The 529,587-nt window shown below is 42.2% G+C and overlaps 1 protein-coding gene across 5 annotated transcripts; it reads left to right on the top strand.

Moving 5' to 3' along the window:
- Positions 1-117,236: 117,236 nt before the first annotated feature.
- Ppp2r2b (protein phosphatase 2 regulatory subunit Bbeta) lies at positions 117,237-527,185 on the top strand. Of its 5 annotated transcripts, none has more exons than XM_051163909.1 (10): positions 117,237-117,674; positions 277,103-277,296; positions 429,967-430,064; positions 433,071-433,236; positions 439,999-440,111; positions 472,386-472,563; positions 484,788-484,952; positions 509,012-509,181; positions 523,846-523,937; positions 526,467-527,185. In XM_051163909.1, the coding sequence occupies exons 1-10, from the start codon at positions 117,601-117,603 to the stop codon at positions 526,744-526,746; spliced, it is 1,530 nt and encodes a 509-aa protein (XP_051019866.1). In that variant the 5' UTR covers positions 117,237-117,600; the 3' UTR covers positions 526,747-527,185. The 5 variants fall into 5 exon arrangements, with proteins under 5 accessions (XP_051019866.1, XP_051019867.1, XP_051019869.1 ...); XM_051163912.1 differs by lacking the exon at positions 117,237-117,674 and adding an exon at positions 276,523-276,688 and having other exon boundaries at positions 526,467-527,183; XM_051163914.1 differs by lacking the exon at positions 117,237-117,674 and adding an exon at positions 276,730-276,985 and having other exon boundaries at positions 526,467-527,183.
- The last annotated feature ends 2,402 nt before the right edge of the window (positions 527,186-529,587 follow it).

The following is a 529,587-nucleotide window of genomic DNA, read 5'->3' as shown; positions in this document are numbered from 1 at the left end:
CAATGCAGCCATTTTTCAAACCAATTGAAATGCACTTCATCCCTGAATCTATTCCTTGGCGCTGGGCTCAGGAAGGAGCTATGTGTTTTTGTTCTGTTTTGTTTTGTTTTAAGTTCATAACCACTATCCCTGATGCCTCTGAATGTGAAGTGTCTGGCTTTGACTAGAGTCAGAGCCTCATGCACCCTCAGATAACACACCCCATCTACCTTAAGGGAGGAAAGATGCCACTGCTTTAATGAAAAGTGAAAAAAATATATACGGTATAAGAATTTTCCAAATGCACCAAACAGTGATGGGAAATGAATTGTGTAAAATATGGTGAAATTTGTTATGGCTTCTGGAAGGACTAGAGCACCATGAGTTTATTACAGAAAAATAAATTGACGCTGGAAAATAGCTCAGCAGTTGAAAGCACTTGACGCTCTTACAGAGGACCTGGGTTCAACTCCAAGCATTTACACTGGGTGTCTCACAACCACCTTTAACTCCAGTTCCAGGGGTCTGAATCCCTCATCTGTCCTCTGCAAGCACTGCATGCCTGTAGTGCACATACAAACAGTCATGTGCACATACACGTAATTAAGAGTAATTTTAAAATAATAAAAGATTTCAGCATATAAATATCAAGGGGAGACCTCTAAGACAAAACTCATTGCTAATCACAAATTTGTCCATAGAAGACCACCGCACATATGAGAGAAAACACTGATATTTGTCTTTCTTATTTGGTGCAGTCCACTTAATACATTGATTTCCAGTTCTATGTCTTTTCCTGAAAATATCAGGATTTCGTTTTTCTTTATAACTAAGAGCACATATCTGTTGCTGGACATCTAGGCTAGATCCCCTACTTAGCTATTGTGGGCAGTGCAGTAATAAACATGGCAGCTATCTTTGGGCATGTTGAGTTAGGGTCCTGTGAGTATGCATCCAGGAGTGGCACAGCTGGGTCAGGTGGCATGTCTAGCTTTATCTTACTTTTCTTTCTAGGAACATGCATACTTATTTCTCTAATGGCTTCACGAGCTGATATTCTTACCAGCTATGAGGGAAGAGGGAGAGCTTTCAGGAGAGTGGGGGAAGAAAGGGTAATGGGACACATGTGTCACAAAAGCACGGGGGAAGACAGGGAGCTGTGAGAGGCATCCGCGGAGACAGGAGAGCAGCGTGGGGGGTGGGTAACACAAACAAAGTGCATGGGAGAAGCTGCCACCGTGGGATTCATTTCTTTGTACAACCTCCTAATTTAAAAATTCTTTTAAGAGGTGCCGTCTAGCATTATGCTTCCATGTCCCTGGAAGACCCACTTCTTGGTCTCTCAGTTGTTTCTAAAGGTTCTTCTCAACAAACAAACAAACAAACCACACACACACACACACACACACACACACACACACACACACACACAGAGAGAGAGAGAGAGAGAGAGACCTCTGTGTGTATCTTAGTTTATCTCTGTATTCAATAACAGGAAGTAGTGGGAACACTTTCTTACAGGGTGGGTGACCTGCTCCTTTGTGGAAATTTGTAAGAATATGATGTCTATAACATTTTTTGCAAATGTTACCTTACTTTCATGCCAGGCCAGTCCAGGCACAAAATGCTCCATCAGCATATAACCTTGTGTATATAAATTCTCCTTATTCAAAATAATAATAATAACACTTCTTATTTAAAAAAAAAACAAAAAACACTCTATCAGCATTTGCCCTTGTATGTATGTGGTGCTGGCACATAGACTTCTTATTCACAATAATAAGGAAGTAGGTAAATTTAAGTCAATTAAGTAAACAGAATTTCCACCAATATAATGGCCCCAAAAGGCACGGTCCCCCGAACTCCTTACATTAAAAGCATGAACAAATGCAAATGCCTTTTTAGCTTAACATTATTCTCTTGTTTCATTTGTGGTAGGGAAAAAGTTTGCAGGGACAGTACATTGCATTAACTGTTTTCCCTGATGGAAATGTGTTTGTTTTATTACATAAGAAGGCTCTTGAAGCAGAAACAAGTTTCAGAACTTGGGAAAGAAGTATTTACATGCTCAGGGGCCATAAGAACCCACTTAGCAGGGCTCTTCCTGGGGCGTGTAACAGAGGTAATGATGACAAAGCATTAGAACCATGACAAGTACTTGTAAAACAGAGACTGGAAATGCTGAAAACGTCATGTGTTTAATATGCCGTGAGTCTGTGCATCTTATCTCTAAATTGCACGCAGAACTCGCCAATCCCTAATTCTGCTCTCTTTGTTTTCTCTTAGATGACCTCAGTCAAAGGGTTATCATCTTATCTGAGCCACAGCTGTGCCCTGGCTCGCTGCCTTCTCCAACAGTGAATGTTTGTGCCCTCCCCCAACTCATCATCGTCCTGTTGCCTCTTACTCTCCTGGTAGTGGTGAGAGGGAGTTTTGAGAGAGGAGATTATCCCGTGAGCACTCTGCTCCCTGCAGGAGGAGGGGACTCTTAGATCCCTTTCACCCACTGTACTTACCCCCATGTGAGGACCCTGTTCCTTCCTTGTGGAAGAAACAGCATCTAAGATATCATCTAGGAAGCAAAGACCCCCACCTTACCGACTTGGTCTTAGCCTTCCAACCCCCAGACCACATGATAAGTGAGTGTCTATGACTTATAAATTCCCAAATCTACAGCATTTTGTTACAGCAGCAGGAAATGACTAAGGCACTCTCTCTTCACACCTTACAATATTATTTCCCACATAGCAATCAGTTCATAGACCTATAGATCATATTGTATGACTTGCCTATTTAGAGCCCTTTGGTGATTGTCTGTTTTGCTTAGAATGGATCCCAAACATTTACGTGGCTTGATGTGGTCCATCTCATTGAGATCCTCCCCTGACTCCTTCTGTGCTTAATGCACTTCAGTTACCCTGGTCTTCTTAAAGGTCTCCTTCCCAAGTCCTCCATCGGTCCCTGCTTTTACACATGGCGTCCAGCCCTCCTCCCCCACCAGGATTCCTCCCTTGGATGCTCACAGAGACAACTGCTTTTTTCTTCAGCTTCCGACTCCACAATAACAAGGGACTTCCACAGCCATCTCCATCAGTGAATGGTCCCCACTAGTTATAAAATAGCTTTATTTCCACGGTAACCCAACATCTGAACTCATTCCAAATGGAAACTATGACTTCAATAGAAAGATGAACCCTCAAGAGCAGGCAAGGTCAAGAGAGATCCGAATGTCTGTCTATCAACTCTGAAATTCAAGCGTGTTTCAGTGGAGCAGCACAGGTTGTAAGTGGACATATTTCTTTCAGTTAGTACAGAATCTCACAGTTCAGAGGCTAAAAATATCCCATAATTATTCAAATTATCATCACATCTCAGATAAAGCCAGGTGCAGAGGCACAAGCCTGTAATCCCAGCACTTGGGGAAGCAGAGACTGGTGGATCTCTGTGAGTTCAAGGTCAGCCTGGTCTTTAGAAGTGAGTCCAGGGTAGCCAAGGAAGTACAGAGAAACCCTGTCTTGAAAAAACCGAAAGAACAAACAAACAAACAAAACCAACCAAAAATAAAATCTCAGATAAACATTCATAGTATTTTAGAATCATATACTTTCTTGTAAATACATCTCTTTCTTCCTCAGAAAGTATTCCAAGTGACTTGCCAAACAATGAGTCAACAGGATGATGCCCCATCCCTAGTGAAATAAAGCAATCTCTGTAGTAGATTCCATTTGTTCTGCTCTGCAAATATATGCAAGGAGAAGATGGGCGTGACAATAATGCATTTAGCTGGAAATAAAAAGTGAATTCTGGGAAAGCAATCTAATAGCCTGGTTGGACGCGATCCCAGATCTGCAGAGCTTACTCTTTAAAATAAAGGAGCATGTTCTAAGAAATTGAAAGGCTGCCTGTAAGCTGCTCAATTTCTCCTCCTCCCATCTCAAGAATGACAGGCTGTGTCATACAGGAAATAAATCATCTCCATCTTGTGAGTTCTCAATGAGGAACCACAGCAGACAAGGCCTGCTACAATGTACGGCTGGCTCCACTTATTCCCTGTGCACAGACTGTCTCCACGTGGCTCCATCACTGCTCTTAGCGCTAGTCCGCCCTGTCGTGCTAAGTACTGGTGTACTGGAAGCTTCTTGTGTCTATTCTTTTTTCATAGAAGCCTTATTTCTCTCACTGTATAATAGATTATGAAACTTAACCTTGAGAATGGGCGTGGCTCGACCAAGGTAACACAATTGATAGGAATTAAAGTGGAGACTCCGTCTCAAGTATGGTGCAGCTTTAGAACCCCAAACACAAGCATTTCCATTCCATTCACTGACTTGGAAGAGCACCATAGCATAATGCCATATCCTCACACTTGAGGCAAGCGTTTTCTTTAGACAGAAAAATAGAAATTCTAGTGTAGTCTCACTTTCTTTGTTTTTGTTGTAGTGTTGCTTACCAAAAATGTAAACGTAAATCTAGGTGTGTTTTTATTTTTACAACTCATAGGAAACTATAAAACCAAAATATGGTTGTAAATTTAATAACAACAACAAAAATCTGACAAAATACAAATGAACACAGTTTAGTGGAGGAAAGGGGTCTCATTCTACAGAAATTAAACAGTCACTCACAACAGAGATACGGTGGTAATTTCCACTGCAGCTGCTTTTTGCAAGGTGGGCCATGATGACTCCATCCACCAGGAGTCTTCTATTGAAGACAACAAGATCTTCATGGCCATGCATTTGACCTCCACACAATTGGACCATGGCTTCTCTTAAGCTGACAATTAAAATAGCGCGACCATGTGCCAATGCACGGAATCTAGAAGGGGATAAAAAATTTTAAAGTATTTAGAAAACTTCCAGAAAAACAAAAACAAAAACAAGCAGGCAAACAAACAAAAACACTTCTCTGTGCATCCCTAAGGGTCTGCAGAAACTGGCTTGCATGAAACCATCTACTGCTGATCTATGTGAGTTCAAATGACAATACACCAAATTAATAACAAGGTACATTGGGGACAAATATAATTCTCTGTTTCTGCACTCATAAAAATGTAAATTAAAAGAGTTCCTAGAGTTATAAGGATCAATTCAATGTATAGAATGACTCAACCCAGGAAGGTAAAGAATAAGGAAGGTATTTCATAATTTTTTTTCTGCTTTTGTTCATATTAGTATTGCAACTGATAATGGTCCCAAGGCAGAAGGTGACCTGCAATTATCATCATCTGTGAAGAGATGTTTTGTATCTTTACCTATAAAGCAATCTTTTAACCTAAAGTCATCTTTTGTAACAATGCCTTCCATCTGGAATGGCTGGAGACCAATGTGTTTCAGAATTCAGATGTATATTTGCACATACATGAGATGTGTTGGGGATGTGAATCAAGCAAAATATATTACCTTATAAATAATTTGTTTTCAATCTGGCATTTTTCAAGCAGAATCTGCTTTGTTGTTTCTCCCCCCACCTTTCCCTCTACCTTGTGACCCCTCTCCTCCTTGGGTTGGTATCCTGAGTTCTATAAGAAAGCAACAGGAGCAAGCCATGCTGAGCAAGCCAGCGAAGCAGCAGCTTTCTATGACGGCTCCATCAGCTCCAGCATCCAGGTGCCTGCCCTGCTGGAGTTCCTGTCCTGACCTCCTTCGGTGATGAACAGTGTTATGGAAGTGTAAGCCAAATAAACCCTTTCCTCCCCGACTTGCTTTCATCATGGTGTCTTATCATAGCAATAGAAACCTTTACTAGGAAATGCTGTGGGAGAGTTATTATCAACTTTGTTGTTTGTTGTTGTTGTTATGATGAAACAATGTGAGCAAAGGCAATTTTAAGGGAGAGAGAATTTATTTTGGCTATTGTCCATCATGCCAGGGAAGAGACGTGTCAGTAAGAACAAGAAGCTGAAAGCTCACATCTTCAAACCCCATCAGGACGCATAGCAGCCGAAAAGGAAGTGGACTGAGACTGCAAACACTGGAGCTCCACCCCCAGTGACTCCTAACCCTCGCTAAAGAAAGAGCGCCACCAACTGGAGGCCAAATTTTCAAATATCTGAGCCTATGGAGGACATTCTCATTCAAACTGCAAGGGACTTTCTTGATCATTTCTCCAATTACTCATGCATTTTGTGTTTGCCTTTCTCAGAGCTACTGAGACAGCAGTAACAGAAGCACCCACGTGGGGCTGGAGAACCGGCTCCCAGCACTTCCAGAGGCCCCCATTCAGTTCCCAGTACCCACACTTGCAGCTCACAATCACCTGTAACTCCAGCTTTAAGGGAGCCCACATCTGCTGGCTTCCCTAGGCACCCACGCATGTGGTGCACACACACACACACACACACACACACACACTGTATTTTTTTTAAACATGAATAGTTTTTATATTGATGTCTTACTCACAAGCACTTTATGAGGACTCGTATGTAGATTTTCTTCTTTCATTTTTCACAACAATCTCTGTGACCAGCATTCTATTACTATGTCTACTTTACAGATGAGAAATACAAATGTTAAAGAGCTGCGAATTAACCGTCAGTTTACCTAAAAGAACATCTCATGTACATCTCCACGTTACCATTGTCCTTCTGAAGGCAGTATAGAGTTTAAATCTATACTGCTTTCAAGACATCACTTGAATATGAACAAAAGCTTTTTTCACCTTTGTAATTTTCAGCTTCTGGGGCTGAGCAACGACACTTTTACTCCTGACCACTAGGGGGCAGTGTGCGCCAGAGTTTGCTTCTGAAGGCCGGGTTCGCCTTCCGAAGGTGTCTGCAGTCAGCCTGCCTGTACTCAGGTCTTTACCTTCATTTGAATAATTGTTATGTTTTTTGAGTTTTTCGTTTAAAAACGGTTAGAGTTTCCCTAGATATTCAGGACAGTATTCTCCAACTAGCAAGTGGTGCTGTAGACAAAAGGCCGAATCCTGGCTTCCTGTGTAGTCCTGCTTTAGCGATTCACTGACCTTTGGAAATCCCTCAGCTCCCTGAGTCAAATTCATTTCTATGATGAGATGATGAGGTTGGGTGAGTTTTAAGGATCACCACAATGCTCACAGTAGAAAGCAATGCCTCACGTAGAAAGCGGCACGAGTCAGAACCCGATGCCAAAGCATGTAATAAATGGCGTTTCTGTCCAAAGATCAGGTTATGCTTAAAATGAATGCGGTCTTGAGCTAAATGTATGGATCTTGAAATTAGATGGCTTTGGTTTTCCAGTCAGGTTATAAGAGTTACAGGAGATGCGGAGTTGGGGGAGTGGTTGGGGTAGCAGGGGTTGTCAGTAATTCTGCTGGCCGCTGTGGAGAGCTTAACTAGCTTTGGGGCAGGCAAGTTAAATAGATCTTACAGCGTTCCCAAGTGGGAAGTATTAACTTAGGTGGTGAGTGTAAGCCATCTCGTATAACAGCAGAGAGCGTAGATAAACAAATGGGATTCAGGTGCCAGACTCACTGTACACCTGTCTGTAAGCCGCCGCCTGCCCACTCCCCCCGTCCAGTTTGGGGTGACTTAGACAGCCACTAACTCCATCTGTGATATCCGTGAGTGACAACTGTTCCCGTCTCCAAAACCACTTTGATTATTATTATTATCATCATCATCACCTGGACTACAGTTCCTACCCCCAACCCTGGCTGGGAGGAGGGAGGACGGAACTAGATCCTACCGGAAAACATTTTGGTTATTTCTGTGTTCTCAGTAAGCTGTGCAGGGGAGCTAGCTGCGGAAGTACTGCACACCCACACAGAGCTGGATGCTCCAAGGAGGTGAGTGCAAAACAAACCCCTCCGCAAAATCCTTTAGATCACACCCATTTCCCAGGCCCACGCAGGCTTGAAAAAGAAAGTGGGACGCTCCTTGTGAAAAGCGCAGTGTCTGGAAAGCCATGTTGGGCAGCTGTTTCACACTCTTGCTAAGCGTTAAATTAAGGTCCTATCCACAACCAAAAGGAGGGAGATGCCCTGGCCTCGTATCTAGGTAACGAAGCGCACCACGTACATCACACTGTCTTGAGGTGCCGTAGGCGGGGTCTGGTTTTCTTGTTTGCCCTCTGGTTTATGTTGGGGAGCACACAGAGGACCTAGGTGATGTCCTGTTTGAAAAGTCATTTGCTCAACTAGATCAGATACAGCCTTGCGTAGAAATGCAGCTCTCGGGTTTTCTGTTTGCTTCTTAAAGACAATTCACGTGATCGTTACTGTTTATTACAACTGCCACGTTCAAAAACAGCTGTCAATTAATTCCACAGCCTTGTTAAAAGCTAATTATGCTCATGTGTGGGGGTCGGTGGGTGGTAGAGTATAAACAAACTAAAAAACATAATACTAAACTCATTGCTAACTACTGTTAAAATTACATCATGTATGTTTTTAATTTTTAAATTTTTAAAATTTTTGTGAAATGGACAGTTTTAATGGTTATGTGTTTACACATATTCTACTCTGTTTACTTACATTTATTCCCAGTATGGTTCTGTGTCAATATAAAATCTTTATCGTTAAATTTTATTAATTACTATGAATCCATATTTTAGATATATACTCTGAGAACAGAATAACAAATGGGAGGTATAAGTTTAGAATTAAGGTCATGGGCTGGAGACAAGTTAAGAGAACTGTCTGCTCTTCCAGAGGTCCTGAGTTCAATTCCCAGCAACCACATGGTGGCTCACAACCATCTATAATGAAATCTGGTGCCCTCTTCTGGTGTTCAGGTGTACATGCAGACACAACATTGTATACATAATAAATAAATAAACAAACAAATAAATAAACCACTTAAAAAAATAAAGGTTATGACCAATCCAGTTGACTCTCTTCTCTACGAAAGTGATCACACATCTGAAGTTGGTGACCATCATTTTTATCAGCTCTTTATGCTTTTCCTACACATTTGTGTAGCTTAAGTATTTGTAGTATTATTCAGTTATTAAATTTTATGTGAGTAATATCATTGGTAGTTTCCTATAAGTTCCTTTCCTTTTCTCACTCTATTTTGTGATGATGCCTGCACCTCTGGATATGCTGATTGATGCATAGCGTTCTCTTCTTTAGACATGTCAGGTGCTGGGCTTGCTTGTAAGAGGTCTGAGTATTTGCAAGAAGCTCTCCGTTACCAGAAAAGGAATAGTAAGGTAATGTGGTACGGATAGCTCTATGTTGTCAAGCTATTTCCCAAGGAGTTGTGCTAACCAATATCCACGAGCACTGAAGTGTCCTACTTCGTCACCACCCCCACCACAACCAGAAGTATTTTTACCTATCACCTAACACTGAAATGGTTCTGCAATGTGATTTTCCATGACCATTTCCACAATTGCTAGTGAGAGAAACATTGTATTTGTGGTTTATTTGAACTTTTCTTTGCCAATGCTTTCTCCATTTCATATGTGTTACTAACCTTGCGGGCATGTGCAAATAGAGACAAGTGTGTGAGACACATGTACATACCAATCTTCTGTTACTAAAAAAATTCTTTGAGCTCTGATAGATATTGAATATGTTATATATCTTATGTGGCTACCTGTTTAGGGTTAGTATAATTACATTTTTAGCCAATTGCATATTACATTTAAAAAACAAAAAAGATTTATTATGAATAGTGTTTTGCCTGCATGTACACCTGCATGCCAGAAGGGGGCACCAGATTTCATTAAAAATGGTTATGAGCCACCATGTAGTTTCTGGGAATTGAACTGAGGACCTTTGTAGAACAGCCAGTGCTCTTAACCTCTGCGCCATCTTGTATCTTTTTAATTAATTTATTCACTTTACATCCCAATCACAGACTCCTCCCTCCTCTCCTCCTGGTCCCACCCTCCCTCTTCACCATATACCCCCTACCCTACCCCTCAGACTGTGGGAGCCCCCACTCCCATCCATCCCAGCCAGTCATGTAGCATCAGGACTGAATGCATCCTCTACTACCATGGCCTGACAAGGGAGCCCCACCAGGGGGGAAGTGATTGAAAAGCGTGCAAGAAAATCCTTGTCATAGACAGTGCCTGCCCCTTCCCCCGCTCCTCTTACTAGAGGACCCTCAGGAAGACCAAGCTGCCCATTGGGTACAGATGTGTATGTGTAGGGGGCCTAGGTCCAGTCCATACATGGTCATTGGTTGGTGTTTCAGTCTCTTAAAGCTCCCTCAGCCCAGGTTAGTTGGCTCTGTTGGTCTTCTTGTGAAGTTCCTGTTCCCTCTGGGTCATTCTTTCCTCCTTCCCACACTTTTACAAGGCCCTCTGCACTCTGCCCAATGTTTGGCTGTGAATCTCAGCATTCGATCCGTTGCTGGGTGGGAACTCTCACGGGACAGCTATACTATGCTCCCCATCTGCAAGCATAGCAGAGTGTCATTCATAGTGTCAGCAGTTGGCTATCTTGCATGACGTGGCCAGACATTAATTGGACATTCCCTAAATCGCTGCCCTTTCTTTCTTTATCCAACAGTGGAAGAGTGTCTCCCTTTCTCCACATCCTCACCAGCATGTGCTGTCATTTGAGTTTTTGATCTTACCCATTCGGACTGGTGTAAGATGGAATCTCAGAGTCATTTTGATTTGCATTTCTCTGATGATTAATGGCCTTCCTTGAGCATTTCTTTAAGTATTTCTCAGCCATTTGTGATTCCTCTGTTGAGAATTTTCTGTTTAGCTCTGTACTCCATTTTGTAATTGGATTAATTAGTTTGTTGGTGTTTAATTTCTTGACATTTGTATTCATGGGTTTTGTTGTTGTTAATAATAAACACTCCACTATAGTGAAGTTTCTTGTATACTTTTTTATCTTTCAAGGTCATGCTTTTTGTGTTTAGATCTTTATTGTACTAAGAACTGAATTCATCATCCCTACCCAGGAAGGCTGTAGTTAGCATGGCCTGCAGTGGACCCAGGTCCAGGTGCAGGCTCTGTCCCCTGCTAACCTGCAGTGCCTTGTGGGACTTAAGTCTGGATTTAAGTCTGTTCAAAGCTATTCTGTACTTCCTATTTTCTTCAGGTGTTCAGTTTATTTAAACCTATTCACGCCATCTTAATTGCTATAGCTTTCAATGAAATCTGATAATTGTTGATAAGAATCACGACTCTTCGTTTACTTTAAAAATTCCTAATTTATAATAAATAGATCTTTGCATTATACATAAAATTTTAAGACTGCATTTTTCAAATTCAATTAAAAAACACTCTAGTACTTAGGGTACATGAAATTTGTAAGTTAACTCTAGAATTATCATGTTTACTGTATTAAGTTCCCAATTTTTGTATATTTTGTTTCAAACTTAGTTAACTATCTAAGAAGATTCATGGTTTTTCTTAGAAATATATCCTTGTAAATATGTATAAAATATATTTTTATAGCCAGACAGTGGTGGTACATGCCTTTAATCCCAGGACTGGGGAGGCAGAGGCAGGTGGATCTCTGTAAGTTAAAAGCCAGCCTGGTCTACAGAGCAAGTTCCAAGAAAGCCAGGGGCTACAAACAGAAACCCTCTCTCAAAAGGCAAACGAGCAAACATAAGACACATATTTTATTTCTTTTTTTAAACACATATTATTGGACACGAATGGGGCTCGGTCTGCAATTTACATGTATTCAGATGGCATCCACCGATCCTGTCCATTCTTCCTTCTGCCCTCCGACAACCTTCCCAATGTCTAGAAGTCACTGTTCCCATTTCAGGCTGGCTGTTTTAGTTCCTGTGTATGAGAGAAAACAGGCAGTTCTTACTGTTCTGAATCTGGCTTATTTCCTCTAACATCAACGCCCTAAAGTTCCACCCACTTTGCTGCAAACAACAACATTTCATTCTTATGGCCAGTCACTCTCCACTGTGTGTATGCACTCTGCTCTCCTCATCTGCCCCCTGTTGTTGGGCACCTGGGCTCCTTCCATATCTTAGGAAGTAGGAGCAGAGCAGTGACAAACACGCAAGCACAGCTGCCCCTTGCTGCTTTCTTTTTCTTTGAATTTATATCAAAGTGGTCTGGCTACATCCTGGTGGTTCAATTTTCAGTATTGTAGAAACTCCATACTGTTCTCCATAATGGCTGTGCTAAAGGGGATTCCTCCCTTTCCACAGTATTATCCGTTTCATCAATTTTGGGGTTTGGTTTGTTTGCTTGCTAATAGTATTGTAACTAAGATAGTATCTCACTATAGTTTTCACCGCTACCCGTAATTTTTAACAATAGTGAGGGTTTATTCAAATATTTGTTGGCTATTTGCATTTCTTCCTTTGAGGGGTGACTATTCAGATCCATCCTTAAAATTAAATTCGTTATTTTCTCTGTGAAATTGTTTACCTCGCTTGTAGAATCTGGACATGAACACTGGGTGAGATGAATAGTGGGTGAAGGTAAGATATTTATCTATTTTGTTTATTGCTTTGTTTGCTGTGTAGATACTTTTTAATTGATGTAATCATCTTTGTCATGTACATCTGCTTCCTGCACTTCATGGGTCACATCCAGAAAAGCATTGCCTCTTCAGACTTACTCAACTTGGTTTTTTTGTTTTTGTTTTTGTTTTTGTTTTTGTTTTTGTTTTTCCTGAAGCTTTCACAGTTTCAGGTTTTTGTATCTGTTAGGGTCCAAAAGAAGCCATGTGAACCATTTAGACACTGATCTCAGTCAGCTATGGATGGCTTATTGAATGCAACACTCCAAGACTGACCATGGTTAGGGACACAGAGTGGACTCAGGAGCCAAACTCACATTGCCTGCTTCTAAGAGTTTGTTTATAAAGGCAAAGAGTGCAATGAGCTCAGGCAAGGCGGGGGTGTGGGTGGGAGTGAAGTGCAGGGTGAGGGCCTGGGGGGACAGTGGAACAGGGTAGTCATCTTCTACTTAAGTTATTTTTGCTAACTAATCAAAGCAGCTGTAGCTGTAGATTTTACTCTTTTTCCTTTGTTTTCTATTTTAATATGTCATCATGAATATCCTTTTTGGTAAAGTCTATGGAATCCTGAGGTATCGGCTGTATCTTTCATAAGATTAGGAAGTTTTCTACTCTTACTTTTTTTTTTTTGTCTGAGTTTCCTATGCCATTTGCTTTTTTGCTATCTATTGGCAATGACATCTGTTCATTTAGTACTATCCTGATGGTCTGAAATGCTCTCCTCTTTCCATTTTATTCTTTTTACTTTTGGTTGTTTTGTTTTTGTCTGACTAGTATAGTTCAAAAGGCCTGTCTTGGGTTTCAAATATTCTTTCCTCTAATTGATTTATTTGATTGAGGAGGCTTTCATTTTTAATTTTATTTGACTTAAGAAGCTCTGCATTTTCAAGACTTATGGTTGTTTGAGGTTTTTTTTTCTTTCAGTTTTTCTAGTTCTTTGCCAAATTTCTCATATATATCCTGCATTGGCTTTCTAACTACATTTAACTCTTTGTGCTATTTTGGATATCATTGAGACAGAGTCTCCCAAGTTGGCTCCAAAGTTTCAACCCTCTGGCTCAGCATCTCAGTTGATGGACCACCACACCCAGTCATACTCTTAAAATTCATCCTTAGGCATTTCATCTATATTAGATTCTTGATCCTTCTTGCTAGAGAGTTATGCTCTTTTGTAGGTGACCTATTATCATGTCTTTTTGGATTTTGGCTTTGGTTTGGTTTTCTGTTATTGTTTGTTTTGTTTTTGTTCTTATTCTCTGGTGTTGAAGCTCGGGGCATATAGTGGATCATATATCTCTGTTATATTTTACATTAATCTTTTTAGTATATGTGGATTTCTTCTGAAGATATGTATTGGAGTGTCCATTGCTGTGTTGGATTTTATACCACCTGGGTTCAATGTGATTTCCCAATAGCTCTTTGGCCATAGGTATGGTCTTAAGACAGAGCAAATATCAGTGTAACTTTGGAGAGATTCAGCATTTCTTTGGGCTCTGTAAGACAGTTGACATTAACTCTTTAGGAAGGTGTGGCATACACAGTACAGACCACTCACTGTGAATTTATACCTTCAGTGAGATTTGTGGCTTTTGTTGGGCAATGGGAAATTTCTCTAATGCTCTGCTACTAGGAAGAGCATCTGGCCCTAGAAATCTTAGTAGTGATAAGGGCCTGAAGTGTTTGTTCTCCAGATGGTCAGTGATATGGGCCCAAGAGCTGCATGCACAGAGGCAGTGCAGAAACTGCAGTACTCACATCCAGTCCTGAAAGCTATACCTGGTCAGACAAGCCCAGGAGTAGGGAGATAGAAGGAGACGCTCAGATGGGATGGCATCGGGAGCCGTGGTCTTCCTTTCTGTGGTAGTGAACACCTAGAAGAAGAAGACAAACCCACTTCTAAAAAAAAAAGACATCTTGTCTTATAGGAAACCATGGAGTTAGCGTGGCCTAGAAGACTTGAGAGGCATGCATCATAGGTTGCTCAGGTTAGGGTCCATGGCTCCTGGGGCATAATGTGTCTTCCAGTTCCTGAGAGACTGGTGAACTCCCTCAGGGCTAAAGTTTTCCGGCTGCTTTGTGTGTCTCTGTATGTTCCCTTCAAAGTCAAGGATGCATGGAAACTTGACAGGACAATTGGCCTTAGACATTATTCCTCTGTACCCTGCATAACTGGCAAATGTCATTGTACCCTTACAACTACTGCTATTCAAACCCTGGCAATTGCCATTACAGTCTGTTTACGATAAAGATATAAAAAGCCTGACTGTTTTCAACACAAAAACAATTGTCACAGCCTCAGTTGTGCTGTGGCCCCTCTAACAAGGCCTGATTTCATTCCTTGCATCCTTACCAGGTGACCTTGGCCTGGTAAGTAAGCGTGGGTGCTTACATTGTCTCTCTCTCTAGTGTGGGCCTCTGGAGGCGAGGCAATGACCGGAGCTAGAGACCTCCACCATGCCCTTGACTGACACACATTCTCAGGGTGGGTTTCCATCTGAAACCATAGCATTGTTCAAGACTTCCTCATGATGTTCCTTGGGTAAAACAACAGGCAGAGCTGGGCCTTTCTCCTTGCCATGTTGTAACATTGCCTGTGCATGACGTAAGATAGACATGGGGAGTATAAGGAACAGATGATGGTGTCTGCATTCAGTCACAATATTGGTACTAGTCCACTCAAGTGTCGTGACACATTTGATCTCATAGAACAAATGTTCTGATCTTCGCGTGCTTTGGGATCTCACTCCTATTACTGTTTATGTAGCAATGCCTCCCTTGGTTCAAGTGTTCTATAGCAGTTCTCTCCAAACTGAAATAGTCTACCCTGAAGGAGGATTTATTAAGACTCAGGTAGTAAATAACTTACACGTGTCAGGAGGTTTCTAAAACTTAATAGATTCACAAGGCTTTTCCCCAATGCTGTATAATCAGTGAGAGCTTTTGCAGAAAACAGATTCCCTAATGCATCAGTTCTCAACTTTTTGGTTGTGACCCCTTTGTCCAACCTCTGTCTCAAAAAAAAAAAAATTTACATTATGGTTTGTAACTATAGCAAAAATACAGTTATAAAATAGTGAGAAGAATAATTTTATGGTTGGGGGTCACCACAACATGAGGAACTGTATTAAAGAGTTGTATTATAGAGAGCATTAGGAAGTTTAAGAACCATTGTTCTAACGTGATGGTTCAGCTTTTCAGCCACAATGTTGCCTTTGAGTCAGCCATGCACCTACCTGTAAGTGGCCTCTCATCCGTATTCCTGCAGGCAACACAAAGGACTTTGATGACAAGACATTTGCTTGTATCCCCTCAGGAAATGTACAACACAGCATGGCACCCTGAAGACTTAGGTTATAGTCATTCAAATGGGCCATTTGGTTTGAAAGGCATCTACACCATAAGCCAGTGCAAGTAGAATTTCTATGGGGTCCCACAGGTGAGAACATGGATGAATTTTTTTGTTTACTTTATATCCCTATCATAACCCCCTCCCCCTCTCCTGCCAGTCTCACCCTCCCTCTATCTTTCCCCTAACCTCCCTCCCATCCTCAGAAAAGGGGATCTCTCCCCCACCAACCCATCCCAACACATCAAATAACATTAGGACTGAACACATCCTCTTCTACCGAGGCCAGACAAGACAGTCCTGCAGGGGGGAAGTGATCCAAAAGCAGGCAACAGAGTCCATGTCAGACACAGTCCCTGTTTCCCTTCCTAGGAGACCCAAAGGAAGACTAAGCTGCCCATTGGCTACATATGTGCAGGGGGCCTAGGTTGAGTCTATGCATGGTTGTTGGTTGAAGCTTCAGTCTCCATAAGTCTGGCCTGGTTTACTTAACTCTTGGTCTTCTTGTGGCATTCTTGTTCCTTCCAAGTCCTTCTGTCCTTAGCCCCACTCTTCCACAAGGCTCCCCAATACTCCACCTAATGTTTGGCTGTGGGTCTCAGCATCTGTTTAGATCTGCCTCTGGGTGGAGCCTCTCAGAGGACAGCTATGCTAGGCCATGCACAGGTTTTTGAACTATAGAGAAACCCAAATTCAGATAGTAGCTCAGTTCTTAAGACAGTTTCTTATTACAATAACTAACTGTTCAATGGAAAACAGAGATTCTTTTCCAAAGTAATAGATGTCAGGCTAATCATCTAAGTATCTGTGAGCCTCTGAAGATTGTTTTTGTTTTGCTTTTATCTCTTAGGAGTAGGAATTGCCAAAAAACTGCACTTGTACAGTTTTCTAGGACTCAGTCTTTCACATTTAGAGGATAGCTCCCTCCCCTAGCTATGAGGTCAAGTGGCAGATTTCATGGTATTCTATACTTCTTTCTATACTGTTCTCCCAGAACTATGGATCTTAAAAGATTCCAGTCTCTCTCCCACTGATGTCTAGTATCTTCCCATGGTGGATCATGTGAAAATACAGCTGTATAGTATTTTTGTTGTTCTTGCTGTGTATGGATGAGGGAAGAAATTCTAGATGTTCTTTAGCCATCTTTGATCCTCTCCTATTACTCTAAGTTCTTTCTCTTCTGATCATTTTTTACAAATTGCTAAGTGTATAAAATTAGAACCAGGGCATATGAACAAGTACGTTCTACTGGCTTGTGCTCCTCAGCTCATAAGTACTGAGGACAGAATGTTAAAATTACTTCTACATTTTATCACTGTGTGATTTAAGTTACATTCTCCACTAGATGAATAATAAAAATACTTTTAAAGTCTTTTTACTTGGTATTGTGTGACATTACTGAATATTTTTATTAATTAGCAAATCATGATTATGTTTTATTTTTGGTTTTCATATTTCACATATAAGAGTTTGTTTCTTTCATGTAACAATAAGTAGTGTGAAGTGGATTTCGAGGATGTTCTTTAGCAGGGTAACAAAATCTCCTGCTATTTCTTCTGTGCCAATGGACATTGAGTCAAACTGCACTTAATGACTAGGTTTGCACAAACTACTAGAAAAACTATATTTTCTTCTTTTAATCATAACATCATGAAACATATTTGTTATTTTTAAATAATATTTAGTAATTTATATATTTTGAGTAAAACACATAATTGGCTGCATTAAGACCATTTTTCATTATTGCTGTATTTAGCATGCAACTCTTTTTCTGGGATATTTACATTTCTATTCATAATTTCAGCCAGTTGTTTATCTTTCCATATTCTTACTGTCCTCATCTCAAGACCATTTATTACATTCCCTGAGCTCCTTACATATGTAAGGGTACCTTGCATGGTATCACTCATTGCTGTTGTAGCCTGATGGTTATTTGATTTCTCATCTTTCTACTACCTTCGCCTTTTTACTGAAAAGTCAACATACTTGCTGCCACTACTTCTTTAAAATAAGTGTTTATGGCAAAAATAGATATTGTTCAAAAAGCAAAAGGAAAAATACTTGCTAAAACCCTCCTTTTGTGATATAAAAAATCCTTAACAAATAACAAATGAAAAAGAACTTTCTCGTTCTCATCAATTAAGAACTGTAAGAATCTAGAAAACCCCATTGAAAATATTAGTTTGGTCTCCTAAGATAAAAAACAGAAAAAGAATGATTGATCTTAAAATGTCTATTTAACATTGTACCAGATATTTGGGGCACTCAGGGAAAAGAATGACTAGAAAGGAAAAAATGAAATTAATTCTACTATAGTTGATACAATCTTGGATGAGAAACTTCTAAGACATCTACTGAAAATTATTAGAGTAAATCAACCAGCTCAAAAGTTGCACACTATAAGTCAATTTATGAAAGCATTCTGGTGCAATATATGAATATTGCAAATAATGACTATAACTGAAACAATTCAGTTGTAATATCAAACAAAAATATATTAAGTATTAAATCTATCCAAAAGAAGAACAAATACGAACATGGATATTAGCCCAATATGGATACCCTCTGAGAGTCTTCACTGAGTGGGAGATCAGGACATATGTTGGGGACCCGCTATTGGTATGGTAGAATAAGGAGATATAAGGACCCAAGGGTCCAAGAACCCCACAAGAAGACCATCAAGGCTGGAAGATCAGGACCCAGGGGTCCTGCACAAACTGTTGTACCAACCAAGGACAATGCATGTAGTAAACCTAGACTCCCTATTCAGATCTAGCCAACGGACAGTGCATTCTCCGTGGTTGTGAGGAGAGTGCAGACTGACTCTGACATGAACTCTGGTGCCCCTTGGTGGGGTAGCCTGGTGGCACTCAGAGGAAGGGGAAGCAGGCTGTCTAGATGAGACCTGATAGGCTGTGATCATATGGTAGGGGAAGAGGTCCCCTTCTGTCACAGGTCCAGGGGAGGGGAATAAGGTAAAAGAGGGAGGGAGGGGGGAATGGGAAGATACAAGTGAGGGGATAGCAATTGGGATACAATCTGAATAAATTATTTAATAAATAAAAAATTAATATTTTTTAAAAATCTCAATAAATAGAAAATATCTTATATTTATAGATTAAGAGCAATAGTATTGTTATGACACTGATCCTGCCAAAAATGAACTAGAGAGTCAGTGAAATCTCTAATAAAAATCTCAGCTGACTCCTTAAGATAGAAATTGACAAATTGTCTCTAAAATTCAGATAGAAATTCGAGGGGCCCAGATAAGCTAAAGCAACCATGAAAAGCAAAAAGAGCCACCCTTTCCAGTCTCACAACCCGCACCGTAGCTACCCCAGCGAGGGCTGTGTGTGCCTGGATTAGCAGAGATATTGGAAAACCAAATTGATCTGAGGACTTAGAAATAATCCCTAACAGTTACAGTAAATCGATTTTTCAGAGAAGGTATCAAGACAGTTTAGTGGAGAAAAGAATATTGTTTTCAGTGGTTCTGGGACCACTGGTAGGCACATGCAGAACTGAAAAATGACTGCTACTGGCCATCACACACGAACATTAACTCTAATGGATTGAGAGGAATAAGCATCAACAGTTAGAAGACTCTCTAAAGAAAACAGAGAAGCCTTTAGCACATTTGATTAGACAGTGGTTTCCTGACTAAAACACTAAAGCACATTCAATTATCCACGAGAGAGGCATGATTTCTCTGGAATGTGAAGCAAACCTCACTACAGCAGGTACGTAAACCTGGGTGGTGTTTACCCTAGCTGTTTTCCCCAGGTATAACACCTTCAGCTGAACGCTTATTAAATCACAGGGTTCAGAAGCTGTTCTGAAAAATGTCTTGGGAACGTATCACAAGTAAAAGACAGAGTCAGATGAGGATGGGGTGCTTACATACGATGGTACCCTAGATTAGATTGTAAATTAGGACTCTTCAAGCTGCAAGACACAAAAGCACTGAAGTTCCTGTACACAAAGCAGACTGGAGATCCATTAACAGTGTTAAGAGGTGATTGTATTTGGGGATGGGGTCGTCAGATATCTTGTTTCTTTCTGTGCCTTTCATATAAATGCTAAGGAGCTGAATTCAGTGGCCAGATGGCACAGGCCATCTCTCCAAACACCCCATCCCACCCCAGGCTTGTGCCTTATAGACCATGACTCATAGCAATGGTTTCAATGTGTACTGAGTGCCATTGGAGAAAACAGTGGGCCCTCCCTGGTGGATATTGGCAGTTTTTTGTTTTGTTTTGTTGTTTTGTTTGTTTGTATTTTGTTTCTTTGTTTGTTTTTGGTTTTTTGTAACTTAGGTGGAACTTCCAGGTCTTCCATGAAATCAAATTGGGGTGCTGATTAGTCCAAGCTAAGCAGTGCAGTGGCGGGTCACAACAAAGTCACATATCCACAGGTGGACTGAAACATAAGCATGGCTCCCAAGAAAGACCAGGAACATGGCTTGTAAATAGACAAGGCAAGGAAGGTGAGTAGGTCCAGGTGACCACCATTGCTAAAGAACCTTTGGCCTCTGCTATTACTTGGGTAATCCCACAATCTCTTCTGAGCTGGGTAGGAGAGTCATGGACTCTTTTTTTGACCTATGAGGATCCCCTGGTATGTATTTTTTTAAAAGCCAACCAGAGCTTTTCAGAGTCATAGTTGTGGGTTTACAGAACTCTCTTGGGTATGCTCTCCAGCAGTCCACAGGTCATCCACTTGTTGTCACCTGCTTTACACACTGTGTGCAGGAAACTTTTGCTACTCTTCCATTCATGTTTGCTTTCCTGCCTCCTTCCCTTCGCCCAGAGGCCAGGCCTATAATGCCCCTTTTGTTAATTCTAGCTTCTGTCAATCTCCGTAAAGGGCTTACTGCCACTCTCTGTCCAGGAACCCAGACAAGGTCAGGCCCCAGACTCTCTGCAAGCCTCTGACAGCATCTGCTATCTTCTGTTGACATTTTTTTCTATTGATCACAAGTTTTCCTCTTCAAAGGGATTATGACTTCATTTTCATTATATCCACAGGGTCTCTCTCACAATCTGTGCTACACAGTAAGCCTTCAGATATTCAGCAATTATATATTCAATGGATAAGACATATTAAAGATGAGATAAAGGTTCAGAGGAAAATATATGATAAAATCTAGGTACAAAAATGTAAAATATGCAGAGAATGACTGTAGTGACCAAAGAGACTCATGGGTAGGGACCTGGATAGACCTGGAGATCAATGAACCAGTACCTTAGATAAAGGAAAAAGAACAACTAGGTGTCAAGTGTTATTCAAGCTGTATAAAGAAGGAAAAATCTTAATGGTTTTTAACAGCAGAGTGGGTTATTCATTTAGAATTTGTCAGGTGGAAAGCTATCACTAGAAGCTATTACATTTTCTTAGTAAAGGGCTTAATTATCTTGTAAATAATGACAGACTTTGTCTGAATACCATTTTCACATTTGAAAAACTCTGGCTGTATAATCTAATTCTGTCACTTAGCAGATCTGTACTGAGGACTTACGAAGGACAGCTGACATGTGGAGTACAGAGGCAAATCCAACAGGGCCCCAGCTTTCGTGGTACTAGTGATGAGGAAAGAAGCAAAGGGTTTTTATGGTACATCTTCAAAAATCACTCTGATAAGGATATACTCTTAGGGCGTGGTTATCTGAAGGTGATGGCAAACTCTTCTGTGAGGAGAGAAGAGGAGGAGTTTCAAAGTAGGTGTGTCTTATGATGCCAGTAAAGCTTGGTAGGTAGACAAAAACAAAACAAGACAAAAGGACAGTCCAGACAGAAGGGTGCATCTGTAAAGGCATGGCATGCTGAGGTTTTCGTGAACCAATGGAGGATGACGATAGCTATACATTACGTGGCACTCCCCTGGTCTAACAGTGTCAAATCCCCTTGGATCTACGAGTCTTCCGGTCAACAGGAGGCAGCACAGTGATTCTGTAGAACAGGACACAAGCTAAGTCAGAAGGATGACGCCAACTTATCCCATTTTCTTATGAAATGCCAGAGCTGAAGTCCCTAGTCACCCTGAAAGCCTTTACTCAGATTGTCCGAGGCTGAGGAAAGCACTGTAGATATTCCATTAAGATCCCAGCTCAGCTTCCACTATCACTCTTGTAAGGGTGACATCTGGGCATTAGGCCTCATTAACCAGTCAGATGTGTACAGTCTGGCGTTGTTGACATCTCCCTGCAACCCCCAACTAAGGGACTCAACTAAGCCATACCCAGATGAACCCTTCTGAGTTCCTGGCCACCATTAAATCTGAACAAAAATTAAAGGTTGCTGTGATCTACTAAAATTTTGGAACCTGAAGTAGAAAAGGAGTTACTCTGACTAATAAAAATAGGTCTTGCTTTTGACACTCTAGCATTACTCTCCTCTTATTTTGATGATGGAAGCATGGCTATCTATATGGAGATCTTATTCTTAGAACGTTAATTTCAGGTAGGACTGGTCACACCCTGTCACAAGCTGCTGGATGTACCCACTTAGCTACCATGTTCCTTCAGATTGGTAAAAGTTGAACACATGACTCACAACATGAAGATTCTCCCTGGGGTGAGAGGGGAAGGGTGATAGCCATGCAGGTGCTGGTTGAGCCTGAAACATCTAAGAGGTGATAGGTTATGAGAAGAGCCTAATCAAGAATAAAGTCACTTCTATCAGGCCTAGCAAGGCAATTCTGTCTCATCCTCCTGTACATGCACCCTCTCCAGTCTCATGGGCTCATTGATGCCAAATGACCAAAATGGCTCCCTTGCAAAGTTTACAGTAGCAGCTCACAACGGGAGCTGACCTGGGATCTCAACTGAATGTCTACCAGTCTCAGTTCCATATCCCGTACCCCAGCCTAGACTGGACACCCCTGCCTGAACCATTACCAATCTCTAGGCTTACGCTAGGCCCTAGCCTGCCTGCCTCAACCTAAGGGCACCTCCCATGCCATATCCTACCCCTCCACCCAGGTAGATACTGCATATCGAAGACCTAAACATGAGTACATGTAACTACAGCCGTTTAATATCTGACAAAGATGAAAAAAAGTGTCTTCAGCAAATGTGTAGGAGAATGCAATTAGACCCATATCTATCACCCTGCACAAAAGCTCGTGCTAAATGGATCAAAGGTGTTAAGCCTGAACACTGAAACTGCTAGAAAAACATGTAGGCAATACCTTACATAACATAGGTGTAGGAAAGGACTTTCTGAATAGAACACGATTTGCCCAACAATTGAGCCCAACCATTGACAAGTGGGAAGTCATAAGATTAAACCCCTTCCACAAGGTGAAAGAAATAATAAATTGAGTGAAGAGGAAACCCAAAGAATGGGAGGGAATCTTTCCCAGATACACATGTGACAGAGAATTAATATCCAAAATACATAAGGAACTCAAAAAAAAAAAAAAAAGTAACAACCAAAACAACAACAACAAAACAAAAACAAAAATCCCATTCAGAAATGGGCTTGGTATCTGAATGGCAAGTTCTCAAAAAGAAGAAATAAAGATGGTTAAGAAATATCACAAAAAAATCTTGTTCCTAGCAAATAGGAAATTGCAAATCAAAACCGCTTCAAGATTCCACCTTAGCCAGTCAAAATAGTAAAGAGCAACACAACAAGTGACCACAAATGCTGGCGGATATATGGAGAAATGGGAACCCTCACTCACTGTGGCAACCTGTTGCAGCTACTCTGGAAATCAGTGTGGAGGAGCCCCCAAAACCTAAAAACATGTCTGCCGTATGAGTCAGCGGTACCACTTTCACACATGCCCAGCAGCTTCATAAGCCTCTAGGTGTTCCAACTTGAGTGAGCTGGCTTGAGGGACACTTCTGATACTTACATCTGAAAGAGTCCTAGCTGCTGCTGCTATGTAAAGTCAGTCATGGGAGTCTTCTCTCCCTGTCTGGTGAATTGGCACTTCCCAAATGATTGGGAATCAGATGCTTATTTTCATCGGGAGCGGGATGATCAGATATGCAGCACCTCAACAAGGCAATTCTGCAGTGAGACGAAGGGGACTGGTTTTGGTACCAGATGTGGAGCAGAGTGTGACAAGAAATATGAAACAGCAGTCTGATAAGGAAATCATGAAGCTTCCTGTGATGTGGCTGAAGTAATAGGGATTTTGAGAGATACATAAGATATGAACGAACAGAATCGACAGAGGTCGAATGTTGGGATGAAGAAACGACGTGGAACAAGGATGCCCTCTGGACGTTGGCCTTATATATCAATGAATTAAAGGATAATGTCAGTTCTGCTTTCTAGCTGATGGCACTGAGATGCAGAGTGTAAATGACCCGCCTATGTCTATAAACCTCGCGAGAGCGGAGCCGACCCAGTCTCTGGGCCCCCAGCCTTGTGCCTTTTCTCCTTCTAGACTCTGTACAGGACACTGTGTGTGTTGTGTTCTCAGGAAATCAGCAGAGCACATGGGCCGAGGACAGAAATATCATTACTTATTTATCCTTAGTCGGTTGCCATGTCGGTTGCTGTGGAACAAAACCTCTGCAGCCAGCCGCTTGCATCCCTGGCTTGATTTATTGGGCTTGTGAATAGGACAGGCTGCTCTGGTTCCAGCCTTTCTGCAGTCCAGCTTCAGACTGGCCACAGACACAGCCTCCTGGGGAGGGAACCTCCTTCCCAAGAGTGATGTTGATTTGTACCGCAGAGCAGAAGCTGGTGCAGCTTGTCACTCCATCGAGCAAGGCTTGAAGGGCTCTGCATAATGGAAAAAGAAAAGGGCAAGTAGCGGGGAGAGGAGAGGCCTCACTAGGAAGTTAGATTAACAGGAAAAGCTGGTTTGAAGGCAGGCCAGGCTTTGAGAGGAAAGCAGCAGGAAACTGAGGCATGATGCCCTTTGTCATGTGTTCAGGTTGGATGTTAGTTTGTCTCATTCTTTACAATTGTTAGAATACATTTTATATATGTGTAATAATATAAATGTATATGTAAAAATTATTTAAAAACATATACCATACACATACATATACATAAACACACACACACACACACACACACACACACACACACACACACACATATATTTACTGGTTTTCAGACAGAGTGTCTCTGTGTAGCCCCGGCTGTCCTGGAACTCACTCTATAGACCAGGCTGGCCTCAAACTCAGAGATCCACCTGCCTCTGCCTCCCAAATGCTGTGATTAAAGGCATGTGCTGCTACGCCTGGCTCATATTATCATATTTTCCATGCATTGAAGAAGTGTCCATTTTTCTAATAACCTAGGTGGTGAAGACTCTTAGTGTCTTTAAGCCACAGTTGCTTCATATGTGAAATGAGGCCAGTAAAACTTTACATCATGAGGAGTTGGGACCAGGCTTTAAAGTGGTTAAATAAAAGCAAAACAAAACAGAATTAAAAAACCAACCAAACAAACAAACAACCCAAGCAAAGAAACAAAAACCAAAACACACAAAAGCCCTTTACATCATGAGGTTGCTGAGCTGTAAATGAGATGGTGGCATGAGCAAGTCCGTCCTGGTGGCAGTTGCAATCTATACCCTTGACTGCAAAACCTCCTGTGCCCCTCTGTGTGCTTCCATATGGAAACGCTATTGGAAATGGGAAATATGCCAAAACGATCTCTCAGCGTGTGTTCAGTCACTGTTGGTTAGGTAAGCAGGCCAGCCAGTGGCGTATGCTTCTGGAGAAGAGGAACTGAGGCCTTCAGGAGCTGAGTGGATTGTGACAGATTGTGACAGATGGTTCCTTAGGGCTGCAGGTGAGATAGATGAACGGGGTACCCAGCCACGTGGCAGCCTTTCAGTCTCCTTTGATCACAGTGCTGTTTACCAGATGATAAAGCTGACCCCTGGACTTGGCTTGCCAAGGAAGAAGCATGAGCAAGGATGAAGAAAGAGGCCCTGTATGTGACTTGAAGACATTACCCTATACGATGGTGGCTTCCTGAGGAAAGATCTGCGTGGGGCAGTGCCTGTGGGTAGGAAGGAAGCCCTTAAACCTTGGGTGTGTTGAGTTTCTGCTCACTACCTGTGTGACTCCATGCACAATGCTTAAATTCTCTAAGCCTACTTTTTAAACCATAAGATGAAGTGTATTATCTGCAGGTATACAGTAGGTCTGTTTTATAAAGCACCCATCTGGTCCAACTGCTTAGGAAATGCCCAGTAAACCCGAGTGTTCCCATGGTGACTGGTTCTAATGAAAGCTGTAGGTAAACCTTTAGCCCATGGAACCAGAGCAGGCAGGAATTACTCAGGCAGTAAGACGGGGGAGGATATTACCATTGACCATCTGAAAGGAGGTTTGACAAGTCTGGAAGCTAATCAGCACTCCTGACCGAGAAGGTAACTGCAGACCACAGACACATACAGTAGCACCTTGCTACTGTTTCCTTCATGAACCAAAGCCCAGGCCTAATGCAAGAGTCAGGAATAAAGCAACTGATGGCCCACTTGAAGATGAACTATGGGTCAGCAGCCTCGGGTGCAGATTTGCTGATGAGGCCAAGCCCAAGTTAGCAAGCACACATTTCCACACTGGAGAAGTAGCATCCTGATTTGATTCATCTGGAAGGTCATGGGCTGAGAAGCAGGCACTTGGGGTAGAAGTGGGAGGAGCTGATTGGAGGTCCATAGCCTCAAGGCCCACTTGTTATTTAGATAAGAGATTGGTGGCATTTTCTCACCGGGTCCTGGGTATAGAACGGCTTGACTTCACACCAGCTATTACTGGTATGTAACTTCACAAGAGCCACTTAAGTGGCTGGTGCCTCAATTTAGTCACCTGCATGGAGATAGCAATAGTAATGTGTGTCACCTGTTGTAAGGATTACATGAACTTAATTTGCAAAGCGTTTAGACTGTCATTGGTGTTGACTGTGTGCTCAGTCACATTTAAGAGAGAGAATTCCAGTGTCAGCATAATGTTTACAGCCTTAACATCTGCTCTCTCAGTATAAATACAACGTTTACTTCAAAGGGAATAAGAGATTATTAATTCTGAACTAAATATGAGTGTCTGTAGCCTTAGAACACAGAGTGATGGTGTTCTGAACAACACGAGCTGATGTAGATGTGATTATGTGAATTTTAAAAGGCACAGAACAAAAGAAATATAAATCAAAGCATTTCCCAGATATATTGGTGGGAACATCCAGTAAGTGTCTTGTAGCAAAGCAGAGAAAACTCTGGTGTGGCTTTTCCATGTTCTCTGATGATATTCTTAGTTTGGGGCTGATAGAAGTTAGTGGTCTGTGAATCTTATACATTTCAAGGGTTGCACTTGGCAATTGAGGAGGTGTTACATCAGACACAGAGGTGGGAGATGGACAGCTACTAAGGAGACCAAAGATGGTTCAAATTAATCTTGACTGCAGACCGGGAATGTTCTCCAAAGTCACCAAGTCCCTATGAGTCTCCTGCCTGGAAGGCTCTTAAACGTAGGTGTGGCTTTTTGTCAGGGAGCTGCAGTCCCAGCATCCCACTCAGGGTATAATGCCACACTCAGTTGCTCCTCTGGGCTGTGACAGTTTCCGCTCAGAGTTTGTTTACCTGCCATGATCTTAAGAGTTTTAAGGCATGGTGCCCAGGCCTGTTGTACAACATCCCTCCTGCTGAGATGTATGTGAGGTTCTACTCGTGGTTAGTCTAGCTAGCAACCTGAAAAGAAAGACATAACATGCCGCGCTCATCACTGCACTTTGAGGGTACCACTTACCACTGTGCATGCTGACCTCAAACCCGGCTGAACTGGTGCTCCTCAGGTCTCTAGAGGGTAAAGTTGTTAACTCCTCTTGGGCGGCAGTGTCTGGAAGGGAATCAGTAGATGGGAGTAACAATAGTGCCTGTGATGACTAGGCTAGGCACCAGCCATGGGGCTGAAGCAGCAACCCCGGTGCCTGCATGGGTCTACACTAGGTCCTCTACATACATGTAGATTTTTGTTGCTTTTTTTTTTAGCTTCAGATTTTGTGGCACTCCTAACAGTGGGGATGGGAATATCTCTGACTCTTTTGCCTGCTCTTGGGACCCTTTTCCTCCTATTGGGGTGCCTCGTTCAGCTTTGATATGAGAGTTTGTGCCTAGTCTTATTGTCACTTTTTATACCGTGCTTGGTTGATAGCCCTGGGAGGCCTGCTCTTTTCTAAAGAGAAAAGGAGGAGGAGTGGATCTGGGGCGAGAGGAGGTGCGGGAACTGAAAGGAGTGAAGGGAGGGGAGGCTTTAGTTGGGATGTATTGTACGAGAGAAGGATAAATAAAAAAGAAAAAAACAGTGGTATTTGTGAACATGGATTATTATGGATTTATTATATGTCAACATCTTTCATCTTTTTTCTTCTAGTTGATCTTTTATTGAAGTAATTTCTCTTGCTTCTTTTTAACTGCTGCCCCACTGCTGATGCCATCTTGATATCATGAGGATGGTGGCCATCTACACTGCTACCTACAGTCTGCAGTGCCCAAAAAGGTCTCTGGCTAAAGACCTCATCTATAGGGCAGAAAGTCAACAGTGTTTTCCCATGGTGCCTCATGTTTTCTTGCTCTCTTCTGTCTTTTGGTAGATCCTTGATGGCTTTGGTATCAGGGCACAGGCAGAGGCTGCGAGCTCATTTAGGGATGTGCATTCTTTTGTTTGTTTGTTTGTTTTGTTTTTTGTTTTTTGAGACAGGGTTTCTCTGTGTAGCCTTGGCCATCCTGGACTCACTTTGTAGACTAGGCTGGCCTTGAACTCACAGCGATCCACCTGCCTCTGCCTCCAGAGTGCTGGGATTAAAGGCATGCGCCACCACGCCCGGCGGGATGTGCATTCTTAATGGTCAGCTTCACTGTCATCCTCGGACTTTTCTAATGCCCAGTTGCTATGGCAATGTCATCACCAACTTTTTGGGAGACAGATCCAGGAGATCAACCTTGGGACCTTGGGAACCAAGGTGGGTGTGGTGCTGACCTTGGCTCTGATGTACCGCCTATGGTGCACAACTTTGTTCGCATTGGTGTCAACCCTGGGTGGCATGGTGGAGGTGGCTTGTGTCAGATGACCCTAGATTCCAAACAACTAAAGAAAGTTGCACCATAGCTTCTTCCTAACCAAGGGCCCCTATCCTTCTTATACATTTAAGCCTTATAGTAGCCACACAGCAGAGCTATATTTACTCATCAGCTAGTGAATGCAGGGTTTGGTCTCAAATGCCAGTTTTTCTTACTGCATGCATGCTTCAGTCATAAGGGCCTGAATTCTCTGTACTGACCTGTACAATCTGCTGCTGATATTCCTATCTGATGATTCAGAGTCTCTCATGTTCTCAGAGGCTGGCATTGGTGTCCCTGTGTTCCTGTGTGAGTGTCCAATCTCTGGTGCTTGCCATGAGGCCTCTCTGATGTACCAGAGTATCATGGCTTCTTTTACCTTTCAGGCTATTGGAACGCAGCTCAGAATTCAGTGTAGCCCCATCCCCGCCCAGGTGACTCTCAAAGGCCTATGTTTCTTAGACACAGACCCTGTTGTAGTAGCTTCTTTGTTATCTGTTGCCTCTCTGATATGTGTGTTGTTTTGCTGCGAGGAATCTCTCAAAGCTTTATAAGCTGCCTTTTTATCAAGAATGCCTTCTCTTGTTTAGTTTTGAAATCCCTGGAGAGAAAAGAGAGTGTTTTTCTTTATTGAGAAGGGCCATTCAATATAGACAAATCTCTGTGTGCTATGAGTGACATTCTGATTACCCATGTGCTCAGTGCTCTCTCCTCAGGTGGTGTGGGATTCTGCAGCACCACAGGGCACAGCACTTTCTCACTGAAGGACAATGACTGAGCCTCTCCTGGTTACCTGTGCCAGCACATTTCAGAGCATTGGTGAACTCACAGCTGGAGACATACCCTGTGTATTTGTCTTGCAAAGTAAGAGTTGGTGGTGTTGATGGCAATCGTCAGGCACAAACTGAAAGGGAAAACAGCGTGGGCCTTTGCTTTAGTGACTATATTTCTATTCTCGGTGCAGTCACTGGCTCACTTGGAGACTTACAAAGCCCTGTTCCAACCCCAATCAGGGATGATGCACATCCTTTCTGGGGGTGGGGGCGACTGTGAAGGAAACCTCATTTCTCAAGCATCATGTGCTCTTTCTGGGTATAAGTCACACAGAGACACAAGAAAGTCAACCACTGTCACACTTCTGGTTGTAGAATAGAGAAAGAGAGAGACAAGAGGGAATCCTGACAGTGGCGATGGTGAGATACCTTGTGTGTGGTGTAGAGGAGGCGGGTTTAGCCATGAGCTATGGCTTCTCAATGTTTAATTCACTTACTGCTAGAATCAACTTTGCAGATTGGTCCTGAGTTATTACACTAGAGCGAGATTTATTTAGCATCTCTTTCCCAGAAAGCTAATAACATCCATTAAACAGCAAGTTTCCCTGTGCTGTGGGTTGCCAAGGAAGGGCCATGGAGCATGGCTAGGCCTTCTGGGAAGTCAGAATTGCCTTCCCAGACCAGCCAAAACTGGTCCTTAATTGCTAAAGCTACCGGAAGTGAGAGCTCCCATTTCTAGGGAGATGCATGCTTAATGATAAGCAAAGCACTTGAAAGAGTACTTCGGATGAAATAAACACCGTGCTGAGGCAAGGACCTCTTCTATTTCAGATATCCATTGAAGCCATGTGCAACAGGCTATGTGTGTTTTGTTTCCCCTGTGGTCAAGCCGCTTATTTCGTGTGTGTGTATACACTGAAGCAGTACTCTGTTCTGGGATAGCAGCTATGCTATACACAGGGTGTCGTGCCAGACAATGGCTACGCCTCAGGTGGTGCCTTAATGATTGCTGCAGTAGCATGGCCCAGACTTCAAGGGGAAACTATGCGGAGGAAGGAAGCAGACACTGTGTCAGGAGGGAAAAGGAAATGAAGAGGGAGAACTGTACTTGTAATGTCAGGCTCAGGTTTTGAATCACGCTGCCTCAAGGGGTTTTGTAGGTGCACTGGAATTTTGGTGCTCTACATTGTCTACTTTTCAATTGTGTAACTGATCTTATAAAGTAACCTCGTAGGCATAAGTGCAGTCTACAAACTGTGCTTCACAAAGGAAATGACATATGTGACATCTGAGTAGTCATCTGATCTGCAGCTTCCAGGATGAACAGTGCTGGCAGTCACCTGACCTCTGAGGTGTTACAGACCGAGCAAGTGACACTCTGCCTTTGCCTACCCTGTGAGAGCTATGCCCCCAAGAGCGACTTGTGAAAAGAGAGAGGTACAGCTGCAAGAGTGAGTCTGAATTCACTCTCCAGCCTTGTCGCTTCCTAGCACTGATTCTGACATACTGATCTCTGACTTTCTGCTGGACAAAAGACCGACCTGAGAATAGGACACTATGTAGCTTGTGAGCAGTTGTCATTTAACAAAGACTAGCACAGAGATGTTTAGAGTTTTGATTCGGTGAAGAAGTATAAGATCTGAGGAGGCAATCTGAATTGCTTATGGGAGCGAAATGGACATTTCAGAGGCTACACAGTGGAAAAAGGGGGGAAAAAACCAGCCAAGAGGAGACATGTGGAGAGGTCAGGATGCGTCCTGGGAGTCTTCCTTTATATCTTGCTGTCTGCAGTGGGGTGAAGAGTTCGCCTTTGCTCTCTATAAACCCTTCGGCAAGCAGCTCTGTAATCACTGGTGCTTTTGGAAGGAAGTGTGTGTGTGTGTGTGTGTGTGTGTGTGTGTGAGAGAGAGAGAGAGAGAGAGAGAGAGAGAGAGAGAGAGAGAGAGAGAGAGAGAGAGAGAGAGAGAGAGAGAGGTGGGGGGAGGGGCTCCCAGCAGACATAAGAGAAGGATTAGGGCATGGGAAATCTATTCCTCATATGTGTAAAATATTCAAAACCGTGGCACATGACAGACACTCGGGACATTCAGTAATTGTTGGCTGCTTGGGAGAACGTGTTTCTGGAACCAGCCTGGCCTCTGTCCTGTTCTGCTTTGCCCGCATCATGGCAGCCAGGAAACAGAGGTAGAAAGAATGCCCGGGCTCTAACTATCTCCCCTTTTATTTGCCCAGGTCTCCAGCCTAAGGGATAGTGCTGCCCGTATCTTCTCTCAGTCTCTGCAAACACCTGCAGGGACATACTCAGAGCTACACTTTACTAATGTCCCAGGCCCTTAGCCCTGACCCTACCTAGTTTATATGTCATCCTGAGAGTTTTCTTCAAACTTTGCACCTTTCCCAGGCTTCCGTATTTGTCTCTATTACCATCTGCCTCCCACATCCAAATAGAAACTGTTCTGTGAATAGGTAGTCTCAAGAGGCCAAATCCCTGGACTGGGTTACACATATGCTTGATTCTATTTCATAGCGGCATTCTAAACTTAACTCAAAGGTGCACTGTGTTATTATCTATGATAGTCCGTGTTGTTATTGTTGTTTAAAGATAACAACCAAAAAATGTGTCAGCAGTGACCTATTAATGGGATACAAACCACAGACCCAAAGCAATTTCTGGAAGACACTAAGCACTCAAGCAATAGAGGCTACAGTTGGTAAGGACTGCTTTGCACTACTAATTCTAAGAGAAGCCTTCCATCGGTTGGCAAAGCTTGAGTACAGCAGGTGCCACATCTCACTATCACAGTGAGACCTTTCGAAAGAAGACCTAGGTATTCTGGGAAAGTCACCTGGACCCAGATTGTGCAGTGCCAAACATAATGCATGGCCTCCCTTATTCATTTCCACACTGGTAACAGCCAACTCCTGTACAAATGGCTCAAATGCACAGACTTTTGGTGCATCTCACAAAGTCTAGTTCTTTTCATATTTTCATTACTATTACTAGGTCCATGATTATGACAGAAAGCAAAATCCTGCTGCTTTTTACACACACACACACACACACACACACACACACACACACACACACTACAAAAGGTATTCTTTGATAAATTTTTGGTAGGTTTTAGGTTTGTTTTGTGGGGTGTCCATGTCCATGGGGGGAATATATGCATGATTGCGCATGAAGAGGCCTTATGAAGACTGCTTTGGTTCCCTTTTCCTTAAGACAGTGTCTCCCATTGATTCTGGAGATAACTGTCCCGTCTAGACTGGCTGCTCAGCAAGCCTCGCACTCTTCCTTTCTCTACTCACCAAGCGCTATGATTACAAACACAAAAGTCCCCGTGCCCAGATGTTTACATGGGTACCTCTCTGTAGACTCTGATTGTTGCCTGAGACACTCTTACAATGGAGGCCAGACTGGCTGCCACCTCAGGATCCACCTCCCTTAGCCTGCCAGGTGCTATGGATCATCACGGATGTGCATCACCTTGTCCAGCTTGGACAGCGTATTTGTTAGCTTTATGTTGTGATAAAATACCATGGCCAAAAAACAACTTATGGAAACAAGTTTATTTTGGCTTATGGTTCCAAAAGGACAGTCCACAAGAGTGGAGAAGGCATGGCAGCCAGATCTGGAAGCTGAACAATCATGTCCCTATCCACATGCAGGAAGCAGAGAAAGCAAACTAGAACTGGGGTGAGTCTACAAACTCTCAAAACCTGCCCCTCGTGTTGTAGTTCCCTCAGCAAGGCTGAACATCCAGAAGGTTTCATAACGTGCCCAATGAGCAGCACCAACCAGGTGATAACGTTTTAAAATATACCAACCCATGGGGGCACATTCTCAGTCAGACCACCGCCAGTGGGGACTCTGATTATGCTTGCCACTTAGCCTGTGATGGCCTAACATCCCCTGTCCCCTCAGCCACTTGTACGTAATGGAGCCCCATCCAAGTGTCCTTGCCAGTCCAGCCTTAGTGCATCCCCATCTAAACTCCCAGACTGTGTCTATGTCTGTCTTTGAACAAGGTCTAGGCTCTCAAAGGTCAGGACACAACCGTTGTTCCCATCTCTTGATTATACTGGAGTGTCTTCACTTGGTGAACTCCTGTAAATACATTAGTACTATATATTTGTTCCAAGTAAAAATATAAAAACCACTTCTGAAGAATCAGGGCTGTTATGGGCCATGAAGGGCATCTGGAGAGTGTGATAATGGGTGAAATTGGACTGTGTGAATAAAATTAAAGTATGTCATAGAAATGTATGAAATGCCAGTACAAGATCCACTATTTTATACAGTTAACATACAATAATTTATAACTATTTTTGAAAGAAGGTACTCCTATTAATCTTACTTTAGTATTAATATGGAGTGAGTAGACACTGATTTTATAACTTAGCCATATGCAGATGAATTTACACACACACACACACACACACTAATAACACCTTCAAAAGTAAAAGTAATATCACATTAATTATTCATTTTGCTTGTAGGACTCATTCTGCTCTGAAAATATTTAAATTTGAAAGAGAGTGTCCTAAAATAGAAGTAGCATGCTAGCTAGCATCTACTGCATAGGTGTCAAGGGACATAATTCTTTATGGAGTAATCCTTTACAATGTAAGACACGTTGATTACAAATGCTTTAACTTAAAATAGCAGTTTGAACCAAATAACCTGTACTTTTGCAAATTGCGAGTGATTTAACAGTAACAACTTCCTAGGACCCACCTCATAAAAGAACATTTGACCCCAGTGTTGTGAGCATAGTTGACTTTGATGGCATAAAAACAAAAAGAGAGATAAATAACTGCAGGTGTTAACTGCAAAGTTAGGGGTCAAGACTGGCATGCTTGCACCTATGCTGGTTCACTCTCCTGATAATTCCCTCGTAAAGGAAAGCCACAGCCACCGCTGTCTCCACTTTCAAAGCAAGAAGAAGGAAGAGGGAGTGGGGAGAAGAGTCCCAATATTTTGAAGGGGAGAATTGACTCCAGATTCTCCATCAGTTTTCTATGTTTGTCTTGCTGTCCAGAAGTCTGACTTCATTTTCCATGGCTAACCCTGGATGCCAAAGAATCTGGGGAAGTATGTCACTTTTCTGCCACACGTGGATGAAAACAAAGGAGGAAGAGGTTTGACATGTGGGGCAAGGGAGCTGACTTGGGAGAAAATGCTGGCTCACAAGCATGAAGACTTGAGTTCAGTATCAACTCCCATGTCAAAGATGCGAGCAATGGCACACATTTATCACTCCATCACTAGAGAGCAGAGACAGGGGACTCTCTGGTGCTTGTTGCCTCACCAACCTAACTGAATTGAGGAAATCCAGGTTTAGGGAGAAATTCTATCAGACAAAGGGTGGACAGTGATCCTGGAAGACATTCAAGTTGACCTCTGGCCTTCACATATGTACACATATGTACAAAATTTAAAAAGACATTTCAACATGAAGAGTCTATTAGATAAACTTGACTATCATTAAAAATATCATGTTTATAATTTCTAATTTCCAGACAAGGAAAGGGAGGCCTGAGCATATGTTACTTGTCTGCTGCTTGCTTACACATTGTCATGGCGGGCTGGCATTGAACCAGGTGTGTGCTGCCTCTCGAGGGTGAGCTGTTAATGCCTTGGTGCACTAGATGGTCCCATCCATGATTACTATTCATGCAAGTTTTTAAAATTATAAAACCCTAATGTGAGCTGATTCTCTAGTCATTTCCATCTTAATGGTACATTGTGAAGGGGAAAAAAATTAAGATTCATGAATGCGCCTGAAAGAACTGAAAATTTCAAAGGCTGTGGAGAGACACCAACTCATAATCATATTTGCAGAGAAGGACGATGAGAAAGCAGGAAGAAGGGGAAAGAAAGCAGAGGGGAGGATGGGAGGGGGAGAAAGTGGGGCTGACAGTTGGAAGGACACTTTCTGGCTGAATAAACCACTCCTTCAGGGTGACTCGAGGTTTTCCTTTACAGAGGACACCAGGGCCAGCAGCATCCTTCCGCTGAATTTGGGCTCTTGTTGTAAGCAGGAACTAGCACCGATACATGCCAGCTAAATGACCAGGGTCACATCACCCCCATATTCAGACACAGGATGTGCCAACAGTGCTGAAAGAAGCACTCAGTGCGCCCCTGAGGATGCTTGTCTTAGACCCTCTTTCAGTATCCACACCTTATCTGAAAGGTGGAAGACAGTGAATGGTGGAAAGATGCAGCAAAGTTGTCTCAGCTCTGTCACTGTAAATAACCAGATCTGGGCTCTAACTTCTTCCTTTACAAAATAATGCAATTAGTACAGATGATGATGAAGTGAATCCCTTTCTTTGTGTCAGTTGGAGTTGGGTGTTTCCAGGCAATAGAAACCAATAGAGACCTCAATGAATAGAAGAGAGATTGGAAGAGCCAGGCAGGCCTCGGAAGAGTCAAAATTGGTAAATGCTCTCAGGGCCTGGAAGCTGTGACCATAACTGTAGTATTCAGCAGGAGGGCATGCAAGCTTTGGACTATTGAATACGCTAGGTTGGCCATTAGGTTCCAGACTTCCCTTCAACAGTGTATGATTATAGAGGAGTCATTCTCTGAAATAAAACTGCCCAGTAATCAACAGAAGCAGAAGGAGCAGGCATAGAGGAAGCAAGAGCAACGAACAGTTGGCTGCCTGCTCTGACTGTGGCTTGAACTTGCCAGTCATATTTGAATTACTAGTGAAAACCAAACCTTTCATTTGTTAAAGCCGCGTAAGTCATAAGTCGCCTAAAGTAAACTCAGCTCACTTTCTGTTCGGTTTTTTTTTTTTTTTTTTTTTTTTTTTTTTTGGTTTTGTTTTGTTTTGTTTTGTTTTGCCTTTTGCCACTATTTACACTTTTCGGAGGGGCAGGGGGACAGAGTTAGTTAATGTGGCGATGCCTATGAGGAAGCATGGAGGCCATGAAAGAGCACTGACAGTGCCTGATCATTTCACCTCACCACACGCCATACATCCTTGCACCCTAGCCTCCTTTCAAATGTGCAGATGCTTCTCTTTGGTGCTGTGCAGTTAGGAACTCGAATAGGATTTCCTGAGAAAACTGATAACATTGTTTCCTTAAAGGAAGAGGGTTACTGACACCAACTCATTTATTGCTTCTTTGTTTCTGAGCTGTTTCGAAAGCAAGTCCATTTGCACAGCTATGGCTCTAATCCAGTTCTCACACCATGTAATTCAATAAAGGCGACAGTGCGAACAGCTCTCCGAGGGAGGGGATGACTAGAAATTTGATGATTTAGTCCTGTAATAAAGGCCTATTAGCACTGAAATCTAGTCAATTGACATTCAAATGCAATAAGTTAACACAGCATTTTAATAATTCACACAAAGTCCTCAGGTGCTTTGTCCATGAGGATAATTAACATCCCCTGCATCTGCGCACTTGGCAGTGTGCGCGCACGGCCTCCTGATTTGAATTGGGAAAACACATTTCCGTGGGTTCTTTGCCAACACAGAGCTATAAAACCCAGCAGTAGGATTCCAAGCCTCAAGCTAATCTTAGCATCAGTCTGCATGGATCCTCCCTGTCCCCATATAGAGTATAACGTAATGTTCTGTGATATTTCCATGTGTTTTAGGAAATAAATCATTGTTTAGTCCAAAGAACGACCTGTTCCTATCACTTTCCTATAGGACAGGAGGAGACTTCAAAGACATGTAATTGAGTGCCATCACTGACATGGGCTCCAACTCCATGACACACTATTTTTATAAATGATCTCTTTCTTCCTAGCCTTAGTCCTTGTGCACATTTTCCCCCAAGCCTGGCAGAGATATCATCTCTTTTTCCTCAAGGAGCTTATTAAAGCACAGACTCTGGGCCTTAGCCAGAAAAACACTGGTTCACAAGGCCTGGGTGGGGCAATTTCTAATAAACTGCAATAAGATACTGATGCTGACAGTCGCATGCTGTTGGCTGAATACTTCTTCTGCATGTCTCACAACATAGTTTAAGTGGTTTGTGGATGTCAAGCCTGCTGTGGTGGTCCACCTAGGCCTATATATTTGGGTGCTCGGTCATCAGGGAGTAGCACTTTTTGAGAAGGATTAGGAGGTGTGGTTTTGTTGGAGAAAGTGGGTCACTGGAGGTAGGTGGACTTTGAGGTTTGGAAAGCCCAAACTAGGCCCAGCGTTGCTTTCCCTGCCTATGGACAGGATGTAGCTCCTAGCTACAGTTCCATCCCCAGGAGTGCTGCCATGGCCCCACCATGATGATAATGAACTAACCCTTTGTAACTATGAGCAAGCCCACAGTTAAGTTTTTTTTCTTTCAGAAGAGTTGCCTTGGTCATGGTGTCTCTTCACAGCAATAAAACAGTGACTAAGATACCTGGCTATGGTTTATAAGTTGAGCAGTTTTTAACATAAAATGTAACCTCCCAGAATGTGAAAAAAAAATGTATGCACACATGCAAGTGACGATATATCACTTCCTGTGCTGTTGTCATTTAAATTGAATTCCAGAGCACAAGACATGGAAAGTGCAAAAAGGAAAAAAGGAAATACTTGCAGAAAGCCACTCTAGAGAAAGTCAGTGATATGGAGCCTCCACCTTGAAGGTTGCATGGGGAAAGTTAATGTAGTCTACAACCCACCCAAGGTTAGGAATCTAATCTGAGGTCTCTACTGAAATCCTAAAAGCCAAAAGAGAGGAACAAATCAACCAAGTGCTGGGATCAGAGCATCCCTGAAAGAGGGCCAAAAGAGCTGTCCTCACATTTCCCTAAGATTTCACAACTCCAAATTGGTCCTTATGTGGGCATGGGGTCAAATGCACATAACATGTACCATGCAAAATGTCTCAAAGGTAGAGGATGAGGCCACAATTATCTAAAATTCACAGTAGGTTACATAGGGGCCACACCAGAAGAAGAAAAAAATGTCATTTCTTGATGAAAGGGTAGAATTCAAACTAAACTGTCACCTAACCCTTAGAGATGCATTTGCATGCAAGGAATATGTACTTGTTGTCAGACACAGAATCTTAAGAATGTACATACACGCGCGCACACACACACACACTCACCCCCCACATATGCATATATTTGATGTGTTTGGAGACAAAGCAATATGAGAGAGAACCAGAACAGATAACTGGCATGTTAGAAAACACCTTAGAAGCTGTTTGATTTTGAGTTATCGCTCAGGCCAATTACAAACATAATTCTTTTTAATATATTTAAAGGCAAAGTGGTGATTCATGTTTCTCTTTCCCAAGTTCCTGCATCTAATAATTACCAAGCAGAGTTAGTTGACTGAATGAGAAAAACTCAGGTAACTGTTTCAGCAAGAGTGGTTGTCAGAATGAAGAGTGAAGAGGTTAGGGAATGTTCCAGAAGGCAGTAGAAATGCACATTCTTTTAGCAATAATTTATTTGAATCCAGATCCCTGGAAGTTCCTACATTACAACCCTGTGCTTTTTTTTTTTTTTTTTTTTTAGCTCCATGGAACAAGTCACCATCCTAAACAGTTTTTCTCTCATAGAACTAAGTGTTTCACAAAGTCCTGATGGATTTTCTTAGCCCTAGGCAAGCACCTGTCAATCCTCAAGCCTTCCCATCGAAGAGCAAGGAAAGCTAACTTATACAAGAAATTCTAAACTTAACAGTTGTTAAAAAAGATACATTGTCCTGGAATTGAATTTATAAATAAATTAGAATTCTCAAACTTAGGATCCATAAGTAGACAAAATATATATTGCTATTTTATTTATTTGTTTTATGTAGGGGCATTTCTTGCAATTAAGGTAAGTTAAATAATTTGTATATCTCAGAAGAAAAAAGATCCAGAAACTTCACTGCATTCTCAAAAAACCTTGGAGCCACCATCCCAAAATGACTATTAAAATATCTGTTTTTTGATATCTCTGTTTTTAAAAAAAGAAAACAGCAAAACTAAAGGCCAGAGAGCAAATATGATTTGCCTAACAGCACTGCCAGCCATGGCCCAGGAGGAATGTATATCCACCGCAAACTCTGTCTTCAGTTAAGGTGGCTGAAGTAGGCTGAGAGTACTGCCTGCTATGCCATGCTGTGGTGTGTGTGTGTGTGTGTGTGTGTGTGTGTGTGTGTGTGTGTGTGTGTTGTGTGCAAATGTTTGGTAGTCAGAGGACAATCTTGAGGACCAGTCTTCGCCTTTCACCTTGTTGTAAGGCAGAGTCTCCTGTCAACTGCTGCATACTCTGTCCCTATCTGTCCCTAACTCCTTGTAGCATCCCACATGCATTACAGATGCCCACACTGACAATGTTCAAAACTATCAGGATTCAAACCCAGGTCCTCAGCCATGGCCAGCAAGAATCCAGCTGTTGCCTAGCATCCAGCTGCTGTGATATCTTAAGAGATGAGACCATCTCTGAAGTTTTCTAAACTTCCTCTGTTAAGTGTAATCCTGAAGCCTAGTTGTTAACACTAATTTCTTTTGGCTTTCCAAGGACATTAGTGTACACCTGCAAAGTTTTCCCTATTACGCTTAGAACACTCTTAGAGCAGGTGCCCAAATCATTAATCCTGACTAGACCCCAAGTCTTCATCCACTGACCCAATGTACACTTGGTCAGGATTTGTGCAAAAAGCTATAATAAGAGCCTGGCTTTGAGATTTTTTTTCAGCACAACTCAGAAAGTGTAAAAGGCTCTTGAGTATGTAGTATGTCCTTTCCAAAGAAGTGTAATCCATTGGCAAACAGCAAGAACTAGAAATACCTAGTGAAAGTAGTTTTCCCACAGGGTAACTTGGCAGGGAGATGGTAGGCCTGCTTCTTAATAGCAATGGGGCCCAAGCAGACTGCTTCAGCATTGTGAGTCCCTTTCTTATTTGTTAAAAAAAAAAAAAAAAAAAAAAAAAGAAAGAAAAAAAAAGTGGAAATTCTTTGAAAGCATAGTGTGGACAGTTTCATGTAAACAGAAACATTGGACATTTCATGAATTATTTCATGAATTATCTGGTGAGAAATTGTTTTATTGGTAGCAGTCAGTGCCAGGGAAAAATGTTTGCTCCGTACATGATTTGTCTCTTGACCGCTTAGTATTGCAATTGGAGAACTTAAATAACATGAGTAACAAAGATGAACTGACTGAAGTAATTAACCCACTCTGCACCTCAGCTAAGCCCATAGCATTAGAGTGACTAGTGTTTGGATGACGCTATCTCACACTAGGCATCCCTTTCTCATTTGGACTGACAACTGTTTAATTAATAATTGTTCCTATAAACTTGATATCTATAGGTGATCAATTATATTTTTAATTAATACTAAATAAGCTCATTGCCATGTGGCTCATAGTAGGTGTCAGGCTTTGAATGAGAAAAAACATGAATGAAGTGTCTGGCAGGTGGCAGGTGCTGGGGAACACTAGCTGAGTCTGAATTTGATTGAAGCTCAAATGTTCTCTTTCCTTCTCTTTTGCTTTCTCATCGTCCCTCAAAAGAACCAATGAGGAAAGAGACTCCCGGAGATTCGAAGGCAGCCCTTTTCTCAGACTGTTTTAAATGGTGAGAAGAGTTTTGACAAAATAAAAGAGCACATCTGCTAGAAACCGAAGAGAAGAAAACATCCCCCTGGTGACTGCAAATCCAGAGTGAAAGGCGCTGGCAGATTTCCATCCTACCCATCAACAGACTGCACCCACTTCCCTAGGCGTTCTCTGGTGAGCTACAGACAGAAGAGCCTTTCAAACCGTGGCTTACCACAGAAGTTCTATTTACTGAGCCTCACAGACAGAGAAGACTTAATGACACCTTGACGGTATGTACACTTTCTCAGTGGCTCTGTAAACCTGGATGGTTGCACTAATATCCATGTGCCTCACTCATCTTTTAATGGAGGATAAAAATAGCTCCTGCCTTACGTCATCATTGTGATTAAATATGTTCCCACTTGGAATGTGCTAGAAAACTGCACGTGACAGAGTGAGCTAATAGTGCTAGCAGCAGTGACTAGCAGCTCCTGCTAATTTTCATTCTACTCAGGACAAAGGCTCTTTGAATAGTGATCGGGAATAGATGGGATCCACACAGGCTTTCTATGCCCCGAATGACTGGACTTTGAAGTTATTGACTTACTGAATTAGTTTCAGGAAAGTGGATTCTGTATTTGAGTTCACCGCTTCCTTTCGTCAAAGGGCTCCTGTGAGGAATGAAGAAGAGTGGCTGGCAGGTGTTTTTGAGATTGTGAGGGGTTAGGCAAGTGTCATCATGGCTAGCTTTCAAATAACTGAGCTTCCTCCAAATATCCCTGCCTTCTCTGGCAGAAATGCCATGCCAAACATTCTGAAAATGATGGTGCCCAGTGTACCTTGGAATCCTGTGGTGTTGAGAGGGATTCAACTGTGGGTGTGGCGCCTTTGCCCTTAAGGATTAGCTTAAAATAGCAAGCTGGCTTTGAAAGACAGCACGATTTCTTAAAGGGTCCCATGACTGGTCTTGAGCCATAGTTTCCTGGACACACCAATAGAATAAAGTCTCTTTAACAAACTAGAACCTCCTTTACTCTCCTGGTTAAATCGGTTCCTATTCTGTGTACTGCAGGTGCCTCAAACCCTGCCATGATGCCTCTCAGCTGTTCTTTCAAATCCTTCCATCCCCAAAAAGGAGAAATTCAGGCCAATGGCCTAGACGTGAGACTATAGCATATTTCATCTCGATTTTGCAGTTGAGCTGGCTGCACCCAGATTCTCGCAGTCAGGACCAAGTTAATTAGTCCTTTTCCTTCCTCTGAAGTTACCTGCCACCTCCCAGCTTCAGGTACATAATGACTGTGAAGTACCACAAGACTCTAGGAAAAGAATGGGATCATTATTTTAAATGAGACTCACTTCCTTCTGTGTTTTTTAACAGCATTTTTTTCAATAGGGCTCACTGATGAGAGAAATGGTACTAGAGGCATAGTAAATAGGATTACCAAAGACTTGCTCAGCATTAGGAGTGACACCACAGACTCTTTCTTGGGTCTTTTCCTCAGCCACATTCTTTCCTTTGCCTCGTTGACATGTTGAAAAACTGCTACCCACTCAGTGTTTTCAAGGTTGCCTGTACAGGGTCCCATGACAGGGCCTGGGGAGAGTGGACATACTCTGTTCATTTGGGGGACATACTGCAGTATTTCTCAGTAAAGAGAGCAACTGCACCCTATTCACCCTCTTTAAGAGTCTTGGAGGCCATTAGAGCAACAGAGAACCAGTAGGACGCAGCACGCTCACGTAGCACATTTTAAGTATCCTATAATTTTAATTCTTAACCTTTTAAATGTTTATCTGCTGGACACTTTTTTATGTTTAGATAGCCCAGGTAAAGCCATTCCTATACTAAAGGAAATTTCAATGGAAGGCTATACCACTACTTGAGTGCTTTCTATGGTACCATGCACGATGCCTATTGCTTCACTAGTTAGCTCATTCAGACATCATTAATACTGGAGAGATAAACATTGTAGTTTTCAATTTTCACATGTGAAAATGGAGGCCCAGAGAAGTCATATCACTGTCAGGTTTGGAAGAGAAATTGGCCTACCTCTATGCCATGCATTCTTGACTAGGGCAGCTACTTGCTGGACCTCTCCCTGGGGGAATTCAGCAAAAGGGAGAAATGGAGTATGGCCCATGAAGGCAAGGCCGCCTCTGTGCTACAGGTATACTGTGTAACTTGCTCATCACGTCCCTGGCTTGTTTAGTCTGATGTTCAATTTTCCTAATGGAATGAATGTCTACTACACAGAAGCTTGCTAATCCAGTTATTCACAGGAAGCCCAGGCTACATTAGTGAAATGCAGTCTAATTATGAGAGCACTAAAGACAATGTCCCTAACTTCTCTGTCCCTTCTACTTCCTGGCAGCTCACTACACATATGTGTCATTTTGCTATTATCTCCAGGGAATGCTGGGGTTAACTCAAGACAGCTTCATTCTGAGTCTGTAAGTTTAGAACTTGAAAACAAGCCTTTTTTAGGCAGGCGAAAGAAAATTCAAGGTGGCTCATCCACATTGCACTGTGGGCCTTAAGCAACTTACCAAGCTTCTCTGAATTTCAGTTTCATTGTCTACAAAATGGACATAATGATAGCCTGTAGTGAGAATTTTGTTTTGTTTTGTTTTAAACACAGAATGTTATAAGAATATGTTTTTGTTTTAATCCCAGGTGTGGGGCTATGGGCATGCTTCCCAGAAGCTGACTATGATTTGCCGCGTGCTGTGGCAGGGGCATGGTTTTGTCAGCTGCAGACAGTTTCTGTGAGTGTGTGACATTTGGAATTCTGGGAACTTTTCAGAGGATACATAGATGCCAGATCTCCCATAGAGTGGCTGGTTGGTGTTTGGAAACTGTTAGTCATGGTTTGTTAAGTGGTCATGCGCAAAGAAACAAGAGAAGAAGAAATTAGATATCCTGACAATGAAGATCGAACTTGCCTCAATTAACTTGATGCCCTTAATGAGCAGGAAGTAGTCTAATGACAATCCTGCCCCCTTTCCCCTCTATCCTTTTTTCTCTCCTATCCAGTGTTAGGGGATTTAAAGGGAAGAAGTAAAGGGCTGGAGAAGTATGGAAGAAAGAAAAGAACCCACAAAGTAGTGAAATGCTGGCTACAGTTGCCTTTGGCAATCATTTGAGGGAGCAATAAATAATGTAAAGACATTCTAGAATTCTTAGTGTTAAACTTGCAGAGTAGACATTTGATAAACTTTAACTCTGGATGCTTACCTGGTACCACCTTTTAATGCTTACTCCACTCCCATATTTAATATGACTACACATCTATAATAATGTTAATTACAAAAGAAAGTCACTCGGTCTAATTTTAGAATAACAATGAGTAAAATGTTAAGTATTTGCTAAGGTATGGGACACTCAGTGTTCTTCCTCTCTGTTTTTATTTCTTCTTCTGTCATTGGCATCTTCCAAGTTCATCTATGTCCAGCAAATGGCAGAATTTGCTTATTTTCTCATTTCTATGACAAAACACAAATGCAACTCAGTGGAGGAAGAGTTTATGTTAGCTTCCAGTTTGATGATGTAATCTAGCTCAGCGATAGGAATGCGAGGCAGCTGGTCCCATGGTATCTGCACCTGAGGATCATAAAGAGAGAGGAATGCTGGTACCCAGTTCACTCTCTCCTTTATGATGCAGACTGGAACTCCATGGAATGAGGCAACGCATATTTCTGGAGAGTCTTCCTACCTCATTTAACCCAAATCTTAAATTTTTTTTCACAGACATGCACAGAGGTTTGTTTCCTGTGTTAGCTTTTTCCCTTTATTTACTTATTTATTTATCTTTTTAAATATATACATTTATATTATCACACATAAATACAATAAACTACATATAGCAAGAAGAGCCATGACACAATCAGGAATTATATAAATGTTACATTCATCGTGTTTTGCCTATTTGTATTTGGCAACCTTGAAGAAAACATCTTTCCTATCTTCTGAGTCTAAAGTTCTGAACGTATATCAATATCTATCATATCTCTATCACTTTAAAACCTCTATCTAGACCTAAAAACATCTTAACCCCTAAACAACTAAGCTTAATTGTAAACTAAACTATCTAATCTTCTACCCCATCAGAGACTTGAGAAGGAATAAAATTAATTACCTGCGTAAACCAGAAGTGCAGGTTAGCAGCTTCCAAAATGAAAAATGACAGAGACAGTTTGCTGCCTGAACAGTCACCTAAAACTCTCTATAAAGTTGGAGCATCTTCTTCAGCCTTCTGGCCCAGTATATCTGACAGACATATTTGTGAGGCAGGAACTATTGAGGACTTGCTTATCTTGTCTTGGCAGAGTTTGGCCATCGACTCTGCCTGCATCCAAGCTTGACAATTTTTAGGCAGAACTCTGTCTGCGGCAGAAATGAGGACATTTTTCCCAGTGGCTGGTTTGCCATATTTGAAGCAATCTCCATAAAGAGGTTCTTTGATGCAATTCATCTTCTTTGAGGTAATCTGGGTGTTGCGAGGAGTTGTCTTGTCCAAAAAAAAAAAAAAAAAATCTTTAAAATAATAAAAGCATCTTTAAATGTCATATTCCGTAGGTCTCTCAGGCTTTTGAAGACCTTATATAACTATTTTACCTTAGCTATCTATAGGATCATATCTATCTGTTAAACTAGAATATATATTCTTCTGATAACAATAAACTACTAATAAACATGACCATGATTTGATCAACTAACAATTAGCTTGTATTACTTAATTATCCTAAACAGCTTGAAATACCACTTTCAAAGTATTGGAAGTAAACCTTGTATTATAATTGAGTTGTATGGGTACAATATCTCAAAGTAGAAATATATACAATATGTGTGAAGAATAAAGCTTCAGTTGCTGTTCCTCATCAGAACAGGACAGCTTCGAAGAAAGCTTCCAATCCCAATTGGTCCAGAATTTCAGACTGTCCCACACAAGACTTCTTTTATTAAGCCTGACATTTCTCAACATTTAGAAACTGGACTACAAATGCTATTCCTGGCTTGTTTAATCATTTCCCCATTTTTATTTGGGCCCCTACAAAAGTATTATTAGTGCCAAATCAGGCAGAAGAAACCTTAAGAAAACAACGCCCCATTTCCCTTAAGGGGGGTTGGGTAGGTTTTTGGTTGCTCTCTTGTGCTACAGATGTTTATTTTCATTGGGATTTGGTTATAAGTTATTATTAGTGTTATTTAGAGAGAAAATGAGGTTGGACTCAGAGATGTCTCTCCGTCCCTTTATCTTTCTTTTGTAGGTATGGAGATAGGGGTTAAAAAGAAAGAAGAGGGATATAGAAATATATAGGGATGATAGGATAAAAAGTAGATTATTGAATCTACTCAATTTATGGCTTAATTGTTACTAATAAGGCTATTTTTAATTCATTGGTATAGAATTTTGGATATTGATGCAAAATGAGTTTAATTTTGATATAGAATTTTGGTGCTTGATCCTGCAAAGTTGTCAATCACTTAATCATCCCAAGGGTTAAATCCACTACATCCCATCCTCATCAGTTTTTAATCTGTTGGATTGGGTAATTATGTTGCCATTAATATTGGTGTGCATCTTCAGGAAGTGTGTTAGAAAAAGCTTGGATTATAAAAATGATTAGTATTTTAGACATTATTATCATCATCAGTATTGTTTGTTATTATAATTATGATACAATTATGCAGATAAAACCATTGAATTATACATGTCCTTACTCCCTTTCTTATATAGCTATTTCCTAAGAAAAAAGAAAAATAACAACCATTAAGATTAAGCAAATAACATTGTTTAGGTAGTTTTAAATGTCTGGAATGCATCATATTATTCCTCCATTTTAGTGGCTAATTCTTCTTGGCTGAAGCTCTTTTGTATTCATGCATAGATGTTCTCAGACTAAATTTGTCTCCACTGTGAAGAGATGAAATGACATGTGAAAATTCCCTTGTCTCCATTTTTTCCTTATTAGTTTTACACTGTGACATTTTTAAAGAGTGAATGCCTCGTTTGAAAAAATACTTCATTTTGTACATCTCAAAATTAAACAAACAGGATGAAATTTGTGTCTCAGCTGCAGAGTATGGAAGAAGCACTGGGAACATGTCATTTGTTCCTCAGCTGATTAGAAGTTCTGCAAAGAAATACTAGCACTGCCTCTCCTTTATCTAGAGGTGGGCACAGTTTCCTGCATTAAAAGGAGGCTTAAGAAATGTATAAGCAGGGGCTGAATTCGTGGCTCAGGGGTTAACAGCACTGACCGCTCTTCCAGAAGACAGGGGCTTGATTTCCAGCACCCCGCATGGCAGCTAAGAACCTTCTGTAATTCTAGTCCAGAGGCTCCAACACCCTCCTCTGGCCTTTCTAGGACACAAAACACACATGGTGCACAAGCATGCATGCAGGCCAAACACACACACATATATATAAAATGAAATAAGCACATCTCAAAATTTTAATGAAAGTATAAATAGAGGGTTTTTTAACACTGAAAATTTGAATGGATAAGTGGATTTTATCACAATAAATATTAATGAGGTCTTGATGCATGGTTAGGCAGAACTAAAAAATACTCTATGACCACCCAATTCTGCACAGGCTAGGTGTATTGTGTTTTCCTATTGTTACTGTTACCCACAAGTAAGAAAAATATAGCTAGAGCTACCTTGTTTGAGTCCCTAACCAATACCAGGCAGCACGTTACTCTTGTTATTGGCATTATTTAGTTTGGTTTTCTACCTAGGCCTTCAAATTTATTACTATTATTATACCCAGTATGCAGTGAGAAAACTAAGGCTTACACAAGAGAGGGGAGGGGTCCTTGGATCCATAGGTGGTAGGTGGTAGGTCTGGTGCTCTTCTTGACTTGGTTTTCAAGGACACAATCCTTCTGTTGGATCTATTCTCCAAGAGAACTACACCCAAGGGAAAAAAAAACATCTGTAGGAATACAGAGAAGCTAAAAATATCTAGCCATTTTTACAAGTTGACTAGCCTGAAGGCTGGCTTCAGGAGTAGCAACTCAGCGAGTGCCAGAAAACATCATTAAAATTCCATCAGTTTCTTGGAACAATTGTACAGTCATATTTGACTGTTGGGCAGATCTGAATGGAAAGGCATTTCATTGATATACTTAGGCTAAGCTACAGGAGATCAAAGAAATGATATGTTCCCTGGTGGACCAAAGATGTGTGAAATGCTCGTGGATCTAACTGTAGTTCTCGCCCCTCTGTTTTGCTTGCTGGGGTCAAGGGTCACTTTTGCACAGCTACACCAAGAAGCTCAAATGGAAGGAATGGTTTGTGAATATGTCATTTGTGTGGCCCATGATGCCTTCTGCAATTTAATTTAATTTAATGCCTTCAAAGCTTATGACCACTGTTTCTTCTGCTGGGTTCCCCTTGCTTAACAATCATTAAGCTTGCTGCTCTCAAGATGCATGGCCTCTAATGCCCCGAGGTAAAGAGGCTGTCTGTGTGTGAAGGTCTCAGAGGTGATAGGAAAAGCTGCTGGATTATTATTCATCCCTAGGATGCCTCACTGCCTCAGACTTTCCTGCTCTCTCCACAGCTTGCCATTGAGGAGCCTGCTGCTGCCCAGGGCACATCCTGGCCATCCTCAGATGGTGACTGGGCAGTGAATAAGGTTTTCTCTCTGAGCTTCATCACCAGGGAGCCAGACAGAGATGGCACACATATACAACAACACAAGAAAGCGAAGCACACTGAGTGCTTATTTTGTGCCTAACAGAATTTGACCCATGAAAGGAATCACAAAAATTAGCTGAATTCATCAGCATTGTGGTCACCTCCTTTTTAAAAAAATTTTATTAATTTATTCGTATTACATCTCGATTGTTACCCTTCCCCTGTTTCCTCCCATTCTTCCCTCCCTCCCACTTCCCCCTTCTCCCCTCCCCTATGTCTATGATTGAGGGAGACCTCCTCCCCCTATATATGCTCTTAGAATATCGAGTCTCTTCTTGGTAACTTGCTATTCTTCCTCTGAGTGCCGCCAGGCCTCCTCATCCAGGGGACATGGTCAGAAAAGGGGCACCAGTGTTCGTGTGAGAGTCAGATCTCACTCTCCACTCAACGGTGGAGAATATCGTGATTGTCGGCTAGGTCTTGGTAGGGGTTCGAAGCTTACTGCCTATATTCTCCTTGGCTGCTGCCTTAGTTTGAGGAGGACCCCAGGACCCAGATCTGCCTGTCATAAAGTTCTTCTTGTAGGTTTCCAGGACCCTGTGGGTCCTACTATTTCCCTATTCTTCCATGCTACTCTCGCCTAAAATCTCAGTAGGATGTCCTCCCCTCTGACCCACTTTCCTGATAGGTAAAGCTTTTCATGGGGACATACCCCTTGGACTAGTGCCTCGATATAAGTGAGTATATACCATTTAACTCTTTTTGCTTCTGGGTGAACTCACTCATTATGATAATTTCTAGTTCAATACATTTGTCCACAAATTTCGGAAACTCCTTGTTTTTAATAGCTGCGTAGTATTCCATAGCGTAAAAGTACCACAGTTTCTTTATCCATTCTACTGAGGGACACTTAGGCTGTTTCCATGTTCTGGCTATTATGTATAAAGCAGCTATGAACATGGTTGAGCATATGTCCCTGTTGTGTGGTAGGGCAATTTCTGGGTATATTCCAAGGAATGGAATAGCTGATCTTGAGGAAACCCTATTCCCATTTTTCTGAGAAAGCGCCAGATAGCTTTCCAAAGTGGTTGTACTAGTTTGCATTCCCACCAGCAATGAAGGAGTGTTCCTCTCTCTCCACATCCTCGCCAACATGTGGTGTCATTTGAGTTTTTGATCTTAGCCATTCTGATGGGTGTAAGATGGAATCTCAGTGTCGTTTTGATTTGCATTTCTCTGATGACTAACGAGGATGAGCATTTCTTTAAGTGTTTCTCAGCCATTTGATATTCCTCTGTTGAGAATTCTCTGTTAAGTTCCAAGCCCCATTTCACAATTGGGTTGTTTGGTTTTGTGGTGTTTAATTTCTTGAGTTCTTTATATATTTTGGATATTAAACCTTTGTCTGATGAAGGGTTGGTGAAGATCTTTTCCCAGTCTGTAGACTGTTGCTTAGTTCTACTGACAGTGTCTCCTGCCTTACAGAAGCTTCTCAACCTCATGAGGTCCCGTTTATTAATTGTTGACATTAAGGCTTGGGCTGTTGGTGTACTGTTCAGGAAGTTGTTTCCTGTGCCTATGTGTCCCAGGCTCTTCCCCACTTTTTCCTCTAACTGAATTAATGTCTCTGGTTTTAAGTTGAGGTATTTAATCCACCTGGACTTGAGTTTTGTGCATGGGGTCACCTCTTTTTTATATCTGGGAAAATGAAGCTCAGACAAGTTCAGTCCTTGCCTGTGGCCACACACTAAGACTTCAGGGACTGGCTCTCTGTCTGTCCATCACAGTCTGAGCACACACAGTATAGGCACACATAGAAACCTGCACTGGACTGTCTTTGGTGGCAGGTTATCTGAACATAATAGAGGAATAGCAAAGAAGGCAAATCTAGGAGGGTGGTTTTGCATCACACCTTTAAGCACCTACCCATTTAGCAAAGATTTATTGATGGCTCCATGGTGCAGGACACTACAGTACTGTTCCCTGCCCCTGGAAAGAAATTATCTAGTGGCTACATTTAAAACCTAAGACTGGATAGGCCTAATTGATTTTAGTATCATTTTGACATGTAGTCAATATAAAAAAAATATTGATAGATTTTTTTATAACCCTTATATTAAGCCTTCAAAATCCAGTGTGCATTTAACAATGCATTTCAATATTGACTTGGTCCATTTCAGGTGATCAATACACATGTGTGACTGATGGATCCTAGCTAGACGGCACAGCTCTGGGCTGTCTTTCAGGGGGTTGAAACAAATAGTGCTTTCCATTTATGGGAACTAGGCGATGGCAGAATACAAGACAAACAAGACCTGCAGAAACATGACAAATACGGTGATAGAGAAGTGCACCGAGTATAATAAGATGGCACAAGAAGGGTCCATAATCCACCCTGTATCAGGAAAAATAAGAAAGGCTACAGTAGAGCATATATGAGCTCTACTCCCCAAATGATGAGTAGACGTTAGCCATGTACAATGAGCGAAGTTGTTCCTAGAAGGTGGCCTTGCTCGCTAGATGCCTGATTGGCCATGGGTTGAAAAGCTTGGGTGAAACACTGAGGAGGAAACTGACATGAAGAGTCTTGGAGTCGAAGCACTGTCACCGTGTTCTTCAGTGTCCTCGTCTATGGAAGGGAAACAATAGCCCCCATTTAAATGTTCCCTCATGGGCGGCTTGAGCGAATGATCTAGGTGCTCCTACACTGTAATAGACACAAGAGGGAAACTGCAGAAGAGAATCAAGAACAAGGAACCTTCCATGGGATTGTGAAGGTGATGGGGTGGGCGGGGTAGGATGATGGGCAGCGCCTTGTGTTTTATACCAAGATGCTGAGACTTTTTACCCCAAATCAGCTGTTTAAACAAGGAAGGGATGCTTTTGACTTACTTAAAATGAGCAAAGAGATACCACCTTCCTGACAGTATTCTAAAGTACAAGGCTATAATGATGAACAAGAGAGAGGCAGTCCCTCCTTTTAGAGCTTGGGTTCCAGAGGAAGGGGAAAGTCTAATCTAAGCATCCAAGCTAGGAAATAAGATAACTGTGTTATAGCCTTAGCAGCTTAAGTGGAGACTGTATGGGATTGAGGCTTCTTCTATTCAATTTCAATTCATTGAGTAGCTTGAACTAAAAGCTCAAATTCAGCTAGGAAGTGGTGGTATATGCCTTTAGTCCTAGCACTGGGAAGGCAGAGGAAAACAGATCTCTGTGTTTGAGGCCAGCCTGGTCTATAGAGTGAGTTCTGGGACATCCAGGGCTACACAGAGAAACCGTATCTCCAAAAACAACAAACAAACAAACAAACAAAAACAAAAACATCTCAAATTTACCCGAGAAGTCCTCCTTATTTTGGGGGATCTAAAGTCACTTAAGAAGACCAAGCGTAGGCACTGGTGATTGTGATAAACCAATACCTTCTGTCAACAGTGAGCCTGGGGGGTATTACAGAGGTAACCCATGTGGAGTGCTTCCTAGTCCCTTAAATAGTACTTAATAAGATTCTGACAAACTCAGTGTGGGACCTGATCCTACCACATAATTCTAACTGTCATAAATAGTAATTGTTACTGTCAGTTCTTGTCTATTCCTGCTGACCCATATAACCTGAGAAGATTTTAAAATGTTAAGTTTTCAAAAACAAAAAAGTGAAAATGATAGTATATTCTTGCCTTAATTATATTACAAGCCTGTAGAATTGTGCCTGTCATTCATTTCTGACAATCAGATAAGAGGTCACTAGATCCTTGGGCTGATCCAGAAACTCCCTAAAAATATTTGAACTATCCTGTTTCCATTCCTAATCGGCTTCAGTCAAGACCAGTGCTTCTCAACCTTCCTAATTGTGTGACTCTTTAATACAGTTCTTCATGTTGTAGTGACCCCCCCCACCATAAAATTATTTTTATTGCTACGTCATAACTGTAATTTTGCTACTGTTATGAATCATAATATAAACATCTGATATGTGACCCCTAAAGGGGTCAAGACCCACAAGTTGGAAACCACTGATCTATAGTGACATCATGCAGATAGATACCCCTTCCCTTAGGTTAGCCACCACAAGTCTCTAGCCAGCCTTATTCACGGCACTTCCCAGCTTTAGAAATTAGTAGAATCATCTCTCCAAAGCTCTGAGGAGAGGAATGAGATACTGTTATCTATGAACTTAAAATAAGCTAAGGCAATATTGGTACATGCCATGACAGGAGAGCATTTGTTAACATGCATGGCCTTGAAGTCTAGCTGTGGGGTTACTTATTGCCCCTAGTAAATTTATCCACTGAGATCCAAATCCTCTTTTCTTCAGAATTGGACCTGCATACCTGTCTTAGTTTCATTTCTATTGCTGTGGGAAAAAAAAAATACATGAACTAAAACATATTACGGGAGAAAGGGTTTGCTTTAGCTCACAGTTCCAAGCTATGGCCCATCAGAGCAGGAAAATCATGGGGCAGGAGCTCAAGGGAATGAGTCATAGCACATGCAGCCACCCTTCTAGATGTCTTGCCTAGGGCAGGGTGCCAGGAACAGTGGTGGTCACGCCCACCTCCTTTAACAAAGTCCCTCAGGCATGCTCATAGTCCAGCCTAATCTAGAGAATTTCCCAGGTGGTTCTGGGTTGTGTCAAGAGTTCAAATAAAACCAACCCTTAGGGGTATAAATAAGGAAAAGGAAAATTACTGGAACAGACTGGCTCACTAATCAACAACTGGTTTCTTTCTTAAAAGGAGAAATTTGGACAAAAGAAACAAGCATGCCTAGAGGAAGGATGGTGTGAAGAGACAAAAGGAGATGACCACCAAGTCTAATGGAGAGGTCTAGAACATACATTTTCGTTGCTGCCTTTAAACAGTGCCAAAATTGATATTCCAGGCTTCTAACCTTTAGAAATGTAAGACAGGAGGTTTTATGTTTGATACTATTTAGTTTTGATGAGCTTTAACAAAAAAAAAAAATTATTATGGGAGCTAAGCTGTAACAACACACACACACACACACACACACACACACACACACACACACACACACACGCTCCTTGATCCTGACTTGCAAATCTTCATACAAAATCCAATCAAGAAATGATGCAAGATATTGATGTATAGATATTGCTTTAAAAAGAAACAACAACAAAAATGAAGAGCAAAGGCTAAAGAATAGTATATTAATGACTTGTCTATTGCTCTGACAAAGCAGCATAACCGAACACCAAAGCAACCTAAAGAAAGAAAGAGCTTATTTTTGGCTTATAGTTATGGAGTGTTAGAGTTCCAGATGGCTGGAGAACTGGCAGCGGCACAGGGAGCTGAGAGCTTAGGTGAAGCCACAAGGGCAAAACAGAGAAATGGAAATAAAAGGAAACAGTAAGTTTAAAAATCCTGCCCCAAAAGGCCTACTCTCTCCAACAAGCTCCATCAGCTGGGGGACCAATAACACCATCAGCTGGGGACCAATAGCGCCATCAGCTGGCGACCAATAGCGCCATCAGCTGGGGACCCGTTCAAATACCCAGAGCATATGCAGGACAATTTCATTCAAATCACTACAGAGACAAATGATTTTAAATACTAATAATATGGGATTAATATGAAAATAAATTAATGTGAAATAGAAAATGGAAATGCAAATCCATCGGCGTCCTTATCTTTCAAAGTCATGCCTCAGTAGATAAAGCTCTAAAGTTAATACAATGAAGAAAAATTGAGATGGCAATGTCTAATCATTTTGAGAATAATTGGAAACAGTCGTAAATGTTTACTGGACTGGTTATCAGAACTATTCTTAATGTGTTTCCCAATCCAGTCAGATGCAACACAGAGACAGTGCTCTGTGTGTTGGGAGATTATCCTGGCATAGATAAAATACTTGTCCAAAAATAGTAAGTACACAAGTAAACAAGTGTGCAGAAACCAATACCTCTTGGGTTAAAGGTAAATAAAAAAGCATAACTTTAAGAATCCCATTAAAATTTTAGCAATAAGAAAAACATATGAGATCACTTTTATAATTGTGAATAAAGACGATGAAAGTTAAAGAAGGAATATGTATAAAACATGTCAAAAAGGCTAATACTGTAATTAATGTTAGTCTTTCTAAAGAAATGTATATATTAAATGATGTTGGAATAAAAAACAGATAAATAAAAGCTGTATCCTCATATGTGAAAATCACAAAATATAAAAACAAGCAGAATTAACAAGAAAGGAGTGAATTCATAATAATTAGAGGAAACAAAATGGAATATCTAAACCCAAACACATAAAGATTATCCCAGCTATTAATGGGCAACTCTCTAATTGAATGCAGAATGCAACCAAAGAAAGAACTTTCATCTATATGATATGACAAAAGCCACAATACAGATTTAGGTTATTTAAAGTTTGGCATAAAAAGGAGCTGAAGATGCTAAAATTACACCAGAAATACAAGAATTGAAGATCAAGGTCTTGCTAGAAGGAAAATAAGACTGACAGTGATCATTTTAAAAGGTCAGTCTGTTGAGAGAGCCATCTCATGAATGTGGAGCAACTAACAGAATTAAAAAATAATAATCAGTGACTGATATGTTTAAAGGGAGAAACTGCTAATGCCATGTTGTTGTAGTCTTAGACAGTTCTTTTTCAATAAATAATAGGAAAACTCAATAAAGACCAAAACTATTTGCCTAATCTTTTCAAGTGAGTGCGGGTAACTTCATACAGAAGTCTATCTCATAGCTATAGCATGCAATGCTTTCACAGGTGTGCTCACCAGCACAGGTCACATTCTAGACACTAACGAATACAAATGATTGGCATCAGAAAGTTAAGGTTAGCTGACAACAATAAACATGAAACGAAATGATAGACAATTAAGTTCTAAGGAAATTTCAAATACTTGGAGATTGAAGAATAAACTTGTAAATAATTATATAGACCATGAGAAGAATAAACAAAGAAAAACGTTTCTAAGTGAATGCTTGGCAAACTTTAAAACATGACATTTGACCACCCTGATACTGGGGAAACAAAACCCAAATAATAAGAAAATTAAATTTGTTATTAAACACATTTCTCCAAAGTGAATTCTAGGATCCATTTGTTTTACTAGCCAATTCTAGGAAATATTTAAAGAAGATATAGAACAATAATTAAATAAAACTACTTCATTACAAGCTATGGATGATCGAAATTAGAATGAGATTTAAAGTTTTAAATGCCCACTTAAAAATAGGAAATCAACTACCTAAGTCTTTACATAAAACAGAGAAAGTAGAAAATAAGGGGAGAGAAGAAAATTAAAAAGCCCAACCTGAAAAAAAAAAAAAGCACAACCTTATTTTTTTTAAAAAAAGCTAACTGTTGGTTCACTGAAACAATCCACAAATTAAAACAGCTTACCACCACCACCACCACCACCACCAAAAAAAAAAATAAATAAATAAATAAATAAAAATAAAAAGGAACAAATCTTAACACCTTGGATAGATTTGTTTTTGTTTATTTAAGTTATGTGTCTGGGTGTGTGTGGTGTGTCAGGCGGGAAGCAGGTGTGTCCATGTCTGTGCCCTGGCCTCAAAACCCACTAGACGGTGTCATATTTCCTACAGCTTGTGGTACAAGCTATTGAAGGCATGTGATGCGGGTGCTGAAACAGAATGCCGCCCATCCTCTGTAAGATGGTCTCAACTGCTAATCCACCTTTCCAACAACTCTATGCTAACAAATTCTACTACTTAGATGAAATCAGTCCAAACTTTAAAACATGATATTTGACCATGCTGGCACAGATGAAACAAAGTAGAGATAAGTAAAAAAAAAAAAAAATTAAATGTATCAAGTATATTGCTATGAATATGAATATACTGTAGCCCAATGGCCTTACTAGATAGCTCTAGGAAATATTTAAAGACTATATTGAACAATTGTTACATAAAATGCTTCAGAAAGTAACTATTTAAACTCACTTTATGAGGCCAGGAAAATGCTTTAAAAAGAGCACTAGGCTAGCACATACATATGGATGCATATAGTTAATACATAAATGTTTCAAAAAGAACCCTGACTATGACATGTGAATCAACCAAGAACTCCAAAGAGTAAAAAAGAAAAAAATCTTCATAAACTACTATAAGATCAGTCAAGAAGTATATTAAGTGATAACACACTATACCTGCTAGGACATCTCTCAGATATGTAGTGTTTTCTTAATAGTCTAAAATCATTTCCATGACTTATTATCATGTGTTACATCCCCTTACATAAAAGGGGAAATAAGATTTTTCATAAAAGGGAAACAAATTATGAGACTGGAAATCTATCCAGAATAAAATTTGAAGCAAACTAAGAATGAATAGAGAAATGTTCTTCACTTGTACAATGGGCATTTATTAAAAAAAAAAAAAATCAATAGCTAAATTTATCATTTAATATTAGCCAATTGCTCCAAAATAGAAAAATAGAAAGATATTGATATAATTCAAGAAAAGAAGAAATTGGAAGGAAAGGTTAATACCAGAAGTTAGTATTATCTGTTGGTTAGAAATGATTACTTATATTGATTTTCCTAGAGAACATAAAATCATCCAGAAGAAATAAGTGAGTTTATCAAGGCATGAGGGACAAGGCTGATATACCAAAATCATTTATATGTTTATATGGTAGTAGAAAAAATTGCAAGTAATATTTTAGAAGCAATTTCATTTATGAATGAAAACATTCAGGAATAAATTGAGCAAATAGCATGGAACACTCTGCCTATAACAGCCAAGCATGAAGGTGCTCCCAACTCTAGAAAGGCCAAGGCAGGAAAATTGTAAGTACTATACCAGCCTGAAGTACAGTCTTAATAATAGCAAGAAAAAGGGATTCAATTGTCATTAAAATATCCATATGTTGGAAAATCTACACATTGTTAAAATAGTCATTCTAGCCAAATAGATTTATAGATAAATGTAATCTTAGTCACAATGAATGACAAATATTTTTGAGAGCAGTTACATGGAAATGCAAAGATCATACACAATCAAACTAACCTTGTAAAAAAAGAAAAAGAAAGAAAGAAAACACACTAGTACCCTTTTTGACACAAATATACAGTAACCAGAGTAACATGACAGATATGCAACCCGGAAACAGACACATACATGGATTCTACCGATGACTTTAAAGAAAAAGTGGAGAAAGAACACACACAACAATAAGGGAAGTGAGAGTAACTGCATATCACATGACATAAAAAGAAACTTAACTTTTGCATAGACTACAAAAACCTTTACAGACACAACAGTGTGTCTTCTGCTAGATGTGTTCTCCTTTTGGTGTTGTGACATTACTCTACCATCTGCCAAGTTACAGAAAAAAAAATCCACAAAGGGCATGTTTTAATCAAATTCACAGTTTTATGTTGGCCTGTATTCATGGTTGCCTTTGGCCATATGCAGCCCATAGTCTGTATGTAGGACTAGGCTAAGGACAATAAAATACTTCCTAGAGAAATCACAGAAAGTTATAAGGAAAAATAAATTAGTGTGATCAATAATAAGATTGTTTATTTTCAAGAAATATCCATTAGGAAATGAATAGAAAAGCCACACACTATGAGAATATATTTTCAAATCAAAATGAATGAAAAACTAGCCTCTAGGCTCAACTAATAACTACGCTCCCACATGTGCGCACATGAAATTGATTAAAGAATCTGAATGAACTCTTCACAAAAGAAGACATATTCATGGCCAATAGGCATAGGAGAAAGTGCTCAACATTATTAGTCATGAGTGAAATGCACATTACAACAACATGAAATGACTGTGTGCCCTCCAGAATGGCTAAAATTAAGATGCCTGATTCTAAATGTTAATGCCGCCAACGAGCAACTGCCCTGTCATATGCTGTTGGCTATGAAGTACATGGGTGTATTATTTTGGGACTGTTGTGCTACTGCTTGTAAAACTAAACATGTACCTCCAAATAAGAAAAATGTTCACAAAAGACTAGTAGCAGAAACCTGAGTCATTTTATACTGACGATAGCTCAGACCGCAAGAGCTGTGCAGTCAATCAACAGGAGAATAAACCAACTTTCGAATACTCCTACAACTGAATGGTAGATAGCGAGAAAAAGAAATAATAGCTAGGTAGATGATAGATTAGATAGATAGATGGATGGATAGATAGATAGATAGATAGATAGATAGATAGATAGATAATAAGTGAAAAGCTGTATCACCAAACAGACATAGGATACCAAAAATAATGAAGCTTACATAAAGAATCCCAAATGATATGTGATATGGTTAGACTTATGTGAATTATTGATCAGGATTAAAATGATAAACTAGCTCATTAAAAACCTTGATCTGAATCATGGCAAAATTTAGAAGGTAAACTTAAAATTCTGCAAATTATCAGGAAACAGCCTCAGACATTCTTGTTGAACAAAGTGGAGAAAGGTAGAAGAGCAGTTGCTTCTGACACTGGGATGTGGGAATAACTACTGACTGTGAAGGGCCTGAAGAAACATTCTGATGGCAGTGTTCTGTGGTTTTTAAAGGAGTTCGATGGGAGAAGATATGTGATCTATCCCAGGCTAATACATATAGACTTAATATTATAGAAGAAATCTCTTGTGTATTATATGGATGTAACACCTGTCAATTAAAAAAAAAAAGACCTATGGCCTGTGGCTAAAGCCGGAAATAGGTGGGACATCTGTCAGGCAGAAAGGATTCTGGGATAGGGACAGGCACAGGATATTCAGCAGGCAAGATGTAAAGAGGATGGACGCCTGGTGCCTGAGCTCAGGTAACCAGCCACGTGGCAGAACGTAGATTAGAGTAATGGGTAATTTTAAGTCATCCGCTAGTCACAGAAGAGCCTAGCTATATGGTCTAGGCATTTGTATAATATGTAATGAGTCTCATTAGTCATTATTCTGGGAGCTAAGGAACAGGAGGAACCACCCGAAATATAATAGTGTCCTACTGCGTACTATAGATCCTACAGATCTGAACTCCTGATGCTTCCGCCTTTGCCTCTTAAATGCTGGGATCACAATCACGTGCCGTCATGCCCAAATCATCAAAGTGTATGGATTTATAATTTTAGGCATGTAGACATTATTGTGTGCAAAGTTCATATCAAAAGAAAAACTGTAAACAGAGATTTAAGTGTAGTGAAGGATACTCATAAGATGCCCAGGAAGAAGTGTTGCAGTGTTTACAATTTATTTTAAAATGTGTCAAAAAGGAAATTATTTGATGAGTGCATAAAAGGATATATACGTCAAGAGATGTTAATACATATAGCAAAAATCCTAATGGGATAGGGGTATGAAACTATATGGGTGTGTTGTGGTTAATTTTGTGTCTCAACATGACTGTGCTAAAGGGTACCAGACAATGACTAAAATGTGATTTCTGGGCATGCCTCTGCTTCCAACAGTCAGCTGAGTGCACTCAGCTGCTGGTTCCACCTACATTTTTCTGACAATATGATTGTATGAAATGATACAAATTCAGTAAAAACTCTATTTTGAATTTTGGTCTTTTCTTGGGCTAGCAATATATCCTATGGGACACTTGCTCGAGTCCCGTGATGCTGGAGATCATCAGAGAGCCACAGCTTTCAGCTGGCACAGCAATTATGAGAGTCAAGGATTGATAATATAGGGGGGACCGTGTTGTTGAATTCTGACTGGCCTGCTAAGTGGTAGGTTATGTGGATTCAAACATTGCAGTTTACCATGGAGTTTTCATGATGTGAGGAGGAGTTTTGCCTTTGAGTTGGTAGAGAAAGAAGATGGTCTTCACTAGTGTGGTTGGAACCGTGCAGAGGACTTTTCTGTTGCTGCAATGCCATGCTGTCCGCATCACTGCGATCAGTGCTAAGGTCCAGACTGGCCTATAGGCAAGTCTGCAGTGCATTTTCTTAATTAGTGATTGATACAGGAGCATCTAGCCTGCTGTGGGCGATGCCACTCGTGGGCGAGTGGGCCTGAGTGCTTTAAGAAAGCAAGCTGAGCAAGCTATGACGAGAAAGCCAGAAAGCATCACTCCTCTGTGGCCTCTACACCAGCTCATTTCTCCAGGGCCATTCCCTCTTTGAGTTCCTGCCTTAACTTCTCTCAGTAATAAACTTTAACTAGAAGCATAAGATCAAGTAAGTGTTTCTCTCCCCAAGTTGCTTTGGCCATGGTGTTTAATAAGAGCAATGGAAACTCTGACTAAGACACTGAGTAAATAATGGTGCTGACAGTAAAACACTTTCATCCTTATTAGCTTTGAAAATTGTATACTGTGAAACAAGGCTTGCAATTTTCACTAGTGTATTTAACACATTGCCATTTCTACCTGATCCTTTTTCTGATAGGTAACACGACCTTGAGTCACTCCTCATCTGAGATTCTGGCTGCATAACATACAATTCAGAAATCCTGACTGGTAGTTGAGCAAGGAGTGGAGGTACCCATGGATCTGCAGGAAATACACAATGTATCATACCTTCAAGCTATTCAGTATATTCTGACATAAATTAGAAAATTATAGAATGTGGTAGTAATTAATACAGATCCCTAAAGTTTCTTTACCTCCTCTGTTTGCTCTCATGCCAGTGAAGAGTAACAACACATATGCTACAAGATTTTTATGGAAGCTACACTTGTAGCTTAAAAAAAAAACACTGTAAAAGCATGCTGCAATCAGAATTATATAAACACATAAACACGGATGGTAGAAACCAAGAGCATTTAACTCCATCTTAGAGACACTGATGCATATGTGCACATCAGAAACAAGGCTCGTTTCTATCCTATGCCTTGGTTATTTCAGAAGAGGAGAAGAACCAAAATCCCCAGTGTAGATTTATGCAACTCTACCCTTTAAAATACCATTTGGCTCAAGTTTCCTGTCCCTTAGATAGATTATAGATAGATAGATAGATAGATAGATAGATAGATAGATAGATAGATAGATAGACAGACAGACAGTGTGTGTGTCTGTGTGTGTGTGTGTGTGTGTGTGTGTGTGTGTGTGTGTCTTCTCCTTGCACATTCAGAGAGAGAAAGTAGTCACTCTGTTAAACAATAATCTCCACCAACCCTTAGTTCCAGAGCCAGGCTCTTCACTCCTTGCAGGCACAGGCAGCTCTGGTAAGGACTAATGCCATTCATGTACCAGAAGACACTGAAACCCACAGCATCACAGAAGGCACCATTTGCATTAAAAGTAGCAGACAGCCCATTAAGTACATCCATTATTCAAGAGTCATGCCCATAGAGGCTTTTTTCTTATAAAAGACCTTTTGGGAGAACGTGCTTACTTGCAAGCGCTCATCAATTCTTTGTACTTTATATACAGTATGACAACAATACATCAGTGTCTCTATTTGTCCGCAGGAAAAAAAAATATCCAAAGCTGTCCAAGGGTTTAAGTTTCATTCAAAAGAGGCCAACTTGACCAAAGAAAGCATCATGTGCAGGTATAAAAGGTAAGTTAGTCTGTTTGCTAAATAATATTGCTTTAACGTATCAACTGTGTTGAGATAACTTTATAGGTGCTCATTGGAACATTCATCTAATTCAATTTCATCTTAGCTTTATTAAAGATTTGTTACTCTTAAGCCAAATACTAGAATAAGCTAAAATGGTATGGTTTTTTTTCCACCATCAGTGCTATTTTGAAGGCTGCAAGTGACAGTTATGTATATGGCATTCAAAAAAAAGTCACTGTTACATTTAGAAGTAGGGACAGCACACCTGATCAAATGGGCTTTCTGAACAAGAGCTGAAAGATGACTGGAACCAGTGAGTCATGGCCGTGTGGGGCCAGAGCATCCCACATGACGGTTCGGTGAGATTGCACACATAAATAAATGCTTTTGTAAAACAGTCTCTCAAAATACATTGACTGGCTTCATAAAAACCAACTTCATTATAATTTCTGCCTTAGTCATTGAGTTTATAAACTTTTTCCATTCATGCTCATTTTGCAAATAGATGACTGTCAAATGTTGTGGGCCTTAAGTATTGTACCAATAAAGGAAGAGCTGGAGAGGTGAGTCAGTGGTTAAGATTACACACAGCAGTTTCAGAGGACCCAAGTTTGATTCTTAGCACCCACATCAGGTGGCCTATGAACTCTGGCAACTCTATCTCCAGGAGATTCAACTCCTTTGGGTGCTACAGGTACCTGTACTCACATGCACACACACACACACACACACACACACACACACACACACACACACACACACACAATTTAAAAGAAATAAAAATAAATCTAAAAAAGAAAAGAGATGAGGATTTAAAAAGACATGACCCCTACCTATAAGAAGTTTTTATTTTTGAGAGATGACACATCATTAACTATATTTATAAGGTTTATAAATTGTATATGATATTTTATGATTTTCTACATGTTATTAGGCAGTTAAAGAAGGAATTATTAGACCCATGCCTAGACCCAGGGATATGACTTTGCCCAGGTCCTATAGCTAGTTAGAAGCTAAAACAAGAAGAAGAGCCCAGGCCTATCTTTGCTCGTACAGGCTTTTTTATGTGAAAGCACACAGCCTATATTTAGTAATTACAGCTTGCTTAGTTAACTTGAAATATCCACTTCATGCTTTAAAAATAATCCAAATTACTTTAGTTTCAAGAGAAAAGAGCTGACTTTCCTAATTGCTAGTTTAACCAAGTACTAGAGTACGTAGGCCTTATGCACACAGATCACCACCATTTAAAGTTTGTAGAAGCAGCTGATGCAGCCAGTTTCGAAGGAAGTGACATGAAATAGCTGGAGGTACACTCGTCTCTCTATGCCTAGCGAAGTGTCCAGTTTGTCTTCACGGACAAGGTCCCTGGGGCATGTCATACAGTAAATTGCAGACAGGTTTTCACAGTCTCAACCCTGTTGTTTAGGCACATATCTATGTCCGGATGGATGATCTCTTGATCTAGTGTCTAGAACTGACATTGAAAATGCTAAGCCCTACAGTCTAAATGCAGCCCATGTCCATTAATAGTTTTCTTGTCCATTCTTTTACAAGCTGCCTGGGGCTATTCCCATGCAACCACAGTGTAGATCAGTAGTAATAAAAATTGGCCCACAATGCCTGAGTTAATTACTGTATGATTTATTACTATAGAAGTTCATCACCCTTACTCTAGAATAGGAAGTGGATATAAAGTATTGACTATTTCTTGGAAAGCAGCTAGATCATCTGAATTTCAAAAGTGTAAGAAAAAGTAAGTAAAAAAAAAAAACATATGTTTTTAACATAGTAATTCCTCATTTGTATAACATAGCCGTAGTTGTCCAGTGGTGAGGTTGATAAAATTATTGCTGAACTCTTACTCATATTGGTCTCTAAGGTCATCCTGTGTGCATATGGCATGCAAACAAGCAGGCAGGCAAAATGGCTATGTACGTAAGATAAATATAATTTTTAATCTTTAAAGAGTTAATGTGTAGAATAATTGAGGAAGATACCCAATATTGACATCTGGCCACTGCACACTCAAACACACAAGCACCCACACATACACAAGGTCTGTAAGTCTTTTCAGGTTTGTGCTTAGAGTGTGGCATAACTTAGTTTGTCCAATAGTCCTTAAGCACACTGAGCTTAGGAGAATGAAGAGATGACCGTCAAGGATTTGACAATCATCTTTAGCCTGTCATGGATATTTTTAGAGAAAATTTAAACAAGTTGATTATATTATCCCTTCTAAGTGATTTAGAACCAACAGTTATCTATGAAAGATTGATAATTCCCAGAACTAAAAAAAGCATTTCCCAGTATATTCAACCACTTGACCTTTAATTTTTTTTTTTTTGCCTTACAAAAATTAATCTTTCTCTTTATGAGATACTTTCTAAGGAGCTACTCTGAAATGAGATGAGCTTCATGTACATGGGTCTTTGTATTGTGATTTATAAACAGCTAGCATGCACATGGCTCGATATTAAATATTCAATGTTAGAGAATTGGTTAGACAAATAATGCTTTTGTAACAAGTCATTATGTGGGCATCAAAATTATGTTTATAGACCCTTCTATCTAAAGCTATGCTAACATGGTAAAATGTTCATGTTATTTTTTGAATCTATTTTGTTGTTCTTTATTACAATTTCAATATTTTCATTATTAGTTTTACATGAAACTATGATACATAGGGACATTTCCAGAGAGTTATATAGCATACACTGAGCATTTTAAGCCCATTGTAGGTTTATAAGCAATTGTAAGGGTAGAGTTGCTGTAGACTTTTCACATTTACCTAGTCATGCCCAGCGCCGCTCTGTACAGCTACAACGCACCATCAAAAGGAAATGACGTTAATGGAATCAGCCCACTGACCCTTCTGAATGTACTCATTAAATGTGTTTGTGGCTTCTGTCATCAGTTTTGTCATAGACACATTCATGTCAACCTCCGCTGCAGTCGAGAGACAAACCAATTCCATCATAAGATCCTCCTGCTGTCTATTTTAGATAGTGGCACCTCCATGCCCATCTCATGACAGCCACTGATGTGGTCTCCGCCTTCACAGGTTCAAGGATGCTGGATTAGAATGTACAATATATAAGCTGGGCTGAGCTGTTTAACTCACCACACTTAAATACTGAGACTCGGAGTGTCCTCACGTTTCCTTTCGGCTGCTGACTGCCGACTGCTGTCTGCAGTTCGCTTGACACTTCGGTTGTCGAGAGGCATTCGGGTGTTTACAGCTCGCTTGTAGTACAAACCTAGTGGTGATCAGCATTCAGATCAAGGTTCTTACATGAACACGTATTTTCATTCCTCACAGAAAAAAAGTCTAAGGTGAGTTTCTGAGTTTCTTCTCATGGTTAATATTGGTGGTCATCTTGGCAGGATCTGTTATAGCATCATTTAGGGAGCAAGTGTCTAGGCCTACCTGTGAGATCACTTGGGTTATGCTAGCCTCTGGGAAGGCCAACGTAACTGTGGGCAGCACCATCCCCAAGCTGGGATCCTAGTGCTGGTGAAAAGGAGAAAGAGAGCTGATTACTGTCATTCGTCCCTCTGCTTCCTGACTGTGAACAGTGTTTGACCACTTGCTTCAGGTTCCACCATTATTTCCCCATTGTGATGGACCACATGCTCATCCTGTGAGTTCAAATGAAGCCCCCTTCCATCCTTAAGTTGCTTTCATTTGGTATTTTGTCTCATCAACTTGTAAAATGAATAATGCTGACTTGAATGATTATAATTGGAGGAGGTGGGGAAGAAATGTTAGGATTGTATATACAACTATGCAGAAATACGTGGTGAAATACTGGAGGCAAATAAATTAAGACATTAACAGTGGTTACAGTTTGCTCACACAATTAGAATTAATCTTAAAATATTTTAATAGTTTCTCTAACTTCCAAAATTTCCCTAAAAACAAGCAATTTATTAAAAAACAAGCAGTAAGTGCTAGTAAGGAAGGAAGAAAAATGCTACAATATTTAGTCACTATTTTTTTTGCTAATAAAACTTAATTATTTTGATCTTCATATTCAATGACCACACTTTTTGCTCTGAAAACTGGAAAAGTAGAGGTTGTTATTTGTTTAAAAACTGAAATAATTTTTGTATAATTCAGAAATTAAGCCCTACTTTTCTGTAGATCTTATCTGTTCTCAGAGACTGATACTTTGAAAACAGAATATTTTATTTCCCATTGCAGTGTGAAGATAGCTTATTTTTGGTGCAACATCTATTACACTTTTTCTGTCCCAGTAGACATCCCATGATGCCCATTACTCTTTTCCTGCTGTCTTCCCTGCAAGCCAGAAGTAAGCTGCAGCTCTCTGGAAGGTAATTTACTGTTGTTTGGTCTAGCCTTCTGCCCTTAACATTGATTAACACTTTTGGATCTTTCCAAATGCTATTGTGGCAGATCATATTTTAGCTCATGGTGACAGCCTATATCTAGTAGAGTTAAATAAACCAAGGAACAAATTACCAGCCACTAATGTCCTTGTGGGCTTCTCCTGTGTCATTACCACTTCTCATCTATTTTTTGTCATTTGTTTACCACATAAACAAATCAGTCCCACTGTTTGTAAATTTAATTTCAGACCCAATTTCCAAACCATGTACTAATAAATAACAATCTCATCATTACCTTAAAACAAAATTATATCATTTTAATGTTTTTGTTGTATGTTCTATAGGTGAGCATTAAATACATATTATTTTTCTCCTCTGTCTCTGTCTTTCTACATCTGTCTGTCTGTCTCTGTCTCTGTCTCTGTCTCTGTCTCTGTCTCTCTGTCTCTCTCTCTCTCTCTCTCTCTCTCTCTCTCTCTCTCTCTCTCTCTCTCTGTGTATGTGTGTGTGTGTGTGTGTGTGTGTGTGTGCATGCGTGCACATGTGTATGTGTGTTATATGTGAGTATGAGCTCATAGTACATATGTGGAGGTCAGAGGTCAATAAACAAGTTTGTGAAGTTGGTTCTCTCCTGCACTTTCATGTGGGATCTGGGGATTGAACTCAGGTTGTCAGGCTCATGTAGCAAATATTTTCTCACTGAACCATCTCTCTCTGCCACCCAACAGCATATTTTACTACCAGGGATCTTGAATCTAGAAACCCATCTTTGCTGAACTCTTAACAGTGTAGCCCTTGTTGGCTCTTAATTTTACAAGTAGCCAGGATGAATTCAAGATCACTTAAGAAAAATTATAGTGCTAAGATTAATAGTGAATTGTGACTTTTAGAAATATGAAGTGGGCCTCCGGAGAATTCAATCTTTGAAGGAATTTATTAATGGCATTGCTTTGTTAATCTTTCTCTGGGTCTCTAAGCCTACATTTGTTGAATGGAGGTGAGGAAGGCAGTGTAGGGCCGAGGAGAACTAAGTGGCTTTGACTGGGACAGTTGACAACCAATGATTATGAATCTATAAGCCCTGCACCCCACACCCAGGTTTAGGAAGCCTCCTTGAGAATGAATGAGAAAAGACTGAGCCTCATACCAACAATACCTGCTTAGAAGGCACAGCTCGGCACCACCATCATCTTCATTCTCAGCCTGGATTTCCTCCCTGAGCAGAGCGACCACTGCCATTGTTAAGCTTTCACTCTGCCCAAAGTGTTGTAGAGCAGAGAAAGCGAGGGAAGGCACCTGTCAAGGTGTGCTCCACTAAGACAGATGTCCAACCACCTGGTCAGTCTTATCCAAGCTTTCTCCAATGTGGGCAGTGTTTCTCTCATCTTCTGTAGAGTTCAGTGCACCGAGTAATGAATGATCTGTTCTGGGATGCTTTTACTAGGGCACATTTCTAGTAAGGAAGGAAACTTAAAAGCATGTGTGGGAAACACTTAGTTGGCACAAGCTAATGAATGACCCTGTATTCCAGAATCCTCAGTTTCTGAAGAAAGGCTAACTGATGTAGTGGGCAAATGTTAGAAGCAACTAGGCAATGGTTGGTCTACTCTAGTCAGTCACATCATTCCTTCTTCCTTGTAGCAAACATTCATTGAGAATCCCACAGCATGTGTGCATGAGTCAGACACTGAGATGGTGAGCACACATAAGGTCTGAAAAGAGAGTTGCCTTTTGTTTGTTTTTTCGTGACCCCAGTTGATTGTTTTCTTCTTATTCCAGATTAGATATTCCTTTGAGGATGAATTCTTTCCCATTTTTTAAAATATAGCAATGTTTGGTTTTTATCCCATTCCAAACATTCAGACAAAGCATGTGACACAGCCTTACATCACTCTACATATCTGCCACCTTTAGGCAGCAACTGATTCCACAGTAGTTAAAAAAAAAAAAAATTTAGGATTCATGAAAAGCAAGGAGATGGTAATAAGACCTTAAAACAGGTATTTTTCTCTGCCAATTTGTTGGCATAGGATTATTGTATAATTCAAAGGCTGATTTCTGTACCCTCTATATCTGGTTGCAAGCTTTGTTCAATAAAAATTTCCTGTCTGACTGTTGTGTTAACTCTGCTTACCAATTGTCCCCCTGATGTGTCAATAAAGCAACTTACAGCCAATCAGTGAGCAGGGCAGAGAATAAGGCTGGATTTCCTGCCAGCCAGAGGAGGAGGAGTTAGAAGAGAAAATTGGGGATTCAGCCAGGGGTGCTCGGACACAGGCAGAGGTGCAGGAGAGATGAAAAAGATTCAGCTGGAGAAAAAGAAGAACTAAAAAGCAAATAACTTGGAGATGTGGCAAAGATAGAGTCAAGATAACATAGACTTATACTGTTCAAGATTGTGGAGCTTCTCTTTAAATAGATATAATAATGTGTCAATTATTTGTATGATAGCCTGGTTAAGAGAGAAACTAAGAGAAACAAACACTGTTTTGTAAAAATAACTTCAACAGCCAATAGTTAAAGATGAGACAAGGGCTGGAGCTGTGGCAGCTGCCTTGTGAACAGTAGGACAGGGAATGGAGTAAGTGCGAAAAATGTGACCATGGAAATAGAAAACAAAATTCATTCTGTTGATCTCTCAAGAATTGTGGATCAAAACATTTCTGAAGGAGAATTGCTCTTGGACTGTTTACTAAATTCTGTGAGTTTATAATTCTTGTTTAGTTTTCCTTCTTTTTTTTTTTTTTCAAACAAACACTTCCACAACTTAAATAGTTTTGAATAATTTACTCAAGAAAAAAGAGTCCACATAGCGAGTACCATTGCTGAGATGTAGGTTCAGTAAACTTCCTCAGATTTGGAGATGGGGAGTTATTTCTGCCCGAGGTTATAAGTTGAGGATGGCATAACACTAGGATTTAGTGGACCTGCTACCTGGATGATCCGAACTTTAGAGTGATCTCAAATAAAAAGAGATTAGGGTTTAGATTAAGGGTGATACATAGATACCTGTCCATCTCCCAGCTTGCTATGGGTATTTGCTGCTTTTATTGTGTGTGTGTGTATATATATATATATATATATATATACACATACACACACATACAGTTACAAAGAACAAACAAGATCTCTCTACACAAACATTTACTCAGCCAAAGCCCATTTTTGTGTTCCCAAATATTTTTTTTCCTACCTGGACTCAGGTGACAAATGGGGTGATGACATGGCCACAGCTCTGAGGTGGCACATGACTTAGCCTGCTTAATGCATGATGTCTTTCCTGGAGTGCTTGTAGAATGGCTTGAGAGAGGCAGGATGGTTTTTCCGTTGGGTGAGATTGTCAGCACAGCTTCCTAACACAAGGAACAAGAAAGAGGAGATGCCTTCCTCTCTGAGCTCTCAGACATTCTCCACAGTTGAGTGGAGAGTGGGCTCTGACTTTCACACGAACTCTGGTGCCCCATATTTGACCACGTCCCCTGGATGGGAAGGCCTGGTGGCACTCAGAGGAAGGATAGCAGGTTACCAAGAAGAGACTTGATACCCTATGAGCATATATTGGGGGAGGAGGTCCCCCTCAGTCACAGTCATAGGGGAGGGGAGTAAGGGGAAAATGGGAGGGAGGGAGGAATGGGAGGATACAAGGGATGGGATACCAATGAGATGTAATATGAATAAATTAATAAAATATATTAAAAAATAAAATAAAATAAAGAAAGAGGAGACAGGGAGGTAGATGAGAAGTGGAGGGACATATTGCTAGGTGGCCTCAAGATTTTGGGTAATAAGACCAGTTTACAATACGAACAGTCCTTAGAATCTTGATTAAGTCACTAGCATTTAATGTATTGTTATGTGTTAAACATCCAGCATCTTTATGCTGCATAAGCCTGTCTTCAAGTTGCTTATTAATTGGACCAGCTTATTCTTAAAATCCCAAGCAAAGTAGAGAATATGGTGGTGACTGCCTCAGAGAAGAGAGACATCCAGTATGGACCTGGGGCTTTTAAAGGGGGCAGGGTGAATCTTGAGCAGAAATATGATTTATGTATAAGCCACACTTCATCTTTTTCATGAAATATGTCAGCAGAGGATATTGAGAACTTTTGTTTGCTGACACATCTGCTCAAATAAATCAGTGTTCCAGTCTCCAGCGACTCATTTGGCAGGGAAAACAGTTTCCTTCCCTGTTATAGATGGAAGGAGTAAAAGAAGACCAGGACAAAATGGAGATGGAAAATACGTGTTGAAGAATGTATTAAGATGCAGTGGTGGCAGTTGTCATTAGAGATGGTTCGTCATTGCAGCTGATGGGAACAGATGCAGAAACCTATAGCCAAACATTAGGCAGAGAGAGGGAGGGAGGGAGGGATGGTGGGAGGGAGAGAGAGAGAGACCAAATTAAAGACCTCCACCATGGGGTCCCTCCTCTTGGATATCAGGGAACCCAGTGCAAGAGGGGGAGGAAGAATTGTATCATCCAGAGAGGTCGAGGACAGCAGGAGAGCATGGCCCACAGAACCAACTAAGCAAGGTCTTATGGGCTCGCAGAGACTGAAGCAGCAGCCACAGAGTCTGCATGGGTCTGCTCTAGGTTGACTGAATAAATGTTATGGTTGTTAGCTTGGTGTTTTGATGCGACTCGAAGTAAGAGTTAGGGCATCTCTGACCCTTTCGCCTGCTTTTGGGACCTATTTCTTTTCCTGGCTTGCCTACGCTAGCCCTGATATGGGGGTGTGTGCCTGGTCTTATTGTTACTTGTTATGCCACACTCTTTTCTGAAGGGAAATGGGTGAGGAGTAAATCTGAGTGAGAGAAAAGGAGAAGGGACTATGGGAGGCGTGGAGGGAGGGGCAACTGTGGTCAGGATGTATTGTATGAAAGAAGAATTAAGGAAAGATGTAGCAGTGGTAGGCAGAGCTGTGCAGCAGCTGTGGTAGGTGTACTTGTGGTTGCAGGGGCGGGAGTGATGGTAGGTGTGCTGGTGGTCATAGTAACAGAGCCAATGGTGACATCATGTGTTCTTGGCAATATGGAAGTGTTAATAGTACTGCCTTTTATTCATAATTTACTCCTCCCTATGCAGTGGATTTCTGAATGATGCACAGCTATTTTCTAGGAAGTGGCCACAATCGATGTCTTCATTCTATAAGTTAGACTCACAACAGAGATATAGGATGCTGGGGCTGAGAATACAAGGCCAGGATTTAAAACCAACTTGCCTAATTTTAGAACTTGTGTATTTAATCACTACAATAGTCTGCCCCTTTTACCACACCCAAAGCTAGTCTCTGGTACATATTTAGATAGCTATAAAATATATAAGATGTTTTGGACCTCAATCAAAAACCACATGTTACGGCTTCTAAACTCTACATCTGAGGTAATCCTGGACCAGTTTCCATACTCTGGTCCCTGATGCATGATCCTGTGACTGAGGACACACTAGCAAGAATGAGGCATGCTGGGCTTCTTACTGAATAGATTTGATTTGTCAACCCTAATTCCTTCATCCTAACTGATCTATTGAACACTTCATCAGAGTTGCCATGCTATAGTGTGTGTATAGACACAAGAGAAATGGAACAAAGGGGATCTGGGAGATGCCTCAGTGAGTCACATGCCTGCCATGAAAGTATGAGACCCTGAGTTTGGATGCCCAGAACTTATGTAAAAGTCAGGAATAATGGTAAATCCAGTGTTTGAGGAGCCGAGAGAGTGGATTCCCTCCAGTTTTCCAGTCAGCAAGTCTAGCTGCACCAATGAGCTCTGGGTTCAGTGAGAGACCCTGACTCAAAACACATAGTGAAGAATGACACTGAAGACACATGTGTCATTCTCTGCCTTCATCCCACATGTACACCCAAATACATATATGTACACACAGATATAAACACATATGCACACAGACTAAGTAGAATAGAAGAGGGGCACATATGATTTTTTTTTAAGGAAGCGCTAAGGACTCAACTATGTCACTCTAAAGTTGATAAGTCTAGTTTGTTAGTCTATGTGGGAGGGTTCAGCCTACTAGGGGCAGTACCATTCTCTGGGCAGGTGATTCTAGGCTACAAAGGATATGTACCAGTTCTGGTTTGGTTTTGTGTTGCTGTGGTAAAACACCGGCCAAAGGCATCTTACAGGTTACTCTTCATCACCTTGCTGAAAGAAGTCAAGTCAGGAACCTAGAGGCAGGAACCAAAAGCAAAGACCAAAAAGGAAGGAGGAGTGATGCTTACTGGCTTGTTCTTGCTGGCTTACTCAGCTACCTTTCTTATAGAGCCCAGGCCCATCAACCTAAGGATGATACTCCCCACGGAGGATTAGCTCTGCCTACAGCAATTAGCAACCAAGAAAATGCCCCACAGGCATACCTGCAGTTCAGCCTGATGGAGGCAGTTCCTCAGTAATGCTTTCCTCTTCCCAAGTGTGTCTGGGTTTGTGTCAGGTTGGCGAAATCTAGCCAGCACACTAAGTGTGAACTTGTGAATGAGCTAGCAAGCAGCATTCTTCCATAGTTTCTGTCTATGTTCAGGCCATGACTTCTCCCAGGGGTGGACTGTGGTCTAGAAGTATAAACCCAACAAGCTCTTTTCTCCCCTCCATTGCTTTGGATCAGAGCACTTCATCATAACAGCAAAAAGAGAACTAGAAGAAATAGGTAGGGACAGTTTTGTATTCTGTGTTATAAATGCATTTGTACTCCATTCTGTAGAATAGTATCTGCATGGACATGCTACTGAGAGCTTAGTATGTATGCACACTTAATAATTTGTTTATCTTAAGTAAATCCCATCCTTATCCAGCCTAGAAGTCACTGGGAGGCGGGGAGAGGCAATGCATGGTTGATACCAGCACACACTAAGTAGACTCTGTTCTTGTGCCTGAGCCTAGACATCCAGAGAATGCGGAAGAGACTAACAAGAATAGTCACTGTATCCCAAGTCTCAGAAACGTGGCTGATAACCCAGGCACTCAAAACTTGTCATGGCGGTGATGTTAAGTGACAGTTGAGTGCTTAACCCGAAATGGGACATCTATAGTACCCACCCTTTAAGATTCAGGGAACATCATGGGAAGAAGGGCAGAAAGATTGGAAGATCTGGTCAATGGGAAAGAATGATGTGAAATGCTATCTTCTGAATGGGGTGTAACCATTGAAGTCATGGTAGCATGGTTACATGCACAAAACCTGTACAAGGTGAAGCCAATAAAATCAGTAAGCATTTGAGGAGGCGGCACTATTTGTATTCAGTGTCTTATAAAAGATAAATAAAGGCAGGGACGTGAAAGTACAAGGGGGCCATGTTGGGGAGGACTTCCTAGTGAAATGGGAAGGGGTAGTTGGATGTGCTAAGGATAGCCAAAATACATTGTCTAGATGTGTGAAATGGACAAGGAATAAGTTTAAAATATTGAACAAGGGAGGATGTGCTGAGCACCTGAGCATTGGACAAGACTAAGTTCTGGAATAATCTACCCTCAGTGTTCCCACTTCCCCACCTCCAACTCCTACAAAGCCACTGGCTGCAGATTAGATGTAAGTCAGTTAAAAAAAAATAAGTTACTCTGATGCCTTCTCAGGTCACCAGCTCTCGCACTGCTGCTTAAAGACACACTTCCTGTCTCTGCTCATTGACCTTTTTAGTGGCAGACATCATGAGCTCCAGAGTTCTAGTTAGAGAAAGTTGTTTGGCTTTTCAGGGAAACCAGCACAGATCTTACAGACTTGCCAACATGAGGCCTTAGTCCATCTAGCTATGTTCTTTGAAAAACATATTGTCTTCCCCTTGTAAAAAACTGAAACCAGCAATGCTAAGCTGCCTTGGCATCTGCTACCTTCTAAGCCCTGGCTATCAATTTTATGTCACATCATATTGTATCGTAGTTAATCCTCACAACAAATTCTACTTTTAAAGGGAGGAAAATTAAAGAAAGGTTAAGACAGAAAACAAGAGGTGGGGGGCGGGTTTCCTACTGAGAATGTTCCAGTTGCTCATGACAGCGTTTGATACTACTCTAGGTGGGGAGTGTTGGCAGTGGTGACCTGCGCTGAGAACAGTACCTGCAGCAGAGTACTTAGTCACCACATTGTAGTCGCCTTAATGAATGGTTGGAATAGATTCTGTGGTGGCTTGAATGGAAATGTTCCCCTTAGGCCCACAGAGAGTGGCACTATGAGGAGGTGTGGTGTTGCTGGAGTAAGTGTGGCCTTGCCAGAGGAAGTGTGTGCTGTGGTTAACTTAGAAGTGAAACATAATAAATGTTTATTATTAGGCTAATTATTATTAAGATGGTGTTTCGTAACCTGCTGGCAACCACTGAGAACACAGGCACTTGATGTATTTTAAAAATGAGCCTTTACCTGGGGCAAGGCAGATATTACCTCCTAAGCTATCCTCCAGTAACTCCCAGTCTCCATCCCGCTCCATCTGCTTCTAGTAATTTCCATCTGGGCTACTTCCCATCCACACTCCCAAAATACTTGCTATTGTTGTTCCTTTTGGCAATCTCTTTCCATGTGGAGCTTCAGAGTCCCTCCTCTGGGCCAGGTGGCTCTATTCTTATCCCGTGGCAACTCTTTTCCTTGCTCTCCCGCTGTCACATCTCCTTCTCTTTTCCAAGATTCTCTGCCTTCCAAAGCCCAGGAGCCTTAGCCACACCTATCCATTTGTCTGTCCAGGTGGGTTGGCTTTTTATTGGTCAAATAGGAATAAGTTTTGAGGTCAGGTTACTTAATCTTGGGACACAAAGACAGAAAGCAGTAATTAGCTTCAAAGTACATCAGACCAACCTCCAACAGGTGTGTGTCACTGGGTGCGGGCTTGAGGTTTCAGAAGCTCAGGCCAGGCCCAGGGTTACTTTCTCTTCCTGCTGCTTCCGGGGATCTGGATGTATAACTCACAGCTACCTCTTCAACGCCATGTCTGCCTGTGTCTTACCATGCTTCCTGCCATGACAATAGTGGAGTAAACCTCTGAATTATAAGCCAGCCCAATTAAATATTTTTCTTTATAAGAGTTGCTGTGGTCATGGCATCTATTAACAACAATAGAACCCTAACTAAGTATCCATTTTCTATTTTTCTTTAGGATGGACCCAGGATGTTGCAGACCACTAGGAGCTAGTCTTATGGGTCTCTGTCAAGATAAAGATTTCAGGAAGCTGATCTCCAGGGTGACACTAACTCCCTCAAAGAAAACAGAGCAGTCAATTAAGCCTTCTACTGTGGCATGGACAGACTCTGATTCAAATACATACTCTACACATTTCCAGTCCGGTGCTTTGCTCAGATCACTTAACTCCATTATGCCTTCTGGCATAGACCAAATCAAAATGCCCTCTCTAATCGTGGTTACAGGAGCTAAACCAAATAGATGATGATAAGATTTAGGCCTAGAGCCATCTGGGTTTGCTTTGATTTCTGCTCTAGATCATCAGGGAGGCCCACAAGCATTTCACACGTCTCAGGTCTTACAGCATAATCTGCTCATAGGCAAAAAGTATCCACAGAAGTCCAGAGCAGGTGTGCTGGTATCCCGCTGAGGCAGCTGGTTCTGCTCCAGCAGCAAGCCCGGTTTTACCATTCAGCTAGGACTGAGCCAGCATGTCCTCATATTTTGAGTAGTGGACAGAATTCAGAGTGTGTGATGGTCTCCTTTATGCAGGTACCTCTCGGTCAACAAAGTTGTGCTCCGGAGAATGTAAAATTGTAGAAGTCTATCCATCAAACAGTCTAACTGAGAGCTCCAATCCCATAGGATGTGAAAGTCTCTGCTCTAGTCAGCTAGGGTGGTGGGTTTTTCTGCCTTTAATGTTTTTATCATGAAACAAAAGGCTGCTTATTAATAATTCATTAATAACCCCCCATTTATTAGGAATATACCATGTTCTAGGTACCTCACTGTCATGTATATACCTTTCAATTTCATTTCCTCATCATTTGGTAAGCACTTTTACTATCTGAAGTGGATAGACCACAAAACTGGAAGTTGAGGAATAAATAATTGATACTAAGTCCTGCTGCAAAAAATAGGGCAGAGGCTATAGAATCCAGGCTACTGGGATTCAGGGTTCTGAAAACATTAGTTACAACTGTCTCCAATTTCTTTTCAAATACTTAATGATGAAAGCATGCTTAATTCCAAAGTGTCTTCCCATCTTGAGACCAATATTTTCCACATCTATAACAACGTTTGTGTTTACCATGAAAACCAATGGATTGACTGAAGTCATTCAACCAAAATTTGCTTTCAGACAAACCTTGACCAAATACATTACTTCCTTCAGGGAAGGAAGATGTGAAACCGCAATATCTAAAATAAGGGGGAGAGTTGGGCAATTACCTGGAAGATGCAATGGATGGCAGTGGCGGTGGGAATAATTTAAACTAATCAACCCTTTCCTCTCACTGGCAAGCACTATGAGGTGCTTTCTTTTGTTGTCTTTCTGTTTTGTTTCCCATTGGCAGAGCTTTCCAAATAATTGTTCCATCTGTCTACTTCAGTTTGCCTGAGTGGTTGCAGCCAGAGGGCATTTAGAAGTCAAACAACGGACATGCAAGGAAAGCAAATGTGTGGGCGGCAACGGGAAGAGAAAACCGTATCTATTCTGCCTTCCATAGCTGAGCCAGAGATCCAGAAGTTAATGACAGGGTCTGGTTGTCTCAGGCAGGAAGGGACAATTTGGGAATGGGAATGGGGTGCCAGACTGGGCCAACTTCATTGATTGAAGTTCAACTTTGGCTACCAAGATTCACCTGTGATCCACAGTAGAATTAAATACAGAGATAATGACCAAACCTGAGATGATAAACGTAGAGGTAAGAAGTGAGCAACGGACGCCTGGAATGGCTTTATGTAGCACGCTTTGCTATGGACACACCATATGCTTAAGCATTTTGACTTCCCAACATCTATATTTAATGGTTAAGGATACTGAAGCCCAGAGAGGTCAAGTTACTTGCCTCAGACCACACAGCTAATAAATAGCACAGCCATCTGGGTGTGCTGGCACATGCCTTTAATCCCAGCCCTTGGGAGGCAGAGACAGGTGGGTCACTGTGAATTCGAGACCAGCCTGGTTGACAAAGCGAGCCTAGGACTGCCAAGATAACACAGAGAAACCCTGTCTCAAAAATAAATAAATAAATAAATAATAAATAACACAGCCATGTTGTAATCGAAATGCCTTGCTTTAGACACAGCTTCAGACCACTCAAAACTAAGTGTGCACTTTACGCCAGGAGTGCTGACCAGGAGTGAGGAAGGGTTCTGGAGAGGAAAAAGATAAATCTAAAAATTTTTAAACATACTTACTATTTATTGCATACCAAGATTTGCATGCATTAAGGGGTAAAATGATTACAGGTAAAACTAAATCACAACTGCATAAAATCCCAGAGAAGCTAAATAACTCACAGAAGGCCATGGAGTTGTAAAGTAGTTTGGGAGGTGGTGGCGGCAGTGAAAACAGTCTCTGCTCTATATAAAAAACTTTAATATAAAAAATGAATTCATTGATGAACCCATTTTGTTTTTGTTTTTGTTTTTAGGACAGGGTCTCACTCTGTAGCCTAGGCTGACCTCAACCTTACTAAGAAAGCTCAGGCTAGCCTCTGTCTCATAGCAATCCTCCTGTGCCAGCATCTGATCAATCCTCATGGCAGATTATAGGCATCAGCCACACCACATCCAGCTAAAATTCTGGATAAGATTCCAAATATTTTGATGATACTGCCTGGGCTTCATTCTTGTTAAGCAAGTGCTATCCACTGAACTAAACCCTAGTCTCTTTAATCTGTCTTATTGAAGAGCTCATGAAGAGCAAAAGTCCACGCAGAGAAATGAAAGCAAGGCTTGGTTAAATCGAAGTGAGGGATTTGGTCTGTGTCCTGGGACTGGGCAGTAGGAGCTTCTTGATGCAAAACATAGAGCCCACACTATGCTGACTGAAGATAAAGTGAGGACCAGAGCCTTGGTGCAAACTGGATGCTGTGACATGTTAAAGAAAATCACAAGGAAATCCAGAAAAAAAAATTCAAATAGATATGTATGAAAAACCCCAAGTTAGACAGCCATGGTGGATTATACTTAATGAAAATTATAATATTTGTACTGTAAAAATACTTTTTTGTTGTTGTCATGGCCTCCTTAAAATGCTCCAGTCGTGTTAGCATTTAAGAACCTTGGACTGAAGTCAAGGGCTGGGCTGAGCCAAAGAGAAAGAAAAGTCACAGACTTCATCCTCTCCCTGCATCCTGGCATGGGGCTACTTCCATCTCTCTGGACAGGCTGTAATAAATGTAAGCCCAAGTCCATACAGATGGTTGGGAGGGTTTAGTCCTTCACGTTTACCCATTTCTAGTGATTGACAGTTTGCTTCAGGTCAGACACTCCTTTTCATGTTGCTAACTCACAGGAGATGAATGTGGTCACTGCTCAATACCACAACTCCAATGCATCAGACCCACAGGTCAGTGGCAGTTTGTGGCCAGACTCTGTCAAGACATCATACAAATGGCCTCCAGCCAGTTTCCCCCTTGTAAGATCACAATCCAGGCTCCCTCTATCTATTCCCCTTGGCATTTTGGTTTTTTAAAATGCCCCACCAAAATGGACAATTAGAGTGTATACAATATTCTAGGGCCTTTCTAGCCCAAGGTTCCAGTGTCTTCCACATTCCTCCTACAAGCCAGTTTCAAAGTCCTAAGAGCCTTATCACAGCAAGACTCCACTCTTGGTACCAGCTTTCCATATTGCTTCCCCAAGTTAGTTGCCCTTCCACTTTATGTTTTCTGCAGTGGCTTTAGCAGCCAGTGTATATTATTTATTTCATCACCGTCTCCCCTCCCAAACCTCACAAGGAAAACGTCAAAGAACCGCAGCCCTCTGTCTTACTTTCCTGTGACCTTGCCCCTCCCCATAAATATGTACAGAATAATGTATTAGATGAACATATGATGTGAGAGGACATGACGTCATCCCAGCCGGGACCCTAAGTGAAAGAACACAGCTACCATGACAGCCAGCCCCTTTCATCTCTCCTGCTGTGACAATTTGTCTCTCCTTCTACTTGCTCGCCCTACATTTCGTGGGCAGAGCTGTTAGCATCTAAAGGTGACTGAGGCCATGCACAGTGCTGTTTTCCTTGGCACCTCCTTTCCTGCTCCTTCTGAATCTGGATCAGCTGGGTCACTCCACAGATGACCCAGATACCCCTCATCTTATACCTGGTTTTCCCAGAAGATGTTCTTTCTAGCTCCTAAAGCTCTCACCAAAGAAGGAGTTTTCTACTATGTGGAAACCATGACAAAAAAAATAACAACAAACCAAAACAAAGCCAAAAAACCAAAAACAAACAAACAAACATGAAAAAACAGAACTAAGCCATCAAGAACACAAGCCACTGCCTTTTCCTCTTTACTGCCACCTTTTATACTTGGCATGTGTCCTAGTTACTTTTCTACTACTGTAATAAAATAACCTGGCAAAATCCACTTAAGGGAAAAACGGCTTATTTTCACTCACAGTTCCGAGGTACAGTTTATATGGCAGGGAAGTCACAGCCAAGAGAACTTGAGGCAGCTGGTCATATTAAATCTACAATCAGGAAGCAGAGTGCTGAATGCCTGTGCTCAGCTACTCACTTCCTTCTTTTTAAACAGGCCAGGATTCTAGCCTAGGGAATGGTGCCACCCATAGCGAGTAGGTCTTCCTTCATCAAGATAGTTTCCTGCAAGCATGCACAAAAGGGTTTCTAGATCTCATCAAGTTGGCAATTAAGATGAAACATTATAGCATTCTGTAGTTTTCAGGGGGAAATTGCATTTACTAATTCAGTATTAATGAAGAATTCATTTAAAGGTTCTCCGAGATTCCTTTTAATCAGCAAGTCCTCTCCTGCATAGAGAGGAGTCATAGGAACTCCACTAGGCTATTTGCAAAAGAGTCAATTGATGGAGCTATGAGAAGCACAGAGGCCTTGATTCAAGAATGTGTGATGGCTATTCTGACTCCAGCTTTGCCACACTCCACTATTTGACCTAGGCAAGGCCCTCTGAACCTCTCTGTACTTTGTGTCGGTTTAAGAGCAGCCGAGCTCTGGGGCTGTTGAGGGTACTGCATCACTTGTGGTTTTGTTAGAAGCTTATTCCTTAACAGAGAGCTAAAGCACCCATCTAGGAGGAAGTTGGCAGTTTTGTTCATCTCTCCATGTGTGGCCCTGCTCTGTTTCCCTACTGTGGCAACATACACCAAGCTTCGGATGCTGTCATACAGGAGAAAGGACCGTTGCTTGCAAGGCTTCTCACGCTTGCAAATCGGGTCATTACTTCCTGCTCCTGCTTTCTGTCAGACTCCATTTTAGCATCTAAATTTGGAGCTTGTAATTCTATGTCCTTCACGTCCACAGCAAGGAGAGGATGCTGAGAACAAGAGTGAAGGACAGGAATGGCAAACAAGGCTGTGCCTGCTTAGCTGGCTAGATTTCCTTCCCTCTTCTGTGGCATGCTTTTATTTCCCTATTTGCAAATGTGCTTGGTCTTACCCACCTTGCCAACTTTTTAATCATCTTCTTCTTTCAGCACCAAAACAACAACAACAAAAAAAGATCTCCCCAAATTTCATTTTCCATATAGCTTAATTAAATTGATGGCAGCTGTCACAAAATAAAATAATGGCCTCAGAAACAAGAAGGCTGCAAATCCCAGGATTAGAGCACCCCTGAAGTTATAAAAATTCTTCAAGGCATTTATTTGCAAATTGGACCCATTTGCATATTTCTCAAGCATAATACAAATGTATTATTTATCAGTTGGTCTAACCATGTCTGTAAAAAAGAATGATTGCAAATTCCACCTTCATTTCAGAGTCCTCACTGTAAATCTGTTCCTTTAACTTGCAAAAAAAAAAAAAAAAAAAAAAAAAACAAAAAAAAAAAAAAACAGGGCTTTTCCATTCCGCTTTTCTTGGTCTATTTAAAATACTCTAGTCTCCATGCTCACTCACATTTCTTAAGTGTATGTCATTGAAAAGAAATGCCTTAAGTACACAAAAATTACAAAAACACAATGTCTGATCTAATGTTGAGGTTGTCTAATGGCATTGACCAGATCTCATCTGTCCACTTTGGTGACACTAACCAGAAGACATTCCTGCCTTTGAGCAGAAATGTGACCTCACTCTCAGATAACTGCTGTTGTTAGTGATTCAAGCTCTTGGAGTTTCATGCCAGCGTGACTTGTCTAGCCTCCATGTACAAGCAACGAGAAGAATTCCAATTGGAATCGTTACTGGCTCCTGTTGGCTTTTGACTCTATGGCCTAGAAAATATCACACCCCCAGACCCAACACATTTGATGAGAAATAATCAGCATAACATAACTTGTTCAGGGCTCTGTTGACTTTCTGTCACTTGAGCTTATAACTCACCATCCATTTAAAGCACACAATTCATTAAGTGTGATAGCTATTTCTTTAATATGATTGCCCTTGTCAGCAAAATATAACCAGACAGAAGATGCTGAAAATGGAGAAGTGTTTCCTGCAGCATCTATTCCGAATTCTTTTTGTAAGGTTTCTTTTGTACCCTTCAGGATGTTAGAGGACACTCAATTCCTTGGAGAACCACATGGTGTTTTCTATATTATAGGGAGTGCGATGAAGAACTAGCCTGTGGCCTGGCTCCCTTCTGACTCCGTCTCAAATCAGGTACCTGAGCATTGCTTTTTGTCCTGTGGGAAGGTCTTCCACCGTGGGATTAAATATCTGCTTCTATTCTTGTTGTAAGTCAAATAATCCCTTACTGGTCTAATAGGTGCCATGGGAGTAAAGTGAAAGGGTACATAAAACGCAGGTCCTGTCCTCAAAGAATTCAGAAGCTACAAATAAGTGTGTAAACAAGTTAGAATGTGGTGCTACTTGTCTGTCATGTTGACCTTATGATTGAAGTGATGAGCCAGAGGAGCTTTTAAAGCAATTTGTTTCCTAAGAAAAGGACTGTTCTTGCTGCATGAGAATTACAATTGATTAAATTACACAGAGAAAACATTTTATTTCTCTATTTGTACACAGGGACTTTGATTACCTGGAACTAACTAAATGGTGACTGTAAGTAGTGTTTTGCTTTGTTTTGTTTTTGTTTTTTGTGATGTGTATATATCTGCCCTGAGTAACCAAGGACAGGTAGTTACTGCTTTGGTTCAGTGGCTTGAAGATGTCAGAGCCTTGATGTCAGTGTTTTTATTTTTCTGTCTTTGCACCACCAGAAGACTGCAGTAGCTGCTGTCATTACATCCTGTTTCAGGAATGAGAACAGGGGCAATGGTACATGGGAGGAGAAGTTAGAGTCTGTACTTGGAGAACAAAAATATTTGCAGCTGCTCCTAGGCAGAGGTAGGTTGATGCACAGACCTACACCAGCAAGGGAGGCTGGATTACAAAGTTCTTTTATTTAAGGATCTGTGTAAGGGTCAGTGCAACTGGTAGTTAGTCCTGAACCAAAGGAGAAATCATTTAGTAAGTTACAAAGGAAAGTACAGATTCTATGTAGACAACCAGATGTGCCTGGCATCCTCGTGCTCTTTGTATAAAGAGAAATTGCAGAATAGAGATAGAATTGTCAACTGTCTGGGGGAGCTGGGGTGTGCATGATTCTAGCGCGGCATTGTTATACATAAACAATGTATGTATAAACCAAAGCTAAATGAATGGTTTTGATGGTACAACAGGCAATTCCAGTGTCATTGCTGTGAGTGCATAGTCTCTTAACCACAGTTAGAAGGTGTAACACAGGAGGGATACGTGGCATAGAACAATTAGTTTAATGCCTAATATTGCCTTAAGCTGAAAGCCTGGTCTGTGGAGTGGGGCAAAGGACAGACACGTTTGAGAAGTACACAGTGATGATGGCATGTTTCACAAGGAAGCCATGTGCGTCCATTGCTCTTCCTTTGCTGTAATAAATACCATGACCAAAGGCGACTCCTGGAAGAGAGAATTTATTTCGGATTACAATTCCAGAAGAATAAGAGTCCGTGATAGTGTGAACAAAGGCACAGCAACAAACAGCAGGCATGGCCTCAGGAAGCTGAGGGCTTCCTGGCTGAGCTAAGAGCTCAACCATATCTTCAATCATAAGCATGAAGTAGAGGGTACTAATGAGTGTCTCTCTTGCTGTGAAGATACACTATGGCCATGGCAACTCTTATAAAGGAAAATACTTCATTAAGATCTGCTAGCTTACAGTTCAGAGGTTTAGTGTATTGTCATCCATTAAGAGAAACGTGGCAGCACATAGGCAGACACAGTGCTGGAGAAATAGTTGAGAGTTCTACATCTGAATCCAAAGGCAGTGGAAAGGGAAAGTGACACTGGGTCTGTCCCGAGCATCTGGAACTCCAAACCCTGCCCCCAGTGACACACGTCTGCCAACAATGCCATACCTCCTAATAGTGCCACTCTGTATGGCCATATGAGGACCATTTTCACCCAAAGTACTACCAAGTGGAATGGTACATGTATTTTAACTCTCAGACCTCACCTCCCATCCTGTGTACTTCTCCCAACAAGGCCACATCCCCAAGCCTCGCTAAAGAGTACCACTAATCAGGGAGCAAATGTTCTTATTCATGAACCTGAGGGATGCATTCTTATTCAAACCCTCACCAGAGATAGCAGGAAACTTTTTAAGATTTAGAGCTTTTACTGAACGGAGGTGAAAGCAGCAAAATTACTATGGAAAACATCAGGTAAAGGTACAAAGGACGTGGATAATAAGAGAAGCCCAGCATACTTCTTTTTAAACCACACTGTGACTGTGGTAAAGACATTTCCAAGAGTTAAAAGGGAGTAGAAAGAGCAGATAAATGCCATTCAGAGTTTTTAGCTCATCCTAGGACTACTGAGGGAGGGGCTCTGTGACCTATGAGAGTGCTAAGCAACGGCCAGTCTAGTGTATTAAGCATCTGCTTCTAAACAAGGTCAAATGGGGGCTGGGGGGAGGGGGGGAGACTGGATTTATTCTGCTTCCTGAACCAAATGAAGGTGGAGATAAGATTCATGAAGCATAGGCCTTCAGCATACTGCACTTCAGGCTTGAAAGAACAGTGATGCCAGGAGATGCCAGGGAAACAGGGTGTTGGTTTCATAACTGCCCAGCTCACATTATAGGGTCACAAGAGAGGGGCTTCCTTTAGATGCCAAGAGAGTCCCCATCTGAAGGAGATGGGGCTGGGAATGGCAGCACCATCTCCAAGAGACCCAGTCAGCTAGTTTGAAGAACATAGGAAATAAAAGCCACGAAGAAAGAAAAGACAAGGTGATCCGATACGCAAAGGATTCCTATCATATATCTCACAGGAGACTGATTGTCTCAGAGGCTGGATGAAACTACAGGATCCACACAGAGACTGGATGATCAGCATTTGATCTGAGGCAGGAACAGTACTGACTCCCAGTGGCAAACCCGAAGCCTCTGACTCCCTGGCGCACTGAGTAAAGTACTCTTAAGGCTAAGTCTTTAGGTGTGGGAACCATTCTCTCTGCACTAAGTAGTCCTGGTTTCACTTAATGAATTTTAATAGCATGACATGAATAGATTGCACTGTTCCCAAGAAACGAGTACCGCCCTGCAAAGAAAAGCTGGAAACTATGTGCAAGAGCAAAATGGAAGGAAATCAGTGATGACCCAGAGTGTCTGTCATTAAAACAAATGTACCTGTTATGAAAAAGAGGAGACTACTTTGTAAGAGGAAGAAAATGTGACCATTTAAAGCTGACCTAAAAACTGTCAAAGTCATCACAGTAATCACCAACATTTTGTTGCAAAGGTCCAGAAAATAAGTAGAGCCATAAGAGAAACAAAGATGTTTAATTTTAGCTCAACTGTTGAGATTAAAAAACCACAAATACTGAAATGGAAAAATATAGTGACAATGATTAATGGAGTATTAGACCCTCGTGAAAAAGAAAAATCCACTTAAAGACAACAATACAGGGTGTCTAAAATAAAGTAGAATGGAAACCAAATTTACAAACCTTAAAGGTAGAAAAAAAGAGTATTGTTAAACCTTTGGAGAACTAAGTATTTGAAGAAATAGAGACAGAAAAATATTGAAGAATTAATGGTTAATTTTTTTCCAAATTTGGTGAAAAATAAAGCCAGCAGTTCATGTCAATGCACATCATGGCCATCACAAAACCAGGGCTAAAGAGAAAAAATTTAAAGACATCCAGAATTTAAAAGATACATTCAAACAGAATACACATAAAGGTGACAACAGGTTTATTGTCAAAAGTAATAGGCTAATAAAAATAAAGCTCCGTGTGAGTACAGGATTTCACATCCAGTAAAGCCTTTAAAGGCTGAAACAATGGGTAGTCCAAAGATATGCATTTTAAGAATTATTAAGGGAACTTCTTAAAAAGAAATAAAATGATATGAGTTAGAAAATGGGTTTATGATAAAAACAACAACACACTTGGGGCACCATTGGCAGTGACCATATGAGCAGATGTAAAAGCCTCATTAGTATTATTCAAATCTCTTTAAAAGATAGTTGATTATTCACATAAAATGCTATCAGTGTACTATGAAGAAAGATGTGAGTGTGTAAAACCTTATCACAAACTGAAAGACAATAATGGAATCCTGTTGTTAGGAAGTTTTGGTAGCATAAAGAAACATTTGATCACAAAAGGTGGATTGTAATACATTAAAGAAACATTCTACAAACCCAAAATAACCACCCAAACAACAGAGCTGAGAATAATAGCTCAGTACTCAGAAAAAAAGGTAAAATAAAGTGACAAGACATACCCAGTGCCAAAGAATATCAGAGGAACAAAAATGAGTGAGACAAAAACAAAAACAAACAAACAAACAAAAAAAAAACCCAAAAAAACAAAAAATAGATCTAAGTCTAACTACATCAGAAAGCTGAGAGATTGTCCGTAGCACAAACGACGAAAGACAGAGATTTATGGAAAGGATATTCTTTAAAAGTCCAACTACATGATTCCTGCAAGAAACATACATTAAATGTAGACACTCAATTAGAACAAAAGTTCAAGGCTGTAAAAGTGTATGCCAAGGTAGTGCTGAGCAAAAGATGCCCCATAATGATGAAGGGACCAACTCACCAAGAAGAAATAACAATCCCAAATGCTTACATGTCATAGCCATAGAATTTTAAAAATAGAAAGAAAAAAAAAACCTAGCAGACGTAAATGAAAGAGGAAGAGACAAGTTTGTAACCACATCGGGAGACGTTAACACACCTCTGGATAATTGATAGAATGGAAAATTAATAAGGATACATAATACTGAAGCAACACAGTTAGGTCACTTCACCTAATTGACATTTATAAACCATACAAGAACAGCAGAGTATGTTTATCGCTTTATAGTGTACTGGGAACACCTAACAAGACAGGCCATATTTTGAACCCAGAAAGTAACTCTCAGTAAAATTGAAAAGATTTAAATCAAGCCAAAGCTTTGGAAATGCAGTTTAGTGGTAGAATGCTTACTTGGCCTTGAATTCCATTTCAAGCACGGAAAAGTCCAAATAAAGCATTTTCATGGACAATAATGAAATTAAATTAGAAATCAATATGAGCAATATCTCTGGGAAATATCCCAAAGATTTCAAAAGTAAATAACATATCAGTCAATAAGCCAATAGCTGATGAAAAATTTAAAATTTACTTTGAATTAATTAAAATCAGAATTCAATGTAGTACTAAAATAGTACATCATGAAGTCTTATAGAAATGATTTAGACTATTAGCCACCTGAATAATGTGTCTTTAAAAACCTACTTAGCTTACAGTTTTGAAGGCCCAAAGTTTAAACTGCATGGCAACACCTCTGAGGAAGCCCCTGCATTGTTGTCACATCATGGAAGATGGTTCTTGGTGGAAGCAATTACACAGAAGACAGGTAATCAGAGATATGATGGGTATGCTCTGGATTAGCAATCCTTTGAAGGGAGCTAACTGGGATTCAGAAAAATAAAAGTTACTCTCTAAACTCTGAGGACAAGTGTCAGTTATTACCTTGCATTAGTCCCCCTTTAAAGCTCTTGCCATAAGCATGTTGCCACACTGGGCAACAGGACTCTAAAGCATGAAGCCATAGACGATGAAGCGTTTCCAAACCATGGCCAACGCCTGCAATAGGAAAGCTGTTGCTGAGTCATGACTTCAACATCCACATGCAGAAAGCAGATGCAAGACAGTCTTGCTCTTTTGAAACAGCTAACCAATTGATTGGAAGTAAAAGAGGACACAGAGTCCCAGCACCAGGGCTATGTGCACACAACTCTACCATTCCTTTGGGTGTGAAAAGCATAAGAAATCATTGCAAATGGCAACATAGCAATAAATGTGGCAACTTAGAAAAAAGTTTTTTTCAAAGTTCTGTGAAATTACCGGAAATTATTAAAGCCACTCAAGGAAAAAAAAAAAAAAAAAAAAAAAAAAAAGACAACTCAATTAACACATTGCTTAGTACAGAAATTGTATATGTAATTTTAAAATTACACAAATAAAGGATTATACCTAGATTGTTCCTACTAAATACTTCCAATTTTGCATGAAGATATAGTACCAAATATTTGTAAACACTCTAGGAAATTAAAGAAAAGCAACTAGTTTGTAGGGACAGAGTGAAGACTTGAGCGAATGAGTATTGTTGACCTGAACATGGCCATATGAAGGAGCAGTGTCTCAACCCCAGTGGGAGTGTTAAAGCCTTCCCCAGTTGGGACTCAGAGGGATGGCAAAGTCTTCCTCGGCCTTGAGTGTGAACGGTAACTGTGTGTACAGGAAAGCAAAACATGTCTAGTGTAGGTTTTTCTCCCCACATGTTTCCCTCCTGAAGACTGCCCCTACATAGATTAGCTTAGCCTGTATCCTTGCTTAGCTGTGCATAATAAACACTCTGAACTTCTGTAGCTTTCCCATCCAACACCCTAGCCCACTGAGTCACAGTTTCTCTGCGTGTCTGTAAGCTTATCCTTTCTTCATTTCTTCTGCACAGGATATAGTAATTGCTAGCTAGCTGATCCTATGGGGCTAGCACATCTTGATATCAGTTTTTCTCATGAGTATTATTGTGGTGGTTTGAATGAAAACAGCCTCCACAGACTCAGGGAATGGCACTGTTAGGAGACATGGCCCTGTTGTAAGAAGTGTGTCACTAGGAGTGGGCTTTGAGGCTTCAGATTCTCAAGCCAGGCCCCAGTGTGAATTTCTCTTCTTGGTGCCTGCAGATCCAGATGTAGAACTCTCAGTCACCTCTCCAGCACCATGTCTGCTTACATGCCATCATGCTTCCTGCCTTGGTGATAACGAACTAAATCTCTGAAATGTAAGCCAACCCCCAATGAAATAGTCTCCTTTATAAGAGTTGCTGTGGTCATAGTGTCTCTTCACAACAGTAAAACCCTAAGTAAAACAAGTACAAATGAAGCCTTCCTTTGTTTAGCAAATAAATGCTTAGGGTTTCAGATTAAGACAGCTCCACCAGCTCACAATCTCTTCAGTTTCTCTCCCAGCCCGTGTGTGTCACATCACCATGGTTTCATAATTGATTCTTAATAGTCAGTGGGAGGCAGCTACTGCTTTCTTCATCCTTTCCCTTTCTTCCACCAGATGGACTGTGGTGATAGCCAGCATGGCCAATTAACAATTTGTTTGATTGCTGGTGGACTCTTCTACTGAATTCGACCCACAAATTGATCTGGAGGTGACTTCTCTGTCATCCTATTAAGTGGCAGATTGAATTCTACACAAAGAAAGGTTGGATTTTAGAGCCTGACTCTGCCTTCTGGCTTGCCCTGTTCTTTATGGGTTCACTGGCAAGTTGGGGTGCAGAAACAGCCTGTGAAAGAGTGGCATTAGAGTTTTGAGGTAGAGAATACTATCTAGAATCCTGTCTCTTACAGCATCTGAAGTTTCCAGAGTTGTAGCTGTCTCAGAAGCATTGGCATCTCCTAGAAATACGGCATCCCATGTAGAAACTCGGGGCTTCCTATCTAGAGAGCAAGATGCATGGTCACACATAATATCTGAGCTGTCATAGTGTTACCATGACACACTCACAGGAGTGTCTTAAGATGGGCTCTTTTAATATAGTAGAGTACACATAGGCAGCCTATTACACTGCATTTCAAAGCTAGTCTTTGTCTTCTTCCTTCCTTCCTCTCTCTTCTCTTTCCCTCTTCCTTTCTGCAGAGAGAAACACACTGCTACCACCAGACCTATGAAAGTTACTCTTTACTGTGGCATCCCAAACAATGAGGAGATTTACTTGTTGTATGTTACACCCTAAATTCATTGTATTGACAAACCTGAGTTGGCATGCAAGGGGCCGCAAAAAGGCTAACCTCTGAAAGGTCCTATGTGGGACATTTAGAGCTCTGGGTTGGCTTCAATTCTTGCCACTTACTAATGCTATGGCTGTGCCCTGGGCCCATCTACTAGGCTGAAGTGTCCTCTGCTTTCAAGAGCAGTGACTAGATTAAACTCATGCCCAGGGCTGACTGGATGCAAGAGCCAGCCATTCCACAATCCTAGAAATAAAGGTGGATGTCATCGGCGAGCTGACATTCTGGCCCTGTGGTGAGACTCGGACCTGCTTTGAACCAAAGAGGAGAAGAACGGAGTGAACATCTCCCAGGATGTCTAGCCACTAAATCATCACCAGCCTTGTGGTAGAAAATGTCACTTATTGATACTGTTGCCATAGCAACTGGAGTGTCATTTGGCACTGGGGTTAGAGGAAGCTGTCAGGGTCTGTAATTTAAGATAAACATTTTTTCCTTTCTTACCTTGTTGAATTAGTTCTCTCAACTATCCATATTAGCAATCTAATACATCACCACAAAGAACATGCAGTAAATACAGATTGCTATCTCACCTGACCATCACCCAGTTATCATGGTCACAAAGGACCAGCCCAGTTATCATGGTCACAAAGGACCAGCCCTGACAGTTCTATTGCAGAAGTAACTTTTCTACATTGTCTGTCTTCCGCAACTGGACCTGAATTCTGATCTGTAACGTAGCATAGAGGAGGTAGATAGTCTGTCAGGTGTCTTTCAGCATAATCACTCCTGCTAGTGATTTGCAAATTGGCTACTCAAAGCATGCTGTCTTTTCCCAGTGCTCTGTTACTCATCCTACATAAGTGTTCTAAGTTAATACTTGGAGTTATATTCTAGAAAGAAAGCTCAAGGAGTAAAGGGCTTCTTGTGCAAGCATCAGGAACTAAGTTGCACCTGAAAAATCATATAAAAATGGGGTTTGGTGGTGCACTCTTGTGCACGTGGAGCTGAAGTATCCTAAGTTAGCAGACTAACTTAATTCATGAGTAAACAACTGGAGACCAGGAGAGATGCTGCCTAGAAAAAATAAGGTGGGTGGTTTTGCTGAGGAAAAATACCTGAGGTTGAACACACACACACACACACACACACACACACACACACATGCATGTGTTCCCCTTGAGAGCATGTACCCAATGCATACCTAGGCACATGCACACACATACAAATGTACATATTTGCATGTGCACCCCTCAGGAGTTTACTCAATACATGCCTGTGCACACATGTGCATGCACTCACACACACACTTGGAGTTAGTGAAATAACGTAATGTAGATTTTTGGCTTCTGATCAAAATACGCCAGTCAGCAAGGACTGGGCTGAAATCTCCCATGGCAACCCTCAGATGGAGCTGAGTAACTGTTTTCTTTGTAGGAACAGAATGACTCCTTCAGCTCCTGCTGTGCCCACTACTCCTAAGCACAAGTTAATGTCAAACCAGTTAGTACCTAATTCCTGGTCAGCTTTTCTAATGCCCATCCTAACACATGCCTGCATTTATGCTTCCAGCTTTTGTTGTCAAAATTTTTAAAGAATTAAAGATATACTGATTTCTATCTTATGTTCTGCCTACATCTATGTTTATACAACATGTGTGCAATGCCCATGGAGGCCAGAGAGGGCATAAGATTCCCTGGAGCTGGAGTCAAGGAATGGTTGTGAGCCACCATGTGGGTGCTAGGAGCCGAACCTAGGTCCTCAGAAAGAGCAACAAGTGTACTTAACCGCTGAGCCACCTCTCCACACCTTGTTATTATCACATCTAGTATAAGGGGGCATGGTTTAAGTTCTTCCCATATCATGAATGCCATCAGTTATCAATTATGAATTTATCTGGAGGCAACAAAGGAGACCTATCAAAGCCTGCTCTGAACAAGGTACCTGAGATGCCCTGACTGACTGCACCACTCTCAGTAGTTGATCCTGACAGATCTCACCTCTATATACATTCTAGGTAACCATATCCCTACACAAACACCAGGAACTGTGGGTTACTCATAAAGTCATAATTCTCAGTCAGCTGATAATTCTCTGTGGTTTTCCCACACATAAAATAAGTTGATTTCACAAAAAGGCATGGTTCCTTCTAGAGATAAAATTGCCACAATCAATAGCTGGCTCACATTTAAATCAACCTAAGATGTGTGTGTGTGTGTGTGTGTGTGCGCGCGCACGTGTGTGTTTCAGGATCAAATACATCTGTTTCTTTTAAGGTGCATGTTTTGTGATATTGTGTACAATGTCTACTAGAACTCATAAAACAGGAGCTGTGCTGTAATGAAAATGGCCACAGCTCATGTTCCTAAGGCAGATGCTGTTCCAGTTCCCACAGCAACAGGTGCTGCTTACACTGGTGTCAAGGAAGAGTAAGAATTTATCAATGAGCATCTCGTGTCGAAAGCTAAGATCTGAGTCAGAGATGCAACAAAGGTTCAGCAATAGGGTTGTAATGCAGCCTTTCTGTCAAAGCCCTGCTCTATCCTCTTCCGGCTATTAATTTTATTGGCATATTTTAGCCTTATTTAACTGCAGCCGTAGCCTCGACACTCTGCTATCCCAGTTTAGCATCCAAATATGACTTGGGTTCAAGTACGGAGACCTCTCTGGCCAGAAATCTTACAGTTAAGCAGGCAGTGACCTCTATGAACTTGGCATGGAAGGGATTCAGTTAGCATAGATAGAAATCCCTACTCTGACCTCCTAGGTATGGCCTGGACGGAGCCTCCATTTCTTTACTATAAATATGGAGATGATAAAAGCATCTTCTTTAGGGATCTACATGAGAACACATGTGCTTTGTGGCTGTGCACAGTATGATGCCTTCCACGGAGCTGGACATTTCCCCACTTGTGTTTTTATTTCTTCCTACTGAACATCTGGATCTCTGCTCATAGTACAACTTATTAAGTTGCCGGCCGTGCTGATCGTGTTCAATATCCATAACTCAGACACCTACCCTAAAGAGGATGAAACAAAGCCATGACCTTTTGAGGAACTTATCTCAAGTCAGAGCTGGGATACCAGCCATCGAGCTGCAAAGGAGCCACTCTTGAGGATGGCCCTAGAGTATTCCCCTCAAATACTCCAACAGCTGTGAGAAACATCTGTGGAGAGCAAGCCCGTCTTCTTGGAGGGCTGAGGGAACTCCCTCACTTTGTCAAGTGGCTCTGCTGTATCAGACTGCAGCGGCAAAGAGCCATCCTCTGTAAAAGGCTCAAAGGGCCTCCTGCCATTAACAGTTCCTTCAGGCTCTGGACCTATAAACAGCTACCCAGCTGCATAAGCTTGCCCAGAAGTACAGGCCCAAGGCAAAGTGGGAGGGGAAGGAAAGACTGTTGGTTCGTGCTGAGAAGAAAGCTGAGGTCAGAGGGCATGGCCCAACTAAGAGACCACCTGTCCTTCAAGCAGAAATTCTTAGGCCTTTTTCTCAAAGGGTTCACCGCCTTTTTGGCCTCTTGTTTATGTAATTAGCTTATGCTTCACCGGGGCCATCTTCTTCCCCTTGGTCTTTCTTCCTTTGGTCACTTTGCTCAGCTGGAGAGAGTGATAGTAGATATCTTTAAAAAGAAAAACGTGGAAGAAAGAGAAAAATATAAAAAAGATGACATAGATCTTAAGAAATATTAAACTCAAGATAATTAGTTACTTTAAACACTGGGCATGGACCCAAATCCCTTTCATCTTAAGCAATAGAGATACCCTGATCCCCAAGTGTTGGGGCCTCAAGGACTGAGTGATACAAGGTTCTAATGAGCTCATCCAGACAATTATGATGCATTGGCCTTTGGGAGCAGAGGGAGATGACATGTTCTGGACTATCTGTTTCTCTCAGGCTCTACACTGCAGTCCTGTTTTTGGACTGGCTCTCCCCATTGTTTAGAATTCTGTCTTTTTTTAATGGTGGATTTACCATATGGTAACCATCATACTAAATGCTTGCCACATAGTAATAATACTTTGTAAGTGTTTCTTTAAGGCATTATTAAAAATATTACTGTAGCTAGGCTTTGTCTCTAACTTGAGAAGCAGGTGCTTTTATTTGTACTTTGCCTATAGGGATACAGAAGTTAAACAGACAGAAATATTAACTAATTTCCTAATGGTTTCCTAGTAAAGCAGTGAGCTAAGACTCCAACTCTGTCTTTAGGACTCTAAAATTCCCAGTCTTTAGCCAGTCTAGATTGTTTTAAAGCACAATGATTCTGACTGAGTCTTTTGAAGTGAGGTCCATGAGTTTACTTCATCCATGCCCTTAGGTGAGTGACCATGGAGGAACACTGCTTACTGGCTTGTTCCTCATAGCTTGCTTACCATTCATGCTTTCTTATAGAACCCTAGGATCACCTGCCCAGGAGTAGAGCCTCCATGGTTCTTAATTACTAATTAAGAAAACACTTCTACCAGCTTGCCTATAGGCCAGTATTATGGAGGCATGGTTTCAGCAAAATTTTATCTTCCCAGATATGTTTAGGTGTGTGTATAGTTGACAAAACAACAACAACAAAAATAAAACAAAATAAAAAACAGGACATTTGACCTGTTGTCAACTTGTCACACACATCATTACTAATAATCTCTCCTTTTTTATTTGTTCCCCAAATGGAATGTTAATATTAATATTCACAGTAAACACATTCTTTTACTGAACATATTTTTTCATACAGTACAGTCTAGTCATGATTTCGCCTCCCCCACCATCTGCCAGATCCTCCTCACCCAACTCCATGGATTTTTTTTCTCTTTAGAAAACAAATAAACGTGCAAACAGACCAGAATTAAAACAAAACAAAAATTAATAAAGACAAAGCACAAGAAACACACACACACACACACAGATACACAGACACAAACACACTGAGACACACACAGAAATCCAAAATTCTATAAGCAAAACCAGAAACCATAATTTATGAGAAAAAGACAAACAAGACAGAAATGCTCAAACAAAGATATGAGACAAAAAGCCAACAAAAATGCCATTGAGTTTATTTTGTGTTGGCCATCTACTTCTGGGCATAAAGTCTACCCTTAAATATGGTTACCATATCCAGTGAGACATTCCAACTTTTAAAAGTCCCACAGTCTTTAAAAGTGCAAACATTTAAAAGTCCAAAGTTACTCTAAAATATTCAAAATTTCTGTAAAATCCAAAGTCTTTAAAAGTATAAAGTCTCTAAACTGTAGGCTCCTATAAAATAAAAAGTACTTGACTTTCTTACTTCAAAAAGGAAGGCTGTGTAACAATTACGATCTGGTCAAACCAAACATCAACAGTATAAAAATTTCAGTGTTCATTGTCTGGGACCCACTCATGATCTCCTGGGCTCCAAAGGTCCTTTTTAGTTCCATTTTTCCAGCTTTGCCATTGAAAGGGCACACAACTTATGTCTCAGACTTGGTAATTTTATGCCATGGCCCTTGTCCTTGGAGGCCATCCCACAGTACTAACATCTCCAAAGTCCTGGGGTCTCCATTGTAACTGAGCTATACCATCACTAACAGTCTCTCCTGGGTTCTCTTCAGTGACTGACCCTGCTACATGGTGTCAAGCATCAATTTCTCTCTATGGCCCTTTCAATCCTGGGGCTTCTACTGCCACAGAGGCTGTGCCTTCACCAATGACCTCTCATGCCCTCTCATAGTGCCCAACTTCAGCTACAGTCCCCAGTCCCTTCATACCTTCAAACACAGACCACCTGGGAGAATCTTGCACGTCACCACATTTGGCTGCTGCCAGCATGAGGTATATACAGCTCTAGCCCTCTCTGGACCATAGCTTCTGTGTACTGACCCCAAGGATGTACTTTCCAGAAGATTTGCCTCTGATTCTGGTCTCTTGTTAACTTCAGCCAATTCTGTTCGGCCATCTGAACAGAACGGCAAAGTCTTAAAATGCAAAATATCAGATGAACCCTCTAGTCTTCAAAGGACTCTCAAGCTTGCCTCTGAAACTTCAGAAGCCAGGCCTCCTCTGTCTGCATTCTCTCAACATGCTTACCTCCCAAGCTCTGCTAATGTGTGAACACTCAGTGACTTTTCTAGCCTAAAGGTAAAATGCTACCATAATCCTCTCAGAATCACAGGGTCAGGTCTGTCCCAGCAATGCCCCATGACCTATTTGTCTTAGCTTTATATTGTTGTGACAAAACAACGTGACCAAAGCCACAATTCTGTAGCTCAAGGGGACCAAAGCAAGTGCAGATTCTGCCACATGCACTGTGGAAAACTCTGATGATACTTTCAGTTTCCCTGTGTCAGAATGCTGTCTAAGTGTGACTCTCCTAGCTTTGTTTAAGTAAAACAAACACTCAGTGTTTCTACTTGTCTGTAATTCTCGAATTTGATCTGCCTAGCATGTATATATCATATGATACATGATTTAATTCCATGAGGTTTCACACTATCATTATTAGGAATAATTTGCAGACTCCATATCTGCTTTGCTCTGGCTATCAGACAATATCCTGAGACTCAATATCTGATTCTGTACATTGGAAAACTCAGACTTATTTGGTAGAGCTTGTGGGTTTCCTTCCCCTAGCTACAGCGTGGAATTGATTTCCTTTTGTTTGTTCATTGTCCTCCAATGTCTGGCCACACAGGCCATTTCATTTTATTCATGGGCAATAATCATGTTTATTCTTCTTTTGCTAAGTGGGGATAATCTTTTTCCTTTTCCTTCTTCTGAAAAGATCTCTCACACAGAAGAAAGGATGAGGGGTTCTATTGATTTTCATTTCTAATGACAGAAAAAGACATCAAATTGGCTGTTGGTGTGAACTGCATTCCACAGACCTTAATGTAAAAGTTGGCAGCTGCACGTGACACTCCGGTGGAGGAGGGTCTTCTGATGAGAACACTTGGCAAAAATGTTTGAGTCTCTGGGATAGCAGAAACATTTTTCATCTTTCGGCTATTGAGACCCTGTGCCTGACACCATTCAAGAAAATTACTGATTGGGCTGTTTCAGTGCAATATGAACACTTGAGGTCTCACCCACATTGCACAAAAAGAAGGCAGTGATTGACAATAACCTTTCCAGATGTTTAGCAGCAGCACTGTCAGTGTCACAGGATGATTGTAGCTTCGCCCCACACATGCAAGCATGAAAGATGTAAAATAGAGCTTTTCTTGCCTTCTGCTGGTCTTGGGGTGAAATGAAGGCTCTGGTAAGAACTCCCATTTCAGAGAGAAGAGATTTTATCTTTTGATCAGAAGATATCACAGTCAACTACTCCCAGGGCTTAGTAATCAGGCTAGTTTGAAGCCAGACTTTATCCTTCACTTGAACTTTGCTTCACTATTCAAGTAATCACCTTTGGCGGGACCTTGACTGATCTCCAAACCGCATGATGCAAACAGATTACCCAGGAAGGCTGTCAAGTGCATATTCCTAGGTCTTACTTCTAGGCATTCGGATTCACAAGGTCTGGACGAAGGCCAGTGAACTTGTGTGTTGCATAGCCCTCCCACGTATCTACCATAGTTTGATCCAAGAGACACACTGAGAAATTCTCTTTCTTTATTCCTTACATCAGAGGGCTTTTTTGAGAGCAAAGCAAACGTGAGATCTGAATGTATTTTGAGCACTTTCAAAGGAAACCAGAATACCAAAAAGTAGAGGTCATAGGGCAGCCTCGTTCTCTGCTCCAGGCACTGACAGGAGTGAAAAACCTCCCCTCTGAGTGTCAAAGCAAAGCCAGGAGTTTTCTCCTACCACCCAGGAGTCTACAAAGGGATTTCCTGTGTGACTTTGATTTGTTGGGGCTTCACTCTGCTGGAAGCAAAATTGGTCTGATTACGAACAACTTGCCATGAGATGAAAGCTCTTTTCTCAGCTGTGTGTGTTTGTGGGGGGATGTCATGATGTGAGAGGGCTTGCCGCACAGTACAGGCTCCTGGTAAGAAGCGGACTCAGTCGAGGAAAGGAGCAGGTTCTTTGCGCCACACTGAGCCCAAGAATTATGGTGACTTACAAAACCTACATTAGTTAATTACATTTCTCTAAACAAAAAAGAAAAACAGATGGACAGAAAGAAGAAAAGAAGAAAAGAAGGGAAGAAGAGAGGAAGGGGGAAGGGAAGGGAAGGGGAGGGGAGGGGAGGGAAGGGAAGGGGAGGGAGGGGAGGGAAGGGGAGGGGAGGGAAGGGAAGGGGAGGGGAGGGAAGGGAAGGGAAGGGAAGGGAAGGGAAGGGAAGGGAAGGGGAAGGGAAGGGGAAGGGAAGTGAAGGGGAAGGGAAGGGAAGGGAAGGGAAAGGGAAAAGGAAGGGTCCCCATGGTTGTTTTCACCCTTTTTCTAATGCTAACTAGGTGAAACTAATTTACTGAACTAGTAGGATTCTGGAAGTGTTAGTATGTGGTAGGCACAGAGGAGGAAAATGAAAGTGTTGTCATGCACAGTACCCTATTGACCCTCACTCCTGCAAGCAGGTTGCAGTCTCCTGGATATACTAATAAGAGATGTTCAATTATGATCCAAGTAAATGTGAAATGTGCTGGTCAAACAGTGAGTCACCTAACATTTCATAGACTGGATGAGAGATTGGAAACGACCCCCTAGAACAACCAGTAGCCTATGTGCTACCAAAAGAAAAGAATCATCCAGGACTTTTAGATATGTGCTTTATCCATACCGTTGAGCTACTGACTTTGCCTTCCTAGACTCGCTGCAGAGGGTAGGAAAGATCTCTGAGAGCACCGTACAATATCTGCCCAAGCAAGAGTAATACTAATAAAAAATTCTAGTCGTGGTATTGATTCTCCAGGAACTATTTCAATATGCTAGTTCAGTCTATTTTGCACCCTATTTCTGAGTGGGGATAATTGAAATGCATCTGCTTACCCCAGCCCCACACTCAGCTGCTATCGTGCTGGTGTTCCTAGCCTCTGTTAGTGCATTCCTGCAGAGGAGCCTGCCACCAAACATGAGCTTTGTGAGCGCTTACTGAATAAGCACAGGTGTTCTCTTCTGCCCATGGCCTCGCTTTCATTGGTTTGTGCAGTTACCTATGGTCAACCATGGTCCAAAAATATTAAACAGAAAATTAACAGAAATGCTATATAGATTTTCATTTGCATGATGATATGAATAGCAGAATGAAATCTTATTGCTATCCCACTCTATCCCACTTAGAATTTGTTCAGCGTATCCATACTGTCTTTGTTAGCCACCCATTAGTCATGTGGTGGCCATTTCAGCCATCAGGTCATCTGTGGTGGTTTCTCAGTGCTTCCATTCAACTAACTCTTACTTAATTTGGCAATAGCTCCAGAGCACAAGAGTGGAAAATGAGAAAGCACCAAGGCATGGAGATGAATTGTCCACTTTTCAATATCTCATAGAGACCAAAAGCAAAAATGTGAGTCCCACACCAGCAAGTTGTCTACCGCCTGCTTTCTAGTGCACAATGTGGAGTGCTGGTTTGGGGTGGGATGGCTCTGTTCTAGAGACACTCACTGTGAGTTTAAGACCAGCTTGCTGTTGAGAATGTGCCCACTATTCAACTGAACACTTTGAAGGATGCCTCAAGCTGCAACAGAAAACTCTTACCCAAGTACCCGGAATGAAAGATGACTATTATCTTTTATCTAGTTTGGTAAACACCCACTGAGCATCTACTGTATACTTGTAACTCTGGGGGTTAATAAGTTGAGTATTAAAATGTAAGATAAAACTAATGGAGGAAGCAAGGCAGTAAGGGGTGTAAGGGTATAGTGTTCTCTTTGGGTAGGATGGTTAAGACTTATGTGCAGAGAGCAAGACATTGGGTCTTGTGACTATCTGAGAATTCCAGGTAGAGGGTAAAGCACTCAGGTGACAGCTTAGCTGTGTTAGGATCGGTCAGTTAGGAGGCCAGTGTGTCTGAAGTTGAGCAAGCAAGGAGGACGTTGTGAGAGACAAAGGTAGAGAGCTAAGGCAGACAGACAGATCCTATAAACTATTATTATAAAGAGACTTGGACTTCTGTCAAAATGGAATGAATAACCATGGGCTGGAAGCTGCTCTTTCTAGCAACAGATCAATAGCAGATTGTAAGAGGCAATGCCAGAAGAAGGGGGTCGGGTTCGAAATCACTCTCAGTGTTCAGTTTTCTAGCAATTCCCCAGACAGTGAACAGCCATAAATGACATACTCCCTGAATGACCCAGATCTCTCTGTGTCCCTGCCCTGCTGATTTCAACTTTGTCCCAAGACAAGCATAGCAACTCTAGATCTCACTCTCAGACCAAGTCACACCCAGGGAGAGAATATCCTGCTTTTATTTTTCCAAAGAGCCTTTTCTGCAAATGCCCATAGCAAGTTTATTTTGGGACCCCTTGGACATACCCTGAGTCACCTGCACTCTTTTCAGACAGCCGCTCCAAGGAGAATGGGATTAGTCTACATGGTTTACACATAGAACCTTTCGTTTGTGTCTGGGTCAGATTCATCATGCCTGGGTTCAGGACATCACAATGAAGCAAGCTGTAAGAGGAGGAATGGTGTGAGGTTGGAGTCTGACAGTGTCAGATGTAGGTGAGGGCAAATGTGGCTTAATCAGTGCTATAGCTTCCACTGGGTTTCAAAGGGAGTGGTCATAGCTTAATTCTTTGTAAAGCATTTAGCACAGGCCAGTCTGACTGCCGAGTTTCTCAACTGGCTTGTCTTACAGCTACTGCTTAAGGTACATGAGATGAACGTGTGTGTGTGTGTGTGTGTGTGTGTGTGTGTGTGTGTGTGTGTGTGTACATATGCTGCAGTTATGTGAGGGTGTGTATGTATGTTCACCATGGGGTTATGTGGGTTGTCTTACAGCTACTGCTTAAGGTACATGAGATGAGCGTGTGTGCGCGCGCGCGCACGTGTGTGTGTGTGTGTGTGTGTGTGTGTGTGTGTGTGTGTGTAAGAATGTGCCTGTCTCCTCATTCCCAGCATAGGAGTTACAGATGTGCACTGCCACGCCTGGCTTGCACATGGGTTCAGAACAGGCACAGGGCACAGACTCTGTTCAGGGCACAGACTCTCATGCTTGTATGGCAAGCACTTTCCCTAGTATGCCATCTCACCAGCCCAATTTGTCTTTTTTAGTGGTGCAAACTAAGTACATTTGGCATCCTCCTAATTATTATTATTTGCCTGTATTATTTGCTGATGGTATTCAAAGGCCCACATTAAACAACAACCTCTCTTGAGGTAGCTCCTGATTTCAAGCTCAAGGTTTTAAGCTGTGTGCTGAGGCACACACTTTTAATCCTCACACTCAGGGAGGCAGAGGCAGGCAGATTGCTGTGAGTTCGAGGCCAGCCTGGTGTACAAAGTGAGTCCAGGACAGCTAACACTACACACAGAAACCTTGTCTTAAAAAGAAAACAAAGCAAACATTTTAAGAAAGTGTTACATGTATGTTTTCCTTTTTCTTGTTTTTTCCTCTCACTTTTAATCTAGTTAGTAGTGATTTTGTTTTTAAAAAATGTGGCTGGCACATGTTAAAAAACAAACATAATAAAAGAAGAAAAAAACGTGGCTAATTTTATTGCTGTATCACTAAATATAAAGTTGAACTTCACTCATCTGCTTTGTCAATAAACATGGATTGGGCAGTACTGAAATCAACACTTGAATTTGCCTAAGTCCCTGGTGCAGTGGGACTCACCTTCTGGTGCCCCAAATCAGCTAGCTATGGGAAAGGGAACCTTACAAAATGTGAATGAGTTTTCCGATGGTGACATGAGCTACAAGGGTTGTGCAACTTGACCATGTGGGACTGGTTAGGGCTTCTACATACAGTGATTGTTCTTTCAAGGTTATTTTTTTTACTGTGCATAGTATCTCCATAATTTTGTTAGGGGTATGTGTGTGTGTGTGTGTGTGTGTGTGTGTGTGTGTGTGTGTGTGTGTCTGTGTGTGTGTCTGATGCAAACACATGGATGCACACGTGCACATGATCTGGCCATGTGATGTCAAGAGCATGGTTTGGGCTGTCTTCCTCTATCGCTCTCACTGCTCTCAACCTCATTGCTTAGGAATCTATCGGCGAATCAGAAGCTCACTGGCTGCTCAGTGAGTTCTCCTGACACCTGCCGGTGTCTGCTCCATAATGCTGGGATTACAGGCACGTGCAGCCGTGTGCAGCTTTTCATGTGAGGGATGGGGATTCAAACTCAGGTCCTTATGCTTGCAGAAGAAGTATTCATATCCACTGTGTCACCTCTTCGGCCCCCTGTCAGCTGTTTTGAAGGAATCATTACTATAGATCATCAGGCATGCTTCTTACAATGTGAAGCAACCTTTCCCAATATCGTGGCATAAGTCATTTTTTTCAATGCATGCTTCTTGCTCATCTACACCATTAATCAACTGTACAGGTAATTTCAGTGCTGGCAGGTCTATACAAATGAAATTCAAGTGGTAACGATTTTAGAGTATTAATAGTGACCACATGTTTTCCGAGTAAAACTAATGGAAATGTTTAACAGCTTATCATTTGCATATGCTTCAGAATTTACTTTTCTGATATTTTTGAGTGCACGATGTGTGTGAAGAGTGCCTTTTTGTCTGACGTACTATAGAGTCTTTCTAAGTGAGTAACTTGCAGGGACATGAGCGTGGTGCAGCAGGTAAGAGTACTTAGACATACAAGCATAAGGATCTGAGATCTCCAGCACCCACAGGGGGTGCTTGTTAGCCAACCAGCTCAGGAGAGAAATGGTGAGCTCCAACTTAAATGAGAGACCTCACCTCATGGGAGGAAGGCTGAGGGTGTTAGAGGGTGACAGCCTGTGTCCTCCTCTGACTTCTGCACAGGCACCTGCACCCACAAAACCCCCTTCTTCCCCCTGCCACAAACTTAAAAATTAGTAACTTCCAGCTTGCTGAAAGTGAGCTACCTTTTAAAAATTAGCTTTTGTTTCGTGGTGACAAAATTAACTCCTGTAACACACACACACACACACACACACACACACACACACACACACACACACACTTGCAAACTTTAGTTTTAAAGACCAACTCTGACGTTACCGTTTAGATAGATGCATTCTTTTTTTTTTTTTTACATGAAGCTATACTGTGAATTCCTGATAGAAACCCAAAGGGACTGGGGAAAATTCACCAAAATTGGGAGTGTGAACTACTATGGATGGATTGCCTAAGTTTGGATCCTGGTGATCCCTGTTTCCAACACTTTGTTTAGGCTCCACATAACCTCAGGAGGATGCTACTCCACCTTATGCCTCTGTGAAACAGGCACATGGTGGTTGCTCCTTCAGAGGCCTGTGAGGATGAAATGATAACCCACGTAAGGCAGAAAGTGAAGGCTAGTCTCTGATGTAACAGATTCTGTTAAACACTAAATCATCTGCTGCCAAAGCACACATAAGGATGTGTTGTTATTCTTTTGTATTCTATATGTTGTCAAATTGGCTTAATGTGTCAGAAATCACCTTCGGGTCCAGGTGGGACTGCCACTTGTGTATCAGCAATGACAAACCTTATCTTAACACCTGAGGAAGATTCTAGCTCCCATTGATTTGATGCTATGAAAGGTGAAGGAAGATAAATCATAGCTGGTTGTGTCTCCATCAACCTGTGAGTTAACTGACAGTTACGTAGCACTTCTTATGCCTAATCAACGTGTCATAGGCCACATGGTGTTGGAGAACCAGTGAGGAATGTGATGTGAGCACTTAGGTTCATGGCTGCTAGGTTGAAGAGGACTGGAAGATCAGTGCGAACACTCCTCATTTGTGGGCGGGGAATCTGGATACAGGAAGGAATAGCTACAGCCAACACTGGCGTTCACTCTTCCATAGTTCCATGTAATGTTTCTGCTGCTCAGGGATGTGACCGAGGTGTGATAGAGTTAAACAAGGTCTTCACTGTCCTCCCAGGTAAATAGTACCAGATGGGTATTCAGCCTTTAAAATGAAGCAGTCTTGCTGTGTGTAACAACATGGCTGAACCTGCAGTCTTACTGAGTGTGATGTGGCTGAACCTGTAAGCCACTGTGCTGTGTGAAGCAAGCCAGGCTCATAAAGAATTTAGAAAATTTTAAAGTTGTTTTATACGTATGAGTATTTTGCCTGCATGAATGTCTGTGCACCAGGTACACATCTGGTACCTGTGGAGGACAGTAGAGAACTTCATACCTGTTTGGACCCCAGAGACAAAATTCCTACATCAAGGAGATATATTTGCACCAGAGGGGCAGAGGACAGGGAATAAGAGACAAAGACAGCAGGTAAAGGATGAGGGAGAGGGGGAAGGAAGCAAGGGAGGGGGCGTATTGTCCTAGAGGTGGACAGAGGACTGATACTGGATAGCAAGGAAAAAGAAGTGGCACATAAGAAAATCGCGCTTTATAAAGGTACAAGGGAATATCCCATGTTAGGATGAGGTGTTTAATTTTAATTGAGCATGTTAATTAGGTGAGACAAAGGGGACTTTTGATTGCTGGACTTCAATACTTGGATAGCTGGACCTTGGTAGTGAGCTTCAGAAGGAAGAAGTGGCCCAATAAGGGAATCAACCTTGGTAGCTAGCTTTAGGAATGTAATCTAAAAGTTTTTAGTCAGGTAGGGGGAGTGGGGAAGAAGGGCAAGGCCTGCCAGAGCTGTGCTTGCCACACTCAAGCTAGACAGAGTCCCTTTAATATCCCCTGGGGCTGGAGTTACAAATGGTTGTGAGCCATCCTGTGGCTGCTGGGAAGCAAACGTGGTCCTCTGGAATGGCAGCTGATGCTCTTAATGGCTAAGCATCTCTCTAGAGCCCAAGAAAGGCATCAGGGTAGAGGCCATGTCTACCTAAACCACTTCATACAGTTCTTGGAATTCTTGAAAATGCAATAATCTTAATATTGACTAAGACTAGTTTGCAGCACTGAGCAAGTGTAGCATTATAAGTTCCAGGCACTAGGTAGGCGTCCTCTAAGACTGTATCTCTTAACTCAGGCAGCAATGGAGAAGCGTAGATTCCAAACAGACATGCTCACCCAGCTGTGTGACCGAATTCCATAACCCTTGAGTATGGCAGTCTGTCTATTCTCCCATCTCTATATCAGTATCCTATAAATGAATATTATGAAAATTAAATTAGCTAATACTCATGAGGTATTTAATAGTCCAGCATACTACACACTCAGCACCCAATAAATGCCCATCCTCTAGTTAGTCTAACTGCTTCCCTCTCACACTCCCAGCCCAGTAAAGGAAGTTTTATAATACCAAGATTTTGGGTTGAGGAGATTGAGACTGCAACATCTTAAATAACTGAATACTTTCTCCAAAACCTATCCCCTGTAACTTGGGAGACCCGTAATTGAAACCTTGAAATGAAATTAATAATGGCAGCATGTGCTAGTTAACCAAGAAGATTCTGGAGTTAGCTTGCTAAGTGTGAGTCAGGCTCTGGCATTCCTAGTATGTGTCATTGTTGTGTGATGAAACTTTTCCTGGGGGTGTGCATCACACTCATCTACTCAGTCCAAATAGGAAACCCATAACAGACCAATGTACTAATAACACCAAAGTCCAACTTGATGAGCCATGAGTTTTATTGGAATTATTTATAGGAATATGGGTGAGGGAATACTTATAGGAGCAGAAATGACTCAAAGACAGCCATATTACCAAAGCCCACCCCAGCATGGGTAACAAGTCATAACAGCTAGGAAACCTGGAGCACACTGCACACACAGCCTTTAGGCAGCTTAGGTGAGAGCTGTATCATTTCCAAGTGACTCAGATGGTCTAAATCTCTTCCAGGCAGTTTGTCTGGTTTCTATTTCTTCAAGGCAGATGGTCTGGTCTGAGTCTTGTTTGCACCCTGGATGATCGTCTTCTTTGCATCTTGGCACTTTGCTTTCTCTGAGAGGGACTCTTGGAGTCCCTCTGGAAAGAAGGGAGCCTAATGAATCTGGTCAGTTTCAGGAACTTCCTGAGGCTATGTTGAGTTGTTTGCCTTGTGCTGAAGGAGTTTCCCTGCAGGATGGAATATTTCAATCTCCTTGGAAACTGTTATACAACAGTCATTAAGAAGTTATTTTATAGCCCTTATGTCCCTGACATTGGATACCCAATGTTAATGAAATTCTGTACCTGAGCACTGCACCTGGGGACTGGCCTTCAACAAGACCTCCATACACATTTTCATCATTGCTACTGTTGGTAATGGCTAAAGACAACAACATATATTTCCTCCAAAAGCCTACCCAAGCTGAAAGCCATCCTCATCTCTGCTCGTTTAGCTTCCCAGATTTAGTCACCTGCTCTACTAAGTTTGACACATTCTGCTTTGTAAACATGATAGTCTCTTGAACCTCTCAAGCCCCCTTCTTGCCTCATTGTCACCATCCTGCTTTGGATTCAACCTTGATTTTCCCCAACGCTTTGTATCTTGGCCACTTCCAATCCAGTGTACAAAGTAGGAAACCCTTTGTAGTGTGCAGCACCGTAGCTGGCCCATGGTAGTGCTTAAAACAAGTATTTATTGAATATACAAATGCATGCTTGCCTTGGTACCATCTCTCTGAACAGCAAGAAAGACAAATAAGATAAGAGACTCTCAAGAAACCCATTTTGTGGCATTTCATACTGCTAAAGTTCAATTCCTCATCAGTATATTTGGCTGATAGGATGCTTTCATTTTCAAATGATTGATCAAAGAATAGAGCTGCCAATGTGCAGTGTATCAACATTTGCCTGAAAGGCCAAGTTAGACTAAAAGGTAACATTCATTTGTTTTTTAATTTCAGAGCACTTAAATATTGTTTCATAGAATTTATATACCACATGTGTAGGAAAGGAGGATGGAGAAAACAGTCTGGTGTGTTCTCATCAGATTTTGTGCTGTCTTTGTGCAGCTAATGTGGTCCCATCTTTAACCTAGGTCTTGGAGGCCATGTTTCGTAATACAGACTTCCTCCCCACTTGGTCAACAGAATGTGATTCCCCCTCCCCTTCTCAGATCATATTCATCAATGTCATGACTTGAGTGAGGGCAGGATCACATGTGGCACTTGGTGTGTGGAGTACAGCGACACTACTAAGCACCCTACAATGCACAGAACAGCCCCTCCCTTGTGCACCATCCTCCCCACCTAAAACATCATTGATGCTGGTATTGAGGACCGTGCTGCCAAGAAAAACTCCTAGGGTGAGATAATAAGGCGAACCTTCATGAGCTCTCTGATATAGTATGGATACAGATGGACTGGTAAATGAAGTCTGAGTTATAAGGATGCAATGCCCTGCAGCCAAACAGAACTCCCGTGCAGTTTGGTGTGAGCAGTGTGGTGCTCCCAAGGGAGGAAAGTGCTCTCTGAATGGGGAAATCATTCCTTGAAGAACAGTGGAGTGTTTTCTCCTTCATGGCTTACTGAAGAATTTACAGTTATAGCTTTTCAAAATAACAGGGAAAAATGGGTTAAAAGTTTCTCATAGAAAAGACATTAAATCTAATCCTTGAGATGCTTTTTCTATACCCCTTAAAGGTACCGAGAGGGATCAGAAAATGAAGATTTTCTACCTGGATTTATGGGTTGGGCTGTCTTAAAATCCTCTCTAATGCTCTCCTCTGTCCACAAGGAAATATGGGCTAGATCCTCAGGAATGCTTGAAGGCCAAAGTAGCTATCCTGGTGAGAGAAATCCTTGAAAAATGTTGTTATTATCTCAGCATGGTGATTTCTTTTTATATTACTCATTATTTAATTAAGACCCAGAAATGTTCAGGAAGGAGGCAGACAATGCCATTCTTCTTGAGGAACTGAATGTACATTCTGACCTTGGAATGCCTTCCTCTTTGAAATGCCTTACTGAAGGCTTTTGGGTGATGTGCATATTGAACAGTTACACTGTAGTTGTCCAGGGAGGTTCATGTCCACTATTTCCAAATGAGAAATAATTAATGCATAGGCCAAACACAGCAGTTGGAATCTGCTTTATTTATTTTTTTAATTTTTTATTATTAATTTATTCTTGTTACATCTCAATGGTTATCCCATTCCTTGTGTCCTCCCATTCTTCCCTCCCTCCCCCTTTTCCCCTTATTCCCCTCCCCTATGACTGTTCCTGAAGGGGATTACCTCCCCCTGTATATGCTCATAGGGTATCAAGTCTCTTCTCAGTAACCTGCTGTCCTTCCTCTAAGTGCCACCAGGTCTCCCCCTCCAGGGGACATGGTCAAATGTGAGGCACCAGAGTACGTGACAAAGTCATATCCCACTCTCCACTCAAGTGTGGAGACTGTTCTGACCACTGGCTAGCTCTGAGTAGGGGTTTAAAGTTTACCGTCTGTGTTGTCCTTGGCTGGTGCCTTAGTTTGAGCGGGACCCCTGGGCCCAAATCTGCCTATCATAATGTTCTACTTGTAGGTTTCTAGGACCCTCTGGATCCTTCTACTTTGCCATTCTCCCATGCTTCTCTCATCTAGAGTCCCAATAGGATGTCCTCCCCTCTGTCCCAGTTTCCTGGTAAGTGAAGGCTTTTGTGGGACATGCCCCTTAGGCTAGTATGCAGATATAAATGAGTATATACCATTTGATTCTTTCTGCTTCTGGGTTAACTCACTCATTATGATCATTTCTAGCTCAATCCATTTATCCACAAATTTCAGGATTTCCTTGTTTTTAATAGCTGAGTAGTATTCCATAGTGTATATGTACCACAGTTTCTTTATCCATTCTTCTACTGAGGGACACATAGGCTGTTTCCATGTTCTGGCTATTATGAATAAGGCTGCTATGAATATGGTTGAGCAAATTTTCTTGTTGTGTGCTGGAGCATCTTCTGGGTATATTCCAAGGAGTGGAATAGCTGGGTCTTGAGGAAGCCCTATTCCCATTTTTCTGAGATAGCACCAGATAGATTTCCAAAGTGGCTGTACTAGTTTGCATTCCCACCAGCAATGAAGGAGTGTTCCTCTCTCCCCACATCCTTGCCAGCATGTGGTGTCACTTGAGTTTTTGATCTTAGCCATTCTGATGGGTGTAAGATGGAATCTCAGAGTTGTTTTGATTTGCATTTCCCTGATGACTAAGGAGGTTGAGCATTTCTTTAAGTGTTTCTCAGCCATTTGATATTCCTCTGTTGAGAATTCTCTGTTTAGTTCCAAGCCCCATTTCTCAATTGGGTTATTTGGTTTGGTGGTGTTTAGCTTCTTGAGTTCTTTATATATTTTGGATATTAGACCTTTGTCAGATGTAGGGTTGGTGAAGATCTTTTCCCAGTCTGTAGGCTGTCGCTTTGTTCTGTTGACAGTGTCTCCTGCCTTACAGAAGCTTCTCAGCCTCATGAAGTCCCATTTATTAATTGTTGACATTAAGGCCTGGGCTGTTGGTGTTCTGTTCAGGAAGTTGTCTCCTGTGCCAATATGTTCCAGGCTCTTCCCCACTTTTTCTTCTAAGTGACTTAGTGTCTCTGGTTTTATGTTGAGGTCTTTAATCCACTTGGATTTGAGTTTTGTGCAAGGTGACAAATATGGGTCCAGTTTCATTTTTTTACACATAGACCTCCAGTTAGACCAGCACCATTTGTTGAAGGTGCTATCCTTTTTCCATTGAATGGATTTGACTTCTTTGTCGAAAATCAAGTGACCATATGTGTGTGGATTCATATCTGGGTCTTCGATTCGATTCCACTGATAAACCAGCCTGTTGCTGTGCCAGTACCATGCTGTTTTAATTACTATTGCTTTATAGTACAGTTTGAGATCAGGTATGGAGATTCCTCCAGAGCACCTTTTATTGTACAAGATTGTTTTAACTATTCTGGTTTTTTTGTTTTTCCATATGAAGTTCAGAATTGAACTTTCAATGTCTTTAAAAAATTGTGTAGGTATTTTGATAGGGATTGCATTGAATCTGTAGATTGCTTTTGGTAGGATGGCCATTTTTACTATGTTAATTCTCCCAATCCATGAGCAAGGAAGATCATTCCACCTTCTCAGGTCATCTTCAATCTCTTTCTTCAGATATTTGAAATTTTTTTCAAACAAGTCCTTCACTTGCTTAGTTAGAGTGACTCCTAGATATTTTATATTGTTTGTGGCTAATGTGAAGGGTGTGGCTTTCCTAATTTCTTCCTCTGCAAGCTTGTCATTTATGTATAGGAAGGCTACAGACTTTTTTGAGTTAATTTTGTATCCAGCTAATTTGCTGAAGGTGTTTATCAGCTGTAGGAGTTCTCTGGTGGAATTTTGAGGGTCACTTATGTACACTATCATATCATCTGCAAACAGGGATAATTTGACTTCCTCCTTTCCCATTTGGATACCCTTGATCTCCTTTTGTTGTCTTATTGCTCTGGCTAGAACTTCGAGTACTATATTGAAGAGATATGGAGAGAGTGGGCAGCCTTGCCTTGTTTCCGATTTTAGAGGAATTTCCTTGAGTATCTCACCATTTACTTTGATTTTGGCTTGCTGTATAGAGCCTTTATTATGTTGAGGAAAGTGCCTTGTATCCCCGATCTCTCTAAAACTTTAAACATGAATGGGTGTTGGATTTTATCAAATGCTTTCTCTGCATCTAAAGAGATGATCACGTGGTTTTTAATTTTCAGTTTGTTTATATGGTGGATTCTGCTTTATTTATTTAGGATACATTCTATTATACATTAACTTAAAATAAATTGGGGCAGGGGAATGAATGAATTAGAGTACTTCAGCCAAATTAATGCTTCTCCTATTGTCTCCTAGTACTAGAATACTCCTCTCAATTTGACTCTATACTTTGAAGTTCATGTCCAGCCTCATCTCAAATGTTACCAATTCTAGGAACTCATGGGATGCATCATAATTTCCTACTTATGCACCGGGATTTCTTGATCTGTGTTTTATCTATTACCCTGGTATGGCCCTTGTGGATTTTGTGATATGCTAATATTTTCAGTACTTCATTTACTTTCCTTTCATCTCTTATTCCCTCACTTCCTTTTCCTGATGCTTCCATGCTTCCTTCTCAATTGTATATTCTGTATGTTATGCGTTTATCTAACCCCACAGTCCATCACACTATCCAATGTATATTGAACTCCTGGAATCATTAAGTGTTAGACATGTGGGTTAGGTTAAATTTATCCTCCATGGTAATAATGGTTCTTAAGAAATTCTTCCTTTTCGATACTCAGATGCGGTAGACATTGGGCACTGTCATCTTGGAAGTCAATTCTTCCTTTCAAATAGATGCAAATTTACCAGGTCTGATCAAACATCCAAAGGCTACAAATAAATAGATACAGAACTTCAATCTTATTCCTGGTGCTCTGACCTATACTAAGGGGAGATGATTTCAGATAAACTCACCCAGCAAGTGTCACTGTGTCCCCCACAGACCAGGATAGGTGTAAGTGAGATGTCCTCACTGAAATCTCAGATCTTCCACCAGCATACAGTTGTCTACCTCTTTGTAGGTTCCCTCATGTATAACTGGGTAAGGCTGTTTACTTTATTCTGAGGTTTCTGAAGCAGATTGAGCAAGATATTTGCGACTGTGTGTGCAGGACCTCGTAAGACCTTGGAGGGACTCAGAACTGAGGATTGCTCTTATCACAACCACCATCATCATCATCTGTTAAACTAAGTCATGCTGCTGTGACTCAGAGCTTCTAAATATCATGTTTTCTGCTTGCACTTGTTTCTCTTCATCCATTAGAAAGCACTATTCAGCTACTCCTTCCAGGGTCCGTGAGACGACTGCCTGTGTATGTTGGTAGGAAACCTGTTTGCCTTTTCCTCCTTTAGCCTTTTCAGAGAGAGCCACATATATTCAGTCAAAAGCAACTGCATTTTGTGTCTTCCTTTGCTGTGTTGTTCAATTACTCCCTAAACCAAGCCTGCTCTTAATGTTGAATGATCATATTTCAGTTGGCCACTTCTCTGTTGCCTTTGCCACATGCCAAGGTAGCCATCAGGATAATTGGTCTAGACTACCAATCAAACACATGAATTACATCACTAGTGATGACCCTGGTGAATTTAAGAGTTGCAGTATAAGGCCATCAGTATCTCATCTGTGGCCTTACAGAGCTTTCACTCAAATGATGAATTAGGTCAGGAAATGTGTTTGCCTAGCATGTGTAATGCCCTGATAACCTGCTCAGCAAATGATGATGATGACAATGATGATGATGATGATAATGATGATGATTCAGTGACGAAAAACAAGTAAGTTGTTTTAGAAACAATTCAGTCCTTAAATTCAGAGAGAAAGTCTGTTGTGAAGGTAAAGTGGGTAGGGTAGATAGTTAACAGCTTATTTTTCAGTGTTAGTTTTATGTCTCTTCCATACCCTCAGAACTAATTCCTTATTCTACTTTATGCCATCTGAAATAATCTTTGAGAAGGCTATCTCAGTTCACAGAGCCTCTGCTGATGAGAAGATTGCTCAAGCATCTAATAGCTCATTTGAATGTGTGAATCAGTTTGTTGTTGTTGCTGTATTGTTTTGAGGCAGGATCTCATGTAGGTTGTCCTGGGACACCTACATAGCTAGGGTTGACCTTGACCTTTTGATCTTCCATTGTCCACTTTCCAGTACTAGAACTCCAAGCAAGCACCATCATTGTTGGTTTATGAAGTATTGGAGGCCAAATGGCTTTCTGCATGTCAGGCAAGCATTCTAAATGCACACATGAGCTAAATCTTTCTTCCAGATCAGATCTTTCAGATACGCTCTGGATTTCACAACTAGCTAGAGAATGGGAGAAGAAAGACAGAAATTGTCAAGTTCTGCTTATTCAGTGTAACTCAGCTCTATCTGACATGGTCTTATCTAGCTTTTGGGCTATTTCAGGCAGTGAACCCTCGACTTGGGTTTCCGCAGACAGAAGTCAAATTTCTACCTTCCTGCAAATTAGTCTGGCTGGTATCAGATAGCAAATAGAATTACACTTAACTCCATGTCAGGCAGAAGTCTAAGCCCTTTACTGAACTGTTTTATTCTTATTTTTATAGCCTTTATGTTTGGAATGGATGTTATACCTGAAGAAGGGGACCATGACTTACCTGTCTTTTGTTCCATAGATTCCTCAAGTCAATAGATGATCAAGAACCATGGGATGGGCAGTAGCTGATGGGACATAGCAAGGGTATACAGACCTGTCTGAGTCATTAAGAAACCTGCCCCCAAAGGCATGGCATTTTATTTAAGATTTGATGGACAAATGGTAACTTGCTTTGACTTGGAAGTAAAAGCATGAGCAGGCTCATCTGGATTGGTTGAAAATAAAATACTTCCCCGTGCCCCCCCCATGGGATTTTTGTTTCCATTCTAGCAAAATGAAAAATGATAACGATGACCCTTTCCCTAAAGGGGATTGTAAAAGCATGCTAGAAGAGGACTCTTGAATAAATTTCCCATCAAGCTCCGGCTTCTGTGAAGGCAGGCGGTGGGGATGTTTCCCATGGGATGGAGCAGTCAAGAGCCAGAGAGTCCCAGGCCCTGAAGCAGGGGATACACATGGGAATTGGCAGGGAGGGTGAATGCTCCTGATCTCCCAAGAGGTCCATCTGCTGTTCTATAACATAGGACTCAAGAAACTAGCTCTTCATTTGTTAGGCCTCCCAGTGGCAGGGGGCATTTGTAAACAACACCTAAGCCTGGAGTGTGGATGTAACATTAGCCATCAGGGCCTTATACTCCTAGTGACCCTCCTCATGTCCTCTTCCTGCAGCCATGGCTTCCATTAGGTGTGTTAGTCGGCTCTCATCTAGACTGCGCAATCCTTTATAGCAGGGATGGTACCTTACGCTCAGTACCACCATCACTTCTTCTAAGGCCTGATCAGCCGTCTCATTGGCTTTAAACTACGTTGTATGAAAACGGCCAGGAGCATGATTTAGGACAAGGCAAAGCATGGACTTACACTCTTTGCTGAACAGGCTCTTGAAGCTTCAGAGCATACTGCTATCCCCAGAGGGTCTGATAGTAAGAACCTACGGCTTCAAAAGATGGTTCCAGTGCAGTAACATCTCCCCCTTTCGAATAAGTCATCATGTCTTCCCAGCATGTTTTCTCTTCAGTAAAGTGGAATTGTTGATAGGATCAAAGAGGAAAAGAGGCAGGAAAGCGCGTAGAATCAGTCCAAAGTGTGCACTGTGCGTGTCTGTGTTAGAGTCAAGACCTGAAGGAAGTTCCTCTTTCTTCCTTTTTATTCTTCACATAGGCAGGTGGGGATTATGGGCCAGGCAGTAAATCAGCCACTTTAAATTTGTGTTGGAGAATTTATTCTCAACTGAGGTCAAAGGCTGCTGAGGTATTATCAGTGGCCTTCCTGGGACACAGGCCTATGGGGTCTCTCCCTTCTGATGGAGGAGGCAGTCTTTGGTTTGTTTCATTTTGTATTTAGTTAGCTTGCTGTAGATAGATATGGACATAACAGCCCCCCCCCCCTACACACACACACCTCTGGAAATGCTTGCTGCTGTTGATTCAGAAGGCACCTCCTGCATGCAAACCTGCTGTGTATCTGACACTAATGAAGAATTGAAGCTTGTGGGTCCATATCTTCTATAATGGATTTGGTTGAATGATCTATGTCAGTTTTCTCATAGGCTCAAATGCACTTCGTTCACATAACAAAGGACCTCTGAAAAGGAGAGATACAATGTCTTTCAAAGGGTTTCACCTATGTATTTGGATTTATCCATTCATCTATTTATTGATTAAAAGTCAGTGAATATCCACTTTGTGCCAAGTACTGGATCCACAGATGAATTGGGCATTGATGTTTCTCCCTGGCTTCGTTTCCAATATGATCGGATAGGTATGGCAAGCAGCTATTAGCACTGTTCTCTGACCGAGAGTGGCTGGTACTGCAAAACACACAAAGGGCCAAGCCTATGAAGCACTTACTGTAGGGAGCATGAAAGCCCTGGGTGAGTGAAGTGCTGAGTGTTTGTGTGTGGTTTGCATAGGCACCACCATGTCACGCCTCAGACTCATGGTGAAAATGGCCAAGCCTTCTCTCCAAGGGGGAGACACAGAGGGAGATGGCAGAGCCTTCCCTTCTGGTTGGTGTGTGGATATCGACAGAATACATAAAATGTCCCCCAGAGCGTTCTCCACCCACCCCCATGACATTTTCCTCCTGAAGATTGTTCCTACCAACAGAAGCCGGAGCCTGTCTCTTTGATCCAGCTGTGGACCATAAACCTTGTCTTCTTGTTTATCTGTACACAATAACCCAGCCACTCCAGTAAACTATAATAATAAACATGCTGAGCTTAAAAGGCATTGAGATTTCTCCAGACAAGAACTGAGGCCACCCAGTTCCGGACGTACGTCTGTCTGTCTGTCTGTCTGTCTGTCTGCCTGCCTGCCTGCTTGTGTTTTTATGGTCTTCGTGCCCTGTTGCCTGAGTCAGGCACAAGACGCTGGAGGCCATGCACAGACTTGCCAACTTACAAAGCACTAACTCTTTTCCATGCACCATTCTACTCGCCCCTCCCCCGCAGTGCTGCATGAGATTCTGTTATCATCCTCATCAGCATGCCACGAGGCTGGGAGTTGCCCAAGGTCACACTGCCATCCCCTGTCTCTAACTCCAAGGGCTGTCAGGCTGGACGTCTTAACCACACCCACCACTCAGAGGCTCTTGGAGGGATGCGTGGTCATAGATGATGAAGCTGGCACAGCAGCAATGTGGGAGTTCATCAAATGCCTGCAGTGTGCTATGTGTTGTTTCCTTAACTATCTCACTTTTTCCCAATAACACACATTCCAAACCTTGTTCTCTTCCCATTTGACAGCTGCAGAAACAGAAGCCACGTGTTAAATGGCCACACTCTGCCTCACTGCCGACTGGGAGGTGAATGTGAAATGTCTCCTAGGAAGAACCTACCCCCGGCTCCTCACTCCGTGTTTCTGTGTTCTGAGTTTGACATCCTCCATGGGGCTAACTAGATTACCTAGGCCAGTGCTTTTCAACTTCCCTAATACTGCCACCCTTTAATATAGTTGCACAGGTTGTGGTGATCCCCAATCATAAAATTATTTTGTTGCTACTTCGTCACTGTAATTTTGCTACGGTAATACATCATACCATAAATATGTGATATGCAGGTTATTTGATATGTGATCCCTGTGAAAGGGTTGTTTGTCCCCAGATGGACACTGACCCAGAGGTTAAGCACCATTGACATAGGCATTTTCAAACTGTACCTGACTTGGAATTGCCTACAGTGCTGGCACATGGTTGAAGTAGGTTTTGTGGTGATCTCGGTCCTAAATGGTCTGGCTCTCTCTGACAGCACTCTGTGTTTAGGTCATGGTAGACCAGCAGGTGGGGGGGGGGGGCAGGGGGCGTGTCTATTTACACTCTTATGTTCTGCCTTGTTTTATAACCCCTCTGTGATAGTCTCTCCTAGGCATACAAGCACACTTCTTCAGTTCTCAGTTAAACACTTCTCTACAGTAAGAGAAGAAAGCCCATAATATCTTAAAAATGGCTCTGAGGTTCTCAAGGCATGTTCTTATTTTAAATCTTATTTTTAAAAGCCCTACTCAGGGGACTATCTGCTTTCTTTCACTATTTAAATCATTCCCTTGTGTCTCTGAATACAGCACAAAGGACATTTGCTCTTTCTCTTCATCATATACAATAGTGCCTTTGACTGGACTTATAAGTCCCACGCTGCAGCCCTGTGCTTGCTTGCCTTCCAGTGGCAAGGCTTCTGAAGTCACTTTATTTCATGCATTCAAACCTAACCAACCCCAAATTAATTAGTGCCCAGTGATCAATCATATGTATTTTAATATTTAATATTCTCCCTCCCCCCTCTCTCTCTCTCTCCTCTCTCTGAATGCTGGGAAAGTTGTATAATTCCTGGGGGGCTTAACTTTCCCTGTGTCATAGGGGTCATGAGCTGCTGAAGGGTCAGTTCCCTTGAGTTGGCTTCTTCCCTTCTGTTGTGGCTTTATATTTGTATAGACAGACAACTCAGGACCAAATTCATGCTTCAGTGCTATGGCTGGTGGGGGCTGGGGACCGGGCATAAGGGGATGCTATAGGAGAGCACAGAATTTTTCTGTCTTAGCCCTCTGTCCCTGACTGCTCAACCCAGCTTTTGCCTTCACCTAAATGATAAATGGCCCTATTGTTTGAGGTTTAGAATTAAAAGAAAGGAAGAAAGAAAGAAAAGAGACTAAATCTAGATTAAGCTCAGGACAGAGACCCATTTCATTGCACTGTACTTTAATATTCCTGAGATCCATGGCGTTGCGGGTGGCTCCTTTGAACAGCCAACCCCTCCAGGGCAGAACACTAAGCTGCCTTTGTTTAATCTGATCTTTCAGCTAAATAAGAGATGGTCACTTATCCTCAGCACTCCCGTGTTCGGCTGCATTGCTAATACTGAGAGGCGAACAGACGCACAGGAAAGGTAGAGGCTTCAGGCAGAACATTTCAGCGTGTGTTTACAGGCAGCACTGACTTACTCAGCAATCCTGCTCGGAGGAGCTTCAGCCAATGAAGAGGCTCTACCCCAGCTTGCTTGGGGGCTTCTGAGTTTGAGCTGCCTGCAGAAATGTAAGGCTTTGCTTCCTGGCGCTGATGGCAAAATGGGACCCATCTCCAGTTATTCCTTGGGCTTCCCAGCTCTGCAGATCTGGGAGAGAACCTACATAAACATCCTGGTGATGTAGCCAGCTTTCCAGGCCGAGAGAATCCTTATGGATTCGGGAGACTGCTTTTTCATTTAGAATCTTCTTTTTTCTTTGGAAGATGAAATGCTTCTCTCGTTACCTGCCTTATATCTTCAGACCTCCAAACACCATCCTCTCTTCCAGCTGCCACACGGAAGGTACAGACCAGAGGGGAGCATGTCTGGGTGGGTGGGACAAAGTGGGCTGGTGTCTGACTTCCCACAGGTTCTGCTGACGCTGCCTTCTGCAGCTTACTAGATGCCTGTCGTTCCTGGGAAAGCTTGCATCTGACATATAGATCTGCTCCGAAAATCAGCCTGCCTCCTCCAAGGAAAGGGAAGTATTTTCCGAAGAGCAGGATAATGTTGCAAAGGTGATCTCAAAGCCGGCAGCGGCTCTGAAAATCATTCAGAAACAGTTCGTCAATTTCCCCTGTTCCATTTAACATGCAAACAAGTCGTTGGAACTAGTGCAGAGGGGGAAACAGTCAGTGGGTGCTGCCACATACATTTATCCTGGCTCTGTTTTGTCACTGTCTGCTTAATAAGTTGGTGCATGCCCAAGAAAGCAATTAGCAAGATAGAATGAGTGTAGTGTGTGACTGGGGAGCGCTGTCTGATGGACTGGAATACTTCAGTCTGTACTTGGGTCGTTGACTTCTGGTACTTGTGAAATGTGTTGTGTGGGGTTCCCGAGTTAATTCTAGGAAAGGAGCATTGAGATGAGACTTGTATAGAATCTCCCCCTCCCCACCCTTGCTTCTGTCTGACACTGCCTCGAACTTTTAGCCTGATGTGACATGTATACATGGGTGTGTACTTTCTGTGTGCGTGTGTGCGCCTTGTAAACATCTGGCAGTACCTCTTCCATTGAGTACTGCAGATCTCAGCATGCCTTCAAAAGGAGCTGGATGTGTATCTGCCATGTGCGATCTGCTTGTTTTCTTTAGATCTGATGTTCTCGGAATAGGGCAGTTTCGCGTAAAGCAAGTGGGCTAGCTGATTCTCAGCTATAGGGGTTATCCTAAAAGTGAGGCTATACTACAGGGGACTCTGATGGCGAGCCCAGTTCAGTCCAGCCATCATCCCCCAGGATGGAGTGGGTGAGTGCTGTGTTCTGAACCACCCTTATTTCTATCCTTGCAGTAGGAGTCTGGGGGTGGGCTGGGCTGGGCTGTGTATAGTAAATGAGAGAGGCAGGCTGTTTTCATGACATGGGTTTTTGCTCACTTCCTGTGGGAAAAGGGAGTAGATGCCTGTGATGACTTTAGAATTGAGACTGGGGATGGCATTTACATGCTTTACATTTGCATGTGTCTCTTTAAATGTATTGATAGCTAAAAAGCAAATGACCCATTGGATATTTTTTGCCTCGTGGGGGAAGAACCCTAATAAATCTCTGTAAGTATCCCTATATCTATTGAGGAAGGAGATGGAAGAATGTGGCATGGATCAGAATCTCCAGAACTTTCCACAGACAGAAGGACCTAAAGCTGTTTGAAAGGAGCCTATATGGCTCTATATTCCTATTGACTCCCTTCTCTCCCCCAAGTTTGGGCTCTGAAACCCCAAACACTTGACCTCAGTTGTTATTTTGTGCATTAATCAAACTAAACACTCTGGTCATATAGACAAAACTGCTACCACAACAGCATTGTCTTTAAACCTATCTAATTAATTCTATCAAACAGGAAAAATCACTTTGCCTCAAATTTAAACCTATCTAATTAATTCTATCAAACAGGAAAAATCACTTTGCCTCAAAAACAAACAACTTCTGCTTCACCCCCATCAGCAGACTCAGGGATGGAAATAGGGAGCCATGTATTTGAATTTGTGGCAAATCTAATAAGAACAATTAGGAAGGAGCATGGTGTCCATCAAAGTAACATCACAGACCAGGCCTTTTGGGACATAGAGGAAAAGACGTGAGTCAGGTACCAAGCCAGCTGACCCACTATGCTCACTTCTCCACACCCAATCTCTCTCGTAGTGTGAAAGTAAGGAGCCCTCATCCCATGGGGGTTAAGAATGTAACGTGACAGATGATAGTCTTCCCAAAGCTCAGCAAATGACAGGCACTGTCTGGCTTTGACTACTGGTGTCCTGTATGTCCTGGGAGGTTCACGTTTTCTTTATTCTGCCATCTCTGATCCCCAGCAGCTTCCTCAAACACACTGTTGTGTCACCCCAAACTAGTAACCTTATTTAAAGTTCAGCTGAGGAGAAAAGCGTGCCATGATGAATCTGAGTTTGTTTTGTTTTTCTCTAGATGTGTGTTTCTTCTTTTGCAACCCTGTTATTCTACACTTGGGCCTCTTTATTTACAGCTATGAATGGCATGTATTATTCAGCTGGATAAGTGAGGAATGAGTAATTTTGTAATATTCCTTGGAAAGACATGTAAATATTAAATAGCCCCAGCAATTTCCCTAAAAGTAATTCTGAAACAACTTTCAGATCTAACACAGTCCTGGGAGCGAACCATTGTACTCTGAGGACTTGTGTTGTCTTCCTCACATTGCTTCCATGCTCCTGTTTCCCCACACCAGGAAGATCATGGCTTGGGACCTGACCTCTGCTGCATGTCAATGAGGCGCTATTGGGTGTTTACCTCTCTAAACCTTGGTTTCCATAGGATGGCTTCAAAGAATTACATTCACAGTGTCACAGATGAGGGTATTGATAATAGTAATAGTGATGGCAAAATGGCCTTCGTGTACATTCCTATAATCAACGCATTGTCCAAACACAAAATAGAAAGAAAATCACTAATGTGAACATCATAAATTAATTCTTTTCCTCTTTCCCTCTTTCTCTGTTATTTAATCCATCAGATGAAGTTTGTTTCTCTATATAATAGTCAGAATGGTTTGTTTAAAATATGGAGTCCTGGGGCTGATGAGCTGGCTCTGCAGTTAAGAGCGCTGACTACTCTTGCAAAGGACCTAGTACTCACATGACAATTCTCAATGCAGTTCACGTCTCAGCACCAGCCTGGCAGCTAACAGGCATGTGGCTACAGTTCCAGGATATTTGAACCGCTCTTCTGGTTTCCACAAGTATCAGACGTACAACTGATACATATATACGTAGGCAAAAAAAAAAAAAAAAAACCATATACATATAAACCAATCAATCTTTTTAAAGAGGGAAGGTTCTTACAGAGAGAGCTCTGTAGATAAGAAACATTGTTCTCTGAGCATAAAGACCTGAGTTCTAATCCTTAGCACCCATATAAAAAGTTGGACATGGCCTTGTATTCCTGTAATCCCAGCATGCAGGTAGGGGGCTGAGAGTTCACTGATGAGATGGCTTATCCCAACTGGCAAGCTTCTGGTTCAGTGAGAGATCACCTCAAGGCAATAAAGTAGAGAATAATAGAAGAAAGATTCCCCAATACTGATCTGGCCTGTGCATATATGTCCACCCATGCATGCATGTACCACATTAAATAAATAAATACATAAATAAATACATAAACAAATAAATGATATACTTTCCATCCTGTGCTCTCAAACATATCTGTATTTAAGATCTTTTTTGTTCTGTTACCTGTATGGTCTCTCTCCCTGCTTGGTTGTAAGTATCTTCATCTTGTCTGGCCAGTAGCCACACAGCCCATCATTGGTCCCTCAATATTCTCCCTCCAACCACAGGCTTTTAGGAATTCCCTCTGCCATAATGCACTATTACTCCAGCCTTCAAATGCCAGTCCCATCCCGGAAACCAGCCCTGACTCTCAGCTCATCATAGCTATTTAAGACTGTTTCTTCACTTCCAAGAGCACATCTAGTTTGTCATTGTGAATAAATTGTGATAGCATCTTTGTTACCCTGCTACATAGACTGACAGCTTTGTGGAAGCAAGCCCATATGTAATGTACTCTTTTTTTCTTTACCTCTAGCATTAGGATGCTCCCGGTGCACACTGGATGGAGTCTCACTGAGTGGAAGGATGACACATATGAGACTATGGCATAGATGAAATGCAAACTTGTGTGTGTGTGTGTGTGTGTGTGTGTGTGTGTGTGTGTGTGTGTGCATGTGTGTGTGTTGTGAAAAGCATCCCAAAATAAACACATGATCGGAACATACCCTCACATAGACACAAGTTGTCTTATCATTGCAGGTTTGAGAGCTAGAGGTAGACGTATTTTAAGAGAAGGGTTATACTGCAGTGCTGTTCTTTAAAGTCATGTTTGTTTGTTTGAGAGTGTGTGTGGTGCATACGGAGTCAGCTCTTCCCTTCTACCATGTTGGTTCTGGGCATCAGACAGGTTGTCTGATTGTAGCTGTACACTTTACCAGCTGTGCACCTTATCAGCTGTGCCATCAACTTGGTCCTATGGCTCTTTACCTTCAGATAAGAGGATGTAGTCAGAAACAAAGACAACATATGGTGCTACTATAGGACCATGGTTTGAGAAGTCTTCACTTCTATATGCCAGTGTTTAAAGTATCACCTAACTCCCTTCTCCTTCATAGGAGAGGCATCATCCAAGAAAAATAAATGGCTTGGGATTAGGAAGATAACTAAATTACAGTTAAAAGGCTCTACTCAAGGCAGCATACATGTCAGAGGAGGAGAAAAATCCGCAGGAATGGGTGGGCCAGTGAAATAAAAGGAGATTTGATATTTAATGGAGCATGATTTGGGAGCAGACACTGAAGACCTTCTTTGGTTACTAACCAACCAAGGTGGGCTTCTTTTCCTAAAAGAACAATGAGGTGTGCCTTGCACGTGTCCCCTTCTCAGTGTGAATTGCTCTTGAGACAGCTCATATACAAACTCCACTCATCCTGGAAAACTAATCTAAAAGAAGTCTTTCTGGGAAGACTTCTTCAAGACTTTAGAGATACAGGTATGTAAGACACACAAACCATAGTCATAGAGGAGACAAGAGCCAAGAAAAACAAGCCACCGGTAGGAAGCCTGTGGATCCCAGCTGGGTGCCAGAGGCTATGGCTGGAGTCTCTGGCCTACTCCTCACAATGGCCATTCGCAGTAAGTATCATTATCTGCATGTTTTACGTGAGAAATTGGCTCATCCCAAACTTAGTGAGCCAGTAGAACCAAGTCCCTAGCATGAGAGCCCCTTTGGCCTTTACATTACCCTGCATTTTTGAGTCTGTGAGGACAGCCTCCCTGTGGTTTTGGAAGGATCTACTTATCCACATACTTCCCTGTGTGTTAGACAGCTGGACAGCTGGACAGCTGGACAGTTAGGAACTGCCTGGGTTTTGCCCATGCACCTTCATTAGACATTCAAGGCAAACTTTTAAAATGAAGAACTGAATGGGGAAACTATGAACACACTCATCCATATTCTGGCAATAGTGATTCTTCACCCGGAGGGTCATCTTGAAGCAGAGTATCTTTCAGTGATGTCCAAAAAAAAAAAAAAAAAAAAAAAAAAAAAAAAGGCTTGCTGGAAGCCACTCTGCTTACACACACAAATGCATATTTTTATAATGTTGTGTGGTAAAGAATACTAATGTGAAGATAAGTACTGTAATTAATTCCACTGTGTGTGTATAGATGTAAACACATGATTGTGTGTGTTTGTTTCTCACAATAAGCTTGAGGTGAACATCGCTGTTGTCAGTTCTCAGAGAAGCTGGCTAGCTTGTCCGTAGCCTCCCCCCTGTTGAGAGCAAAGTGAGCATTAGAATTCATGTAGGCTGATGCCAAAGTGCATACAAAGAATAGACTCTTCATTGCTTTTTTTTTTTTTTACCTTTTTTGTGTTTACAGGATTTTTATGTTTCATGCTTCTTAAATTCTCTTCTAAATTCTTCCCACACATTTAGAAGCACCCCACTCTTCAGAACCCACATCAAGTGCTCCTCCACCCACAGCGTTCTCTGACTCTTCACTTTCTCATCAACCTCTCTCATCTTCACAAATATACACATGCATTTAAAAATCCTTTCCAAAGCACGGTAAGTCTCTCTGTAAAATGCAAGTAACAAGAGCTACATCAAGAGAATTTTGTTAATATCTAACGGGACAAGATCATGTGGTCATTTGATACCGCTTTTACGTTTTAAGTATGTGTTTAACACTCGGCGGGCAGCAGGTGAGGGGCTGCTGAGCATCCACCGTAGGAGGATCTCATTCGCTCTCTTCACTCTGTACCTGCACTCTTGCCCACTCTCATTCCTTCCTACAGAGACATTTGTGCGTCCACACCAATGCGGTAAGCCATCTGGTCTCACTCATCTCATGAACCCGTGTCTTCCTTCAGCCATGGCCCCATCTCCTGTTCCCCTCTTCTTAAAAAACATTCCTTGGAAGAGTCTTTTTCTTTCATTGTCACCCCTTGTTTTCTCTGGTTTCCTCTTTGTACCACTCAACGAAGATGAGTTTGTTGAAAATCATAGTCATCCTTACTGCAGTGAATCTAGCCGTCTGTGCCGCGCATCCTCTAAGCAAAGCTCTGCATCACCCACACATGGGATCATGGGATCGCTGCTTTTTCCCTAAGAGTTTAATGTCTGCTTTTCCAGATTTAATATTTCTGCTTTCTTCTCCCTCGCTGTCCAGCCCATCTCAGACTCCCTAGCTTTGTACTCTCCAGCTTCTCCTGCAACAGATCCACCTGAATGCATGGTAGGAATCTCAAAGCAACAGATTTTCTGCCCTGTGGAGAAAACCTGTTTGTCTTTCCTTCTCACCCAGCTTAAGAAATAAGAGATAACTCCATTGTTCTAGCTACTCCAACCTCCCCCGCCCCCAATCTTTAGAATAGTCCACAATTCCTTCCTTTCTCTCATATTCACCTTCCAGTTCCGTGGTAAATTCTCCTGTGCTTAACCTCCTAAAATTACCTACAGTCCAATCATGCCTTGTCACATCCATCTCACAAAGCACCCCTTCAATAGAGATTCCTTTCCTGGCCTTCCATCGGAAGTCAACCAATCTTAGTGTCCCTCCCTCTCCCCACCTCTCTCTCCTCTTTCCTCCCTTTCTTTTACCCTGATCTGTTTTATTTTATAGCACTTCTCTTGCCTCGCTTGTTATAAAACAATTAAATTATTCATTGCCTGCTTTCTCCCAACTACACACCTACCATGGCAAAGGGTTCCAACGAAGCACGGACCTTAGCTCATAGTTAGTATGAATCTGGCATTTGAGTGCCGCACGAGTGAACATATGGATGAGTATTTGTGTGAAGTTTCAGTATGGTGTGGGGGGAAGTGTGCTCTGAGGTCAGGCAACCCCGAGATCTAGTCATTGCATTGATGACGACCAATCGCCTTCAGTTACTTCAGTTGTTACTTCAGTTCTCCTTCTCCAACAGTAGCAAAATATGGTTATGAAAATTTAACAAAAAAAAAAAAAAAAAAAAACAAAACCCTGTAAAACAACTACCACAATGTCTTTATATATTCAGTGGATGGAACATCTTGTCATTTCTTTTATCACTGTTGGACTTGCCACAGTAGGAGTCCTATATAGGTATTAGCAGTTTCTTATTTATTGGTTTGGTAGGGAGAGGCCTGCCTACAAAATTAGCATGGACTAGAAGCTTGTTATGTGTCTGTGTTCGGCATACAGTTAGTACTTCACAAAAAAATATCACCCTTGTATTTCTGGCCAGATGAAGATAGAAGGCAAGGAATGGCTAGTTAGGTAAAGCACCTAAAGCCACCAGTCTCAGATGTAGCCTATCCAGATTCGTGCCTAGACTGTGTGACACTGGAGGCCAGGTCCTTCTCTGTCCCACCACATGGCAGGCATTGTCCACAGCACAAAGGAAGTAAAAGATGAGAGCCTTCTTCATCTTCTGCACAACTGTGCACAAGAATCACCTATGCGGATGTGTATGACTGCATCGCGGCTCTGAGAGGTTGGATTTCCTGGACATGGGAACTCTGGATCTAGGTTCCAGGATTTCCCAGTGAGTCAGAGGTGGGAATTAACTAACCATGGTAGAAGCATGTGTGAAGGCTCAAGGGAGAGTCCGGGAAGGCAAAATTGCTCACTTGGGTCCCCTGAAATGATAGAGTAAAATCCTGTAACTAGAGAGATTTTGTTTGAGGTAAAGCCATTCAAAGGTATTTGACAGAAAAGTGGCTGTCCTGGGAAAAATCAAGGTCATTGTCACCCTCATGGAAAGTCACTTACCTTCTGTTCGGTATTTGTCTGCTTCAAGACAACTGTGAATTTGCTTCAGGATTCATTATTTGGGTATTGACTAAAATGTCTACCTAACAACAGAGAAGGCCAATTCCTTAGACTTTAATCTTGTCACCTATAAAAGAGGGATAAAATGTATGCATGTGACAAACAGTTACGTTAGTGAGTAAATGTGATAATTCATTTCCAGTCTATGGTGTGGTGATTACCTCAAGAAAAACAATCTAGTAATATCAATATTCTTCATGTTTGTGGAGACCCCAGGCACCAACCCTTGGGCTGCACACTCTGATATGGTGTGGTGATGCAAAGAAGCTTGGGGCTGCCTGTCCTAGATTCAGGTCATTTCCTGACACTGCACCCCTTCAGAAGCTGATTAACTCTATGCTGGAGAGCTCACTTGAGATAGAGTAAAACTTCATTGCTATAATTGGTATCTGGAATGCCCCTCCAAAGGCTCATGGGAAAGGTATATTTTCCTGCCATGGCGTTATTAGGAAACAGTGAAACCTTTAAGGACTAAGGCCTATTGGCAGGTTTAGATTACTTAGAGGAATGTCCTGACAGAGATAGTAAGACCCCAGGACTTTCCTCTTCCTGTTTTTATCCCTGGCTACAAAGTGATCTGATTTGCCAGGAGCTACTGCAAGGATGGCCAGTGCTGCCACAAGTCCTAAAGCAAAGGATCTAATAGATCCTATAAGGTCCAACCCGAGATGGTTGAAACTGCAAGCCAAATAACCTTACTCCTGTATAAGCTGATTGTGTCAGGTATCTGCTACAGTAATAGGCAGTAATACAGCAGCAATACAGTAATACGGCAGTGCTATTGTTGTTGGGTGAAGTGACATACCCTGTGTAAAGTACAACCCAACCCCTGTCTGTGTCTTCCCATAGCAGGAAGTGGTAATTATTTTCAAGAATTCATGATAAGATCTGTAAGAAATACACAATCCAGTAGAAAACACGGAGAGAAGAAAACATTTAGTAAAAGCCAACTGTGTGTCCATGATTCTCTGTGTTGTTTCACGGAGGTTAGTGATCACAGCACTCCCGCATAGCATAGCCCACACCAAGTGGGGACTGTGAAAATGATGTATTTCCTTGGAAACAATAAGAATCTGGTGAGTTTTGGCTTTGCCTTAAACTTATCTGTCCTCTATGTGTCTGTTTATCCAACTTTAAAATGGAAGAAACAATGTTCTCTTTATATGGTTATTGAAAAGGCAAGTGATGCCGAGCAAAAAGTTCAAGGAGGACACCTAAGTACCTCTGCTTCCTCTCAGGGTATCTTTGTCCGGGTCTTTCCAAGGTCATTGTCACATTGCATAGCTATACTTTCCAATCTACCATGTCCTCATCCAGAGGAATTTGCTTTCATTTTAGATTCTCTCAAACTCTCACTTTTGCTGGCATTCGCCTGTACCCACACTAGTCAGTGCTGTTTTGATTTGTGTTTCTGGATCCATATTTCCTCCCTGATACTTGTGCCCTTAGGCCTTTCCTTCACTGAGACCCAATTTTATAAATCTAATAGGAAAATCACAGACAGTGAAATCATTGTCGTTGTTACAGAGCCTGGTCCATTAGTTTTCTGAGTCATTGTTTCTTCATAGGCAGAATGGAATGAGAAAAGACGGGTTGAGATGGCCAAGGTCTTTATTTTTACAAGTGTCTGGGAAGGCAGTGAGCAAGAAAAGCAAATCGGAGACAGCTCTATGTATAGCCTCAAAGATGTGCTTTAGGGAAGCCTGCTGTAAGTCCTGTTGGCAATGTACGGGATGGAGCTGTCCTGGAAATGGTAGGAGCAAGTGGGGCCAGTGAGTGCCTTTGTAAGTGGAGTCACTCATATACTCTTCCATCCATTCAAACACTATAAACACGTCATGAAAGAACATCTTCATCCTGAGCCAGATGACAGCTAGATGATGGTTTGCAGATACCAAAAATAAATGTCATTCCTGCCATTGTGGGAGGCAAATAAATTTTACTCTGTGACAATACTGCGATGGAGAGCGCTGGCGTTATGGCAAGGTCTGATGAGGTTTTGTTCATTATGTGGAGGAAGAGCAGGATGACCCAGTGAGGTATCACTCAATGAGATATGCAGAATGAATAGAACTTAGTGAGGTAGAATGAGAGAGAATTTTCCAGGTCAAGGAGAGCATGTCTGAGGTCTAAACAACAGAGAGCTAAGGTGAATCAAGAGGAAGGGCGTGGATATGTCTTAATGGCAGGGGCTGTGCTTAATATGCCTGAGACTGGGCTAGATCCTTGGCAGAGAAAAAAGTTAAAACACTAAACAAAAAATATTGAAGGAAATTCAGTTGGCAACACACAGAGAGCAAGAGGGCAAGGTTAAGGATCTAGAGCCACAGAACTCTGTGTGTCTATGGACATGAGTTATTAAGTTTAGACCCAAGTAAAAAAGGAGCTGGAAATTGTGTCAGTGTATAAATTTCAGAAAACAATGGTTAGGCTGTATAAAAGATTTGAAAACCTTCATAACTGCTCTGAAAAGATTTGGTGGAAAGGATGTATAACACACTTCATGGAGTAGGACACGTGTGACCTCTAAAAAGAGTCCTTGCTGTCTCTTTAGAGTAAGTAGACATGTAGGGCTCCAGTTTCATGAATTTTGTGTGTGACTATGTCTGAGTAACATGGGATCATGTCCTTTCTCCTGAAATCCAAGAGATTTCGCTTCTCAGTGAGTGATAAGAGAAGCCCTGTGCTCCATTTGACAGAGTCAGTGAATATTCCAGGCATGAGATAGAGGTTTCTCTTCTAGACTCTCCATTTGAAGGCATCATATTTAGAAGGCAAGAAAGGCTATCTTAGGACAGGATCTCTAAGAATGCTTTCACATCTTGTTTATTCAACAAGCCAGAGATGCTGTATCAAAGCCACTAGATAGCATTGCCCTCTCCAGCTCAGCTGTGTATTCATATGTAAGGGGTGAGGCAGGCTGTCTGGTGAGAAAGGACCAAAGACCAGTCTTGTGAGCAAAATATAGGAAATGCCTATCTTAATTATCACTCTCTGTTTTCATGGTTCTATGAAACAGATGACAGAATGGGTGGGAAACCGAGTGGTTTCTAATTCTTTCAAGAAGCCTTCTATCACTGCGCCTTCAGTCATGGCCATTGTGCTGGCTAATCTTGAGTTAACTCAACACAAGCTAGAATTGAGAAAATGCCTCCCTAAGATTCAACTGTAGGGTATTTTCTCAAGTAATGATCAATGAAGGAGAGCCCAGGCCATCATGGGTGGTGTCATCCCTAGGCAAAAGGTCCTGGGCTCTATAAAGAGGCAGGCTGAACACATCATGAGAAGCAGCCAGTAGGCAGCACTCCTCCATGGCCTCTACATTGTCTCCTGCCTCCAAATTCCTGCTCTGTTTGAGTTCCTGTCCTGACTTTCTTCAGTGATGGTTACGATATCGAAGTCTGAGCCAAATAAACCCTTTCCTCCCCAACTTACTTTTGGTCATGGTGTTTCACAGCAGCAACAGAAGCCTAACTGAGATGGTGGTATTTAGGGCAATGTAGGTGCCACATCTTATTCTAATGATTTAGTTTATTACCTTGCTATATTGGTTACTTTCTCATTACTATGATCAAATAGCTGACAAGCAACTCAAGAAAGGAATTATTTTGGCTCACACCCTAAGGAGGGATATAATCCATCATAGCTGGGGAGGTAGGGTAGCAGGAACATCAGGTGGCCTGTCCTGTAGTGCCCACAGTCAGAAAGCAGAGACAGGACAGGGGATAGGGCCAGGCCATAAATTCCCAAGGCCTGCCCCAGGACCTTGGTTCCTCTACAATGTTTTTACCCCTAAAGGTTCTTCAGCCTTCCAGAGCAGCAGCAGCTATAGAAATAATGTTCAATCCTTGGGGGGAATTTATAGGGATGTTTCACAGTCAAGCTACATTTCTAATACTAACCCACTAGAAAGGGAAGTTTCATAAAGGTGGACACTAGGTACCAGAGACATAACCTGCCCAAAGCCACACAGCTAGCAAGTGGGTTCCATAGCTTCATTCTCCCACCTCCAATACAAAGGTGGCTTTGCTATCACAGTCTTGTATCTGAAACACCAGTGCTTTCCCTAGTCAACAGCCTACCTCTCTGCTTCTATTTCTTTACCTACAGGAGGAGGATCATAAGCTATGCCTCAGTATTACTGAGAAACTAAATAAGAAATGTTTGTAAATCACATGCAGGGCACTCAGGAAAGGCTGAATTGATGTGAAAATAACCAAGCAGAGCCAACCTGGCCTTACCTCTATGCATGAAGTTAGTAGCTAAGGCAACAGACTAATTTCTGTGCTGTTATGGGACTAGAGGCATATGGAGAGGCCTCTTTATCTGCATATGCCTTCCCTCTTCCTGAGTCTTTCCTCTGTATGCACACTCCTGTGTATATTACACTTCTTATAAGGATGCCATTCCTACTGCATTAGGGCCCGTCCCTTGATGTCCACATTTAACCTTAATTACCTCTTAAAGGCTCACTCTTCCAACACTGTCGGTCATGCTAAGAGTTAGAGCTTCTACTGCTGAACGTAGATAGTCTCAGTTTTCAGACTGTAGGGCTTGTCCTAAGCAGTTGTCTTATTTTTTGTCCCAACATGCACCCCAATTCCACTCATCTCCCTGTGCCCTAGTACCTTCTCTCTGCCCTTGCAACATCCCCTCCAAAAGAAAAAAAAATCTCATTGTGGAAGCTGTAGTGTGTCACAGTGTGTCCCTCAGTATACCATTGTGTCTGCACTTTGTTGCTTGCAAATGTTCATTGCAATGAGTCATGGGTCTGGTTCAAGGCCTTTGGCTTCTGTTACAACATAAATAGTGGATCCTTATGGGGACTCCACTTGGATATCCTGTTGCTGCCCTGTGTTATGGAGAACCTGTGGCTTTGGATCTATAGGATTGACCCCAATCACACCCCCAGAAGGTCATAGATGAGGTAGATATTGGAGTGGGTCAGCTACGAGTCCTGGATGTAGGCCTGTGTGGTGTCTGAGCTGGTCAGCCTGCTGGCTCTCCGGCACCCACACCACCAGACCAAGCTCTCCAGCACTGCTCCATCTAGCATATCCAGTGTCAGAGTCAGCAATGGAGCAGAGCCAGCTCCCTTGCTGCTATGCCCTTGGGGCCAGTTCACCAGCAACCCCCACAACCAGGGCCAGTTCTAGTGTGCTGCCCAGATGAGATGCAGGGCTTTTCTTCTCTTTGTCCCAATTCTTAAACAAAATATTTATTTTAGGTTGCTTACAAGACCTTAGCTAGGAACATAAAGTCATGTCAAAATCAATGTAAAGTTCTTAGACATAGTGGTGAGTGCCTGTAATTCTAATACTCCAGAGTCTGAGGCAGGAGGATTGTGAGTTACAGTCCAGCCTGGGCTATACAGATGAGAAGAAGAAGAAGAAGAAGAAGAAGAAGAAGAAGAAGAAGAAGAAGAAGAAGAAGAAGAAGAAGAAGAAGAAGAAGAAGAAGAAGGAGAGGAGGAGGAGGAGGAGGAGAAAGGGAAGGGAAAGGGAAAGAAGAAGGGGAAGATGAAGAACAGGAAGAACAGGAAGAGGAAAAGAATGTTATCATGAGTTACTCCTCCATCCCCATCAATCTACTCTTTATAATAATCTACAACCTAGAAATAAATCACACATAGAGTATATAGACATAATGTCTGCCCCAACTACATCACTGCCAATGGCCTGTGAGGCCCTGTGTGATAAGGTGTGTCCTTCACTTCTGTCTTTACACAGACATCGTCCCACACATAGGCACTCTCTCTCTCTCTGCCTGTCAGAGCATGTCCTGCCCTCCTACTTGTTTCATTTCAAAGAATATCTTTCTACTTGTTGGCTTCCTGTTGCTAGAGCACACGCTTCATGAGAACAGCCCCTTTGCTCCTCCTTGCATCTGGCTCATGGCTTGTGAGGTGACATTTCTGTTAAACAAGTGAAAGTGAATCAAGGATTGCAGTTGCTAGCTGTAGTTGGTGAATGGAATTATTAACCTCTGGCCCATTCTAAGTTGATGCTTTCCAGATATTGCTTGGCATGTGTAAGAATTATCAACAAGGCTTGCTTTACACACTGCCCACCAGGCCTGGAGAGACGAATCCACCATTAAGAGCACTGACTATTTTTCTAGGGAACCCAGGTCAAATTCCCAGTACCCACATGGTAGTTCACAAGGATCTGTAACTCCAGTTGCAGGGTATCTGACACCCTCTTCTGCCCTCTACCAGCACTGTACACACGTGGATCCCAGACATGCACACAGGCATATAGCACACATAAAATAGGAATAAATAAATCTTTAAAAGAGAAAAAATTCACTTCCCTCAATTTCCTCTTACAATTCTAAATTATGAGGTCCTGAGTGAAGCCTAATAACCTCCCTTTTTTGTTTATTTGTTTGTTTGCTTGGTTGGTTTTTAGAGACAGGATTTCTTTGTATAACAGCTCTGGCTGTCCCAGAATTCATTCTGTAGTCCAGGCTAGCCTCGAACTCAGAGAGATCCACCTGCCTCTGCCTCCCAAGTGCTGGGAATAAAGGCGTGCACCACCACTGCCTGGTAAGAACCTCCATTTTTTAAAAGTATCCCAGTGAATTTTAGGGAAGAAATTTAAAGAACAATGCTTTGCCTTACTTGGCCAAGGGAAAGGTGATACTGTTACCATGTTTGGGAACCTTCCCTGTCTGTGTGTCTCATACAGGCTAGGGAAATTTTGGGGTTAACATCAGCTTTGAAAACAGTGGAGGAAAGAGGCTGAGATGTGACCTTCACAAACAGGCACACTGTTTTCCAAGTCTCAGTAGGAGAGGCCATTATTGAGGACCTGCTAATAGAAGAGCTTTTGAGTTGAATCCAGAAGCCAAAGGGCAGTGTTAATTTCCTCCCTGGCCTATGCACAGAGCAGTTGTAGGTGGCACTGCTGAGTCCTGGGGACACCATTTATTCCAGGAAATTCTCATCCCAGCCCCTCAACTAGAAGCGAGTACAGAATGCCCTGACCCACCATTTCACAGAGAGATGATGGACGGAGTTGCCCAAACCACACAGCTCATCTCTAAATGGCTTACACTCAGACCCAGCTCACACTTCCCCCTACACTCCTCGCAATCCTGTCACCATCACCACCATCCTGTGATATGCTGCTGAAACCAGTAGAAATTCTACAGGGCACAAGAACTTCCCAAAGATGCACTGTGAAGGTGCTTTGCCTCATGCTTCCAGCGTGTATCTTGACAAGCCCTAGGGAGAGAATCAGTTTCAGCTTCCAGCTACTCTTAAACGGCTGAGTAAAGTTTACGCAGTGGCACTGTTTTGTAAAGGAAGCTCATTTGTCTTTGAAATTGGCCCTATTCACATAACACAGACTAAGCTGAAAACTTATTAAACCCTCCAGAAGTTTCTCCTAACTGCATCCTTCCTCATACTGGGCACCTACCAATTCAATACCAGATTGTATACCTTAAGCTTCCTCAAGTGGAGTCCCTAGTTCTTGGGCCAGTCTAAAAATAGGTCAGCCTGGGGATTTGGTACAGCGAGATATTATCAAAACTACTGCCCTGCAGTTTCTCCTGTTCCAATCCCCAGCATGACACTGTGCCAAGCTGCATTTCCCCTGCCTAACTGACCCAGGCTGATCTTGCTATGCCTGTTCAGAACAGCAGCTTCTAGACCACTTCATTTGTGGGCATTCCTACTCTTCTATTTGGAAATTGTACTTTTGGCTCCTACTCAGATAAATTCAAGCTGAATTAATACATGGGAATGTTCCTGTGAGGTGAACATGGAGACCAAGGCCTCAGTTATAATTCTCTATTGGTTGCACATAGGCCCAGGACACCACCCAGCATTGTTTATTTACTACAACATTGTCAGGTTATTGCACTGACCCAGTGAATCTGGTGAGTGTAGGAGGCTTCGGTGATGTGTGACCTTCAATGAAAGAACCACTTTCCTTGTGTGACCTCAGTTTACAGCATAGAGGGGAAAAGTCAACTTCTAGGCTAAATAAAGCTTATTAAAGTTAAGCTCCCAGGACGTGTAGCCTAACAAGGCAAACGAGTGAAAGAAGTAATGTAAGATTCTCTGGCAAAGTGCTTGGGGCTTAGCAGGGGCGATACATTCTCCTCATTCTGTTCTTCCACCTGCGCTTGTCACAGGCAGCCCATTTCTTGGTTCATTTCTTAACTATTTCCCAAGAATGCCTCTGAACCCTGATCATATGGCAAAGACACACGAGTTTCCCATGCTGTGTATTCTGTTAGGGGGAGACAGGTAAAGTAGTAGGCACAAGTTAAAGTCAGAGCTAAAAGTCATGGCAATGGGGAGATGGGTCAGTAGGTAAAGTTCTTAATACTCAAGCATCAGGACCTGAGGTCAATCCTGGAACCCACTCAAAAGGATGGGTATGATGGTGAACTCCAGCAATCCTTGCTCTGGGAAAGTAGAGACAGGAACGTCTATGGAGCTCACTGCCCAGCTAGCCTAACTGAATCCCAAAGCCCCCGTGGGAGACTATGTCTCAAAAAATAAAGTGGATGGCTTCTGAGGAATAACACCCAAGGTTGACCTTGGGCCCCCTCATGCATGCATACCTACATATGTATGTACAGCTTCATACACATGAACACACCCCCAAAATGGGAAAGAAAAAGAAGACAAAGCATAAAAAAAGATTCAAAAAAAAAAAAAAAAGATTCAGATGAAATTAAAATGGTGACCTTGCATGTACCTAACCATAGATACATGTGGCAAATAGCCGTCATAACTGTCTTATTTACTGTTGCTGTGATAAAACACCATGACCAAGGAAACTTATTAAAGAAAGTGTTTAATTGAGCTTATGGTTCCAGATGATTAGAGTCCCTGATGGCAGAGCAAAAGCTTGGAAGAAGAGTAGTGGGTGGATCAGAGAGGGTACAGAAGAAAATAATCGGGACACATTGTATGCATGGGAGCATGAACACAAATATGAGCAAGAGGAAATTTTACATGTTGTTAGTGATGATATAAATTGGGTCTGACCACTCACATTCATGAGGTTTTGTTCTGTTTTGTTTTGTTTTCTGACTCATCTATTTTTAATCAGTGTTGTATCTGTGACCATGGACTTGAAACCATTTATCGGCACCTGGTGGGCTCACCGATGGATACACATCTGAAGATGATGGCTTCCCTTCTCTCAGAATCTTTCAGAGGCCAATAGATCATTACTAAGTGGAAGGGTGCCATGATTCCCTTCCTCACTCATAGATGACCCCTGGCAAGGCCAAGCCTCATTCAAGTCCACTGCCTGAAACCACATCTTCTATGATGAGTTCATGATTCTAATGGTTGTGCTGGGTCTAGAAGAGTTTTCCTCAGCTCTTACCCTGAATTTCAGGTTCTTAGATTTTTTCAGTACCCTCATCTGCAGTGTTTCCTGGGCCTTAAAAGAGGTGATATAAATAACTCCTTTGAGCCTAAGCCTCAACTTCAGTTAGCATCTTCGGTCACCCTAAGTTTCTATTCACTGTAATACACTTCAAAGAGACATTTCTCTCATTAAGACTCAAAGTAGCATATGTCTGTGGGTAGAAACAGATATTTATGAGCTGTTTGGACTCTTACCATATAGCTAGACAACAATCACGTATTCCCCTCGGGGTCTGTGACCTCCCAAAACATGAGTGCTTTGATGAGTTTTCCAGTATCAGACATGGATTCTCTCCTGAGGACTAGCCCTCAAATCCAACTAGAAAGTGGTCAGTTACCCTCATAGCAGTCACCCATTATGTGCCTGCATTTCTTTTCTTACTGTCAAAATTTTTTTGAAGATTCTGTAATGTCCCAGGCACAGGTGAGTTTTGAGAAATTTCAGTGAACAAGCAGCCACTGCTGCTGGACTCATGGTGTGTCCACAGAGGAAATGGGTAAACACAGGGGCTATCAGTCACCAGAAACCTTTAAACCAGGACAAGGCCACGGAAGAACACAGAAACAGAATGAGAAAGGAAAAGTGACTAAGGGATGGTGAGCCACAGGAACAGACTAGGCCTGGAAGCCTTTTCTTTAGAGGTTCATCTAAGCTGAGATGTGACTGCCGAGGAAAACAACAGCCACATGAAAAGGTTAGGGAAGGCCATTCCAGACTGAAGGGTCTGTGAGCACGAAGTCCCAGAAAATGGCATAATTTGATGTATTCAAGAAATAAAAGATTTGTGTAGAATATCATATCCTTGTGTTGTAGAGTTTGTAGGGTTACTTTTGTCTTTTTTTCTTACTTACTTACTTACATACTTTTTTGAGATAGGTGTTATCTGTGTACCTCTGGCTGACCTGGAATCCACTCTGTAGACCAGGCTGGCCTGGAACTCAGAGATCCATCTGCCTCTGCCTCCCAACCCCTGGGATTAAAGGTGTGCACCATCACCTCAAGGCTTGTAGGGTTATTTTTAAAAACAAAAGATCCCTTAAAAAAAGCTAAGCCTTCATATTTCATTTCACCTTTGAAAGAAGCAGTGTATCTTAGTGGTTTAAAATGGGTTTGGGAGTCTAGCAGTCCCTGAGTTAAGTCTACAAGGAAATAGTTTTGCCTTAGATGTTTCCACTTCTGGGTTTTCCATCTCTAGCTGAATGGATTTAAGCTACTTTCTCGATCTTCCTGTGCCTCGTATGACATAAAGATATAAGGCTATTCCAAATGGATAGGGATTCTTATCGTAAAATTGGTATAATGAACCAAAGAGCCCAACTCATGTTACCTTCTCTAATCCTGTGGCTGTTTCCTCTACAATTTCACTTTTCTCAGCCTTTTGATTCTACATTGCTAAAACAAGCAAGCAAACAGCAGAAAATAATTTCCCCAGTGCCTTAGGATTTCGGTATCCTTGAAAAGTTTGATTTAATAGAAGCAAGCCTTCTGAACCCCTCATTAAATTGCCTCTAGGAGCTAGACAGTGCTTTCCCTGGGAAAGATTGATTGTTGGGTCCAAACTCTGTAGTGCTCATCTTTCATGCTGTTTCTACTTTCCTTGTTTTTCTCTAATATGTGCCACCACCAGCCATGTTATGCTGTCATTTGTTTTCTTGCTTAACCTCAACAACACAAGCCCTATGAGAATAACAGCTTGCCTTATTCCATGAATTATTCCCAGTTCATTCTCTGTTTTTAAGCCCTTACTGATTTAATGATGTCTCTCCACAGCCCTAAAAATATCCCTGGGAGTGGGTTTTCTAATAGGTCTGTGCCTGGTAGTTCTTTTATCAGCTTGATACAAGCTGGAGTCCTCTGAGAAGGGGGAAGTTCAGTTGAGAAAATGTCTCCGTAAGATTGGTCTGTAGGCAAGCCTGTGGGGCATTTTCTTGATTGATGATTGATACTGGGTGGTGGTGATGGTGATGCCCATTGTAGGTGGTGCCACCTCATTACAGGTGGTCCTGGGTGGGATAAGAAAACAAACTGAGAAATCCAGGAGAAGCAAGGAGTAAGCAATGTTCCTCCAGGGTCTCTGCATGCATCCCTGCCTCCGGTTCCTGTGCTGAGTTCCCTGGATGATGGACTACAAGCTGTAAGATGAAATAAACCCTTTCCTCCCCAAGTTGCTTTCAGTCATGGTGCTTTATCACAGCATAGAAACAGAGCTAAGACAAGACGTTGGATCTAAAACTATCCCACAGTGTGATCTGAATTGTCAGCATCTTAGTGACCCGGGAAAGCAATCAGAATCTGATCCAATAAACACCAAAAAAATGTATTATTCACCCATTCACTCACAAATATTTATTAGGTTTTGGTTCTGGTCCAGGAGGCAGATTAGATGCTGGAGTACAGTGGTAAGCACAATAGGTGACTGCCCTCAGGAGATAGTCACTCCTAATTCTTATAAAACAATATCTCATGAGCAGCCTCAGAAATATCATTCTTTCATATGAATCTGAAGACTATAACCTAAAGAATAAAATAAAACTTGGCCATATGCCTATGAGTAGGCAGACAGAAAATGTTGTTCCCAGGATGACTCATTCTCTCTCACACCACTGAGAAGGTGCCGGTTGCTCTAAGTCCTGTTCCACAGTCAGCAGATGGTACCTACATACACTTTCCCACAGTCCACAATGCTCCTCTCTTGCCTAATATATGTATCTAGCAATGCACACACAGGCACACACACAGACACACACACACACACATACACACACACACACACATACACACCTATACAACTCTCAGCACCCAAACCCATCTCAATAAAGTATAAATAAAATCCCAAGTGACACAGGGTGACAAGGCAAGTGGTCATAAGAATTTTCCAGTCACCAAGTCACTCTGCAACAGGCAACATACATCTTCAACTGGAAATTTGCAGACAAGCTGTTATGCTTAGTTGGTTGTCTGGTTTGGTTTGGTTTGGTGGTGGTGGTGGTGGTGGTGGTGGTGGTGGTGGTGGTGGTGGTGGTAGCAACTTATTTATGTTGCTAAGAGGCCTCAAATACTTAATTCTTCTGCCTCAGCTTCCACAGTAGACTACAGGCAGTCACCACCATTTCCATCCTGAAACTTCTCTTTTAAAGTAAAGACAAAAGAAATGGCTGCACTGGGAACTCGTGGTGTTGGATCAATACATATGCATGTTTATATCTCTATGCACACTCATATCTCCCAGGAACTGCAGGTTCCTTGTAAGCCAACATGGATGAGCTCCCAAGGTAGACTGCCTAGGTTTATTTGCATCTACTACAGGCTGCCTTGGGTGAAGTTACTTAGTCTGTACAATTGATATAGAATCAAGCAAGCTAATTCATAGCATCGTTCACTGATGTTACTCAACACATCAGTTGGTCAATTGACTTTTAAAAATGTTTTGTAAAGATGTCAAATCTCCACTATATCCATTCATGTGCAACGTGAACTATCATTCTTATGATTTTAAAGACAATTCTTAATGCTATGATTGCATTTAATCAGTTTCAAAGACTTTATCTTCCACATGCATAAAACTATACTTTACAGCCTAATGTATGAAATTGAAAAAAAAAACAATAAGATCCACTGGATACTAGAAACCATTATTAAAATACCCTATAATGTGATTTAGCATGTTTGTATCCTTATTGTACTAAATGAGCAAGTGAGAAATTAAAGTGTATTCAGTTGTCTAGACACCAAGACTGTTTTTCCCTTTAGTTTCATTAAGATATTTAAAGTTGTCTGCAAAACAGTCTTTTACACTATGTGGTCTTTTATTTTCCTATTTTTCCCTCCTATTTCAAACTATATATGTCTTAGAAATATATATTTTCAACTTTAGGTATAATTTTGTTTCCTAAATAGTGTAATAAATTGGTCAAGTTGTAACCCAGGGTTGATTTGTCAGCAAAGTTGGCCTTTCTAAGTTTCCTGGTTGCGAAGTCTTGGGAATCTACTAATTTCTTTTCAAACAGAAAGGAAAATGTGCTCATTGGCTCACACTTCCTTCCAGGAATGATGTTAAATGATTGTTGTGAGGGTTGCTACCAATATTTTATCAAATTATCTTTGTAAGAAGTCAGTACTCACTCCTCTTACTCCCAGCTCAATCCTTCTCTCTGGTACCATAAAAACTACTAGAAGGTTTGTTCAAGAGCACTCACAGTCAAGCCAACTGTCCTCATCACAGGTGGCTGATGTCTGGAGTTTACTTGCAATAGTCAAACAGCATGTCAGTTAGCTTTGTGGTCTTTCAAATGAGGTGGAAACATTCCACACCACAATATACACTTTGTATAATAGAGTATGGACAATAACAGAACCGCACTTGAGATTTAACCTAATAGATATGTTAGATAATCAAGTACAGTGTTTAGAGCCAATAAGAACTCAAAATATGTTAAATTATTGTTGCTATAACAAATTCAAAAAAATTCTGTAATAAAACCAAATGTAGACAAAGAGAAAACATGGACCTTAAGCTTTACTTACTCTGTTTCCTTTTAAATAAAGACTAAATTAAGACTTAGTCCAAAAAGATGACACTGAGATTATCTTCTTTCCATTTTCATCAACATCCAGTAGATGGTGATTAGCACAGAGACCCCACAACTAGCCAAGGCACAGAAAACACAAGACTGCAGAATGCTCAGACCTAAATAGAGCATACATACCACCCTACCTCCTCCCAGGGCTCTGGGATTATTTCAGAATAGCAGGAGAGTGGGAGGAAGAGAGGCTAAGATCCAGATGAGGTAGACACCAAGACTGTTTAGAAACAGTGTCTGTGAACAAAACACACACGAACTCTCACAGCATGCACAAGACGTGTGCAAGCCAAACCAGACAAAATCCTTCATGAAGTGAGAAACGGGTCACAGATCCCACCCTTAAATATAAAGCTATTTGCAGTTTTAAGCTTCAGGAGAGAGAGTCCGTTTTCTCTGAAACTGTATCCTCTGGTTAAGTCAACTAAACTTCAGTAGAAAACCACACATCCAAGAATATGTGGGCAGCATAAATTGGTCTTGATAGGGTTTGTTTGCTTATTTATTATTTATTTATTATTTTGGCACAAAGTTAAAGAAATGGTGAAAGAATAGGAAATCTGCAAAGAGTTGGGGGGAAGGTGTGGATGGTTTCAAAATACATTGTACAGAATTCTCAAAGAACTAGTAAAAAGATTTATACATGGAGGCAGCTTGGCAGGATGGCTCTGTGGTTTAATGTACACATTCTTGTAGCACCTGTGTTCAGCTCCCAGCACCCACATGGTTATTCCAGTTCCAGATGGCTTTACTCAACCTTCTGACTTCTCTGTCCACCAGGAACACACAGAGCACATGCATACACATGTGCAGGCACACACCCATACAATAAAATAAATCTGAAAATAATTTTTAAAGTAATAACACTTTAAAAAGAATAGCTGAGCTTACTATGGCACCATGAAGGATAGCTGGAAAGTGTATGTGGAGCCTACTAAGAAGAAGAAGAAGAACGAAGCTAGGGTCATAACAGAAGGCAGCGGCTAAACCCTGAGCAGACTTCCAAGCCAGGTTCTTGGTTCTTGGTTCTTGGTTTTTATCCTAAGCATAATGGGAAACTTTTGGTGATCAAGGGCAGCTCAAGGACATAGGGGGTTTTTATTTGACAAGGAAGAACTGGTGCTAAAGCTGATTGGATTGTTGATTAATTTTAAAAAACGCTCCAGTGCGGTGTCAGTGGGAGAGATACAAATGACAGCCCCACGCTGGTGGCTCAAAGAAGGCTTATAGCTGACAATGAATGAGAATGAAACCGCCCCACTGTCTACACCCAACCGCCCTTGTGTATTCAAACCTGAAGCCAAGTAAGAAAAAGCTAATGTGTAACTTCATTCTCTCCCTCTGCTCTACTGTGAATACTTCCTGATATTCATTCCATAATCATCTAGTGTCTGGTACTGGGGTCTGGGCCAAGTCATGGATATTGATCATGAAGTAGCAAACAGGACAACTCCCTCTCTATTCCAGTGGAAACAGATGAGCTAAAACAAGAAATATAACAAAATGCCGGCCACTTAAAGCTACCTTGATAAAGTATGGAGAAAATGATACATGATTGCTGTTGGATTGCTGCATTAGAACAGGTGTTCCAGGCCTCTGATGCAGGCTATCAGAGTTCTGTTTGGATAGACTAGCTTTGTGTTGTGTATCCATCAGGTGTGGTGATATCAAATAGGCCATTAGACATTGGAGGCTGGACTACTGGAAAGAAGATGGGATTGAGAGATTTAAAAGGCACGTCAAGCCATGGGCCTGGGTGACCATTGAGAGAAAAAGTAGAAACTGAAAGAGAAAGGCGCCTGGGACAAAGTCTTGGGGTAGCCTAATTGTTATTAGGACTGCTGAAAAACCACTCAAGGAGATTGCAAAAGTCGGGGTGAAAGTAAAAACAGAGGACTGTGTAGTGTGGTGTTGCTAAGTAGATGAGATGAGCCTCTCCCTTCTTCTTCTGTAATTCCATCCTCTTTGATGGAATTCTAGGTAGGTTTCAGGCCAACAGGTAGTATCAATGGTAGTGCCGATATCTGCATGGACATGCTTTCTCTATTTGGGTATGCTAAACTTTGCCTCTTCTTTGTCAACGTGACACATACTGGAGTCAAATGAGAAGAAGAAACATCAATAGAGGAACTGCCTCCATCAGGTTGGCCCATGGACAAGTCTGTGTGGTGTTTGCTTGATAGGTGATTGATGTGGTAAGGCCAAGCTTGCTTCCTGGGTAGGTGGTCCTGGGTGATATAAGAAAGCAGGCAGAAAGGCAGGGTAAGTAAGTCCTCAATAGTTCCTGCCTCACAAATATGTCTGTCAGATATATTGGGCCAGAAGGCTGAAGATGATGCTCCAATGTTATGGAGAGTTTTGGGTGACTGTTCAGGCTGTACATTGGTTCAGTCATTTCTTCATTTTGGAAGCTGCTAACCTGCACTTCCAGTTCACTTAGGTAATTAAGGTTTATTCCTTCTCAAGTCTCTGATGGGGTTGAAGACCAGATTGTTTAGTCTCACAATTAAGCTTAGTTGGTTAGGGATTAAGATGTTTTTAGATCAAGATAGATGTCTTAAGTTAAAAGAGATGAGATATGATAGATATTGATTTTCTTTTTTTTTATTTTTTATTATTAATTTATTCTTGTTACATCTCAATGGCTATCCCATCCCTTGTGTCCTCCCATTCTTCCCTCCCTCCCCCTTTCCCCTTATTCCCCTCCCCTATGGCTGTTCCTCCCCCTGTATATGCGCATAGGGTATCATGTCTCTTCTCGGTAACCTGCTGTCCTTCCTCTGAGTGCCACCAGGTCTCCCCCTCCAGGGGACATGGTCAAATGTGAGGCACCAGGGTACGTGAGAAAGTCATATCCCACTCTCCACTCAAGTGTGGAGACTGTTCTGACCATTGGCTAGATCTGGGTAGAGGTTTAAAGTTTACTGCCTGTATTGTCCTTGGCTGGTGCCTTAGTGTGACTGGGACCCCCTGGGCCCAAATCTGCCTATCATAATGTTCTACTTGTAGGTTTCTAGGCTCCAGCACACAACAAGAAAATTTGCTCAACCATGTCCATAGCAGCCTTATTCATAATAGCCAGATCATGGAAACAGCCTAAGTGTCCCTCAGTAGAAGAATGGATAAAGAAACTGTGGTACACATACACTATGGAATACTACTCAGCTATTAAAAATGAGGAATTCCCGAAATTTGTGGATAAATGGATTGAGCTAGAAATTATCATAATGAGTGAGTTAACCCAGAAGCAGAAAGACTTAAATGGTATATAATCACTTATATCTGCATACTAGCCCAAGGGGCCTGTCCCACGAAAGCCTTCACTTACCAGGAAACTGGGACAGAGGGGAGGACATCCTATTGGGACTCTAGATGAGAGAAGCATGGGAGAATGGCAAAGATATTGATTTTCATTCAGAAATTTAGACTCAACAAGATAGGAAAGATGTTTACTTCAAGTTTGCAAAATACAAATAGCCAAATCACTATGAGTGTAACATTTATATAATTCCTGATTGTCTCATGGTTCTTCCTGCTGTATGTAGTTTATTTTATTCATGTGTAATAATATATATATATTAAAAAATAAACATAATAAAAAATAAAATACAATAAAATAAATTTTTAAAACCTGGAAGAAAGAAAGAAACAAAGAAAGAAAGAAGGCAGAACAAGCCACAAAACAGCATTCCTCCATGACCTATCAATCATTTCCTGCCTCCAGATTCCTGCCTTGAGATTCCCTGCCACTCCCCTGCCCTCCCTCCAGTACCCCCCGCCCCCCCCACCCTTGACTTCCCCAGTGATGTACTGTGATCAGGATGGGTAAGCCAAATAAATCTTTTTGTCCCCAAATTGATTTTAATCAGTGTTTTATCAAAACAAGCTAAGACATATACCCTGGATGGGTTTTGATTTATCAATTAAACATAGTAAGAGAGTAACAATATGATAGTAACAAAAGAGACTGGTATAACAGATGGTAATAAAAAGTGATTTAAAATTACAAATTGTTGGGGCCTGGGTGTGGCCGGAAGCATGGAGACAACATGCCCAGCCGTCATGAGTGGGAAGGAGCAAGTAGGCAGTAGAGGAATGGGAGAGAAAGAAGCAAGCAAATAGGAGGTAGAGAGATGGAAAAGAAGAGAAGTAGAGCAGTTCATGTGCTATGACGTTATGCAGAACTGGAGACACGAAGATGGTTGCTGCTCTTGCTTCTTGGGAAATAGTGAATTGCACTGTCCATCCATAGAGCCAGTAGCAAACACATGTGCTAGTGGGCCTATGCCTTCTTCCTTTGAGAAAACGACCACTGTGTGAATTGCTCTGACTCCCAGAGCTGCATCCTAGCCTAGGAAGAAGAGTAGGGCCTTCAAGTGGAGACCCACGCCTGACTGTCCTGCTGTGTTTACTTCTCATCATTGGCCTACATGCTAATGTAGGTTCAACTATGAGACTGGACAATTCTATGTTGAATTATAGTTTTTCCGTGCTATGTGTAACTTTGGCCAATAATTTATTTCCTTTGGGATCTTTGGGTTAGACAAACTATCCTACCTTTCAAAAGAAGATATGTTGTTGAGTATAACTAGCAAGCATGTGATGGAGAGATGGGAGAGAAAAGGAAGCAGAATAGTTTGTGCACTATGAAGAGTGGCAGAACTAGAGACTCAAGGGTGGTGAGGAACAGCTTTATGTGAGTACCCTACACTGCCACCTGAGGCCATGGTGATGTCTGGCCTGTGCTACCATCCAGGACCATATCTGGGTCTGTGGCCCTGCAGAATCAGGGGTCTGTGTCAATGTCCATAACCCATGTTACCACCAAAGGCCATGCAGATGGCCCTGGGCTGCCAACTGGGGCCATATAGATGCCTGAGGGCAGAGTAGAGCTGACCTGACCCTTGTTTGCCGCTGCACTCAGGAGACAGCTGGTCTGCATCTTGCATGAGCAGCACAGTAGAGCTTGCTCTGGTGCTGAGGGTGTGGCAGTCAGGAGACCTGGCTCCATCCCTCACCTGGGCATCAGGAGAGCAGTCCCCCCCTGCGAAGGGCCCTGGTGGAGGAAGTACGGTGAGCCAGGTGAGCCGAGGGTGTGAGATCAGGTGAGCTGGCCCTGCCCCTCACTGGCCATGATGGCTTGGGTGCAGGAGCACTAATGGAAAACAATTCAGCTACCATCCAAGCCCAAATCCAGGAATTTGAGTTGGCTCACCCCAATATCTACCCCATCAATGAACTTCTAGAGCATGTGAAGGGGCCATGTACATCCTGTACAACTAAAGCTGCAGGATCTCCATGACACAGACCAACAACAGGACATCCAAGAAGATTCCCTAATGAGGATCAGTATTGAAATTGTGGCAGAAGCCAGAGGCCTCAAACTCACTGCAATGAACATTTGCAAGTGAAGCTGTTCAGACAAAATGGTGCACTGTGTGACTCACTACAACACACCTAGGCTTCCACAGTGAGACAGATTTTTGTTTGTTAATTTCTTTGTTTTTGATTATTTTGCCTTTGACTTGTTTTCTTTAGTGGGGGAGGTTGCAAGGTGGAGGGCAGACAAGAAGGGATGGGGAGATGAGTGGGATTGGGATGCATGATGTGAACTTCACAAAGACTCAATGGAAAGTTAAAATAAAAAATTATAAATTGCTAATTTTAGAATTTCTCATTTTGTGATTTGGGAACATGATTGGCTGGATATCGCAGAAAACAAAGCCATGGGTGAGAAACTACCATTAGTTCTCAGGGTAGAGCCCGTCTCCTTCTCTTTACTGACATGGGATGGTACCCTTTTGATAAGAATCAATCCAGGCCAAGTTGTCTTCACTGCTTGAGGGAGGGTAGGCCTTGCATTGTAGAGACACTGAAATCAGCTGTGATTGCTTTTAGACCAGCAGATAGCTATAGATTAGTGATGTGCTCTGAGGCTTACAAAGAAGTGTCTGATATGCAAATAATATCTAATTGCTCCAAGCAAGCAACATAATGGCTCTTTTCTTCAGAAACACAAATGACAGAGAGGAGGCGAGTACAGTTCTGTAGGATCTTATGAAGCCAGGAGGCACAGGTGCAGTAGGGACATGAAATAGGAAAGATGAGTAGGGACAGAAGGAAGCACAGATACATTCTACATCCATGTCATAGTGCTCAATGAAAATCTCAGGGAAAAGACAAATATTCAAAATTTCAATTCATATTCAATAGGTTACTGGCCAGCTAGGTTAATAAATATTCAGGTTGAAGCAATAAGTAAAAACTATAGGAAATAAAAAGGAGCTTAAAAGATAGATGAGCCCAAGTTAAAAGGACTAACATGTTTTGAATGGAAGTCTAAGAAGTATAAGTGAGAGAAGTAATGAGAGCATCAGTATTTAAAGAGACACTGCTGAGATTGTTTAAAATTTATGAAAGTCACTAAGCTACGAATTCAAGAAATGCTATTAACACCAATCAAGATAAAATGTTAAGAAATTTCAGATTGTTGTCCATGCCTAGCATGGTGAAGCCTTGCTTCACTCTTCACTAACACACACACACCACACACACACACACACACACACACACACACACACACACACACACACACAAACACTCATTCACAGACACACATCCTCCCATACACAAGAGAAAGAGCACACAAGAGGGAGACAGAGGAACATAGGGACAGAAGCAGACAGAGACAGAGAGACAGAAAGGTGGACAAATTATTTAAATTATAAGGAGGATGAGTAGCTTGGGGGAGGAAAGAGTTGGGATGCTAGCATGGAGTTAGAAGTGTAAAGTATTTATTAATTGTTATACTGAGGGAGCCTCGAGGCCAAGATGGGATTTGATGGGCTGATGGGTGCTACAGGCATATATGTAAATTGAAGAGCCATATGGAAAACCCATCTTACGGGTAGTTCCTGGGGAATGCTGGCTTTTATCTGATCTCCAGAAGTTTTTCTAGGGTTTAGCTTGAGCTCATGTCTGGATATAGGGACTGCCCCTGAGAACTAGCAGGAAGTATTGTGACATTTAATGTAAATTAAATTTTAATTAATAGATGTATGCTGTGCTTTCTGATGCAGCCATTGGTTTAACAAGGTAAAATAGTGAATGTACACTAAGCTCATAGGGAGGAAAGTTTCAAAGTTAGGAATTGCATTACTGCCCCACACAACTGCTCCTATTTACCTGGATCTGTTTACTGCTGGTCTGTTGTGACTTATTGTGCCTGTTCTGCATTTTCTTTCCTTGTGTATCTTTCTTGGTGAAATGTCTGCCCATGTATTTTTTTTTTTTTTTTAATTTACATCATTTGCCTCCTTAGAAGCCTGTGTTGAAAGTTCTTTATTTTACAGATGTGTCCATTATTGGGTATATAATTTGTAAATACTTCCTTGCTGGTCTCTTTGCATTTTTAACATTGTGTTTTGAAGTGGAAGATGTTAATTTTGGTGAAGCCTATTGTCTACATTGTGAATCATATTGTGTTGACCTATCTTAAAACTCTTTGCCTAGCTCAAGGTTACCAAGATTTTTTTTTCTGCTGTTTTTAGTGTCAGGGTATGTGGTTGCACACGTTGGCTGTACATTTCCCTTCTATTTCCTGATAAGGCTTGTGTAAGATTGCTCCTTAAGCATTTGATAGAATTGTCAGGCTAACCACTTGGACCCACATTTTGGGACGGCTTTTTATTGAAATTTAGTTTCTTGCAGCTGAAGAAATGGCTCAGCAGTTAAGCACTTGCTGCTTTTGTAGAGGATCTGCAATTTGGTTCCCAGCACCCTCATTAGGGAGCTGACCTGCAACTCCACTTCCAGACATCCAATACTATCTTTTGGTATCCACACACACACACACACACAAACACACACACACACACACACACACACACACACATACACACACACAGAGAGAGAGAGAGAGAGAGAGAGAGAGAGAGAGAGAGAGAGAGAGAGTTTTATTTGTTTGTTAGTTTTATAAGTATGTGTGTGTTTTGCCTGCATGGATGTTTGTGCATATATATGTCTAGTATCCGTGGAAGCCAGAGGAGTGCATCATACCCACTGGAACCAGAGTTACAGACTGTGATGAGAGGCCAGATGGATGCTGGGAACTGAACCAGGTTCCTCTGGAAGATTATCCAGTTCTCTTAACCATTTAACCATCTCTCCAGACGCAAGAAACTGATTTTGTAAAAAAAAAAAAAAAAAAAAAAAAAAAAAAATGTTATGGGGCTGGAGAGATATCTCAGTGGTTATGAGCACTGGTTGTTCTTCCAAAGGACCCAGGTTCTGTTCCCAGCACCAATATGGTAGCTCACAATCATCCATAGCTCCTGTTTCACTTTCATACATGTGGGTAAAACTTATGCACATAAATAAAAATAAATCTTTTTTAAAAGGGGTGTGTGTGTGTGTGTGTGTATGTGTGTGTGTGTGTAATATTCGTGTGAATGTATAGTTGACACACTTGTATGAGCACAGACTAAAGCCAGAATGGAATGTCAGATGCCATCTCTATCTTGAACAGTCTGTCAGTGAATCTGAAGTTTGCCATTCTGGACTAGGCTACCCAGTCAATGAGCTTCCAGGATCCACCTGTCTCTGCCCAATAGCACTGGTGGTACAGGAACAGGCAACCATACCTAGCTTTTTGTGTGGGTGCTGGGATTCAAACTTATGTCCTTAGGCCTGCAGAGTAAGAACTCTAATCTAGTGAGCTCCCTCACCTGCCCTGTTTTACTTTTCATGTCTGGAAGAAAATAATGAAAGTTATTTCATTCCTGATACTGTTAATTTGGCTTTTCTCTCTCTCTCTCTCCCATTAACCCAACTCCAGATGGACCACTCACATCCCTCTATATAAAGGGCCTGTGCCCTTCACAGTTCAAGTTTTATTTCTCAGTGTGATTTATTTAGTCCTCTTGCTATAGATCTAAAGGTGGAACATAGATCATTCATTTAAACTCTTTCACAATTTCTGATGCAAGAATTTAAAGCTATGAATTTCCCTCTAAGTTCTTTGAATCTTTAATTTCTTGATTTGAGCATGTTTTGTCAACATTATTCAACTAAAAATATTGTTAGATATCTTTTCTGGCATCTTTAAGCTGTGAATTATTTAAAAGCATGCTAATTACTTCCTAGTGTTGAGGAGCCTTCTGGCCCTACCTGTGTTGTTAATATCTAATTTAATTTGTTGAGCCAGAATTCATTATCTACAGAATATTCAACTTTTTAAGTTCATGGAACTTTTTATTGTAGCCCAAATATATGACCTCTGTTGGTGAATAACCCATTGCAATTGGAAGGGATGTGTGGGTACTTTTTTTGGATATCCATGTGTTTCTCAGTAGCAATTAAGTGGAAAATGGGTGATGGTGCTGTTTACTTACTCTGCATTATTGCTTATTTTTCTAAGTTGCTGAGAGAAGGCTGTTCAGACTTCTTACTATATTTAAGAACTTGTCATTTCTTGTTTTCTTTCTGGGTGGTTTATTATTTTTGTACTTAGAAGCTATGTTGTAGGGCCTATACACATTTCATATATTTATCTCTTTTTCTCAACTTTATTAGTTCTTGGAGAAACCATACTATATGTTTTCCTTATATTAACCCCTCCCCCCCACAACCAACCTCTTGGATCAACCTCCACTCTCTAACTGACCCAAATATGTGTTTTTTTTGTTTGTTTGTTTATTTGTTTTAAACCCACCAAATATAACCTGCGGTCTCCATATACTCTTGTACGTATGTCCTTCCGTTGGGGTTGACATTAAACAAAACTGATTCTCCCAAAGCCTATTAGTTCCCAACGTCTTTTAGCTAGAGGTGGGACTCACTGTCCACCTACCAGCATCCACACTGGGACTTTGTCTAGTTTAAGTTTGCACAGGTCTTGTACATGACATCACACTGCTGTGAGTTCATATGTGTGGCTACCATGCTGTTTCTGAACACAAGTTTTGTTGTAGTCATCCACCACCTCTGGCTCTCACAGTCTTTCTGCCCTCTCTTCCACAATGTTCCTTGAGTATTATTCAGATGTTCCAATCAGGGATGAGCTTTCCACAGTCTCTTATTCTCTGCACCTCTACCAGATGTGCGTGTCTATATTAATCACCATCCACTGCAAATCGATCAGAATTGAGAGGTGCCCTAATCTATGTGTATAACAATAAGCCACTAAAAGTCTGCTTAATACTGTGTCTCTTTAGCAGAGTAGCAGTTCTCCCCTAGGGCCTAGGGCCTGTCTAGGAATATGTCTTTCTGATGTAGTGACCTCATTATCAATGTTCAACCAGTGTCTTCCTGACAAACAGGACTAATGGAACATACAGAGATTTATAAGAAAGACTATGAAGAGATTTGCTCTCATAAATATGAAGAGTGAGAAATGCCATTATATACTGTCTACCATTTCTAGAACTAGGAAGGCTGGTGAAAGATGAAATGGGACAACAAAGGCTTGAGAGCCGGAGCAGCAAGAGGGAGGAGTCTCAGTCAGAGACCAATCATCTGAGAATTAAGAGGACACTGGTCCATCCTGAATTTTGAAGAGCTGAGGTTCAGACATTAGAAAGCAGGAGACGATGAATAAACCATATGCTGGAAACTCAAGGGATTTTTCTGCTGAAAGCTCAATGGATTTGTCTGTCCTTAGTCCACCAGTCCACTCTGCCTGGGTCCTGGTTGGACTGGCATGTGTCCACCCAAGCTGGTGAGGACTGATTTTCAAACAGCTTATTCAAATGCTGATCTCTTCCAAATCTCTCTCACAGACACACCCAGACATAATTCCCACCCACCAGCTACCTGGATATGCTTTAACCAAGTCAGGATGAAGCTAATCGGTATTAACTGCCCCGTCTGTGCTAAGGAAAGGCCCTGTAGGCTCTGTGTGAAGCCCAGATGGCCCTCTTAGCTACTGTTCTCATGCTATGTCTTTTCCTATCTTTCTGCTCTTGACCGATCCTTTTATACTTAAAGTATTTTCAGACAGTCCTTAGTTTGGCCCCACGTTTTATCTAGCCTGTCAATCTCTGCTTTTTAATTGGTGTACTTATTCCATTTTTAAATTTACCATATTGCTATTTTTCTGTTTATCCATCTGTTCTTTGCTTCTTATTTCCACGTTTCCTCACTTTGCTTGTATTAATTGACTATTTTTAACATATTCTCTCCTCTATTGACTCATCAGCTATATCACTCAGTTTTTTGCTTTGTGGTTTTCTAGAGTTTGTGTTATATGTCTGTAACATATCATAGTATCACACCACAGAAAGTAACAGCAATAAACATTTCTATGCCTGACTTCTTGCTATTATTTTTACATGTGATATTCATTTAAGTCTAGCACATTATTGTAATGTAACATATTCATTATTATTCATTTTAGTTTAATAAATAATTTTCAATTCATAAATGAAGAAATGGAAAGTTCCTCCATATCTACGCATGCACTTACCATTTTCTGTTTTATGTATTCCTTCATGTAGATTTGAATTCACAACTAAAATTATGTATGATTGTTGGCGTACTTTTAAAATCTGTTTTTATTTTGGGTTCCTCAAATCTCTTTCTCCTTTCTCCACCCCAATCCCTTCTAACACCCCAACACCAGGTAGGAGAGAAAGAAGGTTAGTGGGGAGAAAGGGCATATAGTTTTTCTTAGCCACTTCCTGCTGTTTAGGGCTGTCGGGTTCCATGAGGCAAGTCCAGTCTTCATTTCAGACATCTCCAACTTTCTCTCATCAAACTGCATCAACAGTAACCAGGAGCAGCGAGGGGAAGCACCGGCTGCCGCCTTCTTTCTCAGAGTGCCCTGTCTCTCTGGGTCTGGGTTTTATCCCTACTGGCAAAGATCATGCCCCTGTATGAGATGGTTCACAGCTGAGAAACATGATGCGCCCTCTCAGGAGGCAACTATTAGCTGTGGACAAACCGGAGCAGCCTCCATATTCCACATCCGGGATTAAAACAAAAAGATGTGTTTACATATAAACCAAAACTTCCACAACATCTGATGGTGAATTAACTTGCCTTTTATTCTACTTTGAAAAAAGCTTAGAAGGATGTAAGGATATTTTTACAGTTTCTATAATTGTAGATCTTGAAGTGGTTCTTTTTTTCATTATTTCAATAGTTTACAATTGTTCTATGGTATTTTATTTGGAGTTTTTCTGAATATTTAAAAGTTTTTTGTTCTTATAAATATTTTTAAATAATCTTAATATGATGTTCATGGTAAAGATTTATTTATGTTATGTGTATTTTGTTGAATTTCCTAATTATATAGTTGTATATTATTTTATTATATTTAAAGAAATAATCGTTATTAACTATTATTTGCATAATTTTTCTGTCCATCTTATATTTTCCTTCTAGCAATTTCCTTATGTTCAATGTCTAGATATTTTTCCACAGATCATAGATGTTTATCAGCTCTTTGAAAATATGTGTGTTGATCAATTTCTCATCATTTTGACAAACACGTTGGACAAACAGTTTCATGGTAGGCTGGCTTAGTTTGGCTCACAGTTTCAGAGATATCAGTACAGATCTGGCTATATCTGTGGATTCTGTTTGAGGTAAATCAAAGTAACATTACTGTAGGAATGTGGGGGTGGGCTCATGGCAACAATCACATGAATTGAATGGGTCTGACATCATGTCAGAAGGACATGGTGGAGGAAAGCTGATCACTTCACTGCAGAAGTGAAGTGAAATCAAAGGGGGCCTAAAAGGAAGATCTCAGGAAAAACACACACTGTATAGGCACATCTTCAGTGCCTTCTTCCTCCAATTAGGCCTTACTTATTTATAGCCTATTGAACTAAGGAATCATCACTTATGTCTTATGATCCCTTCACCTCTCAATAGACCCACAAGCTGGGTATCACACTTTCAACACATGAGCCTTTACATGGAATCTTCATAGCTATACTGTATGACTATGGCCTACTAATTTTGTGGGCCATCAGGGAAGTCCCACGTCTCACAATGACTGTAAGAATTGATTGCAATAGATCAGATGCCATACCACAGTCCCCTAGAAACCAATTATTCACATCTTTTCTCAAACAGCTTCCTAACCTCTTGGTGTTCATGGAAATCTGGTTATTTGGGGAAATTTTTTATTTTTTCATTATCTACGCAATAACATGGATTTAAAAGGTTTGACTAATATTGATTAGGCTTATTGGTTACTTTACTCATTCAAATTAATGTGCTAATAATAGAGCAGATTCTAATTATCTGTGCTCTGAGATCTTTGTACTATTGGATTCACTTTATCCATTGATTCTAACAAACCCACTAAGCAGAAAGATACAGTTAAGTAAACTTACAGACATTCTTGACTTCCCTTGCCTTCTGTTTGCTCACCCTTCTGTTGATAAAGTCTATTGTGGCTAGCTTGTTCTGCTTTTCTCAGTGAAAACTCAAAATCTTTCTTGTAATTATGCAACTATTACTATTTTATCATGCATTCATTCATTCTATAAAAATCTGTGTAAATAAATTAGGAGTTTTTAAATAACTGGATACATTCTAGAGATGAAATGGACATGATTCTTATCCTAGTAAAACTCAAAAGTTTCATAGGAAGGAGATCATTTAGCTGAGCCTTATATAAATATATAAGTTAGATGCATCTTTATATTTTGTGAGGTTATGAAATGAGTGTGCACTTGAGAAAGAGCAGAAGGCATTATGATGATGTGTCATAGTTTGCGCCCTACCTAGACTCTCCAGGATCAAAAGCCAAAACAAAGTGGAATGTATTTCGATATTTATAAGGGAAAATATATATGGCAGAAAATAGGTAAGAAAGCAAAGCTGAGATAGCTGTGGAAAATGATGTATATCTGATACAGTCATAAAGAAGGGTGAATAAAGGAATATTGGATAGAAAAGGAATTATTTTAATTATGTTTTTAAATTTTAAGATTTTTTATTTGTATCGTATCTACCCCTTCCTTTCACCTTCCAATGCCTCCTCTTCTTCATTATTATTGTTTTACACAAATACACACACACACACACACACACACACACACACACACACACACACATCCTACTGAGTTCATTTAGTATTACTCATATGCCCGTGTGTTTAGGAATGATCACATAACCACTTGGAACTGAATAACTTATCAGAGACTTCATTATTATAGCTCTAAGAAAGCCTTCAACAGATTGATAATGAACCCTGGAGTAACAGTTATCCTTTTAAAGAACTCCTTTGTTGATAAGGAGTGGCCAGGCCAATTACCCACACAGAGATATGTCTCTCCTCCAGTACCATTGCTCTGGATGCAGATGTGAGCCATGTGATCTCAAAGCTGAAGCATGAAAAAACCAGAACGGCCTTAGCAGGACCATTCAAAATAAAGTTTAGGTGGCTGCAAGGCACATAATGAACATGATTTGGATACATTGTCAAGGTAAGGATATTACTGAGTTTTGCTGGAAGATCCTTGATGCAAAGCTCTGTGCACCTTTGACATAGCTTCTTTACAAAGTAATGGGTGAAAAATAGTCAGAGTAAAGCTATTTGGCCACCACTAAATCTCATATTGGCAGGGCATAAGAGACCTATCCTTTCAGGGATTTGGGAAACTACATTTTTTTTTAATCTCCCATTTCCACGTTGGTAATAAACACTTTGCATAAATTCCGCTCTAGATGTGACTGTTGAGTCCCTGCTAACTTACAAGTGTGGCCTTAAGATCCGTCTCTGGTTCCAGCTGATGGAACAAGGCTGAGTGATAACTGCCTGATGCCTCCCCGCTTTATCTTGCTTTTCTTGACCTCAACTGATCGCAGTTGTAGCTTCGCCTACTGTTGTGAGAAGCTTTGATTGTTGAACAGCAGTTATTCAAATATTTATGGTCAATCTGCTCCGCAGCAATATTGAAAGCAGCAGCGCACAGTTTAAGAAATGCATAAAAATCAATGGGGCAAATTTATGTATCAGGAGATCTACATTTCTAACTAAGTGCCAGATTCTCCATTTATAATTTTTGCAAATGAAACACTTTGGGTAGCCATAAATACTGACCTTTCTGAACCTTCCTGTGTGAGTTATGATCTCGGAGTAATAAACAGAGAGCAGCATTTGATTTGTAGGCTGAAATATACAAAGCAAGAACTCGATGCTAATGCCTTTGATCATTCTAATTCATTTTTACTGGCCTACGGGGACATGATAAACAGTCTTTTATAACAGTGTTACCTTCTGTTCTGAGTGTGCCTAGGGTCTGGCTTTATGCACTTTCTCCATAGCAGCCATACTTAGCATTGTATATGACATCAAGAGGACGCCACTAAATATAATCTGGTAGTTTATAAATCTGGTAGTTCAAAGCCATCATGGGCACTATCTAATTCAGTGCTCCTTTACAGAGACCACCCTCAGATTCAGTTACAGTCCTCTTGGGTTCCAGATAATTTAGTCAACTAGGCTGTTTCTTTTCACTATCAATCAATATTTATTCTAGTTTCTAGAAACTGGATACATGAGGTTTCTCATTTAGAAGATGATTCAGGAATAATAATGTAATTCATTTTATTTTCGTAGCATAAAAAGAAAAATGGATGCTGCTGCTTCTTTCTTTTTCTTTCTTTCTTTCTTTCTTTCTTTATTTATTTATTTTGAGATAAGGTTTCTCTGTTTTAGCCCTGGCTGTCTGGAACTCACTCTGTAGGCCAGACTAGCCTTGAACTCACAGAAATCCACCTGCCTCTGCCTCCTGACTTCTGGGATTAAAGCCATGCACAACCACTGCCTAGGAGAGGGAGAGAGACAGAGAGAGAAGAGAAAAGAGAAGAGAAGAGAAGAGAAGAGAAGAGAAGAGAAGAGAAGAGAAGAGAAGAGAAGAGAAGAGGGTTGGGTTTTTTTGGTTTTTTGTTTTTTTAATGATACCTTTCAAGGAGAGGTAAGCCTGAGTATTGATTATGGACCAAGCTGAAGATATGGATCAGTCTGAAGATTTCCAAGGCAAGAAATCACTGCTGCCTAAGAGGGTTCTTGTGGCTGGTTTATGGAGAACTGTCCCGTATCATTAGGTGAATCTATGCTTCTGAACTTCTATACTTCAGGGGTCAATCTTTTGAAGTCACACAGAATAAATATTCCTGTTCTATATAATACTAATAATATTTTATACATTTAAACACATATTTTCCTTGTTTTTATTAACCTCCAGGTGTTTACAACTGTTGACATTCTTTTTTATAATGCTAAAAGCTTGTTGACTGCTGTGTGTGTATGTGTGTGCATGCATGTGTGTGTGTGTGTGTGTGTGTGTGTGTGTGTGTGTGTGTGTGTGTGTGTGTGTGTGTGTGTGTATGCATAAGGGGGAAGGGGGTAGTGAGATTGTCCTAGAAGACAACTCACCAGGGCCTGGAAAAGTTATATGCAAAACTACTCTGGCCTGGCCTTACCTTCCAAACTGTCTCTGCTTCACCTCATTCTTGGAAACATTGTTCTGCCTTTCCAATTTGGAGACCCTCCCCTAGATAGTATAAATAAGCAGCAGACATGCTGGAGTCTTCTTTCACCCTGTCATCTGTTAGCATGACATCATCTTTTCCAAGCAGCAGGCATTAAGCTATCTTGTTTTTCCTTTTTGCACTAAACCCAATTTGAAATGCCTTTTGCAAAATCTCAGAGTGGCTTTTTAGTTCGTGTCTTGCTTTACATTGAGAATGCATCTGATGACATTGATTAATTAATTTCTCTCCCTTGAAATTCTCTACTCCCTCGGTGTCAACAAATTCATCTTCCTTGTCTTGGGCGTTCATTCTCTGTGGGGTTCCTCTTCCCTGTTGAGGTTGCTGTGTTCCCCAGAACTCTACCCCTGACATAAACCTTATCCTTGAATGAGTTAACAGTTCCACTCTTTTAACCACCCTGTGCTCTAATGATACCTGTAGCTCAGCTCTCTCCATAAGGTAGATTACCAGTGTACTGATGCTTCAATATGACTAAAATTGGTCTTGTTACCCCCACACCACATGCCCAGGCTGAAGCCTGCCCCTTATTGCCAGCAATGTTCCTGTCTCCATGACTAGGAACACTGTCGACTCATTCGTTGGAATAGAAGCTCATGACCTTTCTCTAATCCATGCAAACACAAACCACCAAATCCTGCTGCTTTTGCTCTTCATGGTTTCCCTACTGCAGCCCCTCATTTCTAGTTTAAGCAACCCTGAGATCTTTAACAGTCTCTGTCTGTCTGTCTGTCCCCCCCCCCTCTCTCTCTCTCTCTCTCTCTCTCTCTCTGTGTGTGTGTGTGTGTGTGTGTGTGTGTATTTGTGTCTCTTTCTCTCATGCTCTCTGTGTGTCTCCCTTTCTCTGTGTCTCTGCCTCTCTCTGTGTCTCTGTCTCTTTCTCATGCTCTCTCTGTATCTCTGTGCCTCTCTGTCTCTGCCTCTCTCTGTGTCTCGGTATCTCTGGCTCTTTCTCATGCTCTCTCTGTGTCTCTGCCTCTGTCTCTCTGTGTGACTAACTCTGTGTGTTCCTCTAGTGCTGTGTGTGTATGTGTCTTTCTCTTTCTAGTGCTCACTCTCATCTCTTCCTGACTCTCTGTGTCTCTGTCTCTTTCTGCTTCTCAGCCTCTCTGACTGTCGGTCTGACTGTCTGTCTATATCTCATTCCCAATTAACCAGAGTGATCTATTCAAAGCATAAATCTGATCTGCTTGTGCCCTCTTTCCACTTTAAAACCTTTCCTCATTACCAACAATAAAAAAGCTCAGAGCATCGTATTAACGGTTGCCATGGTGAGTTGTGATCATGACCGTGATTGGCTAGAGAAATACCTCTAGGAGTATCTGAATGGGTGTTTCCTGAGGGTTCTGGGGGGGGGGGGGATAAATAACTTAATTAATTGATTCATTCAAAATGTGAATGGACTGATTAGACATGCTGAGACTGTAGAAGGTGGGACCTGGATGGATGGAGTGGGTGGGGATGTCTTTGGGAAGTCTTTGGGAATGACTTTTACCCTTTCGCTTCTTGTTTTATGGTTCCACTCCACTGCCTCTCTGATGTGCACTCCACCATGCTCACTGTGTGAGAGTGAAACCGCTGCGATTGCCATAATCATTTGAGTTGATTATGCTAAGTATCCTAACACATCCACACAGTGACATGCTGGCAATCAGCAGTGTATTGGTGACTTGTTTCACAACCTGCTGTTAAACTTCTTAGCTCCCTTTCCGCTCTAGAACATGTCTGTTATTGTAACTCCAACACATACCATGCTGTTTCCGGCCTTCTTGTCTTTGTTGACATATTTTTTTCCAGAATTGAACATCCTTTCTGCTTATCTTCTTTTCATGAATTTTCACTTTCTCTCTTAGTTTTGCTTGGTGATCTTCTCCTCTAGGAACTATATCACCAACAGCACAAAAGGCCTGGTTAAACTCTATGTTCCCACAATTCCCTGAGCTAAGTCCCTACCCACCCCTTCTGAGTATGTTAGCTCCATGTGTATCTGTGGCTGTGGCTGTCTCCTGACTGGCAAGGACCAGATCTTCTTAAGATTTTATTTCTATTTCTTTATTCTCTCCCTTTTCCTTATATTTTGTATGGATAGATTTACAAAAGCTTAGCGTTATATGTTATTAGCTAATGAGTTTTTTTCCTTGTGCACTCACTAGAGTATATAAGAATAGTGTTATATATTAACGTGCTTTTAATTTTATGCAAACAGTATTTGAAAACAAAGACAAAGCCATGTAGTGATGTATTTAGTGGCTGGAACATGATTGTGAATCTAAAAGTCAACATCTTTACATAAAGTATACTTACTTTAACTTAGGGGGAGGAGTCATTGTCTTGATTCCCAAATTTATTCAACAAATGACCACTATATAGAGCAAATACGAGAAAATAACATGATTGTATTTCTTTTTATATTTTATTCTTTGTTTTTATTTATTTTTTGAGAATTTCTCCCCACCCCCCATCTCCGTGTTTTAATGTTCACCTTTCTGAAAGCAACATAGTTTTTGGTAAAGATAGATTCATTCTAAGTTAACATGATATTTTGAACAGGAAATTTGGCTAAACACATCGATCCCCAAACATGGGCTGTGACTGCAAAGCAACAGAATTATCAGATCAGGACATCTATTGCACATTGGGAAAAAAGGGAATCCCTCTGTTGTCTCCCAGCTCCAGAAGGCAATGTGTCTCACTGGCTGTGCAAGCTCTTCTCACTCCAGCCCAGGTCTTTATGTTCAGACTTAGTACATCCATCACTGTGTCCTTCCAGGATTTGGAAGTCTCATGAAACACCATTCCAGTAGCTGCATCTCCAGGATTTGAGTCTAGAAATGAATTGAAGGTGTGATCTAATAACAGCCAACAACTTGATCGTACTGACTTCCACACATCATGAAACGTTCATCACAAAAGAGCAAGATGAAGTCTCTCTGAACAGCACTAACACTGTGACTAGTCAGGTATTACAAGGCTGCACATTCCAGGTGACAGAAGTATACAGACGTGATGGAAACAAACACCAATCTTACTGCACATGGTGTCTGGACAAGCACTGAAAACATACAGTTAGTACGGTCCCATTTTATGTTGAAAAAAGTGAGGGCTGATGGTGTTAAAGAACTCATTTCTATGCTAAGTGTCCTGACTTACTACAATGTGGTATGAGAGAAGTAAAGCCAATGGTAGGATTCAGAGAACAGCAAGCTGGATAGCTTACTACTGGGGGGGTCGGAGACAACTTCATCAATGGCATGGCCTTTGACCTATGCATGGAAAATTGGGTAGTAGGTTTAGGTCCTTCAGAGAGGAAAGGGCAGAGCACTCTAAAAAGAAGAAGAAGCATGCCGGAAGAAACATGGCACATACAGTACAGAGTAAAGGAATCAACCATTTGGCATGCCATCATAATACAATCACATGAGCTTTCCTCTGGAGCTATACACAGTAAATGAAGATATTAGAGCAGAACAGTGATGTAGGGTGTACCCCACTATACCCTAAAAGACTGACTACAACAGCAGAATCTGGGGGTTGAGCTATATATACCACAAACACTTATTAAGAGCCTCATATATTGCAGACACATGATTGTATACAGTGAGAAAGAAAACAAAAATCTTTTCCCTCATGGATGGATTTCTGGTTAAATGACACAGACAATTTTAAAAGGCAATATAGATGTTTAGTGTATAAATAAACACACCGAGATACAGGCAGATAGATAGAAAAATACATGATAGATAGATAGATAGATAAATAGATAGATAGATAATACACATACATACATGTATGCCTGCATATATACATACATGGTAGATAAACAGACCTTTATGTTTGCATATAATTACATAGTTTTTTGGTATGTGTGTGGTAAGTTAAAAGAAGGAGAAATTAATCAATACAGAAATGGAAAGTTCTTAACTAGGTGGAAAAATGTTTAGAACTTTAAACGGGGTTGTAGGGAACAATTTTGGGGGAACTCTTTCACATGAGCATATATGAACTACGTAAGACAATTGTCAGCTTGGGTAAAGAGTATTGTGAGCCATTGGTGTGCTTGCTGTATTTAAAATGCAGTAAAGAGGCCAAGTGGTTGGACTGAACTGAGAAAACACAGTGAGATGAAAGGCATGCAGAGGGAGCAGAGGTCTTGCTCAGCCACCGCATCCCAGGCAGAGATGTGGCATTGTATTTCTAAAGAGGTGACTGGCCTCCTCATGGAGAACTTCTGACAGGATAAGTGCCGGCAGAGGTGAAGTGATGGGACTGTCATTACAGGTGGTGCCATCTTGATCTGAGGTCAGCTGTAACTAGTTGGTGTGGTCAGTTGTGCTGGCAAATTGGATGCAGGACGAGTGTGAGGAAAGGGAAGGTTGTAGATTGTACCAAACGGTGTGTGGACTCAGCACTAACTGCTATTTGGTTTTCTATGCTGCTGGGTTTATGTTTGTATATGTGTGCATGTGTATACTTTTATATACTGTGGTTATAGGCCTTTTATATCAGGCTACAACAAGTGGAATTTCCTTCTGATGGATAAATGGGTGGCCCTGCGAAGTATGTGCTCGTGGATATATACATACCACGCTGCTTTTGATTAAGACTTCAGCTTTTCAGAGGGCCTTTGCATTCTATTTTATGCTCACAACATTCCTGTCATGGGATGGCTAAACTGAATATTAAAATAGTGTATTAAATTATTTTAAATAGAATTATCTTGAACCACATGTATGTGAGGGTGCATCAGAAATGGAATTACTGTAATAATAATTTCATATTTAGAATAGTTTTTAAATTGGTGGCTATATTCATATATGTGTCCAACATATATAACATATAAAGATATGACACACACATATATATGGATAGTATATATGTTACACATAACATATACAAGGATATAACATATAAGAATGGTCTATGCACCATTAAAATTAATTGGAATATTTAGACTTTCTTTCAAATATTCTAAAATATTTAGTTTGTATCTGAAACACATGTTTTAAATTTTTTGAGTTTTTGCCATTTATCTATATGCTAAATATATATAACTGAGATCCTCTGCTGTTGAAAACTGACATATCTAAGGTATCTTCATTACTGACTTTAATTTTCCCTTCTCTCTTATTTATTTATTTATTTATTTGGTTTTTCAAGACAGGGTTTCTCTGTGTAGCCTTGGCTGTCCTGGACTCACTTTGTAGACCAGGCTGGCCTCGAACTTACAGCGATCCGCCTGCCTCTGCCTCCCGAGTGCTGGGATTAAAGGCGTGTGCCACCACCGTCCAGCTTCTTTTCCCTCATTTAAAAATACATATAAACATGGCAATTCTAAGCTAATTTTTGGAAGTTAAAAACACAAAAGATGTATTATTTTTCTTAGATGAAACATGAACAATGTAAGGATTCCCAAGTGTCTTTCAGGGTAAACACACACACACACACACACACACACACACACACAGAGTGAGAGAGAGAGAGAGAGAGAGAGAGAGAGAGAGAGAGAGAGAGAGAGAGAGAGAGAGAGAGAGTTGGCCAAAAACATACATTAGAAAATAATATAAAGCAAGAGATGGAGTCAGTATTAAAAAATTGTAAACATTTATTCCAGACTTTCTTTTAGCCAGGTAATGGAAAAATAGGACAGAGTCACTGCTATCAACAGCATCAAAGCTCAAAAGTTGCCTAGAGGGACATCTGTTCTGGGCCCCTAGTAATAATGACCATTTCTCTGGGGTGGCAGAGAAACTAATCTCAACTACTTAGAGTGTTGAAATTCCCCCTTCGCCAGGTGACTCCAGGCAAAAACAAAGCAGCACATTCCCCAAATCAAGTTTATGCCATTGGTGACTTAGCAGCTGGTTGAAATAACACCCATCAGGCACACATGTGGGCTGCACGGTTTTGGTCATCAGCATCACCAGCCATGTCCTGCTTCCACCCTCTACTGAGGGTTCCCTTCTGGTTAGATGCACCCTGATTCTTTTCAGACCTAAGAGGAACTTTAATTTTTTTCAAGTCTACATATTACTTAACATAGCCATTCAATTTCTTCTTCTTCCCGATCTTCTGATTTGTCCCTTGTGGGTTTGCTTAATTCCAATGTGGGTTTGCTTAATTCCAAAGAGGCCATCTATGAGGGCAATATAATGACATGTAGCTTCATAAACAGAAGTAGCAATACACTAAGTGGACCCTTAAGAGCTTTCAAACAATATATAGCGATGGGCCTTATAGAGCATAATCTTATTATTTGTGTAGATACTATATCCCTCACACATCAACCAATACCAGGATCCCAACAGTGAGATCTAAGGATAACTCGGGAATATTTTCCCCTGCTGATGATTAAATAAGAAGTAGGGGTCTCAGATATAGTGCCCCTCATAACTTCCTAGAGGCCTATTCTGACTTAGGTCTCCTGTTTGTCACAGAGAAGCCTCCACTCACAGTTTCTCTTTTCTTTGCAGGCTTTCTGTTCTCCTGCCCCCTCCTCCACTCTTTCCAAGTCTGATCCACACCCTTACTTCTCTCTGCACTCCCTCTCCTACCTGGAGACTCCTATTAACAGGGGTTGTGGAGACTGAAGATAATACCCTCTAACTAAACATGAATCCTAGTGGAGAGAGAACACCAACCCATCCACAAAAACTTGGATCCAAAACTTACCCTGCTTATAAAACATGCAGGGATAAAGATAGAGCAGAGATTGAGGGAATGTCCAATCAATACCTGGTCCAACCCAAGACCCACCCCATGGGAGAGAGCCAACTCCTGACACTACCAATGACACTCTGCTATGCTTGCCTATCAGAGTTGTCCTCTGAGCGACTCCATCCAGCAGTGATTTGAAACAGATTCTGAGACTCACAGCCAAACATTGGGCAAAGTATAGGGGGTCTAGTGGAAATTTTGGGGTGACAATGATAAAATGATCTAGAGGTGACTAGAGCTGCACAAGAGGACCAACAGAGACAACAAACCAGGATACAGAGGGGCTTGTGGAGTCTGAAACACCAACTAAGGACCATGCATAGACTGGATCTAGGTCCACTATGTAGAGGTAGCCAACGGGCAGCTCAGGCTTCATGTGGATCCACTACTAAGGGAAGCAGGGGCTTTCTCTGATGTGGACTCTGTTGCCTGCTTTTTGATTACCTCCTCCTGGCGGGGCTGCCATGCCAGGCCACAGGGAAAGAGGAAGAACACAATCCTGATGTGAATTGATGAGCTGGGGTGGGTTGGTAGGGGGTATGCTCCTTTTCAGAGGAATAGGTGAGGGAGGAAAGAGAGGGAGGGGGACTGGGAGGAGAGGAGGGAGGGGGCTCCGGCTAGGATGTAACGTGAATAAATAAATTAATTCATAAGAATTTAAAAATTAAAAGTTAATAAAAAATAGAACTAGCCATCATAGTGAAGTGTTCCAGTTCCCTGACCAGAATCTAGGGTTCTATTATTTGGTCTGCTGTTTGGCAAATGACCATGTTATTTTGGCAAGCGATCAAAGAAAAACTAGAATGGCATTCCCTCCATGGAGGATCAACAACTCACCAAGGATTGTTGTGCAGAAACAGAGTGTGATCTCTTCCTCCTGCTGGGCTCCAAGGAGTACTCTAGGAGAGATCAGCAGTAACAACCTAGAGCCAGCCCAGGGTTTGGCACGTGTATGTGGGTGTCAGAGAGTGACTGTGGAGGAGGTGACCATTATGTTTTGTCTGAAAGAATAAGACTTTGATAAATACATGGAACAGGTCAATGTAGGTAGAAAAGCAGCTTGATCTATGAAGAAAGCAATGATCTCGAGTGTATAGTAACCAACAGTGATAGGTCCTATTTGCTGAGGATAAGTAATGAACTCTGGTAGAAATGAGTCTATGTAAAGATCATTTCCATGGTAGGACTTTCTGAGTAGACATTAAGGGACATGAGTTAGAACCCTGAGAAACAAAAAAACGATGCATAAATTCAGCAGTATTAATTTGTCATGAAACTTGACAACTATTTACTATGTTTGTATAGATATTGCACATTCCCACTCGGGTTCTAATGGTCTAATGGGCGTCACTCTTCCTGGTTACAGATACTTGTGTTCCACACATGAATGAAAGTGATTCTTTGGGAGGAACTAGCCATTCATTTTTATCAGTGTTGAATAAATAATGAACATCAATCTAAAAGGCTGTTCTTGCAGTTTCCACAGACTTTACTAAAGCTTCATGTCATTATAGTGCCTGCATAGATGGTCTCTCTGGAGTTAAGCAAAACCACAAGAGACAAATTGAAAAATCTGGAAGAACAAGAAATTATATGGCCTTTTAAGTAGTATGTAGACTTGAAAAAAATTTTTTTAAGTTCTTAGGTCTGAAAGAATTAGGGTGAGTCTACCCAGACGGGAACCCTCAGTAGGGGATGAAAGCAAGACATGGCGGGTGATGCTGATGACCATGTTTTATGCAGCCCACATGTGTGCCTAATGGGTGTTATTTCAACCAACTGCTAAGTGGTCAACAGCGTAAACATAAGTAGGGGGTGTGCTGTTTCATTTTTGCCAAGAGTCACCTGTGAAGAGTGAATTTCAATTGGTGAAGAGCCTTCATGAGATTGGCCTGTGGATGTGTCTGTGGGGCATTTTCTTGATTAATGATTGATGTGAAAAGGAACCAACCCACAGTGAGCACTGCTAACCCCTGGACAGGTGGTCCTGGATTACATAAGGAAGGGGGCTGAGCAAGCCACGAGAAGCAAGCGGTAAACAGCAGCCCTCTGTGTTGAGTTCCTGCCCAGTGGCTTCCCTTGATCATGGACCACAACCTGTAAGCAAAACAAAACTTCTCCCCAAGTTGTTTCAGGCCTTGGGTTTTAGCGCAGCATAGACAGTGAACTAGAACAGAAGATCTCTGGCAGGGTTCAACACCTTCCCACAGCTACAGATCATTCAGATGGTGGAGCATCTTTGCAAGGAAGCATTGTCCCAAATCACCTCTGCTTTGCCACCCCTACTGACTCTGGTGGAAGGTGAGGACCAAAGGGGCCTTTAGAAACCTTTCAGTTGAGAGGTTCTTTGTGTGCAGTCCCTAGGTAGAAAGGATTAGAATTAAAAACAAGACACCCATATTGACTGTAAAATTTACAGGGTCCTCAAAAGAGATAAGTAGTGCTGTAACACAGTGGTTACGAAGGGACTTGGAACTTGTTTGCAAACTTGGGGTTCTCTCTATCCTACTGCTCTGGTCCTCCTCCTCAATTGACCAGTCATGGTAGCAATTTCCTGGTCTTTACCATGCCACATCAACCTGGTTCACATCCATGCTGACATAAAATCAAATACAGACAGATCCCCCTGAGGAGACTACCCCAGCAGTGGTTTCTTAACCTTGGTGACATGTTAAAATCACTCAAGGAAATTTGTTCTTTGAGGAAATGCCAATGCCTAGATCTCTCTCCAACCACATAAACTAGAAACTATGGGGGAAGGCTTTGGGTATTGGTATTATTTTTACTCCTTGGTGATTGTTACTTGCAGCCAAGGCTCCAAGTCACTCTATAGGAGGAAGATTCTGCCTTGGTAGAATGCATCAATCATCGTCGCTGCCCTAAGAATGTGGACATCTACCTGGACATCATCCTTACCGCCTTCCTTGTCATCAGCCTCCATATCCTACACTGGTTTGTACGACTTTCTATTTCTCTGATGGAATGTTTTGTGGGTGGAGGAGCCGTATCTTGGTTTACATGCCATTGAATCCACAGGATCTAGCTAGTGGATGGAATCCAGTGGGCAGTTAATACAAATTTGCTCAAAATATCACCAGGATTCTGCTCTAGTCTCCTCTTGGCTCCCTGGTCCATATGAGTGCTTAAGGAAATAATTCAGATATGACACACAGTGCATAGTATAGAAAATGGGTTGTGTTTTAAAGAGTAAAGTAAAACCTCAAAGAGCAAGAGTGGGAAACATTCTCAAGGCACAGGAGTGAAGGCTTGTGCAGAGGACATACTCTCAAGGTGTGAGAGAGGCAGTGGCCAAAGAGGTCGTATGTCAGGCTAGTTCAGACAAGCTTTCTGTTATTCATGAAGTCTTCTAAAACAGACAGCTTTTTCTAAAGGCTGGTTTTCTGTGCCATTAATGACGGGATACTGGTATGTTTGTCTTTGTTCTTTATCGGGAAGCATCTACCTCAAGCACTGGGTCTCACCCTTCCTAATGCCATGACCTTCAAGCGTGCTAATATCTTCTGTAGCTACTTAACAAAAGAGTGAATGAATTGGTCTCGAGAAACTGTGCCAGCCGTATACATAAATCAGTACGTGACCATGGTTTCCTGTACGGGAAAGCTGTCAGAACCACATACTGGCTTTTTAGTGAAGGCTCTGAGGCTTTGCAGACAAGTTTCCTTTTTAAAAGTCCCTCACTTCTGGGCCTCATTCTGTTTTAACAGTTACCAGTGGTGTCTCATAGGCTTGGCTTCCTGGAAGCCTTGGGGTCAGTGAATGATGAGAAGAAAGGGGACTGGAAAGGGCAAGTGAAATGAAGCCTATTTTTATCTATTTCTGGTATTATTCATCTTGGAGAAAAGAGTTTAGTATCTAAAAAAAAAACCAAACAAACAAAAAACAGTTCCCAAACCACAGCGCTGGAAGACACAAGGCGGCTCTTCTGGCTGCATACTTCTCCAACACAGGGTGTTTTCAAAGGGGTCTTGACTGAGAGTTCTGTGAGAACTGGAAAGCTGGCACAGTCAGCTTGCTATTTTCTAGAAGGGCTGGGACTGTACATGTAAACACAGGTGGGTTTTTTCAGGAAAAGCCTTGTATAAAGGAAGCCCACATATTCTGTCTCATCTGCCCAAGCAGAATGTGCCGGCAGATGGGATGACTCATTCGCTTCCTGTGCTGGCAACTTATTAGCCTCCCCTGATTTTCAGGCTCAGCTGAGGGTATTCACTGAGAGTTCCTTTCCAGGCAGGTGTCCACGCTTCCAGCTGCAAAGGTGTTTGGCTTTGCTCATCTCTTCCTAAAGGGGCCTCTGCGAGTGAGGGTCACCTCCCTCTACTCCACTGCAGGTCTGTAGAGAAAATAACCACAACAAAATAAGAATTTTTTGCGTTAATTAAAATACCAGTTCTGGGAATAAGATAGAATGCCTCTAGGGCCTTTGTATATGGTGTGCAAAGTGAAGGGGGGAGGGAAAGCTGTGTTTTGGAGTGGTGGGTCTTGTCTTGAGCCTCTGGGTTTCAGTAGAAAGAGGGACGGAAGGTGGGGTGCAGAGATCCTACTCCCTCCCATTTCCCTAGTGTACAACTCAATTATCTGCTTGACATTTGTGGTTTCTATTTACATTTCACTGAAATCAAGGTTTATATAGCTTTTAATGGATGCGGGGTAGGCCTAGGAATCCATTCATTGAGATGCTGCAAATGAAAATCCAGCATTTACATTTCCTGAAATGCTTATAGCTAAGGCTCTAGGCTATTTTCTTTCTTTCTTTCTTTCTTTTTTTTTTTTTTTTTTTTTTTTTTTTTTTTTTTTTTTTTGTCCATAGAGACATTGTTAGGTTTCACTAAAGTATCCACTTTACTTATAAAAATTAGATTCCATGCATTCTATAGGTTATACTACATTGTATCACTGAATCTGCCTTCTGCTCAAAATAGCGAATATGTTGATGGGGTTTTCTCTTTTCTTACTCCAACTTTAAATGTATTGCTTTGCAAATGTTAGCATGCTCTTGAAACAAGTTGAGGCCCAGAACACGCATTCAAACAAGGCCTCTGCTTGTTTCTGCTTGAGCAGGTCCTGGGCAGGGCTGGAAAAATTGCATTTCTAGTGAGTTTCTAGAGGACCCTAATAGTGAAACTAATGCACGCAGGTCCAGCGCTTGTATGACAAGCAGTCCAATGGGGTTATCAACAATGTGTCAGGCATAGGTGAAACACTACATCTATGGATGTAGTAATGTGCAGAGAGTCTCCTTCAACAGGTGCCTCTGGGAAGGACTAGCCACCCTTGGGAGATGGCCTACAGCTAAAGCTAGTTAGCCAAAACAAGGGTTCAAGTCCATGCTGCCTGACGAGGCCAGTGACTCACATGACAGAGGGTTGAGAGAAGGCATTTTATTCAGTGACTGAAAAATGGAAGAGCCTTAAAGACCAGCCTCCCAACTCTAGGGGTGCTGACAGAGAGAGGTGGGCGAACGCAGAGGAGAACTGTTCCCGCCCACAAACTTTAGGAGGACACTTCTTTGGGTTCCCTTTGTGGTCTAGTGCTGTTCTGCCTATGAAGACTGGTTAAGTGTCCTTAGGCTAAAGGTTAAGGCTGCAAAGGAAATATAAAGACAGAAATGTCAGACCTTTTCATCTCATCCTGTGACTCTCTGAGACACCTGCAGGACCAAGTGAAGAGACAATGTCTAATCAAAAGTAGCTCTCAGGTTCCTGAAGAATAGCCAACAGGGATCCTATCTACAGCCAACTTAGCTCAATGTAGTGCCTGGCTCAATGAGTTCTGAAGTGTGTGTGTGTGTGTGTGTGTGTGTGTGTGTGTGTGTGTGTGTGTGTGTTGTTCAGAAGCTGTTCACTTTGATTTTGAGACAGGGTCTTCCACTAGACCCTGCTGCGGCTCACTCATTAAGCGAGGCTGGCTGACTAGTGAGCCCAGGTATCTGCCTGTCTCCCCCTCCCCAGCTCTAGGATCGCAAACCACACCTCAACGTCCAGCGTTGAATGCAGGAACTAGGTATCAAGCTGGATTCCTCATTCTTCCTGTGCACTGAACATTTTACTGAGCTGCTCTCCCAGTCCCCCAACTCAGTGCTTTTTAAGAGCAATTGACTGAATGAAATTGGAGGGTTTGGGATTTGAAGCAAGTACTGTCAACCAGGGGGCAGAGTAAAATGGCTTCAGGAAAGGATCTGAGAAGCAGTAGGCCTCCTCAAAATTCAAGCAATCCGTTGCCTTCCAGGCCCGGGACCACGGCTGCTCCTGGAAACCCCACCATTGCGGCAGGGTTTTCTTGTGAGTCAACAAAGCTTTGTTTAAATACCAATAACCATTGGAAAGAAGCAGCTGACCTGCAAATCTAACAACTGAGGCCAATCCTAGCAGATGTGGATTTGGGAAGACCTAGACTTTTGGTGGTGGATGCAGGCTTGCGTTTCAGTCTTGGATTTTTTAAAACCACAAACAGAAGTTCAAAAAGATCAAGAGATTTTTACCCCCACCCAAAAAAAAAGTCATAAACCATTCTGCCAAAGGTCAAGAAAAGGCACCAACTTGGCACTGTCAAAATGGGACAAGCCTAGAGAGAAAAGGGGGGGAAAAAGTTCAGGGACCCATCACTCACCTGAAGCATGCTGCCTGAAGGAGATAAAAATGAGTGGATGGAGATGCAAAGGAGATAAATTCCATTCCCTCTGTGGTAACACTGAGGGAGGCCTCAGGGTCCCCTTCACCTACTTCCTCCAGGAGCCCACTCAGCCACAGAGCCAGACAGTGGTGTCCTCTGTTACTTCCACCAACAAGCAAGGCAGGCACTCCTTGTCACTGGTGCTCTACCTGCCGCATTCGTGTTTCTGCTCCGACTAAGTTCTCTCTGGGCGGGCGTACACACACCTCCTGGTCAGGCAGCCTGGTACCAGTGGGATAATGGCATCACACTCTAGTTTTCACCTCTCCTTGCTTTTCGATTTTATTTCTTCATCCTTGCTAATACTTTTCTTACAGTGGCTTGAAGCAGAACTCCACTGAGAATCTCAGATGGGCCTTGATTTCAATATGCAGCCCCAGGCTAGCCTCAGACTTTACTCACCAGCCTCCCCGGGGCTGAGATTATAGGGGTAACCCTCTATACCCAGGCAGTATACTTTTTATGCAAACTGTATCCCACCCACATCACATGGCGCATATAAGCCTACCCTGCAATTGCACATACTTTTCATGTTTACGCTGGGTCCCATAACGACCTCCCAAAGTCAAAATTCCCCCTTTATGCATAATGTCAAGCTCAAATATGCCTAACGCTGCTTTCTAATCTACCAGTTAGATTTCTCCCTTTCTTTGGTAACCCAAGAGCATTTTCCATCATGAGCCCAGCTTAATTAATATCCACGTGAAGCTATGCTTGTGAGCACATTCATATATACATCCTATTGTCACTGATCTTGAAAACAACTGAATTTTAAAAAGGTCATTTATCTTAATTCCAGGATTCCCATGACTCCTATACAGTTGCCAAAAATTGTCATTAAGCGTCTTTGTTCGTTTACCATGATTAAAGAAATGAGACTCAAACCCTGACTCGGAGCAAACCGAATCATGACATGTACCTCACAATTTATTTCGCTCAGTTTTAAGAGCTACAAGGCAGTCCTATGACAGAGGATGCTAATGTATTCTTGCTAGCACCCCTGGAAAGCTCACTGGGGGAGCTCTTGTGTTCTCCTTCCACTCTGAGGCTTGCGGCCTGTGCTATCTTATGCTTGCTATTCCTGACACGTCACTTGGGCTAGCCTTAGTTCCGTCCTGTAGGTCTTCTCAGAGTCTTGGTAACTATATTGGTAGCTACATTGTGTTTTCCTCTGAGTCCTCATAAAATGAACCCCAGCGTATAGTCACTATTATGCTAGAAATAATGGGGTTGGGCCTGCGGTAAGGCAGGTGGGTGGTTAGGAAAGACAGCTTTTGTTCTTTTATAGTGTGCTGGAAGTGTGTGTCATTTCTAATTCAAATCTGCACACTCCACCTTAGAGAATTAGCTCTCAAAGGGGAAAGCCTGCCACTGGTTATGTTCCCAAGTATAATTTGTGTTTCTTTGTAGCCCCCGATGCAATAGAAAGTGTAGCTTTTACTATAGACAGACCATTTATTCCTTCACTCAACAAATAATAATTGACTACCTCTCCATGCCAGACAGTGCTCAGTGCTGGGGCTACAACAATGAGAAAGGCAGGCACCATCCTGTTTAATCTTAATATGAATCCTGATTGCCATGGGAACCAAGAATTGGAAAGTGAAATCCATTGTGAAAATTCAGAAAAAAAAAAAAAAAACTTCTAAAGAAGTGGTATATATAATCTAAGACATGAAAAAAAATGCACGAGACAGCCAGATAAAGGCAGGGAATGGGGTATGGGCTGGTGTTTGAAAGCCGTACCACTACCTCAAGGAAGTCTCTCTGCACTGCCTCCATTATGGGATGCTCCTCAGCGCTGTTCTCAAGCATTCTGTATATAGTTCATGCTTGCAGCCTTCATCACCCGTATTATGATTGTCATGATGTGTTGTCCTTCTCAACTAAATAACAAAACCTGGAAGACCAAGAGTTGTGTCTATTTTTTTATCAGCACTGTATCCTGTGTGTATAGCACATCACAGTGCCAGGCATTGAAATACATTGACTGATGTACCCTGCTCATGGCCTTAGAATTCACCATTTCTGTGCATGACTTCCAAGCTGCCAAACTGCACTCCAGGCTAGAATGCAGATGGAGAAGGCATTGCAGGCAAAGTTGCCAGCACAGGAATGAACAGTCCTGGGAACAACCTCAACCTAGGGATGTTAGAGTTGGTGGATTAAAAACCAGAGCATCTGTCTTCCACCATAGGTGGGGTGAGTTTCATGGTCTACAAGCTGCTTAAGATCTTGCATCTCACACTAGTAAACTGCGTAAGTATTGCTCGCAGGCTTTCTTCCTTTCCCCTTTCCTCATTCACTTCCCAGTATGCCCTGGGATGACTTCCAAATAAGCCAGTCTTCGTTTGAGCCTGGACTCAGGACCATACACTAAGATAACTCTTACTAAGGTTGTACTGAATGACAGGATCTCTTAATGACTCAGCTTCTTATTTGCTCTGCTAAGCAGGGTATGCTATCTGAGTGTTCACCTTCTCCCTACTCCTTTGAAAATTGCTCTCATTAACCTTGCCAGCTTGTAAGTTAGCTCTATGATGGAAAAAAAAAAAAACTCCCCGCTTGAGGAGTACAAAGTGGTTGAAATGGATCATTGTCCTGTCACATGTCCGTCTGGCCCAGTTGGGACAATTGGGGTAAGAATTAGACAGCTGCAGAGATGTTTTTTGACTGTCTGCCTTGACCTCAAGAACTCAACAGCCTGCTCAGCTATTCCTATAGTAAGGAAGGGCATTCCCAGAGGGAAAGCGCAGTGCTTTTAATGAGAGGTAGTTTGCTGTAGGTTGCACACAGCTCCTGGGTCTGCTCCTGCTTCCTGGCTTAAATAGCCAGTCTGGGTCCTTAGAGGGAGGCCAGCAACGTAAGGAAACAGGATCTTGCTCATATGTGACTCTCATCTGAAAAAGGTAACGTGGAATGTTTTTAGCTGACGGGACAGTGACAGTGATGGCAGTCAAATGATGATGATGGCTAGCGTTACTGATTCCTGACAAAGGAAGATGCTTTGCCTACACCACCTATTCAAAGCCTCCTAATATTCCTATGTCATTGTTCCTATCCTTATTTATTTTTTTGCAAATAAGAAAGCTGATACTGAGAGGAACTTCACACAGTATCAGTTCAGTCAAACTGATGTCCTGGAAGTCACATGCTGGGGCCGTTGAGAGGGCCCAGCAGTTAAGAGCATTTCCTGCTCTTGCAATGACCTGAGTTTGGTTCCCAGCACCCTCATGGCATCTCGGGACTGTTCTTAACTCCAGTTCCAGGAGATTTGATATTCCTCTCTGGCCTCTGTAGGCACCGGACATGAGCACAGTGCACATACACACATACATGCAAAACACTCGTACACATCAAATAAAATAAATGTCTTTTAAAAATTGTTTTAATTTAAAATTTTTTAATTATACTCTGCATATGTCCCTTTAAAATAGTGAATTTAAATGTTGACCTAGACACATGCTATACCTTCTCTTGCTTGGTATTACTTCAAAATAAGAGCATCACCACAGCACCCCAGCTAGTAAAGGCCAATGGGGAGTATCTGCTCCCACCTCAAGAGTCTACAATGAAGTGTCTCGATATCCCTTTGGGATGAGGTCTGGGTTTTCTTAAGTAGGAACTTGGAGATTTATCCTAGCTCAATCTCATTGTGGGCCCTCTGCTCCAAAATTATTAGTGAAACCATGAGTGGAGCATGGCTTTCCATGGTTTCCATGACAATCTGATGTGATGAGGTACCCTTCTCTTCCCTAGAAGGAGTAAGTTACAAGTGGCCTAGTGAAGAGTGGGGACTCTTACCTCCACCAATCAGAAACAAGGCTTCCCTCAGCATGGTGTCCCAGCACTCAGAAGGTGGAAGCAAGAGGTTTGCTAGTTCAAATCCAGCCTGGGATACCAACTGGGAGCTTGTATAAAAATCTAAGATCTGTAAATGGAACTCAATGGTAATGCATTTGTCTGGCATGCATGAGACTTTGTTTATCTTCCTACAAGATAATGTGATAAACAGAATTTCAATTATTCAGTATTTCTCCCATTTGATGGAGACAACAGAGGCCTGTAGAAAGTAAGCACAAATACTCAACACACAGAGATATACCCATACAGACACACTCACATACTTACAGACACATACCCAACACACAGACATACCTAACACACAGACACAGCCCCACACATAGGCACACACCTCTACATACAGATATATACACACAGGCACACACAAACATACTTACACATAGAGACAACCACACCCACATTCCCCTACACACAGACACACACACAGAGACACACATACACACACACCACTACAGGTACACACCCCCACACAGACATACCTCCACATAGACATACCCTCACACACAGACACCTTCTCTCTCTCTCTCTCTCTCTCTCTCTCTCTCTCTCTCTCTCTCTCTCTCTCCTTACTCAGTAATAGTGAAAAGTCCTCATCTATCAGTAAAAGTGAGGAGCCTGGATGTTAGCCTTATATAGCAGTAGCAAGATGATGTTGCCATCTCAGCTCCCTTCCGGTGCAGAAAACAAAGCCAGTAGAAACAGAAAAGTTGAAATGTATCCTGAGCTGCCTAAATATCATGAGTTTCTATTGAGAAGCATTCATAGAAAGAACACGAAATGTCATAAGCTGAAAGTAACAGTGTTGACCCTGGAAAAGATAGAGATCTTAGAATTGTCTGGCAATGATTTTAAAGCATCTATCATATAAAAAAGTCTCCAATGAGTGAATCTAAATATGACTGAAACAAATACGGAAATGCTCAGCTAACACAAAGAGTACACACAAAGACAAATCAAAATTTTAGAACTAAAACAACTCAGTAGCCAAAAGCAAAGCAGAACTAAGTATGCGTGCTCAGAAGTGGAGCAAGGGGGTACTGGAGAGTGGCGAGGGGGTGCTGGAGAGCAGCAAGGGGGTGCTAGAGAGCGGTAAGGGAGTGCTGGAGAGCGGGGAGGGGTGCTGGAGAGCAGCAAGGGGGTGCTAGAGAGCGGTAAGGGGGTGCTGGAGAGTGGTGAGGGGTGCTGGAGAGTGGCAAGGGGGTGCTGGAGAGCAGCGGCGAAGGGGTGCTGGAGAGTGGCGAGGGGGTGCTGGAGGAGGGGGTGCTGGAGGAGGGGGTGCTGGAGAGTAGCAAAAAGCACTTCTCTTGCAGAGGGATTGGCTTTGTTCCCAGCACCTACATGGAGTGGCTCACAGCTGCCTTTAACTCCAGTTCCAGGATCAGACACCTCCTCCTGGCATCTGAAGTGCTATAAACTCATGAAGGGGCACACAAATACACATAAGTAAAACTAAGTCTTTTTAAACACAATGCAAAAGACAGAGATGGTTTCCTGAACTGACAGAGCAATAGAATTATTAGAACAATACAAATTAAAACCATGATGACACATCTGCTGGGATGACTGTCATTAGCAAAAGTGTTGACAAAAAACGTGGAGGAAAGGAAATGACTGTACCCTGTTGGTGGGACTATAAAGGAGTACATGATTATGGAAAACTGAGTTAATATTCCTCAAAAACCTGAGAGCATAAGAGAATTACCAAGTGACTCAACAAATCTATTTTTTAGTATTTACTCAAAAATCTCTAAATCAGTTTGTTAAATAGCCACCTACATGTCCACGTTCATCGCAATGTGATATACAACAGTCGTAGAATCTGTCCAACTGTCTTCAGGTGAACAAACAAGTGAAATATACCTAATATGGTCTGTGCATAAAATTAAATATTAGTCACCCTCCTTAAGCAAAGGAAAATCTGGGGCTGGAGAAATGGCTCAATGCTTAAAAGCATTGGATGCTCTTCCACATAACTTGAGCTCAATTCCAGCCAGCACATGATGATTCATAAGCTTCTATAATTCCAGCCATGGGAGAGCCAATGCTTTCTTCTGGCTTATAAGGGCATTGCGCACAGTAGTACACAGACATAGGTGAAAGCCAAACATATACATACATACATGTATAAAATAAAAATAACTTTTTAATTTTATTTAAAAAATTATGAAGAAATACATTAAATGAAATAAGTCAAGCACAAAAAGACATTTATTATATTTTCTCACTTAATGGTAAAGCAAAAGCCAGTCAAAGCCATAGTAGAGAGTAGAATAAAAGTTATTCGATGATGGGAAGTGAAAAATATAAGCTGGTTTCCAAAGGGTGCAGAAGCATAAAGATGGAAGAAGGCATTTCATTTAAAATCTATTGCACTGCATATAGCTACTAGCTATATGATTCAAAAATGCTAAGAAATATTGCTTCAGATGTCTTCAGCACAAATACAGGATAAAGATTTGAGATAATGATACAGCAATTGGTTTGATTTAATTATTTAATAATATATTTATAACACTATAACACTATGGAATACATAAATACATATAATTATACATTTACAGTGAGATAAAGAAGTTTAAGGAATGAAGAAGAAATTGAGACATTCTCTGATGAAGAAAAACTAAGAGAATTTGCCACCAATAGACTACATAAGGGAAAGTCTCTAAAAGACTAAAAGAAATAAGGAGGCTTAGCCTCTGAGAAAGAAGACAGTATGTAGGCCTGTGGGTCTCGACCCACGTCAGGGTCAATTTACCCTTTCATAGGTGTCGCGTATCAGATATTTACATTATAACTCATAACATCAGCAAAATTATAGGAAGTCACAGAAAAAATAACTTTATGGTTGAGGGTCACCACAACATGAGCTGTACTAAAGGGTTGCAGCCTTAGGAAGGTTTAGAACACCTAATGTAGGACAAAGACTGGGAAAATACAGTAGAGTTTCCATTTCTTGAGTTTTGGGTCATATTTCAAAGTTGAAGCAAAATTGTAATATTGTCTAATATAGTTCTAAACATATATTGCAAAAATAGTAAAAATATCTATAATTGCAAATAGAGTAATATAAGAGGGAGGAGGAGGGAATGGGAAGATGCGAGTGAGGGGACAACAATTGAGATGTAATCTGAATAAATTACTTAAATAAAAAAAGAAAGAAAGAAATATAAAGACAGGAATGTACACTTCACTAGAACTGATAAAACTGCCAAAGCAGTAGATTGTGATGTCTAGGAAGGCATTTTATCACTTGCACAAAGACATATACTCAAAAACACTAGCTATGACCTCATGTAGTTTAGCGGATAGAAGGCTTCCTGAGCATGCGCAAAGCCCGGAGCTCTGTATCCTGCACATGTTTACATGATTACATGTGGCATGCACATGTAGTCCCAGCACTTGGAAAATTGGTGGCAAGTTCAAGTTCATCTTGAGAACAAGTTTAAGGACAGTCTGGACTGCATGAGACACTGAAAAAAATAGAAAGGGAGAGGAAGGGAAAAAGGGAGATGGGGAGAAAGGAAGGAGAGAAGGCAGGCATGCAGGCAATGCGACAATGAAAATCTAGGGCCTGAGAGATGAATCAGTGGCCACGAGCACTGCACTGGCTGCTCTCCCAAAGGACTGGGTTTGATTTCTAGCACCCACATGGTGGCTCACAGCTGTCTGTGACTCCAGTTCCAAGGGATCTGATGCCCTCTTTTGGTTTCCACAGGCACCAAGCATTCACATAGTCATAGACATGGATGCAAGCAAAGCACTCATACACTAAAAATAAATCTTGTTTTAAAAGTGGAAATCTGGGTGGTAGTGGTGCACACCTTTGATCTCAGCACTCAGGAGGCAGAGGCAGGCGGATCTCTGTGAGTTCGAGGCCTGCCTGGTCTACAAAGTGAGTCTAGGACAGCCAAGGCTAACACAGAGAAACCGTATATCAAACAAAACAAAACAAAAAAGTAGAGATCTAAAAAAATGTTTATATATCTTATAGACATGAAAAAAATAAAAAATAAGTAAAATGACAAACATAAGCCCTAAGGTATTAAAACTAACAATCATAAATCTCAATACATCAATTAAAATGAAGAAGGGGCAGGACTAATTTTCTAATAACTGAATTATACGGTATATAAGAAACTCACTTCAAATATAGAGAATACAAGTAAACTAAAAACAAGAAGATGAAAAGTACATATGTAAGCAGAAGTTAGCTGTAAAAAGAAGTGACACGTTAATATCAGGACAAAGGAAACTGCAAGAAGAGAAAAGTGCCATTTACCAACCCTAAACACGTGCTAATCACACAACAAAGCTGCAAACTCTATTAAACAAAACCAATATTGTTGCAAGAAGAAACAGACAGCTCCTTATGCATAGCTACAATGGTCTTGTTTTCACATTTGATAAAACAAATAGACCCCCCCAAAAAAACCAACAATAAATATGTGCAAGAATTAACAGTAATCAGCAGGTTATCACATCTTTCTTAATATTTTTCTCTGCATACATTTTAAAAGCCCTGAATCCAACATAGAAGAGTGAATATTTTCAAGGGCCTTTGGGACCAAGACAATATCCAGCACAATAAATCAAGTCTCACCAGGTTTCGTATAATTCAATCATGTGGAGTGCATTCTCTTGACCACACTGAATCAAAACGAGAAGTCAATACACAAAAGATAAACACTTCCCAGTGCTTGGAAATTAAGAAACACCTTAAGTAACCCATAGATCCCAAGAGGAAGTCTTCAGGGAAATAAGTGTATCCAATGGAACCGGAATGAACATAAAATGCATCAGAATTATGGAATATGACTGACACTAGGAGGAAAACTTAAGGCACTAACTTCAAATTATCAGGAGAAAGTCTCAAATCAATAGTCTAACTTTCTGCCCCAAGACCTGGAATAACAAAAGTAAGCTCAGAACAAATATCAGGGAAAACTATTGATGCAGACGTGGGCGAGATAGGAGTAACGCACACTGAGTGGCTGGCTTCAGAAAGTGGTGGTTTTTCTGCCTGTTGCTAAATTGTAAGTCGGAGTGGAGAGTAAGTTCTGCGCACTCAGGCCAGCTCTGGCAGAGGCTGTGAAGTTCTCATCCTGGGCTGACTGCTGGCCAGCTTGTGGGTCAGTGTTCTCCTATTGTCAGTTTGCACGTTAGCCACACCAGCCTGTATATTCAGTTTCTCGGTTGTGCCGTCTACGTCCTTGCAAGGGCACTGCAAGCAGACTGATGAGCAGGCTTGGGTTGCTGAGTTAAGGAGAGAGGTGAGGCTATGGAAGAGAAGTGTGAGGGAGTCTCACAGATTAGAATGCTCTGTATCTTCATCGTATCTCTATCAACATTTTGGCCGTTCTATTATGATGGAGTTTTGCAGCGCATTGCCATGAGATAAACCGGGCAAAGGGCACCAGGTGTTAAATATGCTGTACTACTTTCTATACTTGTTCATGCATCTAATTTTTCCTCAATTTTGAAGTTTAGTTTAGAAAACCCAAAGAGAGGACCCTCGTTATCTTGGCATATAATGCCAGTGGAATTCTCAACAACCACAGTGAGGGCTGGCAAATCAAGTGAAGTAATTGACTCTGTTTGGGGGACTAGGACAACATACACAATGACAGTGTAGAGACCCATCTTCACAGGGACTAGGAAGTCACTACTTGAGACTGCCAGCTCCTGTGAGACTGAGCACCTTCACCTGACTAGGGGCAGTGAGGAAATGAAATACAAACACTAAAGAATCAGTGTGTGGAAGCTGGGGTCCCATGAGCTGTGCAGGCTCTGGTGGGGCCATGCATACAGATGCCACCACCAAGAACCTCAGCTTATTTACTAGCATGGCAATGGGGCAGGAAGTTAACTACCCTCTATAGCAGGTGTCTTGAGTAAGCAGTCTCAGGCTGTAAACATCTGGAAGGTGAGAAGTAGTTTTTGTACATATTGCTGTTACCCACAAACACTTGGGCCAGAGAAAGCAAACTTTTCTATTTCTGAGCCTGATCTATGTAGGGAAAGGCACTGCCAATTTTCTAAGGATCTGAGTTTTTAGTCCTTGTTGTGGCTGAATTACGAATTTTAGTATGAAAAAAAAATAATATTGAATTAAAGAGTCAAAGTCAGTACTCAGCACATGAGAGTGCTGAGTACTGATGGCCAGGTGCTCAGTCCACTCCAGAGTGGCTCCACCATGCTTCTCATGTGGTGTTGTAGGCTTGTTTTCCTTGATCAAATAGAAAGGTGTGGATGCTGTTGTCATAGAGATGGTGTGCTACCAGAAAAGTATATAAAGAGCAATAGCAAGACTACAAAATGAAAACCTTGTTTCATCTACTTTTCTTGGTCTTTATATTTTTTATGGAGGTGGATGAGTGAGATGGTGTCTGTAGGATGACAGGAATATCATTTAAAAATGTCAACAGCAGTTGACATTCCAACTCCAAATCCAATGGGAAGTCCCACACAGTTCAACCCCACCCTCACCCCTTGGTGAAGAGCTACAGGAGGTCAGTACCTCCTACAAGAGGGAGAAGGGCCTTCCTTCAGGGACAGTTTCTCATGTAGATTGTCCAATCCCAAGTGGTCATCCCTGGACACATGTACGTATAAGCAAAGCTAAATGGATTCAACAGATTAGTGTATGTATGACTGTATGTGTGGAAAAATGTGTGGGACAATAATGAATAAGAGATCATGAATTTTGGAGAGTGTAGAGGGGGAATTGGGTGGGGAGAGATAGGTATAGGAGTGATGCAGATGCAGTGCTAATGTGTGAAGTTCTAAAAAGAAGTAAAACTATTAAACAAAAAAATTTTCAGGAAGAAATTAATTTGCAAAAAAAACAAAAGAAGGAAAGAAAAGAAAACTTCAAAACAAAGAATAAGGAAAAGGAACTTTGCCTGCTTAATTAAAATATAAATTTAGCCTTCATTTAAGTGTATCCATATGGCACTGGAACCAAAATAGATAAATAGTTCATTGGAACAGAAAAGAACATGCAGAAATATCTTGATTATACATAGGAACTTGCTATATGAAGTGAAAAATGCTCAAAATCACAGGAAGGGGAATCTTTATTCAGGACATTATTATAATATCTGGGCATCTGCTAAGAAAATTAAAATTAGGAGTTGTAGCCTAACCTTATATCATCTATAAAATAATTAATTCGAAATAGCTCAAGGACCTCAATACAAAACCCGAATTATTACACTCTTGGATGAAAAAATAAACTTTACATTGGATTTGTCAATAGCTTTTTGGATGTGATATTAAAACTAAGAAAGTAAAAACAAATATAGACAAATTGGACTAACTCAAAAATTATAAACTTCTATGTAGCAAATGGGACAGTTCCCAGCTGAAGCTCTAATGCACAGAAGAGAGAAGAAATTGGCAGAGTAAATTTGCATTAGAATATGTAATGAATTGTTAGCATTTAACAAGAGAAACAGCCCAATTAACACTTATAAAGGACTTGTGCAGTATTAGTTCAGGATCACTAAGGGAACAGAATGAATAGATAGCTATATATTGAATGGGGATTTATTAAACTGGCTTATCACATATGGCCTGACTAATCAATGGCAATCTTAATACTGAGAAAACAGCATCTGTTCAGTCCCTGAGGCTGCATGCCTCACTAGTCCCAAAGTGGAAATGATTCCTGGCCTCAGTCTACACTGTAAGACTTAAGAAACTGGGTTCTGATGGCAGCAGAGGATGGCAACTTAGTGGTAGCAGCAGCAGCAGCAGCAGCAGCAGCAGCAGCAGCAGCAGCAGGGTAGATGAACTTACCAGCAAAGATGTGAGGCAAGGGAAGGTCAAAGCAAAAGCTGCCCCTCAGATCTATGTATCTAAGCTGCTGCAGAAACGTGCTCCTACATCCAGTTGCTCCCCAGTTCATGTAATCAAGAAAATCCATCACAGGCATGCTCATAACTCAACCTAAACTAGGAGTCCCTCCCTCATAGGTGATCCCTCACAGATGACTCTAGGTCCGGCCCACTTGACAATATAACTGTCTTCAATACATACTTCTCCATGTCCAGTCAGTAAACATGTGAAAAAAAAACTCAGCATTACTAATAATTAGGAAAGATGCAAATCAAACTAATACTTCATCTCAAACCTACTAGAATGACATTTAGAGAAAACAGCAGAAAATAGCTTAGGTTGGTGAGTACCGGAGAAATTTAAATATCTGTATATTAGATGGGACTGTAAAATTATGCAGGCCCCTGGAAAGCAGTTTGGACCCAAAAAAAAATCCCCCTAAAAGTAGCTGGACATCACCACACCTTTAATCCCAGCACTGGGAGACAGCACTGGCCTGAGTCCTAGGCCAGCTTTATCTATTTAGCTAGTTCCAGCAAAGCTAGAGCTGCCTAGTTGGGTACTAACTCAAAAAATTAAATTAAAAATTAAATTAATTGACTCCTATACACATCCCAAAAATACGTTAAAGCAGTGTAATGATACCCATCATTGTGTATAATTAATACATTCTAACAACACAGCTTAAAGCTAAGAGTTTTGCAGTGATGTTTGAACCTGGGCATATGGCAGCATCATTTACAACAATTGAAAGGTGGAAGCAAATTGATTCTCTCCTGCCTTAGGGATACATAGCCAAGATGTGGTCCATGTATGCACAGCAAGGCATAATTCAGTCTCATAAAGGAAGAAATTCTGACACAAGCCACAACCTGGCAACACAAGTCTGGTTTCCTCTTCTCTTTGAGTCCTACACGAATGTTTATGGTAAGCGGCTCCTAGGAAAACCCCAAAGGTTTTCTCCTGGAATTCATGTAGCTGCTACCTTGGCTAGAAGATGAACTTGAAGCCATTGTTCTAAGTGAGCTAAGCCAATCATAAAAAGGGGGCAAATGGTGTGTGCTTTGCACACAGAGGCAATAGGAATGGTGGTCCAGCCAGATAGGAAAAGGGCTTAACCCATCTTAACCATTTCAAATTTCCATAATTAATAAAGTTTAATTTTTTACTTCATCACATACATACATAGGAATTTCAATTACAATGAAATGAAAGACAAATGTAAAAAAAAAAAAAGGTGAAAACTCCATTTTGTCATACTATCTTATAACTTGGGAACCTATGTTGTTTATCTATTGTGATATAACAATTTGCTCCAAAACTTAGCACAGAACAAAAAGGGTTTTCCGAGCTCTGTTTCTGTGGGTCAGGAATCTGAGTGTAGCTTGGCAGGTGTTGCTGGCCACAAGTCTCACGTGGTTATAGTCAAACCATCAGATGCATCTTTTCGAGGGTCAGCTAGGCCTGGAGGATCCATTCCCAAGTGTCTGTACAAGGCTGTTGGCAGGCCTGGGAGGATCTGGTTCCAAGCTGGCCATGGGGGCCTCTGCAGGACCACTTCAGCAAGAGCATGATAGGTTCTCCTAGGGGGAGAAAGCCAAAGGGAAGATCTCAGCTTACACCCACCAGGGTAGATGGCAGGAGGAAGGCAGAGAGAAGAAAGAACGAGAGGGAGGATAGAGAAGAAAGAAGGGAGAGAGAAAGGAGGAAAGAATCGAACTCCATGTGCTGTGGTAGGAATGTGAAAATGATCGTGCATTGGGATGGAAGCCACGGTCTTTTTAACTAATGCTGATGACATCATCCTATCACATCTTCCATGTTTTGTTTGTTAAAAGCAAGCCAGGGACCAGCAAGATGACTTCATCAGGTAAAGAGTGCCTGTCCCCAAGCCTGACGATTCTAATTCCTGGGACCCACACAATGGAAGGAGGGAACTGACTCCTGAAAGCTGGCCCTCGACCTCCACTCATGCTGGGGCACACATACACATGCAGAATGATGCATGAATGAATGCAAACTTTTAAATTCAACAATATTTGAGGATTTCCTGAGTACTGTGTATGCGTCATTTCCAGACCCCCTTTCCTTCCTCCAACTCCTCCTGTTTGCCCTCCCCTCAAATTCCTCACAAGGACTGAGGCTTGGTCTCTAGACCTATAGTGAAGAAATCAATCAGTGTGACATTTTTCTCATGTTGTGCAGAGCCTTTCGGGAAAGGCAGTAATTTCCGTGATCTAGACCACTGTGCATTGTGTACTCCAAAGCCACCTTGGCCATTTACTGTGTAGATAGTAACTAGCCTGACCCTCCTCACCACTCACCACTTCTAGATCTCCATTTCCTAATGCGTGAAATGGAAAGATTGGTAGATCCTACCCTGTGGCTAGTTTTGAATAGTATATGCTAAAAGGCCTTCAGCCTATATATAGCATATAGAAAGACTACCATAATGTATATTAATGGAAGTGTGCTTATGGTCCTACATCAGAAGTGCTGTGTTATTGCTCTTTTGATAGGAAGTATATGCTAGTGTGTTAGCATCAGCTATGAGGCGCTGTTATGTACCTGTGTGTTAGTCATAGTGTAAATTCAACCTGTTACAGAGCAGAAGCTGTGTTTGTTCCCATCCATCGACTTACCGGCCTTTTTTTTTTTTTTTTTTTTTTAATGTATGTATTTGTGCCCATGTGTGGTGATCTACACACAGGCCATAAGTGAGCATTGGATCCCCAGGGTCTGGAGTTGCAAACAGTTGTGAGCTGCCCAACAAGGGTGCTGGGAATTACATTCTGGTCCACTAGAAGAGCAGCCAACACTCTTAACTGATGAGCCATCTCTCCAACACCTCCTACTCGCTTTGTATTTGCTTTCCAGCTCAAATAGTATACTGTGCCCGAATTCCAGGTGGATTTGCGAGAGGTTACTGTGTTCTCACCTTGTTTGCCTGGCTCTTTGTTATCTGAGGGAAAAAGAGAACTGAGGTTGAACAAAACCTTAAAGTCATCACTTGGTCTTAGGCTTCTGGGTCCGTGCTTCAGGTGTTAAGGAAGGGTGGCCCCTGGATAGACCTTGGGGGAGTAAGGACCCCTTGCCCTGGACCCTGGAGCCTCTGCCATGCTCCCCGCTCATATGAGTGCTGGTGATGCGTGACCATTGTTTTCTGATACAGTGACTTCATTTCCCAAAGCTGCCCCGCATCTCACTGAGGTTTGATATGGAGCCATTGCCATTGTTAAAGACTTCTAAAAATGTGCCAGTTACGCCCTATTCTCTGCTACTGCTGTTCCCAGTACTGCCCTGACTTGCCTTCTTTCTAAACTGGGGTTGATTCATATGTGAGGATTCCCAGCAATGAAACCCTTCTCAAAACCCCAGTCCCACAGGTCTGACAATAGATTTAGAGCATGTTTATGACCCTATGTGACCCCGATGACCTCTGCCCTTACTTACCACCTACTTATCTATGGCCTAAAGCCATAGGGACCTTCAGCTATTGCTGAATACGGTCAAGGCAAGAGTATTCCACCATAATAAGGAAAAATGTGCCCAGAAATACTGAGGTCCATCTATGTGAACAGGTATGTAAAATAGGAAGATGGTGCTGGTTTATTTCACCATGTACTAAGGAAGAAATAGGAGAATTTGAAGGATGCAATTTGTGGAGGTGAGCCTTGTGAGAAAGAAAATGCCTGAGTTAGCCAACCTGCAAAAAGCAAAGGCTTGTTTTGGCTTTCAATTTTGAGGTTCCAGTTTTTGGCCTGTGAGAAGACTGTATCCCATGGCAGCAGTGCACGGGAGAGTAGAAGAAAAGTAGCCACAGTGGCATAAGGACCTGCCCCTGGGCCCTATCACCTAAAGGTTTCATGCCCTTTCAGTAGCATCTTCCTAAAGAGAAATCTTCAATACATGGATGAATTGGGGTTATTTAGGATCCAAAATACAGGGAAGGCATGAACTCTAGTAGTTAAATTCTTCTGGAAATTAGGTATCCACAGCTCTGACTGCAGATGTAAAGCTGGGCTCACCACCTATGTGGCTCTGGTGACCTCTGCCCTTGCTCTAGTCTGCAAAATCCACTGGCTTTCAAATTAAATAGTGGAAAATTGGTATTGCAACAAATGAGTAACAATATGGAAAAGAAAGAAATAATTCTTACTCACATCAAACCAAACTAAACTCCATGTATATCAAAGAAAGAGAAAACAGAAACATTGTAGAGTTTCTCATGGAACAAGTTTTATAATTGAACTTAATGTGAACCCATGCCTCATAAAGGAAAACAAGATGGTTTGGTTTCATAAAAACTTCTAAACATCTATGACAAAATAAAAACCCAACTACTTATTTGTGTGTGTGTGTGTGTGTGTGTGTGTGTGTGTGTGTGTGTGTGTGTGTGTGTGTGTGTGTGTGTGTGTACCATGGTTACACATGGAAGTCAGAAGACAACTCTTGGGAGTCAATCCTTTCCCACCACTTTGTTGGATCTGAGGACACAAGTACCTCATGCTCTGAGGCACCTCATCACCTCTGTACTCTTTCATTCTTTCTCTTTAGAACAATCTATTTTTGTTACTCCAACTCTCCTACCCACAGGTCACATGGGCAGCTTCTAATCCACCATCTTACCCCATAAGTACTTGGTTGTTTTTGTCAATAACCTGAATATCATTTTTTTTTCTTTAGAAATTTTTTTTTTAGATTTTTTTATTAATTTATTCATATTACATCTCGATTGTTAGCCCTTCCCCTGTTTCCTCCCATTCTTCCCTCCCTCCCATTTCTCCCCTTCTCCCCTCCCCTATGTCCATGACCTAGGGAGACCTCCTCCCCCTATATATGCTCTCAGAATATCGTCTCTTCTTGGTAACTAGCTATCCTTCCTCTGAGTGCCACCAGGTCTCCCCATCTGGGGGACATGGTCAGAAAAGGGGCACCAGGGTTCGTGTGAGAGTCAGATCTCACTCTCCACTCAACGGTGGAGAGTATCATGTTCGTCGGCTAGGTCTTGGTAGGGGTTTGAAGCTTACTGCCTATATTCTCCTTGGCTGGTGCCTTAGTTTGAGGAGGACCCCAGGATCCAGATCTGCCTGTCATAAAGTTCTTCTTGTAGGTTTCCAGGACCCTGTGGGTCCTACTATTTCCTCTTTCTTCCATGCTACTCTTGCCTAAAGTCTCAATCGGATATCCTCTCCTCTGACCCACTTTCTTGGTAAGTAAAGATTTTCATGGTACGTATCCCTTGGACTAGTGTTTTGATATAAGTGAGTATATACCATTTGTCTCTTTTTGCTTCTGGGTGTACTCACTCATTATGATAATTTCTAGATCAATCCATTTGTCCACAAATTTCGGGAATTCCTCGTTTTTAATAGCTGAGTAGTATTCCATCGTGTAAATATACCACAGTTTCTTAGTCCATTCTTCTACTGAGGGACACTTAGGCTGTTTCCATGTTCTGGCTATTATGTATAGAGCAGCTATGAACATGGTTGAGCATTGAATATCATTTTTTATTGCTTCCTTCAATACTCACTGCTCTCCAAATCAGTCTCTCCATCTCTCTCTCTCTCTCTCTCTCTCTCTCTCTCTCTCCCTCTCTCCCTCTTTTCCTTTCTCCTTTCCTCTTCTTTCCCCTCTCTGCCCCCCAGTGACATTATCCAGTTGATCCAATTCTTGAATTTCCTCTGTTCCTCTCCATCCCCTTTGCAGCAACCTCCATCTCTCTCCTAAATGACCACAGAGTCCTGAGCCTTGCCCCTTCCTATCCTGCAGGACAGGGTTGACTTAGTGCAGAGTCCACTGCCTTGTCCTCTGTAAATAGGCTGCCAGTGAGGATCCAGAAGCCTCAGAACAGTTTTAAAAGAAGTAGTGTGCTAGTGTGCTACTCCCCATCACTGCTTCTCCTATAGTACTATAGGAAGTAGTATATCTTATTTCTTAGGTATGGTGTGTGTGTGTGTGTGTGTGTGTGTGAAGAGAACCCCATACATTCATATTTTGGAGCTAGAGTGTGTGAGCTACCCATTGTTGGTTTTGGGAACTGAACATGAATCCTCTATAAGAACAAGTGCTCTTAGGCAATGAGCCATTTCTCTAGCGCCAAGGCACCGTTTCTGAGAGGCTCTGTTTCCCACACCCCTGCCCCCAGATGCTCACAAGGGTGCCGCTCTCTACGGAAGCCCTTGCCAAGTGTCACAGTCAGTGCCTGCTTTGCCGCAGGTCTCAAATGACGTTTTGTTTCCAAAAGCGTCTTTAGGTAACCACACTGAACCTACCTCTAAATGTTCCCCAGTGTTTAATATTCCTTTTTACAAAGTGTCTCACGTGTGGACAGTTCTTCCTCGGCTCAAGCTGAAGCTTCTCAGGTGTGGGTGCTCTCTACTCAGTGACCTGCTGGAGCAGACCACGCTCACCTTGCGAGAGGCAGCCATTGAGTGTCCAGAATTGCTGCACGCTGGCTGTTAATCACAGCATTGTCTAAAATCAGAGTACAGAAACCCACCGTTAAATGTATTTAAAGTAAAAAACAAACAAACAAACAAGTACTAAAACACATCCTTCTCTAATTGCTACATTTACTTCTAGCTATGCTCTAGAGCCTGCAGACATTTGTATTCTGCATCTCGTCAAATGCCATGCCCAATGACTTTGAAGTCGGCCAGGGTGTGTATACGTGAAAACTGGCAAACACTGCAATCCAATTTGCTGTTTTGTTTTTCTAGATTTAAAATACTAATGGAGGGACATTAATCATGCAGATTAAACTGAGAGGTATGCCCTAGTGTCTGAATCCCTCCAGAAACAGAGAGATCTAGTCCTTCAGTGCTGACCCTATCATCTGATTCAGCAAGGAAGTTACTTATGTCATTGACAAATGTCACTGGCCTGCGTCTCTGTGCTTTCTCACACATTAAACTGAAGGAGGTGTCATTCACATCACTTCAGCACCACCCTGAAAGCCTGAAGACACCAGTCGCCACCACTGCCCTTGTCTAACTCACTTTGGTGTCCCTAACCTCTGGTGGTGACCTGAAATAAAGATGAGCGATTGTTACTAGATATTTATTCAAAACACCTGAATACGCATGTGCAGAAACTTGTGCCGGTGAATGTGCTGAGACCCAGGATTCTCCCGAATACTGCTGCCTGGGCGTCCAAGGGAAGAATTGAAGCAAGAAGGAAGTTAGTGAACTGTACCTCTGCAATGACTTTGCCTCTGTCTTTGGGTGATGTCTGGCCCCCTTTGCCCAGGTCTGCTGATCTGGGTCATGCAATTTAATATGCACACAGAGTCAACTTTCCCAAAAGGCAAGTGGTTGGCCCCTAACTAACTTAATTAACATGTAACTGGCAGGGTTGTCCTAGATTCCTGGGGCCACGGTTGCATCCCTCAGTGGTGTATGCTCCTTACATAAGCTGAGTGGGTTGCCTTTGGGAGCAGTTCAGGGAATCAAAGGGAGATTTTTTTCCTCTTCCCCACCACTAGCTCACTTACTGCAGTGAAGATATTTTTGGCTCTTGGCTGAGTTGGCCTCTCTTTTTGGCCTGCGTACCCGTAGGGAATTGCAGTTCCTACAGATGGAAACTAATTGAAGAGTAGCCGTAGGCTGAGGCGGCAAACAGAGGAAAAGGGAGCTATTTGCGGGATGCAGGATGCCCTGCATCCCCATGTGTACCAACTACCATGCAGTTTCGAAGCTGCATAATTTTGGGAAGTGCTGCACCAGGAGACTTTTCTGTGACAGCAGAGGGAATGCATCACAACTAGTTTCCAGAAGGACCGCTGGAGTTTGAGGGTCTCTCCTGGAGGCCAGCTGCCTGCCACTGCCTGGGACACTGAATGGGAGGTGTAGGGTGGGGGGTGGGGGGTGGCGGGGGAGGGCTACCACGGGAAAATGACTTAGTGTTCTCAGAACCTGGGCTCCACAGCTGGTGAAATGAAGATAAGAGCAATGGGATGTGTTGTACAGGTCTGTGGCTAAAATTCGATGAGATCCATCGGTCCATAGCCTGGTGCATCACGGCATGTCAGAGTGCTTTCTATACAGTGCTTACGTTTGAAATGAAGGTGCAGCCGACGGCGAAGGGTTAATAGAGACTTGGGTAATCCAGTGTAGACTTACCTTGAAAGCAAGTTTCTCTCAGAAGCTTTGACAAAACTCATGCCTGGATTTCTGGCACAGAAAGGTCAAAACCATCATTCATGCTCGTGCCCAAACCTGTGTGCTACAGAGAAAGAAGAGGAGCCCTCAGAACTAGGGGAGACCTGGTTTTAAGCCTGAGCAGAGTGTCTCTGAGAAATTGCTTTCAAATCTGTTAAAAGAATGTTTCGTGCATATTATAAGAGACGGGATTAAAGAGGTATAATGCTGGCAAAGAGGAGCTATGATTGTTTGCTTGAGAAAAATCGCTTCTGAGATCTAGAAGTTTCTGATCTTAAATGGCAGTGATCTTACCAAGCAGGCTGACTGTAAAGATCAACTTTATGTCCAGAACAACTTGCGAAAAATAGCTGTGGTTCTTGCCACTGCCGCTATTAACATTTCCTGTTGGCTAGATTAGTTTCAGATCACCTGCTAAACGCCACGCAGACTGTAATTGGCTGTGAGGTGTGCCAAAAGGGTTGCTCGGCTTCGCACTGAGAAAGAAAGCCTGCTTCCATTCTAGTTAGGGATAAAGCAGAAATATACTCACACACGCTCAAGTGAAAACAGAAGTACATATCTTAGATGCTTTGTCTGTAAAAGGTCTTGAGGGCTATGTAGAGGCAACCTTCGGCACAGATCACGTGGCCAGCACGGACCTAAAGGAAACGATACATCAGTTAGACAGGCTCCTCGCTAGCAGAAGTCCCCACATCTCTGCCTGCATGTGACTCCTCCAAATTACAAAACCCAGACACAACAACCAGAATGTAATGGCCTCTTCTTCATGTGACCAGATAGATCACCTGATGGAACCGCAATTTCCTTGCCTGCATGTGGCCGATCTTGCCACAAGGTGGCAGTGTTCCACAATGAACGATGAGCACCCGCAGGGCTGTCTGTCCGATACTACCAAAGGAGTGTTTGCTTCAAGCACTAGTAGGCACAGCTAGTCTTTTTGTAGCCACGTTGGTTGTGTGAGATTCCACCTCCTAGGCCTAGTGTGGTAACACTTTCTCCCTGTTGTTACTCACATTTTGTGTCTGAAGTGATTGTTCTTAAGCTGACACTTTATACGTAATCACTGTACTGAGAGACTCACACATACTGCTCTAGTTTATAGATGAGGAGAGTCCGAAGGTCAGAGGGTAACAGCTTGGCCAGAGGTGGGCAGCAGGTTCAAGCCTAGGTTTATGTGATGTCAGAGCCTAGGAATTTGCCATCACACCATCCTTCTCTGTATTGTAGGATGACATATTATTATTATGATCAAGTGTTGTTAAAGCAGAAGAAAAAAAAAACATTCCCGATATTACAGCATCACATTCCCATCCATACATTATTACTCTTAATATGCCGCAGAGTCACAGTACCCTTCCAGCCCAAGAAATGCGGCCGGCAACATGTATGTGGGAGCAGAGATTTCTGCAATTGTTTTGGAGTGATGACTTGGAGGAACGAAGAGCACCCATCACCCTCTCCTGAATAAGAGCAGGAGGCCCAGGGAGGTTGCTGCCTGACTCCCGCTGACACCCCCAGCACACCGCTCTGGAGATGCTCCCCTTGCGCTAACACCTGGCTGAGCAAAGCCCACGGTTCCAGAAGAGGAGCCACTCCAGCCATTTCTCAGCACGCATTACATGATCTGACACCCCTGAAAGGGGCAGCTTAGTGTCTGAATAGTAAAGAGTGTTAGTTTGTGAAGGCTCGTTTGACTGTGGGTGACTGACATTAAGGGGGACACAGACTGCATGGTTTATTATGATATTGTAGTCTGTAGCCTCCTAAGTTCCATGTGTGTAGGTAAAAGAAAGGGAAAGGGGCTAGAGACAAGATGTCACATCCCTTCAGTTTGCAGATGAGGATGCTGACCCAGAAGAATGACTTGATAACCGTCAATCACAGATGAGACCTATAGTTCCCAAAAGGCTCCTCTGCCAAACCCCTTCAGGCACAGGAGACAAGAATTGAAGCCAGATGCTTATCCAGAGCAAGCCCCCCGTCCCCGGGGAGGACACTCAAGATCAGACACAGCCCTGGTTGCCAAGACCCAAGTCTGAAAAGAACCAGCCCCATGCCTGAGAGCCACCAAGGCCACCTCTGAGTGCCACCAGGCCAAAGTTTGGCCTTTTAACAGGACTCATCAGAGTCTTTAATGTGCTGATATTTACCACGAGTCTCCCAAGAGAGAACTCGCGCAGCCAGAGTTTGCCAAAGTCATTTGAACAAAAACCCGATTCTTTGTTTGACTCTTCTGTTTACCAGATCTGTTAATAGCTCACACACTAATGTTGGGTTAGAACGGAGCCAGGAAGCACTGGTGTGAGTTCTGTTGTCATAGTTTCTCTAAGCACTTGGTGGGAAATCCTCAGGATTAAGCAGTTAGTGGGATATAAAGGGGTAAAGGAAGGGGGTTCGTTAAGCTGACAAGACCAAAACCATATTTGAGCCATAGCAGCCGGCAAGCTAGAGGGCTTCAGTTGGAGGTCACCATGCCTGGAGAAGGTCGGGTCTCAGTAGAACTTCATCTTGAGAAAGGTAAATTATTCATCCTGAGAACTGCCCTTGTAAGAGCCTTCAAGAGGAAGTAGGAAAAGCCAAATGGTTTGAACTGCTCTATTCTCTATTCAGAGGGCACCTGGGTATACAGTATTTTGAGAGTCAACAAGGGTAAGATGGCTTCAGTACAGCAAGTTAGGGACTAAATGTCATTCAACCACGGCAGAGTTTGGGAAGTCAGGTGATTGGATTTGAATTCTGGTTGGGATATTTGTTAGAATGACTTTGCACGAGGTACCACCATTGACTGCTGGTGTCCTTTAAATGTGGATAATAACATTATGTAAACAGTAGGATAACACTCCCTGGGGGAGAAGGTGGAGAAACAAATGAAAGAGGTTATATTTGCTTCAGAATAATTGGGGATAAACTAGTTGAGGAGAAAAGGGGACCCCAAGGAAAAGCTCCAGTAACACAATGTTCAGTACCTGCCCTACCTCAGGAAGGATTAGAAACTCCCAGAGTAGGCAGAAAACTAGCACTAAGGCAACAGTGGAGAGATGGGAATTAGTGGGCGGTGACCCAGAGGGCAAGTGGGAAGATCACTCAGCCCAGTAAAGTCCCCAGTGCCTACAGTGCCAAGCAAAGCAAGTGTAGAAGAAGAATGGTGGGCTGGCATTGTCACATGGGATATCTAGGTAGGGTCAGTCCAGGGCTCACATAGCTTTTGTGAACAGAGCAAATCACAGTCAATGGTTGGCCCCACAGATGGTGATTTTATTGGGTTGGATGTTACATTGTCAGCAGGGTTGTTACAGGAATTCATATATGATCTCTTTAAATAGGGACCTAAGTGAGGAAGATGGCCTCTGGCTCACTCTACGTAAACTATCCCTGACAATCTGTCCCAATCACGTTGGTTCACATTTAATAATGATTCCTCATTCATTTGAATCATCATCTCCAAGGTGAGTCAGCACAGTTGTAGGACCTTGTGTCCTCTACTCAGCTCCACTAAGAAGACTCCCTGCAGTAGCTGGGCACAGCAGTCCTTGGTCCACACGTTTGTGAAACAAAAGTGAACAAAGTGATCTGAGACTAGCCACATAAGAATGATCCTAAAGGCAGAGAGCCCTGAGGCGCATTCCTAGACAGGCCACTTGCTACCTCTGAGACTTCTGGTAAGGGCCCAAGGAAACTAGAGAGCAATCAGAACCAAATAGCCTAACTTGCAAGTCTGCAATGGTCTCTGATGGGGGTCTGTGGGTAACACTACCTCCCAGCATTTCAGCTTCAAGGGTTCTGTCTTGACAACCATGCTATGTTTGTTGATGCGTGCGCGCACGCACACACACACACACACACACACACACACACACACACGATTCTCTTTAAGCATTCTCTTCAAACATAAGGGAAACAATAAAAGCAAAGTCAAGGGAACCTTGGCAGGAGCAGAGGCCTGGACTGGTCCAAAAGGAAAAAAAAAGAAAGGAGTATGATGATCTCCACATGTCAGTGTTTTTAGGGTTCAGAAAACTGAGTATGCAGAGCACTCTCCCCACTGCTGAGATTCATGGGCTCATCCTAGACTGTGGCTGGGGCTCGGACTGGGGTGGAGTGGGGTGGGGTGAGCTACGGATGTGGATGCATTCCTTTCTGGAAGCTTATGGCTAGCCATGTAAAACAAATGAATCACAGGCTAGCTGAGCAAGCTTTTGCCAAGCGTAACTTTCTAAAACACCGTAGGTGGTGTCTTCATAAGTCATTCTTGTCTCTAGGGATACACACAAGCAAAGGCCAAAGATTACCTAAGCTAAAGTGGGGCACAGACCACATTTACTAACTGAGCCATGATTATAAAAAATAAAAAATCCTTTTGGTTTGTAATCCATTTCCTTGACAATAACACCTCCCTGGAAGAGAATTGTCTTTCAGTTATAGAAACTTGACATTTAACAGCCAGTGCTGACACTGGACAGATTTTATGTTGGCCATTATCAATAGTGGCTATATCAAATTATTGTCTTAAACTATAAGGGTAATTTTCTCCCAGCAAAATAAAACCCCCATAAAGAATAACCCCAATCAAATATGAACAAAGGACATGAAAAACACATTACGTAAGAATAAGTGCCTAATGATCACTTGAGAAGGCATTCTATTTTACTAGTAATCCAAGAAATAAAAAGTAAAAATCACAATGTGGTGCTAATTTTCACCTAATCAAAGACAAAGATTGGAACCAAACCTAATGTGTCAAGATGTTAAAGATAGCAAAATAGACATTTTGATGGTGAGGGAACACATTGAAGAACAATCCACCAGACAATATGGCGCCCCAGTATTGAACATCTGGCTCCTCATCTCACATTCTGAATTTTATTCTATGCAAACCACCATAGAAATACAGGAAGCTTTGGTAAGTGGATGCTTATCACAATCATCTGCCTTTATAGGCTTTGTTCTTTAAATTAGAAATAACTGTCTATGGCAAACAAATTACAGAAATTGTGTTATATCTACATAATGGAATATGTCATAGAATTCAAAAGTCACAGTGTAAATCTATGTTCATGTTGTATTAGAAGGAAAATCACACAACTAAGATAGTTCTAAATAGAAAAGATAAATACAATGCACATCTGAGAATAAGACCCACACTAAGAGCTTTACCAAAATGTTAAGCCTAGTTTGGTAAGTGTAATAAAGACACTGAACTGGCTGCTTGTGTGTGTCAACTTGACACAAGCTAGAATTATCAGAGAGGAAGAGGACTCAGTTGAGGGAATGCATCCATGAGATCCAACTGTAAGGCATTTTCTCAATTAGTGATCAATGGGGGAGGGCCTAGACCATTGTGAGTAGTGCCATCCCTGAGCTGGGGCTCCTGAGTTCTATAAGAAAGCAGGCTGAGTGAGCCAGTAAGCATCAGCCCATCCATAGCCTCTGCATCAGTTCTTGCCTCCAAGATCCTGTCTTGTTTGAGTTCCTGCCCCAACTTCCTTCAATAATGAACAGCAATATGGAAGAATAAGCCAAATAAACCCTTTTCTCCCCAACTTACTTTTTGATCATGGTGTTTCATCACAGCAGTAGAAACCCTGACTAAGACAGACACCTTCCACTTAAGGTTTTGGTTTTTTTTGTTTGTTTGTTTGTTTGTTGTTGTTGTTGTTTTCTTCTTCTGATTGTTGGAACTTTTACAACAGCCATAGGCAGAGAATAACAATAAAACATTAGCGAGGATGATGGGCATGCCACAGGGCAAGAAAGGGCTTGAAGTTCCTGGATGTCAGAAATTAGACCCCTTCATTTTATTAGATTTTAAAAGCTACTCCTTGCTCTCTGGGAAGATGTGATGGTCTGTCAGCCAGGATTCAGAGCTAACATCCTGCTTGAAGTACAGAAGTTTGAGCTCAAAGCCTAATTTTCTTGAGTGCGTCTATTCTATCTGATCCATTTCTGTTGACTTTCAGTCTAGTCACCGTAACCCACCTCCTGGTGTCATTAGACCCTGGCTGGGTTTTGTTAAGACGGCATGCATGTCTTTCTCCCAAGAGCTTCAATGGGTATGTAAGGAGACACTGTGTGGTAGATGACATGGTCACTCTTTCTAGCAGAGAAAGACCTTCGGATGGTTCCAGCTTCTTTCCATGAGAACTAGGGGACCTCCTAGGCAAGGCCCTGGGTTTTTAGTCAGCCAGACCAGAATCTGAGCTGGGCCTAAGATGGCCAGGACTCAGGATGGCCCAGCGTGGCTATAGTGTTACTTAAAATTGGTCCCGAGGTAGGACAGGATTTGGGGCGGGGGGGTTATATCCTTATGGGCACTGGAACTGTTGGTGGCTCTTCTCTCCCATGACCTATCAATGGCTGCTCCATGATTTCACAGTCAAGTTCAAGCTATTTATGTTGAAAGCTGTTGCCTGGCTCCTTGGTCTCTTATATGTGCTTCCATTGTCTCTCCCATCTTGCTTCTAGCCTCCTTTGACCTGGTTTGGTATGGCAGGGATTTACTTCTCTGTCTCCCTCTCAGCCCATCCCCAAACCTGGAGGCCTCACACCATCAAATGCTAACCCACTGCTCCCTCCCTCACATTCCTTTCTTACTTGCCTGTCTACTCCTGCTGGTTCTTGTTTACTGTACATACAGTTCAAGCACCATCTTCAAGGACCTGGGAGCTTCTTCACTGTCCTCTCTTTCCCCATCCCCAGCTGACACAGCCCCTTCCTATGCTCCACGGTTTATAGCACATCCATTCACTCACGGGTGTATTGGTAAGTATTCGTGTCCTTACTCTCAGGCACTCTGGCCTCCACTCCAGGTGGGAGGAAAGCAGACTAAGTGGGAGAGCTCACACCCGCCCCCCCAGCAAAGTTCCCAGACTATTTAGCTGTGCTCACAATACCCTAGTCACTTGCTTACCTTCTGAGCCTCTGACACTGGCTGTGTGAGCTTTGTGAGGGCAGGAATGGAGTCTCAGTCTTCTTAGATGTCCCAGTCCCTGAGCCCAGCAGGCACTTGTGGAATACACACCAGTTGTTGAACACTTAAATGAAGAAATAATTCAACAAAGACATACTGGCTTATGTGACTTAAGTATAAGGTTCTAATGGGTTTCCAATGAGTTTATTTGAAGGCAAAGACCCTATACTCCCAAATTTGAATCTGGGTAAGTCAATATATCTTTCTATATATTTGTTAATATCTGGAAAAATGATGGGTTTAGTTGAATCCAGACTACTACATAAAAACAAAATCAGAAATTTGGGGGCAGTTTTAAATATCTTAGCAAGCATTTTAAATTCCTTGGATCCCACCTCTCATCACTTACTAACCAGATGACTTTGAGTATTTAATTTGATTTCTCTGTGACATGGTTTTCTCAAATCTGAGATGAAGATAGTAATAGAACCAAGTGTGTGTGAGGTAGTTGTAGGTTTAAGTCAGCTGGTATACAGAAAAAAACTTAGGCCACAAAGGTTAGGGATGATAGAGATAGTGATGATGTCATTGTTTGAGGCAAGGGAGAGGAGCAGGATTATGTACTGATTTACACTAAGGCCTTTAAAGTCAGACAGTTCTGATTTTGTCTTTCTGCCCTTCAGGATAAGTTGCTCAGGTCCCATTTGCCTTGGTATTATATCTCTAAGTGGCACTTGAACCGGAGAAATGGGTCAGCAGTTAACAGCACTGGCTTCCAGGGGACCCAGGTTTGATTCTCAGCACCCACATGGCAGTCTACAATGGTCTATATAATTCCAGTTCCAGTTCCAGGGGATCAGATGCCCTCATCAGCAGGCACCAAGCGTGAACATGGGGCACAGACATACATACAGACAAAATACCCATACACGTGAAAGAAATAATAACTTAAAATGATATCATTGTAGATTCTTATGGAGCCTAAATAAAAGCCACAGCGATAATGTGTGCCTGGAAAATTATAAATAGGTGTTACTTCAATAGCTGTGATGATAATAAAGGGAAATGAATGGTTGTGGAGTACCGCACCCATTAGGTTCCTCATGTTTCTTTGAGAGGATACGTAACATCTGGAAGGTGGTTATGCAAGCGGATCATCTCGGTGACACTTCTTCCAAAAATAGAGTAAAACATCTGACTGGGCTTGAAATTTTTGGAGAGAATAAGAAGATTTGGTGTAGCACGGACGGAGAGCTGAAAAGACAGCTAAGGGCTGGAGAGGGTGGAACCTGGGGCCCCTCGTGGGAAATCAAAGACTGCTCTTCAGAGGCGGCAGCTGGGGTTTGAAGAGGTGGGACCTACAGGAGATTGCCGCCTCGTGGTTTATCCAAGTCTGTTGCTTGACTAATGGCTTGTTACAAATACTGGGAGGAAAAGGCAAAAAGTGTGATGTGTGATGGGCCTCAACCAGCTCAGCATGCCCTGTTTCCCTTGGTACTTGATGCTTTCCGTCACTCCTAGGTTCACTCTCTGTTTTGGACGGGCACGTCTTTGGCAGGCGGCACTGGAAGTTGCATTCTAGCCTTCCTTGTGGACACTGGATGTCTGTGAAACCAAGGATGCAGTATCAAAGCCTTCCTGTTTGCTCTACTATAGCTTACCACCAGTCTGCAGGCCTTTATACATTTTAAAAAACAATTCTTCCAGGCACTTTTCTTGCTGTAAGTCAGAAGTCTGTTCCAAAAAAAAATAAAGTCATCTCTGTGACCGTGTAATTGGAAACACAAAGCTAGTATTGTACAAGCTGCAGAACCATGTGTATTATGTGCCTCTGCCTTCCACTGGTACCTGACAACCTTGTCTCTCAATATTCGGGCTAAGCACTACACTTGAGAAAGCCACCCTGATGCCCTATTCTGATTGAAGCCGAGTCTCGCTGTGCCTTTCCTTGCTGTTCACACTGCAATGTATGCTTCCGTTCCTTGCCTTTTCATGCAGGATGGCAGTTATTTGTTTACAAAGCCATCTTCCGTTTGAAACTGTGAGCATCTTAAGGAACGATCACGGGGGATGCTTACAAAGATAAAGACTCCTGTACCTGATTTCTTTTTGTTCTTGTTTAATTGTGTATTAGTTCTACAAAATAAGGGATTTCATTATGATGAGATTTTCGTATGTGCAGACAATGTACTTTATGTTCACCTGCCATTACCCTCTGCTTTCTCCCCCAACCCCCTTTTTCAACACCCATCCCTCATACTTCACCTGTCTTTTCCTGACCTTTTAACTTTTCCTCTAAATTCTAAATGACAGAAAACAGGCGATGCTTGTCTGTGAGTCAGCCGAGCTTGCCTTCTGATCTCATAAATCAGAACGGCTGGTCACGGAATACAAATAGCTGCATTAGAAGGCAAAACTTTTCACTTACATGTACTCTGGTTTGAAGTCCTCTCTGCTCAAGAGGCTGGGACATCTGTTTACAGCAGGTGAGGAGACACCATTTTCATCTTCCACTTGGAGAAGCACTGCTTATGATGTCTTACACATAAGACACTTTTAGTGAGTTCTAAAATGCATGACAAATACTAGGATAAAACAGGCATGGCAACATGTTCTTAACATCCCAGTTTATGCCAGCACTTGGGAGGTAGAGGCAGGAGGATCACTATGAGTTCAAATCCAAGTAAGATACTGCTATAAACTAAATGTCTATGTTCCTTCTATTCACAGGTTGAAATATTAGGCACCAGTGTGGTGATGATGTTAGGAAATGCTGAGTCCATAAAAGTAGGCTCCCTCACAGAGCTCCCTTGCCATTCAGTCATGTAGAAAATATGAGGACAAAATGAGAAACTGGCCATTGATGAGCCTGAAAGTCATCTTCTCCAGACACCAATGCTATTGCACCTTGCCCTGAATTGCACAGTGCTGGGAACCATGAGGGACCCTTGTTTCTTGTGATCCGTGCAATGTGCAGTATTTTCATAGAATAGACCAAGGCAGATGCACACACGAATATCTATAATCTCTGAAAAAAAAAAGAAATGCACTCTCAAGTTTATGAACTGGTGTGTGCACACTGTGTGCTCATCCTGAGGGACTTACGGAAAAAGAAAGTGAGCACACTGAGGTGTGAAGTGGTCCCACAATAAATAATCACGAGGACGACATCCTCCCTTAGTGTAAAAGCTGACTCTGTTGGGCATGTTTTTCTCCCCAAGGTGAAAAGACAAATCTGGTCAAACAAAGGTTGATAAAATCTTGAGCAAATTCACTGGGGAGTGACCAGGGTGATTCATTTTCTATGATGACAGTTCACCTAGTGGGGGGGTGGGGGGGAGTCAGATAACCAAACCCAGAATGCGGAAGCGGAGAATGGCAGAGTTTCCCACTCAGGGGATTCATGTGATAAGATTAAACTGTGGAAGGACTTTCTGATAACTAATGAAAAGGTGATTTCTAAGGATTTTTTTGTTTGTTTGTTTGTTTGTTTGTTTTGAATTCCAGAGATTGTACCCCTTTTGTCACTTTCCTAAGTTCTAACAGGGTTCTTGATCTTTCTGTAGAACTCGAATTTCCAAGACTCCTTAGACAGATTGTGATAATCAGTGATGATGTCTCAGTGATCAGCCCCCAACCTCTCCTTGTAGAAATGAGCCCAGGTATCCAAAGCAAGTACCTATTCTTGCGTTGGACTTCAAGAGTCAGAATTCTTTCTCTTCAGAATTACTCGGTGAGGGGCGAGGGTATCGCTCAGTGGCAAAGCACTTGCCTAGCATGTGTGAAACCCTGGGTTCCGCCCCTAGTACCCACCATCCTGCACATATACTAAGCTGAAACTGAGTGGTTTCATTTGTATGAGCCCAGCACTGCCAGGGCTTACAGATGATTAAGATTTATCTGGGGACGAGACTCATGATTTGTATTGAAAACCAATTTAAAATATTGTGTGCCTGCTTGTTATGCTTATTAACTGGCAGCTCAACTCTTCTCTGATGCCAGCAGCATCGGCATCACCTGGAGCTTGTTAGAAATCCTGGCCCTCAGGCCCCAGTCCAGGCCTGCAGAATCAATATCTCTCCCTTAACAAGATCTCCAGGTAGTTTACATAGATATTATATAGTTATAGTGGGCTCTTGCAAGGGGCAAAACCAAATGTGTAGGAATCTCTAGAGACAATTATTCCTAGACTCCAATCCTAGTATATTTTAGCAGTCCTGGTACAATGTGACTTCTTGTTGAAAAATATTTAGGCTTAAATTTTGGTTTCACTAGATGTCCCGATGATAAAATGACGCAACTTAAATGAATCTGTGACATCATCTATGGAGGAAGGAAATTATAAGATTTTTGAGTTGGCCATTGGGAAAATTACATGTTTATTGTATGACTTCACCTTCAAATATAGTAAGAACTCAAAGAATCTCCTGCCCCCCTCTTTTCACCACTCCCCCCAGTGAAATTTAATAACCCTCATGCTAAAGGAAGGTACCTGGTTTGTTTTGTTGATCAGAGAATAGGATTCTGGATAGTGCTCATGCTAAGCATTCACAAGGTTTGATGTTTAAGTTGGGAAAATCCATAAAAAATAGTAGAGAGGAGGAAAAGGAAGGGAAAAGGAATGGAAGAAAGAAAATTTCTTATTTCAGATGTCAACCAGTAGAGCATTGTGTTCCCATTTTAAAAATGAAAACAACTTCAGTTCTTCCCTTGTGGCCTCTGTTAGTTACTTTTATTATTTTAATGAAATACCCAGTAGAGGGAGGGTAAGGCTGGAAGGCTTGTTTTGACTCACTTTAGAAGCTGCGGCTGTCATGGAGAAGAAGTAGCAGCAAGGTTGGCTCTGGCTACAGTGGCAGGAACAAGAATCCACTGGTTTCATTGTTTCTACAGGAAGCAGAGAAGGGTCTGCACTTGTTTTCTCTATCAAGTTGATGGAAAAGGAATTTCAAAGCACTATAACCAGACTCAAACATGGTTTGGATGATCAAAATAGAAACCACATTACAATGAACACATTTTGCTAACAAGGAAAAAAGTGTCTATAGTTTTTTTTTAAGCCAGGCTTTGAGATTCAAACTTTTGGAAAGCATTTTTTGCATCTATTTTCCTTCCCAAAAGTTGTCAAGATGCTTGAAGAAGTGGTAGCCAGTGAGACGTCAGGTGAGTATAGTAGACAAGGAAGAACTTTGTAACCCAGTTCATTCAACTTTAGAAGTTTGAAGTGTTGGTTGTGTGACATGTATTTAGACATTGCAGAAAGAAGAATTGGGCCCCTTCTGTTGACCAGTGCTGGCTGCAGGCATTTTTAATGCATATTATTGATTTATTGAGCATACTTTTCCAATATAATGTTTTCTTCTAGATTCAGAAACCTGCTGTAGTAGGTCAGTTCTGTAGAAGGTCACCAAACAATGACCATATCCCCTTTTATGGTGCAAGTTTAGACTTGATCTTTGGAACTTCTTCTCAGTCCATGTACTGAGCTGATCATTGCCAGTTGTCATCTACAACCCATGTCTTATAATAAGGCAGTATCTAATAAAAATTAAACTGGTTTGTTGTGTAAAATAAGAAGGGATGGGAGGACAGATCAATATAACTTTGTTTTTATTATCTGGTCAGCTGATGAGGCACTCATTTATCGAGCTATTTCCCCTTTCCAATTTGTTTCAAATGCTGAAAGACCCTTGCATGATCAGCAGTGAGAACACCGGCAACTTCTCTTGTGGATGCAAGAGAAACTGCTTTAATGAAGTTCTCATTTGGTTGTTGTCACCCTCCAATGACCAGCCACTATGTTCCTATCCTCAAAGCTCTTGTATAATTTGCAAATTCTTGAACCAACTCTGCACTATATATTCCATAGCAGTTCCTGGCCCAAATATGTTGCTGATATTGCAAGTTGGCTCCCTAACATCATTCATATATTATAAAATAAATATAAACTAAACAGCAAATAACGGATCATTTTCAAGAGTGAGAACTATGTATTAAAATTGTGTATAATATAGCCACATTTATTTAAGAATATTTACCAGTCTCAAGTGACAAATTTTAACAGTTCAAAAACTGCAATTATTTTGTATGACCTTGAATTAAGTCTGGGCCCTCAGCCTATGCAGAGTATCATCCACATTTAGAGTTGGTCTCTCCACCTTAGATAAAGTGGAAACATCCTGATAGGTGCACTCAAAAACTCGTTTCTCGTTGGTTCCAAATCTACTCCAGTTGACTGTCAACACTAAGCATCCCAAGTCCACTGCTTATAAACTTGACACCTGACCTCCTAGCTTATAAGATTCTACCTTTGGTCCCTCAGGCTCATGGCTATCTCTCTGGAAAATGTATTCAACCCTACCTTAAAGGCCCCATGGTCTATAGCAGCCTCAACATGCTCAAGAGCATAAAGTTACTTCTGAGACTCAGGAGATGCTCTTAACTGTGAACTAAGTTACATAGTTTCACCAGGACACAGAGTGAACACTCGCACTCCAAAAGAGAGGAGTAAGAGAAAAGCAGTTTTGTGTGTGTATGTGTGTGTGTGTGTGTACACATATATTTATATATACTTATATGTGCCATTCTATACTATATATTCATATAAATATACATATATATTCATATATCACATAGCTACACATACAACATGAATGGTCTGTAGCCCACTTTCCCTTGGAGTTTGTGTTCTCTTCTGAAACTCCATTAGCAAGGTTTCCACTGCATGTATGTCTCTCAGTATTCTTTTAAATCCCAGCCTGAATTGGCCATCAAATTCTGTTTACAGCATTCCAGGGCTTTTTCTGTGCCACTGCTCTAAATACTTCCATGTTTCTCCCACAAACCAGCTCCAAGGGCTATAAACTAACTGCAGGCTTATTGTGGCTATAGCTCTACCACTTGGTACCAAGGATTGTTTTCTTTTACTTTTCTAACTGCTGTGATCGAATGCCTGACAAAAGCGATTTAAGTAAAGAGGGGTTGTTTTGGCTTCCCATTTGATGGCCCAGTCCATTATGGTAGGAAGGCATGGTAGCAGGAGTGTGAGGTAGCTGGTCACCTTACATTCAAAGTCACAAAGCAGAGAGATGTGACTTCTGTGATCCACTCATTTTGTCATTTTCATTCATTCTGGGACCCCAGTCTGTGGGATAGTGCTCCCCACTCGGAAAGTATCCCTACACTTCTCAGTTACCCCTCTCTGGAAACACCCATAGACACTCTTGGAAAGTTGTCTCCCGGGTGATTCTAAATCTTGTCAGACAACAAAGATCAACAATGCAGTTAATATCTGCTGTATCTTGCTGGCTCTTCTAATACAGTCTCTTTTCCTGACTGATTATAGAGAAGGTTGGACACACCCTTAGAATCGGATAGCAGTGTAAACCTGTTTTTTAAACATGAATTAGGAATGATAATTGTAACACAGGATTGCTATAAAATTAATGCACATCATATGCTTTAAAGGACTAAGGGTTATGCTTACTATAGACCAGGTACTCCGTAAACTGCGCGCCTCAAATCATTTTCATTTCTTCACTTGATGGAGCCCATTTCCTGCTGGCAACTCATGAGGCTCACATATCTATTACTTTATGTCTCTTTGTTATTTAAGTAATGCATATTTGATTGACTTTATGAACACTTCTAATTTATTTCTGCCTTTTTTCCATCTAAACTATGCAAAGTTCCTCTCAATTGAAAGTAAAATGCTTATTTCATGCTATTAAATGGCAACTCAGTATGTTCCATGCTTGGAGGTAGGCAGCTCTATTGTTCCCTAGATGATAAAACAGTGTTCTGAATGCTTTGGTAACAGTTTTTTCCCGTGAATTAGAGTCTTGCACTTCAGACTTATTACAAATTACAAGTATAGCTGTGTCTGAATACGTGTTTATATTTTCAATAAAAGAGCTATAGCAAAAAAAAAAATAGGATGGGGGTAAGCATCCTATCAGAAATCATAAGAGATTTATTTGTAGCAGTTTTATTCAGCTGCAGATTCATGAATATTTCTTACCACATTTTTTTTAAGTCAACTCAAGGATCTGCTTTTACTATTGAAAGGGCATAGAGTTTGGCACTGGCCATTTGACTTTTGGGTTATGAAGCTAGGGATTCCAAATATTACTTAAATTTCTTAATACATTTAATTTATTAATGTCAAATATATTCTTCATTTGGAGGCTACGTGCCCATATTTACTATGATTTAAGTTCTCTAGTCCTTTAATTATTTATTATATGCTGGTTCTGCAGTAGTAACCTAGCATCTGCAGTCCATCTGGGTCATCCGTTTCCTAAACCTCATGAACATCACACATCTAGTGTCCAAGATTAGTCTCATGCTCTCACTCTCTCACACCCTCCCCCTCAGACTGTCCCTAATTTAAGAGTGGATCAAACCATGTGATCTCGGACCTCTTGTGCCAGAAACCAACTCGATATATTAGCAAACAGTAAGTTGTTGGCCAAACATAGGTGATAAAGGGCAACTGTCTTAGTAGCCAGTTGACAGCAGCAAGAGCTATCCTGTGACTGAGCGGGCCTGATTCTTCCTTCCCTCCCTCCCTCCTTCCTACTCTGTCTTCTCTTTCTCTCTCCCTCTCTCAGCTGCCTCTCTATTTTCTCTCCTTTCTCTCCTTGTGTTGCTCAGCTCAAGCTCTAAAGTCCATCTTAAAAGGCCTCATTCCATTTCCTTATTTACATGGTGGGGGAGGGGCAGTGGTCAGAGGCCTGCTTTTCTCCATCATCATGCAGTTCCTAAGGACCAAACTCTTGTTGTTTTAGAGGAAAGTCACTTTCCCTTCTGAGCATCCTCCTAGTCCAAGGTCCAAAGTCTTCGGTGGTAACTCTGTCTTTCCTTGAATCACATGACACCCCTTGACTGACCATCTCATTGAGATTGCCAAACATAGTGGGAACAATCGACCTCCTGGGAATGCGCCTGCCAGCCAAACTGTTGGCAGGTGTAACAAAAATAGTCTCCACATGCACTTTTGCTTGGTAACAAATAATTTTAATTTTTAATTAAAATTTTAAATACTTGACCATCTGGATTTAAAAAAAAAAAGGAAAATGGAAACAAAGAAAACGAGTTATTCCCTGACTTCTGTGGAAAGCCACTAAAGATTATAGCATGCTCAGCCATTTGCTTACACAGGTAAGCAAAATTTTGCTTGTTGAAACTCAAAAGTTACAAAAGATAATACGTTTCTCAGATGATTCTCAGTGAGTCTCAGATGCTGGGGTGGACCAGGTATGTTAAGTCATCATATGGATTTTAAAGTCTGAGTCCTAGTTTAAAAAAAAAAAAAAAAACTTCGATTTATTTTGAAGAACTGCCAAGCTGGTGAGTGGGAGGCTGAGATAGAGGCCACTTCCCTGTGCCTCTGGAGCTGCAAGAATCTTTCATTAGGATGCTCACTCAGATTTCTATGTGAAGCTTCATGTGAGCACAGAACTACAGAGCCAAGGTGGCATGGTAGCATCAGGCACTATGGTGCAATCCATACTGCATAAATATTTTGGCATGAGAATAAAATATGCGTGGTGTAATACACCTGTTAGTTACCTGGTGGCTGGCATACCTGTTGTTGCTATGTTCTGTTTTGTGCTAAAAGCATCACTGTGTTGATCTTGAGCCTTTGAAATGTACCATCATTTGGATCACCCCTTCTGGTTGCTTTCAAGCAAGAGAGCTGGTCTCTCTTGGCTTCTGTAAGGCACAGGAGCCACCCCACAGAGAGGCTCACACCGTTTGATGTTAGGCCCAGTACTTGGGGTCCTTTTAGGACATGATGAATTACCTAACCAGCAATTCTTTAGCTATGTGTTTACTGTCACCTGGAGCTTTGAAAAGAACTGAGGTTTTGGGCTGTGGACATGGTTCAGTGAAAGAGCATTTACCTGGCACGCCTGGGGATTTCTGCTGATCCCTAGCACTGCAAGCACAAACAAACAAACAAAAAAAAAGCGCTGATGTTTGGCTCACCCCAGACCAATAAAGCTCATACTTGGGGGAAGGAGCCTAACCCCCTACTACTCCACTGCTTTCCAGATGACTCACTGTGCAGCTGAGTTGGAACAGAAGTGAAAAAACAAAATCAAGAAATGATGTCACATGTTCTAGAATCAGTGGGTGAAACTGCCAGGATTTGTGCTCTATCTTTGACAACAGCGCCAATAGATCTATTTCTGAAGCTCAGTTGCCCTGCTCTTGTCAAAGGTTAGCAGACCCCTACCTATCTGTAGGATTCTAGCACACAGCAGGTAGCCTGCCTCAACACATCCAGGCAAAGACTGTCACCCTGTGTTCTATGCCAGATACCACCCGTATTAGACAGAAGTCTCTACGAGAACAGAATTGATAGAACAAACATGTAAGAGGTTTTCAACTTCTTTCTTGTAGATACTTAAAATTCTTACTCCTTTGTGCTTTGCATATGTTGGATAATATACACTCCTGTATATGCAATAGATTCTTAAGGAGGGTGGTGGTATTAGATTATCTATACAATAGGGGCTTTGGCATCTACCAGTGGCCACCCATGTGCTGGAGAGGCAAAGAACCCAGTCCTTGAACCCAAAGGAGCCGTCAACTCAAATCATTGTGGGAGGCCTAGAAGATTCCTTGATAGTCCCTGCTATTCATTTTACATAGAAAAGAAAAAAGAAAGAAAGAAAGAAAGAAAAAAGTAGAATCTGATGTCCCTGGAGGGTAACAGTAGTGACTTATCATCATCCTCATCATTGTCACCACCACCATGAGCAGCAGCAGCAGCAGCCATACAACCACTCAAGAAGCAATAAAAGCAGGTGGTGCTGCATTCTCTCCAGACACTTTGATCTGGGATGCTTGATGCAAGGTGCCACCCTCTCCAATGCTAGGTCTTCCCTCTTCAGTTAATCATCTCTGGAAAGAGCCCCAGGGGTGCACCTCCTGGATGATTCTACACGCTATCTAACTAGCTCGTGGAGGTGTTTTAGGGGCACCGTGTATATCCCCAGACCTGCTGTTTCCAGTGCTCCGGCTCTGGAGCCAGGAGTCTGTATCTCTAGCAAAATCCTCACACGAGGATGTGAGGGGGCTGCAGGAGCAACCCTCCATGCCCCATGGCTACTGTGGGCTGTACATCCATTCAATTTTCACCTACCAAACCACGAGCTCCTTGAAGGCAAGGCCATTATTTCAGTCAATTCCAGTTCCCAGGGCCAAACACAGCAATACTCCAATAAATGTTTGTGTGTCGGATGCAGGAATGTGAACAACAGCTCCATAGAGCAGCAAGAGCCCACATCCCTTGATGCCAAATGATTTCTCACCATTGGACATAAATTTAAGAAAATAAATTTAAGATTGCGCCATCACCTTCTCTCTTACTAATATCGAAGTCTTGCACTGTACAAGCTGCCTTCTCATAGTTACACTATCTTTGATACTTATTTTTGTGACAGGCATTGGAGTTAGAAATATAGTGTTAACAACAAGAAAATTTGCTCAACCATGTTCATAGCAGCCTTATTCATAATAGCCAGAACATGGAAACAGCCTAAGTGTCCCTCAGTAGAAGAGTGGATAAAGAAACTGTGGTACATATACACTATGGAATACTACTCAGCTATTAAAAACAAGGAATTCCCGAAATTTGTGGATAAATGGATTGAGCTAGAAATGATCATAATGAGTGAGTTAACCCAGAAGCAGAAAGAATCAAATGGTATATACTCACTTATATCTGCATACTAGCCCAAGGGGCATGTCCCACGAAAGCCTTCACTTACCAGGAAACTGGGACAGAGGGGAAGGCATCCTATTGGGACTCTAAATGAGAGACGCATGGGAGAATAGCAAAATAAAAGGATACAGATGGTCCTAGAAATCTACAAGTAGAACAATATGATAGGCAGATTTGGGCCCAGGGGTCCCGCTCAAACTAAGGCACCAGCCAAGGACAATACAGGAGGTAAACTTTAAACCCCTTCCCAGATCTAGCCAATGGTCAGAATATTCTCCACAGTTGAGTGGAGAGTGTGATATGACTTTCTCACGTACTCTGGTGCCTCACATTTGACCATGTCCCCTGGAGGGGGAGACCTGGTGGCACTCAGAGGAAGAACAGCAAGTAGCCAAGAAGAGACTTGATACCCTATGAGAATATACAGGGGGACGTAATCCCCCTCAGGAACAGTCATAGGGGAGGGGAATAATGGGAAAATGCGGGGGGGGGGGGAGGAATGGGAGGATACAAGGGATGGGATAAACATTGAGATGTAACAAGAATAAATTAATAAAAAAAAAAAAGAAATATAGTGTTAAGAGCTCATATGGATGGAAACATGATGCTATTATAAGTAACATTGCTTGTGGTTAACTCATTTCATGATATCTGTGAATTGGGTATTAATAATATACCTTATTTTACAGGTTAAAAAAGATGCAGCAAGCAGTAGATGATATATATGGTGTGTGTGTGTGTGTGTGTGTGTGTGTGTATGTGTGTGTGTGTGTGTGTCTTACAGCCTTGGAAGTAGCAGAGAAAATATTTAAACACAGATAGTATAGGTGCAAAGACTGTGCCCTAAAAATGTACCATGCTTTTGCATACAGTGTAACTCACAGATCCCCATTATAAAGAACTCATAGACTCAGGAAGCTGTACAGGGTCTCAGAAAGTACTTTCATGGTGTGTTAAGGTTCTAGATTAAGGGAAAGGTCACCACAATATGAAAAGGGATCTTTTCAGTTTGGTCTTGAAGAGATTACAGGCAAGAGTATTAGTGACTCCCTCCTAGAGCATGTACAGCTGAACCATGAAGGGTAGTAAGTGGTATTTGGCCATGAGACAATGAGGAGAAGGGTCAGGACATTCCTAGCAAAGTAGTAGGAATCCAGAGCATTAGTTATGTGGGTCAGTCATATTCATTTAGTGGTTTGAATAATGGAGAGATAGGTATTCAGATGTTGGGAAAGGTGCAGGTAGCCTATCAATATCTTGCATAGCGTCCTATCCAAACAAACTAGAACAGCAAGAAGGATGTGTTGCCTCATTAGAGAGAGAGCCGGCTGGCCTTGGGCATAAGGGGATAAGCTTTGGACCACATCTAGGTTTGGCACTCTATGCCTTTCATCTGCTCTCACACCTTGGCTTCTGTCTGTTGGCTCTTCTTCCTGGCTACAGACCCAAACCTGTCATCTCACACTCGGAGCTCTGAGATCAGCAAGCAAGAGTCCATTTTGCCCCATTTCAGAAGCATAAACAGACTTTGTTGACACTGATTGATCAGACATGAGTCACATTCCAGTCCTTGTCTATGTTCAGAGTTTGGATATTAATTGGCTCAACCTAAATCCCATGTTCTGCCTTTGGAAGCCATGGATCAGTCACAGTCACAACACATGCAAAGAGCAGACTTGTCCCACAGAGACATGTTGCCACAGGGTGTAAATGCATGACAGAAATCTAAGGCATGTCCATCAGAGTAGGAGGTCAGCTTCCAAAAGGCCCAGATGTTGCCTGTAAACAGCTAGGCTTCAGCATCAGAATATTTTTCTTACCCTCCAATGATGAGCTTTTATACAAGACCTTGCATGGTACTCTCTTACTCACACTGAAGTCCAAGCTGAAGAGCAGACTGCTGGCTTCTTCAGTTTTGAGTGTGAGGTGGAATAAAATGCGGGATTAGGAACCAGGCTTCATGTTCCTAGAGAAAGCCTCTCTCTGCATGAGTGTTTTCTCAGGCTATCTCAACAGATTCCCCTACCTCACCAGTCCCCATCCCACCAGCAGCCACTTTAGAGAGACACGCCAAAGTCTAGAATCATTTAGATAGAAAAACCATCCTCTCTGATGGCAGTGGCCTTCTCTGGCATGAACTGAGCATTTGCAGTAGAGCTGCCATGTTTTATTTATGGCCTTTCCTCAGGACCTCTGATTAGCATCTTAATTTGCAATGCAAATCAGACCTAGAAACGCTTCTATAGAGCTCACTCAACTTCCCATTTAGCCACATGCAGTGACAAATCCTAGTCTCTTAATCTAGGGGCTCCAAGTGTGATTTCAGATAATAAGAATATTCACCAGCTTCAGTAGAAACCTATGCTAGTCAGATGCCCCAAGACTAGGCAACAGGCCAATTATACTGGGTCTTAAATGGGAAACATTTACCAGAATGTAAGTTGGGTACTTAGGTCCCAGAACCGGAACAAGAATAACTAGTTGCCACGGATTCAAATACCAGTCAAATCAAATATCAAATATCACTGCCACACTCACTCCAAGTAAAATTCTTTGCAGACACTTTTGAGGCAAAAGAAAAGGCCATTTATCTTGGCTTCTAGTAGAGCAAGCAGAAAGTGAAATGTACACAGGGGGAGGCTCTGCCCCACCAGCTACTGGCTAATTGTATGTTCTTTTATGGAAGGCTGCTGCTGCTTAAGTGGCTAAGATGTAGGAAATGGAACACAGGAATAAAAAAAGGTTCTGGATGAATCACTTTATAGAGTCGCTGTGACTAATAGCACGGTTGGCTCAAAAACGAAATGGTAGGGGCTGGAGAGATGGCTCCACGCTTAAAAAGCACACACTGTTCTTGCAGAGGACCTGGGTTTATTCCTAAGGTGGCTCACAACCACTTAATTCCAGTTCCTCGGGGGATCCGATCCCCTCTTCTGGCCTCCTGTGGAACATGTCCACCAAGTATTGCGCATGAACTAATGCAGACACATACATATATACTTAAATTTGAGGAAAAAAAAAGATTAAAAACAAAAAAACCCTTAGCAGACCAGCTGTGAGAAATTTCACTCACTCGGCCTTCAGTTCGCCCCTCACTAATTGCACAGTGCTAATATTTGTCTAAGTTAAGCATTACCAGCCGAAGGTCACACAGCACCTCGCTATCACAGAGATCTAACGCAGGCAGGCGTCACCTCCCTTTCTAGTCTTTAGCAAATCAGTCTCCTGGACACACAGTAGAAAGCCAAGCTATCTGCGATAACAAAGCTGAGAGCGCCCGCCTCACTGTCTTCTGCACCTTAAGCCAACAAGCCCCTCTGTCCGTCTATTTCCCATTGTCTCTGTGGGTGGTGCAGCCCGGAAGCGCAGCCCTGAACAGCAGGGGCAGCTCCCTGTAACTAAGAGCCTCTGGGTTGCAGAGCAGAGCAAGGTAGTGAACACGCTGCCGCGATTGGACAGTGCCCAAAGAGCTATTACAATGCAGACGGCAATTTCTGGCCGGTTCTCCAGAGATAGTTGCTTTCCAAAACAGAAAATCTGTTTGGCAGAAAAGAAATGTTTGTTTTAAAAACAAAATCCATTTGGTTAATAATTATCCACCCAGTTTTAGGTTGTTCTCCTCGATTCTGTAAATAGCGTTGCCTGTCCTGGTGATTGAATCGAAGCGGCTTGCCTCTCTGAGGAAGGACTCCTCCATGGAACATATCCGAGTCCTGGCTTCTCTGTTTGGTGATAGTCGCACCTGGCAATGGCTGCATTAAGATAATGACACAGTGTGCAGGGAGCGCTGAAATGGATGTGCCTGGAGAGTGCCAGGAAGTCGCCTAGGTCACTCCAGTGTTGTGTGTTGCCTGTTTGAAAAGACAGTCCGCAGGTGTGCTCTACCTGCCTTAGAAGCCAGTTAGTTTATTTTGGGAAATTGGGTTTTCACAAAGGCTAACCTGTCCACTGGGACAGTTTTTGTCAGAAAGTCGAGGCCACAAGTTGCACGGGCACATTGGGGGGAATGGCAGGTGCCTACCCTGCTCCAGTTTGCAGCACCCCTTGAATGAAATCAAAGCTGAGTGTCTCTGAGAACCCAGCCCTGGCGTTTCTTGCCTTGCCACCAAGATGCCTGTCTTCCAATATCTCCTCACCTTTGGTTTAAAAAAAAAAATAAAACAAAACAATCTTTCTAATCTTGATAATTACCAAGACTGGGGGAGGGTGGGGAGACTCGATTGAAAATGGACTTACTGACAGGAGCAGCTTTCCCAGATCCTACCAACTGGAAATGAGCAGGCTCTGACTGTGTCTGCAGATGCTTACTGACATGGATCTTCCTTTTGGGTCATAGGTCACAAATCTGTCTTCTTAAGAGATACATCAGGTTTCAAGCAAACCATATAAAAGCCCAACTAAATAAAACCTGGTACAAGTCAACCTTGAAAATAATGTAGAAAGGCTGAGAATGGCATGTCGTTTAATCTTGTAATTTTTTTTGAGCCTTTCAAATAATTTTGAGTTTCTCTGGGTTATATAATTTAAGAATGAGAAGAAAACAAGACTGAGACCCCTTTTTTGCTCCTCCTCCTCTTCTGCTTCTTCTTCTTCTTCTTCTTCTCCTTCTTCTTCTTCTTCTTCTTCTTCTTCTTCTTCTTCTTCTTCTTCTTCTTCTTCTTCTCTCTCCCTCTCCCCCCCCCCCCCATCTACAGCTTGACAATTCTCTTTTTAATCTCTTCCCTTCAATTAATGAAATAGTTTCCCACACCACTCCCATCCTGCCTTGAGACACAATTGCCATGGTTACCTGGATACCTGTTTTCAAAGAATCCATGTAGTAGCGATTCAGCTCTTTAAACGGCTCAGTGTGTTGCACTTAGGAGCACTAATGAGACCATTATGAAACTCCTTGTAGTGAAAACAACATTGATGTTTCAGTCTGAGATTAAAACTTTAATTTGTATTCTTTTGCTTATTTAAAGAGAGAAGAGTGAGGGGGCTGCTGTCTGATGCTAAACAGCAAGTCACTGACGTGAATTGTCATACACCAGAGTCAAGGCATTGGAGCTGCCTCTCTTTGCACACTTGTTAGTGTAGAATCACTCACTGATCCAAAGGACATCTGGGGAGCTAAGGTTCCTCAGTCTTGAACCTCTGGAAGGTCAGGGAGAAGATGGTTGGGAATACTGTCTTTATTTTATTTGAAGACTTGGTATGATTTCAGACTTCTCATGAATCCTTACAGATTTCCTCTGGAGAAAAGATACTCCAGTCAAACCTGTGGCCATTGCCTCACTAAAGAGGCCATTATGAAAAGCTCTGGGATGATTTGCAAGGGAGGTAGCTGTTTGGTGGAATTTTGGGGGTCACTTATGTACACTATCATATCATCTGCAAATAGGGATAATTTGACTTCCTCCTTTCCCATTTGGATCCCCTTGATCTCCTTTTGATGTCTTATTGCTCTGGCTAGAACTTCAAGAATTATATTGAAGAGATATGGAGAAAGTGGGCAGCCTTGTCTGGTCCCCGATTTTAGAGGAATTTCCTTGGGTATCTCTCCATTTGATTTTATGTTGGCTATTGGCTTGCTGTATATAGACTTTATTATGTTTAGGCATGTGCCTTGTTTTCCCAATCTCTCCAGAACTTTAAACATGAATGGGTGTTGGATTGTTGTCAAATGTTTTTTCCAAGGACAATACAATAGTAAACATCGAACTCCTACTCTGATCTACCCAATAAACAGGACATTCTCCACAGTTATATGGAGAGCAGGGACTGACTCTGACTTGAACTCTGGGCTCCATATTTTACCACCTCCCCTTGGTGGGGAGGCCTATTGGCATTCAAAGAATAAGCAGACTACCAAGATGAGACTTGATAGCCTATGGCCATATAGTGGGAGAGGAGGTTGCCCTCGGTCATAGACCTAGGGGAGGGGAATAGGGTGAAAGTGGGAGGGAGGGAGGAATGGGAGAATACAAGTGATAGGATAACAACTGAGTTGTAATCTGAATAAATTAATAAATTTTTTTTAAATAAAGAAAAAAGTGAGATGGCTGGCTGCTGCTTGGAAGAGCCAAGCTGCACTGTTGGTACTGCCCTTGAAGCAGATGAGAGCCAAATCAAGATACCGCACAATGTCATTTGTTTTCTCAAAACCCATAGTCTGTTTTCAGAAGGAGAAAAAGGAAGTAGTTTTAGCAAGAATGTGCAGAAATTCAATTAACTCTGCACACTGAAGCCGAAAGGCTGCTCGCTGCCAGGAGCTCAGCCTTGCTTTCCTGAAGGCTTGAGTATAACTTGTTCTGTGAATTAATAGACAGCTCTTTATTAAAGAAACCCAACTCATTGGAAAGGCAAACAGGAACACACTTAATTTCCCCATTTCCCCATTCATAGTCCTATTTCACCCAAATGTTTGTAATGAAACAGTAAAGAAAGGGTTCTGTTGGAGTTTCTGGATTTTAATTCTACAACCCCACTCAAAGTCTTCAAGGGTCAGGGTTAAAGATGAATGCATTGCACAAGACCTTGAGCCTGGCTCTCAGCACCAAGGAAATAAACTACAAATGTATGAAAATAAAATTATTAAGCTATTAGACAAAATTGTGGATTTATAGTCCCTACCTAAGAAAAGTGAAGAATAGAAATTTAGAATTCCTAGGAGAACATCCTACCTTATAGACATTCATATATTTTAAGTTTTAAAGTTATATATTTTATTGGCATTTCTAATCTACAATTTAATAAAATATATGAAAATGGACATTTCTTTCATATGGTCTATAAATACTTAATTGAAGCAGGTAGTTGCCTCACTATTATTGGAGAGAGGGACAGAGGGAGGAAATGAAGGAGAGCGAGCGAGAGAGAGAGAGAGAGAGAGAGAGAGAGAGAGAGAGAGAGAGATCATAACATAAGTTATTATCATCTGGAGGAAATGGTACACATCTCCAAATATCTGTATTCTAGATTTTGATTACTTAAAACAAAAGAAAAAATATCTTGACAAATATTTGTAAAGAAATTTTGTTAGCATGAACTTTTTGGTAGAGGAAATCTGGGTGATTTTTATTTTCTTCTTTTAAATTTTTACAATAAACTTGCATGATTGCTAAATCATGGACATCAGTGTAACTACTATTGGTTGCACTGTGTCCCGCAGGAACATATGGCCAAGTCCTAACCCTCGGTGCCTCACAATATGACCTGAAAAGTGGAGTCTTCACAGATGTTGTCAAGTCAAATGAGGTCATACTGAATGACCACAGCCACTAATCCAGTATGACTGGTATGCTTATAAGGGAGACATGAGCAAAGGAAGCGTGACCTTGGGAGCAGAGACTGGAGTGGTGTACGTACAAGCCAAGGAGGGCCAGCAGACCTAGACGCTAGGAGAGACAGGGAGGAATTCTCTTTCTTGTGGTAGCCAGCCTTCAAGAGCTGTTACAAACTGCCTGAGAGAACAGAAGGGGGAAGGTTATCTGGGCTCAATGTTCAGGGTTCTCAGTCCACGGTTGGCTGGCTCCATTGCTGTGAGGCCCAAGGCCAGGCAAAAGCACCACAGAGGACTCATGCCACTGAGTAATGATGCTCACATGACGGCATCCACAAAGCCGAGCTAAAGGAAAGATGTACGTTCTTTGGGGCATGCCCCCAATGACGCACTTCCTCAAATGAGGCCCCTGGTGTCACCTTTAATGTGGATCTGTAGCTTCCTGAACTGTGAAGGCTCTCTAAGCTCCCAATTTGGGATACTTTGCTATACTCTCCCGAGAAAACTGGCATAAAATGTTTTAATTTTTAAGGGAAGTTTTATTTACAATCCATATATAGTGAGATTCACCATTCTGCCATGTTACATGTGGAGCCACAAGCCTTGCTATAAATTGCTCTGCATGCAAGGTAAATTTCTGGAATTGATTTGTGGTTCAAGGAAAAGGAAAGGACTGGGTCCTACTTTTTAGTTGCTCTACAGATGACATATATACAGAGGGTGATCCGAGCACACTTGCAGGCAACACAAGCATCAGTTTCCCTTGCCTCAGACGACTTCCCTCTGTGAACTGTCATAAACATCATGACACATCCAGAGATCTGTCTCTCTGATGGTCTGCCATAAAGAACTCCAGGCCTGCTTGTCATCATCTCTAGTTTTCCTCCCCACCGTATTAAATACGATTGTAACAATGAGCTGAGGAGAAAATGAGGTCCCAAGTGTTCTGGCATCTTTTTTCAGCATCGAAGGTCAGCCACATAGCAGCGAGCCAGAATACATTGCAAACAGACATATGGCATTTGTTTGGGAGGAGGAGGGAGGGTGGGTGGAGGAGTGTCCTGTATTCCAGCTGCCTTCTGAAGTCAGCCTGGATTTCTGTACAGTCTGATTGCACCTTGTGTAACTTCACATTGATTTTTATTTCAAGCAGTCTAAGAGAATCTTAAGAACCAAAGAGTCGGGGCTCTAAAAACCCCATTGCCTTCTGACCATGCTAGGTCCTCAGTGAGGCAGAATTAGAGAGAATTGTATCAGGTGCAAATGCCTAGTGCAACAATTTCTGGACAGAATTCTTAACATCAGAAAAAAGAAGCTAGTAAGCACAGCGTCTTCTACGGGAAAGCTGTAGCTCACGGAAAATAGGCGCTGGGCTGGGTGGACTTCATATCACTTAGACTAACTTACTTTAATGTTATCTTAATAAAAGCACATCTAATTGGTTGCCCATATGATTTGGGAAGTAAGCAAGAGGCCAAGGATTCCCCAAGAATGTGAATACTTTCAAATGATAGAAACACAGCTCAACAATCTTACATCAAAACAAGGGGTTTTGTTAGGATCCAAGCCGGAGGAGGGGCCTGCAGTCCCTGAGGACTCTCTGAACTTCCCTACTGTGATGTTCCTGGTTTGCCGTGTTCTTCTTGGGTAGTGTCCCATTTCCCCTTCTGCAGATGGCCGTTCTTTTGTCTAGCCAGAACAGCCAGATTTAGGTCTTGACTTATTTTCCCACTGCAACATATAAAGGGAGGGAAATCCTCCTTCCTTAGTGTTTATTTCAAGTAGTTCTAAGAATTCCCTGATGGTTGGATTTGGATTAAGTGCCTGTACCTGAGTCAATCATCCTGGCCAAGTAGATGGGACATTTTATTTAATCGGCCCATTCTAGATCTGTCAACAGGAAAACAGGGCACTAAAATTAGAGGTTGCATTAAGCCAACGTAGGAGGGAGAGATCAATGTGGGATGCTATTATCCAGAAAATGGAGGCAGTGATACAAGACTGGAGTACACTTGAACCTTAAATGTTAGCCCATCTCCTTGTGGCCATGCCAGTGAAAATCAGTTTTACCTTTTCAGTTCTTTTTTTTTTTTTTTTTTTTCATTTATGGTATGTATGTGTGTGAGTGAGTGCTGAGTGTGCGGTGTGTGTGTGTGTGTGTGTGTAGGTGTGTGCGTGTTTGTGTGCTGTGTAGGGTATCCACATAGGACAAAATAAGGCATCACTTCCCTTGGAGCTAGAGTTACATACGGTTGTGAGCCACCCAACATGGGTGCTGGTCACTGAACTCATGTCTTCAAAAAGAGTAGCAAATGCTCTTAGCCACTGAGCAATCTCTACAGTCCCTTGTATTTTACTTTCTTTATTCTACCACTATCATACCAATATGATAGATAAATACCCAGATGATAGATAGTAGAAGATAGCTTGATAGGATATACTACTTGAAGATTACAGATGGCTTGCATCTTGCAGAGCTGACAAAAAGCAAAGACAACCTAACACTATAAGTTAATCAGAAGTGATGACCACCTAAAACTTTTACATGAAGTGAACTCTAAATTAGGAAACATGAGGAATGCTTATTTACCTTAAAGGAAGCTGCAAGCAAAGAAATATGAGGCTCAATTGAGGAGAAAAAACATTAAAAGTATCACTCAGTATGCTGGGACTGAACATGGCACAGCCATTACTAATCAGAAGGATTGGCCATTCAACATGCAGTGTCTCCTGTGTAAACTCGGAAGGCATTTACTTTACCAATAAATACAGTCAAATGGAACACTTCATTCTCAAAATGGGCTCTTGGCCTCAATTTTAGGAAATGACATCACTTACAAAAATTTATAAACAACCTAAAAAAACGGAATTTGTAGAATATGATGCTTAGAGACAGTTATGGCTGTAGTCATGGTAAAGCTTAGGCATAAGCTGGCTCTCCTGTAGGACATGGGTCTCACCTGCTTGACTTTGGGTTCCCTCTCCTTCCGAGGGGCTGAAAGTAAATCACAACATTCTAGTTTCCATGAGCTCCCAGCATAGCTGTAGCCTGAGGTATTTGTTTTCTTATTTCAAGCATCAACTTTTGAGGAAAAGTTGCAGATGATGAAGCCATACTCCCAGACAATCAATTTTTCCCACACTCTTTTAACAAATGCCCCACAGTTGAGACCAGCTGAGGGCCAGTCTGGCGCATCTGAGAAACAGGAACGATTCGGGAGCTACTTACAAAGATGAAGTTTCTATGGCCAAGTGAATTGTCCGTTATCTTTATGCACATTGTCTGTTTAAAAACCTGCAACTAACTGGGTTGGGATTTTCTTTTTAAAACATGAAAATGCAAAGAGAAAGTTTGCCTAAGAAGCTTTCATCCAAACATTTACTAACATTTTGAAATTTATATTTCAAACATTTTTCTGTATAAATATACTTTGATTCACTGCAACAGTTCCATCTGATAGCAAATGCTTCATTGATTTTAAAAACATCATATGAAAATTATTTTTCATTTAAATAAGCATTTCTGCACTGTTGCCTCTCCCTGTTGTACAACTCTAATGTGATATATGTATGGAGGTGATTTGGGTGATCTGGAGGACTTCGGCTTTTACTGTGTGAAGAGCTCTGCAATGGCGCTCTCATAAACACCTGTGCTTGGTTCTTAGGCTCAGTTTCAGGAGACAACATTGCTGACCGCATGGGCAGCATCTTTGAGGTTTACATTGTGAGGGGAAATGGCAGTGGGAAGGTGGAAAGACTCGTTCTTCTCTTCCCAGGGTCGCGCCACTCTTTAGAAGCTCTGACTATTCAGGCTGGGAGAGTTTATCACCACCATGCGTATTCCCTAGAGACACAGCTCTTTCATAGTGACTGTATCTGAAGGGAGATTGTTTCATGCAGCGGCGAGGGGCTTTACAGCGTCAGGACAGATGGTCGTCAGGATTTTTTTTTTCCTTAAAAAACACACAAGGTAATAGATGTCCTGTAATTTGAGGCATCTAAGATAAACTATGATGGCCCAACCTAAGCAATTTGAAGTGTTGACCCAGCCTTCCCTGATGCCCACCCAGCTTCTGGAACCCATTGCCCCTGCTAACCACTTACAGCAAGCTGAGAGTGAAACAAATTCAATTCAACTCGCATTCGCGGCTCTCTGCAAATGGCTCTGGGAATACAGCGACAAACACGACAGTGCTGAGAAAAACTTAATTAGGAAGGTCATTGCATTAAAACCATGTAATGAAATTTACCCCAAACCCTTTGTGGGATAAGGCAGAATATAAGCAAACCAAAATGTTATCCATATAGAAGACAGACACGGATTTTAAATCATCTGTCCTCTGTTCCCTTGATTGTCAGAGATAACAGAACTGGACTGGGGTATCTGCAACCCCAAGAGCCTGGCCCTCTGTGAAGATGTGGTTACTGCTCCCTTGAACCCACAGGGTACCCCCTTCCCTGTGTTCTTCACATGGCCAGCTCCTGTGCAGTCTCCAAAATGCTCCTTGAGAATCTGGTCTGGCTCCAACTCTCTATCCCCACCTTCAGTTCACGCTCGTTCCTTGTGTCTCCACAGCACTTCTACAATGTTTAGTACTTAGGTAAGCTTGAGTGCACACACTATAGGACCTACTAATGGACTCTAAGAAGGGGTGGGTGGCATCGTGTTACATCCATAAGCAAGAGCCTTGGATAACACTGTCTTACCTAATCCTAGCTCTGAATGCCTACAAGTGTTTGGAGAGGTTTCTACTAATTCAGCCTCGGTTATGTGAATGTCTATTTTCCTCATCTGCAAATGGAAGTTAATATTTCCCAGATCAAAGAGTTATTTGAAAAAAAAAAAATGAGTACCGATGAAGCATTTGGCATGTATGCTGTCCAGTGGGCGTACTTACTTGCTAGGCATCCCTTCCAGTAGATTAGCAACCTCTGAGGGCCCCATACACTATGTCCTTACTACGATGGTCCCCAGCGACCTGGTATGAGTATGTTTTCGGTACAAATGTGTTACAGATTTCACGTAGAGAAACACAGGCCACAGCATGCAAGATGAAAAGAAATGAGAAAACAGTCTTCTCTTTGAGGCTCTGAAAGAGCTTTTCTTCTTTATGAGTGCCCTCCCACTAACTGGAGAGACAGCTTTTGTTTGTTTGAGACTAGTGATGTGAACAGCAATCAGAAGGGCAGCGAGAAACTCAATAGATGCATTTTTTTTAAAGCAACTATTAAGAAGAACATTATGATAGGCAGATTTGGGCTCAGGGGTCCCCCTCAAACTATGGCACCAGCCAAGGACAATACAGGCCATAAACTACAAACCCCTACCCAGATCTAGCCAATGGACAGGGCATTCTCCACAGTTGAGTGGAGAGTGGGGTATGACTTTCACACGTACTCTGGTGCCTCGTATTTGACCATGTCCCCTGGAGGGGGAGGCCTGGTGGCACTCAGAGGAAGGATAGCAGGCCACCAAGAAGAGACTTGATACCCTATGAGCATATACAGGGGGAGGTAATCCCCCTCAGGGCATATACAAAGGGAGGGGAATAAGGGGAAAATGGGAGGGAGGGAAGAATGGGAGGATACAAGGGAGAGGATAACCATTGAGATGTAACATGAATAAATTAATAAAAAAATTTTTTTAAAGCAACTATACACAATAAGGAATCTATGGTTGGTTCTTTTTTATTTTACTGCTTTCAAGATTCCTTATGGGTGACAGAAGAAAAAAAAATATACCTCACACACCAGCTGCCTTTGCATGGTCATCAGTTGATTTCATCCACTTCTCATCCCCACTCCAAGGGGCATGGCATGGGTTCTAGTGAATCTTAGCAAGCACCACAAATGACATAGAATGTGATAATGTATGACCAAATGGATAAAATTGTGTTCAATCAATGGACCCCAGTGCTTATGCTAGAAGATGCGTACTGTCTCACAGCTAAGGACAGAGCCAAGCTCTCATAATTTATGTGCAGTTGAGACACAGGAAGGGACCCTACTCTAAGAGGTCAATGCATCTCACCTTGTGCCTAAACTGATGGCGGCAGTGTTTCCTTTGAGACACAATTCCTGGAATACTATTGTCTAGGACCACAGGAAACGCAACAGCCACAGCTTCCATTTGTTAAGCATCTCCAATTTACCAGGTGCACGTCATTACTCTTCTCGGCAGCCTGCAGGGGGCTACCCCTGTTACACAGTTAAGAGAGTAAACAACTTGCCTAAATTGCTGGGCAAGATAAGAAGACGAAAGTCACCTAGCTCCACCTAATCTAAGCCTGTGGAAATGTCAGAAGTTAGGTCTCATATGAACAAGCTTCCATATTTGGTCCCTCCTTTGAATTACTTTTGCTCTCCTTTCCTCCCTACTCTTATTTTTAAATTACATTATTTTAGAAAATAACGTGAAATTTTCATTCATGCATGTAATGTACTTCAAATAAAAACACCTCTATACTTAGTCTTATCCCCCTGTTTCATCTCTTCTAAATACCCCCACCTCCCAAATAGTCTCTCTTCTACTTTCAAGCCTGTTTATTCCTTTCACTTTTTAATTTTAATTTATTATAACTTGTTCTGATAACATCTCAATTGTTATCCCCTTGCTTGTATCTTCCCATTCCCTCCCTCCCTCCCTCTTCTACCCTAGTCCCTTCCCCTAGGTCTCTGACAGAAGGGGACTTCCTTTCCAACTGTCTGACCAGAGCCTATGAGGTCTCATCCAGATATTTATTTGACAAGAGGCAGGGCTGTCACAGTGATCCAGTGAAAGTCAAAGGACACTTGCTAGAAATGGTTCTTTTTTTTCCACTGATTGTCCAGGGATTGAGCCTGGTTGTCAGGCTCTTTCTTTTCCTCGAGTCATATTACTCAGTCCAACATCTCCTTTTTAAACCTAGATTCTGCGTGTGTGTGTGTGTGTGTGTGTGTGTGTGTGTGTGTGTGTGTGTGTATTACGTATATATAAAATTTTATTTTTAAGCCTCATGTATTTCACTTAACGTGGGGATCTTTGATTTTATCCATTATCCTGACAACGACATGATTTTGTTCTTCTTAGTGGATGATACATCATATATTTAGTACATTGTTTTATCCAATCATGAGCACTTAGGCCTATTCTATAAATAGTGATTATGAACAGAGCTGCATTGAAAATGGGTGTGCAGAAATCTATCACATTGTGGCTTTATTTTAGCCATATATACAAGAGAACAACAACTTAGTCATACAGTAGATTTTAGGTTTTTGAGGAAGTTCCATACTGATTTTCTGTCTTTCTTTCTTTCTTTCTTCCTTTCTTTCTTTCTTCTTTCTTCCTTTCTTTCTTGTCTTTTTTATTGTTTTTCTTTTTTTACATATATATGTTTATTGTTATATATATATATACAATTAACTACCTAGAGCAAGAAGAACCACAAAACAATCAGGAATTATAAATGTTACGTTCATAGTGTTTTGGCTATTTGTATTTGCCAACTTTGAAGAAAACATCTTTATTATCTTGCTGAGTCTAAAATAAAAATTTATTATATCTCATTTTTATTAACTTAAAACATATATCTAGACCTAAAAACATTTTAACCCCTAAACAACTAAGCTTAATTGTAAAACTAAACTATCTGGTCTTGAACCCCATCAGACTTGAGAAGGAATACAATTTATTACCTGAGTAGACAGGAAGCGCAGGTTAGCAACTTTCAAAATAAGAAAATGGCAAAGACAGTTTTCTGCATGGACAGTCACCCAAAACTGTCTATGATGTCGAAGCATCATATTCAGCCTTCTGGCCCAATATATCTGACAGACATATTTGTGAGGCAGAAACTATTCAGGACTTGCTTACCCAGTCTTGGCAGAGTTTGGCCTGCATCCAAGCTTACCCTTTTTTAAGGCAGAATTCTGTCTGTAGGAGAAATGAGGACATTTTGCCCAGTGGCTTGTTTGCCACGTTTGAAGCCATCTCCAAAAGGAGGTTTTTGATGCTTATCTTCTTTGAAGTAGGCTGGGTGTTGCCAGGAGTTAACCTGTCTTATTGTCAAAGAATCTTTAAAATAATAAAAACATCTTTAAATGCCATATTCTGTAGGTCTCTGAGGTCTATATTGATTTTCATAGGCTCTGAACTAATTTCTGTTCCAGCAGCAATGCATTAGGCCCCTTTTCCCAGATTCTCATCAACATTCATTCAACTAGGAGAAATTAATCTCATAACGATGAGAGAAATAGATCCGTTCATACATGAATCGATGACTAGTGGTAGACTAGAAATGCCTTGCAGTCAGAAATCTGTCCAAACCAGTGCTGAGGCCTACCTTCTCCATACTTTTGCGTTCAGCCCTCCCTATGCTCACATGTCATCAAGGGGAGGTCTGGTGGAATGTGCTTTATGCTATGAGAACAATAGCCTTGTATCACCACTACCACACCTTCCACTCAAAGAAATCTTTGTTCTCTGATTTCTCTTTCAGCTCTGGTGAAATAGGATATAGCTTTCAAATATTTAATTTTAAGATTGGAGCAACAACTATACCTAAACAAATTGCACATGCATTCTTTGAGGCAAAAGACCCCAGCATTCCTACACAGACACACACACACACACACACACACACACACACACACACACACACACACACGAGAGAGAGAGAGAGAGAGAGAGAGAGAGAGAGAGAGAGAGAGAATTTTATTTGCTCTTATGAAAAACAGTATCTCATAACTCCAGGGCACCTTTAAGCATTCATTTATTACTGTAACCCACAGGGTTTAGTATGGGTTTTATATTGCAACAGTGTGGAAGCTTGTTAATCTGCTTAAAGTAAAAAATTCACAACAAAGAAAAGTGGTCATTAATAGTATTGCAAGTGCAGCTTGTGATGGCTTTTGTTGTTGTTGCTTTGTTTTTCCTTAAAGCACCAAGGCCAAGTTAATAATGTATTGGAAAAAGGGGAGGAAATTCCAAATAGTCATCTTAAATATCTTTTTCTCCCCAAAGAAACAATTAAGGTGCGGTATTGACCTGCTTTCTAACCAGAGAGCGGGGATCCCTGCATACAGACTTTATGCTATTCTTCTTAACCAAGAGCAACTTGGGCACTTACCCAGGCCACTCCTCAAGGATCTAATATGTTACTTGAAAAAACTTAGAAAAATAACTTTACAAGCAAACAGCTCATCCCACTGGAAACACATGGGATTATCTTCCAATTCTTCTTACTTCAAATCTCAGCTGCCTGAAGCAATGGATTAACCAAAAAAGAAAAAAGAAAAAAAAATGCATAATTTCTCAAAGCCAAGACAGAATTAGTTATAATTTCAAGGTAGAATATGACCAGCTGTAATTAAAACAGCATACACTCTAATTCCCATGTGGACATTTTGGGACACTCAATGCAACTGTAGGTAGATACACTGTACCCAGCTGCCCTTCTGACTCCTAAGACCTCCTTAGTGCACCAGCAGCTGTAGTAGCTCTCACAGATAATAGCTATATCTTCCCCTCCTTGAGGTGCTAAACCTCCTTGGGGGAGACACCCCTTGGCACATACAAGAGGGAGAGTTGTTTCCCCCTCCACACTGTTCTGTGACCTTGTTGATAACAATCACAGATGTGTGCATAAATCATCACACAATGGACAGGAGAAGATGCAGGACCTCTTCAGGGTCTTTATGGCATCTACTGTCCAAAGGCTTGATACATTAAGTGTTTCAATAGATCCCTTAAAACAGAGATAGGAGGCTGAAGGAGAGATGGACGATAACTCTGGAACACAAACAGAAATCCCAATTCACTGGAGATGGACTTGAGCTAGTACCAGGAGGGAATTGAGGAGGGTAGAAAAGAGGGATGTGATCTGACTAGTCACCGAATAGACCGAGCCTTTCCGAACGATGTAGCACAAACACACCAAGGGAGATTCCGAGTATGAAATTCCCTTGAAGTCTAGGAAAGAACAGCAGGGAACATTCTGCGTAGTACTAATGCCCAGATCTGGATGAGCTTCAAGGCTACAGCAAGGAGTTTAGTCACTTACACATGTACGTGTGCACACACACACACACACCTCTGTGTACTCACAATTCACTTCTAAATAACAGTCCACACCCAAGACTTAAGGACGTACCTTCTTCACTCATCCCTGACTAAGATAACCATGATATGTTTCTCATTTAGGCAACCCTATTGTCAGGTGGAGAAGACCTGGTTAAAATGTGGCTAAAAGTCACAGACCTAAGTACAAGCTCTCTTTGGACAATTTGCAATTTGCAATTGGAAAGAATGTGCAATTCTTTCAGTCACTTCCCCAGACTCTTATCACACCTACTGAAAAAAGTGTTAAGCTGCTTTGGATTCCCTCCTCAAAGCTCTGTGCTCTTCCCTGAATATAATGAAATGCTACAAAGACAAGGATCTGAGAGAGAAGGGAATTTTAAAGTATGCCCTTCTTTTTTTTTTTTTTTTTTTTTTTAATGTTCTATTAATCATTATGCTTTTTTTATTAATTTATACTTGTTACATCTCAATGGTTATCCCATCCCTTGTATCCTCCCATTCCTCCCCCCCCCCCATTTTCCCATTATTCCCCTCCCCTATGACTGTTCCTGAGGGGGATTTCCTCCCCCTGTATATGCTCATAGGGTATCAAGTCTCTTCTTGGCTACCTGCTGTCCTTCCTCTGAGTGCCACCAGGTCTCCCCCTCCAGGGGACATGGTCAAATGTGAGGCACCATAGTACGTAAGAAAGTCATATCACACTCTCCACTCAACTGTGGAGAATATTCTGACCATTGGCTAGATCTGGGAAGGGGTTTAAAGTTTACCTCCTGTGTTGTCCTTTATAAACAAACCAAACCAAATAAACCAAAAAACAAACAAACAGACAAAAACAAAAGTAAAAAAAAAAAAAAAAACTTTACATCTTTGATTAGTAAGTACTTTGGTCAAGCCTAAATCAGTTGAAGAAGTTTTGCCCATTTAGAGAGAATCGAGCCTGTGAGGTGGCTCAGCAGGTAAAGGTGCCTACCCTACCTCCAACCTTGATAACCTGAGTCCAGTCTCCCTGTTCCCATAGTGAAAGGAGTCACATGAGTGGCACATGAGTGGCACATGCACACATGGGGGGCAGGGGTGGAGAACTGAATTCTTGAGGGGGGCGCATATTATTTCCAGGGTCTGTTATACATTCTTAAGAAATTTGTCCTCAAAGCTGCAGGTAGGTCTGCTGTCTTCTTCCCTCCATTTTCCATTGTGTGGCAGGAGATTAACAAACACGCTGCATCTACCTTGCAAATCATTAAGATGGGAAACAAAAGCATGGCCACACAAACTACTTCCCTTCCATTGTGGCATGTCGGGCAGGCGGCGCACTATTGCAGAAGGCTCTGGTTTGGGTTACAGAGATATCACTGTTCCCTTTGATCTCTAGCCATTGAGAACAATACTGAAAAAAATGATCCTTGGAACAATAGGGAACATAATTTCTAGGCTGCTCTGGCAAGGCCAAATGAGCACCAGAGAGACTTTGCAGTCACTGGGCACAGGAAAGGCTTTATTTACGGAAAAGGACTTAATTGTGGTGTGGATGTGAAAAAGCTTTTTATGAGTTAAAAGGGAATAACATGTGGCATTTGATAAGCATTTTCTTGATGTTTAGTTACACCCAAGAGAGTTGTCTCTAACCTTCGTAAAAAGAGCAGTGTTGAGAAAATACAGAAAAGAATATTTTTTTTGTAGCCAACAAAGAGAAATAAGCAGAGGCTTCATAAGAGTGAGAGAATTGCGACAGAGGCCAGGAATCGTGACAGGAACAATGAGAACCAAGTATGGCCCCGACTTCTGCAATTTTCAGTTCATATGCGCTATCCTCTTAGTTGGTAGCTCACATGCACTTTGTGTGTGTGTGGGTGCCTTTGTGAGTAGCGAAGAACAAAGATCCTTGTTAGAATTCTGCTTCAGTCTGCCTACCTGTGATGTCATTGCCTACCTGCCATGGGGGCGTGGCCCTGCCCAGTAAATAAAAGGACAGATCTACCTCGCCCGTCTCTTTCTTCCTCCCTTCCTCTGTCTGTGTCTCTCTGGGGTACCCCTTTCCCCTTTTCTTCCCCCTCATGCTCATTTAATAAACTCCTTATCTAATCTAACATCTGGCATCTAGTATCTTATTTGGTATCTTCTTATCATAAAATTGGTGGCCCTGTAAAGAAGAGGCTTTTCCAGAATTACCTTAAGTCTGGAATACTTTCTCCCAAACTCGGTCTATCTAACTTACTTCCCACATAATTTCCTTCTATTCAAAATTTCCTTCTAAATTTCCATTTATTCCGATCTGAACCCATCACCGCCCTGCCTTCAGACTGTGAGGTTAATTTCTACTGCTTCGCTCTCTCTCTCAGGGCCAAGCACAGGTGATTTGCTCTGCTGTGTGGTTGTACCCCACCCCCACCCACCCCCACACAATGGCGCTGTTCACGACAGACCCTCTATTATTGGTAAACAAATGCCCACCGCAGAGTGTGGCCAATTGTGAGTCCCTCTGGTGGGAGCGACTTTAGGTGATTCCTTCAGCCACCATGGCTGGAGGCCCCTGCAGCACCTACGGATCGAGTGCAGCCCTGCTGTTCACTCCTACTGCCACCAAGGCTGCCACTCCAGGACCCTAGCCTCGGGCTCTGTTTTTTTAGGGGACTCCTCGGTGACTACTAGGTCACTCCTGCTGCATTGGCTGCACAGAGCAGAGCTTGGACAGGGTCAGCAAAAACCTATGGCTGCCAGCACCACTGCCATGCTTCCCCGGCGGCAGAGGCACTGAGCAGCCTGGTCACTGCAGCCTACTGTGCAGCCATGCCCCTGCCCTGGCAGCTGCAGCATCTGGACATCGTGGCAGCCTGATAGCATTTTCAAAACTGCCCACCACTGATTGCTCTCCACGGCATCCTTAAGGACGATCCCATGGCTAGCTGCCATCTTTAAGGGCAACCACATGACCACTCGATCATTGCCTGCTTCTGCCTGCTGCCCTGATCGCGGCGCCTTTCCCACTGCAGGAGGTTCACTGGAGGTACTCATGTGCGAGCCTTACTCCATAAGCCCCCACTGCCCAAAGGCAGGTCAGGGAAGGCCAGGGGCAAAGTCAACCTCCTTCATGCAGTGACCAGCGACTGGCAGCTGTACTAGCTCAGTAAATTGTGGGCTGAGAGAGTCAAATATGCTTGACTCTAAACAAAAATTAAAAATTGTCTCTGATTTTTTTTCTGCTCTTTTTTTTTAAATTAATTTATTCTTGTTACATCTCAATGTTTATCCCATCCCTTGTATCCTCCCATTCCTCCCTTTTTCTGCTCTTAAAATGAAAAAATAGCACAATGGTTTATTGGGTATACTATTGTTTATTGGGTATGATGTTTGAACCATATATAAAACTTAACCACTGTTTATTTCCTTTAGATAAAGAAACCATTTTATTGTACCCTGGTTCAAAGTATTTTTTATTTCAAGATTATGTTTTTACCTTGATCCAAAATGTTTTGGTTTCTAACTTCTGTCTTGACTAATTCCTACATAAATAAATAAATAAATAAATGCTGTTCCTCCTGTCACCAGCTAACCTTTATTCAACTATAGGCTACCTGGATAATTTTTTTTTTATTATTCTACAATCTTCTGCTGTATTAATGTTCATTTTTTTTTACAATGCTAAAAACTGATTGTTTGCTCTACTTTCATTCTCAAAGCCTAAAAATCATTGCATTAAAACATGTTTAACTCTGTTTTCTAAAGATGTTATTAATCCATACAGGAAAGTGTTCTGCTCTCTTTTTATGGACTGTGTTTATGTTTTTAAAGCTCCAACTTAACAGTGATAAAACGTAAGCTTCTAACTTTAATTATTAAGATCTTATAAATGATTAAACCTTTAACATATTCAAAAGTGTATTTTTAGTCATGCTGAAGGCCAATGTTATATTTTTTAAGGTCAAATATAGAATGAGATCATAACATTCTATTTTATGCTTACTAAATATAGTTTAGAACAGATAACTAGATACAAAGATTGCTTAACTCAAGTATGCTAACCCTCAAACTTGTCAGAGATCTGCTGAATATGGCATTTAACATGGGTAAATTTATTATAAAAAACATAGATTCCCAGATCATAACAGTAGTTACCCAAGGTCTCAGAAGATTTGGACTTTAACCCTGGATTGTGGTATCCTGAGCATTGAGGAGAACTGCTCCTAATGTCTCGCCCTCCGCTATGACTCAGCCTAACTGTGGTCAAACTGGACACCTGGAGAGTCACTGTCTCATGCTGCTGAATACAAGGTGACATCAGTCTCTTCCACATTCACCTTCCACAGAAACAACCTCTCGTCCTCATGGACAAGACTGTCACTGCCCATGGTGCCATGCTGCTATAGGAGACAACTGGGACACTGTTTGGTTTTGGTTTTGGTTTTGGTTTTGGTTTATTACTGGGATATGACTAGCTAGTCATCTCTGCCATTTTTATTAACACAGGGTTACAATTTATCCTTCTCAGGTCTTTGATCACATGGACGGCTTAGCTGATGTTAGCTTGATAGCTAGAAAAGAGACAATTAGCTCCTTATGCCAAAGTAATCTGCCATGTTAGTTCATTGGTCAACTTAAAACTACGTGATAACTAGATCTCTAATTTAAAAGGACAAACAGATTTGCCTTACTCACAGACCTCAGGTTGAAGATAAAGACTTCAGATACTTTCCCACTCTTTTAGGTTCTCATAGCAGCATCACCTATCAAAAGTTTAAGTTAAAAAACAGAGCTTCTAAGAAAGTATTGGAGGGTCCAAGAAGGTGTTTTAAGGTTGATACATGCAAGTTAAGAATGTTACAAGGTCTAAGAAAGTGTTCTAAGAAGGTATTTTAAGATTAATACATGCAAGTTATAAATGTTAGAAGGCCTTAGAAGGTGTTTTATGAATGGCAAAAAGTCTAGGAAAGTGTTTCTAGTTGGTAAATGCAAGGTATGAATGTTAGAAGGTCTAAGAATGTGGTTTAAGTTGGTAAATGCAAGTTGTGAAGGCTAAAGTGTCTAAGAAGATGTTTTATTCATCCTGTTGCTGTGCTATTGTATTAACTGTTCAGAGCGTTGACACTGATCAATGGAGCTCTGATCTATTAATCTAACTATGGCAAAACATTCCACTATATGATCCTATCAGAGTAAGCTCAAAAATTTCAATTTCCTTTTTGTTTGTCTTTTTCTTAAAATGTCATTGTACTAAAATTATATTCTTCAAGTCTTCTAAAAAGAGAGAAGAAGCTCCTCCTTCATGATGTGCACTGATGCTGAAAATCAAGATCCAGTAATCCTTTGCCCTTCCACTTTACAGCAGGTTTCTGCCCCTCTCCTCTCCCACATTACCATTTCACCAGTGTTAGAAAAGTTCTATAAGCCTTCTGCCTTTCCTAAGCTTATTTCAAAGAGTAGTTGTGCTTTTAACATAAAGTTCTTTTCCCAAGCCTCTGCTATGCCTTTTCCTACAATGTGTACATGTCTAACAATGTGTATTCACTGCAGATTACAAACAATGGTCATGCTAATGTGTCTAAAATGTATCTCCCTATATGAACATAAAAGGATTCTTGTAAGCTACTGAACATTTAGGTCAAATAGAAGCCAGAAAAGTAGCGCCAATCAACAGCCTAAGTTTCCTAACTATCACCTATCTCTGAGGGTGGGATTCTTTCTCTTTTTAACTAGTTTTGGGACTCTACTCTCCCTAACTACCCGATGGATACCTTTCTGCACCCAATACCAGCTGAATTCTCCTTTCCTAGTCTCATAAACGCTTCCCTTTGTCCAAGAGACTGTGGACACCTGTCTGGTTCAATAGTAGTAGAGTACCCAGTCCTGGTCTGCGTGACTGTGGCTGATCCTTTTCTCTGACCTAGAACTGGGACAGTTCTGTCTGCATGAGAACTGACATAGTTGCCCCTGCTGCCGCTTGGTCCCAAAAATTTCTAGTGCATTAGGTTAGGGTTAGGTAGCTGTGTCCCAGGGCCACCTCAGCTGCAGAGCTGTGCTCTTTTGGTTGCTGTCCAGTACTGACGAGTCACTGGAACAGTCTGTGCACCTGTTTTCTTTTTTGTTTTGTTTTGTTTTGTTTTGTTTTTTGAGTCACTATCCATTCTGGGGACACCCATGGGAAATGTCCAGAGGTCTGTTCCTCCTAGCATGCCTTTGGGATGTCTTTTAGAGAATCTCAAGTCCCTATGCCCACATTAAAGGCTTCTAAAGCTTACACGCCTCTGCAACCAACTTGGACAGATCAAAAACTAAACCATTTTAATTATTGACAACAATCGGGTAAAATGGAAGGAAGTTCCCCATGTTCAAAACTTTTCTTTGCTCTCCCAAAATTTTCAAACATTGTTTCTTTCCTTACTTTCAAGCCTTTTCTCTTTACTCTCCCAAGAGTTTCAAATGTATACTGAAAGGGAATTTTCTCCCTAACCTACTAACTGTCTTCTGCCTATATATGTTCCAATATCCTGCTAGGCTTCCTACATCGTCAAAGCAGCCACTCTCCTTCCCCTGCCTACTAGAAAGAACATATGAGTTTTGTGCTCCTCCCACAAATGAAGGCCCAGATGTGCTGGTCTGTATGTAGAAAAATGCTATTTGTGACCTATGGTCTCCTTAACCAACCATCCTTCATCCTGAACAAGTTAAGACTTGTTTCTCTGCTGCCCTTCCATTCCTTCCCTTCCTCCATGATCACTGTCTTGGGTGGCTGCTCCAGTTCAGCTCTCAATATTTTCAGGAGTTCTTTGCTGTGAAAAGCCTTCTGGGATATCCAGCCCAAAGCAGCTCTTGCTCTTTTCTTCTAACACATAACCCTGATTGATGTTCTTTATAATAGTGTGACTAGTCAGAAACTGTTTATCTATTGGCTTATATGCTTCTAATCTGCCTCCTGCCTATAGAATGCAAATATCATGAGGTGAAGAACCACCTTCTAGTCTGTATCCCCTGCATCTAATTCTTAGCATACTGAATGCTGTTTAACGTAATAAAAACAATGGGGGTGCCTACCGTATTTGACCCTGACTATTTATCTTTGTTAGTCCTAGTCCAGGACTGTGATATAGATGTGGTTCCCATGTAACAAATGAAGGAACTCAACTTCAGGGACACGAAGTAACTATTGGTAAAGGTAAAGCCAGGTATAAACCCATGTAAGTCTCTCTGCAGAGCCTATACCCTGCAGCTGGTACTCATTTTTATTATATATTGGACTATTTATTTTTCAATTGTTGAGTTTATGTCAAAAATAATGTTTAGTTAAGCTGACTATTTGCTTGCAAGACTTCTCAGAACTTAAAAACTGTATGAGTCAACATACTGCATGGATCACCAAGATTAAGATAAAAATATTCATCAATTCCCAGCAAAAAAATTTTCCTTTCTCCATCCTTTCTTTTTTCTCCATTTGCTCCTCCCTCCTTTTAACTATGAGTTCTTCTCTTGACATTTATTTGAAGTGTTTCCCTTAAAGTTTCTTTGGCAACTGTTACCTCACTTAAAAATATAAATCTGAGAAGAGCTAATAAATGAAAACCAATTTACAAATAACCACAAGAATAGAAGCAGATATTCAGGAGAAAAGTAAATCAAATGTGTTATGTCTGGTGCTCAAGTAAAACAAGTCAAAACTGATCCAAAGCCTTGGCTGGTTTGTGGAAGGTGGCATGAAAAATTTTAGCTTCTACTTCTGGAGTCATGAAGGCACGGAGAAGCGATTCTATCTTCTCAAGTATGCAATGCTGTCTGGAGATCTGATTGAGAAGGGCACTTAGATCAAGTCCAGACTTAGTGGAGAAGATCAAAATTCATTACTAGAGTCTACACAGTTGTAGAATAACGAGAGACAGCATACAGGCTCTCAGTAATTCTCTGCTATTCCATGCCTATAAGAAAGGCTTGTCAGTAAGAAACACAGCAAGGTGTTTAGGGTGTTCATTGGATGTCTTAGGTTGTTGCAAGTCAGTTTGCCTAGTTCATTATAGCAGTAACATGTTTTGTTACTCAAGTTATCTCCTGTCCATAAGTGAAATTTTATTGCTGCCAAATCATTAGTGTATATTCAACTCAGCCATGTGAAAGGGCATCTGTGACAGAATAAAGATAATGAGCAAAATGAAAACCAAAGGCAGAGCATAGGACTTTTGGCTATTGCCCTGTCAGGAGATGGGATAGATTCTCTCCCCAAAATAGAGGGATGAAACTTGAAGACATGGGTATCCACAACTATTTCATGCTTTGAAAATGACCCAACACAAACAACAGTTTCCACTTTTTAAATTACTGGGCTTACTTGGGTATGAGGGCACACACTTTTAATTCCAACCTCTTGAGAGTCTGCAATGAGAAGATAGCAAATTCTAGGCCAGCTGGGCTGCCTAGTAAGACCCTATCTGTCTTAGTTACTTTTTTATTGCCGTGATAAGTCTCTATCACCAAGATAACTTACAAAGATGTTTAATCTGAATTTATGGCTTCAGAGGGCTAGAGTCCACAATAGTGGAGCAAAGGCATGGCATCAGGAACAGCTGAGAGCTCACATTTCAAACCACAAACAGGAAGCAGAGAGCACACACTTGGAATGGCATGAGTCTTTTGGAACTTCAAAGGTTGCTTCCAGTGCCACATTTCCTTTAATAAAAGCATGCCTCCTAATCCTTCCCAAAGAGTCCCAACCAACTGGGGACCAAGTATTCAAATATATGAGCCTATAGGAGCCATTCTCATTCAAACCACAGCACTATCTTAGATGATAGATAGACGATAGATAGATAGATAGATAGATAGATAGATAGATAGATAGACGATAGATAGATAGATAGATAGATAGATAGATAGATAGATAGATGATAGAAAGAATGAACACTGAGCTTCTCATAGGAATAGTGAGACTTTGAGATGTGCTGGCCTGAGGTATCTCTAACCTGCCTCATTCTACCTTATAGGTTCGAACAAAGTGGGGCAAGTCATGGCAACCAAGAACTTTTCTGTAGACAGGAACTCCTGTATTTGGAGAAGTTGGCAGTGTGTATAGTCAGCACATAAATGATGACCCTGGAAAAGGGTGGGTTGAAAAGATCGATGGCAACCCTGCCATGGTGTCCCAGTTGCCTCTGGGAACTCCCCTGCTGACTGAAGCTGTGCACATGGAAAAGCTGGACAGAAAAAAAACAAAAACAAAACAAAACTTCCCATGTTTCTGGTTAGTATCATGTACATGCCAGGCTTAAAAGACTCCAGCAGGAACAAAAACTGAACAAAGCTTGAAAACAGCTTGAATTTGAATCTGTGCCACCAAGAGAGCCCACTTCAAGGAATGGAAATCTCAGGGTTTTAAGGCACAGCTGATACATGGTCATTGGTAGAAATTAAAGAAAAAGAATTTAGGCCAGGGAGGATATAAATGAAAGACCAACAATAGTGGTCATCAAGGGAAAGAATATCAGAGCTCAGAGTAGCCAGAGAACATGATCAGAAGAGTCCCATTTAAAAAATAATTATGCTGAGGCATGCTAAGGAAGTATGGCCCACACTCAAGAAAAGAAGCAGCCATGGCAATGATCTGATGTTACAAGTACACAAAGGCTTCCAAGCAGCTATTGTAAATATTTTCAAAAAAAAATAAAGCATACTATGTTGAAAGAATTAAAGGAAAGTGAGATAGCAATACATCAACAAATAGAAGTCTGTCATAATGACATAGACATGACTGAGAAGTGACAAGTGAAGCTTCTAGTAGCAGGAGATGCAATGGCTTACAAGATCATTCACTAGAGAGCTCTGCTATTTTTTTTCCTTGATGGTCACTATTGCCTGTGTCTAATGTAATAGCAAGCTTGGGAGACAAAATGAGTCTGTGAGCTATAAATCAGTGGAGATTTCCCAATATAAGGAGTGGAGAAAGCGATGAAGTGAGATAGCCAGTCTCAGAGGGTGAAGATAGAAGATTACCAGTGGTGAAATGAGAGTCTCAGAGGAGAGAGAAGTTAGTTGAAAGTGAGCTGTGGTGATGTACATCTGTAATCCTAACATTTGGTAGGCAAAAGCAGGAGGGTTGCTGTGAGTTGGAGGCTAGCCTGGCCTACATAATGTGTTCCAATCAAGGCAGGGCTAAATAATGGGATCCAGTCTACAGAAGTGAAGAGGGAATGTAAGGGTTGGGGAGGGAGGAGGAAGACAGTTGATATAAAACATCCCATATTTGTTTTTTACTAAAGTAACTTATGTATCCAAGAATCCTCAAGAAACAAAAGTGTAAATACAAATAGGTCCACCCCATTAGTATTGTGGCCAAACTGTCAAGAGCCACATCCCAAGAGAAATTCCTTGAAAATAGCAGGGGAAAGGTGACTTCATTGCAGAGGTGAGCACTGGTACAACCCATATGGCTTGTCATCAGAAACCACTGGTGGCAGAAGGCAGAAGAGTGACATTTCCACAGTGCAAGAAGAAAATACTGTCAAATAAGAATTCTATGTCAAACTGAACTGTTCAGATGTGAGCAAAACAAAGACGTTCACAGATCAACAGATGCTGAGCATATGAGTTACTAGCAGATGTGCCTGGTAAGAGTGAAATAAGGGGGAAAGTTCTGCACATGTGTCACCAGAAGGTGACATGTATCCACAGGAAGAAAGAAAGGATTCACTTGATAAATATGAGACTTGGCGTAAAATATCCCATGAATACATTTATATGAGTTCCCTCAGTTTCTTTAAAAGATAGAGGCTTACATGAAAACCATTTTAATACTGCTGCTGCACTGTCTCACCCTTGAGATAACACCACCCACCCACCCTCCTCCACCACCCCTTGAGAGAGTCAATGTCATCTGCTCCCATCCCTTTTGATTGTCCCATCCTTTGCTATCCTTGTAACTAATGCCCAGCTTTGGGCACAAGGCATCCTTTATAGATACAAATTCAAAAGATCCAGTTCAAGCTATCCCATCAACATGAGGCAGCCATGTTTACATACATGCTGCTCCCACTGAGGTTCTCCAGGATCACAGTTCAAACAAACAGCACATGCAAGCAGCATGCCTGAGTCAGAGAAACCTCCCTCCCTCCTTCCCTCCTTCCCTCCCTCCTTTCTTTCCTTCCTTTCTTTACTTTTAAAATATAATTTTTATTACATTATACTTTTATTATTTAAAACAATTTTAAATTTAAATGTATTTTGATCATATTCTTCCCATCCCCCAAATCCTTTCTGATCTCCACCCTCTCCTTACCCCCAGCTTTAAGTTTTTTCTCAAAAAAATAAATAATGCAATACATCAACAAAACTCCCCCAAATCAACAATACAAAATAAAAACATGCCTTAAAAGAAAGGAAAAACAAAACCCATCAAATTATAAAAAAATAAAAGTATGTGCACATGCGCGCGCGTACACACACACACACACACACACACACACACACACACACACACACACACACACACACACACACACACACACACATGGCCCATTATATGTTGGTCAACTACCCCTGAACATGAGGCCTGCCCTGGAGTGATTGATATACCCAGTGTCACTCCATTGGAGAAAATTGATTTTTCCCTCTCCTGGAAGTTATAAATGACAGTTCAGTTGTTATCTATTACCCTGGTGGCTAGATTTTCGTTCATTCACTTATCTATTCATTCATTCATTCATTCATTTTTTTTTAAATAACAAAATAAAATTAACAAGATAAAACAAAAACTATCACACCAAAGTTGGACAAGACAAACCAACCAGAGGAAAAGAGCCTAGGAGAAGGCACAAGAATCAGAGACCCCCTGATTCACTTGCTCAGGAAAGCCATAAAAACCATAAAAACACTAAACTGGAAACCATAACACAGACACAGAGGAGCTGGTGCAGACCTGTGCAGGCCCTGTGCACACTGCTTTGCTAATGTTGATTCCGAGGGCCTTGTTTTCTTTGGTGTCTTCTACCTCCTCTTCCTCAGGGTTCCCTGAGCTCCTGGGGGAGGGAACTGATGGAGACACTCTATTTGGAGCTGAGAGAACACTCTTTTCTAAGCAATTAGCAGTGCATTTGGAAATATTTAGTGTAAATGGTATCCTGGAAGAAGCCACATGGGTTTCATTTGGGTGGGCTGGCCTGCGTGGCTGTGACTTCTGGTCCCATGGCAGTGATCTCATTGCATCTTCACAATCAGGCTTTGTGACAACCATAGGAAGAAAGCACTGCGGATGAGGGCACTGTGTGATCACATCTAAAACATGCAATCAGTTCTAATTCAAGGTAATGCTTTCTCATCTAAAATATATTCTCACTGAAATAGTTTCTAGCAGGGCTTTCCTGGCTAAGCACTGAGATGAGCCAGCAAGGGATCCTATGGTCCTTGGGTCTACTGTGAGATTTGTATTTCTGGAGGGAAAATGGATATCACAGTGAGCAAGAAACAGTCAAGAGCTGTCACATGTGTTTATTAAAAATCTTCCAGTATTAATGTCAGAAAAAAAATCTGCATCTCAAAACTGTCTTGATCAAAAGAGAATCACAGCTTTCATCTCATGGAAAAGTCCAGAAACAGTCCAAGCTTTGGAATAACGCTTGATTAAGGGGTTCATTAGTCACCCTAATCAATCTCTTCCCAGCCCTTGGATTTTTATGGCATCCATCCTACTCTGAAAGCTGGATTCCTTCATGGCTGCAACATGATTCAACAACTTTAGAGATCTTTTCCTTTTCGAATGATTGTTCAGTGAGGAGGGAAAAAAAACTATCTCTGCTGTGGGAATTCTAAATCAAGAAGCATTTTTTTTTTCTTACAAAGCACAGTAAACATCTCCTTGTCTCTCAGAGGTCATAACTGAGTCATCCATTTGAATTCAGCATGTCCTGATTGGCGTAAACCAGATATGGTTCTAGTTTAGAACTAAGAGTAAAGTGTACTTCCTCCAAGTCCACTGGATGCACGGCAGTAAGGTTATTATCAGGATGGAAGAAAATTCTTTGTCCTGAGAAGATTAACCTAGCAAAAGCCCCTTACCCCATCAACAGGAGACACTGACCATTGTGAAGTCAGTGGCTACTAGGTCTAGGGCCCTGCCCTGTCAGACTGAAGAGCCCAGGAGGCTGCAAAGAGCTGGGAGAAAGTACCAAGAACACCAGGCTGCCTCCTACCACCTGCTGTGCAGCCCAACATGTGAGTAACTCTGGAACAACAACGGGGGAAAAAAAACAGACCAACTGTCAATTTCATCCTGACAGATACTGAGCTAGACGGGAGAGCCCTGGAGAGATGCTTAGATTAACAACAACAATAAAAAAGGTAAGAGAAACTTTTCTAGAGACTTTCAGAGAATCTGTACTAACAGTGCAAATGATGGGACTTTGTATCATGTGAACCTGGTTAAAAAAACAAAAAAACAAAAAAACAAAAAACAAAACACTCAGACAGAAACTACAGATGAGGGTGCAACTTGCACTGATGTCTGCCGTGCATTTAACCCTGACCTGGGCACTGTGTGAAGCAGGTGCCAGTCAGCCTAGTGTTTCAGAGCATCGTCAGAGAAGCTTCCATGTCTAGGAACAAATCCAAGCATTGTCACTCAAGCCCCTTGATGTGTCGTGCGGAGTATCAGGATGTACCATTGTGAATTGTGAAAATGAAGTGACGCCTTTTAAGATCTAAGTGCTGAGTAAATTAAAGCATGCATCCAAGCGGCTGGTACACTTAATGTTACTAGAGATGGGACTTAACCATGGTTTGTTGTCATTGTTAGTTGTTGTTGTTAGCTCCAAGAGGCTCAAAGGAGGTGGTCTCTGTTCTTGAGGTGCCTGTCACAAGCCGCGAGACATGCGGCTAACGAATGTGATAAGAGAGGCAGAGATGAAATGAGGACAGAGTCACAGGAAGATGAAATCTCTTCTCTTCTATTAGCAGCTGGGAAACTTCACTGAATGCTCTGGGTAGGATAGAGTTTAACTGGAAGTGACATATTTGGGGACTTTTTTCTTGTATCGTTTTAAGAAACCAAGACCTAAGCTTCAGTACAGCGGTGGTAAGAGGCAGACATATGAACTACATCGCCTGCGTGATGGTGTTCTCTAGGGAGAGGGAGGACCCACGTGGCGCTTCTGCTCTGTCATCCCTTATACAGGAGATGGCATTGCTGCTGCCTGCCCACGTGGCAAAAGGAGTGGCTATTTGATTCATGGTCTAGTTGGGGCTATTAGATTGTACTCCCAAAGGCATTTGATAATCTGTTTAACTGAACGCAGTCATTTGTCTTGTTGCTGACTACTTAGCAGATGGAATTGTGTTTGGGTAATTATTATATGGACATTAATAAGACATTTCTTTTATTAATTAGCACTTCAGTTAAAATAGAAAGCTCTAGATGGTTTTGAAAATATTGGCCACTGGTACTAGCTTAGCTCCAGATAATCTTTTGGAGGTTATTCATTCTGGATTTGCTTCTTGAGATTTTTCAGAACTCAAGAACAAAGGCCATGGCTAACACATTGTAACCTGTGCTCTAAAAAGGCTGGGTTTCTTTTTTCAGCCAGAAATGGATTAGTTTGCAGAAATAGACATGTGCATGTTCTATTTCATTTGAATTTTCTTCAAAGAAGATTTGGTGGTCAAACGATAAATTACTTTAATAGCTCTGCCTGACCAATAGCTCTCTAATACAATGAAAAGCTATTTAGACATGTTTTTAAAAAGACAGTTGGGGGCTAGAGAGATGGCTTAGTGGTTAAGAGCACTGTCTGCTCTTCCAGAGGTCCTGAGTTCAATTCCCAACAACTACATAGTGGCTCACAGCCATCTACAATATAATCTAATGGCCTCTCTTGGCATCTAGGTGTACGTGTAGTAGAGAACTCATATGCATAAAGTAAATAAATAAATCTTTTTTTAAAAGATAGAGGGATATAACTAACATACTCACTCACTCGTGCCCATACACATACACACAGGGACACACACATATACACACCTGCACACATATACATATGCATGCATACATATAGGCAAATAAACACAAACCCACATATATGCATATATGAAGTTTTCCAGGCTGGGAGCAGGCTGGCAGAAGCTTCCTTCTGCTCTGGGGTTTTTTGTCTATGTCCCGCCTCTTCTTCTCTTACATCTATGTACCAGCAAGCCTCTGTGAATTCTGTCTTTGACAGAGGCCAAGAGACATGCAGTTGTGTACCAAAAAGCACCAGCTGTGCTGGAGTAACTCAGTTGGAAAGTGCTTCTGAACAAAACCATCAGGTTGTACATTATTGCTGCCTTCCCTGGAAAGCATGTTTGGCAGCTCTTGGGGGTGTGCATCTTCTGTCAAAGATCTAGTTCCTATGCTATTTTGTCCTGCCTGCACATACTGTGGTTGATGCTTTTAGTGCATTTCCTCAACCCCCACTGTCTATGTCTTGTGCTCTGTTCAGCTGGGTAAAGGTTTTATTGTATCTATCAAAGACAGTCCACACCAAGAGTTTGCAACCCATGTTACCAGTTATAGGAGCAGGCACCAGGCTAATTTGTTTCCCCACAAAATTTAAACCAACAAATAGATACAAAGGAAGAGAATAGAATCTTTCTATCTACTGTTTAAAAATAGAAAGAAAATAAGAAAAATCGCTGATAATCGCTTTCACTTAAACGCTGGTTGTATGCCACAAATTATGTACCTTACAATTTCTCAGGTCTCACTGAAGTATCTTTGGTAATGACTCATGTTTAGAAGCCCATTATACAAGCCGGGCGTGGTGGCGCACGCCTTTAATCCCAGCACTCGGGAGGCAGAGGCAGGAGGATCGCTGTGAGTTCGAGGCCAGCCTGGTCTACAAAGTGAGTCCAGGATGGCCAAGGCTACACAGAGAAACCCTGTCTCAAAAAACCAAAAAAAAAAAAAAAAAAAAAAAGAAGCCCATTATACAGATGAACAAATTCATGGTGAGGTGTCATGGAAAGTGACACAGATGTTAAGAGACAGGCTATATCAGTAGCTGTCATTGTATGAACTAACTCAATCTTTTAAAATGAACATATAACTCGATGGCCAATGTTTCCCTTGTGACAGGTTCCAAATTTTCACAGGGGAGCTTTTCACCTATATTTCAAATGTCTCCTCTGACCACATAGTAAGCATCTGGAGCTGTTGTTTTAGCTGTCTGTGGGGACATTCAAAAAGCTGTGTCCAGGTGAGCCTCTGAGTGGCACACGGTTAAAATGGTGTGTTAGCATAGTTGGCTGCTGCCCCACAGAAGCAGGCACCAGTCTGGGAGAATGCACAGATGCTGTGGCATGCTTCTCTCAGCTGGGTCTGCTTTTGTTGCCTGGGCAACCTCTCTAAGAATGTAAGAAACATGATGTGCTCTCTCTCTCTCTCTCTCTCTCTCTCTCTCTCTCTCTCTCTCTCTCTCTCTCTCTCTCTCTCTCTCTCTCTCCTATGTAGATCTTTAGAGAGATGGAAATAATAATGCTATAGCTTGCCTGGATCCACTGCCACCTATAGTTGAGAGGCAGAAGCCATGTTTCAGGGTGCAGAAAAGAGGCAAAGCACCTGGATTCTTTCCTACAGCAGTGACATCAGACAAGAGAAACATCAGCTTCTGGCATCCTGGCAGCCTCTTCTGCTCATTTGTTCTCTCAGATAAACAGTCTATACTGATTTCTTTTTTTCTGGAATAGCTTTAAGAAATTTTTGCGAAGGCAAATGTCGCAATACAGTTGTGAACTGTGGGTTTGGAAATCCATCTTGAGCTCTTGGAGCTTGGCTTCTCAATTTGCTAATTGTGCACCCTTAGGCAACTTATTTAACCCCTTTTAACCCCTTTCCCCATCTCAAAAAAAAAATGAGAACACTCCTGTAGATTTTGCATATAATTGATTTCCATTCATTTGTTTGGGGTCGATTTATGTGTCAAGCATGCAACTAGATGCTAGCGAAAACAGCTGTGAATTAGGAATGGTGCCAGTCTCCACAGAGGCCAAATGCAGTAGAAAGCATGTGTAGTTTGCTACTTTTATGGTTGCTGCCATCAAACACCTGACCTGAAGCAATTTAAGGAAGGAGGGTTTATCTTGGCTCTGGGTTTGAGGGGAGCCATTATGGTAGGGAAAGCTCGGGAGTAGGACCACTCTCAACTGAAGGACTGGGAAGCAGAAAGAGGTAAGAGCCAGGGTGAACTATAAACTTCAAGGCCTACCACCCAGCAAAACGCTTCCTCCAGCTAGTCTGTTGGTCTCAAAGGTTCTGACACCACAGGAAACACTTGCCACCAGCTGTGGATCAAGGATTTTAGGATGAAAGCCTGTAGGGAACATTTTACACCCAAATCATATCAAAGTTTTAATATGTTTAAATAGTCCCTTTGAGTAAGTGGCTAGGAAGTGGGGGCAACAGAGGTGCAAATGACAGGGAATCACACCTAGTTTGGGGAATTGGGACATTAGGTCATCATAAAGGAACATATGAATTAGCCAGGTGAAAAGCAGAAAAAAATATAATTCACAAATGATCACATTCCACAATGAAAACACAAGAGAAACAACAAAACACTGGAGGAAGCAAACAAACAAACAAACAAAAAACCAAATGCAGATAAGGCAAAGCCATTCCAGAAACATCCAAGTTAGAATGAGACTCAGAGAAGGCAAAGGTAAACAGACTCAAGAGAGTCCCCCAAACATGCTTGAAACATTTAGTCTTTTCCCTAACAGGTAGGTGAAGTCCTTTGAGGATAAGAGTGGGAGTGCTGTGTACAGCTGGGGAAAGCTTAGCATAGTGCAAGGAAGGCCCCAGTAACTCTCAGGGCTTTTTGTCATCCATCTCTACTACCAACATGAGATAAAATGCAAAACTTCTGCCTGTGCTGTGAAAAGGAGTTTAAGGTGACCGCATCTGGAAAGACTGGTAAAACCATCCTTGACAAGTGGCAGACAGAGTGCAGAGCCCAAAGCAAGCTTCTTTGCAAGCATACCCTTCCTCCTCCTGTTTTTCTGCTCATCTGCCTTAGAGCCTCCTCAATGAATTCACACGCTTGTTAAGCAGTGAAGCCATGATTCTCTCTGGCAGTTCTGTCACTCCCATAATTGATTCGTTGCTGGAGCCTAAACATACAAAAATGCAGGTGGACCAGATTCTATGTTTGCAAGGAAAGCCAGGACAGCAGGAGGATGGGAGGTGGGGGATGGGGGAATGGGGAGGTTGTGGGTGGGAGGACAGGAGTGGTAGAAGGGAAGATTCTAACCCCCAGGCTCAAGACAGCATCTATGCAAAGCTGAGGTAGACTGAGATGACATGTCTGCATTAAGTAGGGTCAAATACTCCACATTCTTAGGAAGCAATGATAACTGCAGGACTCAGTGAGAGAAGAGGAAAACCAAACTGGTCACGTTCAGTTCTTTACACTGTCCACTTTCCTTCACCTTAGGTCTTGCTGTGTGTAGATTATGATATAAAATCACATTTAAAACTTACCATGTCTGACTTAGTACATAGTATTAGAATATTAGTTGGAAGCCAGGTAGTCAGTGATGGATTTGTAGCCCATTTTATTTGTGTAAAACTGTGAGAGGACCAAGGTTGTGAGATTCTGACACCATTCCTGCCATGCATGCGTGTCCTTAAGCGTTAACTCCAAATACCTCTATTAACTGAATATTGTTATCTTGAACTAATAATTGCTAAAGACTAAGAGCAGGGTACATTTTAGTATGGGCTCTGGAGTTCCTACACCATGCGGTACATAGGATGAGCCTGGCCTGAAACAGATAAATTGATGGGAGACACTATAGATACTTGATGAGAAAAATACAAGCACAGATAATGGCAATTGAAGCGAGCATGTAGCAAGGGTCAAATAGTGGTACCAGGAAACCTTGCCACAACTGTTCAGATGAGAGAAGTTAGCACAGAGTAGTATTGCTGTGCAGCATGAAGCTATCGTCAGAGAAATCTACTTGGAATACATAGTAGCTGCATACATTCAGTCACTGAGCCCATGGATCTTAGATGCCAATATACTGCCAGATCCTGGGTGTGACTCTGGGAGATCAATAGTCACAAGGCCAATAAAGAAGAAGCCAGGCAAAGGTCTTGTTTCTTTTGTCACTCTCGGCCAAGAACACATAACTTGCATAGTTGAAACCATTTGATTAAAGTCTTATGAGACCTATTATACCCTCAAAGGAAGAGGACATTCTCTCAAGTAGTTGAAAACGAATGAATAAAAAGCAAGGACCTCCTAATTAGAATCTCAGCTTTTCCATTTGATTTTCCAGATATTATGTAACTCAAAAATGCAAATGCCCTTAAAAATAATAGCTTGGTCTTGTGGCTAATGTGGGGTTTGAGAACAGATATTTAGGTGTGAGTAGTAGACCACTTCAAAGTAAATAAAAGTAATATCCATTACCAATGGACCACAGCATTGACTTCAAACTTTCAGGTAAAGGAGGGGACCATAAGTGGCTCCCAAAGTGAGCACCGGAGTCTTCCCAAATCCACTTTTTAATGAAAGCAGGTCTTTATCATTGCTAGAGTAATGAGGTGCAAGAAGGGGAGTGAGGCTGAGTTGTCTTAAGAGCTTCACTGCAGCTGAGTGGTAGAACATGTGCTTAGCGTGAGCAGGGCCCCAGGGTTCCAAACGTAGCTACAGATGGAACTTTGTATTACAAGCATTGACTAGAAAGGTGTGTCTAGGGGACCAGTGTTGAAATGGAAACTTCCTTCATGTTAATGATTTTTAAGTAGTTGCCAGAAGAAGACAAGCGGAAGATCTTGGAGAGGAGGGAAGGGACTAACAGTTTATTTCTATGATAGTGAATCAGAACGTAGCACAATGTGTGGACCAAATAGAAGGGTGACCTGAAAAGCAGCAGAGATCACTCTGAGTCTCCCCTATTGAGCAATATAATGACTGAGCATATTCCTTCTCTAGGTTTGCACCCTCCAGTGACAGTTAGACTCAAGTAAAGGAACATCTTTTTTCTTAAATATGTTATTTTTATTAATTCTTTGAGATATTTCACACATGCATTGTATTTTGGCTATAATCATCTTTTAATTCCATGCCCACTCCTTTTTTGATACTACGCCAAGTTTAACCTATACTGCCCATGTGGCCATGACTGCAGGGTCATCCATTGAGGTGTGGTCAAACTACCTGGAGCTGCCCTTTCTCAGAAGCCAGCAAGTGTCTTTAGCTCCCCTGTTAGGGCTTGGAGCTCGTACACTCCTCCCCCCTACCATGCTGAAATATTGACTGGCTTGATCTTCCTATGGTCTTGTGCAGGCCACCACAGCTGCTGAGAGCTCATGGGTTCAGAAGTCCTGCCATGTCCAGAAGAAAGTGTTGATTCTGGTCCTCCCTCTAGCTCTACTGTTTACTATGGTACTATCTCCCACAATGATCCATTAGCCTTGGGGCAGGGGGCATGTGAAATAGATGTCCCATTTGTCACTGAGGACTCTGCACCTGTTCTCTGCATTTTGACAAGTTTTGAGTTTCTGTGTTAATACCTTTCCAATGTAAGAGGAGGCTTCTTGAATGAGGTCCAGAAGCTGCACTAACCACGGGTATATAGAGATAGGATTTAGATGGCTGTCTGATGCTATATTCACATAGCAAAATAATAACACATTTCCCCATGGGGCCTGTGAGCTCCTCAGCCAATTTCAATACTAGGCATGTGTTTCCTCCTCCTGAGGAGCAGCAGCTTAAGTTCAGTCAGAAGGAGATTTGGTTACCCCTATAACATTTCTCACTATTGTACCAATGGGTATATTGTACCACACCGATCATTATTGTAATCCACAGGATGAACATCTTTGGTGGAGACTGACTGCTAAGGTTGCTAAAATTTAATATATTATTGTTCTGAATAAATTATAATTATATGAGAAATTGATATTTCAACTATCAGGTGTGTGTGTGTCTGTGTGTGTGGAGAGAGAGAGAGAGAGAGAGAGAGAGAGAGAGAGAGAGAGAGAAAGAGAGAGAGAGAGGCTTCTCTACATTGGTCAGGTAGGAGATGTGATACATAGATGAGAAAGGCTAAGTCTGCAAAAGACTATGAGCAGGATATTTTTTGTTAAATGCTAGGGCAGGCAATTTTGTTTTTATGCTGAATACAAAAAAAAAAAAAAAAGACATTGAGGGATTTTTTTTATAGAAACCCAGTGTATTTCAATTCACATTTCCTAAAATGAGTTTTCTCTGGCTACTTAACAAAGTACGTTAGATTTCAAAGGACAAAGTGGAAGGTGGAAAACCAATGGTATGGCTGTTGTAGCTCCCCAAATGAAAATGGTGATGGTGTGGCCCAGACCATTGGTAGCTAAGACACATAACTTCATGTAGAACACAGAAACATAAGGTTTTCTTTTTAAGAAAGGAAACAATATGGAGAATGAACAAGAAGGAGACAATAACACCCCCACCTTGTATAAAAATGCATGCTCAAACTAGAATGTCTTTATGGTAACGGTGTTTGTAGAAACCACTGTTGACTCCAATGCTGACAGCAGTAAGCCAGCAGAGAGATGATTTTTGAGCTGGAGAAGATATGAAGTGCTCAGGCCCCTCCTGCCAAGTCTCCTTGGAAATTCTATCTGGGCTGCTAACCCTATTTCTTTGTGTTAAGGCTAATTCAAATACAGCAGTTTGCTGCTCATAAAATCCCCGCGCCCCCCCCCCCACCCCCGCCGGCTTTGGCGCCAGCATGTGACCATTATTCTTCACCAGTGACATTTCTGGATGTGTCTTCTTTACGTTTTAATCAAACATTCTAATGGATAATTATATCCCAGATTTTAAATACTTTTATTTTTAGCTAACTGTACCAGGAAATCAAATTTGGAGATAGTTGCAGACATACACTGAAGTAGAACATGTCCAGAGATAAAAAAAAAAAAAAAAAAAAAAAAAAAAAAATGGCTTCTAAGAAAAATTCAAAGATCACTAACTTGTGTGTGTGTGAAGAGGTGCCAGGGTGTATTCTGGAGAGGGATAGCTTTGTAAACTGCCTCCTCTCAATCACTGCTTCCCAAAGGACCCTATTGATGGTCATCTCTGAAACACAACTTACACAAGTGTGACCAACTGAAACCATGTGGTCAGTGATCTGTATTTCATCTTATTCATATTGGGAGACCCTCTTTGTAGGGAGAGAGAAAATACAGGGCAATACATCTTTAAGAGTACTGTAACATTCAAAATGTCAATATTGTTTTTAAGTGATTGCATCATTTTCTGAAATAATGATTTGTGCAAGGAATGTCATGAATCGTAATTGATTTACATATGCATTAAAATCAACTTTCAAGAAAATCCTCCTTTCCAAACATTAGAATTAAATATTTATGCTTGTTGTGATTTCATATGTGCAGAGTTAATATTGCCTTGCAAACCCACCTGCTCTCCACCATGTCATTTGTCCCTGCTCTTTATAACCACAGCAATTTGAAGCTAGGTTTCCCCCTGGACTCAAAAACCCTCACCAAGGGCTTTGTGAGAAGAAAACAGAAAACACTGAGCCAATATCACCTTCTTGAAGTACAGGAAATTTGAAGATGAGGAACTTTAGACCATTGCATTTCTCTTTAGGGTCTCATTTCATTTCACAAAAGGATTTATGAGCTTAGCTTGCAGGCCTTGAACTTGAGCTACCAACTCAAGCACATTTGTTGTATTTATTTTAAAGGAAGGCCGAGTCCCTCCACTTCACCCTGCTCGATTCAGTTTTACCTTTCCAAAATGGATAGGAAGTTATAAGTCAAGGGCTGTGCCCTGTGGGGTCCTTCAGGGAAAGGTCAAAGGGAGATTAAGAGACTGAGTGACTCATTTTAATATGACAGATTTGAAAAAAAAAATCATTGCAAGTAGGGAAGTCAAAAAGTAGAGAGGGCTCAGATGAAAATAGAATTTCAATGTTCCCTGGTGGTATCTAGTAACCTCTATTTCTCTCCATTTTTACGAAGTGGGGAATTCACTTGGATATATCTGACTTGGCTAGTGAGCTAATTTGAAAGTTTGGGCTATGTTGTCAGTCACACTAATGAGTGAGAGTAAGCCCCAAGGATCCCTCCTGCCTTCCTCAGGCAGAGGGCTATTACCTATGCATCAGTCCTTCCTCCCTGCCTTCTCCTACTTTGCCGATTAGACAACGACAGCACTGATAATAAGAATGGATATTTCCTTAGCATAATTTTCATTTGAAGCCCTCAACTTGCAGTATGCCTCTAAAGTCACAGCAAAGTCTTTGAGCCAAAAATGCACTTAGTCATGCCTTTAGAACAACGTCCTTCCTTCCACAGCAGACAACATTTCCACAGGATGCATGGCTGAGATGAAGCCCTTCTCAGGTATCCTCTGAGAGGCTGGCCACATGATGTGTGTTTTATAACTGTTCATGGATATACTCAGGATGTAGGCATATCAGTATATCGTTCCAAACAGGTGCGCATGAGGCTTGTCTTCTGTCTTACAATTATATTTGCATATTGGGTTAGTATTTGGCACAGTGGAGGGACTCAGTGTTTGCTAAGAACAAATGTAGGGGCCAATAAACAAATGTACAGTTGAAAGAATAAAAGAAAGTGTGCAGTATGCCAACTCGGAGTACCTGCAGAACATTCATGCCGTACGTTCAGCATGTAGAATGACTCAACATCTTTCCTCAGTCCTCAGAGTATTCATTCTCTCCCCTCTAGTCTTCATGTTATTAACTCCTACTCATGTCCATGTGATAGCTTCCAAAGAGCCATCTTTATTCAAGGCTGGGGAGATGGCTCGGCAGGTAAAGTGCTTTCTGTCTGAGGTCCTGAGTGCAATTTCCCAGCATCAAAAAAGAAAGAGACAGACAGATAGACAGACAGAGACAGAAAGAAAGAAAGAAAGAAAGAAAGAAAGAAAGAAAGAAAGAAAGAAAGAAAGAAAGAAAGAAAGAATGACAAGGCATGGCTGGTGATCTGGAGACAGGAGGATCCCTGGGGTTAAGCAGCCAGTCCAGCCAGATCTATAAGCTTCAGGTTCAGCAAGAGACGCCATCTCAAAATTAATGTGATGAGAGATTGAAGGAAACAGCCAATGTCAGAGAGGGGGGGGGGGAGAAAGAGAGAGAGAGAGAAGGGAGAGAAGAGAGGAAGAGATAGGTGACAGGAGAGGGGGAATGGGAGCAAGAGAGGAAAAAGAAAGGAAGACAGATCCTTCATTTAGGAAGTAGCCATTGTCTCCTCAAATGATAGGAAAATAGATAATAGATAATAGGTCACTTCCTAAAGTATCCCATAACTTCTCAGGATGCTTATTATTCATGTCTTTAGTGTCTTCTGCATGTGATTCATCCCCCACAGTGCTGAGGGAGCCCTGAGTGTGGGGTATGCGGCTTTAGTTAGTGTCTATACCCAACCAAGTGTAATATGCTACACGTTCTATAACAGCTAGTATTGGTGAGCCAGTAAATACCCAAAGAACGGAGCTCTGCCTGACAGGAAGTGGGACGTAAGTGGGCATCATAGTGGGAGGAGATGGCGGCATGCAGAAGAAAATGGCTGCATGTTTGCTGTAGCACGTGACTTTTCCCTGGCAAGGGTGTTCTTATCACAACTCGGGCAGGAATAATATGACTTTTATCCATCAGATTATTTGTGGGGTTCCTATGGATTATATAGGGATGGTAATCCAACCATAACCAAAACCAAATCCCTATCCTCTGTGAATTTATTGAATGGGAGAGGTAGCAGCCAATTGGACAAATGATTGCCTAAGTACCAACTATGATTCAAGCAGACCTTCTGTAGGCACTAAGGAAATGTACTTGAAATATATGAAGACAGACAAGAGTTAGCTATATGAAAAATAATGGAAAACCTTTTAGCCTGGGGACAGCCTGGGTAAAGGATTGTGGTAGACTAAGGGGTGTAGATCATCAAGGCTTTCAAGAGAAAACAGAGCAGCATCATTGGAGTGTAGAAATTTTTTAGAAAGAACACTGGGGAATGTTGGCTGAAAGATTCACAGGAGATAGATAAACCATGCTGGCCCTTATTCTTGAAAAGAAAACATAAGCTCCTACAAGTCACTTACACCAGCACCCCCAAATCTCAGAGACTACTGTAAAAAAAGTAGGGGGGAAGAGAGTACATAAGTGCCAAAGATAGGAGGAAGGACTATAAAAAGCCATCCCCTCACTTTGTTGTATCTATTGCAATCATTAGCTCACAAGAGCTATTGTTACCTGCACTGGAGCCAAAGACTACCTCTACAGAGCCCTGCCCTTTACCTCTGAGCTGCTGGCTGCCCATAGATTCTGGGAGAGGGAGATTCACTATCTTTTGGCTGTATACCTTCTGTGAGCCTACCAGGCATCAATGAATAGCTCCTAACTTATGGTCACACAGATGGCTTTGGTTAATCTTAGTGTATCATAAAAAGAAAACAAGTAAATGTTCAAACATGAGCGATTGTAGAGGGTGGAGGGTGGTTGGGGTCGTAGGGAGGTGGGAGACATGAGTGGTCACTGCGCAAAGTGTCCATGTGTAAAATTGTAATAGAAAAAAAATACATCAAAAATTTAAATTCAGGAGGAAGCCCCATATAATACAGTAAAATAACAATGGTATTAACGTGGCTGAGAAGTAACTCCAAGCCATGCCTACCACACGGCCATGAAGAAGAGTGTTCTTACCAGCTGTCTTTTGAAACGAGGCAATGAGTGCTCAGAGACTGGGGCCAGAATCAGGGATGAAGGATACTGCAAGCCATCTATGGAGACTTAAAGAAGGAAATATTCAGATTGGGGTTATGCAAGTACTGACTACGCTGGCACAGCTCTTAAGGGAGAGACCCCTCCCCTTGTAAATTTTGCATACAAAAACTATTACACCCTTGTCTCAGACCTGGGTGAAGAAACCTGTCCTGGGTACCACAATACTTAAGTGACTAAACTAACTTTAGAACCCATGAAAACAAAGCTCTCACAAATGTCTGTCTCTAAAACTTTCTAAGATTCGCAGTGAACACCCTGCTGCCCTCCCCATTACTGGGCTCACATGAACATGAAATTATTTGCAGTGAAAGATTAAACTTTATATTAGACTTCAAATTGTAAATAGCGAGGCGAGGCTGAAATGAATTTAGAAAATGAAAACTGATAAATTATAAGATCCGCAGCATGGAATGGAATATCTTAACAGGCTTCAGGCAATGAGAAAGAATGAGTCAAATATTTAAAAAGTAAACAGGTTTTTCCCATTTATTTTAAGCTAACAAAATGAAATTAAATCGGCTAGCAGCAATTAGATAAATGGATGTCAGTCAGATATGAAACTGCTAAAGAAATTAGTCATGGGGTGGCCCTTTAATCTGCTTGGGCTTTGTGTGTGTGTAGGGTGGTAGAAATGTGACCTGCTATCAGCCCAGGTATGATTGAATTATTAATAATATTGTACAAGGCCACCTAGAAACTAGAGCTTGGGGACTCTAAATCTATTCTAATTGAAACGGAGAATCAGCAGACTGGAAAAGACCCTAGCTCTTCTCAAGATGTGTCACAGTAGGTGACGCGTGAGGCTTGCAGCACGGTGGCAGCTGCAAGCTGACCTCTCAGCAAATTTAATCTGCAAATGGGTCCCTGGTTAAGACAGTTAATGCTGGTCCATTGTTCCGAAGGTTTCTTTCTCGGTCTGGAAAGCGAGAATAAGAATGTTTCATGCCCCGTTATTATGCAGATTGCCTTGGTAACAGGAAGATTACAGATGCAGATAAATCAGATTTTGAAATGAAGGGCTTTCCTGACCCCTTAAGAGGATGGTAATATGTGCATAACAGGAGAGAAATACTCCCTGATCTTCAGGACAGGAAAGAGGGTCACACTGCCATTCCTTGAAGTGTACTGAGGTCAGAATAAAAAAAAAAAAAAAAAAAAAAAAAAAAATCCAAGAACAATCTTTGAACAAATGAATAGAATTCAAGATCCAGCCACCTTCAAGGTCTCTTGCTCTTTTTCCTGGTTTTAATGTGAGGGAATTCTTCAGTCTCACGAGAGACTCCAAATAAAATCACTCACTTCCCCAAATTTCCATTGTGGGATTAGTGAGTGGTCAGAAACAGGAAGGGCTGCTCACCCTACTTCATCCTGTAGTCTCCTGCTTCCTCTCTTGACCCCAAGGAAATCAGGAAATCGCTCTTCTCCCTTGGCCATCTGCCTTCACACTGAGACCTGCCTCCAGGTGCTGTTGAGAAAACGCATACATAAATAGAAGGGTTGGGAGCACAGACTTTCTATTGAGGGGACCTTGATCAGAACCTCGGGCCCACCTGATCTGGGCCCATGAGCACATTGCTCTATACTGTATACACTCCTCTATACACCTCAGATGCAGCTTGGGATCTACACATGATGAAAGCTTGTGAGGCTTTTGCTGACTCAAAAATTGTTTGGTTAAGTAGTTAGGTCCAACCCACTTCATACATATTTGCATATGAATGTTTTACCAAGATAGACAAGAAAGAAAAAAACCTAATAATATACTTTACTATGTAATTACAGTTGTTCGTGGCATGTAGGGGCATGTTGAGAACCTCAGTTTCCTGAGCTTAGAATCAGAATATGCCTTAGAATCAGATTTCTTCCTCCGCAGGGATGCTCCCACCATGCTCCATGCCAGATATAGGAGCATGTGATGGCTCTGACTGGCATTTCCCCACTGACTAATCATGGGGAACATATTTTCAGAAACCTGCTTGCCATTTGTAGGTCTTTTTGTTCAAGGGTTTTGGATTATCTTTTAACTATTGAGTCACAAGAGTTTTAAAATAGGTTTAAAAAAATTAAATGTAATTTCTCCTAGACTTATATGTGACCTTTTTTGTAGCTGATTTGTGTTGTTGTTGTTGTTGTTGTTGTTGTTGTTGTTGTTATTGTTGCTAATATTACTACCTCCTGCTGCTACAGCCTGGACTTACCATGACCTCTGGTATAATGTGCTCATTTTAAGGTCTGCTACCTTTGGACCTACAAATCTATCCCCAGCTGTTCCTGCTCTTCTTACAGGGACCCATAAGTCCTACCTGCCATGTCTCCTATCTCATGCTGAGGGCAGCCAGTTCATATGAACTGCCATTATGATGAGCATCTGGGTGCCATGTTGATCAGACACTGGGTTTCACCAGGAAGCTTGCAGTCTCTTCAGGCTGAATACTAGACCTTGAAGAACTGCTTCCTACTATTTACTTTGCAGGTCCCCATAGCCTAGCTGTGATTTCTGCCTCTCCTGTGCCTACCCTAAGACTAAGCTTGAACAGCCTTTGCAGAGACTCAGGGGGTATGCCCTCTCAAAAACTTCAAACTCCTACTTCCTGTCACTCAGTCGAACTTTGAACTCCTTTTACAATTTTTCTAAACAAAAAAAGTAGAGTAGTACTGATTCGTATTTTTTGGAACTATTTCTAATGCCTGGTTTAATAAAAGAGAGGCAGGTTCTAGTATCTGCCTCTGTACTAAGATTGTTATGATAGTCCACACTGTGCAGCCTTGGGGAAACCCCACTCACATGGTATATTAGCCCATTAGTCCATTAGCATTAGCCCAAAAGGCATGTCCCACGATAGTCTTCACTTACCAGGAGATTGGGATAGATGTGAGGACATCCTACTGAGACTCTAAGTAAGAGAAATAAAGGAGATGGGGAAATAGAAGGACCTAGAGAGTCCTAGAAACCTACAAGAAGAACATCGTGATGGGGGAATCAGGGCCAGGGGTATCTGCTCTAACTATTGCACTAACCAAGGACAATACAAGTAGTAAACATCAAACCTGACCACCTCCCCTTGGTGGGGAGGCCTGATGGCACTCAAAGAAAGAATAAGCAGGCTACCAAAATGAGACTTGATAACCTATGACCATATAGTAGGGAGGCGGTCCCCCTCAGTCTTAGAACTAGGGGAGGGAAATAGGGTGAAAGCAGAAAGGAGAGAGGAATGGGAGGATACAAGTGATGGGATAACAATTGAGTTGTAATCTGAATAAATTAATTAAATAATTAAAAACTAGGGAGGATGTGAGGTAAAAAGCAAATAGCATCTCAGTGTTATGAAGGAAGTTCTGATTTGTGGAGCCTCTGCAGGATTCTTTAGGAATCCCCAGAAGTGTCCTGACCACAATTGAGAACTATTGCAATAGGTAAATTGTAAATATATTGGTTTGAGTATAGCAAATTGGGATATTGGGATGTTGCTCCCAGAACACTGTGTGGCTTTCTGCTTGATTTGGGGACAGTTTCCTGTTGTTTTGGAGACAATTAGTCTGTCAATAAAATGAGCAGAATGGACTGGAAAGAGGACAGAGGGAAAGAGCCTTCAAAAACAATACTTAGAGGTAATTTGCCATCATATGTCAAAAGCCGGTCTTCAGGATTTTTTGACATTTAAGCTTGCTGAGCTATGTAAATTGCATAGAATGAAGCCTGCAGCCTGAAAAAGCTTTGTTTTTATTAGAAATGCTGTAGTAAATATTGTTAGTAATGGCAGTGACTTAGCATAATCATTTCTGATACTCAATGAACAGAAATAAAATCCTGAACCAGGAAGAACTGGAGAGAGTCAACTTGCTTCTTGGATATGGAAGTGGGGAAATTAAAAAGTATAGGGAGTTATATTTTCTTATTCAGCCGCTCTGGGGACTCACAAAGTATTTCCACAGCATAGATTCTCAATAAAATTTACTGGGAGAGGAGAGAAGAGAGGAGAGGAGAGGAGAGGAGAGGAGAGGAGAGGAGAGAAGAGGAGGAGAGAGGGGAGGGGAGGAGAGAAGAGGAGAAGAGAGGGGAGGGGAGGAGAGAGGAGAAGAGAGGAGAGGAGAGAGGAGAGGAGAGGAGAGGAGAGGAGGAGAGAGGGGAGGGGAGGAGAGGAGAGGAGAGAGGGACAGAGGGAGGGACAGAGGGAGGGACAGAGAGAGAGAGAGAGAGAGAGAGAGAGAGAGAGAGAAGAGCACAGAAGCTTTGGAGGGTCGGAAAGTAGTATCAGAGTCTGGTGATGCTGAGATGTCTGTGGAAGTTGCATCTGGTGAGTTTGGGCAGATGAAACACAAGCACATTTGTCAACTCACCCCTCTTGAGAATTAAACTCTCCAGAGACTTTCCATCACACTTTGGATTTTGTTCCAATTTCTTACAACAGCCAGTAGGCCACTGTGTTGATCCTCTGTGTACCTTTCCAGTTTCAGTTGGAACTCTTTTCCTCACTTCAGCTCGGTATTTCTATTCCTGAACCCTGCAAAGTTTCTCCCAGTTAGGGGTATTTGCACTAGGGTTGTGCTGTTTTGCCACTCTCCATGTCACACCAAACCCTTATATACCTGCACGCTCTGTATCATGAAGTGTGTTACCTTCTGGATGAGCATATTCATGGATATTATATCAAGGTCAATTTCCTTTTCCTTGCATTCTTGTCCTCCACCTAACTCTGTTCATTGTATTCACAGACCAAACTTCTTGAGGACAGGGAATGCACATGGTCAGGGCAAGATCTTGATTATCAAGCACATTAAGAATAGCAGACCCTTTTTACTCATGAGTTCTGTGCTCATGGATTCAACCAATTGCAGATGCAAAGTGCTCATAAAGAATTGAATCTAGACTGAACATGTATGGAATTTTCCTCGTCGTCGCTCCCTAAGCAGTATAGTATAACAGCCTTCTGAATGGCATTTCCATTGCATTAGTTATAAATAACCTAGAGATAATTTAAAGTACACTGGATGATATATATACATATGCAAATATGTCATTGAACATAAAGGACTTGAACATCTATAGATTTTTATATCTGTCCTGTGTCGTGGAGCCATCCTATCTCCAGACACTGAGGAATGACTGTACTTGTGTCTTAGGAATCTAAGTGTGATTCAGGATATTAGTTAAAGTAAAAGAGCATCAGGGATATAGTGGGGTCTACACATTGGTATGAGTACATTTGAACAGATATTTTCAGTCAGTGCCAACAGGCCAGCAATCTACAGTGAGAACTTCTAATTTGTATTTTATTTTCAAAGAAGAATCTGTCTCAATTTGTGAAATCTCTTTCATTGTGTTTACTCATGCTGTCAGCTGAAACGTTAACTTTTGAGAGTTGCCAAGGTAGCACCAATGACGTGATGCTCCTCTGTCTATGGCACTGGCTTACCCCTTGCCTCCAGGGTCCCTGGGATGGACGGCTCTCCCTGCATCCTCCACGTACCTTCTCCAGGCTGCAAGGCTTTGTTTGTTTCAAAGGCTCAGGGACACTGTCTGGATGAAGAGTAGCAGATTGGCCTGTGTATATTTTCTAGCTCTGATGCTTATGTGTCACCCTTGTTCTTAGTTGACTTAGAAACTGATCTTGTAAAGTGGAGGAACAATACTGGCCTTAGCAGATGGTTAGAATTTACAGTAAAACACAGAGAGAAGGGAGGGCGCAGTTCAAGAACCTCGGGTTCCTGCCACTCTCAGTAAGGGAATTGTTAGGCACATTACTCAGAAAGTGATTTTTCTCCTGGGAATTTCAAGTTGTTGCTTCATTGTTTTTAAGGGACCGGTGTGGCCAACAAGAAAGTTCCAGTGGCGATCTCATAGTTATTGGCATAAAAACAACTTCTGTTTTCTTCTAGGAAACTCTTTGGATTTTTTTTTTAAGTCTTTAGTGTTGGATGTACTTTTGAATCTTTTAAACTAGTAAAGAGAATGTCTTTTTTATTCTTGCTGACTCTCTACTTAGGGAAAAATATATATGTATGTATATATGTGTGTGAAATATCGATTTATATTTGTACATCATATCTCTCTGTGGATATTACTTTACAACTCCCCTTTTCAGCCCTTAACTCCACACACAGATACACACACAGATAGATGGAAAATAGATAGATAGTGAGTATATATTTAGTAATTACTTGCTTTTCAGTTTCATAGGTTAGTTGCCTATTTGATTATTTCTGGAAATTCCCCCCCCCCTTTTTTTTTTCTTCTACTTTCACATTTTAAATCTTCATTATTATTGTGTGTGCATCCACATTGACATGGATGCCACAACAAACAAGTGACAAGTGACAGGTCAGAAGACAACTTTGTGGAGTTTGGTTCTCTGACTTTAGGTGGGTTCCCAGGGTTAAACATGTCACCAGGTTCATATAAGCAGGCACCTTTACCATATTTTTTTAATCCATAGCACTATATTTTTTAATCTATAGCACTATTATTTATTTTATTGTGGGTATGTGCATGCATGTGTTTGAGTGCATGCACAAAATATGGCGCATGTATGGAAGGTAGCAAACACTTTTGAGAGGTCCACACTCTCCTCCTACTGTGGAATCTGAGAATCAAACTGAGATCTTCATGTTTGCACAGCAAGAACCATTACCCACAGAGCCATATCACCAGTATTCATGTAGTTATTTTTATAGCATCCTGTTCTTGACTTTTAAGCATAATGGCTTCTAAACTATTTCTTCATATACTAATTAAGGTTTGTTATGTTCCTGATAATATTTGTTTTTCCCAGTATCTAAATGTCTGTTTATCTCAGCCCTTCCTCACATTCTGGGTTTACTCAATTGACTAGATGATCTCAAATGAACTGGTCATAGGAGAATATGTTTGGATGGACATCGATAGGGCTTGTCCACTGGCTGGTTCCATTCAAGAGTGAGAAGGCTTGGAAATGCACTTGGGAAATGCTAAGTTCTCCAGTACAGAGCACTTCACTCTGGAGAACCAGCCCCACACTCATCACCTTGACCCTCTCTAGGCCACTTTCATGTTTTATTTAAAGGAGAAACTTCTGTTGTATCGTCCCAGGGTAGAATGTAGAGAAAAGAACACTAAAACACAAAGCAGATAATTAATTAATCTCTCTATGGATATCACTTTATCACCTCCTCCCCTTTCAACCCTCACCTCACATCATTTTGGGTACTCATAATTACTAAAACATCTCCAGGTTTGGGCAAAGTAAGTAAGTGCCCTCAATAGCTTATCCCTTCACCTGTCATCATCCATCCATGTTTTCTCTCTCATTGGCATATGAGGTCCACAATGCACTTGATGACCCTACACACATTCTGCTCTTGTGAGTTTAGATATGCTTCATGTCTTCCCTGTAATTTTTAAAGAAAGCTTGGGGAGATAATCAACATACAGGCAATTCACCTTTTGACTTTAATTTTCTTTTTTATATTATCCAAAATCAAGGAACATCAATAATAACTCAAAGATCTAAGCTAGACTTCCTTAATTCATCTGCTGCTAGATCATAAAAATCGTGTTTCAAAATATTAAAGCCCTGAGCATGGTGGCATATGCCTCTAATCCCAGTAATAACTCAAAGATCTAAGCTAGACGTCCTTAATTCATCTGCTGCTAGATCATAAAAATCTTGTTTCAAAATATTAAAGCCCTGGGCATTGTGGCATATGCCTTTAATTCCAGCACTTGGGAGGCAGAGGCTGATGGATCTCTGAGTCATATATATGTATATGTTATATATACATATATACTATATAATGTTATCCATGGTTTTTGTGTTTCCAGGAGGATTTAAATACAAGGGAATCATTACTGGAGCAAAGTCAAGTAATTCTGGGTTGAAAATTTCAAATCTTCCGTGCTCTTCATATTCTGAGAAAGCAACTCAGAGGTTTGATTGCCTCAGTAATAACCTTAGGTGTTAGATAGGAGTGGTAGCAAGAATGCGCTGATGAAGAAATGAGCACAATGCTTTGGGATGCTTGGTGAACCTCTTTTACATGGTTACAAAGAGAAAAGGCTTTATAATGCCATGGCTTGGCCTCTCCTCACGTACATATATACATACATACATATATATATACATACGTCTGTACATTAATGTGATATTTTGTAGGTAGATCAAATGCCATGTGACTCCACAGGCTTTGGAATGCCTCTTTGAATATTCTAGTCCCTCTGCCTTTGTGGAGCTGTCAGTATGAAATACAGCTCCAGGCCACCACATAGGAATATTTAGCCCCAATTGTCAGATAGTCATGACTCCTTAGGACTGTTTGTTTTCCATTTTAATAATTGCCTACTGAAGCAGCACTGACTGAACTGTGACATGACAGACCAATGTGTCCCAATTAGAGCACATTATGGGATGGATGCTTTAGCACTCCTGTGCTCTCCTGTGGTGGACATGGACTCTGTAGCTACTTATTTGCCTAATGAGGTGGAGTTCAGTAGCCTGGCAGATGGGATTCTTTTGACAACATTTCTTTCAAAGGAGCTAAAAACATATTTCAAGGAGGCATAAAAATGTGCATATGTTACTAAGTTTGTAGGAATGAATTTATTTCCTTCAAGTATATTAGTTAAAAGCTGTTTACAAACCAGAAAAAGAACGTTCCATCTTTATTTTAATAAACAGCTACCACCTTCTGAGCCCCATTACATACACGATATAAAACTGAACCCAAATTGCTGAATAGACAGAGTTTTTAGTTCTTGCCTCGAACAAACTTGCTTGTTTGCCAGGCACTGTACGGAGGCACTGGGACTGCAGCTCATTCTCCATGGTTGTGGAGAGAGCAGGGACTGCCTCTGGCATGAACTCTGGTGCCCCCAATTTGATCACTTCCCCTTGGTGGGGAGGCATAGTGGCACACAGAGAAAGGGGAAGCAGGCTATCAGATGAGACTGGATAGGCTGTGGTCATATGGTGGGGGAGGAAGTCCCCTTCCATCAGAGGTCTAGGGGAGGAGAATAGAGCAGAAGAGGGAAGGAGGGGGGAACAGGAAGATACAAGTGCGGGAATAACAATCGGAATGTAATCTGAATAAATTAAAATTTAAAAAGGAAAAAAATGAAGAAAAAAAAAAAAAAAAAAAGCAAGCACGATTCTCTCCTGAGCTTACTGTGTACTGTCATTCAGTGTGCACTCACAGATATGGAGGCAGAATTGTACCATGGTGGGAGCAGAGAATGGAGCACAGGGTGTTGACAGAAGCATTGTAGAAAGAAAGGCTAGCTTGGTCTTTATCTGCGAGAATGCTGCAAAAGGATGAGTGTTCTGAATTATACGGCAGGTTTAATTATGCTTGAAAGGGGAAATACAACTGCAAAGAGGAAAGGAAAGGAAAATGCAAAGTCCTTGCAGTTGGAGTGAACTTATGGTACTTCACGGACTGAAGAGAAGAAGATGTATTTTTGACACAGGAGATAAAAGGCAAACGGGCAAGATTAAGCTTTAAATTCCTTCTCTTGTGGTACATGTGCTGCCCTTTTTAGCTTTGCTTTCTTTCATCCACACGTTCATTATCTCATTAATTACAAATGAATTCAAAATGATTCATTCAAACCAACAAGTCCATGTTGGGTTCCAGAGCAAGCACAGATCCAACAAGGTGTAAGATACCGAACTGACCTAAATTCACTGAGTGCCGACGCCCAGATGTGTAAGCTCCCAGCGGAAGAGCATCATCGTCCATCAATGCTTAGGAAGCTCAGAACTGTCGAGGTGAAGAGCGGAAGAGAGTGTCGAAGGAAATAAAAGACACACAAACGCCCAGAGATCCCAGAACATGTAGCCAGCTGGGAAACGGATGGGAATGAGAATAGAAAAGCACTCGGCAGCTCTTGTAGGTCTGTTGAGCTGTTTTAAGGGTCCTTGGGTTTGTCTTTCCCTGAGACTCATGGGAAACATTTAGAGGTTGTTGGAGGGTAACCAAAGCCCTCGGATTGGCACTGTAGCGGATGATGCATGGAGAATGCAAAACTTTCTAAGGGCCTACAGGAGGAAGCATGCTGAGAAGTGGCTGTGGCCTGAACTGAGTTAGTGGCTGTGTGATTGGACAGTTGTGGGCAGACCTTTTCAAAGGGAGCTGCAGTGTGGGTCTTTGCAATTGTCCGGGTGTAGAAAAAGGGAAACCTTTGAAATGTTCACTGTGTTTCTGGATTGGACGACTAAGGCAAAGTCGACAGCACTCAAAAGACAGCAAGCAAAATGAGGGACCTATATGTTTATTTCTTCTCAAGTAGACATTCACTATGCTAATCCTTTGGAAGGGTTGTCTACACTACAATATACTGCTAAGCCCCTGATACCCCAAAACTGTTTAATGAACATCAGAACTATTTTGCACATGAAATTCAAACATAGGAAATCAACTATTGGAAGTAGGATGGGAAGCAGCTATTAACAATGGCGTGTGTTTGGAGGATGATTGATCAAAGCCTTGAGGGACAAATGATACATCGCCAGGGAATCAACAAAAGGGTGACAGACAGGAATGTATTGTTGACAGCGAGGAAAGTAAGGCAAAGCTCAAAGTCCCTCAAGAAGCTGGAAATACTCCACTGGTTCTAGAATGTAGCACTTGAGTGGGCATAAAATGACAGAGTTCCTGGGTGGAAATTGATTAGAGAGGCTTACAAGATATACCAAAGAGCCTGTCATTTTTCAGGCCAGCAACTGGCAGTATTTTTCTGCAAAGCAAAAGCATTCTGTAGAATGTAAGTAGAATCAAGTTGTTACATAAAATTCCAATTTGTATAAAGCTAAATTAACTTCTTTATAAGTGAAGTTCTGTCTTTTGACATACATTGGACACCTCCAACAAAAAGCTGGATCACAGTGTCCTGGCTATTATGGTTGCTGTGGGGTTTTTTGTTGTTGTTTGTTTTGTTTTGTTTTTGTCAACTTGACATAGGCTTGTGTCATGTGAGGAGGAAACTCAACTGAGAAAAACGTCTCCACCAGACTGGCCTTCAGACAAGTCTGTGAAGCATTTTCTTAGTTAATGATTGATGTGAAAGTGCCCAGACCACTGTGAGGACTGTTAACTCTGAGAAGATGGCCCTGCAGTGTGTAAGAAAGCAAACTCAGCAAGCCACAGAAAGCATGACAAGAAGCAAGACTCTACCATGGCCTCTGCTTTGGTCCCTATGGCCAGGCCGCTGCCTTGAGTTTCTGCCGTCACTTCCCTCAGTGATGCAGTGTGACCTGGAAGTAGAAGATGAATCAAACCCTTTCCTCCCTGAGTTGATTTGGTCATGTAGTTTTATCACAGCAAGAGAAACCCTAACTACAATCATGTAGGGTCTTTTGTTTTATTTTGTTTTGTAGAGTTTGGGGGTATTTTTCAGATCCTGTACCTCTTTTACTACGCACTGACAAAACCTCAAAACACGCTGATAATTCTGTGTCTTTGGGTTTAGGAAACTGTTATACGCAGTGTTTCAAATTAGAGTGACAGGATCCAGATCTGGGATTGGAAAGAGCACGCTAATTTACTGAAGAGAGCATAAAGATAGATCCGAGAACTGGAAGACCTTGAAGAAGAGAATGAGAGAGCAAACTCATATAGGCCAAAGCTAAACAGCAGAGTGGTGGAAATAGACAAGCCCACATGCACATGTTCGTATATGTTGGCCAGGGGCTTTGTGTGCATATGCATGTGTGTGTGTGCATGCATGTGTATTTTAGTGGGCATTCAGTAAGTCCTAATTACAGCCTGCAGAAGCTTAGAAAACATTATCGAGAATATTGTTTATGTATAGTTTTGTGTCAATGTCGGGCATGAGTGTTTTTAAACTCCTTCTATATTTGTAAAGTCTGGTGATCCTCCTGTCAGCCGTTCTAAGAGTTTTCCAATCAGCTATGCCCTGGCTCAGAAGCACACTGACTTGCTGAAAAAGGAAGAGCATTGCCGGCTATTCAGGGCAGGAAGCAGGCTTGCCTTTTGCCTCTTGAATTTTGAGTCTGGACTCTTTGTTCTGTCATGTGTTTTCTAAGCTGGGGATGAGCTGAGATTTGAAGAAGATTTGTGTAGGCTTTCTTAAAGCAGTAAAAAAAACGTTTAAATTAGAAGGAAATGTGTAAGAGTGTACACAAAGACAGAGATAGGAACGGTTTAACAGTGATTTGGACAGTGTCATTGTGTGAAAGACGATAATCTCTCTGAGTCCTCTTGTCCTTCAAGACAGACCATCTTCACGGTCTACAGCACACACAGTAGCACAGGCCTTCACACAGAAATGTCCCATGCCTGGCATCACACTCCACTATTGCTGTCTTAAAATTACTGATGCTTTGTGGGTCCTGCATATCTGTTACTTGGCCAGTCTCTGAGCCTAGGACTGGTATTTTATGCAATCACTTTATCCACTGACAGTATCCCTACTTGGGCTGATGCCTCTAAATCTTTACACCCCCGAGAGTCCATCACCTGAGCATACACTTCAAACATTATCTCTCCAATCAAGGTGGGGGAGCTTTGCTAGTGTCTTAAAAGGCTAGTGCTAAGCATATAGCAGGAAAGTGATGCATGCCTGGTGAAGGGTGAAGATATGCCTCCATGGCAAACCCACTCACCTAAACAGCTTTGTCCTGAAGCCATGGCTTTGATAAGCTTGGAAAAATAAAAACACGGAAACTAAGACAATTCAGGGATGAGAAATGGACAACTGAATTAACCCAGCATCTATGTCAGCAGTGACAAGGCACAGAGCAATCACAGTTCCAACATCTGATCCCGGAGCACTCATGGTTGCTGGATATACCACACCATGTGCTGTTTTAGACCATGCAACCACCCCTTGATGTTACTACTACTAACTGTGTTTTTCAAATGAAATTAAAAGACAACATGATTAGTAATTCACTCACCATTATACTGCTCGGAAACACCAGAACCAAAATCTGAACTCAGAACCATTGTGGTTCTCAAAACGCATGCCTTTAAGTTTGCCTCATATCTTACCTATTTTTGAAAGGATTCAAATCTAGCCTTGTAGCATTACCAGTAAGTGTCATCTATGTAACATTCTTTTTTCTTCCTCCCATTGAAGTGTTTACAGGGGTAGTTGGATGCATGCTTCTAAACCCATATTCAACTTCATCCCTTCCTTTGGCCTGCAGACTTCCTCCTTCTCCTCCTCTATGTAAACAGACTTAATGAGTCAGCGTTTAGAAGCAGTAAGCACCCAAACTTTGTCACTCCATATCCTAACACACACACACACACACACACACACACACACACACACACACACACACACCGCAGGAACGAATGCACATCTTTCATTCAATTCTCAAAAAGGTCTCTGATACTAAAATGTTAAAGTCATTGCTCAGGGCCTAGGCTACTTTTCAGATGTAAATTCATGAGCTCTCATCTTTATCTTCTGTTCAGTCCTTGTGGTATCGTTAGATGCCAAATGGAAACTGCAAGGTCTCCATTTGACGGATGTTAAATATGATTATTTTCCTTCTCTATTTATTCCATAAATATTTATTGAGTATAAAAATATACACAACCTTGCTTACAAGTTCAAGGTCCACATAGCTCTTGAATTCGGCCTTCTATGACTTCTACACCAGTGTTCTCATAGCTAGGACAGCTTGTTTGTAGAGCACCTGAGTTTTTTACTATGTTTCTCACACAATGGGCAGAGTTTGTGATGTGTTCCAACCTATGGCCTCTAAAGTTGCCTGTGGTTTGCAATTTCTCACTTAAGATGAAAAGAGGAAGAGACTATGGAGGTGTGGGGTGGAGGCAGCTGGGCCTGGTTCTCAGTAAACAGAAGACTTCCTGTTCAGACCTTTCTGTTGCTCCTGCTCTTCCACCGCCCCTTCATGGCCCAGGACAGGGTAGAAGAGAAGGCAAGACAAACCAGCTGCTTTATGGTTTTGCTTTAAGACTAGGCCAACTGACTTCCAGGATGTGTAGGGGGCGGATTAAATAAAATATAATTACATCATTCCCCCTTTCTTTATCTTTTTTTAAAATATTTATTTATTATTATGTATACAGTGCTCTGCCTACATGTACACCTGCAGGCCAGAAGAGGGCATCAGATCACATTACAGATGGTTGTGAGCCACCATGTGGTTGCTGGGAATTGAACTCAGGACCTCTGGAAGAGCAGTCAGTGCTCTTAACCTCTGAGCCTCCCCCCTTTCTTTTTCTCCCTCCAAGTCTTCCCATGCTCCCTCATTCTCTCAAATCCATGGCCTCTATTGTTTAATTGTTGTGATACACACACACACACACACAAACACACGCACACACACCCCTAAAGATATTGATACAACCTGTTCAGTTTGTATGATATATATGATTTCAGAGATAATAATAATGTGCTATATATACACTATGAAATACTTGTCAGCCATAAAAAATAAAATTGGCAGCTAAGTGGATAGAACCCACTGACTTTTCAAAGAGTAGTAATGTCTCCATCTGACCAACCTCAATGCTTTCAGCTAGACAGTGGGTCTTTCCATAGCTTTTATTAACCTTCTTAACAAAAAAGATGAATATCCCCAAATGGGAGTTATGAAGTACCCTGGGGGTGGAGCTTGGAAGCCATGCTAATAGGTGCTTTACTTCCAGACAGTCACTGACTCACCAGGTAATCCTGACAAGTCTCTACCTTTCTCTATGATGTAGTTTCCTAATCAGCAAAATGATGATGGTCCAGACCTAATGGTCTGTAAACCCACCCTTCAGCTTGAACTTTGTCCAAAGACTGCTTCACATTACCTGGAAGTAGACAAGCTGTAAAGTTTGAAAGCATTGTACTCTCCTGGCACCAACCCCAAATAGGAGGTCCCAAATTAACCCCAGTTTCAACGATTTGTCAGAAGAATTAGCAAAACTCATTGAATGCTGCCATACTCATGGTTATGGGTCACTACAGGAAAAAGTACATTATTCATATCAACCAAGGATGGATTGTATTGAGCAAGATCTGGAAGTGTCTCAGGCAAAGCGTCCCTTGATTTCAGTGTGTGTATCACCCTCCTGTCATTAATGTGACACCCTGCATAGGTTACTATTAGCCTCCAGAGCTTTTCTTAGCCTGGTATTCATGCTGGTCATTGGAGCACCATTACACAGGCCTCATAGTCATTACTAAGTTATTAGTGATTGCCACAGAACTGGACTCAGTAACTAGGTGGATGGAAAATCATGTGACCCAAAGCTCCCAGCCCAAATCAAGCAGTCACTCTGCTGAGGCTAATTCTACTCCAAGGTGCCCTGTGGCTACCCCCCCAACCTAAAACATATCATTTGTGCATATAACAAAGCTTACCTCCAAGAAGCCTAAAGAAATAGCCAATTGTTGTTGGTGGCTAAGCCAAATGCTTTCAGTATACAATTTGCATTTATTGTTCATTACTCTCTGTCTTGATTCATATTCATTCTTTAAAACCACACAATCTTGGATGCACTCTTAGAAGTGCACTGGTGTCACTGGTAGTTTGCTTGCCTAGCATTTGCAATATTTATGGTTAAATTCCCCAGGACTACATAAACCAGGCATGGTAGCACATGAATGTATCCCAGCACTGAGAGGTGTGGGCTGGAGGATGAGAGAGTAATGGGTACCCTCAAGGGATATAGTGAGTTTGAGGCCAGCCTGAACTACATCAGACCCATACTCAAAAGTAAGGCAAAAGATAACTGTAAGTTTGCAACTGTTCTGAATATTAGTGTGACTATCTGATATCTCAACCCACAGGTTGGGAAGTACTGCCTTGGACTACACTAACATTGCAAACATTGTTCTAGGTGCCAATTATATGAAAGAAAGCATTCCTATCTCCCTGAAAAATCATACTCTCCTTATGTAGTAACCAAAGGCAAACAAATATATACTTTTTTTTTTTTTTTTTTTTACTGTATCACATGGCTAGAGCATTGGTGGGGAAATGGGTAGGGCTTTATTTTATACAGAGGCAAGCATCTGAGAAAGGTTGATGTAGGCACTGTTTCTTAACAATTAAACTTTGTTATATAACCCAACTAGCTTACACAAGAGGGAAAAAAGAGTGAACCTTCTGGTATCCGTTCCATGGGACGGGTCCCTAGGTGTCTCTGGCCTGCGTGCTAGTCCGGCCTGTTTGCTGATCCTCCTTCTGATCCCCGTGTGCTCAAGCCTGGTCTGAACCTGTTGCTGCTATCTCTTCTCAGCCTGCCTGTCTCACATGGGAAGGGGTGGTCTCTGAGAGTCAAATAGAAAAACAATAGTCCAGGTTAAGTCCCCAGGTCCACTTCCTGAATTCCAGGCCCAGGATGGCTCCACCCAGTCTATCTCAAGGTATCCATGGTGTGTCCAAGGGTAAAGCCTGCCAAGATTGCTTTCACCTGTGACAAAGCTTACAGTCCTTCCCACAGGTTGATAATGGAACAACCTCAAAGAAGCAAACTGCTGAGCTATGCTGGTTCCTGCTGATGGCCTTGAGGTCAGAGAGGAAAGCAGATGCAAACATTCTGCGGTTAAGAATGTTATCCCTATGATATTTAATGAACACTTAGGATGCCCCCATGTCAGTACGGGAGTTGGGAGTATTTCGTGGTACTACAGAGAGAATGCAAAAAATAGAACTATAGCCAGAGCCCAATCCTTCCAATATCTCAAGAAACTTTCAGTCCGAACATATGGGAACCCAATGAAAGGCTTTGGGCAGAAAAGTGGCATAGGGTGATTTACATTTTAAAGGCCTGACACTTCCTACTGAGTGTAAACTGTGGAGGAAGACATGAACCTTAGCTTGAACAGGCTCAACAGTGAAGAGCTTGCACTGCTCTTGCAGAGGACCTTGTTTCTGCTCTCAGCACCCATATCAGGTAGCTCACACATGATGTCCTGTAATTTCATCTCAAGGGGGATCTGATGCCTTCTGACTTCTGTGGGCACTGCACTTATATGTACAAACCTACACTCACACACACACCTTCACACACACACACACACAGAGAAGGGGTGGGCGTGGGGAGAGAGAGAATTTAAAAGTTAAATTAAAATCTAAAATCAAGCACTGTGATGGTACAGCAAGCTGCTTTGGGGGGGGGGGGGGGGTCCTGGAGAGTAGCTAGTATTTAAATACTCTTGGTAAGTAGAACAGTATGGGCATCACAGCGTAGCAGCTGAGGTGGTGAGAACTGGTCAATTACGGATACATGTTGAAGTTAGAGCTGGCAGATTTGATGGGAAACATGTGGGGAAGAGAAGAATTCAGTGATGGCAAGTAGAGCTGGCACACAGGCAGCACTAAGGATGGAGATGCCTCCAAACCATCCAGGGAAACATCCATTCAGCTGCTAATATTGTTTAGGGGAAAGAGAGCTCTCTTCTCAAAGTTCAGATCTGGGGACCTGTGTGATCTTGTGGGTGGTAACTGAGAAAAGGACTGTGAATAGTGAGGTCCAGAACTCTGGCCTCTACAGATCAAAGGGGTGAGGAAGAACCAGCAAGTGTGCCTCAGGCAGCAGGAGACTCAGGAGTGGTTGGCAGGAGTGAGTGGAGAAAGAACCCTGAGAAGGAGGATGTGCACACTGCACACTCAAAATTGTTGTGTGTATGGCAATGAAGTATCAAATTCTGAAGTTCATCAGAGATCCTTCCTTTGATCATGTGACCACAAAATTCTGCTCCCCAGTCCTAGCTAAGAAAGCACTGATTGTTCTCATAATATGGGAAACTATGTCCTAACCATAGCAGATTATAGATATACACATCTGTAAAAATTCTTTTTATGGACAGTGGCATCTGGCTATTTGCCTTTGTCTCTCAGCTGAAATTCAAGCCATAGGTGTTCAGCCACACAGTGAGCCAATTACAGGGTAACTGCCAAAGACAATATGGGTTATGGTATGATATGTGAGTACTTTTGCCATTTTTGTCTTTTGTTATTTTGTTCATTCAGTTTGAGTGCTTTAGAAAGAAATGAAAATTGCATTCAATTTGTCTGTTTTACATAATAGGTATGTATATTTTTATGACCATATATGCTTTCACTTTTTGTTTGTATGAATTGAAATAGTTTTGAGGTTCATCAAATTCGAATTCTAGTCATTAGTAGAATAACTGTTTGCTTCTGGAAGAATATATTAAAATGCTTTTTTTTTTTTTTCAAAGGGAATGACATTTTACTAACAATCCCTCTGCACCCCTGATGTCCAGTCTGGCAAACACTGACACATCTAGTTAGTTACCTCCCTAGGACAGCCAATTTTGAGTCATCTGTAAATGTGAAACAGTTCTCAAATATTGATATCAAAGAAAGGTAACTTCGTAAATCAATCATAACCATTGTATACTTATTGTATGTTGAAAGTATGTATTTTAGAATGTTGTATTAAACATAAATTTGAATGCCTTTCACTTTTTGAACTTTTCAATGTGGCAGCTGTTAAGCTAGTGACAAATGCTAGTGTTGCTTTTCTGAGGCACAGTGCAGTGTGGCCATACTGACCACATGCACATTTTCACACCAGTTTTTTTTTTTTTTTTCTAACTTCCACCAACAAAGAATTACTGGATCTTTTCAGCATACCTTGCAGGCTACAAAGTATTCCATGGAATTCATATATGCTTTTATTTCCTCTTTCTAGAAAATGATATACACTAAGGGTTTAAAAAAAAAAAAAACAAAAAAAAAAAAAAAAAAAAAAACAGAAATTCCAGGGTAGAGGGTATATAAAACCCCCACATAGCTATGGCATGTTCGCCTTCTTATCCAAAGCTGGGCATAGCTTGTTTGCTTTCTTCTGCTTTCATGGCAGAACAGTAATAATGGCCTCTGCCATTAGATGTTCTTAGGTTGTTTCTGTGCTAATAAATCTGGAGGTTATGGCGTGCTCACTAGGGGAGATGCAGAAATGGTGGCAATGACTGGATTGGCTACTTGTCTTTTAGGAAGCGCTCCATTGAGATGTGCAGCACATGTCACACAGCCCAACCTTTGGTTTTCAGGATCTTCAGAGCTATACAACCATCTATGGGCCCCCTCTAATTTCCACTACCCTAAAAAGAGTGCCTGAACCCACTAGCAGTTCTCACAGCCCCTGGCAATCACTAATCTATTTCTACTCTATAGATTTGCCTATTAATATTTCACAAAAATGCGTGTTTGTCTGGCTTCTTTTACCAGCCATAGTTTTATTAAGTTTCATCTATGACATAATGTGTATTAGTACTTCACTGCTTTTTATTGCTAAATACTTTCTGTGTGTGTGTGTGTGTGTGTGTGTGTGTGTGTGTGTGTGTCCATCAGTTGATGGACATCCCTGTTGTATCAACTTTTGTGTTATTTTGAATGTTACTGCTGTAAACATTCATGTGCAAACTTTTATGTGCTTCCCCCCGTGCCCCCCCTTTTGAGTATTTATAGGTGGTGAGGTAATTGCAGTGTCATGTGGAGATGGCTACACTTTGAGTAACTGTGACATTGTGTGGCTACACGCTGCAGTCCCACAGTAATGCATGTGAGTGGGATTTTATCACATCCTCACCAGTCGACAGAATATGATGACCGATGAATTGGAATCTAGAGACAGGTAGTATAGAAAAGGGGGGGGGATCCCATTGTGACCCTCCACTGCTCTCCTCCCAGCACAGTGATTAAGTGCATGGCCTTCAAAGTCTGTCCACGGCTGAGCTGGACTCCTATATTTTTGACAACTTCCTTATTTAACTCTGCTCTTGTCAGTACAATGGTAATTATAGCGCTTACCTTGGGAACTATAGATAGAATTCAACAAGATGGAGAAAATAACACCCTTCACACAGGGTCTACTTCACTGGTGCTCATTAAGTGTTAACCACCATCATTGTATCAATGGCCTGATACTTGCCCAATATATGAAGACACTATCATTTGCCCAAACAATTCTATTAGAGGATGCTTAAGTTGTTCCCCATTTCACAAGTAAGGCTCCATGTTTAAACTTCATGTTTAAAATTTTTAGTCATACCTTATTTTCTAAAGTAGTTTCTATAAAGTGACACCTTGGATACATTTTTAGATACAGAAGTTGTTTTCCACTCTATATTTTTGTTTGTCAGTTATACTAAAGTGTTGCTTTGAGTGTGCTAGTGAGGGGCTACACCATGTCTCCTCTGGAGAGTGGCTTAACTGGTTACGGAGCTTATCATTTGTACTTAACAAATGTGTTACAAATTAAAACTACCCCATGCAAGGCAGCCCACTTCGCCTGCAGAACCACTGACTGAGATCAGGTTAAGATGGCGTTTTCTGGGACTTTGTGCCTTTGCTTGGATTACATCAGCACCCACGTAGACATGAAGAGCAGCTGATGATGACTGTCGTTGTCGTCGTCATTGTTGTTGTTTCACACCTAGACTTATGAGAGGCAAGGGTAAGGTAACTGTGGAACCTCAAATACTGGAGAGAGGGCATGGCCAGCATTCCTTACATGATCGGGTGTGGAAGCCTTCCAGAGCAGTCACTCAGGGCTCTACCATGGCCGGGAGCCTTCCAGAGCAGTCTCTCAGGGCTCTACCATGGCCATTTCCTTGCTAGCCTGGAAGGAATCAAAGGACTCCTCGGATTTCTTCTGATAAATATGAGAAAGCTTTGTGTTGAAAGTAGGAATTTAAGGGCTGTTTTAAAAGGTTGTCATAGAAGTTCCTTGGATGGTGGAATGCTCTGGAGTTGACTCAGTTTGGGAGGATAGTATTGAGAAATTAGAGGGAATGTTGCACAGATAACAGGGGTGGGTGCAAACGGTTGCATACAAAGATACTTCAGCAAGCGGTGAGTTTCTGTTGACCTACTGGTAAATGTTGAAAGACTGGCTCTTTAAATTATATTCTTTGATACAACTATCTCATCCAACATATTTCAGAAGTTATGCTGTCACCGTGATCTGTCAAAGCACAGCTGGGCAGAGATGTGCCTCCTACACAGCCCTGGCCCGCAGTAGTCCCTAATCTAAACTTCATACAGCCCGGGGAGGGCAAAAGGCTTCGCTTTCCTTTTCTTATGTTAAATACCATGTTAAGAAATCATTCATGTGGGGTTACATGCTACAGCACGTGCCAGAAGGAATTACAAACTTGCGGGACAACCTCTGGGCACCCAGCACATAGAGAGCAAGGTGAGCATGGCATGACTTGAGATCCTCAAGAGAAAATGCATGGAATTCCTCCATGGGAAAGTGTGCCTAGAGACCTGTAGCTGCAGTGAGCACCAAGAAGGGAGAGTCCTCTTTTCTCACATTTGTAGCAACGCTATGGCTTATAGGCTTCTTTTGCAACGTCTAACGTATCATCTATATTGTTCTGAGTTGTTCATTAAGAGAGCCAGAGGTTATAAAACTCAGTTTCTGGGTCGCTTGTCTTCCCATGAAGATCATTTGTAGTGTGTCTCTCTAGCTCTGTGCGGACTGAGGTCTCCATGGAGCGTTACCGAGAGAGAGAGCGCGCCATCCTTCATCTCATGAGGTCTGGCTCTGGGCCTTGTCTGTACCAAGTATTTTCCTTACATCTTCTCTGAAGCTACCCAACAACCCTGCCAAGTGGCTTCAGGGCTCTGGCCTACTTTGTAAACATGGGAGCTCAGATGTTAAAACAGTTATCAATGCCCAAGTTAGGATACAAACCAGGACTGCCTGACACCTGAATCCTATACATTTAAGACTCTCTAGACTGGAGCATATGAAGGGTTTTAACAAAACTGTAGTTGCTTAATGTGCTAATTGGACAGGTTGAGCTCAAAGGTCTCAGTATGTGTAGAAGCAGGAGCTGACTAGACAAGTAGGAGGGGTTATGTTGGGAGAGGGACCAAGGATAAAAATGAGACGAAAGAGGATGTGTCCACATGCTGAATGGGGCAACTTAAGAGAGCTGTGTGTTTGTAATTTGCTCTTTCTGTGTAGACATAAGACTGAACAAGGTCAGCCTTTCCCAGTGCCCTCTGCTGCCCCCTTTGGAGGATATGGCCCCTTTCCTTAAACAATAAATTGGATGCTGAGGTCCATGACAACTATCCATCTCACAAATTAACGTGTGGAATCTCAGTCCTGTGTCAGTGTCTGGCACTCATATTTGTTGGAAATCAATAGTGGTAATGATGACAAAATGAAACGGAACAATAGCAATGGCTATCTAAGCAACAACAGTGTATTCTTTCCACTTAGTATTTTATTTTGTTTAATCTTCACAGTGATTTTATGAAACTGATACCATTCTCTCCCTAACTTATGGGTAAGACAATCTATGGCTCAGTGAGATTTGTACCTTCCTTGAGGACACAGCAATAGGTAGATGAAAACGAGCCCTACCTGGTGTCGGAGCGTGATACTTGATGTGCTATATCTGTTAATTTAAACTTTTTAATATATATATATAGTGTGTGAGTATGTGTGTGAGTGTGTATGTGTGTATGTGTATATGTAAGTGTGTCTGTGTGTGTGTGCATTAGCATCTGTGCTCACTCACCACAGCATGCATGTGAAAATCAAAGGACAACTTTCAGGAGTTCTGGGGATCAAATCCAGGTCATTAGGCTTGACCTCGGGCACATTTATCTGCTGAGCTATCATTCTAGGCCTTGTTCTAAAGGTGTTGCCCACATTAGTCACCACAACTGACTTGTTACAGCATGTGTACCACCTCAAAGCTCCCACTCTTCTGTGAAGGAAGGAACTCTGTTTCCTATTGTCTGTACCTCCAGTATTTAGACCAGTCCTAGAACATACCAAATGTTTAGTCATTTTTTTTTTTGCATACATACATATAGGACTCAATGACAACAATTGTTCACATAGCAGTAGAGATTATAACCTAGAAAACCACAGGCTCACAATGTTTTTTGCATGATTTTTAGCATTGAGGAATAAAAGACTAAATACCAGGGGCTGGAGAGGTGGCTCAGAGGTTAAGAGCACTGACTGCTCTTCCAGAGATCCTGAGTTCAATTCCCAACAACCACATGGTGGTTCACAACCATCAATAATGTGATCTGCTGCCCTCTTCTGGTGTGTAGGTGTACATGCAGGCAGAACACTATATACATTAAAAAAAAAAAAAAGACTAAGTACCACTAACTATATTCAAAATTTTACTTTTTCATTCAATATGTGCTGCAATTCAATAAATGTAAGCAAACATTTGTTAAGTGGCAGGCATCTGATATTGGAGACATGATGACAATATTTAACAATAATAAATAAACAAATGCTGAGATACAAAGTGTCAAGAAGAAGACCAAAATAATTGTGAAAACAAAAAAAAGCTAGTAGAGGTCTATAGTGTGATCTCAATGAATAGAAACAGCATCTCAGAACTTCGAATTCTGCTCAGTGGGTGGAAATGGGAATCCTCATTTGCCTTCTTGTGACTTGTGTCTTATGTACTATTGAGTGAATGAAGGCAGAATATTGCAGGAAATGCCAAAGGGAAAATTTAGTAGACTTGAGGGCTGAGGAAAGCTTGTATTTCTCATGGGTTACCATGGAAAACTCCTCAAACCCAATCTGACCCATAAGCCAGAACCCACTTGGGCCACTATACATCCATCTCTATTCCAATCCAGTCAGTGTTCTAAAAAGACAAGGAGATGAACCTTCCTGTATGTCCTTAGCTCTGCCCTGGCAGCCAAAAAATCATTTCACCTGAAGGCTAGACATTTCAGCACCTTGATGCATTGAGAGATGAACTTTTTCCTCTTCTGTTCCTTCCTTAACATATGCCAATCCCCAAGAGAAGCTGAAAGGGGTGACTAAGGCACCCTGCAGCTTCCCAGGTCAACATGGAAGATGCCATTAGGGCAACCCATACTGAAGTGGATTGAACCAACTTGTACCAGTTTTCATCTGCTCCTGCCGTTTCACATGTGGCCTTTGAAAAAGATAGTCAAACGAGCAAGTAGGACTTATCTGCCACAGGAAGAGAAAATAGAATCTACTAGCAGCTCACCTTTACCTCCTACTTGTAAGTTACCATTTCTCCTCTTCTCCCCCAAGAGACACAGTTACTTCCTAGAGGTGGAAACAGTACCACTTTCTACCCACCAGAAACATCTTTTTTTTTTTTTTTTTTTTTTTTTTTTTTTTTTTTTTTTTTCCCCCTTAGCAACCTAGTGACAATTCCCAGCCTCAGTTAAGGATTTGTTTTCCTTTTTTTTTTTTTTTTTTTGAACTTCAAATACTTTCTAAATTGTGTTAGCTGAAGCATTCGTGGTGTGTATATAATTAACTCACTAGTCCCTTGGGGCCAATCTGGCTAAACTCGTAGAGCTTAACTGAGCAAGACGTTTGCTGATGTCTCTCCCTACAGTGACACTCATGGAAATGAACACTACTTTCATAAGGAAAGCAGGGGGAAAGTCTCTTCCAAATTGCTCTTCGACTGGTTTGGATGGCCCCTTCAAAGTATTTTTGCTTGTTTCATAACAAAAATGATCTCATTTTCTTTCAAATGCGGAATTTGCAATCTGGGGATATGTGGGCTGGGAAATGGACCCTGCCCATATTTGCTCTGAGTCCAAATAAGACTATGTGGCACCTTTTGTACCATTGTATCCTTTAAATTCTGGATAGCACTGACTAGCGTCGGTCCCAGCTTCCCTTCTGCACTCATGGACCTGTTATGTTGAGGGCACATGGAAGGTGCTCTGAATAAGCACACCTGAGTGCAGAAGCTCTCCGCATCTGTTTGAAACAAAACCCAAAGGGCTACAGAGAATATACTTCTTCACATGAACATATTGACCCACAACTCAGCCTGTGTTGTGTAAACTACGTCTCTGCCTGTGTAGACACCGATGCGTATCTGAACACCAGCTTCTCACACTTAGATGCCAGACCGCTTGCAAAGAAAGCAGGCATGAGGGCAGCCTCAAAGTTCTGGCCCCTGCTCTGTTTTCTAGTCCTAGCTCGGAGGGCTAAGAAGCGGTCTACATCATATCCGGTTAGCAAAAGGGACTTCTACCCAAAATAGCCTATTTGTAAATACTATCCTGAATCAAGTGCAGGCAGATGTCCAGAAGCAAAGCAGTGAGCTAAGGGGCTCTGAGCACAAGCCAGGCGCTGCCCTTGGCTGCGTGACATCAGAGACCAGAGATTGGAATAGCGCATCCATGCCTTTTTTCAGTGAACCTGCAAGCTACCGGCTCGCTGTCCAGGTGTCCTTGGTTGCTGGTGCACCCCTCTGCAGCAGAGAGCAGCCGCAGCCTGTGCCTGGACTCCCACTGCTGCTGGGGAAGAGTCCTAGGTCTGCTGACGCGGTTGGGAGGAGCCTCGCCTTTAATGCACCAGCCGCCTCCAGCCTCCTGCAGCAGGCGCAGCAGCACCAGCAGCTGCTGTGAGTGCGCGCCAGTGGGTGTGAGGGTGAGAGCGCTGGCAGCGCCCTGCCTAAGCTCTCCGCCAGCTTCCCTAGCCCCCACCTGCGGGAGCCGCCCTCCCGTGGGACCAGCACCCTAATCTCCACAAGGCAAGCCTGAATCCTGCCCCTGCCATCTCGCCACTGCAGTGTGGGTCCGGAAAGGCACCATTTTGTCGCGGCTACCCGTTCTCCCAGGGGGAGGAGGGCTCTTTTTTTTTTTTTTTTTTTTTCATCTCGGAGCCACTGCCTACCAAGGGGAACCTGTTGGGCATCTCCCCAACCCCACTTGAGAGCGTCTCCTGGGAGGACAGGCAGGACCAGACCCCTCGTGGGGGACAGAGTGCGTCCTGATACCCGGAGGCAAAAGAGGCAGGCGCAGCATCCTCGCTGGGAATTGGAGCTGAAGTGAGCGCACCGCACGGGAGGAGCCACCGCATCCGCGGAGAACCGAGTGGAGGAGGTGACAGCTCCATTGCCGGGTTTTTATTTTCTTCTCTTTCCGCCTTCCCGTCTCCTCCTCAGGCTCGGACCATGGTGCAGTCCCACTGGCTCCCCTGCCCCCCTCTCCTGTGAGACTGGCTGCGGGGTGGGATCATGGATACTTGTCTGCCGGCTTCTGGTTCCCACGCAAGTAAGCCTGCTGTCAATGGAGGAAGACATTGATACCCGCAAAATCAACAACAGTTTCCTGCGTGACCACAGCTATGCGACCGAAGGTAATGCTAGCTCAGCCGCATTCCGTCGCTGGGGTCGGGTGCAAGTTGCGGATAGCTGTGCTTCACCGGTAGCCAGGCGCCTAGTGGTAGAGACTCCTCTGGTCTCTGGGGCTGGGGCACTGGGCGGGGGCTCAGACTAGGCTCTTACCGGAGCCGCCAGAGGAGGGTGGGTGGGTATGGCTCATCCATCTGGGGCTCGGTGACTGGAGCCCCACATTCAGCAGCAGGTGGACCAGGCGCCCCCGGGAGTTAAAATGGCCTTTAGGGATTAGGCTTTTTAGGGCGCGGCTCCTAGGCGTACTGAGGAAGCAGTTGACCCCTTCTTGCCCGAAGAAGCTTACCAAGAGTCTTGGAGTGAGATGAGAAGGGAGGGGCCCAGTGAAACCTTGATCCACCCCTCTCTGTGGCTCTGGGTGCCTGCAGTGAGAGTACAGCTTCATCTCTCGCCTATTCATCTCTCCGGCTCATTGGTTTACCTGCTCAGACAACCAACCCCCCCCAAAGGCTTTTTTGCAAAAGTGGGGGAGCCCTCTCCCCTTGAAAGTACATTAGTCAGAATTTTTTAAAAGGTAGCTGGGGAATCATGTTTCGCGGCGAGTGAACGAGGCTGACACGTGGGGCGAGCAACGGGGACCTGAATCCATGGAGCCTTTAAAAATCACCATTATGAATTCTGCAGCAGTACTTTCTGCTGAATCAACAGCCAGCAGAAAGCAGGAGCGTTCAGCAAGCTGAGCTGTGCCAAGAGGTGAAATAGTGTTCGTTCGCTCTCGCTTGCTCTCTCTCCTTTGAGCCAGCTCACTCTGTCATCAGCCTAAATGCTGGGCAGGAAAGTCTGGGAGAGTCAGTAGGTGGATTGCATCCTGCCTTTTGTGTATGCACTGAGTAGAGGCGTTTTTTAGTTTTATTTGAATAACAAAACTTTTGTATCTGAGGTTCATTCTCTACCTGTGGGTCTTCATTTGGTAACTAATACAAAGTATTTGCATTGTCCTATGATAACGTCCATGTGAGAAAATGTGTGTGAAAGTGCTTAGGGAACGCGTTGTAAGGTATATTAGCCTACAATTCTTTTAGAATGCTAACATTTCTGTAATATTTAGTCACAGCAAAAGAATCTGAAAGAAATGCAATGAATCAAGTTAAGAGTGCTAGCTCTGAGGAAAATAAAAAGGCACATATATGGGGGAGGGGATAAGGGGAGCACCCTCTGCAAACCTCTCTGGAAGTTTTAGATTGAAGAATTCCAGGTGCTGTTGAGAATTCCAAGTGCGGTTGAAAATATTTTCTCCATTCATCACCATGTCTGGGGACCATCAAGCCCAACATGTCTATGGTACCCAGACTGTAAGCTCTGATACCTCAGAGATAATTTTGTAAGATGGACCACCCATCCCTGCCCTATAATGAAGACCATTTTTGCTGATTTAAAAAAAAAATATTTCCCCAGTGGTGGTATGATTGTAAGTCTTTATGCTTTGTGACTGAGCATGACCAGGGAGCATATGATATCTAGGCATACCATCCACCAGAGAAGTCAGCCTTGAGTCTTCTCGCTTTGTGGTGGGTAAGGAGCTTTCTATTTGTCACTACAAAGAAAGAAGGTTGCCTTCCTGTTTTCTTCTGTTATGTTAGTCAGGCAAAGGGAAACATCAAAGCGAGAGAAAAGGTGACTCAATTGGAGCTAGGTATAATAGAAATGTCATGCGTGGAAGGAAGAAGTTTAAAATGGCATCCTTTATTGTTTCTGGGGTTCTGGGTACTACCTTTGTACCTATTTACATCGCATTTTTATAAATTCTAATTCTGGGTGGAATATTTGAGTTTGTATATTAACAATGTGGCACAAGTTCATAGCAAAGAGCTTAAAAAAAAAAATCTTCTCTGATACATACAAATCAATCTCGGACCCCTGTACCTGGCCTTAGTGAAGACATGGGAAGAGGGAGAAATAGAATAGAAGCTTGGCAGAGCAAGAAGTTCTTTATAGTCTTGGTCTATTCATTTGTTGGGCCATCCATTCAGTTGAGCTGGACAGTAGGGAAAAAGCCACTCCACCCCTTCCGATGGGCACCCAAGGAGGAGGAGGAGGTACCAGCCTGCCCTGGGAGAGCAACAGATCCAAGTCTCCTTGGACAAAATTCTCCTCCCCCAAAAGTTTTTCTTTTCTCCCTTCTCAACAGTTGAACCTGACTTACTGATGGATTGCCCCTGAGCCCTTTAATACATACTATGTTTCCATTTCCTTTATTGTCTCTCTATGTTTACACTTCCACCTGCTCAAATATAGCAGGGTGTTTTCCTTTAAACTCCTCCTTCGTGTTTTCTCTGAATTTCCCCCCACTTGCTCTGATCATCCCACACTGCAGTATTCTATTTAAAGCCGAAAGAGGTTCGCCGTGTAGTTACTGTGAAGGACTTTAAACTCAATTTGCATTGTAAGTGGTAGCCGCAGGCAGCTTTATCTACCTAAGAGCAATGCAAATGCCATGAACCAAGTCTCTCTCCCTCCTCCCCTCCTTTCCTCCTTTCCTCCCTCTTTCTTTCCCCGCCCTTGATGTGGGCCATCAAACTTACTGCCCCTCCCACCTTCCCTCATTTTTCTATCTTTTCCTTCCTCTCTCAAGTCAGCATCATCAGGGATGTTTTCCCCAAGCACTCTTCTAAGCTCCTATGTGTGTGCTTCCACATATCCAGAGTGGGGTACTAACTAGCCCTGAAGCCTAGACATGTTACTAGTTACATGCTCATCTGTTTGGGAACATCTACTCTTCAAGCTAGGACACTGTGCCTGAAGCCCATTTGCTTTCTCTGGAACGTTCTGTATGCTGCCTTCTGTGACCAGAAAGATGACAATGGTTTCCTGAGAGTATGTGCTGAGCTTCTATCTATCCAGGTAGAATTCTTTTCAGAAGGAATTGTTAAAGGTGCACATGGGTGATGTATAAGAAAGGATGGAGTTGGGATGACCACAAGCACAAGTCAACATGATGGTTTGATTAGATTCGGGTCTCAAGGTTCCCTAAGCAAGGGTTCATCTCTTGGGTCTCTCAGATCTAAATGGGAAATTTGATTTTATTTATTTGTTTATTTATTTATTTATTTTTGCATTTTTAGACATCTGCTGGAGTAAGCCAAACACCTGTCTTCATTACAGCAGTCTGTGGATTTTCTAGATTAATCTTGTACTTCCAAATGGGGGACACAAAATAGTGCCATAAATGGAATGTTTTAAAATAACTTTACTGCCCTCAGTCTTCTTGGCTGTAAAATGGGAGTCACATTAGAATTTAGGCTATAGGAAAATTTTATCTGATATAGAAAGCATTCAGGATATTACCTACCACAAATCAGCCCCACTCCACTGTCACTTAGTATTCAACTGTGTTTCCATATCGAACATTCTCTCTCACTTTAGGCTGTATGTTGATCATGGGTGCTTTTGAGGGTAAGGGTTACTTGGGACATGGCAAAACCCACCAGTCTTCTTTTGGCTGACCCTCTAGCCAGAGAACTTGTCATTTAGCAATTTTCTCAATTACTGGTTAATTGCTGGTTATATCCTGGCATCAATAAGCTCCAGCTTTCTCCCCAGAAGCCTTAAGAAAAACTCTTCTGTTTACACATCATTGAAGAAAAAAAAAAAAAAAGATAACGTGTTAACTGCTTAATGTAGTTCCTTCCTGTTTTTTTGGTGTATTGTGCCTTTAATCTTTCTAGAAATATCACTTTGATTTCTGCAGAGGTGAACATGCATGTTTAAATGGGGTGTCTAGCTATCTTAACAAGTCAACACGTAGGGCACACATATGGTGGAACATAGGTCTAATCTAGAGTGAGATCCAGGGATAGATTAGCGTTTGGCAGTTTACGTTTACTGAAGGATAAGATCTGCATTAACAAGAGCTAAGGCTGTTTTAAGCAGAAGGAGAAACAGGTACAAGGGCCCAGTAATTCCCTCTCATTTCACAGGTTCAAGGAGTAGAGAGATGACCATATCTGTAGCTAGACCGTAAAGGAAGACTATTAAAACTGAGGGTGGAGTCTGTAGTCAATTGAGAGTGCACCAAAACCAGGAATGATTGCCGGGAGAAGAGGAGAGTGTGGGTAAATGGATAGCAGCATGATAAAGTGTCTGTAAAGCACGAGTGATCAAACCCAAGTGGGCCCGTGCATAGTCGCCGCGAAGCACTCCATCCTGCTAACTGTTTGGAAATTTTCTTCAGAAAGATTTGGTGAAGAAAGACTGAAGAGATATTCAGGGACCAGGTCATGTTGAACCTCAGTGGCGAAAAGGAATTTGGACTTTATCCAAAGATGGATCAAAAGCCATTAAAGGATTTCTATAGGGGGGAAATATCAGTTTTGGTTTTTTTCTAAAGCTCAGTCTGTCTGCTGTGTAGGGTGGGGTCAGAGGGCTGAGTATCAGCTGAACAGGAAGGAAAGCTGGGAGATAAGGAGGAGGCATTTATAGGCGGGGTGGTGGCTGCAGTAGACACAGACAGTCAGATGGATGTGAGACGCATTATAGGAAAAGACTACACAGGACTTATGTGATAAGATAGTTTGGGCGTGAATGCAACAGTCAGTGCTGAAGACAATTCACAGAGTTTCGCCATGAGAACGCATGGGGTCCTTGCAGAGAAACAGGAAACAAACTTTGGAAGTTGATAAGTTAGCTTTTAAGAGAACCATGACACATATAATTCTACATCGAGACTCTAAAGCAGTGGTTCTCAACCTTCCTAATGCTGTGGCATCTTAATACAGTTCCTCATGTTGTGGTAATCCCTTACCATAAAATTATTTTCATTGCAACTTCATAACTGTAATTTTGCTATTGTTATAAATTGTAATATAAATATCAGATATGCAGGATATCTAATATGCAATCTCTCATAGGGGTCACAACCCACAGGTTGAGAACTACTGCTCTAAAGTAAGCAAAGTATTTTTGCTTTTGACACTCAGAAGAAATGCCTAGACATAATATTTAAATGATATTACAGAGCATGAACATATTACATTATTTAAAACCGTGTGAATAGATGAGACACCTATGAGAAGCTTATTTCAGGGTAGAATTTGAGGCAATGAGTACAAAAAAAACTGATCCTAGCTGAAATCAAGAAATTATAGCAAAAAGCACTTTACATTGGTCTATGGATTTTGATCATCATAGTTTCCGAATAACAATACATGGCCATGTATAAGCAGGGTGGAAAAATATAATGGAACCAGTCTCAGTTGAGTTGAGTTTGGACATCTTAAAGTTGAGATCCCAGTGAATGCTGCAGCATTAAGAAGCACAGCTCCCTCTACCATCCCTCCAGAACGGACCCTATGATGGGTAAATCTGGGCAGGTGTATGAAGATTGCTTTTAAGATGAAGATACAGGAAAGGCACTGGATAAATAAAAGGAGGTGCTGTCCCGTGATAGAGCTGCCTCTAGTTCCTTCAATTGCTTTGGTATTTGTATGCAAATGGAAGAAGGGGATGGTACTTCCATGCATATGGATGAGTGTTTGAGCTCTCTGGAAAAAACCTGAAACAGAAGGTGGGAAGAAGCTGTTATGGCTTATGCTATTGTAAATGACCTTTCTGGGGAAAGGAAATGTTCTGCAACTCAACATAATAATGAGAGTGCATTGAAATTACAAGCAAGCATTCATTATTAGCAACCAGGTCCCAAGGGGCAATCCCAAGCCCTTTAGGAGTGCTGGCCAGAAACATAGCAGTGAACCCAGGGTGAATATTATTACACCAGTCTTGTCAAAATATTGATAATGTCCAATGAAAAGAGCACAGCTATATGTTGACATCCCTAGACTCTGGCATTTGCATTTAAGAAGAAATCAAGGGTCCAATTTAGACACCAAGCTGAGGGAAGGTGTCATGAGTACTGACTGTGACATTTTCCTAGGTGTTTCTCATGTTTACTCGTCTAATCTCCTTGTGAAAACTGAGAGAGTGGTTGCATTAATCAAGCATTAGCCTCGTTTCAGAATAATAAATTCCATGATACAAAGAACCAAACAACCTCATACAGAAAACACATTTGTATTGCAAGCACACTTATTCCAAGCCTGCGACAGCCTGGATTCCAGGCCCCTGCTTTTTGCCCAACCACCCATCTTTTTGTGAGGATTCTGGAGGAAGGAATTCAATTTGAGTTCTGCTTATTAGCAGATACCCCTTGATGTTCAGTCAGTGCGTCTGGGTTCACCAGATCCACCCTTTCCCAACAGAGCACACCACATTTCTGGGCCCTCTCTATCCTCTCACTGAGAGGGAGCTCAGTTCCCTCACCCAGTGCCAGAGCCCCTCACTGACATACTCCTGTAGATTCATTCCACTCTCTAACATAAAAAGAATGAGATATTTATGGAACTGAGCAATCAAGATGTGAGGACTAGCTGGAGTTGTATAAACAGAGATTTTGGTGTTTCAAACCCCCACTCTAAGACATTAACAGTACAGTGAATTTCTGGGCTGAGCGTGGGCAGTCCCAATGGACACTCTAGGCACCCGCCTGCAAGTAACAGTGACAACCATTACCAGTACCTGGACCACAGTGAAAGAGACGTAGAGACACCGGTTGCTACGTCTTCTTTTCACACACAGATGTGAAGGTACCCGAGGCCAAAGCTGCTCTACAGCCCACTCCCCAATCGCCATGACAAGAAGTTAGGTTCCATCTGGCTTATCGTCCTCTTTCCGATTTTCCTTCTTGCCTTCCCAATGGAGGTCTAAAGAAATCTAGCTCAAATCCCTGACCCCACTCTCCGTCTGAAAACACAAAGTAGCTGTACAACATCACTAAGAGTTTTGTCATAAGTAACCCAGGAACCCTCAATTTCTAAGGCTCCAAATTCACTAGGGAAAGAATTAAGAACGAAACCAAGATACGCATGTGTAAAATCCATAGAAAACTAATTTTCATACACTGGCTTCTTTGGAGGATGAGTGAGCCATCTCCGGCAACAGGAAGGGGAAGTCAGACTGTCAGAAGAAACCTCAGTTACTTATGACAATGGCAAAGAATATCGGAGAGTGTGTGGATACTGTTGAAGGGTTGTGTGAAATTTAGAGATGGTCAGGTTTTGACCAGAGAGAACTAAGAACTTGCAGGTGGTGTGTGCCTCCTGGGGCTGGTCCCTGAAATGAATACACCGGGCCTGTTTTATTCTACTTTGGTCTTGTCTGGCATTTTTTTGTAGCTGTAAAAATGTTTTCCATGTCAGAACTCCTCTGCCTGTGCTTTCTAATTGGCTACACAGACCTCCATGTTACGACTGTACCCACAGTTTACTTAGAAGTCCCTTTATGAATGGATGGAAGGCCACTTGCGCTTTTAGATTATAGAAGCTGCTATGGTGGCGACCTGTAAATTTGTATGTTTATGAGCAGACATTCTATTTTCTGATTTTATCATCTTCAAAGATGAGATAGATGCTGGTTCCTATTTCTTTGCAGGATGGTAAGAAGTCATCTTTGCCCCACCTAACCTTTGATTAGGCAGTCAACCACAGGGACCTGAAAAGGGGAACACCAGGCATGCTACTAGCGTGTATGCGGGGCTGTATATAGAATCCGCATGGACTTGAGTATCCATAAAGGAGGATGATTACTGGTAATTGGAGAAGGCTTTCTGTACACCATGGACAGTCAAGCCTCTAGAGTATCTTCCCATTTTAGCCCTTCTAGTACCATAGGTTGATGTTCACCCTGTCTCCCTTTGTTGAAGAAGTTTAAGCAGAATGAGGTTATTACACCTCAGTAGGTGCAACACAAATCACACCCAAGTCTTCCTGATTCTAAACACCTGATTCAGCACTGCACTAGACCACCTCTTCTCGGGGGACGAACAACGGAAGGCATGATGCTGACACAGTTTTCAAAAATGCTCTTCTTATTCAACACCAGAACAAAGGGCTCTATTTTTATCAAGAATTTGAAAATGAATAAGAAAAAGAAAACAATTGAAAGGCAATTCACTGGTATGGGATGCACATCAGAAGCCTGGCTAGGATTCCCAAGCCTGCCACAGTAATTAGTCACTTTGGGTCTCCGAGCTTCCTCTGTTTCCTAATCTGCTAATGATGAGGTTGGTGGTGGGGGATGGAAGGAACAATCTGTGGTTTTATTGGCTGTAAATGTCTGTATTGATCTCTGTATTCATGATCATCTGGGTCTCTGGTATGTTCAGACACTGTGCTCCGGGGGTGGGACCGAGGACAGAGGCATAAGCTCTAAATGTCTCCAGAATTCCAGGTCTGGCTGTACTTACTGAGGAGCCATATCATTCTCCTGGCAAGAAGGCTCTGATGCAGCCAAGAGGTAGAGCCAGAAAGGGAAATGTCTCTTTGCCAAAAGCTGTTGCAGATGGAGGAGCCAGTCTGTCTGGGCAGCCCATGACTTTGAGAGGAGCCATTTGGCAAAGTTGTTGGCAGGCACCATGGGTGCTGGAGAGGGTCCTGGGCTGGAGGGAAGCCGGGATGCAGCAAAGGTGGCTGGTGGGACAAATAACCATCTGGTGAGCAGGGCGCTGCTCCTCTTGCTTCAGCGACAGGGAAGAGCAAGTGCCAATCAAATCAAGGAGGCTGAACTCTCCATGACAGGATCTGACAGACACAATAGACTCTGCTCTCTGCACCAAACACTCTGTGGAGGGTAAAAATCCCCCATGCTTTTTCAGAAACCAGGGAGACTGCAGTATAGCCTTCACTGTCACAATGTGAGAGCAAAATCCACTAATTCAAAACTAAATAAAACCATGTGTTGCCAAGGATAGTACAGCATGTGCTAGTGTGTGTGTGTGTGTGTGTGTGTGTGTGTGTGTGTGTGTGTGTGTGCGTGTGTGTGTGCATTCGTGTGCCTGTGTGTGTGAGTGTGTGCATGTGTGGGCATGCGTATGCATGTGCGTGCGTGCGTGTGTGTAAGTGCATGGGCGTGTGTGTGCGTGCATCCGTGCATGTGTGTGTGTGTGTGTTAGGGGAGGGGTTTGCTGAAGCTTCTTTATCCTTGTTTCAAAACATCTTCCTATCAATTTGCACAGGTGACACTCTGCCCTTCTACAGTGTAGTTAACTACACACCCTAGGCTGGATGTGGCCACCATGTTCGCCAAAAGGTGACCTGGGTGACACTTTGAGTGTGTATCTTTGCTGCATCTTTTCTAATTTCAAAAATATGGCAGGGGATAGAGCAACATATATTGTTTTGATGTCAGACATACAAGAGAATTTCTCTCACCCATGTGTGACAAAGGGTTGAGATAGTTCAAAAAGCTTTGTCACCAATAGTGGCGTTCCCCTTTAAGAAGAATGTTCACAATTTCAGTGAAAAAGTATGATGCAGACTGGTAGGAATCTCATGCCTGGGGCTCTATTTTTCTTCCACACCCAAGACATTTTCCTGCAAAGACCTCAGGTACTTTGATTGGCTTGCACTTGAGATGGTGCACAGTTACCTTAGGAGATGCTTACTATGGCTATCCTACTGCACTTACCTCTGCAGTTCTGTGTTTCACCTTTCAGGAACATTTAACTTAAAACTTACATTTCATTTGAACCAGCATTTTCTTCCGTTTTACACCATTCTTTTTCCATTTACCCTGATATGTACTGAAATAGACATCAAGGGAGTTGAGAACAAATACTATTAATAAATGCACTCCAAAAGAGAAGCAGAAATGTGCCTGTGCTGGATAGTCACCTCCTAGAATAGCTTTGTTTACAGATCAAGACACTGGCCCATTATTAACACTTTTAAAAGTAAGTCTTGTGTTAGTGTACAAAACAATGAGTTTCTTTATGCCCTTTTCTATATATTTATCACTTTGTCTTGCTAATATTTGTTCCTGTGTCTTCTTTTGTTTTCCTCCCCCCTAATACTTTTTCTTTTGCTTTCCTGAAGTATGGATGTGTAATGTAATATACTTTCTTGTAATGTAAATAGGTAAATAGGTTAGTCTAGAGTTCACATATGAGAAGACATGCAGCTTTTATGTTTAAACCAAAAGCATGTTTTCCCAGGACAAATTTAAGTATGCTACAGTGGTTTTTATATTGTATAAACCTCTTGGACATATACTTTAGATGTCATAATTCCTTATGAATAACTTAATTGTGTGAAAATTTGGTATAATTTTTATTTTTTACAAGTATATGTATATTCTGTCACAGCAGTCAGTGAGCTTTTCCTGACAAAACATACATACATACATACATACATACATACATACATATGTATATGTGTGTATGTGTGTGTGTGTGTGTGTGTGTGTGTGTGTGTGTGCACTCTTCCACTGTAGTTTGTGGCAATGGGAATGTTCTAGTAAGACTGGTACTGTATAGAAAAGCACTGGTATTAAGAGAGAACCAAGTACATGCATACCAATGAGTGTTCAGTACGTAGAGAAAAACTTAAAAGAAAAGCAAGTTTACTTTTAGCTCCAGACTAATTACTATCGATAGTTTTATATTTCCTTTCAGTTATCCTCATTCTCTCTCTCTCTCTCCATGTGTGTATGTGTATATTTGTGTGTGTGTGTGTGTGTGTGTGTGTGTATGTGTGTGTGTTTGACATGTAAAATTAGTTGAGGAGGGTTATCCTATAACATCCTGTAGTAGAATCATGACTTTACTACTCCCTTAAGTTCAAATTATTCCCATTTTTATTATAATTGTGTGATAAACACTAAGCTGTCTTTAAGTAAAAGGTTGTCTTTTATAACAAGCTTCTAAACATGCACTGGGCTCCAGGACACACAACTATGTTTCTAGATGGTATTTATAACTTGCTTTCTAAGATAGTTGTACCAGTGAATTTTTTTGCAACCTCTATGGCCCATCCTACCTCTGTTCTGGCCACAGTTTGCCTCAACTTCTCATTCCCACAGAGTTTTAAGGTTTTTAAGTTCACCTCAGGGAACTTATATGGGATGAGAGTTCTTTTTTTTTTTTTTAAAAAGGCCGTAACCATGTAATCACTGATTTTTAATCCAATCCTTTTGGCCCCGTCTCTCTCAGAGCTCTGGTTCTTTTACCCTTTCTGAGCAAAGAGGAGGCCTCAATTCTAAACCATTAAGTGCACGGGTGAGCAGCTCGTTCCCCAGGATGCAGTTGCCCATTTATGTTAAATAAAATTACTTTCATGGTTCCTGGGCATCATTTGTAGATGAGTATATGGAACCTGGTGACCCAGAAATGTTAATTTTCCTCAAACTGGTAAGTAGGTAACTTCAAAGAATTATTGACCCAGTATGACAACCAGTGTGGTTGTTTAATGAGCTTACCTCTCTTGGGGCACAAACTTGACATTTCTAAAAGCTGTGCTTTTTATTTTTCTGGTTAATACAATGAACATACAGTTGAATATAATTTAAACCTGGCAAAGCTGAGAAAGGGAAATTCTACTTTTCATTGTCTTGAGACTTCCAGACATCACTAGTTTTCTCCAAAAATCGATACTGGAATTTGGTATAAAATGAAAAAATAGTGTAGATCTGATTAATTAGATATATATGAATAAATTAACAACTGCTGTTGTATTTTGAGTGGTTCTGAGTCTGTTTTCAAAGCCTGCTGGCTGTTTGCACTTGGGCTAACTTTGGTTTTTACAGTTGGAAGTCAGCTGGGGGTTCTGATTCATTTGACTTGGATATTTGGGGCATTGCCTTGGAGTCTTGAAGTCAGGATACCAAGTTCTTTAAGGCCTTTTAAAATTAAAACATGTAATGAAGTGCTAACAATGATATAAAGTATACAGTCTACATGCTTAGCTCATAAAATTTACAGATGGGTGGATGGATGGATAGATGGAAGGATGGGTGGGTAGACGGATGGATGGATGGACGGACGGACAGACGGACGGACGGACGGATGGACAGGCAGATAGTTGGTTGAGGTATTAACTAAGTATGGGAGTGAATAGGAAAACTAATGCTTCCTTAGAGGATCACAAATGTTAAGTCATCTTTTAGAAACAATGAGTTTCGATGGAGATTTGGTAATATGGTATTAAAATCACCCTTTCATAATATTAATTCACCAACATGATCACCCTCCTCTGTCTTGAAGGTAGGGAGGGATAAAGGTGGCACACATCTGTGGGAACATGCTGCTGGGAATTCCTCAACTATGGTAGTTTAAAAGTAAAACTGTGATTTAGTCAGGGAGGACTCCCCTAGGGCTATGGGATGGCATGTAACATACCTGACAGTGGCTAACTTTTAATCCCATCTCCTGACCCTGTGCAAGGTCAGAGATGAAAACAATGCTGAGAACTCAGTAGGACCTGAACTCTGTGCTGTGGGGAAAAACACAAAAGCAATCTGATTGTCACATTGTGTTTCTTTTGCCAACAAGTTTAGTCAGTCAGAGAGCTTCCTCAGCACAACATGAAATGGAAATTTTCTGATCAGAGTTCTTTCCCGTAAGTCTTAGAAACTTGGGTTTGAGCCCTCTGTGCAAACCAGGTCTTATTTTTTTCCCCAGTAACTTGACAATCAGGTTGCCTCTGAGTCCCTCACAGGGGTCATTTTGATCTAGACATTGGCACATGCTGAAAAGGCAAAACATTTTTTCTTTTGTTTGCCCTTTAAGAAGGTTACTCTGCTCTCAATTTTCCCCTGTGCTTATGAATGTTAATGCTCTGTCTGTCCACTCATCTCAGTGTGAACTCATCTTCAAACCACCTACGGTGGCTTATGCTGGGTCCTGCTATTCCGGGCTACTTGCACTCTCTGCCTCTGTGCATACCCCTTCCCTTCCTAGGTATTCACAAGCTCTGTCTCCAACCCACAGTTTCTCACCAAAGTGTTTAATTCCCTGAATGCCCTAAAATAAACACAATTAATTCTATGAGGCATAGCTATTTTTCCCACTTCACAAATGTGAAAACTGCGGTTCAAGCTCAGACAGGCAGGGAAAGGTAGATGCTGGGTATTTTCTCCCTGATAATCAGATAGACCTTTTGGGGGAAGACAATGATTTCACCTTTGCTTTTTACTTTAATGCATGGAAGATAAGATAGTCCTTGGTGTGCGGATGCCTAGAAAAGGTTTTTTTGTTTTTGTTTTAACTTTATTTCATTTGAAAGTAGATGGATGGCTCCACTGCAGTGAGAACAGAAATTGGCTGCATGGTGTTGCTAAAATCCCTTTGGTTGAGGGGGGGCGGGGCAGGGGCGAGCAGGGGGAGGGAACACAAGTCACATCAACTCCCTCTCCTAAGGACCCAGTGACAAACAGACGTAATTCTGTCAAAGTTCACTCTAGGGACCCAGTGAGTTTATTGGGCTTCCTTACAGAGCAAAGGTGAGAGGTTACTCATGAGAGTGTAGCTGTCCCTCCAATGGTGGGCAGCACCTAGAAAGCTTTTACCCAGCAGGAATGGGGGCTTCCCCCTAGTGGCCTAGAAGGATCTCCTTCCCCTAGCCTTCCTTCCACTACCTATATATTGTAGCCCCTCCCACAGGCCACAAGCAGTTCAGGCAGAATTGATACGGAGAGTCTGGGTATTCAGGTGAGGTCCTGGTGATGCTTCCCACACCTCCTTAAGGGGGCACAAACAGTCCACAACCCCTCATGGGATACTACTTTTTGCAAAGGGGCCAAGCTGACCTCCCCAAGATGGCAGTTGCTTGGCTCAAAGGAGAGTTATATGTGTTCTTCACACATGCGGATTCCTGTAAAGATGCTGAAGTCAGGGCGTCTTACCCCAGCTAAAGTTTAAGGACACAGGGAAGTTGTCAAATGATGCACTATGTACTTTTCATAAGGACCCAGTCTTTCTTCTGGCCTGTTGCCACTTTGCACATTCATTTCTGTTTATTCTGTCATTCTATTTTTGAACCATTCTGCAAGTATTTATTGACCATGAAACTTCGCTCATGTTTATGATTCAGTATACTGTGATATTCACAAGGAAAAATACAAAAAGTTGTTAATATTGGTTATGATAAGCAAAATGTTCTATTTATAAACAAGATCCTCATATTTAAAAAAAAATTAAGGGTACCTATATCCATGATAAAAAGTCAGTGTACAATAGGGTTCTTCTTATATAAGCTTATATGTGTATATTAGTCTATAAAAAGATGACTGTCAAACTATTAATGATGATTATTTCAAGCTGATGAAATGTTAAGCAATTTCTCTCTATATTCCTATAATATGGCAGTTATAAAAAAAAGTACCCACATTGTTTATATAATAAAAACCATAAGATTTCATTGTCCGGAATAGCAGTTCATAGAGTGCATGCAAAGTCTGGAAGATGAGCCTCTAGGTATCAAAGCAGCACATGTTCACCTGAGTTCGTTCTTTTGCTTTGATGACACGATAATTCCCCAAATGAGGAAAGGGTTGGCACTCGGGAGCAGTAGTGACTTGCAGCAATAATCCTTCTCAGGCTTTTTACCTGAAGGGCTGGGTAAAGGGATTAACAGTGAGCTTGGCCTTAGGTTTAGTCCTCATTTACTCCTTGTCTCTTGATTGGAACAAAAGATATAAGATGATATCTCTGACATCAGCTAGTCTTCTCATAGTGGGGTGGGTGGGGGTTTAGATGAGTCAGTGAAAATCAATTGCAGTGATGGAAAACCCATCTGAGAAAAAAAAAATGTCCTAGAGCCAGTGGGCCAGAGCCAACCCTTCTGCACACGAGAGATCTCACGGGCTTTGCTTATTGACACAGAAGGTAGTTTTAATTACCCTGAAGGAATTTCTGGCATGTTTTGTCAAAGCCAGTCTTAAAATGTTTAATCAGTGGATTAGTGACAACCGGACCTACATGAGAGGTCTACAGAGGGGCAGCTGCTACAGAATAGTGTACTGCAATATGGCTGTTTATAACAGAGTAATGTGGACAGGAAAATGCCATCCACACATGAGATGACTTAGCTTTTATGCTGTGTGTCTGAGAAGCTTCAGTGTTCTTCCTTGGTTTCATGACACAAGCAGCCTCCGGGCACTCTGTTATTGACTTTCTGAAAAGTGACCTTGGTAAGGTGACCTAGAGCTGAGTTATGACCAATTGATCAAACAGATTTCTATCTCTACAACTAGTACCTTCAAAAAAAAATGTGTTTCCAGTTATAGCTCCAAGGGAACTGCATGCTAAAAATAGCATGATCTTTGCTTTAGTTTTACCCGCTCTTGGTGACCTACAAAATATTTTAAGAAAAGAACCAGAATAGGGAGAGCAGGCTGATGATATCACACCACAAAGCCATTTTAATCCATAGATCACTTGAATTTAAGCCATGGCCTAAGATGTATGTGACATTACTAGGAAAATTGCTTCTTTAATTTTTCTCTTTGCTCTTGCAGTTCTAGGATGAGTCACTGGAATAAGGTGTAAAAATCAGTGAATAGTATTACATCTCATCTTTGCTCCATTTCTTCAAAGTGAACTCCAGATGGAATTTCTCTTTTATCTTTGCAGAAAGATGTTCTCACTAGGTCCTTCCCCTTTATCCTAATCTACTTGCAAGAGAAATTATGCTTTCTTGTGTAGTTTAGCAAGAGCCAATAACACTCTACTTCAAAGTCTGGATAGGAATGCAAAGTCACCTTTGACGAAATACGCTGAACCTCCTTCTTGAGCTCCTAAGGGTGTCTGTACCCTGAACATTGACATGGTGGTTTGGTATTGCTTTCCCAGGAGGATACCTCTGTCCACTTCATACAGCCAAGAACTGATCTCTGCTTCTGTGAAGTGTGCACAGAACTTGGGCCTTTGGGAAACAATCTCTTTGAACCATGTAAACAGCTTAGCACATTGTTCCATAGATGTTGGGTACTAATGACATTTTCAGCCTCCCACCTTCCAGATTAGGCTGTTTAGTAAACCAACTTGCCTAAATTAGTGACTACAAAGGGACCAAACTGGGTCATTGAAGAAGTTACATACAAGAGAGTGATATCTGCTATGGATACTTGCATAAGAGTTTTACATTCCTTCAAACTGTGAAACTCTTACAACAGTGAACAACACATGCAATGTTGTTGTTGTTGCTGCTGCTGCTGCTGTTTTTACTTATTTTCTCAACGAGGAAACAGAACCATTGGTGTCAATCAATTCATCTCTGATTGTGGGCCTGCTTTGTAGTAGAACACTTGTTGAGGCTATGGATTCTAATTCTCGGCATAATTTTTCCCAGGTTAAAATACTGGATAATACTTGGATTCCTAACTAGAGGAAATCTCAGCCTGGGGAAAGAATTCTCCTTTGTGCTGAATCTCTGTGCAAGATGGTGGCCCTCATTGTCCTTTACAGCAGATTCCTTGGAGAAAGCAACTTTGTGCACCTTCACCTTAATTCCTCTTGGCTTGGTGGCCTTGTGATACTGCCTTCACCACCTCTCTTCAAACAGTTAATCACCTTTTCCTTCTATCTTTACTCTCTTTACCCTTAGCTTCTAGTGGCCACCATTCTGTTTCTCATTCTATGATGTCAATTTGCCTTACCCTCTACATATGAGTGAGAATTTGGCTTTTTGTGCATCAGCTAAACTCCTTGTTGTCTGCTTGCCAGATCAAAGGGTTTCCAAGATCATGTTCCTAGCCAGTGATGTAAGTCTCAAAGAACTAAACTTTCTTTGGTAAATTCTAAACGTATAAAGAAGCCAATGGACTCCTTTGTGGCTGTGTATCACACCCAAATATCTAACCCATGGGTATCTGTTTTAAGGATTAAGTCAGACAGCAGATGCATCTTGAATAGTTTTGTTCCTGCCATGGGATGAACAGTAAATGCATAATTGTTCTGTTGTCCACAGTATTTCTAGAAGACTTAAATGGTCACAAATATAATTCACAGTGTATCATATAAGCTTTCATCCTTGTAATCCCTAGAGTTTGGTACTATACTAAAAATATATTTCAGTTGACTAAGTCACTAGTTTTATATCCTAGGGCAAACTATTGAGCTTTTCTGAACCCATATGTCTTTGTTATAAAGCAAAGATAATATAGTCCCTAATTTTATAATTTCATAAGGTTGCTGTGAATGCCACACATGTGACAAGAGCATCTAATAAGCCAACAATGGCCCCCAGGACACCTTTATAGTATTTGTTGAGTTATGTTGGACTTCATGTTCATTAATATTAGATGGATTGTCTATAAGTCCTAAAGTATATGCTATTATTGCTGCAAGACAGAAGAGAAGATAAATAAGTTACTTCCACATCTTTAATCTTTGAGCCAGTATCAGTTCAGGCTAGTGATGATTTGGTCCTCCTTAAGTAATAATATAATCTTTTGGGTTGGAATTCTAGAAAAATCTAAGCTATTTGTTGCAACTTGCTGTGTGAAGAACAATCTCACCTAAGAGACTGGGTGGGGTCTGAAGTATGTAAATGCAGCTGTATGTTACCCAAACCTGAATCGTCAGCTTCTCTTCCTGAAGCCTGCATTTGAACCCCATATCTATCACAGGAGCCAAGGGAGATCCCAAAGGAGAGAATAATGGCACAATAATGAAGCATGAATTACCCAGGTGAAAGCACCTATAGAAGCAAAGGTATTAGCATTTATGCCTGGTACTCTTGACCAAATAACAACATGGGAGCAATGAGTTCATAGTTTTAATTGCTTAAAATGATTGTTCTGTGAGAATGAGTATATTTTTAAAAACTTGTATGTGAAACATAGTTTGGCTTATGGTTTAATAATTAAGTACTATTTTGATCAAATGTACATGGAGTTGATAAATTTAATGACTTTAAAATTGCCAAGAGAATGAGTGCCAGGTAAATAAAATAGACATGATCACAGTCTGCTTTGTTGATGATGATGGAGAGGTAGCTCAAACAGGCTACTGAACAAGACAGGTATTTTATTGGTTGAGCAAAGAACAAGGACTGGGGGTCTGGAGACAAATGAAGAGACAAAATAGGCCTCTTATATTGCATATAATGAATAATGAACAGTGTAAACATACAGGTTATACTTAAGTGAAAATAGAAATTACTGTGTAGAAAAAAAATTAACTAAACACTGATAGTAAATTTTGGAAGCCATCTCACAACCTTGAAGAGTTTCTTTTGATTTGTTCAGATGACATTTTTATTCATTTCTTCAAATTGTTTATGGCAAAGGTGCTTAATGTTACAGGATGTAGTTTTGCATCCTGAAATAAATTTTAAGTGAAAACAGTTGTATTTTGATTAAAAAAAAAAAAACCACCAGAAATTCTCCTCTGAGGTACAGTTTGTAACAGGGTCGATATGAACCCTGAGTTGATACCACAAAACAAGTGTAACATGTTCAGGATAAAAGCCACCTTTAAACAAAGAAGAAAGGGAAAGCCCTCAAAGGAATATTTGTCATAGGGAAAATACAACTTAAAAAGTGGCCAAAGGCAAAATAAAGGTAGAAAATAGTATGCAGCTGAGCATATGTATGTTTGTTTATGTATATCTGTATATGTAGGTATATACTCTCTGTCCAGTTATGGACACAAAATGTCCCAGGCTCCCAAGGGAGGTATGCAACTTTAGAAAATGATTCCTTATCTTTGCCTTTGGCAGTATTGAGGCTCAAACCCAGATCCTTGTCCATGCAAAACAGGTGATTTTCCATTCAACTATATACTTAGTTCTCCAAAGATATTTCTTAGTGTGCTTCTTAAGCTTAAGATGGAGATGCTGAAGAGATGGATAGCTAAGTGTTTAAGAGCACTTGCTATTCTTGCACGGGCCTAGGTCTGCTCCCACCACCCACATCAGGCAGTTCTCAACCTCCTATAACTCCAGTGTCAGGGGACCCGATGTCCCTTCCTGCCTCCAAGGGTACCTCCATTCATGTGGTAAATGCAGACAAGCAGGTACACAGACACGGATATTTTTTAATAAGATGGTAAGAAACTGGGGTATACCTTTAAATAATGCCTGGGTGTGTATGTGTGATGTGGTGTTCAGTTTAGTTTTCCCCTGAGTATAGAAAGTTCATATTTTCTTCTTTCATCTGTTTTAAAAATGGCATTGTAATGCCAATTTATCTTCTTTCATTCCAAGCAACAATAACACCTTCAATGTTGCTTTAATGAGATAGAATGGGAAAGAGTTGGATGAATTTCCAACTTTTATGCTCATCTACTATGGGCAGGGGGAATTGAAGGAGAGAGGGGGAGAGAGAGAGAGAGAAGAGAAGAGAAGAGAAGAGAAGAGAAGAGAAGAGAAGAGAAGAGAAGAGAAGAGAAGAGGGGAGGGGAGGGGAGGAGAGGAGAGGAGAGGAGAGGAAGGGAGGGGAGGGGAAGGGAGGGGAGAGGAGAGGGGAGAGGAGGAGAGGAGGGGAGGGGAGAGGAGAGGAGAGGGAAGGGGAGGGGAGGGGAGGGGAGGAGAGGGAGATATCTTACCCTAGTATGTCAAAGTGAAAATTTCACAAGCACAAAACCTGCAAGAGAAATAGTTGAGAGTTGGTGTTTTTAAGAGCTTTTAAGAGAAAGATGGCGAGGGTGGGTGCCTGCCATCCCTGCCGCCTTTTCAAAACACCAAGGGGTTGGAAACTATTGAAACATTTTAAATAGCTTAATGAATGAATACATCAGAAGTATAAAGTGTTTTGAGTCACAAAGACGTGTCATTTTCACAGATTCACCTATCTTTAAAAATAGAATCCATTAAACTTCAGTTCAGATTGTCTTGAATTTCCAACATGAAATTATTTAACACTTGGGACATGGAGCCATATATGGTTGTCTCTGAATTTCCAAAGCAAGAAACTGTGGCAGGAGATTGGTGTGATGAGACTGGCAGCGACCTTTCTGATTTAGTAAGTGCCAACGTGAACCATGGAGTTGTTAATGGTTATTAAGCACTTGGGTGCCATTTGGTGCACAAATCACTTCCCATGGGTCTTTTACCCACTGAAGTATAGTCTTCCCCTTATGACGTGACACTTTTGTTGGGTGTACTTTCCACATGGAGGCTTGGGGGAGTTAAACTTGCATAAAATCTCCAAGAAGTAGATTAGGATCTGGAAAATGGTAAATTTGGTTTTAGGGGTTATATTTGCCACCACTACTGTGTCATTCACAACCTAACCCCTCAAAAGGCATATTTAAAGGTGAGCAAGGGCTGGCCACGGTGGCATGCCACCTTTATTCCCAGCACTCTGGAGGCAAAGGCAAAAGGATCCTTGTAGTTGCAGACCAGCCAGGCTGTAAGGTAAAACCCAGGTCCTCCTGATTTGAAAGGTGTCTAAACAGCACCGAGCTCCACCTCCTTCTCCCACTGTGCACATGGAGCAGGGCCTTCAGTAGTTTGTTCAGAAGCTAACCCAGCAGAAGCAGTGAACACGGTTGCAGAGATGTAAGAGCTGCCCTCACTTGTTTTGTAGAAACTCCCCTAATTTGGTAAACTGAGAATGTTAATACTTACTCATGACACTCCCTGGCCCCCTCCCTTTTTTAAGCAAAATAATTTTCCATGAGATGCATCATGGATTTTTTTTTTTTGCCCCATATGCCAATTGCTAAACTAAAAGGTGCTCAGACATTCAGAGGTTATGAGTCTCTGTTAATCATTTCTCTGTACAGCTCAGCACCGAAGCTCGGCAATTGTCCAATTTCTTTTTTTTTTAAGAACCTTGGATCTTAGTATGGATAATCCAGGTCCCTCACTGGACCTGATTACCCAGCTAACATATGTGTGTGTGTTGGGGGTGCACGTGTATGCACACATACTCTATTCTTTTCTTGTCACTTTTATGTTTCTGATAATTCCCAACCTGCTTGCTGCTTTTATCTACTCACCCATTGTGTCGTGAGTTCACGACGGTCTGCAGTAGTGTCCCCCTCGCCAATGCATTATCAGGCATTGAGAATTGACTTAAGAGCCTTTTGAACTATTGCACTGTCTTTTGGCAGAAAGAATATGTCCCCACTACAAAGGGAGCGGCTAATTCTGCAGCAGGCGGAACAACAATGAACCAAAATAATGGAGGCCATGTGCATCGTAGTCCAATCCCTGCAGCTAATTGTTAGTTGAAGTTTTGCTTGAGGGAAGATAAGGGGCTTTTCCCTTTGGAAGCTAGTATGAAGACAAGACTATAATTCAGACATCCAAGTGAAATGAAAACAATTTTGTGTATTCATGGTCACTAATGACCTGTAATCAATCTATAATTTGTTAGGTTAAAAACAAAGACACCATTAGTTTATTTGCTCAGGAGCATTAATTGGAGCAATGTGCCAATCTGTTGCTGTCCCTCCTCCATTGGAGAAACTCAGCTGGATCGGAGTCCTGAGCTGTGTTGCTTTGGGACAGCCATGGTTACATTTGTGAAATTCTCCCCTCCTGGCTCATCTTAGGCCCATGGCTTTAGTCAGAGGTAGTGAAAAGGACACTGTTTTTCAGTGCTTTTTTTCTTTTTCTCAGTGAGGATTTAGTTTATCTTTCAAATCCCCTGCAGCCGTACTTCAGGTGGCTAATTTTCTTGATGTGTGTCCACTCATCCAGCAAATATTTGGTACATAATTTTCAAGGGGCAGAGAAGCTTCCAGCACTGCCCTACACATCAGGGTTTACAATGGCCATCTGTTTGCAAAATTCGTAATCTCTCTATTGCCTTTAAGATTTTGGGTGTCAGCCAGGCGTCGTGGGCGCACGCTTTTAATCCCAGCACTCGGGAGGCAGAGGCAGGTGGATTGCTGTGAGTTCAAGGCCAGCCTGGTCTACAAAGTGAGTCCAGGATGGCCAAGGCTACACGGAGAAACCGTGTCTCGAAAAAAACCAAAAAAAAAAAAAAAAAAAAAAAAAAAAAAAAAAAAAAAAGATTTTGGGTGTCCCTAATTACTCTCTAGTAGCACAAAGTTTTAAAAAGTTTATTGTCAAGAAATAGATGTTCTGATGAGATATGCACCTTAAGGATGGGGGGGGGGGTGGGTGGAGCTGGCAGCTGAGAGGTTGATGGGTTAGTGTAAGAGCCAAACTCAACCTGTAAACCCCACCTGCCCAAGGACCAGGTAACTTCCTGGAATGCTGGAAGTTGTAGTTTTTGTCAACTAGCAAAGCTAGATGGGAAATACAGTGGCTGGCCATGTGGTTTTGTCCTTTAAAAGACTCTACCGCAGGTGACTTGTAGAAGGTACTAAGTGGCTGACTCTTGCTTAGTGTGTACCTGGTAGTGTAACACATGCAGCACCTAGCACTGACACTGTATTAAATGTACTCCAGACACAATGGTTAGTGCTTGAAATCCAGTAATAGCATTTAGGAAATCGCAAAAAAACAAAAACAAAAAAAAACCAAAACCAAATTGGTTAATAACATTGCCTTTAAGGGTTAAGACTTAGGAACTGAACAAAACCATAATCGACAGAGGGATTCTTCTGATTAGGACGTTTTCATGCCCTCTTACGCTCACACTCAGAAAATAATTCATTTCAGCACATTTTTCTGTTTCTTTGGAAACTAAGTGCCTCCCAGTGCTATTTCTTACACTCATCCCTATGGCAACCAATCTAATCTCTGGTGTGTAATGGCGTATTCCTCAGCATCTCAAGTTTTATTGCTCAGGAAACCTTGGCCAATTGTGTGGGTGGATGGTGTGGTCAGTTTTTTTTTTTTTATTTATTTACTCAATGGATATTTATGGGGCATTTACTGTGTGCCAGGCATGAAGTTAGTTACCACAAGTGTAGAATGGCAAGACCCTCTGGAGAAACATATTAATCAGGAAGTGACAAAGTTAAGTGCACAATGGCAAATGTGACCAAAAAACAAAACAAAACAAAACAAAAACCTGGACAAAAAAAGTTCTCAATGATAAAAGATTGAATGTTCAGTCTTTAGGGTACGGTAGGAGTGATGTTGGGTCTGGGTCATGTAGAGGAAAGGATGCTTATTCCAAGGAATGGAAGGTGGATGATGTAGCTTGAATTCCCTAGGACATCATTAGCTAGATACCCCATGCTGAAGATATCTGGAAGTATGGACGTCCTTTTGCTTTTTCTGGTAGGACTAAAAGGAAACTTTTTAAAAAGAAAGGAAAAAAAAAAAAAAAAAACATTTGAATGTGTGGAAGATGTGAGGCATTGACCAAATTTGTTTCTCAAAAAAAAAAAGTCATTCCATCTTCAGGGTAAAGAATAGACTCTAAACGAGTATAGAATAGGTTTAAGGAGACAAATGACTTTCCCATGAAACTGACAAAGAACAGATGTATATGCCTAGGTGAAGCTGCCCCTGCATAAAGCACATGCCTTTTGCAAGAGACTCAGGAGGAGCTCCTGGCATAATGCAGACCTCTTTAAATTCTCTGTGTCATGCACACACATTTATCCAGGCATAAATTAGCATCATTAATGCAGAGTGTCAAATCAGAGCCTGGTCCTTTCTTCAGCCAAGGCATCACTTTTAGCACCTTTTTCTTTGTACTTCACCCTCCACCTTCAAAGGCTGTTTTCATCTCTTATTTCCCTTTCCAGAAGTGTGAGATTGGTTTTTTTTTTCTGCTGTGCTACTAGAATGATCCCCCACTTAGAGTCTAATCTGCCATGGCTTTGTGCCTGTTTGTCAGGAACTTGGAGAATGTATTAAGACATTGTACAGGGTTAGAAGCTCTATTTTGACAATGATTATGTCTATTATCTATTTTAATAAATGTAAATTGCTGTGGAGAAACAAATCATTTTATGGCACTTGAATCCTTTCCAGGGAAGCCTGGATCCTTTCTATGTGGCTTAGGCCTATTACTGTCATTTTCCCTTCACTGAGTTGAATAAAAACATTTAAATGAGACCTTTGTTAGGACACCTTCCTGTGCAGTTGCCCTAATAAATTGTTGTGATCTTAGTCTTTGAGATCTGTATTTTGTAACAGTTGCAGATTTATCTCTAGCCACTTCCAGAACTAAGTCAGCATCAACTCAAAGTCTAAGCACAAAAACACTAAGAGTCCAGCCACAAAGGAAGCAGTGATCTCATCTGCTGGAAACTCAGTCACCTGTCACTTTTGGGTTGAGGCTCAGAAATAAGCAAGAGGAAGAAGTCAAAATGCTGTGTGCAGTTGTGAATTACAATTAGAGACCTGTTCATTTGTATATAGGCAATTCTGTATAGAAATGTGTATTGTGTACCCAGGTGTGTATATACACATGAATTTTCCTAATAGCTGTGAGGGCCATCCCAGCATCAATGAGCACAATTAGCACTCACTTCCCAGTTTCTAAAGCCATTCTCCAATGTGAAGAACTAGGACTCTCTGGAAATCTGTCTGGGTATGCATGATTCATCGGAGCCACCAGTAGAGCCATGATGGAAGGGAATTCTGAAATCAAAACACCTTCGGTGGGTGAGGACATGTCAAAGAGACATAGGAACCAATGAAAGAGCCCTAATGGCCAAAGTAGAGCCACTTGAACAGTAGGATAAGATGGCTTGAGATCATTTTCCAAAACATAGAGCAGTTGTCCATGTGGATATACGTGTATAATATGACTCTAATGTGTAGTAACAAATGTAAGGAAAGAAAAAGAATCCCTTACCGAGCATCTCCTAATAAACGATGTGGATGACCCCCTCAAGAAGCATCACAAATGAAAGTAGCTTAACTCCTGAAGTGTGGGCTGCACCTGGTGGCTTCTTTCTAGAGAGTGCAGAGGGAAGGGAGTTAATTTATGGTGCAGAAACCCAGTAAACACTACTTCAGCCAGGTGATCAGCATCAACACGGGCATAAGTCATGCTGACAGGAGGCCCTCTTGACTGATATGAAGTGATAAAAATGGCACTTTAGCTTTGTGGTCTTCAGTCATGAGGAAAACCAGACAATGCCCAAGAGGGATATCCTGCAAAACACCTTGACTGGTATTTCTTAAAGCTGTCAATTGCTTTAAGATCAAAGGCAAGGGGAGTCTCAGAAACTCTCGAGGCAAGTATATAGATGATTCCGGAACAGAAAAAGTACATCAGGCAAACACCAAAGGAACACGAATGCCTATGGAGCCTAGTAAGAGTGTGTTAATACCAGATCACTAACTATAACCAGTGTGCCACAGTAACATAGGGTGTCCACAGGAGGAGAGGCAGGACGAGAGAAATGTAAAAGCTCTGTATATTATCAGTTGACTTTCCTGTCCATCTGAATCATTTTACCATAATTCATTAATAATGTAAACTAGAGGCTCTCAGTGAGTTTAGTAGGCAATTTGGGATGTGTGTGTGTGTGTGTGTGTGTGTACATACAAATTATTAGGAGAGATATGATGGTCACCTTAGGAGTTCTTTAGATCCTGCCACACTAATTTCCAATGCCTGGGACAGAGTGATCTAGTGACTTTTCTAACATAAAAACATTTCAATATATTTTGAAAATCATTATTGCATGCTGTTGGTAGGTATGAAATGTAAGTGAGCACAACCACGCCCAAATTATAGAATAATAGAATCAGTAATAAGTGAATAAAATGTAGGCTTTGAGAAATGGAGGATTAGTTTGTAGGAAAATAGGCAATGAGCTTTATCCTCGTTTTTTTTTTTTTTTTTTAACCTCTTGTAAGAGAGAACACCAGTGACTTTAACCCTATACCAATCTGCTACATAGACCCTTTCTTTAGGAACATATAAAGCAGATTCTGAGTTTATTGTGTATATAGTCCCCTGGGATTACATGGAACCTAATCTCCTTTATACTCTCTGGGTGGAACAATTTTGTAATACCTCTTAATGAAAACAATTTGACTAGAATCTCCAAAGACTCTGTACTTCTCCTTATGTGGTTGCCGAGTGGACTAAAGCATCTAGATAATTAATGAAAGTATTTGAATTAAGATCCATAGTGATTCTTATTCGTTGTGCTAATGTGAGGATAACTTTGAAGTGTTGGAACAGAGGACAAGTTCTGTGCTTTAAAATGATCTACCTACAACTTAACAGTTGAAAATAGTTCGCACTTGGTCGTTATTAACAAAGAAGAAATATGTCAATATATGAACACCCTTCCCTGTTGTTTGAATCATGGCTAAAGTGAAGTCATCTAGAAGCGATATAGGGAGGTGATAGAAAGTCTTCGAGAATGTGATTAAAGCTACAACTACTCTCCATGGGGTTGAGGAGAGGGGGCGTGCTATGAAATCTACCAATATAGAGAAAACCATCTCTCTTTAGAGAAACCACAGGTTCTCATGAAATTCAGTTCTGTGGCTGGTGAAGCATTTCTAGGCTAGATTGGAGATGGCTGCAGCAGACAAATACACAGAGCTTCATGACACATAAGCATGCACTACTCTATAAGAACAGGTTATGTTTACTTCCAGGGGTGGATGAGAGTGTTCAAGCTTCACAGTAAGAATGTGAATAAAGTCTTGCCTCGGAAGATTCACCCCTGAAGCTTGCTCAGTCCCAGTAGCATTAAGCATGTTGAACTTTCTAACAGCAAACTTTATAACTAAGTTGATGTGACTCTAATTATGGGCAGTGGAAAGGGGCCTCACCAGCTGCCTAGGTTGTGATGGCCACTTGCCCATAGGGAAGTTTAAGAGCTCAAGAGTAAGGAATTCTAGCCAGAAAATGTTCATCATCCTGCTATACCTATTGCTCCTCTCTCTCCTTCTTTCCCACTTCTCCCCTTTTTCCATCCTGTGGTGTGCATAGCTTTGTCAAAAATACCACTGTGACATAAAAAGAATTCTTTCACCCAAGAGGAGTTGATGCTGTCCTTTGTTTGGATGGGATGGAACACAAGTAAAGTTGCACTAGTGAATAATAAAAGAATTCAGAGTACTACATGCAACCTCATAAAGGAAGGTGTCATTACAGGGGTGACTGCTTTTTTCGTTTGTTTGTTTGTTTTGTTTTGTTTTGCTTTGCTTTTTGTTTTTGAGACAGGGTTTTTTTTTAATTTATTTATTTTTATTAATTTATTCTTGTTACATCTCAATGTTTATCCCATCCCTTGTATCCTCCCATTTTTCCCTCCCTCCCATTTTCCCATTATTCCCCTCCCCTATGACTGTTCTTGAGGGGGATTACCTCCCCCTGTATATGCTCATAGGGTATCAAGTCTCTTCTCAGTAACCTGCTGTCCTTCCTCTGAGTGCCACCAGGTCTCCCCCTCCAGGGGACATGGTCAAATGTAAGGCACCAGAGTACGTGAGAAAGTCATATCCCACTCTCGACTCAACTGTGGAGATTGTTCTGACCATTGGCTAGATCTGGGTAGGGGTTTAAGGTTTACCGCCTGTATTGTCCTTGGCTGGTGCCTTAGTTTGAGCGGGACCCCTGGGCCCAAATCTGCCTATCATATTGTTCTACTTGTAGGTTTCTAGGACCCTCTGGATCCTTCTACTTTGCCATTCTCCCATGCTTCTCTCATCTAGAGTCCCAATAGGATGTCCTCCCCTCTGTCCCAGTTTCCTGATAAGTGAAGGCTTTGGTGGGACATGCCCCTTGGCCTAGTATGCAGATATAAGTGAGTATATACCATTTAAGTCTTTCTGCTTCTGGGTTAACTCACTCATTATGATCATTTCTTGCTCAATCCATTTATCCACAAATTTTGGGAATTCCTTGTTTTTAATAGCTGAGTAGTATTCCATAGTGTATATGTACCACAGTTTCTTTATCCATTCTTCTACTGATGGACACTTAGGCTGTTTCCATGTTCTGGCTATTATGAATAAGGCTGCTATGAACATGGTTGAGCAAATTTTCTTGTTGTATGCTGGAGCATCTTCTGGGTATATTCCAAGGAGTGGAATAGCTGGGTCTTGAGGAAGCCCTATTCCCATTGTTCTGAGATAGCACCAGATAGATTTCCAAAGTGGCTGTATTAGTTTGCATCTCCACCAGCAATGAAGGAGTGCTCCTCTCTCCCCACATCCTTGCCAGCATGTGGTGTCACTTGAGTTTTTGATCTTAGCCATTCTGATGGGTGTAAGATGGAATCTCAGAGTTGTTTTGATGTGCATTTCTACAGGGGGTGACTGCTTTAAAGGGACAATAGAAGGCATTGAATAATCTGTCCCTCACCTTCAAAAGTCTCAATTCAAATTCCACTCCCCTCCCCTGAACCCCTTCCCCTGAGCAGTTACATCAGCTCTTATGACTTTACCTTGGAGCTTCTACATTGTAATTTAATGCTTACAGTATAGCATATTGGCCACTATTGATTAATGGAAGTGTGTGCCTTCTTCCTGCCCCTGGCTTAGCCTCCCTGAGGACAAACACTGTATCTTCCCTGACTGGAGAGTAAGCTTATCAGATGGAGACCACATTTCTTTCTCTCATTACACTTCCCATCACAATGTCACACACTGAAAGTACTAAGTTCACTACTTTGAATAAGCAATTTTGATATTTTTGGCCACCTTTGTAATAGTGATTTCTGGGACAGATATACCATATTTCCTGGCTGAAAAGAAAAGCAGGTTATTTACTTTTTTTTTTTTTTCAAACAAATAAATAGTGTCGAAATAGGATAGTTTGAATGGTCAGTATCTGTGATAGTATGTGAAATCCTGCCAGTGTGACTGATGGCCCTCCCAAAAACACACTGGTACTTTAGGGGAATGGACTCGTGGGGTTGTCTGCTGATTTTATTTTTAGTTACATGCTAGATCTGTGATTTTATATCACAAGTTGCCTTGGAGGAGAGATTACTCTTTTCCTCTGAAGATGAGGGAGGGACGACAAGATTTGCTAAGCAACTATGATATTCCAGACACAGACTTGGTCATTTTGCAAGTAGTGTGATCACCTCTAATTTTCATAGAAGCCGTGAAGATGGTGCAATATTTTCTTTCGGCAGGAAGAGGGCTGTAATAGATTCTGAGAGGTAACTAATGCAGACTGTAAAGCTGTGTGGGGATAAAATGCAGGGCACGGAGAAGTCATTCAAGAATGTTACATCTATGCAAGGCAGGGTACTCAATCACCCAGCCATTGATCTAGTCTGAGTTACAGCCCAAAGCTGTTAGTGCTAAAGCCCATCTTATTCTTCCACTGCCTCTCCTCTAAATAGAAACTCTTTTAGGGGGAAAAAACAGAGTGCAGATCAACATTATTAGCTTTTCAGTTTATGCTAAATAGGACTCAAGTTTTCTTCATCTGACCCCAAGTGCTATTTTCCTCTGTCTTATTTGCCCTGAGATAATGCTAAAGATAAACCTGGCAATGGTTCAGAATGACTGTGTGAGAACATGCTCTTCCCGATGCCCTGGGGAGGCAAAAATAAACGTTTGGAAGGAAGGGGGAATGAAGTTGCAGGCATGGTGACACCATCTGCATTCTGTTCCCTGCCTCACCCACAGGAGGTGAAGGGGAACTGGGGGTGGGCTGTAGTGGCTGTCCCAAACAGGCAAGAGGTCAGCAAATTAGAACCCCATCATGCCCTTTGGCAAAGTAGTCCTGGTTCCCTCAGGTCACTGTTGTTCAACGGAGCCAGCAGAGTTAATGTCTTAATCTTATGTAAAAGAAGAGCAATAGGAAGATTTTTCTCCAGTTTTTACACTTACCCTCTCTTCCTTCCCAAAGTCTTTTGCTTTAATTTAGAAATCACACATGCATTTTAGAACTCAACTTGAATTTTTTTTTGAGGATTTATATATCCTTTATAGCACCAAAGAGATACATAATGAGCTCACTTTTATACAAGTAGAGCCAAGTCAGCTATACTTTGGAGCAATGCATCACTCCTTCTGTCCTGGTATCCTAAACAAAGAAACTGAAAAAAACTCAATTCTTGCTACCTATCCTGACAATGTAATCTTAACACAATGCTTCTGGTTTGCCAAAACAGGGTCATGCAAAATCCATCCTGCTCGTCTTAGCTACAGGCATTGCCCCTCCGAGAATCTTAAATATCATGCAGTTGGCCACAGCCCAAGTCTGCACTGTGATTTCGAATGATGTTGTACTCTCAGGGATGGGAGGTATGTCTGTGGTAAGAAAACTGAAGCAATAGGGGCTGAGAGTGAAAGCTAGAATTCAGATCTGCAGAGCACATATAAACACCGAGTGAGCAGGGCAGCCTGCCTGTGGCTCCAGGGGGTTCTCAGAGCAAGCTGGCCAGCAATATTAGCTATATTGGTGAACTCTGCCTCTGATGGCAGGTCCCATCTCAATGAGTAAGGTGAAAGAGTGATGAATGGTGACTCCCAACATCCACCTGGGGCCACTACATGAATGTACAAATAATTTTACGTACACTTGCGTGCACTCATGTGTACCCCCACATGTGAAAACATGCATATGCACCATATAGAAAGAAAATATAAAAAGGAAACAAAGAATTAAAACAATGCTGTAGCAAATGCAGTAGTTTGTTCATAGCTAAATAGGGAACGGGAACAGAATGATAAAATTACTTTGTAGACCTTATAGTAAGTTTTTTGTTACCATGTCACAAAATCAGAATGATTAAAAAGTACATATTAAATGTTTCTGTGCCACGTACAGTGAGTCTGAGTCTAAAATGTGAATTAGTGCACTTGCACATCAGAAGCAACCAAATGTGGCTGGTGGTATTTCTATCACTTTCTTACTTGATACGCATTGGATGCAGGCTCAGGAAGGCTTCATAATTATGTAAGGTCACATACCTTATAAAAATGGTATTTTTCTCCCATAAACACAGCATATGAAAGCAATATACTAAACTGTATTGCCAGAGATTTTTAAAAAGGCAACCACTCTTCTATTTGTATGTAATTATGGACGGGGAAACAAATGCTTACAAGGTCTGGGATATCATTTCATGAGATAATTTTTGAAATACCATTGTGAAACAATTGAATAGTTTTCATCCTCTAGAAAAATAAGGGTGTATGATTAACAATGGAGGGGGATATTTTATTAGCTGCACAACACACGTGTAATGCCCGCGGAGGGCAGAAGACAATATTGGATCCTCCGGAACTGCAGTTATATGTACTGTGAGCTGTCCAATGTGGATGCAGGGAACCAAACACAGATCTTCTGGAAGAGCACTAAGCTCTTTTAGCCTCGGGGCTCTCTCTCCAGCCCCAAGTGTTTGACTTTTCATATGGAAAACAGTCAGTATGACTTAGGGCACCAATTAGAAGCTTTGAAAATAGAACCCAAATAATGAAGATCTTAGGTGACCTGAGACAAGCTAAAGGTTTCATGGCCAAATAAAGTGAGAAATTGTTAGAAATCACTGAATTTACTGAGAAGGGGCACGTGGAAGGATGGCCAAGACTTGTGACTCAGATCCAGGTAGGACAATTCCGAATTCCAGTCCTTGTGTAGTCGTTGATAGTCACACTTTATTGCGTCACCCATCCTGTCAAAATGTCAGTGTTCTTGTTTGCACAAAACATGAGTAGTAATGGTGGGACTGAGTTATGTGAAGCTACGGAGAGGGGCGGGTTGTGTGTGGGAGGTCTGTAAACCTTGGCCTGGCATACTTCACGGACTCGCCAAGTGTTAGCTATTTGTATTGTTGAGAGATAAGTTATTTGTCATGGATAAAAGTAATCCTGTTTCAAATTCAAGATATCATAAAGTCACATTCTTCCAGGAAAGCTGCTGGATAGCTAGTTAAGGTAGCCAGAGAAGTGGTAAGAGTGTTTTGGCAAGGATTCATTAGAGTCCCGTTAGCTAAGCTGAGGGTGTGCACAGAAGTGGCCGTCATTTTGCAGTCATAAAGAGATAAATTGATTCACTTAATGAATCATCTCCAATTGCTCTGCAGCATTATGTGAAAACAAGTTCAGTTCTGCACATTGAATATTATCTGGTTCTTTGGACGTCTAGTATTGATTGTTAGAGGACACAGAGATCAATATTAATAAATGTTTGAAATTGTCAGCCGTGCGGCTGGCGGGGGTGGGAGGGTGGTCAGTGGAATGGTGAGAGCGGAGACACACAGCCTGGCTGACGGAGCACTCTGTGGTCTATCTCACTCCTTTCCCTTTCACCGGATCTTAATTTAAAAATGCCTCAAAGAATAAAGAAATTACTAGAGTGCCATTCCCACCGTAGGTGAGGAGGTGTCCTAACCATTGACTACACTGAAGTCAGACATTGCCTTGTCAGAGTGAATCACGGGTGTAGGTGGGAAATACCGGTTTCCATGGCTGGTGTTCAAATAGGCCAGGGGAATTTTTGCAGACAAGTTCCAAGGCAGCTCAGGAAGTGTGTTTACTTGGGACCCTTGCATATATCCCTGCTGGGGATAGTGAACAGCTTAATGAGATTATTAGCTGTGGGTAAACCTTGCATGAGCTAGAAAGTACCAAGGCACAATCTCCCTGCTATTTAGGGACATTGACATAAATCCCTATGTGGAATGTGCTCACTCAGCCTCCCTAGCCACATGTATGAGGTGGACTGTTTGATGCATTTTGACACTGGAGGCATTTTGAAAGTAATAAGCTGATTTGGACATTTTAGAAACTGCAACACTAGAAGCTCAGCAAGAAAACAGAAATATCTGGAAATGTTATTCATCGTTGCATGTCTGATATGAATAAAAAACAAGAAAAATGGATATGGTGTATTTCCACTACCTAATATGCAAAGAACCTACCACCAAAGTTGTAATGTATATACACTATTTTTTTAGTTGTTACATCCACTTTATTGAGTGAATGTGATTATCATAGTGACATCATAGTTAATACTTTTCACCCAGGGACTAAGTCACTTCACATAGTAGCATAGTAATTAGATAGCATTAATTATTGAATTTATTCTCATAAGGTGGGCAAGGCTCGCTCTGTTTTCCAGATAAGCCTAAAGCCCTGATCAAGGACTCACAGCTATAGTTCTAAGCCAGATTTCTGTAACATTAGAATTAGTTTTCACATAGTGATAGTAATCAAAATATAAATAAGGAGAGGAAGAAGAAACATCAGCTAAGTGTGCTTCCAGGATTAAGTATGTACTAAACATGTTTAAAATATTTTCTGTAGCCCTTGCCATCTTACAATGCAAATATTCCCACTATATAACCAGGTAATTTATGAAAACAAAGGCAAAAAACCACATTCTTACATAACCAACTTTTGTAACAAGATGTAGAAAAGATTGGATTCAATGCATTCTGACTCCATGCTCTAAACTGTGAACGATTTTTTTCCCTGCAGTAATAACCTCATTCTATTTTAGGAATATAATTTACTAAGAAAAAAGTCCTTGTTTTTTGTTGAGAGCTTTTAGATTATTTACTATCTCTGTGAACCTGACTGGTTTGCCTCTTTTGAGTTGGCCAGTTCTATATGGTGTTGCTATCAAACATGTCATGAGTTCCGGATGTGTCATACCTGAGACAGCTGACAACTGCCATAAAGCGTGAGAGCAAAGGGTTCCTCTCTCAGTCCCAACATCCAAGCGACTGTCCCTCTTGCCTCTGGTCGTGCTTGGCTTCACAAGAACAGCTTGGTTGCACTCATGTTGTAGACCAAATAAGAAGATATCCTTTCTGCCTTCATTGTATACAGGGCTCAGAATTCATATTTCTGTGTTCACGACATATAAACCCTATATTTGGCAACTTAAAAATTGCCCCCAAATATGTTAGCCATTTATCTTAGTGATGAATCAAATATCAAAAAAAATATTTTTAAAGCTTTCCCTACCAAGGTATAATAAAGTTCTTCTAAAAATAAGACAAGTATTAATGGTTTATGAAATGTTAGTGCAAATGAATCATTAATTAATAGAAAGCAACATACTAAATATGATATCTTGCCTTATCATGTATTAATATTTTCCTCATTCTGATAAAAAAATTGGACTGAGATCAAAATCACTTTTAAATCACATTAAATAGATTTAGAGGTGGTGGGAGAGTCTTCTTCCCTGTAAATAAATGTTTGTGCTACCCAGTTCATTAGCTGTTCTTTTTCCATGGTGTTCAGGAAAATAAATCTTTCTGATTCAGAAGAATATCCACTCCTTAAGTTTACTTTTTCCTGAATAATAAATAATAAAGCCTTTTATTTCTGAGTGAACATTTTATCTTTTTTTTTTTTTCATCTTTTTTTTTCAATCAGGGTATAGCCAATCTAGTTGTTTTTGTCACTGTAGCCTGCATGAGGAGTCACGTGGACTGTGGTAGCTGTGATACATCCCATGCAATTAGAGCCAGAGTTGAGAACTTCAGAGGTGGGGGTACTCTTCAGAGAGTTTGACAATAAAACAGGACCATCATGTTTTCTGTTTTGTGTTGGAGTGAAAAGAAGAAAAGAAAGAAAGAAAGAAAGAAAGAAAGAAAGAAAGAAAGAAAGAAAGAAAGAAAAAGAAAGAAAGAAAAAGAAAAAGAAACAAAGAAAGAAAGAAAGAAAGAAAGAAAGAAAGAAAGAAAGAAAGAAAAGAAAAAGAAACAAAGAAGAAAGAGAGAAAGAAAGAATAGATCGTCCTTTCAGTCTATCCAGTCACCCTCTGGTATTATCTCCGTCTGGCTGTCTCAGAGCTCCGGGCTTCCAAGCTCTGAGTAAGTGAGCACCACTATTAATAGCTGGACCCTACAACAGTCGGCTGCCTCCAAATCTGAGCTTCTGGAAGGGAAAACAATAAAAACTTGTCACAGAAAGCAGCCCAGTCCTTTGTCACCAAGTGCAATCAAGCATGGCCCTAGCCCTTATAGATCTCACCTGCCAAACTGGTCATTGATAGGCAAGTTTCTGTATGGTACTGTCGAATGGTTCCAAATATTAACTCAAGAACTAAATAAAAAATTGAAAGAGGATATATTTTGGATGTGAAAGTGAAGTTAATTTGAAGGTAAAGCAACATTCCACCATAGCAAAGAAAACAGAGAAAATAAAACCTCTGAATTAGAGGATGTACCTCATAGGGCATAAAAACTGATGGAAATATTATAGAGGAACAATTTAGGAAGGTCCTTCCTTGAGCTGCCCCTATGGGGAAATATCTTTGATGGATTATGACAATCTCTTCAAGTAGGCCAGTGAGGCTTCCAATTCTTTTTCCCCTGAGCAAAGACAGAGACTAACCATCTCGAAGAATTGTCTTATTGTTTCTATTTAAGGGTGTAGGGAGAAGATGGAAAAGAGATTAAAGTGTATTTCTGGGCTCTCTTTCTCGGTGATCCCCTTTCTCTCCAGTATTTACCAAGAGAATTAAAGGCTTTATCAAATCAGATTAACTGCTTGTGTCATCTGTTTTATTGTTGGTAATATCAGAGATGCAGTGAAGCTTTGGTTGGGAAACGTGTACTATGTGTGCAGCTGATCTTTTAACAGTATTTACAAGATAGACTAATAGAAATCCCATTTATTTTCCATCTTGATCCATGAGGGCAGGACCTCACCGATTTTTGTTGATTTATCTAACCCCAGAATGTACCATAGAAAATATTACTGAATATAAGACAGCTTACACTCTCTTTAAAAGGTTCATATACATTTCTTCTCGGTGCTGAAGGACAGTGGCTCAGTCTTGTCTTCATAGAAGACTTTAAGCATGATTTATATCCTATTTCCCTTTCGTTCCCACTGTTTACTTTCTAAGGTTTAATCTGTGACCAATGCTACATATTTTTTGTTGTTATACCTTGTAAAAATTTTTAAACATGCATCTCCCTATGGTGCTCCTGAAAGTGACTCTTGTGTCCAATGAAATCAATAAATTTAAGAACATAGTTTACCCACTTGAAGAAGACATTTGACATTTTCTACCCATAGCTGCCGGGTGGGGGGTTGAAGTGTGGATTTTCAATGTTGGAAATAATCCCTGTCAATTCAGCTGCCTCGTTTTATTCTTATTCCTGATTATTCCAGTCGTGTGCAGTTTTAGCGCTACGGTAGGCTTCACATTGAGGAAAATGACAGTGAGATCTGCAGAAAGATAATGATTATGTCCTCACAAACTATGTTAATAGAGAAGTAGAAATATTCCAGAAAGTTTCAGTGAAGTATAGTAATCACTATGATGTCACCTAAATATATATTGACCACGTGACTTTGAGCCTATATTTTACTAAGGATAAAGAAAATAAGCTATGCATATAAACCAACTAGCATTTGCTAAATAGCAAAGGGGGAAAAAAACCAAAGATATTCCAGGGCATAGGTGACTATTGCCTAATGTATGGTATGTGGAGAGCTGTGACAGGAATACGGAGAAATGTTAATTACTGTGCATTAGAGCTGTCGTAAAGCTACCAACTGCATATCAACTGCATTTCTTTTTATTTCCTCCTTTTTTTACTTCAAGCCCATCCTTGCTCTCTTTCAAATCAATGGCCTATTTTTCTTTGTTTTATTTATTTATTTATTCCTAAAAAATGCATTTATATAGTCCTAAATAATAAATATAGCCTGCTATGTTACTTGTATGTTTGTATTTTCAGGGCTGACCATTCGGTATTGGATAATCAATTAGTGTGTTCGTCCCTGGGGAAGACTATTTCTCCTGCTTGCAGCATTCTTTATTCACTGGATCTTTAAGAATATAAAAAAAAATTCAATAGATGGAGAATTATCCAACAAACATAATTTAAAGAAATATCTATTCATAGGGATTGCTGTGTTTTGGCTTCTAGTTGGCTTGGGAACATGGAATCTGTAAACAGATTAATCAGTGTCCTTATGATTTCTGTTGCTTGCCCCTCCTCTGTTGTGTGGATCATGGAACATGATAGGTTGCCCTGTGTTTGATTTCTACCAAGGAACTTTTGTTTATCTTCTTATTCCCAAAAGAGTTGTTGTCAAGGTAGCCCCTCCTATTCTAGACTTGGTCTCCAAAGCTCCATCTACTTCAGAGGACTATGCAGATAGGCCAGGAGTAGCGGGTGTGCTTAGCATGCATGAGGTCCTGGATTCAACTTCAGCATCCCTGCACCCCAAACATTCTAGTGGACAAAGAAATGTTAGCCCGCTTCTACATTAACCTGTGTCCAAAGGATCCATTCAGACAGAGGTGGCTGGGGACAGGATAGCTTGCTGTCTGAGCTTTGAATTCAGAATAAGTGACTTTAAATGTTACTCTGTAGCTATTTGTTCTGTTGAAGAGGTTTTTAAAAAAAACAAAAACAATCTCCTGGGGGCTGGGGAGATGGCTCAGAGGTTAAGAACACTTGTCTGTTCTTCCAAAAGTCCTGAGTTCAATTCCCAGTAACAACATGGTGGCTCACAAGCATCTATAATGAGATCTGGTTCCCTCTTCTAGTGTGCAGGCACACATGTGGGCATAATACTGTACAAATAGTAAATAAATATTTTTTTAAAATCTCGTTACATTCATCATTCATTTGTCTTTAAAATGAGGGCATGTTACGGCGCATATTATTATTATGCTAAGGCATTTTTTCTATCTAATGTCAAACACCAGCGTGATGGCCATCTTGTAGGTGGCAAGGAGTTGAAATTTCATAATTTCAACATTTCACTACCTTCTCCTAAGTTATATTTTCTGAGATCCATAACTTTTAAGATTCTGCTTTCTGGATATTGGCCTGTTCTGATTTAGAAAAGACAACAACAACAACAACAACAAACAACCCATTGTGAATTAAAAGTATTTTACTACCTATGCTATGACGATGTTTAAAGTGCATCAGTAAATTCATACACATTTGTAACATGTCAATTCACAAAATGTTTTTAAATTATCAATTTAAATTTTGTGAAGAAAATAAAATACATGGGACAAATGAAAATTAGGTACAAAGAATAAGTTGACAAAGGTACTCAAATGGCAACTAGTAGATCTTAAATTTAAATTCATTCATTTAGACCAGTCTATATTTCAACAACCCTTACATAACCACTAGTAAAGGTAGGCCATTCAACTTACAAAGAAAAAAAATATGTTCTCACTCACATGAGTTACTGATATCTGAGGGAAACAAGAGGAGAGCATTTATTGAGGTGCAGTCTAAGCAAACTGAGCAGCACGCCAGCTGCTGCCTTGTGAAAGATGGTTCCAGAGGTGCAAGGGGCTGCTCTCCTAGCACCACGGACAGCTCAGCCACCTTCTCCAAAGGATTGATCCCTAAGCAGTGTGGACAAGGTCCGGTCTATTTGATAACATAAGCTCAGTGAAGCCCAGGGGAACTGACCTGACCTTGTTATGTTTGCTCACTAGGGACCATAAATTTAGAATAGCAGTGGAGTTGCAGTAAATGCTTATTTGGAACGTTTCATTAGTGTCAATAAGTATGGCACATTTCAAATGATTGATTTTTGTATTTTTCTCAATTTAGAATAGAGAGAGGCTCTATTAATTACTGGGAAGTACCTTCTTAGGGATTCCTTTCTATCTCCATTAAAAACTATTTTAATAGTGACTAGGCTACCATGGCTGCATTTCAGGGATTTCTTTTTTTTTTTTTTTTTTTTTTTCCTTTTGATGTGCACCCCCTGTTTCTTCTGTTCAATGCTCAGCTGTTCTATATGTTCTTGACGCTCTCCTGTGGTGATAAGGACCCAAAGAAAATCCATAGCATCTATTGAAGAGGCCCTAGGGAGCCAAGGAGCTTACTCATGAAACGAAGAGAATAGAGCACAGCTGCCATACTGACAACATCTGCTCTCGCTGGCCTGAAAGCTAAAGGACAGAAGTGGAGGCAACCTGAGCAATGATTTGGATACCTTATCTGATCATTTTCATGTCAGGAGTTTGATTTTTAAGGTGGGTTGGGAGGATGAGACATGCTGTGTTTCGAGCTTTCGTGAAAGAAGTAGTGTCACATTGAAAAGCTCTTGCCATCATCAGTGAACCACACTGCTATCAGATTTGACACAATTACACATATCTAATCCTAACCCTGTTGTATGTAACTTTCTGAGGCATCAGATAGAGGTAAGCTTGTATCTCTGCTGTTTCTAAAGAAAAGAAAAATAGAAAATTGTTGGGTGTTTATACTCTTCAAGCATGTCATTTAGCTGAGGTCCTGCCTGGGGATGGGAACTGAGCTCTAATTTTGACTTAGCACTTGCTGGTGTATAAGAAAGGACCATTACATCATAAGTTTGATTGGCTTTTTCCAAAAATTTCTTGTATTAAAATATCCTTAAGTGAAGCAACAGGGACTTGTGTTTAGCAAAATCATTCTGTTAGATAACAGATGGGCCACTTTGTTCTGCTACTCCCTTATTATTAAAAGAAAAATTCAGAAGGAAAGTGGGAGCTGTCTCACACTTCTTCTTGGGAATGATGTCTATTTATTATGGGTAATTCAATCCAATGCCAAGATTTTTAACTCTAACATGAACTAGGCAATACAGTGTCAGACATCTGGAAGTTAATTCTAGAAGTGAAACTACTTTGAACACCCTTCCTCTTGGTGTACATTTGCCTAGTGTGCATGTGGTATTCTGGTTTTGTATGTGTTTGGTTTATTTGGTTTTTGGCAACACAGAGAGTCATCATGGGCAGTGTCAGATAAGATCTCCAGATTGAAAGCAGAATGGGGCTGACCTCCAAGCTAGAGAAGAAGCGTGCAGGACATCATCTTTCAAAAGAGAGGAGTGTCTCCAAATAGTCTCTTTTCCCAAAAGACTCACCCTTCCTTGGATATAAATAAGGACACGAGTCCTTTGTTCTCAACGCTTTCAGAGTGACATTTGGAATTGGATCACTTCTTCATGGGTTCTAATTTGGGGGACTGAATCACATAGCTTTTAATTTTAAGGATATTATGTGAGTCTAGTTCGTTAGGCCTAGAAGAATTCATCTTGGTGTTTGGGTGGTGATAAAATCAATCTAGTAATGTACCCATCTAGCAAATGATCACTGTATAACTCTGTGCTGTGCACTGTTTTAGATACTGGACCCAGAACTGTGACCAAGATAAAGCCCTCCCTATGCTCATTCTTTGGGGAAAAAAAGAGTCCAAAATTAAATAAGAATTTTATTTGGGGATAAACTCTATGAAGAGAGTCAAAGATAATAGAGAGCATGGATGATAGGGAGGCAATGTGGCAAAGAGCAGACAGGGAGGGTCTGTGAAAGTATGACCTACACGAAAGTTGGGGGAACCCAATAAATGAGGACTTCTTGAAAGGGAAACAGGAAAGAGCTTGGAGATTATGAGAAGTAGACGAGCAGTGTGACAGGAAAGTAAAAACAAGTACTATAGAAAACATAGGCAGGGGCTGCACTACAGGGCTTGTCTACAGTGAAAAGGATGGCTTCACCATGAAAGTGGAGATGCTATTGGCAGGCATAGAGGCAGAGAAATGAGTGATCCGCTTTGTTTTTCAGAAGCTCTTGCAAGTTTGCATTCTCACTCATAAGAATCTGCCCTGGATTGGGGAACCTCTCCCCTTCTTGGCAATTTACCGAATTGTTATGTTTAAAAATTTCCTTTCCTGTAAAATAGGCATATCGTATTTCAGACAAGCACACAGAACAGTACAAATAACCAGACACCATATTATTTTTAGATGCACTCAATTCCCAAAATGTAAAATAATGTATTTTCATGCAAATAACATTTAAAATCAAGTTCCAGTTTTATCTGGGCCACTGACTCAATTTGTCCTGAGTAAAGAAACTCATGTTCTCCTTTATTGGTAAAAAGAAAGTAGTAGCAGGTAGAGTAGGTTTGTGGGCCTTCTAGTGTGGCAGTATGCTGAGATATTCTGTTTCTTACATTGAAGAGCAGACAACTAAATCTGTTCATGCATTTGCCAAATAACAAGGGTAGAATTAAATCATTTCAATAATAATGGGGTTTGTGTTTTGTTTGTCTTCTGGTTGTACACCTCAACCAGGTATTAAGTACTCTGAGTTTTTTCTTATTTATTTGTAATTTAAACCGTATGAACTAAGCAGTGTCATTGATCGAAGTGAGAACACTAAAACATAAAGAATTGACTTCATTAGGATTAGAGAGATGGCTCTGCCCATTAAAAGTACTGGCTGCTCTTCCAAAGGACCTGGGTTCCCTTCCTAGAACCTAAAAATTGCCTGTAACGCTAGTCTTAGGATCCAAGACCCTCTTCTTGCCTCCATGGGTGCTGAATACATGTGGTGCACATGTATGCATGCAGGCAAAATACTCATATATGTAAAATGAAAAATTAATAAAAAAATAATTTACTTCCAATCTAGTAAGAGATGGAGGAATTTTACCCAGGTCTGATTGACCCCAAATCCAGTGCCATTAAGTTATGCCATGTTTTGAGACTCCAAGGTCATGAAGGAAGGCAGGTCCAACAAAGCTCCCTTGCTCATATGGTACTGTGACACCACAAAAGGGGACAAGTTTAGCTGCTTTTACTAGAAGAGGGGTACCTGATGATTAAGCTACAAGCACATCAGGGAGCTTTGAGGATGAGTATTGTGTAGTACAGGAAAGGATGTCAGACAAGAGCAATAGTCTAAATAGAGATCTAGAAATGGGATCTGGGGTCCAGGGGCATTCGTGCAAAGAGTGTAAGAGAGCTATGCCAGGGGCAGTGGTGCAGCTAAGAGAGGTGTGGGGAATGAATCCTGAGTCTAGGTTGGCCCTGGGGTGGATGGAGTGCTGGGTGGTTGGGTGAGGGAGGTGGGAACAGAAGCAGAACAGGGCATAGGAGGTGGAGGTCAGTTTGGGCTGTGTGACCTTGGCCTGTCTGACATCCACATGAAGATGGCAGCATTGTCAGTGAATTTATTTTTTGATCTCAGAGGAGGCATAGCCCAGAAGAAGAAAGTATAGCAAACGTCCATGGTCAGCACGGGCCACCCTCTCTCCTGCTGCAGTAGCCTTTGTGGTTGCGGCATTCCCTTTACGTGGTATTTCCACTAAACATGGGAGCTTTTCAGAAGTGGTATTTTCTGCCTGAGAAGACAGTGGCCAGTTCTATGTTACCCTGAAATGAGGATCTGTGCCATGGGCTCTTGCTCTCGGCCTAGCAAGCCTTTCAGGATGTCCCTGTTGTTCACTCAAAGACATCAAACATTCCAGTATAGGTTTACCCAAGCAAACCTTAGTTTAAAAGGTGAGTCTTGTAGGGAAAGTCAGTGGCCATCCCGAGCCAATGGAAACAGGTTTGAAAACAATGCATTTTATAGTGTTATCCTTTCTGTTGTATGCATTGGAGCAACCTGGAATTGTCAGGTTTTGAGTCTCTGCATACAGAAACACAAGTGACCTTTCCTGCTTTACTCTTCTGCAAGCCCACAGTTCTCCCTCATCTCCTTCCCTCCGCTCCTCCCCTATAAGCATGAATTTAGATTTACATGTGTCTTGTGACTCTGCTCACCCTTAAGTTTGTAATCTTTTTGCCAAGAATCTATTGTGACAAGAGGAGAGCTGTCCCTGCAGCTCACTGAGAAATGGTTAGTGTAGATAAACTGTCTCTGCCTGACAAAGCAGGAGAGGGAAAGCAGCAGGCTGGTGGCAAAAGCGATGAATCAGCTCACATCTACAGATTTCCTGGCCCCAAAATAGTTCATTTTCATAATATATTATTTAGAGTAAGGCCCAAGCAAGAGGAAGAATTGGAGCTGATTTCCAGCTGGGGATTCTGTGGTGGAGAAGAAAGCCTGTACTGATTTGTAGGCAGAGCTGACCTTGGCAGGAGTATTTCATTTTCAGACAAGGCCATCTGTTGGTTCTTGAGGGGCGGGGATGAGGTGGGAGATCATCTTTGTGACATCGGCATCTTCTTCCTTATTCCTATCCAGAAACTTCTGAAGGCTTGGTCTCAATTAATCTTCTGATGCTTATCTTTGTATAGACAGAATCAAAACTCAGAGATTGAGAGGGTCAAGGTCACCCAAGGAATTAGTGGCAAAAAAGGGGGGGGGAGGGGCTAAAATTCACAGCTCCTGTGTTCAGGCCAGAGGATTGGCTACCTGTTAGATAATGTCACATTTTTTACTGTGACTTGCTCCAGGAGTCTGGCTGCATTTCTTTGTCTCTCAGAGTCTCAGATTGTTTATCTGTAAAATAGCAATAATAGGTATTACTTTACTGGGACACTAAGAAAATAAGTATCCTAAAATGAATAGAAACACTACTTGAACATGGAAATGTGCTTTTTAAAAGGTGAGCACTTTTGAACAATGAAATGATGTTCCTAATAGATTCTTTTTAAAAGGACATAGTAGTTTATCTTGGTCACTTTACCATAGAAGGTTAGACATAACAGAAAGCCCTAAAATACGTGTGTGTGTGTTGTGTGTGTGTGTGAGTGATGTGTGTGTGTTGTATGTGTGAGTGGTGTGTGTGTTGTATGTGTGAGTGGTGTGTATGTGTGTGTGTGTGTGTGTGTGTGTGTGTGTGTGTGTATACTTATGCATATGTGAGAGGAAGATGTTGAGTCTCGTCCTCTATGCCCTTGACCATATTCCTTTGAGACAGACTCTTTCACCAACAGGAGTTCACTATGTTTTTACTAGACACATCAATTCTCCTGTGCCTCCCACCTACCCCAACACTGGGCTTAGAAGGTGTGCATAGCCATGCCTGGCTTTTTTACATGGGTGATGGGGATCTGAACTCGGGTCCTCGTGATTCCATATTGTGACATTATCCTCCTTGACCTCTCCCAGCCTGCCTGTGCCTTTGCTGTTGTTAAAATACTCATGAATTTCAGGATTTCCTTGTTTTTAATTTGTGGACAAATAGATGGGACTAGAACTGATCACAATGAGTGAGTTAACCCAGAAGCAGAAAGACTCACATGGTATATACTCACTTATAATTGGGCACTAGCCCAAAAGACACGTCCTATGGAAGTCTTCACTTACCAGAAGATTGGGATAGATGTGAGGACATCCTACTGAGACTCTAGGTAAGAGAACTATAGGAGATGGGGTAATAGAAGGACCTAGAGGGTCCTAGAAACCTACTCTGATCTACCCAATGGACAGGACATTCTCCACAGTTATGTGGAGAACAGGGACTGCCTTTGACATGAACTCTGGTGCTCCATATTTGACCACCTCCCCTTGGTGGGGAGGCTTGATGGCACTCAAAGAAAGAATAAGCAGGCTACCAAGATGACACTGGATAGCCTATGACCATATAGTGGAGGAGGAGGTCCTCCTCGGTCATAGACCTAGGGGAGGGGAATAGGGTGATAGCGGGAGGGAGGGAGGAATGGGAGGATACAAGTGATGGCATAACAATTGAGTTGTAATCTGAATAAATTAATAAAATTAAAAATAAAATAAAATACTCATGAATGTTCATTCCTTTAGTAAGCAAATGTTGTTATATAGCAGACACAATATTGAGAAACAGACACAACAGCTCTGTTTCTTGTCCTCAGGAAGTTTGAAATCTAGTAGACAAACTAAGCAGACTGATGATAAAGGATTACAAAAGGAATATATATGTAAATGTGTATATATATAAACAAGTGTGATGTATTCTTTCTATATTGCTGTACTGGGCAGCCTAGCTCAGGCCTGTGGGACAGGTAAGGCTGCCCTGGGCAAACAATATTTAAGCCATGGCTTGAGAGAAAAGAAGGCTTGATAGGCTAAAGTCAGAGCACGAATAAGCCACAACACAGGAAAGGATGTCTCACTTTGGAGACAAAGAGGCAGCACCAGCAGGTTGGGACATGGTAGCAGATGAGAAAAGGAGATAAAGCCATCCTAGGCTATAGCAGAGCAGCTGGAGAGCAAGGACAAACCTGTGTGGGGTTTTATGCAGCATGTTGCTGGTTGCTGGGTGCCAACAGGTATGTACAACTTGTGTCATCCCATTGGGATTCCCCCTACAGTCTTCCAGGATCTCACCTGTGTCCCAGTAGAAAAGTCCCAACTCTGTCGCCATGAGAAAATGTAAGTATAGTGATGTATTTGTATTATTAGCAAAAGAGGTTGGCTACACGCCTTCAAAGAAGTGAAATACAGGTATACCATAGGGACTCCACCAAACAGAATATATACTCATTAGGCTGATCGCTGTTATGTCTGTAGTATTTTTGGGGAGCCCTGTTCGTTTTTCCTTCCACCTTTGATTGCTTTTCTGTGAGCTCATTTATTATTAATATAACCTGGATTTATGGAAATGATTATTCTACCAGTTATTATCTGGTAGAAAGCAATGGGTTTCATAAATAATGCAGAATAGGGTGGAGGTTTAAAGAAAGAAGTTTATGAAGAAGTAGTTGGAGATAGACAGGACTCACAAAGAGATTTGTAGAGCAGGTACCTCTGATGTGAACCTTGAAGATGCAGACACAGATAGACACATACAGGGAGTGCCAGCAAGAAGGGGCACAGGTGGAAATAAAGAATGAGCAAAGTGATGGCAAAGACACAGGAAATATGAGACGCATGGACTGCAAAGCCTGCCTGAATTTTAACCTATACAAAGGGAAGTTCTAGAGTCATGATGAGACTAATGTATGAGAAAGTACAAAAACCAAAACCCAAACAAACAATAAAGATAAAGAGAGCTTCTACTTTTCAACATGGAAGACATTATAGAGGCTTTCTGATTGGAAAGTGACTGTGACTGAAAGATAGTTTGTAGTGAAGGAGGTACCTAAACCACCAAGCTGATGGCATCAGGTATTTAATCCTAATGCCAAAATGCCTGCGCTCAGGCCTCGCAAAGCACTAGCATCATCCAGAGGTTTGGACTCCCTTTGGGAGGGACATCTCAGATATCCTGCAGATCAGACATTTGTATTGTGATCCATAACAGCAGCAAAACTACAGTTGGGAAGGAGCAACAAAATAATTTTATGCCTGAGGGCCGCCACAACACGAAGAATTGTATTAAAGGGTCGCAGCATCAGGAAGGGTGAGACTCAGTGATCTAGAGCAATTTTAGAGTGTTTCAGCCGTGGCACAAGCCACTAGGAGACATCCTGAAAAGCTGTCTGTTTACAGATTTCCCAGATGACTCTAGTACACCCCAGAGCTGGGCAACTACACTGTGTTTCAGGCCTCACAAGAACATCACGAAGTCGCTGAAGGAGCGGAAACTCTACAATGTGTTCTGACTCCCATGGCTAGGAGCTGGCCACTTCAGGTGGCATTTCATGGAAAGAAATGTTATTAACACAACAGATCTTTGAGAAGTGACCTGGGATAAATTAGTATTTTTACAAAGCGAATGGCAGAAATATTTGACTATTGGTCAAATAAATGAACCTGAGCATTGCAGACACAGAGGATGAGCTGTCCCCACAGAGTTATGTCAAGAGTACTCAGCTTGGGGACAGAAAGCTTTTCATCTTTCGTTTTTCATATTTTTTGAATGATGAGGGCCTTTGTGTCAAAACAAAACAAAACTTCCCACATTACACTCCAGACTCTTAACAGAGAGAGGATCTTGCAGGAAAAAAAAAGTATCTGCAATAATGAATATTTTAAATAGCTTCATTTGACCATTTCACAGTGTATACCACAAGCATATGCAATTGTTTGCAGTCTATGACATAAAAATAATAATTATATCATCAACTTATTTTTTCAAAGGGCAAAGAAGCTTCCTGTCTCTGGATCGTAAATACCTGGACCTCATGTTCAGGTTGATTATTGAGAGTGTTTATCTAAGGGAAAAGAGGAGATTTGTTTAAATATTTTTTTTTAATTTGTTCACTTTACATCCCGATTGTAGCCCCCTCCTGTTTAAATACCTTTAATGTCATTTAGATTGAATTTTAGGATGACTCACAGCTGGAAGGAGGAGCCAGAACAGCAAACTCTTGACAGATGAGATAGATGAGCCAAATCCAATAACTTGAATTGCATGAAGATCAATGCCAGTCCCTTCCCTGAGGTCTCACAAAGCCACCTGCATCTGCACAGGGAGGGCGTGTCCCATAAGAGCAGCAGAGAGGGCACACTGCCCAAGAGAAGCAGGCGCTGTACCCCCAAAGAGCATGAGGGAGGGCGCAGCCCTAGGAGCAGCATTGCTCATGAGGAGCGCCAGGCCTTGGTTAACTCCAGGAGTGGGTCCACAGAGCCAGGAGGCTGCGAAGGAGGCGGGTCTATTCAGCAGCATTAATGACAACCCGCTGACTGCTTTGATTCCAAAGTGAAGATGTCACCTAAGCGCCTTTTAAACGTACGTTCAGGCCCCACCAACTCCAAATGTATTCAAGCCTGAGGGAAGAGAGGGGGCATTAAGCATGTGGATTTTGATACCATTCCCCCATATGAGCTTCTAATGTGTGTGTGTGTGTGTGTGTGTGTGTGTGTGTGTGTGTGTGTGTGTATAAACTAGAATCTAGTGTGGAATTACTAATGATTCTTCAGTGTTAAAAAAAAAAAAAAACCCGCAGTCTTACAATTTTAATTAATTCCAGAAATATTACTTAACAAAGTAATAATGTATATCTATTTCTGGTTTGGAGAAATAATTTTGGTCAATGTAACTTTTCCAGTTTTTCATCTGGCTTTAAAAGTAGGGTTTTGTTTTTATTTTTATTTTATTCTATGTGCATTGGTCTGAAGGTGTCAGAGTCCCTGGAACTGGAGTTACAGATAGTTGTCAACTGCCATGTAGGTGCTGGGAATTGAACTCAGGTCCTTTAGAAAAGCAGACAGTGCTCTTCACCACCGAGCCATCTCACCAGCCCCCTAAAAGTAGTTGTTAAAAAGCTAAAACGATGTTGCGTGTGTCATTTTGTGTTGGCCATTCTGGTCTGTTCTATTATACTCTTGGATGATTCTTATGTGGCACATAAACTATGTGCCGTAGGAGATGTACCAAAAGCTGCTAGCCTCCCACTATACATTTGTATCTTCTTCTGAAAAATTCCATCATTATGGCAGAACACGTACTACTGTGTGCTTTGAAGAGGAGTAACGCAGCCACAGTTTTGGGGATTCTGTCCTGTTGGTAGAAGAAACAGCTGAACGTGTCTACTCTGGAGAGGATTTAAGAGTTGGAGGAAAAAATAAACATTTTCAAATACTTGCAAGGAAATAACAAAGAAAAGAATAGAGCTTGTCTTACCAGTCTCAAAAGGCATAACTGGGATCAGTTTGGGTAAAATTTACAAGGAAGCAGCTTTGGCTCAAGGTAATGACTATTTAAATGATAAGAGTGTTAGAAGTCTTGATTCCCATCCTTGACAATGCTTGTAGCCTTAGGATGAGTTACTATCTATGGGATGCAGTGCAGGAGATCAGCCTCCATCATGAGTTGGACTCTAGGGTATCTACAGGACCAACAAACTCCAGAGGCCTTCAAGCTCTAAGCCAGCAGTGAAAGGGTTTGTTCAGCCAATGACTCCTTCGAAAACATGTTAAGAGGAGGCGGGATGCTTTTAGGCAAAACATTCACTAGTCAGCTAAAAAAAATCCCCATGTTTATCTGACCTGCCTAGGCTCCTGGAAGTATTCACTACCCTTGGTAAATACAGGTCCTCTAGTTCTGTGAATATTAATTCATTCTGATGCTTACTGAGCAGGTACCATATTATCAGGTATTGTGCGAGGTCTGAGAAATAGCTAGAAATTAGAGGATGGCATCTCTGTCATCAAGGTGTTTATAGTGGAAGAGATATACAGGATGGATCTGAATGGGAGGAGGGAACATGGATGTTCTAGTCAGTGCCGGGAGCTCTAATCAGGGCCAGGGGGAGCTTCGGCACGTGGCTAAATGTTAGAGGAAGACAGCAGGTCCTCTTGGAGGCACTAGGCCCCCATGCCAGCCAATGAGGTCAAGCCAACCTGCACATCTGTCCAGCTGTTGTGGGGAAGATTCTCAACTCCACGGGATAAATGGTATACATGACTTTTGCATCCCTATAAGCCTGAAAGAGCGGCATCTGTGGAAGATGGCAAATCGAAAACTTGGTCCAGGAAGTGGGGGGAGAAAAAGAATGCTTAACGTTTAACATAGAGTCTTTAAAAAAAACCTATTTCCCTTTTGATCAATATTTTCTGGAGAAGGGAGGAGTGTGTCAACCCCATTGGGTTGCTTACAATTAACCAATGTGTAGACTTTGTCTCTGACACTGTGATAAATGCTGTCCCTGTGATGTCCGTTTCATTTCTGTGATTCTCTGAGCCCCCCCCCCGCACCCCCTCTCAACACAAAAATACAGCTCTCACAGCAAAGGGACCAAAAGACAGTTTATTCTCGAGCCAAATATGATCTAGGTTACCCCAAATACTGTGTTCCAATCTGTGAGCAGTTTTATGATGGTTTTTAGGGTAATAGAACAAAAGAAGATTTTGAATCAAGGTTCTTTTCAAATGTGTTGTAGAAATATCAGACAGGCAGGTTGTAGAAGAGAGGGAGCTCTGTGATGTGGGCCTCAGAAGCTCCCCAGTGGCATCCCTAACCTCTGGCTTCACAGAAACTCATCATTTGTCTGTGTATTCCAAAAGCACTTTTCAGAGACTTGTAGGGATGTTATATCAGATACGGCAGATGGCACTGGGTGGCTAAAGAGAAGCCAAGATAATTTGACTCTGTACCTGCAACATTCCAACTCTCTGCAATCATGAACGTTCTAATAGTCAATCACCCTTGTAGAATCTTTGACCTAGGTGCGGCTCTTTTCTTTTTATGGAAACCTCAGTTCACAGCCCATTTTGTGGAAGAGGAAAATGAGGTGCAGGGAGGGGATCTCCCGTTAGCAATACAGTTGTGCCCTGTAGTAGTTCTTCCCCCTCCTTATCCTGCCCTCTCTTGCATGTGATGATATTGGGTCTGTCCTGAACTCTAGCCCCATTCAACAATGTACTGACCATGCCAGGACACCTCCCCTACTGTTCTCTTCATTCCTAGCCTTATCGATTCTTGGGTTCTATTTCTTGTGCTACCTGTCTTCCCTCTCTTGGTTCCTTCCAGTTTCCCTCCTTGCTGTCCAAGGAAATCCCAGGTCTTTTGATTATTCAGCTATTGGGAGTCAAAAGCAACCAGGCAGCAGATTTTCTGGTGATTAAAAAATAGCAGCAGAGTAGAGCAATGGAAAATGTGAAGTTATCATTCTGAATGAGATGATGGAATATTTCTTTAAAGACATGCTTTTTTGATGCTAAGAAGTTTTACAAACTGTCTCTCCATGTGCCTGTTTGAGCTCACTGAGGGCTTGAGCCAGGAGCTCAGAAGGATTTATCCCATCCACCCTCTCCCAACACAAAGCATATCTCTAAATATTGACTCCTCTTAGGCATCTTGTTTTTGGGTGGTATATTTACTAATTGCTACATATATACTACATAGACACATTCAAAGAAACACACATATATTAGTGTTCTCTAAAGGAACAAGTGTATAGAATGAATCTATATTTAGAGAGAAAGATTTTTTAGAGTGGCTTACAGGCTGTGGAGCAGCTAGTTCAACAATGGCTGTCTACTAACAGAGGGCCCAAGAATCCAGTAGTTGCTCAGCCCATGCGTCTGGATGTCTCAGCTGGTCTTTTGTATACTGGAATCCTAAAGCTGTAGGCTCTGGTGCCAATGAAGGAATGAACTTGCTAGTAAAAGCAAGATCAAGCAGACAGAGAGAGAGAAGGATTCCTTCTTCTAAGTCCATTATATAGGCTGCCAGCAGAAGGTGTGTCCCAGATTAAAAGTGAATCTTCTCACCTCAGAAGGTCTGGATTAAAGGTATATCTTCCCACTTCAAGATATCCAGATTAAAAATGGGTCTTCACACTTCAAATGATTTAGTTAAGAAAAATTTCCTCACAGGTGTGCCTAGCTCCTTGGTTTACTTAAGATGTACTCAAGTTAACAACCAATCATAACTTGTCAATGTGACACACAATCATATCCCCTTGTGTCCTGCTTAATTTACAAGCGAAAATAATAACCATGTCACAATTACATCTAACACAGTACGACTATCCCACATACAATTGCAAATTCATTACATATTTAACCAGCTAACAGGATATAACGCTCTTTTGAACATTGGCCCAAGCAAGTGATATATTGCTGTGACAGGCCTGACCATGGTGCTTGCTGACAGAATGTGGATTGAGATTTTTGTACTAGAAAAGTGATTGAATGCTGTATGTAGGGCTTACTGGGCCATCCTAGTAGGAGCGTGGAAGGAAGTGGTGCTAAGAGTGATGCTGATTGTGAAAGCCTGGCTCAGGACTTGAGAGGTTTTAGAGGGGAAGAATTTTAGTAAGTAGCCTAGAGACCATTCTTAGGATATTCTGGTGAATAATGTGGCTGGTTTTTGCCCTTGTCCTAATACTCTCCCTGAGGCTAAATTGAAAATTTTGTTTTGATGGCATTGGCAGAGATTCAGGACACCCTAGTAGCAACTGTGTTGCATAGTTTTTAGTAGTCACTTTTATGAAGATTATATATGAAAAGGAGCAAGCTGGACAAAGAGAAATATAAAATGTACAGTTTGAGGAGAAAAGAGCACCAGAAAATGTAATGGAGCTAAATCCAGTAGTCAAGGAGATAAAAAGTATAAAGAAAAGCTTGATTGATGACATAAGGGAATGGTGACCTCCGGGAAAGACCCCATCCAGCTAAGCTTCCAACTTGTAAAAAGGGATTTTTAAAAGCTTAAGCAGTGAAAGAAACCATCAACAGCAGAAAGCTGATGTAATTGAAAGAGGGGACCAACTTCCAGCCCCATTGAGCAGGCAGAAGTTGGCAGATTCTCCCATGTGGTTCTGGCTTTAGAGTCAAGGATTCAACAAACGAGTCCTGAAATCTCCCTCCACAACTAAGGAAAGCCACCGAGGCCAAGCACACATCAGGGGTATACCTGCATGAAGGCTCAGCAAAGCTACTTCACGAAACTGGGAAGGAGAATCCTGGATTGTGTTGGAGACTCCAACATATTGGAGATGCCAATCATGGAATACCTACCAAGAAGAGCTACAGACTGGGTGTGGAGCCAGCCCAAGAGAGAGAAGTGTGTTACAGTCAACAAGGCTGGAAGGAGTTGGAGTGCTGAAGAGTGCCTGTATAGCCAACATAAAGATGCAAATGTGGGGCTTGCTCTATTGGTTTTCAGTCTTCCTTTGGGCCACTATTTTCTCGCTATTCTTTCTTTCCTCCATTTTGGAATAGTAGTATATATTCTGTACCATTGTATATTAGAAGTATGTGACCTGTTTTTTTTTATTTTGATTACAGGAGATAATCAAAATTATTATTAAGGATTTTATTCTCCTCCATCAAGCCAGAAGGCCAGGTTTTACTTTCTTCTGTTCTGAGCTAAAGGGAATTGTGGGGCACAAAGGCAAGGAGAACATCCAAACATCATAGAACCATTTAGTAACCAAAATCCATGCTTACCCTGCACCTTTTTGACCCTAGGTCCCTGCCACACACCAGTGAAGCAATTCATCCAGGCCTTTGATTTAGTGGGTTAAAGTAGACTAGCCCGGCGCCAACCGCACCGGGGCCTAATAACTCATTTAGTGAATATTCACAGACCCACGGCTGAACCTAGCATCAGGAATTGTGCCAGACTTGAACGGGGGCAGCGATGAGAATGCCTCTATGATCTCGTGTGTTTTGAGCTTATACTTTGTTGGGAAAAGCAGTGGATCAGGCAGGAAACTTTTAAAAAGCTTGATAGACGTTAAGATAGCAACATTTGAAAGCTCAGTGGTCTAAGGAATGAGAAGGGGTGACCTGGTGGAGGTAGAGTCAGGGGTAGAGTATTCCAAATGGAAAAGATACTTTGAGCAGAGTAATAAATGCACAGGAAGTGGCATAGGTGAGGACGCATGGAGACTTGCAGCCAGTAACTAAGACCATGCATTTGTGAGGCAGTGAAGTCAAGCTTTGGCTTGGCCTTTCACAGCTTGTGAATTTGAGGAAGTTATTTAATTTTTTATGAATTTACTAATTTCCCCACATGTAAAGGGAGATGTTAATAGCAATGCCTGTCTTTTTTTTTTCCACCAACGATAATCACCAGGTTTGCGAACAGTAAACACAAAGTACCCAAACCAACTCTTGTGCATTTACAAGAACCATCATATCTTAGCCCTGAAGTGTGGCCACCAACCATGATTTCTAAGGCTTCCCTACTTCACCTCCACACACTAGGTTGGCTAGCAAGTCCTCTTGTACCCCCACCATATCCCATAATGTCTTTATTTGTTTCTCCTTCTAGTACTGCAGTGTGAGCCTGAACCACTGCCATCTCCTACATAGACTGCAAGCAGATGCCCCTCTGGTTCCCTCAGCTCAGCCACCTAACATATAAACTATCATTCACCCATCAGCTTGGGTGAGCTTTGAAAAACACAAAGCGCATGTAAGTCTGCTACTTCAAATCCTTCAGAGACTTCTCATTGCTCTTTGAAACCCTAATCTTCCTAAGTCTGGCCTGTAGGACCCTGCCTCTCCATGTCTTGGCTTCATCCTGCTTCCAGATCATTTCTGCCATATCATCAGTGCCTTCCCTTCCAAACCATTATTACGAGTGGCACATATTTAGTTTCTGCCATATTGGCGACCTAGATTGCTCACTAAATGGGTTGTTTTCTGAGATCTAGAACTGCTACAAGTAGTTAGAAGCTAGAAACTGTTAGAAGCACAATGAATTGTTAAACTAGTAAAGACGCGAAAGCTCTGTGTGTGTGGGTAGGTGTGTGCATGTGTGTACACGTATATATTATACCTGTTGTCATTAAACCCTTGATAAACTAGTCTGTTTGCAAACAGTGACTAAGATTGCCATCATTCTTTGTCTCAGTCTCTCAAGCAGAAGGCCATTCTCTGTCAGTGGGTTGTCTAGCAAGAGCTGCTTCCAAAGACCTGATTTTAGATTGTGTGTGTGTGTGTGTGTGTGTGTGTGTGTGTGTGTGTATTGTCTTAGAGACTCTGGACTTGGCTTTCATCACTGAAGAAGTGGGTGTTTACACATACTCTATTGTTAGCAGCTGGCATTTCTGCCTCAAGGATTTTGCATTTACAAGGTAATAATAAAAATGGTATTAGAACCCTGCCGACGGTCTGCCCAATGGAGATAAATGTGGCTTGCAAGTTCCAACCTGGAAGTGAGATTGACTTGAAGTGTTACTGAGTAATTTAAAGCCCCATAGCTGCTGTCCCTGGAGATACCTTGGCCAGTCAGTTCTATTTTATTTCAGGGAAGAAATAAAACTCTGTTTGATTGGACTCTGTCCCCTGACAGCAAGGAAGAGCTGTCACTGTGAATCATAAAGACCAAGGCCTACAAAGTGGGCACAGGATACCAGACTTCTCCAGGGTAGGTATGGCCTTTTCATTTGAGATCAGGGTCAAGTTTGAGGATCACCATACTATTGGGTATTGAGATTCACTCCGTCTGTCCTTCTTATACACGTCCTTACCTGTTAATGGAGAGGGACTGTGGTGATTCTTCTAAGCATGTGAGTTTGAGAACAGCACTTTCAATACCAAGGAAGTAGCAAAAGAAGGAGCAAGGCTAATGATGTCAAGGTGATTTTTCCCCCAGGGATGATGTTCTCTGACAGGATTTGATCCCTGAGGGGAACAGTCCCAATCAGCTATCATGTCAACCACTAAGCATATGTGACCACTGAGCTTTCAAATGTTGCTGGTGTAATAAGTAGCTTAAAATTTTCAGTGAAATTCAATTTGAATAGACGAGTGTGACTACTGTCTACCCCCCACTGGACAGCACAAATAGGAAATATCAAGAATGCATGAAGGCACAAAGATAGTATAAAAATCCCTAGAAGAAGGTACCCTGGGAGTTTTAAGCAAGTGGCTGGGGAGGCCATGTCTCTGGTGGCAAACTACATAAAGTCTGGTAGGAGGCAAATGTGGGTTCAGGTCTCAGTTTTCTGGCTTGGAACTAAGAGAAGTTGCATCACCAAGATTGATATGTCTTGTCTGTAAAATGAAACTAACAGTGGAGCCTACTTCCTTGGCACTGCTTCATTTTACGCCTGGCATAGTCATGTCGTAGCAAACATTGCAAATCAGGTTTTAATGTGAAATGTGCACTTCTTGTGGACAAAATCCACCTCTGGATCGCAGTATTGACAAGCTTCGTGATCAGAGAGGAAAGAGAGGAGGAAGAACGAAAAGAAACTTTTCTTTCTTCACAGCCTCACATGGCTATGCAAAAGCAACACCTGAACACAACAGGACGTGATAACAGCTCCTGAGTCATGAATGCATAGCAAGCAAGCCAGGGCAGTGTCTGAAAGTACATGCTCTATGAACGTGAAAATCTCAGAATTGCAGAACAAAAAGGTTAGAGGCAACTTGAAGAGAAGCAACCCGTAAGCTTTAATGTGTGTTTGTGCGTTGGGGAGGGGGTCCTGTTATAATGTTATTCTGACTCAGGAGTCTGGGTAGAGTCTGCAGTTCTTCGGGCTCCCTTGTGACCAGATGCTGCTGATTCAAGGTCCACACTTGAGTTATCAAATCAGAAACATCTAGAATAGTGACTGTAGGGGAAAAAGTGAAAGACTTAAGTACTCAACATTTCTTTTTTTTTTTTTTTCAAGATAATACCATAGGAGCTTAGAGCCATTTTAAAGTATTGTTTGTTTTTTGACATTTTCTTTCTTTTTAAAATATATATATTTTATTAATTTATTCATATTACATCTCAATTGTTATCTCATCCCTTGTATCCTCCCATTCCTCCCTTCCTCCTGCTTTCCCCCTACTCCCCTCCCCTATGACTGTGACTGAGGGGGACCTCCTCGCCCTCTTTATGCTATAGAGTATCAAGACATTTTCATAGATGGACATAATGCTTTCTAATTACTCTTACTCCACTCCATTTTTATCCCCGGTTCTAACCCTACCCACCATCCTCCTTCCTCTAACCCTCCCACAACCATGTCTTTTTGTGTGTGTGGCCTGTTGAGTTTATCCAGGGCCATCTGTGTGACCCTGGGTTTGTAATTACCAACTGGGACCTGGTGGGCTTACCAGTGGGTAAACAAGTGAAGGCAATGACTCTTCCTTCCCCTGAATTAGGAGCAAATAATTAAGCAAGTAGGGGTAGAGCCACTTGGGCCCCTCCATCCTCTATGGCTGACCATTGGCCTGGTATGGGTAATCACAGCCACGGTGAGCTTGTGATTGCAGTAGCTATGTCACATATAGAAGATGGTATTTCATTCTTCAAGCTCTTCCATCCTTTCTGTTCCCTCTTCTGCAATGTTCCCTGAGCCTCAGAGAGGCTTGAATTCATGTTTGTTTGTGGATAAATACTCTACTGTCGTTTATCCTCAGCACATTAGCAGCCACTGGTCTATATTCATCTATTTATTGCATGAAAAGGCTTTATTGGTTGAAGCTGAGAGTAGCATTTGTCTAAATATAAACAGATCTTAACTAAACAACAGTAATAAGTTCCACTTACTATTATAAGGTCCTGTGAGTTTCCTAGCCATGTAGTTAGGACTGGTTGCAGTACCAAGCATGGGTTCCTGACTGTGGCTTTAAATCCAATCAGATAATGGTTGGTTACCCTCATAATGTTTGTGCCACTGTTGGCGTGAGTGAGCACATCTTGTCTTGCAAGGTGACTATTTTAGGTGTTTAAGTTCATAGTCAAACTATTGATGCCTTTTCTCCCCAAGCAGCCTGCATAGTACTTTCTCCAGCAGGGAGGAACTTTCCAGTTCAGTTTCAGCTTTATTTATCTATATCTTACAGCCAAGGTATGTGCTTTCTTCAGCAACAGGATCTTTTCATCTAGTTCTGGGTGTCAATCAAGAGAAATTGTAAAGCCTATGTTGTTTGAGGAAGGTGCTTCCAGAACTCGCTAAGGAACAAGTAATAAGGATCCCACACTTGGTACTGGGATTTTTTTGTAACCCACAGCTTCTAGGAGAATCATCATCCAGCCACATGTGATATTTCTCTTCTAATTATTTTTATTCATTTTATTTTATGTACATGAGTGTTTGGCCATATATATACATATATGTATACATACATGTATGCATATGTATGTATGTACTATGTGTGTACCTGTGCCCAAGGAGATCAGAAGAGGGCTCAAATTTCCCTAAAACTGGAGTTATAAATGGTTATGAAACCAGCATGTGGGTGCTGGGAACTGAGCCTGGATCCTTGCAAGAGCAACACATGTTCCTAACCACTGGACTCTCTAACTTTCTTAAAAATAATATTTTGAATTTGGTTATCCGACAGTAGGTTTCTGTGTGGCTTTACTGCTAAAGTAGAAGTAGGTGCTTAGCATACGCCTCTCAGCCACTTCCTGCAAGCATACATATTGTTCTCGAGAACCTTGAAATTAATAGCAGCTCCACGTAGAAAACAGCAGAAATGAAACACCAAATATCCATGGGAAAATACACATTCCTTCATCATCCTGAGCTGCGTAGTTCGTTAAAACAACTTGGTGGGCGACCCTGAAACTGAGAACAGTTCCGTACCCCATCACGTTGGGTAAGTGCATGTGAGTGTATATACATGCACATACATGAATTGGACACACACACTACTTCCCTACTTCCAAAGAATTTCAATATATGATACATATGTCTATTACCCACCTAATTTAACATGTGTGTTGTCAAGATGAGGGAAATGCCACTTCAGTCCTCCCTGAGAATTCTCCAAGGTTTGGCCCTTGTCAGCTCTAATAGTGGTAGTAGGGCTAGATCTCTTCTGAGTCTTTTTATTATATTTGGGATCTGAGAGATAAATAGCAAGAATTAGGAGCTCACAAACTGAACTACTGATAACTGAGTGAATCTGTGGTCTCTCCCTATTAGGTGTTCTCTAGGCATATAAACACACACAGACACACACACACACGCACACACACACACACACACACAGAGAGAGAGAGAGAGAGAGAGAGAGACTGTGTGTTTGGTTTTCTAGCAGCAGTACAGGCCCTAAGCACACTTGAGGACAGTAAATGTAACACACCCAACTTTATTTTGTTTAAAAGAAGCAAATGTTTAGTTGAGCACAATGTCCCAGGCTCTCTGTCATCCCTGAACTCAGGAGACTGAGGCAGAAAAATGGAGAACTCAAGCGAAACCTGGTGAAATATTAAGGTCCCAGCCTGGACGGGCTGACAAACATGGCTTTCCCCTTGAGTTACATAGCCTGAGCACACTATCAGCTTGCTCCTGTGTCTGGTGCTCTAAAGGGTGTCACTTCAATAATATCGCACTAGCAAGCCTGTCTATAGTTCTCCTAAGATGCAATCTGTGCCTTCCGTTTTCCATGTCAGCAAATCCCTTCCCAAGACTGAATCCAATGAAGAACTGAAAGAAGGGGAGCTTTGGTGGGAGCAAACCTGAAGTCTCTCCCACGACACCCAGCTATCCCCTCGGATAAACGGGGAATGAAGATTTCCATTTTCAAAACTACCTATTTTCTGTTGTTATTACAGAATAGAAAGCTAGACCATGTGGGATTATTTTCCAGCTTTAAAAAAAAAAAAAAAAAGTGGCATTTAAGTTAAACAGCCCCAGCTGTTTTATTGGCTTTCTCCAATTCCAAGAGTTGAGGGTGGAGTTCCCAGAGTCAGCAAGGCAGGATTTGCTGGTTGAAGTAAAGAGTGCGCAGACAGCTGAGGAAGGGTGCTGCTGGAAGCATGCTCGAGTGACCCGGAGCCCCTCAGTGAACTCTGAAGTCCTCAACTTTCTGTGTAGTAAGAGCTCTGCACATTTCTGAGCCCAGTTTGACCTACATTCTATTGATCTAAGCATTTGCTTAATCACTCCCCCGCAATTAAATCCTCCTTGCAATAAAGTTAATCTCTTACCACCACGTAAAACCTGACCCTATACCACTTGAGCAAGTGAAATTTGCCGTCGTCGCTGGTGCCGCCGCCACCTTGGAACTGAGTGGCTTTTATTATGAAGACAGAAGCGAGTCTCCTAGCTGTTAAGCGCTGTCACGGCAAAACTGCTGTACGCGAAGACTCACCCGCAGCCTGCAACTAGGCTGCTGCTTCTCATCCCCAGACTCCTTTGTCCTTGAGAAGTGATCATGGAGTTGAAACCATTGAGCACTCACTCTGCTTTTCCTCCTGAAGCTTTGTTTGGTAGGCCACTGGCAACGCTTTACAATTATCCGGTTTGACAGATTTTGTTCCAGGCTTAAGGGTTTAGTGCCCCGGTCTATCTTTCACATTAGAATGTCCACAGTCTTTGCCCTGTGGTCACTTTAAGTGTTCTAAGGGATACACACCTTCTGGGCAGCATCTGACTGTCTTCCTAAACAACCTTGGAAGATACAGTCATTCATTTGGCAACTACTGGGGCTTAAGTCATGGCCCTGGTGGCCTCTCGGGATAGTTACAATGTAAATGAGAAGACAGGCAGTGGGTCACAGGGTGGGGATTGAGGACACAGGGCAGGAGACCAGTTTACTTGGGTTTGAGTGCTAGGAGTTAGGCCTGGAGTGAGTCATAGACAGTCTCTGAGTTTTGGGCTCTCTCTTTTAAAAATAGCATATAGTGAGAATTAAATAAAATATTTTGAGTTGTCTAAAGCAATGTCAGGCATACATTAGGTTCTCAGTAAGTGATAGTAGTAGTAGTAGTAATAATAATAATAATAATAATAATAATAATAATAATAATAATAATAATAAAATCACTTTGTTCCATCTTATAGATAAGAAAAATGAGGCCTACACAATTTATATAATTTCTAAGTGGCAAGTTGAAAGCCAGGGTGCTTCGTTGGACTACATTATTGTACCCCATTATCCTAGCCTGACTAGGTCAAGCTTTCTTTGTATTTTCAGGAACTACACAAAACATAGGGCTTTGAGAAACTGTATTTACTAAATCTGACTCACTGAAGCCACATGGCTTAGCTAGAATATAGTATTTCTCAAGCATTCATTTCATTGTAGGTTCCCCCCCCTCCTAACATCCAGTAAGTACCTCTTTTCACATAAGAGAATTTTTTGTATTAAATGCCCAATTAAAACTGGTGAGATTCCCACTTACAACAGTACTCAGTTCTGAATTTAAATTTAATGATGTGCTAAAATATTAATGGCCTTTATCCTTAAAAGTGTCTCAATTGTACTAAAGTTAACAAATGTGGCTTATAATGTCGAGTGCTGTCCCATCCTCTTACATAAGGCTTATATGAGCCTTAATAACGAACTTCACATAGTACTGAAAAATAACATAAGAAAATTGTGCATTACAAATTGCCTGGGATTGGATGTCATAACACGCAGGCGCCCTGGTTCCGCACATGCAGCAAGTGAGCACTGAGAGGTATGCACAGGTTACGGCTGTGGTCAGAACATGCGTGTGTAGCTCATAGAGACCCACAAGCTGAGGGTCTATCTACTGTTCCCCAGCACCCAGCCTTCCATAACAGGAACATTCCTTATGGCTCTCTTTTCAACTTCTGGCTTCATACTAATGAGATATGAGAGCAAAATACATCTGAAGCTTAATTCTAATAGCTAATCTGGACCCCTTAATTCTAATAGCTAATCTGGACCCCTTGATTCTAATAGCTAATCTGGACCCCTTCCAATCATCCCCAGCATCCTTTTGGCTCAACACATTTGCAAAAATGGATGCTTATGAGTCTTGGAGCAAACATGAAAGTCAGATCTCTCTTTATCGTAAGTTTGTCCTTTGTGGAGAGATCTCACTAAATCCTTCATTCCCTCCCACCATCATGACATCCAAAATGAAGAAAGGCTGCTTACCAAGCTGCTGGTAAAACCCTAATGTAGGAAATTCCATGTCTCATTTAGTTAAATAACCAGGATCAGTGTTCAAGTCCCGGGGCTTCAGGGTTTTCAGAGCAGGTTTAAATGTGCCTGTTTGCATCAACTGGAACATTGAAATTCTGAGCAAGTTCATTTTCACATAACTCATTCTCCTGCCTTGAATTTGGTACTTGATGCGAACTTTGGTAACAGATGGAGTGAGATGATGTTTTAGGAGCACTCGATGATTTTTCTGCACTCACAAACACATAGCCATAATTTGCACACAAATGAAACTCCAGAGCCAGGCGAGTGCCCTCAGGTTTTCGTTCACCACCCCCTGTTGAGTTCTTGGGTAGGATTTAATTATCCAACAAATTTTGGAGCCTGTGCCAGATGTTGATATTGACCCGGGCATTTCAAAATGGGGGATCTGTACATTCCAGAGAAAGCAAGAAAAGTCAAACTGGGAAGAAACGGGGTCTGAAGCCAGGAACAGAGCTGAAACATGTAAGTTCCTTTGAGTCAGATTTGCTTCTGAGTTTCAAGAGCTGTTCAAGGAAGGCCCAGGGCATCTGCCTGCCCACCATTAACTGCTGTTAGACACAAAGAACCTCCTCATTTGCCACCAGTTGAGGTCTCAGCTCTGCCTACACATGGTGAAAACAGAACGACATAGGTTGATTTGAATTGCAGATAGGCACAGCATTCCCTATTCCTACTCCAGTTTGGTTAAGGGAGGGCCACTTACCAATTCATCTCCAAATGGGGGCTTATTTATGGAAAAGTCATCATAATTATTCGATGTTAACAAACTGTATTGGTAGAACTCTGATAGTAGCTGGCATTTCAGTGTGAGTCCTGTACCAGGCACTTGTCCATCTTGCTCATGCCTCCGACCCCTTTAATGAAGTAGAGCACTGTGTTTTCTTTACAACTGTGCAAAGAAAGATACATTTTACCAATACAGTTCTACAACTAATAAAAGGCAAAAGCGGTCATCTTCTCAAAACAGCCTGAGCCCTTCTGACTCTTTAGGATGAGCTGGATATACCACTGGTAGCCTTCCCATCTTGGGAATCTGCTCCACTCAAAGGTGCATGGAAGTGTACTGCTTTTGTCGAGTTTTATTGTATTGTTGACATCCATGGATACCACTTAACAATTTGAAACGTGTGTGTGCACTGTGAAGTCACAGTCAAGCTAATTAATAGATCAAATTCCTCCCAGAGTTAGAAGTTCCTCTGTGTAGGTGTGTGGGTGTCTGGTGGTTGCACTTACCCTCCACTGCCTGGCAGGATTCAAGGATGGAGGTCAGTGGTGCTAATCTCAGTCATAGTGCTGTTTGTTATTGGTTCAGAATGTACTGATCCTAATGGCTGACACCTGGTTCCCTTTGACTTACAGTTCCTCATTCTGTGACCCGACTCAAGTCCCATGGGCTCTTTTTCTGAGTTTATCTATTTTCTGGGTTGTTTGTTTATATTTATTTACTTATTTGTTGTTATTCTTTGCTTGTTTGTTTGTTTCTTTATAATAGGTTCTCACTTTATAGCCCAGGTTAACTTGGAAATTACTATGTTATCCAGGCTGGCCTTGAACTCACAACAATCTCCTGTCTCAGCCTTCTGAGTGTGTTGGGGCTTCAGAAATAAAACACTATCCCTAGCTGAGTTTGCATCTTTTAGAATTTCCATGTAAGTGAGATGATGCAGAATCTATATCTGGCTGACTTCATTGTCATAGTCTCCTCCAGGTTCATCTACACTGTTGGAAACATCAGAATGTCTTCTTCACAAGACACTATTTACTATTCTTTTATGTCTGCACACGTGTTTGTGTATGTGTGCATGTGTATGGGGTGAGTGTGTTCATATGTATGTGCCTGTGTACATCTGCACGCATGTGTGTTCCATTTTTTCCTTTATTTCTTCATCTGTTGGTGAAAATGAGGGAAAATATATCTCTTGGGAAAAAATTTTTCTTTCCTTAGAGAAAGGACCTGCTTGGATAGGAGGGGAGAGGGTTCAGAAGCCAAACCAACTAATTGCCAAACCTTAGGTGACATTAGGCTCCATAGCACTACACTCCAAAAAAGAAAGAAAAAAATCTGAGCCTATCAGATTCTTTCTCAGGAATTTAGACTAGAAAACAAATTACCTGTAGAATATTTTGTCTTGAAACTTACAATTCAATGAAACAGTGAGCTCATATCAGGACTATGAAGTAAAGACGCACCAGTAAATATGAGTTAAACAGAAAACACACTCATGGGAAAATCACATGGGATGCAAGCCGAGAAACAGAAGCATCATAAGAAAGAAAAGAGTATCTGGGAGCCTGGGATGCTCCCAGCCCTGAAGTCTACCTCCAGGCTGCGGGGATCTCACAGTGTGAGAGCAGAGTGCCTGATGTGTGGTTAGCTGCTTAACCCCAACCAGGCGCATATGACTTTACTATTATCAGAAATATTAATATGATTTGTCTTCCATTTAGCAAACATTGAACATCCTCTCATTTCCAGCTAATCAAAGTATCTAAAGCTGGGACTCTGCAAAGCCATATTCTTTCATCATCAAATTGAGTTCCTTAATTGTTATAATTTTTCAAAGCCAGCTTTTGATTATTTTAGCTTTCTTTCAGATTGACTCCACACTCACTAATGAACTATCATATCGAGCAATGGGGGAGCTATTCCCATAATCTGTTCTCTTCCAATCTGCCTTTCCATGCTAATGAGAAGTACCATGGAGACATCCACCATTAGTGCACATGGGCTGGGATAAATCACGGACCATTGAGCATCTTTGTTGTAAAACAAATGGCCTGTGGTCAGTTAATCATACAAAGAAACATCTCCAGGGCCTTCTGACTTTATTCATAACCCTAAATCCGTTTGCAGTTTTATAAACAGAACATCTGTTAAAATATGCAGAAATTACAGTCACAGCCATTAGCACAGAGCTATAGAGATCTGGCAGTTTTTTTTTTTTTTTTTTTCCCCTCCCTCTTAAGCTTCTGATGGTAATTGCTGGGATTCATGCTTTGCTCTCACTCTTCCTGAATCTCTTTTGTTCACCCCATTCCTTTGAGTTGCAGCACTTTTAACCCAAGTCTGAAAAGTGGACATGTGTTGTTCCAGGAGCTTGGCAGCAAGCCATTACATAGCATGGTAGAGTGCTTACAGCCATCCATAGTTCCTTGCAAAACTGTATATTGTGGGTGTGCAATATGCATAGCCCCAAGCAGCCAGAAGCTAAGAAGCCCTAATTGGTTTCTTGTCTCTTTTACTGACCTCAGACTCTTATAGTACTGGCATTTAACCAAAAGTAAATAGATACCCGCTCCCCCTGCTCCCAACACCAACCACCATAGCCAAACCTCCTTTCATGCTTGAGCAATCCCTCTCTCTCTCTCTCTCTCTCTCTCTCTCTCTCTCTCTCTCTCTGTTACAATGTTTACTTTATTCATATTTAAATTAGCCTGCTACAATTATTAACATCTAAGACAAAGACCAGGAAGAAATGTAGCCATGGTCAGAGAATAAAATTTGATATAAGAAACTACATCACTTCCACCATCTAATGAATAGGCCATTGTCCCACCTAATAGTTGAGGTGGAGGAAAACTTTCCCTGGTCATAGTTCTTTTCTGCCTGATGTAGAATGAGGCTCAACAGATATCCTCTATGAAAGCTGAAAAGTGCCCTCACGGCTCCTGTGTCCATCACCTCTCCCTGTGGGTAAGGTTTTGTAGCGTATCAGACTAAGTTTGGGGAAGGTGAGCTGAACAGCGTCTTTGAGATGAGCCACATGGAAATAGAAAGCACAACAATGGATGGGTGACTCAGGGCAAACTCTGTAATCAGGCGGGCGTGGACTTGAATCTATGATTTCCCTTGGTTTGTTTGTTTGTTTGTTTGTTTTGTGTGTGTGTATATGTGTGTGTGTGTGTGCGCGCGCACGCGTGTGTGTGTATGCACACCCTGGAGAAAGCCCACTTTTATTTAAGCTACAGTTTCTTGTCTAGAATTCTACTGCTAAGATAGTGATAAAGTTCAAAGATTCCGTTCTAGCAAAACAAATAGCTGTGTTCCCGAACTGTGCTATGTTCTGAATTCATTGCTACTTGGTAGCAGCATGTTGTTACATTATGTTAACTGTTGAATTGTTTTTTATTTTATTTTTTATTTTTATTAATTTATTCTTGTTACATCTCAATGTTTATCCCATACCTTGTATCCTCCCATTCCTCCCCCCCCCCCATTTTTCCATTATTCCCCTCCCCTATGACTGTTTCTGAGGGGGATTACGTCCCCCTATATATTCTCATAGGGTATCAAGTCTCTTCTTGGCTACTTGCTGTCCTTCCTCTGAGTGCCACCAGGTCTCCCCCGAAGGCCTCACGGTAGCTCTGGCTGGCCTGAACCTGGCGACGCAGACCAGGCTAGCCTCAAACTCAAAGCTCTGCTTGTCTCTGCTTCCTGAGAACTACACCATACCTGGACTAGCTGTTGATGTCAGTGCCAATATACATTATAAAGCACTTATATTACTTCAGTTATAGCTTTTATTTGTATGCGACCAAAGGCAAGTGCTCTGTGTGGTTAATTCTCTGTGGCATGAGAAGCATAGTCCTCTGGCACGTTCATGGCCAGGAAGGCATAGACTGTGTTCAGAGACCCAAACCAAGAGCTGCGGATGTCCTAAGTAGGCTTCTTGGGGAGGAAGCAAAGGAACAGCACAAAGGCCAGGTTCACAGATTCTACATTGATGTGAGATAGGAACAAGGAAAGGGAGTCTCATGGAAGAAGAAAAAGAAGCTAAACAGGGAATAGAATTTTTTTTTTTTAATTAGGATAACATAGATAAGGAAAGAGCCAATTTACCTGGTAGGAAAATAAAACAGAATTTCATAGTGAAAGCTTGAAACAGCAAGTCCTTAAAGAAGTCGAGGGTGGTGCTAAAAATATAATGTTCCCAGAGAGACTGAAAATGAGACAAAAAGCTGTCTAGGCTAGAGTAATCAAGAGATACTGAGACTGAATGTGGTGTGTCCATCCCCCAGCCTGAGACAGGTTGCACTTCCGTTCAGTATCTGTGGTGTCTATTGGATGTTGAGGCATCACTGTCCCTTGTCAAGCTCTGCACTCCAGGAACTGAGCCTACATCTTAAGGCAGCAGCTTTCCGCTATATGAGAAGGAAAATTGCACTTGTGTGTTGGAGTCCTAAGCCCCAATTAAAGTGTCAGGCTCCGAAACAAACAAATACAGATAACAAAGAGGGAATAATGCTTTAAGTTAGGTTCTTGGTAGTGCCCCCTTAATGCAGAGCTCACAAGACAGGCACCGCCTGTTCAATAAACTCCATTTGATGGAAGTGACGTGCTTAGCTGCTGGTAGCCTGAGATGCACAGCAGAGATCCCTTTATGCACAGGGTATAAATGTATCTTGTTATATTCCGTGTGGATGCAGCTTCTTATAGCTTTCCAGCACATAAGAACATTAATCCCTCCAGAGGTCTGAAAGACTGGTATTATCGTCCTGTTGCTAAAAATAGAGGTGGAGAAAAACAAAGCAAGGGAATGCATCTGAAAAATCAGGACTGTGAATTCAGTATCCGCAGAGCCACTTTGTAATACTCAGCGCACACAAACCCACTGCATAATCAAATATACACAAAACCAGTGCATAATAAAATGTGCTGGGTAAATACCCAGAGGTTGTTAGTGGGGTAACTAATACAAATGAAAAAATTAGCAATAGTGGCATGGATGGTTTTTTTAAAGCAATTATTTGCTTTCTATGATGGCAGAGATCCACAGATGGGGCACCTTCAAGTCCTTGATAGCACATAATCTGAAACAGGACTGTGGTCTATCAGAGAGTCATGTGTTTTGTTTGAGACAATGAGCCAGGGTCTACAGTTGCATGGACCATGGTGAAACCACTCCAGGTCAGTGGATCGCATCAGGGATACTGGGTGCTAGCAAAGGATTGGTACCCAAAAGCTTTGGGAAGAGTTTAACAGGCACTCCGTGTCTTCCTTGAAGGAGGCAGACCCCTCCTGGATGAACTGACGAAGAGGTGCTAGGTAAGCAACAATGGCCTGACAGAAAGCTGCCCAGACTTGGAAACTGTGAGACCAAAATGCTGTTTGGCAATTGTATCCAGTAATATAAGCTTTCTAAGATTTCTACCCCAAACTTTGTAGGTGAGAGTGCCTAAACTGTACCTTTGTATATTCATTCAGCAAGGCAAATCTTTATTAATCTCCACTATGTGCCAGATCTCAGCTATAGCATTTGCTGGAGATATAGTGTGGCATACCTCACTGGAAAACATCTTACTTGACTCTGTTCCTCTAGGCTACTAGACATAATACCTGACATGTCAGGCATGATAAGAGGAGACATCTAAAGAAAGAGAATGCTTGCCTTTCAGCCACCAGAGCAGGCAGATCTCAAGGAAATAGCATTTCGCTTCTAATTCTAACCTATCCCTCAATTAAAATTATGCTGTTCCTACTGAGGCCATGTGGGTCACTTGACATTTGCTTACTCGATCCTTTATGATGACTCTGTCTTTGATGATGAGCTAGCTGGGAAAGAAATGAGTCAAGACTTAGAAGCACGGGTATGGATCACCTGGGCACAACGCCGTCACCGATGCACATGGACCCATCATGATGGGGCCCTGAGTCATTACATTCCCCTGCTGAGTAAGAAGGCTATATGGCTGTATCTATGAAATCATCCTCCCTGGACTTCAAATCATTGCTAGGTAGTGTGGACAGTGTTATCATCATTAGTAAATAATCCTGTGAGTCAGCAGCAAACCTCAGAGGATGAAGGCTGCAAGTGCCAGAGACACTTATGAAGCAGTATAAGCAGCTGAAGGTAACAGTGAAGTGTAGAGTGGAAAAAAAAAAACATAGTAGCAGATTATGTACATACAGCTCTGCCTTGTTGAGTATACACCTGGATGAAATGCTTGTGTGCTGGGCCTCTTATTTTGTATTCATTATTCCATCTCATCTTTTTCATGTTGCAAATAGACTATTTTATTGATATACAGTTAACCACAATAATTACATAAACCAGAGGTGTGCAAGCAGATGTTTTAAAATACCATCATTCAAGGTGAAATGACAATTATCAGACTAGCAAATCCATTGTCTCTTATAATTAAAACTTGATAATTTTTTTTTGTTTGTTATATATGTGTGTGAGGGGAGAAATATTTAACCTTAGCTCTTCAGAAATTTGAAGTATACAATATATCGTTATTAACTATCATCTCCGTCAAGTCATTAAGTCCCCTGGATTTGTTCATTTTAAAATGAATGCCAATATCTTCCCATCTTCCTCATTCTACCAGCCTACTTTCAGGGTAAACCACCCTTCTCTCTGTTTCATGGCCTTTAGCTTTAATAAGTTTCATAGGAAAGTATTGGTATCTGTCATGGTGTGATATAGATTCTAGATCCATCCATATTGCTATGCATATTAGAATTTTTTTTACCAAAGCTAAATAGCACTTAGTGATGGGCAACATGTTGTGTATGTCCACTCATCTCTTAACTCTCATTGTTTTCCTGGCTTGACCAACATCAGTCATGAACATGGGCATCCATTGTTTTCCTGGCTTGACCACCATCAGTCATGAACATGGGTATCCATTGTTTTGAGTCCTCAAGCTATAGACTTTATGTCTGTTAGATACATACCCAGAAGTAGATTCCGTCTAGTCTTAAAAGTCTTCATAAGATGGATACTTTCACTAGCCCTGTTTTATAAAGACACTGATGGCTTGCTCCCAACCGTGGAAACCAGAGCCCAACATCTTTACTACTTTAGGAGTTGATATATAAATGCTTGATACAGTGTAATTAAAATAATAGATTGTTCACAGATAGAGTCTTTGTTAAAGTAGAAATTATTTTTTGTTTGCCCCTGTATTTTCATTTACACAGAAATTGAGGAGCAGGTGGTAGCAGACCTTGGGAGGCTGAGGCAGCAAAATCACTGAGTCTGAGGCCATTCAGTGTTAGACAGCAAGATTGTGCTTTTTTAAAAAGCCAATAAACTGGGTATTTTGGTGCATGCCTTTAATCCCAGCACTTTGGAGGCAGAGGCAGGTGGATGGATTACTGTGAGTTCAAGGCCAGCCTGGTCTATAAAGTGAGTCCAGGACAGCCAAGGCTACACAGAACTTTGTCTCAAAATACCAAAAAAAAAAAAAAAAAAAAAAAAAAAAAAAAAAAAGAAAAGAAAGAAAGAAAGAAAGAAAGAAAAAGTTAAAGTCCAACATATAAGTAAAAATAATACAACTGCCAATCAAATAGACATAAATTAAATGCCACACTATCTCTGCTGAAATAGCCAAATACCAGTCAAATCACCACTTGGTAATTTTAATGACTGGAAGAATAAAACTTAAACTCACAGAGTTACTATTTAAGCATTTGTTGAGTCAAAAAAACTCTACCTGCTATCTTAAAGATAGTTTGTTTGTTTGTTTGTTTGTTTGTTTATTATGTATACAGTGCTCTGCCTGCATGTACACCTTCAGGCCAGAAGAGAGCGCCAGATCTCATTATAGATGGTTGTGAGCCACCATGTGGTTGCTAGGAATGGAACTCAAGACCTTTAAAAGAGCAGTCAGTGCTATTAACCTCTGAGCCATCTTTCCAGCCCCTAAAAATAGTTTTATAAAAATAAACCATGTGTGTATATATGTGTGCATGTATATATACACATAACTTTACTAATGTGTTGTATACAAATTATCATTTATATTACTTTCTGTTCTCTTACTGGACTCATAAATGTCAAAGGAAAATGTTAATGTTCATAAGGAATCTTTGTCAAGATATGTGCAGTATGTAAAGCTGGTCTGACATTATTATTTGCATTTTACTTTGTATAGCTTAAATGTTTTTGGGTCTGAGTACTCAAAGTATAGTGTGGTTCAAAAAGTAATCAATTATTAAACAATGTTAATATGTATTATCTATGACTTTGAGCCTTATGTTATGTGTTTTTAAATATTTATTGTTACCTCTAAAAATATTATTCTGCCTTATTTAAAATGTAATGATACAATTTTAGGGTGCAAATATTACAATATGATGCCTGGAATTATAAATTTCTCTATTGTAAAATCTTGAGAACAGCAATAAATAAAGTTAACAATATCTATAATGTGGAAAAGGTGCAGTGAGTTGGAAACTACTGCTGTCTTGATTTTTTTTCCTTTAGATCCTGTCTTAGGGTTTCTACTGCTGCAATGAAACGCTATGGCCACAAAGCAAGTTTGGCTTACATTTCCTTAATGCTGTTCATCACCAAAGGCAGTCAGGACAGGAACTCAAGGCAGGAACCTGCAGGCAGAAATTGATGCAGAGTCATGAAGGGGTGCTCTTACTGGCTTGTTCCCTATGGCTTGCTCAGCCTACTTTATTATACAACCCAGGACCACCAGTCCAGGATGGCCCCACCCAATGTGAGCAGGCTCCTCCCCCATCAATAATTGCAGCCATATCTCCCAAAGGCGTTTTCCCAACCGAGGTTCCCTCCTTTCTGATGACTCTGGTTTGTCTGTCAAGCTGACTTAAGACTAGCCAGCACAGATCCCATTTATGTTTTCTTTCTTTTGGGTTTCGTTTTGAACTGTTTGGATTTTTATTTGTTTATGTCACTGTACTAATGATCTAGCTTGCTTAGGTACTCAAATGCTAGCCAGGCCTGAAGCAGTGAGCCACTGGGGCACCTTTTATGTGGCTTTCTTTAGTATATATATATGTTTTTTAAAACGGTGGCTTAGTAAAGCAGTGGTGATGAACGTCTTTAATCCCAACACTCAGGAGACAGAGGCAGGTGGATCTCTGAGTTTGAGAACCAGAATGAGTTCAGGACAGCCAGGGCTACACAGAGAAACCCTATCTCAAAAAACAAAAACAAAAATGAAACAAAAAAGTGACGATTTCTTTATGACACTTTCATAGATGTGTATGGGGCCCTCCACTCTTATTCTCCCCAGCCCCTCCCTCAATCCCCTCCACTCTTATTCTCCCCAGCCCCTCCTTCAATCTCCTCCTCTTCCTACTACCACTTTCCTCTCCCTGTAGTTTTCTTACAATTTTTTTTTTTAAATCTAATTCCAAATTTTGGAGAATGGATATTGTCTTTGCATTTGGTTCATTTTGCTTAACATTTGTTCTCCAGTACTATCCATGTTGCTAAAAGTGACATAATTTCATTATGTTTTATGAGTGAATAAAGTTCTGTGTGTTTGTGTGTAGTTTGTATGTGTGTGTGTGTGTGTGTAATTAGTGTGCATGTATGTATAGTTGTGTGTGTATAGTTTTGTGTGTGTATAGTATGTGTGTATAGTATATATGCACACAGGCATGTTTATATAGTTAGTGTGTGGGTGTGTACACATGTATATAGTTTGTATGTGCATGCATGTGTCTATAGGGTGTGTGTGTATGTGTGTGTGTGTGTGTGTGTGCATGTGTATGTGTGGGTTTTTTATCCATTTATTTGGTGATGTATCTAGGCTGGTTCCACTTATTGTCTCAGGCAGGGTGTGGCTGGGATAAAGCAACATGATCAAAAGCAGTTCCAGGAGGGAAGAGTTTACCTCAGTATATTTCTACTTCTGCATCACAGCCCATTATCAAAGGAAGTCAGGTCAGGAACTCAAACAAAGCAGGAACCTGGAGGTAGGAGCTGATGCAGAGGCCATGGAGGAACGTTGCTTACTGCCCTGTTCCCATGGCTTGCTCAGCCTGCTTTTTTATAGCAACCAGGACCACAAGCCCAGGCGTGGCACTGCCCTGAGTGAGGTAGGCCACATCAATCATCAAGAAAACATCCTACAGATTTGCCTACAAGGCAATCTTGTGGAGGGATCTTCTCAATTAAGATTTCTTCTTCCTAGATGACCTTAGCTTTTGTCAAGCTAACATGAAACATAACCAGCACACCCTGATTAACATGCATGGGTAAGCCTCTCTAGCACAATCTGACTTAGATCATTTAAGGTGTGTATCCAGGTATAGTGTAGTTGAGCCAAATTGTCTTCTACATTTCTTGTGGAAAGCTTTCTCGTTTCTTCTGGAATATTCATACTAATTCCCAACTGTGGCCACACTAGTTCTATCCCATTGGACCACATCCTAATGAAACCAATAAGTTAGATCAATCAATGGTTTTTGAAAAAAAATTCTTCCACTTAAATGAGGCTATAGCATATTAATATGTGGTTAGTCATATTATTTAAACAGAGACAATTTAGAAGGACCATTTTCAAGTGCCAAATAGAAACAAAAAGCAATAGATGCAGAAGCACTTGGAAGTGGCATTTAGTAGAAGAGGAAGATTCTAACCAACCTGAGAGAAAGCAATAGCTCGTTTCCCCATGTTTTTCTTGCTTTATCCCACTGTCAAATTACTGGGGTGATATGTGAACTTCTAGAATATGTACTTCCCTGTTTGAACAGAGCTGATGAAGTAGGCGTCACACAACCCACTTCTGACTTGGCACTTTATGGAAACGGAGAGCCACTTGCATGCTGACATTAGATTCTGTGATTCTCGACCACCCTCTCCAGTATAGACATCTGACTGAGCCTGCATCTCTGCGAAGATGAACAGGATGTAAATTTGCTACACAGACTAGTCAGTGCTTAGTGTCTGATGGGCAATATTCAAACCCATCTCATTTACCATTGTGAATGCTGTAAGAATCACATCTATTTGGGTTTAAGTAGGAAATTGACTGTGGTTGGCTAAAAAAGACTAAAGATGTTTATAAAACGTGTCAAACTAGTTGTCCAAGCTAAGCTATAGTCATTAGACATGTATGGATAGCTAACCTTCTGTCTTGGTCCAATCTGTTGAATTAAAGCCTGAATTTATTGGTCTGTTTAAGTGGAAAGATATCAAACAAGCTAATCAAAGTATGGTAGTTTTTCCTCAAAAAGATGTTTTGAGTTTCCCAAGATCCAAATCAAATGAAATTTCAAAGCTCTACCTAATATCTTCTAATTCAGATCCAAAGAGCAGTCAGTTACCCAGCAACCTTAATGCTACAGCAGGTCCTCAAGTGGATCTGATCATCGCAAATACCAGAGGGCACACTGGACCCCTGTTGTACAGTGACTCATGCCCTATCTTTGTATGGCGCAGGGTCTGCAGGTCACTCTGTCTCTGGAGGCACAGAGCTGGATTCTTCTTCGGTTGGCCACTCTTAGGTCTCGCTCACCTTCCTCAACTCTAACTCATACACACCCAGCAACTGACTAAATAACCCACCCGGAAATGAGTGGCAGCATTCGGCAATGACCACAAATGTGAACTCTGGCATTAGACTGTGAGTTTTCACCCCAGATTGGCTTTGGGTGTGCTTATGGACAGGATGGGTGTGAAGGCTCTTTTCCAGGGGATCTTACAGACCCCCAACCTTAACTTCAAGGTTGGATAGCAGTGGTAACTGCCTGAGAAGGCTGCTCTTGAGAATAAATAAGATCATCCAGTGAGTTAGCACTTTGTCTTCCCTTTGACAATTCCTCACCGCTATCTCCTCTAGTCCATGGGCTTAGAGTACAGTCTACAGACCATCAACTCCTATCTTTAATCCTGATTTCCAGACCCATGCTGGAAATCTTCAGACTCTCTACTTGTATGTCTCTTAAGATATTTAGGGTCAGTATTTCCAGACTTAACCAAGAATTCCCCAAACAGACCTTTTCCCTGGCAGCTAGCTATCCATTTCTCAGCTAATGGGAACTTCGCCCTTCTAGTCCCTCAGGCCCCAAGCTTTCATAGCTCCTCCACTCACACTCCTTGCAAAGTGCATCCGGAAGCCCCTTGGCTCTGATAGAAACTTCTGAAGAATCTAGGCCTTCCTCACCATGCCCACTGCTATGATATGGATGTGAGCAATGCCACTGGTGAGCAAATACTGTTTGAAATGTGCCCATTCTTATCCCAGACCCAAAACCTTTTCTCCACAGCAGAGCTGCTTTTGTTCACCAACTCAGTGTTCAAAGTCTTCCTGTGCCTTCCCATGCCAGTGCAAAAGGATCTTGGTGGTGTTTTCCAAGGCCTGACATTGTTGACCCATCACTCACCTTTCTGGCCTCACTTGCTGCCTCTTCCATTAGTTTTCTACTGGTGCCTAATGTCGCCAGCTCTCAGAGCCCTACTATTTGCTCTTTCTTCTTTTAAAAGAAATGTTATTACATTTGTTTAGTGGGGCAGGGGAGAGGTGTGTGTGTATTCCAAGGCATGTGAGTGGAGGTGGGGTGACAAGGAGAGAAAGTGGCTTCTCACCTCCCACCACATGGGTCTTGGAGATTGAACTCTGTTCATCAGGCTTGGTAGTGAGCACATTTACCCAATGAACCATCTCACTGTCCCCACTTGCTCTTTCTTTTTTTCACCTGTCTGCTCTTATCCCAGGCACAATCAAATCTAATTTCCTCACTGCCTTCAAGGCCACAATCAAGTGCTGTCTTTTCAGTGAACTTTATATTGACTCTGTTTGAAATTGCAGTTACATTCCACTGTTGGTCTCTCTGAATTGCCTTCACCTGGTCTATTGTTTCCCAGTCATGACCTTCGTACACACTGCACATTTATGTATCATTTTTTTATATCTTTTCCTGCCTTAGGGTCTATTCTCCAAAGGCATATGTGCCTCTCTTTGTTGATGTGCCTAAGCATGCCAGAAAATTATTTAGCCTAGGAGATTTCAAATATGTTTAAATGCATGAATAGTCTAGAATTGAATTATGAGATAGTTTATAATATTCTCCAGTTTTCTGCTATGGATATTTAACATTTATATTAATGTTTATCAATCTTTTGATTCTAAATGCTGAAATTTTCTATAAAAAATTCTGCTTACCTTTATTTTATTTACATGACAGTGTGGGGCCAGGATACAAGCTACCAGTCAAGGCTGGTAGGAGGGTGTGGAAAACAGACTTTTCTCGTGTATTCATTTAAATGTTTATCTGTCTAGTCTTCTAGACCATTTCATGCAATGCCCATGATGTCATTCTTGTGTGTATGTGTCATAGGGCTTGTGTGTGCATGTGTGTGTGTGTGTGTGCGTGTGTGTGTGTGTGTGTGTTGTCCTTGCTGTGGAATAGATGCCATTTTCATCTTCCTTAGCACAGACTTGAATCTGCACCACCATTGACCTTTGCGCAGGCTGACATTTGTCTATCATCTTGCATAATCTTGTACGAGAGGCAAGCTGCGGGCATACACATCAGGGCTCACTTGTGTTGTAGAATTTTTCAGGTTCTGAATAATTTTAACATTACAGCTCTCTGAAACTAACACTGATTTGGATATGGTAGTATATGCCTGTAATCCCAATATCAGAGAAGCTGAGGCAGGAGGATGATCAGTTTGAAGCTCACCCAGGCTACATTGTAAGACCCTATTTCAAAACAAAATTAAAGAAAAAGAAAAATAAAAAGGCCAGCCAACTAACCAACTAAATCAACAACAACTGGTAGTTTTTGCTGAAAACTTATAAACTAAAATCACATGGGAGAACGGATTTTGCAGCTTCACAGCTCTCAGATCTATAATGTTAAAAAGTGTGTTATGTTGATGTAGCAGTCAATTCCTACCTTGTTTGGGCATTACCATTCATCTCTAGTTATATATATTTCATGTAGTGTACATTGTCGTGTTGTTTGTGTCCTTTTTAGCATGCAAGTGCACTGCTGCATAGAGATTGGTATTTAGAAACTGGGGGTGAGTGAGGGGCAGTGTGGCAGTTCATACACATAAACTCAGCCCTTGGGAAGGATCCCTTGAGTCTGTAGACAACTTAAAAAATACAAAAGGATAATATCTCAGGTAAGGCTTTGCCCTGTCTGCCATTAGGCCTGTGTCCTTGGGTCAGCCATCTCTTTGCTCTGCTCTTTGTGGACACCTGGTAGGTATTACAGGCTCTCAGCCCATGGCATGAAGTTGACTGCCACGGTATTGTACGTAGCTAAATCTTTGCCTTAACTCAAGAAAGGTCTCCTGGTATCAGTGCCATTAGATTTCACTCCTTTCTTAACCTATCCCCTGCTTCTCAGCGAGATGGAGGCATTGAAGCCAACCAAGGTAGAATTCTCTCTGCCAGAGGAAGAGTCCCTCTGCACACACTTCCCTTGAGTGTGAGAATGAGGTAGGTGGGGAGGGGGTGTGGAGACTGTTGGCAGAAAAGGGGGAGACATGGCAGTGTTCTGGGGTAATAGCAGCGAGTGCATGTTTATCGAGTTAAATGTGGTAGCATAAGGTTTGGGGATTCAGGCCAAAATAACAGATGGAAGAGCGGAGGGATTCCTTCATTCAGCCAAGAAGTGAAATAGTGTCTGCAGAACACGGAGGTATGAACATGTTTGACATGTTTGGAGAGCTTCAGGAGGGGTGTGTGAAGGGAGCAAAGAGAGTTTGCAGGGATGGTGTTTATGTGGCACCAGAAGCCTGGACCTGACTGGTATCCATCCAAGATGGAATTTTTTTAATGCATGAAACAAACACTTTTCCAATGGGCATAGGCCAGGCAGATTAGGTCAGAACTGTAACACACACACACACACACACACACACACACACACACACACCACAACACACCATGTGGCACTGAGAGAAAAGAATGATTTTCTTAGGAAAATAATAGAGAATTAACATTGAGGAGACCCAAGAAGTAGAAAAACATTGGTAAATCTGAGAAAGGACTCATGGAGCAAGGTGGACACACCTATCAGCTTCCGTGATATCTGGTGATGTGGGCCATGAGGTTAAGGTAATGGTTTTACATATCCTTGGGTTCACATAGAACCCAGCTCTCACAAGTAAGGAAACAAGAGGTAGTTTATGTTATGCTGTTTATGAGTGATGATGATCCAGGAACTGATTCGGGCTGCCCAGAATGATGTGTTCTACCATGGACGTGCTTGTGTGCGCTTCTACACCATGAAACCAAACCCATAAATCAAAACTCTGGGAGGGACAGCAGTGAGGCAGGCTGCAGCAGAGTAGGCAAACTTTGAGATGTGTCTGATGACAGTCTTAGCTTTTTCCATGGTAGTCAAAAGAGAGGTTAGATGAAATACGCCGATATTGAAGGGACTAAGGATAGTCCCAGATGACTCCAGGTTTAGATTTGAACCATTCCAACTCCCCAAATCATGAGGTTTCAGATCACTCTGCCAGCACGGTAGTGTCTTGAACACAGGGGCAACATTTTTTTCTGGTACCTTCAGTTCCCATTGGGCACTCCTTGTCAGAAAGACCCTTACTACTGTCATACCTGTTACTTTTTTTGGGTTCTATATCTGTGCTTCCAATGAATATGAGCCAATTACAGGCCCAGAGAAGTTGCCAGTTGTGCCCTGTCCATCCTTCTGTCACAAGAAGTTGAACTGTGCCTTGTTTTTTATTTCATCTTCTTTGGAGGATTTTTTTTTTTACTAGAATAAACAGAAAACTAAAGATTAACAACTTTAAAGCATTGGGTGTGACATCCGTCCTCGCCCGCTTTCCTCTTGGATCTAATCTGGGAAATTAGAACTAATGTTTGAAAGCTACGCTCTCTCACAAGAATTTATTTTATTCTGACCCCTGAAACGTCACCTTGCTCCCTTCTTTCAGTGTTTCACAATATTTCACTCTTCTTGGCTTAGTGAAATGAAAATATGAGCAGCAAGTAGCAAGAAAACCAAGGAGCCTGAGGTTCACACAGGTGCTCTGCCTTTGGGAGGGGGGGCAGGAAGCGGTACCTCAGGCACTGGTGTCCTCAGCTGTGGGCACAGGAATGCTTCCGGGTGACCAGTGATGGGAGGCATCAGTGAGTTTCTGCTCCTCCAAGGCTCTGCCATGTGCTCAGCCCCTTCTGCAATGATCTCAGTTGCCTCGTTGGCGTAATTAAGTACTCCCAGTGCTACTGCTCCAGTTTCTAGAATGTGGGTAGGGAGAGCTGCCCTCACTGCGCCAGCCCCCACACCAGCATGTTTCCTCATTAAATCATGCATATGCTAATGAAGTGTGAAAATCAGCCAAATAACAACTCTTTCTTAATCACTTGAGGTCCCAAGAGCAAAGGGTTCTCCCCCTCCTTCTCTTAATTTTGGGGAGGTGGGGTTATGATTTTCAAACCAGTCAGAATCACAATTCTCCAGTGTTTCTCCCCTCCCGTTTCTTTTCAGCTGAAATGAGGGTAATTGGCATTTTTGCTTTCCACCTCAAGTGAGAAGAGTCTTGGAAAAAACCAGTGACCCACTGTGCCCTTTTCATTCACATCTGGGGCTAGATAATCCCTAGTTTTACATTAACATACAGAGCCATCCCTATGGGCAATTAGCCAGACTACATTATTTCCTGCCCCCTGGAGGGCCAGTGTTTAAGAGCCTTCCCCCCCAGAGATGGTGCGTGTCAGGGCCCCTGTGTTGTGATTACATTTTACCTTTGTGTTCCAGCCAACTTCCAGGCATCCGAGCCAGTCTACCCATTATCTTTGCAGAAGCTTCTCTGGGTGCCTAATCCAACCCCTGCTTCTCTGATCAGGCTCCTTCCTCCTCACCACCACTTACCTTATACCTACAACCGGCCCACATGTGGACATTTGCATATAGGTCTTGTGCTTGCTCGGGAGGGCTGGCTTCTGCCCATCTGTCAGATCTCAGCCCAGCAGTCACTCAGAGAGGCCACTGCTGAAACCCTAGTTCATATGGAATCCTGTTCCTTTCTATTAGCTTACACTACTCACCCTCTATTCCTGTCACAGCCTGAACACCGATAGAGCCTCTCTCTTTTTGCAATGGCTCTCTCTTCTTGAGCACACGGGAGCTAGAGTGTTTTGAGTGCCACAGTATCATTAAGGCTCCACACGTGCCTGGCACTGAGTAAGTGCCCTGTGCACTTTTTCAAGTAGGTTTATATTATAGTGCAAGGTTGTATTTCTCTGCCCACTTCACCCTGGACTGTCTACTCAAAAAAGAAAAAAGAAAGAAAGAAAAAAAGACCTTCCTGCATTTACACTTGATTTCTGTGTTGAAAATGCCTCACAGTTATATTTGAATGCTGGCAATATACTATGACAGCAACATACTTGATGTTAGTATTTTACTGAAAGTTCTCTGAAGACTGCTAAGAGTCTCCTCTCCCTCTCATCCATTTGCTCCTTGAATGTCATGTGTTATTTCTCTCTCTCTCTGTCTCTCTCTCTGTGTGTATGTCTATGTCTGTCTGTCTGTCTGTCTGTCTGTCTGTTTGTGTCTCTCTATGTCTCTGTGTCTGTCTCTGTGTCTGTCTGTCTGTCTGTCTGTCTGTCTCTCTCTCTCCCCTTTTCATCATTTTCACATACTTTACCCAAGATCCTCCTTCTTCCTCTAGCTGGAAAAAATCATCAAATGCCTCCAGAGTCCACCCTACACAGCCACACACAAGCCTCCGGTTAACAACAGCTGCCTTTTGTTCCTTAAGGATATGAGTGTATTCCAACATATTCGAATGAATAAATCACCATAGATGTTATCTTGGCCCCAACTGATCTGAGCTCTCCTTTCAGTGTATTAATTTCGTCAAGAAATGTTTATCCGTGTGTGTGCCAGGTGCTTGTGACCGACCGTGAGCAAGAGTGGCCTTCCCCTAAGTCTTTAGAAGAAACAAAAGCAATGGTTGAGTACAGGGGTTGGTAGGACCCAGCCTCAAGCCCGAGAGGCTGGCAGCTGATGTTACAGAGTCAGGCCGCAAAGTCAAAGGCTGTGTTTATTAAACACACCCCCTGCCAGAGAGCTGAGAGTGCTTTCTCAAATGACCCAAAACTACTATACATTGCTCTTCCCAACTTCAGCTTCCCCATTTAGAGAGCAATTACTCCTGCTGTTTTGTTTTGTTTTTTTTTTTAAAGGAGAATAAAATGTGATGGCTGGGTGTGGAATTTATCATCATCTCTAAAACGTCGACACTTCAACTTAGACTTGAAGCGAAGAATACCTAAGAACCTCAGAGGAATTGTTTTCTTTCCTAAGACACAAATCATAGGCAGACCAAGTGGAAATCAGTGTGCGGCTAAGCAGCAACATTAGAGATGCTAGCACAGCAGCCTGGAGAAGGAGGGAGAACCAGTTCTCGTCAGCAACTGGGAACACAGGGTCCTGCCATGCCTAGTTCATTTCAGGACCAGCCTTTTATTTTTAAAAACACACAAATAAAAAATTCACTCAACAAAATTAACTAGATAATGGATATAAGTCATGAAACAGGTTATAAAGTTAATTGTTTTTATAGTTCTAGCTGTCAATTTTTTCATTGTGGTGGTAAGTACAGAAAAATTTATCTGCTAGAGAAAAATGTGAAAGCCGGTGTAGGCTCCACAGCTTCCATTCCAAATGACTACTCTAACTGTATACGCGTTCGTTAAGGTGAATAGATTTGGTGTCTGGTTAATTCCAATGGCTTGCTTTATTTATTTATTTATTTATTTATTTATTATTTATTTATTGAGGCAGGGAGTTGGGGGTGAGGCCCATGCCACAGTGTATATGTGGAAGTCATGGGACACTAGCAGGAGATGATAGTCTCTTCCTATTGTGTGGGTCCTAGGAATCCAACTCGGGTCATCAGGCTTGGCAGCAAGAATCTTTACAGGATAAGCCAGCTGATCGATTTGGATGGGTTGACTTAGTAGTTCCAAAACGTGCTGATACTGAAGCACGCTACTATCATCGCTCCCGTCAAAGTCTGATGTAATGAAGAAAGGGGTCAGGGGCATGCGCAAGGAGTCCAAGTCCACCATCTGAAAGCTTTTACTCAGCTCATATAGAACTGAGCTGACAAGATTTTTAAATCAAGCAGGCCTGGAATTCATAGTACTTCTGTACTACCTCGAACATATTGGCGCTTCAGGTGTAAACTACAAGTAAACATTTCAAAATGTTAACAAATGTCCATGACTCCATCTTCTTCCGAAGATAGGGCTGTGTGCCCTCCGTGGTAGGCAGGTTCTTCATACCTACAACTGGCTGGAATGGGACTGTGGCGATCTTGTCATTAGGGAATTCCAAACTGCTTTATTCCGATCCTAGCCTGTTCCACCTATGGAAACTACCTGCCTAGCACCTGAGTTTGCAGTTCTTGACAGAGGTTTGAGGAGAGAAATACGAATTGCTATAAGTACTGGTTATGTACAGTAGTTTGATTTTTCAGCAGACCTCAAATTAAAGTGTCATGTCTGCTACTGAGCCAAACCTTGACCTCCCATGCTCCCATTTCTCCATTGGCAAAATGGAGAGTTACCATAGGAACAGCTTCTTAGTGTTGCCAAGATGAACACGGTAAACCCTGAAAAGCTTTGTGCAGGTGGACAGCATTGTAAAAAGCATTGAGCAAATTACAAAGCTTCCTGAGGTGTCCAAGGTAAAGAAAAAAAATTGAGGCTGTCTTTTATTGCTTTCCAAACTTTGTCTCTTTCTCTGATTGGTCTCTAATAGAGAGCGTGTTAGATTGTGCCATGCTCAAATGTGTCTTCCTTCTTTTTCTCTCTTAGTTTGGAGGGCTGTGGGGAGAGGTTGAGAGAATCCCATCCTCTCCACTGACCAAGAAGCACTGCCTTGGGTGAGAGGAGAAATCGGTCAATAGAGAGCAGCAGTTATGAACTAGGAATGCACAGGACACAGAGGTCGTTTGTCACCTGTTAGTAGTCTGTCACCTGGCCTCAGAAGAGCACCTAGCAGTGGATGGTGGTTCTCAAAGGTGGACTTAGAATTCAGAGATGAGTTTTCCAGGGAATGGATTTAGAACTCAGAGCCGGGTATTCTGGGAAATAGTAGTGTCTTCCTAATCAGAACATGGGACGAATAGGATGGTACCAACTTCAAAACAGGCTCCTGGCTGGTTCTGAGCTGGAAAATCCAGATAACCATAACTTTGCATTTCAAGTAGCTCTGTTCACATATGTGTCCCAGAAAAGCAAAGGCCTCCTGACTCCATAGCTGTCCTCAGGCTCAGAAATGACCCCTGAGACAAGAGTGTTATGGTAGTTTGCCCATGCTCTTAGACAATTTGCTCTCTGTTTGCTTCTGTGTCTGCAATAGTTGTTCCTGCACTTTGATCCCCAATCCCCTTTTGTTTCTAAATTTGTTTCTACAGCCTGTGTGTCCAGTCAAAAGTGTCACAGCATATTAAGTTTGTTTTAACCTGAACTTATCAGGAAACTGAAATACAGTTACTATAAGGAATCCTTGCTGTGTGGGGGCGGGAAGGCAATGCTGAGAGTGGAGTGTTCAGCCACTGAGCCACACCCCCAGCCCTAAGCAATGCCTTAATATTCTAAGATATAGACGACAAGAAATTGTGCTCGTGCATGGGTTAATTATAGTAGCACTTTCAGCAGTAAATTTAAGAGCAAAATATGATAAGGTTCTGCCTATATATTTAGAGGGTCAGTTCTAGTTGATGTTAATTCTCATATGCCACTATAAGAAGTGATGATTTTTATTCAAAACATGAAAAGGGTGTTTCAGACTATGGCAAGGGGAATGCCCACCGCTCCCAAGAACATTGCTAAATCTGTTTTCACACCAGGGCTATGATGTTAGGATTGTCCCTACTTAATTAAACTAGGGCATGAGGAATTTTCATTCATGGCAATTTTCCGGAGTGATATGAAATGCCTTTGACTTAGTAATGGCTGTACTTATTTTACAAATGCGTCCAGTCCAGGCTTTTTAGATTACTTATACTAGTCGCTATTCACACTTTCGGTCCTGGGTATTGACACAGATGAGCTTTCTTTTTGTTTTTAGAATTGTTTACTCAGAAACCCTTCTTACATCATTCTGTTGTACAGAGGAAACTGGGAGTTTGATGCAATGGCGGGTAGGCTGAAACATCCTGTTTTCTTATTTATAATTAAAGAAAAGGGTATCAACTGAAGTGTGTTGTTCTCAGCACCTAAGGCTTTGAGATAATAATCATTGTAAAAACATTTGGGCAGTCTATATTTTCTGCTCATTAAATACTAAAAGGGCACAAAAAGTGCATGCAGAAAAATACGTGAACATACTTATGCTCTCCTAGATAATCTCCTGACATTCTGTTCTAGTTTCATTTCTGTTACTGTGATAAAATGCCCCAACAAACATAATTTAGGAAAGAAAGAGTTACAATTGTAGGTCACAGTCCATCATAGCAGTCACAGCATCAGGAACTTTAAACCTTGCTCACATCATATCCACAGCCAACAACAGAGGAAAAAATGGATGCGTGTATGTTTAGTACTGCTCAGTTTGCTTTCTCTACCCATGTAATTGAGGAGCCGTGCCTAGGGAATGATGCTTCCCACCGTGGGCTGGGTCTTCTCCCATTAAGTAACTTAAAACAATCCCCTACTTTAAAAAAACAAAAAAACAAAAAAACAATCCCCTCCTGCCATACCATGGGCCAACCCAATGTACATAGTCTCTCACTGAGACTATTCCCTGAGTGATTTTGTGTTTTATCCAATTGAAACTTTTATTTTTTTAATATTTTATTAATTTATTCATATTACATCTCAATTGTTATCTCATCCCTTGTATCCTCCCATTCCTCCCTCCTTCCCTCCCTCCCGCTTTCCCCCTACTCCCCTCCCCTATGACTGTGACTGAGGGGGACGTCCTCCTCCTGTATGTGCTTATAGGGTATCAGCTCTCTTCTTGGTAGCCTGCTATCCTTCCTCTGAGTGCCACCAGCTCTCCCCATCTAGGGGAGCCAATGGACAGGATATTCTCCACAGTTGAGTGGAGAGTGGGGACTGACTTTCACACAAACTCTGGTGCCCCATATTTGACCAATTGAAAATTTAAAGCTAAAGCCCTCAGTCACTATGGTTCACCGAAGAAGCATATTATTGTTCCTCCTGTGCTCTGACCAGACAGGGTTGAAATCTCTGAATCCTAGAATGGACTTGATATGATTGGTTAAAGTCCTGGGCACACAAAGTCTTTATTTCCTGTTCATGGAAAGCACATCTCCAAAGAGGACTTTTACAGACATGTGTGCAATCCTGTATGTGCTGATGCCTGCAAAGTGAGGCGCCCTTCTCCAAGAAGGCCCCTTTGGGGTGCTCTGTGTTTAGAAGAGTGTTTGTTGACTGTTTTCTTGAACGTCATTTACAGCCTCTGACATTCATTAATAAAAACAACAATACACACTGTGTAACTGATTAGGCGAATTGTATGGACTTTGGGAAATTAGAGTTTCAGTCAAAACAGGGCTTATGCAGAGTCTGTACCTTACGTGGAACCTGAAATGTACCCCACACTCACATCTTAAAATCTTCATTTCAGTCTATACTGTGTACTTAAACCTGGGGATGAGATTGTGAGCACGTGTGCTATAGTAACGAGATCACAAATGTATTCTTCTGTCATGTTAGGTTTTTTTTTTTCAGTAGCTTATAGTGACCTGTCATTTAAACGCACCTCATTTTATGCAGCCTTTATTCCTAGACTGTGCTTGTGCCGATCTTCACGTCTCTGTGTGTATGATGCACGTGACTATGGGCATGCTCATGCCACAGTGCACACGTGGAGCTCAGAGGATCACGTTGGATGTGGGTACTTCCCTTCCACTTTGACATTTTTGCTGTCCTCTGAAGGGTGCACAATGGTAGCTGACCTAAGGATTTGTCTGTATCTTCTTCCTGTGGCTCCATGTGCTCGTTGGAACTATAGACACGTGCTACTTCACCGAAGTCTACACATGCTCATGATTCCCTAGACTGCAACCAATGAGCCATCACTCCAGCCCTGACCGGATAGTATTAAAGTACAGCTCTTACTCTACCTATGTATTTGAGGAAAATGCTCCTGAAAGAACAATTTGACTTGAGAGGAACATTGTCCATATTTGATAAATATCCCGTGAGCCCATCCTATGATTCTGTTATATCTATACTTCGATTCACGCTGCCTCTCTGTTTCTCTTGGTTTTTGTTTTTCTATCACTCACTCACCTCAACACACACACACACACACACACACACTTTAACTAAAGTTTAAGGATTTCAGAGTGAAGTGGCTGAGGGAGGTGGTCATCATGTACACATCAACTCAAAAAAAATTATAGGCAAAATCAGAAAATAACTGTTGAGGTCTTTGGTTTGAGACATTTCTTTGTCCTCTACTGTGATATGGTTTATACAATAAGGTTGAGTCTAGAGAGGATGAGCATAATCTCCCAATTATTTGAAGAGTAAGGAGTCAGATAAGTCAGGCTGAAGTATCAGCTCCTGTATGCCATTTCGTTGCCTTCTGTAACTGTAAAAAATGGTGAGTGAGCCATGAGATAGCCACTTCAAGGGAAACTTTGGGATCCCAAACTGCTTAGGTAAGTACAGGACATGTGATATTCCACGTGTGAGGAAGGTTCAAAAGACTATCCTTACTTATACTTGAAGCCCCCATATTAAGAACCTCAGCATCAGTGGGATTCTTCTAGTTGCCATACACAATGGATGGTGAAGATGTAGACACACCCAAAATTCAACATATTCACAGCATCTTCCTCCCCTGTTTAGATGAATCCAAAAGTAAGTGTCCTCATAGCTCTTGTTTCATGGTGTCAGAATGACTCCAAAGTAAGGCGGTTTGAGGGGGACATACATTTTCCACAGCAATGTGATTAAGCAATATGGACTTTTTGTTTAAATTTCCTTTCTTGGCTTTCAGCCAGAACACTTGTGTTCTGATTCATGGAAAAAAGAAAACCTTACCCTGACATTCGGTGCAACTAACAGCCAGAAAGAATCTAAAATATCTTCAACTTGAATATCAATGTTTTTCAAATACTGTGGTGGTTATGTTCATATAAACTAAGTGTTCAGCAGTCCGGAGGCTGCACACATTTGGATGCTTGGCATCAGACAGTTGAGATGCTGGAGTTTGTTTGGTTTTTTTTTTTTTTCCTCCAATTATACTGTTCAGTAGAAACACTTTCACACCTGTTTCTGAGAAACTGTCAAGTGATGAGTGACACAGGGTGATAGGGAGGTTGAGAGCAAAGATTCAAACTTGGATGTGGATCCATAGAGTTACCACTGCTTTCTGAGATCACCACGAGATCTGTTTTAGGTCCCTTGCTTTGTAGCATGGCACAGTGCTATACCTAAAACATGTCAATATTGGCAAGTGAATGACATCGTGGTATCTGAAGAAGTTCGCATAGTCTAGAGTAAATGAGTACTTTGTCAGTGTTCACTCTGTCACCATGCTCATCTGGGATGTGGGTGAGGGACTGGAAAGAAAGTGGCTTGTTTTGGGCACTGCAGGCTGCACCCTGTCCTCCTAGGCAACTGATCCAACTGTGGGATGCCTTCAGAAGTTCAGAATGGGGTGAGATAAACCTGAGTGAGTGGTTAAAGGCAGGAATGAAAGGGACACCAGCACCACAACTGCCACTTTTCGTTATTTGTAGATTCCTCACCCACAGATTCAACAAACCACAAGTTGAAAATATATTTTGGAAATTTACATTTGTGAGGGACATAGATAGATATTTTCTTGTCATTCTCCAAACAATAAAAAGCACACTAACAATTTATACAACATGCCCATGGAGTTCACATTGTAAGCATACACCTAGAGATAAGTTGAAGACTTGAGAAGGTAAATATAAAGTACATGCAAATACAGAAAAAATAAGGAAGCATCCATGCATTTTGGTCTGTCTAGGGTTCCTGGCCTGGTCCTCTGTGGCTGCAAAAGGACAGCTGTACTTTGTTTAGATGGCATTTGAACTCATCCCTAAAGTATACATGAGGAAGCAGAAGGCTTTTTGTTTGTCTGTTTCCTTACTTCATATTTTATCTTGTTTGTTTGAGTTTTTGAGACACGATCTAGCTATGTACCCCAGGCTGGCCTTGGGCCCACCCTCTTCCTCTCTCACCCTACTGAATGCCATAATTACAGCTATGTACTACATTGGCCAAGAAGAGATAAAGTTTTAAGGGATGAGTAATTAGGAATGAAAAACCTAATTGATGGAATGCCAAAAAACAAAGGACATGGTGGTTCTCTTCCTATGTTAGATGCATAAAAGGCTTTGAGACTGTCCTCTGACCAGAAAGAAGAGCAAAGCCAATCTACTTGGTGATAACTTACCACATGGAGGGGAATATATCAAAACCATGGAATAAAATACCATGTTTGTGGTTCAGTTGTATTCTGGGATGTTGGTTAAGGTCTGAACCAGTAACTGTTGCTACATCCTTGGTATTCCTACCTGGAAGGAGGCATTCAGCAAGCACTCATTCTCAAGGAAGTAGGGACTCTCACTTTGAGCATGTTATCCCTCTGGCTTCATAAACACATCTGTGTTTTCTATAAATAAAAACATTCAAACTATGCTTCTACAATCAACTCACTGATTAAAGCATCCAATATTTATTTATTTATTATCTAATGTATGCGTGCATTGTGTATACCTTCATGTGTATGCAGGTAGGTGTGTGTGTGCGCGCGTGCAGGGACACATGCATGTATGTCAGCATTCATACGGAGGCCAGAAGATAAACTCAGATGTCCAACTCCTTTGCCACAGAGTGTCTCCTATCTTGGGCTCAGCAGTTAGATTAGACTCACTGGCCAGTGACTCTCAGAGATCCTCCTATCTCTACCTCCCAGTGCTGGAATTATAAATGTTCCACCATGCCTGGCATTTTTCTGTGGGCTCTGGGAATGAAACTTGGGTCTTCATGCTTGTAAGGCAAAAACTTTACCAACTGAACTATGTCCCTAGCCCTGGTAGTTATTTAATCTTTACTCCTTCCCACATTTTGAAGCACTGATCCCAAATATAATTAAGACTATTTCTCTCTCCTGTGGATATAGCAAGTATTGGATATATAAGAGATCCAAACTAATCATTCTTGAATGTTAATGAACATGTATTTTACTCCAGTGGAGAAATACCTCCCCAATATTCCATCATTCCTTGCCATTTTGTATTGCTAAAAATCGATCATATTGAACTATTCCCTTTAATATTATAACAAACAAACAAAAAGATGTCTAACTCAGTATACAGAGGCATTGGTTCTAATGTAATGGAGATCCGAATTTGTCATCTACTGGTGAGATGTGCCCTGTCTTTATGCCCAGCTGCATGTCCATACTGCAAATTATTCAGCTAGGAAATTGCATTCTCTAATCCAGGCTTGGGGCTGAACAGAAGGAAGGGAGGCACACACCTACTGCAGAGCCTGTAATGTTTCTAGCATCAGGTGATCTTCATTCCACTCTAACTATGCAGCACAATCTGAGCTGTAAATTAAACTTGGGCTTGAGACTATGACCAAGTATGTATCTATAATGTTTATGCGCCATAAGGTCATCGAAAAAAAAAAAAACCACTCAGGAACATAGTTGTAATAGACTGCTGGCCTCTACGGAAATTATTAATTAAATTTTATCTTCTCTCGGGCATGCTTCAGTGACAACAGTATGAGTTTTTAGACCTGGGGAAACTACACCTCAATAATAGCCAGCCTTATCGCCGGGCTGGCAGTCATTTAATGCATTCCTTTGTCTGACACCAATCATGAACCCCAGCGTGCGATGTCAGGATCTCTATAAATGCCAACTGCATGCCGAACCGTACAGCGGGTACGAGGTTCAGATCTCGTGATAGGAAATGTCAGAATCAACCACCAGCACAGCAAATCCATTTTCTGGAAGCCAGATGTGAGCGTGAGTCTGTTTCTAGTGCCCAGAGCCTCCTTCTCCATGCTAGCCCCCAGATAGCTGACATCACTCTTAGAAGCAAAGAGCCTGGGATGTCGGTGTTGACAGCATCTAGATGAAGGCTGTTTCTGAATTTCCGGTTCAAGGTTCAGGATTGCCTGGGAAAGCAGAACCGAAATGTCATTTCCAACTATTGTCTTTGAGAGACTTTCCAGATGGATTGGCTCAGCTCGCAAATCGAATGGGGTTTTCATCGGTGTTCCTGACTGCTTGCCGTGTTAGACAGCTGTGTTCGTTCTGCCCCACACTAGACGCCCTTTACACTCAATGCGCTCTGATCAGCTGGTAGCGCTTATGAAGACCCACTGAACAGATTGGGCTCTGGCTCCACTCGCTCATAGAGAGTGGCCCTGTTCCACTAATGGGAATTTAAGCATTTTCATTTCAGGCATGACAGCAGGTAGAGACAATGAAGGACACGTGTGTCTGATTAGATTCTGAATTTTCAAAATCATTACTTAAACATGCCTTCTGTGGCCCACCTATGTATCCTGATCTATTTGTTCCTGCTTGGTGAGCTTGAGTTGAGTGTACCCCTTCTGTCCACAACCCTCTTCATTATTATAGAAAGCTCACAATATTGACAACCTAGAAAAAGGGAAAATTTTGGAAGATTGTGAGCGAGTGCCAGAAAAAGGTGACACCACGCATCATCGCTGTGACCAAGAGTGAACAAAACACAGGAAAGAAAACCATCGGGCGGTGACAACACTGACAGTCGCTGTGTCACATTTTACTCTAATTGCTTCAGAGCACACTGCATATGTGATGCTGGCAGCACATGTGGAAGTCAGGCACATCTTTGCCATGGCTTTGCTGACCATGTTACACCAGTGTGCTATGTGCTGTCTTTGGAAATCTAGCAGAGACAGCGAGGGTGAAGAGAACTTTTATTCTCTGGTTTTCTATTTCATAGAAGAATCCGTCATATTTTTCGGGATTTTTAAGAATTACAATAATGTGAATTGTGAGACCTGGTAAGCTCTGTGGAAATTCCAGGTCAGATGTTGATAGCAAACAATATTTTTTTGTAAGCAGGGATAGTACCGCAGCAGGGTAGCAATGTCATTGGGATGCTGGAAACAGAGGCTTGCCATCACCTGAGGAAGAAGGGGCTCTGTTTAATTTTGTGAAATTATCTGTGCTGTTGTCCATGGAAGCTTAGACTCTTAATAGCAAGTCTCACCATTCGTAAAAAAAAACTCCTCCCAGAATCTTCCAGCTGTGTGATCATTCAATATTTCATGAATATTTTAATGCTGAGTTCACACCCACATTCCTGTGCATGTGTGTGTGTGTGTGTGTGTGTGTGTGTGTGTGTGAGTGCGCACGCGCACATGCGATCACTCGCGTGCATGCGTGTGTATGTCTCCTTGGCTAAATGTATAAGGATTTTATCATACTATAGATGGAACTTTTTTCTTTACTTTACAGAATATTCCTTGGTAGTTTGCCGAGCCAGGACTGAGGCATGTCTGTGTGTGTGTGTGTGTGTGTCTGTGTGTGTGTGTGGTGTGAACTGGGTGGCTTTGTTCATTAGCTTTAGAAGGCATATGAAGCATAGTCTCTAGGGATTCTAGGTGTAGATTAAATCATCTGCAGACAGGGATAGTTTTCCTTCTTCCCTTCCATTTCTGAGGGTTATTACTTCTCTATCCAGATTTTGTAGAATTGCATTGAAATATGAAGACAAATGGAAACATCTTTGTCTTGTTCTTAGTCACAGAGGAAAGGCCGTGTCTTTTACTATGAACCAGCGTGCTAAATTCTCATATCATGGAAAGGAGCTCCTTTTTGTTCCTAATTTATTGTGTTTTCTAAAATGGTGTTAGCTTTTCAATCAAAGGATTTTTTTTTATTAATGTATTTATTCACTTGACATTCTGGTCATAGCCCCCTCCCTCCTTTTTCTGTCTTTTCTTATTAAAGGGGATGATAATGTGTTTTCCCCCTGGATTCTATTAATGTGATAAATTATACTGATAGATTTTCATATATTTAGCCACCTTTGCAATCCCAGCTTGCCAGAGTGTGTAATTACTATGTAATATGGTGCAAACTTTGGCTTTGTTGTATCTTGTTGAGGATTCTTTTATTGTGGTTCATAAAGAACATTGGTATATTGTTGTTTTGCTGGGTCTTTACCCGGTTTTAGTATAAGCCTGGTTTTATAAGAAAGTATGGCCATATTCTCCTTAATCATTTTGGAAGACTTTTTAATGGGTTGGTGGGAGTTATTTAATGGTCTGGGAACCTATCAATGAAGACCTATAGTCCCAGGTTTTTCTTTGAAAGGTTTAATTTCTTTTCTTATTATTTTATTGAAAATCCACAGTTTCTTTGTTCTGAGTTAGTTTTTGCTTGGGAATTTTTCTGTTTCACCTAGATCATTGAATCTATTGGTATACAGTTTTCCATAATGGTCTCATAGCTGTTGATTTTTCAGGGTTTGTATGGTAACTTTTTTGTTTTTTGAAGGTTCTTACCATGTAGTTAATGTTCACCAAGGACTCTCTTACGAACTTCCTCCATCCGTCTTCCTATTGCTGATATTACAGGCATAGCCGCCATGCCTGACTCCTCATTTCCTTTTATTTCTGTAAAGTTAGGAACAGTATCAATAGACTCCTTTTGTATACTCTCCACTAATAGGGAGCCTTGTCCTGATTGTTACTATACTATGATCAGAATCTAGAACTTTCTTGACATTGATCATGGTTCTCAGACTTGATCAGTCTGCTCTTCTGTTGAGGCTCGGAATAAAACCTGTTGCTGGTTGTGATATAATGTTAGCCCTGAGAGTCGCCTGTGTTGAGCACTGTGTGTGGAGCAGCTTACTTATCTCATCTTACCGAGCTCATAGTGGCCTCGTGGACTGAGGGTGACCATCTCACCAGCTTACAACAGCTGAAATGTAGAGTAGTTAAGCTGCGAGTGAAGTCGCACAGTATACAGAAAGTCAATGCAATTTCATTTTGCTTAGGGTTAACCCAGTATTTTATAAGTCAACAGAATTGACCAAGCCTGAGACATTCTCTCATATTGTGCCCATAAGTGTGAAAGAAGTTCATCTTTTATTATGCTTCATAACAAAAGCAAAGGGAACTCGGAAGGGTAGGGTTTCTGGGAGGAGAAAAAGCCCATGTATACAGGCTGCCAGTGCTGAGAGAAACAGATTGTGTGGACAATTCACGTTTAACAATTCAATTAAAATTGGCCCTAAGGTCAAAATATTTCAGGGAAAGCTAGATTCGGGGGAGGCGGGGGAGTGAGGGGGAGACAATTTTGACCTAAAATAGCTGATCAGGAGCCAGTGAGATGGCTCAACCACAGTGCTTACAGCCAGCATGGCAACCGAGGCTTATTCCTAGATCCCACCATGGAAGAAGAAAACCAATTCCTGCAGATTGTCCTCTGACATATGCATCCACATTCATAGACACACACCGTACATGAGCACACACACACACAATGAATTAAACTTTAAAAAACGTTAAGCAGCTGATCATTTACACAAAACAGAGAAGAAACGACCCTATCATCGGAGTCTATGCAGGCAAGCTAATGGGAGAGCTGAATAGAGAGGACCTGCATTACCGTGGGCTCTGTGTGCTGAACAGCCTGTTTTCGGATGCTGCTTATTTCTGCAGTGATGCTATAATGAGGTTTTTTTTTTAGTAGATGTGCTAACACAAGAGAAGACTATTGTCTCCTCTACCAGTAGAAAGGCAGCGGCAGCCACGAGACCATTTCCACTGAAGCCGCAGTCTGAAAGAACACGACGCCTGCCTGCCTCTGCTTTGTTCAGACCTTTCACAAAAAAAAAAAAAAAAAGGCAAAATGAAATGTTAAAGGAGAAAAGACACCAGCTCTCCAGAATCATATCAGATACATTCATCACAGAAGGGCCAAACAGAGTCCCTGGGACACGAATGGCACCTGGTGACTATTTCCCAGACTCCTCCTCCTCCATCGGGTTTTTCTGAATGGAGTCCCATCATCGGCTAGATAACACTGTCTAACCCCTTCCGCTGATTTAAAATTGCATTGAAGGAAGCAATGTGCTTCTGTTCTGCAAGCTCCTTATGGCAAATGCATCGCTGGATTAACTTTATCTTCCCTGCTACAGGGTCTTCAAGGCGATAACCCAATCTTAAAATAGAAGAAAATGCTTCCATTTGGAAGGTATTTCCCCATCGGAACTCATTCGTGGGGCTTTGTTGACCGCCATTTGACATCTGAAAAACGGAAATCTTGTCTCTTACAGGCAGAGGAGCCTACGTAACAAAAGAGCTGGGCAATCGAAACCCTTAAACAATCTGAGATTAGTCTAGAGGAATTCCCAAGTGGGAGTCTCATCTTTATTCCTCTGTGTATTTTAATTTCCTGATTATAAGCAAGGCTGCTTGTTCTTAAACTCTTGTTGTCAGAGAAGGCTACAGTCAAAAGAAATGTCACCGGGGTGAGTGAAAAAGCAGAGGGCAGTGCTAGCTGGGAAAGTAAGAGAGGCCCCTCTCATTTCTAGTGTTAGAGGAAGCAATATTTGTGAGCACATTTACTAAAACTATACACAGAGCCCACAGGAATTTTTAGCCTCTGCAGTTCTGTGATCTGGCTTCCAGAGACCAGTTTTGGCATTCCCTTAGTGGGAGACTGAAAAAAAAAAAAAGTCTTTATGGGCACAAATACATGCCCATAAATAGTTCAGGAAGCACAAAGAATGTACCCAAAAAATTACTGTCATGCACTTTGATCCGCACCCATCCTTCTAGAGGTCGTGATCAAGAACAGATCAATGAGCGTCAATCTAGAAAATCTCTCTGTATTTAGAAATAAATATTCACATATTATTAATATATGGCTTTAAGACTGTAAAAATATACATTTTGCAACAGTTTTATTGTTGTTTGCCTTTTTGTTTCATTTGAGGTTTTGGTTTTGCTTGTTTTGAGTGTTTGTCTCATTATATATAGCCCAGGCTAGCCTCAAATTCACACTCTTCCTGTCTGCAGCAGCAGGATTTAAATGACAGGCATGTGCTGCCACACCTGGCTAGGCTAGGGCTTTCATTTTTCCTGCATCACTTATTACTTAATCACCATTGCCTTTAACAAAAGTATTTTAACATTATTTCCCAGCATTGAGTTTTGTAGTTCTTTCCATAGAAGTGCACACACACTGCTGTGTATTGAGTTTGTGTGTGTGTGTGTGTGTGTGTGTGTGTGTGTGTGTGTGTACTCGTTTGTGCAGGTACACCTGTGTTCATATACGTGGGGGTATGTAGGTGTGCACACATGTATGGAAGCCAGAAGGCAATCCTAGGTGTCTTTTCACGAGCTAGCCACCATACTTTTTGAGATAGGGTCTCTCACTGGCCTTGGGTTTACCAGTTTGCTTAGGCTAACCAGCCAATTGTTGTTACTAGGAATCCTCCTGTTTCTGCCTCCCCAGCAGAGGGATCACAAATGTGGGCATCATGTCCGCTTTTCTTTACATGGGTTCTGTGGGGATGAGTGTCAAACCTGCATCTTTAGGCTTGTCCAGCAAGCACTTTGCCAACTGAGCCAACTCCCCAGCCCCCCCGATGGGATAGCAATCTCTTTTAAAAGTTCCATTTCTTTTTCTGGTGTCCCATAAAATATTTAACCATCTTCCTGTGGATGTTATTTGGTCGTCTCCAACTTTCTGCTCTGGTCTATTTTATGAACAGCTCTGTGTACATGTATTGTTAGATGCCTCCAATCAAAGAGGGACTTAAAGCCCACAGGGCACACATTCTTACCTCTTAGAAGTTCTGATTTTTTTTTCTCTCTTCTTTTGGCAAATAAAAATGAGGTACATAGTCTGAAGGTTTACAGAGGGACAGGGCCTAGGGTACATCAACCTCCCCCCTTACACACACACACACACACACACACACACACACACACACACATTTATTGGACAACACTGTCATGAGGCCTCTCTTTAGCCATATACTAAAGAACAATGAAAAAGGTAATTTGGTGAGATTCTAGTGTGCCTTCTACCACAAGGGATGCTGAGAATGTTTTTACCTAACTATATCCTAGCTCAAAACCCATTCTGGTAAATGAAAGGAACAGATTTTGGTAGACAATTCATTATCTTCCTGGGCTCAGTTGATGTTTGAGATTGTTAGCTCTCATATAATCCCCTCTATCAAAGCCACATGCACCCTTCTCAGAATTTACACTCAACTAAATTTTAGTTAAGAGCGATTATGCCTTATATCAATGGGTTCATGTGCAATTGACCTGAGAATGATTGACAGGACTGGACAGAGATTTTTTTTTTAAATTAATAGCACCTGTTCAGAAGGAATTTATTGTGTTTGGTGATCACAAGCTGAGACCTTATCGCCTGTCTCCAGGTTGTCAGGCCACTTATCTTGGCCTTTGAAATTTCTGCATTGGTGCTGAGTGATGAATGGTCATCAAAGAGGTAGCATATCGCTCAGTCTGTCTTCCTGGGCATCGATGAGAGGCAGCCCATGGCTCAGACATGCTTCTGGAAGTCTGGCACTGGGAGCTTGAGATCTAAAGATCCACTTATTTGGCAGTTTTATGCACCAAGGAAACAGTGTCTTTTCAAACTGCTGAGTTTGTGGGCCCATTGTAAATAAAGTCTGATTTTGATTAATCAAGATGCCACAGTCCATACTGAGCTTTATTTTTCTCCTGAGAAGGTAAACAAATACATTTTTCTCCGTAGGCTCCATTTGATGGGGATCTGCTCTATAGGTTACATTTGATGGAGAGCTGCAGACACCCCAGATAAGATCATGCAGACCTGTTTCTTATTCATCTGGACTCCTGCTTCTGCTAATGCTGTCCTGATACTAGCTTTGGCCTTCTATGCAAGCTCAGACAGCTCTCCCCTGTAGGTGTGACTTCTTCTACTTAGGTAGTAGATTCCTCTTTAACATTTTTCTCCAACTAGAATAGTATCGTATAGAAATTTGAAAATAAGAATGGAGAAAATGACCAGTTATCACATGACTTAAAGATATCTGTTAATATTTCTACATATACTTTTCCACTATGTTTAGTGTGTTTTTCTATGTTATATTGAATTTAAAACTTAGTTTTATAGCTAATGTTGTTGACAACTTCATACAGAATTAAGAATTCTTTTAAATTTTCATGAGTTTGCTACTGTTTTCTTTTTTTCTATCTCAGTTACTTTAAAATCATTGTCCCTAATTTAGGGACACAGGGCATCTAGGTTATTTCTGATCTTTTTTTTTTTTTTCTAACATAAATAACACTGGCAAATGATTATTTTAGAAATTTGTGTACATGTTCATAGATATCTTCTTAGAATTAATATTTGCAACTAAATTAAGTCAAAGATAAGTATACGCCCATCCCAAATACTTTTTGATAGGTTTGATAGGTCTTATTATTATATTACTTAACAGGATGGCATCATTTTGTTTTTTCAATTTTAAAGTCTTATAGTCTGTAAATTCTTAAGGAAAAAAGACTTGCTCATGTTTGTATTTATAGTGTCTAGAATTTGGCATATTCATATGTTAATAAGGAATAAATGGGTGGAGGAGACTGTTAGTAATTTATAGTCCCTGCAGACACTAACTCTAAGCTGATATGGATCCCTTTAAAGGACTGTTTCCCTGTATGTGTTCCAAATCCCTCATTCACTCGGTAGACATTACCAGTCTGCCTCATGTACTGACATGCCCATCGTAAGTACAGTCCTGTCCCTGAGTGTTCCTGCATCTTCTGAGGGAATGAAGTAACATGGGTTAAATAAGCAAAGAAGGAACTATTACAGTTTGTGATGCATATGCAAGAAACATATATCCTAGAAGACCTTTAGCATGTGTCAGATTCATCTACAGGCTTAAGGACACACAGGTGGCTGAGGTGTCCCCAGAGCTTCAGATTCAGGAAGTCTGGGTTGGAGCCTGATTCCGTGAGAATTTCACACATTCATACAAGATATTTGGGTCATACTTATATTCTTCTATGCCTGCCTCTACCCGGTAATCCCTCACATCCTTACCCCTTCCCAACTTCATGTTTTCTGTTGTTGCTGTTGCTCCTGCTGCTGTTGTTTGATAACCTACCATGTCCAATTTGTGTGGCTGATCTACTCAAGGATGTGGGACCATCCATTGGAGCATGGTTGACCTACCAGAGGCCACATCCTTAAAGAGTATCAACTTTCTCTTTCCCAGAGGCCATCATCTCTCCATAACTCCTTAACCAAGGGTAGGAATTCATGAGTCTGTCCTCATCCATGCCAAAAGGTTGGCTGGCTTCATTTTGTATAGGTCTTGTGCAGGCAGCTACAACTGCTGCGAATCCACAAACACAGCATTCTTGTCATGTCATTAAGGAAGAGGGTGTGATACAGGTGCCCCACTTGTGGCTAAGCATTCCAAAGACATTTAGACTCTGTTCTTAATTGCCTACCATCTACTGCACAAAGACATTTCCCTGATGAGGTCTGGTCTATAGGCATGGAGATAAATATTTAGAGGATAGTTTGATACAATGTCCATTTAGCAAAATAATAGTAGCAGTTTTATTCCTGGGGCCTATGTACCCTGCAGCCATGGTCCTTGACCGAATTTACAGTACCAGGCATATGTTTCTTCCTGTGTAGAGGAATTTCATATATTCAGAGAGGTGTTAGTCACCCCTATAACATTCATGCCACTAATTGCACCCATGGGCATATCTTGGCAAGCCTGTGTTTCTGACATGTTCTTTGTTGTTGATGCTTTTGGTCCACACTTTGCAATATACTGTGATAAGGAGCAACATATAGGGGATGGGGACTGTAGCTATAGGTTGTTGAGGAAATTTGTCTGAAGAAAGGATAGTGAAATAACATCAGAGATGTATGAGGGTCATTTTAAAAATTTCAGAATTATAGGCAATGGCTATGGGAAATGCCTGGCTGCTTAGCTGGCAAGACAATGCAGGTGGAAGACACTAAAAATGACAACAGTGAAAATGGAAGGCAGGGGAAAGACTCAGGGTTAGAGGACACTGAGTTATTCAGGCTGTGGGAAATTTGGAGGTTTACTTTAAGGCAATAGAAATCCAGCAAGGGTGAGAACAGAGGAAAGATGAGATGCAATCCTTATTTGAGTGATGTAATTCCATTTGCTCCAAGTGGCACTAATGGGAAAAGCAGGCAGAAACTGTGTGGAGAACAGATGTGAAGGCTCTAACAGTGGACCTGGATGGGAGAGGGGGGTCAACATGAACCGGAAGTTATGAAGGTGATGGTGAGAACGGAGGAGATGAGGCCAGATAGATAGCCTTACTAGATGGCTGGAAAACATCATCAGCTGCAGAGTTAGAGCCAATGCTTTAGTCATGGGACTTCTAAACCTTTGAAATGGAACTGTTATTTTAAATCTTTAGTAAGTAATGTTTCAAACACACACACACACACACACATGCACACTCCACACACAGAGACACATACACACACAGAAACATACACACACGGACATACAGACACATACATACATAGGCACACACACAGAGACACACAGACACACACAGAAATATGCACACACAGACAGACACATACACACACATACACATACACACACACACAGACACATACACACAGACATACAAACACACAGAGACACACAGACACACGCAGAAATATGCACACACAGACACACACATACATACACATAGAAAGACACACACACACATAGACATAGACACACACACAGACACATACACACAGACATACAAGCACACACAGAGACATACACACGGACACATACACACAGACATACACATACAAAGACACACACACACACAGCTCTTAGAAAGGGGAAAATATGAAGAAAATAAAATGGTGGGCAAATTTTGTCGAAAGGAATATACATTTAGCACCTCCGTCCAGTCAAGTGTTAGTCTGGTTCTTTCCAGGTGCTCACAGTGTCTGCACCCACCCCAGAACATGTACTCTCCTTGTTTGGGGTGTGGTCACACACCTTCCTCCATGTATTTGGGGAGGAATGCTGCAAGGAGTGTTATCTAATGGCTTCCTCCTCTCAAATATTAATTTAGAGAAATTTTCATTTACATCACTTTTCAAGTCATCTTGTCTAAGCCTAAAAACACTGAAATGAAGTTTTAGAGGCAATAGTACAATTTTCTTCTTGACTTGTGCTGTGTGAACTTTCTGTTAGCAGATGGCACCAGTGAAGACACCCCAGTGCATTTTAACTGGACACACATTTCAGAGAGTAGAATAACTCTTGTTTAAAAAAAAAAATACTATTGGTTCTTTTTTTCTCTCAACTAGATATGATGACCTAGTAATGTTATATTACTAATATTAATGACTCTCTGAAAAGAACAAACTCAGATACTGCCATTTTAAATCTCTTTTTTAATCACTATGACAGATGAATGGTGTAAGATAACCAGTGAATGCAAATGCTTCCCCAAGGTGACTCTGCTGCACTTGAAAGTTAGAGTCACAAGAAGTAGAGATCTAGTGAAAGCCATCCCACTCATCAGAGTGACTTGATTAAGGTCTCACTGAGGGTCATGTGGGAGAACTAATGGATGCTTTGGCTCTATGATATCAAATTGACTCAAAGTGCTTCCTGTGAGGTAAAACAAGAATTAACTCTTTTTCTCTATACATCTGATAGGGAAACAAAGGTCTACAATAACAATGCACATGGTGCTGGAAGAATGTGCATTAAAGCTTAAGGGCCGATGCAGCAGGTGTACAGGAAGGCTATCGGTCTTAATGTTTTTGAGTGAGGCAGTATTCAACTACTTCTTACACTTTAGAGTATCAATTAAAATGTAAATGATAGATAGATGGCAACCTACTGGGGTTTGCTCACTTGTATATGCAATTCATATATTCCTTCCTGGTTCTGGCCCAAATATTAAATAGACTTAAAGACTCGAAAGAGGCGTTGGGGGGAATAGGCTTTCTTTACTCATCCTACTCTGCAAAACCTCCTGTAAAGCTTCTTGCCAGAATGGTGGACACTGGCAATGCCCCACACCTGTGCAGTGTGAACACACTCAGTCCCTACCAATGCATTTCCAGAACCCACTCATGCTAGGCAACATGAACACACATGGCTATTCTTTTTAATAGTCTGTCTTATTTACGCATGTGTAATATAGTATTCTTTACAGCCATCCTTCTTGACAACTATTTAGAATTGATCTTAACTTTTCTACAGTGCATAAAGGAGGCAAATTTATCAAAAAACAGCATGACATACTTTTCACAAAACCTACTTATTCTTCTGAAGCCTCTATTTATGACTATTCACTTGCTGCCAAGAGTTTAATATTGGCAGAATCTTCTTGTATTGGAGAGATACTACATTCGCTACAATGATATACGTGATTAACCAAAAGTAGTGTGATATCTTAGCAACAGCTAAAAGAGGTAATGGCATAGTTTGGATGAGGCAATAAATAAGCATGTGTGTGCTCTTTTTTTTTTTTTTCTCCAGAGGATGGAGATTATCCACAAATATCAATATGCTTTGGCTGGCATGGCTGATCACCTTTAAGATCAGAAACAATTCAGTTTTCTTAACTTCACCAGCCACCAGAAGAGCCGGAAGCTGTGCCCTTCCCCTTGGAGTTGTTTGTGAATGAATGAGGCTGGGTAATGAAGAGTAATGAACTCAGTCCTGCAGGCAAAGCAGAAGTAGACAAGTGTATTATCAAGGGCTATAAGCTGGGGTTGCGGGGTGGGGAACAGGAGAGCTGAGAAATCAATGCCTGCTTGAAATAGCGTGTCCATTAGGGGATGATTCAGTGACCAGAAGCGATCCTTGGATCGTGGAATTACTGACCTGGGTCTCCCAATAGGCTTTAGATTTATATATTTGCTTGGGCTAGAGAAATAGCCCCCTCAATACATGTGTGAAGCAATACCATTCCCTATTCTACAGTAATGCCAAGGTGAGGCGTCTGCACATAGACCCAGCCCAACTCAAAGACCTTTGTTGGCTCTCATCTTCGCAAAGTAAATCTCTTTGAATCTGGCACCAAAGGCTCACATTATCTGCCGGCTGCCTACAGCAGCAGCCTTGATGCAGAAGCCTCTTCCCACCAACTCTACTCAGCCTGCAGACTAACCAGCTTCCTCCTTCTCCAGGAAGCTAGCTGCTCCTCCTCTGCTTCCTTCCATCAAGCCCAGTCCTCCGTGCTATGAAGTCTTGCTTAAGATTTGTTTTGAAATTGCTAGACCTTGGCTCTGTAGAAGGAAATTTTCTTTTACTCACTTTCTACACCCCTGGCCCTTAACACCGTGACACACGACGGAACCGGTCAAATATTCTTTCAACAGACTTTTGGGAAGCATAACATCATATCATAGCATGTATTTGAGTGGCTTGGTAAATAATGTTCAGTGCATTTGGCCTGCCATCCTTCCTCAAAAGCTGTCCTTGAGCAGTAGCCAAATCCATCTGTGTTGTGCCTGTTAAATCCACCAACGCCAAAGCAACCCTGCCATTCTTAGGTAAGATTATTGAAACCATTAGACTTTCCATATAAGAAAACAAGGTTCAGAGAGGTTGAGAAACACACCCAAGGATGCCCAGCTAGCCTGTGAACAGGCCACATTCTTGCTGCAGCTGGGCCTTTACCTGCCCCTGCGTGTGTTCCCATCTATAACAGCATATTCCTCTGCTGGTGCCCTGGAGCCATCTCCACTTCCTCCCTTGTGTCTGCTTAGTCTTCTCTGAGCAGAAGCACTTTGGATGTCAGTGACAGAGCACGACTAGAGAATTGAAGGGTGATGTTTTAAGTGTGCGTTCAGTTCACGTTGTATTGATCTCTCCCCTCCCCACTCTGTCACAGCCAAGTGCTCTAGGCAGACACCTAACAGAATAGGCTCACAGAGCTGCTCCAGGGGCCGGGAAGGTCACAGGTCACTCCCGTGACATGTGGGGCACATTAGCCAAATGACAGGCGCTCAAGCGGAGAGTTCTAAGTGACTCTGGTCAGAGGCTGGTGGCCTTCTACACAGGCTGTGTATTACTGACAGCCTGCAGCAGGACAGACATGGACTTGGTCTAGTTTCCATCAGGATATTAATTCTGGATATTTAAAAAAAATAACTATCATGAACCAGATGGGAAACTGAAGCCTCTGGAAAAACTTCTGAGTAAATTCAGCACTAGTTTATCATTGACCCTACCTTTTTTCACAACTGCCCATGTCTCACATGAAAGTGTCAATATCAATAGTTACTTTTCTATGACTTTTATCCATCCAAGGAATTCCGTCAGTAGTCAGAATATGTTTTAGGAAATCGTAGCATCCTGTTGTGCTTAAGTAGGCCCTTCAGAATCTGAGTTGATAAAGGTACTAAAATGACCTCAGGCTGGAAATGTTAGGTACAAGATGGAGGGTTGAAGCCAGTCCTAAATTGGAAAGCATGGAGCTTGTCTTTTTGTCCACACCTATGTCCTCTGCCACAGTTTCAGCTCAAAGGCTGTCAGGAGCTCAGAGCAGTCTGTGTCTAACATGCATCTTAAGTCAATGAGCCTCAGCCTTTTTCTTCCCTCATGAAGTCAGAAAAACTAACATCTACTACATCAGCTGTTTGTTATATACCAGGCTGTGTGCACACTCAGGCCAGGGACTTTGTGTTTCCTATTGTATGGGTGGGAAAACTGGGAGTCAAGGAAAGTGTGCACAGGGCCATGAACCCAGCCATGAGGAAAGAGGGAAGAATCTAGTCTCATCGTTGATTACTCTCCAATAAGTCTACCACTAATGCTGACAGATTTCAATTGTCACTACCCAAGTTGGTATTTGATTGCAAACTCCTCTTTCCCAAACACATCCATCCAGTCTATCCCCCACGCACAAAGGTACAACTGGTCAACCGCAGTCCAAATAAATTCCAGTGCAGTGCAAACTGAAATCTCTCATCACAAATCCAGGTACCCGCTTGCTTCTGCCTTTAAGGCCAAGTTCAGTTGGCTTCAGTTGTTTAGCTGGTGACTCATCACTGCTGTCTTATCTCTTCCCACCGCCTTCCTCTCGGGTGTCTTGCCTGTCTTTTCCAGGCAGCCTGTGAGTTGCTGGAGAACAGAATCCATTCCACAGCTTCTCTCAGCTTTCCCACACCCTGAGGGCACCAGACTGTTAGGGAATCCCACTGCCTTTAAAGCCGAGGTACATCTTTCTGAATTCTGAGGCACGTTGCTTTCTTCACAGCGCGGTACGAACAGCGAGGCTACAGTAAATCATTAGCATACCAGTTCCTTCCTTCATCTACAAAGCAGGGATTAAAACAATACCTCAGAGCGTTTCCAGCAATATTAAGAGGGAGCATATAAAGCTCTTGGCACAACTCTTTGCACATAATAAGCACTCAATAAATAGTAATTATTGCTGTTGTTCCAGAGAGCTGAATTTACAGGGTGCTTTCAGTGGGGCGCATGCTGTGCTAAGTGCTTAGTGTGCAATTACCTCATTTATTTTTTTACGTCATAGAGAGGGAGTTTTGTCAGCTTCAAAAGGCATACCTTTCTTGTTGCCCAGCGTTACATAAGAAGAGTCATGCTCTGGGTCAGGTAATCATCACAGGATGTTATTGGTTCATTGCAGTAGCTGATAGCTCACCAAGGCAAATACTAGTGACAACTGAGGCAGAGCAGAGAGCTCCAGTTCCTTCTGCCTCAGCTTCCCAAGTCCCGGGACTGCAGGCATGAGCCACCATACCAGCTTGTTAAGGTACACGTAAAATAACTGATTCCACCACACCCATCAACCTTGTCAATGTCCTCTGAGGGTTGATTCACTTCTTAGAACACAGTGTCACATGCTGCCACTTCATTAATATGTGTTTTTTTTTTGTGACACTGTTCACAACACTTGTATGGAAGTATCCATCAACAAATGGACAGAGAATGGAAATATGCTATATGTAAGCCATGGATGGAACTGGAAAAGGCAGTGTTAAGTGAAATAAGCCAAATTCTAAGAGATAAACATTGCAAAATGCTTTCTCTTATAATCAGCAGATTCTAGACTTAAAATTTATGAAATATTTCTAAAGTGAGTTTGGAGTGAGTAAAGAAACCAGTGGGGATGAGGGGAAAAGATTATAAGGAGAGCAAATTTGTACAAAATATATGAATATAGGTGTGGAAAATATAACGAGACTCATCATTTTGTACAGCAAATATGTACTAATTTTAAAAACATATGTATGTAAAAAAAACATATGTATGAAAGCCTCTGGTTCAGACACTACATATAGCATTAAATACTGCAAGAACTGAAAGGAAAACAAGGCAGAAACTATTTTGTTCAGTGTGATTTGAACCAGTACTAATTATGAGCTCTTCAATACTGTAGTCTTCATGGTGTATACAAAATTAGATTGAGTAAAGAAAGCCTTATTCTATAATTTTTTAAACCACGTTAGTATGAAAGCATAAATTAAGGGATCTTTGGCCATCTTCAATAAAGTGCACTTTGAAGGCTAAGGAGAGAGTCCGTCTAGTCTAAATAAACACTATTGAACATCCGCCACATGCCTAGCTACCGAGTAGGTTCAGGGGACACTGAAATTGTTCCTTTGTGTCTGTCCTCAGAGTATCCACAGAAACAAAAGTCTATCAAGGAAAAGACACAAGACTAAGGGTGCCAGAAGTCTAGGAAGGGCTGTATGACACATATATGGGGTGTTTGGAGTGAAGGAAAATGGAAGTAGGAAAAATCTTTGTAGAGGTGATTCCCAGCAGGATACTGTGGGATAAGTAAGACTTCCCTAGCCCAGGAAGGAGGTTGGGTGAAGGTGTGGGTGGCTCTGGAAAAATCAGTACCATTGTTGATTGGCTGACTCTGTCCCTGAATGTGCCTTTAAATTAAATTTTAGTCTTCCACATTGGCTAAGTCCCTTTTCCTTGAGCGTCATGAAGCTGGCTTAATTAGTGTCTCTGAAGCTTTTCAGGAACCTTCAGGTAGTCGACGAACAGAAGGGAAGTGAACTCCTTATTCTCATGGCCCTACCAGCATCAGATCATACACAGAAAGTTCCATGAACAGTCCCTTCCGAGAAGCAGTGGTTGTCTCGTAGCTCCGAGGCTCTGGGGCTTCCTGGAACAACAGTGTGTGTGGAAGGAAAGAGGATGACATCACCACAGAAATAACGATGGGTGCACTTGGATCATAAGGCTGCAGCTGCTGAGGATGAGACAAGCTTGAAGCTTCTAAACTTAACTCGGCCTCTGCCTGGAAGCACCTAATTAAAAGTTCTCGAATCAAATCAATAACATTTGGCAGCTAATAGAGCAGATGGCTTAAGGAAGAGACCGGATGGCTGCTTTGGCTTTCATTCTGTTGAGGGGGGAAGCATCCCCATGGGAGAGGGCAGAAATCAGAAATAGACAAGCATAGGTGGGGAAGAGAGTCGGCATTGGGCCCTGCTCTGTCCTAAATGTAGCTGGGAAATTTAAGTCTCTGGCAAAGCCAAATGCTGCTGCTGTTGCTGTCGGATGAGACTCATCCTTGCTGAACCTCCAAAACGTGCACTCCATCAGCCCCCTACGCTAATTTTCACTCATTCTGACTTATTCTCGGCTTGCTTCCCTCACTCCACACATTGGGGGTGGGAGGGAGTAGCAGCCCTTCCCACGCCATTCTTTTTCTTCCTTGCTCTCTCCCATTCAGCTCAGGCTCCCCCTCCAATGTCCCCTACTTCCTTGATCTCTAAAAGGAGGCACTTTCCTCTTAGGGTATCCACTCATGCGGTTCCCTCTACTAGGATCACACTTTAATGCGTGTTTTAGATGGCTGGGCTTTCCCATCCTAAAATTAAAGAAAACTCCATGCTAACTCTTCCCCCACCACCACCATCACTTCTTGTCCCTCAGACGCTTCAGTACTTTGTTTCTGATTTGGCTTCTTCTCCTTCCTTCACTATCATGAAAGTGTGAGGAGAGAGCACGTTCATTTGATGTGTCCCCAGAGCCTGGCCCTGTGTCCAGCAGAGAGCTGTTTAACACACTAACGGGATGAGTGGAACATGCCCTGTCCTTCCCAAAGTGGCTCATAGTGTCCAGCGGCCAAGCACAAACTGTGCCCCAGGCACCCCACGTGACATGAAGTCACTCATCTAAATCTCATGAAAGCACAGCACACTTCACTATTACTCTCAGACTCATTTTTCAGTTGAAAAAACTAAGACAATAAATCATTTAACAGGTAAATAATTTACTCACTACTGAACAGCTAAGTTAAAAAAAAAAATGGCAAAGATTTAGGCATAGGCATCCTTCTAAGGCCCCCCCACAGTTGCCTTCAGACCTTCCGTCTTCCTGCAGCAAAGACTGGTATTTACGTTTGAGTTCACTGCAAGAAACTCAGGACACCCACTGCAGCTCAGGGAAATGTCTAAACAGCAAATCCACTACAGTGCACTGCCACGCCTGATGTGGTATGTTCAGTCCCGTCCGCTATAATACACTCTTTTCTAAGCCTGTAGCAGTATCAGTTAGTAGGATGTCCATCTGATAGGAAGCCAGAGCCATCTCTGCAGGGGCTGAGGATCACCATGCCCTCATCAGATAGGATAACTAGAGGCCTCTCTGCCATCAGATGGCACACTGAATGTTGACCCAGTTAGCAGGATGTGGAATGCCCTGTAAATGTTATCCTGCAACTTCTTGTGGCAGTGGCCAGTGTTGCAGAAAGGCCAGTTCAGGATCCTTTAGGAGTGTTAAATCTACCCAGTGGTCAAGGAAAAAGAAACGCTTCCAGTTTGTTCCCTCCCCATCATCTCAGAAGCTGATCAGGAATCTATTCTTCTTGGTTTTCAGAACCCCTGGGTCAGAGATATGCAAATGGAGGTGTGCAAGCTGCTTCTCCCTGATACATGAAAGGTTTTTTTTTTTTTAAATGAATATGTTGTGATTGGATTTCTGGTCAGTCACCCAGAAGGCATCACGCAACTAAGCTCTGGACCCAATTCCACTGCAAATGCAGAAGCTTTGGCGCCTGCAGCCAGTGTAGCCAGACAGGGATCAGTCCCTGCTTCATACTCCCTTTACATGATAGAGAGCACCCCCTCCCCCGCCCCGGCTCAAAATGGAAAAAGGGGTTAGCATAAGCCTAAGAGGAAACCAACATAAAGTAAAAATTTAAAAGACCTCATCCGCAACTTTACCTGAAACACAACCTCTTTAGTTCTAAGCCACCTGATAAAACCAAAATCTGTTAATATATAACTTGGCTTTTCCAATGGCCTTGTCACTTTCAAAAGAACTTAGATGTCCTTTGGAAATGAGAATGTTGCCAATTGGCATTATTCAAATACAGGTCTCTTTGACCTGCTTCAACATTAGATAAGAAACATGATAAAATAATCACTTATTGTATGTGACTTGTACTAAGGTGACTTTTAAGGTGACTGACAGGATTTGGCTTTTCCAAGTGGGTTGCAGAGCCCCACTGATAACCCTGTTTATTATTAAACAAATTTGCTAGGCAACCCTTTTTCTTGGAGATGATCAAAGTTGAGCCTCCTCAGTTTTTTTTTTTTTCTCCTTTACCAGGAAATATGAGGAAGTGCAATTTTACATTGTCTTTCTTCCCTTTGAGTTTTATCTAACATTCCATCAACAATGGCAATATAAAAGCCACACAACAAAATTAGAACCAATTTAATCTTCAGCCTTCTCTTCAGGCCTCAGAGGAAACCACTGTGTTCACCTCTGCACATATGCCAAATCACTCTCTGCACATGTGTCTTTGTGGATATGTAGGTCGCGTTACCTATAGAAACTTGTGTTTATATAAATGACCTATTAATTATTGATCAATCACTACTACAAAACTTGGTGTCTAGGAATAGCAAACAGCTCTAACACCACAGATCATCTGAGAGTGTGGAATCCTGGGTGGTTAGTTTAGGGCCCCTCTGAAGATTATATTCGAGCTAGGAGAAAGGGCTGTACTCTTGAACAGCTTGGAAGATGAGCTTATGTGATGGCTTGCTGGCATGGTACTTGGTTGGAATCTTCATTCCTGGATCCAGATTATCACAAGGGCCTCTGCTCAGGGCCCCTTGAGTATTCTCCGCAGGCCACCTCTAGAGGGAAAAAGGGGCCATCACAAAGGAAACCACGATGGGATGCCTACTCATGACTTTACCTTGGAAGCAGCACATTATTCCTTCCACCACATTTCATCCCTTAGAAACGAATCAGTAGGTCTGGTCCACATTTGCCGCTAGACTAAGCAAGGTCTGCATCCTAAAGGAAGGAAGAACTTTGGCCTTGCTTGAGTGACCACATGTGGCATACTGCACACGTGACCCTGAGCTTTGCTTTTTTTCACTCTCCAATCTGACTTGGCTCTCCATGAAAGCACAGATGGGTCAGTCTGATTCTTTAGAACTACTGTAACCTGCTTAATTAGACCCCTCTTGATCAATACACACTGAGATCTTGCTCAGATTTTTCCCCTGGTATGCTGCAGGGGGAGGACTTGCTTATGTCTCATCAGTATACAGACTAGGATTTCTCTAGCAAAACTACATTAAAATGAAATGGCTGAGTTAACTAAGCCTATTCATCACAATGCTCTTTGCTAATTTTCCATCCACAACAGTTGTTCTCATTTTCAATCATTCACTCACCCTTCACCTAACACATGAGGGGACTTTGTGACAGAACTCTGCTATGCAAAATAGCTTGGACCTTACAGGTGACTTGGCCCTTTTCAAGCACAAGTTTGCATGAGGCCTGAAAATTATTCAGTCTGGCACCTAGTCTACTAACAATAACAGCCTCTTCCCTCCAACTCTGCTCCACTTAAGCAAAAATCCAAGGGCTCATTCCTCGGGAGATAAGGAAGCTTAACTGCTGTTTACCGAGGACTTGGAGGTTCACAGGTACAAGGTGCCCCAGGAGAGCTGAGTTCATTAGTGTTAATTCAAACCATTTCCTCTTTCATGCAGCAGCTGAGAAGTCATATGCACAGATGAAGCCCGCAGGTCTCTGTGGGAAGAAGAAATGCTATTCTAGTTGCAACTACTTCCAGTCTGTGCTTCTACCTGTCCAGAAAGCACTACCGGTGCACAAAAATCACTGGGTTCTCAGGGACCTTTCTAGTTATTTGCTTTTCTTCTAAAACTAGCAATCCACTGACTGCCACACATTTAGGCAGCCAACTGACCTTGCAAACAATGTCAGTAACTGATAGTAACCACCAATCTGGATATAGCTGTACTGCACACAATGATCCTGGCCTGGTTTATTTCTGTGTTTTCTGTGCCCATCTCTGATATATGAATGGCTGGTCAGATCTAAAATGGTTTATCACTGAGGCAGCCAATCCTTATTCATTTGACATCTATTTATTGAGGTCCTACTTTGTGCTGTGTTTTGGCCTATGTGCGGGAACTCTAATGGTGATTCTTGACAGATACCTAGCACTGCTCGCATCCCAGGTACTGTGCTAAGTACTTCACAGATCTGACACCTTTGTTCTTACATGCCAAGACACGTGGGAAAACCCCAGTTGCTTCATTGATGAGCATCTTGTCATCAACTGGGTTTCTAATCCAGCTGAGCCCCAGAACCTGAGAATGCAGGGTGAGTCCAGCTTCAGCCAGAATTCAACATGTTTCTCCTTATAAGCTCCACAGAATATACCCTTCTCCAAGGGTGCTGAAGCCCAAAGTGACTCCTCTCTGTATCCCAGCTCAGAGAATTTGTGTCTGTGCTCCCCAACACAGTAGGATCCCCAGACCTACAGCCTCATAGCACTACGTGCTTATCCTTAAGAAACATCCATGTTTGTGAGATTATCAACTGCATGGGCTTCCACCAAAGTGCCATAAATGGCTCAGGCTGCAGATGGTGCCTCCTCGGCTGGCTTCTATTTCCCCAGAGACTGGCATAGTACCTGCTGCAGCAAATCTACATCATTTCATCCATTATCTCATTGCTCTAAAAACAACTGTGTAAATGAAACTTGGAAAATTGCTTAGTTTGCCTCACACTTTGTAAATCTCAATCAACAGAGATTTCTTGAGCATATCCCAAGACTCAGGCACCAAATTAGGTACCGAAAGGAGAGCAATAAACTAGGGAAACACTGTCCTTATCCTCTTGGAACATATATGCCTATCCAGACAGTGAGTTGATACAATTAATAAACTCAATAAAAATGGTTTTGGATACTTTTAAGCCCTGGAAAAATAAAATCTGAGTACTGTGATGGAAGGACAGATGTGCTCTGGGACAAAGGGAAACATTGAACTGAGACCTGAATCGTTAGGATGATGGCTTTGTGAAGTCAAGCAGTCACTGACAGTGCAGCCTCTACACTCATCCTGGACTCCTTCTCACATTTCATGCCTTCAAAGACAACCCTGTGACCTCTGCTTTCAGACTGTCTCAATCGAGCTGAATCTCCCTGCCTCTATGGCTACCACATTCATCCAAGCCGCTGCCATCTCTCCCTGGGACTGTATTAAGGCTTCAAATTTCTCTTCTTCCACTTTCTCCATCCGTTGCTTCTGTCATTGTGCCACTGGCCTGCTCAGAATCCCTCAATCACTTCTCCTTACGTCATGGGTAAAATCTTAAGGTTGAAAGTTTTTTTAATGTAGTCCCTGGCTCCTCTCCCCGCCACCACCACCAGATGCCCATCACCTTTCCGCCCTAAGCACCCTGCCCAGGCTACTCCACAAACAAACCAAATCTGTTCCCACTTGAGGCATTCACAACTGTGATTCCCTCCTTCAAGAAATCTCTTCTTCATTGTACATTTGTACTTTGCTCACTACTTCCTTTAAGTCTGTTCACATGTTAACAAGCAGCCTTCCCAGACCCATGCTGACTCCAGCAACCACAACTGTTCCTTCTACTGTAATGCTGTATAAGTTTTCTTCATAGCTTATACAACAGCAGGGTGTGTATGTATGTGTGTGTGTGTGCATGTATGTGTATTTGTGTGCATGCATGTATATGTGTATGTGTGTGTTTGTGTGCTGTGTGTGTGTATGTGTATATCATTAGAATTTAAACTCCATTAGTTAAGAAACTGAATTCAGCTTTGTTAACTTTGTTCCTGACACTTGATCTTAAATGAACATATCAGACAGAAAATGATTAAATGACAAAATGCAAATACCTTGTGACACAGAACAGGGAGGTGAGGAGAGAAGAGAGAAGTCTGAGAAGGTAGGAGGGGCTCAGACCATACAAGGACTTAGTTATAAAGAGCTCGGTTTTGATTTGAAAAGCATGAGGACTCTCTTCTTCTAGAAAGCTCGTCCATTGTTATCTGCATTGTTGAGTGGCCCAGGCTTTGAGAAATATGGAAACCTTCTTTCCATTCCACCCTGCTGAGAAGCTCCCTTCTGCACTGCTCTCAATCCTAGCAGTGGCTGCTTCAATATGGTCCTAAACTAACACAGTAAACTGGATGAGCTTTCCTAAGAGTACCACATGCTATCATGGAAGTCCCTGGACAATACCTGTTTGTCTTTCCTAGTATGTTTGCAGACAACTCAGAGAGTCACTTCCTGGAGAGCCAATCTCTGACCTCCCAAATCACAGTGTCCCCCATCGTAGAAGCTCTGATGTTTGGAAGACATGTAGCATGGCCTGATGGTATCTGCCTACTGTAGGAGGTGGGTTGAGAGTGCCCTGAGGCTGGAGACCATCCCTTGTTGACTCCCTTAAGTAAAAATAACAAAGAGCAGTTCCTGGACATGGATCCAGCCTACTAATGAGTGGATTTGGCCTATTTTGTTTTTATGTTAATTCAGAGTAGCTGCCAACATTTTAATGAATTTCTGACTTCTGATTAAAATTTATAAGCCATAGCAATGCTGGAATCATGTTCTTTTTTTTTTTTTTTTTTTAAGATAATATTTGTTACTATATTCTAGGAGGGGGGTTCCCAATTTGTATTTTATTTAGCATACTAATTAATGGGTTTCATGATGGCCATTTTATTAAGACCAAGAACTGAGTAACCACTGTCCTGTTCGCAGAGGATACCCTGCTGCTAGCCAGCAGCCGTCACTACCATTCACGTTCCTCTTGCTGAGGCCAAGTGTTCTTTGTCATCTAACAGGGGATGGAGTTCTTACTTTCTTATAGAAATATGGTTCTATATCCGGTTTTCTATCAAACACTCTTAGCTCATGCACAAGACCCCTTTGTAGTCAATGAATGAGTGGCTTAATTCTACAATAAATGAGGTTTGTTGACTAAAAGCACAGAATTTGATGACTCAAAGTAGAGTTGCCAGTGCTCCCCCACATTTAATGCAATTTTTAGCAAAATCTCACCATTTATTTTTATAGCTACATATATGAAAAGTCAAAGGAACTAGAATAGCTAAATCATGGATTTTAAAGAGTAAACAGAGAAGAATGTGTCTAGTTCATTTTAATGTTTATTACAGGTCTACAGTGGTCAATACCATATCACTAATGAAGTATTAAAGACATAGATTAGTAGAACAAAATACAGAATCCAGAAGTAGATACATACAGATGATGTTTTACCCATTTTTTTCTAGGTGCAGAATAGTTGACTAATAGATATACAGTCTTTCAAAAAAGGCTGCTAGAGTAACTGAGTTACCCTATAGTTATTTATTTTATAGTTTTTTTATTTAAATTTTTTTAATTAATTTATTCTTGTTACATCTCAATGTTTATCCCATCCCTTGTATCCTCCCATTCTTCCCTCCCTCCCATTTTCCCATTATTCCCCTCCCCCATGACTGTTCCTGAGGGGGATTACCTCCCCCTGTATATGCTCATAGGGTATCAAGTCTTTTCTTGGTAATCTGCTGTCCTTCCTCTGAGTGCCACCAGGTCTCCCCCTCCAAGGGACATGGTCAAATGTGAGGCACCAGAGTACGTGAGAAAGTCATATCCCACTCTCCACTCAACTGTGGAGAATGTTCTGACCATTGGCTAGATCTGGGTAGGGGTTTAAAGTTTACTGCCTGTATTGTCCTTGGCTGGTGCCTTAGTTTGAGCGGGACCCCTGAGCCCAAATCAGTAGAAGAATAGATAAAGAAACTGTGGTACATATACACTATGGAATACTACTCAGCTATTAAAAACAAGGAATTCCCGAAATTTGTGGATAAATGGATTGAGCTAGAAATGATCATAATGAATGAGTTAACCCAGAAGCAGAAAGACTGAAATGGTATATACTCACTTATATCTGCATACTAGCCCAAGGGGCAGGTCCCACGAAAGGCTTCACTTATTCTATAGTTTTTTAAGTAAAAAAGATAAAGTTATTAGGCTATAGCTAAACAAAGAATGTTCTTACACTTGACATCAAATGCACCATCTGTAAATTGAGCCTGCCAAAATGATGACCACTCATTCAACAAAAGGCTAATGAGAGAGTGAAACAAGCTACAGAAAATGTTGCAAACTACAAACAAATGCTAGTTTCTCAGTATACATAAAACCCTCAAAACTCAGCATCAAGAATATAATCAGGTTAAAAATTGGCCAAAGACATGAAACAGCTCATCAGCAACAGCAGACACACAAAAATCAAGTTCATCCAAATATGTTTAACAGCACTAGCTATAGATGATGCTCAGCACATTTATCACTGTGGCTGAGTTAAAACTAGTGACACCATTGCACGCTGGAACCCAGAGACACTTTGATCATCCACATACTGTCAGTATGAATGTAGAATGTGCAGCCATCTTGAAAAACAATTTGGCAATTTCTTATTTAAAAAATACACAAAAAATAAAAAATAAAAATACAAGTGATGTAACCAAGAATTGCATTCTTGGACATTTATGTCAGAAGGATAAAAATGTATGCTCATGCACAAAAAAAACAAAAAACATAAATTTGTTAAAGCTATTTATAGCAACATTTTAACATAAGTATTAAAAACTTAAAATAACTACTTACATAGGTGGATAGCTAAACAGCTGTGCAATCTCTAGGCTCTGGAATACAGCTCAGCAACAACAACAGAAAAAAGAGTAAGCTACTGCTACCCACAGTAACTAGGTGAATCTCAAAAAAAAAAAAAAAAAAAAACAAACAAAAAAAAAAAAACCAAAAAACAAAACAAAACAAAAAAACCAACAACAACAAAACAATTCCCAAAGCTTATAGCCTGGATCATGACCTCTTCTTATCTCTGACAACCACAGATCTGTTGTTCCTCACTCCTATAACACTCTTGAAATGACAAGATTATAGAAACAGAGGTGATGAGCAGTTGTCAGGGGTTACAGAGAGAGTGGGCCTGGAGGGAGGGAGGTAATACTAGGAGAGAGCAACATGAGAGGCCCTGGCAGCAATGGGAAGGGTCTGTACTACAACTGAATTGATGTCGGCATCCTGATTGTGATGTGGTCCTAACTTTTTTCAAAATGTTGATACAGCTGGGAGAAACTGGGTGGAGGTGGCCGTTTAATGTGCCATTTCATACGACAGCATAGTAATATCTACAGTCGCCTCTGTGTTAGCAGCTCAGTTGAAAACATCACAATCCTTGCTCTGATAACTTGGTGTACATCCCTCACTCTGCCACTTTCTGCTCAGCAGCATCAGCCTTTCTGAGGTTCCTAGAGTTGAGGGTCTTAGGCTACTTTGCCTGCTTGCCTGAGTGCTCAGTACTGCAGTAATAGCCTTCACATTGCTCCTGAGCTGGGGATTTAAAAAAAAAAAAAAAAACCACCTAACAGGTGTGCCTAAAGGAGCTATGTCCAAGCTAGTTAATAAGCATGTATATTGGTAACTTTTTCAAAAGAAATAGTGCACGTAAATTTAATTAAGGTTTTTACTTCCTTCAGCATTATAATTATATGGACCCCCCAGTAGACTCCACCCAGCTGCTCCAATCTTGGGATCTGTTTGGGCATCTCCTTATTTGTTTGGCATTGATTTGTATCCAGTCTGTTTTTAATCATGTTCAATTCTATAAATGTATCCTTGCAATGTTTGAAGGGAATATGTCACCAACCGCATGCTAATGTTGGAGCAGCAAGTTCCTTCACGTTAGTTCTCACAGTATTTGGCAGATGTTGAATTTATTTCGTTTAGCTTGGTCTTACTTTGTGATCCTGAGACAAAACCCAGGGCTCTGTGCACACCACGTAAGGCCATATAAGCCATCCACCAGTGAACTAATTCCATTCCTCCCTCCGCTTTTAAAATATCCTACATCACCTTCTCTGAGGCTTGCCCTGTGTCCTGGCCAGTCTTTTGTCAACTTGACACAAGCTAGAGTTTTCTGAGAAGCAGAGGCTCAATTGAGAAAATACCTCTATCAGATTTGCCATGTAGGCAGGTACATAGGGCAATCTCTTGACCGGGTAAGCCATAGGAAGCAAGCCAGTAAGCAGTGTTCCACCATGGCTTCTGCCTGAGTATTTGCTGGCCTGACTTCCCTCAACAATGCACGATAATGCGGGCGTGTAAGGCAAATGAACCCTGTCTTTCCCAAGTTGTTTTGGTCATGGCGGGTGTTTTTTTCCCCCACAACGAAGGAAACCTAGCTAGGACACCATGGCTTGATGCGTTGGTTGGGAACTGCAGATGTAATGGTTCGTTCTGGTCTTCCCTAGACAAAACTATATAAAACCAGACCAAAAGCCACTGTCAGGATCTTCCCAGTTGAAATGATCTCCTGATGTTGTTAACTATGTCCCTGGAATGATCTCACAGGCAACCTCTCCACCTGGGCTAGACAGGAGCTGTTTTCCTTGACTTGATGGCAGCAGAGAAGGTGGTTAGGAACAGGGTACTGACCTTTCCGTCACTGGTATTTTAGAGATTTGGAGCGGTGTGGAAAGATCCTTTTCTCAAAACTGAATTCCACAGCAGATGAAGGGGCTGTGATCTTGTTAGTAAGCCTCGCCCGGCCTGCAGCCCTTGAATTGCATTTTGTCCACAGATGGCAACCAGCCCAATGTAGTGAAGGTTCAATGCTAGAGCCTGTATTTGAATCCAACACATGTACTGGCTGAGTTACCCTTCCAGAGCGTCAGCTCACAGTCGGCTTTGCAAAGTGTCCCTAGGGCTTTACAGTGCCCCCAAGGTCATCCTATCCCATGGGATCAAACCCACAGTGTTAGGCCATGACAGAGCCAACATTTGCTCATGCCACCTTTTCTATTGACTCAGGCTACTTTGCCTGTGGAGCAAAAGAAAACTCAACAAATTATCTGTATACTGACTCTTCAGTTTCTTTGTCCCAAATGTCTCCCCTCATTCTTCCTTTCACAAGCTAGAGAATCAGTTCTTTGCCCATCTTCCCATTCATTTACCCCCATCCTCTGGAAGACATCACTGAAATTAACTGTCTTACCCCTGACTCCGGATGTCACCAGCTCTTTGTTCTATCCAATGATTGGTACATGTGGGGTTTTTGTTTGTTTGTTTGTTTGTTTGTTTGTTTTGTTTTTACCCACAGCCCCAAAGCTGTTTCTAAGTCAAAGTCAGTATTTCCTCACAGGTGTGTAATGACACCATGATGAATGCCGTTCAGCTGAGGTGGATCTGATTGAGTTCTCGCTCCAAGAATGGGAAGCAATAGGAGAGACCAGAAAGCAGCTGCTCATTGCCTTCCAGAAGCGAGGAGGGTTATTTATCCACAGTGGTGAAAGCCGTTCTCTGGGTCCCCAACCTAATTGTTTTGATTAACATGATGCATGGCCATCACAGGTGTAGCACATAATAACTTTGCAAGGTTTTCATAGCCAGGCCAATTAAGCTCTGTCACTGAGCCAAGAACTAACTGTATGTGCTTCCTAAAGCCAAAAAGCCAAAGTGGGTTTCTCTAAAGGGGAGTTGCTTTTCTAGGGTGATTCACCATTTTAAAACACAGCCATGCTGCCCATTACCTCATTCTCTCCCTGTGAAGGGAGAAGCCGTTTAGAAGGGGGAACCGGAGGTCAAAGATATTCAGTGACTTAGAAGCTTAGAGTCCCTTGACTATGGCACAGGATGCTCATGGCAAAAGTCCTTGAGGAATGTTCTCCTGCCTACGTGGCAGCAGCATCATCATTTCATAGCTCCCCAGACTGCTAGCGTATTAATTATTACAGGTTCCAAAGGAATCTTGATTGGGTCTCTATTATGCAATTCAGTTCGAAAGCTTGGAATCGTAGTTTGAGTCCTATTTGCCGTGTTGGTGAGGAAGCTGTGGGTGCTGAAGCTAGCTCTGCACAGGGTTGCAGGGCGGCAGAGCTGGGATCTGTGCTCAGACCCAGTAACTTTGACCTCTTGTTCCTCACATTATGTTCTCATCCCTGATCACATCACTCCAGCACATTTGAGACTCAGAGGCAGATGAGGCTCCATAAACTACTGCAAAGTTGTCTCCTGTTGCCTCGGAGGACCAAGGATGGAAGAACAAGAGTTTGGGTTGATGATTCTTTTTCCCCTATTGAAATGAGAATGGACAGTTTCTATTCCAAACTGAATGTTTGGACTATAACAATCTGACAACTTGGAATAAACAGATTTGACCCTTGGTCTCCTAATTTCCAGATCTCTGTGCTGACCATCTGGGTTTGATAAAGATACTTCAGTTGCCTCATAGGCTCCTTACCAGAGGCCCAGAATCTTTCTAAAATTCTACAATGGCTGTGGAAGACCACAAAGGAAGAAGAAACGTGTCTTAGCAGGCAAGGCTGGCTGTGGGGTAGATAGCATGGCTAAAGGAGAAACAACTCGAAGCTATTCTCAGTCAGAACCACAAATAAGTCCTCGAAGTAAAATGTGTTGCTGCTCAGTGTTGCCTAGCGATCGGAAATGGAAAGGCGCTCTTTTTGGCTCTAATGAGGGGTTTTAGGTTAAGGCTGAACCCCTAAGCGCAAATGATTGCCTGGCTCGGCTCCTGGTACTGAGGAGCACACAGGATGGTTCCCTGGTGACACACGGGAGGGGAGGGTTGGATGGTCACATTGCTCCCTGCTAGAAGGCCAGTTTTTTTCCACCCATTGTTGATTCTGAAAGCTCTCTTCAGCCAGTCTGTGAGTTCTCACTGCAGAAGGAAAGAATGGATCTTCTGTTCCCCGTGGCGTACTAAAGCCCAAAGGCCAGCTTCCTTTAATGTAAAAGCCAAAAGGGATGAATTTCTCAGGAATAAGCAGCTTCCACTGAAATACAAACTGTGTCTGCTCTTGTCACTTCATCCTGAAATCTGGGGATGGCCGAAGTGGCCAAGTGAACACAAGTATTAAAAAAAAAAAAAAAAAAAAAAAAAAAATAGAGGGAGGAAGGCAAGGAATAAGCGAAGGGCCTATTATCTCCATTTTATTTTATATTTGTGTAAATACATGAATATCTATAAGCCACCATGTATATTCTTATATAGTTATGGTTGTTGGTTTTGTTGGGTTTTGCTACTTTATAAAGTGGTTGCCAGGCATGGCATTGAATAAACCTACACTCAGCTTAACATAATGCAGTTGAATTGATTTCTGCCTGCTAAGCTGTGATTCTTTCTCAGTGGGGAAGGATCAATAAGGTCAGTGGGGCCCATATTTGCACGCCGTTGGTCTCGGTTTTAATCTTCGTAATCCTACCCATAGCGGCTCGCTGAGGCAGATGCATTGGCAGAAATACTTGCTTAATGATTTTGTGACCATCATATTTGAGGTACATTGTAACTTACAGCTTGTGTATGTGTGTGTGTGGGGAGGGTGGTCTTCCTCCTTTTGGCTTTACAGGTTAGTGCTCTCTGCTTCTCTGCACTGAAAAGGGCCTACTGGAAAGAAGCTGGAAGATATCAGCTTGACAGGAAGAGGATTTATACGTTTTAAGCAGAATCCACAAAAATGAAATATTATTTTAAAAGTTTAGCATGATTGAGCTTTGGTGTGTCAGAAGTTGGGGTGGCATTTGTGGAAAGAAGGTGGGCAAACAGTGAGGAAAACACAGGGGCACTGTTACCAATAGAGACGAGTTATCTCACATGATGCTGGCTCCCAGACTCTAGTGGTTTGCCAGCAGTCCTAGATGGTCCATGGGTAGGAATGTACCACTCCTTCTCCGCCTTCATGTTCGTATGGTGTTTTCTCTTTGCATGGGTACATCACATTATCCCAACTCTTCCTTCATAAGGACACAATCACATTGGACTAGAACCCATCTTATTGACTTCATCCAAAACAATTACTTCTGTGGTGACCCTTTTTTTCTAATTTAGTCTCATTCTGAGGTACTAGGGATTAGAACTTATGCACTTCCACTTTGGAGGGGCACATTCAGCTCATTGCCTGTTATGCTGTCATCACTGCTTTTCTCGTTATAAATCCTTTCTCTACCCTGAAGCATTACTAATTTGCATAGGAAGAAATGGAGAAATAATGCATGCCTGATGCATCAAATAATTATCTTCAAGTACAGTGGATGATACTCACTGTTTGCATCCACAGTGCCAGGCTAGTCCAACCTAGTGAGGCAAGAGAGCTAGTCACATGTTATACTTGAAGCCATTGTGAGTTTTGGCAGTCTCTCGAACCCTTAAGATTTCATATCCTCTCAGAGAGAGAGCAGGCAGGCAGCAGACTGCCTGGCCTCAACAGATGGCATGGAGTCCCCAAAGCCATTGGCATCATGCACATTTTAAATGTATTAAAATGCCCATGAAAAAAAGAAATACCCTTTGGAGCAATAAAGTCCCAGCTCCAATAGTTTCCTTTGGTATCACAACACAGTCCCCTGGGTTGTTGTTGAGACAGTTAGCCAGTAATTCTTCAAGACGGCTTTCTTCTGACACAGGCACAACAATTTCCTTTGTAAGAACGTGAAGGCTTGATTCCTCCAGAGCCCATTACATAGACAGATTGGCCCCAGAGATAATTGCAAGAAGGTATTCTAATGGGCTCGATTAAGGAAATCCTATTACCTCCGTGAAGAATCGCCAGTGAGGTATATACCCAAGTAAGTACCCTCCCTCTTTCTCTCTCTCTCTCTCTCTCTCTCTCTCTCTCTCTCTCTCTCTCTCTCTCTCTCTCTCTCTCACACACACACACACACACACACACACACACACACACACACACCACAGAACACTCGCTCTGTCTCTCACTCACACAAGCACAGAGAAATTTCAATCTCTTATCTAGAACCATATGTTCTACATTTATATTTGGAAATCAGGTTCATATCGATCTGCCAAAGTACAGTTGACCCAAAATATATTTTTTTTCACTCCGCTGTTTGAAAACTAATTTAGGGTAACATACAGAAATGGATAAAATATGGCATAGCAGAATAAATTAAAAGTAATGTGACCTAAAAATCATGGGATCTCACTGTTGCATCGTAGGCAGGAGTGATACCTCTATCAAACCCAGAAGAGGATGGCCTGAGCCTTGCTATGACACGACCCTCAGAGCATGTGTACTGCTCACCACTTACAGAAAGGGGCAGCCCCAGGAGAGTGTTTCCCTCTAGATATTGACTCTATAATCTAAGGGATAAGAGAAGAAAAAAGTATTTGGTTGTCTGAGAGGTGGGGTCTGTATGAGCATTCAGCAGCAGCAGCCAATGATTCACACCTGCTCCCTTCCCCTAGCAAGAGCACCTCCACCCTCAGCTTCACAGTACATTTGAAAATATATAAAATGTTCTGGAAGGGGAAAAGCCTGCTTCTGTGAGTCATGACCCTGCACTAAGCTCACTTCACACTCTTAACACCTAAAGTACATACATGTGTGGGAAAAGGGCATCTGCCAGGTTGGAACCTTTCTCACGGAGTCTGCCTTAGCCTTGCCAACCAAAGAATTTCTAACTTTCTATGGCAAGCTTAGGAATTTCTGGAGGGTATTTTTAAAATGGTGGTTTCCTTAATTGTATTCCTAATGAGTCAGAACTGGAATAGGACCCAGGCATGGACCATTTTTAATGTGTTCCTTTGGTAAGACACTATGGAACCATCCCTCCTATGACCCTCATTTCTTTTAGAACACTCATTATTTGTAATTGAAAAAAAAAATTTAAAGACTTTCCTCATTATCCGTCCATTGTTTTCAAAATGAAATATTTTTCCTGTATGTGTCTGTATTTGTTACTTCTCTGTTGCTGTTATAAAACATGGTCAGGAGCCACTCAAGGAAGAAAGTTCAGGGCTAGACTTGATAATGTTGGGGCTTGAACAGCAGCAGCAGGGTTGGTGGTCGGAGAAGGGAGTTAGACATTCACACCTCACTGAACATGTGAAGCAGAAAGAAAACTGGAAGGTGGGATCAAGGCTGTAAACTATCAAAGCCCACCCCAAGTTATGTACTTCCTTCAGCAACGCTTCGCATCCTAAGTATGGCAGAACCAACCCCATCAGCACCACCAGCTGGGGCCAAGTGCTCAAATATATGAGCCTATTCGGGGGGGGGGGGGGGGGGGGTATTCCTCGCTTAGCCCACAATAGTGTTTTGGTTGAGGTTTGGATATAAAATGTCCCTCTAACACTCATTCACCTGAAATAGTTGATCATCAGTTGCTGATGAACATCGTGGAACCATGGGCAATGAGGAGAGAGGGGGGGGGGAGGGAGAGGGAGAGAGAGAGGAAAGAAAGAGGACAGTTTATAGGTTAGTCCCACTCACAGGCTCTCTCTGCTTGCCGACTACTGGCACATCAGAACCATTGTCACATTCTCTATCCATCATAGAGCCACCAGCCACCATTCTTTCCCTACCACGGCATAATGATGGGCCATGCCCCCTAAGCCATGAACCAGAACACGGGTGTTCTGTCACAGTAATATGAACAGTAACTAAAACCATCTCTATAAAACACAGTGAATCATTCTTGGGGGAGGGGAGTCTGACATCATATATCAAAACCTCAAGCTTCCAGCATGGCGACAGAATTACCACATGTGTAAGCAGCTATCATCCCTTTCCAATTTTTTGGCTAAGATCAAGCATGGTCTCTGTGCTTAGCAGTTTAAGTAACTATCCATTGTAAACTTTTCATCTGCGTGCATATAAAATCTCATTTACAAATACTGATTTAATTTGGCAAACTCACACTTTCACTGTGACACGCATGCACACACACACACACACACACACACACACACACACACAAATTAATTTGTAAAAACCTACTATTGGGAATGCTACCATTCCCTGTGTTACAACCGGTAGATAAATTCATTCTAGATGCTATCTCATTCAGTGATAAGAGGCCATTTAAAGTCACTTCCAACCCATTCTATGAATCTAACATATATGTGCATGCATACAGAGAGAGACAGAGACAGAGAAAGGAGAGAGAGAGAGGCATGCATGCACACATACACCCATACACCATGGCAAGTCTTCCAAGTGACACTGAGGGTAAGGTACCTGTGCCAGTGACTTTTGGTCCTCCAAGGCTGAGCACCCTTCTTGCTATCTGTAGATACTAAGAAACTATAAAACTGTACATAAAAATCTCATAGACACAGTAAATCTAACATCTCAGTGAACAGTTTCCCACCTATAATTCATTTGTTTACACAAAAGGCTGACCTGCTTCATAAGCCCTGGGGCGTCTCTGCCTTGCCTTAGGGGCCATAGCAACTCCACGAGAACAAAAGTATAGCGGAAAGTAGAATTAAAGGGGCCTGGATAAAAAAGCACAAGTCTTTGCGCAGGCCACTTGATTCAAACCTTGGCTCCTCTGCAGACTTACAAAGTGACCCTCCACCCCATACCAAAATGTTTGATGAGCCATGCTCTATGCAAGGCACTACAGGAAGTATGCAAGAGATGAAAGGACATCTTCCCTCTGGCCTACGAGTCTTCAGCTCCTTCTCTTGTGATGTGAAGCCAGTGATGTGTACTTGGAAAGCCCCTGGGAAGATGAAATGTGATGTATGTGAAAATGCCCAGTACCAGTCCTGGCATGACGTAGACACTTCAGTAAATACCAGCAGAAGGCACTGCTCATCAACGCTAGTCAGGACAAGCTGAAGAAACACAAAAACAGCAGTGAGAGCTCATGTCCAGTGATGTACATGTAAAAATGCATGCCAGAAATGAAAACTTAGTGTAAGCAGGTGGCAAAGCTCAATAATGTCGTATATTCATTAAATGTTTAAATGGGATTTCTAATAGTTTTGATTGAAAGGATATATCAGTTATCTGTTCCTTTTTAAATATTACTATAGAACATTTAAAATGAAAAGTGTGACTATCATTACTGCTGTCAGACAGTATCGAGCTAGAAAATACAAGGCAGGCGTTGGTAGTAAAGAGAACCTGTTGGGCATGCAGAAGTGACCTAACCATTACCAACCCACTTGGTAATGCTTGAGCCAGGGATGAAAACACAAAGCTGGAATCCTGAGTTTGTCCTTTTGTCCTCTCATTGTAGTGTTAATACTAAGTCTCAAATAACAACAGAGCATGAATTCTCTAGTCACTTTAGTTCATACATGGTCCATGCGTGGATCGAGGGTGGGTGGTAATGCCTGGGACTCCAGGAAGAAGCAGAAGAGATGCCCACACTTTTCATGGCGGCTGCTGTGACTTCCTTCTTTGGAAGCACTGGAGAACAGAAGCCTGCAGAAGGCAGAGATTATTGTTGGTTGTATCATTATCTAACATAATACATGTCCCTGTATTACCTTGACAAGTTATTTTCTCTCGCTGGGCTGTACCTGCATCATGGACTTGCTGGGAAAGATGCAAATGCACGTCAATGGTGCAGCCCAGTGTGAATGCTCAATTGTTAGTGACTGTCACCATCAGGCTGTTTTACATAATGATGTCCCCTTGGCTCCAGAACAATGAGTGGCACATATTTGTTCAATCAATATCTGTTGAGTGAATGAAATCATTCATTATTCCATCAAGCAGTGGCTGATTTTGAACATTCTTAAGAGTCTAGTGTTATCAGGCAGGGCTCTGCTTCTGTCCTCTCTGCCAAGCCTCTGAGTGTAGGCATGTGTCCAGTATAAATAGCCCAAAATGCTGAGAATGGGCCGTCTGATAACTATATTTTCTTTTGTTGTAGCATGTATCCTTTAATATTTATTCTACCCTCAGGCCATGGAATAGCCAACCCAGCACTGTCCATAATTCTTTCTTTCTTACATTATACCTAACTACGCTGTACTCCTTCTTTCTGTCCAAATTAGCAGTCTAGCACCTACTCTGACTTAGAATCCTTTTTGTAGCTAATCAAACCTCACTACTTTTCTATTAGCGCTTCATGTTTTCTCTAAGCTCGGCAGAGGCAACTTGGATTATTACGTAATAACCTGGGCTCATTTCTGTTCAGTCTATATCATCCCTTTTCACTCTGCAAATCCCCTCAGGTTTCTTTCTGCTTGCAAGGGGTAGGTAAAAGACCTGAAGGGGTCGCACAGGGCTATTTGGTGGGTTAGGGCTGTTTGCAAAGAGTTATTATCCCGCACTTATCAGCATTAAACTGGATTTGACAACTCCTAGACTAGGATTTAAATGATCTAAATCCTTCTTCATTTGGCAGCCTGGTTTTGTCCATTATTTATTGTGCTATCCAATTTATTTTCATCAGTGCACTTGGAGGTTTGGCCTTTGGTGTCTTCAAAGCCAAATGATTTATACAAATAATAAAAAAAGATGGGGATTCTGGCAGTGGAATCCAGAGCACGTTCTCCAACTCCCTTTCCTCTTGTGTGGCTCAGTTTATCTCCTACACAGTAACCTTAGATCTTTGTATCTTCTCCTGGGAAAACATACCTTCATCTTCCTCCAGACCTGGTGAGAAAATGCCGTCAGTGTGCAGTGGGTTTATGATGAGAACAGTGCCTGGATACCAGACATAGATTTCAGCTCTTTGTATGGGAGGCACCATGCAGACGCCTTCCAGGTTGTAGATCCTGGGCTAGCACTCCAGCCATTTGAGTACATACTCAATTTTGCCCTGTCTGACCTCTGAGGAAACTGAGATATTGCAGTTCAGTCTCATGAGAACAGACAGAGTGGAAGAGAGGAATCCAAAGGAATGCCTAGCTGTCACCAAGTTTTGGTACCAAAACTACAGCAGTTCAGATCTGGCTCTCTGTGATCAAACAAGCCTAGTAGTGAATTCTAGTTATTAAAACTATTGGCAGAAGTAGCAGTGGCCATTCTGTGCCTCAGTTTCCTTGGCTATAAGACGTAAATAGTAAAACATCAGTAATTATATAGGCTGAATGGGAAGAACACTTAACATAATTTCTCCATCTGCAAAAACTGAGTGGTAATGCTGCCCCACCTATTTGACTCTCACACGAACTCTCCAACTCATGACAAGCAGGTAAGACAGTCTCTGAGAGACTATAGATGGAGCCTAGTATATGTGAGGCCCTTGCTTCTATCCCTAATACTGCAAGGAAGAAAAGAACAGCGCTTGCACATGCTCAGTAAATATTAGCTATTTTAACTGGCAGTGCTATGACTTTCACTCCTGCTTCTGCCACAGTCAACGCTTTGACATCTATTTTTAGTGCTGCAATTCAATCTAACTAAATCAACTGACTGACTGACTGACTGACTAACTGACTGACTGACTGACTGACTGACTGGCTGACTGACTAACTCTCTGTCTCTGTCTGTCTGTCTCTCTGTCTGTCTGTCTGTCTGTCTCTCTCTTTCACTCTCTGTTTCTGTGTGTGTGTGTGTGTGTGTGTAGCTTTGTGTGTGTGTGTGCATGTGTGTGTGTAGCTCTGTCTCTCTGTGTCTCTGTCTCTGTGTGTCTCTGTCTCTCTGCCTGTCTCTCTTTCTGTCTCTCTCTGTCTCTCTCTGTGTGTCTCTGTGTCTCTCTCTATCTCTGTCTCTCTCTTTCTGTGTCTCTGTCTGTCTGTCTATCTCTCTGTGTGTGTGTGTGTGTGTGTGTGTGTGTGTCCTTCTCTCTGTACACCTTCAATGCCTCTAAGGCACCCATACCCTTTTGAAGCTGATGCCAATCCACATCTTCCTGCTGAAAGACAAATGTCTCCAGGCAGTTCTTAGCTACTTACTTAGAACACATTCAGACTTCACTTACTTAGAATTAGAGACTTTGTTCATTTATTTAGAGTTGAGAATAATTCCACTAGGCCCATCTGTTCAGAAACTAGAAAGAAGCATACAACCCAGCTAACTTCGTATCTTGCAAAGCATTTTCTGTTGACACCAGCAAACCCATAAATGCCATGGGTTGTGCTTGGTAGGTCCTGTTTTCACAATTCTGTAAATGTTCTCCCATGTTTTCACAGATGCGTACAGACTGCATTGCTTGCTTATTGAGTTGGGTGTGAGTCACTAAATGGTGAGGACAGGGCCTCTGCTGCTTGCATGTGTAGAGACAGTGCTGCTAAGATCTCCCGGGGATCCAGAAGTCCATTTCTGATCCAAATTCGCACTCATAGTCTCTATCTAAAGCCAAGAGTAATGTTGAGTACATAAATTTTGAATAACTGTGTGTCAATAATTTACAAGTAACAAATGGAATTGTTTTCAGTGCAACTTTTCTTGGCTGAAGCTGCAACAGTGCAAGATTAGCATCGTAGGTTCAGCTGTGTGCTCTTAAGCACGTTATCTACCATCATGAAGCCTGGTGCTCCCCAGTTGCAAACTGGACTTAGACAAACACATGCTTTGTCATGTTTGTGGGTTGAACAAATCATCCATTTAAGGGTATATAGTTCAACCTCTGACCCCAAATATCCCAGGGGTTGTTAGCTGTTAGTGTTTCTTCTCTCATTTGTTTTCATACTCCAAAATTCTTGCCTTTGGTGTGTTTTATTGAAGCCATTTTTGTTGGTGGTTAAAGCATAAACACCATGCTTTATTAATGTTATTATAGTTCGTGGTAATGTTTATAAAATCCATCACTATTGTTTTGTATTCTCTTTTCTGTTTCAATAAGATTTCCCTTTATTCTTACTTTCAAGGCCAAAGCCACCAAGGAAATTCCAGATTGTGCTTCTTTTCTGTTTCTGTCCATCCACCTTTCTCATCAGCTGTCACTTTGTTTTCTCTTGCTTTGAAGATAAAGGATAGTTTCTGAGCATTCACAGCTGAAGGCCAAGGCGTCTCACAGAAAATTATCCTTCAGCAATGCCTCAGCAATGCCTTGCAGTAAGGAGGACCTTGCTGGCACTTTTATGAGTACGTGTATGCCAGAAACCCTCTTATTATACATGTGGTTCAAGGGGCATTATTGAAATTCTTGATTCTCATAGTCATCCTATGCTGAGTGGCTTACCTCTGACCTTTCGCCATCACTGATAAGCAAGAAAAATGAGTGATGGTTTCAGTTGCCTCTTTCTCTCTCAGGGTAACAAATGAGTCAGCAGCAGGGCCTTTGCCAGGAGGTCTGAGTCATAAATATCCCTGAAAGCCATCAAGTATCTCTTCAAAAGGTTGTTTCCAAACAGCAAATGGGGGAAAAGTCCTTGGCCCTCACCTTAATCATCAAGTCATTGGGAGCTATTTATAGTTCTAACTTGGGAATGAGGAAGGGAAGCCAAAGCCAACTATACAGATAGAGGAATAGTCTGACCCTATTGTGAGATGGTAAAACTCTCATAGAGAAAAATCTAAAACATTTCAATGGATGTACACACTCTGCCCCCAAATTTTCATCCCTGTCTTACTGGTTTTGTTTTATAAGGACTTAGTGCATGCCAGGCATTCTGCTAGCTCCTTTATTTTTTCACCCTCACACATCTCTATGAAAAGATAGGGATATGTCTATACTGTTTCTCCAAAGGAACTGAATCTCCCAAAGGCTATGAGCCAATAGATAACACACTATGTTTTGATGCCCAGATCTATATGGCTTCAAACCTGAATTCCTTGGAATACTATCTGCTATCAGGAGTATCTTCATGATGTATTTTGTTTATGGGAATATTAAAAAATACATTCTGGGCTGTCTAACAATGAGGAGATTAGAAAGAAACCAACCAACGAGTGTGTGGTGTATGATTCTGGCAGAAAGGCATATTCACCCTCTCCAAGTTCTTCCTCCCAAGCTCACACCTGGAATGCCCCAGCCTCATTTGTACCTACAAAGATTTCATGTTCTCGTGAATGTAGAGTTATCTCTGGCTTCATGTTTGGGGCCATTTAAGCTGCCCCTGACACCCCACTCTTTCCTGACAGAAGTATACTCTTCACAGTTATTGGGGCTCTACGTTCTGTATACATCTGAGGTTAATTCTCTGGCCTTTGGGTATATAGAGAACATAATCTCTAAGCCCTTTCTCTTGTCCGGCAGAAAAGAAAACTAATGATTTTTTTCTGCTTAATAAGTAATAATTTCCCTTATTGCTAAATATGGGGAGATGATTTCATTTTCAAGCATTTCACCCACAGGAGGCACACAGTGCCATGAGGAACACTGAGACTTTCGTTCTCTTCCTAATGCTGGCTCTCGTGGACAACACTCTCTAGACCAAATCTCCCCATGCCCTGCCCTTCTTTGGCTGAGAAATCACTTCATTTTTAAAAAAATGCTACCTAGTTTATGATATTTATAGTTACATATGCTTAATGCTGAAACTGATAAATAGAACTGTGTCAAAGTACAGAATTAAAATAGGAAAGTTCACCCAGGCACAAAAATAAATACTGCATGGTGTTACATATATGTGGAATTTAAAGCAATCAGATTTACAGAATAGCAAGTTACATGGTGGTTTCCAAAGGCTGAAGGGGTGGCTGTTGTTTAAAGGATGTAGCATTTTAGTTAGACAGGAGGAAGACATCTTGGTGATCGATCATATAGCAGGGTAATTCCAGGTAAAGATATTGCATGTATATCTCAAACTTACCAAACAAATAGCTTTTAAATGTTTTCACAAGGACAACAGCAACAAATGGTATGAGGTAATAGATTATGCTAATCAGTTTGACTTAATCATTCCACGATGTAAACATATACAGAAACAGCACACTGTACCCTATAATTATAAACAACTATTATGCATCATTTAAAAGTGAAAACTAAAATAAGAAAAATCATATCATACAATCTTGCCCTTTAAGCCTTAGCTGCTTCCTTCCTGGCTTTAAGGAGTCACATCGATGTCTAACATAGTTGAAGGGACCCACTGGAGGAAATGAAAGAAACCGAGGGGCCAGCATACTGAGACCTCGTTTATGTCGCTGATCAGCGGGCTGCTGCTAAGTTATGAGTTTCAGCAAGAGAGTTTAGGAAAGACAGTGTCTGACAGAAAACAAAACAAAACAAAAAAAACCACCTTTGCGGGAGTGGGGAGGGGTCTCCTCAAAACACTGAAGAATGGCATTTTGTAAAAGAAGGCCATACTCAACTATCTTCCCAGTGCCCCCTTCAAATGGAAATGTGTACCCAAGTCCTGCCATAGCTGTGCACAGCCTGGTTGACAGGCATGATTAAACCCAACATGGACACAGCCTGCGAGGTAGTTTCCCTTTTGAATTTTCTGTGGCCCTCCCTCTAGGCATCCTGATGGTTGCCCAGTGGCATTTGTGAACATAGAGGAGTTTGGTGCTTTACCCAGCAAAGGAGGCTCTGGAAGATGCTTTGTGCAGGAGTTTACTGAGTTCATATCCTCAGAGCCTGAGACTCACAAGGGTGTAGTTAAGATACGGACTCAAAGACCAGGCTGTGTGGATTTGAATCTTTGCCTCTTTCTACTAACTGAACTTGGGAGGTGAGAAACTGCCTAACCTTTCCAAATCTGAATTTCTTTAAATCAAGTGGGCAAGTAATAACATTAATACATGAATTTGTTAGGTAGATGATGAGAGTCCACGCAGTGGGATACGGAGAGCGCCTGAAAGCATTGTTCACATCTGAGGGTAGGAGTGTGCTGGACTCTGCCCTGCTTCCTGGTGATCCCAAAAGAACCCTTCCCAGACACGCACTGCCAGGCATCAGTAATTCTACTCACTTCTTTGTTCCCAAGACCCTTAGAGCAGTCATATTTAGTTTGATGTAGATATACTACTCACTAGTTGGCTCCAAATCAGTGGTTCCTTGCAAACGCTGTGACCCTTTAGTACACGTCTTCGTGTTGTGGTGACCCCCGTCCCCAACCATGCAATTATTTTTATTGCCACTTCATAATTGTACATTTGCTACTGTTATGAATCGTAATGGAAATATTTTTTGGAGATAGAGGGATGTAAAAGGGGTCACGATCCACAGGTTGAGAACCACTGCTCCAAACGGCTAGGTCCCACCTTTCTTTCTGATTTTGGCGCCTGGTGACTAGACTCCAAGCTGTGTGAGTAGGTGTGTGGTGGTGGAAAAAATACTCTCCCGAATGTGCCCTTTCCTCACAGAAAGGGAGCAGGAGTTGGGGCAGAAGGGAATTGAGGACTTGGAATGTTTCTAATTGATTTAAAGGAGACTTCCATGCTTCTGAGTCACTGCTCATAAATTTCTTCTTCTAATTCTCTGTTTTGCCCCGCCCCCATCCCCCACTCCCCATCCCCCACCCCCGTGTGCGGTGCCAGACAAAGAGGTGAGCCATAAACAGAACAGACACTGCCTATTAGAAGAGTCTAGTGGAAAAAGTGAACAAGTAGTTAGGAGGTATTAGGGCAATAAGCTCTTTGGGGGGAATTCAGGTTGCTATGGGAGACTTAGGAATGTTTCCTATTTTAACAAATAAAGGCCAGTAGATTAAAAGAAAGCAAAAGTCTCCGTAGGTGTGATATTGTTGCTTCAAAGACTTCTGTGTTCAGTATAATCTGTATATATTATATTAGGGAGAGCAGTATTAATTCATTGAAAATCAAAGCATTTTCTGTCGCCTGGGTTCTATGGTCAACTTATACCACTTTCAACAGTTGGAGGAACTGAGATAATTTTGTCCTGAGACAGGTTTTCTAACATTGTAAAAGCATGTGTACATATCCCAGCTTCCAGACACCTGCACACATTTGCCTATGGCTGGTTGCTTTTTTTTTTTTTTTTTCCTGAACTGTTTTATTTGCCCTTTGTGATAGAATAGTGGCAGAAAGGCACAATTTCTTCATGCTGTGGTTTTTTTCCCCCTTTCCATTTTCCTGATAAAACTGTATCACTGCAGAGGAAATCAAATCTAATCCTCAATATATTTAGCATGAAAGCAATAAGGAGCATTAATTCGCCCCAGAAAGAGTAAAATACAGTTGGGTACTCAAAGGGAGAATCACCATGGAAACTGTTTTCTTGAGATTCTGAACTCTCCAGGCTCCAGGCATGACTAAGTGAAGAAAGGAGGGTGAGGTGAAGAGAAGCAGCATCTTGCCCTTTCTGTTGTCACTACAAATGCAGCAGAGGGATTGCCATGAATTATTGATTGCGTGCATAGAAAGGGATATGAATTAGAATTATTAAACTGTTGTCTTGTAAATGAGTGTGTCAGAACACAATGGAGCTCGTTTCTCGGTGTTCTTCTTTCCTACCTGTCAAGATTCTGTTGGGCAATCAAAGAGATATCCTAAGGTCAAAAGTTTGAAGGGAAGTGCCAGGAATTAGGGTGATGAAGGAGTCACATGAGCGACAGCTAAAGCAGAGAGCTGTCGGGACTCCCAGATACATTTGTCTTTGTGTACCATTTCAGGATGATTACAGCTTGAATCTTTGCGGAGATATTAAATACGTAAAGGTCAAAGGCCATCTTTTGCCTTGGGGACTGTGTTAATGGGATGTGCTGGAATTTCTCTAAGGAAAGTCTGATGGATGAAATGCATTCTGTTTATGTGCACATGTGTACAGCTCACGGTACACCCATTCTTCCTGAGTTTACATCCTTATACTTTGGTGTTTCTCTCTGATACCTACCCCATTTATGTGTAATAGTTCTGATAATAAGATCTAGCATGTGTTCAATGTTTCCTGGGAGTCAATGGCTATTCTGCAGCCTCCACATGGTAGATGAAAGCATGGGCTTTGTTGGGGTGTGACTGTGTTTTCTTTATCCAAGTGACTATGCCAGCAAATGTCAACTCAAAATATTTATGCTCCTGTTTACTTCTCACACAAAGCCTATGAGAAAGTCCCACATTGTTTGAATGGGGAAATTTAATTTTGGTCATGGCAACTCTCTTTGTACCGGGTCATAAAGTCACTGACTGGCAAATCTGGGTTTGAAACCTCATTTGAATCCTAAGTCAATAGTCCTTTCAGAGCACTACCATGTTTTTTAGTTTAAAAGGCAGAAAACCGGCCTTTTTAACCTATATTCACGCTCACAGCTGTTAGGGGTCTAGGAGTAGAGGTCAGCCCATGCGCCAGCTCCTTTAAAACTAAATATAAGAATACAAAATACAGTAGAGTTCCAGCCTCCAAGGAGCTTACCATCTTCAAGAAAAACTGGCAGGAAGAAAGCATATAAGAGACGCCAGAGAAAGGAGGTTGATGAGGCTTGCGTATTTGTTGAGATTGGGACAGAGTTGTCTCCACCCCTCAAGAGTGGAAGAAGCTTCTGGAAGCTGAGAGTAAGAGAAGCAGACATAGAGGGTGAGAGTCACAGCATGAGTTTAAACGTAGACATGTGAGTGAGAAGGGCTCTCATTTGAGAAAAATGAATTTGACAAGCAGGTTGACAAATACATCAATGTGACCAGCTTCCAATACCAGAGCAGGGAGATTTTGGGGCTTGTGAACAAAACTGGGATATCAAAGGATGGGCTTGTTTGTGCTAAGATATTACTTACAGTGAAGAGCTGTCTTTCTCGCTGTCCATCTTTATGGTTTTTTTGTTTTTTTTTTTTTACATGTGTATACCTACTCTCTGTTACCCAGAGTAAGGGTTACGGTGCTGTGGGGACTTCATAAGATTTCATGCTCCCTTCTGACTTAATCCCTTCTTCCCTAGGATTTATCCCTATTCTGATCTCTTTGCAAGGGTTTGGAGAGCAGTGATAAAAGTAAAAATAACAATGACAGCTTAAAGAGGCATTTACTAACTTCTAGGATGTAGTGTGAAGCGCAAAGGTGAGAGATTTCAAACAAGAAGACCAGGCAAGAGCATGCTGTGAGGTTCACAGTCCCTCCCTTCCATTCAGACCCACACACTATAGATGCAGTGCTTATAAGCATGCTGTATATCGACAAGGAGACCAGTAAACAGTTACTTTACAGTGTAGTGTAGGAGGAGTAAAGGTGCTTAAAATGTGCTTTAAAGGAAAACCTGACCAGAATAGGGAAGTGAAGGGAGACTTCCTGGGAGAACTGTGGAGCCTGAGGACAGGAGGCATATGGGTTCCACAGACCAAGGGAGAGTGGCAGATTGGCTTGGCAGAGTGAGAGGAGGTAGGAGGGTCGAGAGAAGATAGAGGGGCTCCTGTGCTGAGATGCTGGTTAGAGTGAAGTGGAAGCAAATAAAAGGCCTTTATAACAAAAGAAAAGGTGTCCAGACTCAGGAAATTCTGTTTTGTCAGGAGAAACTAGGTCAAAACAGGTTTGTTCAAGAGCAACACAGAACTGGCAAGCTGACTGTCACAATAAGTCTGCAGCTCGTCATCCATAAATTTTCAGATGTTCCGTGTTACAAGCCTTTTACTGTAGCTTATATTATGGGCAGCCACCTGGTTGTCAGTCAGCTCCCTTTGAACTTGAGCCAGAAAAACCAGGCAGTGCCCCTTCCAGCATCTTTCACCTGGCTCTCAAGAGGAAGCTGTTTTTCTCGTTCTCTGCACATTCTTCAGCTTCTCCACCACCGCCCCTTTCCTGTGGGTCTCTGGAAAGAGTCGGACTTCTGACTTGTCTTACTTGGCCCCGTGCACCTTTGAGCAAGCTATTTAGTTCTCAGCACTCCCCTGCCTCGTCTGTCATCAGACAGCTCTGAGAGAGGAGCCTTCCGGGCCTGAGCTAAACCTCAGTTCTGTTGCCAGCTCCGCCAATGACCTCCACTCCTTGTTTCAGACCTTCAGCATCCGCGTTGTCATTAAGAACGGTATTAACTCGAAGGATAAGGAGTGAGTGTGAAACATAATGCACTAATGGCCCTGGCTTGGGGTCTAATGTGGTGCTGTATCTAGTCAGGGACATCCCTGAGGCAAGGAGCAAAGACTCTCAAGTTAGAAAAGTTAGAAGGCAGGTGCTGCTGAGAGCTGGCCAGATAACTGTGGGCAAGTCCATAAACTCCAGGTGCCTTGGGTCTTTTCTATAAAATGAAGGCAAGAAAATGATATCTACCCTTTATGTGGGGAGTGGGGAATGGTGAAGAAGATCGTGCTTGTAAAGTGTGATAATGGTGTGGTGTGGTGGTGGTGATGGTGGTGATGGTGGTGGTGGTGATGGTGGTGATGGTGGTGGTGGTGATGGTGGTGATGGTGGTGGTGATGGTGGTGGTGGTGATGATGGTAATCATGGTGGTGAGGTGATGGTGGTAGTGGTGGTGGTGGTGGTGGTGGTGGTGGTGTGTGTGTGTGTGTGTGTGTGTGTGTGTACATCTTTATCCTTTATTAGGACTGTTGGTCTTAATTATTATTTTGCATCCCACTCGGTCATATCTGTGTGAGTGGAAGAGCAGAGCCTGCCATCATGCAGGGCCGTTGCCAAGAGCAGCTGATGAAGAGGTGCACATGGCCCAGTGCCAGGCACACAGTGGGCCCCCCGATAAATGTTTGTTGAATGGATGAGAGCAAAGTGCTTCTCTCTAAGTGTTTTCTGTAAATGTTTTGTCCTAATGATCGGTGGAAGCTTCCATTCAGAAGGAAGTGCCAAAGAAGTTCACAGGGTGGCAGCCTGGGCTTGGGCCTGGTGGGTTCTGATTATGTTGAACAAAATATATTCAGAACAGTCTATTTGTGCTGTTGAAGCTGTGCCAATGAGCAGGAAAATGTGCTTTCAAACTGGAGGAGTGCCAGGATCTAGATTTTCAAATCAAAGTGAATCCTACCTGTGTCTAGCATCATCTCTCTCTACACCTTGATATTTGGCATGCTTTTTTAAAAATCTGCAAAGGCTTCTGAAGTCTTAAAAATCTGGCCCCAGATGTTTGAAAGACTTTTTCAGATGAGGTAATCAATCCATTTGGTAGCCAGATGCTGTCTGAAAATGTTCTTGCTACAGCATGGTGAGATTCTAAATTCATTAGAAACATAAATTAATTAAATCTAATCAACAGTGGGCGATACAGAAGATTAAACAGTGAAAAACAAATACATTTCCAACTGGGTCACGTTAAAGAGAGAGAAAAACAGTTCTGCTTTGGAGATAAGGGAAAAGTCAACTTAACCCTTCACGTGATGTTCTCGGCAGCACTTCCTGAGTCCCAGAGCCAGGATAAAGTTGCCATTCTTCCCAAGTCAAGGCCTTACTGGAGTCCCATGGACTTTTTCTATTTCTCTATGTGCTGATCTTGAGTGGTCTGTGGCTTCCTTCTGCATCAATGCTATGACAGTCTCTGGCATTTCTCTGTTGTGAAGGGCTTCTAGAGGAAGGCCCTGGGATGTGCTGTGAGCCATGCCAAAGCGACAGTGCTCTGGGCACATCCTCTGGGCAGATAGATGTGGAAATGAGGTGAAGCATCCTACTTTAATCCCATGGTAAAGAAGTTACCTGAGTTCAGAAGTCTCGCCTGTCAACATTTTTACCAACACCAGAATAGCCCCTGGCTCATAGAAGGTGATCAATGAATATTTTCAGATGTATAAACTGTGGATTGATCCCCTTTGTGCAGGACTTCTGGACTTTATACCTAGATTAGTCCTCAGTATAAGAAATCAAAGACCCTGAGAAGAGGGCTTCTTTTCTTCTAAGGACCCTCTCACCTTATGGACTGCTAATGTGTAAGCCACATCGTCAAGGGCTCAGCGTCCAGTCATTGCTGTGTAACACACCTTCTCTTTTGTCCTCTACCCTGAGTGTGGATAGAACAGAAGAAGATTCTAGGGGAGGTAAGAGTGAGTTTCTGGAATCAACGTCTGATGAGCCCTTGGGTGAATCACAGTTCCTTCATTTGACAGTTCCACTAGCTGGTGCAGATAAGTGGCCCAAGGCTGTGGGGACCAGGGTATTGTAGAGAGGCCAATTTGCAGAGGAATCTGGGAAGTCAACACCGACTCTCAGATGCTGAATCAGAGTCAAATGTCCACAGAGACCACGTAGTGTGAAAGATGAGTACAGATCAGGCAGGAAAGCCCAGATGGGTAAATAGGCATCAACAATATGATCTGTGCTGGGACTTCACTAGAGAAGGGTGGGAGACACTATAACGTCAAGATCTAGGCTCCTTTTATATCGAGACCTGCTCCCTAGCTCAGGGAGTCAGTGTGGGAATGACAGCCCAATGCTGCCTGTTGTTGTTGTTTTTGTGGTGGTGGTGGTGGTGGTGGTGGTGCTGGTGGTAATGGTGGTGGTGGTGATTGTTATTATTAAAGAAAACAACCATCTAGCCAGTTGTGGTGCGGTATGCCTATATGCCCAACACTTGGGAGGCAAGTTCAATATTGACCTGGGCTACAGAGCAAGACTCAGAGCAACCAGGGTTGGAGAGAGGAGGGAGAAGGGAGGGAGGGAGAGTATAATACCTGGCATTTTACAAATGAAGCCTTGTCATTTTTAAATGTTGACAACCTGTTGAAAAATTTGGAGACTGGCCGGGAACGATGGTGCACGCCTGTAATCCCAGCACTCAGAGAAGCAGAGGCAGGCAGATCTCTGTGAGTTCAAGGCCAGCCTGGTCTACAAAGCTAGTCCAAGACATCCGAGGCTACATAAAGAAACCCTGTCTCAAAAGACCACACATACAAACACACACAAATTGGAGACTGTATGAACCAACACTGCAATATTATTGAATAAAACAATAAAATAACTGGTGGGATTTGGCCTACCCAATGCAACTGGGTTTGGTAGTCCTACTATGAGACTTTGGAGCTTTGCACTCCCTTTTCTGAGTTCCAGGGCAGAGACACAACTGGCTAGATGGTTGTTTTCTTTAATAATAACAATCACCACCACCTCCATCACCACCACCACCACCATATAGTAATATATGATCACAGCCACTGAGAATCTGCAACACAGCCCTCTCTGCTCCTTGTCTCACTCACCCCTCATCATACCCCCAGGAAAGGTGTGCCACTATTGCCCTCATCCTACAGATATTTTACAAATGAGCTTCGCAGACCTCAAGCAACTCTCCTAAAAACGTATCATTTACAAATAGCAGAGAAATGCATCTCTGACATTTAAAACCATCTCTTAACTGCTCACTGTATAACCCCTGGGTCAGTGGTGCTCAACCTTCCTAATGCTGCGACCCTCATGCTGTGGTGACCCCCCCAACCATAAAACTGTTGTGTTGCTACTTCATAACTGCAATTTTGCTGCTGTTATGAACCATAATGTAAATATCTGATATGGGGGATATCTGATACATGACCTCCTGGGGGAGGGGTCACAGCCCACAGGTTGAGAACCACTGCTCTAGGTAAAGTACTAATCTGATGTCAGTGTTTATGTGTAACTGGTACCACTCCAAATGCTTTTTATACATTTACACACACATATGCACACATGCACACATAGCAGTATGACCTCCATTTTGTAGATTATCTAGCGGGTTAACACTGAAGCCATCATTTAAAGTGGGTGTGGTCAATGCCTCTGAGTAGCTGCTTTTTAAGCCATTATGGATTCACTGAGAACTATCTCTCAACCAGCCTTCACTGTGTCATTCTGCTAACTCCAGATACACAGAGCAAAGCCCAGCGGGCCTTCAAAGCTGACTCTTCCACTACTAAACTGTCTAATCCAGAAATCCCTTCTCAGCCATCCAGCAAGCCGATCAGATGTGTTTGATTGAAGTAGCACACTGGGTCAGACATTTTTGGCATAGAAAGATCTCCCTTCGCAGCCTCTGGTGTTCTATTGGATATCTTCCTAAAGAGCCAAAGAGTGGAGGACTGGTTTAGGCAAGGTCTAAAACTAAGGGATCATAAGAGTTAATGTACATTTTGTAATGTGAGCATGCCATTAGCTGGGTACACCTCACTGAAGAGAATGAGGCACATGTAAATTTGTGGTATTTTACATGGTAATTCCTCAGATCTGATGCACCTACTCTTTGTGTGTGCACATGCACATGTGTGCACGTGTGTGTGCATGTCTGTGCGTGTGTGCGTGTGTGTGTGTGTGTGTGTGTGTGTGTGTGTGTGTGTGTGTGTGTACGTGTACAGCATTAGAGGACATGAGTCCAGGTCATAATGTAACAAGCATCATTAAGATTAATGCAGTAACCCAAGAATCCAGACTGATTTTTGTGTCTGCTACTTTGAAACATTGAGCCGGGAGAGCAACACCATGGTCAAGAGCCACTTATGATCTCTTCCTGGGTTGACTGTACAGTCTACAGGGGAGACTGTAACAACACCAAAACACATGTAAAGCACCAGATTCCAGTATTTCCCGGGAAAAGCGTGGGGTCCTTGTCAAGAGCAGTGCAGAGAGCTGGGACAGGTGCTGTCAGAGATGGGTGCTCTCATTGGCTGCCATCTAAGTGGAAACTTTCAAGACTGAGGAGAGTGGGGAGGCCTTTAGGCAGAAGGAGAGAAGCTGCTTTGAGCACCCCACAGTGGAGGGAGGCAAGGTATTTGTATGGGCCCTGCAAGCAAGTGCAGGACTAGAATAGAGTAAGATGAGGTGTCAAGAGGCCATGTAATTCCACAAAGTTTCCTCACCGTTAAATGGCAAAGGCTTATGTTAGCCCACAGCTCCCTTAGCATGGAGTCTGGTACATTTTACTACTGGTTTCCATTCTGCTGAAGAAGCAGGAGGCGCACTTGAGATCATAGCTAGCCGGTACTGAATGACCTTTAGTGTTTAATATTGGATTCCATCTGTTGCCAGGTAAGACACTGACATCTTATTTCTTCCCAAGAACTTTCAGATCATAATCAACACATCACAATCATGACTAAGAAACTCTTGCTCAATTTCTTAGCAATCAGGTTCTCTGAGCCCCATAGGTTGGAGGAATGAGTTGATGAAAATTTCCCTAAAAACAGATAACTTGGAAAAAATGGAAACTTGGTGTGATTTCTGTTCCTCTCCCATCTACCATGTTCTAGGGTACTGCCTCTAAAAAATGGCTGCTTGGTTTCCCCAGAATGAGTTTTATTTTAGAAGTATACCAGACCAAGATGCTATAGCCATGAAATACCAGAAATAACACACTCTAGGGAAGTAAGCTGATGTACGGATTGTAGACCACAGACCAACAGTTGTGCCCATGAGCATCCTAACTTGCCAGCTGTGGACCAGCTCTGTCATGTATGCTGTGCACAGTAGATGAGCATAGACAGAGGCTAGGGAGATGGCAGAGAAACAGATAAGATTCTGTCCCTAGGGACCTCGTAAAATAGGGAGATAACATACAACCTTCATAGACTCAAACCATCTGTTGGCATTTGTACCATAACCCAATTTAAATGAGTCATACTCAATAAGAGGATGCCCACTAGCTTAGCCAAGTTTTAAATGGAAACTGTTCTTGCCTTGTTTCTAGAAGACACTAATTCTCAAATATTAGGTAGATGAAATGGAGTGAGAGCTGGTCAGCCAAGAGCATGCGTGTCTAGAGAGGGTGAAATACTAACTTGGATGAAATATCAAGTGTTGACAATGATGGTGTTATGCTGAGCCCAGTAAACACACCCTGACCCTTAGTGAGTAAAACCCGAAGTTCTGGATGATGGACTAAAGAAGATTCGTTCTAATAAAAACATACACATACACTCACATATACACACACAGACACAGGCACACACAGATAAATATACATAGAGACCCATACACAAAAACACAGACACAGACACACATACACACATACACATGCACATACAGGCACACACACACACACACACACACACACACTATGATTAAGAAAGTAGGTTTTTAGAACGCTTGTAAGATGGCTCAGGGAGTAAAAGTGCCTGCCAGCAAGCCTGAAAAATGAATTTGATCCCTGTGGCCCACGTGGTAGAAGGAATGAACTGATTCCTACAAGTTGTCCTCTGACCTCCACACTTGTGCCACACATGTGCCCGTGCACGCACATACACACATAAACAAGCACATGTATGCATGCACAAACACAAAATAACTAAATATGTAATGTCAAACTATTTGAAAAGCTTTAAAAAAATAATGAGCCAGTGAGATGGCTCAGCAGGTAAGGGTACTTGCTACCAGGCTTAAAAACCTGACTTTAGTCCCTAGGACCCACATAGGAGGAGGAAAGACCTGATTCCTGAACATTGCCATTTGCCCTACACACACACAGACACACAGACACACACACACACACACACACACACACACACACACACCATGGCAATGCATACTCACATACATACAGGTATGCATATACATACACACATAAATGCAATAATACATATATAAATGAAAAAATAAAGATGTGGAGACAAATTCACTGGCTCTATCCCAGAACTTCAGATGTTGAGGCAGGAGGATTGCCAAGAGTTCAAGGCCAGCTTACACTACATAGTGATATCCAGGATGGTCTGGACTATAGAATGAGACCACGTTTTTATACAAAAGCAGATGTGGGAACTACAGTTGAGTTCAAATCTCAGCTCCCCTGTTAGGCTCCCAAACTGGGGCAAGCTATTTGACCTCTCTGGACTACCATTTCTCTGCCTGAACAATAAAGAAAGATCTTAAGGTCAAGAAATTGGAGTGCTACTTCAGTGATGCCCAAAGCTCAGCCTCTGGATTCAGTGGATGATGTTGGAAACATACCTGGGGGAGTGGTACCCACACAAGGTCTAGTTCTGTGTCTAGAATGTAGGAAAGCAATTCAGTAAACGACCTTTCCAGAGAGCTCTGCCTTTCTAGTTTGCAATCATGTCATCTCCCTAAGACTGAAAGTGCTCGAAGCTGAGTCAATAGCTTGTTCATCTTAGGTGAGTCTTCTTCCTGACAATAGTACTCCTTTCCCTGTGGTCACAGCACAGTGGGGAATTTGTAGCCAGTGTTTCCATTAAAGACAGACTTCCTGGAAGACACATGCATAAATTGCTTGGACTGTCCCTGGCACCATCACCCAGATCTGGCCATTGGCAAATGTCTATAAATCTCACACAGGTCAAGGATGACCATGCAAAGGATTCTTTCCACTTCTGACAGACTGTTTCCATAGGGTAGGAACAGTGGTGAAAGCCACTCATCAAAGGCCATGAGCAGGTCACGCTGCCCATGTGGAAGTGATCTGGTGGTAATTGCACATCACTTCAAAGTGCCCACAGGTGAGCAGCCTTCTGCTTGGCAGGCAGACTGCTAGGTAAAAGAATAGAGCCCTTTTTGTACCTGGCTTCAAAAGAAAAAGAAGGTGGGAATAGGTGGGAAGGGAGGAAGAAACAAAACAACAATCGGGTTTTGGTTCCCTCACAGCTGCTATGGGAGGTCTCTAAAATGCCAAAGTATGGGAGGAGAAACGTAGCACTCTCTGGCTGCCTCTCCACCTTGGTTTTTAAGTGCAGTGAAATATATATATATATATATATATATATATATATATATATATATATTGGAAACTATGCCATTTCTATCCTTTCAAATGTGGAGTTTGGTGACATTAGTACAGTGCTAAATGTCTTCATAGTCATTTGTGTAGATAGGGTTTCAGTCTATCAACTATGGGGGTTTTGTTGCTGTTGTCACCGTTACTATCTGTCTTTTGGCATTCAGTAGAAATGGAACCTGCACAGATGTTCCTTCAAGAGTTAGTGGTGACATGTCCTGGTTCCTCCGTAAGTTCAGTCCTAGGTTCATTTAGTCATCCCATGCTGTTTCTTCTTCACCATTTCATTTCTCCTCAGATGTTGCAGCTTGCTCGCTGGCATATAAGCATGCTATTGTTTCTATAACATTATAAATTCCTTTGCTTTCCTCCCTTCATTGCTCTCCATCCTTCTCCATTTCTGTGCTGCCCTAAGTATGAAACCCAAGACCTCACACATGCTAGACAAGCCCTCAGCTATGAACTACTGTGTTCACAGAACACACACACACACACATTTCTTTGTTATTCTGGACAGCACAGCTCTTTGAGATATTTACTTAGTTACCATCTCAAATTTCTCTCCTTCTGTTCTTTTTTAATTACACTCCCACAGGTCCATAGAAATTATACTTCTCAAAGAAAAATGTGACTTTTACCTTATTACTGTAAATATGTCTCCCAGCCTTTTCTCTTGTCTATCAGTTGTATTGGACAATTCACTTCGCATCCAGGACACCAAGATTTCCACCAACATTTTAAAAAGTGTTTTTATTTTATGTGTATGAGTGTTTGCCTGCATATACAGACATGTATGACATGTGCAAAGTGCCCAAATAGGCCAGAAAAGGGCATCAGAACCCCTATAGTTGGAGTTACAGATTGCTGTAAGCCACTATATGGGTGCTAGGGCCTGAACTCGGGTCCTCTGCAGGAGCAACCATGCTCTTAAGTGATGAGACATCTCTCTAGCCCCTTTTCTCATCTTTTTTAAAGAATGCCCCAAGGTTCTACTCTTATCTTTCAATAAACAATCTCCTTGAGATCTCATACTATCTTGTGGCTTTTAAAATCATCTGAACACTAATAATCTTGAGAGCCTCGATCTCTAGACCCTACTCCCAGCAGCCCATGCACCAGCTCTATTTAGAAACTCTCACATTTCCTATACATGAAACTGAGCATCTGTTCATCCCTTCAAACGCCCACTTCACCCTTAAAATTCAAATCTCCAGTGTGGCAATTCTGAGGGCAAAGACCGTGGACTCCCTCCTACTGTCAGTTCATGCCCAAATTCCAACAGGCTGCCCTCAACACGCCTGCAGAGTCTGGCTTCTCCCCGCCTCTACAGCAGCTGCCTTGACCAGGGTGCCTCCATCTTTCTATCCTTCACCTGGGTGAGGTAGTGTGGTCCCTGTTGTATTCTCTATTGCACCCACTCCAGGCACAGCTTCCCATCCCCAAGCTGATTATCATAAAAATCTGCCCTTCCTCTATAGACTATTCCCCAGCAACCTTCCATTTTGCTTTATTATAAACTGTATGTGACAAAATATAGTTTTTAAATGTTTAATTAAAATATTATTATACTCCTTTTTTTTTCATTCCTCCAACTCCTTCTATGTATGCCCCATCCCTTGAACTCTTCCCATTTCCCTTCATTCCCTTTCATACTAATGACAACTTTTTCACTGTAATTGTTACATGCACACATTATTTATGCACAACTATATAAATACAACCTGATGGGTCCATTTGGTGTTGCTTGTATGTACATAACAGGGTACATGGCCCCTTGTTGTTAGAAAAGGAATCAAGAGGCTCAACCCTGGGGAATACTAACCCTCCCTCCCTCAGCAGTCAGTAGTTGCCTGCAGTTCTTTGTCTAAGGATGGGACCCCATTAAAACTGACTGTTTTAACCATTTTTTTTTAATGTGCAGTTTGGTGACATCCTAGTATATCGTGTTGCTGGCCCCATTTCACTCAGTCTAAGCCAAAGTGCTTGCTGAGTTGTTCAAGACCTTGACATGATCTGACCTCTCACTGTCCCTCCTTTGTTTTTTCCTTCTTTGCCCTGCTCTGGTTACCCTCATGCCTTGACACATGCATGCTCCTTCTTAGGACCTCTCCCTGCCCCCCTCAGTCTGGAAACCCTTTGCCTACTTCAGGCTGCCCTTTGAGGCCTTCGTGCCACTCTCAAGCCTCAACACTGTTCAGCTCTCCTGCTCAGTTCTATCTGACCCTCATAGAACACAATACAAAATGTTATTTTTGTGTCTAATCCCCCACAAGTAGAACATAAGCTCCATGTGAACGGATTTTTTTAAATTTTATTAACTACCTTATCTCAATTCCAGAAACAGTTCTTGACACAAATTTGTGTATCTAAAAATCCATTGGATGAACGGATGGATAGATGATGGATGGATTGGTAGATTATTTAATGCATCTACAAACATGGATTCATTCTTGATTTTTCTGTTTAATATTTTTCATCATTATATAAACTGTTACATTCAACTCCCTGGAAAGTGAAATACAGTGTGTTTTCAAAGTGTCCAGTTGTTAATGGAAAGAGAAAAGAAAAGCAAGAGGTGTGTATGGCTGTGTCTTTCCTTGGGAATATTAATTAAAGACTGGGCCCCATTGGTGATGAAATTGGCACTATTGATTCTGTCTCCCTGTTTGCTCTGTGTAAATCTGGTCTTGCTTTTAAGGCTGGAATTTTTTACCTGAAATGTTTTTATCATAGTCCTCAAAAACACTTCAACTTCTGGTCAGAAACAGGGAAAACTAATTTTCACGTGACTTGTCAAAATGTTGGCATACTCGGTTCTAGTACTGACCTGGAAATACCCACCTTACCATAATACTTTGTGAATTAACAGCTGTAGCATCTTCATGTTGCCATAGAAAGCTCATGTCTGGGGGAGGAAACTCCAACTCATTTCTTATTGCTTTCATTAATTTCTTTAGCCCCATATAGAATTTAAGAAGGAAAGTGTGTTAGAGTCCAACTGCCTTTATTTTGTACAATAGAAAACTCTTGAATGCAGGGATGTAGCAGAGGTATGTCACCTCAAGCTGTGACTGTGACTTCTTCTTGCTTTTTTTTTTTTTTTTTTTTAAGTGAAAACTGGGATTCATAGTATGTGGTCCAAAATCCTCTACTGCTAGCATCTTTGAGAAACCTCTCCCCTAACAGTGGGGGGACAGCATAAGAGAGAGGGGGGAAAAGAGGTGTGGAATCTGAAGGTCTATATCAGGTGCTTTCCTCAATCATTTCTTACCTCACTTTTTGAGACAGGGTCTCTCACTGAACCTGGAGTTCACCTATTGGCTAGAATCCCTAGACCACAAGCTCTGGAGATCCCAACCCCCACTCTAGCACTGAGGTTGCAGGAGCACACAGATTTTACACGGGTGCTATGGATCCAAACTCAGGACGCCATGTTTGTGTGGCAAGCACTTTACTGAACAAACTGGCATCCCAGCCTCTCTCCAACAATTTTTTTCCTATATGTCTCAATCTACCATGACTTCTCAGTCTTCTAAACTGGATACTCCCAAGCTCAAGGACCACTTGTGTTTGGGGACTGGTTTTTTTTTTTTTTCTTTTTTTACCATATCCCTAAAGCCCTAGCTCCATGGCATGTAAATAATATATATTCATTAGACAGAGTCCTTCCATATCGTAGCCACAGACTAAGAATTGACTGTCTGTCTTATTGTCACCTCCCTGTCTACTTGGCCTTGGTTCCTTTTCTTCCTTAACTGTGTGTTTTCTATACCTGTGGTTCATAGGGCCCTGTTATTCACTGATCCATCTGTCTGATTCTATAATCATCATTCATTGTTTCAAGTAAGAGCTCCCTGGGCTCCACACAACTTAAGAAAATGCTTTGCGCACCCATCCAGTGTATCATTCTTACTTTGCCTGGAGCTTTTTTGTTCACTATGTAATGGTCTACTTTGGTATTGGCTCTTCCTCAGCAACCCACCAAAGGACAGAAGATTAAGGGGCCTCCAACCTATGCTGAGACATCCAGCTAGTCACTGGAGTTTCCTTGTGGAGTTTATAATTTAGTGCATGAGAGAGGCGTTCAAATGATCCTACAACCACTGTAATAAGTGCTAATGACAAGAGATGATAACTTATGAAAGAGAAGTAAAGGGAGCAATGAAGCTGCAAATTAAAGGGAACTGGCCTGGCCTTGGGAGAAGTCACACAGTGTTTCCCTTGGAAAAGTGATATTTGAGCCAACTCTCAAATAGGTGAGTTTTAGCTCCAGGGGAATGGACATCTTGCCTTAACAACTTCAGAGCATCCGGCACAGCACAATTTTTGACTACAGATATGCCAATCAGATGCCATTGTAAGTGTGCCTAGGTGGCGCAGTCCCTGTCTAGGAGCTACCCACCCTTCTTTCTCCTTTTAGACCCGAAGCCCCGCCAACAATAGGGTCAGCTACAGATGCCCTGCATTGTTCAGATAAGAGACCTGAAAGGTTGGCAGGGTTTGCATCACCTGAGTAGTTAATTATTCCTCTGTGTTTCGGAAGGGTGAGTGACAGATGGAAGACACCTTGACAGCAGGTTCCGTTGCTCCCCACACAGCCTCTCGGGCAAGTCAGGACGGCTCTCACTTTCCCACTGCATTTCTCTGAGCTTAGAGGCGTGTCCTCGGAAAGACACCTCTACCCTGCGGGGGAAGGATTGGTCCATCCGTAGGGGAGCTCCCTCTTCCAGCAGCCCACATGTGTCTGTGTTGCCTCTCTATGGTTTGTACTGAAGATCTGGTCACCCTAGGGGAAACTGTGTGCCTTTTCATGGGAACAGCAGTGCTCATGACTCACTCTGCCTCCTACCATCTGGATTTTCACAGTTCAGCAGGCAGGGAGAGCAAAGCTCCTGAAGAGGGTGTGGTTATGTCCTCCTGTCGAAGGCATAATGTTATAATGGATGCCATGTGTAAACCACAGTGGGCATTCTCTCATACCTGCTTTCGTATTTGTACAGTTGAAAAATAAGGCGCCATTTCCACAGCAGGGAAAAAGGAAGCAAACCTCTCGGTCTTGCTAATTAAGCACATGGAAAGGAAAACTGCTTGTGTGGTAGTGAAATGGATGTGTGCACATGTGAGCCAGAGGAAGGAGGTTTGGGGGCAAGGAGCCCTGTTTTTCCAACTCATTATTCACTAATGATCTGGCTCTGTGCAGAGTGCTATGAGGAAGACCCAGCCAGAACAGCATGCATATGGACATGCTTTTAGGACTGAGATATAGTAAACCCTAAGGTCTCATCTTCAGCCCCACAAAAGAATCAACAAAGAATACTTTTAAGTTCAAATAACAGGGAAGTCACTCTAATAACAACTTAAGAAATAGTGCCAAGTATCTCACTAGTACGGACTTAGCTGTCCTGAGGAAGGTCATAGTTGTTCATCTGTCATTAAAAATATTGTCCATTTCTTCAACTGTTACATGCAGTCTATTAGCTTCTTAAAGTCATCCTCTGTTACCCCACATCCCATGAGAGATGCCACCCCCATATCATAAACACACACAATCACATGAAGACATAAAGCATATATCAAAAGAACACATAAATACATAAAACACAAGAATGAAACCTTCCCCCAGCAGGCTGGAGATATGTCTTAGCAGTTAAGAATGTGTAGCTCACAGCCACACCTATAACTCTAGCTACAGGGGAATCTGATGCCTCTGGCTTCTGTGGCACCTGACTTCACATGCACACGCACACACACACATACACATATACACACACACACAATTAAAAATTAATTTAGAAAAATAACCTTCCCTTGGAATCTTCAGCACTCTCTTGCCATTCCTCCACCCCACGAGCACTTCTCTTTATCGCATTGGTCAGGTCTTTGCCACCTGACTATGAACAAGTATAAACAATATCCAGACTTTTCAACCTCTATAGTTGGACCATGGAAAGACGTCAAGGAAGAAGCACCGGGTGGAGGCAACCCCGCAAGAGTCTCTACATAGCACACTGCCTGCCATTATCGAGCTCGGAGGAGAAGGGCAAATTGCCAGTTAACACTCCCAATCACAATACTGTGCACACTGTTAACTAAGGACACAACTGTGGTATGACCCTTAGGAAATAAAACTCTTGGATACTTCCACCTATGGTTTCCTCTGAGAGGAACACAGCATCAGGTTGAAGTTAAGACCAATGTAGACACAATTCATGATGCTCCAACTAAAGAAAAAGGATCCAGTTCCCCAGATAGGGTTCACATAGCAGAAATCAAGTCTAGATGGGAAGTGTAGAGCAGAGACTGCAAGGATGTAACTTGTATCTTGCCTCTTCCTGGGCCATAACCACATTGGTTCCCCTCCCTCTGACTGTGTTGGTAGAAAATATATTCTAATGAACTGTTTCAGTAACCAAAGCTTACGGGGGGGGGGGGCGGGAGAGAAATGTGACTTGAAAGCATAGATGCTAACTTATGACTGAGAACCAAGACCAGGAAAGGAGACCACAGTCTCACAGAGACAGGAGTCACTGATTCGCATGGGAAGACCAAGAGCTCCCCATTCCTTCGATGATCTACAGGACCATTGAGGTGTAATTAGAGATCCCTATGAAGATAGCGTGGGATGCACATGTCTATTCTCTCCATACTCCCACTGCCAATGAATATTGACACCTCATCGATAGTGATGCTCCCAATTTTCTTTAATACAGTCTTAGCAGCTGCCACCATTTCACCACTGTGAAATGCCGTGAGGTGTATTTTTTCATCCTCCCCAACATTGTGTCCTTAGTGAAGATACAAACAAAACAAAACAAAACAAAAAACCCAGCCTAGAGCTTACCTGGTCATCAGGAAAGAAATCCCAGGCTTGACTTGAGCAGAGCTGGGCAGCTGATACAGTAGGGCTGATGGCTCGCTAGCTTCAGAACATGTTTTAGATGAAAGATCAGGCTGGACTGCATTCCGCATTCATTCCATCACTGTGCTTGATGTCTGGAGGCAGCACCAGTGACCTGGTCAGTATGAGGGCTCCTCCAGTGGGCTCTGGGACTGTCTAACTCTAAGCTACATTGTCCTTTGATCAAAATGCCACCCCAGTCCGTATGACACCTAATCACACACGCACCTCCTTTGACTGGGTGCTCTGTCCTGACATCGGCCTGTGTGTGTGACATTTTGGGACATTGGGTTATCTCAGGGCTCCCTCTGTTTCCTTCAGCCTCCCATCTTATAAAGACAGCTACCGAGTGGACATCCATTGTTCGGGTAAACAGAGACTTGATCTAGTAAATGACTGGTGTGAAGATCTTGTAAGATGCAGAGATTAATTTGTAAAAGGAGTAAGTCAATCTTTACAGCACCAGCTGAGCTAGAAACAAGGTTAGTGGGGCCACCGTGCGGTGGAAATCAGCCCGATTGGATGGATGGGGAGCACGGCCAATCTCATACCACACGGGGTTTCCTTTAGAAACCCTCTAACCACATTTGGCCCCAGTCACTGTTTGGACTTTTGTTTTTCAGTTGGTGTACTCTCCCCCGACTTGGGGGAAATATTTGAGGTTTTAGTTTCTTACTCAACAGTGTAGTTAGATTGAAATGAAATGTAATGCAATATTGAGTTGTCTTAGAAACTATCTAAGGGTGCAAGTTGCCTGGCCTGGGAAGGACTGGTTTCTGCAGGCCATGCTTTGAGATGGGGTTGCTGTCGCTAAGTTTGGCAGCTTACGGCTATGGCTATGCCTAGTTCCCCTTCTTCCTGGGCTCACGGACGTTCTCCTGTCTTGAGCAGCATGGCCCCACTCTGTTAACAGCGTGTTTCAAACACAAGAGGGTGGGCCTCCGTGGGCTTGGTATTTTGAACTTGGAATGTGAAGGTGATTCATGAGTTTCCCATCAATTATTAAGCAGTCATAGATGGAGATAAGTGGAGATGGATGGGACGGTGACGTCGTCCAACTACCCCTAGCTGCTTTGCCATGATAAATGAGCCAGGCAACAGCAAAGTTCAAAACAGCTATCAACTGGACTGCAGCCACCGCCTATAGAGACCAGCTGCCTGGTAGGGTTAAAACAAATACGAATTCTTGGCGAGAAGACAAAGGAATTGGCATTCGAGCCACCCTTTCTCTTCACGAGGTTCACAAGGAAGATAGAGGCCTGGATAAGGGGGCAACTGCAAAACAAATGAGACACATTTTATGGTCGAGGGCAGTACCTTGTATTCCATAAAGGAGGGCTCTAGTGGTGTTGGCTAGGACTATGTGATTTCAATTGAATCCTCCCCTATTCTCAGCTATGTAGATTTTAAAGAAAGACACATATTTGTCCTCACTGGGCGTGTAGCTTTTGCTTTGCTGAGAGTGGCCTTCTCTAGGCAAGTGAGGGCACCTTTGGCTCTCACTGGAGAGGCTCCATAGCCACGGTCCAGAGTTTGTGTGTCAACGTTACCACCCAAGGCAAGGGTATAAACTCTAGGAGCTTAAAACTTAGCCTCAGTGAGCCAGGCATGGCAGCACACGCTAGTAATCCCAGCACTCGAGGCAGAGGCAGAGAGATCACAAGTTTGAGGCCAACCTAAACCTGAGGCCAAGGCAAAGCCTGAACTACAAACTGAGGCCTGTCTTAGACAAAAGAAAACAACAACAGCAAACAAACAAAGACGATGTGAACCTGGCATTTTTTTGTTCCAGGCTGGGACTCCCTACAGGCCTCCCCCCCCACCCCCGCCCTCTCGCATATGCTAGTGTTTGAGCAATTTGAGTCTTGACTCATTTCTTAGCACTTGACAGAAGCTAGGAACCGAAGAGACAACTGAGACTACCTGATGTTCTAGACAGCTTGGGAAGCTATTTCTGGACTCACTGAAAGGCCAGATGCAGCAGAGACGTCAGCAGCACACACTTAACACTCAATACGCCTCAGAGAGGGCATCCTAAGGCAGCTGCAGACAGTTAGCGGCTGACTTCTCCCAGCAAAGAGTAAGTGGGTAAGACACACAAGCTGTAAGGGAGACAAGAGATCAGATGCTTTGTGTGAAGTGGCAAGTCCTCCACCCGTGTTGGGCCTTGGTTCGTGGGTGCCTGGTATGTGAACTGGCCTTCCAAACTTATACCAAGGGCTTAGCAACCACCCCACTTATTCTGTGCTTCATTTCCTGAGAAAAATGGAATTGATTTCCAGTTTAGATCAATAAGGATTGAGGTCACCTTAGCTAAATGAAGATGATTATAAGCCAGAAATCATAGACACTTGACCCACAAGCCATAGGCAAGCCATAGACAAGATTTGTATGGGGAGCGGATATGCCTGTGTGGGCATGGTGCTTGTGTGAGGGGGCAGGTGCATGCCTACATGTGTGCGTCTGTGGAAATCAAAGGTTGTTGTTGTTCTATGTCTTCCTCCATTTCTTTCCATAGTTTTTGATATACTAAAATTATTGTTTGACGTTTTTGTTGGTAGTGATGGTGGTTTTTGGTTTTTTGTTTTGGTTGGTTTGGTTTTTTGAGACAGAATTTTTCTGTGTAATAGCCTTGGATGTCCTGACTCTCTTTGTAGACCAGGCTGACCTCGAACTAACAGAGATCCACCTGCCTCTGCCTCCATAAGTGCTAGAATTAAAGGTGTGTGCTACCATGCCCGGCTATTGTTTGGCACTTCCATACACATGTATAATGTACTTTCAAACAAACCATCTCATTACACTCTGTAATTCCCCACCCACTCCTACTGAACCCTTCTTATTCCTTTTTTTTTTTTAAAGATTTATTTATTATTATGTATACAGTGCTGTCTGCATGTACACCTGCAGGCCAGAAGAGGGCATCAGATCTAATTATAGATGGTTGTGAGCCACCATGTGGTTGCTGGGAATTGAACTCAGGACCTCTGGAAGAGCAGTCAGTGCTCTTAACCGCTGAGCCATCTCCCCAGCCCCTTTTTTTTTTTTTTTTAGATATTCTCTTTCACTGAACCTGGGGCTCCCCAATTGGCTAAGACCAGCTGACCAGTGAGGTCCCAGAATCTTTCTGACTCTACCTGCTAGCACTGGGATTAGAGGTGGCTACTGCACACTCAGCTGTTGTCTGAGTACTCAGAAACCAAGCTCAGATCCTTATGCTTACACAGTAAGCACTCTACCACCAAGCCTTCCACTCAGCCTACAAATAAGATTTTCTAGCCAGGCAGTGGTGGTACATTCCTTTAATCCCAGCACTCAGGAGGCAGAGGCAGGTGGATCTCTCTGAGTTCGAGGCCATCCTGGTTTACTGAGTGATTCCAGGAGAGCCAGGGCTACACACAGACAAACCCTGTCTCAAAAAAACTAACAGAAAAAAAATGGTAAAGATTTTCTTTTTACCACTGGGCTTGGTAGCATGCACCTGTAATCCCCGATTTCAGGAAATAGAAGCAGGAAGATGTCAAGGTAGAAACCAGCCTGTGACAGATCTGACATCAAATCAAATCTAGATCACCCAGAGAGACCCTCTCTCATAAAAAGAAAAGAAAAAAAACCAGCATAGATTGTTTTTATTGTCATGTATTGAAGAGAAAGCATATTATTGGTGTATAAGAATTTGAGATATTTACGTTAAGATCTACATGCCTGGGTGCTAATTCCTCAAAGACAGCATGCACTATGCTACACTTGTTCCTCAAAAGGAGCCGCTAATATCCATGGTCCTTCCTTGCCCCGGAGAGTTTGAACTGACTCCTGATAAGGCCAAAATAAAACTTGGACTGTCTTTAAGTAAGCCTCACTTGAAAGTGACAAAGGCTTGTGACTTACTCTCCTGACTTCTGCACAAAGAAGAGGAAATAAGAATAGTTTCTATATCTAGAAAGGAGAGAATTTTATGCTACTTATCTGAAGAAAGGGGCATAACAAGAACATCGTAAAACAATACACAAGTAAGATGTAAGACTTGATCGTCGCCACGGCTTCTCCCCTCACCCTTGCCTTAGCTGTCACAGGTTCAGTCTGAGGCAGTCCTCTGTCAGAAGCCATGATCACAATTCTTTACCTCTTATTCTTTTCCCTTTCTTTTCTCTTTTATGCTCTTTCTTCCTTATCTCTAAGCTTACTTGCACCCTCCAATTGTTGAAGCCGCAGGAAAGGATGATTATGGGAGAATTAATCTCTGACATTTTTCTAAAACTGGCCCTAAGCCAGTCATAGGTAATTCACCAGTCCTTGGGCCATGGTGGTAATGTGGTAAGGAGCACTGATGCTGATATTCCTTTTGTGGTTGTCTGTGCTCTCAGTCCCTGCTCCCTGCTGCCTGCACCTCCCTATAATACTCCCCTGACCCTGTGACACTGTCTTTCCAGTACCGTGTCCTGGAAAAGGGCGTGCGTGCTCTCCAGAGGATTGCTGGGCTTATGCAAGAGGGGAGAGAGTACTAGTGAACTTGGAGGACTAGTGGAGTGCCCCAGTAACACCTACGCTCTCCTGTGATTGGCATCAGCATCAATCAATGCAGATGCACCCTCCATGCTCAGGCCTAACCCCGACCCCTGGCCACAGCACTGATACCAGTCTCGGGGACTTTGTTGGCGTGGAAGAGGGCTCTGTGGTTAGTGAAAATTAACAAGGAAAAAGTACCATTTCCATGGGCAAAAAGAAATTCACTGTCTCTTCCTATAAAACAGAAGAGTGTGAACTCACCTTGCCCCTCTGTTGGTCCCAGATGTTCCAGGAGCCCACAGTGCAGCGGGGCACCTAAGGGAATCCACTTTCCTAACTGCTACTTCAGTGGTACTTACAATGCAGAACATAAAACCCTGTAAATTCCGCTGCACAGCCGGAGCCCTGAGCCTTTAAATGCACAGAAAAGTGTGTCTATTATCTAGCCTTTCAAAGTAAGTGTGCAGTTACTTAAATTGCTTTTGTCTTCTTCTTTTCAGCTGACATTATCTCTACGGTAGAATTCAACCACACGGGAGAGTTGCTAGCGACAGGGGACAAGGGGGGTCGGGTTGTAATATTTCAGCGAGAACAGGAGGTAAGTATCAGCCAATTGGAAATTCCCATTTTCTTCCCTTTTTAGAGGAGGCCTCCCACCGTGCCTTAATCCTCACGTGTCTGTTTCCCTTAACCTTGCCTGCCGCTTCTGCTCACCAACAGTAAAACTGCCAAAAAGTCATTAGCATCCACTGTTCTAAGTTCAAGCCCACAAAAGCACCTCACAGAGGGTTCTCCCTGGGCAGGCCTTATCATTCTGATAGTGAACAGCGGAAAGCAGTAGCCTTCCTCATCTGACCTACAAAATTCCACAGGTGCTTGTGGAGGAGCAAACTCCAGCTGTTGTCTTGGGATCTCTCCTCCGGGTGTTGAAATTCAATCTCCCTTCATTTCAGGTACTGCTAGAATACATAGGAGAGAAAAAAAAAAAAAAAAAAAAAAAAATATATATATATATATATATATATATATATATATATATATATATATATATCTTTATTTGAAAACAGTTGTAAAGAGGGCATATTGGGTCAATAGGGAGGAAAGTGATCCTCAGCCTACCCAACGGGCGAAACCCTCCAAAAAGGCTCCTCTGCCCAGCATTGGGTATACATTAGTGTGGGTCCCTGGAGCTGGGTATGTCATATAACTGCCATTTCAGTGGCTGGTTTCCTCCTGAGGTTTCGGTTCTGCTAGGAATTCTCTCTCGTTTTCATATAAATTGAGGATGCTCCCCCTCCCGTTCCTATTTCTGTTTTCTCAGAAAGGAATTATGGCCTGGGTTGATTTCCTTGTCCTCTCCTGGCACACTCTAGTCCCTCCAGCAGGGCAGTCTGTGTTCTAGCAACTCTCCCATCTGCCACTGCCCTGCCTCTGAGATTCACTGGGCACTGGGGAGGCGTGAGGGAGGCCCGGTGTTAGAGGACAGCTCCACAAGAGACTTCCTGAGCAATTTAATGCCCGCTTTGTGCCTCCAAGCCATTTGCATTACACCTCCCCCTCAAAAGAGGAAAGCCTCATTTAGGGGTGATATATTTGGTAATTGCACATTATTTGCAATTAATTTCTATAAGGGCGTCATAATCCCTCGGGGTTCTGTGTAAATTCAAGTGCTCAGCATTAAATCAGGCACCCAGCCTATTACATTGGCCCTAGTAACATGAAAATGTAGTTGGCAAGTAAGAACTAAATCGCTCTTCGTGACCTGGAATTTTTCCTGCTTTTTCCAGAACTGCCTGGTGCTAATTGGTCTGGCACATGCTACACACACTTGACAGTCTGATTTGGATGGTAGCAAATCAACCCTCTTAGAAATATACTGTTTAGATGGACCAGGTCTCCGTGAATAAGCAGGAGAATGGCAAGGATGTCAGCTTCTAAAACCCTTTGAAAACTGATTTTCAAATCTCCAATTAAAAAAAAAAATCCAATTAGGTTCACAGCTATGATTAAAGGAACTAGAGGAACTGTTTAGCATAAATTACCCAAGGCTGCATGTTACCAGTAATATTCCATCCCACATTTTCTGCTAGCTATTTATAGGTTTCACCTATTTTCATTTAAGGGGAGATTTGGGGAGCCTGACCCATTGGGAGAAGAATGGGGACACACCTTCCAAGGCAGTGTGAGTGCATTCACTGGGACATAGAAGTCAGTGAGGATGAGGATCATGGAGCTTAGAGACATCGTTTGGGCGTGCTGACTCTTCAGTTGCTCCCAGACAAACTGCTCAAAAGGACCCCAGTCCCAGTCTCTGCATCCTCTAGGCTCAGCAGAAGCGCCCGCTTCTGGGCACACTGAGATATGCCTGTGGGTGTCCTGTGTCCATCGAAAATCATATATCCTAAACCAGGCCTTTTCTTTAAAATCAAACATCGATTTGAAATGTGTTTGATAAGACCCAAATATTAATTTTTGAACAGATTTTCAAACCAAATCTCAAAACCATGGGTAACATGGTTCTAAAATTCATGTAATATGACCTTCCCTCTTGTCTCTTTTTCTCTTTGCTCCTCAATAAGCCTTTTCTCTCTCTCTCTCTCTCTCTCTCTCTCTCTCTCTCTCTCTCTCTCTCTCTCTCTCTCTCTCTCCACCCTTTCCCTATCTTCAGGCCTTGGCTTTGTGTTCCGGGATCTCATCATTTATTTAGTTCCTGCTGTTTGCACTTTACATAATTAGTGCTAGGGGAGAGTCACAGGTAGAGCCCATCACTCTCTCCATGATGCAGATGGCGCTCATGTGCAGATGGCTCTTTCATCACTTATGCTGGATAAAAAGGGAGGCGGGAGGGACTGGTGCCCAAATCTGTTCCTCAAGAGCTAAGTGACCTTGGAAGAGTCACTTATCTCTCTGAGCCTCTGGGTTCCATCTAGGTGGTTGCTCTACTTACCTCTTCGAGATCCCGTGAGCCTTTGCTACAGCTTTGCATCTTTCATAGGGATTGATATAAGTATGTGTGAGCATTATCACAGAATGGCCCACTCAGCACTTCCTGAAACACACAAAGATTTGAATATTAAGTCTTCTATTTGTATTGCTTGCCAAGTCTTGTCCTATTTTAACTCCCTCCTCCTCTTCCTCTTCTCCTTCCTTTTTTTTTTTTTTTTTTTTTTTTTTTTTGACAGTTTTAGCCCTGGCTATCCTGGAACTCACTTTGTAGACCAGGCTAGCCTCAAACTCAGAGAGAACCGTTTGCTTCCCATGCTGGGATTAAAGGCATGCACCACCATGCCTTGCAACTTTTGTTTCTATGTATATGTTATGATATATACTTTTTGTTAATATAGTTTAAATATGTAATTTACAAATATATATGTATGTATATGTGTGTGTGTGTATGTTTCTGATATTTGCCAACACATTGCATGCTTTGGGGACCAGTAAACCAAAGCTGAGCCTATGGCTGCAGTGATCTTAGGCTCCACTCTCCCTGATGCAGCCTTCCTGCACACCCCTAATGGCTTTTCTCAGAGGGGAAAAAAGAATCCACGAGTTGGCACTTGCTTTAAATGGTTTAACCTTCTCTGTGTGCTTTACCTTCCTACAGAGTAAAAACCAGGTTCATCGTCGGGGTGAATACAATGTTTACAGCACATTCCAGAGCCATGAGCCCGAGTTCGATTACCTGAAGAGTTTAGAAATAGAAGAAAAAATCAATAAGATAAGATGGCTCCCTCAGCAGAACGCAGCTTACTTTCTTCTGTCTACCAATGGTATGTGGAGGAAGGTTTTTCTTTATTCCTATTTGATACTTTACAGTTAACTAGACTTGTTAGTCTCCCTTAGCCTCAGTGTTCTTCTGTCCCTTGTAAAAAACTTAGAAACTCTGTTTGCATGACAATTAGCAGTATTCATGGTGCATGTGGAGTTGGACTCTGTAAATAGTATCTATGCTTTTTATAAATATCAAATTTATGACCCAATTTTGTGGAACCCGTTATCTGCAGTTTCCTAATGTAGATTGCTTGCAGGTGTTTGGGGAATGTCACTTCCTGTCTTAAGATTCATTGCATGTTACTCTGGGAATGCATTTCAGGAAACTCGACATGCTGTCGGCATTTTGAAAAATAGTTATTAATCCCTGAATATAATTTAGGGTCTGCAAAGCAGATGTCTGTGTATCTGAGGAAATCACATTCTGAGCTGCGAGCACAAGACCAAAGGAGATGGGGATACTTCCAAAAACTGGTCAAGAAACATAGTCTCTTAATCCGCCTTCCAACTCCCCACGTCCTAGCGTTTGTTTAGGAAGAAGTGACATAAATATAAAAGAGGGCATTGGGTACTGAGAGGTGAATAAAGCATGGTCATGCCATGATGGCACGCCAGGGTTTTAGCCCTATCCTCGGGGGGGAAAAAGCCAGCTGAAATTCAGTCACTACTGAAGGATGCTGATGGAAAATGGTAACAAGAGGACTCAGAGAGAAAAAGTAAAGACCATTGCCCAAGGAAAGGAGTTGAAGAGTGATTCGTTTTATTGTGTGACAAATACATGTTTAAATGTAACTTAAGATTCTCATATCACCCCTACGCAGATCTAGCCAATGGACAGGACATTCTCCACAGCTGAGTGGAGAGTGGGATCTGACTTTCACATGTACTCTGGTGCCTCATATTTGACCATGTCCCCTGGATGGGAAGGCCTGGTGGCACTCAGAGGAAGGATAGCAGGCTACCAAAGAGACTTGATACCCTATGAGCATATAAAGGGGGAGGAAGTCCCCGTTAGTCACAGTCATAGGAGAGGGGAGTAAGGGGAAAATGGGAGGGAGGGAGGAATGGGAGGATACAAGGGATGGGATAACCATAGAGATGTAATATGAATAAATTAATAAAATTTTAAAAAATTTTCATATCAAGGACAGAAAAATGGAGACGATGTCTACACTACAATCAGGCATATATTCTTTTTATAGAAGAGAAAAACACATAGCAAAAGAGTTCCTATTACTAAGTCTTGGCTGTGCCCTGTGAGTCACTTGTAAATCCTTTATCATTTTAATTTTGAAAGTGTATACAGTGGAGTCGTAGATCAGCCTTACAGAAAAAAAAGGGGGGGAATGTAATGCAGATGGCCCCAAATTCCTCAAATACAAAGACAGTGTGTAGATCTAAAACATGGCATTCCTAGATTAGCTACTTGGGAGTTATTCAAGCATACTTCAATATGAACAGGTCTTTATTTGTTCTTTTTTTTTTTTTTTTTTAAGGTTCTAGTTAATGTCATTTCTTCTCATAGCTGGGTTGTTTGTTTGTTTTTGTTTTGTTTGTTTGTTTGGTTGGTTGGTTTTGTCCTGTTTACTTTTCACAACCTTGGTCTCTTGGAGGCCAAATAACCTCATCTTATTTTCATTTATTCTCTTGCGGCTGCTTTTTGTTCAAGTCTCGTTTAAAGACTTTGTTGCTACCCACCACTCAGAATGAAAGAGGCTCGTGGTAGTTTTAATGTAATTACTTCAGTTGCAGGGAAGTGTCTGATTGTCTTCCATAGCTAGATTACATTATATTATGAAATTTAGCCTATTGATTATTGCAGTAAAATCCAAAGGCTTATTAACTACTTTGTAGGGGGGATGGGAAAGAAAGCAAAATTCAATGAAGATTAATTATATAGCATAATGTTCTGTTAATTGAGTTTTTAAATAGTTTTTTGATTAACAAGGATATTATCTTCCCATTTGGGATGCTATTTTACATGCCAACCACATCTCAAAATGACTCTTCTAAGAAAAATCCCCATGTTCTTATATGGTTTTCTTTTCTATGCTAATATTGAGGTTAAAAATACGCACATACGCACACACACACAAGGCAAATAGTTTAATATTCAAAATTTTATGGAAGACAGTGGGAATTACTTATGTAAAAGAGAGAATGAAGATAAATGATAAGGTTGTATTTAAGGCTGCCACAAGTGATGATGAAGTACTCAGAGAACAAGCCAGAAGAAAGAAAAAGCCGTTATTCACATTAACAGCTGCATGCGCCTTGGAGTCCACCCCCCCGCCCCCCCGCAAAGCTTCAAGATTCTGAGTCAAATGAAAATACTGTGATAATAAAGTCAAGTACTACCCCAGGCAACACAACCTTGGGGAACTGGATTGAATTCTCCATCAATTATCTTTTTGAGGGAAAGGGTGCTTATCTCATTAGTTGAGTAGAGTTACTAATTCTACTAGAATATGTTTTTTAACTTCACAACATTTAAAGAAAAGTAAAGCTAACATTCCACTGTGAAACGGGCCTTGAGATTATTTGTCACACAAAGGTACATTGATGTGTCTAGCCTACTTATCTTGCCTGGATGCTTATGCTGAGAAAGGCAGAGTGCTAAGGTGTTCATAGTGAAAATTAAGAAATTTCCCAGACACAAAACAAAGACAATGTATGTTCTGATACATGAGAATTCCTGCTAGTGTCTTTTAGAGAAAAAGAAAAAGGTATAAATAATGTGCTTATTAACAGAAAGATGATATATTCTACAGGTATTTGTAAGCCAGGTTTTTAAATATAATAATGTGAAAAGAGTACTTTCCTAGCCAATATTTTATTAAAATACCATATGAGTGCATATTTCCTCATATGATTTGATTCCTCTATAGCTTAATAACAAGTCTCCCACTATTAGGCTTTTAGTGGTTAATACATTCTTCCTCCAAATTGTATATCCTGTAGTGTATTGCATTTCTCGTAATAAATTCAGTAAATACATGTATATGGATAGATGTTGATATAAATATACAATCAGGTAAAATGTATATATTACCTATATGGTGCAGTTAGAAATAGTTAAACAAGGAAATAGTGGGAGACTATAAAGAAAATGTACACAGTAATCTTCGACTACTGGAACTAAGGGAAGCTTTTTCTTTTTTAACCTTGCTGCTCATTCTCATTTTTCAATTATAGCAGCAAGTACCTCTTATATAATAAAAGGGAAATGATTAAATACATAACTTAGTATACATAATGTCATTGTAGTTCCCTGCCTCAAGATACTGCACACAGAAAATAAAGGAATATTTATAAGAGATAGTAATGATGGAGCATATCTGCAGTCCCAGCACTAGGCAGAAAGATAAAGGTGGTCTCTTTTCTGGGCTACCCAAAGCTATATAGGAGACACAATTCAATAAAATAAAGAATATATATAAAATTTTGACCATGGATTATCCCTAACTGGAGGTCATATAAGCAGCTTTTATCTTTGTGTTTTACCTGTGATTTCTATTTATCTCTATATCAATTTGTCATTTATAGTATAAAATATAATATTAAAATGAATTTGGGCACATTTCAAAGCCAAAAAAAAATGAGAAAAGATTTGGTGGTGAAATTGACTGGTTCATTGGTTGTTCTCAGCCACTGCTTATGAGGAACAAATCAAGGGACTATACATATGGTCCGTGTTTAACTTTCTCACTCTAAGAAAGCATCCTCATATGAACAGGCTCTCAAGAGAGCGTGGAACAAGAGGGATGTGAACATAGAGTTAGCACTTTCTAAATTAAGCCCACAGCTGGAACAGGCTCTCCTCCCAGTACAAGTCAAAGTGAGCACACAGATGAGAAGGCATGGATCCCACACCAAACATGAGAGTAGGCCTGGATGCCCAAATAACACCCAGGTGTATGAAACTAGATTTTTACTAAAATATCCCCATAGCTGCTGACAGACAACAACATGGTACTTTAAGACCTCTAATGGCAGCACATGAAGTACTGTGAGGTCCTGTGCCTTTGTCTGCAAGAGCGGTCCTCCCAAAGGTGAAAAACTGGGGAAGTGATGGTGTGGCCCCTAGGGTAGTGGAGAAAACCAAAGAAGTCATATTAAAGGCAATTAGAGGCACAGCTTTTTTTTCTCCAGAAAAATAGAGACATCCTTGTGGGATGAAGCTCAAGGCAAGAAATTAACCTTATTCGTACTGCAAATTGTGGCATGGAAAGCTAATTCTAATGGCAGCTGCTATTTGGACACTATCATTAGAAGTCCAACATGGTTAAAGATGCTGATTCATTCTGTCCTAAGACCCCAATAAGAAAGATGCCATTCCTACTGGGGTACAGAGTGACAACTGTGTACTGTTGAAATCTATGGATGGACGTAATCTGGAATTGAAATTTAAGTGAGCATTCTGCACTTCCTTGTTTTCTGATGACCAATCCTGACTGCAGCACTACTTTGTATGTGCCTTCTTACAGGACCATAGTCCTTGGCCATGTGGCTCTTGAATGAAAAATAAGAAATAAAAGAAAAAGGGCATGACTGCTCCTAGGTATGGTGGAGGAGGAAGTTTATTGAACATACGAGGGAGAAAACATCCAGAGGCACAGACAAAGGCATCTGGAAGTATCCAGAGTGAATAGGGTCAGACTAAGCCAGGCCGTGTGAGGAAAGACGCAAGAGAGCAAGAGGGAGCTGGTAAACAAGAGGGGCAGCCTGGCCTGAGAGACTGGCATACCCAAACCTGCTGAGTTATATAGGATCAGAGGAGCTCAGAGAAAGGGCAGCCCAGCTGTTGAGCTGGAAAGTTCAGGGAAGAGACAGGGTATGCTAGCCAGAAGGACTTTGTAATAGGTAGGGACTGAAGGGTTCTGGGAGAACCTGGCAGCCAGAGTCACCTTTGATATGATAATAGGTATCTCAGGCTTTTGTCCTGGGTTTGAGAGCTAACAGCAATCTAAGGCAGTAGTGGGAATTAGGTCCAACAGTATCTCACACCAAATCCTGCCCAACAGAGACAGGGAAATTAAGTGTGTCCCTGCTTTTCAGAAGGAAAGGCAAAGACAAGTATAGGCTACAGATGTGTGATCTGATAAGGAAGGTGTTCAGGACCATATGGTACACAGTCAAGACTGGCTTAGCCCAAACATGTTTTCTAAAAATGTAGAATTGAGAGCCTGGGCGGGGCATGCCTCACCAGTTCCTCAGAGTTCCAGATTCCCTCCATCACTGCCTTGGGCTGTCAGCATCTGGAGGCAGAGCTCTCATTTTTGGTTCAAGGCTATGGACAAGGGCAGGTGTCACCAGGAGATGCAAGGTGGTAGAACAGTCTAAACTATAGTTTGTGGTTGGTAGCTATCAGGAAGCAGCAAGGAAAAGTGAACAGAGGGAGGGGAGAGGAGAGGGGAAGAGAGAGGGGATGGGAAGGGAAGGGAAGGGAGGGAAAGGAAGGAGAGGGAGAGGAGGGGAAGGAAGGGGAGGGACTGATACTCAGGGCTTTGTGTGCCCTATGCAGCTGAGTTATGCTCCCAGCCTGATAAGAACATTTTGCTTCATCTCTATGTTGTCTTAGTTCCCTGAAAATTGCTAAAAAACACTCTTAAAGTGAGGAGATCATTCATATTCAAGCTAATATTTATTTGTTGTTGATATTGATATTATGGAGCTCCAGGCACACCCCAGGTACCACTAAATGCTGGAAGTTCAGTAATGAACAAGACGGACAAAACTCAAGATTTCTAGTGACAAATAGATATTAAGAAATGACCACCATTGTCAACTGATGGTGAAGCATGCTATGCAGAAGAAAAGGCAGAGAGGGGGGGGGGGGGAGAAAGAGGTGGAAGTCAAGGACAAAGAGAAGAAAAGAATGGAGAATTTCAATGCAACTATGTTTTTATGTAGATTTTTATACAAGCTACTCTGGGGTTGGTGCATAAACAAAAATGAGTAAGTCATGTGAAAAGGTCATGGGGGCTGAGAGATAATTCATTGGCAGAGAACTTTTCTAGCATTTACATGCACTAGGCTTAATCGTCAGTGCCAGATAGAAATAGATGATTGATTGATTGATTGATTGATTGAGAGATAGATAGATAGATAGATAGATAGATAGATAGATAGATAGATAGATAGACAGACAGATAAACAGACAGACAGACAGCAAATAGCTTTCCTGGCAGAAGGCAGAGTAAGTTCAAAGGCCCTGAGACAGAAGCTTACTGTTCTGGGCATAGAAAGAAGCCACATGACAGTAGCACAGGAGTCAGGGAGCAGAATGGTCCACAATATGAGAGGGCCAAGGAAGGCGAGAGTGCCAGGTTATGAAGGGCCTTTGCAGGCATGGTGAGGACAGTGTCTAAGAGGGATGGATGCTAAAAACAGAAACAGCAACAGTGTCCTACTGCCCAAGGAACATTAGATTAATTGTCCGTGTGCTAACAGTTACATAGTGAACTCCATGTACGTGACTATTCTTATTGAATTTCAATCAATATTTTTACTGAATGATTCAAATTAAAAGGTAAGGTGTATGTGCATCATCAAAGAGAGCCATTTTGTCCCAACACAATCTGTGCTTTTGTCTTGCCTTGTGACATGGAGTAAGCACTTGCCTTCAAATCACATGAGATTTACTCAGGACTGGGTCTTATAGCACATCTTACCCTCATTACCTTGACCACCTACCCCTTCCCTATCCCCATAGAAAGCTTCCCTGCCCTGTCACCCTGACTTCCGATTGCCTTCCACAGATAAAACCGTGAAGCTGTGGAAAGTCAGTGAACGTGATAAGAGGCCAGAAGGCTACAACCTGAAGGATGAAGAGGGCCGGCTCCGGGATCCTGCCACCATCACAACCCTGCGGGTGAGTGTCACTGTCCTAGCCATGCCTTTCAGCAGCCTGGGCCATCAGGGGACAGCGGACGCCACCCCACTAAAGTTGGGCAAGGGCTGGCCACAGCAGCAGATTACAACTGTGAGACGTGGTTGAAGGCAGTGGGCAGAGCCTCAGCCTACCCGTGTCTGGTGGCAGATGGAGGAGTGGGAAAGGTGCCAGGCCCTAATGACTACAAATCCGTGCTTCTGCTTTGTCCCCAAGGACTTGCCACATGGCCGCTGCCATCCGTCGCTGTATTCTGAGCCTGTCTAGTCGCGTTATCTAGCATGTCTTGAACACCTTCTGTAGCTGGAATAAGGGGCAGAAGCCTGCTGGGATGGAAAATTTGAGTTTTGTCCTTTAGAACCCAAGCATCAAAATCTACCAGACCTGGGGTGGAGTCCTGTCACTCATCAGAACCTTACATGGCTACTGTAGTTGTCCTTGTGCTTATTTTAACTGACAGAAACCACTTAAAGGAAGAATTGTTTGTTTTAGCCCACAGTTTCCAGGATTTTGTCCAAGGCCAGATGGCTCTGTTGCTTCCAGGCTGTGCTGAGGAAGATAGTAAAAGCCATAGTGATAGGTCAAGGGGATTCACTTCATAGTGGTCAGAAACCAAAGAGGCAACAGACAGACAGACAGACAGACAAGGTGGAGCCAGAGACAAGATTCTCCAAAGACACATCCTCAGACATACTCTCTCCAACCAGGCCCTGTAGTCCAATAATTCCACCAAATTGTGACCCCCCAACAACACACTGACTTGTTGAAGAAAGCCTGTACAAGCCCATTCACCTTTGGGTGCTAAGATCCACCAGCGTGAAGACCAGGCCTGCCATATATGAGCCTTGTTTGGAGGAAGTTGTATTCAAAACACAACATTCACTTTCGAACTTTAGTCAGACAAATTTTGAACATTCCTTTTGAACCTCAGTCAGACAATTTATTTTTCCTTTCTCCCCCTGCAACTAGAAAGAAATCCTATTGTCTGTGAACTTGTAAATATGAAAAGGCAAGAGGTGGGAAGCCCTACCCTGTGGCAGTTATGCTCAGCATGTATGTGTGTAGGCTTCACTCTCAGCGTGTGTGCCTTCCTTTGGACCGCCAGATGTGCACAGCCTAGTAAGGAGGGGGCCATTACAGCGCCCACACTCAAATGGTTCCAACTCTACACGGAGTAAGACGAATGCAGACAGAGACAGTCAGAGAGTTGTTGTTTGTCCAAAGGAAAAAAGAAATGGCATTTGGTTCTGCTCCCCAGGAAAGGCCAGGGGAGGGGAAAGGTGGGGGTGCTAGTAAAATGGATTTCTGAAAATGGAGCATTAAGAAAAGACTCCTCCATAGAGCAGTGGTTCCCAACCTTCCTACTGTTGAGACCTTTTACCACAGTTCCTCATGTTGTGGTGACCCACTACCATAAAGTTATTTCATTCTTATTTCATATCTGTAATTGTGCTACTGTTATGAATCATAATGTAAATATGTGTTTTCCGATGGTCTTGGGTGACTCCTGTGAAAGGAACATTTGTCTCCGCCAAAGGAGTCAGGTCCCACAGGTTGAGACCCGCTGCTTTAGATGTAGGTTAAAAGTGGCTTAATACAGGGTGGTTTATTTTTTATCTACTCAGTGTAAACAGTAAAGCAAGAACAAGTTGGGACCAGCCCTAACTCCACAGGACTTCTAGAACTGAGAAATATGTACTACCGTACTACCAGACATCAGCTGTTGTACAGAGGACCAAATCTGAAAGGGAGTACATGTTGGTGGGGAGAGAGTGTCTCACCCGGGTACATGGGCAGAAGTGGGCATTGGTGATCGCTGTGTGCCTCTATCGGCTCACAGGTTCCTTCATCCATCTATCTTATCATCAGATGCTTTCAAACACTCTGCTGGCCACAGTACTGGGCTACTGGGGCTTATTCTGCACAGCACCATGGCTGTAGTTGTGTTCCTTCTAAGCCCACACACATTGGCTGTTCTGATTTCATGCCAGTTCTCCATCTCTGTATCAGGCCCGGTTGGGGAGGTGTCAACCTAACCCGCTGTTCTAAAAGTGCAGAGGTTTGGGAGACTTGAGAAAAGCCTAATGAAGAATAGGAAGGTCCTGGTATGCTGAAGTAGGCTAAGATATGACTGCTCTCCTCTCCAGCTAGGGATGGGGGGCATTTGACTTGAAACCTTGTATCTCCAGTGACAGTGGTCACTATGCACCATAATTCTTACGCAGATTCAGTGAGACACTGTGTGCATGATAAAGAGCTTAGTCCATGGAGAACACTCCAAGCTAGCTCCTTACTTAGCATTACCATCATCATCAACATCATCAGCCATCATCATCATCCTCATGACCATCAGCACTGTCAGCATCCTCCACGTACACCTTCATGCCAGAAGAGGGAGGGCATCAGATCATATTACGAATGATTGTGAGCCACCATGTGGTTCTTGGGGATTGAACTCAGGACCTTTGGAAGAGCAGCCAATGCTCTTAACCTCTGAGCCATCTCTCCAGACCCCTTTCTTACCCTCACTGTGTATGTATGTGTGTGTGTATACATGTGAGCAAGAAAGAGAAATCATGGTTCTCTCTCTCTCTCTCTCTCTCTCTCTCTCTCTCTCTCTCTCTCTCTCTCTCTCTCTCTCTCTCTCTCTCTCAGTGCTGCTTTATTCATTCCACAAGCTACTTACAGATGAGGAGTAATCACTGTGCCAGAAATAGGACAGGAATTGAGACTGACTTTTGTCCTTCAGTATGTGGCAGTCCTGTGAGGAAAACAAATGGACTAGGTGCCCCTGAGTTATGCCATGGACTCTGCCTGCAGTTACACGTTGTTCTGAATATAACTCTTGCATTCAAAGAGATTGAATTTCTCCAGGCCTTGACGCAAAGTTAATATCCCTTGAGATCACTTAAGACTGCGTACTTAACCTGCTGTCCTACTGTGTGTTTGGCCTGTTTAAGTTTAACCTGCCTTTAAGAGAGCAATGTAAACAATCTTACTACGCAAAGCCAATCTTACATTTTATACTCTTCCTCCATGCCCTTGACCCAGAATGATCTCCCTGCATATGTGTGTGCTGTGGAAATCATTTGCTTAAAGCAGGCAGTGGGTTGGAAGCAACCTTTAACACAACTACCACCATAAATATTGGAAGCAAAACAGATATAGCCTGATAACATCTGCTTTCAGTAGTGTTCGCTGTTCTGGGTCAGTTGAGAACAGTAAAATCTTCCCTTGTAAAACTCTGTTAAAGATTTCTATCCCACACCACATTTTCTGTGCTGTTCAATAAAGAGGGAGAAAAGCTCGTTTTTTTTTTTTTAGGGACAGACTAACATCAGACACATGTATACGCATGTGCACACATGCATACACACACACACACACACACACACACACACACACACACACACACACACACACACACGACAGACTACAGACAGACCAGTAATCACAAACTACAGACAGATGGAAGATAAGGGGAGAGAAGTGGAACTTAAATTTGGCCTCAGTCTTGATCAAATTATTCCAAAAGGAAATACTTTGTCTTGGTTTCTTACTGTGACATCGATGCATTTTGGTGCCGCTGAAATTATCTCTAATGTGTTAACTGATGCATCTGCCTTTGTTTGCTATGTGCATGAAAATCTCTCAGAGGCCATCTGTAGGCCGCCACTATGGTTTCCCATTGCCAGGGGCAGCTAAGGGATCCCATGTATCTGTGTCTAACCCCTTAGGGGCTCCATCCCAGCCTCAGAGGAGAGAAGGCCTGTTCACACTCCCTCTGGAGGAGAGATCCACTGTGGCAAGACAGTGACGCTAATGAAGTGAGTGAGCTTCAGATCACCCCTGACAGAGGCTGGGAGCTGCTGCTGCCACTTAGAAAACAGCAGTTCTAACTCCAGTCGTTAGCGGCCAGCTGTGTGGCACTGGACAGTGCACTCTACCTTTTTTTTTTTTTTTTTTTTTTTTTTTTTTTTTTTTTTTTTTTTTCTTTTTCTCCTGCTTTTAAGCGGCTCAGCAAAAGGGTTGGAGACACTCACTCACCCTCTGAGGCCCAACTTGCACTTTTGAAACTGACACTGGGGTTTGCTAAAAGACTAGGGTCTGTGGTCACCGGGGCCTAATATCTACCAAGCTCCTTAGAATTGTTACTTTTTTCTTTAAACCTCAGTTACCTTTTAGTCACGTGAGCAGCAATTATAACAATATATACATATTTGCTATAAACACTATTGTACCCATGTTTCACTCCATTCGTCACTCTGGGGTCTTAAAATAACACCCATTTCATGTAAATACCCACATCATATGCGCATTCTCCTATAAAGTTTCAAAAAGGCCATGTTCCCTTCCTTTCTGATCCTGATAAAGAAGAAGAAAACAACAACAAAAGCAAAGCAAAACAAAACCGAAACCACCAGCAACCCTGGAATCCAGACTCAGAGCAGTGATCCCAAACAGAGAGCACTCCAACGCAATATTAATTAGACTACACGTTACCAGCGCAGTCTGCTCTTGAAATCTGCGTAGCCAGCAACTGTGCCTCCCACCCCCACCGCGACGATGATTACCACTTGATCATTTTCACTGTATCCAATTCCACGTGGGTCTTGAGAGTGGGAACATTTAATAATACCCGACAGCTAATTAATCCTCGCTGTGCAACGAACCCATCCTGTTTCAATTCTGAGAGGCTCGGCTTCTTAAAAGCAAGAGTGTAAATCTGGCTCTTTCTTTCTGTCTGTCTTTTTTAAATGGAAGACGCTCTTTCAAATCCAATCACTGTCTCCCTGCTCAGCACCCTTACGTCCCCACGATAATCAGGATGATAATTGAGTATCGGCCACTGGATGCTTTCTTACCTAATGCCTCAGGTCATCTCCAGAACACACAATGAAGAGAATGGGGCGGGAATTTGGCAAGGGAGTTGCTGGAATCTATCTAGTATCTGCTGAGTCTTTGCTATGCCACATGCATGCTGTATTCCTTGTTTGTTGCAGCTGCCCCAGAAACTGAGTCCACTGCTCATAATACAAAGCTCCGAGAGGGGAGTTTCCATGCTCAGACTACAGGGCTGTAAGGGAGACACTGATCTGCTTTGCTACACAACCCTTAAATTTGATACCGGCTCCAAAGGAGAAAGCGACTTGTCCTGTTTTTCATTCAGTTGTCATTTCATAGCTAAGGCCTAAGCCAGAGCCAGGGCTCTCAGCCTTATACACCACCTACGTTGGGGCATTTGAAATGCTAATTTCTTGTATGTATGTATGTGGTATGCAAGCTCATATGTGTGGATACATGTGTGTGTATGCATGTGCACATGTTTGCGTGCAGGAGTGTGTGCATGCTCATGTGTGGGTACACGTGTGTGTGCATATACGTGTTTGTGTGCAGGTGTGTTTGCCTGTTCATGTGTGTGAGTATGCTTATCTGTGCATAGACATGTATATGTGTACCTGCGTGTGGAGGCCCAAGGCTGATATCCAGTGTCTTCCTTTGTTACTATCTACCGTCTTCATCAAGGCAGGATCTCTCACTTGAGCACTAAGCTCACACATAACTACCAGATGATAGTTAGCCAGCTTCCTCTGGGGACTCCCTGGAATTGCCTTCTGTGAGCTGAAATTACAGGCAGGCAGCCATGCCCAACTGGTATTTGTGAGATGAAGATCCTGTTTCTAATCCCCACCCTCCTCAGCAAATACTTTGTACACTGAGCTGTCTTCCCAGCCACTGAACTGCCACTCTTAGTTATTGGTGTCTTTATTATACCTGGTCAGAGATGCTCCCAATACCCCACACACATACAGACTCACTCACTCACTCACTCACTCACTCGCTCACTCACATTTTCACACAGCCATTGAGTTTCCCAAGACAGCACAGAGAAACAAAGCCCTTGAGTCCTTACGCAGCTGCGCTCAGCCAGCTCTTCCACACCCTTCTCTCCTAGGCTCCCAGCACCCAGGGGCAATGGGCCCTGAGAGCCCTTTCTAGGCAACAGGATTGGTATTCAAGTAAGCTAATCAGTCATGGGTGGGAGCTGGGTGGTAAGAAATCACCCTTGGCACTCTCTCCCTGCAGCATGAGCCTGCAGATACTGTGGGCCTCATTATGGCTGGTTGACATTGCCCTGGGAACCTAGGCCAGGGTGACATTTGCTTTTAAACCTGTTATAAATAGACTCTCAAGGGTGTGAGCTCTCAAGCTGTGTGACTTGTCATAACCCGTCTTCTGCAAGATGAGGAGGAAGTTGTGAGTTAAGTTTTCTAATGGATTTCATCCAAAGTGCCCTCGCAGCTAACAGAGTAGTATTTAAATAACTATGATTTAAAAACACAGCTTGTTGGGTGCTTTCCGGGTTTTAGGTACTGGCTTCTGCGTCCTTATACCATTGAGTCAGTACAGTAATTCTGCCAGGCAGGCTATATTATTCTCCAGGTCATCGGAAGCCATAGACTTCCTGTCAGCTGTCTCCCCAGTACCACTTTATCAAATAATTTTTCCCGGAATACTTGGTGAGAAATGGCATACTCACTCCTTCCCAGGCACTCTCGGTGTCCTTCACATGATATTTTTTTTTCTCTGAGCTCTGGGCATAACTTAATAAACCATTTGTTCACTCCCTGCTTCGCCGCACCCCTCAGAAAAGCACACACTCTATGGAAGGCAGCAGGTGACACATCAGCCACTGGAGCAGTGCAGACATGTGGTGGGCAGTAGGTCACCATTTGTCAAGAGAGTGGATTGCACTGAAGCAGAGACTAAATGTTAGGGGAAGCCTGGTGCACACTCACCGTCTCACAACTCTACAATGGCAGTGCTGGTATCCAAACCCTAGTCTGACCCAACATCTAATGGTGATTTTTTTCATTCCTTTTTCTCCTTGGCTTTTGCTCTCTAAGAAAATGCTAATTTGTGATTATACTGCCGGGGAACTTCATCACTAATTTCCATCTCTTGGATGTCCTGTCACAGCTTTCTTAATTCATGAGCTTGCGTTTAGAGGCCTGAGGACTCTGAAAGAGCTACTTTGCTCTTGGGTAGCTTCACGGAGACCAACCAATTCCTCCCTGGATGATTAGATGCTGTCATGTGTCCACACTCCTGCCTCGTGCCCATAACTATGTCCACCCACCTCTAAGGGCAACCATATTTTCTTGACTCTGCAGAACTAACCTGTCTCCTCTTAATGTGACCATGATGTTTGCAAATCATACTAGTGGCAATGTAGATGCCTCCTGACAGAAACATCTTGAGAGTTAGATTATGGCAAGTTAGTCTCTCCCAAAAGAACAATTTTTCATTGATACTACCTGATCTGGGTTTTTTTGTTTGTTTGTTTGTTTGTTTAGATTTATTTATTTATTATTTATACAGTGGTCTACATGTATGCCTGCAGGCCAGAAGAGAGCATTAGGTTATATTATAGATGGTTGTGAGCCACCATGCGGTTGCTGGGAATTGAACTCAGGACCTCTAGAGGAGCAATTAGTGCTTTTAACCGCTGAGCCATCTTTCCAGCCACCCCACCCTCTGCCCGATCTGTTTTTAGAAGAGCTGATTGGACTCTGCCAGTTGAAGCTGATGAATAGTAACTGCATTTACTCAGCCCTTCATCTACATAGGCTTGGAGCCAAGCAGTTTGTGTGTATTTTACTACTCTTTCCTTCATAATCCTATGACTAAGGTACTCCACCTATTTGAGAGATTTGTAAACTGAGGTTCAGAGAGATGAGTGCAGGCTAGAGAATTCAAAGATAGTAAGAAGTAGACCCAAGAGTAGCGAGCAGATCTGTGTGCACCTAGAATCCTGTCTCTCGCATAGTGAGAGTTTTGGCCTGATGCTACATTTGAACAATAATGAGAACGTTTCCTATGCTGAATGTATGGTAGGCACCTCACAAACCAGGAACTGCAAAGGCAGTCTCAGAAAGACAAACGAGCCCCTATGTCCTCACCGTGCAGAGAGGAGACAAGCTGCGTGCGAGGTGAGTTTGAGCCGCGGCTCTCAAAATGCAGTGCTCCTCCTGGTCACCCAGTATACTTCTTAGAAACATTCGCATGACCTCATCACAAGGGACTCTAGTCTTGACAACTTGGATAAGACTCTTCCCCAGGCAACCCTTGAGGAACCAGCCACCAAGAAGAATAGAAATACAATTTTCACTCCTAAAAGGTTAAGCGAGTCCAGACATGGAGGCTGGTCCGTAGCCTAGCTGCCTGGGGTTCCTGTAGAGTGCTTTCTGATGCCAAAGCTGGCACGTTTGTACAGACGCTGGCTGAGGCTCGCTGTTACTCCTCAGTTACTGAGAGTAACACATAAGGTTGCCATGGCAGTTTAGGGGATACAGTGAATGGAGGAGGTGCAGGGTGAGGATGGGGTTTCCAAGATGAGTCTTCAGGGCTACACCGGCGTTGATGCTTATGGGCACTGTGCCTGGAATGCAAGAGAACGTGAGCTGTTGTTTGCTTCCTTCTAGTGTTGTGGATGTGAATACCCACTCATAAAAGGAAGCAGCTGGGGGTGTCCCAAATCAGGTATCTTCACCCTGGGTCAGTTCTGGGGCAGATTATTGGTTGAGTTGAGTGAGACTGGCTTTTACTGCCTCTAGTTTTAATTTGGGGTTTAGGCTTCAATAACCGAGGCCTCTTAGGACACAGATATAGCCTTCCTCTAACCATTTTTAATTTTTTTTTAAACTTCATTTTCTGATTTATGGCTGTACTGGGTACTTGATATACAATCCTTTCACGGCTTCATCTTTCCTGATGTTTGTTGCAAATAACAATGGAGTTTTAGCTACTGCAGTGAAAAATCAATCAAGTCTGTTTCATATTCACAGGCTTGCAACAGTCCCCGAAGCGCTCCCCCCACCCCCGTATTAGATTAACTTGGTGAATGTGTCACTCTGCCGTGGGTAATTCCTCATCCCTAGCCCTGTCTTCCCCCTCCTACCTCTGCGGGTGGATATTGAGAGCTCCCATTGATTGACTGCCCCAAAAGTGAATACTGGCATGTGATGTGTGTAACTCAGCGGGACGCACCTAGTCTTGTATTTATGAAAATAAATAATAATTTCTGTTATCATTATTGATTGTTGTCATTACCTGATTGTATCTGTCTGTGTCATGGAGTTTCTGTTATGATATCAGAAAAAAAGAAAACGCTCTAGCGGAACCCCAGGCAGCTAGCAGCAGACGAGCTTCCATGCTGGACTTGTTTAGCTTTTTAGGAGTGAGAACTGTATTTCTATTCTTCTTGGTGGCTGGTCCCTTTTGTCTAATATCCAGGGAGACAATACTAGTTGTGTTCAAATGAGCTAATTCAGTTGGAATTATAAAACAAAACAAAACAAAACAAACAAACAAACAAAAAAACAGCTAATGTTTAGCAAGCATCTGCTGTGTCCCAAAAGTATTTGGCATGATTTAACCTTCGGATAAACCTGTATGTGAGGGACCAGTGTGAGCCTCATTTTTAAGGGTATACCACCCAAAGCTGTGACGGTCAAGGAACTTGCCTAACAGAGGTGAATATAACTGGCGGTGGGTGGGCTTGAATCACTGTCTTTCTTATTCCGAAAGTCATGTTGTTATTCTGCCTTTTATTAGAACTGAATGTCTGGTATATGCATTGAAGTTGAGGTTCAAGCCCAAGTCCCTGTGAGTAAACCAGGGTGAGAGGGCAACTTGCCATATAGCAAGAGAAGCTGCTGGTGTTGACAAAGGCGGGTCTGTTGTTCTGAAGGCAAGTTAGTAGGAAAAGAACCTAGAGCTAGGTCATGGCACAAAACATCCAGTCATCAGAGTCAGAAAGTGCCTATGCCCCACACCACACTGCCTCCACACATGCACCCTGCGTATGCACACGCACTTGGCCCACTACTCAGAAACTGCCGGAAAAGGGCCAAGGCACTCACCCCTCTCCCCACTATGACCTAGAGAGCAGCATTGGAGCCACTGGCATGATAGCATCTAAGATCCAATTCAAACTGCAGGGTCTCTGACAATTTTCAGTTACTCCTTGTCACTCACAAGGTCTGTACAAACCAATATGAAAGCGCATTACTATCGAAATATAGTTGCCTTGACTCCAAGTGAGAGATTTGCTTTAGATGGATTTGTTGTGATGCTCGCTATGGTTGGTCTTAGCTGTTTCTTATCCTGTTACTCGAGTTTCTTCCCCTTTTACTCCAGTCATATCATGGATGCAGCCACCACGTGCCCAGTGCTGTCTCAGCAGTGACTACTGAAGGCATTTCCTGAGCATGCACCATGTACCTTACCTTCTGGCAGACAGATATAAGCGCATTTCATTGTACCCAGACACTAAACCCATGGAGGAGTTAATTCTGTGATGCCCGTGCTGCAAATAAGGACCCTTGATTATGAACCTTGAAGCAACCTACCCACACCTACAGTTACAAGGGGGCAGGGCTGTGTTTTTAACCTCTTCAGTCTGACTCCCAAGTCAGTGCTCTTAATAACACCATCCTTTATAAGAGTCCCCAGGAAGGGGGTCAATCTCTGACCAAACAGCAGCCATCATCTCTAACATGGTTGTATATATACATATATAGATGTACATATGTCTATAACAGATTGTATACTTTTGAACAAGTTGGGGTGATAAAATAGCAAACTGGTAGAGAGTTTACCATGGTTACTGCTCTCCTCAGATCTACTAGAATCAGAGCACTCTCCCTAACGATGTCACATTATCTTTCATGCCAGAAATACGTCGAGAATTTAACATGCTGTAATTAGATCCAACATAGAGGGCAATATAAATGGAACCCTATACCTGGCTTAGGATCAAGTTATCACTGTATCTTGTTCCCCAGACCTTTGAGATGTGCCCATGGCCTAATCCACAGGGGGAGCAAGATGCTAAAGCATTCCCTAGTATCAGAAAAAGAATCACAAAACAAAATCCAAATGCGTCCATGGTATTGAGTGTCCTTTATCTTGAGACACCATGGTCAGGGGCTAGACATGACTTGAGGTTATGGAGCACTCTCCTTCCTTACCTTTGGTCATCCCATGATCTAAATTCAAGGACAGGCTGTGGGAAGGCTGACCTAACCCTGAGCACAGGCAGCCTGCTGGTCTTTTTCAGGCTTTGCAAGCTTAGATGGTGTCACCATTTCAACCCTTGTTCACACTGGCCCAGCATTCTCTCTCAAGAGAAGTATGTGTCACCCGCCCCGCTAATTTTCATCTAAGTAATTTCCTGTTATGCTTTGTTTGTTTTCAAGACAGGGTTTCTCAATGTAGCCTTGACTTTCCTGGACTCACTTTGTAGACCAGGCTGGCCTCAAACTCACAGAGATCCACTTGGCTCTGCCTCCCCAAGTGCTGGGACTATAGGTGTGTGTCACCACACCTTGCCCAGTTATACTTTTAAAAGAAGAAGTCTAGTCATAATTGGATGATGGAAGTGGGGAAGATTTTCTAAAGTGTTGAAATGGGTGTACAGGAATGTGCATGCTCATGGGCTAACATAGCTGAGGATGTTCATAGACCCGACTTAGATTTGTTTTCCAAATTGGCTTTCTTAGCAGATCAAATGGGCATGTGTGTATGTCAGATTCCCTTTTACTACCAAGTTTTACTAAGAAATTAATTTGAAATCACAAGAGGCTTTCTAGGTCCTCTGCTCATTATACATAAGATCTTTGTAGAAAATAATTAACACAAAATGGATTTAGAATTAAGCCCAACAGAGAACATGATCGCTTTGATCTTAGGACATTGCCAACCGGGCTCCAGCTGATGCATTGATGCAAGCATTTTAAATGCCAGTCCTCACCAGACAGTCGAGATTTTTGAAATACATCCCAAGGGGTTGTGGATGTGAAGATACTGTCTTTTCTTTGATGCATAAAACAAGAAACCAGTTGGAGAAAAACTTTCATAAAGGATAGTTTTATACTGAAAGAAACATCTTTTCAACAAAAAAAAATAATACAGAATCCTTTGGTTTCCTTGGAGTGGTTGAAGCCACTCCACGTTCCACCTGGACGGTGTTTACAGGTCATGCTTTCACAAATTGCTGCTGTGGTATGATGACATTTTCTTTACCACAAACATGTCAAATGCATCTAGAGCACACACATGTGTTCACAAATGTATGTTGCTGGGAGAACCTGGGAAGCTATAGTCTAAGCATAATTAAATAGACCCATTTTTGTAGTGGGAGTTTTGGGTTTTTTAGTTTCTTTAAAAACAGAAATATCATTAAGAATATATTTTCATTTTGATCCCAGGTGAGGGGATGGCTGCTTTGGGCTGTCCGCAGCAGCTGACTATGATTTTCCTCGTGCTCTAGCAGAGGTATGGTTTTACCAGCTGCAGATAGTTTTTGCGATTGTGTGACCTTTGGAATTCTGGAGACTTTTCAGAGGGTGTACAAAGGCTAGGGCCCCAGTAGGCAGGGTGGGTGGTTGCTGGTTGTTCAGGAGAGTTGTTTGTGGTTTGTTAGTAGTCATGCCAAAGAAGAAACAAGAAGAAAGAAATTAGATTCAAAGATCTCTATCTCTCCCCTCCCCCAATCCTTCCCTCTCTCCTACCTAGTAATAGGGAGTGAAACAGAGGGGGTTGGGGGGTGCCAGGGAGAAAGGGTGGAAAAAAGAAAAACCCACAAAGTAGCAAGACCAGCTACCCATTTTCTTCAGAGTGTCTTTAAAACTTTAAGACATTAATATATACTACCTAGAAAAGATTTGGTGTGAAGCATTTTTCCATCAAACTTATTTTTCTAGATATAGGGGATAATTACTGTTTAAAATAGTCTACTAAATATATGATCCTTCTTTGTGGACCATCTCTTATACTGACACTTCTCATTTCCATAGTAGGACTTAGTTCATGAAGCCAGCCACTGATTCGGCTTTGTGCCCTTTTATCTGACTGTGAACCACTAAACAATAAGTCACTGATCTATTTTGGGGGTGGCAAGCAGTGAGCCTCACTTTGGAAAGTTCTGGCTGAAGAGTTGTGTCCGTGAACAGGAGCATCTTCACCCGGGTCTTACATCCTCCCAGTCACAGACACCTAATGGTGAAAGATGCTTGAGAGAACTTGCTCCTTGACAGTTCAAGTTCATTCACGTCAACTGAGAACTTTCTTATGCCTGACACTATGCCAGGCACTGCATCCGCATTCATTCTTCTCCCTAACTCCATGTCAGGATTGAGGAGACTATGTCCCAGATGGAGGAGTGACTAGTATAAGTCACTCCATGTGCAGACCCACTGCGTCCTCCTACCTTCCCAGCTGTAGCACCCTCATCTTTGACCTCCATGTTAGCTAGACTCGTAAAGGCAGTGGCTTCTTGTACCATAGCCAATTCAGGACCATCTTACTTGCAAGCAGAAATTCCACATTAGGTCATGAAAAACCCTCCATCTTATATAACTTCTATCTATTTTGCAATGTATGTGAAGGTTTCGGTCTTCATACATACAATTATGACAAACATATGACCCTCACTCTCATGAGGCTTATAGCTCGTGAGTTTGGAACATATCTTTTAAAATAGTGGAAATACCAATTTGGTGTCCTTGCTTGTCACTATAGCCAATCCAGTTATAAACTTAAAAATTAACCTGTCCCGTCATGGTGTCATACCCACATAGACAGTCCTGAAGATAACGAGGCAGAAGGACCAAGAGTTCAAGGCCAGCCTACAAGACACTTTGGCTGGTGATGTAGCTCAGTTGGCAGAATGCTCTTCTGGCCTGTGAACAAGCCAGTGCCACACAAAACCAGGCCTGGTGGCCCATGCCTGTGGTTCCAGGAAATTCAAAGTCATTCTCACCACATATTAAGCTCAATGCCAGCCTGGGCTACATGAGACCCTGTCTAAAGAGAAGAAAGCAGGAGAAGGAAGGGGAGGAGACGGGAGGGGAGAAACTAAGTTCCCTCTCACACATTCTTCCCTGCCCTGAGACTCCACTTTCTCTCATTTTTAGGAATTTAGAGTTCTGCAGCATCCAATTAATAGATAGAATGTCTGTTTAGTGCCAGAGTATCTAAGCACAAGGTGAAGAAAAGTTCATTCAATTGTCTCAGGAGGTTAGACTCAGAAGTGGAAGTGATGAAACAATGCCAGGTTTGGTTACCTTTGTCACTTCCCACGGGAAGGTCCTTAGTACAGACAGGCCTACAGAGGACTGCAACAGCAATGCACAGCAGCTAAGAACATCGGCCATCAATGTTCCTTGCTTATTCCCTCTTCATCCGTTCTGCAGGCACGTATTGAGTACCCACTGTGAGCCAGGCCCTCTGTAACCTGGGTTGCAGTAACACCCACAGGAGCTGTGGTCCCTGCCCTCTACCTTGAAATCTCTTGGTAAGGGGGGCACTAAATCACTTTCAGTATAAAACCCAGTACAATAACAGGAGATAAAGAGGAGAGGTACCTGGCATGGAAGAAAGAGGATGGTGGAGAATTTAATCTATCCAGGAAGAGCACAGAACAATTGCCTAAACAATAAACCTTGAGCTGTAGCGCTAAACCAATTAGAAGAGCAGGAAGAGCCACCGATCGAAGCAGGGGACAGACAAAAAGGCCAAGGTCACAGGTGGGAGTCAGCATAGCACGGTGTGGGTAGGAGGAAGGTAAGAGTGATGCCAGGCATGCGCAGGGGGAGTGTGGTGCCAGCAAGACCACAAAGGAGCGCTGTGGGCTTTGTTAAGGACCCTGCTCTGCCCTGGCTTGTACTCTGCTCCCTGTAGGTTGCTCTTTGGGAACAGCCCTTCTTTGCTTGGATGGCGAAATATTCTCTACCCAAGAACAGGAGACATACCAAGACGCTAGAGATGCTGGCGACAGAGAGAGTTTAAATTCAGGCCGTAAGTGGCATTTGTCAGTTAGGCCATGTTGCCCTCTAGCCCCTGACTGCCACTATTTTGATACATGTCAGGGCACGGCCTCCACCTGGCTCCTCCAATACCACGGTGTCCTCACCACAAGGTGAACCCTTCGATGAATGATTGAATTGTTCGGAGGGTCATAGAACCTGACAGCTCCCTATTACACAAAGGAAAAGATAAGCTTCCGATCAAGTCCTGGGGATGGGGGAGGACAAGATGGAGTGCACCTGTCAGAGCTTCTTACGACATATAAATCATTATCTCTGTCTTCTGTGCAGACTGAGGCTGGGGAGAGAAAGGAGCGACTGGGGTCAGTTAGGAGTGCAGCACCCTGGGAAGAGCCTCCACTTAGCTTCAGGGAAGGATTCACTTTGCTATCCCTTGCAAAGAAAGCAGAGCCCCACACCCAGAGAAACGACAGAGACAAATGCCCACTGGTTCCTAGAAGGGACAATCTGTTTCATAGGCATTTGCCAACATCTTTTATTCCTAGTGTAACAACAGTGGCCATAGGAGGCAGCATACTCAGGATGGCAGCACCTGCCGTATGTCTGATCCTGAGCTTTTCACATTGCATAATGAACCTAATAATGGTGGCTGTTATTCTTGCCAGTTTGCCTTCATTTGTGGGCATAAATTCTGAGATGGGACAGCCATTGTTAGCCTGTCTCACAGTCCAGGACATCAGGGTATTTCCAGTTACACACAAACAACAGAAAACTTAGAAAGCAAAAAAAAAAAAAGTTAAGGGCAGCAAGTCAAAAGATGTTGAATAACAACTTTTTGTTTGTTTGTTTTTGTTTTTCAAGACAGGGTTTCTTTGTGTTAGCCTTGGCTGTCCTGGACTCGCTTTGTAGACCAAGCAGGCCTCAAACTCACAGTGATCCACCTGCTTCTGCCTCCTGAGTACTGGGATGAGAGGCTCATGCCACCACGCCCGGCCCGAATAATGATTTTTAAAACTTAAACTCAGGCCTCAAGTGATGGCTCCATTGTTAAGAGTGCTTGATGCTCTTGCGGAGAACCTGGGTTTGGTTCCCAGCACCCACATGATGACTCAAGACCACGTACACCTCCAGTTCCAGGGGAATCTGACACTCTCTTCTCACCTCTGAATGCACATTATGATGCCCATACATTCAAGCAAGCCCACACACACATGCACGTAAATAAATAAATAAATAAATAAATAAACAATTTTAAAAAGAAAACTCAAATTGATTAGACAGTGTAATCAAATGCTCTTTGCACTGTATGTCATGTCAAACATCAAGTAGGTTGCAGAATGTGAGAGTCTAGAAGATTCCAGCCAGACAAGGACTAGTGCTGAGAAGCCTCTTGTTTGTGCACAGACTCTGAGAAACACGAAGCCTTGTGCTGTTTCTTGAGTGTTTCAGACAGAATGGACAGACCTGGAGGAAGGAAGGTCACCTCCATCTCTGAGAGGTTTTCTGTCCTCACTTCCTCCACATTCCCTGAGTTTTGGGTGCAGATAAGTTATGTTATAGATATGTCCACAGGAGCTGAGCATCCCAGAGTCAGTTGCTCTCTGTACGCATGGATAAGGCGGCAATAGGCAGTAAACCACCCCATCTCTGTGGTAAATTGAGGTGAGTGGGTCCCCCACCTCATAATGCCCAGTTTTGAGAGAGCCTTCGAGTTCTCTCTGAGCCAGGGGAGTTCTGCTGAGCAGTAGTAACTCCCTCCTGGAAGAAACTGCAGCCACATCTCTGTGAGGGACCCTGGGGTGGTGGCAGGAACAGGAACCTGGGAGGAAGCTGTTAAAAGGCCCGGGGGACTCTGGCTGCGAGGCTCCCTTTAAATTGTCTGCCTCAGCTTCCATCTGTCAGTCACCCAAATGCAGAATTCTCTGCCTGAATCTGAGTTTACCCGTAGGTCATGGGATCCACCGGTAAATGCTATATCCCATGTCTTTATTTTGTGGGCTCGGTGAAAATACAAATTAAAGGACTAAAACTTGAAAACTGCTTCTGAGCAGTAGGTTATTTTTCTTTAAATGATGACAAAAAAGTTTTCTGTTTCTTGCTTGTCTTGACAATAATAATAATAATAATAATAATAATAATAATAATAATAATAATAATAATAAATGTATTCCTATCCACTTGGCCACAGAAGGTTCTTAATACTTTCTGCATTCTCAAACCCAGGCTGCGGGACAGATTAATCCATAAAGTGCTCACTTTGCAAGTGCAAGAACCTGAGTTCGAACCACCAGGTCCCACACGAAAGCCTAATGTTGGAGATGAGTCTGCTGTTCTACACTGGCTGATCTCAAGCTCCCTGGTGGGCCAGTTTATCCAAATGGTGAATGCCAGGGTCAGTGAGAGAGGTTCAGTGAGAGCCTTCAGTGAGAACAGCAGGTTCAGGAAGAGACCCCGTCTTCAAACACTTAACTGGAGAGTGATTGAAGAAGACAGTTTCACACTCTGGCCTAACCTGCACGCATACACACCCACACAGGGGTGGGAGCTGGTGGAGAGAAGTGGTTAAAACTTCTGAAAACTCAAACGCAACATTGAACACTAGAAGTGTCTTCTAGAATCCCGCCCCCCCCCCACCCCCACATACACACGATTAAAACCGCCTTTCTCATAGCAGTGCTCCTGTCAGTGTCAGTACTAAGGTAGATTATCAAAGAGAATTCAATCTCTCTGTATTTACGTTTGAAAAGACTATGTCTTCGTGGAATCTCTACTGATTATCAGATGGATAGACGCCACAGCACAGGCAGACGAGCTTATCCTGGCATTAGTTCCTTTTGGGGAAGAAAAAGAAAGTATGAGCAATGCAAGTGGCATATATGTTAAGAGATTAAAATTCCAAACACACTGTAAACTTAGCTCGGCTAAATCTGCAACCTTAGAAAATGAAAATGTCTCACTATATTTGGTGTCGTAACTCAAGATCTAGGTTTATCTTACTTTCTATAATTTAAGACGAAAAAAAAAATCCTACATGCCTATAAATAGGCCTAGAATAGAATGCCATTTTAAACTAGCAGCTCTTGTGAAGGAAAAAATAAGCAGTTGGGGAGCATGTTGAATCAGGCTCCGGAGAGAATGTGAAATGGCCTGTGTTCTCTGCGAGCATGCGCACAGGGAAGGTGTTCCTGCCACCTTCATGCCACACCTCACCTTGGTTTCTGTTCTCTCCGGCTGCCCTTACTCATCTATTTCCTTACTCATCTATCTCCGCACCTTGTGACAACAAAGCTTTACACTGAGACAAAGTTTCCGGCCCTTCTACAGCATCTCCCATCGCTAACAGCATCCCTCAGAAGCATTTCCATTGCTTCCAACTCTAGACTGCAGAAACCCTTTGGGCCCTTGTAGGGCAAGTCTAAGACGCCTCTGACTGCACTTAGGTCTCAGCAGGAGTCTACGCATTTGCAGGTTGTCAGCAAGAGCACAGGCCAGGTATGCGCTTTGAAGCTTCCTCAACATCAAAGCCAAAGCTTTGTCTCCATAGGCCTAAAGATAAGAATCCTAACTTCCTCGTTTTCTCCTGAGAAATTCACATCTCCCCTGCTTCTTTGGATGTCTCCCATTCTGCACACTGAAGCAAATAATTTTCCGTCTTTCTTTTGCGTGCATACTTAAAGTGTTGATCAATAAATCACCCCACCATGCTCCAGCAGTCTGGCTTCCTCCTTTGACACTTTCTCTGTTCAGATAGGGAAAAAAAACACCTTGTTTTTCTTCTTAACCTGAAGCCATGCCCCCCCTCCCCGCCCCCCATATCTTCTTTTTAGCTCTAAATTCAGCCACTCCTACTTGTCCCTTGCTGTGCGTCCTTTTTACTGTCTAGAACAGTGATTCTCAGCCTTCCTAATGCTGCAACCCTTTGATGTAGTTCATTTTGAAGTGACCCCTGACCATAAAATTATTTCATTCTTATTTCATAACTGTAATTTTGCTATTGTTATGAATCATAATGTAAATGTCTGATTGCAGGATATCTGATATGGGAGCTCTCGGAAAGCTTCCCCAAAGGGGTCATGCCCCACACACAGGTTGTGAACCACTGATCTAAAAGCTAAGGAGAACCTCAGGGGAATTGCATCCCCTTGTCTTACGGCACAGGGATGTAGATGGGCTTGGAAGTCACAGAAACTGTGGGTGGGAAGAAAGGAATGGCTGGGCTTCAGCGGCCATGTTTACAGAGAACGTCATGCGTGCTCCCTGAGGAGGATGAGGCCTCCCAGCAGAGAGGCGCATGGTCTTCACTGGGTAACAAAGCTAAGCTCACTGGAAGTCCTTGTCTGATTGGGGTGGGAGGAATGTTCTTGATGAGGTCACACACGGCAAGGCCACAGGATTAGATACCACCAGGGCTCAGAAAGCAAGTGTCTCAGACACAGGATCTGAAGGCCTCGACCACAGGAAAGAGAGAAGATCCCTCCGTGCCCAGTCAGGCCTCCCACTGTGGAGGTAAAACTTGTCAAGCCAGCTCTCCAGTTCCCACTTAGGAAAACACGCATGGGTTAGCAATGAATATTCTAACAGAAATCCAGTGTTGTATACCTGATGGAAAATACCTTTTTTTCCTCCTGAGACAAAGCCATAGCATCTGTTCTGGAGCTTGCTGTGTAGCCTCCGTGTGCTAGAATCACAGGGATAAACCACCACACCCAGGAAAATAGATTTTCTATAAGCAACTGAAGCCACCTATATGAACCATTGTTCTGAGTGGTGTAGTGGTCACTTTCCAGTGTCACCAACTTTCTCATAGTCTAAGATGTTTATGTTGTGTAAGACACAGCCTTAGGCAGCATCTCAAAACCTAGCAATTTAGTCATGTCCTGTTTCCTTTTCAGCATTCAGGTTACACCAAGCCTGGAGTCTGGCTTTTGCAATGATAGTTCTAACCTCTCTCAAAACACTCATAAATGTTTGTTTGTTTGTTTGTTTGTTTGTTTGTTTAATTCATAGCTAAATTTATTGTTTATTTATCTGTTTGGTTTTTCAAGCTAAGGTTTCTCTGTGTAGCCTTGGCTGTCCTGGATTTGCTTTGTAGACTTGGCTTGCCTCAAGTGCACAGCAATACACCTGCCTCTATCATGCCCAGCCATAGCTAATTTTAAATTCTAAGTCCTTCCCAGGTGACTAAATCTGACTAGAATTTCAACACAAATTTTTGCAATGTATTTTATATAATCCTTGGCAATTCACATGAATCTTTCTTAATGTATTACAATGATGTGAAATTTCTGATCAAAATAAATGTAGTTAACTAAACAGTAGAGCCTTTTAAAGTAAGTATTAAATAAATAACAACACATGTAAAACATAAAAATTTAAAGTCTAAAGCAAATAAGTATCTGAGGTTTATTGAGCATCATTCGTCCATTATTTGGAGCACTTTCAAAAGTCAATAGACCTTACCGCATACCAAACTGCCCATCTCAAAAGTAAATGTTTCTTCTTTCTCTCAAATAATTTTGATAAAAAGTTGTACTGGGAGTCCCTGATTGAGAAAATCTTCCATTTCCTTTCTTTTCAAAGACTCTGTCTGAACAAGTACTTGTTTGGGTGGCTGCTAGGTGTATAATGTGTTTCATCTGCAAGTTGGCTGCAATAGTGATTTTTATCTTTAGAAAAGCTTTCTAACATTCATTCAACAAAAATAGTACATATTTTCAGCTGCTATGTGTAATTCCCTGAGGGCTGAAGAGACCGTGTGAAAAAGCGGCCCTGCCACCCTAGAACTTAAATACTAGGTCAAGTTCATCTATGCTGAGTTCTCTCATTTTTTTTTTTTTTTAATTTTTCCTATTCATAATTGTGCCTATGACAAATCCCACCTGAATGAATGCATTTTCCCCCTTTTGTGTTGCCTCATTTTAAAATATCCCAATAGTCTTAACTCCTTTCTGTTCTTTAAGAAACTCCCCATACCCCACCTATGCTGCTAAACAAAGGCCTTTACCCCTTACGATGTGGCCTAACCTCACCAAGCTTCCAAAGATTTTTGTGCAGCTTACAAAAGGTACTGTGTGCTGAGCTTATGGAAAACAGGAAAGAGTAGAAAAAAATTGGCAGTTTTAGAGTAACTAAGATCCAAAGTCATCCCAGAAAGCTAAGGTCAGAATTTATTTAAACAAAAACAAAACAACAATAAAAACCTCTTGTCAAGAACACTTATACCTGGGGCCTGGAGAAGTGGCTCCAGAGGTTAAGAGCACTGCCTACTCTTCCAAAAGTCCTGAGTTCAATTCCCAGCAACCACAGGATGGCTTGCAACCATCTACAATGAAATCTGGTGCCCTCTTCTGGCCTGCAGGTGTTACATGGAGGCAGAACACTGTATACTAAATAAATAAATCTTAAAAAAAAAAAAAAGAATACTTATGCCCCCAAACAGAGTGCTACAGTTTTAACACTGTACAGCATAACATGGTGTTAGTGGATACACAGAAAGATGTGTATATAAAGATGCAAAGTGGGACCCTCAGTACCTCATTTAACATATCAAAATGCTGAGCCATGAGATCCACCTAGTCTGCCTACACAGGGCAATTTGCTGTCTCCCTGCCTTGTGCACTCAGGGGCCTCTGCTCACTGAGGGGGACACAGTGGCAGTGGTTATCGATACATGGATTTGTTTTCCTTCTTTCATGTATGTGAACATGGTGGTTGAATCCCCATACCGAATGCGTGTGATGGACTCAGTGAGAAAACTCTTTCTTAATCCTGGGTTGTAGGCCATGTACTTCCTCTGCAGAATGTAAGCTGGTAGAAGTCAGGTGTGGGCATTTCATGATCAAACTTGGGGGATTTTAATGACTCCATGTTTGTCACTTTCTCTCTGTGTGTAGTTGATTTTCCCTTCCTTTCTGTAAGTCTCAGAGCTTTTAGTTTTGTCAAAGAGGCTGTTATCTTTGACTTTGGAAAAATAATTGATGCCCTTCCCTTCAGTAGAGGAAAAAAATAGTGGGAGTTTCAAGTCCTAGAGCCAAGCCTGTGAACCCCCAGCCTTCTTTATAGCTCACCTTCCACCAAATCAGAGGGCAGAGTCAGAGATGAGTCAGGAAATGGATGGTGACCCAGAAACCTTGAAGGGAACAAACACAGGGCACCACACTAAAGAACAGGGCTGATTGTTGCTGAGTGGCTGTACTCAGAGAAGAGTCATCTGCTCCTGTATAGGATACAGAAACATAGCCACTGTAAACGGCAGAAGATCTCAGAGATTTGGTGGTCAATAAAACCATGCATCGTTCTAAAAGATGTAATTATGTAAGCTTACTACATCCAGGATGAACCCCTCCTTTTTGCACAGTTTACCTACTTACTATAGTTCATAGTCTAATTTTCAAAAGAATATTACAGGGCTTGCGGGTGGTGGTGTACAACTCAGTGCTCAAAGCCCTGAGTACAAGTCCCAGAAGAACCACTGAAATAAGCAAGCAAATAAATATATAGAGAAATAAAGTCATTTCCATGAAAAGGTTTCATTGGACTTCTAAAATTGGAAGAAAACTTATAAGAGAGGTAAATGCCTTATCACCTGAAGAAGATTGAAAGTAACTGTAAATAACATTCCAAACACACACAATCCCTGTCTGTGGAACAGTGACCAATTGGTTTTGCTGTCCTTGAGCAAAGGACCATGAGTGAGAAGTGACCCCAGGAATATGCTGGGTTAAGAAGGGTTTTTTTTTTTTAATTTAATGTATAAATTTGATGGATAAGATAACCAAGTAAGCGGAAACACTAGAATGCTTCCTAATTTTAGCAAGTTCATCAAGGGAATAACAATTATATTGTACGAAGCTTTTTGTTAATGTACATGTCTAAGAACTAAGCAAAGTAGAGCAGAGCAAAGGGCATGTATAGAAAAGTCAGTTTGCATTTTTACTGTTTTAAAATGCTTTCAGAAATATCTTTACTAGTTGAGAGTTTCATACAGTGTTTTTTTTAATATTTGCCCCTAAGTCTTCCCTCAACTGCCAGATCTGCCCCCACTTTCCTAGCCCTCAATTTTGTGTTCTCTCTTTTTTTTCCTTTTCTTTCGTTTATATCACAAAAAGGAAATACATCTATATCAACAAGTCAGATAACAGTATATTATGGCTCTGCCCATAGGAGGAAAATTACTGTTTGGCATGTGTTTCTATATCTTCCTAGTGTTTCTACCTGTACATGTTGTTATGAACAGCAGTGGACCAATATGGGTCTCATACTAGCTACACCATTTAGCTACCTGGATATTCCTCTGAGCCAATTCATCTTATTTGAAATGGCAAGATTTCCAGAGTATAGGTATACTGTAATTTATTCACCCTCACCTCCAGACCCGTCTAGATTTTGATACAATGTAATTGTAACTAACAATGGACAACCAATATTCCCAAAGAGTTCTTGTTAAGAGGTGAATGATAGTTTACCTTCAAGAAAGAATTTCTAAATTAAAAGTTACATTGTTTTTCTTTTACTATCTACTTCTGACTTTTTTATTTTGCCGTTGTAAATCCCCTGGTCAGTGTCAGTGGCTGTAACCCAGTGATTCTCAACTTGTGGGTCCTGATCACAGGGGGTCACCTAAGACTATCTGAAAACACAGATATTTATATTATGATTTCTAACAGTGCCAAACTTGCAGTTACAAAGTAGCAACAAAAATAATTTTGTGGTTGAGGTCACCACAACATGAGGAAGTCTATTAAGTGGTCGCAGTATCAGGAAGGTTGAGAAGCACTGTGCTAATCTCTGTTTGAAAGATGGGATGTCAGTCATTTCAGCCTTCACCTCTTCAACTGCAAGGCAGCATAGGTCCTTTTAAGGGTCACTTTGTGCCCAGTGCCTGAATCTTTAAATTAAGAAAATGAAATAACTGTTTTGTGTCTTAGCTAACCTCCCTCATCATAAAACTGTAGTGAGCTGAGAACAGGAACTGCCATAGTAGATTCTTTATGAATGAAAATTTTTAAAGGAATCTGATTAATCATTTGTAAAATTAGGGGTTTTAGATGTTCTTAACCTGCTGGCTGCTGGTGAGACTGGCGTATCTCTAAATGTCTGGATATCTCTACCTCTGAAGTTTCTGTTTATATCTTTGATTTATATTTTTATTGAGTTATTTGTTTTGTTGCCAATTCTTAGGAACTCAGTGTATGTAACAGATAAAAGCCCTTTTTTCTGTTTTTTATTTATTCCTTGATAATTTCATACATATATGTGTATAGAAGGAATTTTGATCCTATCAAGCCACCATTCCCTCTCCAATTCCTCCCAGGCCTTTCCCCCACTCCATGTCCTTAGCCATTTTTATGTTCCATGAGTGATCTTGTGCACTCATAAAAATAATCAGAAAATGTTTCTTTCACACACACACAAAAAAAAAAAAAAAAAAAAAAACCCTCCACTGGTATAAAACTGTGGCAATCATTTTAAACTCCTCTAAAAAACCAAATCTGCTAAGTAATGAGTATTTGGAAATTTTTTCCGTTAGCCACAGACTCATTAGTTCCCAGCTGTGGGTTTACATTGGTTACCTGGCTTAGGGGGTAGGTTTGGTTTTCAAAATACCACTCCTTGAGTTCCATTTCACAGGCATGGTGACTTAACTCCCTGGTGGTGAAGACTGGGCATCAGTTTTAAACCAGAGGGCTTACTTGATTTGAATATGCAGCCAGGACCAGGAAACAGATCATTCAACTTTGAAAGGTCATTGAAAGTTAACTTGTTCCCGTGAGAAAGACACCAGTGATCGCTACCACCACCTGCAGGTGGGCGTAGGTGGACCGAACTGACACACCTCAGCTACAAAGGGCTCTGACAAGCTGAGATCTATGAGGGGTCCTGTTTTCAGGGTATTGACAGGTATCTTTGTATTCATGTAGTCTTCCTTTGTGTAAGTGACTTCCCAGGGAACTTCACTGGCAAGGTTTGTCATTAGTATCAAAATTTTTATCATTGATTCTTCATATTCTATAGTCATAAATAACAGACTATAATATGATACTGAATATCATATTATCATATGTATCATATCATATAGTCAAAATAAGAGAACATAATGTGATAATATGATAGAGGTCTATTACCTCTGGCCACCAAATATTCATTGACTATTTATCCTAAAAGCTAACATCACTGAATTTTATAAATGCTCTCACCAATAGCATGTGAGAGGCAAAGGCTGTTTCTGTGACTAATCCAAACTCTTCCCAAACGAAGATGCTGCCTGTCCCTCCACACCCCCTCCCTAGCTATGTGTTAATTGGAATTGTCTTCCTCTGTAGCCATTCAGGATGTGCCCTCCTTCATGTGAAATTGCACAATGTGCAACACTGAGGGAAATAACCAGGAAGGCAGTGATCAGGGAAGCACACTTTGAAAGGCAGTGATGCTGGCAGAAAATGGAAACGTCTGGGGAAAAATAGCACAGAACTGGCAGCGACTAGGGCTTCTGCACGGAGTGGTAATTAGATGGCAAGTTTATCTTCTGAGGGAAAGGTGTTTCTTCTCTCCACACACAGGCTAGAAGTCAGACACTGATAATGTGAAACCGTTATTCTGCCATGAAAATCATCTGTGATGCATTGAGTTTTATATATATATATATATATATATATATATATATATATATATACACACACACACACACACACACACACACACACACATATATATATATATATATATATATATCAGGAAATATGTGGAGCGATGTGTGATCTACAGTACTACCAATAGACGTTAAATCTCTAAGAAATAAAGATTATATATATATATAAGATGGGTAGATAGATAGATGATAGAGAGAAATAGATAATGATGAAGATAGAGAGATGATTGACAAATGATAGATCATAGATAGATGATAGATGATTTATAGACTAGCTAGTTAGATATAAATGAGTGGATGATAGATGATACATGTAGCTACATAGATAGGTATTTATAAGTGTTAGGTACGTGTACAGCACATGTATGTATGAAAATTGATGCCAGGACTTTGCACACACAGAGCATGTGGACCCCCACTAATTTCCATCCACAGCCCTGAGCTGAACTTCCTGCAGCCTGTTGCAAGCTGACACACGTTTTCCTCTGTCTACTCAACTTACACTCTGTTTCAGAAGGACTTCCTTAAGAGCTCAGCGTCTCCATTTCAGAACCATTGGCATCTTAGTCTGGCTAATTCCTTGTAATGGTCTTGTGCACATTGTGAGCTATTTAGCAATATCCCTGCTTCTACTCGCCAGTATCAGGAACATCTGCTCCACAGCCTATCTCCAGACATCCCCTAACAGCAAAGATGTCCCCATAAAGAGCAGATGACATAAGAACTAGGGTACTCTCAGGGCTGAGATTTCACTTCTTTCAAAACAGCTTACCTAATTCCCCTAATCTAAATTGGGAAAACTGGCCCCCCCCTCTTTCTCATGAAAAGTCACTATGAACTGAGTGACATTCTGTAATGATACGCTTGCCTGAGACATGAATGTCTTTCTTTCCTATTGCACTTTCAGTTCCACAGTATAATCTATTTTGTTCACTCTGTACACATATTGCCTGTGCAGTGATTGGCACTTAATAAGTATTTGTCAAATGAAAGAATATAATTCTATTATTTAATATCCTTGAAGCACAAAGCCTGAGTTGGTCCAAAGGGGTTTTGTTCTAGGCTTATTTCAATCTATTTGACAAAGCCTGTAAAAGAAGAAATTAGGGCCATATTGAGGCTGTTGAAGGGTGTGAGCAGGGAAATCTAAAAATTATATTATTTGGATAGGATTCCTTGGAGGTTTTGGCAGGGTGCTGTTGATTGGCAGCTTCATTCTGGAAACAACAGCTCTGATATGTCATCAGAAGCTGAGCCAACCTGTCTCTCCTGGTTCCCCAACCCATCCACCATCAATCCACAGAGGAAACAAGGTTTTTGACCAGAGCAAGGCTTGATGCTCCATCAGTTCTCTGAGGACCAGGACAGACGTGTCACCCAAAATAAGCCTCATCAGAGACAGCCCATGGGGCCTTTTAATGCTCTTTTTCATGTTTAAAAATGGAATTAAGATGCATAATTTTTAAAATTAAAAATGACTGACTGGCATTCTTCCCACGAAAGATGGGGAGTAATTTAATTTGTTAGTGGCTTATTTTATTTGACAGTCTTTGTACATACTCGATTTGGTTTGTTACACTGAATTACCCTTTAATAGTGGGTACATCATGCCAGACTCTACCCACCCCACCCCACCCCCCCGAGGTGGCTTTGATAATTGGACGAGCGTCCATAGTGTTCAAGTTTTCATTACAATAAGAACAGAGGGTCCTCGGCCGTATGAGTGAGCTGCTTCTCCCAGCCTCCCGAGCTTCCTCACCTTGCCCATAGTATCTTCAGCTCTCCTCTGCTTGTTGCATCCACTCCAGTTTCACTGTTCTCCAACGCTCTGCTCATGCTTCAGCCTCAGTGTATTTGCATCCATGGGTCTCCCTGCCTTAATTCCTTCCAGCATCTGCTCCTACGGCATCCTTCAGAGAAGACTTCCTGGAGAAGCCATGTCATATACCCATATAGTATGTGGGAGAGAGAAGAAGAAGGAGAGGGAGGGAGGAAGGGATGGAGAGAAAGAGAGAAAGAGAGAGGAATAAGGAGGAAGGGAGGTGAGAAGAGAAAGGAGGGGAGAGGGGAGTGGAGGGGAGAGAGACTCCACAGAAGCAAGTTTGACTATGTATGCCCTGGGACATTCTAGACACAGAGAAGGGATTTAATAGTTTGTTAAGTGAATAATTAAACTACTGGCCCAACTCTCAGGAGCATGCACGCTCCCCCACCCCATACCCCCACTTTTTCCAGGCCATCTTCCATTAGCATCTTTTCCTCTTTGAGTCTGCCTCCATCTCCCTAGGAGGTACAAGTCCCCTGAGGTGGTACCTTGGGCAGCTCCCTCCCTCCCTATCCCCCATCTATACAGCCTGGTGCTGAACCAGGAGGATAAAGAGGCAAGCTGACTCTTGGGCCAAGGAGTACAGGTGCTGTGCCTCAGGCTAGCTGTGTAACGTTAGATGAATTACTCAGCCACTCTGTGCATCTCCTTTCCTATCTGTCCCTTTGTGACCATAAAAATGAGATAATTCACTAGTGACCGGATTAAGTATTTAAAGCATTTCAGGCAGTGGATAGGGGGTTGTCACTTAATGTGGAGTGTTCACAGAAGGTCTGTCTGAGAGGGTGCTACTGGAAAGGGGAATTGAAGTGAATGGCTCTCTGTAAGCCTGTGGCAGGTCAGACTCAGGCTGCCCTTTGTCACCAGGGAAATCAATCAGTGGCTATAACAGGATGCCAGGTGTGTGGTGGGGCAGGGGGCAGGGATGGGATTGTGTTGACCCCTCCCAGATCACATACACACAGGTGTGAGAATATTCACATGCACAACTGACCTCAGGAGGACACTGAACCTGAGCAGAGGAGAGAGAGGGATGCAAGATGCCCAGAGAGGACACTGCTGTACCCCAGATTGGGCCACTCTAGGTACAGAGCCTCCACAGCTGCCAGCAAGGCTCAGATAACAGCTTCACCTAGGTCTCAGCCTAAGCTGATGTTTCCAGCATTCAGATGCTAAGGCAGGAGGGTCACAGGTTCAAGACTTGCCTGAGATACATATCAAGATCCTGTTCCCCCCGCCCCAAATCAAAAGCTTAGCCTGCTCTCTGTGACACTGTGCTGCATCCTCCGCTATAGGGCAGCGAGAGGGGCAGGGTGAGGAGAGCCTCCAAGGCTAGCTCTAGGAAGGCTGAGTAAGATCATGGCTAGGGTGGTGTTGACACCTGGGGCCCTAAACAGCATGGCTGGCTCATAGCACAGGAAGGCTGCCAGAACAATGCTTGCCAAAGAAAACCCAGACATTCCCTGTCACTCTTGAAATCATGCCCTGCTCTTCTCCCTGCATGGCCCCAGAAGGAACAATTAGACCCTGTGGGAATCACAGTCCCAATATGGTGGCCTAATCCACCCATCTGGTCCTCACTGACCTGCAGAGGGCCCTCCTTGTGAGGGGCACAATGGGCAAAGGACAAGCCTTTTCTTAAAAGCAAAAATGATGCAGAGACTCCCTCCACACAGACATGCATGCACACATACATACACCCATGCATACACAGAAACACGTACCACACACACACACATACACACACACACCTTATCTGTGCAAAGAATCCCCAGACACCTGCTCAGAGCCCTTCCCCATTATGCAGCCCATCATGGTTCGTGTCAGCCTGCATTAGCAACCAGGCTCATCACATTAGGCAGCAGGCCTGGGCTGGCAGCTACCACTTTGAAATGCCTCTTTATCCTGTTGTCATGCTCCCTTCCACATTGAATGCAGCCACACGAGTCATCCGAAGACCCAGTGCAGACCTGAAGGATCAGGTTAGAGGTCAGGGACAGCAAGGAAGCCTGATAGATCCCACTGCCCCAGGCTCTGGGTGCTCAGGCATCTCTGAGAGCAGAGGAAGTAACACTGAAAGGTTCCAAGTACAAGTGCCTTTATGAGCAACTGTAAAAAGTGTGGCACATGTTTCTGAAAACATACAAAATAGATGCCTTGTCAACTTACTATGAAAATTTGTGATGCCTGTGAGACCTACAGCATGATGTGACATCAGTAATGTCTCTCTCCTACAAACGCCCTGGCTATTTATCCAGGTCACTTACAAAGCATTGATCAGTTCCCTCCCTGCACAGTGTCCTTGCCTGGTATACACGAGGAGGAAGGCACAATTTGTAGTCAGATGGGTCCTGATATCAAATCCTGCCTATGCCTTCTCATATCTTGACCACTCTGGGTCAGTAACTTGGCCTCTCTGTTTTCTGCCTATAGTTCTACTGTTTCAGGGCCAAGTTTGTGGAGCAAGCTTAGTTTTATCCATTGTGAAGTCTCAACTCACACAAACCCTTAGTTGGTGTTTACTCATGCATACCCACCTGTAAAACTTGGACCTCAGCCCCTCACTCATCTCCACTATATCTTCAGAAGGTCTGATGAAAACTTGACCTCGATGACATCCGGGTCATCACCAACCCATTCATTCTTTCTACCTTCTTGATGTAGGCAGAGCCCCTTCTTGCAATCTACCCTGTCACCTTCATTCTCACAGTAGACTTCATCACTACCTCTACTTCAACCCTGGCTAGGGCCTGCTTTCTGCCAGCCTTGTGACTTATTCCTCATCTTTCATGTCTCTATGCACTCACCCATCCTTGGGAAGCCTCTCAAGACTCCCTATGCGCTATGGCTCCTCCCAGGAGCATTCACTTCATTGTTGTGCGATATCTTTCACCCCCGTCCCCACCTCCATGAGGCTAGAGTGGCAGCCATGAGGCTAGAGTGAGATGGGGTCCTGTGCTTATCAGATGAGCTTAGGACTTTGTGCAATGCTCAGTTGATGTTGCTGAAAGAGTGGGTGGGGCCTCATGACCATCTTCAATAGAATGAGAACAGAGAAGGTTCTGCCAATGCTCAGAGTGCAGGGCACATCCCAGCCCATCAGTCAGTGGTTTCTTCTGTTCAGAGCACAGGCCTCCTACTCTCATGCATGAGCTGAAAAACCACTCATTATCCATGCCTGCCATATGGGTCCTAAGAGATCAACTCCTTCCTCCATCTTGGCACACAGAAGACCCCCACCATTGGCTTCTGGAACACCCAACATTTTGTCTCTCTGGGCGTCCCTCAACGTTTTCTCAGAATCATTCATATGCACACACACATACACACACACACACACACAAACACACATATGTGTGAGCCTGTAAGGGACTCTAAGGTGGAGCTGGGAGAGCTCTGCCTTCTAGAAGGTGCTGTCAAGTAACTGCATTTTAGGAAGCCAATCTGCTCTGGGCCACCTCTTCCTGCCACCTGGGGTGATGTTAATCCAGGAGCTAACCTTAATCTACCACCTGCTGTTAGGCAGGCTCAGTGCAAGAGTCATTGTGAGGGGAAAGGATCCTTGTGGCTGTTTATCTCCTTTTTTTTTTTTTTTTTTTTAAGATTTATTTTTTATTTACTATCACGTATACAGTGCTCTGCCTGCATGTACACCTGCAGGCCAGAAGAGGGCATCAGATCACATTATATAGATGGTTGTGAGCCACCATGTGGTTGCTGGGAATTGAACTCAGGACCTCTGGAGGAGCAGTCGGTGCCCTTAACCTCTGAGCCATCTCTCCAGCCCCTATCTCCTTGTTTCTATTAAAGAGATGTACTTATATGCTGTGTGATTTAGCTAGTTGGATTTTTAGAAGAGTGTATGTCATTGTTCACATTTCCCAGAGATATCTCTCTCTCTCTCTCTCTCCCTCCCTCCCTCCTCCCTCCTCCCTCCCTCCCTCTCTCTCTCTCTCTCTCTCTCTCTCTCTCTCTCTCTCTCTCTCTCTCTCTCTCCCCCCCACCTAACTCCCCCAGCCCACCATGAAGAAAACACTTACTGGCATTTACTCAGTCATCCAATAAACACACTGGACATCTTCTGTATTTCAGAAGAGTGGCCATATAATTTACTGCCCAAACAGGGGCCATATTGAATTTGACACTACCTAGTTGTTACTCAAGGACAATAGGTGTAAGCAGAGATGTTCCCAAGTCAACCAAGATGTGATGAACACTCATATAATAATAGCTCATTTGGGGTCATTAGAGTCCTGAGTGGTAGAACATTTTCCTTAAAAGCACCCTTAAAGGTTAAGATTAAAACTAAGAGAGAGGCCAGGCCTCCAGGGCTATGATGTAAGAACATGAGAGACATAAACAGGATGAATTGAAGCTAAATGACACATTCCTGAGATTTTCCCACAATCTTCTTGTTTTAAGAAAGAAAGGAAAGGAAAAAAAAAAAAGAGTATATATGAGAAACACTAAATGGACTTCAGAAGGTTGCATTGTGTAAATGTGTGTATATATGCATACACATTTGTGTATATGTAGCAATAATAAAGAAGAGGTCATGAATTTGAGGGAGAGTGGAGAGAGAGGGAGGGGTAAAATGAAGTAAACAGTACTCACGTATAAAATTGTCAAAAAATTAAAAATTTGAAATGTGAAAGAAATAAAAATGGGAGAGCTTTGAAGACTATCTATGTCCACACAATGGTACCCAAGTCCCCTGAAAGGGGACTAGAGAAATGTTTCAAGTTTATAAAGGTTACCCACAGTGTCAGGCATCCATCATTAAAAGGCACAGAATGTGGTAAGAATTGCAACTGGTTTCTGTAACTCTTGGTTTTATGGTTGTGTTTTATTGTGTGGTGGTAAGGACACAGCACAAACCCATTTTTTAAAAAGAAAGAAGAAAGAAAGAAAGCTTTCATTCTGAACATTGTTCCTCTCCTGTATCCCAGGTGCCTGTCCTGAGACCCATGGACCTGATGGTGGAGGCCACCCCACGAAGAGTGTTTGCCAACGCACACACATACCACATCAACTCCATATCTGTCAACAGCGACTATGAGACCTACATGTCTGCTGATGACCTGAGGATCAACCTGTGGAACTTTGAGATAACCAATCAGAGTTTTAGTATCCTTTCCTTGCAAGCCCCATTGGCCCAACTCATGAGTATCCAGGTAGGAGTGGGCAGGGGAGAAAGAGGCAAAAGAAAAGAACTGCCAAAGTGGAAACAGCTGGCATCTGTGAAGGAAAAATCTTAAATTACAGGCAGGGTGGCAGGGCTAGCTCTGGAACGTAACTCAGAATCATTTGTTAATGCAGCGGCATTTCTGTGTCATGAATTAAAAATAGAGCTGAGCTGGCACATATCACATCTCAGTTGGCTGGGTGCTCATATGGCGTGCACTAGGCCCTGAGTTCAGACCTTAGCATCATGTACAGGTGTGCTATGGCATACTGGGATTCTGTCTCAAAAAAACAAAACAAAAAGATAGATAGATAGATAGATAGATAGATAGATAGATAGAGAGATAGATAGAGAGATAGGTAGAGAGATAGGTAGATAGATAGTACTTTACCAATAATGAAGATCTAGGGATTTGGGGGTGGGGGAGGGGTTCTTCCTCTGTTAAGAAGTTTAAAATCAGTCTGTATGGAATATATGTGCCATAAAGATATGGAGATGGCTTCCCATTGTATCATATTGGTGACAGAAATGGTTGCTGCCACTTACTGTAGACTCCTGAAATTACACAGCTTGATAGATTTCCAAGTTGGAGACACCTGAAAACACAATCCACATAGAGATTGCATCACCAGCAGCCCTCTCACATTACCTTGCCATGATGCCCCTCAAGACTGTTCTTGGCATACTGACCCTAATGGGTGGGGGTACTTGTCTACAAGACACCAGGCTTGATCTCCAGTACCTCAAACAAAACAAAAACTATAAGCATTATCATCTTCTACTAAACTAACATTTGGAAAAGTCAAGAAGGTTTCTGAGTAGATACTCAGAATGCTTACCTAGATATGTAAGACCTGTTCTCTGACCTCACTATACTGACCTTGCATTTAATAATATAAACTGATCTTTGCTGGATGTCTAGGGTAGCAGTTCTCAATCTGTGGGTTGTGACCCCCCCCCCAAAGACCATTGGAAAATACAGATGTTTACACTATGATTCATAACAGTAACAAAATTATCATTATGAAGTAGCAATGGAAATCATTTTTGTTGGGGGTCACCATAACACGAGACACTGTACTAAAGGGCTGCAAGCATTAGGAAGGTTGAGAGGCACTGTTCTAGCATCTACCCATCTAGTCCATCCTAAACCCTGATTCTTAGCTCCAATTCCCAATTCAGTTCATGGTCTCAACCTTCAGGCAGTTGAGCACTAGTCCTGGCTCCAATTCAACTTTGCTTCTGCCCTTTGGTTGCCAGACCTGTCTACACTTCCTCCAAAATGAACCTCAGACAGCTGAGATGCCTCCATCCCCACTCCTACCAACACTCACAGACATGGGCCACCATTGTGACACCTTCCCCTGATTCCTCTCTTTCATCACACATGCCCATGTCTCTATCAGCTACCACATGACCTCTTTGGTGTTCTGGCTGTGCACCTAACACCCCAGGAACTTTCTGGAGAGCTGAACACTCCAAGTTGTTTCCCAGGGTCTAGAAGATTCCACTGTCTGGGTCCTAACTCCCTCTGACACCTGTCATGTAGCTCTTGCCTCATCCACTGTCTTTCAGCCAGCGAACCATGTATCTAATCCCAACTAAGCTTTCTTCTTCCTCTCTTTGCACCTGCAATAATACTCTTTGAAAACGTGTCCCCAGAGTTCTTGATTCCAGCCTCAGTCAATCTACTATCTCTAGAGAGACTCTCCCACCAGCTTCCAGGTGGCTGCCAGCAGCTATATTCTTGCTGTCTTTGTCGTACTCGCTGAGATTTGAAATGGTTCTGTGTATATTTTTAGTTTGCCCCTATGAGAATGAAAGCGTTATGAGAGCAGGAGCCCCACATGACCCATTGCTGTCTTCCCATGGATTCAGAGTTCTGTACATGAGAGCTGTTGCACACAGCAAGTGTGGCATCGTAGTCAGTGGTCAGCACGGAGCTCCGGGAGGCTCTTCACTGTGAAATCAAACTTGGAAACTTAGTTTGAAAAGCGGTAAAGCCAAACTGGGAAATTGGGTTAGTTGGTAAAGTACTTGCTCAGTAAACATAGCGATCTGAGTTTGATCCCCAGAACCCAGGAAAACTAACCCAGACGTGATGCGCACTCTTGTAATACTAGCACTAGGGAGGTAGAGGCAGGCTCACTCTCCAACCATCCCAGTCTCTTGGTAAGTTATAGGCTAGTGGGAGATCCTTGTCTTCTTGAGGGGTGGGATAATAATAAGAGCAACAGCCAAGGTTGTCCTGTGGCTTCCATATGCACACACACACACACACACACACACACACACACACACACACACACACACACATGCATGAAAAGGGTATTTGAGCAGTGGGTACAATGGCTAGTTAGTCCCTACCATAGAGAAATCCTATAGTCCCTGAAGGCTTCTTGGGGAAGGTGTCTTTAACTGGGTTCTGGTGCAGAGATACATCTGGAGATACTGAGAACTGGCCTTTGGCACTGTGACTGGGCATCTATTGTTGATCCCAGAACAGACATCACACACTACGTGGGCCTAGGGATAGCTGCTTCTGCCTACAATTCTTCCGGGCAAAGCAGATGCTGATAGAACGAGTGTAGACGGTGGTCCCTTTTTCCTCCTCACACCTATTCTGAGAGCCAGGAATCTGCCTGGGCTCAGCCAGCTGTCACTCTGAGCTTATGCTTCCCCAGCCTAGGTGGCATGTTTTCTGAATTTTGCCTCCAGGCTTTCAAGAGGGAAAGGAACTTTCTCAGGCATTTGGGGGAGACAGATGCCTTGGGGAGAATGCAAAGGGGAAATATTAATAGTGCCGTTTAGGTTATCTTCTGCAGATGTGTGACAGCCTGCCAGATGCTGGCATACAAATGAGACCATAGCGCTCACCCTTAAAGCTGCCATATGTAAAATAATCACTGTCATCATGTGGGTGATGGTAACTGATATCTATATAGTGCCTTTCAGCCAGACTGCCCTGGGGCAGGAAGGCTGTGTAAACTAGGGCCCTTCTGCCTCTCAGCTGCCTCTGGAGGAGGAAGCGGCCCTTTTCCACAACAGTCTCATAAAAGTATCAAGAATACCTCTTATTTACCTCTTCTATTATGCCTTTTATCCAAAGAGACAGGGGGCGTGGCTTGGGACACCTGCAAACTGTAGTGTGGGAACCACTGAGGTGCCAGTGAAGAAGCTTCAAAGAAACACATGGACTGCTTTCATAACTGTGTGTTAGGCATACCAAATCCTGGGAGTCCACAGACATTAAAACCCCCACTAAAATTACAAAGTACATATCAAGTACTAACTCAGTAAGACAAGTAGAAAGGAAGACTGGTTGGGGAAAAGCAAGCACAACACTGACGTCATCTCTGATGGTGTGGTGTTTGGAGTTGGACAGGAATGGAGTTCTCAGCCAGGCCCATCACTTTCTGACTGTGAACATTCTCACAACATCTTCACCCAGATCACATTCTCCACTTCATCCTCCATAGAAGAGAAATCTACCAAAGGACTCTCTCTCTCTCTCTCTCTCTCTCTCTCTCTCTCTCTCTCTCTCTCTCTCTCTCTCTCTCTCTTCTCCCCCTAGCCCCCCCACACACACACACACAGCTTAGAGAAATACCTTACTAAGTAAACTATTAGTATAACAAAGGCTTCTTGTCCAAAGGGATAAGAAAACTAGAAAAGATGAGCCAAGGGCTCTGCTCTATTGAATTCAGTGCCTGGGTCATGCTCTTAATTCTAGACTCTTCCTTTGGCTCTAGAGTTGGATGATATTTTATAAAACGTTGCTTATTATATTCTAACAAGAGGCCCGGGGTCTCACATTTAGCACCAGGAAAAAGCATGCCAACCGTAAACCTTTGGGTTCTCAACCTCAAATGCTGTTCTCCATTCATAGACATCCAGACCATCCTGTATAGCAGGTCCTGTCTTAAAGTGAACAAAGTAATCTTAATGCATCAAGACCATAATAGCCCATTTCTAGGTTAGTAATTTTCATATAAAAGTGTAGATACTGAGGCCAGGCCTTGTGCCAGTCACTGTACTAAGCCCAGGGATAGAAAAGAGAAAAGAAACAAAATTGCATTTTCGGCATGACATACTACAAATAAACACCAGTGAGTGTTTTGTTATGAACTGACATAAGCTTTTTGTGGGAAGAAAATTTAGTTCTTCCAATGTATTGTTTCGGACTAGGGAATAAAGATTTTGCTGAGGAACCAATTGTTGAATTGAGATATTCAGAGAAAGACTGTAAGCTAACTCTGGCAAGGGGGTGTGGCCAGCTTTGTCTACAAGATAGCCAGGACTCCATTGAAAAACCTGTCTCAAATACAAAGAAATACATAAAATCCTTCCAGACAGACCCACCCTAGTGCTCTCCTTTTTTATTAACTTAGATTCAACTGGTTAGAAGATGTAAGTTGTATCTGTAAAATCCCTTCATGGCTACTCTGAGGTGGGTACGTGGGTGAACAACTGGACATGTGTGCATCGCTTTTCCCTCTTTCATTCCCCCAACTTTCTGAAGAGAATATTCCTTATAACTGAGCCTAATCTGAAACAGGAGAAAGATAATCTGAACGTCGTCTTAACAAGACTAGCATAGCAACGCAAGGGCTACAGACAGAGACAAACACATAGCCTTTATGAAGGACAAGTCTAATGATATGGAGGCCTTTATTAATCACCAAGATATATACTATATCTTGGAGTCTCTTCATCTTTTCTTTTTATTTCATTTCATGTTTTTGGCATGTTTTCTCACTATGTAGCCCAAACTAGAATCTCAGCATCTCAGTACCTTGGTCTCCTGGGAACCATGGTTACTGGTATATGACACCATATGCAGAAACTCTTTTTTTCTTTATACATGAGTTTCTATGTTCAAGATCGTTTGAGATTTTATAACGGGTCATATTTGCACATTTAAATTTTTTTAGCCTATACAAGTTGTAGTAAATCTATATTCAACCACACCAACATAATCAAACACATAATAAGTGGCAAGTGTCCTCCAGGATACACAGACAGGAAGGTCTCCGGCAGCTAGACAGCTTCATGATGAAAATAATACTGAACAGACTTTTGGATTAGAAATTTTCTATGGGCCTGGAGAGGTGGCTCAGTGGTTAAGAGCACTGACTGCTCTTCCAAAGGACCTGAGTTCAAATCCTAGCACAACTGTCTGTAACCCAAAAATCAGATACCCTCACACAGAGGTACATGCAGGCAAAACGTCAATGCACAAAAAAATAAAAATTAAGAAATTTTTTTAAAAAAGAAAGTTTCTATAACACAATTCTGGGCCTTCTGACATATGTGTAGAAAGAGTCTGTGGTTGTGGGGCTTTCAAGAGCTCCCCAGTGATAAAGGGTGCTGCAGCAGCCTTAAGAAAACACCCTGTAGATTTAATATGGCTTCACACAATTCTGCCAGCCCCACAGCCTGAGCCTAGCATTCGGCAAATACCCCATGGATATTTGCACATTGACTTTTCAAAGCTTCTAGGAGATGAATATTCCCTGAAGTGTGCTTCAGCAATCATCAGTGCCTTACCATGTCCTTTTAAACTGATAAAAATCGGGTACTTTGTAATCACTGCTTAATATCCAAGGATCAAAACTGAACCTTAAAAAAATAAAGATCTCATGGCAATGTGTGTCCCCAAAAGGGTGTCCAAATGTAATAAGCTCAGAATTCAAGGCCAACAAGCAACTACATCCTCACTTCTGAACTGGCAGACTTTCTATACTAGTGGTTCTCAACCTGTGGCTCATGATCCCCACAGTGTCCACATATCAGATACTTACATTATGATTCATAACAGTAGCAGAATTACAGTTATGAAGTAGCAATGAAAATAATTTTATGGTTTGGGGGTCACAACATGAAGAACTGTAATAAAGGGTCGCAGCATTAGGAAGGCTGAGAGCCACTGATCTAGAATCCATAGCAAATAGACAGCATGTAGGCAGCCTCTGATGTTTTTAATCAGGTGACCTCATCCAGTAATGGTAGCATGGCCTGTGTTTGTAATAGCCCTGCAAGGATCCTCCTCAACGGTCTCATCCTCGCCTGGCTTAACCAGGATTTGGGGGAAATAATTGTCAGTATCAGAAAAACCAGTGCAATGAATCAGGCACCCGTGGACAGCCACTTTGACCCCAAGACATTGCATGGAAATGGTTTCCTTGGATGCATGTACTTACTTCAGAAGACGGGATTTTGTCTAATATGAAAATGATTTAAATTATTTTTCTCCATTATCTCTTCTGATAATTAGAATCCGTAGAGGCTGTTAATAGAATTCTGTTCATTTAAAGGCAAATAAATTGAACCCCGGGAGAGATAAAGTGACTTTCTCAAGTTTTCTCAGCTAAATAGAAATGGAATGAAAACCAGACCCTGGTCTCCTGGCCACATTTGTTACAATCATGTTTGTCACAGTGTTTTCTTGAACTTTACCCACTGAGCTAAGGGGCCTGTCTCAGCTTTCCAGGATGACTCTTAAGCAGAGAAGCTCCTGTTGTTCAAATGCTGCCTGTTTTCCTGTTTTATTGGGACATATAAGTTGTAGCGATCTCAGAAAATGAAACAAAACAAACAATAACCTCACCACTGCTTTCGCCTCTCAGCTGTGAGAATGCCAGCTAATTTAACCGTAGTGGTTGAGAAAAAAAGAAGGGAGCAGGGACAGGTGGGAAAGCTAAGAAATACAAACTCTTGATTTGTCAGTTGCCTTTCTTCTATTCTGTCTGGGATACACCCTGCCTGATTCCCCACTACACACACACACACACACACACACACACACACACACACACACACACACACACACACGCACGCACGCACGCACATATGTACATATGCACCACATACATACATACATATTTACACACATGAGCACATACACATGAGCACACACATGGGGGGCAGAGAAAGGGAGTGAGCAAGAGAAAGAGAGGGAGGAGGGACAGAAAGAGAGAGAGAGAGAAAAAGAGAGAGACCCTCTCTGCTTGACAGTGACCACTGCCTAATGTAACTAATCTACCTTTTGTGTCAACCACAGCCCCCTAACAGAGACCCTGTAGACTGGGATTGTTCCTCCTTGGGTCACTGGCATGTCCACCATACCCATCAGATAACTAGCAGATTGTTCATTCTCAAGGAACATCATGGGATGTGAGTGGACTCCAGTTACTCACAGGTGATAGTACACCCTGCCTTTGGGACTCTGTTCAGTCTGCAAGGCATGGCTGTTTTCTGTCTGTTTTTCTTGCTTTTGTTCATCACGTTTTCTTGAGTCATCAGACTGTACTATCTATTTTGTGCCTAACTTCTTCACCTGGCATAATATACAACAAGCATAATATCTGACTTAAAAACTACTATACTCTAAAATCATACAATTTCATTGGCTTAAGATGTGGAGATGGTATGGCTGTTTTTAAAGAGAACCACTCACAGATGTAACGCCATAGAACCAGCCCAAGCAGCTTCATGTCCTGCCTGCTTTCAAGCTCATCACTTTCAGGTATAGGCTAAATTATGTTCCTAGAGTTAGAATTTTGCATACAATGTTTTACATACTTGGACATATTACTGCAAAAATAATTGAATAACATAGATTGTTCTTAAACGTCAGTTTACCATGTGTTTCTGTATATTTATGTAGCTTGTTGTCAGCCTTTCATAATCTTGCCATTGACTGAAGGCAGGGAACTGACAGGTATAGAAAGCTTGGGTCTTCCAAACTTAGATGGTGGAAATGACTTTGAAAGGCCTCCCCCTTCCTTCACCATCCTGCCCTGGTCCTCTGCACCCCCTCATCCTACTGCTGATGTAATCTATAGCTTGGGATGCTTAGTTGTTTGAAGAAATCCCTGAAGGGGTGACCTCCCAGTGTCTTCAATTATTATTTTCAATGGTGCCTTAGGCAACTGCCTGGCACAGCAGTGCCCTCGCCTTCCCGCCTTCTGCCCTGCAAGGATGAAGCTCAGCTGCCAGACTGGCTATGCCCATCTCATCCTCAGAGCTGTCTCCAGAGTCGTCCACCGCCCCACACACACACCCGCCCACCCCCCAGAGAGCCAGCTTAACCCCTTTTGTGAGTAGAGGTAATTTGCCTGGGTTTAGCATTAATAAGGAATGCTCCAAGCAGTTGGGGTCAAAAAGAACAGATCTGTCAGGCCCCAGGGTTAATTTAATGGCAATCTGTTGGCTGTCTGGATTGTATATTAACCACGATCCCAGTGATATCTTTTGCTGTTTAGTTCCTTGGAACAACAGGGAAATAATTTAGATAGAGTGCTCAAAAGGATCAGATGGAGAAAATTGACTGTCAAAATGCATCATTCCATTTTTGGCACTACAGGGCACCTTGCATTGCTTAGCTCCTTTCTCGCTCCTTCCCAACACAAAGGGGAAACGTGTATGCTGAAGCCACACATCTCCCTTTGGAACCTGAGAGGGCGATGGCCCAGGTTCTGGGCATCAGGGTGGGTTTCCTCCTGTCCTCCTTAGACGACTTTAAATTTTGGGCAACTATACTCTCTCTCACACATTTCTAAAATTCAGCGAAGTCTTCCCTTAGGGAATAGGACGAGAAAGCCTTTGTCGGGTTTTTATCCCAACCTTCCATTCAAGCAAATCAATTATATCAGAGGACGTAAAAATTCTGGTTCTGGAAAATACTATCGAGGCCTTGTCGCTGGTGAGTTTTCAGGGGCACAGTGCAGAGGAGACGATCCCTCTGGTAAGCCAATCACCATTCCCCTGCAGCCAGGCAAAACCACTCAGAGAAACTGTCCTGGTGAGGTCACTCCTCACAGAATGCAGTGTGACTCTCTGTAAAGAATACACACACAAGCTTGAAGTGCGAATCCCAGCTCTGCCCCATACAGTCATATAATCATAAGAAATTTGTCTCAGAGGCCAGCAAGATGTTGTAGCAAGTAAAATCTCTTGCCGCCTACAGAGGACCATTGCCATCCATTGATGGATGATCTGTGCATCCCTGATGCACAGGGGGGAGGGGTGCATAGCCACCAAGACTGATGACCTGAGTTCGATCCCAGGACCCACACAGTGGAAGGAGAAAACCAACTCCACCAACATGTCCTTTGCACACTTTGGCGCATTGTGCACATATACACATGCAAAGCCGCCGTCAGCCACTCAGATGGTCCCGGTTAAGCTAATTGGATCTCAAAAGATAACCAAAAAACAAAAGCATATGAATATGGAAAAGGACCTTATAGGAAGGATGTGGGGCTACTAGGAGCAGGAAGGAGACAAAGAAGAGTGAGGTCAAGAGTAATCAGAGCGTAGTGAATATATGGATGAAAATGGCAAAGAACAAATTTAAGAAAAGTTTTTCCTGATTAGAAAGAAAAAGAAATTATATTTCACTTTATTTCTTCCACTGTAAAATGGGGCTATTAATGGCCCTGACTTCATCTGCCTGAAATGAGAGACAGATGAGCTGATAAGACACTTACGCCAGGCAGGCTCAATACTCGGTAGGTGCCAGCTGTTGGTGGTTGTGCCAAGAAGGGGACAGAATCATGGCTTCTTCCCTTAGCTAAACTGAGATGAAGCGGGAATGGACATAGGACAGATCTAGAAACAGTGGACAGAGGCGGGTCCACTGGGCACTGCTACAAGAAAATGCACTTGGTGGTGGGAGGCTGCTCCTGGAGGCACAGATATGCTTAGGCACTTTGTTTTCACATCTTCTGGCTTTGGGACTTTATTTTTAGGTAGAAAAAAAAATGTGTCTGTAGCACCTCCCTTGCCCACACATTGGAGATCTCTTCCAGTTCAGCTTGTTTGATGAGCTATATTGGTAGAGGCTGAGAAAGCTAACACCAGATTTTCTCTCCTTTGGGAAAAGGGAAACATGCTTGCTGGCACCATAAGAGCATGCAGACACTTTCTGATGGAATCTGACAGTTGCTGAACATGAACCTTTACTTGCCCCGCCCAAAGCCATGCCTGCCAAGCCCACAGCACCAGTCAGCAGCTAGAAAGCACATCGGAGCTGCAGTCTGCAGCCCCTCCCAAGTTGTTTGTGTCTGTGCTCCAGGTGTGTATCCCAAATGCAGACACTGAGGCAAGTAGTCGTCTGAGAACTCAGCAATACGCATGCCCTGTTGACCCAAGTAATCTCTGCATCTGGTTTTGGTAGGTGAAAATGTGCCAAAAGGCAATGTTAGCACAGGCTCAAACTAATTTTAGAAAGAACGCAATGCAATGCCTAAGAGATGATCATACAGGAAGAGGCCTGGCCTGGTGCAAAGGCGTTCAACAGATCGCATTCAGCAACAGACCCAGCAGGATCCTCAGGATTGTTTGATAGTGCATGTCTACATTTGTTAGTACGTGACTACCTAATTGGCGCTACTAGGTCTCAAAATAGGACCATGTTTGTCCCTGTCTACATGACCAAGAGGGATCTGTGTTGCTTGCTTAGCAAAAGTATCCCTAGGATGGTCTATGTCAAGCTGCTGTTTGTTCGTGCAATGAATGCATTGCTTTGCAAAGAGTGGCACCAAGATTCCTGGCCCATACATTTTAATTTTAATTACTATGTGTTCATTTTCATGTAGATGATTAAACCCATCATTTTGGGAATGTTTGCTTACTGCTTAGGTAAGATGAAAAAGTGGGGCAATGTAGAGATGGTCTAAAGAAAAACATGGTAAGTTAAAAATGTGTGTGTGTGTGTGTGTGTGTGTAAACATCACAAAGGTGGCACATGAGAAGTGGAGTCAGGAGAATGCAGATCCTCTTGCTCAGCTTTTATTTTTCATTGAATTGTCTTTATAAGCAATGTTTCACTTTGATATACAAGGATGTGGATCTATATATAATTTTTATGACAAAGGAATATATTGAGAAGGTGGGAACCTGGAAGCTAAAACTGAGTCTCTTCCACACGATCCCAAATCCTTCACTACATATGGTTTCTTTCTGAGGCTTTAGCTCCCACCCAACATCCCAGCCCTAGGAAATCACAGCTTATGGAGACACATCTTAAAGGAAGGAAACTGGGCTATTGTAAAACCTTCTAGGCTTTGTACCTGGAGTAAAGAGTCGGTATTATTGTCACTCACTAGCTGTGGTTAGTGAGTGGTGTGTGTGTATACACACATATACATACATATGCAGAATAAGCAGCACATCATCCACTCACACAAGACATATATGTGTATAGATACATAGTAATAGGTATATATTAGTGTATATATATACACACACATATATACTAATTGTGTGTGTATGTGTGTGTGTGTGTGTGTAACCAGGTGAATGTGTTCCTCAGCACACATATGGAAGTCAGAAGACAACTTGTAGAAATTTGTTCTCTCCTTCTACCACGTGGGTCCCAGAGATCAAACTAAGGTCATCAGGCTTGGTGGCAAGCACCGTCACCTGCTGAGTATCCCCCCAGCCCATTAGCGATGTCTCTTGAGGAAATTTCTTGAATGCTCACGGAGCCTCTACTTCCACCCCTGAAAATGGGTGTAAAAGGTGTTATTCCTAGTGTTGTTGTAAGGGTTAAATGAATCTAAGTTCAGGATACGCGTGCCGAGGGGCCTTTTAATAAACCCTCACTGGGTAGCAGCTGCTGTTCTTATACAGGTCTTCCATGGGAGAGGTCTTGCGGCCTGTTGCAGATGAAATTTATCAGCCCAGAATCCCAGAAAGACTTCGAATTGAATGGTTTGGCTAGAGTGGGCCCAGCTAGCTCCTCAGCTGTTGCTACAGAATTGGAAACACTCTTGAGTGGTCTCACAGGCCAGTACAAAGTTGTCTCCTACATGTCACAGTAGGTGAAGCTGAGAAGAGTCAGAAACCTAAGTTCACAAAGACGTTTCACAGTGTGGCTCTGGCTGGGCTTCTAACAATCCTCTTGCCTTAGCTTCCTGGCTTCAGGAATTAGTCATGAGCCACCACACCCAGCTCAGGCATAAGTCCTTATGCTACCCCCTGACTACTGGGCAAGCCCATCCCTGAGCCTCAGCTGCCAGGAATCACCACTGCCCGCTTTTCTGCTAACAGCCTCCCAGTGTGTGTGGCAAATGCTCCCGCAGCACTCACGGCAAGAGCTGCTAATGCCCCAAGCTCTGCCCCTTCTCCTGGTCCCTCCTTGACTCCTCTGTGCCAGATATCGTGGACATCAAGCCGGCCAACATGGAGGAGCTCACAGAGGTGATCACGGCCGCCGAGTTCCACCCGCATCACTGCAACACCTTTGTATACAGCAGCAGCAAGGGGACAATCCGGCTGTGTGACATGCGGGCATCCGCCCTGTGTGACAGGCACACCAAGTGTGAGTATCGGCACAAGGGCCGTGGGGGTGAGAGGTGCCCTGGCCTCTGACATACAGGGTGGGGGTAAGGGTTGGGGGGGGGGGGCTCAGAAGGGTTTCATCTCATTTCACACTGGGCGTAAAGAAATCACAGGTGTTAAGCTGATTTGGAAGTCAGCTCCATATTTAATGTTCCTGAGAAGGGGAAGCCCCGCGTGCGTGGGTCTGAAGCACACAGGTGCAGAGGAAATGCTGCCAGCGACTGGCCAACCACTGAGCTGAGCTGAAGTCTGTGTGGAGATCACTGTGAGGAAGGTGACACCAAGGAGTGGCCAAGTAAACAGTAGAGAGATGTTAAAGGGTGGTGTGGACAAAGAGATAGGATGCCGTGGTCGGCAGCAGCAGAGAATTCCAGATAGATCTTGGCAGCAGAGTTAACCAGACTTGCTGGACTGTAGTGAAGATACAAATGGATGAGGAAGGGATAGGACAGTGCTTCTCAACCTTCCTGTCCTTTAATGCTGCGACCCTTTTAATATAGTTCCTCGTGTTGTGGAGATTTTGCTACTGTCATGAATTGTGATGTAAATATCTGATATGCAAGCTCTCTGATATGTGACACACATACCGCCCAAGAGGGTCTTGACCCACAGGTTGAGAGCCACTGGAATAGGATAAACAGAAGAGGTAGGGTAGACGCCGGCTTAGGGGAAAGAAAAGGGACAGGAAGGCACACCCGCCCAATGATTGACATGACTAGCACGTGGGATGCGGCCTATGCGGAAGTCATACTAGGCATGAAGCACTTGTATTCCGTTTGAGACCTGCTGAGTGTGAGGCAACAGGAGCCGCCTGGAAGGACAGGTTCTCTCTGGGAAGTGCATACGGAACAAGGTGGGAGTACCACTGACATAGAGATATTCCAGAGGGGCTCCAAGAAGCCCTGATGTCCTCACAGCCAGTGGGGTAGATCCTAGCCTAGGCTTTAGAGTAAGGCAAAGCCCACATGAGTCCTGAATGCAGAGGGATAATCTATGCAGTGACTGGGGGAAATCGCTGACCCAAGAACTAAAGCTGAAGAATGGTCCAGGCCTTAGAAGATTTTAGAACGGGAATGGCTTAGGACAGTACTTACGGAGCACAGCTAAGCTCTGGCATTTGGTGCCTAAGGTGACTCCAAGCAATCCTCCCGAGCCCCACAGCCCCCACAGGACAGGTGAGCAGAAGAGGTCAACACTGTTGTATTAATACATAGGACTTCTAGCATCTTCTGAGCATGAGGAGGGAGCAATAGATGGCAATGAGAAGGGTTATCTGGTTCCTCCAGAACCCCCACACACACCCACGCCCAGGCCTGCCACTGTAAGGTACTTAGAACCCCTACTCTTTTGCCAGGTACAGGAGACCCCATTATTCATAATTTAATTAATATTCACCAAGCACATACCATGTACCAGGTACCGATCCAACTCGGGGGACACAGGAATGAGCAAACGCAGATGTACATCTCTGTGTCTCTTAGGGCTCACTGTATTAGCCAGGGTCCAACAGATAAGGGGGAAGAGAGGTGGCCTGTATAAAGAGATGTATCATAAGGAACTGGCTCTCTTTTTTTATTTTATTTTATTTTTTAAAATATTTTATTAATTTAATCATATTACATCTCAATTGTTAGCCCAGCCGTTGTATCCTCCCATTCCTCCCTCCCTCCCGCTTCCCCCCTACTCCCCTCCCCTATGTCTGTGACTGAGGGGGACCTCCTCCCTCTGCATATGCTCATAGGGTATCGAGTCTCTTCTTGTTGACCTGTTATCCTTCCTCTGAGTGCCACCAGGCATCCCCATCAAGGGGACGTGGTCAAATATGAGGCATCAGAGTTTGTGTGAAAGTCAGACCTCACTCTCCACTCAATGGCGGAGAATGTCCTGTCCATCGTCTAGGACTGGGTAGGGGTTCGAAGTTTACTGCCTATATTCTCCTTGGCTGGTGCCATAGTTTGAGCAGGACCCCAGGACCCAGATCTGCCCATCATAATGTTCTTCTTGTAGGTTTCCAGGACCCTCTGGATCCTTCTATTTCCCCATTCTCCCATGCTTCTCTCACCTAGAGTCCCAATAGGATGTCCTCCCCTCTGACCCACTTTCCTGGTAAGTAAAGTCTTTCATGGGACATGCCCCTTGGACTAGTGTCTCAATATCAGTGTGTATATACCGTTTGTCTCTTTTTTGCTTCTGGGTGAACTCACTCATTATGATAATTTCTAGTTCAATCCATTTGTCCACAAATTTCGGGAATTCCTTGTTTTTAATAGCTGAATAATATTCCATAGTGTCAATGTACCACAGTTTCTTTATCCATTCTTCTACTGAGGGACACTTAGGTGGTGTCCATGTTCTAGCTATTATGAATAAGGCCGCTATATACATGGTTGAACATATGTCCCTGTTGTGTGGTAGGGCATTTTCTGGGTATATTCCAAGGAGTGGAATAGCTGGGGGAACTGGCTCTTATGAGATCAAGTCCCGAGATCTGCAGGCAGCGAGCTAACATTCTAGAGAGGGGATGGCCTTCTATCCCATGGACCACCAGGCTAAAGATCCAAATGTCTCAATTCAACAGCAATGTAAAAGAGGGGGAAAATCATCTGCACCCCAAAGCATGTCAGGTGGAGAAAGTCTCCGTCACCCACAAAAGGATCAGCTCTTTGTTCCAATCAAGCCTTCACTTGATTGGCTGAGGGCTCCATCCCATTAAGAGGTCACTATTTATTCAGTCTATCAATTTAAATGTTAAAGTTTTCCCAAAACACCCTCACAGAAACACCAGAATGTCAGACCAAGGATGTGAGCACCTGTGGCCAGTCAAGTTGACACAGAAAAATTAAGCACACTGAAGAGTAAAGACACCTGCCTCCATTAGAGAGTCACAAATGAACAAACAAGGCCAGTGTGCTGAGAGGTGTGAAACAGTGGCGTGGTGTACTGTGAGTTAGTGTCATGGAGACCTTACAAGTCAACAGCTGCTGTTCTGAAATGTGAAGGCCAAGGAATATAGGCAAGGGTCATCCCTGCACACAGAAGCAGGAAGTCTGTCAGGACACACATCCAGGAGACGTTTCCCCTGCCCCCCAAGACTCTGCTCCTCCCTCCAGCCCTGGTGCCACACACCTCTACAAAATCAAAGGCCACAGAACAGTCCCTAGAGACTCAGGAGCTAGTGAGTGCCCTGCAAGCAAGTCTTCATCAAACCTGCCCATTACCCACCCAGCCCCAGCCCCAGCCCCGCAGTGCAAGGCATCAGCCTGTTAACCTAATTAAAAAGAAAGAGATTCGTTTCCCTGACTGGGCCAAAAGGCTGACCTTCTTCAAGGCACACCTGCTTTTGTTCCACAGCCACCCGACCCCAGCTCCTTCCAGCTGGGGAGGCCTGGGTTCTGACCCACTGCCTGACATTTCATATTGATTTTCTCCAGCCTCCTCCAGTGCCAGGCTGCAGTCGGCTGAGACTCAGCCGAGGTGTGTGAGCACCAGGAGACAGTTCATCAGAGTTCAAAATGAAAAGCAACATTGGCTTTCGGAGATGAGCACCGAGAAGGAGCGTATTTAATAACCGTCGGCATTTAATCAAAACGCCGAGGAAAACCGTGTTATCAGAGCCGAATATATTAATTTCCATATGTCCCTCACTCTGCATGCTCAGCAGGGGTTGGAAGGGATGATTTGTCCTCTCCCGCTCTATTTTCTGATTTTTTTTTCCCCCTATCGCTTCTGGCATTCGTAGTCTGAGGTGCCTGAAACAAAGGGTGCTGAACGCAGAAACACTGGGCTGGGCTGGGCTGGGCTGGGCTGGGCTGGGCTGGGCTGGGCTGGCCCCTGATTTCTCTCTTTCCACATGCATATGTTGGGGAGTGGGTAAAGAAAATGACCAGATGATACACAACACCGGCCTAAAAGAGAAAGAAGTATTGCACTGTGCCCATCACCTACAGGTCTCCTGTCCCCATTTCCACCCTCTAGGCTCCAGGGGACCTGACCACAGTAGCCAGCTTCTGGTACATCCACCATCTTTAGCCTCTTCCTGCCTCAGGGTCTTTGAGGACCCTCAATTACCATACACCTGTCATGGAGCCAGACTGAGCACTTGAGGGAAAGACAAGTTGATAGTACAAAGGCCTGTGGCATTCACTTGCCAAGGCTATTTTAACAAAGCACCTCTGAGTAACTTAACAAAATGTTACTGTCTCACAATTCTGGTTTCAATTTTAAAATTTTATTTAGTATGGGTCATGAGTGTGAATGGGGGCATGCCTGTACCACATCTTTGTTCATTCTGTTAATTTAAACATTACGCTCATATGAAAGCCCGTGGACAACTTTCAGGACTCAGTTCTCTCCTACTTTTGTGGCAGGCTTTCTCTCTCTCTCTCTCTCTCTCTCTCTCTCTCTCTCTCTCTCTCTCTCTCTCTCCCTCTGTCTCTCTCTCTCCCTCCCTCCCTCCCTCCCTCCCTCTCTCCCTCCCTCCCTCCCTTCCTCTCTCCCTCCCTCTCTCCCTCCCTTCCTCTTTCCTGTTGCTTCTGCTACACTGTATATTCCAGTTTAGCTGTCCTACAAACTCCTGGGCAATTATCCCATCTCAGCCTCCCATTTTCCAATAGAAATACTGAGGTTACAGATATGTGCTGCTGTGTCCAGCGTTTTTATGTGGACTGTTGGATCAAGCACAGGTTTTCAGGCTTGTGTGGCCACATTCTTATCAGCTGAGCCATCATCACACCAGCTGCTGCCTCAGAATTCTCAGAAAGATGTCAGCTGGCAGGACTGGCTAGGCTAGTGACACCATCCTGTTCTACACTTGAAGAGCTCCATCTTCTCCCTGTGTGTGCACACACTCTTTCTTCTGTGCGTCTATATCTAAAAGCCCCTTCTTTATAAGCATTATCTTGGGTTAGGGCTCGCCTAGTGATGCTATGTCTTCTCACCTCCAGTCTCCAAAGACAGTCACATTCCAAGGCATGGGAACAAAATAGGACCTCTGTATGTTAGTTGAGGATGGCCAAATTTGGCCCCTATAGAAAGGAACGATAAGTAATCCTCCAAGTGTGCAGGCCCAGAAGCCTCCTGTCCCTTTCTGCAAGACATTGCTTTCCCTCCGGGCAGTAAGGACAGGGAAAAGTCACAGACACGAGGCCCATACAGTCTTCAGATGGAGCGAGTTCAGTTAAGTGTGGCTCTTGTTAAGGACTGTACAGAGGCAGGGCACTAAAGGAACAGGGCCACAAGAACTGTGCCTTGAAACTTTGCAGTTCCACACCACAGCTCTGGCTTTTTGGGAGAACGCCACCTGGGAACTTTCCGTGGTGCTGAAGCCATTTTCTCCAAAGAGGATTTTATTTGTTTCAGAGGTTCTGAGCTAAGAAGCCTGCTTCCTACTCAAAAGTCACTCTTCAGTGATAAAAAGTAGAGTTTGAGTTTAGTCCTTAATAAGTCAAGCCATGTTAGCAACATAAATGAAAAAAGCAGAAATCATAAAGGATTTTGATTTAAAATAAAGCCTTTGAGATACACACACATATATATAATATATATAACCTAAAATTTTATTTAAAATTAAAGTAAATTTGCATACTAATTAAAGGAAAGAAGAAGCAAAGAAATACACAAACATGAATGAGGTACTTTGAAGGAATGTATAGGATTTTCTTTCTAGGGTTCTTTGGACACAGTTGAAGACAAGAACAAGTCAGGTGCCTGTGATGGACTTAGCAGGATGCCAAGCTACAATGCATCACAGTGAAGGTGACTATGCCCAGACACCATCAGAGACTACCTGTAAGGAAGGGTGTCAGAAGACATGGAATGTGGGCCTCTTTTCTAGATGGACGCCAAGTTGTAGGTGTATTTGTACAATTTAGAGAGAGTCCACAAATAAAAAGGGAGGACCCCAGGTGCCTTAACTTCACTACAGGGTCTTCAGGAAAACGTGACACTCCCTAAACACCACTAAGTGCCCATCATAGATACAGGCAGTGTGCCAGGTGGTGTGGCATCCAGTCTTGTGTTCCCTACACACATGGCCCAGGACACTTTTGTTCTTTTTCCTTCCACACAGCAGTTGGTGAACTCAGAGACTGGGCTAAGAAGTATAAGGAAGAGTAGATGACAAATATCAGCCTATGTCACAATGGCCAAACTGAGCAATCCAGAGAAGACTACCTCTCTCTTTGCCTCAGTTTACTCACCTGTAAAAAGTGGTCAGGGGTCATATTTACCTTGTAGGTACTTGGAGGATTAAATGCAGAAACACTCTCGAGGCCTCAGAATAATGTCTGCCATATAATAAGCATGATGCAAGATGAAGATTCTCTCCCCTCCCTCTTCCCAACCCCCTCTTTCTCATTCTCTCCATCTCTTTCCTACCATGTGTGTCTTATTTTAAGAGTGAAACTAGGAGGAGATGCGGCAATAGCTGAAGAAGCAGTGATGTCATCAACCATAATCACAGCTGACCTCTGTGATGTTTTACAATGTCTAAAAAGCAAGGCAAATATGCAAGTGTGGACCTATTCCATCCTCATGACAACCCTATGAGGTACCCACCATCACTATTCAATTGGAAAAGAAAGAAAATGATATGAAAATTAGAAAACAATCATGGCTGTAGCCATGTGCAACTCACTGGCTTCCTATCATTCTGGCCTTTTGGTTCTCTATTTCTCCACTACTTTTGATAAGAGCCATCCTGTATGCTCACTTTGTGGAGGGGCTGTGAGAGCCCTGTTATTGTCCTCACTTTTCACCCTTACCACCTGAGGGAAAACATCCGATTCCTGCTATAGTGTAGACATGGAACAAGAGCTGATCAGGCCATACCAGGACCCGGTGCATGCTCTGAACTCAGTCAGTGTCTCTACTCTAATTCACCAGAACACTGGGAATCATTTATTCAAGGTAGCTTATTAAACATCCTCTGGCTTTTGCTATCCACAAGGTGACATTCTATGGGGCAAGGGAACAAATGCATTCAAAATATTGATAAGCGATGAACTTTCAGACAGTGGTGCAAGCAGGAGGAAATAATACAGGGTCAGAGAGCAGCTGTGGTAGAGCTGGCTCTGTAAGGTGGTGTTGGGAAAAGCCTCTGAACTAGAACTGAGTTATTGGAAGGATCCAGGAGGGGTGGTGTGAAGGCCCTAGCTCAAAAGCACCTGTGAAGAACACATTGAGGACCAGGGGACAGGGATAACTATACAGAGGACAGCGTGTGAAAGGGGAGGCAAAAATGTGGGCTTTGAGCCATATTTTGTGCAACCTGGGAAAAGCCCATGGATGTCATTCCAAGCAGGATAAGGAACCATTCGCAGGAAGCGAATACAGTCTCACACTGCGTAAGATCATTTTGGTCGGTGACAGTGTCCCCTAAAAATTCTATCACCTACTGACATGTTATCCATCATATTTTATATTGCACAACAAAATCATCTAACAGCACATTTCTTGGAATGTACCTCAACATGAAGAAAGACTTGGCTGGGGCTATGGAGATGGCTCACTGGGTGACGTGCCTGCCACCCATGCATGATCCCCAGCACTCATGGAAATGTGTGGTGGGCATGGCACCCTGCCTTTAATCTCAACCCTCAGAAGGCAGAGACAGAGAACCCCAGAGCATGCTGGCCAGCTAGACTGGCTTAATCAATGACCTCCAGGTTCATTGAGAAATCATGCCTCATGGAGAGTATATGAGGAATGCACCCACCATCAACCTCTGGCTTCACACGTGTGCATACGCATGATGAATACCACACACAGGCATGCGCAAGAGGAAAAGCACTACCATGCCAAAATGTGCTTATAGCCTTAAGAGGCTTCTCAGATGTGGGACAGCCAGCTAGGGAGCAAGGAAACCAACTGAGGGACTCCTTCCATTGTCTCAGGAGAAATGGTAGCCACTCTAACCAAGGAGAGGACATAGATGTGGCCTATTTGGATGGTAAGGCTGTGAGGACTTGCTGAGAGATTTGAAATGGTAAGGCAGCGGGGGCGGGGGGGATTTGGGAGTCATGAATTGGTTTGGTTTATGGAACAGTGAAAAGCTATTGGAGTGAGGAGACCAGAGAAAGAACTGGTTTGCTGTAGAAAGACTAAGCCTGCTTCTTCCGCTGTCTTCAGATAGGGATGTCTGTGGGTCGTCCAACTAGAGAAGTCTAAGGGCCAACTGGATACATTGATGTGGACGCTCAAGAAGTCACTACGCTGCGAGCATAAAGTTGAAATGTCATAAGCACATTGTGGTGTTTCAAGCTGTGGGACAGAATGATTCTACTGAGGGTACATGATGAGAGCAGAGAAGAGTGGAGGCCCAGGACCAAGGCCAAAAAGATGTTAACACTTAACAATGGGTACAGATAAGAAGGTAGGAGATGAGCTGCCACTGGGGGTAAGAGGAAATCAAGGCGTATAGGCAATACAAGGCATGTAAGCAATGCATAGAGAATGGCACAGAAAGATCCTAGAATCAATGGTACCAAATACTTCTGTTACATCAACAAAGATGAAACTAGAGACGTGATCATGAGATTCAGTCCCATGGCAGACTTTCATAGTTAATTAAAGGAAAAGTGTACTGCCTTACATGTTGTACATCTGCTGAGTGAAATCAATCATGTGATGCTAGGCCCTTCGCCTGCATCTTTACTCCATGTGGTTTGGGCAGGCTTGCCTCCTCTCCTGCCTGTGGTGATCCGACCCTTTTGGGAGGGATTGGTTTGCACTGGGGACTTAGAGCAAAGCCAGCTCATCATGGAGGGTTCCCAAGAAAGGAGCCAGGGTACCTCTCCACAGTAAGTGGGGGAGCAGCCACACATCACATCACCAGTCCCCTTGAATGGCTCCAGCAGCAGGCCTGCTGGCTCCTTTTTTACCAAGTAGGCCCTTTCACAAGGGCAAGACTGTAACCCAAATCAAAGCCACAGGAATTCCTTTCTTTATACACCACCAAGTCAGGCTTCCTATCTTTCTTCAGTCCTGGAGGGCATGTAATGTGTCTGGCATGGACCATGTATAAGGACCATCAGGCCTTTTAGTGTTGAGGAAATAAAAATGACAGTACCTCAGACCTTAAACCCTGAGACACTTTAGGTGCACAGCCTCATTCAGAAAACAGCAGGTAAAAACCACAGCCAAGTTTGATGCCCAACCCAAAAATATAAAATCAGAAATTTCATTTTTCCTCCAAAGGTGGAACACATGCCGAAGGATGAGTGGTTCATTTTGAAATCTTCTCTGTCTTGTTTCGTTCCCATGCAGATTGGCCTTAGTGCCCTAGATAAGACACACAGATGAAGAAACTTGGCCCCAGATTCCAGCAGTAGATTCAGATTTGAACCCATGTGTGTCTACTTCCCAGAGAATTCACTGCTATCCTGCATGTTTGGTAGGGAAAAGTACATGATTGCTTGCTAGTATTGAGAATGATAATGTCATGGGTCTGCAATGTCTACTACCCACATGAGCCCCGTGCCCTAGCCTGACCTGGCTGGGTCGTAAAGTCAGAGCTGCACAGGATGTGAGATCCACTCTCATCCTTCATCTCCAAACTTAATTGCGAAGCCCAGGTTCCATAAGCCAGTAGATCCCCTAAGAAACCTGAGTCTCCTTCTCCAGATCCCTAATGGAATGTGTCCAAAGGTGTCAACTATAACTGCAGCTGTAATTCATCCTAAAACCTCCAAAGAGGTTCAATATCGATCTGGGGCATAATCAACACTGTTTACTATACAAGAGCTTGGTTAGGTTAGAAAAACAAAGCACTTTATTCAAGTGCTTTTTCCTGATGACAAGATTACAAACACACCTGGAGAAAAGCCAAACAGCCTTGCTACATGAAACAGAATACACACACACACACACACACACACACACACACACACACACACACACACGTCTACCCCATTCAAGCTTAGCAGCAATTAACTGTAGAGCAGACAGCCCCAGAACTGAGTAAAAATAGAATCCCTTCCCCCTGCCCCTTCTTCCATCTTCATTTCCATTTTTGATTAACTTACCAGTTTTGTCAATTAGTCATCCTGGAGACTGCAGTTGAGTGGATTTTCCTAAGGACTAGAAAGCTTATTAATTTTGGAGGCGAGTGTCATTCATTAATAGTTGACACCGTCCCAGGTCCTGCCTGCTCCTCTGCTCAGAGTCTTAGGAGAGAAAGTAGTAGAGGTTGAAATTACCACTTGCACATGGCTACAGCCTCTCTAACTTGCTCCCCACCAAGACATGCAAGATGAGAAGGGTCCCTGTGGGGTCGTAAGTAGCTCTGGCCCTAGAACATCCCTGGGCCAACTGACCTGTCATTGTCATCTGTGACGAGCCTCTACTAACAAGCCAGTCAGGGACACAGGTGAGTATCCATAGCGGAGCTCAAGAAGAAAGAGTCGGGTATCTTCTCTGCGGAGGGTCCCTGGCTCTCAAGTGTATTAGCTGAGGCTGGCAGGATCCTAAGGTGGCCCATTCCTTCCTGCCAGAGGCATCTCAGGAAACCCAAGGGCTCCCTAAAGGCTCTAACAAGAACCCCATAGCCCCAATGGCCTTAAACCTCAGAGAGCTGTCATGTTGCTATTCTGGACTGCAGATGTTTAACCTGGGTGTTGCTTGGTAAAATTAGGCTGCCTTCCCATAGGGCATTCTGAGAAGAATTGATTTCCTTGAGCTTTTCAGCTTCTAGAGAGGACCCTCATCTCAGGCTTTTAGAATCCAGTCATAGGGAAATGAGAACCTCACATCACACCCCCGCCCCTCCTCCTCCTTTCTTTTTAAGAACTCCTGGGTTTGTATGAGGTCCGCCCAGATGAAGTGGAACAATCTCATTTTAAGGTCAGCTAATTAGCAGACCTAATCCCATTCAGTCTTATTTTCTTTTTGTCTTGGAAGGAGTCCACAGACTGCAGGGGTTAGGATGTGTAGACATCCTTGGGGCCACTTTTCTTCCCACCGTACACCTCAAGCTTCAGCTAAGGTGCATTCTACCAAAGGGACTTCCTAGACTCCCAGGCCAGTTTAAATGCCTTCTCTGAACACTGAACACCATGTGTTGGCTGATCTGGTTTGGTTTTTTTCTCATTAAGTCAGAACTCCCCTATGGCTAAACTCTGTCTGTGGCTCCCTGGGTACATAACACAGTGCTGAAGCAATCCTCTAAAGAGGCAAATGGCTGTAATCATGCAATATGATAGCTTGCATCTGGTGCTTCTCTGTGAAGATCTACGGAGGCTCACATAAAGGAGTAGTTGACTGGCTTCATTCATTTCTAATGTTAAGGATGCATTTGTAGCAGCTGGGGTTTGGCTTAGTGATGGAGGCCCTGTTTTCAGTTTCCTGAGGAGGAAGAGAAGGGAGAGGGATGGAGGGGACAGAAAAGGATGGAGAATAGAGCCCACTTTATCATATTTAATTTATATTAAGGTTAAAATAGATTCCTAGGTACTACAAGCAGGGGGGAAAATGGCAATAAACTTGGGCTATGCTTTCAAAAACTGCAATGCTTTCGTAAGTTGGGGAAAATGCAAGGTAACTTACTGGGAGGAGTGTGCGACATAGTCAATAAAGTGTTTGCAAATGTGTAAACGTGAAGACCTGAGTCCAGTCTGTAGAACCCATGCAAAAAACCCAGACATGGTGGCGTGTGCTTGTCATCCTGGTGGTTAGCCAGCCAGCCAGCCTAGCCTAGCCAACTTGGCAAGTTCCAGGCCAATGAAGGATCCTGAGATCCTGAGAGGGGTGGTTCCTGAGGAACGACTCTCGAGGTTGACCTCTGGCACATATAGAGAATGGAGGATGTACCCAAGTGATTTGGTCTGAGAGCAGGTCTAAATGAAAGGACTTACTGATGGGTTTGTTTGCACAGAGGGAGGGGAGAAACTGGAGGGGGAAGTTCCGCAAATTCTGTGGGCTCTAAGATTCGCATTGACACATTTTGCTAAGAAGCACTGGCAGCCCCTCCTTGTCTTTTATCTTCACTGATCTTAATGGAAACTCTTAAAGGCCATGGCCTTTGTTCAGCTCAGACAATCCTGCCTTAACCTCCTCAGTGCTAGGGTTACAGGTATGTACCGCTGTGCCTGCTTGTCTATCTATGTTTTGTTGTTGTTGTTGTTGTTGTTTTGTTTCGTTTTGTTTAGCTGGAGAAGCCAAGATTCAGGGAAGACTGGAGCATTAACAGCGATCTGGTTTAGTTCTTACTTTAAAGGATGAATACCACTGCCCTTAGTATTAGTGTGGATTGAAAGATGGAGAAGAGAGGAGAGGGGAATCTCTTACGTGTGTAACTGACCTGTGTTAAATACACTGGCTAACTCAGCTCCTGTATGGTTCACATAATACTATTTTGACAGCTCAGCAGGGGGTATCAACAACTGGATCATGAGTGCTGCCATGCATTCAAGCGGCTTTCAGCCCTTCTCGCAAGTCCTTTATCTGTTGGGTTGCTGTGAGGACTTGCTGGCCTCCCACCAAGCACAGAGCAGAGGCAGCAGAGGGAAGGCAGTGCCCACCCTCATAACGCGCATAATGATCCTCCCTTGTGTATCTGTAACCTCAGAATAAGCATTTCAATAGGATTTATCTTTTGTATGGGCACCCTTAACCCTGGGGTCAGACAGGACACCCTGAAAGTGCAGGCTTTTGAAAATCCCTGCACTGAGACAAAGTTGTCAATTGAAAAGTTACATATGAGAGGAGGGGAAAAAACGGGATCATTAAGCTCAGGGGAAAGCATGGAAATCAAAGCAAATAGGAACATGGTATTGCCCGCGTGTGGCGGGATAGAGGCATATGCTAATGCAGGGCAGGAAATTATGAAGTGTTTCTTACAAAGTGCATTTTAAGATGAACATGAAATTTAGTTTCCCAGTGTCAAAGACAGCAGATGCTGACTAAAACTGTGCAAGTGCTGGCTGGTGGCAGCTCACGCCTTTAATCCCAGCACTCAGAAGGTAGAGGCAGGCATATCTCTGTGAGTTCAAGGCCAGCCTGGTCTACAGAGCAAGTTCCAGGATGGCCAAGGCTACAAAGGGAAACCCTGTCTGAAAAACAAAACAAAACTGTGCAAGCTGAACAGCAGCACACGTAGCTTCGCAGTGAAGTGCTTGACTCGCCCTGAGGTCAGTCCCCAGCACCGCCAAAAACAAGGCTTACTCTGAATATAGTGTGAAATAATTGAACTGAAGAGTGATTTCGCATGCCTTTACTCCCAGCGTATCCCATGCGTTCCCAAACATTGTCATTCTCTGTTAAGAATCTCCTATGCTCCCGCCATCTTTGGACCACAGAATTATACACTGATATTAGTCCAGTGCCTATGTGTTGCCCTGGAGAAGTTACTCATGGTGGGGACCAAAAACAGAGCCTGGCATGGCATAGACACATAGCCCACACTGGTTGGATATATAAATGAATGATGTGATATTAAATGTCACGTGTCTCATAACATAAAATGATTCTTTTTTATTCAAGAATTTCATAGTATATATTACTGTATTCTTTTCCATTCCCCTTCTCCTCCGGAACCCTCTCACCCCATGCTTACTCAATTTCATATTATTTCTCTTGCCTTAAAGGGAGGGACGGAGGGAGAGAGAGAGAGAGAGAGAGAGAGAGAGAGAGAGAGAGAGAGAGAGAGAGAGAGAGAGATTCTTTTTAAAAGCCCTGGAGCCAGTTTGTATTGACTAGCTGCTCCTGAGTATGCAGCCTGCTCTGGAGTGTGGGTGATATACCTAATGTGTGAGGGTCTGACTTTAAGAAAATCAATATTCTGTGGGTTTATTGTTTTGACTAGTTGAATCAGGAATCCAAATAAACCCTTCCTCGCCATGGTGGGCAGGTGTTCGCTCACAGCAACATCAAAACCAGCAAATCAGACAGGAAAGAGTAGCCTATGGTGAGGGTTTGTCTAGAGCTGTGCATACAGTAGGTGCTTAATGAATTTGGTGACTGTTCTCTTCATTGCCCTGGATGCTAATTCCATACAGAGATGGCTCCACTTGTTAACTGTGGTTGGTGAGAACACAGATGATGAAACATTTGCTAGCCTGTTTATTCAAGGTTTAAGGCTTAGACTCGTCCATTTTTTTGAGCCCATCCCCTCCCACCACCCCTTACCCCTCACCTACTGCAGGATACCGAGTGCCTAATGTCTATTCTCAGCATCATCAGAGGACAAGAGAAGCAAGGCCATAGGGACAGAGAGCAATAAGCTGTAGAGTCAGTGATCAATGCACTTTTTAGCCCATGACCAATGGTAGGCAACTCTCTGAGCCTCCTTATTTTGCTCCCATAGGAGTTTATCACATGGTCTGCCACACAGGACAGTCTCCTACCTCCTCCAACACAGAACTAGAGTTTTCATCTAGTAACAATGTCTCTACCTGAGCATGCTTAGGACACCACCAGACTCTAGTAACAATGTCTCTAACAGACACCAGTCACAATGTATTTCTGTAGAAAATCAGCTCTGGGAACACACAAGCACCATGCAGGAGCCATGAGAAGGCAGTGGCACCATGAGCAGCCCACACAGAGTCCTTGCTGTACTTTTTCCCTGCTGAGATGGACTGCCCAGCTCAGTGTGAACTGCTCACAAGGTCTGCAAGGAGATGGCTGTCAGCAGGATGTAGCTCTTCCCTTCCCCTCCGTGTGTCTGCCTCCCCTAGCAATGATTATGTGGAAAGCCTGGGAAACTTGGACAGCTTGAGAGTACAGCCCAGCCTCCGCGGTGCCATGACAACCAGCTTCCCAGAGATCACCCCTAATAACAGGTCACTCACTCGCCATCTCCTCCACCTGGGCAGAGACCCCCTAGGGAGCTGAGGCTGCTCTTGGAACAGCTGCAAGAAGCTTCCTGTTGGGAACAAATTATCAGAGACAGAGGACGGAGCAAAGAGAGCTCTTTCTGAGGGGAAAGAGGGTGGAGCCAAGAGGCCTCTGTCTCTAACCTGTGATATGCTGCAGGAAATCCAAGGACTTGAAGACACTGCCCTCATGATCCCAGAGCCCCTTAGGAAAGTACAGTTCTGCAAAGAGAGGCTTAAAGCCCAGGGATACCCCGCCCCTCTCTAGCCTTGCAGGGAGAGGGGAATAATGGAGCAAAAGACCAATGTGAGCCTTTGTAAAGCCAAGCCTGCCTGTTAGCAGATTTCTTCATTAGGCTCCTGTCGAGACCCCCACTGCCAACTCATCATCTTATCTGGACTGGAGCCACATCCTCTGGCTGCTGCCTGCTGGAGAGAATGTGCTCAAAGACCTGCCCTTCCCCTATCCCCACCCCCACCCCCACCGCTGCTCCCCAATATCCTTCCAGAATGGCAGTTGTCAAAAAGGGACCAGATCTGCTTAGATAGTAAATGACTATTCTTCACAAAAGGATGACAAATAGTCCCACAGTTAACGAACTTCTTCTTGGACACTAGCCCAAATACAGGCTTTCGGTTGAGAGGCCAATGCTAAGCCAAACACAGGGTCTCGTTTCCTTTCTCTTTAGATCATAGATTTCCAGTTGAGGCTACTATACACAAAGGCTCCACCCTCAGAGCTAATAAGCTCTTACAATGTCCTGTGGGGACTCAGTCTCTGCATCTTGTTTCCTCAGCTACAAAATTGAGATGATCCTGCTTCTGTGTCACACCTGCCAGGTGACAGGTGCTCTTACTATCACCAGTGCTTGCCTTCCGTGAAGCCCATTTTCTGAACTGGAACTTGCTAACTCTTTGTGAATCTAAAACAAATGCAGACTTTTTTTTTTTAATGATAGGAAGAGCGGCAGGGAGGTGACCAAATCCTAAGTGTTTGCTGAACAAATCTGATGACCTGACCTCTGTTCTCTAGTACAGGGAACCATGGCATATGCCTGTAAGCCCCACACTGGGGATCTTTGGGGCTTATTGGACAGCCAGGAGCCAGTGTCTAAGTAAGTGAGCACCGAGTCCTGTGAGAGACCCTGTGGAGAGTCACAAAGGAGGACATCTGACATTGACCTCTGTGCTCCACCCACGTGAGCACACCTAGGAAACACGCACACCTATACATAAACACACACACATACACACAAATACAAGTTTGAAGCTAGGCCAAGTTTACCCAGAAGTTGGGGAGGAGATAATGAAGGCATTAGGGCAGCTCAAGAAGGCTCTGTAGGTTGAATCTCAAGTGGGAGAAACAGGAGAGCAAAGGCAGATGGGAAACGAGCAATGAGACTATGCACAGCGCTACATAAGCTTTCACAGCCCCTTTATAGCCTGTCAACAATAGATCATAAGGGATAGCTCATGTGGCTCACAGGTGACCGATATTTGACCACACCCTTAATTTTTTAAACTTGGTTACTAACTTTTTTTTTTTTTAAAAAATCAGGATTCCCCCCCAGAAAATTATAGACACCTCAGATGAGACAAGCTGACTGACTGTGTGGGAGCCACACTCCTCCTGCCTCGCAGCAGTCAACAGAGCTGAATGGGCACTGGCATTGTATGGGATGTAGACACTCAGGTCAAGCAGCCCCATTGTCTCTACTGCACGCCTGTGTGCAGCTCGCTTGTTCACCCTCTGCCTCGCCCTGAAACAGGCGATGACTAGACCAGGCACGGCTCAGTGGAATGCTAGAACCCAAGAGAATGGTCCAGGAATGCCGACATCCTGATCTAGGATCCCAGGTGAGCCAGCCTGTTAGCTGTGGACAGCAAGGGCTCTCTGTGGCATCTGAGCAGGGAGGAGCCTTGCTTGAGGAGCATTCATCTAGCACGTGGCTGAGGGTCGTGTAGTCTCAAGCTCTCCCACTCAACTCTTAACTGTCTCAGTGGCTGGTCTGCTGTCTGAAGGTCCTGGCTTCTAGTTTTCTTGGTTCTGGCCCAGGGTGGCTAATCCAGGGTAGTTCTGCAGCTCCCTGCCATGCCAAGACAGCTGCTTAGAGATTGGGCATTTCAAGTACCCAGAGAGAGAGAAGGAGTTGATATGACCCAGGGAAACAGGGGCAGCTATGAAGTTAAGAAAGAGCATGAATTCCTGACCACCCCCCCTCCTGCTGACATGGGAAGAGGGACATCACTTTCCTATTGCTGCTATCCCAAATGATCACAGGTTTAGTGAACTTAGGGACTGGAAAAGAGCGCTCTGGAAGTCAAGTCTGACTTGAGCCCCACTGGGCCGAAGCCAAGGTGTCAGTGGAGCTATGAGGACCATTGTCATTACCTGAGACCCACCAGATGATGCAACATCACTTTCTAGTTCGTTTTAGTTTTTGAGATGAATTTTCTCAAACTCATAATCCTCCCATCACAGCCTCCCAAGTACTAGGATGTCACCTTCTTGTAGTTTTGGTTGGTGGCTGGTTGGTGGGTGTTGCACACACGTGTTCATAGTTTGGTCTCTGTAACCCAGGCTGGCCTGGAACTCCTGCCTCAGTCTCCCAAATTCTGGGATTGTCAACATGGGCTGCTACTCCTAAATCACGCTTTGTCAATTTACAGTCTTAATCGTCCTTGTCTACAACATAGTGCAAGCTCAAGGGATGCAAATATGGCTATCCTAGAGGGTGGAGTACCAGAATTTTATCTACCACAGAAAAAAGGAGCACATTTTCTAATGAGGGCTGACACAGATACCTGGTCACAATAAATAAGGAGGAACACAGGAGCCTTGCTCCCCGCTGCTCACTCATATGACCCAGCTCGTACCTGTACACCTAAGCCTTCTGTGTGCCATATGTGACCCTAGGACTTGTTGAGGTGGGGTCATGTGCCAGGCATGGTGGTAGTGTCTCCTTGTCTGAAGCGGAAGCTTGGTGTACCTGAGCCAAAAATGAGCCCTAGTGTTCATTTTTCCCTTATTATTTATGCTGCTTTTGTGCTTTCAGGGCCAAGTTGGATTATTGTAACAGAAGCCTCTAGAACCTGACGTGTTTTTTAACATTAAGTCCTTCCCTGTCATTTTTGCATTGTGGTAGCTGCTAACTTGCACTTCCTGTCTACTCAGATAATTAATTTTATTACTTCTCAACTCTCTGATGGGGTCGAAGACCAGATAGTTTAGTTTTACAATTAAGCTTAGTCATTTTGGGGTTAAGGTGTTTTTAGGGCTATATAGATGTTTTAAGTTGATACAGATGAGATATGATAGATATTGATTTGCATTCAGAATTCTAAATGTACCCAGATAGGAAAGATGTTCTCTTCAAATACAGATAGCCAAAACACTATTAATATAACATTTATGCAATTCCTGATTGTGTCATGGTCCTTCTTGCTGTAGGTAGTATATATGTGCAAAAAAAAAAAGAAAAGAAAAAATTGAAACAAAAATTTTTAAGTTCTTGATCATCTACTCATCCTTACTCATCATTTCTTTCTCTGTAAAGCTTTTGAACATCTCAGAATCATCTGCTGAAAAAAAATTAGGGTTTTATTTATGCTGCTTTTATTTTTTTAATATTTATTTCCATTGGGGGTGGATCATGTGCTCCCTGTACACATGTGGGAGGTAGGAGACCACTTACAGGAACCATTTCTCCCATTCTACCATGTAGGTTCCAAGGACTGACTCAGGTGCTCAGGTTTGGTGGCAAGTGTTGTTGCCCACTGAGCCTTCTTGCTGGCCCTTTCTTGACTTCTGAAAGAGAGCATCCCTCCTACCTCATACAATACCATGGCTGGAAAATATGAGAAGTGTGTGTACTTCCCCATACAGATGTGTGTGGAGGCGCTGGGTATCCCTCAGTCACCTTGCCCCACCTCCTCTACCCGCCTCCCCGTCTCTCATTTACTTATTGTTTTAGACAGGCTTTCTCGCTGAACCAAGAGCTCACCACTTTGGCTAGGCTAGCTTGCCAGCAAGTCTCCAGACTGCCTCTCCCCCATAACCAGGGCTGGTGTTCCAGATGTGTACCGCCACACCCAGCTTTTTGCATGGAATGCTGAGGCTCCTCATTTCCTATGCAGCAAGCATTTTGGCCACTGAGCCCTCCCCAGTCCTCAAAGTGAGTTTTGGCTCAGACGAGAGTTTAGCTTTGAATGCTTATTTTAAGACATTTGTAAAGAAAGTGTATGTAGAAAGAACGTTTTTTAAAGAGTCATATGTATGATGTCTTCCGCAGTCGCTTATTCTCCACCAGGCTGGGCAAGATATCATGTAGCTACAGTGTTCACTGAGAAACAGTCATTTATGGAATCAATGGGGAGTTATGAGAAGCATACGACATGTATTAAGCCACTGGGCCTCATTGTTTCCCACTTTTGAATCCTCTAATACTGAATATGACCTCAATTCCCAGTCTCTAGTCCATGTTTGAAAATCAGGGCATTAGCATACTTACGTAGAGTAGCCACTAACTAAATCTTAAGCTAGTTCTCTCACTGTTCTCAGCTGGGCAAAAGCTGGCATCTGCAGCCCTGGGGAGTTCTTACCCTCTGTGGGAAAACTCTGGGCCAATTCTCTCATGGAACAAAATCATTGGACGTGTCTTCTGTGTAGACAGAAAATTGCTGGCTGCATCTCAATCGGTGAGCCTTTTCTCTCAAGGGGCAAAACTGTTGCCTGCAAATCTCCAAAGCAAAATTACCATCTGCCTCACCCCGTACAGAAATTGCTGGTTGTGTCTCCATTATGTGGAAATTGTCAACCACGGCTCCAAGCGGAGAAGCCTGCCAGCTGCGCTTCTCCGTGGAAGAGATGTCACCAGACGTGGGCACGTGCAAACCTGTGCACTAGTCTGAGCATACTTCCTCATCACAAACGTTCACAGCCCTCTCATCTGCCAAGATCATCAAAGCCAAGGCCGTGGTGGCTCTGAGACGAGAGACATTTAAACCAAAGATGTGCATGTCAAATGATAGCCTGGAAGTGACCTATACCAGAGACGACACTAAATGGATTCAACAGGCTGTATTTATATATTTATATGTATGTACATATGTAAGAACAATCAGAGAAAAAGAGAGGGAAAAGCATAGGCTGAAAGCAGACCAAGTTCAAACTTTGGCTATGCTGCTGCCAGCTATGAGAACACCTGTATTGACTGATTCATTCATGGGAAACAGGCTAAGAGACTTAGGAATGTTGAATGAATTCATACCATGCAGTACATAGGAGCTCAGGAAGTAGTTGGTTTTTAAGACTGAGCTAATTCATTGCAGGCCTGAATTCCAACTCAGTGTCCCATGACAGGAGTGGGGAGAGTCCAAGGCACGCATTGTTATCCAGGACATGAACACTGTGGGTCAGCCTGAGTATGGGAGCAGAGCAAGTAAAAGGACACTGTGTGGAGTAAACAGGTGGGCAGGAATGGGATCCTGGGCAGCTTGTTCAGTCTTGCTGGTCTGTTCCTTGTTCCATAATGAGAATAGTGGTAGTTGCCAGCTCATACATTTGAGCATTAGATGATGACAGATACATAGATACACAGTATATAGATAGATACATAGGTACATAGATCCTAAGGAGTAAGGAATGGTCATTTATATTGTATTGGCATCCATTAAACACATACATATGCTCTGTTGATATATATCCATTGAGTGGGTCTAGGCTACCAGGATTCCCATTAGGAACATGTCTTTCAGGCAAGACAGCAAAGCTTATCTCATCTCCCATGTTTCCTTTCTTCTTCTTCTCCTCCTCCTCCTCCTCCCATATCTCTTTCCTAAAATCTAGTTGGAAACAGATTTCTGATGCCAAGCCAAGGTGACCTCTAGATGAGGAAAATTTAGAAAGCAGAAAACACTTTGCCACTCCCAGCAAAATTTGAACATCTTTGACACTGAAGCCAAACTGGGTCCTCAGTTCCTTTATTGCACCCAGACACAGCTTATTACAAGCTAAAACTCAATTCTCAATCATAGTTAACCTTGTGCAATGGCACAGCACTTGTCTCCTCCAAGACAATGAGCCACTAAGTCCATTTTGTGTGGTTTGTATGTATTATCGTTTCAAGGCTAGCCACTTGGTGTTAGGTAACCAATTCTGGTGCTTGATCTTGGTGAATGAAATATGACTAGCCATCACAGAGAATTATGTGATGATAATAATAAAAGCACTGACCAGCATCTATTGAGGCCCTACTATGTGCAAACCCATGTGCTAAGCAATATGAAGCTCCATTTGGCAGCTGGTAAAACAGAAGCTACAACAACAACCAATACAATGCCCAGAGTCAGTCCCTGCTGAGAAAAGGCATAGACCATGTGCAGCACAAAGCTTGATGTGCCTCCTTCCTCAGTTCCCTCACTTCTCTCCACGATGAGACGTTTTACTTGTAGTTTCCAAGTCCCGGTTCTTAATAAGATTACAGGGAGCTGAGATACCTGTGAAGTGTCCCATGCAGTTTTCAACTATTAGTGTGCCAGTCAGAAGCCAGTCAGACCCTACCTCAAGCAGATGATAGAAAAGGAATAAGTAGCAGGTGTTACGTGTGGTCATTCTAACACTACCATGCTCTCTACTCTCTTTACAAACAGTATGGTGAATAAATTATTATTCTTTTCTGAAAGAGGAAGAGGTAGGGGGAGAAAGAGGAGGCAGAAACAGCAGGAACAGCAGCAGTGGTGGTGGCAACACCTAGGGCCATCAGAGATGCTTCCCTAAGACAGTGAGCCTCTCTCTCCCGTTCCAATACATTTTCTAATTCTCTAGTTCTCGTCTCATTGCTAAGAGGTTTTTGTTCTTTTAAATTGTTTTTGCAGGTGTCAATTTTTTAATTTGATTCAAGTTCAGCAAGGTTGGAAAAGGAGCTTTTACACTTGGGCTGTCTGGGCAATGGGACTTCTTCCCATGCAAGGGAATGAGTAAGCAGGAAATAAGCTGCCTTGGAGGCCAGCTAGCCCAGCAACCTAAAGCCAGGCTATGGCTCTGCCTCAGTGCCTCATGTAAACGTTTACTAGGTTGAAGCAACTGCCATTTTTTAAATGTATTATTCTCTCATGCATCACATCCGAACCACAGTTTCCCCTCCCTCCACCCCTCCCTGTTCCCCCACACACACCTTCTCTCTCACTGAAATCAATTCCTCCTCCATTTCCCTTCAAACAAGAGCCGGCATCCCAGGGATATTAACTGAACACAGCCTAACAAGTTTCAATAAGATTAGGCACAAACCCTCATATCAAGGCTGAACAAGGCAACCCAATAGGAGGAAAGGGATCCCAAGAGCAAGCAAAAGAATTAGTGATATCCCCTCTCCCATTGTTAGGAGTCTCACTAGAACTACACAACCATAATGTATAAGCAGAGGACCTAGCTCAGACCCATACAGGCTCTGTGGATGCCACTTCAGTCTCTGTGAGCCCCTAAGAGCCCTGCTTAATTGATTCTGTGGGCCATGTTCTCATGGTGCCCTTGCATTGCAGGTGCAACTGCCATTTTTATAACTGGATATCACCAGCAAATGCAGGTGTTCAATTTAACACAGTATTAAGAACCCACAAGTCAAATAATTTATTAATTATATGGCTTTAGACTCAGTCAAGCAACAAACAGTTATTGAGTATTTGTCACGATGGCTATGGGTACAAGGAAAATGCCAACCCAAATGCTTGCCTCAAAAGTCTCACACTCTAGTTAAAGAGAGAAAACAAAGTCATGAACTATTAAATAATAATGTAAGAAATTCTATACTGTTGTGAGTGTTCAAGCCATAGAAAATGTGACACTGTCTTTTGAGAAAATAGAACATCTTTGGGTGTGAAATGTGTGGAGATGATTTGTGAAGAAGAGTGTGAATCAATGAAGAAAACATCAGGCATTGTGTAGAAAGGGAAATTGCCAAAATACAACCCATGCTGCTATGTAAGTCAGAGAGAACTGGGTGCCATTTACCATGGTTTCAGTGACCTATTGAGGAGCCATGCCATTCAGGAGTGAAAATCAGCCACATCCAACAAGAAAGAAAATCTAAAAACCAAAATAAGTGGATAATGTTCCTGAAGGACATCCCAGCCACCATTTATATATAAGGACACCCAATGCACGTAAGTCACCTTTACAAAGGACAGTCTAACCCTTGACCTAAGATAGTCTGGGGCCTTGCTACATCTCACTCCAAGAAAAATAAAAAACACATGTCCATACAAAAAGCTGTATGTGAATTTTCACATTGCCATTATTTGTGTCTGTGGGAACAGCTCAAATGTTTATCAACTGATCAATGGACCAACAGATTAGTGCAGTTCCACACAAAGAACATGCTACTTGAAAAACTTTAAAAACAGTATGGAATTTAAGTCTGGCACAAATGACCCAAGTTCTATGATGGCGTTTATATGAAATTGCAAGAATAAGAACCCAGAAAGTAGATTAATATTTGCCCAGAGTTACAGGAATGGAAAATAAAGGATTTTGTCCTGGTGTTGTGGTTTGTGTTTTTGTTTTGTTTTGTTTCATGAATAAGTGTGTAGAAACATCTGAGTTTAGATTGTGGTATGAATGCATAAATATATCATAATACCATTGAGTTGGGCATTGTATTTTAGAGTTATATAGATTACATGTTTTAGAAAAAAAATGAAAAATATTTGAGCATGTAAAGTGACTCCAAGGGATGAAGATACCAAGTGGTACTTGCCTGACACACACAAGACTCTGGGTTTGTTTCCTAACACCATCATTTAAAAGGAAGGAAGGAAGGAAAGAAAGAAAGAAGAAAAGAGAGGATAAAGAAGAAACAGTGGGAAGAAAAGAGGAGAGGTAAAAGGAAAAGAAAAAAGAGACTCCCAAGATATCTCCCAATACGGGCATGCACATGACATCCAGAGATGAGAGGAAGTGTGATTTATATTTGAGGCTTTCAAACAGGCAGTGACCCAGCAAGCAGAGTGTGAGACAGGTCCCATGCCAATCCCTTGAAAAATCAGTAATTCACCAATTTTTTTTCTGTTTTTAGGGAGCTGACACTGTTGGCAACTTCTTTATATTCTGCAGTCAACCGCCCTACTTAGAAAGTTCACTGTTCACTCTCCAGCTAGCCCAAACTTCAGCGTCTGTTCACAAGCCTGTGCTATATTCATCACATTTTACTTTTGTCTTTCTTTTGTTCTACAGTCTTTGAAGAGCCAGAAGATCCAAGCAACAGATCGTTTTTCTCTGAAATTATCTCTTCAATTTCGGATGTGAAGTTCAGCCACAGTGGGAGGTATATCATGACCAGAGACTATCTGACCGTGAAAGTCTGGGATCTCAACATGGAAAATCGCCCCATCGAGACATACCAGGTACAAACCACACCCAGCCCTCAGTATCCAGAACATTGCCTTCATGGGCTTTTGCATCAGCCTCTGCCTGCAAATGTTTACAGTACAGAGGGATAGAAGGTTGTTCATAGTGATGCATTTGATAAAACACTACAGGCTGCAAGTGTCATGTGATTTAAGATAAGGCTACAGGTGGGCCAGTCATACGCAGCTGTAGCCTGGAAATGTTACCTGGGATGTGTACCATAGCTAGAGTGAGCATGGCAAGCACGGCCCTGCTCCCACAAGAAAGGGGACGATGCTGCTGATGTGGGCTGAATGATGGCAGGATGAAGGAAGGATGGGGAAAAGGAAGGACAGGGAGAATGGAGAGTTGGTGACATCTGCTTGCTTGTTGAATATGGAAAGGTGAAAAATCAAGGACTCTATATAAGAAGTTCTTGCCTTAATCTCTGGGTAGAGGGTGAAAGAAACACTGATGGAGGGAACAAAGGAGGAGGTGTTGTTTCACGGTGCTTTCATTGAAAGAGCTTGACCAGATTTGGAGGTAGAAAGGACATTTAAAAACCATGCAGGGGACAAGGAGAAGATCGATCAAGGGACAGAAATAACTGCTCTTATTTTAATGTATCTTTAATTAGATAAAAAGAAATGAGGCAGAGAAAGAGAAATCTAGGCAGACAGATTTGATTTATATTGTTTTACTTGAGATGCATCCATATATCACAGAATTCACTCAGTTAGGAGTATGTAATTCCCTGGGTTTTAGTATATTCACAGAGTTGTAGATCCATTTGTCACTCCAGAACATTTTGTCACTATGATTTTAAAAGAGCATTCTGGTTGCACTGGAGAGGAAAAACTATAACAGAGACTGTGAAGAGATAGAAAGAGTGGATTTTTAAAGTTATTACAAACCGTCTTACTTAGGGTTTCTATTGTGGTGAAACGCTATAACCAAAAAGCAAGTTGGGGAGAAAAGGGTTTATTCAGCTTACACTTGCATATTGCTGTTCATCCTTGAAGGGAGCCAGGACAGGACTACCAGCCCAGGCATGGCCCCACCCACCATGGGCTGAGCCCCATCAACCATTAGTTGAGAAAATGCCCTACAGCTGGATCTCATGGAGGCCTTTCCTCAGCTCCTTCCTCTCTCTTGATGACTTAACTTGTGTAAAGTTGAGACAAAACCAGCCAGTTCACACAAACTTTGGCAAACGGGTGATAGCAGATTTAATGACGGTGTCAGCAACAGAGGTGCCCAGATTCCTGATGTAATTTCCAAGATAAAATCATTAGGGTCCGATGTGTGCTGTAATAAGAGAAATAAGGGAGAAAGACATCCCATGATTTAATGTCTTGGAGAAGTGGAGTTGCCCTTTTATTTAGATGAGGCTAGTGAGTTTTGTTTTGAACATGTTAAGCTAATGAAACATAAGCAGGCCTTGGGGGTCGACATCCCAGTACAAGCACATAGTTGGTCTTCAAAGCCAGAGAACTAGAAGAAACCTCCTAGATGGTGAGTATATTTAAAGAAGAGACTAAGACCAGTCCTCAGGGATGAGAACCCTTCAGGCAGAGAACAGGAAGATGACCTGGTAAAGAAGATGTAGGGGAAGGGGCCTGATAAGTATAAGGAAAACTCAGAGAAGTGTTCAGGAAGCTGAGTGGATGTGGGGAAAAAGGACTGAACATTGAGCACTGGGCTTAGTTATGCCACGGTTGCCAGTACATCAAATGAACTGAGAACAAGACAGAAACAGTTGTCATGAGCAACAGGGCAGCCCGTTTTGCCAATGGACTTGGGAGCAAAATCCCTCGTCATCCTCTGGAGTGCTGTAAGGAGCAGCAGTGTCTTCAGAGACAAGAGCAGGAAGGGAAGGGGGCTCTCAGACACTAGAGTCTCTGAAGGCTGATGGAACTCAACAACGGAGCTTAAGAAGCAGAATTTGGGGCCAAGAGGTAGTGTGAATGTTGTGGTAACCATGTGATTCAAAGAGCACTCCCTGTGTACAAGACTTCAAGGCTCAGCTCAGAAGTTTCTACCCCACTAGCTCCTCAGCCTTGGGTGTTTGGCTCAGTCTAGAACTAGCGTCTTTTCCAACTGCAGAAGATAAACCATACAGTTTCACACGAGGTGACTTGAACCTGAGTGTGGGTGGATATTGCGGTGGGCAGCCTTCCAGAGAGCCTTGACTAAGGAAGAGAAGATAGAGGACGCGTGGCGGCAAAAACAATTACTACTTTTATTTTAGCAAAAGGCTTTTAGAACAAATCTAGTTTTAGACCGCGGGTCCTAGTTCTGAAGCTATGTTCAGCCAGTGCCAGACTTGGAAATCATATGTGGAGAACAGGAAGAAATAGATGGCCTAGCACACGTACTGAAATGAAGTACTACATTTTATTTTAACTTAGTATAGTGTGCCTCAGAGCCACTTACATTTAAATACTGTTATCAAAGATAGCAATATACTAGCTAAAATTTATAAACTCTCAGCGAGTATCTAGAATGGTGAGGAAAAAGAACTTTAAGTGGGTGCACTCTTTATGAGCAGCAAGGCACCCACCTACACAACCTGGGCTACACAACCTGGGCCCATGGATGGAGAGCAGCAATGCCCAGCATCCCCCAGGGCAGTGGTCTTCAGCCTTCCTGATGCTGTGACCCGTTAATATAGTTCCTCACGTCATAAAATTATTTTCGTGAATTGTAATGTAAATGTCTGTGCTTTCTGATAATCTTAGGCAACTCCCGTGAAAGGGTCATGACCCACAGGTTGAGAACCACTGACACAGACTGTTGCTGGAACAGCAGCAGGGTCTTACGAGAAAAGAGCAGGTAAAGAAGAGCACGTAGTGGGCAGTGGATATGAGTGGGCAGTGCTCTCGTTATGCATTCTTTTTTTTTTTTTTTTTTTTTTTTGTCTGAGACAGGGTTTCGGTTTGTAGACCAGGCTGGCCTCAACCTCACAAAGAGATCTGCCTACCTCTGCCTCCTGAGTGCTAGGATTAAAGGCGTGTGCCACCACTGCCCAGCCTCATTATGCCTCCACCAACAGAGCCCAAGCATGTTTGTCTGACTATAGACTTCAGTTTTCAAACTGTCTCTACAGAATAGAGGTGGGCAACATAAATCTGACAGGTCAAATCCACCCCTTCTTCCTGATTTCGATAGATAACAGCCTTTGGCTGCTTTCATGCCATATGGGGACAGCTAAGTAGAACAGTGACCATCATATCACATCACCTGGAGCCTAAATGTTTACTATAAATTGAGTGCCCCTAACCTAAGAAGCTTAAACCCAAAGCCCAGTGAACACCAACATAAGGCCACAGTGGAAAGTTCCATATCGACTCTTGTGACCACAGCTTCATTTCATGCGTATCATCTTAAAGTGCTATATAAAACTAACTGGAGGTAAGGTTATGAAATGCAAACAAAATTTCATGTTTGGGCTTAAGACCTATTCCCAAGCTAATTCATTATGCATGTACAATCCAAAATACTTCTTTCCAAAGTGTTCTGAATAAGGGATATTCAGTTTATATCAGGCATTTACTGGGAAAGCCTGCCACCTTTGAAATATAGGTAGTTGCCTTAAATATGTGGAGAACTTCAGTGGGATGGCCATTTTCACAATATTAGTTCTGCCAACCCACGAACATGGGATCTCTTTCCATCTCCTGGTATCTTCTTCAATTTATTTCTTCAGTGTCTTAAAATTTTAATTATACAAGTCTTACACTTCCTTGGTTAGATTTATTCCAAGATATTTCTGAGGCATGAGTGGGACTGGTTGTTTGATTTCTTTCTCGTGTATTTGTCACTTAATTGTAGGAAGGCTACAGATTCTTTTGTATTAATTTTCTATCCTGCTGCTTTTTAAAATGTGCGTATCAGCTGTAGCAGCTTTCTGTTGGGGTCCTTCGACATTTTAATGTGCAAACAGATCATCTGCACGTAATGATACGTTCGCTCCTCCCTTCTCTTTGTATCCTCTTTATCTCTTTCACTAGTCTTACGGCTCCAGCTAAGGCTTTAAGCACTGAACATGGAATGGAGAGAGAGGAAGACATCCTTGTCATTCCTGATTTTGGTGGAAATGCTTTGAGTTTTTCCCATGTAGCATTATGTTGGCTGTGGGCTAGGTGTATACTTCCTTTATGATGTTGAAATATGATCCCTGTATCCCTAGATATACTTTTATCCCGGAACTTTTATCATTAAGAGATGTTGGATTTGTCAAAGGCCTTCTGCATCAAACAGGATGAGCATGTGGTGTGTGTCCTTGTGTCTATTTGTGTGATCTGTTATATTTTTATTTATGTGTGTTGAACCCATCCATACATCTCTTGGATGAATTCAATTTGATCGTGGTAGGTAACCATTTTTTTTTTTTTTTTTACTAATTCAAGTATTCTTTTTTAAGATTTATTTATTTTTATGTACATCGTTATATGCATTGTGAGGGTGCCAGATCCTCTGGGACTGGAGTTACAGATAGTTGTGAGCTACCATGTGGGTACTGTGAATTGAACACAGGTCCTCTGGAAGAGCAGCTCTTAACCACTGAGCCATCTCATTAGTCCTCGAGTATATTTTTAACTTCATACACGAGCACTGAGCATCTACATCACTCCTGCCCCTCTTCTCCCCATCTAACTCGTGCTGTGTGCCCTTCTCCTTCCCAAACTTATTATCTCTTTAATCACTATTATTACATATATATATATATATATGTGTGTATAAATATAGATGCACATGTGTATGCACAGCCTACTGAGTCCACTTAATGTTGTTCATTAGAATGTATATTCTTTGGTGTTTGGCTGGAATGTTCTGTAGATATCTGCTAGGTCCATTGATGAACAGTGCAATTTAATTCTGATATTTATTTGTTTATTTATTGTCCAGATGATCTAACTGTTAGAAAAGGTTGGATATTGATATTCACCTGATATCATTAAGTTGATGTTAATGTGATCCTTTAACTGCAGTAGTATACTTTTTATAAAACTGGGTGCACCGGAGTTTGGTACATATATGCTTAGGCTTATAATATCATTTTGGTTAATTTTCCCTTAAGTAGGAACAGTCCTTCTTAATCTCTTCTGATTAATTTTATGTGTCTTATTTTATTGAGAATAGATGTTTTCATATACTGATATCTCCCTGTATTTCTCCTAGTTCCTTTCCACCTCCCTTCCCATTTAGATCCACCCCCTTTCTGTCTCTTGTTAGAAAACAAACAGGCATCTCAGAGATAATACTAAAATAAAACAAGATAAGCATATCCAAACAGGACAAAACAAACAGAAGGAAAAGAACACAAGAAACAGATTTAAACACAGAGACCTACTTGTTTGCACACTCAAGAATCCCAAAACATAAAACTGGAAGATATATATATATATATATCCTGTAGAACAAAGGGCAGGGGGAGGATGGCACACACGAAGAGGGAGAATGAGGGAGTGAGAGAGAAGAAGGGAAAAAGAAAGAGAGTAGAGAGAAGCAGGAAATGAGGAAGGGAAAGGCCCTGACATTATGAGAAAAGGAATGTCCAAAGATGCCATTGAGTTTGTTTTCTAGTGTCCATCTACTACTGGGCATGCAGCCAACCTTTAACAGGAGTTTTTCTCCCTCAATGAGACTCCCTTGAGAATACTATATTTCCATTTGTAAGTGGTTATCAATTGGAGATTGCTTCTGGGTTAGTGACAGGACATGTGTCCACTTCTTTCAGCTCTAGGTATCTGTATTTGTTCACATCTGCTTCCAGAGGAAGCTTCTCTGACAATGGCTGAGCAAGGCACTGATCTATTAGTATAGCAAAATGTCATTAGGAATCATTTTATTGCTACATCCCCTTAGTACAGCTATTCCCAACTGTGGGTCATGACCCGTTGGGGGGGTCAATGACCCTTTCACAGAATTGGCCAAACAGGTATTTGCATTGATTCATAACAGTAGCAAAATTACAGTTATAAAGTAGCAACCAAAAAAATGTTATTTGTTTGTTGTTTTTGTTTTTTAAGACAGGGTTTCCCTGTGTAGCCTTGGCTGTCCTAGACTCCCTTTGTAGACCAGGCTGGCCTCAAACTCACAGAGATCCACCTGCCTCTGCCTCTCTGAGTGCTGGGACTACAAGCATGTACCACTGCACCTAGCTAACCAAAATAATTTTATGGTTGGGGGAACTGTATTAAAGGGTCACAGCATTAGGAAGGTTGAGAATCATCACTTTAGTAGAACAGTAGTATTTGTTTTTCATTCTAGGTCCCTGGTTTATCTAGTCTCAAGTTCTTGGTCATCCAAGCAGTGTCACACTGGGTACTATCTCGTGAAGTGGGCCTTAAGTCAAATCAGATATTGGTTGGTTACTCCCACAAGCTTTGTGTCACCATTGTCCTAGCATATCTTGTAGATAAGACGGATTCCCGTGGCTGGGTTGGTGTTTCTTTTTCTCTTTTGGTAACACAAAAGACACCAAAATATAGGACTGAAGGCTCTGTATGGGCACCAGCTCAACTTCGCCATGTTCACCGAGTTGTGTAGGTGTTATCTTCAGCAATAGGGCTTTGCCATCTGATTGTAGAGACCAACCTATAGCCTTGGCAATAGTCTTGGGTTGTTTGGGGGTTCTTACGGGATTCCTTTGGCAGTAGTCTGGGTTGTTTGGGGGTTCTTACGGGATTCCTTTGGCAGTAGTCTGGGTTGTTTGGGGGTTCTTACGGGATTCCTTTGGCAGTAGTCTGGGTTGTTTGGGGGTTCTTACGGGATTTCTTTGGCAGTAGTCTGGGTTGTTTGGGGGTTCTTACGGGATTTCTTTGGCAGTAGTCTGAGTTGTTTGGGGGTTCTTACAGGATTCCTTTGGCCAACACTACACTCATAGGTAACCCATTCCTCATGTTGGAAGCTTCATTTGGTGACCAGAGATGTCCAGTTGGGGCTCTGTCTCCCCCGTTATTTGGTAACTTAACTTAGATCACCTTCATAAATGTATATACTTTAGGAATCTTCTACAGTATTAGGCTCCCATACCTTTAATTTTACACTTTCTCTTCATATTCCCTCTCTGGTCTCTGATAAAATGAAGCATCCTTTGGGAATATGCCAAAGAATGGTATAGCTGGATCTTGAGGTAGATCAATTCTGATCTTCCTGAAGAACTTCCACACTGATTAACATAGTCCTCAGTCTCACCAGCAATGGAGAGGTATTTCCCTTACTCAACTACCTCGCCAGTTTGAACTGTCATTTGTTTTATTGATCTTGGCCATTTTGATAGGTGTAAGATGAAATCTCAAAGTAGTTTGGATTTTCCTGTCCCTGATGACTAATGTTGCTTAACATTTCTTTTTAAGTGTTTCTCAGCATTTGCATTTCCCCTTTTGAGAAATTTCTATTAAGCTCTCTACCCCATTTTTAAATTAGGTTCTCTTGATATCACATTTTTAAAATTCTTTTTAGATATTAGCTCTCTATTAAATGTGTAGTAGGTAAAAACTGTTTCTCACTTTGTAGGCTGCTGCCTTGTCCTAATGGTGGTGTCCTTTGCCATGTAGAAGCTTCTTAATTTCATGAAGCCCTGCTTATTAATTGTTCTTAGTTCCTCTGCTAGCAGTTCTGTTCATAAAATTTTTTCCTGTGCCAATGAATTCAAGGGTAATCCCCACTTTCTCTTCTATCAGGTTCAGTTTATCTGGTTTTATGTTAATATCTTTCATCCATTTTGGAGTTGAGTTTTGTGGAGGGTGATAAGTATGGATCTCTTTGGATTCTTCTACATACAGCCATCTAGCACAAATTTTTGAAGATGCTGTCTTTTTTCTGGCATGTATTTCTGGATTCTTTATTTAAAAAAAAAATCAGGTAACCATAAGTATGTGGATTTGTTTGGTTCTTCAATTCAATTCCGTTGATCCACCTGTCTGTTTTTTACCAATGCCATGCTGTAGTGTAATTTAAGGTCTGGGATGGTGATACTTCCAGCAGTTCCTTTACTTTTCAGGATTGTTTTAGCTATCCTGGCTTTTTTGTGTGTGTGTTTTTATATGAAGCTGAAAACTGTCCTTTCAAGATTTGTGAAGACTTATGTTCACATGTGAAGAATTTTGATGGGGATTGCATTGAATCTATATATTGCTTTTGGTAAGATGGCCATTTTTTTCTATATTAATCATACCAATCCATGAGCATGGGAAAACTTTCCATCTTTAGATATCTTCAACTTCTTTTTTCAATGTCTCAAGTTTTTAGTGAAACTTTCACTTTGTTATAGATATCCCAAGATATTTTATATTTTGAGGCTATTGTGAAGAATTTTTGTTTCCCTGATTTCTTCCTTAGTCCATTTTATTTGTATGTAGTAAGGCTACTGATTTTGTGATTTAACTTTATATACTGCCACTTTGCTGAAAGTATTTACAAGCTTTAGGAGTTCAGTGGTAGAATTTTTGGAGCCATGTATGTATTCTATCATATCATCTGCAAATAAAGATACTTTGACTTCTTCCTTTCAATTTGTATCCCTTTGGTCGCCTTCACTTGTCTTCTTGCTCTAGCTAAGAATTCAAGTACTATATTGAGTAGGTATGGAGAGAGTGGACAAGCATTTTGTTCGTGGTTTTAGTGGGATTGTTTTGAGTTTCTCTCTATTTAAGCTGGTGTTGGCTATAGGCTTGCTGTATATTGCCTTTATTATGTTGAAATGTCCCCTGTATCCCTAATATATCCATAGCTTTTATCATGAAGGGGTGTTGGATTTTGTCAAAGGCCTTTTCTTTATCTAATGAGATGTTTTCTTTCAGTTTGTTTATATGATGGATTCTATTTATTGATTTACTTATGTTGACTTATCCTTGCATCTCTGGGATGAAGCCTACCTGATCATGGCGGATGATCTTTTTTGTGTGCTCTTAGATTCAGTTTGCAAGTATTTTATTGAAAATATTTACATCTATGTTTATAAAGGAAATAGGTCTGTAATACTTTTTGTTGGGTCTTTATGTAGTTTGAGTATCAGGGTAACTGAGACCTCATAAAATGAACAGGGCAATGTTCCAGGGCAATGTTCCTTCTATTTCTATTTTGTGGAATAATATGAAGAGTATTGGTGTTAACTCTTCTTTGTAAGTCTGGTAGAATCCTGCACTAAAACGATCTGGCCCTGGGTTTTCTTTGGTTGGAAGACTTTTAATGACTGCTTCCATTTCACTAAGGGTTATATAGGTCTTTTTAAATTGTTTATATGATCTTGATTTAATTTGGGTAGATGTTTTATATCAAGAAAATTACCTATTTCTTTTAGATTTTCCAATTTAGTGGCGTGCTGTCTTTTACAGTATGTCCTTATGATTCTCTAGATTTCCTCAGTGTCCATTATTGCATCCTACTTTTCATTTCCAATTTTGTTAATTTGGATATTTTCTCTCTGCTCTTTAATTTGGCAAAGGGTTTCTTGATCTTATTGGTCTTTATCAAAGAACCAACTTTTTGTTTCTATTTTATTAATTTCTGCCCTGAATTTGATTATTTCTTGCCATCTACTCCTTTCAGGTATTCTAGAGCTTCCAGGTGGGCTGTTGGTAGTATTTTTGATGGGCACTCGGTGCTATGAACTTGCCTCTTGGACCTGCCTTCATTGTGCCCCATAAAGTTGGATATTTTGTGTTTTTGTTTCCATTCAATTCTTAAAAGATTAAATTTTTTTCTTAATTGTCTTGGCCCATTTTTTTCATTCAATGTGGCGAATTGTTCCATTTCCAGGAGTTTGTAAGCTTTCTATTGTCTCTGTTGTTGATATCCAGCTCTAATCCATGGTGCTCAGACAGGATGCAGGGTGTTATTTCAATTTTCTTTTATCTGTTGAGAGTTGCTTTATGTCCACGTATGTGGTTGGTTGTAGAGAAAGTTCCATGAGGTGGCTGGGAAGAATGTATATTCTTTTGTGCCTGGGTGAAATGTTCTGTAAATATGTTAGATCCATTTGGCTTATAGTATAAATTAGCTCCAGCATTTTTGTTTATTCTTAGTCTGGATGACCTGTATATTGGTAAGAGTGAGGTGAAGTCACCACCTATCAGTTTGTGAGGATCAATATGTGATTTAAGCTATAATAGTGTTTCTTTTATGAACTTGGGTGTCATTGTTTGGGCATAGATATTAAGAACTGCAGTGATCCAGGAGAAGTGGCACACGCCTTTAATCCCAACACCCAGGGAGGCAGAGGCAGAGGACTGCTCTGAGTTCGAGGCCAGTCTGGTCTACAAAGCAAGACCAGGACAGCCAAGGCTACACAGAGAAACCCTGTCCCTCCCCCCCCCAAAAAGGAAAGAATTGTAGTGTCCTATAACTGAATTTTTCCTTTGATGAGTATGCAGTGTCCTTCCTTATCTCTTCTGACTAGTTTTAGTTTGAAATCTATTTTGTCAGATATTAAAGCAGCCACACCAGCTTGCTTCTTAGTTCCATTTGCCTTGATTCCATTTGCCTTGAATATCTTTTCCATCCTTTTACACTGAGGTGATGACTAACCTAAGGTGATCCTTGATGGTAAGGTAGATTTCTTGGATGCAGCAGAAGGATGGGTCCAATTATTAGTCGGCTCACCTCACCCTCCTCTCCTCCAAATCCAGCCCCCAGTCTCATCCCCAGCTCTGTAGCAAGTCAACCTCTGCAGCCTTCCTTTCCTCTCAGCTCCCCCCACCCCATCTCCAGAGGATGGAGCAGACCACCTCCTACAGCCTCCCTGGCCCCTACCCCTTTGTCCCAGCTCACTAACTCCAGTGAAATTCCCTGGGGAAGCCATAGGCCACACTTCCCAGGGAAACAGGTAGGTTAACTGCAGATCTTCATCTCTCTTCTCTCCTCCAAATCAAATCCCCCAGTCTCATACACAGCTCCATTCTATTAGTCTATATCTTTTTATTGGGGAGTTAGACCATTGATGTTGAGAGTTATCAATAAACAGTGTTCATTGGTTACTGTTTATTTTTGTTTGAGGTAGTGTAGTGTTTCCCCCTTCTTTTGATTTGCTGATCTGAGATTATTTATTCCTTTGTTTGGTTAACCTGGAGAGGTTTTCCTTCTAGCACCTTCTACAGAGCCAAATATGAAGATAGATACTACTTAAATTTGGTTTTGTCATGGAATGTCTTTCTCCATCTACGATTATTCAAAGTTTTGCTGGATAGAGGAAGACTACTGGGCTGGTATTGGTGTTCTCTCGGAGTCTGTAGAACATCTATCCAGGCCCTTCTGTTGAAAAGTCAGGTGTAATTCTAATTGGTCTGCCTTTACATGTTACTTGGTCATTTTCCCTTGCAGATTTTAATATTCTTTCTTTGTTCTCTTTATGTTTAGTGTTTGATTATTATGTGCCAAGGGGAATTTCTCTTTGAGTTCAATCTATTCGGTGTTTTGTATGTTTCTTGTACCTTGATAGGCACCTCCTTCTTTAGGTTGGTGACATTTTATTGAAACTATTTTCTGTGCTATTGGCCAAGGGTTCTTCTCCTTCCTTTATTACTATTGTTCACAGATTTTGTCTTTTCATAGTGTCTCAGACTTTCTAGATATTTTGTGCCTAGAGTTTTTTAGATTTAACATTTTCTTTGACTGGGGTATCCATTTCTTTATCTTGTCTTCAATGCTTGAGATTATCTCTTCCATCTCTTGTATTGTGCTGATGAGGCTTGCCTCTGAGGTTCCTGTTTGAGCTGCTAAATTTTTTATTTCCAGATTTCCCTCAGGTTGGGCTTCCTGTGATTCTATTTCTGCTTTCAGGTCTTGAACTGTTTTGTTCATTTCCTTCTAGCATTTGTGTGTATTTTCATAGATTTCTTCAAGGGATTTATTCATTTCCTCTTTAAGGACCCCTATAATATTCACAAAGTCTATTTTATCTATTTCTCAGGGGTTGCTATAGTAAAGTTACAGAGTTCCTAAGGAGAAGTTGTCCTGGGTGTTATTGTGTTTTCACACTGCCATCTGGCTTTGGGGTGATTGTAATTCTAGGTGCTGATATCTGGTGCTGTCTTTCATAGGTAGGTGTTTTGTTCCTTGATTTCTGTTGCTCTCTCTGGTTCTTAGGAGAATGTGGCAGCCTGTGTGGGATCCTGTCAGGTGTGGTCACTGTGGTTCCAGGTATTGGTAAATGGCATTCAGGAATGAGGACAGACTAGAGGTGGGGCTGAGAGGCTCCACAGGAAGGAGGAAAGCAGAGTGTTTCACCAGTATCTGCTCATCCCTTGGAATGGGGACAGAGAGTAAGGCCAGACCACAGCAGGTGTTCTGCTACAGAGCTGGTATGAGACTGGAGGGTTGAATTCGGAGGAGAGAGGTTGGCCTACCCAGTTCCCTGGGAGGTGTGGCCTGTGAGTTACCAAGGAATTTCACTGGAGTTAATGAGGTGGAACAAAGGGGTTGAGGGCTGTGGGAGGAGGCCTGCTTGATCCTCTGGAGATTGAGATCTGAGAGGAAGGAGAGGCTTGCTATAAAGCTGGGGATGAGACTGAGGGTTGGATTTGGAAGAAAGGAGGGTGAGGTGAAGATCTGCAGTTAGCCCACCTGCATTTCTGCCTGACTGATTTTTAATATGAAGGCATAATATTAGGGTAGCAATATGTGCTTGCTTCCTAGTTTGGAACACTTTTTATTTCCATCCTTTCTTTATAGACTCTTGTCTATCTTTAAAGCTGAGTTTCTCATAGACAGAATGGATTCTCTGCCTTATCCATTTAGCCAGGTGTGTCTTTTAATTGAAATGTTAATGCCATTAATAAATGTTTAAAGTTATTGTTGAAAGGTATGTGTTGATTATAGTTGTTTTGGGTTTAGGGTATGTGTGTGTGTGTTCTTAATGTTCATGTTTCAGTAATTACAGCTTTGTTTTCTTTCTGTGCTTATTCCTATCTTTGGTGCAGTATTCTTCACAAGGCTGCACTAGTGGGCTTGAATTCTTTTAGTCTATTTGTACCATGGGAAGTTTCCCTTTCTCAACTGTAGCTGGAAGTTTGGCTATGCTCAGTGGTCTAGCTTAGCATCCATGGTCATTTATAATTAGGAATGCATTGCTCCAGGCTCTTCTGGCTTTCAAAGTTTCCGTCAGCTTTTGTTCTGGCAGATTTTCTTTTATATGTGATTAGTGTAGTTTTTTTTTTTTTTTTTTTTTTTTTTTTTTTTTTTTCATCATACAACTTTTATTACTCTTTCTTTGTTCTATATACGGAGTGTTTTATCTATGCTATGCCATGGGGAGTTCCTCTTCTGGTCTGTCTGTTATTCTGTGTCTGTGTCCTGTTATCAGTTTGGGTGTGCCTTTCCTTAGGGGAGGCTTTTTCCTGTAATTAAATATCAGGTCTATGCCATTGACCTGGCATTTTTCTTCCTCATCTATGCCTATAGTTCAAAGATTTGCTCTTTTCATTGCATCCCACAGTCTCTTTCCTGTGTAATTTTTTTCATTATTCATGTTCTCTGTCTGTGTGGTCTAACTCCTCTAGTATTTGAGACCTTATATACTTTGTCATCTCTTCGTAAGGCTTCCTCCTGGGTTTTTTTTTTTTTTAACTGAGATACTGGATTTTTCAACTCTATCTTCATGTCAGCTTGAGTTTTCAATGTTTCTATCTCTTTAATGGATTCCGTTTTCAAAGCCAGGGCTTCACCAGACTCCTCAGAAGGGACTTCTGCAGCTCCTCCTACCCAGGCATCCTCTCTCAGAATAAAGGGCGGGAACCCTTTGACTCTAGTTTTCCACTCTATTCCTTGGAGTGGCTCTACATCCAATCAGCCCCGACCCAATTCCCATCTAGGGTTTAGCCACTGATCAGTGAAGTAGAAACCAGTCCCCTCACCCTTGGTCATTTGCTCTTACACTTTATTGGAACACAGCAGACTTGGGATGCGTCTCTGTGATGCCCTCTTTCACCTTGGTCATAATCTACTTACTCACCACGTGCCTGGCATACTCCTTCCTGGACTGGTACCTGTGGCCCTTTGTACGTGCTCTTCCCTATGGTTGAAAAGCCTTTCTCCCAGATGTCACCCAGGTTCATTCATTCTCCACAGGCTCCTGAGGCAGTGTTGCCTTATCATGTGTAGCCTTGAGACTCACTCTACCAAAAAAAAAAAAAAAAAACTCTCATCTTCTCAGTACCCTTTTCCACACTTTCATATTCTGTGATTTTATCATTGTTTGGGACTTCTCATGTATCTGTTCCATTCTATGGTCTCTTCCCCAGAGCTCTGCCTCATGCCCAGACTTTAATGAATAGCTGCCATGTATCAAAACTCTAACTAAATGAATGCTAGCCTCTAGTACCTTGTGACACTAATCCAATCCCCAGAGTTTATGTATAAGTGGAAGAAGAAAACTAACTCCACGAAATTGTCCTCTGCCCTCCTCATGTATGTACACACACTAATAATAAAACAAAACATAATTCTACCATTCACTGGCTCCTGCTTTATCCCACTATCTCTTCAAGCATCCTTCTTCGTTCACTGACCCGTGCTTTCCTCCTAAAGACAGAGAAGGCTAAGTCCGCCTTCAGTCCAGGGCCACCTGATGCCATGCAAAGGCTCATAGAGGGGATGAACAGTGCGTGTCACCAAGTCAGTGTTCACAGGAATCCTCACCTTGTATAATGATGATATTTTTTGGTTTCTCCTCCCAGGTTCACGACTACCTCCGCAGCAAGTTGTGCTCCCTCTACGAAAATGACTGCATTTTTGATAAATTCGAGTGTGTATGGAATGGGTCGGACAGGTAAGAAACACTCTGGGGCTGAGAGCCTTTCCCTTTGAGAAACCTCTGGACAATTTATCCTAAATGGGGTGCATGCAAATAGAGAGCAATGTTGGGCCCCCAAGACCTGGCCAAGATGCATTATGTGGGTCACTGACTGGAGACTGTGGTCAAGGCTACAAAAAGAAGGATTCTGTGAGGCCTTGAGTTTATATTTCAGGGCTGGCGTAGATGGCAGGCCAATGTTAACAAGAAAAATGCTGTCTTTGACATACAAGGCACTCAAAAGCTAGAGCCGCATGCCTACTCAAGACTACGGGTGATACACCCGCACATCCTCTCCTGCATAGATCTGACCACCGTCAAGTGGCTTTCTAGACACATCCCTTTGAAGCTGCTAGAACAGACCTGACTGAAGCCCCCAGTGTTTCATTAGCAGAATTCTAGCCAACCTCATTTATCACAATCCTTCGGAGTGATTTATAAGTGTTTTAAGGCCCTTGATTTCTACGATACTTCATATTACCTCCCAACAGTTCATTTTCAGTTTGACAAAAACAGATGATTTTTTTGACTGTTATAAACTAGATGCAGGCTTCTGGGGTCCAGTTAGCTCCTTGATGAAGGTGGCACCAGGAAAAGCGTTCAATAACATGGAACCTTTTTCCACAGCAGGCCATTCTGAGATCCCTACTTTGGGTCAATAGTGTGGTCTCTGACTATCTTGCCCCTCTTCCCAGACCACCAATCAGTCTTCTGCTTAGCTGAATGAGATGTAGCAAACGTGTAGCAAAGGACCCAGGGTTATACTGGACTATCCAGCGTATATAGCATAAGAAAGCTAAGCAAGGAAACCATGTGAACCCAAGTCCCCAGGGAAAGAGGTGCGCCTGTTACTTTACCACTTAGTCATTGTTAGTTGATACTATTTACACAGTTGTCATTATTCCAGTTCTCCTTTCATTACCCTAGATTCAAAACCAATGACTTCCGGGTACCTATGCACACAGATGTTTTCTACACACATCTTCTAATCCCAGCCACAGCAGGGTACATTTTTCCCCATCAATGCCATTTCACAGTTGAGGAAGCTAAGAATCAGTGTATATATGAATTAGTGGAATGGCCCAGCCTCCTAAATCAGTAGGCATTAATTACAGAAGTAAAAAAAAAAAAAAATTGACTTTAAGTCCTGAGATCAATTCTTCTGTAACATCATAATTGGAAATTTGGTTTGGGGTTCAGATAAAGTTGGGCTATTTAAGAATAAAACTTATTTTTTTCTGACTTGCTTAAGAGTGAGTCAGATATTGCTAGAGAAGTGACATCAATGTCTCGGAAGCTACAAAGCCAGATTACACACCCTGTGAGCCCATCCATACATATGCCCTCCGAGCCTGTCACAGACTCTCACTGCCAGTGTGCCCGCCTTCATCTCCTCTGAAACTCCCTTGCATGAGCTACTGAAAATGTAACTGTGGTTGTGGAGTTAAAGCCACCTGCACCCCTATGACAGTTCACTGGAGCACCCAGATACCCCTCTATCCATACTACCCCATGGTACTATTGGGCCAGTGAAACAAAATCCAGTTTGATTAACCTGCACAGTTGAAAGAGTTCCCCAAAGCAACTCAGCCTGATCAGCTTTTTTTCTCTTCACCAAAAAAAGAAAAGAAAAAGAAAAAAGAAAAAAGAATGACACCAGGCACTCCTTCCCAGACACAATGTAGGTCAGAGTCTTTGAGGTGCCACCATGAGATGGTACACAGAGGGCACAGGCAGTACCCTGTATCTCCCCAACGCTTGCCGCCTATCTTAAATGTCAGCTTTAAAGATTCGGTGCCCTGGTGCTGGAAGGCCTTTGGCATTCACTGATTTCCCATTCAATCCTAGACATTCCCAAGAACGGATAAGTTCCAAAACCACGGAAGCGTCTCCTACAAAACCTTAATCAAAGTCTAGATTTAAGATAGTTAAACCTGTTTCCTGTCTCCCCGGGTAAGGCCATGTCATCCATTTTGTGGACAAGTTTTGTGAAACAATCAGAATATAGAGCTGGCTCCTAAAACAAGAGAGGAGGCTGCACCATGGTGGCTGCTGTCTCAGCACTTCACGCATCAGATGGTGCGTTAAGCCGCGTTCCTAGAGCTCAGACAGCCCAGAAATCCTGAACCTGGGAAGTAGTTTGCTGATTCCATGTATTCCTGGCTGCACCTATGGAAAGTGGGTAACCTCAGGATTACAGCAATTGGCCTGGACGAGTGACCCAAGAGCAAAAGGCTATCAGTCAGGTAAATGTGAGCAAAACCGATGGTTCGCACAGCCTTTTGTTTCAAACCCAGACAAAGAGCTTGGCGCTTTCAATGATTCAAAAGGAAAATTAAAAATAAATAAAATAGATAAAAAGAAGTCAGTGTTCTCTGTTTAAGCCTATAGCCCCTGTGGGCTGGCCATGATAAGCATACCTGGCTCCTGACCGTTGCCCTGGGTGTGTCTTACCACTCTTGTCTGTAACACTCAGTCGCTCCCTGTTTCCCCTCTCCCCTGCAGTGTCATCATGACAGGCTCCTACAACAACTTCTTCAGGATGTTCGACCGAAACACCAAGCGCGATGTGACCCTTGAGGCCTCGAGGGAAAACAGCAAACCCCGGGCTATCCTAAAACCCAGAAAAGTGTGTGTCGGGGGCAAGCGAAGAAAAGACGAGATCAGTGTCGACAGTCTGGACTTTAGCAAAAAGATCTTGCATACAGCTTGGCACCCTTCAGAAAATATTATAGCAGTGGCGGCTACAAATAACTTATATATATTCCAGGACAAGGTTAACTAGGAGGAGAAGCTGTTACTTAGTCTCACATACTGAATACTAGTCAAACAAGTTTTTAAATGTTACTTTGGGTCTTCATTTGACGCATTGACTTTCATTTCCCCATGCATAAAACAATTGGAATAGAATTTAAAAGGAGTTCAATGTTCCCAACTCCCCGATTCTAAGAAACTTTTGTCAAACTTGGTAGGCTTGGGACACTTCTGTTTAGAACTGAGAACTGCCAATTGGCAGTCACTCCTCCATAGTCGACTTGAATTTCTGATGCGTTCGTTCATCACCCAGTTATCTCTGGTGGGTTCCGTGTTTTGTTTCTAGATGTCTGCTGCGATAAAATGAGATTGTCTGTAGTATTTAAGGAGAAAAGAGATAAGGTTGTTTTTTTTTTTAATTAAGCAATCCCATTTGTTTGAAAAAAATCAACAAAAAATAAACACTGTTTACTCTTAGAGTTTCTCTTTGTGAAAAATCAGGCCTAGCCAATATAGCTCCTATGCCTTCCCATCCACTTCCTTTTAAACAAGTCTATTGAAGCCAGAGACTTATTTCATGAGGTTGAGAAAAAGAGTGCAAAATGGGAAGGGACGTCATGACACTGTTCTCTCTTTTGGTAAGCCCCATAGAAACAGCCTGGGAATGTGATGGCCACAGTACCACAAACACTTTAGGGAACTTAAATAGAACCCTTTCTCCATGGGGCTTCCCAGAGTCTACTTGGCAAGGCCAGCTGAGACCAGATCCCTTCCATTGCTTGTTACTCTTGCCTTAGTTTTGTTTCCTTTTAAACGTCTTCATCTAATCCTCCCCCCCCCTCCCCCCCCCCCTCACCCCCCCCCCCTGCCTATGTGGTCCTTTGCTCTCTCCCTTCAACCTCTGCCAGAGGATTTTCCCACTGACTTCTAAAGGCTGTGCACCGGTTGCTTAGTATCAGGGATTCTCAATAAAGCAGTGAGGCGGAACAGCAGCAGCCCCCCAATAAAGGCTGCCCTGTTCTTTCGGGTTTTTGCCTCCTGAGTAACTCCTTCCTCTTTTCTCAGAAGAGCCATCCGTCAGTCCTCAGAGTGTCTGAAACAAAGGCTGTAATGATGCTGATGTGTGAAGCCCAAACATACATTGCTGAGCCCACTTCAAACTCACCACACGGAAAAACTTAAAGGCTCTCTCCCTACAAACAGCAATGAGATATGGCCCAGGATACACGCAGGCGAGAGCACACACACACACACACACACACACACACACACACACACACACCAGGTTGAGACACACCATCTGCTCAGTCTCAGCCTTGTGTTCAGGCCACATTTCCTTACAGCAAGACTTAGCTTCCTCCAAGAAATAATAGTCATGAAATATCAGTTCTGATGGGCCAGTATTTGTTTTCAACATGAATCACAACAACCAAATTCATCCTCCTCTTGAGATGAGAATTTGGACTCGCCACTTCAAGAAAGCCATTTCCAAAGGGAATGTCAAAATTAAAGGATTTATACACTCAAAGAGGTAGCTTAGGAGTGCTTGTGTGTGTCCAGAAAGTGGGACCTAGGCTTCTGTCTTGCTCTGTCTTGACGCATCTCCCCAGTTTCCATCTGTCAGACAGAAAATAACTTGAGATGGGAGATTTTCACTAAACAAAAGTTTTTCCTTCAGTTTCTGGATTTATTAAAACTCCCAACTTTGAGCTTGCTTTGGAGGATTTTTAAAAAAAAATAGAAGAATCATGTTGTCTCTGCTTCTAAGCTGTTGCCTGTAGACTAACAGCGTTTTTGGCAAGAAATAACTAGCTACTTAAGTAATAACAATTTTTTTAAGATCTCCATTTCAGGAGCTTTAACAAGCCTTGCATCTCCACACAGTGGCACATTAGATAAAGATGTGATTTCCCTGGTGTTTCTCAAGTTCTCCACAAGGCGAGCGGCTCCTTGGGCAACTTTCATGGCCCGTGGAGAAACTTCCTAGGAACAAAAGTGATGCGATGAGACCTTAGAGAAGCAGAAACCTCTCCAACTCCTAGAGAGCTATAATAGGTAGGCAATGCCAGGCCACGGGTGTTGGCATCTTCTTGGCCTTTTCTCAGCTCCCTGGAACTCTCTACCCCTCACTATGCCAAATAGGCTTGTACAAATCATACATCAAATTGAACATCAGCCCATCAAATTGAACATGAACAACAATGCACTCTTGTTCACTTAACATGTGTCTAAGTCACCTTGCTTCAATAGCAAGATCTCCTCCTCCAAAGAACAGGTATTGGGCTGGAGAGATGGCTCAGAGGTTAAGAGCACTGGCTGTTCTTCCAGAGGTCGTAAGTTCAGTTCCCAACAACCACATGGTGCCTCATAACCATCTACAATGACATCTGGTGCCCTCTTCTGGCGGGCAGGCACACATGCAGGCAAAATGTTGGATACAAATTAAATAAATAAATCTTAAAGAAAAAAACAAGAAAAAAAAAAAAAAACAAGAAAAACAAAGAACAGATATCCCTGAAGGTTGGCTCTGGTGTGCTCAGGTTTCTCTCTAACAACACTAATCACATAACTGGTCATATGTGAAACATGTATCCACACACCCCGAGTCATTGGTGAGCCACCAAAAGTGTCCTTACTAATCTCCAAGTAACTAGTACACTGGTTCTCAGCCTGTAGGTCGGGACCCCTTTTTGTTGGGGGAGGGGGTCAAACAGACCTTTTCACAGGTGTCAAATATCAGATACCCTACATATCAGATATTTACATTACAGTAGCAAAATTGCCATTAAAAAGTAGCAATAAAAAATAATTTTATGGTTGCAGGGTCACCACAACATGAACTGTATTAAAGGGCTGCGGCGTGGGGGAGGTT

This window comes from Acomys russatus, chromosome 20, assembly GCF_903995435.1.
Source record: "Acomys russatus chromosome 20, mAcoRus1.1, whole genome shotgun sequence".
Lineage (NCBI taxonomy): Eukaryota > Metazoa > Chordata > Mammalia > Rodentia > Muridae > Acomys > Acomys russatus.
This window is presented reverse-complemented; position numbering and strand designations above follow the sequence as displayed.

What these genes read in the sequence shown, in the direction of transcription:
- Ppp2r2b (XM_051163909.1), top strand. Translation starts at nt 117,601, where the DNA reads ATGCTTCTCTCGTTACCTGCCTTATATCTTCAGACCTCCAAACACCAT. An exon ending in GTGTGACAGGCACACCAAGT is followed by an intron (nt 484,953 to 509,011) that starts GTGAGTATCGGC and finishes TTTGTTCTACAG; the next exon opens with TCTTTGAAGAGCCAGAAGAT. An exon ending in GCCCCATCGAGACATACCAG is followed by an intron (nt 509,182 to 523,845) that starts GTACAAACCACA and finishes TTCTCCTCCCAG; the next exon opens with GTTCACGACTACCTCCGCAG.